The 557,895-nt window shown below is 54.8% G+C and overlaps 19 protein-coding genes and 1 long non-coding RNA gene across 45 annotated transcripts in view; 13 read left to right on the top strand and 7 right to left on the bottom strand.

Moving 5' to 3' along the window:
• Positions 1-301: 301 nt before the first annotated feature.
• Positions 302-4,176, bottom strand: FAM166C (family with sequence similarity 166 member C). The gene is made up of 4 exons (XM_040552278.1): positions 4,123-4,176; positions 2,230-2,394; positions 1,559-1,671; positions 302-527 (listed from the first exon to the last, which is right to left on the bottom strand). The coding sequence occupies exons 2-4, from the start codon at positions 2,386-2,388 to the stop codon at positions 383-385; spliced, it is 417 nt and encodes a 138-aa protein (XP_040408212.1). The 5' UTR covers positions 2,389-2,394; positions 4,123-4,176; the 3' UTR covers positions 302-382.
• A 5,103-nt stretch (positions 4,177-9,279) lies between these two features.
• Positions 9,280-84,759, top strand: OTOF (otoferlin). Its single transcript, XM_040552279.1, is given in 47 exon segments — positions 9,280-9,558; positions 13,962-14,020; positions 18,219-18,307; positions 32,370-32,469; positions 35,222-35,433; positions 50,142-50,215; positions 52,074-52,200; positions 52,468-52,522; positions 54,147-54,278; positions 54,637-54,699; positions 55,334-55,345; positions 55,347-55,419; positions 56,721-56,880; positions 57,967-58,153; positions 58,690-58,876; positions 59,597-59,820; positions 61,054-61,162; positions 61,514-61,697; positions 63,589-63,709; positions 64,487-64,587; positions 65,038-65,128; positions 65,609-65,725; positions 66,962-67,114; positions 67,613-67,802; positions 68,186-68,310; positions 68,620-68,754; positions 69,266-69,427; positions 70,437-70,556; positions 71,160-71,321; positions 71,598-71,760; positions 72,621-72,751; positions 73,872-73,901; positions 74,491-74,658; positions 75,032-75,098; positions 76,593-76,717; positions 76,838-76,972; positions 77,668-77,805; positions 78,060-78,187; positions 78,661-78,831; positions 79,362-79,522; positions 80,324-80,466; positions 80,942-81,030; positions 81,267-81,365; positions 82,007-82,248; positions 83,089-83,267; positions 83,431-83,531; positions 83,996-84,759. Coding segments are annotated over 47 exon segments (6,054 nt in total). The 5' UTR covers positions 9,280-9,479; the 3' UTR covers positions 84,177-84,759.
• Positions 84,760-113,867: 29,108 nt separating this feature from the next.
• Positions 113,868-126,786, top strand: DRC1 (dynein regulatory complex subunit 1). Of its 2 annotated transcripts, XM_040552280.1 has the most exons (17): positions 113,868-114,058; positions 115,574-115,667; positions 115,898-116,010; positions 117,265-117,448; positions 117,647-117,784; positions 118,493-118,579; positions 118,820-118,942; positions 122,436-122,575; positions 122,897-123,031; positions 123,156-123,385; positions 123,775-124,019; positions 124,228-124,317; positions 124,642-124,728; positions 125,341-125,525; positions 125,788-125,931; positions 126,339-126,441; positions 126,625-126,786. In XM_040552280.1, the coding sequence occupies exons 1-17, from the start codon at positions 113,883-113,885 to the stop codon at positions 126,739-126,741; spliced, it is 2,391 nt and encodes a 796-aa protein (XP_040408214.1). In that variant the 5' UTR covers positions 113,868-113,882; the 3' UTR covers positions 126,742-126,786. The 2 variants fall into 2 exon arrangements, with proteins under 2 accessions (XP_040408214.1, XP_040408215.1); XM_040552281.1 differs by lacking the exon at positions 126,625-126,786 and having other exon boundaries at positions 126,244-126,386.
• An 841-nt stretch (positions 126,787-127,627) lies between these two features.
• Positions 127,628-132,444, top strand: TRIM35 (tripartite motif containing 35). Of its 4 annotated transcripts, none has more exons than XM_040552284.1 (7): positions 127,628-127,785; positions 128,470-128,917; positions 129,819-129,950; positions 130,347-130,577; positions 130,732-130,754; positions 131,253-131,374; positions 131,708-132,444. In XM_040552284.1, exons 1-7 carry the CDS (start codon positions 127,703-127,705, stop codon positions 132,271-132,273), a joined length of 1,605 nt encoding a protein of 534 aa, XP_040408218.1. In that variant the 5' UTR covers positions 127,628-127,702; the 3' UTR covers positions 132,274-132,444. The 4 variants fall into 4 exon arrangements, with proteins under 4 accessions (XP_040408218.1, XP_040408219.1, XP_040408216.1 ...); XM_040552285.1 differs by having other exon boundaries at positions 129,855-129,950; XM_040552282.1 differs by having other exon boundaries at positions 127,638-127,785; positions 128,410-128,917.
• Positions 132,445-137,452: 5,008 nt separating this feature from the next.
• Positions 137,453-142,985, top strand: STMN4 (stathmin 4). 5 transcript variants are annotated; one of them, XM_040552286.1, is made up of 6 exons: positions 137,453-137,555; positions 140,154-140,211; positions 140,659-140,754; positions 141,352-141,560; positions 141,845-142,036; positions 142,284-142,737. In XM_040552286.1, exons 2-6 carry the CDS (start codon positions 140,199-140,201, stop codon positions 142,428-142,430), a joined length of 657 nt encoding a protein of 218 aa, XP_040408220.1. In that variant the 5' UTR covers positions 137,453-137,555; positions 140,154-140,198; the 3' UTR covers positions 142,431-142,737. The 5 variants fall into 5 exon arrangements, with proteins under 5 accessions (XP_040408220.1, XP_040408223.1, XP_040408224.1 ...); XM_040552289.1 differs by lacking the exon at positions 142,284-142,737 and adding an exon at positions 142,753-142,985 and having other exon boundaries at positions 137,454-137,555; XM_040552290.1 differs by lacking the exon at positions 142,284-142,737 and adding an exon at positions 142,753-142,969 and having other exon boundaries at positions 137,454-137,555; positions 141,355-141,560.
• Positions 142,986-146,027: 3,042 nt separating this feature from the next.
• Positions 146,028-159,029, bottom strand: LOC121067585 (angiopoietin-related protein 7-like). Its single transcript, XM_040552291.1, has 8 exons — positions 158,952-159,029; positions 158,609-158,798; positions 157,523-158,017; positions 152,956-153,178; positions 149,810-149,947; positions 148,246-148,462; positions 147,271-147,466; positions 146,028-146,859 (listed from the first exon to the last, which is right to left on the bottom strand). The coding sequence occupies exons 3-8, from the start codon at positions 157,907-157,909 to the stop codon at positions 146,713-146,715; spliced, it is 1,308 nt and encodes a 435-aa protein (XP_040408225.1). The 5' UTR covers positions 157,910-158,017; positions 158,609-158,798; positions 158,952-159,029; the 3' UTR covers positions 146,028-146,712.
• An 8,848-nt stretch (positions 159,030-167,877) lies between these two features.
• POMC (proopiomelanocortin) lies at positions 167,878-171,828 on the top strand. Its single transcript, XM_040552292.1, has 3 exons — positions 167,878-168,027; positions 169,859-170,016; positions 170,850-171,828. The coding sequence occupies exons 2-3, from the start codon at positions 169,888-169,890 to the stop codon at positions 171,471-171,473; spliced, it is 753 nt and encodes a 250-aa protein (XP_040408226.1). The 5' UTR covers positions 167,878-168,027; positions 169,859-169,887; the 3' UTR covers positions 171,474-171,828.
• A 1,053-nt stretch (positions 171,829-172,881) lies between these two features.
• On the bottom strand, positions 172,882-212,817 carry EFR3B (EFR3 homolog B). Of its 7 annotated transcripts, none has more exons than XM_040552295.1 (24): positions 212,713-212,817; positions 212,130-212,174; positions 198,008-198,084; positions 197,366-197,493; positions 194,330-194,480; positions 189,950-190,071; positions 187,720-187,869; positions 186,390-186,524; positions 185,971-186,049; positions 184,644-184,779; positions 183,969-184,130; positions 183,259-183,370; positions 181,373-181,424; positions 180,971-181,143; positions 180,188-180,263; positions 179,283-179,444; positions 178,748-178,879; positions 178,591-178,658; positions 177,722-177,849; positions 177,262-177,353; positions 176,691-176,739; positions 176,297-176,403; positions 176,055-176,104; positions 172,882-175,768 (listed from the first exon to the last, which is right to left on the bottom strand). In XM_040552295.1, exons 1-24 carry the CDS (start codon positions 212,735-212,737, stop codon positions 175,663-175,665), a joined length of 2,517 nt encoding a protein of 838 aa, XP_040408229.1. In that variant the 5' UTR covers positions 212,738-212,817; the 3' UTR covers positions 172,882-175,662. The 7 variants fall into 7 exon arrangements, with proteins under 7 accessions (XP_040408229.1, XP_040408230.1, XP_040408232.1 ...); XM_040552296.1 differs by having other exon boundaries at positions 212,486-212,767; XM_040552298.1 differs by lacking the exons at positions 212,130-212,174; positions 212,713-212,817 and adding an exon at positions 209,344-209,482.
• LOC121067588 (transcription initiation factor TFIID subunit 4-like) lies at positions 208,860-212,403 on the top strand. Its single transcript, XM_040552300.1, has 2 exons — positions 208,860-210,037; positions 210,302-212,403. Exons 1-2 carry the CDS (start codon positions 209,290-209,292, stop codon positions 210,613-210,615), a joined length of 1,062 nt encoding a protein of 353 aa, XP_040408234.1. The 5' UTR covers positions 208,860-209,289; the 3' UTR covers positions 210,616-212,403.
• Positions 212,818-212,903: 86 nt separating the features above from the next.
• On the top strand, positions 212,904-218,958 carry DNAJC27 (DnaJ heat shock protein family (Hsp40) member C27). The gene is made up of 8 exons (XM_040552302.1): positions 212,904-213,142; positions 214,450-214,532; positions 215,023-215,092; positions 215,821-215,985; positions 216,276-216,398; positions 216,635-216,795; positions 218,084-218,259; positions 218,327-218,958. The coding sequence occupies exons 1-7, from the start codon at positions 213,056-213,058 to the stop codon at positions 218,214-218,216; spliced, it is 822 nt and encodes a 273-aa protein (XP_040408236.1). The 5' UTR covers positions 212,904-213,055; the 3' UTR covers positions 218,217-218,259; positions 218,327-218,958.
• Positions 218,959-221,512: 2,554 nt separating this feature from the next.
• On the top strand, positions 221,513-235,471 carry ADCY3 (adenylate cyclase 3). Of its 2 annotated transcripts, none has more exons than XM_040552310.1 (20): positions 221,513-222,542; positions 225,693-225,842; positions 228,020-228,150; positions 228,497-228,608; positions 228,899-229,026; positions 229,350-229,508; positions 229,597-229,759; positions 229,838-229,996; positions 230,169-230,311; positions 230,387-230,548; positions 230,642-230,729; positions 230,971-231,087; positions 231,361-231,620; positions 231,698-231,782; positions 232,175-232,333; positions 232,647-232,793; positions 232,890-233,003; positions 233,078-233,204; positions 233,308-233,432; positions 233,757-235,471. In XM_040552310.1, exons 1-20 carry the CDS (start codon positions 221,868-221,870, stop codon positions 233,937-233,939), a joined length of 3,387 nt encoding a protein of 1,128 aa, XP_040408244.1. In that variant the 5' UTR covers positions 221,513-221,867; the 3' UTR covers positions 233,940-235,471. The 2 variants fall into 2 exon arrangements, with proteins under 2 accessions (XP_040408244.1, XP_040408245.1); XM_040552311.1 differs by having other exon boundaries at positions 231,701-231,782.
• CENPO (centromere protein O) lies at positions 234,622-241,910 on the bottom strand. The gene is made up of 7 exons (XM_040552312.1): positions 241,836-241,910; positions 240,279-240,488; positions 239,623-239,792; positions 239,160-239,271; positions 238,114-238,373; positions 237,429-237,600; positions 234,622-236,433 (listed from the first exon to the last, which is right to left on the bottom strand). Exons 2-7 carry the CDS (start codon positions 240,307-240,309, stop codon positions 236,285-236,287), a joined length of 894 nt encoding a protein of 297 aa, XP_040408246.1. The 5' UTR covers positions 240,310-240,488; positions 241,836-241,910; the 3' UTR covers positions 234,622-236,284.
• Positions 241,911-241,966: 56 nt separating this feature from the next.
• Positions 241,967-243,397, top strand: PTRHD1 (peptidyl-tRNA hydrolase domain containing 1). The gene is made up of 2 exons (XM_040552313.1): positions 241,967-242,224; positions 243,035-243,397. The coding sequence occupies exons 1-2, from the start codon at positions 242,021-242,023 to the stop codon at positions 243,203-243,205; spliced, it is 375 nt and encodes a 124-aa protein (XP_040408247.1). The 5' UTR covers positions 241,967-242,020; the 3' UTR covers positions 243,206-243,397.
• Positions 243,398-245,161: 1,764 nt separating this feature from the next.
• Positions 245,162-411,115, bottom strand: NCOA1 (nuclear receptor coactivator 1). 7 transcript variants are annotated; one of them, XM_040552309.1, is made up of 23 exons: positions 410,707-411,114; positions 362,534-362,702; positions 308,978-309,080; positions 304,378-304,544; positions 283,141-283,235; positions 278,031-278,208; positions 275,029-275,208; positions 273,884-273,979; positions 272,579-272,719; positions 271,556-271,703; positions 269,500-270,862; positions 264,497-264,671; positions 262,531-262,716; positions 259,276-259,402; positions 255,017-255,185; positions 252,253-252,567; positions 251,991-252,092; positions 250,487-250,886; positions 249,322-249,496; positions 248,219-248,402; positions 247,224-247,313; positions 246,175-246,231; positions 245,942-246,081 (listed from the first exon to the last, which is right to left on the bottom strand). In XM_040552309.1, exons 3-22 carry the CDS (start codon positions 309,061-309,063, stop codon positions 246,187-246,189), a joined length of 4,422 nt encoding a protein of 1,473 aa, XP_040408243.1. In that variant the 5' UTR covers positions 309,064-309,080; positions 362,534-362,702; positions 410,707-411,114; the 3' UTR covers positions 245,942-246,081; positions 246,175-246,186. The 7 variants fall into 7 exon arrangements, with proteins under 7 accessions (XP_040408241.1, XP_040408237.1, XP_040408239.1 ...); XM_040552308.1 differs by having other exon boundaries at positions 245,943-246,084; XM_040552307.1 differs by lacking the exon at positions 246,175-246,231 and having other exon boundaries at positions 245,162-246,081; positions 410,707-411,115.
• A 171-nt stretch (positions 411,116-411,286) lies between these two features.
• On the top strand, positions 411,287-417,562 carry LOC121067594. The gene is made up of 3 exons (XR_005818343.1): positions 411,287-414,701; positions 415,740-415,845; positions 416,827-417,562. It is a non-coding gene; the product is annotated as an uncharacterized LOC121067594 (long non-coding RNA).
• Positions 417,563-432,672: 15,110 nt separating this feature from the next.
• Positions 432,673-438,885, top strand: LOC121067595 (collagen alpha-1(I) chain-like). The gene is made up of 5 exons (XM_040552314.1): positions 432,673-432,766; positions 434,030-434,125; positions 434,332-434,398; positions 435,354-435,405; positions 436,839-438,885. The coding sequence occupies exons 2-5, from the start codon at positions 434,040-434,042 to the stop codon at positions 437,297-437,299; spliced, it is 666 nt and encodes a 221-aa protein (XP_040408248.1). The 5' UTR covers positions 432,673-432,766; positions 434,030-434,039; the 3' UTR covers positions 437,300-438,885.
• A 12,817-nt stretch (positions 438,886-451,702) lies between these two features.
• ZNF395 (zinc finger protein 395) lies at positions 451,703-463,152 on the top strand. Its single transcript, XM_040552315.1, is given in 11 exon segments — positions 451,703-451,829; positions 456,704-456,944; positions 458,756-458,943; positions 459,274-459,386; positions 459,997-460,106; positions 460,108-460,233; positions 460,323-460,423; positions 461,215-461,479; positions 462,270-462,362; positions 462,452-462,555; positions 462,837-463,152. Coding segments are annotated over 10 exon segments (1,443 nt in total). The 5' UTR covers positions 451,703-451,829; positions 456,704-456,713; the 3' UTR covers positions 462,949-463,152.
• A 4,636-nt stretch (positions 463,153-467,788) lies between these two features.
• On the bottom strand, positions 467,789-477,455 carry PNOC (prepronociceptin). Of its 3 annotated transcripts, none has more exons than XM_040553364.1 (4): positions 477,336-477,455; positions 473,754-473,890; positions 469,876-470,293; positions 467,789-468,841 (listed from the first exon to the last, which is right to left on the bottom strand). In XM_040553364.1, exons 2-4 carry the CDS (start codon positions 473,871-473,873, stop codon positions 468,792-468,794), a joined length of 588 nt encoding a protein of 195 aa, XP_040409298.1. In that variant the 5' UTR covers positions 473,874-473,890; positions 477,336-477,455; the 3' UTR covers positions 467,789-468,791. The 3 variants fall into 3 exon arrangements, with proteins under 3 accessions (XP_040409298.1, XP_040409299.1, XP_040409301.1); XM_040553365.1 differs by lacking the exon at positions 477,336-477,455 and adding an exon at positions 476,985-477,191; XM_040553367.1 differs by having other exon boundaries at positions 467,789-470,293; positions 477,336-477,454.
• Positions 477,456-482,922: 5,467 nt separating this feature from the next.
• Positions 482,923-490,657, top strand: LOC121068045 (serine/threonine-protein kinase PDIK1L-like). Of its 3 annotated transcripts, none has more exons than XM_040553081.1 (5): positions 482,923-483,005; positions 484,595-485,206; positions 486,278-486,494; positions 488,139-488,389; positions 490,448-490,657. In XM_040553081.1, the coding sequence occupies exons 2-4, from the start codon at positions 484,661-484,663 to the stop codon at positions 488,372-488,374; spliced, it is 999 nt and encodes a 332-aa protein (XP_040409015.1). In that variant the 5' UTR covers positions 482,923-483,005; positions 484,595-484,660; the 3' UTR covers positions 488,375-488,389; positions 490,448-490,657. The 3 variants fall into 3 exon arrangements, with proteins under 3 accessions (XP_040409015.1, XP_040409017.1, XP_040409016.1); XM_040553083.1 differs by lacking the exon at positions 482,923-483,005 and adding an exon at positions 483,956-484,172; XM_040553082.1 differs by lacking the exon at positions 482,923-483,005 and adding an exon at positions 484,359-484,511.
• Positions 490,658-500,197: 9,540 nt separating this feature from the next.
• Positions 500,198-557,895, bottom strand: part of ELP3 (elongator acetyltransferase complex subunit 3) — an 84,688-nt gene continuing 26,990 nt past the window's right edge. The window contains exons 8-15 of the mRNA XM_040551487.1: positions 556,081-556,242; positions 552,643-552,769; positions 535,993-536,186; positions 530,792-530,882; positions 527,166-527,231; positions 521,766-521,993; positions 519,337-519,418; positions 500,198-500,715 (exon numbers count right to left, since the gene is read on the bottom strand). Coding sequence (XP_040407421.1) covers positions 500,639-500,715; positions 519,337-519,418; positions 521,766-521,993; positions 527,166-527,231; positions 530,792-530,882; positions 535,993-536,186; positions 552,643-552,769; positions 556,081-556,242 — 1,027 coding nt within the window. The 3' untranslated portion in view covers positions 500,198-500,638. The remainder of the gene's footprint in view (positions 500,716-519,336; positions 519,419-521,765; positions 521,994-527,165; positions 527,232-530,791; positions 530,883-535,992; positions 536,187-552,642; positions 552,770-556,080; positions 556,243-557,895) is intronic.

The raw sequence follows: 557,895 nt of genomic DNA on the forward strand, positions 1-557,895 counted from the left end.
TGTTTTCCCCCATCGTGCCACACCTCTCGACCACCTCTGGTGGCTCTCCAGCAGAGTGGGCTCCTGGGTGTCCCCCCCCCCACCACCAGCAGATCCCCGGGCAGCGGCGCAGCGCAGGGGCTCCTTGCCTGGCAGACGGTGACCCCATCACACCAAGCTAATCCCCTGCTTGTCCCCAATCCCTGCCAGCCTCTGATGGCCTGGAGCAGCAGGAGGAGCTCCCCCATGGGTGGCTGCCCCCTCTCTTTAGGGTCCCTGGGCAGTCCCCGTGCGCACAGACCCCATCCAGCACCATCTCCCTCTGCTTTACATTTATTTTATGGCTCTGCCTCCCCCATCCAGGAGACCACCTCGCCACCGAGGGCAGCCTGGGTGCTGTGGCTCACGCTCGGTACTCGAAGAAGCTGTCGCGGACCTCCCTCTCCTCGGAGGTGACCCTCTTGCCCGAGGGGAAGGTCTGGTAGGTCCGCAGGTTCTCCGGTGACACGCGCAGCAAATGCCACCGCGTCTTCCCGCTGAGCGGGGGGCTGCGGGGGGCAAGGCGCCAGGTTACCAGGTGGGCAATGAATTTCTGGTCTCTGGGGGCCAGTGGTAAAGCTGCCAGCAGGTCCTGAAGGCAGGGAGGCACCGGGCATTGCCCACAGCTTTGTTCTCCACCACCCTTAGCAGCGCAGGAGCTGGCCGTGCGCTCTGCCAGCTGAACCCCCGGGAGAAGGATGCGTGCCCGGCCCTGGCAGCAGCTGCTCCCCTCTTTGTCCTCCTCTTGCCACTCTTTCCTCCTCCTCAAAATGGGACCGGGGAGGTGAAGGACACCCTCCTCACCGCTGTGCACTGCCCTCATTTCAGGTGGCACAGGGCAGGTAACCCGGCGGTGGCCAGTCCAGAGGGGCACAGCATGCAGCGTGGGGGCGAAGTGCTCCATGCCTACCTATTAACCACTGGGTTAAGCAGCTCTTTGGAGCTCCACACACAAAATTTAAGGGATTCATGGGCTTCCAGGCTTGGTCAGTCCATGCTGATGCTCCCAGGGGCTCTAGGGGCCTGGAGGGTGCTGTGCCTTTGCAGGCAGTAGGTTTGTCCTAAATCTTTTTACCTTTACGCACCAACAGGGGCTAGCTTCACCTGGAGGGGCACAACGAGGGCTCCCCAAGGAGAGGCAGTGAGCGGGGTGGGTTTGTCCACAAGGGGTAAGGGGGATGCCACGATCACCTACCCAGCAGAGAGGGGCGAGGAGAGGTGGGGCGGGATGGGCACGGGGGCTGGGGGACCTGTGGTGCCCAGGAGCCCCCCCGACCGGTGCTGGCAGCACGAATCGCTGCTTGAGCAGTAACAGAGGGCGAGTTTTGCCTTTCAGCTTCTCTGGCCTCCTCTCATCTCCAGGGCCCCTATTTTGGAGGTAGCTGCTTGGCAGGGGGCTGGTGCAGCTGAGCAGAGGACCCCCAGCTCTGCCTGGACCAGGTGTGGGGCTGGCTCTCCCCACACCCCTCAGGCTCGGTTCCACAGCCCCGGCTGGGCCACCGGGTGCTGCTGTGTCCTGGGGTGCCCCCTGGGTACTCACAGGTCCAGCGGGTGCGGGTCTCTCTCCTTCTCCTTCACGGGCAGCACAAAGTAGGGGACGGGGTAAAGCGTCCCAGTCTTGTCCTGGTAAAACTCGCGGTGCTGCTGGGCCAGCTGCGCTCAAAGGCAAAATTGTGCAGGGGTCTGGGCAAGCAGCAGGTGCCTCTCTCCAGTGCAGCCCCCCAACCCTTATTTGCACCAAGATTTTATGGGGGGGTTCTTTTCCTTTGCAAGCCCACCGCTGTCACCTCCACCCCCTAACAGAGCAGTGCTGCCTCTTGGGTGCTGATTTATGCCTGGTGTTGTGCACACAAGTCCCTGCCTGTGGGATGATGCACATCAGACAGTCCCTGTTGCATTCAAAACCTCCCAAAAAAAAAAAACAACCCAGAGATGGGAGCAATGCAAGCTCCGGCTGCCCGCCTGCAGCAGCCATGCACAGCCCACGCTGCCATGCAAATACAAGAGCAATGCTTGGGCTGAAACACCCGGGGCTTGTTTCAGCTCTGTGAGCACCCCAGGGTGCTCAGGCGGCCTGTGCTCCCAATTTGGGTGCTGCGGTTCCATCCCTGCCTGCTGCCCCTGCATGGGTCTGGGGGATGGAGCCCGCTGCGTGCAGGCAGCAGAGGAGGGGACATCATCTTTGTCCCCCATCACCGTCCCCGTCCCCACCTGGTAAAACCTGCCCAGCTCCAGGGCTCGGCCACCATCCAGGTCGAAGTGGGTGCGCAGCGGGGTGCGGGGCACCTCCTCTGGGTAGGGAGCAGGGGGCTGGGGGCTCCGCGGCTGCGTCATGGTGGTGGTCCTGGGGTGTGCAGGATGATGGGCCATCCACACCTGCGTGGGAAGCACCTGGTCGGATTTCCCCTGGTGAGCATCCTTCCTTGCCTTCCTCACCCCCCAAGTCATCAGGACATGGTGACAGGGTCTGCAGGCAGGGAAGGGCTGCACGTACCCATTTCTGCCACTTCTTCCACCCACAAAGCCATTATTTGGAAGGTCCCTGAGCCCTTTGCATGCTCACAGCTGCGAATCCAGTTACCACTAACAATAATTGTTCAAAAAGTGTGTTTCCCTTTCGGCTGCCCCAAAGGGTCCATAGGATTCCCCGTGTGTTTGCCCAGAAGATGGAAATGCATCCTCTACATCCTCGCCCTCCCTGCAGCTCACTGCTAAGGCTGTGTGCCAGCAGCGCTCCCAAAAATCCCGGTGTGCCCATTTCACAGGGCCAGGGGAAGCCACTTCTTTACCCAGGCTCTGCACAGGACCTGAAATCAGGCTTTCAGGTGTTGCACAGCACCTCTTGTTGCACACAGAGCAGCTTTCCCAGGAAAACCCTTCCTGATCTGCACACCAAAACCGATCCCTTTGCTCATATTGGAGCAAGATGCAGCACCACAGCTCTGCTCATCGGGGACCCAGGTGAGCTTTCACCAGGTCGTTAATCCAGACCTCGCTGTTAAGTGGATGCTGCTTGCCCGGGGGGGCTTTTCCTTGTTTTTGCCTGCAGCGTGGCTGCAGTTTGGTGTTTGCCAGAGCAGCCGGGAGAAAAGGAACGGGAGAGATCTGGCAGCAAATCTGCCCCAGGGTTAAAGCACCGAGAGTCCTTCAGCCACAAGCCAGCAGGGGGCTGCCAACAGGGTGCTGGGCCACAGAATGATGCTCTCAAACGAGCCGAGGAAAATTATTTATATATATATATGTATCCTACAGCCACAGCTCTGCCTGGAAGGGAGACGTGCTCAGGGAGCAGCAGCAGATCGCTGCCAGCCGGGCACGTAGCCCTGCTAGCCAGAGATCGTGGGCAGGGGGATACCAGGGGTGCTGAGACATCTTGCAGTAATTTGGACAAGCCCTGACTGCAGCGGCATTCTTTGCTTATAGAAAGCAAAGGCAGAGGTGGAAGGGAGCAAGAGAAGGTGGGGAGAAGCCACCTGGGGATGGGAAGGGGCCAGGGGGCAGAGAGAGGACAAGCAGGAGCTCGGTGCTGCTCGCAGGGCTGGGGGATGTTTAGGATCCGTGGGGAAAAGCCCCCGATCTCCCCCCGGGACCGGGCAGTGTTTCAGCAGGGAGCACAGCCTCTGCCAAAGGCAGTTACAAGAGGACTGAGCAGCTCATTCCCCAGCAAGAGCCCTCTCACGGTACCCGATACCTTGGGACGTGCTCAGCGCTTCGGGGCCAAACCCAAGCTGACGGCACAGCCCCGGGGTTGGATTTGCCACGCAGGAGGGCAGAAGAGAAGCCCCAAAAGCTGCCACCGAGAGTGCGGTGTCTGTGGACACAGCCCACGCTGACCAAGCGTAGGATCTGTGCAGGGTGGAGAGGGCAGGGTGCAGGATCCATGCAGTGTCCAGGATCCCTGGGACAGGGTGCAGGATCCATGCAGGGTGCAGGGTCCCTGCAGGGTGCTGGATCCCTGGGGCAGGGTACAGGGTTGTTGCAGGGTGCAGGATCCATGCAGGGTGCAGGATCCATGCAGGGTGCAGGATCCACGCGGGGTGCAGGATCCATGCAGGGTGCAGGATCCATGTGGGGTGCAGGATCCACGCAGGGTGCAGCCTTTACCTGCCGCAGGTGCCCACAGCCCGACCTGGATCCCTCCCGTTCTGCCCTGCCCGCCCCAGCCACGTCACAAACACCAACACCAGGCAACGGGGGGAGCCCAGCGCAATCTCCCCCAGACCTTCCTGCACACCCCTACACCCCCAGCACCCTGACACCCCCTGCACCCCACAGCACCCACCTGTGAGCATCGCCTGCTGCCACTGCCTGCACCCCCCCGGCACCATTGCCTGCACCCCCCCACCAACCCCTGCACCCCTCAACCCACCCTCTGCAAGAAAAGCCCCCATATTTCCATTTTTTATGTGTTTTGTTTTTTTTTTTTTTTGGGGGGGGGGGTGGTGGTGGTTGTTTTGCTTTAGGCAGCTCCTTTGTGAAAGGGGAACCGTGGGATCTTTTCCTGCCTGGGGAAGGTAACTGGGGACCTGCCCCCAAAAGCTTTGGGAAGGGTGAATGGCCTGCGTGGAACCAATGCAGACAACAGTTGCACACACAGACAGAGGCACTTTCGGTTAAAATAATTTAAAAATCCCATTAGGCTTGCAAGGATGAGCGCTTGAGCTTGGGGACATGCGGGAATTGGAGGGGCTGGTCTTTATTTGAATCTTGATCTGAAAGGTCTGAGATATTGCAAATAAAAAATAAATAAATTAAATTAAATTAAAAAAAAAGAGAGAAAGAAAAGAAAAAGGAAAAAGAAAAGAAAACAGAAATCCAGAGACCTTCCAGCACCTGCATCATGCTAGGATTTGCAGCTCTGGCTCTGGAGATGTCCTGGCCACCTCTCGTGGCCAGCTCACGACCCAAATGCTCGAGATCTTGTGGCTGTCTTGTCCGGTTCCCAGTGAAATATGGATTCATCCAGCATGGGACTGGTGGAAAGAGGGGATGGTTCAATCCATCCCATAGGAGTTTTCTACGTAAAACCTCGTGGAAAAGCACCGTGCGTCCTCACAGCCTGCTCCTCTGCAGTGCGCATGGATTAGGAAAGCTGGGTTTGTTAGTTGTGCTGAGTTCAAGAAAATGGGAAAACCTCCATATCAGAATTCGTAAAAAAAAAAAAAAAAAAAAGAAAAGACAAAAGGAAAATTTCCCCACGGAGAGAGCTGCTGCAGTGCTGAGGCTGCCGAGTAACAGGATCAGCTCTGGCATTTAAGGAAGGGCGAGGAGCTTGCCTGGCGTCCAAGCGCGGCTCTCCAGCCGGTCTCGGAGGATACCATGGGAAGGAAAGAAGGTAAATGGAAAATGATGCAAAAGGCCACATGGATTTTTTTTCCATTTCCCCCCCCCCAACCCCCCGCTTTCTTAGCAAGCCCTTGCGTTTGCTCACGCTTCTGCTTTATGTACAGAAACTGCCTCCACAGCATTTTTCCCCTTTCTTCCGAGACCAGTGCGCGCGTGCAGAGCCGCCCACCACAGCGCTCCGAAGTGCAGATGATGCCGTGGTGCGGCGTCACCCCACAAAGCCTCACTCGTGACGGTTGCATCCCAAAAACCCTGCAAAATGCAAGAGACTCCATGCGGGGGGGGGGGGACACAGCTGGTGCAGAGAGACCTGCGGCAGGCGAGTCGGGTTTGGGAAGAGCAGGGATGGGGAAAGACGGAGTCTGGGCAGCGTGGAGCTGGCCCGAGGAAGGTCTGAGCTGCACAAGGGTCGCTTCTGCTCCTCGCTGGCCTGTCCCCAGCAGCAGCAGGCGATGGAGAAGTGGCTTTGGTTGCTGCTCCCATTCCGTGGGGTTTGGGATGTCGGCTGCCAAAGCCAGAGGGCTGTGGCTGGTGGAGATGAGCAGGGCGCCCCAGGTTTTGAAGCCGAAGCCGCTGCTGAGCTCGGCGGACAGGGGAACCTGCAGCGCTTCGGCAATGGAATAAAGACCCTGCAGGAAAAGGGCAGGCGATGGCTCTCTCAGCAAAATCACCCACTGGAAAATGAAATCTTCTCTATCCTCGCACAAAGCTGCTGCTTGTGCCAGCTCAGGAGCTCCCCGATAAGGGTGGTTTCTGTGTCTGAGAGGAGCCCATCGGCCAGAGCTGCATTAATGCTCGTCCCAGCGGCGAGGCGAGCCTGCGGCGGGGTGAAAAGCCATGGGCTGGGCTGTGCGAGCACATCTCCATTCCCCTGTGTCCCCATCCAGCAGGATGAAGCACTCCCAGGACTTCTGGATGTGTTAAATGCCAAATTCCTGCTCCCAGGGGCTCAGGGAGCAGCTCTCCCAAGCTGCTTGCAGGGCAGAGGCAACAAAAGGGAATTGCTCAGGCATCCTTCGGGGCTTTCTAGCAATCAGAAGGAGATTTAGAGAAGCTTATTTAGCAGAGACAGCTCCTTTGGGTGTGCTCTTTGTGCTGTAGGTCTGGGTACAGCCCTGGAAGGAGCTCTTTGCCTCCTCCAGGCTGAGCAGCAGCTTGGAGCTGGGGCTGCTCGGGCTGTGGAGCTGCTGGGACTTCAGGCAGCACCCCACATGCCATAGAAAAAGAAACCTAACACATGAATATCTGCCTCTATGCGTGTTCACACACAGCCCTTGAATAATACACGGGCAGCCCGGTAGCACTGGCTTGGAGCCTGTCCCAGAGGTTCCTGGTTCCCAGCTCAGTCCCCAGCACGATGCCCCTCTCCAGCTCTCCGACGAGCTGGCGCTGCCCACAAAATCAGGGAAAAGAAAAACATACAAAAAAAAAAAAAAAAAAAATAGAAACTTTCTGTAATTAATATAAAGGATCTCAGCGGTTTGACAAATGGGGAGGTTGATATGATTTCTCCGAGCGTAGGAGGAAAAGAGCTGGAAAAAAAAAGAGAAAAAGAGTTAAGAAGAGAAAATTTCATTAATTTTGGACGTGAAGTCTTGTAGCATCATCATAAGGCCATTGTTTTGGGATGGGTGATTGGATTGGGCTTACTTTGATGGGATACTGGTGCCGTGGGAGGTGCACGCAGAGGGTCTAGCTAAGGCCTGATCCTGCCCTGGCAAGCTGTGCTTTCCCCTTGCCTTTGGTGTAAACCCATAGTAAATAGGAACAATCAGCAGTGATTCAGAGGTGGGTGTGGGATTTTATTCACGTGCAGCGATGTGAAAATTGCAGAGACGTTGTGAAAATCGAGATTTATGTTTATGAAGGGCATTTTCTCACCTCGCTCTGCTGATCACATCCAGTTGGGGGAACGCTTCGGGTGCGCCGTGCTTCGGGGACCCGCGTGTTGGCTTGGCTTGAAATTGGGTTCCTGCGTTGTTCCTGCTCACCTTCATTATCCCATTTAATTGTGTAATGGGTAGATAAATCACCAGCAGTGCAGGTGGAGATCTTCTCCCGTCTAAAAAAAGCACCGAGCCTCTTTAGCTACGAGCAGACAAACACCGGCAGAGTTTGTGCAGGGACGTGACCAGGGTGCAGCTCCATCCAGAAGACCCATGGGGGGTATTTGCACACCTGTGGGGCTCCTACAGACCCCAGCCCTCAGGATGGCTGGGGCTGGGGGCACCCCTGGGTGCCCCTGTCCCCCCCTGTCCCAGCAGGGTGCCCAGCCCCACGTCCCTGGGCTCGGGGAGCTCTCCAAGGAGCAGCCCCCGGCCCCTCTCTGCGGGCTGCAACCCACCAAAGCCAAGCACGTGCCCGGGGTCTCGGTCACCACTGACCAGGGTCCCACCAAACCCTGAGCAATGTGGGTTTGCCTCCAGCCAGGTCCTTCTTTAAAGATCACTCAGATATCTGCTTTCTGGTGCTGGGGGGGAGGTTAAACTCAGCTCCGTGGTGCAGGAGGTGCTCTCCGTGTTCTCCGTGGTGCCGGTGCTTTTGGGGCAACGTGGGTTGCTCTGACGGTGACTGCCTGAAGCACTGGTGTAATTTGCTCGCTCTCAAATAGGATTTGAGAAGTGGAGCTGGGGGAGATAAAGGCGAGGACATCTTCTGCTGGATCTCCAGAATGGATGAGTGGTACCAGTGGGAGGTTTCACACTGCTGGGTCTCTCCGGATCTGATTTGGAGGAACCCAGGGGCTGACGTTCACCCAGCTGCTTGTTGGCCACACGGCAGGGCAGAGACAAGCACCTGCAGGGTAAAACTCATGCCAAAACCCATGAGAGCTCCTCTGGATGATCAGGACAAACCCCAGAGAAACCCTCGTTGCCCCCAGCCTCCAGCATTTTAGCAAGAGCGAAGGCAGAGGGGGGAAAGGGGCTGGAAAAGCAGCAGCAGCCTGCGCAGCCCTGCCAAGAAGGACCAAAAAGGAACCAAAAAAATGTTGTTGGATGGAACCAGGTGCCCTATTTCCAGGGCTTTATTACCCATTTATGAAGGCTGCACCCTCCCTTGTCTCTCTCTGGTGACACTAAATCCCTCATGGGTTCGCTCTCCACCACAGAAGTATTTTTCTGGGAAGTGTCCAAGCAGGAAAGCAAGACGTGAGGCTCACAGCCCCCATCTCTGTGCTCTTCCTCTTCACAAGCCCACATTTTAAAGCCGTTATTTATGTCTTGACCCTCCCCCCCCCCCAGTTTTGAGGCTCAGAGCACGACGAGTGCAGGCTGCAGAGTGGTGCAGGAGCTCCCAGCATCTCCACCAACCTCTGGCCCCAACCCGGACCAGCTGGAGGGCCGAGGTCCAGCGCCCCTGTTGCTGCCCCTGGGGGGGCTCTGAGCCTGACCCCCCACCCCCGGGGGCTGGCACAGGCGGGGGGATGGATCTCAGCCCCCCCATCGCTTGCTCCCCACCCCAGGAGATGCTGAGAGCAGCGGGGTCCCCACGCAACCCATGTCCCCATGGTGGTCCTGGGCGGTGGGACATGAGCTCAGGTCCTCCCAGGCACCATGTCCCCCTCCCGTGACATGCCTGGGGCAGGGGAGGGGGAACACGCATTTATTCTACCCCCCCAGCCAGCAGCACACCCGGGGAGGTGCCTCGCAGTGGGGGGGAGCCCTGCCTCAGTTTCCCCACTGGGAGATTGGTGTGGGGGGGTCTGGGGCTGGTTCCTGCATCCCGCCCCCCCAACCACCTCCAGCCCCGGGGAGGGGCGGGCAGGCGGGGCCGCGGCTGAATAAAGGGATTAATTCGGCGCTGGGGAGGGAGAGGGGGCACCGCGCCACACCAAGCACCGCGCACGGCACCGCGCAGAGCCCCGCGCATCTCCCGGTGGAGACCCCCGCGCACCTCCCCGCACAGCCCCGCGCACCTCCCCGCGCATCTCCCGGTGCATCGCTCCGCACCCCGCGCATCTCCCCACGCATCTCCCGGTGGAGACCGCCGCGCATCTCCCCGCACAGCCCCGCGCATCTCCGGGCGCATCGCTCCGCACCCCGCGCATCTCCCCGCGCATCTCCCGGTGGAGAGCCGCCGTGCATCGCCCCGCGCATCTCCCCGCTCCGCACCCCATGGCTCTGCAGCTCCAGCTCCGCACCGTCTCCGGCCTCCGTGGCAGAGCCGACCGCATCGCCAAGGCGGCTTTCCGAGGTAGCGGGGAGGGGGCTGTGGGAGGCGGATTTTGGGGGGAGGTCCCGCCGTGGGCTGTGCCCGGGTGCCCCTGCCTCAGTTTCCCCATCGTGGGTGCACCTAGGGGGTCGCACAGCCCTCCCCGAGGGGGTGTGAGCCCCCTTGTAGAGCTGTCCCCCCATCCCTGCTGCCCTGGGGAGGGGAATGGGGGGGGGGGGGAAGTCCTAGGGTGGTGAACCCCACTTCCCAGGGGATGGTTGGGGGGATCTGGGCCCCTTTTAGGGTCAGGGCTACTGCTCGGGTGGCAAAGCAGTGCCACCAGGGCAGTGTCACCAGAAGGGCTGGGAGAGGAACTTGCCTGGCTCCAGGACCCGCCGTGTGCTGGGATTTCTTCTGAGGCTGCAGCTTTGGTTCTGCTCGGGTCCCCTCCAGCCCCAAAGCCTTCCTAGGGGGCTGAAAAAGGAGCCAAACCTCCCCAGGGGTCTGTGCCCTCAGCACAGCCACTCCTGCATGGTCTCTGCCTCCCAGAATCAGCACAGGGATAACCCTTGGGAACAGGTTGCACCTTGGACCGATGGAGAAGCCCAGGATGGTCCCAGCCTCAAAATGCTCCCACTTGGAGATGCTCCCTTGTCCCCATCCCATGTTCCCATCCCTATTTCCCGGCACAGTGCAGGATTGCCACTGCTGTCACACCGGGCAGCGCTGGCTCCAGGCAGGATGACACCAAACCTCACGGCCCCGCTTCCTTCCCCGTGGTGCTGAGCCACCAGCTGGGCTCCTCGTGGGCGTTTCTTTGCCTCTAAGAAATTCGGTGTCGTGGCTGAGGAGGTTAGGAGATGTTTTCCTGGTAGCCTGCTGCACTCAGCCTCTGTGCGCAGAGGGGACTTGGTCTCGTGCTGCCCATCTCACTGCTGTGTGCAGCTGGGGATGATTTTTCCCCAGCTCCTCCTGGGCAGCGCAGGGTCCATGGCCAGGACACCAGCTGCTGCTGTTCTCTGCAAGCTCAGCCCTGGAGGAGAAGCTCTTGGCAGCCAGACCCAGCAGGGTTGGATCCTGAGGTTGTGGCTGGCAAAACCCCACGGCTAAAAGGGCAGCAGCGGGTTAGGGAGTGATCCCCATCACGGCTGGGGCAGGACCGGCCCCCTTTCCTCGCCCAGCGGGTGGAGGAGCTTTGGTCCCGTTCCCTCCTGTGCCACTCAGTCTGTGCCAAAAGCTGCAGCAAGCCTTGCCCATGAAGGGCCCCGCGGCTTAAAGCGCCCTGTTCGTGGCATGTTAGTGCCATCCAGCACACCCAGCCCCAAATCCTGCCCCAAACTGCTCGTGGTCCCCAAAGGGGACAAGAGGAGACCGCTCGGTGCCTGCCCTGCTTACAGGGGTGTCTGGGGGCAGACGCTGTGGGTGTTTTGTGGATGCAGCACAGCACGGCTCTCTGCTGCAGGAGAGCATGGGGCTGGGGGTGCTGGCTAACGTGGGGCACGAACCTGGGACAGGTCCTTCTTGTGTGGGGCTGCAGAGCCCTGCTCAGGATGGACGGACCGGAGTTATCGCTCTGCCATGATACAGGAGCAGTGCGATCGTTGTAGGAAGGTGATCTCCCCCAGACACCCCCTGTTCAAGAGCTCTGCCAGCTGTAAGGCAGGAAGGAGGATTTGCCCCATCAGCTGGAGCTCCCTGGCATTGGACCAGAGCCGGGTGGCAGCACACGGTGGGAAGGAGCAAGGAGAGAAGCAGTGACCGGTCCTTTGGCAAGCTGAGCTGCTGGTTGCTATTTGGAAGTCAGAGCCTCGAACCAGACGTGTTGGCAGCCCCGGGGGCTTGGACAGGCTCATGTGCTCACCTCGTGGTCATTTCTCAGTGGGCTTTGTGGATGCTTGCCCGGCTCCTTGCCCCGTGGTAATTTAGGATCGATGGGGAGCAGGGTGATGGTGTGGGGACGTTGTGTTATTGGTGTCCTGTTGGCTTCCCAGCCCTGTGCTGGGCTGGGGCCAGCAATGTTGGTGCTGCCCAGAGAGGGGCCAGGGGCTGCTCCTTGGAGAGCTCCCCGAGCCCAGGGACGTGGGGCTGGGCACCCTGCTGGGGCAGGGGGGCACAGGGGCACCCAGGGGTGCCTCCAGCCTCGATCATTCTGGGTTCTGTGACCCTCGCGTCAGCCCCGGGGGAGCATCCCCGGGTGCGCAGCTGGGGTTGGTGCCCACGAGTTGAGGGAGGAGACTCGTGCCACTCTCCGTTGACTCTACAGGCAGCGTTAGACCCCAGTTTTTGCGGGGAAGGAGTTAAGGAAGGAGCCGGACCCAGTGTGACAGCCTGCTGTGTGCATTCCTGCGGGCTGTGCTCTGAAATGCTGCTCGGCTCCAGCTCAAGGGGGAGATTAATAAATCACAGCTCCGATAAAAGGGCTCCGATTAGGGTCCGACGTGGGAGGGGAACAGATCAGGGCTGCTCACCTTCCACCAGGGGCCCCAGGCACCCAGCAGCTGCCCTGGTTGTGCTTAGCAAATAGGAGAAACTGAGGCAAGGACGGGAGCTGGTTGTTGCTCTCGGTTGCAGGAGGAGCTGCCAACTTGTCTCCCCAGGAGGAGAGAAGGGGATAGCCAAAATCCCACCCCGAACATCAGGGGCTCCCCTCCCATCACAATGTGGGACTTGACTCACCAGGCACCCAGGGGCCACCTGTACCTGGGGGACCGGGGTGTGTGAGCCAAAATCCCTCGTCTTTTTGAGACCCTCAGCTTTCTTAGGAGGTGTGGGGCTGGTTCTGAACTCCATCACGCTGTCGGTGCCCTGTGCGTGCTCCAGGCTGGCTCACAGGGGTCTGCACAGCCCCACGTCTGCTGCCTGTGCAGCTTTCCAGCTTCCCACCTCTTTATTCTGCAGGGAGGACTCAGAAGTGAGCTACTTTGGGCTTTTAAGCAAATCTTTGCACTGCAAACTGGCTTAAAGGGAAGAGTGGGAAAATGTCCAGGGGCTGGAGCACAAACAAGCACGATGGGAGTGGGAACACCGGAGGTGTCCACTGGTGAATTTTCCCCATCCTGCTCATTTTGTGGGGGCAGCTCCCGTCTCCCAGCAGGATCTGAGCTTTTCCAGGGCTGCAGTGGGACAGCAGCTTCCCAGTCCCCTGTGCAGGGTGCAGGATGTTTCCCTGCCCTCCTCATGCTGTTGTGCACCCAGGGCTGTGCTGGTCCCCTGCTGGAGACAGGTCTGCCCCTAGCGCAGTGTTTTCCCTTAGACCTGGTGCAATCAGACAGCTTGTCAGCTAATTGATCACAGGAGTTGGAGAAGAGCTTAGCGAGGTCTTTGAATTAGCTGTGTGTAAATGAGAGACCAGCCAGAGACCCCGCAGCACACCAGGCACCGTGGCTGATGGCATCACTTTAATGAAACAATTCCTGGCTGGGCATAGGGCAGGGGCTCCCACCACATTCACTCGCTGTAATACCTGCTCTCAGGTCACATAGGGCGGGTGGCAGATAGTCCACCTTGGGTGGAGTGTCTTCTCCAACCTGCATGTGCCCACCGGTGGCTAATTGCCCCCCCTGACCTGTGCATGTCTCATTACCCTGGTCTGGTATCTTGGTGTGCATGGGGATGCTCAGCACCCACCCTGGGAGCCCACAGCAGTGCTTAGGTGCTGCCTGCACCGACACACGGTGCCTGACCCCATAGCTGGGGACTTTTAGGGTCTGGCTCCTGGTGGCTCCATCCCTGGTCCTGCAGGTGGAGCTGGCTGGTGTGAGAAAATCCCGCATTTGTGGGTGGAAAGATTCATGGCAGGGGACTGGGAGGGTGGTTTGGGATGTGTGGTGCACCTTCTGGCTTTGCTTCCAGCACCTGGCAAAGGGATTTTCTGGCTCTCCTTGGGTAACGATTAAATCCGAAAGGGCCCAGCTATGAGATGGGGCATTCCCTGCAAAGAGCAGTGCCCGCAGGATGTCTCAATTTTGGTAAAATGAAGTTGGTGGCACAGTGGGAGGGGGGTGCCCTGGCCTCCAGGGGCTGCCTGTGCAGGTCTGGCCCAAAGCACCTGCCCTGAGGCAGCTTTAATTACCCAGGAAGGAAAAAAAAAAAAAACTCAATTTGATTCAGTGAGATATTATTAGCATTTTCATAACACCACAAGAGGCAATGTTATAAAGTGGATATGAACTAGAAATATCGGTTTGGGGATGGGGGGGTGAGGTTATCCCACGAGGGCAGCCAAAACCACCATGCTGGGGCTCCCGGGACGTGGTCTTGTGGTAGCCCTGGCAGTGCTGGGTGAATGGCTGGACCTGATGGTCTCAGAGGTCTTTTAAACCTAAGTGATCCTACGATTCCCTGGGGAAGCCGATCTCAGCAGCCACCCCAAAGGCTCAGCACAGAGGCTTCCTTCCCCGTCGCCCTGCTCACAACCAACCCGTGTCTCCTCGTCCCCTCTGCAGGGCTCTCCTTCTACACCCGAGTGCTGGAAAGCTGCGAGGACGAGGCCAGGTTTGACGAGGTAAGAGGAGACGTGCCTGCCTCCTGGTCCATCTCACATGCCTGGTTTGCTTTGCCGTGACTGATTTTCCATAAAAATATCCATTCTCCCTCTGGAGCAGAGGGATTCCCAAGGCAGCAACAGCTCCTTGCAAGGACAGAGGGGAAAAAAATGCAGTTACAGGTGAAAAACTCAAATTTAAGTGTGTTGGCACTATCTTTATGAGCTCCAGCATTTCTCTGGTGGGTGCTGAATGGATCTCATGGACCACAGGACCCCGGTCTGCCGGGGCTGGGGGTGTCGGGGATGTGAGACCTGGGGCACTTCCCATGGTGTGGACGCTCCTGGGAGCATGGCTCTGTCTTCTGCCTGCATTTCCCCTCAAACGCAGCCCTGGTGCATGTGGGACACGGTTAATTAAAAAGCAACCCGTGTTGTTGGCACTGAGGTTTCAGGAAAATATACTGGGGGAACCCCACGGGCTCGTGGCTCGTGGTCCCCTTGCCTAGGAAGGAAGAAACCCTTCTTGTCCCAAATCTTTGCTTGGTGCCAGCCACCATCCCCTGCCCTCGCATCGTGGTGGTGACAAGCTGACTGATCCTTTTTGGGTGCCCACGGGGTGATGGATCAGCCCGGCGTGGGGCTTGGGGAGGGGGCGAGAAGGAGCTGCAGCCCCAGCCCTGCGTGGTGTTAAAATGCAGCTTTGCCTTCAGCGGTTACCGAGAAAATATTCAGAGATGATTGAAATAAGGTCACCCACACAAGCAGGGAGTAGAGCTGCTGCTCTGAAGTCACGTTCAGAATGGAAATAGGCATTCAAAGGAGAACGGGTGCTTCCTTTGATTGTTCTGTGCTTCTCCGAGAAGATAACCCATTCCCAGGGGCAGGAGAATAGGTGAGCCCAGGAGAAATATGAAGATTTTAAAGCTGTTTATCACGTTTAAAGCTTTTTTTACCGTGAGAAAATAAGATTTCCTCCTGGTTCTGGGTGTGGGGTCTGTCTGTGGGGCGACAGCCCTGAGCTGCTCCAAGGTCGAGGCACCCCCAGCTCCTGGATGTGACCCTGGGTGGGTTTTGCCCTCAGTGCAGGTTTTGGGGGCAGAGCCCAGCCTGGGTTCCCCCCAGTGCCAGCAGGATGGGATCAATAATTGCTGGTACGAAAGGCAAGCCCCCGCTCCTGGGCTCACCTCTCCAGCTCTGCAGGTGACTTGTTGGCAGCTCACAGCCCTGCAGGATCGGACCGAGGGTGCTGTGCCTCCTCTGGGTGCTGGAACAGGGCTGCTGCTGCAAAAGGTGTTATAGGTGCAGTCTTGTTTCTTCCCACCCCATTCAATCCCTAATTGCTCGTGCTGCTGAAGCAATGGCCAGGGCAGGAACGTGGACATTGAAGCCAGCGAGGGGGTCCTGGGCTGCCCCCAGCAATTAGCTCATGGGAGAGTCCAGGAGAGAAATATTTCCATCTGGGTATACACAAATAACAAGTAATTGACAAGCCCAGATGACATTTTTTTTTTTTAAATTAATTTTTATTATTGCCTCACTGCAGCACCCCCAAAGTCCCCCCACCAGGAGCCTTCGCAGGGAAGCGAAGAGCCCATCAGCTTCCCCGCCCCTGCTTAGCACTCGCGAGATCCCACCACCAGGCTGGATTTGGGCTGCCCCAGTGGTTTCCTTTTTGTTTGTTTTCCGCCCGTTTCTTTTTTGCAATTATTTTTATTCGTGGCTTAATGAATTATGCAGAACCTGGGCCTTTCCAGAGCCTGGGGAAGAAAAGCTGCTGGCTATTCTGCAGGGTGGCCGCGGTGCTGTGGCTGTTTCACATAACGAGGAACAGTTGCATCACATCCCACGTGCACCCCGAGTGGTTTCTGTTCCAAGTGGAGAAGAAACCTTTTTTTTTTTTTTTTTCTTTTCTTTTCTTTTTTTTTCCCTTTTTTAATAAAACAGATAAAACTGACCCAGCAGACATCACTTGCTTAGCTTCGCATAGGGCTTTTAAGAAGACTTTTAACAATAAACCAGTGAGGAGAATCACCTGCCAGCCAGCTGGGGAAGGAGGGAGCGCAAGGAAAGCAGGGGGGGCTCGGGGAGCAGCCCCAGCTCTGGGAGGTGTCATGGTGATGGATGGTGAGGATAGATGTGCTCTGGGTCCGTGTTAATCGGGTCTGCTCATGGGGCTGGGGGCAGCCCGTCCCCACATCCCACTGCAGCCTTGACACCCACAAGTTCAAGGCAGAAATATGCTGCAAATATTTACTACTGAAGGTAACCAGCTGTAGAAGCCACTTATCTGGAAGGGTAATTAATTGCTGATTGAATTCTGGTGTGTCTTTTTTTTTTTTTTCCTGTTTTTTATTTGTTATGAGTGAGGCACAGGGCATCTCTGATTTAGGAGCCTCTGAGTAAAACACAAAAATCTGTGGTCTGGGTTGTATTAGAGGTCAGTGAGTGACTCTAATAATCCTTTCCAGGCTTAAAATATATATATATATATATGTATATAAAATTCTTCTTAAGGCTTAGAGCACAGCATCCTTGGGGGAGCGATGGCCACGTTTTGCTGCAGGATGCCCCAGGGCATGGGATGGTGCGTCTGTAAGAAGAAGAGGGAGCAGGGCTGAATACCCCAAATCATCTGGATCAGTTTTCCACGCACTGGGATAAAACCAGGAGGAGAAGGAGTGTGGATGGGCAGGGCATGGGTCGTCCCCATGCTGGGGAAGATGGCACAGCTCTCTGTAGTTGGGGATCTGGGTGATGTTCCTTGTCCTTCTGGTGGTTTTTGGGGGGTTGTGGACAACTTTCAGAGCAGGACGCTCTCCTTTACTGAATTGCATTCCCCAGGGTTTGAGGCAGACCGCCAGCAGCTTAGCAGGCTGCGTGCGTGGCTGTGGATGGGGGTCCCTCTGGAAACAGCCTGCAGAGCTGCAGAGCTGGACACACGGCTGCTTCTCCTCCTGGGGCTGGAGACCTCTTCCAGCACAGAGCACAGCGCCGTGGTGTGCATCAGGGCACGAATAATGCTGGGAAGAGGAGTGGAGCTGCAGAGAGCAGCAGATTGGGGCTCGTCCCTGTGCTTTGCTGCTCTCCCGGGTGCAGGGCTTTGGCATTTGCTCGCTGGCAGTGGTGTAAACATCCCCGAACAGGCTGCGTGGCATGGAGAGCTCTCAGCAAGGCTCAGTGGGGATGCTCGGAGGGCTCGCCCATGCTGGGGGCTGCACAAACCCAGAGGGCAAGGGACAGCTGGGTCCCCAACCCCACAGCCCAGGAACATGGGGCAGGGACTCACCCATGTGCGTTCAGGACAGAGGGATGCTCGTTCCAGTTCCTCCCCAAAATTTGGTCTGTGGACAGTGACGTGCCCAAGGAAGACTTTCTGGGGCACTTTATCCAAAAGCCTGACTGCCCCACTCCGGTGGGTGCCAGAGCCCTGGCACAGGTCCTGGGCACGGGGCCTTGCTCCCCATCCCTGTGGGAAGCAAAGTGATGTCGTGAGGCCATTTCTATTTTTTTTCCTATTTCAGGATGTTTTTGTATTTGCTTCCTTGACTCACTGCAGGAAACATAAAAGGGAAAAAATTAGCTTCGGAGATAAGCATTTGAATATTTCTGAAGAGTCACAAACATCTTCCTGTGAAGCTGCTTGGCCAGCACTTTCCCTTCCAGGCTCTGAATGCAGCCCTGCAGCGGTGCGGGGCTCAGTCCCGCTGCCACGTCTCCGTGTGCTGGTGCTGCTGTCCCCAAGGCACCGAGAGCAGCTCGGCTGGGGCTCTGCTCGGACATGGGAGGCTGCAAGGGATCCAAGACTTGGAAAATGAGGGAAGCTCGGGTGGTATGGCCTGGCAGGGTGATTCCTTAGCTTGGGGAGAAAAAAAGAAAAAAAAAAAGAAACCCAAATATATCTATATCTATAACCCAAATATATCCATATCTATATCTAATCCATCTATATATCTATATCTAATCTATCTATATTTATATCTATGTAGGTAGATATAGATATAGGTATAGATATAGGCATAGATATAGGTATAGATATAGATATAGATATATTTGGCACCAGGACACACGGTTAGCGAGCCTCCTGTGAGACAGCCCTGCCTTTTGCTGGGCAGAAGGGGTGCTCAGCATCCCCCCGTGGCCCTCCCAGCCCCATCCTCATCACCTCTGCCGCCTCTCCCTGTCCCCAGCCTGACATCTCCCCGTCCTTCCTCCCCAGACCTTCCGCTGGCCGGTTGCGAGCAACGTCGATGGGAACGAGATCCTGGAGATCCAGGTCTTCAACTACAGTAAGGTCTTCACCAACAGGTGAGAGCAGGGCTGCCCTTCCCTCCCACCACCCTGCTTGAGCTGGGGCCACATCCCCCTTGGGTTTGGGGGCCAGAGGGTGACGAAGAGGTGTTTCCTGGGTTGGGCAAGGAAGCCCAATTGTTTTGTGAAATAACACAGCTTGTGAGTGCAGCTGGTAGCACCCAACAATTTAGTTGTGGTCGCAGCCACGTCTACACCATGGTTTTGTGAAGGTTCTGCCATCTGGTTCAGTATGCTTTGCGTGTGTTTAAGAGAAAATTAAATATTTTTGTAAGTTAACAGGGTGGAAGTTCCTTTAGTAAGTTAACAAGGTGAAAGTTGATACCTGAAAGTGTCTCTCCAGCTTTGCAAATTCTGCACTTGGTTATTTATCTTACTATTTATTGTAATTTGTTTTCACCTGGATATGGTCGTTGTCAGGACTTACGCATTATGTGCAATGTTATGAGGGTTTTTTTTAAGGTTTATTCCAGTTAAAGTTTTGCCCACACATTGATAATGAACACAAGAGAGGAAAAGTTTGTCTTCTCTGTCAGCCTTAGTGTTTTTCATACATTTTTCCATGCTGTCACTGCAAAAATATGGGAGCATTTCACAAAAACATGAATGAGATGTGGATTGTCCTACACAACATTAACACTGATATTATAGAGGGAAGAAAACAACAAAAAAGATCCTTTTTTTTCAAGGTTTGCAGACTGCATTAACAGACAGCTGATGGGCAGCCAAGGAGAGGTTCTGCAGGGCTTGTCCTGCTGCTATGCTCATCCGATAGCCAGGCCCTTTCCTCTCCCATGAGCTTTGGCTTCAGAAATAGAAGCCAGGACTTCATGGTGAGCCTAGGAATGGGAGGAGGAAGAAGGTTTGAGAACTGGTGGACAGAAGGAGGGGACCTGGGTGACGTGCAGGTGCTGTGCTGGTGCCCACGGACAGGGGCAGTCACTGTGAATCCGTTTCTTGTGTGTGCGGTGGGGCCAGACGCTGAGCCCCCCTTACTGCGAGGTGTCACCCAGCCGTGGCGTGTCCTGGGGTTTGCTGTCACTCCCAACCCTTTCTCCCTGGTGCCTTGCCTTTATAAACCCTTCTGCAGCCAAGGAAGGGCTTGGGCTCGTGGCTGGATGTTGGATGTTGCGGTTGGTTTGCCTGTGGTTGGACGTTGCTTGGGTCTGGCTCTCCGGAGGAACACACGTTGCTGAAAGGATTTGTTGTAGCAAAAAACAGTGGCAAACATTTTCGCTCTGAAAGCAAAGTGTCTTCCCCAGCTGGGGCTCAGCAGGGTCGCCAGAACATCTCCCAGATGCACACAGACGTTCGTGAAAAATCTTGCTTCGCGGCCCAAAAACGAGGAGACAGATGGTGTGCAGGGCAGGCGTGCTAAATATGCACAATTAAAAAAAAATGAGAAAAAAAGATTACCTACCTTCATCTTGCTTTTAAGTAGGAGCTTGAGCAGCAGGAGAGTTGAAAAACTTGTGTCATTCAAGGAGCAAGGCAAGGAGCCCCCAGGGGGTGGTGGCTGGGCTGGGGGGGGAAGCATGGCAGATGCAGAGAGAGGAGGGGGCCAGGGAGATCCCAGCTCTGCTTGGTGTGAGCCACCTTGAGCCACGTTCAGACCACTTACTAAAGGCACCTACACTGAGACAGTGGAGCTGGAGAGGTCTCCAAGCTCATGAGCGATGCCCACAGGGCATGTGTGAACACCTTTGTCCCCTGGGTACTGTCACTGCCACGCGGTGCAAAGCACTTGCAGCCAAGGCAGGCTTGCTCCAGCCTGGAGACAGATGATGGGAAGGGACGGGGCATCCCACCAGCCATGGTGGCTCCAGGCCTCCTATCTTCATCACCCATCAAAAATAAACGAAGTCAGGCCAGCTGAATCAGATGGTTTTGCCTTATCAAACTGCGCTTCAGGGCATACCTCATTTACCTCCTGGACAGGAGTGTGGTGTGCACACAAAGAAGCAATCCCCTTTCCTCTCTCTCTCTCTCTCTCTCTGAATCTGAAAAAAATCCCACTTGAAAGATGCACTAAGAAGTAGAAAGTGCAGTATGTGTGTCTGCAAACAAAGGACTGTTGCTGTTCCTCTGTGGGACCTGGGAAGTGGAAAAGCCAGGGCATGGCAGCAGGCTGCACTGATTAGAGGCTGAACCAGCAATCACTTGAGTAATTCCTTCCTCCCCCTGGGTGACCAAATTCTCTTAGAAATCTCCAAATACCCAACACAAAATAAATATCCCAATAATGCAGCCAAATTAATTACTGACTTTTTTCCTTTGACGAACTGCTTATACAGCTGCATCAAGCCAGCTGAGAGCCACTTCCCCTCCCAGGACAACCTTCAGTATTATCATTCCCATCACTTTGGTTATTTTCCTCAGTTTGCCTTTGGCTCCTGAGGGCCTGGGCAGCACACACCTATCAGCCTTACTCTCAAGCAGCAGCTGGTGGTGCAGGAGGGAGCAGGCTGCAGCCTTGGGTCTGCACCTCTGCCTTCCATGGAGACTCAGCCGGTGCTTGCTCCCTACGATCCCATCTTCAGCATGAACCGAGCAGCACCTTCACCTTTATCCCTTGCTGCTCTGCACTGAGTAGGGATCAGACCCCAGCTTCCACCAGCTCATCCCCCTCAGTACAGATAAAGCCCCATGCTGTGCTCCGTGCCCCAGGGACACAGGAGTCACAGCTGAGGCAGCAGGGCTCCTGTCGTGGTGCCTGCAGCCCACAAAACCAGGAGCACCTCTGCCTGCTTCTTGGCAGGCATTTTCATCCCTTGAAAGCTCTCACGCCTTTGTAGCCAGAGCATCCCTCTGCCTTGCTTTTGAGAAGGCTGCTCCTGTTTTTTTTACCATCCCCAATCATCTTTGCGGCTCATTATCCCACCAGTGTTCAGTTTTCAACGCCTCCCCTCCGAAGCGCAGGCTGGACACACCTTACCCACCTCCCTCCTCCCTTCATGCAGCCAGGGAGTAATTGCTTCGTTATGCTCCGTGGTGCAAACTCCTGCAGGGCTGTGGATGCACCAACTTTTTGGAGCTGTTCCCAGGAGTGCAGACCATGATCTGCCAGCCTGAGGTGCTGCTTCTTGGAGGTGTTTTTAGCCCGTGAGTGCCCATTTGGGTTGGTTCAGGCACACTGTGAGGTCCTCACCATCCTGCGGGGCTGCCTCCACTCCCCGGTGATTGAGTGCTCATTATTTAGAAATTGTTTTGTAAGTTATTTTTACATGTCAGTCACCAAAGTAGTAGTCATCGGGGTTTAATAGCAAAATTGCACTATAGCACTGCCATTCAGCGATGACTATCAACTGATATCCTATTTTTAGAGTTTCTCCATTAATCTGCTCTTGTTAGTGTGTAGCATCGATAGCAGGCACTGTAAAACCAAACATTTTGTAGGAACCTATTCCTTTCACGCAGTTACCAAAAAAAAAATGACTCTGAAGAAGCACACCGAGCTTGTTTTGACATGCTCCATCTCCTCATAAACCTACCTCGAATGTCATTGATTACACTCCAGTTTTTAATTGCATTTTTGTTGAATCCTATACAGGATTTTCTATGATTTTCCTAGGATGGCTGCCAAGTGAGCTGGGCTCTCTCCATTCACCCCATGTGAACACTTTGCTGTGCCGGGATTTCTCTGTTATTCCAACTTCATTACAAATGCTATCAGTGGATCAGGGGCTGCCAGTTTGTGTGTGATGATTACCCACAAACTACTTCTGGAACAATGCACAGAAATATTTATCCAGCATGTTTGCCTGCTTTATATCATTATGGGCTGGAACAGCAGCTACTGCCCCTGTTTCTGGGCTGCATTTGCCTTCAAAAGTGGAGCTTATTGTCCCCAGTACTGCTGGGGCCAGAGGCCGGTTGGAGGATGCTATTGTCTTGCTGTGGTCCTGGGGTGGGTGCTGGGAGCATCCTGACACCATAAGGACCAGGCTCAGGCGCCAGCACAGGGCTAATCTCAGAAAGATGTTCTGTGGCGGAGCATCCCCAGCTCCCTGCAGCAGCTTTCCAGAGTTTAATTACCTGTTCCATCTCTCTGCTAAATTAAAAAGCACTTCAGGTTGGAAACAGTTTCCTCGTGCTGGCATTTACAGACAGTGGTAAAGTAATCCCTGAAGCATCCCTGTAGTGGTGTGTGTGTCCCAGCAGCGAAGGGAGCCCCAGCACGGGGTGCTCTGGTTGTGTGGGGCCCCCAAGCCACCCGTCCATACAGCACAGCCCAGGGCAGGGGTGGGGAGCAGGGAACCCCCTCAGCAGGCACCCAAAAGACAACACCTCGAAGGAGCTGGCACCTCTATTAGCGTTGTTATTACAACCGGGCACGATGTTGTCATAGCACATCGGACCTCAGACAGGAACCAAAAGATGTGGTGAGCAGCAAGGTGTTAAATCAGGGAGGTGAGAAACTGGGGAAAGTGCTGAAGGTTTGGGGTCAGGGTGGCAGCTTTGTGTCGCAGCACGCAGCCAGGAGGGCTTTGAAAACTGGTAATGGTAGGCCCATCACGCAGGCACCGCAGGTGGACAGGGACCCTTGTCATAGCCCCCTGGGATGGCTGGGGCTGGGAGCACCCCTGGGCACCCGCCCAGCCCAGCAGTGCTGCCTGAGGGGCAGGGGGAGCCGCCGGGGCTCCAGGCTGGGCCTGGGGCCTCTGGGCCTGGCCCTTGGCACCGCTGAGCAGAGCCCGGCTCCGGCCTCTCCGCACCTCCCTGCGGGTACTGACGGCCATGGGGGAGCTCCCCCGGAGCCTCCTCTGCTCCAGGCCCAGCAGCCCCAGCTCTCGCAGCCTCTCCTCACAGCACGGGGGCTCCAGCAGCAGTGGCAGCAGTAACGGGCATCAGGGCTGCCACCAAGACAACATGAAGGAGAAATGAGGTTTCAGGAAACGACCTGCCATTGACCAAGTAACCCTCCGAGTAGCTGAACCCCCAGTGAGCGGCAAGGGCTCTGGAAGAGCTGGGAGCAGCAAAATGCATCCTGCCCTGGGACCATGTGTTTTGGGACCAGGGGGTGGACAAGTTCCTGAAGTTCCCCGAGGCAGAAGGCCACCAGGAGTCCAAGGGGGCAATGACAGCAGAGCCTCGGTCCAACCCTACAGGCTGCCTAATGGGGGTGGAAGGAACTGGCTTCAGATCTGAGCATCGGCGGCAGGAATCAACCTGCAGAAGAGTGCTCCAAGTCAGAAATATAAAGGGATTAGCCATGGATTTATGTCCTGCCTGCTGAGAAATGCCCACACCAGTACATCAGTGCCAGGTCCCGAGGCAGGGCCACAACCACAGCCTGTCCTTCTGTCCCAGGAGGAGGAGGACAGACAGACACAAATCTTGACCAGGAGGGAGAGGAGAAGGGAGAAGCAGAGCCCTGTCCCCAGGCTTTGGAAAGGCGAGCCGTGGTGAATAATTCACGTGAAGCTGATTAGCACAACTTATCAAAGCCCCAGATAAAGGCACGACACCCGATGCAGGCCTGCTGTGAATAATGGAGGGGGCCGGTGCCGAGCCGCAGCTTCGTGGCTATTGCCTTGCCTTTGTCTGCTGCCCTGTGGCCAGCACCATGCATCTAATTAGCTGGTAAGATAATCCTTCCCTGGCCCTGGTCCCCTGACAGCAGCTGATTGCTTCTGGCTCCACTGAGGGGCTGTGGGCTTGTGCCTGGTGGCCGTCCTTGGGAGCTGTTCCCCAGGGCAATGCATGGCTGGGTGCCCAAAGAAGGGGGCAGTGCATTGAGACAGTTCATGAGGACACCTTAAATGAGGAATACCATCCTCCAGCCATGGTTGGTGGCAGTTTCTTCAGTAAAAATGTGTAAAGAACCTCCTGATTTCCATGGTGGCCAAAGGACATTTCCCCTGGGATGCTTATTCTCCATCTCCAAACCACTCTCTTCTCTTCCTTGGTCAACACTGCCCAATGTCACCTTGTTGGGGACCAAGCGGAAGCAGGGTGCCCCATGCCAAGGTATAAAATTGTGTCAGTGCACGTCCACAGCCAGCACTACAGAACCACAGCTTCCCTGCCCCTACCTCAGCACCACGGCTGGGCTGGGAACTCTCCCTTCCAGCCCAGACCCAACCAAACCACCCTGGGGACACCTTGCCCTGGTCTGGGTGGATGAGGGACAGTGCTGCATCCTGATGGAGGTTAATTTACTAGAGAAGGTGCAGATTTAAAATCCTGCAGCTGAGAGCCCAAGAGAAGGACAAATAGGAACATTTTTATGCACCCATCCTGAAAGCATGAGATTCTTCATTTGATGCCACACATCGCATCATGGAAAGCAGGTGATGAAACCAAACAGCTGTTGCATTGTGAGATGATTTGTAGGAACTCAGTGAGGAACTCCTACAGGAATACAATTCATTTTTGCCCTTTCCCTTCTGGTCCCCTGGGGAAACCTAAAAAATATCTCCAGGGTGAGTGAAAATTCATGGCATATGATGCCACAGTGCCCTGGGAGGGGGCATGTGCAGGAGGAAAGTGTGTGATGTGGGGTCCCAGGTGTGGACCCGAGTGTGTCTGGGCAGGAGAAGACACTGTAAGCCACCTACCAGTGACCTGGTGCGGGGGACCACATGTGTAGGGGAGGCAGAGAGAAGCAAGGAGCAAGCGGAGGCAGCAGCCAGGGCAGCATGCTGTGATGGGGAGACACCAGACGACACCAAGTGGTCCAGCAGCCACAGAGCAGCATCCCCAAGACAGGAGGTCCTGCCCTGACCTGGGGGACCACTTGGACCAGCTTCTTCTGCGCCTCACATTCTCCCTGTGCCTAGAGCCAGGACATCCCATAAGGATGGAGAAAGCTGCACGAAACCTCATGCCTTTTGCTCCGAGGAGGTTTGTTTTCCTCCCCGCTGGCTGCATGTCACCATTTTCCTCTCTGGGGTGAGAAGAAGCAGTAACCAGATCTGGACAAGGGTGATGCCGGGGTGGGCACACAGATAACACCCCCGGCAGAAAGCCGATCCGCGGAGAGCAGGCGGCAGCTGGCTCCCCTTACCTGGCCAAGAGACAGAAGGACTAATACCAAGGGCTTTTAATACAGCTCTCTGGGATAAAAATAGAGCTTCATTTTGTCCTTTGTGCTCCGGCTTCTTTGGTAATTCGGGTCTCTGCAGGATTCCTGCCTTTAGTGAGAAGCTGCCCCCAGCGGGACTTGGGGACACCGAGGTGCTCACCGCTTCTGCTCACCCGCAGACGATGATGTGCTGCAGAGTCACCGCAGGAGCCTGCAGTGCTGGGACCTTTCTGCTGCCAGCCGCGCTGAAATATCACGGGCAGACCCTGCAGCATCATCGGTGTGGCAGCAGGACCAGTGCTCCCCAGTTCCCCCTCAGTGTGCCAGGTCCCAGGGACACCACGAGGTCGCACCCGGGGGTCTGCGTCCCACCCAGTGGAGCCCTGGGTGCACACATAAAAATGTGCTTTTTGTGCAGAGGACTGCTCAAAGGCAGAAAACAACTGCACCTCTGCAAATGAAACTCCGTGCTTTTAACCCAGACAAAATGTTTGCAAAATATTTCATCTAATAGATCGAAATGGATCTAATAGACCAGAAAAGGGGCCAAACGCTCTGGAGCTGCTTTATTTATTTTATTTTATTATTTTATTTTATTTTATTTTATTTTATTTTATTTTACTTTATTTTACTTTTATTTACTTTATTTTACTTTATTTTACTTTATTTTATTTTACTTTATTTTACTTTATTTTACTTTATTTTAATTTATTTTACTTTATTTTACTTTATTTTACTTTATTTTATTTTTAAACAGTAAATTAAATTAGGCGTCTTCAGTTCAGAAGGGGAGATAACTTGCTTTAACTTTTGCTTAGCCCTGAAGTGGTCAGAGAGCTGGGCTTGATCTTTGAAGGTCCCTTCCAAGTGAACTATTCCACACTGCACTATGCTATGCTATGCTATGCTGTGCTATAACAGAGATCCGTCAGGCTAAACCAGGGAGGCAGCAGTTATTCATCCCCTGTTCCAGCAGAAAAATGTGAAGTTTTAAAAGAAGACATCAAGAGGCAGGCTCAGGATGAAGTGAGTCTTCAGACAAAGCCAGCTGGGCTGTGGAGGACCCCATGACATCTTGCGGATGCCAGAAGTTTACAGGCTCAAAACTGAATTTGGCATCTTCATGGAATAAAAATCTACACGAGTTTATTGAACACCAAGATATCGCCTCTGGGCCAGGAGCCCTAACGTGGGCATTTTTGATGGCCCAGAAGACATGTACACTGACCAACAGGGTTTGATGAGCTTCCTGATGTGTCTGGGTTATCAGTATAAACTGATTTTTCCTCAGACTCCCTACCCTTTCCGATCCATGGACTGTAATTTTATTTTATTTATTTTTTCCTGAAATCAGCACTTCCTCTGCATTTTCCATTGCACTTCTTGGGCTGTGGGGTTATTCGCCTCCGAGGCAGGTCCATGTCCAACCTCTTTTCCAGGAGCTACCAAATGAGTTTGGTGGGATCAGTGAGCAGGGTCTCCTCGAACGTTCCCCTGCACTTGGACGCTGCAGAGCTTGCAGTGGCAACCACTGGCCATGACTTTAGGTACAAAACAGGGTTCATGCAATGGTGTTAGATGCAAAACATTCCCTCCTGTGGCTTACATGATGTGTGCCCAGAGCTTGAAGCAGCCTGAAGAGCTTTTTTCACTGCACAGCCAAACCGCTACTCCTTTTGTAATCATCCTGCTGCAGCCAAAGCTTCCCAAATCGCTTACCTCCTCATCACCCTGCTGCACCCTGCCTGCGTGGATGGTAAATTGGCTTACCCTGTGAGTGTGTGCAATCATTCCTGTTTTGTTAATGGCTGGATAACCCAGAGAAATGTAGGACACCCCAGCTGCTCCACCTCAGCAGCCTCCAGATATGAAAAGTTGCTTCAGTGAATTAACTTTATTTTTTCCCAAGCAAACTCTTGCAAAAATTCTCATTAAATATGAATGGATTTTCATTCACCCTGGAAGACAAGTGGAATAACATAATGAGCGCCAGTCAGCCCTGTCTTGTAGAAACAGATCCTGTCAGGAAAGTCATTGGGGATGCGATTACAGACCTGGTTGCCAAAGGTGCTGACGTGGATGCGCTCAGACTTGGCACGGTGTCTGACTCGGTGGCACACAATATTTTGACTAAGAAATGAAAACCCAGCAAATCTTGTCACGGCGGGTGCTGGGGGTGTCGTGCACGTGCTAAGATCCCAGCAGAGATTCGGGACAGGGATGTGTCACCAGGGAGGATGGCAGCCTGGAGAGCCCTGCGGGGATCAGGGCTCCTCGTGCGGCCGTGTGCACCTCCCCACACTGGTGAACTGGTGAACTGGTGAAGGAGAAGGATGGATGGATGGATGGATGGATGAAGGGATGGATGGATGGATGGATGGATGGATGGATGGATGAAGGGATGGATGAAGGGATGGAAGGATGCATGAGTACAGGGAGGGATGAGAGTCTACCTGCATTCCAGAGGCTCTCCCAGGTTCCAGGAGCAGAATTTGCCCAGGGAGCAAATGGCATCCAAGGGCTGAGCTAGCAGGGAAGGAGGGACAAGCCTTCATGGCCTGGAGGATGCTGTTGGCAGAACTGGACCAAGCCGCACAGACTTCAGCTTTTTTTTTTGCCTAATAACATCTCAGGCTTCAGTGCTGCCTTTGCTTTGGGGGAGTGGGCACTTCAGTGCTGGCAACGCCTGGCAGGGTTCTGCATCCCCCCGGGCACTGTCTGTCCTGAAATGCTCTGGGCATGGCATGCAGAGGGATTCGTGGAAAGGTGGCACGTGCCACGAGAGCAAAGAGCAAAGAGCAGCACGTGGTGGGATGTGCAGCAGTCCCAGACCGCCCCATTCCAGGGCTGCAAGCCCAGAACCGGGCTGGGTTGGTAACGGAAGATGCTCGAACAATCTGATAAAATCACGAGTGACCCAGAAAAACTCCCTCTCTCTTTCCATCAGCAGAAATGCCAGGGAAGGGAGCAGGGCACTCGATGAATTATGAAAGGCTCGGAAGTGAAAGGCGGCGCAGACAAGTGCTGAATATTTGATCCCCTCTGGCTCGGCTCTTGCTGGAGACGTGGGCTGGGAGGGGGCCAAGGAAGGAGACCACCACCCCAGGCCTGACGTGGGTGCATCTTTCTGGTCCTTCCCAGACATGAGCTGGGCTGAGGGCTGCGAGCAGAGTCACAGCACACAAGGGGTTGCAAAGACATGCAAAGAAAGTGGTGCAAGGGCCAACGTATGGCTGCCTGCTTGGAGGCAGGAGCACCTGCTCGGTGCCTGCTGCCACGATACGGATATTGCGGCCGGGGAAAAACTGTCAGGGGGCCAGAGCTGGCACTGAGACTCCTGCTTTTCTCCAGCCTCAATTAGGAGCACTCACGGGCAGCTTTCGTGTGCTTTTTGGCTGCAGCTCAGTGGGGGGGGAGCTGAGAAGTGCTGGAGGTGGGCATGATGCTGCTCCCCCTCCGGGCTTCTCTCAGTCCCAGACAGGAGCAGCACAACAGCAGGGGACAGAAGAAGGGGGGGTGGCAGGTTCAGGTGGGTCTGGGGGCTCAGGAGCCCTCTGCTCTGGGTCCTGCTGCCCGGGATGTTCCCACTGCCTGCTTTGGGGCAGAGATGTCTCCCCTGTGACTGAGGTCTCCCCATCCACAACCACGCTCTGAATGACTTCTGACTGCATGTCACCAATCCTTGTGATGCTGGGAGGGGGGCTGGATGGGTGCAGAGCCCGCGTCCTCACCCCCCTGCATGAGGAACCCAACACTTGGACGTGTCAGATGAGGTCTGCGGGGCCGCTTCGCTCGTCTCAACTGTTCCCCCTGGAGCACAGCGGGACGCAGAGGGCTGCTTGTGAAACGCCTCCTGGAGATGTTTGCTCCTTGTTGGCCTCCCAGGCTCTTTTCCCACTCTTCTTGCAATGCACTTTGACAGCGATGGATCCAAACACGCTCTCAGGGAGAGCTGCAGCACAAGCGTGTGGCTGCTGCCATGCCCTAAAGCCCTGAGCCCTCCTGGCCCCAGCAGCGCCGGGGACACCCCCAGGCTGTGCCCTGTCCCAAAGTGATGTTGGTGTTAAGACATGAGATGGGCAGAGCTGGGGCCTCTCGCAGCTGCCTGCTGTAGGGGTTTGCTCCCCACAAAGCACCAGGGAAGCGCACGTGCTTTGCCACTGCTATTTGTCTGAACCACGCTTTTTAAGAGCAGCCTGCCCTGTCCCACCAGCAAGGAAGGTCGTAGAGGAAGCAGAATAAGCATCCATGGAAGGATGGATCAGGGAGGTCAGCATCCATGGAAGGTTTTGAGGTTTGGCAGGACAAAGCCAATGGCCAGCCTCATCCGGAGCTGGTGGTGCTCACCGCAGGAGGTCCCTTCTGCACAGCCAGACGTAGTGACCCTTGAACAAAAAGCTCCATCCTGGTGTGAGATTCCTTTGGAAAAATTAAGGAAAAAAAAAACCACAACTGCTTTGTTGCTGGAGAAGCAGCAGCTGTGAGCCCTGGGCTGCAGGGGATTTCAGACGGGAAGCAGATGTCCAGGTGGTGAGAGCTGGGCACAGGCACGTTCCCACCCCTCTGCAATTAAAACAAGGCAAGGCAGCTTGAAACCACTTCAGAGCGCTCACTGCGGTGTATGTAGGAAGCAGAAATGTCCAGGAATGAGGAGCTGCAGTCACACTTTGTTTCTCCTGCCTCCATCAGCCCGAGGATGCTGGAGAGGACGGTGGAGGCAGCCGGAGCCCAGGGCAGGTTCCCTGGGGATCAGGCTGCCTCCAAGTAGCTCCAGCTCATTTACCTCCACGCTAGTGAGGACTTCCCGGGACTTCCCCATCCCTCTGGGGGTGTTTCCACTTACAGACACCTCTGCCATGTGCACCAGCCCTGCACCTTAGGGCTGTGCAGCATTGCCAAGGGGCTGCATTTTGTGCCAGCAGGTTAAATACCGACAGCTACAAACATGCAGGAACACGAACTGCACAGTGAGCTGCCAGCCGAGCCTAGAAACCTTCACAAACAAACCTCCCTAGTAAGCAACCGTACTAAAATAACCTGATTTAGAGCTCAGGCCACAAGAGAAGCCCTCCAAACTGACTTTGAGCAGCCACCTGCTGACATTGGTCCAGCCAGCCCAGGGGACAGCCCTCCAGAGCCCCCCAGCACAGCCTGTGGCGAGGTTTGAGAGATGAAGACATCTCTAGCAGAAGCCTTTCCAAAGCAACAGAGAGCAGCTTCTCTTGCAAACAGCAAACCTCATTATTTAGCAAACCCTGAAATCCAGGCTGACACGGCATTTTTCCCCTGATAAGTGCATCCCTGAGAAGATGCGGGTCTCGGTGGGAAGCGGTGCTGCATTATTCATGTGTGCAGCAATGGGAAACGCTTGGAGAAAAGGAGTTTGTGATCAATCTGGCGTCTTGGGGGTGCACCAGGGAGCTGGGGTGGGGAGGTGCAGGTCCTGCAGGGTGCTCACGAGTGGGTGGGAGCACGGCACACAGGACAGCCCTGCCCTGTGCTGCCCTCTGCTCCTGGAGCATCACGCACCGCCATGGCACCCTGCAGCGGGGTCCCCCTGCTGCTGCTGCAAGCCAGAGCTGGGTAAGTGGTTGAGCCACAGAAAGGTCATTTTTCTGTTCTCCTCAGGTGGTTTATTAACGTCCCCCCCAGCAGGTCACTTGGTGAGTGGTGTGAAATTGAGTAACTGCATGGCACAGCTTGTTTTCTGGTCAGACAAACACCCCTGGGGCTCTGGGCAGCTCCATCCCAGGTCAGCCTGGACACAGCATCGGTGCTTGGGCTGCACAGGGGCAGAAGCACCCTCCGTGGCCCACACACAGCACGGGCAGTTCCTCTCTGATATCATGTCTTGATAAATCAGCATCACAGGGATGCCTCGAGGTTCACAAGAAAGCAGTTTTATCAGCAGCTGCTTCCTTGCTGGAGCAGAGTACTGCATAAATGTTCCTGGTGCACCATCTCTGTCACCTGGGATCGTGGCGCTGGAGGTGTCATGCGAGGCCAGTGGTGTAAGGCAGCTCCACTTTCACCTTTTCAGGGCTTTTTCCGTGTCGGGAGCCACTTGTTTACTCACAGCTGGCTCTTTCCTCGGGCCGACTCAGCCCAGTCTGCACAGGTCCCTCTGGTGCCGCACCAGCACACGGAGAACATAAAGCCACAGCTCCTTGACAAGCCATGAGCTGGCGAATAAGTAATGGCTTTTATTAGCGAGCGCCAGGCTTCTCTGCTCCCCGTGGCATCCTCTTGGGCTTTTAATTTAGTGAGCAGGGCTGCTTTTAGTGCACGGTGCTGCACTCCTGGCTGCGAGAGCAGCGGGGTGCAAAGAGCCTGTGGGCAGGAGCCACAAAGAGCGACGAGGTGTCTGCAGTCGGGGGGCTCAGGCGCTGGTGTGATGCTCGGGGAGAAGGATCCACGGTGGTCGGAAGGTGTTGTACTTACACCCTACGTCAGCCTTGGTGTTTGTTGTATGCCCTACATCAGCCTCGGCGTTTCTCGCAGCCCGTGGTGGGAGCCAGCAGGTCCGGTGGGACAGATGTGAGCCCTTGAGCACAGGAACAGCTTGGGAAGTGTATTATTGTATTGTATTGTATTATTGTACAGTGTATTATTGCTCCACGCCTGCTGCAAGTGTCTACCTTCAGCCACAAGCCCCTGCGGCTCTGGGATCTGTGCTGCTGGCTCGGGGCAGGCTGTCAGCTGCTGCAGGAGGTGTGACAGCCACGCAGGGACTGGGCTTTGGCATGAAGCTTCCCTGTACCCTACAGATCACAGCAGTAATGGCAATATCATAGGATAAAGGGTGATATCAAAGGATCTCAGGATGGTTCATACTGGAAGGCTTTCCAGGAGTTCTCTAGCCCAGCCTCACGCTCAAATAAAAATAAAATAATAATAATAATAATAATTAAAAAAAAAGCAGGCTCAGCATCACCTACAGCAATTAAAATTTTCCCATTTTTCCCTTTCCCATTAAAAATGAATTCTGGCAGGTGCTCGCTGCAGCTCGCCTGACTTTGCTCTGCTCCGCAGGCTCATCGGCACGTTCCGCATGGTCCTGCAGAAGGTGGTGGAGGAAGGGCACGTGGAGGTGACGGATACGCTCATAGATGACAACAACTCAGCCATTCAGGTAGGTCACAGCTCCCTTCCCGAGGTTATCTACCCGCCTGTCTGCATTTGCTTTTGTGCAATTGCTCGTGCACAGCTCAGAAATAGCCTGAAAGTGTCCTGCTGCTGGTTGCACTGGTTGTCTGCAGTGCTCTGCATTCACAGCATTTCGCCGTGACCTCAACACTGCTTTTGTCTGACCCTGATAGTGCACGAGAAACGTGAAGTCCCACTCTTTGTGCCTCTCTGGGGAAATTTGGGATAAGAAACACCGCCCAGTCTGGGTGTGCACCCCTCATCCAGAGCCCCCGAGGTCTGGCTGATGCACCTCATGGGAGCTGTTTACCATGGAGACTGAGTTTTATAACACACTTGGAAATACAGCTACTTTTGATCTTCCCGTGTATAAAAACACTGGTGTTTTGATTTAAAAAAAAAAAAGTAAAATTTCTGCCTCCCTCCCCGCTAGACACAACACTTCCCTGTCCCTTTATAAGCGGGTTCCTAGGCTCAGCACAAGGGAGCTTCATCAGCAGAGACACGAGGTGACTTCTGGGGAGAGAGGGAATGAAACTGATAAAATAAATGGGAAGAAGTCCTGAGGAGGGGCAGGGGAGCAGAGGCAGCACAGCCCCAGGACACTTTCTGGGGCTTGCTTTGGGCAGAAATGCCACGTCCCTTTATTCCCCCTTCATTTCAGGGATGGTTTAGCCCCAGGTCTCCCCTGCTCAAGCCAGAGCCGGGAGGTGAGGGTGCAAGCTCGCTTTTTGGGCTTTCATCAGGATTTTGGTTCCTTCTCCCATGCAGTCCCCATGGCAACTCCAGGAGAGTCAAAACTCACAAATTTGTCTCCAAACCACTGCTGGACTCCACTCTACGAGGAGGAGGAGTTCCCTCAACCCATGGTCCCAGGGGCGTGTGTCCTCTGCATGGGCTTGGCTCCAGCACCGCAGCAGGAGGGCAGGGACGTGGGGGGCAGGTGCCCAGGGACCCTGTGCTGCTGGACCCCCCTGTGCTGTGGGACCCCAAATTTTGGGACCCCTGCACTTTGGGACCCCTGTGCTGCAGGGCTCCAGGTGGGTCCAGTTCAGTGTCACCATCTGGAATCAAACGCAGGGAAGGGCTGAAAAAGGTTTCTCTTTTTCTTTGCTGCCCGGCCCTAATAGTGTTACTGACCAAAAGACCCAAGAGCTGCAAAGCCAGGAGGGGTTTCGTGGTCGTGTAATATGGCCATCAACAAGGGGCTCTGGGACACCTCAAAAATTATTGGTAGCTGGCAGGGGAGCAAATAAAATAAAAGCAAAGATAAAAATAAAAAAAATAAAAATAAATAAAAATAAAAATAAATAAAATAAAAAATAAAAAAACAATACGAATACAAATACAAATATTTTAAAATGTCCAGTGACAGAGGAACCAGCAGTCCTTCAGTGAACTATTCCACTGCGTAATTTTCTTTACCATTAAAAGTCAGAGTTTCATTTGCAGTGTGAATTTGGTTGCAGTTTATAACTACTATTTTCCCTTCAAACAAGTGACAATTTTATTCAGCCCCAAGACAAAATCATCCATTTTATTGCACCCATCATTTCTAGTTTCTTTTTAAGGATTTTTTTAACTTTTAAAGGTAGTTTTAAAATAAGATTTCAAGAGAAAATGTCTCATAACAGCACTAAAGTGGCTTAAAAATATGAAAAAGTAATGGTTCAGCGTGGATCTCTCCCTCTCCTCTGTATTTGCTTTTTTGAACCATTTGAAACAGCTTGGTGGGGGCAGCACAGTGGGGCAAATCATTCTGATTGACTCAAATTTGCATTTTGCTGTGGAAAGAACAAAATCAGTCAAAACCTTCTGCAAAGCTGTGTCCAGCTGGGCTCGCTGAATGCCCTGAATTCCCCCCAGCCACATCCTGCATCTCCTGGCTCTAATCCCTCCCTCGGACAGGCAGCACCAGGATGTCCCCCATTCTCCTAAAAATACAGGTGGTTCTCTTAAAAATACAGGAAAAGGAAGGTTTTCCATCGCATTTTTTCCTGCTCAGGGTTTGCGTCTCCAGCGGTTGCTGGCAGCTGACTCCCGATGGTTGCTAACTGTGGGAAATTGCGTGTGCCAAAAAACAAACAAACAAACAAACAAAAATCCTAAAATTACAGAATCATAGAATATCCCGAGTTGGAAGGGACCCATAAGGATCATACTGGGATGCAGCAGGTCGGCCACCTGATGCAGGGCAGCGCTGCTCCTCCTGGGGTCCCTCTGCTGGGGACATGTCCTCCCTCTTCAGGGGTCCTGCCACCACCTCTCCCATCCCCGTGCATGGTGCCGAATTCTTCTTTCTGCTAGGAACATCCTGTCCTCGTGTCTAACACCAGTTTTCTGAGTGCTACCCAGTAACTTCTCAGCAGAAGGTGGAGGTGAAGAAAGGTTTGGGGTTCAGGTTTGGTTTAATCTCTGTGGCAGCTGGTTCCATATCCGCCTTTCCCAAATTCTCTGGTTTTAGTAGAGTTACTTTACTGGCTAGTCTGACTAAAGCAGAGTTTTTAGGACTTTGGCCATCAGGACAAGGGTGGCGTTGGTGGCTCTTTGCAGCATGATGAGCTCTAACATCCTCGGCCGGGCCTTAAACCCTGAAGGCCCAGTCCTCAAACGCCTCATGCTCTGGAAGAGAAGAGGCCTGGGGACGTAAGGCAGCCAAGGCACCAGCTCCTCCTGCCTTTTGGATTTTGTGGGACCTGCCTTCCTCGGGGCTGAGCCCGTCTCTTTGTGTGTTGCAGACCAGCATCTCCATAGAGATCCGGTACCAGGCCCAGGACGGGACGGTGGGCACGTGGAGCGACAAGGAGTTCCTGGAGACCCCCGGCCTCCGCCCGGAGGGGGACGGCAGGTGCCCTCTGGAGACTGACAGCCTCCTCCCCGGCCTTCGGCAGAGCTCCGATGTGTCCCCGGGGAAATCCAGCCAGCAGCCTGCCGACAGGAGCTTCAGGAGGTAATGGGGGCAGCATGGCGGTGGCCGGGCTGTCACCAAAAGGCTGCGGTGTCCCCAGCACCCAGCTGAGGGGCTTCCCACCCCATAGCACTCCTCCTCCTCCTCCCCAGCCTCTGTGAGACCTGCACCACAGCTGGAGGTGAGGATGGGCCGTATGGGGCCTTGTGCTGGTGCCAACAGGGCCTGGTGCTCCTCCAGGGCCCTCCAGAATGGAGCCAAGGCCTCCCACAAGCATTGGGATTTGGAAGGCATGGCAGATGTTGGGTTATAAATGTGATTAAATACAGATCTGAGGAGGGTGAAGGGTCTGGCTGCTGGCAAACCTCCTCGTATCGGGTGGGATTGGGGCTGGTTGATGAAATGTGGGGTCCTGCACCTCGACCCCAGAGCAGGAGGTGGAGGTGTGCTGGGGGCAGGAGGCAGGCCGTGATCCCACACCGATGAGGATGCTTCTGGGGTGGTGACAGTGCCTTTGACCTGTGTCCATGTGCCAGGAGCATTACGAGTGTGCACGTCCCGTGGTGAGGCTGGAGGAGAAACCAGAGATGCTGTGGAACAGAGGCGATAAGCCCTGTTTTCTGCTTTGTCCCCCTGAACGTCACCAGGTTTAAATGACATCTCCATCCCCATGCCAGGGAAGGTGAGCCCTGTTTGGGTTAGCTGAGAACCCCTGGATGGCAGGGGGACACCTCCAGGCCTCTAAGGGATGCTGTTACCAGCTTTCTGTTAGTTTACAGCACCTTGCCATCACCTTTGTGTCTTCCTAAGATCATGGGATGTGATGCCAGATGAAAACAAGCCCAGGAATGGTCTCCTTCCATTGCTTGACACAGAGCTGCTGCAACCAGTTGCAAAGGATGTGTGGGGAGGGCTCGGGGCTGGGGACGCTGCAGGTGGCTGTCCTTTGGGGTGAGGTGAGAGCTGAGGCTGCTGCTTACGGGTGCTCGGGACCCCAAGGAACAGCCCCTTTACCACTTTGTATGCCACCCACAAGGCCAAGGCACAGCTGGCCCACAGAGATGCAGGGCTGGATTTCGCCCATTCTGAGCCCCGTGCTCAATCCCTCATCCAGCTTTTAGGCAACAGGAGGGCTTTGCAAGTGTAAAACCACTCAGGTATAACAGCATCAGGTTCACGAGCTGCCAAGCCACGTTTTCAGGCAAATTTATGTCATTTATGTAGTTGTGCTGTCCATGACAGTCACTCTGTCTGCCTGGCTCCACTCCAGTAGCTATTGAACCCAGCTGGAAAAGTGGAGACCTCAAAGCCCTGAACTTGCTTAAAATCTCGTGGAAATTGGTAAACAGTAGGGGAGGGGGAGCTGTGCACGGAGGGTGCAGAGCTGGGTGCTCCGGTCACTCTACACCCCCCAGGACCAGGCAGTCCCTGGATGAAGGTCACAGCCCAACTGCTTGCAAGGTGAATAACCCTAGGAATTGACCACTTTTTAAAAAAATATTTGCATCTCTGGTGCTGCTGCAGCCATGCATCCCCCACCCTGCGTTTCTGCAGTCGTGTGCTCTGGCAGTGTTTGCTTTCTGCCTGCGTTTAGCACTTTATTACGGCCATATAAGGGCAAAATTTCGTTTTCCCCACGGTGAGATTGAGGAAAGATATTCCCAGTCGCTCGCATCACTCCTAGGCACTTAATTAACTGTGTGAACTGGGCCGAAACCTGTGAATTTTCAGGCAAATGGAAAGCGCAGACTCGTTTCCCGGCTCGGCGGACTGTGATGCTGCTGGGAGGGAAGGTGTTGAGGGCTTTGGGGGGGTCTTGGGATGGTGTGCAGGCACAGCCCTGCTTGCACAGCCCCCTCACAGGGTCCCATCCTGCCCGTACTGCTCTCAAACAAGACACAAGGAGACTCTGATGTGTCTCTGCTGTGCCTGGGGGCTCTGCACAAGGTCTCGGGGGCTGCGGATGAGGCCGAGCTGGCCGGCTTAGCCCACCGGGGGCACTTTTCAGGGCAGGTGCCTGGTTTGCTGAGCACCCCTGGTGCTGGAGGCTGCTGAGCTGCCCCCGTGCTGGTGCAGAAGGACATTTTGGGGCCGGTTTGCACCCAGTGGGTGACCCATCCTTCCTATCAGGGAGCTGAAATGAATGCGGCAATTTAGGAACAGGCAGCAGGGACGTGTGCAGCTTGAACACCACCATAGCAAATCTTACTCGGCACTGATCCTCTTGCTGCGTTTCCCCCACAGCTCAGCAGGAGGGAGAGCGGCTCTCAGGGGTCACAGTCTGGCAAAAGCCTCCGAAACTTGGCAGCATTTTTTCCTTGATATCCACAATACTTTTCAAAAAAATCTCATCCGCAGGGCTGACCCAGAGCCAGGCTGCTGCAGCTCCTTCCCTGGGCATCCCAGGAGCAGGCAGTGGCACTGCAGTCGCCCCAAAAATGCAGGGCATGCTCTAATCACTGTCCCAAGCAAGACACCATGCGGATAAGTGCACTAAAGCTTGAGGGTGGCCCAGGGCTTCGCCTGCTGCCTTTGTCCCAAGGAGAAGATGGGACGGAGAAGATTTGTCCCGCAGCAGCAGCACAGGGGGCTTCGGTCCCCCGTGGCCATCAATGTCAGCCCCAATACGAACACCAAGGAGGAAAGGGGCTCACGTTTCCCATCTTACCACCCCCGCAGGATGGAAGAGGACGAGATGTACTACCACAGCGAAGACGAGCTCCTGGGCGAGGGGGACACCCTTAGCCAGGGCTCCCTCAGCACGAGGTAGGGAGCCTGCCAGCACCCACCCGTGCTGGTGGCCGTGGGGTGTGCAGTGCTGCGTTGCTCCTGCCGTGTCCCTGGGGATGTCCCGCAAGCGTTGCTGCTGGATTCCCACTTCTCAGCTGTGGGAGAGCTGTGATGGAGCAGCTGTAGCAGCATCCTTGGAAAGGATGCTCGGGTGCTGCGATGCAGGAGGAAAGGCTGTGGGGTGAGGCTGCAGCTGGGGTGCTGCCTCGCCTGGGAGGCCTCTCCTTCTCCACAGTTGTCCCCAGAACCTGAGACCAGCCCTGTCCAGAGCAGGGAAAAGATCCTTGTGATGTGTGTTTCTGTTTGCAGTGGCTTTTCTTGCTGTGCAGTGCTGTGGATTGTTCCCCACCGTGCCCAGAAAGGGTTCAGGGAGGAGACGCAGCAAGGAGAAGTTCAGGTAAAGCCCAGGCACCAAGCTGACACCAGGGCCAGCCCCACAGGGCAGATTTGGGGTTATTTCCCATCCAAAACCTTTCTTTGGATGGGGGAGATCAGGACGGGTGTGATGATTGCCAGGCAGTGTGTCTTCAAAGGCAGGGAGCGTGCCCTTGCACCTTTAATCTGGCAGTGCAGAGGTACGAGGCTGCTGTACGTGCCCAGTGAGCAGGATGAAATCTCCTTGGCAGCCCCTTTCATGTAATCCCACGTGTCTTCTCAGCCTGCTTCCATCATCTGTGTCCTCCTGGGGATGCTTTGGATCCGGCTGAAGGCAGTGGAAAGATCCCCCTGGATTTCCACGGGCTGTCAGTGTCTCCATCACAGAGCTGCCTGCCTCCTCCCGCGGCTCATTAGGGACATTATTTTGTTATTCAGCCGATTCCCTTTCCTGAGAGGGTCCGGGGGGGGGGTAGAACAAACGGGCCTTGAAAGGGGAAGAGCAGCAGCAGCAACCAGGAGCACACAAATAGTGCCGTGCTTGCCAGGCACTTGCCAGGCATTTATGTGCAGCTGGGACCAAGGGGGCTGCCTGCAGCTCAAGCCCCGTGTCCCAGGAGCAGGCACACACACATCCTGCAGGCAAACACCTCCATCAGGTGCTCCAGGTCACTCCTCCATCACCAGAGAAAAAACATCAGTTCCCAAAAGATGCTCATGCAAAGTGAATGATCTTATATCCTGGACAAAAATAACGTTGGCCCCAAACTCGCCCCCCCTTTGCTGTGGCCTGGGGCTGGCTGAAATCCTGCCTGGACCTTGCAGCTGGGCACAGGAGTTTGGACACGGGTGTAGGTGGATGGGAAGAGGTGGCCAGCTCAATATCAGGGTCACCTCCCTTGGGTGGCTTGGTGGTGGTGAGGTTCTTAGGTGCAGGGGCTGCCCAGGGAGGTAACAGCACTCGGGTGGGGATGATGGGGATTCTCTGGCACTCAGTTATTTTGCAGCAGTGAGCAAGGGATGCCAGCTTTGCCATCTCTCTGCTTTATGTCCCTTCTGCCCCAGCAAGTGCTGCACGAGGCCACCCTGCCTTCAGCCCTAGGCACAAGGGGACGGCCATTTGCTCCCCATAAAGTCCCAGCAGGATTCCTGGCGAGAAAGTGCAGACACAAAGCCATTTTGCTATTTTTTTTTTCCCTCCACGACAGGGAAAAATACCAAAGAGCCTGGAGCACCTCCCGGGCTCCCTGCTAATGGTTCTGGCAGAGACAAACAGCACGGTGAGAAATCAGGCTGCGGTCAATAACCTGCGGAAAGCAGCTCGTTGGAGGCTGCAGCCTCGCTGCAAAGCCTGCTTCGTGTCTAGCACCAGCAGCCCCAGAGCTAAACCTCATCACCCCCAGCAGGAGCATCTCCAAACCCATCAGGGACTGTTTGAGGAAGCTATAAAAGCCCTCGTCCTCTGCGGGCTTCTGTGACCCATCACATTGTTATTTCAGAGGCAGGCTGAACAACAGCAGGAGGCTGCTTTTTGGGCAAATATTCCTAAAACACAGCCCCCAGATGTGCTTCCTCATGGCTTAACCCCTGCCTGACGGATCCCCCTGAGAGCCTGGGCTCATCCTCTGCTTGCACGCACGCTGCAGCCCGGCTGGAGGCAGGCGGAGGGTCCCTGTGCTGCTCCTGGAAATGGGGGTCCCAGCCCACCAGTTGTTGTTGTTTCTATTATACTGGAACGTTAGGTGAGAAAAAAGTCAGGGAGATTGCAGTGATTTATCTCAGAGAGGCATGTTTTTCAGGAATAACAGGGCTGGAAGCTTGCAGCGGGAAGGAAAAGACGCAGGAAATGTCAGTGCAGCCTGACCCATCCCTGGGACAAAACCCTGGGATGGGGGCGCTCAGTCCCCAGCCCACCCCAGTCTGCCCCATCGAGGTTTTGGGGCTTTGCTCCGGGGTTTCACCATCTGCAACCCAAAAGGGGCTGCAAGCTGCATTCGTTCCAGCTCCTGCAGGCCACCTGGATGCTCTGCACCAGGTGCTCACCCCACAGCGGACCTACCTACCTACCTACCTGCCAGCCCCACCAGAGCTGAAATCAAGCAGTAAACCCATCCTGACTGCCGCTCTGGTCCCATGTGGGCTGCCTCTGTGTTTTGCATGCTGTTTTTTTGGGTGGCCGAGCAAGCTGGAGACAAGACAGAGAAGGCAGGTGCTACAAGTGAGGGTGGGGGAAGCCACCGCCACCCCAGCTGAAAAAAAAATCAAGCTCAGCTCAGCTCAGACTGGTTGTGGGTCCCCAGGCATACGTGGAGTGCTTTGCCGTGGTGCTGTGCTCTGAGGTTATTCCTGTACTGGAACAAATCATCCCTTTTTTAAAAATTCTGGCACAATGGAGGAGCCCTCTAACTTCTTATCACAGTGTTATTTTCCCTCTCTCTCTGTAAATGCCCCAGCCTTGGAGACGACGCAGAAGAAGATCAGCACATTAGGTAAATACCCCCAGCAGCCCTGCTCAGACCACGGCTCTGAAATCCTTCCTCTGCCCCACTGAGACACGCTCAGAGTCTTGCTCTCCAGAGACCAATTCCTTAAATCCAGGCCAAAATGTCAAAACCTGGGGGCCCAGATCCGCCACATCCAGGTTTATACATTCCACCAGGGCTCTCCGGTTGGAGCCTGCTCACCCTGCGGTGTCCATAAGACACATAAGTGTCCAACACAAGCTGCATCGTGGCCAGAGAACGAGCCCTGGTCCATCTATTTCCCATCTATTTGTCCCTGGGTTCCCTCTGATGGGCACTTCCAGAGAGGTGCAGGGAGATCAGGGACTGCCGGCCTGCCCAAATTTTGGTGGGATGGGGCTGTGAACATCACAGCTGCACACCACCTTGAAACCGAGCCCCCACGACGCATCACCTGATAGCCGCTGGCCTTGAAATATTGATGGGCAGCACAGAGCCCTCAGCCGAAAGCAATCTGGGCACGGTGAATTATTGATCGTGCCTTTTTTTGTGCGTGCCCAGCAGACCCAAACCGTGTCCGACCGGGTTCAGCCCTCTGCCCTCCACTAATTATCCCCACGGGTCGCTTGATCCAAAGCTGGCATCGTTGCCAAGCTCTGGCGTTGAACTTGGTGATGGAAACCTCCAGGACGTGAGGCTGGGACGTACAGACCCCGTGCCTCTGTCATGCCTGGGCACCCCCTGGCCAGCCTGTGCAGGTCAGGGGTGCAGCCCTGTTTGCTCAGCGCTGGTGGTGCTTTTGGTGGCTTCCAGGGCTGCTGTGGCTAAAGGGAGGTGGGCACTGGGTCTGTGGGGGGCAGACCAGCACCATCCTGCATGGCCCTAGGAAGCTCAGCCAGGCTCCTGCTGTGAGCCCCATCTCCCTAGGGTTGTCCCTACAGTCAAAGGAAATCCCGAGAGGAATATCCCAAGGGACATTTATTCACCTAGGATCGATTCATTCTTTGGCTGTGTGTCTCTGTCCTTGGCTATGGTGGAAGATCCATGTGGACAGGTTCAAAACCTCCACATCCAAGTAGACAAGGAGGTCTGGAATTGATGGTGCAAGCGTGGCATTTGGGCACACATGTCAGGGGTGTTGCACAATGCCTCCGTCAGCACGACTGTGCAACCTGGGTCCTTTTTGTCCTGGGCAAAGGCAATGAAACGATCTCCCAAAGACTACCAGTCCCTGCCACGCTTCCCCCGTCCTTTTTGCAACCCTTCCCACATACAATGAAATTGCTGGAGATCTTCCAGATCCACAGGAGCACTGGATGTTGCCTGCTGCCAGCCCGTGCCCTGTGCCAGAAAGGCAGCCCCTGCCACCTCAGGACCTTCCCTGGGGATGGCATGAGCAGCTATGCTGGAGAAGCCTGGGAGGCACTGGCCGGCTCAGCACGTGCCTTGCTGCTGGTGGGATGCTTCAAGAAGCCTGACGCTGTGGTTGTTTTTCTCTCTTTTCGGTGCCTCGCTCAGGATTAAGTTCAACGACGGATACAAGTCAGTAGCAAGGTACCAAAATGTCATGGCTGGTGGGGGGTTGCCCTCATCCTGGCCCATCCTGGTCATAGAATCAGGGAATCCTGCAGTGGTTTGGGCTGGAGGGGATCTTAAAGACCACTTAGTTCCAACCCCTGCCCTGACACAGGGTCAGTCACCAGAGGAGATGCAGGAGGAGGTCTGTGCTTTGCTCCTGCTGCTCAGTACCTGGGGGAGGTGGAGAGGATGCAGAATTTGGGATAGGATCGCTGTCCTGCTGCCGGGACGGTGCCTCCTCGGTGCCTGGCCATGCAGTGCTGGCTGAGGCTGGAGCAAACCGTGCCCTTTGCTGTGCATTGCAGTGAGTGAACCTTCTCGGCTTCATCTCCAGGAGATCATTCTTGGGGTGGGGAGGGCAGCCGGTGTTCCCTTCTCCTCTTGCGGTGGGCTCCCACGGGCTGTGGGAGGGTACGTCTGTTTTGGGGGGGGGGGTTGGTTCTTCCTCACGTTCATCCTCCTGGCTGTGTCTCTTCCAAACAGCGAAGACCCTGAAGATCCCAGGTACCGGGGATGGTATCTCTTCTTGTCTCAGGCCCTTTGGGCATTCTGTGTGCACGCATGTGACGTGTTGGCATAACAATCCCTGCATGGTGTTTGGCCCCAAGGAAGGATCCTAACTGCTTCCTGCTCTCTTCTTACTGGGGGGCAGAGCTTTCTTGTGCTCACCCCACTCCCTCCTCCCCAAAGGGAAGGTCTTCTTTGGGTTTGGTCTGTTCTCTCCTATGACCAACAAGGATGTACTTCCTTCCACTTGGGGGCCTTTTGAAGGAGCTTGTAGGATGAGATTTATCTGTCTGCCTAGCTATCCATCCATCCACCCACTCATCCACCCACTCATCCATCCATCCATCCATCCATCCATCCATCCATCCATCATGCATTCATCCCAACACAGTTCTTACTAGCCACCACCTCATCCTAATGTTATTTTCTCCACCTGTCCATCTGTGCATTGATCCATCCCAATAAAATCCACCCATCTCATTGAATTTCTTTCCATTCATCTGTCAATGCAATTCTTTCCATCCATCCCTCCCTGCATCCACTTCTATATAGGTCTGTCTCTCTGTCCATCAATCCCAGTGCCGTACCATCCATCCATCCATCCATCCATCCATCCATCCATCCACCCACCCACTCATCCATCCATCCATCCATCCACTCATCCATCCATCCCTTCATCCATCCATCCATCCCTTCATCCATCCATCCATCCATCCACTCATCCATCCATCCCTTCATCCATCCATCCATCCCTTCATCCATCCATCCATCCATCCACTCATCCATCCATCCATCCACCCATCCATCCGTCCATCATCCCTCCCTCCATCCACCCATCCATCCATACGTCCGTCCGTCCATCCGTCCGTCCATCCACCCACCCATCCATGCACACGGCCAGTCAGCCAGCACATTCCCATCTCATTCTCATCTGGCATGCCTGCTTGGTGCCTGATGCATGCTGCTGAGCATGGTTTTGAGGGGAGAAGGCGGGTGCAGGTTTCGTCACTGCAGCAGGACGAATCTCACCTGAACTCATCGATCTTTGTGGTTGCAGAGCTAAGGCTAAGGGCAGAGAGAAAAAACACCTCGTGTTGCCATTCAGGTACCTGACTCCCCCTTCCCTGCTTTGGCCCGGGCTCACTTTCCTATAGCTCTCCCTTGGAACAGCTCCAGGGCAGGGCCACAAGTTCAGCTGTGCTAACGAGAGTGCTTAAGACCAAGTTTCATGAAGACACAAAGTGGGAATTCCCTGGTGATGCCATCCTGGGAAATCCGTGTCCTTCTCTGGCACCAAAATGCCAAACTGTGGCAGTCGGAGAAGCTTCGTTCTGCAACGAGGGTTGGAGCAGGAGAGGCAGGGGGTGAAGGATGGGACAGAGAGAGAAATGCAGCATCAGCTGCTCCACGGGGCACTGGAGGAGGGATCTCTGAGCCCCTCACGGAGCTCAGCACTTCTGCAGCCCTCGCATCCACCCACGTTAATGGGATCAGCCACCCGAGGATGCTGATCCCCATCCAGAGATGGGGGCAGGGGAACCCCAGGGGCACCCCAGGGTGCTTTGGATGGGCTCTGGCTGTGGCAGGGAAAGGTCCTGCAGGGACGAGTCCTTTGGGGAGATGCAGCAGCTCATCCCCATGGCCTGTGTGTGCAGACACAGCCGAACCAGCAGCACTGGAACAAGTTTGGTGCAGGCTGGGCTGCAGGGATTATTGGGGTCCCTCTCATTTATTTATATTTATATTTTTTATTTATATATGCATATATATATATAGCTTATATTTATATGATATATATATTATATTTATATTTATATCTATATTTATATTTATATTTATATTTATATTTTGGGCCATGTGATTCGCTGGTGATTTTGTTTTTATTTAGTTGATTTTCTGCTGAAGTTCAGTGTCCCCCCTCACTGTTTCTATCTGTCTCCGTAACGCAGAAAACACAAGCAGCCCTTTTTTTTTAAGAGGAAGCTGAGGTCCAAGAGCTGAGGCTTTAAGAAAGCCAAAGCCAAGAGCCCAGCCAGGTGGGGCTGGGAGCTTGCACATCCAGGGGACGAGCCCCCAGGCCGGGGTGAGGTGGTGACAAGCCACAGCTTTTCGGGGAGCTTGGACCACATGCATGAACCACAGAGGAAAGCCTGGCGTGATTTAAATCCCTCTCCACCCCAGGCAGATTTACAATGTAGAAGGCGCAGCTGAGTGGCTGCCATCGCTGTTTGCTTTTCTGGGTGGATTTCCTTGGCTGCTCCCCTGCTCCAGGCTGACCCCTGCCTGTGCTGGGCTGAGCAGAAGAGCCCTGCTCCTCCTGCACCTAATGTTTGGGATCAGCCTGGCTGAGAAAAGATGCCCATGGCCACAGCTGGGGATGGGGTACCCGGGAGCACCCCTGAGGAGCAGGAGAGCTGCAGGAGGGCTGCTTTAGTGGGCTGGCTGGAGCTCCTGAAACGCACTGAAACTCATTTGCCTTTTTTTCCCCTGACACCCGGCCACCGGCTCCAGCAAAGGCAGAGAGAAGACAAAGGAGCACAAGTAGGTTTGCTCTCCCCGCTCCTTCTCCTCCTCGTTTCCAGCTGTCCTAGCTCACCTTGGGGCTGGCCTGGTGCCTGCTGTGCTCCCCCCTTCTCTAAATCTGAGCCTCTGGGGTCCGGAGGAGCTCGGGTCTCTTGGATGCTTGGATGTTTGGGGCAGGAGAGGGGTTTGGCGCAGGGCTGAGCACACAGGACTTGGCACCAGCTTTACAGCGCTGGTGCCCATGGGTCAGGCTGCCACATCATCCACGTGGACGTGTTTCTTCACCTCTTGCCTTGCTTTTATCCCAGTCGCTTGTGTTGGTACCAGACCAGGCTGTGCCTGAGCAGCATCCCCCAGCCCCCTGACACAGATCTGCTGGCGCTTAAGCTCGAGTCTCCTGCGAGTACAGGCTAATATCTGCTGCCCAGGGGACAACCCCTGCCCCGTCAGGGCAGTTCCCCACCAGTGTGGTTTTCTTTGGCTCATATTCACTGCACTGCTGCTTAAAGACCAGTTTATGGCAGTATTTTGCTGTGTTGGTCAGGCATGAACAGACAGGCACTCGCGTAAAGACAGGAGACAGGGAGGAGGTGGGGAAAGGAGAGAAGTGTCCTGAAGGCAGACACGAGAAGAGGTAGGAAGAAAAACTCCCTGCCCTGAACAGCCCAGCCCTTGCTGGCCTTCCTCCCACACTGGTTGGAAGGGGGAGAAGAGGGCTGGGGTTGGGGTTGGGACTGGGGTTGGGGTCTTCCCTGCACATTATTAAAGCTGTCTGGAGGACGGTGTGTCCCTGGGGTCTGTCCTTGGCACACGTGGAGGCAGCACCCACCTTACAGACAGAATTCCTGCAGAGAAACGAGCCGTGACAGCCCCGCTCTCCTTCCCTGCTCTCAACTCCCCAGTAAAAAGCAATGATTAGAGTGTCCTTTCTACCCCTGAATAATTAACCAGTAACCCGCAGCCAGATCTTTAACCAGAAGCTGCCCAGGAGAGGGGCTGCTTCCAGCTCCCTGCACGTGCTGCAGGTCTGCCTGCCCCTGCTGCGGAGCCGTGCTCTCCTGGGAGCTGCAGGCAAAACATGAATGTGCCTTCCTCCATCGGCTGAAGACGATTAATCTGCTCAGTCCCATGTTAGGCACCAGAAAATCCAAGGGAAGAGCACCGGGGGAGGCTGGGTGGATGCTCTGGTGTCTAATATGGGGCTAAGCTTGCTTGGAGACACCAAACCAGGTTGCAACGGGCCAGCAGCTGGCACGGTTTTGGAGGGAGCAGGCGGGCAGGCTGGCGGCATCCCGGTGCTGCAGGAGGCTAAAGCCAGGCTGCGGCAGAGGGTGTTGTGGCACAGCTTGTGTCAGCATCTCAGGTTCACAGGTCCTCATGCAATATTCATGCGGGGATGGTGTCAGCTCTCCGCCGGCTCCCACCCGGCTGCTGCCGCCTGCCTCCACGTTTTAGCCCAGCAGGAGCAACGGAGGGGCTGGCACGGCCTTTCCTTAACGCTGCCAAAACCCCTGCTGTGCCCAGAGAGGAGGCTTTTGGCCAGGGTCCCCGTCCCTGCTTGACCCTGACCTGCTCGTGGGGCACGAGGACATGGCCATCCTGCCATAGATGTTGGCGGCTCTCCCGTCTCGGCAGAGCTCTTCCAGTGTCTCCTGGAGGAAGCCAGCTCCTGGCGGCCGGCGGGTGAAGGTAGTACCCCTGTGGGACAGGGAGGGGATGGGGGCAGCGACTGGGACCTGTTGGTGCTCATCTGGCTTGGAGAGGGGGCTTGGGAAGGGGCTGGAGCTGCTGGGGGTGTTACCTGGGTGTCTGCCCCCAAAGCACCTGGGATGGCTTCCTCCTGGTCCTTTGCTTGCTTCTTCCCTTGTCCTTGATATTTGCCACGCACGCTGCCAAAATCCACCCAAATCCACTCCCTTGCGCTTTTTTTGGTTTTCCTCGGTGGCTGTTTCCTAAATACTCGTCCCCCTAGGGCTGCAGTGCCCGGGGGAACACCAGGAGGGGCAGGGCGAGGGAAGAACTGGGGCTGAGCCGAGCATGGGGACACGGCCGGGTGCCCTCTGAACTCTGCTCTGGAGCTGAGGCTCATCTCATGGGTGGGCTAGAAGCTGTCAGGCTACGTATTTCCCATTTCTGGGGCCTCTTCATAGCATCCTAGAATGGTTTGGGTTGGAAGGGACCTTAAAGACCACCCAGTTCCACCCCCCTGCCATGGGCAGGGACACCTCCCACCAGACCAGGTTGCCCAAAGCCCCTTCCCACATGGCCTTAAACACCTCCAGGGCCACCAATCTGACCTAGTCCCATCCCTAAATCATGTCCCCTAGTGCCACATCCACACATCTTGTTCCACATGGCCCCAAGCCAGCCCCATCATTCCCCTGAGGGGGGCAATCAGATGCTGTGCTCACCAGGACCCTATAAACCCTTGGTGGCCCTGGAAGGAGCTCGATATTTCGGTGGGGCATCAGCACTGCCAGTGTCTTCTCTGCAGGTTCCTTCTGGATCCATCACCAGCTGCTTTTCTGCTTTGTTTTACTTCCCAAGGAAAAAGGCAAAGCCTGGCGCAGGTTGCCCCGAGGAGCTGTGGGTGTCCCATCCCTGGCAGTGCCCAAAGCCAGGCTGGATGGGGCTGGGGGCAGCCTCGGCTGAGGGCAGGGGTCGTGCCCATGGCAGGGGGCTGGAACCAGGGGGGCTTTAAGGTCCTTGCCAGCCCAAACCATTCCACAATTCTGGAAGTAAATTCCCAGGACAGATACAGTGATTTTATCACCAACCATCTGCAAGCAAATTGCCTGCATGACAGCTCGGGGGCTGGTGAGATTTTCTTCCCCATTTTTTAATGTATGTCTTGAAAAGAAGGGAACATAACCAACACCAGAGGTGTGCAGCTTGCTGAGGGGCCGTTTGTTTGCTAGAAGGAAACTTGGCAGTGGAGAGAGGTCTCGAAGCAGAGTTTTACAGCCTGAGCTCCTGCATTTGCTCATAAAAGAGGGAGTTTGCAAAGGGTTTAACAGTGCTGCTGCCCCCACAGCTGCTCTGGGAACATAGATCCCATTCCTCGCCCATCCTCTGGCTGCCCAGTGAGGGGCTGCCCCTGTCTGGGGGTCCTGTGGGCAAATCACAGCCACCAGAGTGCCCTGAGACCTTGAGCACTGCTTCATCCCAGCCAAAGTCCAAGCACCTCTCCAGCAATTCACTCTTTAATTTAGAAGGGAGTTACCGCACGGTCTGATTGTGCTTCCGCCGGTTTCAGTTCTGCAGATGCTGTGGCTACTTTGGGGATTTTGAGCTGATTCCTGAGGCTAAAAATCCACATTACATCCAGTCTAGTGCAACTCTGAAGCTCCCAAGTCTTTGCAACAGCAGCACGGCCTTGCATCCAAGTAACAGTGAACGGTCTCGCAAAAATGTCTGCAAATCTGTTGTTGCCTTCAGCAATCTCTGACCTTTGGTTAAATCTGTATTTTAGAGCAGTCTGGCCAGTGTTGTGATAATCCTGTTGCGTACCGAGTGCTGCATTTTAAGGGCATTTTATATCACCCTGCAGTACTGTGCTGTATGCAGGTTAGAGTATTTGGTGCTGTACCAGAGCAAGCCAGGGACTAGAAATTAAGTTCATTTAAATGGTCCCAGTTCGTGAGGCTGTGGTGAGCTGAGAAAACACCCCGGGAGGCATCCATTTAAAAAGCTACTTGAAAGTCTGCTTGTTTCCTTCTGAACTGGGTGAGGTGTAAATGGATGTTAACAATAAGGTGAATTTTGAGCTCTAGAAGCCAAACATTTTATCTCAGACTCCTGAGATGCTTCTGTTGAAATGGGGAAGTAACACAGGGTCCGGATGCCTGAAGCACTTGTGGTTGCATCCCACAGCAGCATTCGGAGCTAGGGGAAGTTTTCCTTCTGACGCTTGGCTTAAAGTGATTAACATTTTCGGAAAGCATCTGGCAAGCAGTTTGCAAACCTTTGCCAATCCAGTCCAAACCCTCCCGAGCGAATTTGACCCCAGCCCAGAGAGCAGGTGGGGAGCTCAGCCCTGACCCCCTGCAGGCGAGGGGCACCTGCACGGCCTTGCTGCATACCTAGCCAAAGACGTTACTGATTTTTGACACCAAGGCGGGTAGAATTGGTTATTTTTAGTGAACAATTTTTTTAGGTAATTGCCCTAGGGAGCAATCGCACAGGGGTTAGGAGAGGAAGGGAGCAGCGGGGGCAAGCAGAGAGCAGGGGCATGGGGCAGGTGGAAGAGTTTGCTGGTGCTGATGCTGTGCTCCAGCCTCGAGTTTTATCTCAGTGTGGGGCATTTCTGAGAAAATGTGACCCAAGACTCAGAGGCAGTGCATTTATGGGGACTCTGGCGTGCTGGCCCTTGTTTGCAGCTGTCCGTGTCTGCTCTATCAGCTGACATTCCTCTCTTGATTTGACCTGTGGAAAGCTCCTAATGTTCTCACAACCAGATCCCAGACAACTGCACTGAAAACACAGGATTCAATGTGTTTTTTTTTTCCCTTTCAGAGCTGGGAAAGGAGTTTTTTCAGCCATGAAGCTCGGCAAGGCGCGTCCCACAAAGGATGACCATCGGAAGCAAGGTAGGTGCCAGGAGGAGGGTGTTCCCTGCTGTGCTGCTTTTCCACCATCTCCCACACCCCAGGAAAGCACCTGAGAGATCCCACGAGGGGCTCACGTTGGGCACAGCCCATCTGTAACTCAGGGATGGGGCAGGGAGTGCTTGGTGCAGAGAGAAGAGCTGGAGGGAAGGTCTCTGTGGGGAAATGGGGAGTGGGACCTGATGGAGAGAGTTCCCCAATGAACCCTTTGCCAGACAGCAATGTGCAACTGTGGTGAAAAGACTGGTGGTCACGCAGGCAGCCTCCAGCTTGTTTTTAGGGATAATTCACAGACGTGACAGTGCCAAGCACAGTTCTGCCCTTGCACCTTGGTGCTTGCACAGCAGAGCAAAGGACGGGCTCAGCCGCCGCGGGGCAGCCTGAAATTGGACGCCTTCCTGGAGACGCACGAGGGACAGCGATCCGAAATTCATTGCTGTTTCCATCCAGATCGAATATTGGGTTTCAATGGCAAAGAGTTGGGGCAGTGCGTTCTTGTGAGGAAGAAGGAAACGTTGCATTAGATGCTGGTTCTGGCAACTTCCCCGCACCTGGTGGCAGCTGGTACACGGCAATAACTTCTTCCCCAGCCATCCACGTGCCCCTGGCTTTTGCACGCTTTGCAGGGGCTCTGCTCACTTCATACCACCTCTGTCAGACCCCTGGTCCTGCCAGCTGGTGTTGGGATGGGGTGGATGTCTTGCCTCCTTTGGTTATACGGCAACATGCGCTGGGTTTCCTGCTGTCAGACCACACTGCAGTGCTCCGCGAGCAACGCGTCGGTTTTCTGATTCATAGAGTCACAGAACCATAGGATCATGGAATCACAGAATTATAGAACCACGGAACTGCTTGGGTTGGAAGGGACCTTAAAGATCACCTAATTCCAGCCCCCTGCCATGGCAGGGACACCTCCCACCGGCCCAGGCTGCCCCCAGCCCCATCCAGCCTGGCCTTGGGCACTGCCAGGGATGGGGCACCCACAGGGCAACCTGTTCCAGTGCCTCACCACTCTCTAACTGATGAATTTCCTCCTAACACCTCATCTAAATCTCCCCTCTCTTATTTTAAAAACATTCCCCTTGCTCCTGGAGCAAGCTGGGGGCCTGCCTAGGCTGGTAGAGACAGGAAACCTGTCCCCCAGGAGCAGCGCCCGTGCTGTGAGAGCAGGTTTGGTGATACCCCTTGGTGCCACCAAGCCAAGCTGTGTTCCATCACCTACACCGGGATGTCTGACTCAAAGGACAGGAACTGTCCCTGCTTTGCTTGTTGCCTCTGAAACTGCTCGTTTCTTGCCCAGAGCAAAGGCAGGAGGGCAGGCACTGCATGCACATGACCCCCACACAAGGAAGCTCAGCATCTCAGCAACTTCTTTCAACAGAAATGCAGACCTCTGGGTCTGCACTTGCCAGTTGGCTTTGGGGGCTTGACCCACCTGGGACGTGACCTCTTTCTCCTGTTTTTCCAGACCCAACCACCCCAGAGCTGGAGAGCTGGTTGCCTTTGCAGCTGCTCTCCTGGTAGCTCGCTCTGCAGCTTGCTCCAGTGTTGTTTTACCCCTTGAAGTCTGGGCTGTTCCTCATTTCTCAGTTTCCAAAGCTTACTGCCATCACAAAGCCGTATACAGCACATTCCCTGGGTGGAATAATATGTCACATGAGGCAAACCTCCTTTTAATCCTTTTTGGACTGGGCTGCCTGTGAGCTGACCTGGCGCCCATTGTTCTTTGTGTTATCAGGTGAGGTCGATAGGACGTATTGGTTACCTTTCTCTGCACCTTTAATTATTCACTGAGTGGAAACAGCAAGAGACATTCTTTTGTCTCCGTGTGCCTATGCAGATGAACCCGCCGTTCTGGAGGCAGAAGACCTGGACCGAAAAGCCATGAGGCTTGGAGGGGGGCTGGACCCGGACACAATCTCCTTGGCCTCCGTCACAGCTGTAACCACCAATGTCTCGAATAAAAGGTGAGGGCCAGACGTGAGCTTGTGCAAGCAGGGGGGGCACGCTGGCACATGGGGTAAGGGAAAAATCATGTCATCCTGTGCAAGCAGTGCTTTTTGGAAAGGTCCAACAAAAGAGCACAAATGTGCCGTGGTAGCTTGCAGCTCTGGGGTTTGCGTTCCTCACATTCAAGGGGATTCCCTGCACATTGCAGGGCTGCCAATGCTCTGTCCCAGCTGGCAGCAAGTCCATCTGTTGTTTGACTGATGGTTCCCTCTGCCCCCCCAAAGGTCCAAGCCCGATATCAAAATGGAGCCGAGTGCTGGGAGGCCGATGGATTACCAGGTAGGCGACAGCGCTGCGTCCACAGCTCTCAGAGGGGAGGATGCTCGGCTGGATGCTTTTAGGAGAGCAAGAGGCAGACTGAGAGCTTTTATTTCGAACCTTCTTGGACCATGAATGTCAGCAGAGTCGCTGCCTGAGGAGCAGGAGCTCCTCATCCCAGCACGTGTGCCCCCCTTCCCGCGGGACAGCTCAGGGGCCAGGAGGAAGGACCAGCATGGCTTCCCATGAGCTGGAGTTTCAATAGCAGAGCAACACGTTCTGCATTAAGCCACTTGCTGGTGTGGCTCCCCACCCTGAATCCGATTGCCCAATCTGAAGCCCAGAAAGCCCAGATTAATCTGTAATAGCAGCAGGCCACCTCCAAAGCATTTCTCTTACTTCCCAAGACCTTTCAGTCTGCCAGTTCATACTGAAGACTGCAGAGCCTGGCAGTTAGCAGCCAGAAAATCACTGTATTTCCTCGGGTAGGTTGGGACATGGCTGCTGCTGTCTTCTTCAGCAGTGCTCCATTCCTGCCACTTTAATCCAGCACTAGAACAACCACACATTTGGTTTCCCAAGGCTCATATGAGCCATATTGCTCCCATTTTTTTTTACCTGTTGGTGTAGGCGTGATTCATAAATTGGTTTCTCTCCTCATTTTCACCAAGGCGTGCTGATTCGGCAGCAATTTCGCTTTATGTCCTCGCCTCTTGGCACAGCAACACCTTCCTGGGGACATCTCGGAATGACAAAAACAATGATTTTTGTTAGAGATTTATTGCAGAGCATTGCCAGATCCACTTGTGTATCCCAGACGAGACCAAACAGGAGAAGCAGTTAGAGCAGTATGTATGTGGAGGAGGTTTAATTAGACACGTAATGAACCTAGACCAAACAGTGAGGCTTGCGAGCAGTGAGTGTGCTCGGTTCAGGAGTGGTGCAACCAGAACATAAAGAGGAGGGGGAAGGAATTGCAGCCAAGAGACAGAAGGGACACAAGTTCTGGTTATTTCACCCCTGCAAGCAAGAGGATCTCAGGAGAGTGTCTGTGGGGGATGGCTCATTTCTGGAATACGACAGGTTTGCGGGATGCGTTTACACCTCAGCTCCATTGTGCTGGGTTGGTCTGTGCACTGTTTTTAAGGAATGCTGGGAGATGTGGAGGTAGGGAGCCGTCTTGGGCAGAGTGACCATGACATGGTAGAGCTCTCTATTCTGTTCTATGACAAACGCCAGGCAGCCTTGCCCTCTTCCTCAGGGGGCTCCATTACCCTTTCTCAGCTGCCTTGCAGGAGCACTGCACCCTTTGCATTTTCTAGCAGAAGCACCTTAAGCCAGCTGGGGTGTCACCAACCAAGCCTCTCCTCCCCAAATCCCCTGGACTTACGCCTTGTGGGAAGCAAACCCATGCTCTGTGCTCTGGGGAGGAAGGATCAGGGATGCCCTGGGTCTCCTGCTCTCACCACCTCACAGCTCTCAGGCTTGTCCAAGCAGCTGGGTGTCCTTGGTGTGACAAGGAAACCCCAAAGCTGCCAACACTGTGATGAAAACGCTTCAAAACCAAAAGCCAGGAGATGGGAGTCAAGGAGCGGCATCTGACGCTGCCCTCGGGAGGGGAAGGCCCACGAATCCCTCTCCGCAGGTCAGCGTCACCATCATCGAGGCCCGGCAGCTGGTTGGGCTCAACATGGACCCCGTGGTCTGCGTGGAGGTCGGAGAGGAAAAGAAATACACGTCCATGAAGGAATCAACCAACTGCCCTTATTACAATGAGGTGGGTCTGTCCCCCAGCGATGCTCACAGACCCCCTGTTTCTACATAGTCAATTAAATGGGATTTCTTTTCACCCGGGGTTTCTTTCTTCTGTCAGTTTTTGTCAGAATAAGATGAAATCTCAAACCACACAGAATAAGAAAGGGAGCCTTTGCCCTCTGGCATTTTACAAATGGTACAAAGCGATCTGTGCCGACCTCTTCTCGGTTTTTCCAAGCAGTCGGTTCTTCCTCCTGGTTGCTCGGACCACAGATGCTGCCAGGGGCTGGAGTTGTCCTGGCGGAGTGGGCACCATAATGCCATCTTTCGTCCCCAAAGGAGCTGCTCTCCTGCCCTCACGCCTGCCCTTTCCCTTTCAGTACTTCGTCTTCGATTTCCACGTGCCCCCAGACGTCATGTTCGACAAGATCATCAAGCTGTCCGTGAGTGAGCGCGGTCGCGTTGTCCTTTTTACCGGGCTTTGAAGAAAAAGACCCCATTGGGAATGGATGTAAAGTCCCTGACAGGAGCTGAGGTGTTCGGCCCTACAAGCTTCACCCTTCTTGCTGAGCCCTGGTCCCTCTATGCCACTGGCCTTCAATTGCTCTGGCCACACAGCTCTGCTGCCGTGTCCGCTGTGCCCTCCGTGACTGACTGTGGGTGTTTTGACTCACCAACTAGGAGCCCCCACATCCATCCCATGCACAGACCGGTTGTACAATTTCTCCCACAAAGGGAATTAGGGCATCGATTTTGATCATCCTAAAGACCTTCATGTAAATGTCCTGGTGCCCTGGTGTCCTGGTGTCTTGTTGCCGTAGTGGCTGGAAAACTGCACCTTGTTGCAAAAATGAATTTCTTTGCATTGCTTCTGTTCAATCCAATTAATACAGGCTTGCAAGACTGCTAAGCAAGAGCTGCCAACCCATCTCTGCCTCTTAGAGTCCTAGTACAGACTAAGGTCCTGCACCGAGCAAGGAAAATGCATCAGCTCCCTTCCTGCCTGACACTGAACACCTCCGGAAAGAGCCGGGGCATAGGCAAACCTCTGACTTGATTTCCCCTCTTGATTTCCAGGTGATCCACTCAAAAAAACCTCCTGCGCAGTGGGACTTTGGTAGGCTCCTTCAAGATGGATGTTGGAACCGTTTATACCCAGCCGGGTACGTAGCCACGGTGTGCGACTGCCGTGCGTGCCTACCTGCACCCCTAAATAAACGCCTTTGCAAGGCAGCCAGGCAGGCACTGCTCCCTTGGGTGATGCCAATCTCACTTAATTAGTGTCCTAGACATAAGCAAGTCAGCTGGGCTCCCTCTGCAGCCGAGAAAGAGCACTTGGCACCTCCAGAGAAGGTGGCATACCCCACCCGGAATAAGGTGGCACCTCTGCATGTGCCAGCTCTCTGCTGACCCACTGCAGAAGCCCAGGGTAGCTTTGCAAGCACGGCATTGACCTTTCAAATAGCCCAAGGTCCTGGGATGAGGTCCTGGGATCTTGCCCTCTGTGTCTCACATTTAAACCAAGAAAGGGAGATGCTCAGTGTGCAATGAAAAAGAGAAAGATGTTGATTAGTGCTGCTGCTGTGTTGCTGTGCTGATGATAAAGCCCGCAGTGACTTAGTGCAGGTGGGCCTAAAGAGCACTCCTGAAATCTGCTGTGCAATTATGGGCCTCGTTTATAGCACATGTGTTTCAGGGAAACCTGTTTTATAGAACTATAAATGAGAAGTGAATGCTTTTGGCATTCTGTCCTTAAGCACGGGCAATGAGAGCAGGCACGGATGGGATTAGTTTAGGGAATTGTGTAAAAGAGGTCCAGAGGGGTCCCTGGAAAGCTCATTCAGCCCATGCCTTGCTCCCTGCCAGTTTCTCCAGGACACTTCTGCCTGAAAAGCCCAGTCCCTGAATCAGGGAATCATGCTGGTCCTGTCTGGGGGACTGACAAAGCAAACACACACCCAGGGGACCTATGAAATGCCTGCTCTCTGCAGAAGAGCATTGCCCCTCTGGGGGCCCGGTGCTTGCAGCATGCCAGAGCCGAACATATCAACTTCCCTTTGGAAAAGATAGCTCCAAGATCACTGCATTTTTTTTCCTTGCTCCCATGTCATGCCTATTGCAGCAGTCTGCCTCTGTAAATAAGCCTGAGAGCTAAGGCGTAAATGGAGCCTCCAGTGCCTGCACTTCAAGAGTGCTCAGCAAATGGTGCTGGGGGGACAGAGGGAGCATCTGGTCAGGTTCCCTGCTCCACATGAGGATGAAATCTGTCTCACACCACCCAGAAGGCACGTTAGGCCTTAAAGACTTCCAGTGGTCGAGGCTACATCCTTCCACAGACAGTTTATCCCATTGTTTCTCTGTCTTTAACATGAGACAGATCTTTTAATGAATTTTTCGGGAGGTTCTGTCCGAATTCCTGCTGTGCTCCGTTCCGACAGTGACTGTCTTGTCCCCTGGCTTCCAGAGCACCAGTTCTACCACAAGTGGGCCATCCTGTCCGACCCCGAGGATCTCACCGCCGGGCTGAAAGGTTACCTGAAATGTGACATCGCCGTCGTAGGGAAGGGTGACAACATCAAGACTCCACACAAAGCCAATGAGACAGATGAGGATGATATCGAAGGGTAAGGATTTGCAGAGCCAGCTTCACACATCCGTTCTCGAGAAACACCTTTCGTGCCTCTTTACCTTGGGTTGTACAATGCAGACGGCAGCCTTCCCAGAATGCCCCTCTTATGCCCGTGCTTACCTTGTGCAATGAAACCAGAGAGACTGAATAAGTTGATTTTTCAGAGAGAAAACAGGGCCCTGTGACCCTGCAGGCCCTCTAAAAGGCTGTGGAAGGAAAACAAAAACAAAAAACAAAACAAAACAAAACAAAAAACAACCAACCAACCAACCAACAACAAACAAACAAACAAACAAACAAAAAACAGGAGAGTTTAAAACATAGTTCTAGCCTCAAATGTCTCAGGCTAATTAAATATCTCCATGTGCATCCACAAGCTTTAAAATCCACTTCCCAGCCTCTCACCACATAGTCAGAAACCCAGACTAGGAGCAAAATGGCCGTGTAGCTTTCTTGACTTGCTGGGATCTGGGGCTGGAGGCACCAACTGAGCTGTTTTAGGTGATAGTTCTGTGCTATATTTATGATATTTTGTCACTTTTTCTTGGACAGCTCCATTTCTTGGACAGGTCCAGCAATTCCTCTAGAAATTATTTTGTTCACATCATCCCCCACGGCTCTCATTTCTTCTCCCAGAAAAGGAAAAAATCTGCCAATAAAAGGCATTTGGTGGAGTTCAGGTCTCACCCCCAAATGATCATCCCTCCTACCACGAAAAAGAAAAGGCTCTTCTAACATCCCTTTAATAGGGCCTGCTTTAACTAAATTAGGCCAAGTTTAATTGTCCCCTAGACTCCACTGACTATAATGATTACACCCCTTAGGTGGGACGCAGATTGTCCCAGGGGCACCTCAAGGGACTTCTTTAAGATTTTGCTTAAAAAACCATCCCTCCCCATCCCAAAACAGGAGGATGCATGGAGGCAGGACAGCAATAAAATGCAGGGCTGCAGAAATGGTCCTCTTTCCACCTCCCTGGGCCAGTGCTCAGAAAGTGGGGCAGCTTCTCGCCCCTCATTAGCCTTTCCTGCCCAACCTGGCAACCCAAAGGCTGTGCCCAGCCCAATTTGTGCCGTTGCAGGAACCTCCTCCTCCCAGACGGGGTCCCTCCGGAGAGGCAGTGGGCTCGTTTCTACATCAAGATCTATCGAGCAGAGGGCCTGCCCCGTATGAACACCAGCATCATGGCCAACGTGAAGAAGGCTCTCATTGGCGAGAACAAGGACTTGGTAGACCCCTACGTGCAGGTGGTCTTTGCGGGGCAGAAGGTGAGGGAGCTGCATGCAGTACTGGGGGGGTGACGTGAGCAGGAGCAGTCTTGGCACAAGGACACCAGGGGAGGTTTAGGCTGGATATTAGGAAAAACTTCTTTATCGGAAGGGTTGTTAGGCCTTGGAATGAGCTGCCCAGGGAAGTGGTTGAGTCACCATCCCTGGAGGTCTTTAAAAGATGTTTAGATGTAGAGCTCAGTGATACGGTTTAGTGGAGGACTTGTTAGTGTTAGGTCAGAGGTTGGACTGGGTGATCTTGGAGGTCTCTTCCAACCTAGGTGATTCTGGGATTCTATGACACGGAGGCATGGAAAAGCCGCCGTGTTTGCTGCATACGACGTTCCCCTCTCTTGTGCAGACTAGGATGGGGTGGCAGCAGCCCCAGTAGAGGAGAAGAGCCTGTTACGTGGGGGAGCCACACGGCAAAATGTGGGTTTTGGTGGTCGCTTAGCAAGGAGGAATTCCGGTTGTGATGGGTTTTGAGCTCAGACCACCCAAGAGATGTCAAACACCTTTCTTGTCCTGCTCGGCAGGGGAAGACGTCAGTGCAAAAAAGCAGCTACGAGCCTCTCTGGAATGAGCAGATAATCTTCACAGAAATGTTTCCCCCTTTGTGCAAGCGGATAAAGGTCCAGATTCGAGACTCAGACAAAGTTAATGACGTGGCCATTGGTACCCATTTCATTGACCTGCGGAAGATCTCTAATGAAGGAGACAAAGGTAAAGCTACAGTGGGGTGCAGATGGAGAGATATTGCTTTGGTAGAGGTGCAGCACAATAGCCCAAGCTCTCTCCCCACCCCTGGAGGTAGCTGCTTTGTGGTGCCCTGCTGGAGGGACCCTAGCTCGCTGCAGTGGCCTTCCGAGGTCACTGGACACACACTTTTTGAGAACCAAGCCCCATCACAAGCCTCCAGTCCAACACTTGAAAGCAAAGACACCCAGGAACAGCTGGCCCTTCCAAAAAATGTGTTCCCAAGAAGGGGTAAATATCTCACAGGCTGCCACTTCCACACACCCAGGAACACACCAGCACACGTGGGCAGGAGCAATGCAAAAACAAAGATGGGTTTTGAAAAAGGACTAAGGGGGGAGTCCTCTTTTTCTTGACTCTCCCACTGGGTGACTTGCTCCATGGGAGACTTGCCTCTGTCTTTGGGCTGGTGCACTGCACAGAGCCCATCACTGCCTTCACTGCAAAACTGTCTCCATGTGCAGTTGCAAGAAGGCATTTCCATGCACACACATCACTAGATGATCTTATAGGTCCTTTCCAACCTTGTGTTTCTATGATTCTATGATTCTATGTGCATACTTAAGTCCGCATCACTGCACACACACCAGGAAAGTGATGCCAACCCATGAGCATGTTTGCACCCTGAGACACAGACGTGCCCTCCTTGCACACCCCCTCCCTACGTGCACATCTGGTCTGCTGCAGGCTACCTGCCCACCTTCGGCCCCGCGTGGGTGAACATGTACGGCTCCACTCGCAACTACACCCTGATGGACGAGCACCAGGAGCTGAACGAGGGCCTGGGCGAGGGCGTCTCCTTCCGGGCCAGGCTTCTGATGAGCCTTGCTGTGGAGATTTTGGACACCAGCAACCCGGAGATCAACAGCTCCACTGAGGTGCAAGTCGAGCAGGCCACATCAGTTGCTGATGTAAGTCTCCCCTAACTGTGCAGAGCTGAAGAGTGAAGAGTTATCTCAGTTAGTTACCTCTGTTATCACAAACTGAGGATCTCATTTAGTGTTGCCCTAAATGTTCTGGATCGCCCAGCATAATGAAAGCAAGTCCTGCAAGGATTTCAGGTTTTATGATCATTCAGATGATGGGAGTTAGAGACAATGAGAGTCATCTCCTAATGCCAGTGTTCTCACTCCCATCTTTGAAGGTGGGGTTAAAACAGAAGCCAAGAGCAACTTTTCAGTTGGGCAGATAATGATAGGAAAAGGGGGAATGGTTTTAAACTACAAGAGGGGAGATTTAGATGAGATGTTAGGAGGAAATTCTTCCCTCAGAGGGCGGTGAGGCACTGGCACAGGTTGCCCAGAGAAGCTGTGGATGCCCCATCCCTGGAGGTGTTCAAGGCCAGGCTGGATGGTGCCTTGGCCAACCTGATCTCATGGGTGGCATCCCTGCCCATGGCAGGGGGTTGGAACTGGATGGTCTTTGAGGTCCCTTCCAATCCAAGCCATTCTATGATATGATTCTATGAAATCTATTTCCCAACGAATTCTGGCAGGGTGAAACTGCTCAGAGAAATTAAACTGCTGCTTCCTGACAAAAGGAAGTCCCACGGCATTAGTCCTGATGTGTAAAGCCTACAAGGCCTTTGCCCATGCCCTGTGTAAATGGGCACATCCAGGCTTGGATGCCCACACATGCCAATCCGTGGAGCCAAGTGTGGGAAGTAGAAGCGGAGCAGTCGGATGGCAGTGCACATTTAGTGTATTTTGGAAATTAAGTGGTCTCAGTTCACCTCCAAGGGAAATTAAGCCACCTGGAAATAAAGCCGTTCCAGTTCTGAAAGACCATCCAGGTTTGATGCAGTTTGATAATTTCACCTGGAGAACAAACTCGGGTTCATATTCCTGAGTGTCATTTAGACAGTCCCTCACAAACGAGGGATGGCTGATCTCAGTTTATCCACCACATTTAAACATTAGGCTGAAATCTTCAACTAAACTCTCTCTGCAGTGAGCCTGAGACCCCTCAAGTAGGTCAGGCTGAGGGGGACACCCCAGGGTCTCCTTGAGAACCCATAGGTGGTGGCACCTCACCTCCAGAGGGCCCCTGGGGTGCTGAGAGGTACCAGGTGATGCACCCCTCAGCCCATCACTGGGTGTCCCTTGGGCTGACCTGAACCCCGATCCATGGGATTTCCCCTGCAGAACTGCACTGGGAAGATGGAGGAGTTCTTCCTCTTCGGAGCCTTTCTGGAAGCGACCATGATCGACAGGAAGATTGGTGACAAACCCATCAACTTCGAGGTCACGATAGGTTGGTTGGGTTTCGGCAAGGGTGGTTTCAGAGCATTTACAGGGGGGAATGCAGGATCGAGAGCCAAGAGCAGCTGTCTCCTTTTCCATGCTACCACGTGCCAGAGCACACGGACCAGGGATGATTGAGGGCCCTGGTAAAGCAGCCAGGGGGCAGGGATGGAGAGCAGGGGATGGAGATATGCCATCAATTTGTGGCTTCTGGGCAGGGTTTTGGAGAACTTAACTCTGCTGTCCCACATGGGTCCTGCAGAGAAAATATCCCCAGCCTGAATGAGAGGCAGGTCACTGAGCTCGTTTAACCCCCAATAAATTACAGCCCCATGACTTCATTTCACATTTTATTCTCGAGGTAATTACGGGAACCAGATCGACGGCACGGCCAAGCCCGTCCTGCGAAGGAAGAAGGAAGGAGGGGACGGCGACGAGGAGGAGTCCGAGCTGCTGCAAAACTCGAGTGAGGATGAAGGTGGCGAGGACGGAGAGATGGTCTCCGTCTCCTCATCCCAGCCCATGAAGCCGCTGGTCACAGACAGGTGACTTGCCCGCCTGACCACAAAAGGGGGCGGAGATGGGCTCCATGGGTGTCCCCACATGTGCTGGGCGTCCATGGGGCCGTCATGGGGCCTAGCAGGCCTAGGGCCACGAGTGCCCTATGGAGGGAACCCCATTCCCTGCTCCGGCACGGGCATTGGACTAGATAATCTTTCAACATCCCTTCCAATCCCTGACATTCTGTGATTCTGTGATTCTCTGATGTCTAATAAGGGTTGAATTCATGTCTCCCCTGCCTGGCCAGCTGTACACCCAACACCCGTGGCTGTCCAGTGCTCTGACCCTGTGGTAAACTGGGATGAGGCTAAGCAGTGGATTCAAAAAGCATTCAGAAAATAGGTCCGTTCCTGTACACGTAAGTTCCATGCGTTCAGGGAACTAGTCTAAATCTGGGTCCTTCCTGAGGAGCACTGCCACCCTTGGTACTGCACACCAGGGGGGAGAGGTCTGGGCTTCACCTCTTTGCTCTCTTTATCTGCACGACAGAAAAATGTCACAGGCACCACGTGGAGGCAGGCAATATCCATCTAGAGATAAGGCATGGATTTCAGTAGCGAGGGTCATTTGTGCTGGGACAAGCTGCTTTTTCTCATCACATGGGATCTTAAAAACTATACAAGGTCACAGCCATCCAGAGAGGGGAGGGTGCCAAAAAAAAAAAAACCACACTGGAAAAAAGTTCTTGAGAATGAGCTAGGCAGGAGACTGGGATGAAAGACAAAACCTTCTCTCTCCCTAGTTTGCAGCATCTCTTTTGGTCAATCTATCTATCTCCATTCCTTGCAGTCGTGGACAGGCCACTGGCTGGTGCTTGACAGAGCCAGACTTGGTCCTGTCTTTGGTCTGTGGATGCACATCTGGTTGTCAGCAGACAGGCTCCTTCTGCTCTACCTGCCTCAGTTTCCCCAGCTGTAAAATTAAGACAACCTTTTGCGCCTCCTTAACAAATTGCCATGTAGTGTGCAGGTAGCAATGACCTTAATGTACGGACAAGATCCAAACAGCTGCAAGTGGGATTCTGGTTGGTGTTTTCTGCCCCAAGCAGCTGGATCAGAAAACCCCAAACTGAGCGGGATCAGCGCACGTGTCTTAGTGTGTCTGGGCTGGCCTTCAGCCCCAGCCTGGGTTTGCACGTAAAGGACTTGTACTCAGGAAAATTAATTGGATGTAACCTAATGAGAAGTACTCACAGCAGATTATTTTAGCTGTGTTTTATCAGTAAGTAGACGTTATTTATCAGAATTGATTGGCTGACTGAACTCAGTTGGGAAACAAAGCAAACCACATTGAACTGGGGCTGTTTGCCCTCCAGTTAAGGTGTCTGCCTGGGGGTCCCTCAGTTGTTCACCAGCTCCTTGTGTGGGTGAACACCAAATGCTGAGGGGACACACTTGGAGAGCCTGGGCTCAGCTGCTCATGCACCCTTCCTCAGAGCATCCAGCCTCTGTGTGCCGGGAGCCTCTCGCTTGAGCACAGGGCTCTGCTGACATCTTCTGGATGGAAATACCCTCGATGGCTTCAGAAGGATGAGCTGAGGCTGGTTTTGGACTAAGGGTGACCCCTGCAAGATCTGCAGTAGCTTAATGCTAGTAGCTTTATGCAATAGCTTTATGTTTGGGTGGGCTCTGGCTGGGGACAGAGTGGGGTTCCCTCCTGGCAATGGCCAGACTGGATGGGGTTTGGGGCAGGGAAGGGTGCTGGGAGAGCTGGAGCCTCTGTCCTCGAGGGCACAGCTCACGTCAGCCCCCTTTCTCCCAGCCTGACCCCCCATGTGCCCCTTCCCCATCACAGCTCTGCCTCCGCGGGAGAGGCAGGGGACAGGGTTTGGTGCTGGCCAGGGGCACTGAGTGCCTCTTCTGCCTCCTCCCGCAGGAACTACTTCCACCTGCCCTACTTTGAGAAGAAGCCCTGCATCTACATCAAGAGCTGGTGGCAGGACCAGCGCCGCAGGCTGTATAACGCCAACATCATGGACAAGATTGCAGACAAGCTGGTCAGTGCGGTCCAGGGAGGGAGGCAGCCAGGGCTTGAGTTGGCCATGAGGCACTTCCAGGCTCCCCGAGCATTTCTTCAGCTTGCCATAAAGCTGGGACAAACTGCAGGACTCAGTAACCCACTTGTGCAGAAAGGGGAAAGTTCCCCCATATGAAATGCTCGATTTGAACATCCAAATCCCAGGGGCTCATTGAATTTTCTGTGAGTTTGACCCAGGGGTCCCCACCAAGGGCAGCAAGAGGGGGTTGGCTTTGCCTTCATGGACTTTAGGCATGAGCAGGCCACTGGGAGGTCTCCCCGGAGCCTTCTCCTCTCCAGGCCCAACACCCCCAGCTCCCTCAGCCTGGCTCCAGAGCAGAGGGGCTCCAGCCTCTGCTCATCCTTGGGGCCTCCTCTGGACTTGTTTTAATATGTCTGTGTCCTTCTGGTGCTAGGGCCCAGAGCTGAATGCAGTGCAGGTGGAGGCTCACAAGAGCAGACAGTGGAGTAGAGGGGTCCAAATAGGACCCACAAAGAGAAAACCTACCAGGTCCAGGCAAGACACTGTGGCTTTTGCTCAGCCACTCTCACTGGGGGTAATGGAGCTATTCCCACCACTCAGAACCATCTCCCCCATACAAAACTGCCCCAAACCCTAGCCCTGTGGACATCAGGTCTGGAAAAGGAGCAGATGCTTCCCTCTGGCAGCACCCCAATGGGGCTGCTGTCTGTGGGGCTGCTGTGGGGCTGGACCCCACCCCACTGACCCCTCATGGCTTCCCCCATTGTGCTGCAGGAGGAAGGGCTCAACGACGTGCAGGAGATGATCAAGACGGAGAAGCCGCACCCGGAGCGCCGGCTGCGAGGGGTCCTGGAGGAGCTGAGCAGTGGGTGCCTGTGAGTAAAAGATGGGCAAAGGCGATGTGCTGCACACCCCTGCTCTCTGCAGGGCTACGGGCAAGGTTGTGGCACTGGGAGTGTGACCTCACCTTGACTGGTCATCCTCTGGAGGATGGGAGAGCATTTCATCCATAGGATTGTAGAATCCCATAATTCCAGAGGGATTATAATCCCGTAATTCCATCCAGCCTGGCCTTGGGCACTGCCAGGGATGGGGCACCCACAGCTCCATGGGGCAGCCTGCTCAGTGCCTCACCACCCTCAAAATAAAGGATTTCTTCCTTTCCTTTTCTTCCATTGCATTGGCACCACTCCATATTGGCTGCCTTGTGGCTTGGGCAAAAAAACTGAGGACATTTCTCCCTAGTCCTGGTGGCACAGGCAGCCACACTGCTTGAGGGAGCCATCAGGATCCTGCAGGGTTCATGCTGCTGACCCTTTCCGTAGGCGCTTCGTGACGTTGGCTGACAAGGACCAGCACCACTCTTCCCGCACGAGGCTGGACCGGGAGAGGCTCAAGTCCTGCATGCGGGAGCTGGTGAGTGTGATGCAGCCAGGCAGGGGAATGAGGAGGTTTCAGGAACAGAGCTAGACCTTGTCAGTGCAATGGGGAGTTTGGTCCTGGGGTGTTCTGGTTTCTCTGTGCATGGAGGGATGGGGGTTGTTTCTGAACAGAGGAGCCCAAGAGCACTTGGGTCTGGTAAGGGTCCCAGGTGTCCCGTGGGTTCACAAACAGCTGAGGGCACTGGAAAGGAGGATTTTTGGGAGCCCTGCAGAGCACAGACGCTTCAGCAGTAGAGAAAACCTAAATATTTGGGGCTGGTAGCCCAGCTCCTTACAAGGGAGTTAAACAAGCAAATAGACATCCAAAAGAGAAATACAAAGAGCAGAGACTTATCCAGCTGGCACAGCACAGGCCATCAGCTTCTGTAGCCAGCTGCATACCACCAAGCTACAGATTTATCCTGTGAAAACCTACACGCCCCTTGTTCTGTCCCGGGCTCTCCTTTAACTGCAGGAGAACATGGGCCAGCAAGCCACGACCCTGCGGTCGCAGGTGAAGAAGAACACCATGAAGGACAAGCTGAAGCTGGTGCAGAACTTCCTGCAGAAGCTCCGCTTCCTGGCGGACGAGGTGAGAGCCCTGCCACGGGGACAGGGACGGAGCCGCGAGGCAGCAGCCAGGCCTCATGGAGGCCTCTGCACGCCCTGAGGGGGGAGAGGGCCTCAGCGCACAGCTCTCGGCCAAGGAGCCTCTCTGCTTTTCTGCACTGCCCCAGGCCTCCCAGGCTTGTCTGGTTGGAACGAGTCAGTGCTAGAAGGAATTTAAGAGCCCTTCTCAGCTGGCCACAGAGCTGGGCCCTCTTGCAGCTGAGCTGAAGGTGGTCTCGCCAGCCTCCAGCCATGGCGAGGCCGTGCAGGTCCCCACACACCAGCCATTGGAAGGTAGCACCATGTCTACACAGCACTGAAATCATCACCAGGGGGATGTTTCTGGCTAGGCAGGGAGTTGATAAAGTACATGGCTCTTCAGAGGGCTGTGGGATAAAGCCCTGCCCTCCTGCAGGACTCAAGCCATCTCATTTTTATCACAGCAGCATGCTCTTGCTTCACTCTGGCTCATGGGTAAGAGATAATACACCATTACATGACAGTTCCTCACAGCACTTCCAAAGAGATGCTGCATCAGCAGGAGCTTTTTTTCCTTCCTTCAGAAAATTACCGTTCCTCTGATATTTTCAGTTTCAGATTGGATCAGTGGGGTGCAGCCAGTGGGGGTTCCTGGCCCTTGTGGAAGCTGTAGTCATTGCACCTCCTGTTCTCACTTCCCATGGCAAGCTCCCAGGCTCAACTACATATTCCTTGCTGCAGTAAGGGCTGCCTTGGCTTGGACTCTCCACTACAGAACATAAAACAGACTGTAGGGCATGGTGGGAAATGTTCAGACAGGGAACCTCTTCCAGAGCAGGGAACGGAGGAATGGCCCCTGCCCTACAGTCCCCATGGCCACTGAGTGAAGAGGAAGGAAGAATCTTCAGTATTCTAACCCAACATTATTGTTATTGTTATTGTTATTGTTATTATATTTTAAAATAATTTAAATAATAATTCAAATTAGAACAAATGTAAATCCCAATTTCTTTCCTGCTAGGCTTCACCCTGCTGAGACTGGCCCTCAGCAGCTTTGCTTAAGCAGATAAGGTTCTGCAGTGGGAGGCTCAAAACCATTTTTATGGCCCCAAGGTGGCACGAGGCACATCCATCTCCTGTGGGACCTGCTGAAGTTGCCTTCCAAAGGTCTACAGCCCTGCCAGTGCCTCAGTGGTCAAAGAGCTGAGACACCGACAGGGCTCTTTGCTGGTGTTCGCAGCCCCAACACACCATTCCCGACATTTTCATCTGGATGATGAGCAACAACAAACGCATTGCCTACGCCCGCGTCCCTTCCAAGGACATCCTCTACTCCATAGTGGATGAGGAGATGGGCAAGGACTGCGCCAAAGTGAAGACCGTCTTCCTCAAGGTGCCTGCCCGTCTTCCCTGGGGAACTGCAGCCAGGACGAGGGAGATGGAGAAGGGGCAAACCGGGAGGATGGGAGATGGAGAACAGGCTAACTGGGAGGATGGGAGCTGGAGATGAGGGAGCTGGGTATCCAATTTTGCTGGTGGTTGAATACTACGCACAACAGATCCACCACTGATAGTGGCAATGTGCTGCTAGGAAGTGTAAACCACTGGTCATATGCAGTCTGGTGGGTGATAAATGGCTGTAAGGAGAGAGATGTTCGATCCGGCTGGCCAGGAAAGGGAAATTTGTCTTGGAAAGAGGAAGCCAACGTGGTAGGAAAAAGATAACGCATGAGACAGAGTAGTGGGCATGATCCAAATTGATGAGGGCTGCGTCCCTGGGTGTAAGTGGGGTACAAGCAATGCACTGGAAGGGGAGTGCAGCAAGAGGTGGTCTGTCCAGCTCTAAGGCCTCCCCTATTGCCACCTAAACTCATCTGTCCTTTGCACCCAGCTACCTGGGAAGAGGGGTTTTGGACCTGCTGGCTGGACGGTTCAAGCCAAGATGGAGATTTACTTGTGGCTGGGCCTCAACAAGCAGCGCAAGGACTTCCTGAGTGGCCTGCCCTGTGGCTTCGAGGAGAAGAAGATCGCCAGAGGCCAAAACCTACCGTCCTTCCCACCCATCAGCCTCCTTTACACCAGTAAGAGCTTGCTGCCCTTGGTGGCTCTGGGGACAGAACACGGAGGGCAGGGGAAGCCTGGTTGGACACCACTTGGGCCAAGGGTCTTCCAGGAGCTAAGGGGAAATACTTCCAGTTGTTCCATGGGGAGTCCTATGGGGAGCTGGGGTGTGGGAATTGTGCCTCCTCCTCCCTGCCCCGTTCATAGCTGCCGTTCTGCATGCTGAGAGCAGGATGCTGAGGAAGTCCTTATCCATTTGGGAATCGTGTTTTGAACCAATTTCCTTCATTAGTGCCAGCCCTGAGCAATAGCATGCCTCAGAGACCTTGCTCTCCAGGCTGAGCCCCACGGCTGGGCTCCAGACTTGTGTATCAACCTGTCTCACTGCCCCTCTCCATTGCAGAGAAGCAGGTTTTCCAGCTGCGAGCCCACATGTACCAGGCCAGGAGTTTGTTCGCTGCCGACAGCAGCGGCCTTTCGGACCCCTTTGCCCGAGTCTTCTTCACCTCCCAGAGCCAATGCACTGAGGTGAGCACCATCTCCTGACCTGGAGAGCTGGTGGGAAGCGGGAGTAACTTGTGTATGCTTTCCCGTTGTTGTGGCTTTTTACTACTGGGAAAAGTCCTTGGGAGATGCCCCATGGCTTGCTGGCCCAAAAAACACGTATGCAGCCAGGCGCTGGAGCTGCTGCCTGAGACGTGGCTGAGACAGGCCGGGGCTGTGCTCATTTTGCAGAACCCATCCCCGTGGCTGCCCCTGGTGCAGGAGAACTGAGACCAACAGCCTGCGTGCTGCCCCTGCCCAGGGTCCCAGTAAGTCCCTCTTCCTTTCTTCCAGGTCCTCAATGAGACCCTTTGCCCAACCTGGGACCAGCTGCTGGTCTTTGACAACGTGGAGCTGTACGGAGAAGCCCACGAGATGCGGGATGACCCCCCTATAATTGTCATTGAGATCTATGACCAGGACACTGTGGTAAGATGAATCTCAGCAGAGGAAAATCTCTCATATAGATGCTGCAATCACTCCTGGCTCACAGGCAAGGCGAATAGTGCAGAGGGTGCAAGAAGCAGCCTTTCTCCTGACCCTTGGGAGAAGGTCTCCCCACATCTCCCAGGGCATGGACTAGGAGCCTCTGCTTCTCATTAAATCTCTTAGACTCAACTGAATGATATCTTATTTATGGAGAGTGAAGCAAGAGTTTTTGTGAGGTGGGAATCAAGGAGACGTTACCACAGCCTTTCCCTTCAGAGAAGCTGCTCAACCCTGGCCTTCTTGCTGTTCCAGCCCTAGGCCATCTCCTTCACCTTACTTGAAGATGCTGATGCTTTAGGAAGCACCTTTGGATGGGAAGCCAGGAGTGAAAGCTGGCGCTGAGCTTTGGTGTCCCAGGCCCAGGGGGCTGGTTCTGTTCTGACCACGGTGGGGAGAGCTGGGAGGTGTCGTGCTGGGCCAGCAAACCTGAGTGCTCTCTTCCCCTCCCCAGGGCAAAGCTGACTTCATGGGCCGCACCTTTGCCAAACCGGTGGTGAAGATGTCAGATGAGCAGTACTGCCCGCCACGGTTCCCCCCGCAGCTGGAGTACTACCAAATCTACAGGGGCAACTCCACCGCGGGCGACCTGCTGGCGGCCTTCGAGCTGCTCCAGGTACCAACAACCCCAGCCTGAGGGAGGGCAAGGACGGGCTGGAGGGTTGCAAGGCAGTGGGGTCAGTCCATTTTTACACAAACAGCAGGTAGTTCGTACATCCTAGAGGAGCTAGAAGGGTTTAACGCATCTACTGAGCCATGAAGAGGGCAGCTCCTGCCCAGTTATGCTGGTCAAGATGATGCGCAGCGAGTCCCAGCTTCCTTCTGGACAGGGCACCCCACTAAAGGGTTGCATTAGCCCAAACTCTCTACAGCATCACTGGGAGATGCCAATGGGAGTCTTGGTGCTCTCTGAGATGCCAGTTTGAAGGTATAAGGAAAAAGGGATGAGAATTCAGATCAGCATCCCAAGAATATGGCAAAATTTTATCCACACAGTGCATGGAAGTACCAGAGTTAAACCCTCCCTCTCTCCTGCCTTCTTTTCCATGCACTGATACTGTCACATTTGTACGGCCATGTCTCAGCGGTCTCCTGGTGTGCAGGGCGGGGGTGAGACCTCCCAGCTGAGAGGAGAGAGGCCCTGGCAAACTCATCACAGTGGTGGCTTTGGATGTGCTGAATGGCTGCAGGCTCCTCTAATGCAGCTGAGTACCAGCTGGGCCAGTGGTCTCAGGGCTGGCCACGCATCTTTGTGCACCAGGAGCAGGCAGTGCCTGGGAGGTGGCCCTTGGGGGGTCCCTCTGCACTGATTTGAGCCATCCAAGGAACCACCCAAGCAGCCATCTCATCCTCCCCAGCACCGGTGATGTGCTCCAAAGACAAGGCACCCCGGAGCTGGGGCTTTGGTCTCTGCCATGCCGTGATTGAGGGCTGTGGTGGCGATCAGACGGGGTCCTGTCCTCAGAGCCCCGGGGCAATAGGGTGGCTCACATGGGCAGCCTGGGCTTCTGGGAGGTGTCCCTGCCTGTGGCAGAGAGGTTGAACTAGGTGGGCTTTAAGGGTCCCCTCCAACCCAACCCATTCTATCATTCTCTGATCCTAATCCAAGCTGCTTCTCTTCCCAGATTGGTCCTGGGGGCAAGTCGGACCTGCCCCCGATCGACGGCCCCACAGACATGGACCGGGGCCCCATCCTGCCGGTGCCACTGGGGATTCGGCCGGTGCTGAGTAAATACAGAGTGGAGGTAATTGCATCGGAGCACCAGATTTTAATGTTCAGCAGCAAGGCGGATACACAGCAAAAGCTGCTGTGTTGTCATGGCCTTGGCTGGGTCACGCTGTGAGTGCTGCTTCTGATGGGTTGTGTAGGGCAGGAGAGCCTGTCCGCGGGTGTTTGGAGGCCAGGGGGGATGACTGGTGGCTAGCTGGGCACCAAGTCTAGATGTCTGCACTGCAGGGATCTGTCTGTAGTGGCTGCACGGGGAGCTAGGCTGCAGCCACCCTAACAGAGCAGACGACTGGGTCACCCCTTGCTTAAATATGGGCACCACAGCGAGCCTAGAGCCTGTGGTAAAGGGCACATGGGCTTGGCCATCAGCGTCCCTCTCCCTTGGCTGCCTTGTTAGACAGTGGAGATGGAGGCAATACAGCCCGAGATGTTCTGTGCACAATTCATCCATGGGTACGAGTGTCTCTGCTGGGCTGAGATGCTGCTGGCCAGGACTCTAAAGGGATCCATCCCATTTCCCAGTCTCAGATACTCCCAGGGGATGTGCAGAACCAATTCCTTTGGCCTCCAAGCTGAGGGCAGCCCTCTCATGTTCATGCCTTGCCTCCTCCTCTCCTAGATCTTGTTCTGGGGGCTCAGGGACCTGAAGAGAGTGAACCTGGCGCAGGTGGACCGGCCCCGGGTGGACATCGAGTGCGCTGGGAAGGGGGTGCAGTCTGCCCTCATCCAGAACTACAAGAAAAACCCCAACTTCAGCACTTTGGTCAAGTCGTTCGAAGTGGTGAGTGTTTCCCCCTGGGTCCTCAGCCGAAACCCAGCCTTTCTGAAACCCAAACCGGAGCTCCCAAACCCTTGCTTCAAGCTCCCCTGCAACAACAGAGGACTTGAGCTCCATCACAGCCAGCAGGGGGCTTTTTCTGCAGGCTCCCAAGCCCTGCTCTGCTGAGCGGCTCTAAACCATCCCTGCTTTAGTCCCTGCTGGTGTTTCCAACCACCAAAGTGAACATCCCACAGCCAACATCCATCCCTTGCTAACCAGCCCCCCTCTGCTCCCCAGGATCTCCCAGAGAACGAGCTGCTCCACCCGCCCCTGAACATCAGGGTGGTGGACTGCCGGGCCTTCGGGCGCTACACCCTGGTGGGCTCCCACGCCGTCAGCTCCCTCCGAAAGTTCATCTACCGCCCGCCAGACAAGAAGGCCCAGCACTGGAACATGACGGGTAACCAGGAGCATGGTTGCGGACAACGGAGGGGCGCGGACTAAGAGGGAGATGAGATGTTTCCTCATCTTGGTGAAGGGAGCTGTGATGCAGGGATGGGGACAACGGGGTGGGAAGCTGCAGGGTGTAAGGCCCCGAGTCCCCTCTGAGTTTTTCATCTGTGGATCTCACTGCAGTAACTGCATGCTCCCCCGACACCTGTAAGACAAGGAAGGCTGGTTCACCTCTAACCTCTCTGCATCTTCATGAGCCCACACTCTCCCTAAGCCTGGGAGGTGGATTTGCCATGCTCTCTGCCTGCTGCCATTATTTGGGTAAAACTGGAAAGCTACAGATGGGGACCACCCTCCGAATCCCAACCTCCATTCTCTATCAGCCCTGGGGAATTCTCCACGGCAAAACCATCACAAGTTACTGTCCCTGCACCCAGCCCAGCAGCCTGGGGCTTGGTGATCCGCTGGAATCGCTCCCCTTCTCAAAGCACTTGCTGGAGGTGGAGGCACTCCTGGCTGGGCAGAGACGGGAGGTCTGGGGGGTTTGCTGGGGTCTGTCCCTGCCTCCAGACACAGATCTGGAGCTGTGTTGCATCCGTGTGCTGCTACTTTCAGGGCAATCTCTTCTCCTTGTCTTTTCTCCTTGGGAGGCTGGGCAGGTGCCTTTCTCACCATCTGCTTTCCTTTGCTATGGGAATTTTTTTTTCATGCTGTAAGGGGCTGTGCTCGTTTTCCCTGCTCTTCTTCTCTGAGCAAGGTGGCCACACATCACTCCAGCATGAATCTTGCGGGATCTCACCTGAGCTCTCAGTTTCTTCTCTACACTGTCCTTCTCCTTTGTTCTCTCTTTCTCTGTCCCCTGTCCAGCTAAACATCTCAAAGGCTACCTGGCAATGGCCAACGGGGCCCCTCGCTCTCGCCCCACAGGGGAGATCGTTGTCAACATGGAGCCTGAGGTTCCCATCAAGAAGATGGAGACAATGGTGAAGCTGGAAGCAGTGAGTATCCGTGTGTCAGCGCCACGTTAGCGTCCCTCTCCTCACTGAGTTGCCAATCCCACCCAACGGAGGGCCACCTTGTCCTGCGGAACATGGGGCCGGGCTGACTCCCGGAATGAAGGGCCTTGGGGTTATCAGCAGTCCTACAAAGCAGCCCCTTTCTGTCCTGGCTGGGCTCAGCTGGACTATCCTGGGCTAAGCAAATCAGGCAGCTCGAAGTTTTCCTTCAAAAACAGCCAGATGGGAACGAGCACCCGTGAGCACAACCCTGTCCCTCTCTGTGACCAGCGGTGGACAGGCAATGTGTCCCCGAGGCACCAGGCTTTGTGCACAGCCTGAATGTACCTGTGCTCATTTTCTTGTCCAGAATGGGAATTTCTGCTCCTTCTTATACCCTTCTGCACCAGAGCTTCATCCACGAAAAGAAAGAAGTTTCGTTTTGCAGGGGGCCTTTTGCAGCAACAAACACACACAGATGAGCAGAACACGCATGTGCCTGCAGGCACGCTGTGGGCTCCAGATGTGCATGGCCCCTCACACGTGCACTTTTACAGAAAGGCTATGGCACACACGTGCCTTACAAGCACACGTACAGGTGCACACGTGCACACACCCCAAAGTCCCTGGTGCATTTACACGTGCACCTGTATGCAGAGTTTCCAGCACCTGCACAAGAAGCTGTATCATGTACATCTCACACAGCTTCATGCAAGAGGAGCAACTGCACATATGAGCACATCTGGAAAGCCCCAGCAGCCTACCACAGTAGCCTGCAAACCTCCCTGGCTGGGCAGAAAAGCTCCAAGAGAGCAGAGAGGAGTTATCCGTGCTGAAAGCCAGGGTACGTCTCCAGAGCCAGGCTCTCATTTTGTGGGACTTTCCCTTGGAATCCCAGAGAGATGTGTCCCCCGGGTTTGGCATCTCACAGCATTCGTTTCCCGTGTACGAGCAGCGTGCCCAGCCAGGGCTCTTCATTCAAGGCTTGTGGTTCCTTCAGCCCTGGCGAGCGGTCTGCGACTCCTCCGGCTCACCGTGCACGCGTGTGCCTGTGTGTGCTTGTACTCGGCTGTGCTGCTAACCTGCTCTCCCTCTCCCTGTTCCCTTCCACCCCGGGCGGCAGAACTCCGACGCGGTGGTGAAGGTGGACGTGGTAAGTGATGGAGCTGCTCTTCATCCCTGCTCCCAACCCTCCGTGCCCCCTCTTGCCCTTCTGCGTGGCTGTCAAAGGGGACCAGCACCCCTTCGTCCCAAGGCAGAGACAGAACAGCGCTGGTCCCTGCAGATTGGGAAGCACTTCTGGACCTGCACTTCCCAGCCCTGCTGTGTCGGGAGCAGCAGGGCAGCGTCCTGGGAGGGGGACACTGGTTGCTGCCAGCACAGCCAGACACCAGCTCCAAAAAGGACTTGTGGTACCTCTAGGTGGATGGAGGGCACTTTCCTGGGCTAAGAGAGGATTGCTGCCTTGTACAGTGCGGGTGCTGTAGCCTAGAAAATGCATTGATGATAGGGATAGACAGGAGGGGATGTCTTAGGACTCTGACACTGTGTCTTGCTGGAGCCCTGGGCACCTTGCTGCTCCATGCCTGTGGCTGTAAAAGGGGGAAAGAGCTAAAGAGGCCACCCAGCCAGGAGGGCTCTGCCTTCTCAGGTGCTTTACCCGCCCCCTTTGCACATCAAGAGACATTTTGTTTTCATCTGATCCCTCTCCTTCTCTGTCTTTGCTTCCCTCGTCCCTGCAGTCTGAGGAAGAGAAGGAGAAAAAGAAAAAGAAGAAGAAAGGAGGAGGAGGAGGAGGAGGAGGAGGAGGAGGAGGAGGAGGAGGAGAGGAAGTAGAAGAGGAGGAGCCGGACGAGAGCATGCTGGACTGGTGGTCCAAGTATTTTGCTTCAATTGAGACTATGAAGGAGGTGGGTGCAGAGCAGAGGGGTGAGACACGTAAGGTAGAATAGGAAAACCTTCTTGTCTCCTGTAGGCAAGGTCTCAGCTCTCTCCAGCTATTTCCAAAGGCTTGGGGCTGTGCTGCTTTCCTTGCTAGCCTGCTGGCAAGGCTTTTACCTGGCAGAACTGAGCAGGCTTCCCCTTCCCTGGGTGCAATTGGGGTGCCTGGCTTGCAGGCAGACACGGTTCTTTCAGAGCTCGAGGCTTCATCTCTCCAGCACTGCCAGACCCCAGCTCCCTGCTTGGACAGCTGGAGAGCTGCGACCCCCAGGCAGCCACTTCTAGCGAGCACAAGGACCTCGACACAGTCACCCACTCCTTGCTCATTTCTTTCCTTCCCAGCAACTCCGGCAGCAGGAAGCGGCCGCAGCAGAAGCAGAGGAGAAGGAAGAAATGGAGATTGCAGAAGGTGAGCAGAGGGGGAGCGGGGCCACCAGGGGAAGGACCGGGGCTCCTCTCGGTGCTCGGGCACCCCTTTTGGTGCATGCAGTTGTTCCTCTGCCGCATCAGGTGCTCCCAGCATGTACAGCCCAAAGCAGGATCGATTTCTGTGACTGCAGACGTGGCATGGGCAGTGCTGGGCTGACACGGCTGGGGTGCAGAGCCTGGGACTGTGGCAGCCTCCAGCCCGTCCCTGCTGGGAGGAAGGCTGCAGGGGAGCAATGCGGGGTGCTGGCTGGGGGCTGTGCTGTTGTCCCAGGGCATTTTTGTGCAATCACCAGTTCCTATGTCATTGGAAGTGTTGCTTTGGCCATGCAGACGTTTTAGCTTCTACTAAGCGTGCCAAGGAGTAGGTGCTTCTAGATCGCCTTCATGGGGTTTTCCATCCTCATTCTGCAGGAAGCTTTAAAGAAAGAAAACTTGTTTTGCCCCAGCTTTTCAAGGGAAGGTTCAGCCAGACAAAAGGTCTGGAGTTCCTCTAACCTGACTGCTTTTACCTGTGTGTAGAGGCATCCTGGTCTGCTCTCCCTGCCTAGCACAGGCAGAAGAAAAACGTGAGCTTCTAGTGCCAGATCTCTGACCCCTTTTCAGTACTGTGTTGCAATAGGATAAATTGTGCCCTAAATGCATCTGTCTCTGAAGGAAATCGGGGGGGGGGTGTAGCTCCTACAGGGGCATTGCAGGTGTCTAAAGTTGACTGAAACAAAATTTATAACACAAGTGATATGGGCCAAGAATACCAATGAGTTGGGCTGTATGGGCCAGGGGTGACCTTGTCCATTTGCAGCCCCTTGCCAGTCCCTCCAGCAGGGCTGGGAAGGGTCTCCCTGACGACTTTCACTCATCTTCTCCATATGTCCCACATTCACATGACGGAAGGTTGTTGTCTTGCCTGGGTAATGCAAAATTTCTTGGCTGAGATGACTCCAAGCATACTTGGAGATGACTCTGAGCAGCTTCTTCCTGGGCTTGCTGTCATGGCAGGGCTGCTGGGGGGTGTCTCGAGTCCCACATAACTCTTGTCCTGTCTTCTGAGCAGAATCCATTTCCCCTTGGCACTCCCATTCCTTCCTCCTTTCCTTTCCACACCAAGTCCTTGTGGTCATCTGTCTGTCCCCATCTGCACTGCCCAGCAGTCATGAAAGCTGGCGGATCGAGGAAGTGAGGGATGGGGACTGTGAGGGCTGGCAGAATGGTCCGGCATTGCCTGGGCTCCTGGAAATGCTTTGAGCTGGGCAGCGATGGCCAGGCTCAGGGAAAGACAGGAGAGGGCTTGAAAGGTTGCTCCAGGGCTGGGCTGGGAGCTGCAGGCAGTCACAGCTGTCAGCTTTCATGTTCCTTCTGTTTTAAGGACTTTGATCAAGTCTCCCCTTCCCTGTCTTCCCCCCTCATTTCCATCTCCTCCATCCCCGCTGCTTCCCCTCGGCCTCAGAAATCAAACTTGATGACTCTTCCATGAAAGGCTTCAAGGGCCAGGCAAAGAACAAGGAGAAGTCCAAGGCACCCAAAGATGACAAGAAGAAGAAGCAGCAGTCAGCCCCTGAGCTTCCTGAGAAGAAGAACAAGCAGAAGATTGATGAGCTGAAGGTGCGTGTGTCAGCAGGCGAGGAGGAGGCTCTGCCTGCTCAACAGAAGCAGGATGGGAGTCAGTCCCAGCTATCTGGAGCCTGTTTTTTTTACCTGATTCCCCTCCTTTCCATCATCTAGGTCTTCAACAAAGAGCTGGAAGCAGAGTTTGATAACTTTGAGGACTGGCTGCACACCTTCAACCTGCTCCGTGGGAAGATCGGGGACAACGACGACAACGCAACAGAAGAGGAGCGGATAGTGGGGAGGTTCAAAGTGAGTTTGGTTGCTGAGTTAAACCAAGACTAGGGCAGCCCTTGCCTACAGGCTTCTCTCCTGAAGGTGCTTTAGCAGGAATAGAAATAGAAAGCGATTTGCCTTGACCCAGCCACAGCACCTTGCAGGGAAGGAAAGCCTCCAAGGGCAGCCCCAGAAATCAGATGGCTCCAGGTAGAGCATCCACAGAGGGGATGATCTGCAGGCAAACATGTTTCACAGTTCTTGAAGAAGGCCAAGGGAAAAGAAGATCCTCCTTGCTGGCCACTGGAGAAATAAGTCTTGCCCCGGGTTTTCTCTGAGAACCCTTTCTCACCAGTAGTGCTCAGCTGGACTCACTGGCACCAGCGCCAGCCCCCAGGCAATGCAGGAGCACCTCTGCCAGCTGTAAGATTCTTGGACAAGTGGAGCTGCTTTTGGAGGTTGTGAGCCTGGCAGATTAAGCCAATTAATGCCAATTTAGCTCTTTGCTTGTGTCTAAGTGATGTAAAGAGCGTGGCTGCCTCCTCCAGCTGCTCTGGCCCAGGACTGCCCCTGCCCAGCACAGGATCCCAGCTCGGTGCCAAGGCTGTTGTCCCAATGTCACTTTTACTCTTGGAAATCCCTGCCCATGCACTCTGCTAGTCTGATTCCTTGGCAAGCCCCTTTCCCAGGGCAGCAGGACTCTGATCAGGCTGTGCACTCCATCCCTCCAGGGCTCCATGTGTGTCTACAAAGTGCCTCTCCCCGATGATATCACCAAGGAGGCAGGATATGACCCCAGCTTCGGCATGTTCCAGGGGATCCCCAGCAACGACCCCATCAATGTGCTGGTCCGAGTCTACATTGTGCGGGTGAGTGTAACTGCATGGTGTGGCAAAGTGTGATCCTGTGCTCCCTTCCACAGCTCAAACCCACAAACTGGTCCAGCATGCAGCAGGACTTCTCATCAGTTTAATCCAAGTGACTCAGCTGAGAGGGACCAAAGAGCTCAGCCAGGCGGCTATGGCTGGGAAGGGACTGCTGGTTTCAGGGACCAAGACCGGGGCCATTCCTGATTTGATCTCTAGCACGGATGGAGCTGATATCTCTCGTTTCTCCCCCCTAGGCCACGGACCTGCACCCAGCTGACATCAACGGGAAAGCTGACCCCTACATTGCCATCAAGCTGGGGAAGACAGACATCAAAGACAAGGAGAACTACATCTCCAAGCAGTTGAACCCTGTCTTTGGAAAGTGAGTTGCCCAAGCTCTGCTACCTGTTTGCACCCGGAAGGGGTGAGCTAAGCCTGAGCCAAGCTTGACAGCCCTTGGACCTGCACCCTGTTCATCCCACAGCTGTTTGGGGTTCAGAAGACGGGACTCATCACAATGAACTTTCCTTACGAGCAGCGTAGGCACCCTCATTTAAGCCATTTCTCCTTTAGCAGGAGTATGGTCAATACAATAAAGGATGTTTAGATGTCCATATCTGATCACAATTAAGTATCTGCTGTAGGAAACATGAGGCCTGAACTCCAGTGAGACGATCGCCTGGCTCCCCAGTGACACAAACTTAGTTTCAGGGCTGTTGAGGCACCCAGGCCAAGCAATGACCATGTGCCACCTCCTGCCTAGGGACAGACCCACCTCACTCACAGGTGGCTTTGAGCAGCAGCCAGGTACTTCAGCTTGTTCTCTTTCTCTTCATCTGCTTTCCCCCGGCCTAGATCCTTTGACATTGAGGCCACCTTCCCCATGGAGTCCATGCTGACGGTGGCAGTGTACGACTGGGACCTGGTGGGGACAGATGACCTCATTGGGGAGACCAAGATCGACCTGGAGAACCGCTACTACAGCAAGCACCGAGCTACTTGTGGGGTGTCACAGACTTACTCCATGTACGAACACAGCTTTCCCTGCCCGGTCTTCTGCCTGGACCCATGTCTGTCTCGTCTTCCACACCAAGCCTAGGTTTCCTGCAGGAATCTCCCTCTTCCATTGGCTGCTGATGGGGAAGTCTGTGCTGTACCTTTACTCTTAATGGGGTTTAGGATCAAAAGAGATGGGCAATGGCAACAGAAGGGGCTGAGGGGCACTGGTGGGGCTCAGTAGATGGGTGAGCAAAGGAACAAAGCTGAGCTTCAAAGTCAAGTAGGGTGCACTGGGGTCTGAGTTAGCACAAAGTCTCAGTCTCAGGTCTGAGTTAGCACAAAATAAAGGGATTGGGGTGGAAAGGTGCTAGCAAAGGGTAGAGATTGGGGTGCAGAGGGACCTCGTCTGCTCTGAGGCTTCACATTTGGAGCCTCAGATCCTTCCCCCGTGAATGCTGGATGCTTCATGGCAGGAGCATTTACCTCACTGGGGAGCAAAATGGCTTTTTCCTTCAGGTCTTGCTACTACCTCACTGACCTTGCGCTCCTATTTGCAGACACGGGTATAATGTGTGGCGTGACCCCATGAAGCCCTCACAAATCCTGTCCAAGCTGTGCAAAGAGGGCAAGGTGGACGGGCCGCACTTCGGGCCAGGAGGAAGAGTGAAAGTGGCCAACAGGGTCTTCACCGGCCCCACAGAGATCGAGGATGAAAACGGTACCTGCCCCATGGGGTGAGGGTTAGGGGGAGCAGGGCTCTGGGCGTCTCTTCATCATCCAGGACTGGAGACAGCTCCAGTGGCCCCATCACCTGAAGCAGCACAGCAATCATTCCCCATCCACCACCTTGCACAGACCCTGCAGTATGTGGCCTGCCAGCGTCTTACAGACCACCCAGGCACGTGGGTTGCTGTCAGAGTCACCCACAGGTGTCCGCAGCATGGCCAAAAGCTGCCTTCAGAAACCTCCTCCTGGTATGCCTGAGGAGCAATGAAAACAGCCCACGCCGGCCCTTCCAGGGCTTAGGAAGCCACGCGCTATGTAGTTGAATCCTCAAAGGTTGTGTCCCAGTGCACCCACGTGCTCAAGAAAGATGAAGGCAGGCCAGGAGGGGTGCGGAGGAGGAGAACACGGTCAATGGACATGGAGCTCGTTTAGCCTGGGAAAAAGCAGACTGGCTGGGGACCACCTTCTGTGAATGGTTAGGGTTAGAGAGAGGAGAAAGAGAAGAGTTAGGAAATGTTGGCTCAAGGACAAGGTGGGCACAAGGCAATGGAGAGGAGTAGCTACTCGGCAGTACTGCTCCTTGGAGCAGGGAGGAGCTGGAAGAGGAATCCAAGGGGAGTGTGTGTGCATGGGCACATCCCTGGGGAAGGTGCTGTGGCTAGAGGTTTGCAAGCCCAGTTGGGATACCAGGAAGAGCCGGGGTCCTTCTTGGGGCAGGGAAAGAGGGTTTTTTGCTGTCCTTGGTGTCCTTCTGCCCAGACCTCCACGCTCAGCCCTCCCTTTGCCCTCGCAGGTCAGAAGAAGCAGACCGACGAACACCTGGCCCTGACGGTGCTGCGCCACTGGGAGGACATCCCACGGGCAGGCTGCAAGCTGGTCCCCGAGCACGTGGAGACGCGCCCGCTGCTGAACCCCGACAAGCCGGGCATCGAGCAGGTCCTGGCGGCCCCGGGGCAGCGGGGACACAGCCTGTAGCGTGCAGGGACCTCAGCTGGGCACATCAGCCTTGTCGTGGTCAGTGGAGGGGATGGAGGCGCCCTCCAACCAGCAGCACTCGGGCACCAACAGCCCTTAGCACCCTCCTGGTGACCCCAACAGACTGAATCTCCAGTGTCTCTCCCTCTCCTGCCTTCATCCACTTCATACCCCCAAGTCTCTGGGTCCCCTGGATCCCTCGTGTCCGTGCACATTGGCACCACACCATGCCAGGAGGGTGGGCAAGGACTCCTGGCACAGGGCAGCCCTGTCCCACCCCACATCTGGCAGGGTTTGGTGTGGTGCTGCAGCCCCTGCCCCACATCTGGCACAGCCAGACTGATGTTGAAGGGCAGGAGGAGCTGGGGGGGAATGCTACGGTGTCTGGGAGCAAGGAGGGACCCGGGGAGCTGACTGCACCTCTCCAACCCTGCAGGGTCGCCTGGAGATGTGGGTGGACATGTTCCCCATGGATATGCCAGCGCCTGGCCCTGCCACCGATATTTCCCCCAGGAAACCAAAGAAGTAAGGAAATCTCCCAAATCTGTTGGGAAAACCCAAGGCTGGGGGGGAGCACCGCTTCTCCCTGCTCTGCTGCTGCTCCACAGCCCAGCCCTCTGCCTGGGCACCCCGACCACGCTGGCGTTTCCAGACATCCCAAGACTGGAAGCACCAGGTGGTGTCTTCCCCTTCCAGAGGGTTCCCCTTTCTCCTGCCCCTTCCCCACCACCTCCCCTCCTTGTTTCCCTCCCTCCTGCCAGATACGAGCTCCGAGTGATAGTGTGGAACACAGACGAGGTCATCCTGGAGGACGACGACTACTTCACGGGCGAGAAATCCAGCGACATTTTTGTCCGGGGGTAGGTACAGCGTGGTCAGCCCGTGCCACCCCCTCTGCTTCAACCTGGGGGGTGCTGGTGCTTGGGGGGACCCCAGGGTGGGTTTTGGGGGAGCTGTGGGTGTGGGGTCAGTGAGCACCAACACTGCTGTTGTCTTCCGTGCTGTCTCTGCCTTTCCACCTCCATCTCTGGCTGTGTGACCTCCGTGCGTGCCTGGCCCGGCCACCCAGCTTGGAGCTGTGGGTTATTATCTGGCCAAGCTGGGCTCCTCAGGTCCCTTTGCTGGAGGCTGGGTCAGCAGAGACAACCCCACCCCAAAGCAGACTGCATCAGACCCTAAATCCTTACAAGGGGCTCAAATAAATGTAAAATAAGGAGTCCATGGACACCTGCGGTCAGTGGAGGTCAGACTAGAGGGTTTCTTGCCCTCAAACCCCACTGGTATCTCTAGGACCTTGTGCCCCATGCCCATGCTGCCCCTTGGAGAGGTTGCTGCAGTGCTTCAAGCAGCCCCAGCCCAAAGCTTATGGCTCTAGGTCCTTCCAGTCCGTCCATGCCTTGCTGGCCTGGAGACGTCCCGGCTGCACGTGCAGGATGTCCCCTTGCCCTCTGCTCCCTGCTGTTAGGGCACGCCACCCCTGTCACCCCTCTGGGCTCTGCAGGTGGCTGAAGGGCCAGCAGGAGGACAAGCAGGACACGGACGTCCATTACCACTCGCTGACTGGTGAAGGCAACTTCAACTGGCGCTACATCTTCCCCTTCGACTACCTGATGGCGGAGGAGAAGATTGTCATCTCCAAGAAGGAGTCCATGTTCTCCTGGGACGAGACCGAGTACAAGATCCCGGCCCGGCTCACCCTGCAGGTGTGGGACGCCGACCACTTCTCAGCCGATGATTTCCTTGGTAAGAAGGGGCTCAACTGGGGCAATGGGGCGGCCGGTGGGGGTCCTTCAGCGGCTGGAGGAGCAGGGGTGATGTGGGGCGAGATGACACCAAGATGGGAACGGAGCCTGGGAGGGCAGCCCTGGTCCTCAAGCCCAAATATCCTGCAAGCCCCTGTGAGAAACAATCTGCAGCCAATAACACCAGATCTCAGTGAAGGAGCGTTTTTATTCGTGATTGCCATGGCGGGTGTCCTGCAAGCAGGAGTGCACAGCAAAAGTATATCATAACCTTACATTCCCTATCACCCGACGCTTGATTCCTCCCATTTCCTTGTTGGCTGAGTACTACAGGTTCACAACCTACTCCACACCTTTCTATATCATATATATACAATTTTGTTTGACCAACCACTAATTTCTCCTTTTCCTCTTTTTTTTTCCTTCTTCTCTCGTGACTAGGGGCCCCGTGATTTTTGTTTTTACTGATTTCACACTGCTCATCTTGTTTTTCTTAGCTATCCTCCTTATTTTGGGGCAGTGGGACCTTCTGCTGTCCTCTTTTGTGCGTAACATACTCCCCACTGTTATGCCATTGCTATGCCTGCACAATCACTTTCAAATATGCAACATTAGTGGAATTTTACACTGCAAAAACACAACTTTAATTCTCACACCCCTTTAGGTATAAGAGCAGGTAGAATGAGAGCCTTTATTTCCACTACTGCTGTTCAAAGGCTGTTCCCATAGCAAAGATGTCAGCTTTTTAGTTCCCAAAAAAAAAGTTTTCCAGGACTGTCTCTAGACAAGGTCTCTCATTTCGGGTCTGCCAACATCTTTGCTTCCCATCATCTCCCGCCAGGGGCCATTGAGCTGGACCTGAACCGCTTCCCCCGGGGAGCCAAGACATCAAAGCAGTGCAGTCTGGAGATGGTGACAAACGAGGCGGAGCTGCCCATGGTCTCAATCTTCAAGCAGAAGAGGGTGAAAGGCTGGTGGCCGTTTGTGGCCAGGGATGAGAATGATGAGCTGGAGGTCACCGTAAGGATGGGGAGAAGGGGGTGATTTTCTGTCGTGGGGATTGTGCTCTTTGCAGAACACCCCTTACAGCCAATTCTGCTCCCTCAGGCCCCCTCTGTTCCTATGTCTTGGGGCGGCAGGTGGGGAGCATTGCCTTGGGCTCAGCAGACCTCTCTCTGTGCAGGGGAAAGTTGAGGCTGAACTACACCTCTTGACTGCAGAGGAGGCAGAGAAATCCCCCGCTGGGCTGGCTCGCAATGAGCCTGACCCGCTGGAAAAACCCAAGTAAGTAGGAAAGCCCTCTCCCCAGCAGATACCTGGGCTTGTAGGAGATGCTGTTGGGTGGTCCCATGGGGAGGCATACATGGGGAGGTGAAGAAGGCTTACACCTCAGGGGATGTAGAAATGAGAACTATGGGCAGAGCCATCTCCTGTGGTTCCCACCATTGCCCACTGTTCACTGCCCTGTTCCGTTCCTCTCTTCATCTTCTCCCTCCCTTCTTGCCTCCATCCCCTTTTCCTGGCCTCCCACCTCCTGCCCTCTGGTCCTGATGCCCAGGACATCAACTTCACCTGACTCCCTCACACTCCTGCATCACTCTCTCTGGCACACATCCTGCTGACTCCCCTTGCAAAATAGCCCAGGGAAGAGGGTCCCAGGGCCTCCCTTTACCCACCGTGGCCCTAGCTGTGCTGCCTGCCCTCCCCATGGCCATGGCATTCGTGACAGGCGTTTCCTTCCCTGGCAGCCGCCCAGACACGTCTTTCATCTGGTTCCTCAACCCGCTCAAGTCCATCAAATACCTCATCTGTACCCGCTACAAGTGGCTCATCATCAAAATTGTGCTGGCCCTCTTGCTCCTCATCATGGTGGCCCTCTTCCTCTACAGCATGCCAGGCTACATGGTCAAGAAGCTCCTGGGGGCATGAAGCATGGGGGCAGCCAGTCCCCAGCCCAGCACCACCACCTGCCCCAACCCCGTGCCCTTCTCCTGCCCGCAGCCTCGCAGCAGCCTCGGGGGACATCTCACTGCTGCTGGCCCTCCTCTGCTGCATTTCTCCACGGATCCCATTTCTGGCTTCATTCCCAAAGAAATGGGTCTGGAGGAAGGCTCTGACCCCGAGGCTGGGCATCTTTCCCCTGGGCTAGTAGCAGTGACCAGCCGGCCAATGAACGGCACTCAGGCTGGGGGTGTTGGACCCCTTTGCCCAGTGGGGAAGGAGCCGGTGCTCTGCTGCAGCGGGAAGGGGAGCAAGAGCTGGGGCTGCATTTCTGGAGCCGTGGGAATGCTCCCCAAATGCTCTTTGAGGGACACTGAGAAATGGAGCCCTGGGGCTGTGCAAGGGGCCTGCCCTGCCCTGCTCTGCCCTCCCCGGGGCACTGGCAGAGGCAGGGAAGCATCCAGCAGCACAAGCGTCTTCCCAGGGCCACCAACCCAGCACGGGTGCTGGCTGGACACCCCTGGGGTTCACAGGGAGCCACAGCCTCTGTCACCACGTGAGCTCCCCGTGCCCGTCTCACTTATGGCTTTGGTTTGTGCTCATCCAGGTGCATTGGGGCTGGGGCATTTCTGGCTGTGTATATTGGGGACGAGGGAGGGAAGGGCTCTCTTCTAAACTCTCTGCCATACTCAGCTGTTGAAGACCCACCATGCTCAGCTTCAAGTGTGCAAGACCCTCATTCACTGCTGGAATGACTCTCGGGGATGTTTTTAGGACGCTGCTGTTGTACTCTGTCAATAAAGTCTGGGTTTCACTGCTGAGTTCTCTGCCGAGCTCTCATGTTCTGGTGACTTCTAGTACTGGTAGTCCCTCCATCATCACAGCGTGGAGAAGAGCTTCAATGGTAGAGCAGGTGGCAGCCACTGGTCCCCTCCTGTGCCGGCATATGCCGAGCTCTCTGGTGTCCCCAGCTGTCCCCGCTTGCTCCCAGTGCTCGTCCGCACTCTGTCCTCCATCCTGCCCCAGGGCTGCCGGAGGCAGTGCACCCTGCTGCCCTTCCTCAGGCCCTGGGCTCCAGCCCAGCTCCCTGCAGCTGGTCCAGGGACATCGGGGACGGCGGCTGTGCCCATGGGGCAGGGGAGACGTGGGACCTCACACGGTGAGGGGTCCCAGACATTGTCCGGCCATGGGCAAGAGCTCTGAGAACAGCACGCCCAGCAGCCATGTTGTGGAAAACAAGGCAGCCATTTTGTGAGGTGTCATGGCCACCTAGGCGGACATCTTGTCCTGGCAGAAGGGGGGGACACGCAGCACAGCTGTGGCTGGGGCTGGAGGGGGCTCTGCTGTCTGTGGGTGCTGCTGGAGCTGCTCCTCCCCTGGGGCTGGGACCTACCAGCCCTTCTCTGCTGCCTGACCAGCCAACACTGCTGTCTTCTGTGCTGTCTCTGCCTCTGCATCTCCATCTCTGGCTGCATGACCTCCGTGTGTGCCTGGCACGGCCACCCAGCTTGGAGCTGTGGGTTATTATCTGGACCACTGATGAGGTGGTTTTGGAAATGATGCTTTGATGGCAGGAGAGAAGATGTCTACCATCTAAGTCAGGGGGTAAAGGCTGAGACCTCATTATTTGGTCCTGCTTGCCCCTGTCCCCCTTCTTGCTATTGTCTTTGTGCCCCCACATGGCATTTCAGCCCCACAACCAGCAGTACCAGCACCTGGAACCAAGCTGTGGTTTATTCCCAGCACCATGTCACTCTGACCCAGAAGGTGGGGAGAGCCCCATCCAAAACTCACCCGTACACAGGCAGGGAAGCATCCAGCAGCACAAGCGTCTTCCCAGGGCCACCAACCCAGCACGGGTGCTGGCTGGACACCCCTGGGGCTCACAGGGAGCCACAGCCTCTGTCACCGCGTGAGCTCCCCGTGCCCGTCTCACTTATGGCTTTGGTTTGTGCTCATCCAGGTGCATTGGGGCTGGGGCATTTCTGGCTGTGTATATTGGGGGCGAGGGAGGGAAGGGCTCTCTTCTAAACTCTCTGCCATACTCAGTTGTTGAAGACCCACCATGCTCAGCTTCAAGTGTGCAAGACCCTCATTCACTGCTGGAATGACTCTCGGGGATGTTTTTAGGACGCTGCTGTTGTACTCTGTCAATAAAGTCTGGGTTTCACTGCTGAGTTCTCTGCCGAGCTCTCACGTTGCTCCCACACCCACAGCAGATGGATTTGGTGGTTTGTGTGCCCAACAGTCCCTTGTGGGGGGCTCTTCGGAGACCTCCGGTGACCTGGGCAGCTGCCGGCAAAGCACCAGTGGCACTGCAGGCAGACGGGGTGTTCCCTCTTCAAGGCTATTGGTTTCCCCGAGGGACATTTGTCAGGGCAGTGGGAACTAGCCCAAGCCACTCCTTCCCTGAAACCTGGACGTTCACACACAAAAGAGTGGTGCAGGAGGCAGTGAAGCCCTTGAGGAAGCTGCCCCAACACCCCTCCATTGAGGGTTTGTGGGTGCAGAACACCCCAGGAGGCAGCCCTGGGTCTGTGGGGGAGAGGGCAGGGAAGGTCCCTATGATAGCAACTGGCACCAGATAACAGCCACTGTGATAGCCACAGTGCTGGTGGCACTGGGGCTGCTGTCACCAGCCTCCCTCTGAGGGCCACCAAGGACGCCCCATGGGCCTCTGGGGACATGCTGGTGGCCATGGCAGGAGCCCATCGCTCCCATCCCCAGCCTGATGGCTTGTCACCACTCCAGGGCACCTCAGGGGTCCCTTCTCCTCTGCACTGTACCAGGGATCCCGGACAGGCCCCTGCACACCCCATCGGGGTGTTTGTGTGGCTGCGAGGAGGAGAATGGAGGAGCGTGAAACGGGAGGGAAAGGAGAGGGAGCAAGTCAGGACAAATCGCATCAAGGGTTTCTCAAATAAAACTCCTGCCCATGTTCAAGAACCACCCTCATTTATTTGCATTATTACTATTTCCCGAAGCGGATTCGTTTCACCCTGTGAGGTGCAGGGGACGATGGAGGTGAGCTGATCAGCACCTCGCCCGGCACTCCTGCAGGCATGGAGACAGCCACCGTTGGCACCGAGGGGGGCTGCTGCTGGTTGCAGAAGATGCAGCCCCTTCTCCTCACTGACCGCAGCCAGTACCGCCGGGGCTGCCCAGCACGCAGCCACTTCTGTCTCAGGCTGGGAGGGAGAAAGGAGGTGGTGAGGGACTGCAGGGCTCCCTTTGGGCCCCCTTGAGCTGGAAACCCCATCAGGGAGGCCCTGCAGAGGCCCAGGCTGGGCGCAGAGAGGGGCCCTGGGTTTGGGGCATTCAACCAAGGGTGAAAGAGCAAAGGGGCTGCGCTGTGTGTGAGCAGCGGGCAGCTCCTGGGCATTGCTAGGATCGACCCTGGCCCTCCGTCAGCCGTTCCGCCTTCCATGACACCCACCTCCCTTTGCATCTTCCACTGCGGACGTGCCTCTTCACGAGCCTCCTCAGGGCTCTTCGCCGGATCCTCCTGCTCCTCCATGTGCTTCTCCTCTAGCAGTCCCCTGGGAGTGCACAGAAAGCACCGCTCAGCCGGGCACATTTCCCCTCCACCATGATCCATCCCCCTGGCCCTGGGGGCAGATGCCCTGAGGAGCCCAGGAGCAGCTCTTAGTGCTGGAGGAGGGCAGCGGACTTGGGCATCGGACGCTTCTTTACCTCTGGCGATACCATCCTCACGGACTTGGCAACCACGATGGCTGCCGAAATGGTTTGGCCCCAGAGAGAGTGGAAGCCAAGCGCCTTCATCAGAGTCTGCAGCTGGACGATGAAGAACCACAAGGCCAGCTGTCCGAGCACCCCCATCAGGCCACAGGGACCGCACCTCGTGGTAGGCAGTGACCTGTGCTCAGTCCCAGTCCTGTGTAACAGAGCCATCCGAAACACAACCAGAGGTTAGCGATTGGGCTCCTCATGCTCTCATCCCAACACTCCCAGAGCACAGTATCTCTCCCTACACAAACACCTCCTCAACAAAAAGGCTTTCACAACTGCATGAGATATCTCCCCATCCTCCCCAGCTGTGTTCACCCTGCCCAGCCCCACGTTTGGCAGCATCAACCTGCGCACCCAGGGCTGGAAGGAGCCCCGGGGAGGCTGACAAACCCAAGGGGAGGGGAGGCTGGGGCCACAGCAATGCCGCCTGCTCCCACCCGCCTCCTTGCTCCTTCTCCCAGCTCCACTAACACACTCCTAAGCCACTAATTCGGCTGCTCGCTCTGCCTCTTGCTCACTGCCACGAAGGCAAAGTGACACTGAGCCACCTGAAGCCCACCGAAGCTGGCCGTGGCTGTGATGCCACAGTTCCATCCCACTGACACACAATGGGTGGAATGGCCCCAGGGCAGAGCCGCACCCAGAGTCCCCATGCAGGGACAGCAGGGACAAATCTGAGCGTACCAGCTTCACGTGTCAAAGGTTTTGGTGGCCGAGGGTCGGCAGGAGTAAGCCCTTCTGAGAAGGGAGGGGAGCTGCCCCATGGTGGGCACAGCCATATCCAGCCAGATGAGAATGGGGGGAGCATGAAACAGGCGGGGAAGGAGCAGCTCAGGAAAACTCGAGTCAAGGCATTCTCAAATAAAGCTCCTGTCCTCACTCACTTGCTGTCGGGGTTGTGAGAAAACTATCAATAATTTTCTTCACGCAGGATCTAGTGTGAAGCTATCTTATTTGCGATTGCAATGGCGGGCATCCTGCAAGCAGGAGCGCACAGTAAAAGTTATCCTAACCTTATATTCCCTACTACCCGACACCTGATTTCTCCCTTTTCCTCACTGGCTGAGTACTGCAGGTTCACAACCTACTCGAGGCGCTTCTATACCACAGATGTACAATTTTGTTTGACCAACTGTTAATTTCGTACTGCTCATCCTGTTTTTCTTAGCTATCCCCCTTATTTTGGGACAGCGAGACCTTACCCTCATCTGCTTAACAACTCCCCACTGCTATGCCACACAATTACTTTTGCATATGCAAGGTTAGTGGAATTTCCCACTGCAAAAAACACCTTCTATTGCAAAAACACAATCGCAGGGTGACTTTTATTGCCGGTTCTCTCTCCACCCAGGTCAGGGACTGACGAGGATAACCAGGGACCTGTACTGGTCTGAGCTCTTGGCATGTTGTCACCCCCTGCACTTCCCCTACCCGTTCATTTTGGTTCTGAGCCCTCATGTTGGCCCTGGGGTGGACGGACATCATCTGGGGGCGTTCAGGGAAAGGTTGTGATTCGTGGAAGATCTCTACAACTCAAAGCAGATGAGTTATAAAGTAGGTATGTGGTTCATTTCGGCGCCGGGCACATGTGGGATAGCTCCCAAAGACATGCGCGCCCTAACGCGGCAACTTGCTTTGGTTATATGCAGTAAAGAGTTACATATGCATGAAGTTTCCCAATACACCTATACATATGCATAACCTATCCCTGCTTTGTATTAAAATCAGCTCCAACAAGTCATTTCCATGAACTCCTCCTGTTTGCGCCTGCGCAGTGCCTTCTGGTGGTGGTCGCCAGGGGGTCGTGGGGATGAAGGCCGATAACTCCTCTTCATCCCAGCACCATGTCACTGACTCAAAAGGTGGGGAGAGCCCCATCCAAAACTCACCCGTACAGAGGCAGGGAAGCATCCAGCAGCACAAGCGTCTTCCCAGGGCCACCAGCCCAGCACAGGTGCTGGCTGGACACCCCTGGGGCTCACAGGGAGCCACAGCCTCTGTCACCGCGTGAGCTCCCCGTGCCCGTCTCACTTATGGCTTTGGTTTGTGCTCATCCAGGTGCATTGGGGCTGGGGCATTTCTGGCTGTGTATATTGGGGACGAGGGAGGGAAGGGCTCTCTTCTAAACTCTCTGCCATACTCAGCTGTTGAAGACCCACCATGCTCAGCTTCAAGTGTGCAAGACCCTCATTCACTGCTGGAATGACTCTCGGGGATGTTTTTAGGACGCTGCTGTTGTACTCTGTCAATAAAGTCTGGGTTTCACTGCTGAGTTCTCTGCCGAGCTCTCATGTTCTGGTGACTTCTAGTACTGGTAGTCCCTCCATCATCACAGCGTGGAGAAGAGCTTCAATGGCAGAGCAGGTGGCAGCCACTGGTCCCCTCCTGTGCCGGCATGTGCCGAGCTCTCTGGTGTCCCCAACTGTCCCCGCTTGCTCCCAGTGCTCGTCCGCACTCTGTCCTCCATCCTGCCCCAGGGCTGCCGGAGGCAGTGCACCCTGCTGCCCTTCCTCAGGCCCTGGGCTCCAGCCCAGCTCCCTGCAGCTGGTCCAGGGCCATTGGGGACGGCGGCTGTGCCCAAGGGGCAGAGGAGACGTGGGACCTCACACGGTGAGGGGTCCCAGACATTGTCCGGCCGTGGGCAAGAGCTCTGAGAACAGCACGCCCAGCAGCCATGTTGTGGAAAACAAGGCAGCCATTTTGTGAGGTGTCATGGCCACCTAGGCGGACATCTTGTCCTGGCACAGGGGGGTGACACGCAGCACGGCTGTGGCTGGGGCTGGAGGGGGCTCTGCTGTCTGTGGGTGCTGCTGGAGCTGCTCCTCCCCTGGGGCTGGGTCCTACCAGCCCTTCTCTGCTGCCTGACCAGCCAACACTGCTGTCTTCTGTGCTGTCTCTGCCTCTGCATCTCCATCTCTGGCTGCATGACCTCCGTGTGTGCCTGGCACGGCCACCCAGCTTGGAGCTGTGGGTTATTATCTGGACCACTGATGAGGTGGTTTTGGAAATGATGCTTTGATGGCAGGAGAGAAGATGTCTACCATCTAAGTCAGGGGGTAAAGGCTGAGACCTCATTATTTGGTCCTGCTTGCCCCTGTCCCCCTTCTTGCTATTGTCTTTGTGCCCCCACATGGCATTTCAGCCCCACAACCAGCAGTACCAGCACCTGGAACCAAGCTGTGGTTTATTCCCAGCACCATGTCACTCTGACCCAGAAGGTGGGGAGAGCCCCATCCAAAACTCACCCGTACAGAGGCAGGGAAGCATCCAGCAGCACAAGCGTCTTCCCAGGGCCACCAACCCAGCACGGGTGCTGGCTGGACACCCCTGGGGCTCACAGGGAGCCACAGCCTCTGTCACCGCGTGAGCTCCCCGTGCCCGTCTCACTTATGGCTTTGGTTTGTGCTCATCCAGGTGCATTGGGGCTGGGGCATTTCTGGCTGTGTATATTGGGGAAGGAGGGAGGGAAGGGCTCTCTTCTAAAGTCTCTGCCATACTCAGCTGTTGAAGACCCACCATGCTCAGCTTCAAGTGTGCAAGACCCTCATTCACTGCTGGAATGACTCTCGGGGATGTTTTTAGGACGGTGCTGTTGTGCTCCGTCAATAAAGTCTGGGTTTCACTGCTGAGTTCTCTGCCGAGCTCTCACGTTGCTCCCACAGCAGATGGATTTGGTGGTTTGTGTGCCCAACAGTCCCTTGTGGGGGGCTCTTCGGAGACCTCCGGTGACCTGGGCAGCTGCCGGCAAAGCACCAGTGGCACTGCAGGCAGACGGGGTGTTCCCTCTTCAAGGCTATTGGTTTCCCCGAGGGACATTTGTCAGGGCAGTGGGAACTAGCCCAAGCCACTCCTTCCCTGAAACCTGGACGTTCACACACAAAAGAGTGGTGCAGGAGGCAGTGAAGCCCTTGAGGAAGCTGCCCCAACACCCCTCCATTGAGGGTTTGTGGGTGCAGAACACCCCAGGAGGCAGCCCCGGGTCTGTGGGGGAGAGGGCAGGGAAGGTCCCTATGATAGCAACTGGCACCAGATAACAGCCACTGTGATAGCCACAGTGCTGGTGGCACTGGGGCTGCTGTCACCAGCCTCCCTCTGAGGGCCACCAAGGACGCCCCATGGGCCTCTGGGGACGTGCTGGTGGCCATGGCAGGAGCCCATCGCTCCCATCCCCAGCCTGATGGCTTGTCACCACTCCAGGGCACCTCAGGGGTCCCTTCTCCTCTGCACTGTACCAGGGATCCCGGACAGGCCCCTGCACACCCCATCGGGGTGTTTGTGTGGCTGCGAGGAGGAGAATGGAGGAGCGTGAAACGGGAGGGAAAGGAGAGGGAGCAAGTCAGGACAAATCGCATCAAGGGTTTCTCAAATAAAACTCCTGGCCATGTTCAAGAAACACCCCCATTTATTTGCATTATTACTATTTCCCGAAGCGGATTCGTTTCACCCTGTGAGGTGCAGGGGACGATGGAGGTGAGCTGATCAGCACCTCGCCCGGCACTCCTGCAGGCATGGAGACAGCCACCGTTGGCACCGAGGGGGGCTGCTGCTGGTTGCAGAAGATGCAGCCCCTTCTCCTCACTGACCGCAGCCAGTACCGCCGGGGCTGCCCAGCACGCAGCCACTTCTGTCTCAGGCTGGGAGGGAGAAAGGAGGTGGTGAGGGACTGCAGGGCTCCCTTTGGGCCCCCTTGAGCTGGAAACCCCATCAGGGAGGCCCTGCAGAGGCCCAGGCTGGGCGCAGAGAGGGGCCCTGGGTTTGGGGCATTCAACCAAGGGTGAAAGAGCAAAGGGGCTGCGCTGTGTGTGAGCAGCGGGCAGCTCCTGGGCATTGCTTGGATCGACCCTGGCCCTCCGTCAGCCGTTCCGCCTTCCATGACACCCACCTCCCTTTGCATCTTCCACTGCGGACGTGCCTCTTCACGAGCCTCCTCAGGGCTCTTCGCCGGATCCTCCTGCTCCTCCATATGCTTCTCCTCTTAGCAGTCCCCTGGGAGTGCACAGAAAGCACCGCTCAGCCGGGCACATTTCCCCTCCACCATGATCCATCCCCCTGGCCCTGGGGGAAGATGCCCTGAGGAGCCCAGGAGCAGCTCTTAGTGCTGAGGAGGGCAGCGGACTTGGGCATCGGACGCTTCTTTACCTCTGGCGATACCATCCTCACGGACTTGGCAACCACGATGGCTGCCGAAATGGTTTGGCCCCAGAGAGAGTGGAAGCCAAGCGCCTTCATCAGAGTCTGCAGCTGGACGATGAAGAACCACAAGGCCAGCTGTCCGAGCACCCCCATCAGGCCACAGGGACCGCACCTCGTGGTAGGCAATGACCTGTGCTCAGTCCCAGTCCTGTGTAACAGAGCCATCCGAAACACAACCAGAGGTTAGCGATTGGGCTCCTCATGCTCTCATCCCAACACTCCCAGAGCACAGTATCTCTCCCTACACAAACACCTCCTCAACAAAAAGGCTTTCACAACTGCATGAGATATCTCCCCGTCCTCCCCAGCTGTGTTCACCCTGCCCAGCCCCACGTTTGGCAGCATCAACCTGCGCACCCAGGGCTGGAAGGAGCCCCGGGGAGGCTGACAAACCCAAGGGGAGGGGAGGCTGGGGCCACAGCAATGCCGCCTGCTCCTACCCGCCTCCTTGCTCCTTCTCCCAGCTCCACTGCCACACTCCTAAGCCACTAATTCGGCTGCTCGCTCTGCCTCTTGCTCACTGCCACGAAGGCAAAGTGACACTGAGCCACCTGAAGCCCACCGAAGCTGGCCGTGGCTGTGATGCCACAGTTCCATCCCACTGACACACAATGGGTGGAATGGCCCCAGGGCAGAGCCGCACCCAGAGTCCCCATGCAGGGACAGCAGGGACAAATCTGAGCGTACCAGCTTCACGTGTCAAAGGTTTTGGTGGCCGAGGGTCGGCAGGAGTAAGCCCTTCTCAGAAGGGAGGGGAGCTGCCCCATGGTGGGCACAGCCATATCCAGCCAGATGAGAATGGGGGAGCATGAAACAGGCGGGGAAGGAGCAGCTCAGGAAAACTCGAGTCAAGGCATTCTCAAATAAAGCTCCTGTCCTCACTCACTTGCTGTCGGGGTTGTGAGAAAACTATCAATAATTTTCTTCACGCAGGATCTAGTGTGAAGCTATCTTATTTGCGATTGCAATGGCGGGCATCCTGCAAGCAGGAGCGCACAGTAAAAGTTTATCCTAACCTTATATTCCCTACTACCCGACACCTGATTTCTCCCTTTTCCTCACTGGCTGAGTACTGCAGGTTCACAACCTACTCGAGGCGCTTCTATACCACAGATGTACAATTTTGTTTGACCAACTGTTAATTTCGTACTGCTCATCCTGTTTTTCTTAGCTATCCCCCTTATTTTGGGACAGCGAGACCTTCCCCTCATCTGCTTAACAACTCCCCACTGCTATGCCACACAATCACTTTTGCATATGCAAGGTTAGTGGAATTTCCCACTGCAAAAACACCTTCTATTGCAAAAACACAATCGCAGGGTGACTTTTATTGCCGGTTCTCTCTCCACCCAGGTCAGGGACTGACAAGGTTAAACCACGGGCCCGTACTGGTCTGAGCTCTTGGCATGTTGTCACCCCCTGCACTTCCCCTACCCGTTCATTTTGGTTCTGAGCCCTCATGTTGGCCATGGGGTGGACGGACATCATCTGGGGGCGTTCAGGGAAAGGTTGTGATTCGTGGAAGAACTCTACAACTCAAAGCAGATGAGTTATAAAGTAGGTATGTGGTTCATTTCGGCGCCGGGCGCATGTGGGATAGCTCCCAAAGACATGCGCGCCCTAACGCGGCAACTTGCTTTGGTTATATGCAGTAAAGAGTTACATATGCATGAAGTTTCCCAATACACCTATACATATGCATAACCTATCCCTGCTTTGTATTAAAATCAGCTCCAAGAAGTCATTTCCATGAACTCCTCCTGTTTGCGCCTGCGCAGTGCCTTCCGGTGGTGGTCGCCAGGGGGTCGTGGGGATGAAGGCCGATAACTCCTCTTCATCCCAGCACCATGTCACTGACTCAGAAGGTGGGGAGAGCCCCATCCAAAACTCACCCGTACAGAGGCATGGAAGCATCCAGCAGCACAAGCATCTTCCCAGGGCCACCAACCCAGCACGGGTGCTGGCTGGACACCCCTGGGGCTCACAGGGAGCCACAGCCTCTGTCACCACGTGAGCTCCCCGTGCCCATCTCACTTATGGCTTTGGTTTGTGCTCATCCAGGTGCATTGGGGCTGGGGCATTTCTGGCTGTGTATATTGGGGACGAGGGAGGGAAGGGCTTTCTTCTAAAGTCTCTGCCATACTCAGCTGTTGAAGACCCACCATGCTCAGCTTCAAGTGTGCAAGACCCTCATTCACTGCTGGAATGACTCTCGGGGATGTTTTTAGGACGCTGCTGTTGTACTCTGTCAATAAAGTCTGGGTTTCACTGCTGAGTTCTCTGCCGAGCTCTCATGTTCTGGTGACTTCTAGTACTGGTAGTCCCTCCATCATCACAGCGTGGAGATCTTCAATGGCAGAGTAGGTGGCAGCCACAGGTACCCTTCCATGGTGCCAGCAAGTGCCGAGCTCTCTGGTGTCCCCAGCTGTCCCCGCTTGCTCCCAGTGCTCGTCCGCACTCTGTCCTCCATCCTGCCCCAGGGCTGCCGGAGGCAGTGCACCCTGCTGCCCTTCCTCAGGCCCTGGGCTCCAGCCCAGCTCCCTGCAGCTGGTCCAGGGACATCGGGGACGGCGGCTGTGCCCATGGGGCAGGGGAGACGTGGGACCTCACACGGTGAGGGGTCCCAGACATTGTCCGGCCGTGGGCAAGAGCTCTGAGAACAGCACGCCCAGCAGCCATGTTGTGGAAAACAAGGCAGCCATTTTGTGAGGTGTCATGGCCACCTAGGCGGACATCTTGTCCTGGCAGAGGGGGGGACACGCAGCACGGCTGTGGCTGGGGCTGGAGGGGGCTCTGCTGTCTGTGGGTGCTGCTGGAGCTGCTCCTCCCCTGGGGCTGGGTCCTACCAGCCCTTCTCTGCTGCCTGACCAGCCAACACTGCTGTCTTCTGTGCTGTCTCTGCCTCTGCATCTCCATCTCTGGCTGCATGACCTCCGTGTGTGCCTGGCACGGCCACCCAGCTTGGAGCTGTGGGTTATTATCTGGACCACTGATGAGGTGGTTTTGGAAATGATGCTTTGATGGCAGGAGAGAAGATGTCTACCATCTAAGTCAGGGGGTAAAGGCTGAGACCTCATTATTTGTCCTGCTTGCCCCTGTCCCCCTTCTTGCTATTGTCTTTGTGCCCCCACATGGCATTTCAGCCCCACAACCAGCAGTACCAGCACCTGGAACCAAGCTGTGGTTTATTCCCAGCACCATGTCACTGACCCAGAAGGTGGGGAGAGCCCCATCCAAAACTCACCCGTACAGAGGCAGGGAAGCATCCAGCAGCACAAGCGTCTTCCCAGGGCCACCAACCCAGCACGGGTGCTGGCTGGACACCCCTGGGGCTCACAGGGAGCCACAGCCTCTGTCAATGCGTGAGCGCCCCGTGCCCGTCTCACTTATGGCTTTGGTTTGTGCTCATGGGTTTCATGAGCTCATTGTGCTTTGGGTTTCACTGCTGAGTTCTCTGCCAAGCTCTCACGTTGCTCTCACACCCACAGCAGATGGATTTGGTGGTTTGTGTGCCCAACAGTCCCTTGTGGGGGGCTCTTCGGAGACCTCCTGTGACCTGGGCAGCTGCTGGCAAAGCACCAGTGGCACTGCAGGCAGACGGGGTGTTCCCTCTTCAAGGCTATTGGTTTCCCCGAGGGACATTTGTCAGGGCAGTGGGAACTAGCCCAAGCCACTCCTTCCCTGAAACCTGGACGTTCACACACAAAAGAGTGGTGCAGGAGGCAGTGAAGCCCTTGAGGAAGCTGCCCCAACACCCCTCCATTGAGGGTTTGTGGGTGCAGAACACCCCAGGAGGCAGCCCCGGGTCTGTGGGGGAGAGGGCAGGGAAGGTCCCTATGATAGCAACTGGCACCAGATAACAGCCACTGTGATAGCCACAGTGCTGGTGGCACTGGGGCTGCTGTCACCAGCCTCCCTCTGAGGGCCACCAAGGACGCCCCATGGGCCTCTGGGGACGTGCTGGTGGCCATGGCAGGAGCCCATCGCTCCCATCCCCAGCCTGATGGCTTGTCACCACTCCAGGGCACCTCAGAGGTCCCTTCTCCTCTGCACTGTACCAGGGATCCCGGACAGGCCCCTGCACACCCCATCGGGGTGTTTGTGTGGCTGCGAGGAGGAGAATGGAGGAGCGTGAAACGGGAGGGAAAGGACAGGGAGCAAGTCAGGACAAATCGCATCAAGGGTTTCTCAAATAAAACTCCTGGCCATGTTCAAGAAACACCCCCATTTATTTGCATTATTACTATTTCCCAAAGCGGATTCGTTTCACCCTGTGAGGTGCAGGGGACGATGGAGGTGAGCTGATCAGCACCTCGCCCGGCACTCCTGCAGGCATGGAGACAGCCACCGTTGGCACCGAGGGGGGCTGCTGCTGGTTGCAGAAGATGCAGCCCCTTCTCCTCACTGACCGCAGCCAGTACCGCCGGGGCTGCCCAGCACGCAGCCACTTCTGTCTCAGGCTGGGAGGGAGAAAGGAGGTGGTGAGGGACTGCAGGGCTCCCTTTGGGCCCCCTTGAGCTGGAAACCCCATCAGGGAGGCCCTGCAGAGGCCCAGGCTGGGCGCAGAGAGGGGCCCTGGGTTTGGGGCATTCAACCAAGGGTGAAAGAGCAAAGGGGCTGCGCTGTGTGTGAGCAGCGGGCAGCTCCTGGGCATTGCTTGGATCGACCCTGGCCCTCCGTCAGCCGTTCCGCCTTCCATGACACCCACCTCCCTTTGCATCTTCCACTGCGGACGTGCCTCTTCACGAGCCTCCTCAGGGCTCTTCGCCGGATCCTCCTGCTCCTCCATGTGCTTCTCCTCTTAGCAGTCCCCTGGGAGTGCACAGAAAGCACCGCTCAGCCGGGCACATTTCCCCTCCACCATGATCCATCCCCCTGGCCCTGGGGGCAGATGCCCTGAGGAGCCCAGGAGCAGCTCTTAGTGCTGGAGGAGGGCAGCGGACTTGGGCATCGGACGCTTCTTTACCTCTGGCGATACCATCCTCACGGACTTGGCAACCACGATGGCTGCCGAAATGGTTTGGCCCCAGAGAGAGTGGAAGCCAAGCGCCTTCATCAGAGTCTGCAGCTGGACGATGAAGAACCACAAGGCCAGCTGTCCGAGCACCCCCATCAGGCCACAGGGACCGCACCTCGTGGTAGGCAGTGACCTGTGCTCAGTCCCAGTCCTGTGTAACAGAGCCATCCGAAACACAACCAGAGGTTAGCGATTGGGCTCCTCATGCTCTCATCCCAACACTCCCAGAGCACAGTATCTCTCCCTACACAAACACCTCCTCAACAAAAAGGCTTTCACAACTGCATGAGATATCTCCCCGTCCTCCCCAGCTGTGTTCACCCTGCCCAGCCCCACGTTTGGCAGCATCAACCTGCGCACCCAGGGCTGGAAGGAGCCCCGGGGAGGCTGACAAACCCAAGGGGAGGGGAGGCTGGGGCCACAGCAATGCCGCCTGCTCCCACCCGCCTCCTTGCTCCTTCTCCCAGCTCCACTGCCACACTCCTAAGCCACTAATTCGGCTGCTCGCTCTGCCTCTTGCTCACTGCCACGAAGGCAAAGTGACACTGAGCCACCTGAAGCCCACCGAAGCTGGCCGTGGCTGTGATGCCACAGTTCCATCCCACTGACACACAATGGGTGGAATGGCCCCAGGGCAGAGCCGCACCCAGAGTCCCCATGCAGGGACAGCAGGGACAAATCTGAGCGTACCAGCTTCACGTGTCAAAGGTTTTGGTGGCCGAGGGTCGGCAGGAGTAAGCCCTTCTGAGAAGGGAAGGGAGCTGCCCCATGGTGGGCACAGCCATATCCAGCCAGATGAGAATGGGGGAGCATGAAACAGGCGGGGAAGGAGCAGCTCAGGAAAACTCGAGTCAAGGCATTCTCAAATAAAGCTCCTGTCCTCACTCACTTGCTGTCGGGGTTGTGAGAAAACTATCAATAATTTTCTTCACGCAGGATCTAGTGTGAAGCTATCTTATTTGCGATTGCAATGGTGGGCATCCTGCAAGCAGAAGCGCACAGTAAAAGTTTATCCTAACCTTATATTCCCTACTACCCGACACCTGATTTCTCCCTTTTCCTCACTGGCTGAGTACTGCAGGTTCACAACCTACTCGAGGCGCTTCTATACCACAGATGTACAATTTTGTTTGACCAACTGTTAATTTCGTACTGCTCATCCTGTTTTTCTTAGCTATCCCCCTTATTTTGGGACAGCGAGACCTTCCCCTCATCTGCTTAACAACTCCCCACTGCTATGCCACACAATTACTTTTGCATATGCAAGGTTAGTGGAATTTCCCACTGCAAAAACACCTTCTATTGCAAAAACACAATCGCAGGGTGACTTTTATTGCCGGTTCTCTCTCCACCCAGGTCAGGGACTGATGAGGATAAACCAGGGACCTGTACTGGTCTGAGCTCTTGGCATGTTGTCACCCCCTGCACTTCCCCTACCCGTTCATTTTGGTTCTGAGCCCTCATGTTGGCCATGGGGTGGACGGACATCATCTGGGGGCGTTCAGGGAAAGGTTGTGATTCGTGGAAGAACTCTACAACTCAAAGCAGATGAGTTATAAAGTAGGTATGTGGTTTATTTCGGCGCCAGGCGCATGTGGGATAGCTCCCAAAGACATGCGCGCCCTAACGCGGCAACTTGCTTTGGTTATATGCAGTAAAGAGTTACATATGCATGAAGTTTCCCAATACACCTATACATATGCATAACCTATCCCTGCTTTGTATTAAAATCAGCTCCAAGAAGTCATTTCCATGAACTCCTCCTGTTTGCGCCTGCGCAGTGCCTTCCGGTGGTGGTCGCCAGGGGGTCGTGGGGATAAAGGCCGATAACTCCTCTTCATCCCAGCACCATGTCACTGACTCAAAAGGTGGGGAGAGCCCCATCCAAAACTCACCCGTACAGAGGCAGGGAAGCATCCAGCAGCACAAGCGTCTTCCCAGGGCCACCAGCCCAGCACGGGTGCTGGCTGGACACCCCTGGGGCTCACAGGGAGCCACAGCCTCTGTCACCGCGTGAGCTCCCCGTGCCCATCTCACTTATGGCTTTGGTTTGTGCTCATCCAGGTGCATTGGGGCTGGGGCATTTCTGGCTGTGTATATTGGGGAAGGAGGGAGGGAAGGGCTCTCTTCTAAACTCTGCCATACTCAGCTGTTGAAGACCCACCATGCTCAGCTTCAAGTGTGCAAGACCCTCATTCACTGCTGGAATGACTCTCGGGGATGTTTTTAGGACGCTGCTGTTGTACTCTGTCAATAAAGTCTGGGTTTCACTGCTGAGTTCTCTGCCGAGCTCTCATGTTCTGGTGACTTCTAGTACTGGTAGTCCCTCCATCATCACAGCGTGGAGAAGAGATTCAATGGCAGAGCAGGTGGCAGCCACTGGTCCCCTCCTGTGCCGGCATGTGCCGAGCTCTCTGGTGTCCCCAGCTGTCCCCGCTTGCTCCCAGTGCTCGTCCGCACTCTGTCCTCCATCCTGCCCCAGGGCTGCCGGAGGCAGTGCACCCTGCTGCCCTTCCTCAGGCCCTGGGCTCCAGCCCAGCTCCCTGCAGCTGGTCCAGGGCCATCGGGGACGGCGGCTGTGCCCATGGGGCAGGGGAGACGTGGGACCTCACACGGTGAGGGGTCCCAGACATTGTCCGGCCGTGGGCAAGAGCTCTGAGAACAGCACGCCCAGCAGCCATGTTGTGGAAAACAAGGCAGCCATTTTGTGAGGTGTCATGGCCACCTAGGCGGACATCTTGTCCTGGCAGAGGGGGGGACACGCAGCACGGCTGTGGCTGGGGCTGGAGGGGGCTCTGCTGTCTGTGGGTGCTGCTGGAGCTGCTCCTCCCCTGGGGCTGGGTCCTACCAGCCCTTCTCTGCTGCCTGACCAGCCAACACTGCTGTCTTCTGTGCTGTCTCTGCCTCTGCATCTCCATCTCTGGCTGCATGACCTCCGTGTGTGCCTGGCACGGCCACCCAGCTTGGAGCTGTGGGTTATTATCTGGACCACTGATGAGGTGGTTTTGGAAATGATGCTTTGATGGCATCAAAGGAGAGAAGATGTCTACCATCTAAGTCAGGGGGTAAAGGCTGAGACCTCATTGCTTGGTCCTGCCTGCCCCTGTCCCCCTTCTTGCTATTGTCTTTGTGCCCCCACATGGCATTTCAGCCCCACAACCAGCAGTACCAGCACCTGGAACCAAGCTGTGGTTTATTCCCAGCACCATGTCACTCTGACCCAGAAGGTGGGGAGAGCCCCATCCAAAACTCACCCGTACAGAGGCAGGGAAGCATCCAGCAGCACAAGCGTCTTCCCAGGGCCACCAACCCAGCACGGGTGCTGGCTGGACACCCCTGGGGCTCACAGGGAGCCACAGCCTCTGTCAATGCGTGAGCGCCCCGTGCCCATCTCACTTATGGCTTTGGTTTGTGCTCATCCAGGTGCATTGGGGCTGGGGCATTTCTGGCTGTGTATATTGGGGACGAGGGAGGGAAGGGCTCTCTTCTAAACTCTGCCATACTCAGCTGTTGAAGACCCACCATGCTCAGCTTCAAGTGTGCAAGACCCTCATTCACTGCTGGAATGACTCTCGGGGATGTTTTTAGGACGCTGCTGTTGTACTCTGTCAATAAAGTCTGGGTTTCACTGCTGAGTTCTCTGCCAAGCTCTCACGTTGCTCTCACACCCACAGCAGATGGATTTGGTGGTTTGTGTGCCCAACAGTCCCTTGTGGGGGGCTCTTCGGAGACCTCCTGTGACCTGGGCAGCTGCCGGCAAAGCACCAGTGGCACTGCAGGCAGACGGGGTGTTCCCTCTTCAAGGCTATTAGTTTCCCCGAGGGACATTTGTCAGGGCAGTGGGAACTAGCCCAAGCCACTCCTTCCCTGAAACCTGGACGTTCACACACAAAAGAGTGGTGCAGGAGGCAGTGAAGCCCTTGAGGAAGCTGCCCCAACACCCCTCCATTGAGGGTTTGTGGGTGCAGAACACCCCAGGAGGCAGCCCCGGGTCTGTGGGGGAGAGGGCAGGGAAGGTCCCTATGATAGCAACTGGCACCAGATAACAGCCACTGTGATAGCCACAGTGCTGGTGGCACTGGGGCTGCTGTCACCAGCCTCCCTCTGAGGGCCACCAAGGACGCCCCATGGGCCTCTGGGGACGTGCTGGTGGCCATGGCAGGAGCCCATCGCTCCCATCCCCAGCCTGATGGCTTGTCACCACTCCAGGGCACCTCAGGGGTCCCTTCTCCTCTGCACTGTACCAGGGATCCCGGACAGGCCCCTGCACACCCCATCGGGGTGTTTGTGTGGCTGCGAGGAGGAGAATGGAGGAGTGTGAAACGGGAGGGAAAGGACAGGGAGCAAGTCAGGACAAATCGCATCAAGGGTTTCTCAAATAAAACTCCTGGCCATGTTCAAGAAACACCCCCATTTATTTGCATTATTACTATTTCCCAAAGCGGATTCGTTTCACCCTGTGAGGTGCAGGTGACGATGGAGGTGAGCTGATCAGCACCTCGCCCGGCACTCCTGCAGGCATGGAGACAGCCACCGTTGGCACCGAGGGGGGCTGCTGCTGGTTGCAGAAGATGCAGCCCCTTCTCCTCACTGACCGCAGCCAGTACTGCCGGGGCTGCCCAGCACACAGCCACTTCTGTCTCAGGCTGGGAGGGAGAAAGGAGGTGGTGAGGGACTGCAGGGCTCCCTTTGGGCCCCCTTGAGCTGGAAACCCCATCAGGGAGGCCCTGCAGAGGCCCAGGCTGGGCGCAGAGAGGGGCCCTGGGTTTGGGGCATTCAACCAAGGGTGAAAGAGCAAAGGGGCTGCGCTGTGTGTGAGCAGCGGGCAGCTCCTGGGCATTGCTTGGATCGACCCTGGCCCTCCGTCAGCCGTTCCGCCTTCCATGACACCCACCTCCCTTTGCATCTTCCACTGCGGACGTGCCTCTTCACGAGCCTCCTCAGGGCTCTTCGCCGGATCCTCCTGCTCCTCCATGTGCTTCTCCTCTTAGCAGTCCCCTGGGAGTGCACAGAAAGCACCGCTCAGCCGGGCACATTTCCCCTCCACCATGATCCATCCCCCTGGCCCTGGGGGCAGATGCCCTGAGGAGCCCAGGAGCAGCTCTTAGTGCTGGAGGAGGGCAGCGGACTTGGGCATCGGACGCTTCTTTACCTCTGGCGATACCATCCTCACGGACTTGGCAACCACGATGGCTGCCGAAATGGTTTGGCCCCAGAGAGAGTGGAAGCCAAGCGCCTTCATCAGAGTCTGCAGCTGGACGATGAAGAACCACAAGGCCAGCTGTCTGAGCACCCCCATCAGGCCACAGGGACCGCACCTCGTGGTAGGCAGTGACCTGTGCTCAGTCCCAGTCCTGTGTAACAGAGCCATCCGAAACACAACCAGAGGTTAGCGATTGGGCTCCTCATGCTCTCATCCCAACACTCCCAGAGCACAGTATCTCTCCCTACACAAACACCTCCTCAACAAAAAGGCTTTCACAACTGCATGAGATATCTCCCCGTCCTCCCCAGCTGTGTTCACCCTGCCCAGCCCCACGTTTGGCAGCATCAACCTGCGCACCCAGGGCTGGAAGGAGCCCCGGGGAGGCTGACAAACCCAAGGGGAGGGGAGGCTGGGGCCACAGCAATGCCGCCTGCTCCCACCCGCCTCCTTGCTCCTTCTCCCAGCTCCACTGCCACACTCCTAAGCCACTAATTCGGCTGCTCGCTCTGCCTCTTGCTCACTGCCACGAAGGCAAAGTGACACTGAGCCACCTGAAGCCCACCGAAGCTGGCCGTGGCTGTGATGCCACAGTTCCATCCCACTGACACACAATGGGTGGAATGGCCCCAGGGCAGAGCCGCACCCAGAGTCCCCATGCAGGGACAGCAGGGACAAATCTGAGCGTACCAGCTTCACATGTCAAAGGTTTTGGTGGCTGAGGGTCGGCAGGAGTAAGCCCTTCTGAGAAGGGAAGAGTGCTGCCCCATGGTGGGCACAGCCATATCCAGCCAGATGAGAATGGGGGAGCATGAAACAGGCGGGGAAGGAGCAGCTCAGGAAAACTCGAGTCAAGGCATTCTCAAATAAAGCTCCTGTCCTCACTCACTTGCTGTCGGGGTTGTGAGAAAACTATCAATAATTTTCTTCACGCAGGATCTAGTGTGAAGCTATCTTATTTGCGATTGCAATGGCGGGCATCCTGCAAGCAGGAGCGCACAGTAAAAGTTTATCCTAACCTTATATTCCCTACTACCCGACACCTGATTTCTCCCTTTTCCTCACTGGCTGAGTACTGCAGGTTCACAACCTACTCGAGGCGCTTCTATACCACAGATGTACAATTTTGTTTGACCAACTGTTAATTTCGTACTGCTCATCCTGTTTTTCTTAGCTATCCCCCTTATTTTGGGACAGCGAGACCTTCCCCTCATCTGCTTAACAACTCCCCACTGCTATGCCACACAATTACTTTTGCATATGCAAGGTTAGTGGAATTTCCCACTGCAAAAACACCTTCTATTGCAAAAACACAATCGCAGGGTGACTTTTATTGCCGGTTCTCTCTCCACCCAGGTCAGGGACTGACGAGGTTAAACCACGGGCCCGTACTGGTCTGAGCTCTTGGCATGTTGTCACCCCCTGCACTTCCCCTACCCGTTCATTTTGGTTCTGAGCCCTCATGTTGGCCATGGGGTGGACGGACATCATCTGGGGGCGTTCAGGGAAAGGTTGTGATTCGTGGAAGAACTCTACAACTCAAAGCAGATGAGTTATAAAGTAGGTATGTGGTTTATTTCGGCGCCGGGCACATGTGGGATAGCTCCCAAAGACATGCGCGCCCTAACGCGGCAACTTGCTTTGGTTATATGCAGTAAAGAGTTACATATGCATGAAGTTTCCCAATACACCTATACATATGCATAACCTATCCCTGCTTTGTATTAAAATCAGCTCCAACAAGTCATTTCCATGAACTCCTCCTGTTTGCGCCTGCGCAGTGCCTTCCGGTGGTGGTCGCCAGGGGGTCGTGGGGATGAAGGCCGATAACTCCTCTTCATCCCAGCACCATGTCACTGACTCAAAAGGTGGGGAGAGCCCCATCCAAAACTCACCCGTACAGAGGCAGGGAAGCATCCAGCAGCACAAGCGTCTTCCCAGGGCCACCAGCCCAGCACGGGTGCTGGCTGGACACCCCTGGGGCTCACAGGGAGCCACAGCCTCTGTCACCGCGTGAGCTCCCCGTGCCCATCTCACTTATGGCTTTGGTTTGTGCTCATCCAGGTGCATTGGGGCTGGGGCATTTCTGGCTGTGTATATTGGGGAAGGAGGGAGGGAAGGGCTCTCTTCTAAACTCTGCCATACTCAGCTGTTGAAGACCCACCATGCTCAGCTTCAAGTGTGCAAGACCCTCATTCACTGCTGGAATGACTCTCGGGGATGTTTTTAGGACGCTGCTGTTGTACTCTGTCAATAAAGTCTGGGTTTCACTGCTGAGTTCTCTGCCGAGCTCTCATGTTCTGGTGACTTCTAGTACTGGTAGTCCCTCCATCATCACAGCGTGGAGAAGATCTTCAATGGCAGAGCAGGTGGCAGCCACTGGTCCCCTCCTGTGCCGGCATGTGCCGAGCTCTCTGGTGTCCCCAGCTGTCCCCGCTTGCTCCCAGTGCTCGTCCGCACTCTGTCCTCCATCCTGCCCCAGGGCTGCCGGAGGCAGTGCACCCTGCTGCCCTTCCTCAGGCCCTGGGCTCCAGCCCAGCTCCCTGCAGCTGGTCCAGGGCCATCGGGGACGGCGGCTGTGCCCATGGGGCAGGGGAGACGTAGGACCTCACACGGTGAGGGGTCCCAGACATTGTCCGGCCGTGGGCAAGAGCTCTGAGAACAGCACGCCCAGCAGCCATGTTGTGGAAAACAAGGCAGCCATTTTGTGAGGTGTCATGGCCACCTAGGCGGACATCTTGTCCTGGCAGAGGGGGGGACACGCAGCACGGCTGTGGCTGGGGCTGGAGGGGGCTCTGCTGTCTGTGGGTGCTGCTGGAGCTGCTCCTCCCCTGGGGCTGGGTCCTACCAGCCCTTCTCTGCTGCCTGACCAGCCAACACTGCTGTCTTCTGTGCTGTCTCTGCCTCTGCATCTCCATCTCTGGCTGCATGACCTCCGTGTGTGCCTGGCACGGCCACCCAGCTTGGAGCTGTGGGTTATTATCTGGACCACTGATGAGGTGGTTTTGGAAATGATGCTTTGATGGCAGGAGAGAAGATGTCTACCATCTAAGTCAGGGGGTAGAGGCTGAGACCTCATTATTTTTTCCTGCTTGCCCCTGTCCCCCTTCTTGCTATTGTCTTTGTGCCCCCACATGGCATTTCAGCCCCACAACCAGCAGTACCAGCACCTGGAACCAAGCTGTGGTTTATTCCCAGCACCATGTCACTGACCCAGAAGGTGGGGAGAGCCCCATCCAAAACTCACCCGTACAGAGGCAGGGAAGCATCCAGCAGCACAAGCGTCTTCCCAGGGCCACCAACCCAGCACGGGTGCTGGCTGGACACCCCTGGGGCTCACAGGGAGCCACAGCCTCTGTCAATGCGTGAGCGCCCCGTGCCCGTCTCACTTATGGCTTTGGTTTGTGCTCATCCAGGTGCATTGGGGCTGGGGCATTTCTGGCTGTGTATATTGGGGACGAGGGAGGGAAGGGCTCTCTTCTAAACTCTGCCATACTCAGCTGTTGAAGACCCACCATGCTCAGCTTCAAGTGTGCAAGACCCTCATTCACTGCTGGAATGACTCTCGGGGATGTTTTTAGGACGCTGCTGTTGTACTCTGTCAATAAAGTCTGGGTTTCACTGCTGAGTTCTCTGCCAAGCTCTCACGTTGCTCTCACACCCACAGCAGATGGATTTGGTGGTTTGTGTGCCCAACAGTCCCTTGTGGGGGGCTCTTCGGAGACCTCCTGTGACCTGGGCAGCTGCCGGCAAAGCACCAGTGGCACTGCAGGCAGACGGGGTGTTCCCTCTTCAAGGCTATTAGTTTCCCCGAGGGACATTTGTCAGGGCAGTGGGAACTAGCCCAAGCCACTCCTTCCCTGAAACCTGGACGTTCACACACAAAAGAGTGGTGCAGGAGGCAGTGAAGCCCTTGAGGAAGCTGCCCCAGCACCCCTCCATTGAGGGTTTGTGGGTGCAGAACACCCCAGGAGGCAGCCCCGGGTCTGTGGGGGAGAGGGCAGGGAAGGTCCCTATGATAGCAACTGGCACCAGATAACAGCCACTGTGATAGCCACAGTGCTGGTGGCACTGGGGCTGCTGTCACCAGCCTCCCTCTGAGGGCCACCAAGGACGCCCCATGGGCCTCTGGGGACATGCTGGTGGCCATGGCAGGAGCCCATCGCTCCCATCCCCAGCCTGATGGCTTGTCACCACTCCAGGGCACCTCAGGGGTCCCTTCTCCTCTGCACTGTACCAGGGATCCCGGACAGGCCCCTGCACACCCCATCGGGGTGTTTGTGTGGCTGCGAGGAGGAGAATGGAGGAGCGTGAAACAGGAGGGAAAGGACAGGGAGCAAGTCAGGACAAATCGCATCAAGGGTTTCTCAAATAAAACTCCTGGCCATGTTCAAGAAACACCCCCATTTATTTGCATTATTACTATTTCCCGAAGCGGATTCGTTTCACCCTGTGAGGTGCAGGGGACGATGGAGGTGAGCTGATCAGCACCTCGCCCGGCACTCCTGCAGGCATGGAGACAGCCACCGTTGGCACCGAGGGGGGCTGCTGCTGGTTGCAGAAGATGCAGCCCCTTCTCCTCACTGACCGCAGCCAGTACCGCCGGGGCTGCCCAGCACGCAGCCACTTCTGTCTCAGGCTGGGAGGGAGAAAGGAGGTGGTGAGGGACTGCAGGGCTCCCTTTGGGCCCCCTTGAGCTGGAAACCCCATCAGGGAGGCCCTGCAGAGGCCCAGGCTGGGCGCAGAGAGGGGCCCTGGGTTTGGGGCATTCAACCAAGGGTGAAAGAGCAAAGGGGCTGCGCTGTGTGTGAGCAGCGGGCAGCTCCTGGGCATTGCTTGGATCGACCCTGGCCCTCCGTCAGCCGTTCCGCCTTCCATGACACCCACCTCCCTTTGCATCTTCCACTGCGGACGTGCCTCTTCACGAGCCTCCTCAGGGCTCTTCGCCGGATCCTCCTGCTCCTCCATGTGCTTCTCCTCTTAGCAGTCCCCTGGGAGTGCACAGAAAGCACCGCTCAGCCGGGCACATTTCCCCTCCACCATGATCCATCCCCCTGGCCCTGGGGGCAGATGCCCTGAGGAGCCCAGGAGCAGCTCTTAGTGCTGGAGGAGGGCAGCGGACTTGGGCATCGGACGCTTCTTTACCTCTGGCGATACCATCCTCACGGACTTGGCAACCACGATGGCTGCCGAAATGGTTTGGCCCCAGAGAGAGTGGAAGCCAAGCGCCTTCATCAGAGTCTGCAGCTGGACGATGAAGAACCACAAGGCCAGCTGTCCGAGCACCCCCATCAGGCCACAGGGACCGCACCTCGTGGTAGGCAATGACCTGTGCTCAGTCCCAGTCCTGTGTAACAGAGCCATCCGAAACACAACCAGAGGTTAGCGATTGGGCTCCTCATGCTCTCATCCCAACACTCCCAGAGCACAGTATCTCTCCCTACACAAACACCTCCTCAACAAAAAGGCTTTCACAACTGCATGAGATATCTCCCCGTCCTCCCCAGCTGTGTTCACCCTGCCCAGCCCCACGTTTGGCAGCATCAACCTGCGCACCCAGGGCTGGAAGGAGCCCCGGGGAGGCTGACAAACCCAAGGGGAGGGGAGGCTGGGGCCACAGCAATGCCGCCTGCTCCCACCCGCCTCCTTGCTCCTTCTCCCAGCTCCACTAACACACTCCTAAGCCACTAATTCGGCTGCTCGCTCTGCCTCTTGCTCACTGCCACGAAGGCAAAGTGACACTGAGCCACCTGAAGCCCACCGAAGCTGGCCGTGGCTGTGATGCCACAGTTCCATCCCACTGACACACAATGGGTGGAATGGCCCCAGGGCAGAGCCGCACCCAGAGTCCCCATGCAGGGACAGCAGAGACAAATCTGAGCGTACCAGCTTCACGTGTCAAAGGTTTTGGTGGCCGAGGGTCGGCAGGAGTAAGCCCTTCTGAGAAGGGAAGGGAGCTGCCCCATGGTGGGCACAGCCATATCCAGCCAGATGAGAATGGGGGAGCATGAAACAGGCGGGGAAGGAGCAGCTCAGGAAAACTCGAGTCAAGGCATTCTCAAATAAAGCTCCTGTCCTCACTCACTTGCTGTCGGGGTTGTGAGAAAACTATCAATAATTTTCTTCACGCAGGATCTAGTGTGAAGCTATCTTATTTGCGATTGCAATGGCGGGCATCCTGCAAGCAGGAGCGCACAGTAAAAGTTTATCCTAACCTTATATTCCCTACTACCCGACACCTGATTTCTCCCTTTTCCTCACTGGCTGAGTACTGCAGGTTCACAACCTACTCGAGGCGCTTCTATACCACAGATGTACAATTTTGTTTGACCAACTGTTAATTTCGTACTGCTCATCCTGTTTTTCTTAGCTATCCCCCTTATTTTGGGACAGCGAGACCTTCCCCTCATCTGCTTAACAACTCCCCACTGCTATGCCACACAATCACTTTTGCATATGCAAGGTTAGTGGAATTTCCCACTGCAAAAACACCTTCTATTGCAAAAACACAATCGCAGGGTGACTTTTATTGCCGGTTCTCTCTCCACCCGGGTCAGGGACTGACGAGGATAAACCAGGGACCCGTACTGGTCTGAGCTCTTGGCATGTTGTCACCCCCTGCACTTCCCCTACCCGTTCATTTTGGTTCTGAGCCCTCATGTTGGCCATGGGGTGGACGGACATCATCTGGGGGCGTTCAGGGAAAGGTTGTGATTCGTGGAAGAACTCTACAACTCAAAGCAGATGAGTTATAAAGTAGGTATGTGGTTTATTTCGGCGCCAGGCGCATGTGGGATAGCTCCCAAAGACATGCGCGCCCTAACGCGGCAACTTGCTTTGGTTATATGCAGTAAAGAGTTACATATGCATGAAGTTTCCCAATACACCTATACATATGCATAACCTATCCCTGCTTTGTATTAAAATCAGCTCCAAGAAGTCATTTCCATGAACTCCTCCTGTTTGCGCCTGCGCAGTGCCTTCCGGTGGTGGTCGCCAGGGGGTCGTGGGGATGAAGGCCGATAACTCCTCTTCATCCCAGCACCATGTCACTGACTCAAAAGGTGGGGAGAGCCCCATCCAAAACTCACCCGTACAGAGGCAGGGAAGCATCCAGCAGCACAAGCGTCTTCCCAGGGCCACCAGCCCAGCACGGGTGCTGGCTGGACACCCCTGGGGCTCACAGGGAGCCACAGCCTCTGTCACCGCGTGAGCTCCCCGTGCCCGTCTCACTTATGGCTTTGGTTTGTGCTCATCCAGGTGCATTGGGGCTGGGGCATTTCTGGCTGTGTATATTGGGGACGAGGGAGGGAAGGGCTCTCTTCTAAACTCTCTGCCATACTCAGCTGTTGAAGACCCACCATGCTCAGCTTCAAGTGTGCAAGACCCTCATTCACTGCTGGAATGACTCTCGGGGATGTTTTTAGGACGCTGCTGTTGTACTCTGTCAATAAAGTCTGGGTTTCACTGCTGAGTTCTCTGCCGAGCTCTCACGTTGCTCCCACACCCACAGCAGATGGATTTGGTGGTTTGTGTGCCCAACAGTCCCTTGTGGGGGGCTCTTCGGAGACCTCCTGTGACCTGGGCAGCTGCCGGCAAAGCACCAGTGGCACTGCAGGCAGACGGGGTGTTCCCTCTTCAAGGCTATTGGTTTCCCCGAGGGACATTTGTCAGGGCAGTGGGAACTAGCCCAAGCCACTCCTTCCCTGAAACCTGGACGTTCACACACAAAAGAGTGGTGCAGGAGGCAGTGAAGCCCTTGAGGAAGCTGCCCCAACACCCCTCCATTGAGGGTTTGTGGGTGCAGAACACCCCAGGAGGCAGCCCCGGGTCTGTGGGGGAGAGGGCAGGGAAGGTCCCTATGATAGCAACTGGCACCAGATAACAGCCACTGTGATAGCCACAGTGCTGGTGGCACTGGGGCTGCTGTCACCAGCCTCCCTCTGAGGGCCACCAAGGACGCCCCATGGGCCTCTGGGGACATGCTGGTGGCCATGGCAGGAGCCCATCGCTCCCATCCCCAGCCTGATGGCTTGTCACCACTCCAGGGCACCTCAGGGGTCCCTTCTCCTCTGCACTGTACCAGGGATCCCGGACAGGCCCCTGCACACCCCATCGGGGTGTTTGTGTGGCTGCGAGGAGGAGAATGGAGGAGCGTGAAACGGGAGGGAAAGGACAGGGAGCAAGTCAGGACAAATCGCATCAAGGGTTTCTCAAATAAAACTCCTGGCCATGTTCAAGAACCACCCCCATTTATTTGCATTATTACTATTTCCCGAAGCGGATTCGTTTCACCCTGTGAGGTGCAGGGGACGATGGAGGTGAGCTGATCAGCACCTCGCCCGGCACTCCTGCAGGCATGGAGACAGCCACCGTTGGCACCGAGGGGGGCTGCTGCTGGTTGCAGAAGATGCAGCCCCTTCTCCTCACTGACCGCAGCCAGTACCGCCGGGGCTGCCCAGCACGCAGCCACTTCTGTCTCAGGCTGGGAGGGAGAAAGGAGGTGGTGAGGGACTGCAGGGCTCCCTTTGGGCCCCCTTGAGCTGGAAACCCCATCAGGGAGGCCCTGCAGAGGCCCAGGCTGGGCGCAGAGAGGGGCCCTGGGTTTGGGGCATTCAACCAAGGGTGAAAGAGCAAAGGGGCTGCGCTGTGTGTGAGCAGCGGGCAGCTCCTGGGCATTGCTTGGATCGACCCTGGCCCTCCGTCAGCCGTTCCGCCTTCCATGACACCCACCTCCCTTTGCATCTTCCACTGCGGACGTGCCTCTTCACGAGCCTCCTCAGGGCTCTTTGCCGGATCCTCCTGCTCCTCCATGTGCTTCTCCTCTTAGCAGTCCCCTGGGAGTGCACAGAAAGCACCGCTCAGCCGGGCACATTTCCCCTCCACCATGATCCATCCCCCTGGCCCTGGGGGCAGATGCCCTGAGGAGCCCAGGAGCAGCTCTTAGTGCTGGAGGAGGGCAGCGGACTTGGGCATCGGACGCTTCTTTACCTCTGGCGATACCATCCTCACGGACTTGGCAACCACGATGGCTGCCGAAATGGTTTGGCCCCAGAGAGAGTGGAAGCCAAGCGCCTTCATCAGAGTCTGCAGCTGGACGATGAAGAACCACAAGGCCAGCTGTCCGAGCACCCCCATCAGGCCACAGGGACCGCACCTCGTGGTAGGCAATGACCTGTGCTCAGTCCCAGTCCTGTGTAACAGAGCCATCCGAAACACAACCAGAGGTTAGCGATTGGGCTCCTCATGCTCTCATCCCAACACTCCCAGAGCACAGTATCTCTCCCTACACAAACACCTCCTCAACAAAAAGGCTTTCACAACTGCATGAGATATCTCCCCGTCCTCCCCAGCTGTGTTCACCCTGCCCAGCCCCACGTTTGGAAGCATCAACCTGCGCACCCAGGGCTGGAAGGAGCCCCGGGGAGGCTGACAAACCCAAGGGGAGGGGAGGCTGGGGCCACAGCAATGCCGCCTGCTCCCACCCGCCTCCTTGCTCCTTCTCCCAGCTCCACTAACACACTCCTAAGCCACTAATTCGGCTGCTCGCTCTGCCTCTTGCTCACTGCCACGAAGGCAAAGTGACACTGAGCCACCTGAAGCCCACCGAAGCTGGCCGTGGCTGTGATGCCACAGTTCCATCCCACTGACACACAATGGGTGGAATGGCCCCAGGGCAGAGCCGCACCCAGAGTCCCCATGCAGGGACAGCAGGGACAAATCTGAGCGTACCAGCTTCACGTGTCAAAGGTTTTGGTGGCCGAGGGTCGGCAGGAGTAAGCCCTTCTGAGAAGGGAAGGGAGCTGCCCCATGGTGGGCACAGCCATATCCAGCCAGATGAGAATGGGGGAGCATGAAACAGGCGGGGAAGGAGCAGCTCAGGAAAACTCGAGTCAAGGCATTCTCAAATAAAGCTCCTGTCCTCACTCACTTGCTGTCGGGGTTGTGAGAAAACTATCAATAATTTTCTTCACGCAGAATCTAGTGTGAAGCTATCTTATTTGCGATTGCAATGGCGGGCATCCTGCAAGCAGGAGCGCACAGTAAAAGTTTATCCTAACCTTATATTCCCTATTACCCGATGTGCGAGTAAGCAAAGACACTCAGCAATATCTACTTTTAATGCCATTAAGCAAGCCCCTATTCTTCCATTTTTGGCTTTAATAACAGCGATTGTTTTATTCAGAAATCATTAGTGTGATTAAGCAAGCCCCCATTCTTCTATCCCTGGCTTCAGTTGGACGTGGTGCTGAGGGACACGGCTTATTGGTGACACTGGTGGCAGGGGGATGTTGGACCAGGTGATCTTGGCAGGCTTTACAAGCCTTGGTGGCTCTGTGTTTCCATGACAGAGCCCCCCGAACCCCACCAACACCCCACGGTTACCCCTTTCCACGGATACCCCCTTGCAGCCCCCACAGCCGCCCCCCCCTCTTCGCCTCACCCCCCACCCCTCCGTCTTCCCCCCCGCTTCCCGCCGCCGCCGCACCGCGCATGCGCAGCGGCCGCGTTGCCTAGCGACGGGCGCGGCATGAGGCGCAGGGCGGGCGCGGAGGAGGCTCCGCGGGGCCAGGCCCCGGCCCCGGCCCCGGCCCCGGCCCCGGTCCCTCACGACGCCGACCCCGATCCCGATCCCGATCCCGGCCCCGAGGAGCGCATCGCCGCTCGCCGCCGCCGCATCGCCGCCCGCCTCGATGCCAAGCGCCGGTGAGGAACGGGGAGCCCCGGGGCCCTCCCGCGGACCTGACTGGGCCGGGCCCGGCTCCCACCCGAGCAGCGGCCCCAAAACAGCGCCAATTCCACTGCCTGCTCCCCAAAATCCAGCGTCTGGTCGTGGATGGCTTCCTTTTCCCTGAGCTGGCACCCCCGAACCAGGACCAGTTCACCCTGAGCTAATAGCCTGTCCCGAAGGGTTGTTAGGCGTTGGAATGGGCTGCCCAGGGAAGGGGTTGAGTCACCATCCCTGGAGGTCTTTAAAAGCCGTTTAGATGTAGAGCTCAGTGATACGGTTTAGTGGAGGACTTGGTGGTGTTAGGTCAGAGGTTGGACTGGGTGATCTTGGAGGTCTCTTCCAACCTAGGTGATTCTGTGGTCCCCCACAAGCTAGATGGTTCTGTGGTCCCCCACAAGCTCAGGGACCATCCTCCTTGAGCAGGCACCAGGTCTCGGAATATTCCCTACGCCACACGGGCAGTGGGCCTGAGCACCCCGACCATGAGCTGGCAGGGGGCAGGGACCCAGCGTGCCTGTGACAGCCTTCATTGGGTCCAGGACCTCTCCCCCAGCTGGTTCTGGGTCAGGGTCTGCCCCAAATCCCCACTCCCTGCCAGTTGGCACAGGGTCCCAGTTGCAAAGCGGCACTGGGTTAGGGTTAGGACAGCTTCAGCCTGGATCTGGAGCGGATCAGTGAACCCTACGGGCCAGGTCAGTCTCTTCTGCATCAGGGGTGTGCCTGTCCCCAGGCCCCTGACCCTGTCCTGTCCCCAGCCCAGCACTGGGGCAGTGATTCCCCCTGCTCCAAGACAAGGCCCTGCCACAGACCATCTGCCCCCTGGACAAAAGCAGCACCACACCAGTGGCTTCCTGGATCAGGCCCCAGTTGTTCCTTAAACTGGGACTCGCCAGCGATGGAGCACACCTTCCCCCAAACCAGGACTGAACCGAGGTCCTCCTGCAAGCCTCAGCTGTCCCTCCGGGCTGGGTGGGATCAGAGCAGCAGGTGGCAGTACCCTGCCACCCTCTCCTGACCTGGGGCTGGGTCAGGGACCCCATCTTCCCCCAGCTGGGACTTGGGGACCTCCCTGGGCTGGAACTGCACCAAGGCATTGCCCCTTCCTCCCTGCCAAGCAGTTTTGGACCAGGCCTCAGCAATGCCATCCTCTTGAGCCAGAGCTACTCTGACCGAGTCCTGGGCAGCACCCAACATCTCCTCCCCAAACCGAGAGGGAACCACAAGGTGCTTGGGGACCCCATCGCCAAACCACGGGGCCAAACCTTAACAGTAACGTCCACTTCCACCCAAACAGGCTCGTCTTCCCCTTCCTGAGCTCAGAGCCTTTCCTTCAGGTGAGATCCCAGGGGACTAGAATGGGGTCAGTGACAACCCCCAAATGGGTCCGGACAGCTCCGTGTGGTGGAGCTGCAAGCTTTGCAAGGTGGTCTCTGAACATTAGGAATTTCGTGTGGTGCAAAATGTTCTGTCTTTTCCTCCCATCCGCCCAGGCAAGCCCTTGGAGAAGATGAGGAGCCAAAGGAGGAGGCTAAGGAGGAAGAAGAAGAGAGAAGGAGCCACAAGGAGGTGGAGGAGAGCCAGCAGGTGTGGCAGTAGGACAGGAAGGTCCTCTCGTGTCCCTGGCCTGTAGGCATTTGCTTTTACCCTTCTAGCTTTGTGCAGTTCCCAGTGTCACAGCAATCTTTACGTGAAAAGATGCAGTGACAGAAACTCCTCGGGAGCGGGTGGGAGGTGATTCCTGGGGCAAATCCTGAGCGTCCCTCCTTCCAGAGCTCAGCTCTCAGGGTGTGATGTGTGCACCTCCTCCTTCACAGAGGCTGGCCAAGCTGCTCTTCGAAGGCACGCAGATGGTGACAAACATCCAGGTGGCTGCTGACTCGAGGGAAACGCAGAGGAGGGCGGAAGAGGCAGAGCTGAAGCAGCAGAGGTAAGAGATTGTGCTGTGGGTCTGCGCCGCTGGGAAGGAGCAGTCCAGATGTTTGTGCAGCTCTCGGAGCACCTCGCAGGATGGTTATGTTGTGCCACATACTTGGGGTCTCCGTGCTTGAGAGGCACAGACACAGCTGCCCTCATTTCTGGCCGTCCAAGCAGCTCTCCTGAGCCTGGAGGTGCCACCCTCTGCTGAGGTGGCTCAGTAAACGGCCTCTTTCCAGCAGCTGCCCGCCATCTGTAGGCATGAGGATGTGCTGGGACAGCCACACAGGGCTCTGGTGTGTGAGGAGTGGGAAAAACGTGAGGCTGTGCTAGTCTGAGAAGTTGGATATCGATGTTTTCACAGCAAGAGTGGTCAGATGTGGGGTCAGGGGCCGGTGATGTTGTAGGGATTTTCCTCCTTGGAGACCCTCAGCCCTTGCCTGGACGAGGCCCTGCACAACCTGCTCTGACGTTCACGTTGATCCCATCGTGACCAGGACCCGATGGTTTCCTGAGACTTTTCCAGCCTCAGTTATTCTCTGATCCCCTCTGTGTGGCTTCCCAGGCAAACCCGTCCTGCTCCACCGGAGGAGCTCGGCGGTCTCCGAGGGACTGGCTCTTTCAGCCCTGCCTGCAGGGCTCCAAGATCAGCTGGGAAACACCACGTCCGAGCTCCTAGCTGCCTTTGGAGGGCACTGTAGGAACAGTTTATGGGAAACTGGCTGTAGCAAGAGCTCTGGCCCTTTTTCAGACGGTTTCCCAACAGGAATTTTGAAGGAACCAGGTGCTGTGCCCAGAAACTGCCCGTAGAGGAGGTTTGGGGGTGGCAAGGGTGGGCTGTGCACGGGAGAAGCTCAGTCCAGCTGCACGACCAAGCAGCGCCTGTGGATGCCTGAAGGACCTTCTCCTCAGACAGGCATTTCTGCATCCAGTGCGCTTTGAATTCCTTCCAGTTGTGGGACCCTTTGATGCTCCAGGGACTCTGGAGCCTAACGGATTACCCAAAGGACGAAGCAGGCTTGGATCTGGCGGCTCTGGCAGCTTTGCTCAGAGGGTGTGGAGCACTGGGTTGGGCTGCGTCGCTGGGGTTGCAGGGAAGCTGCTGCTCCGCTGACATCTGGAGGACACTTGTCAGATTAAGTCATGCAGGGGGGTGCTCCTGTGGCTTCGTATGTGGCGCAGGCCGCTGGACCATGTCTGGAGCAGCTGAATAACCTGCTGCCCTGCCCCAGCGCCCGGTTTGCCTTGTGCTCCCCGCTGCCTGCAGGGTGAAGAAGCTGGAGAACGAAGCCAAGTCCAGCGCCTCCGAGTTTGAGAAGATCACCTCCAAGTGGGCCTTGGCTGAGGATGTGACGGTCCCGCAGGAGCTGTGGCAGCTGCTGAACCAACAGCAGCAGCAGTGCGCGCTGCTTCTGGAGGAGAAGAACAAGCTCATTGGTGAACTGCAGCAGGTACCACGGGGACCGTGGCAGTGGTGATCTGTCCTCCCACCTTCCCTCCTACCCATCCCTGGGCTCTCTAGCCCTTTGCCCTCGTCACCTCTTCCTCTTTGGAAAAGGCAGCATCTGGGTCTTACATTCTCTGTTAGCCCCGGAGGGTTCCTAGAGAAATACTTCTCTCCGATTTCAGCATCTCCTACCCTCCTCCAGGAGCTGAAAAGCAAAGACGAGCACTATGTGCAGGCCATTAAGAAGCAGTCAGATGACATCCACCTGCTTCTGGAGAGAATGGAGGAACAGATCAGGATCATGCTGAAAACTTACCGTCACAAACTGCATCACATTGAGGTACGGTCCGTTTGGTGGAGGGAGAGTCCAGTTAGAAAGCCTGCAGTCGCTCCCTTCTCCACATCTATGGCAAAAAAGGCCTCAGGCTCACTGCACGGGCTGGGCTGACTGCTGCCCAGAGCCGTAGGGCTGATATTTTGGTGAATGAGGCTGAAATACGGCTAAGCAAGAGTGCTGGATGGTGCTGAGTGCTGCGGGGCTGGTTTGTACAATGCTGTGAGTGACCGTGGTTCAGCTGGGAGCATGTAGAAGCTGTTGCTGCCTGCTGGCTCGTTATCCATCTCCCTAAAAGCCCCAAAGGAGCCTTGGGGTCATTTAGCCTTACCTTTCGCAGAGCACAGGAGGTCCCACTTCACAGATCGAGTTTGTATTTGCTAATGAGCAAGGGCGTCTCCCCTCATTTAACGTCTCGTTAGGCGAAACCAAGTGGCTGTCAGACCAAGCTCCACTCCTAATCTGCAGACAGCGATTTTGTACTGGGTCTGGCTGGGATGGACTTAACTTTCCACAGATTTCCAGTGAATTCTCGGGGCTACCCAGCACCACGGGCACCTCTGGGCTCTGGGTGGCTGTTAGCAGCAGTCCCGGTCTCTGCCTGTGAGAGGAGACATCAGGCAGCAGCACCAGATCCTCTCCTGGTGTGAACTAGTACGAGGTGATGGTGAAGGGCTCACCATCTGACGGTGAAGGGCTCTGTCTCCTTTACAGAAAGCTTTTGAGCTTGAGCGGCGAGAGCTCCTGGACAGCAACAGGAAGAAGTGGGAGGAGGCTATCCAGGCCCACAACACGAAAGAGGTAACGTCCCCGCGAGGTACGTAAAGGTTACCAGGACCAGCGCTGCTGTCCGGCAGTGGGCTGCCGTGAAAGACAAGTGTGTGGGGAGGCGTCTGGCTCCCTCGGACAGAGGGGCGGTTTTTCAGACTGCTCTGCTGGGGAATTAGCCGTGCGTGACCTTGCTTTGCGCTGGCTGAGGGAGCTGTGATCGTGGGAGGAAGCTGTCACCGTTAATGGATGGCGTTCTCCCTTTGCCCTCAGCTGGAATACCTGCATGCCCGCATGAGGAAGGTGGAAGAGTTTGAGAAACAGCTGAAGCAGCTGCGGGTGCAGGACGAAGAGGAGTATAACAGCATGAAGGTCCAGCTGGAGAATGACGTGCAGGTACGGAAAGGGCAGACGTGCGCCACGGGAGCAGCTCTCCCTGGGTTTTTCATTGTACTGCTGGCTCTGGGGGGCAGCTAATCGGAGTGAAAGCTGCATCTGGTATCTGGTCATCTCAGCTCTTCAGCCCCGTATCAACAGGGTGATGGAGCTGTTTGTCTCGCATCTCGGTGGGACTCACACTGCAGTGCCCGTCTGCCCTTGGCTCTTAGGCTTCTGTAGCACGTGAACTAGGAGGTATGAAGCAACTGGGAAGGCTGAGTGCTTTGTTACTTCTGGGATCGTGATCACTAGGAGAATCAAATAGTATGAGTGTCCTGACACCAGATCGTTTCAGATCAGACTAATTGCCTCCTTTATTGGGGTCCTTGGCCGAGGAAGTATGAGCTTTTCCCTCTGACATCCAACCACAGACCCACAGTTTCTCTAACGCCCTTGAAGCCCACATCACACAAAAATTATGAGTTTGCCCTTACCGAGGTAGCCAGGCTTGTGGTGGCAGAGCACGGCCCTCACACGCCACTGGCTGAGCAATCACTAGGCATCCACACCTCGGAGCCATGGCTTCCCGGAGATACGGACACCTCTTTATCCACCAAATTGTCTGCGAGGAGCAGTGCGAACAAAGCAGTGCATCTCTGGCTTTCCACAACCCTGCTGGCCTGCAGCTCCAGTGTTTCCCTAGGCTGTGAGGTTTGGCACCCCAGTGTTTGCCCTAGGCTGTGAGATTTGGCTTTCCCCACCATTTTTTAGCCTCCTCAGCTCAGCAGAGGACCCGGCCACAGCTCACACCTTACCTGCTTGCTGTCATTTCTTGTTTCCCAGGCTGCACGGTAGAAATGGGACATGTTCTTACATTTACTTTAGTAAGGCTCGTCGTTTATCCCTCATGGTGTCCTCCTAGGAAGCCCAGGGACACGCAGGCTAGGGATGGTGTCTGGAAGGTTTTGCACAACCACCGGAGAAGCATTACTGTCACAAGCTCCCTGTCAGCCTGAAAGGGCAAGTCCAGGGGTCCAGTCCTGACTCTGTGCCTTCTTCATCTTCATTTGATAACCCGGAGGGCGATACAGTGTGTAACGTCCCAAAACAGCCCTGAAACACTTGGGGAGGGAGGCAGCAGCACGCTGGGGATCAAGGTTCACAAATGACACTGTGGTGCTGTTGTAAAAATGCACCTGCTATCTCTAGCTGCAGTTTCAAGAGGGTTTTATACAAGGCAGGGAAGTAACCATTCCTCTCTACTTTGTACCTGCGTGTCCTTGTCCAGGTTTGGCAACACACGAGGGAGTAGGGGGGAGAGTCTTGAACAGAGCAAGCAAACAAATGACCTGTAATAAAAGGATGAAAGACTGGCTCTGTTTAGACAAGGGGGGAGGTTTGTGTCGGGAGATTTGTCTACAAATATGCACAGTCCTGTGTGATGGAGGAGGAGAATGACTTCCCCGCGTCTGTACTAGATGCAAGTAAAAGTTATGGATTTGAGTTTTGGTGGGGAAGATTTAAATTAACATTCAGGTCAAGGTTTGAGATTTCAAGCTAGGAAAGCCGAGACATGGCAAGGATTTGCTTGGTGGTTATCAGGAGCGTCTGTGCCGTTGGTTTGCTCTTCTTTGATGCAGGGTTTTAGGAATAGCATAAGTCAACTTCTGCTGGGCCTGGCTTGGTAAAGTCGTTCCCTCAGTGGGGCAGAGGGATGAGCAAGATTTGTGTAGCTCTTTACAGCCCAGACTTCACCTTTCCAGTTCAAGGATAAGAAAAGAGAAGTGGGAAACACCTATTTTCCTTATTAACAGGTGATATCACTGTCCTGAGGTGTCTCTGAAACAAGAGCTTAGTCGAGAGCTAAAGATGAAGACCGTGTTTTTGAGGCTAATTAGTATTCCCCGGTTTTATTAGATGGTAATCAGCATTTTAATTATGGGGTTTGGGCCATGGCTTTTCTCCGTCTGCTGCAGGGGGAACGTCCCTTGTCCCTGCAGGGATTTGCCTTCGTCATCTCTTTAGGCAAGCTTTGATCCCAGGCGGGTGGGACTGCTGCCGGGTGCCTTGCAGGTTGTCTGTACGCTCCCTGTTGTACACAGGGCAACCCAGGAGAGCCCTGAACCTCCTAACCCAGGTAGCAACGTCCTCCTTGCCCGCAGCTTGGGACCCTTCACCTGCCCTCAGAGCCCCCCTGGGCAGAGAGCAAGGCTCCCCCCTGCCTAAGCATCTGGTGATGAGTTGGGTCTCTCTGCTGTGCAGTTTGCTGTGACCTTGAAGGAAATTCTTCCCTCAGAGGGCGGTGGGGCACTGGCACAGGTTGCCCGGAGAAGCTGTGGATGCCCCATCCCTGGAGGTGTTCAAGGCCAGGCTGGACGAGGCCCTGGGCAACCTGATCTGGTGGGCGGCATCCCTGCTGTGGCAGGGGGTTGGAACTGGGGGGGCTTTGAGGTCCCTTCCATCCCAAACCGTTCTGTGATTCTGTTCTTCTTTCTCTGCACAGCTGAGCCAGTAATCGATGCTTTTATATGGGGCTACGTAGCAGCTTAATTCAAATCACTTTCTGTTGTGGAAGAAATCTTTCTGGGCCTCCCCAGTAAAGCACTGCGCTATAAAATTTTTCAGTAGCAGATTTTTGCCTCCTCTTCCACATGGAACGTGCTCAAACTAGTGAATTAAATTATGCAAGGCCCAAGCACTGCCTCTCATCCATCCACGCAGCCACGCTGCCCACACCCCACTGAGCCTGGGGTTCCCCTGATCGCATGCTGTCACGTCCCCTTGAGCTTCTTTCCAAATGGCATTTAGGGCTGACAGAGAGCAGCAATCGTAGACAGATAGGGTGTGATGCCTTCCAGCTGAAAGCAGCAGCCCCAGGAGACAGCAGCAATCAGCCCTGGAAGCGGCTCTTCTTTCCGTCAGCTGTTGAGCAAATGGGGTGCTGAGAAGCCAAGAAAGATGTCTCCATCTCAGCTGGGGGGTAACGGGGAGGACTCGCTGTCTGCTTCATGTCCTCCAGGCTACACAGCGAGACACCACGTTCACAAACGCATCAGTGCAGAAGGAGAAGTGTTAGTTGTTTTGTTCTGGTTTCTGCGAGACCTGGAGTTCGTGCAGTCACTCCTTTGCGTGCCTTCCTCCAACTTCTGCGCCTTTTGGCTAATTCAATGAAACTGGCAGGAGGGCAGAGGTCCCAAAGGCACGCAGTTCTTAAAACTGCCGTGAAAATCAGCAGCTAAGGTGAGGAGCGAGGCCCATGTTAGTGCCCCAGTGAGTGTAAGTTGGGTACAACTTCAGTCCCTTCTCCTTTCCCCAGAAATGGTCCTGCAGCATGGACAACCGATATCTCCATCACTCACCAGAGCGTGCCACATGGCCAGCCAGGCAGGAGGGGTTAGCTGGGAGAAATTGTAGGAAGATGGGACTTGGAGATGCAGACTTAGTAAGATCCGGGCTCCAGTGTGACTTTTGCTCACGGCACAGCTCGTTTTCGTGTTTTCTGAAATGCCAGAACCTGGAGAGGCAGCTCCAGCAGACAAAAGCCGCCTATCAGCTGAACCAGGAGAAGCTGGAGTACAACCTTCAGGTGCTTAAGAAGCAGGATGAGGAGAACACCATCACCAGATCCCAGCAGAAGAGGAAGATCAACAGGTAACAAAAACATCCCTGGAAGATGGGCTCTGCCTTACCTGCTGTCACCTCCCAGTATTTTTTATTTTTTTGTGAAAACTGCCCTCTAGCACAGGCCGGTGACCTCTGTCCCAGCCCATCCCAGGGCCATCCCCAAAGCAGTTTGAATAAGCCAGCAGTGGGGAAACTCTGCCAGCTGGGTCAGGGTCAGTCAGGCCTTGGCACCTTGGCACTGAGTAGTCCCTAGCAGATAGGCAGCCCCAAGTCCCAGAGCTTTCATCCACGCCGGAATTGCCCAGAGGTGCCTCTTCGGGAATCCCCAGCTTTGCTGTCCCTCTTCAGGCTCCGCAGCTTACTCAACAACCTGAGAACAAAACTGGACAAACAAGAGAAGCAGTTCAGGGAGGAGAACCGGAGCCTGGCAGCTGACTGCGAGCGCATCACAGGACAGTGCAAGGAGGTGCAGAAGAGGATGAGGTGGGCTGCGTGCGGAGGCCTGGCCGCCCACCCCTGATGAGGCCTCAGAGTGAGGTACAAAGGGAAGCTGACTCGTTTTGGGGCACAGAGCCTGCTGCCATGGTGCTTTCTCTCTTCTGCACAGGCACTTCGCTGCTAGCGACGCTGAGAAGTTCACGGAGGTCTGGCTTATGAACGAGGAGGAAGCCAAACGGCTGATGCGGAAAGCCCTCGATGCAGATCGCATCATTCACACCCAGCAGCTGGGGCTGCCCTGGGAAGAGCCTCGGTACCGGTTCCTCAACAACGTCGGCCCCCTCAGGCGTTACAAGGCAAAGAGGATGGCGACCAAGCTGGCTGCTGAGGTCCTGGCAGGTGGGACGCAGCCTCAGTGCCCCTGTCACCCCTGTGGCACTGGGAGACCCTCACCTTCCTCCATGAGAGCCCCTTCTGTCTCTCCGTTCCGTCTCCCCTGTCTTTGCCATCGCAAGGTGGGATCTTACTGACTCTGTGAGCCCAGCCAGGGTCTGGAATGTGTCCAGCTCTGAGTTGGCTCATGCCGAGGCAGCCTGGGGAGCCAGCGTCTCCCAGTTCCAAGTGAGCTACCCCAGAGCCAGTTCGCATCCTGGGCTCTTTGGGGTGCTTTCCGGGTCTCAGGCAACAGCTGTGATTTCCCTGGTGGACTCCTACAGTGTTCAGTGCTGGTTTGGGGAGCACAGTCAAAGCATATAAAGACTTTTGCAAACCCTTTTTCTGTGTTTCAGAGAGCAGCTGTGGAGGAGAGGAGGAGAAGGAGAAAGAGGAGGAGAAGGAGAAAGAGAAGAAGGAAGAAGTGGGCAGTGGAGAAGGAGGAAAAGAAAACATAGCAAAGGCTGAGGAGAAGGAAGAAGTGAGTGACAGAGAAAGAAGGAAAGAAAGCACAGCAAAGGCTGGGGATAGAGTCACACCTCTGCAAAATATCTCCAAGAAGACTGCCAAGAGGATCCTGGAGCTCATGAGCAACGAATCGGTGAGTGACGATGCGGCACCTGCCCTGATCAGGAAGGGCAGGCTGCCGAGGAGCATCCTCACGCTGCCCAGCTGCTGCCAGCCCTCCCCATTCAGGCTGCGCTTGCAGGGTGGTGCAGCCATACCACGGGCTGGCTGCAGGGGGCTGAGCTCTGGACGTGGACGGAGACACTCCTGTTTCTATGCTTCCTCTTTGTGTGTCTCCTGAGGGTTTCCTCATTGAGAGAAAGCTGCTGAGGCCGCTGCGCGCACTGGGAAAGCACGAACGCACCCTCCTGAGGCTCGACTCCATCTTCTCGGTGAGTTGTCAGTTCACAGAATCCCAGAATCACCTAGGTTGGAAGAGACCTCCAAGATCACCCAGTCCAACCTCTGACCTAACACCAACAAGTCCTCCACTAAACCGTATCACTGAGCTCTACATCTAAACCCGTCAGGGGCTGCAGGGATGCGTTTCCTGTGGGAAGGCTGCCAGTCACATGTGAAAGCTCTGCATGCAGGACACGGTGGCCCAAGAAATGGCCCAAAAAAATGACTCGGTGCATTTCGGGAGGGACAAATAGATGTAGGCTGGAAAACCCACGTTGTCTCAGAGATGCTAGCCGTGTTCCTCTGCCCCCCAGGCCCTCGAGATCGACAGTGAGGATGACCTGCACCAGCTGGTGGATTTCTTCCTGAAGTACAAAGCCCAGGAGGCGGCTGTCAGCCAGGTGGGACTGCAGAGACAGCAGTGGGGAGAGCCAACAGAGAAGGGGGTGTGGAGAAGGGGAAGCAGAACATCGCCTGAACCCCTGGGGCAGGGAACGTTATGGTGACCCTGAAATGTTTCCCTGTGACAGGAGGAAGCAGGTGAACGGTGCCGGGGCCACCCTGCAGCCACACACCCGGGGACATAACCCACCAGGTGTGGGGAAACCAGGCCAGCACGCCCAGCCCCAGCCCTTCCAGGGGCTCATGACAGGGCAGTAGTGGAGGTGGAGCTGGGTTGATCCCAACAAAACATTTAAACCAGGTCCCTCATTTTAGCAATTCTGTCCCCAGGGATGTAGCCAGGCAATGCCAGTCGACCTCCAAGCTGGAGAACACCCTGGCCCATTTTCTGTGGTGCAAAGCAGAGCCTATGCTAAAAACGAGGCTGAGGGGTTGTGAGGATCTTCTGCCGTGGCTGCCCAGGACCTCTTGCACACGCGTTCTTGCCCGAGCTCCCCAAATATGCTAGAGGACAAAGCTGCAGGTGGCTGGAAGCCCAAGGTGGCTTTTGCGGAGGAGGAGGTGGTAGAAGGGCACCGTGCCCAGCCTGCTGACCTTCCTTCCACAACCAGGGAAGCCCAGGTGGAGAAGACGTCACGGATCTGGGGGAGGACAGAGCGGGCAGTGAGTCCGGTGCCCAGAGTGATGAGCTCAAAGCTCCTCAGAGACCGCTGGGCTCCCTTCCGTCTGCGTACATCCGCGCTGATGATGTCCTAAGGATCCTGAAAGCGTTCGTTCAGGGCTTTGACAAGCCGAGGTAGGACTAAGGGCAGAGCAGAGCAGTTCTCACTGGGAGAGAGCCAGACAGCGCTGGGACAAGGGGACAAGGGGCTTTGGGGTTGTGTGGGCAGGGTTAGGGGACACCGCATTGCCCTTGAGGCAGCTGATCCCACAGCAGCTGCGGGGTCGTGCTCATTCGTGTGATGGTGGCGAAGGTGCTCAGTGCAGCTGAAGGCTACGGGGCTGTTTGTCACCCACGAAGGACTGCACCCCTCGGGGCTTTGTTCTCTGTCCCTCAGGGAGGAGGACAGGTCAGCAAAGGAGGTGCGACAGGTTCGGGACAGCTCCGAGGACGGGGAGTACTGGGAAGCCCTGGCACACGTTATCCCAGAGACAACTCTGAAGCTGTGGGACGCGCTGGCGGCGGCACTGGAGGAATATTAGTGAGTGTCTGGCTCCTGGGGACGGGGCAGGCTGGTGGGGAGCCCAGGAGGGGCTGACCCCGTGGCCTTGCTGCGAGAGGGGTTTGCCAACGTGGCTGACACTGCTCCTGCGGGCAGGGGCTCAGCAGGGACCTCTGCGATGTCCCCTGGGTGGCCGAGGGGGTGACTAGGAGCGGTGTGCGGGGCTGCCTTTGTGGGGGCGCCGGCTCTCGGTGGCAGGAGAGCGGTGCTGGTGCTGGGTCTGCGCTGGAGACCAGCCCAAGGGCACCCCGCGGGGAGGTGGAGGTGGCCCACCTCCCCCTGTCCCTGCAGATGGGCTTCGCGAGGCTCTCTCAGACCCCAGAGACCCTGCTGACACCTCCCCGCCTGTCCCTGGGGCCGCCTTAACTCTGCCCTCCCCGCAACAGCAACGTCCTCACGCGGAGGGCCAGCCTGCTCGCCGAGCTGGACGAGCTGCAGCAGCAGAACGTGGAGCTGTGCCTGATGCTGGAGCAGTACAGCACCTCCGGGGTGAGAGCGCGGGGTCCCCCTGCAGCCCGGGGACGTGGTGCTGGGGGGGGGGGGGGGGGCACGCGGTGCGATCCCGCAGGAGAGGGGTTTTTTAGCACGGGGACTTGCCCCCAGCTGTCCCCACGCAGAGGACGTGGAGGCAGGGACCTGGATGCCATCACCGCCGGGTTCCTCTCCCCGCAGGTGACCGGCAGGCTGCTGTCCCCACCCGTGCAGTGCCTGGATCTGGAGCTGCTCTGCCCCGGGGGAGCACGGGGAGTGCCGGGGGCTCTTCTCTGCCCCAAGCTGATGCTGCCGTGAGCCAGGGCTTCCTGGCCGGGGCTAATAAACCTCTCCCACACCTGGGCCAGGCGTGTGTGTGGACCTTCCAAGTGCTCCTCTCACCTCTGAAGGTGCTGGGGGGCAGCGGGGGTGCGGCACTGTCCCAGCCCGTCATTTCCTGCGACGGGAGCCGGGGACTGTCGGGGCAGCACAGCTGCGGGACCCCTCCAGTGGGCCTGAGCCAGGACCCTGCTCCCTGACCCCTTCCAGTCCTTCCACCTTGTGGTCCCTCGGCATCCTCCGTGGCTGGAGTCCTGCTGCCTGCTCCTGCACCTCCCTGGGGAGGTGTTTGTGCTGCTGGAAAATCCCTGCCAGAGCTTGTGAAGGCCTATAGGGTCTGTCCCTCGCAGACTCCTCCCAAACAACCCACCCCCAGTTATTTTTCCCTCGTCAGTCCCAGCTCTGTACCCCAATTCCACGTTTCCGGGCCGATACCAGCCCAAAGCAGTGCCACGGGCGGAATTATCTCGAGGAAGGCTGCGTCGCATCCCTCCCGCTCTCTGCTTCACCCCAGGCACGTCTCACTCCCAGCACGGGTGTCCAGGCCGGCTTTATCTTTACCCTTGACTCCCCTGCACAGCACCAGCGCTTTCTCACTGCACGTGCATACCGGAGCAGCACAACACCCTTCTTTGCTCGCTGGCTATCTGTGCCCTTGAAAATCGTTTTCACCCTCCTCCTGCTCCCTGGCGGGGGGGACCTGCCAGGGCTGACGCCCCTTATGGGGCTGGCGTCCTTACGGGGCTGGGGACACCAACCCCGGGACAAGCCCCGCTCCCCGTGAGGATGCTCCCGGGGGGCAGCAGCAGGGCAGCGGCAAGCCCGGAGGGGGCCGAGCCGGCTGCCGAGAGCCCTCCCCGCAGCCCGGCCTCCTCCCGCCCCGTTCCGCCTCCCGGGGCGCCCTCGCCGCCGCCAGCCCGGTGCGAGCCCCGGCCCCGGGATGCTGCCGGCCCCCGCACGGCCCCCGCACCGCCCCGCACGGCGGAGGGGACGCTGCAAACGCTGCCGCTCGCCCCCCGCAAGGTACGGGGCACCGGGGGGGGGAACCGGGTACCGGGGGGTCCGGGCACCGGGATGGGGGTCCGGGCACCGGGGCGGGGGGGGTCTGGGCACCGGGGGGGGCACCTGGGGGAAGGGAACAGACCCCGGGGTGGCACCCGGGGGAAGGGACGGGGCACCTGGGGCTGGGGGCCGGGCACCGGGGGCGAGGAACCGAGCACCGGGGGCGAGGAACCGAGCACCGGGGCTTGCACCGGGGCTGCACCGGGGCAGGGGAAGCGGCCGCCGGGGCTGCGCCGGGGGCGAGCATCCGGACCGGGGGAAAAGCACCGGGATCCGAGCACGCCACCACGGGTACTGGGGGGGCTTTCCGGGGATAAGGGGGGCTCGCGGTGGTTTTACCGGGGTGGGGCGCTGGGGCTGCACCGGGGCCGGGGCTCGGAGCACGGGCACGGGACCGGGACGAGCCCCGCGCAGGACGCGGCCACCGGCGGCCCCTGCCCCGCAGCATCCCGGAGCCCGCCCGGGGCGGCCGGCAGTGGCCCGGAGCGGTGTCACTCAGGGCCGGTGCCCGGCCGGGGAGGGAGCTGGAGGGGGTGAGTCAGAGGCAGGAAGCCGATTGCATCAGGGACGGGGCTGTTTTTCCAGTCGGGGCTCTCGGAAACCCGGCTCTGGCCTCCCTCCAAGCCTCCTTCCCCCTGTCCCCAGCGCCATGGAGAAAGGAGCCAGCCCCCCGCCCGGCAGCTCGGTGGCCTTGGCCTCGTCCTCCACGGCCACCTTCAAGGAGGAGCTGCTGTGCCCCATCTGCTACGAGCCCTTCCGAGAGGCCGTGACGCTCTGCTGCGGCCACAACTTCTGCAAGGGCTGCGTGAGCCGCTCCTGGGAGCACCGGCACCACGTGTGCCCCGTCTGCAAGGAGGCCTCCTCGCTCGACGACCTCCGCGTCAACCACACGCTCAACAACCTGGTGGAGATGATCCTCAAGGAGGAAGGGCAGCGGCGGGGCCGCCCGGCCGCCCTCTGCACCGTGCACCAGGAGGAAGCCAAGCTCTTCTGCCTGGACGACAAGGAGCTGGCGTGCTTCGTCTGCCAGAGCTCCAAGCAGCACGAAGGGCACAAGATGCGGCCGGTGCAGGAGACGGCTGCGGATTTCAGGGTGAGTGCGAGATGTTCCAGGAAAGAGGGGGATCGGTTGCATGGGGAGCACCCCGACATCTGGAGGGCTGCAGTCCGTGCGCACCCCGGCACCTACGCTTGCGCCCGCCGGGGTGAAGCCACCACGCTGCAAGGGTGGGTCCCCAGCACCGCTCCTGCCCCCGCGGCACCGCTGCCGACGCTCTGCCTGGCTTCATCACCACCCAGTGCCACCCCGTCCCCGAGGGCGCAGCGCTTCGCCCCAAAAGCCTGCGGTGAAGGGGAGCTGCTCCGAGGGCTTGGGAGGGGTTTGGAGAGCTGCCCGCTCCCCGCGTTTTTTGGCTCGCCGGGCTGAGCTGGATCCAGCCGCGCCGGTTGTTGCAGCAGCGCCTCGGGGCTGGGAGCGCTGATTCTGGGGAGGGGGTTGCACAACCCAGCCGGCTGCTCCCGGCCCCGCAGAGCCGGGGGCACGCGGAAGAGGCAGCCCCGAGCCCAGCCCCGTGGAGCCACACGGGCTGCGGAGGAGGAGGAGACGGGGCTGGGGCCAGGCACTGTGCCAGGACCCGCCGCTGCCGTGACTCAGCCCGCGGGGAGCACGCCAGATTTCAAATGTTGCGGGGTGGCCGTTCCGCACGGAGCCGGCTTGGCGGGCTGCCCACGGTGTGACAGGCACAGGGGCAGGCCGGGATTTGACAGTGCGTTTAAAAAAAAAAAAAAAAAAAGGGCTGGAAAACGGGGTGGAGGACTTGCCATGGAGCAAACGTCCTCCGCCTCGCTGGTGCACAGCCCCGAGGTGCGGGTGGGCAGCGCTGGCAGACTTCGGCTGCAGGAGGGGAAGGGATGGACTGAGCAAGGATCCTGCTTAACCGCGTCCTGCTGGGGTTGGGGCTCTTGTCTTTCCGCATTTGAAACCCGGGGCGTAGGCTCGCGAGGGTCCTGAAGGCGTCTCCCCCCCGCAGGCCAAGCTGAAGAACATGGAGACCTCCCTGCGGGACAAGGTGAAGGATTTTGGGGCCGTGCACCGCTCCTACGAGTCCATCTCCAAACACAACCAGGTGCGAGGCTGGCACTGGGGTGGGGGCAGCCACACGGTCCCCCTGGCAGGGTGACAACGAGCCCAGCTCCCCGCACATGCATGCACACGCATGCGCACGTGTGTACACACGCCCTGGGCAGGAATGCAACCAGCTCCGGGGCGGAGGCTGCACCCATCCTGGGCTGCTCCATCCCTCAGTGAGGACGGTGATGCCGGGAGGAAGGACTCGGATGTGGCGTGGGGTGGTGCCCGCCTTGGCAGCGGGGCCATTTATTTTGGGGAGGGCAGCTCCCAGCGAGAAGCTCGGCGAGTGCCAGAGCTGGCCGAGCATTTTGGGGAGGATGGAGGGGAGCCCGGGGGTGCTGAGCACACGGGGGCTCCCGTGGGGAAGCCGTGACGTCCCCACTCCGGGCAGGTGGAGGCCGTGCGGCTGGAGGAGCAGATCAAGAGGGAGTTTGAGAAGCTGCACGAGTTCCTGTGGGACGAGCAGAAGGCGCTGCTGTCCCAGCTGCAGGAGGAGACGCGCCACAAGCACGGCCTCATCGAGGGCAAGATGAAGCGGCTGTCGGACGAGAGCCGGGCTCTGCTCAACGAGGCCCGCCAGCTCCAGGCCGACCTCACGGAGGACGACTACACCTTCCTCATGGTAAAGCCCCGCCGGGGCGCTGCCCTTGCCCTGGGGTCCCCGTGGCTCCACCAAGCAAAGGCACAGCGGCGCTGGGCGATCCTCGGGGCATTTGTAAGCCCCCAGGACCCCATACAAGCAGAGGTTTGATGCTCGGTGTCTCCTTCTCTTTCAGACCCACAAGAACCGCAAGCGCAGGTGAGTCCTGGCCCCGGCTGTGTCCCCTGTATCCCTGCCCACGGCACAAAGCGAGGTCTCTGCCCTGTGCAAGGTCCTGTGCCCGCACGTCCCCTCCTGCTGTGGCCGCTCAGGGCAGCGTGCTCCAGCGGGACAAGGTGCTGGGGGCCCCCACGGGTGCCTCAGGCAGGGAGAAAGCGCCCAGAAATGAAGCAGCATTGCAGGTTTGGGGTTGAAGCATTAAAACCCCAATAGCGGAAGAGGGGCATTGGTGGGATTTCAGTGCTGGGACCTTCCCAGCATGATTTGCAGCCCCATCCCTGGGATGAGAGCAAGGTGGGGGCCCAGGGGCTATGGCAGGACCTTCTCTTGCTCTGCTCATGCACCGAGCCCTGCTGGGGAAGCCCGCCCAGGAGGAGATGCAGGGTGCTGGTAGGAAAGCCCCTGCAGAAACCCAGGGTGCCAGGAGACCCAGCCCAGCCCCTGCCTCCACCCCAACCCGGCTCTGTCCTGCCCTAGGATCGCCTGCACGGCCGAGGAGCCGGAGGCCGTGCCCTCAGGGATGCTCATCGACGCCGCCAAGTACCTGGGCTCGCTGCAGTACAACGTGTGGAAGAAGATGCTGGACATCATCACCGTAGGTGAGGCACCAGGGGACGTGGGGGTGCCTCCCAAAGGGCAAGAGCAGCCTTTGCATGGGGCAGCCTGGGGGCGATGGGTGCTGGGTCAGTTGTGCCTGCCTCTGATGGGGCTGGGGAGATGGGGGTTGGAGGGCAAAAGGGTGATCTTTTTGCACCCCAAAAAGGAAGCCCCAAAAAGTGCATTTCTCCATGCAGGGGCGGGCTTGTGCCTTTGGTTGTCCCCAGAAAGGAAAGGATGGGTAGGTGGGTGCTTGCAGGGCTGCGCTCCCCCCCATAAAGCTCGTCCCCGTGGCAAGCCAGGCTCGGCCCTCCTGACACTTGTCCCCATTGCAGTCCCCTTCAGCTTCGACCCCAACTCCGCTGCGGGCTGGCTCTCGGTGTCCGAGGACCTCACCAGCGTCACCAACGGGGGCTACAAGCTGCTGGTGGAGAACCCCGAGCGCTTCACCTCGGCCCCCTGCATCCTGGGCTCCCGCGGCTTCTCCGCCGGCTTCCACACCTGGGAGGTGGACCTGGGTGGCATCACGAACTGGCGGGTGGGGGTGGCCCGGCCGCGGGGGGGCACCCACTGGACCTTCCACCACGACGCCCGCTCTGGTTTCTGGTACATCTACCGCCTGCCCGGGGCGGACGGCGAGACGTGCCGGGCGTCCAACGCGGCTCGCTCGGAGGCGGCGCTGGGCGACCTGGCGCGGATCCGGGTGGAGCTGGACTGCGACGAAGGGGAGCTCTCCTTCTACGACGCCGACCGCAAGACCCACATCTACACCTTCCACGAGAAATTCGGGGGCACCGTCTTCCCCTACTTCTACGTGGGGGGCACGCCGGTGGGCGCGCTGCCCGAGGCGCTGCGCATCTGCCCCCTCCGGGTGCGCGTCCACGAGGACGTCCCCATGTAGCTGCCACCGTGCCCCCATCCCGTGCCGCCTCTGCCTGCAGCCGGGGCTCGCCGGGTGCTGTTTTAAGGCAAGCTTTCCCTGGGAAAGAAAAAAAAAAAAGGGAAAAAAAAGAATTTATGTATGTACTGCCTGTTTTTTTTAATCTTTAATAAACATCCAGTTCTTCTGGTATTGCTGTGTCAACATTTCTCAACATCTGTCCCCGGACTGCTCTGGCTCCTTTCCTGCTCCTCCAGCAAGCGAGCTCAGCCCTCGCAGCCTGGGGGCTGTAAATAGAAAACGAAAGCAGCCGGGGGCTTTCCAAGCTCGTACAGTGGTGCTGCAGCTCGGGGAGCTCCAGGTCTCCCTGCCGTGGGTAAAACAACCCAGCGGGGGAAGCTGGGAGAGCTGGCAGAGCCCGGCTGGATGTGGGCAGAAGTGCACATTTCCCTCTGCAAGAGTAACCACCAGTGGGGACATCGGTGACAGCAACGTCCCTTCTCTTCCAACCCTCCTGCCCCGGACTTTAAGGGACCTTTCCATAAATCCCCAGCTCCAGATGTGCAGTTTGTGTTTGGAGGCTCAGAGGTGGGACGGAGGGGACAAAAAGCTCCTCCAGAGCAGGGCCGCCAGCCTCGGGAAAGCCTGGAGGAGCGGCGACGACTCAACAGCGGCCACCCCTTGTCCCCACGTCCCCTCCGAGCACCCTGAACGCCCGTGGGTGTGAGCGCCGCGATTGAGCGACTTTTGCTTTGCATCCAAAAAAGCTTTTCCTCCGTAAATCCCTGCCTGGTGCCAAGGCCACCCAGGTGCCCCAGCATTGTAGCCTTGACCGGATCCCCCCGAAAACGGGACAGCTTCTTCGGGCGGGTCCCTGTCCCCTGCACGCTGGGCCTGCCCATGCTGCCCGGTGGTCCAGGAGCTGCGGGCAGGATGATGATATTAACGCCGGTTTCCATGGTTTCTCACCATTTGCATAGGATGCTCCTTAGGAACCGGAGCTGCTGGCAGGAAAACAAAAGGGAGATGTCGGAGGAGCGCTGCGGGGGGTGGGGGGGTGGGGGGCTGCGGCGCGGGGGCGACCCGGGGGTCCTCCGCCTCGCTTACGTTGGCTGACGTGATCCCTTTCCAGCAGCATCCCTGGTACGGGGAACCGGGGAAAATCGGTGTCAGCATCCCGTATCCCTCCCATCCCCATGGGGATGCTGCCCATCACCCCTTGGCACAGCCTCGAGCTGGCAATGTTTGGAAATTCGGGCACCCCTCGTCCCGTCTGGGCACAAGGAGCACGTTTTCGGGGAGCGAGGAGCAGGCAGCGAGGCTGTTGGAGTCGCCCGGGCTCGAGCGGGGTGAGCTGTTTTGCTTTGTCAGGCCCGAAGGGAACGCTTCCCTGCAGCGTCTGGAGTAAAAATGGCACTAAGGGGTGAAACGAGGCATCGCTGGGGATCACAGAAGTGAGACGTTCTGACTTTTTCCGACCCATTTGGTGAAAAAAAATGTTCGGGGGAAACTATATCAATTAATGAACTACTTAGCTCCCTAAGACTCTGTTTTTTAGTGTAATCGGGGTACCTGCTTCTTCCCCAGAACTTAATTTCCTTCCCACAGAGGCAGGGAAACGGCTTTAGGTGGAAATCAAGGCAGCGAGCGCTGCTCCTCGCACCCACCCAGATCCCCCCCAGGGCCAGCAGCGAGGCCGATGTCCCCCCCGGCGCTGAGCACGGGCTCACACGTTTGAGCACCCACTGGGGAAAAGCAGGTGGGGGTGTGGGGGGGTTTTGTGCCCCAAAACCTGAGCGTGGTGAACACCCGAGCCCAAACCCTCCTCCTTGCAGCAATCAGAAGGCCCCCCGTTTCTTTTCAATCACCATTTCTGACTTATTTTTGGCTGTGGGAGCTCCGGGGGTTCCCCAGCCAAATGCACGCAGGACAGGATCGATGCCACCCCCCCCCCCCCCCTCCAGCCTGCGGGGCATCCCCAACCCTATAGACCCCATATGTTCCTACATCCCCGACCCCACGCATCCCTGCATCCCCCCCAGCTGGGCATGGAGCTCCCCAGTGTCGGGGGAGGGGGGGGGGGTCAGGGTTGCAACCCCCCCGGGGGGGGGGGGACTGAGCTGGCTGCCACGGAGCCCCCCAGCTGCCATTCGCCCCCATCCCTGCAGCACCCAGGATTTATAGGGACGGGCGAGATTTCGGAGAAGCAGGCGGCTCTCCCATTGGCTCGCGGCCGGGCGATGATGTCATTTCTGCCCAATCTGGGGGAGGGCGGTGCTTTTCTATATTTTTTTATTTTTTTATTTCCCCCCCCCCCCCTCTTCCCCCTCCCTGCTTTTTGTCCCCTCCCCAGCCCCGGGGCTGGTGCTGGAGCCCTCAGCATCCTTTTTGGAGGCGTGGAGCCTCCGCTCCCAGGGGGGTCCCCAGCCCCGGCAAGGGGGACCCCGGCTTGGGAGGAGCTGGGAAGGGGAAGGGGGAGCTCGGGGGGAGCTGGAAAAAGGGGCTGAACAGCCAAAATTAGGCAGTGGCGTAAATGCCACGCGTGGGGAGAACGAGGAGGGTCCAAAGGTGTGGGTCTGAAAGATCTGGGGCTGAGCCGTGGCTGCACCGAGGCTGCAGGATGTGTGCCCAGGGGGAAACCTTTCTCTGGTCCCTTCCATCCCCTTCGACCCCATAGCCAGGAAGGTTTGGGTATCAGCACCAGGGTGCTGAGCAGGTTGTTAAGCGCACAGGTGCTGCCAGACCGTGGGGCTTCTCCCATGGCCTCGACTCGCTGCCAGGGCTCGTTCCTACCTGCCACCAGCTTCATGCCCAGCTTCTCCTCCAGCCCCGTCCCACCTGGAGCTGGGGACAGCCCCGTGCCATGCTGACCCCCCCACCCCCCCCATCGCACCCGTCCCACCTGGGGACAGCCCCGCGTGGATGGGAAACGGGTGGCACGTGGCAGCCCGCGGTCCCCAGGGCCCTGGATAGACCCAAATCTCCTTGGCCTCCTTTTTCTGGGCCTCGTTTAGCTGAAAGCGGGACGGAGAGAGGCTGCTGCTGGAGGAAGGCAGCTGAGGTGCTGGGGGGTGCAGGGTGATGGCCAGCATGACGGTCACAACCTCACGCAAGGGCTCCAGGAGCTGACACCAAGCCCTCTCCCCCCCCCCAGATGCTGGTCATTTGGGGCTGGGGAGGCAGGGAGATGCCTCTGGACGTGCCCCCCCCCCCCCCCCCCCCAGGGATGGGTTTGTGCCCTGAGCCTGGACCCGTGGGGATCTCAAAGGAGGAATTGTGCAGAGCCCCCCCCGCGGGGTGCCACGCGCCCGGTGCCAGCCGCGGCCGGGCCCGTCCCGCTCCCGCGTGGTCCCCACAATGGCTGTTTGTCCCTCTGCCAGATGCCACAGCTCGATTCTTCCCTCCCCTCGTCCCCGCTGTGTGTTCCCTTCCCCCCACATGTCCTCATCCCCCGGGTGTCCCACGGCCCCCACACCTGCGTGGGTGCCAAGGGGGCTCTGGCGCGGAGCTCGCCTCCCACCGGCGCACGGGAGCATCCTTTCCGAGGAAGCGATGCCCCGTCCAGCTTCAGCAGGAGGTGTTATAAAAGCCCCGCGATGAGACGAATCAGGCCCCAGGTCCCTTTTCCCTGCACTAACACAACGGTGCTGTGCACCCAGGGGTGCAGGTGCGTGCAAAAGTGTGTGCAAGCACATGGGGGGGGGGGGGGGGGTGCCACGGGCACGTCCCCGCTTGTGCTGCCCTGTGCCAGTGCTGCCCCTCGGACCCCCGTCACCATCTCCACCAACGCCCCACAGAGCCACGGACTGGTTTGGGTTGGAAGGGACCTTAAAGACCACCTAATTCCAGGCCCCCATCCTGTGTCCTGCTCCCTGCCAGCACCCCACATCTCTCCCCTCTGCCTGCTCCACTCCCTGCTGCTCCCCCAGTTTGCTCCCGCTGCTCCCCCAGTCTGCTCCCACTTCTCCCCCAGTTTACTCCCTGCTGAGGCAGCCCTGGCCAGCTCAATTTTTTTTTTTTTTTTTGGGGGGGGGGTCTGGCCATCACACCAAACCCCATGGAGTTTGGACATGGAGTGGACATGGAGGGCAGCTCGTGCCAAATGGTCGGCGTCACCTCCCCGAGGTCTGCCGAGCTGTGGTGTCCCCCGCACGGTGCCACCCCGATTTCCACCTGTGACCATCCTGGGGCTGCAGGCTCTGCAAAGCCACCCGCCGGGCATTTTTTTTGGGGGGGGGGAAACACCTCCCCGCAGCCCGATGCCCGCGGTTTGACGGAGGAGTCCGGTGCCTAAATATACCCGCACGGTCCCCTGGAGGTGCCGGGCTCGTGATCGCCGCCGTCGGCGTAAATAGGCCAGGGTGAACCGAACTGGGGGGGAAGGAGATCGGGCTCGTGGGGAGGGCACGGACCTGGGAGGCGCTCCCCGAATCCTCCGCGTGCCCGGGGGGGGGACGTCACACCGAAATAGCTTCGGGACGTGGGACTTGGCCTCGCCGAGCTCCCGTTGCCCAGTTTTATTCAGAACTGGTCCTCACGTGCCTTTGGAAATGGGTCACATCGGGCTTGGGTGGTGTCCCAGCCCTGGGAGGATGGAGGGGACACCCCATAACCGATGTCCCCAGAGGCTTTGTCCCGGCGGGGGGGCGGCGGGGGCGCTTTGTTCCCACCTGGGGACATCAAAGCTGCGGGGTGTCCCCGAGCCCCCCGCGCAGGGAGGTGCCTGCAGCCTCCAGTTCCCGACCATTGTCACTTTGTCACTGCCCAGCTTTGTCCTGCTGGGGCGGGTGGCACCCACTCCTCGCCATGCACGAGCCCCCCACCCCCCAGCCAAAAGTGGGACCCCGTTGGGTGCCAGCCTAATTCTGGGCTCGAACCCTAGAAATAAAAACTAAAATTATTTTTAAAAAAATCCCATTTTCAAGCATTTTCGTGCCTTCCCCCTCCACGCTTCCATTAATTTTCTTTTTTTTTAAAAAAAATCTTTTTTACAATTTTTTTTTTTTAATTTTTTTTTTTTTTTTTTTTTTAATTTTTTACCCTTTTTACCCGAAAATAGCAGCCGGCCGTGACGTCACCGGGCTGCTCCCCGGTTCGCACGGCTCGGGGCCAATGAACGCGGCCGCGGGGCTGCTCCAATCGGCGGCCGGGGAGGTGATGTCATGGGGGGGGGGGGGGGGTGGCACCGGGCCCCCCCCTCTCAACCACCCCCCCCCGGGGGGGGGCAGCTCCGCCGAGCCCCCCGCGCCCGCGTTAAATGAGCCCGGAGAGCGCCGAGCGGCAGCGCTGGTGCCGGCGGTGGGGTGAGCGCAGCGGGCGGGGAGGGGAAAAAAAAAAGGGGTACGGGGGGGTGGGGGGGGGGTGTTGGGGGGAAAAAGGATGCGTTGAGAAATTTGGGGAGGGGGGGGCGTGGGGCGGGGGGGGGGGGGGGGTTCGCCCTCCGGACGCGGCTCCCCGGCTTTGTCACCCTCCAGCATCCTCACCGGGGGGGTACCTGGGGGAGATGTCTGCGCGCCCCCACCCCATCTCTGGGCGCTTTCTGGGGCAGCGACCCTCCCCCCCACCCCAAAGCCCCCCCCCTCCCAGCCTGGCATTCCCCCTCGCCCTGCACAGCAGGACCCCCCGCCCCTTCCCTCCAGCCGGGAACCCCCCCGCGCCCCCTTTTCAGCCCCCTCACCCCTTTTTTTTTTTTCCCTCCCCGCTCCCCAAGCGCAGGGGTTGCCGGATGGGGTCCGCAGCCCCCGCCCAGCCTGGGGGGGATCCCGAGGCCCCCCCCCCCAGTTATGCCCAGCACCCCGAGGGCAGGGCCAGCCTGAATTATTGCTGGTGGCAGGAAGCCCCGCTGAAATATTTATTCCAGGCAGGGGAGAAACGAGAAGGAGGGCGGGAGGAGGTGGGTGAAAAAACCATCCACGGCTTTGAAAGCTTCGAGGAGGGGAGCGGGGAGCCCCCCCCCCCCCGAGACCCCCCCCCCCCCATCCCCGTCTCCGTCGCCCTGCGAGGGAAGGGGGCAGGAGGTGGGGTGTCCCCGCTGTCCCCCAGCGGAGACCGGGGTGTGATGTGGCCCTGCTGGGTGTCACCCCCTTGGGTTCGTCTCGGGCTCCCTCCCCGCCACGTGCGCCTCGCCGGCATCGCCTCCGCGCCGTGGGTTTGAGCGAGGTTTCATCCTGGGGGCGACAGCGGCGCCGGAGCCCCCGCCACACCCAGCTCCACCATCGGGGCTCAGTGGGGTGGAAACCTCCAAACCCCAAAACGGGTGCTCCATCCCGCGATGGGGAGCGGGGCTGGCGCCCCCCCCCCCCCCGCCCCCCCCCCCGCCCGGTGGCCCCCGACCTCCCCCCGCTTTGATAGGGGGGAAAAAAAAATCTGCTGGGTTTTATCCTCCAGGCAGCGCGGGAGGGCTGCAAGAAGGGCTTCTGGAGCCCAAAATGCCTCCGAGCCCCCCCCCCCCCCCCCCCCCATGCAAGCGCAGGGAAAAATGAGGATTTGGGGTTTTAACGCGAGGAGGGGGGAGGCTGCCAGGCAGGATCAAGGCGAACGCTTCCAGGCGCTGCCAGATCCCCGTGCACAGCCTCGTGTGGGCACACGAGCCACCAGAGCATCCCCGCCCTGCCTCGGCTCCACGCTTGGCAGGAGCTGCTTAAAGGCAAAACCCTTTGGGCAAGCGATGGGGAAAGCCCTCAGAGGGGTCTCGCCCCCGGGGGGGGGTCACCAAAAAGAGGGGGGGGGGGGGGCGTCTCCAGGGAGGTGTCCCTGCAGGCTGCCACCACGTTTCGTCCCTTTTTTTCCCCCCCGCCCCCCCGGCAGCGTTGCCACGCGGTGGCAGGTTGCTTGGAAAAAACGCAGAGGCGATGAGCGCATCGTGTGCGATGGGGGTGTCGGGATTTTGGGGGATCCCACAGGATGAGCTGGGTCAGGGCGTGCTGCGGCTGGGGGAGCCAGCAGAGCCTCCCCCCCCAAGAGCTCCCCTGTCCCAGGATGCCTGGGGAGGGTTGCTGGAAGGCACAGGTTTGGGTCCCTTTTTTATAGAAGGACGCGTGGGGCGGCAGCACGGGCAGATTTGCAGCTCGTGCACCAGCAGAGGCTGTGCAAAGGGGGTGCACTTGTTCATGGGGTGGGGTCTGTGAGTGTGTGTGCAGGTGCACGCTGATCCTGGCACGGCCACGCACGTGCATGCGTGTGGGTTGTGCAGGTGTTGGGCAGCATGGAAAGGGAAGGGCTGCACGTGCCCAAAGCACGGTGCTGGCTGCTGCCATCACACCGGTGTGTGCCCATTGCACCAGTGCGTGCCCATCACATCACACCTGTGTGTGCCCATTGCACGAGTGGGTGCCCATCACATCACACTGGTGTGTGCCCATCACATCGCACGAGTGCGTACCCATTAACCTAATGTGTGCCCATCACAGCACACCAGTGTGTGCCTGTTGCACCAGTATGTGCCCATCACATCACACCTGCGTGTGCCTGTTGCACCAATGTGTGCCCATCACATCACACCTGCGTGTGCCTGTTGCACCAGTGTGTGCCCATCACTTCCCACCACGTGCGCTCTCCACCCTGGTGTTTGCACATCCCACCGCACCGGTATTCCCCTATCCCAACACCACAAATCCCAGCCCATCCCAACGGTGTGTGCCCGTCACACAAGTGTGCCATCACATCTCACCACCCTAGTATCCCTTACACCCCCCCAGCGTGTGCCTACCCCATCGGTGTCCCCTCACATCACCACCGTGTCCCCGTCCCCCCACCGTGTGCCCACCACATCACACCGGTGTCCTCCCATCTCAGCAGCCTGCACGCAAGGCCGGGTGTGTGCAGCTGCCCCCCCCGTGGGAGGGCAGGGCCGGGTGAAGCCCCCAGACCCCCCGGACTGATCCTGCCTCTTTCCCCTCCAGGCCCCAGGATCGCTCTTGCTGCAGACTCCCGAGGATCGCCGCGCCATGACTCTGGCTGGTACGGTACCGTTGTGGGGTCCCACAGGGACAGGGGGCAGCGTGGCTCCGTGCACCCAGCCGTGACACCCCCCATCCCCATGCTGGGGCACCCCCCAAGCCCCTTGCCCACCCAAAAGACCCCAGGAATGGCTGATATCCCAAGCTAACCCCTGCCTTGGGATGCGCACAGCACCCCAGCAGTGCCATGCAAGGGATCGTGCGTGTGGTTAATACACCAGGACAGGCATAACCCGCGTTGAGAAAGGCTCCCCATCACCATGTGCCTCAGTTTCCCCATTGCACGGTGCCTTTGCACGCCCTGCCTACCCTTCCTGCATCAGCCTGCTCTAACCTCTGAGCAAACTGTGCCAGCCCCATCCCAGCCCATCCCCAGCATGTGGCAGCCCCTGCCCAACGCCTGGCAGGACCCCCGCCCCCTGACCCCGCTCCCGCCTTCTCTCCCCAGCTTACAAAGAGAAGATGAAGGAGCTGCCTCTCGTCTCCTTGTTCTGCTCCTGCTTCCTCTCGGACCCCCTGAACAAACCCGCGTACACGTATGAAGGTAGGAGCCCCATGGGCGTGCTGGGCCCCCTTGTCAGGGCACCCACAGCTTCTCTGGGACACCTCCAGTGTCTCACCACCATCAGCATGAGAAATTTCTCCCTTAAAGCCAATCTAAATCTGCCCTGTTTCAGCTTCAAACTGTCACGCCTCCTCCTGTTACTACAAGCCCAAAAGTCTTTCCATATTTCTTGAAAGCCCCCTTGGGCAGGGCGCTGGGAGGTCTCCCCGGAGCCTTCTCCTCCCCAGGCCCAACACCCCCAACTCCCTCGGCCTGGCTCCACAGCAGAGGGGCTCCAGCCTCTGCTCATCCTCGGGGCCTCCTCTGGGCCCGCTCCAGCAGCTCCACGTCCTCCTGGGACACAGGGGGAGAACTGGGACCATCCCCTCCTCACCCTGCTGGCTTCACTTCTTCTGATGCAGCCCGGGATATTGTTGGTTTTCTGGGCTGCAAGCACACGGTGCCAGCTCCCTCTATCCCCCAGCACCCCCAGGTGCTTCCCTGCGGGGCTGCCCTTGATCCCTTCATGCCCCATGACGTGGGAGGATGTGGGTGGGACGCGCCCGTGCTGGCAGTCAGCCCTTGCCCCTCTCCCAGCAGACACCGTAGACCTCACCTGGTGCGTCATCTCTGACATGGAAGTCATCGAGCTCAACAAGCGCACCTCGGGGCAGTCCTTCGAGGTGATCCTGAAGCCCCCGTCCTTTGACGGCATCCCCGAGTTCAACGCCTCCCTGCCCCGGCGGCGCGACCCATCCTTGGAAGAGATCCAGAAGAAGCTGGAGGCGGCGGAGGAGAGGAGGAAGGTGGGTCGGGCGGGTCGCCCGCAGCAGTGCAGCCTGGGGAGGTGACATGGGGAGGTGACATGGGGATGTGACACGGGGACACAGCCTCATGCCCATGGCATGGCCACCACTGGGGTCATCACTGAGTTTGGAGGGGATGGTGCCATCAGGGAGGGAAGGAACCCGTGGTCCCTGTTGTCCCCATGGTGTCCATGGTCCTCATGGTCCCTGTGGTCCCTGCGGTGCCCGTGGTCCCCGAGGTCCCCGTGGTGCCCATGGCCACGGTGTCCTCTTTGCCCACGCAGTACCAGGAGGCCGAGCTGCTGAAGCACCTGGCGGAGAAGCGGGAGCATGAGCGGGAGGTCATCCAGAAGGCCATCGAGGAGAACAACAACTTCATCAAAATGGCCAAAGAGAAGCTGGCGCAGAAGATGGAGTCCAACAAGGAGAACCGCGAGGCGCACTTAGCGGCCATGCTGGAGCGCTTGCAGGAGAAGGTGAGAGCCCGGCAAGGAGGGAGGGGGGGAAGCACTGGGACACCCGTCCAGGCACCTCGCATGGCTCGTGGGGTGGCACAACCCCCCTGGGGACACCGCTGAAGGGGGGGGGGTGCCCCTTCCCCTCCCGCCGCATGGTGTTACCCAAAATCAAGGTCCCACCGGGGCGGGGGTGACCCCACCGGGCCTGGCGTGTCCGTGCTGCCGTGCCGCCGCTGTGTGCAGACCTCTTCTCTCTCCCCCGAAGCAGGTCTGCTCCCAGCCTCAGCACGGAAGGTCCCACCCTCACCACCTCCAGCTCCCTCCAAAACATCCCTTCTGCAAGGAGCTCGCCCAGTGCCCTTCTCCAAACGCCTCGGCCAGCCTTGGGGCAGAGGCAGAGAGCACGAGATAATGACGGACAATCCGAGCTCGCCCCATCTCCTTTGGGGTTCCCGCTCCGCCTTGTCTGGCTGACGTCTACCTCCTAGATAGAGGGCGAGGACAATCTGTCTGTCTGTCCCCGAGTGCCTCCACAGTCCTTAAAACGCCCCCCCGGGGAGGAGAGGATGCAGTTGACCCACCGGTGTCCCTCCGGGGACGAACCTGGCCTCGCGAACGCCCTCGTGCCTTCGAACCCCTCCGAAGCCGCTGGCCCGCCCGTGGGGCCCGAAGCCCGGCGAGCTAACGCGTCTCCCCCCTTCCCTCCCCCCCCCCCCCCACCCCCCCCCCCACAGGACAAACACGCAGAAGAAGTGAGGAAAAACAAGGAGCTCAAGGAAGAGGCCTCCAGGTAAAGAGGCGATGCTTGGACTGACAGCTCCGGGGAGGTGGCGGAGGCTGCCGCAGCGCAAGGCCGGCCGGTGGAAGGGGACGTTCCTCTGCTTTCTTTGTTTGTGAATGTACAGAGTTGACCAGTGAAGCCATCCTAGTCGTTTCGGGGAGGGTGGGGAGGGAGGTGAGCGGATGGGTGGGCGGGTGGGCGCCTCCCCGGCTTCAGGGCACGCACCCCACGGGGGTCCAGCGCGCCGCCCGCCAAGGAGGTCGGAAGGAGCCAGCCCAGGGCTGGCGAAGTGGACGAGGTGGCCCCGGGGATGGAGAGGGTGGGGAGGGAAGGGGGGAAATGTGCGTCGTGTGTGACTTTTGTTTGGTGCTAGGCAGGCGGGTGGGTGCGCGCCCCCCTCCAGCTGCGGTTCTCCGGCTCCGTCCTGCCCCGGCGGGCGCTTGGCCATCGATGGGCAGCAGCATCTCTTGGTGACCCCCACTCCCTTCATCCCACCTCAGCTCCAGGCTCCTAGCCAGGGTGGGTGTTACTGACCCCTAAACCTTACAGCACCACTTTGGGGAAGGGGAAGAGGAGACCCCTTGCTGGAGGTGGTCAGAGCAAGACTCGCTTGCTCCAAAGGCTTCACCTGGCTGTAGGAGATGCTGATGATCCTTTTCAGGGTGACACCGAAAAGCCCCGTGACTTCCCAAAGAGCTGCTTGTTTTTGTAAGAAATCTCCCAAGACTCATCTTCTCGGTAGCTCTCGGACAAAAATCCCCTTTTCTGCTCTAGAGTGACTCCAGGGCGAGAGGCCGAGTGGCACCCCGCTGCTGGCTTGTCCCAAGCCATGCCCCTCAGGAGGTGCTTTGGGGAGGGAGATCTGTGCCTCCAGGGAGGGTGAGGAGGGTAGGGGGTCCTGCCTTCCCAGCAGGAGACGTTGGAGACTCTGCTCTCTGCTGGGGGTGTACAGCCCCTCCTCTCCCAGTTGCCAGCAGGCAATGGTCCCAGTACCGCCAGGCCCTGGCACCTCTAACCCTGATGCAAACCAAGGTCTCGGTCTCCTCTACGGCCAGAGAAGGTTTTACAAGCATTGATTCAGGTCCGGAGGGAGCCGTGTCTCTTCTTGTGCCATGAGATGCTCGCCCCAACCCCAGGGCTGGGGGGGACCAGCCCCCGGGCCAGGAGGGGCTGCCAAAAACGGGAGCGCGGGAGAAGGCGGCGGGTGAAGGGGATGGAGGGGGCTGTTCTAGCTGCGGCACGAGCTGTCCTTTTTTTGTATACTACGGTTGTAAATAAACTGCCTTGGCATTTCTTTTGTTTTCTCACGAGCGGTGCAGTGTCTCCTGTGTGTGTTTTTTTTTGGGGGGGCACCCTAGGTTTGCTTGCACTGGGGTGGGGAAGGGGGCAGAGGGGGAGCACGAGCCAAATTGAAGCTGTTTGTGTGGAGGGGAGGAGAGGAGATTTGGCCGACACGGTAAGGATGAGGGGGCTGGACATGTACTGAGGTCTATACTGAGGCCAGATGACCCCCCCTTGGTCCATCCGTGGAACAAAACATTGTGTCCCTGGTGTCAGGAGAGCCAGGGGGAGTTCTGCTTCCCCAGCCCTAAGGAGGAAACAGCACCAATTCTTCTCCTGTCTTCACTCACCTTGAAAGATGATGGCACCAAATTTAGGACCAGCTTCCCAAAGGGGCCAAAAGTCCATTCCTCCTGGGCCAAGGAGATCCTCACCAACCTGGTCCTCCCCGGTCTGATATAAGGACGTCCTCCCTGACCCTAAGGAGTCTTGGAAGGTGGATGTCCAACCGAGAACCTGGTGGTCCCCTGGCTGTGGGAGTCAGTGCCAGCATTAAGACAAATGCCGGGGGGATCCAGTCGTTCGTGGGAAAGCAGAGATCATGCTCAGGGGGTCCCATCACGCTCAAGTGCAACAGCAAAGTGGGGTATCACATAGGGCCTTGCAGAAAAGGAGATGGAGTCAGCAGTGTGGAGCTCACCATGGTCACACAAAATGGTGGGCTGTGCGTTACCAAACCCCCAAAAGCCACGTGGGGGAGGAGCAGGGGGCTGCAGAAGGTTTTGTTAAATGCAAGAAGTGAAGAAAGGCCGCAGGCTCAAAGAGCGGGCAGGAGGCATAAATCTTGAGCAGATGACATCAGCAGGAGTCTCGAGGCCGACCATCGGCAGATTTGTAGGAGCTGGGTAAACCCACAGCAAATAAAATACTGCTCTGTTCAGTCCATTTTATTTTAATGAACAAAGAATAACAAAATATATTGCTCTACCCGAGGGCCCTGTGCCACAGCCTACAACAGCGTGTGCACTGCGGGGCCTGAAGGGCTGGAGGAACCATGGCACAATGGAAAGAGGCACCCATGCTATGCTGGGGAGGAGGGAAACAGGGAGAGACCAAGGGAGCTTCCTCCAAGGAGTCTTGGAAAACACCCAAAAGCTTTGAGGAGGGCGGCAGAGAAACGGGGAGCAGAGCCAGGAGAGCACAGCTTGCCCTGGGGAGAAGCCAGTGGGTGGCAAGGGAGGAGAAAAAGGGGACACCGATGTTAAGAAGGTGGCAGTGTGGGCACAGCTTGTGGCACCGACACCTCCAGGAGGAGGCTGTTTGGAGGAGCCTCCACAGGGAGGTTTGGTGGGAGCAAGGCGCAATGCAGGAGGCATCAGGATGCTCACCCCAAAAACCTGACTGTGTCCGGGCTCCTGGTGCAGCATCCCAGGTTATCCCATCCATAACCACCTGCAGCTCAGATCATCCTTCGCCAGGCCCCAGCTCCCGATGAGCCTGGACAATGACCCAGCAAGGCTCGGGGAGCTCATTTTTCTCCCCTTGCTGTTAACCTGTAACACATCTGCCATTCCCCTTCCCTGAACCCTCTCTGAACTCTTCTGCCCAAATGAAGCAGGAAAAAGGTAATTTAATTAAAAATTCATCACCAGCCACAGCATGGCCGTGGTCTCCATCTCTTGATCCTGTGAGGAGGCAAGCTGGGGAGAAAAAAGAGGGGCTCTAGCTGCAACTACAAATGTAAAAACCCTACAGAAATTAAAGGAAAGCAACAAGTCCTCTTTATCCAGAACAAGGCAGTAAAAGAAGACTTAAAATCACATCTTATCATTCCTGCAGACCGCTTTTAAGGTGGATAGAAAATTCATCAGTTATTTGTCAGAGAAAGGACTGAGAGGTGAAAACGCAATGGAAAATGGAAAATCTTCAGCATTTTGATTTTTAAATCCTTTTATTTGGAGCATAATTATTGCAACTACACAATCCCTGCCAGAGAAGCGAGGACCACTGCAGAGCTTCCTCCTCTTTTGCCCATGATGATGTCTGGGCAGCTCTCCCAGCTCTCCCCAGGGCCATCTCAGCACCTCGCAGCCACCCCAGGACATCCCTGGGTTAAAGTGGTGGACCTCCAGTGCTAAATACACACGGCGATGTGAACACTGAACCCAGAGATATGGAAAATACATGCAGGATTGCTGGTCTGAAATTACTCTTGGGTTCACATCCAGAGCGCTCGACATCTCCCCTCAACACAAGCTCCGGCCTCAGCGTGGTGCTGAGTCCCACCACCCAGTCCAAGCCAGCACCCAGGTTGGGGTTCAGGCCTTGGGGAAGCCCAATCCTGTCAAGAACTGCTACCAAGAACTGCTGTGAAAAACTGCCCCATGCTCATCTTTGCAAGGCCCTTCTCATGGCCCACCTCCGCGGCGTGAGGAGAGCTTTCACCACCCAAACACTGCTGAAGGCCTTCACACTTCTGCTGGTGGTTCAGCTCTCTCCGAGGCCCACAGGCAGCAAGAAGGACGGTGGCTCAGTCTGTCAGAGATCCCCAGACTCAGTTTTTGCTCCCAAGGAGTTATTTCCAGCCTTCTGTTCCCAGCAGTGGGTGAATCGAAGAAGGTCCAAGGCTGCTTCACGGGGAGAGGTGGGGCCTGAAGGTGCGTGGCCGGATCATCATGACCACCTTCCTCAGGGAGTAGTAGTCCGTGTCCTTCCACGAGTACCACACAATGCCATCCGGCCCCAGGATCTTTCGGTTTTTAATGGAGTATCGGCCGCCCTGCGGTGCAGAAAGAAGGATGGGAAACGTATGGAGGTGTCATCAGAAAACTGATCGCTCAAACACCACGGCAAAGAGCTTAACAGCAATGCAGTGGGAAGAGCACGTAAAGCTCGACATATTTCAGATGGTCCCAGTGGAGATGGCATCTCAGGCCGCATGAGTCACCATCAAACGGCCCCAAACTACAGCATGCAGAGGTGGCTTGATACTTGTGTCTGATCCCTGGCACCAAAAGGGCTGGGCTGCCCTGGTGCCAGCGCTCCCTTGAGCCTTGCCCCAAGAGCAGAGGCTGGCCAAGCCAGGAAGGATTGCAGGGACATGAGGACAGCCCCCTTCCAGCCCCGGGCCTTGTATGGTCTCTGTCCCCAGGCCTTGAGTGCCACACCTGTGTCCCTGTCCCCCCCTTACCTTGTAGTACACCCCGTTGAGGTTGGAGAAGAAGCACTGGTGGTACCACCAGCCTCCGTGGGAGATCTCGGCACAGATGTTCCCCGAGTCGGGAGTGCTGAAGCTCCTCTTGTTGTGGTACCAGGCGAAGGAGTCCTCCACCGTCCCGCTGAACCCGTCCACATGCAGGCGGTAGTAGTTGGCCTCGTCCTCGATGCTGCCAGCAAAGGTAAAACTATTTAAAAGGGAGTGTCTGAGCCTCCTCTCCAGTTTGGGGACCGCGTTCCTGGTGTGGGCACCTAGCAATCATCGGACTGCTCTGCCCAGGCTCCCCGCCGTGATTCATCACCTCTAAGAGCCAAAGTCGATGTATTTCTCCCTTCTGTGGGATGCTTTTGTCATGACTCAGGGCACTTGCTATAGGTCCGAGCCTGGCAGACCATGACTCTAAAACCACAACAAAGGGCTGAGATGGCTTTGGCAAGACGAACCCTCTGATTACACAGTTCTGCCTCTCCTCCACAGAGCAAGCATCCTGTCCTTCACCTTGACCGAGATAATTAGTAATTTGCCCTGGGCTAGCAAAGGTGGAAGGTGACTGCTGTTGCACATGGCATCTGATGGGAAAAATCGGGGTGACCATTCAGAGTATGTTTGCTGGCAGAAGATGCTCCAAGACACTTTCAAGAGACATTTTTTTGTGTGTTTTTGTTTGTCTTGTTTTGTTTTGTTTTGTTTTATTTTGTTTTCCGGGTAGTTTCAGCAGTTTTGGGGTCTACCTTAAGCCCCAAAGCTTCAAACATGCAGTGCTGCCTTGCACATCCTCCCATACAGGTTACTCCATGGTCACCCACAAACATTTCCAACAGAGAGAAGGAAGGAGTTTTTCTGGGACAGTCTAGACAGACCTGGCCACCCCTGCTTAAGGAAGGATGTGGCTGATGTGGTACGGATAATAAAACACCAAGAACCAGAAAAGGCCATCCCAGCTCCTACCTGAAGACCTGGTAGAAGGCATGTTTGTGCTTGTTGTTCCAGTCCTCCAGGTCGATACGCAGCGAGTAATCCCCTTGGCTCGTTATCTTGTGGATGTTCTCGTTGCCCAGCCAGAACTCACCGCTGAGGTCCCCAAAGCCCTCCTTGTACTCGTTCCAGGTCCGATTGAAGTCAACCGAGCCGTCCTGACGTCTCTGGATGACCGTCCAGCCCCCACCTGCCAGGAGAGAATGGAAAAGGGGAGTCTGTAGGGAATGTCCATGAGTCCCCACACCATCACATGGTGTGGTGTCACCTAGGAGGGTCCATCTCCAGCTCAGGAAGGTGTCTCCTTGTCCTGCCCTCTCCCACCAAGTGGCAAATCACGGTGTGAGTTGGTTTACAAGGATCAAACGTGGTGCCCAACGCAGCTCAGGGAAAGGGGCTCCCACCTCTCCCATGTTCTCCTGCCAGCTGTCAAGGGTTCATTCCAGACCTTCAGGTGGTTTTAAATGACTACGGTGGTAGTCTGGGGGAGGCAAATGTTTTGGGACTGGAACGAACTGGAGATCCTGGAGTTTGGAGATTGTTATGTACTGTTCCCGCAGCACCACAGAGGCACACGAGCTCTCTTCCAGCATTGTCTCACTGTCTCCATCTGCTCTCCCATCTGTCTGAATCCCTCTCTCTCATTTTATTCCAAAACTGTAAGACTGAGGAGGGGACTGGGGCCATGTTTTTATTTGCTGTTTGTACAGGCTGTCACCCGGCAGTGTCCAAGATTGTGACAACGGTCATGCAAATAATAGTAATGCCATAACACAGACCACATTGTCTGAATAGCCTGTTTCTTAATGAGTGTTCATGTCCACAAGCTGCCATCACCTGTAGATCCTTTGGGCCAACCTTCCCCAGTAGGTGAGAAGCCTGCATGTGGGCAGCCAACCCCTTCCTCCATCTCGGGATGTGTTAATGTGACACATCCAGCCCGGCTGGAGCACACCCATGGGGCAAAGAGCTGACAATCCACCACGGTTCCCTGACAACTGGCATCATTCTTCCAAACTCTGGGTGTCGCAAACTGATTTTGTTAGTAAGTCTGTGCCTGGGGATGATGGATATGTGTATGGATGTTTAGACAACAATGGTCTGGGTGGTCATCTGCTCCCACTTATACACCCCAAAATATCTCTGGGCAGACTCTCCCCTCTCACTTCAGCACAGCTACAGTTAGGGATTGCTCTCGGCTGCCCGGAGATGCTCCAGGCACCACCCGCTACTCCAGAAAGGCTTCTCTTTCCCAAAGCCCTGTGTGGTATCCACTAGATCTTTGCAAACACCTCAGGTATGTGAGATCTCAAAGAGCCCTAAATGTTTAGACAACTGGGTCCCAGCCATAATGCCTGGTTTGGACTCTTTATCCAAATATCCCCTTCTTTAGCCAGCAGAGAGGCTGAGCTCCCCCCGGAGATGCTGCTCTCACTGATCGTGATGTAACCCAGACGTAGCTCTCCTAGGACACAGCTCACAGGGACACATCTCCCACCCAGAGCTCTCCTGGGAGATCGTGTAGGTCCCGCAGTACCTTCGGTGTCCATCTCACACAGCACCTCGATAGGCATCCCTCCGATGGAGGGCATGATGCTGTAGACCCCCGACCGTCGGAGCCCGTTGTAGTAAACAGAAGCACAGTCAATGGGGCAGTTCCTGGCGTGCTTCATCTCTGCAAGAAAGCAGAGAAATGCAACATTTGGTACACAACACAGAAAAAAGGGTAAGGGTTATTTTCATGCCATCGTAACACAGGGCCTGACAAAAATCCTGAATTCAGAGCTTCTACATTGCATTATGTTGCCTTCCTGCCCAAGTGCAGTGGCCCATTAGTGACCAAGTTCATTAGCACGGGTCTGTACTTAGGGTGCTGTGGCTGGGGAAGGGTCATCAGCTGACGTGGCTTTGTGATAGCATAACAATAACACAGAAATGTCACACGTTTTGCCAGGCCTGAGGTCTGTTGGGTTACACTTCACCCCAGAAAGTTCTTCAGCAGCTGTTGGTGCATTTGGAGAGGAAGGATTTTTTTCTTCTCCCAAACTGCTGCTGTGGGCATTGTCTCACAAGGAAAGGAGATAAAAACCATTCTGAAGACTCTAAAGATGCTTCTAACCAAGATGTGCCAGGCAGGATTTATTTTGTCTGGCATGAGCTATCTATACTTCAGAGGCGGTCTCGGCTGGTGTCCTTAGAGACAGGCTTCTGCAGAGGGTAGCTCATCCTGGCTTTACGTGGGAGAGGAGAGAAATCCACTCTCCCTGTCTCCTCCCGTCACCTACTGAAGGGGCTTGGCTGAGTTCTCTGCACAGACGTGCCCAGAGACATCTGAGATGCCCAGGAGCATCCTGGCTGGCTCTCAGGTGTCCCAGGTAGGTCCTGTCCTGTACCTGCCAGGCTTAGGGGGATGCTTTGGATGCTCCCAAGTGTTTCAGGTGGCACTAGGTGACTGCCCAAGGGGAGCTGAATGGAGACCCTACCTAGTCAGGGCAGTGGAAAGACCACGCTTGGCTCAGTCCATGTACTGCTTGCCTCATTATCTTAAATATCTAGCTCATGTGCGTGTGGGCACACAAAATGAAGCATTTGTGAGAAGAGCCTCCCTGCAGATGGCGACAGCCTGGTGTGATGATTGTCATCTTTAGAAAGAGAGACACAAAGGCAGCTCCCATGGGCAGCTCCCCTTCCTTCCACTCATCCAGCGAGGCCAGCCTGAAGCACATGTGGCCTGGACACCAAGCTGGTGTCACTGGGAGATGCAGGGGCCCAGGAGGGGACGAGCAGAAAGCCCAGGAGACTGCCTTTCCACGAGGCAAAGAGAGGCTGCAGGATTGGCAGCTGATGAAAGCTCCTTCTGGATGGGAAAATAAGTCTGGAGGGGGCAATGACGGTTGAATAGTGGCAGCATCCTGGCTCAGCAACTGGGGAGCGTGGTGGCTGCAGGCTGGGGACAGGCTGGGGACGCTGGGGACAGACTGGGGACGCTGGGGACATTCTCTGGGGCTGGCACCAAGCAGCTGCTGCAGGAGAGCGTGCAGGGGTGAACCAGCTGGGTGCAGAGGAACCAGCAGAGGTTGGGGAGATACAATGAAGACCCTGCAAGCCTCCAGGAGAGCAGGCAGAGCCCCGTTCCTTCTGCACGGAACAGCTCTAAGCGCTGTGCCGTCCGGCTGCACCCAGGCTGCGATTCTCCAGGACAGAGGTGTCAGCATCCCGGTCACATCAAATTATGGAGCGGGCTGCCATGGGTGTAGAAGTGAGCTCCAGCACCCCTTCACATCCAAGCTCGTGCTCAGGAAGGAGCACACACGTCCCAAAGGCAGCAGGTAGGGTTAGAGCTGTTGGCATTGCCTCCACTACAGCATGGATGGTCAAAAGAGCTTTGCACTCTTTTTTTTTATGCAGTTTTTTGGAAAATTCTTACATTAGTTGGCCTGGGGAAAAAAATGTGCCTTTCCCCCTGGCATCACCAGCTCAAATCAGATCAAAGCTGGGAGGTGAAAGCCATCAGCAGCTCCTGTGCGCGCCGTCTGATTGAGCCTGCTCCTTTCTGGAGAAGGCAGGTGCTGGATCTGTAAGACCAGGTGCACGGCAGGATGGAGGACCATTCTGGAGAAGCATCTCTTCATCCTTCCCTAATGTTCCTCCTGGACTTTTGCTGCAGGGGATCCTGCCCCTCTGCTCAGCACCAGAGTGCTGGGACCAGTCCTGGACCCCCAGCACTGAGAGACCTGGACCCAGTGCCCAGCCCAAGGCCCCCACGGTGCTGCTGGAGCCCCTCTGCTGCGAGTTCTGGGGGTGCCCTCAGGCATCCCAGGGGCTTTGGGGTTCTGAGATGGGGCTGGGCACGGGGGTCAGTACCCCCTTACCAAGGCCCCGGAGACCCAAAAGGTTGCAAAGCCAACCCCGCTGCAATTCCAGCAGCTCCAGGTGGAGCTGTGCAGATCCCGGCTATGAGAAGCCCTGGTCAAAATGTTTTCATCAATGGGGATTCTTTGGCAGAAAACTGGGGCAGAATGGCAAGAAAAAAAAAAAAAAAACCACATGTTTTTTGATTGGAAGTTCCCATGTTTGCTAAAAAATAATAAAATGAATAAAACATTTCAATGACTAACAAGGAAATCAAGCAAAAAAAAACTGGCAAAAACTTAAATGCATACATTAAATCTAAAGAGTATGAGAAATAATGGAAAATTGTTGGTTTTTCGGAGTTGAAGGGTATTACCAAAGCCCTAATTTCATGTTATGAATTTTTGAGACAAAATTATTTCTTGCTCCTTTGTCTTATCTTTCTTCTTTTTTCTTTTTTTTTCTTTTTTTTTCTTTTTTTTTTCTTTTCCTTTTTTTTTTCTTTTTTGTATTTTTTTTTATGATGGGGAAACAGTCCCTGGAGCTGGGAGGAAGGCTCCTGCAGCTGACTGCAGGTGGAATAATGGTGGGAGCGATGCCAACGGGGCTGTCAAAGCCAAAGCTGAGCCCTGCGAGCGTCTCACACCATCCAGGGTGAGGAAAAGGAGCTACCAAGGGACCGGACCCGCTCCTAGGTTGCACAGAAAACATCCCCAAAGGATTCTACTGCTCCGAGGAGCCTCGGGAAGGCTTGGGTGAAATCGGGCTGCATGCAAAGGGGATTGAAAGCCTTTTTCCCACCCCACGGTGCCCCTGGCATCTCCCCATCACCTGGCCGGTGCATCTCCTCCTGCAGCCTCATGTCGGCGGGACCGAGGCAGGTGGGGTTGCGCCAGACCCAGTCGGTCAGCACGGAGACGTTGTTGATCTGCGCCTGCATGTCGTAGAGCAGCGTGGCCTGGATGTGCTGCAGGGTGCTGGCCTCGCTGTACCGCTGCTCCAGGTCCTGCACGCGCTGCTCCAGGCTGCGGTTCGGGCCGGCCACCTCCTCGTGCTGCGGGCAGGGCAAAATTTGGGATGGGGGGGGGGGGGTATGGGGGAACCCTGCAGCCCCCAGACCCTGGCAGGACCCACAACCTGCGTGGTGTTCCCTGGCACAGGTGGGACGTGCACAGGTGAGCCAAGTGGCAGATGGAATTCGTCCCCAAACCCCTCCAACTTGTCACATCTCAGGGTGAATCCAGCAACCCCACCACCACCGCTGGGTTTTTCCTCCTGGAGCACTCTTCTTTCTCCCCTCGGACCACAGAAGCTTTCAGCACCCTGCTGCAAGGAGCTGCCCGTGCCACCAGGAGCCACCTCCTGCTCTTCGGGTACCAACCTCGGTGATGCAGGGCCCCAGCCCCTTTTACCACCTGTATTTAGGATGTGCAGTCTTTGATCCCATGTAGGATATGTGCCCGAGCTGGGGGGGAGGGGAGGGGGACTCACACTGTGATGGGCACCCCCAGCCCCACCAGCACACACCGAACGTGCTCCAGATGCTGAGATGCTCACCTTGCTCAGAGCTCCCTGCCCGTTAGATGGCAGAGCAGGCTTTGAGCAGCCCCTCCAAAACCCCACTGCAGCCTGGGGAAAATCCTCTCCCTCCCCTGGCCGGTGCAGCCCCCTGCCCCATACCCCAGGGGTCCCACAACCCCTGGCCCTGGCCCTGGCCCTGCACTGGAGGGATGCTGCTTCTCCCCCGCCTCTCCTTTTCCTCCTGATGTCCCCATGTCCCCACGCTGTCACACTGGATGCTGTATGGGTGAAGCCAGACCCCATATCATTGTTATCTCGCCACCTGCATCACCCCTAAAGGCGTGCAAGGTGTCCAGGTACCCTCAAAACCACAACGATGCTGCTTGAGCGTGGGGATTTCCTCCTGCGGGAAGGGGTTTGTGCATCCAGAGGATGTTTTCTGCACCGGTAACTAATGGCAGCTCTACAGCATCCTTCCCAATGCCACTTGAGCATGGCCTGGCCCTGCCAACAAGCCCAGATCACCACGGGATGAGCCTGCCCATATCCCCAAATCCCAAGCAGATAGACAGGCAGGGGGAACGAGGCTGGGAACGAGGATCTGCGACGATGTGGTGCTCTCCTTATTGGCCCCGCAAAGTCTCTGACTCGCCCGTAAATCAGCTCTGCTCCGCGAGCCGTGACCGACACCAGCAGCCTGCACCCACGCGCCAGCTCTGCGCGTAAACCCGTGATGCTCTCTCCCAGACAATCACTCCCTCCTCCACAGTCGGCAGCTTTTTTTCCCCTGCTGCTGATTAAAACCAGCACAGCCAGGCTGGTTTTAATCAGCAGACCCTGCCGCATCCCCCTGCTCTGCCGGGGCTGGTTTGTCAGGGAGCTTCTCCATCGGAGCGCAGCGGGGTCCTGCTCCGTGGGTGACGGGGCCGTGCAAGCCTTATAGGGCTGCTCACCTAAACCACCGTGGAATAAGGGAGGTGGGGAGGGAAACAAGGCAGAGAAGGGGCCACCTCCCCTGACCCCATTTTGGGGTCCCCGTTAGCCCGGGAGGAGCTGGGACCTGGCAGAGCCCGCTGCTCCCAGCCCGCTTGGGAAGGCTCCTGGGGTGCTCGGGGAGACGTCTGTGCCGGGTGGATGAGCTGACAGCGAGCTGCAGGAGAAGCACTGGTGGCAAAGCAGCAGGAGGCTGATTTATGGGGACGGATTACAGGAGCAACAGCGCCTCAGCGGGAGGAAGGGTCGTGGAGAGCCCTAGCCGGGCTGGATGGTGGGCACGGCGGGGAGGCAGCAAGGGGAGGTGGGGAAAAGCAGCCTGCTGGGCTGGGCACAGGCGTTGGGAAGTGGCCAGACCAACAGAGTGGGAAAACTTCTAGTGGAATTGTCCCTGTGACTGTAGGGTGTGCAGGGGACCAGCTCAGCAGCCATTTCTGCTTCTGGCTTCCTTGGTTCAGCCGCAAGGTCTTGTTTCCCACCCCGCATTCGGCTGCGCTTCTTGCCATTACCCCCTCCTGTGCTTGGACAGAGGGCTGCGCTCATTGCAGAGCCCTCCAGGCTTTGTTCTCTTCGCGCTTCTTCCACCCCTTTACATTCCGGAGTCTTTTTACAAAACTGAGAAATTGCTGTAGGTCTCTGCCGCAGCTTCCCGCTGAAAACAAGGCTGGGTTCAAAGCCGAATGCAGTCGCTCAGGGCCCTTTCCAACAGAGGGCTGAAACCCCCTGCAAATGGCCCAAAGGGATCCCAGATGTCCCAGGGGACATCCCCTCTCTGAGTGCGGCTGTAGCCTGGTGGCACAGGCATTGCTGGCACTGTCCCCAAGGTGTGAACTGCTCGGGGACACCTGGGTAGGGTTGGGGACCTGGCTGCCCCCCCGGGACCCCTGGGTGCATCCTTGTAGGGTGCGGAGCCCAGCAGCACCCCCAGCTCCTTCCCTGCTGCTCACCGGGGATCCCATAGAGGAGAAATGAGTTCTCCCAACTCACCCCTTCCTCCAGGAGCAGTGTCTGTGTCACTGCATTCACGGCTCTCTACGAGAGGGATGCTCTCTACGATCCCTACAAGACCAACTGGGTCCCACAGAAACCATTACATGGAAGGCACTGCGGTGTGTAGGGGAAATCCCCCCCCCCCCAGCTGCTGCCCCAGAAGCGTCCCCATCCACCAGCAGCCAGGGTTTGCTGAGTGAGCATCCCCTCTGCCACCCTCTCTGGCTAAGGACTACTCAGTGAAAAAAAAATAATAATAACAATTAACAGAGAAAGGGATAATAAACTAAGCACAAAGACACAGAAATTATCAAGTGGGTGAGAGGGGAGACAAAAAGGGAGAGCAGACAGGACGGGAAGGGACCTGTATAAGTGGGACATGTACCAGCAGTATGACGGTCAGTGCCCTGGTCCAACCGAGCAACATTGCCACCTTCCCCCAGCCCCCAGGGACCCTACACAACAGGCAGGATGTTATGTGGGTTGTTTCAAAGCTTGGAAAAGAAGACAGGATTAAGGGCATGAACACTGCCCGGAAAATATCTAGCGCACTGCTGTCCCTCTCCCTCCTTGGCTTCAAGCTGGAGAGCTCCGTGAAGGAGCTGCAGCTCCAGGTAGCAGGGGTGCATGCTGTGGGGCTGGGAATGGGGAAGCATGGGTTAGACAACCCTAAGGAACCAGGTGTCACCAGGGATGGATGCAAGAAGCCAAGGATGGAAGAGCTGTCCCATCGGCTTTTCCTGGTGAGAGGGGAAAGAGGGCGAGGAAAAGTGGAGACTGGGGGAGGCGGCGGGGTGGGGGAGCCTGAGATGTGCCCGCTCCCTTGCACCAGCAGCAGCTCGCCCACAAGAAGTCACCCACGGCACAGATGTCCACGAGTGGGCACCCAACAGCATTGGGGTCACAGTGCTCAAACAGCTCAAACGTGCCCGATGGGACGCAGCTCCCTTGGGATGGTGGGCACAGGAGGGAGCTTTGGTCTGCATGGGACGTCCCTGCATGATGGAGGTATCGTGGTCCCAAAGAGTGGGCGGCCAGGATGCCCACGTGGATTTGGGGCTCCCCCCTGGACCTGCAATCCATGGGTATCCCTGGGCTATGGCAGAACAGTGACTTCTGCCCTGCGTGGGGTGGACGTGGGGGTTTCGTGGGGGGAGGTATGGAAACAAAGCCCCAAAACCCTTCACGAAGCCTGAGAAGGGGAAGCCTTGCGAAGACGGAGCCCGTGGGAAGAGCATGGGCGAGGGGAAAATGAAGCCAAACAGCGAATGAGTCACACGGGTTCCCAGGGCCAGACCCTATCAGGCCCCATCTCTCCTGTTGAGATTTACACAACAGGCTTCCAGCCTCCACCAAGATATTGCCCCTGGTTCTTCTGCACACCCCCCAGCAGCTCGTGGGGCACCCCCAGCCAGGCAGATGAAGCCCTGCCAAATCTTCAGCGCAGCCCAGAGCCATCCCTCCGTGATCAGCTTGGAGCCACGCTTCTCCCAGAGCGCTCGTCCCCTTCCTTGCGTTATACATGGGGGACTCAGCCTTGGACACCTGAGATGTGGTTCAGCCCTGGCTGCCTAAAGCTTCATCTCTAGTCCCGCTGTGGGTAATGGGTCAGTGACCCCAACCCATCCTAGGCAGGCTCAGAGGTGGTGGGGATGGTCTCCTTCCTACTACAGCAGGATAAAACCAGAGGGTTTGCAGCTCACGATAAGAAAGATCAGCCCTGGAAGGCTCTCGAGCCAGCACAGTAAAAGGGGTTTAATGGATAAACCCCTGTGGTCAGAACAATGCTGAGCATTTCGCCATCATCCTCTGCATCCCCTCCCTGCAAGCGGCTGGAAGCCGGCAGGCGCCGCGTGCGGGGGTGGTGGGGGACCTGCCGAGGGCAGCCCCTTACCTGCAGCTCCAGGACTTTGATACGATGCCGGTGGTTCCTCAGCTCCTCCTGCAGCTCCGAGATCAGCTCCCGCAGCTCCAGGATCTGCTGCTTGCGCTCCTCGTTCTCGTGGAGCCAGTAGGACACCTCGTCGGTGCAGCGGAACATGTCCGGGCACCGCTGCTCGTCCCCCTGCGGCAGCGTGGCCACGATCCTGCAGCGCCCGTTGGGCAGCACCTGGTTGCTGTACTCCCCGCACTGGATCAGGCCCGTGCCCTCCTGGGGCTCTTCGGTGTCACCGTATGATGCAGGCAGGGATTTTGGCAGTGAGGGGACGCTCAGCACCGCCAGCAGGAAGAGGGACATCCACGGTGCCCCGGCAGGGCCGGTGCTGGGGCAGGGCTCCATCGGGCGCACGGGGACGGTCCCCAGGGATGGCTCCGTCACCTCGGGCAGGGCTTTGTGCCCGTGTGGGGCCACGTTGGTTTTCCCCACATCCCACTGCGCTGGAACTCCCTGGAACAGGACCCACAGCAAGGATGCAGCTGGTGGGGACAAAGGGGAGCAAGCAGCCCTCCCACCACGCTGCCCACCAAGGGGTCCCACCACCTCCCCAGTCCCCCCGGGGAGCTCGTGGATTTGGGGCTCTCCCCATGCACCTCTGTATGGTTTGGGGGCAGACATAGCCATAAATAGAGGCATGGAGGGCATGGTGCCCACCTCCGTGGGGAGCCCAGACCATCAAGACACCCCTGGCAGGGTCAGACCTCCATCCCACGCCCTCCATCCCACCGCCATCCTGGGCTTGCCTGGCACAATTTCCCCATGGCTGTGGGTCGGTTGTCCCAGGTGGGCTCAGGTCCAAGGAGGATGGAGGGATGGTGACCTGGCTGATAGCAGGACAAGACAAATACACGACTTTGTCCCTTTTATCCCGAGAAATCAGCCAGAGCTGCCCAATGCTGGGGCTCCCCACAGTGCCATCCTGCTCCAGCTCTGCTCCCCAGGCTTCTTCCAGCCAAAAGCCATCCCAATCCCACCCTGATGGGGATGGGGACGTGGGAGGACACCCGTGGCTGCCCAGGCACCCACGGTGCCAGCACGTACCTTGGCAAGGGTCGGCTGGGCACTCTGGTAGCAGACAGCAAGCGGGGACTGTCTGCGGGAAGCGGGGCGAGCGTCGGGGGCTGCTGGGTGCTGATTCCCCCTGATCCTCTCACCGCACTATAAATAGGGCCCCGAGAGCCACCGGCCCCAGGCGGCGCACGGCAGGCAGGAGCACAGGTCCCGGCGTGACCTTATCAGCACAGCAGGGATTAAACTGGAGTCTTGGCAGGAGGGCACGGCTCCCTGCTCCCAGACACCCCCATCCCACCCCATCCCATCCCATCCCATCCCATCCCCACCATCCTGTCCCTCCTGTCCCCGTCCCGTCCCATCCCCATCCCACCCGATCCCATAAGCCTTTCTCTGGGGACAAGCGGGCAGTTCTCATCTTTCTCCCCATCATGCTGTCTGCTCCTTGTAAGAAGGAAGAGTAATCATCTACCCAGCTAGAAATGTCAACAGGCTTGCTTAATTAAATATGCTAATCATTCTGACATAGGAATGCGAGCTGAAACAAGAAATTTCCAAGCTGGACAAAAGCATTGGCTTTGGGGTTTTCTTCACTTCATGAAGAGTTTCCAGATGACGTTCCCAGATTGAGTCCCATAAAGGAGATGCTTGAACAGGCTCAGATGGGGTTCAAAAGCAGAGGAAAGCCTGGAAAAGGGGAAATTCACTAGTGGACATCTGCGAGGGGGTGTTAAGTGTAGGTGTATGTTAGGTGTAGGGTTTTCATTGGTCTGCTTTGTTTCTGTGGGGTTTCGGGGCAGAGCAGGGAGGTGTCCTTCCAGCTCAGGACATGGCACTGCTCCACGGGGCTGATTTCCCCATCTCCGGTGCCTCCGGGTGTCCGTGCGTCTGTCCGCATCCACCACCCGGGGCAGCTCGGAGAAGAAAGCATCCCTGGGCAAGCAGACCCCCCCCACCCCCCAAGCCCTTTTGCATTGTTAATGAATGGGGAGAAAGAGGGCAGGAAGCACACCAGCCCACCTCCCCTGCTGGGACAGGGACCCCCATTTGCTCCAAAAATCACGTTTTGTTCACGCACTGCCTCCCTGAGCTGCACTCTGCTCTTTTTCAACACAGGATTTGCTTCAAAAGCCTGTTGTGGGAGCAAACCAATAAAGGCGAGCATCATCCCTGGAGCAGGCAGGAGCTGTGTGAGCATGGGAGCAGACAGCCCCGGCCGTGGTGCTGGGCAAAAAGGCGAGAGGCACCCCAGGATCAGGCCACAGGGCTCTGCTGGGAGCCAACGGGGACGGCGAGGGAGGCGCCGTGTGAAGGGACACTGTGGGAAGGGGCTGGGAGAATGGGGCTGGGGGAGAAAAGGCAGAAGATGAGGGCGGGAGAGGGAGGAGAGGTTGAACTCCGAGCCCACCGAGACGCACAGCAAGGGCAGGGAGGGAGGCAGCAGAGAAACACAAGCCCAGGGCATGGGACAGCGCTGCAGGGGTGCACCAAGGGCTTTCCCCACACCCTCGTGCTCACAGCACCTGCAGGGCAGCCTCCCCCATCCTGAGCCTCTGAGGAGGATGTTTCTGCTCCGGACAGGGTGTTTCAAGGCAAACAGAGAAGTTCAGTTGTCGGAGCGAAATTTCCTGCCAGCCCACGTCGGCGCACTGAGGACCACAAGCATCCTCACCAGGATGCTCTGCAGCCCTTGGCCATGCAGGAAGGTAGCAGCAGGGCTCAAGAGACAGCACAAAACCCACTGCCCGTGATGGTGTGATGCCAAAATGGGTTTGCTCTGCCAATATTACCTCCATTATCTCTGTTATTGGGGCCCCAACCCTTCACAGGCAGGGGTGCAAACCTCCCTCCCTGGGGCAGGGAACGGTCCTGGCTTGGGGTAGGGGAAATGGGGCTATTTTGTCCCCCTTAAAACTATAGGTATCAGAGCTGAGAATCATCTGTTCAATGGGAAAATGCTACTTCTACAGGAAAAAATCACCTCTTGGGCCATGAATAACCCCCAGTCCCTGGAGAATCCCACCTGGGAACAGAGCGCTCTGAACCCCACCAGCTCTCGGGGAGTTGAAACGTTGGAAGCTCCGCACCTGGAGCCTCAGTTTCCATCCCCGTTTCTCCCTCCAGATTACCCACACCACATCCAACCCAAGCACAGAGCTCACCGCCACGCGCTAGGGGTTGTGTCGGGAACACCCCTTGGTCCTGCCATGGCCTCGGAGAGCTTTTGGTGTTCCTCTTTGGCTCCTCCACAGCAGCAGCAAACCCCGCTCCAGCGCCATGGGAGCCTCTCCTCTGCCCAGACGTGGTCGTTCGCCCTCCAGGGTCACCCCAGGAGAGACCGAGGCTGCGGGGACAGGGGGGGATGCGATGGCAGGATGTCTCACCCACACCAGGACGGGGCGAATCGCACCCCACAGCCCCTTATGGGGCGCCGTGGGGCAGTCTCGGGGCGGGGGACCAAGGAGAACATCTCGCTCTCGAGCCTCATCCAAGAGCTCCTCCAGCGCGATTAGCTAAAGACCAGCTTCCCTTTATTGCACACGAGTGGATAGACATTTATCGTGCTTGCCTATAATGCAACCCATTATCCTCGTCTTTGACGGGGGCTGCTGGTCCTGCTGGGGGGCGGCGGGGGAGGCGAGCTGGAGGAGGGATGGAGCTGGGCACAGCCGGGCCTTTGTGCGGCCACTCAGGAGCCACTTTCCTGGTAAATGTTTGGGCTCCTAAATGGATGTGACCTCCCCTCCCCCGGCCCCTTTTCCCTTTCATTTCTTTTCCCCATTATGCTCGGAAAAAACCTCGTCCGGATCATTAGCGTCAGAGGCGGAGAGGGGCACTGAGTGCCACATGGAAGAGGCGACCGAACATTTCGTTCAATGCCCCTCGAGTGGCGTCTCGCTCAAGGCTGCTCCTTCAACAAAGGGAGATGTGAAAATGGGCCGCGGCGCGCGGCTCGCGGGGCGGCCGGGCAGGAGCTGCCTCTTCAGGGAGACAAAGCTCGGCCATTTCGGCTCCCTTCCATTGATGTCTGCCTCGTTCGGGGGAGCATTTAGCCAGGAGGGGAGCGGGAAGGGGGCAGCGGGGATTCAATGAGAGCCTGGGCGATGCGACAGTCACCGGAGAGACGGCAGCTCTGAGATGCCCAAGGTTGAGCGCTCGGGTGACCCGTCCTCGGCATCCTTGGGGGGGACACCAGCTGCTACCCTCCCCCAGTGGCCCAGGACTAGCTGAAGCCAGCACCTGGCACCCCTTGGCCAACTCTTTATGAAGCATCAGTGCAGGCTGTGTTGTGCCAGGGGAGGTTCAGGTTGGAAACGAGGAGACATTTCTGCTCAGCAAGAGCAGTCAGGCACTGGGACGGGTTGCCCAGGGAGGTGGTGGGGTCACCGTCCCTGGGGTTGTTCAAGGAGAGGTTGGACGTGGTGCTTGGGGACGTGGTTTGGTGGGTGACGGTGGTGGTAGGGGGGTGGTTGGACCAGGTGATCTTGGAGGGCTTTTCCAACCCTAAAGATTTTAGGATTGTATGGTTCTACGCACACCAAACTGCCCAGGCTCAGCCTTACCCAGTGCATGCACCCTGCAGGTCCCAAATTCTGGTAACATCCGCACAGAGCACAGCTGATGGAGGTCCCCATCCTCTTCAGGCAGCCAGCTGTGCGAGGGATCGCATCCAGACAAGCACCACATCTGCCCCTTTCCCTCTACCCACACTCGTTTCTGCGGAGACGAGGTCCCCACCACCACCACAGCCTCCATCAGCCCATGGCCAGCCTTCAACACGCCCTCGGTGTGCCAACTACCCACCAATGGCCTTTTTTTGAGGGAGAAATGATAAAAAACACAGTACTTTTCCATTTCTTATTCCTGCCCAGAGGAGAAGAGGTCCCCCAGCTGTCCCCAATATTTAGCATCCCCTGACTGTGCCTTGGCCTCCTGGAAAGGACAAACCAGCACAGCTCAAGGAAGGCAATGCATATTTGGGACCACTTTGGTGCAAAGTGCCCCAGGGCTCTCCCGGCTCCCCAAACCCATCCCTGTCCAGCCACAAACCCACTGCCAGGACCGAGGACACGGCTGAGCATCGCTGTCCCTACACATCTGCCACCCAGGAGCCTCGAGGTGCTGAGCAAGTGACCAGGACGTGCTGGTGTGGGTCATCCCTGCTGATTTCAGCTGAGCCCTCCCTGCACCTCCTGCTGCGATAAGCCCTGCCGTGGCCACCGGCTTTGTCACCAGCTTTGTCACCTGCTTTGTAACCGGCTTTGTCACCTGCTTTGCCTTCTGTCCTCCACCAGATCCATGCAGCTGGCATCACTAAGGCCACCACCATGCTTTAGGCAGCCTCCCTGTGCTCCACCCCTGCTGGGACCAGGCATGGAGATGGGGCTGGGTGCTATTCCACCCCCCTAGGACCCAGGAACACGGTGCGAGCACAGGGCTGCAGGAATGAATCCCCTGCTCATGGCCAGCTGCCCCTTAAGAAGCCGTAATCCCTCTTAGGGGCATGGGCAGTAATCGGGGATTTGGCTCCGGGTGAGTAAATGCGCGTGCAGGGCAGCATCTGCAGGCACGTGCGTGTGTCACAGCTCTTCTAGCCCACTTGTGCCTGGTGAGTGTGTGTCTGCGGGGATACCACCGGCTCTACAAGGAAAAGAAAGGCAGAATGAATGAGGAATAAAGCACATAATTGGACAATTTGGGGTACCTGGCTCCACCTCTCCCAGTTCCCCCAGGATGGCCCTGCCTGGGCTAACTCGGCACTGCAGAGTACAGGACAGTTCCAAATCCAGGAGCTGAAGTGAGATGGATTCAGTCTAAAAGCAAGGTGTGATGCTTAATTACTGCTTTTTGTCCTTACCTGCAGCTGGGCTGGAGTGAGACGCACCCAGGGGAGGTTTTCCCATGCAAGGTGCTGCCTCGCTCCCCATCCTTTGTGCATGGACGCCCCTTTCCTGAGCTTCCCAATGCTCTGAGCAGGTTCAAAACAGCCCCCACCTGAGAGGGCTGAGCCTTCGCAGAGCAAACAGCCTGATCCCTCTGCAAGCCATAATTCCCTGCGGGAGGTTACAGCCCCAGAGCCCTGTGGCCATCCCCTGCAGCGCACTCGTCCCAGGACATCCATGTCCCTCCCGTACTGGAGATGCGCTGGGATATTTTTCATCCCTTGCATTCCCAAGAAAATAAAACAACTATCTTTGCCTCAAAAGCTCTTGCTGAGGGGATATAAATTGCAGTGGCTGGGGGACAGGACCATGAGTTTCTCCTTTGCAGATCTGTGCTTGCAGCCAAGCTGGGCAGGGGCCAGGAGGGGGTTGTGAGCCCTGGGGATGCGCTGGGGATGCCCCAATCCCTCGAGGGGCTGCTGGGGAAAGAAGGCAGAATAAGGGAGGAGGAATAAAACTTCAGCCCTTCAGCTTGAGTCAGCTCAAGAAAGAGCAAACTCCTTGGCCCTAGCTCTGCATCCTGAAAAACAAGCTGGTTTTTGAAGGAGACCTCGAGAGACAAAATGCTCTCGTGCCTTGCCTTGCTGCAGCATCCCGTGGGTCATGCACTGCTGTCTTCAGTGTCAGCCTTCCTCCCTCCCTCTGCCTTTGGCTCTGCTCACTGGCTGCTTCTTCAACAAAACCAGAAGGTGCTGGGGATTGCCACATGGCCACCAAGGTCCCCAAGGCTCCGGGTCCCCATCGCGCCGTGCTTGGTGCACGTGCAGTGCCACAAACCCTGCTGCGGTGCAAGCCGTGCAGGTGGTGCCCCAAAAAGCATCCCTGCTAAGAGGCTGGGAGGTCCCCAAGGGCCACCAGGAGCTGCTCAGTGGTGGAGGGCATCCTCTCAAACACGTCCACTGCTGGAAATTTCACTCCTATGTCCAGAAGTGAGGCGCTGCCTTACAGAGCCCTGAGATGGGCTGCGCAGCTCCTGGCCAAAGGGGGCTGTAGGGGATAAAAGTCAATGGGGATCCAGCCACACGCAGCTCCTGCTGGTTCCTGACCCACTGGTTGAGCACTGTCCAGTGGACTTACGTGACTCAAGCTCTTTGTAAAAGTCAGGAAGAAAAGAGAAAGCCAGAAAACAAGCAAAAAATACTAGAAGTCATCCCAGGGCTGACTTGCCGAAGGGCACGGTGGCTCAGAGCCTCAAACGCCTTCAGTCGCTTGTTCCTAGCACAGTGTCCAATTTCTGTTGAAACCAGAGGGGAAGAGGCATCTTTATAGATTTTGGCATGTAAATCGTGCTTAGGAAAAGGCATTGGCACCAGAAATCTCGAGCAGCAATGCGCTCCCCAGGTCACCACGCCACAGCCATTTCTTTCATCCGTTTGAGGTCTGATCCTGCTTTTGTTAAAGCCAGTGGGGGGAATTAATTGATTCGAGCAGAAAGGAAGCAGCCCATGGAAAAGGAGACCCCTCACGTGTCCTGTGTCCCAGCCAAATAAATGATTTTTTTTTCCTCCCAGAGTCTGACCCGTGCTTCTGCTGCTGTGGAGCTCAGGTGCCTTCATGCCCACCTCGACCTGGTCCCCTGGGTGATGGGATGCCCAGTCCCTTTCAGAGCTGCTCTCCAGCATTTTGCTCCAAAAGCAAGGTGCACGGCTTGCATTTCACCAACGTGTGTGCCCAGAGGTGATCACCTCCACTTACACAACCAGAAATGTCCTAACCCTATGGGTGGCCTGCCTGTTGCTGGCTCCAAGGCTCAGTAAGTCTCCTCTGGCTTTAAAATCTCCAAGACATGCCACCAAGGAGGTAGTTTCATGGTGATCAACCCACTTGTGCTGCATCTGGGTGTCCCCTGGGTCCCTGCAAATAGAGGATGGGGCTGAGCAGCTGCCGTTGTTTCAGCATCCTTTTCCTGGCCACAACTGCACATTGGGTTGGTTGCTTTTAGATAGACCAGAGACAGATTTTCGTGTGTTTGTGCACCAAGGGCAGGCGTTCAGCACATTCAGGATCTCCTTACCAACAAACCTGCACTGACTCTCCAAAAATAAAATAGCCTGGAAATTAAGGCAAGCCCAACGGAGCGGACTTCAGACCAAGCTGCAGACAAACAAGAGGCTTTGCTCACTCGGGGAAGGATTTGTTGTCTCCTTTCTGGTGCCAAATAGCCCCCAGGTCAACTCTGCAAAACACTGCAGGAAATCTCCAGCCTGAGATAACAGGGGTGGGGATGTCCCAGCCGCCGGCAGCACGTGGCTGCGGGGCAGAGTCGCAGTGCCGGAGGGATGTGTGGCTCTGGGCAGTGCTACGTGGCTGCCAGGAGGTCCTCACAGCCCCGCCGGATTTGAGCGTGGCTGCGACATTCGCACCGTGGAACAGGGCTCATTCACACCGAGGTGAGATTTGTTCTCCAAATTAAAGTGGAAAGGCCAGAACTCACGTGGCAGACGGGCTGCGCACCCCCTCACCGCCCCTGCTCATCCCTGGGGATGAGGTCGGGATGAAGCCACCAGCTCTGGCACAGGGCATCCCCAAAGGATGCGTGCCCCAGGGATGCTCAGGTAGAAGCATCCTCAGGGGGCTCCCCAGTGGCACCCAGCCCGGAGCCCCGGCAGCTCCCCCTGCCCCTCAGGCAGCACTGCTGGGCTGGGCGGGTGCCGGAGCCCTGGCATGGGCTGCCCCGAGAGGGGCCGGGGGCTGCTCCTTGCGGAGCTCCCCGAGCCCAGGGACGCGGGGCTGGGCACCCTGCTGGGGCAGGGGAGCACAGGGGCACCCAGGGGTGCGCCCAGCCCCAGCCAGCCCAGGATCTGGGGTAGCTGGAGATGAGGTGGGACATAAGGAACCCACCCCAATCCCAGAACGAAGGAGGGGATGACGCTGCACAAGGTGGGAGCTGGGCAGCCCAGGGAGGTCTCTGAAGCCAGGGATCACTGGCAAGAGCCTGGTGAGCATGGAACCATCCATGGCAGAGGAATCCTTCATCCCAGTGCCTCTCTTCAACAAGGTTTCCGCGATTTCCTAAATAGATTTCTTCCTTATAAAAATGAACGGCTCAGATAGGCCTAACGAAGACGAACGAGCATTTAAAGTGGGAATCATAGTTCCATTTTAGCCATAAAGCATCTTAGAATAGCTCTCCGTCATGGAAAAATATTGCAGAGCAGGGGCTCGGCCAGGGAGGACGGAGGCAGGTAATGCAGTTAGGGGCACGGCAGCAAGATATGGATTGCTTGTGCTGCGGAGGTCCCCTGGATTTGGGGAGGTCTTGGGGGGGGGCTGCAGAAGGCACAAGCCCAACTGAAATGTTGGAGAGAGCAAAAAAGGAGCAGGGGATGGCAGAGGAGCCTCCTGCCTGCTTCTCCCCTGCACCAAGCTCAACACGAGCCCAGGCATTCCTTGCACCTGGTGTGCTTTGCCCATTTAGTGACCCGTTTTTTTGGGCTTTTTTGTCTCACCCCAGGGAACTCGGGTAAATCTGCTGCACCCCAACAACCTTCGGCAAGGCGGTGCCGATATCTGCAGCCTGCTTTGGGTCCACCCTGAGCCTCTCCAGGCTTCTCTGCCCCTTGGGAAGAGGGGAGAACCTCGAGACATATCCAGGAGGCTGCGTCTGAGGATGGGGCATCTCCTCCCTGATGCTTGCGAGAGGGGGCTCAGCTGTGCCCCAGCACCTGCCCTCGCCCCGGGGGGGTCACTGGTGCGCCCCAGGAGTGGTGGTTATGGAATATCACCCTCGAGGTGGCTCCTGGCCCTGCAGACGTACTCCTTGAGCAAAATAGGAGCAAATCTTTCACCCACGCAGGAGGAGACCCCGCTCTCTGGTGAGACCGATGAGGATGTGGCAATGAGGAGCAAGGCCAGAGGCACACGGGGTGCAAACCGGCCTCCAGCACCTGGAAATCTGTGCCACCAGCCCAGCTCTGAACACCCACCTGCAGTTCCCAGGTGGCTCCGAGCCCTGCCTCTGCCCGTGCCCCCAGCCCATGTTTGCTGTTTAAAATCCCCTTTTACCCCACTGAAAGACAACCCCAAACCGCAGCACCTTGCCCGAGCACGATGCCCTCCCACGCCAGAGCCCAAGGAGTGCCGACTGATGCTCCAGTCCGACACCTGTAACAGACAGCCCCCATTTCCCCCCCTCCCGGCCCCAAGGCTGCTAACGCAATTAGCAGCATCTCCCGGAAAACTTGACGAGCTTTAGCTCGCAGGGAGATGCTAATCCCCGCGGCCGCTGCGGGGTCCGAGCCGCAAGCGCCCTGCTCCTCGCCGCCCTCGCTCCTCTTTTGTTTGGTACCTGGAAGGGTCCCTCTGTGTGTGTGTGTGTGTCCCCCCCGCCTCCCCGGCTCCGAAAGGGCCATCATCCATCCAGAAGACAGCGGCGATGCGACGCCCCAGGCTCCCCGTGGGGTATAAAAAGCGCCGGGGCTGCGGCCAAGTCGCAGACGCTCTCCGGGAGCGCGCGGGAGACGGGGACAGCGGCGGAGGCGGCCGTGCTCCCAGCCCACGCCACAGGTAAGCATGGTCCTGACCGATCCCTGGGCTCCAAACCAGCCCAGAGGATGCACGGAGATCCTTTTGGGGTGCACGGGGTGGGGGGTGTGGGGGGGAAAACTTTGCAAAATCCTGGGTTGGATGGATTACAGCGGGCTGATGCGGGCTACTCGCATGGGTAGGTGGATGGTCCCCTGTGCAGCAAGGGAGAGGGGATAAAACACCCCCACACACCGAAATGGTTAATTCAGCCCTGCCTCCTCTCTCCTCCTTTTATAGTCGGCTTGGTTTTTTTTTTTGTGTGTGTGTTATTGTGTGCTAATGTGTTACAGGAGTGCTCCCGGGGGTCGCAGCCCGAGCCCCCCGGTGCTGCTGCGCCTGGGGAGCCGGGAGGTCCCGGGCAGCTGCCACCAGGTAGAAAACGGAAAACTCCCCCCCACATACCTGGGGTCGGTCTGTCCCGCTCTCCTCTCCCCCCTGTGAGCCGCTGCTCGCTCTCAGAACTCCCAAATGCTTTTTTTTTTTTTCCCCCCTGCCAAAGAAAGTCTCCCTTCGCCCAGGCGCGACCCAGCAGCTCTTCCCACGCTCTCTGGACCAGGAGGAGATTTTCTGTAGTTGGCTTTTTGGGATCGTGGGATGGGATTTGCCTCCCCTGGAGCTCTCACAGCGTGGGGAAAGGTGAAACACGTGAGTCCCCACAAAGTTCAAAAAAAACTCAGGAAAGTGTTGGTTTTAGCAGAAGAGAAACGTTCGAAACTTACCCACTGCATCACTGATGATACCAAAATTCTTATTTTTTTTTTTTTTTTACCAAAGGGAGCGCGCAGGCTCACAGCTTTTTCCTTTTCCTTTTTTTCCTAATTTGTCAAGTTGGGGGGAAGCACATTTTTAGGCAATTCAGCAGCTCCTGAGACAAGGGAAGGGGACAGCCCCGGAGGGGACAGCATGGCCCAGGTGTCCTCGGGGTGCCTTGAACGGGTCCTGTGGGTATCCCTGACCCCACCACACCGATCCCTGCTGGCAGCACAGCAATGATCCAGGTTTAGGCTGGATCCTGGGCTACTTTTCACAGCTTCCATCCTTCACGAGGCAGCAGATTTGTCCCCGAGCACACCAGTTTTCCAACCACCAGCTGCATTTACAATAGCCCTTCCCGAAATCCAAGCAATTAACTTGGGTACTATTTCATGTAAAATGCTAACATCTCACTTTTCACACAATACTCTTTTAATCCGACTTTAAAATTACTTGCAGCCCTGCCTCCCACCACGCAGGAGTTTTCCCCCACGGGGGGCAGGTTAGGAGGAAAGGAGTGAGAATATATTTTGTATCCAAATCAGCCGGCGAGCAGCGAGGGGTTAGCAGGGGATGGAGCCTGAAGGCAGCTCCACCACGCTTTCCCCTTGCAGCATAACTCATCTTTATGTGCTTCTCCGGAGAGGGCAGCGAGCCTCGCTGACAGCAGCTGTCAGCAGCACGTCGGGTTTCGTGGCGGTGACAAAGACCCGGGATTTCGGAGGGGAAAGCAAAAGGCAGAGGCAGGGGGTGGCGATAGCCGAGCTGCGGCTCCACGGGAAGGGGCAGGGATGCAGGGAGGGCTGGAGGTAGGTGTGCTGCCCCCGAAAACCAGGTGTGTGCAGCCCCAGCGGAGGCAGCCGCCCAAAATTTGGGCATCGCTGGGGCGAAGCGACTCCCCTGGGGCTTGCATCCACGCCACCCTCAAGCAGCTTTGTTCCAAAGAGCCCCGGCTCCTGCAGGCGGGGGCAGCAGAGGAATCTCCTGAACCACTTGGAGGAAAAAAAATGTGGTTTTTTTTTTTTTTTTTTTTTCTCCTTCTTCTGTTTTTCCATAGTTTCGTGCCCGCGTCCCCTGCCAGCCAAGATGTGGGGCTCGCTCTGGAGCAGCCTGCCCGTGGTGCTGGGGCTGCTGCTCGGCCACCCCGCCGCCGCCAGCGGCCCGTGCTGGGAGAGTGGCAAATGCCAGGACCTGGCCACCGAGAGCGGCGTTTTGGTAAGCGGGGGGACAGGGGGGGCCTTTTGCTTGCTTGGGTTTCTAACCCAAGAAATGGAGGTGGGATGGGGAGGGGGTGGCAGGGATGCTGTCCTGTGGGGTCACCACGTCAAGGTGATGCCTTGTGCCCCATGACCCATAGGTTTGGTGGGCTTCTGCCTCTTGGCTGCGTTGAATACTGGAATTGTTTGGGCTGGCAGGGCCCTCAGAGCCCCCCCAGTGCCACCCCCTGCCATGGGCACGACCCCTGCCCCCAGCCCAGGCTGCCCCCAGCCCCATCCAGCCTGGCCTTGGTCACCCCCAGGGACGGGGCACCCACAGCTCCTCGGGGCAGCCTGCGCCAGGGCCTCACTGCCCTCGTCATGACAAATTTCTTCACGCTGGGTGACAACGGCAAAATAAGTATTTGAGCTTGTGGCGCCCCTCCTACATGGAACAACTCCAGAATTTGGGTATTGGCCTTTCCCCGAGCCCGAGGGCGTTTGGCTCACCCTGACTGGCAAAGGGATGGCGGTGACAGGAGGGTTGTCACAGCTCGGCCTCTGCAGGGCCTGAGTTTGCTCCAGGGACCCAACGCGCAGCCTCCTGGGGGGGGATCTGTGCCCCCCAGCACCTTCCACATCCCCAAGGAGCGGGTAGGGTGCCTGGGTGGGGATGTACGCTGGGGACATGCAGGGTGGCACCGTCACAGGGAAACTTTGGTGGGACATGGGAACGAGAAGCTCCAAAGCGCACGTACCGGGGCGGGGGGGGGGGGGGGGGGGACAAACCGCGATGTCCCCGGCGTCCCCACATGGCCCAGCTCAGCCTCCCGTCCCTCTGGCCCCCCGCAGGCGTGCGCCAAGGCGTGCCGAGCGGAGCTGTCGGCCGAGGCGCCCATGTACCCGGGCAACGGGCACCTGCAGCCCCTCTCCGAGAGCGTCCGCAAGTACGTGATGAGCCATTTCCGCTGGAACAAGTTCGGCCGCCGCAACAGCAGCAGCGGGCACAAGCGGGACGAGGCGGCCGGCGTCCCCCTGCCACCCCGCCGGCCCGCCGAGGGGGAGGAGGAGGAGGAGGAGGAAGGAGCGGGGCTGGAGCGGGAGGAAGGCAAGCGCTCCTACTCCATGGAGCATTTCCGCTGGGGGAAGCCGGTGGGCCGCAAGAGGAGACCCATCAAGGTGTACCCCAACGGCGTGGACGAGGAGTCGGCCGAGAGCTACCCGCTGGAGTTCCGCCGCCAGCTGGGGCCCGACGCCCCCCTGGGCTCCCCCGGCTTCTCCAAGGAGGACGAGGAGGAGGAGGAAGGCGAGGAGGAGAAGGACAGCGGCTCCTACCGCATGCGCCACTTCCGCTGGCACGCGCCGCTGAAGGACAAGCGCTACGGCGGCTTCATGACCTCGGAGCACAGCCAGACCCCGCTGGTGACTCTGTTCAAAAACGCCATCATCAAAAACGCCTACAAGAAGGGCCAGTGAGCGGGGCAGAGCCCGAGGGGCATCCCGCCCCCCGCCGCCGCCCCGCGTAGCTTTAGTGTCCCGCCGGCATGTGTGTCACTTAGAACAGCGATCGCTCGTCGTCTTGTCGATTATCGCCCCTCCGCCCGCTGCTCCCGGGCGAGGGATTTGTCCTCCCACCCCGACCGAGGACTTCGTCCTCCCACCCCGACACCGAGCGGGCCCGGGACGAAGGCACCGACGCAGCCGCCGGGCGCCCCCGGGGAGCGGCGGGTGCTCGCGCTGGGTTATTTTCATACTTTCACCGAGCTGTACAATACTGTAAATGATGGATTAAAAGGATTCTAAAATAAATAATAATTTTTTTTGCAAGCTAGCCAGGTGTCCGTGATGTCTCTGGGGCTGTTTTTTTGCAGGGGGGGGTGGAGAAAATAACCGCAAGGCCAAATCCTGCAGCCGGGGGAGCAAAGAGGCATGGCGGGGGACATGGAAGTGTGATTTTGGAAGAGCTGCTGCTGGTTGCAGGCTCAGCCCCAGCTCTGCTGCCCCAGCTCGGGAGTTTCCCTTCACCTGGCCGTGGGCACTGGGTGTGGGGCTGCATTTTGGCAGGGTCAGGCTCCCCAAGCACCCGCACAGCTTCCCCAGGTAAGTCATTAATTGCCCACTGAATGACAATGCTGAGGATTCATAGGCAGGCAGGAAAGCTGCATCATTTACAAAGTCGTGCGTCTAAATCATTTGCGGATGCACGGAGGTGCAATGAAAGCAGGGGGATGGGGATAACAGTTCGGGGCAGAGCCCTGGGGGAGGGTAACAGGTTTGCAAACAGTTTCATTGGAAAGCAAACCTCTGCCAAGCTGCAGCTGGAGGTCAGAGAAAACTTACCGGTGCCAAGGCGTAACCACTTCTACCTCTGTACTGAAGTGGTACCGAGAGCAGGGCGCTGTGCGGGGCGCAGCCCCATCTGTGCTCACAGGGTCGGGGGGAGATTCTCGTTCTTCGCCCCCCTTGGGTGCCCACCAGCCTCTGATCTGCCTTAGGGACACGGTTTAGTGGTGACAGTGGTGGTAGGGGGATGGTTGGACCAGATGATCTTGAAGGTCTTTTCCAACCTTCATGATTTTATGACTTTTGCAGCCCGCAAGGGAGCAAAAGCAGGGGCACAGATGAGCCCAGGACCCACATTTTGCTAGACCTTTCCCCAGAGACTGCAGGGAGCAGTGGGAAAATGGAGGAAATAATAGGTGATAGGAGGCTACAGGATGCGAGAGACGAAGTATCAGGCCATTTAATTGCAGGGATGTGCTGCAAGAGCAAGATCTAGATCAGGAATAATAAATCCTCACCCTTTCCTCCAGCCCCTAAAGAGGTGGCACCCAGGTGCCGTGAACATGCCGACACAGCAGACCCCGTAACAGCAGACCCCATGAGACGGCAACATCAACATTTATTTGAGGGTGTGTTTGAAAACACCGACAGCCTCGTGGCCCTCTCCCCTCCTGCCCTCGGCTACACACGAAAAAGAACCACAGTGCCCCGAAATACAGAGATGGAAACGCACACATGCACCTAACGGCCGAGTTTATAGAAATATACTTTGTCATCTATACATACACCAGTATCTAAACTAAACGTGACGTACAAACAGGTCACTTACACGGGGGGTAGGGACATTTACAAGTGGAGCTGGGGGCCTGAAAGGCGATGCTGAGCGCAGCCAGCACCCGATTTCGGAGGGAGGGAGGGAGGAGGGGGGTGCAGCAAAAGGGATCAGCACTGGGAGCAGGGGGACCTTGTGGAAACCCCCCCACCAAGGGTTTGTCCACGGGGTAACATGCAGGCCAGCCTCTGGGAGCCCCAAACGGCACCGGCCCCCCCAGGATGTGCCCCGTACCATCCCCACGGCTCCTCAGTTTCGGCCAGGCAGGCTCTAAAGAGCAAACCCTGTGCTCTCCTTCCCCCCTTCTTCATGTTTTGGAGGGGTTTTCCCCCCCCAAGCACACAATCTGGGGGTTCATTGCTTTTCCTACTGCACTTTCATCAGGACAGCAATGGAAACAAACCCTCCTCTGCCAAGCAGCTTCTTTGTGTTCCCGCTGACAGCCCCAAAACCTCAACCCAGCCAAAATTCAGGCTCCAGGGGGACTGGGCATAATCCAGGGAGCAAAAAAGGACGGGAGTGGGTGACAGAAACATGGGAGGACCCTGAAGAGGGGCAGCAGCAAGGGACAGCCTCGGGCGCTGGGCAGGGTGGCAGAGGCAGAGCCCTGCTGTGAGCGGGGAAGTGCTGCAATCCAGCCCCGGGACCGAAACACACCCTTGTTTTTCCTGTCCTCTTAAGCTAGGTCATTTCCTAAACCTGGATTACAGGACGACCACACAAACAAGCGCTGACCTCGGGGCAGTCGCAAACTGTATCCGCCACCAAGAAAAAAAAAAAAAAAAAGAGACCAAAAAAAAAATTATGTTAATGTGTAATTACAGCTTAAAATAACTGCCTGAAGATCTGCGGCGAGACGTGGCAGAGAAACGTGGCGTGGCCGAAACGAGGAGCAGGAGGCAGGCAGAGGTGCTGAGGCCACCAGGCACGGGGGGGCTGCGCTTACCTGCTGGCCCTGTGCCACGTGCAGCTCCCACGTCTCCAATTTTAGACCCTCCTGCACCTCTCCACGCAGGGAAGTCGGAGGCGGTGTGCCCGGCTGGAAGGAAAGGGGCTGCCCCAGGATTTTATAGCGGTCCTGGTGCAGGAGGCTCCGTGCTTGGCTCAGCCAAAACCTGCCTGACCGCAGCAGAGGCTGCAGGCTGTGCCCGAGAGCACCTGAGCTCACCCTGAGGACAGCTTCAGTGCACCAAGGCTTGGAAGGCATTTGGGAGCAAGATTTACCCTGTAAATTACTCAATACCTCCCGGGCATCCTTTTCTTCCCCATCCCTACCATCTTCACCTTGCACTTCTGGTTCAGGAGGAGCCAAAAGGATCCCAAATTCTCCCAAGAGGGTATTTTCTATCACACGTCTAAAGAAAAACTCCACAGCCACATTTCTCCCCAGTCCAAATCCAGAGGTGTGATCCACAGCCCGCCAGGTGCAGGGTCTGATGACTGGACCCCATAAAACACCTCTCATTGCAGCCACCTTCCCGCAGCCACTCGTGTTCTTCGTGGTTAGGGCTCTGCTGATTTAAGACAGGATTTAATCGAAGGGACTCTGTTAAAAAAAAAAATAAATCTCTTCCTCAGACAGTAACCCCAAAACTGTGAAATCCCGAACCAAAAATGTGAAAACGGTTGGTTAACGCGTTGATAATCCCAACGTGGTCGCTCCTCATGCCTTGTGCCACGGCTCCAGGTACCCCACTGCACGCACGCTGCCTGCGGGCTGTCAGACTGGGCAACCTGCTGACGACATGGACAAGAAGCACGGCTCTTGTAGATTTCCCCTCCTCAAAAACAAAAAAAAAAAGGCGTTTTCCCAAATAAAACATGTTTTCAGGTGACCTGGAACCAGCCAGGCTGCTGCGTGCAGCATCTACATCCATGATGGGACAACTGCCACCCTCGCGTCGCGCCGGGCACCCCCTCGTCCAGGGCATCAGGGCAGCTTCAAGTGCCCGGGGAATTGCCCCGCACCAGGGCAGCTGCCAGGAAGACGCAGGCTCACAGGCCAGGAGCTGGATTTGGGGACTGTACCCACCCCAGCGACCTGCCTCGAGCACGAGCTCCAGCAGGCTTTGCTTTTACAGCTGCCCCGGGGCACGCTGCGCCCCGCATCCGTCCTGCCTTTTACACTCTCACACCCTCCAGCTTCCTCCTGCACCCTCGCCAGGGGCTCTCGATGTGGCTGACAGATGACGCGGGGAGGGATTCCCCAAGGAACAGGTTTGCTTTTTGCTGGGAAGATGTACGTGCCCAATGCTGCCCACCAGGAGCACCTCTCCTCTCTCCTCCCCGAAACCAAAACCGGAGAGGGAGGTCAGAGCAACGACACCTCCCCGCACCTCCTGCCGCAAAACGTGGCTGCAGAGGGTCACGAAAGAAAGTACGGGAGACAGGTCTGTGGTGCCAACGAATCTTGGGGGTAGCCTCAGTGTCCGTGTCCCTTTCTGTCACATGCACGAGGACGCAGTCCCCACGGGGCCGGCGGTCTCTCCCCAAGAGGTCCTTCGGCACAGGCTGCGCAGGGGCGGCTCCGTCCTAGCAGCACAGCCACCCTCAGTACACGCACAGGTCCGGGAACTTCATCTCATACACCGGGATGGAGTGGTTTTGGGGCTGGCCGTAGGCAGCTGTGATGGTGCCCGATGGGCTTGGTGGTGGCCTGAAAGAGGAGAGAGGGAGGGAGGCGTTTTACAGAGTTGTTTCATAAAGAAGCAAAGCCTGCTGCAAAAAACCATGCATCGTACACCGCTACAAACCTCCCCAGTGCCCCAATAGCTCGGGGGAATTGCAGCAAACAAACCAGAAGCTACTCCCAGCAACCCTGTGCCATCAGAGACACCCCAGTCCCGGGCCAGCACCCACTCCCAGCACCCTGCAAGCACCACGAGTGGGATGCTCAGCTAGCGGTGCTCAGCACGGCGTGCTCGGCCATCTCCCCAACTCACCGTATGGTGATCTCGAAGATCTGGTTGAGCTTGCTCTGCAGCAGCGTCGCCTGCAACAGACACGGTGGCTGTGTTAGTGCAGCTGCACCCCAGGGACTGCAGCCCAAGCACGACAAACACCCCGCCGGCCTTCCCAGAGAAGGAGGAGGGTGGCTTGGCAAAATTCAGAGCTGCACCGCCACCGTCCACCTCTCCCGGGGGAGCCGATTGTGGGGATTTCGAGAGCCACGGCCCCGACTCACCCGGGCGCCGCAGTGAGCAGCGATCTCCTCGAACGGGGCTTTCTGAAATTTCTCCACCACTTGTCGCCTCCGCTCTCGCTCCTGCTCCTCCACGGCGACGCTGTCTACTGAAGCAGAGGGGAGATGGCTCTCAGGTGCTCCCCCCCCGCAGCACGGGCCCCCCACGCCGCACCCCCACGTCCCCAGCAGGCAGGGCGGCATCCCTACAAAGCTGAGGATGGGTCTTTAGGGACACCCCAGGGCCAAGGAGATGGAGCTGCCTGGCCACCCTACAGCCTGGGTGTAATGCTGCTGTGGCAACGCACTGTGGATCCGCGGTGCATGCACACAGAGGGGTGACTGTACCCACACACCACCCACAAAACACGTCGGCCTCCACCTCTCCCTCACTTACCTATTGCCTTCTTCAGTGTCTCATACGTGATCTCTTCTGCTGGTGCTCTCTGAAGGGAGAGGAAAAGCAGAGGAGGCTCAATACACAGCACAGGACACTGTTCGGGGATCAGAACATCCCAGAACCAGTGCCAGGGGCTGCATTCTTGCACCAAAACACAGCCCGTCCTTAAAGGACAGGGATCTCTTTCCTGGCAACCTGTACTTTTAAAGTGCTTTTTCAGGCTAGACTACCCTGGCTTTACATCTCCCACGGCTAAGAAATACGCGTACTTGGAAAATAAAGAGTTGACACCCAAAAAGCAGTGTGAGACCCTTCCTGCTGTGCAGCTCCCCTTGCACGCTGGGATCCATCAGCACCTGGAGGGGAGCATCAGTGGGAGACGGGGATTTTCTGCCCCCCCACTTGCTGCCAGACATACCAGGGCTGAGTTATACACCCCTGTGCTCACGGCCAGCCAAACATGCAGCCAAATGAAGAATTATAACCCAGCTGCACACTGCCAGGCTGCTAAAAGCTCACAGCACCAAAGGAACGACGCAGTTTCTACAAGCCTGGTGTACCACGGTACCTGCTCTCGCTCAGGACTGTTTCTAGACTCCACCTCGACCTGTAGGGAAATGGTCTCACCGATGCTCTTCCTCTTGGACAGGCGATCTTCATCTGGGGAGGAAGTAAATGGACAGAAGAGCTAATTGCAGCCACCCCAGCACCCCCGGATGTACCTTGTGTCCCATCCCTAGGGTAGCAGCCAGTCTGCTCAGGTTTCACCCAAATTCACCCAGCCCAGCAGCACCAAGCCAAGCCCAGCGGGCTTCGTGGCTCCATCAGTCCGGCCTGCCATGCATTTGGCAACCCCAGAAAGCTCCCACCTGACAGCTTTGTCTCTCAGTTTCCCCAAAACGGCACCTCTAAGGGAAGGCAGACCAAACACCAGGCCCACGTGCAGCACGAGAACTTCACATCCCCATTGCCGTGCAGAATGAGGGACTGGTTTCCTGCCCCACGGTCCTCCTGCACCCAGCCCGTACCTGTCAGCTGGGGGATGTAGGGTGTGCTGAGGCGGTCCGAGTTGTAGCCGCTGCCCCCCAGCACCTCACTGATCTTGCTCTGCCAAAAGAAGACCTCCGGGCCCAGGCGGTCGAGGTTCTTGCTCAGCCTACAGGGATGGGGAAAAAAAAAAAAAAAAAAAGCAGGGGAGATGGCAGCACTTCTTCTGCTCAGGGAACAGCACCAGGAAGGAGGGGGCTTCCAGCTCCTTTCAGTCAGAAACAGTGGGCTCACGTGGCTCTGCTTAGTGCCACCACAGCTGGACACGTCACGGTATCTCTGGACTCACCGGTACAAAGCCAGGGAGTACCAGAAGCGCCCTTGACCCATCACAACAGACACAGATGTGCTCAACAGCAGAGCACCACCCCAAAGTAGGGAACGCCTTGAGACAACAGCGGCACCCACTGGGGCGGTTTCTCCGTAAGGGACCTCACCACCAAACGTGAGGGATGCAAAGTGTGCCGAGGCTGTCCCAGCAGGAGTGGGACAGCCCAACCAGCCTCGGCCCCGGGATGATCAGCATGCAGTAGGCGTCTCTGAAATGGTGGCACACCGTCCTGCTGCCTGAGCAGGGAAGGGGATCAGCCAGCGGAGCCAATCCTGGCGTACGGCCAGCTGTGAGCACCAGCTTTGGCAGCTGGACCCTTCCCTGACCGCATGGGGTCCTCGTATCAAAATAAAAGATGAAGAACACGATGTCCTTCCCACCGTGCCATCCCCAGATGGGAAAGGAAGACAAGCAGAGGCACACAAACGGTTGATCAACTCTACCACCCATGCTCCTACAGATGCTGAGTCCTCAGGATCAGCTAGCAGGGAAGAGGGTGTTTCCAGAGGAGGCTCTCACCTGGGTCTCTCCACGAACACATCCTCAGGGAGCAGATAGGGAGCCTCCTTCTGCCGCATCTGGATGACCTGCGGGAGGCAAGCAAGGAACCAAGCTCAAACCTCGCAGGTGCCAGGGGGGCTGCGGCAGACAAGCCACCAGCCCGAGCCCTTCGCACCTCGTGGATGTGCTGGCAGAAGGTGGGCACGGTGATGAGCTGGCTGATGAGGTTCAGGTAAGCTGCTCCGAGGGCAAAGAGCGCGCAGCGGTTGTATGCCATCAGGTTGTCTTCGTTGATCTGGGCCATCTCCTGCAGCAGAGACACAGAGCCGTGAGACGGGGACAGGCAAGGTCCCAGGGGGGTCCCCATCCACCTCCCAGCACCACCGCCCTGCAAACATCCCAGCTTTTGGAGCAGGGGTTGGGGCGTTGCAGAAGCTGGCAAGCTTCCCTTGCAATCCCTGCAAGTGCAGATCTGATCCCACTGCGGCAGAAGAAGCTGAGAGCGGGTGAGGAGCTTACATCCGCCTTGCTCAGAGACCCCAGCTCCAAAATAAACCCTTCTCCCTTCAGTTCCTCCGTTGCCTCTTCCCAAGTATAGCCCACATCTGGAGAGATTACATCGGGAGGGGACAAGGCTGGGTAAGACGCTGGGGAAGGAGCATCCTGGCCCACCCAGCACCAGCAGCGCACCCAGCTTCCCATCTGCCCACCTGCACCGCCAGCACCAGGCGGATGAGGTCCACCACAACCTCCTCGTTAGCCAGCTCGATGCTGATGAGCATCAGCATGCTGTAGAGAGCCTCGTAGTGAGCCTGCACGTTGCTCTCCTCCTTGCATATCAGGTAGATGTGCCGGTAGAGCTGCTGGCCGTGCTGTTGGGACACGGAGGGACACGGTCACCTGCTGAGCATCCCCTGCATGCAACGCTTCCATCGACACAAAGAAAGAAAAGCAGCAGGGCCCGGCGAAGGGGCCACCATCCACGCATGATCCAGAGCTCCTCGGATCACCAAGCAGACGCAGAAAGCCCCAGGAGAGGGAGCTGTGACTACCAGGTGGTGTTTCACCGCCTGCTGCTCGATCCTGACAAGGAGGAGGCACCAGCAGGGCTGAGAGCAGAGGCTGGGGCAGGCAAACGGTGCTCGTAGCACCAAGCCCTGTCTCAAGGGAAACAGCTCTTCTGAGCCCAGGGGCTGCGCTGCTGCTCCCCGGCGTGCAAGCTAATAAACCTTCCCTCTCTCGGCCTGAAGTTAGTTCCAGAGGGGTTTAAAACATTTTCGGGCATGGTACAAAGTTGGGAGAAATAAAAATAATAATAATAAATTAAAAAAAAAACAAAAACAGGCAACTTTGAAAATCACTTGATAAGCAGCATTTGGGACACCAGTACATCCTGAGGTAGCCATTCCTTGGGGCAAATAGCAGATTTAGAGGTCTACAAAGGCCCCTTGGGCGAAGCACTGATAAAAACTGAATCCCACTGGCTTTTCCCGAGGCTATCCCCAGGTTTAGTGGCCTCATGGGACCCCAGGTCTCCAGTGTACCTTGGGGAAACCGAGACACTGTTCCCACACAGGTCTGCGTAAGGACAGCTCGACCCAGACCCTGACACTACCTTCTTCATGAAGACAGTATCCTGGCGCGAGCATTTCTCCACCTTCAGCTTCAGGACCGAGATGTCGCCGATGGTGCTGCAAGGAAAGGGAAGGGAAAACTCAGACAGAAGGAGGACGCATGATTCCCACACGCCTGCAGAGCTCTGGCCAGGAACAAGCCCTCCGGGAGGAACCAAGGGTGGGGAAGCTGAAGGGTGGCTTCAAAACCCGTGTGAGCAATTCGGATGTTGAAGAGAGCCAAACCACTACAGGATTTCAAGGCAGTGGCACTCAGGAACACAAAGGCAAGTTGACGAAGCAGCATGCACGCGGGCTACTTTAGCAGGACCACCGCAAACCCCATGGAGATACTTCCATGTGAGATTAGTCACCTTCTTCTGATTTAGCTTCGTTCCTCTCCAGAGTAAGGCTAGCTAAACGCAGCGCAGCGACACCAGCGCCCAGCAGGGCTATCTGTGGGGATGCAATGCAGTCGATGAACCCCCTCGAGGATATCACTGCTCCTGCAAATCCTCCTGGTACCAGTCTGCCTAACTATGGTTATATCCAGCAGCGTGGTCCCACACCCCTCTGGGCACAGAGAGGCCCCCGCACCCCTCTGGCTCCTGGCAGACCGTTCCTCTGCAGCATCAAACCACCCCAGAACTGGCACCCGATTTAATAACAACTCTTCGGGCAGCTCCCAAGCCTGCCAGCACCCTCAGCCTGGCAGATCTCCCTCCCAAAGCCTGCTCTGTGGGGTCTGCGGGTCCCAGCCCCGCTGGGGAGCCCCGGGCACGCACCTGATGGCGGCGAATTTCTGCCGGTTGCCGTGGCGATCGATGAAGCTGATGAGGATCTCGAGGACAAAGAGGCGTATCTCGGCATCCTCCATGAGGGCTGAGGAGAGCAGCCTGTCCAGGAAGGCGCTGGGAAGCGCCGTGAGCATGTTACTGCACTGGAAGCCCACGGAGACCTGCAGGCATCAATGAAAAAGGAAGGCAACATGAAAGTGCCGCTTAGGGGATAAAACACAGCAATAAAGAGGGGATGCAGGCAGAGAAAATTAAGTAGAGTTTGAGCTCTTCCTAAACTACTCGAGGGGAGAGAGTTGCTGAGCTCAGGACCCCCACAGCAGCAGGTGCCTTTGGTCACAGGCCTTGAAGGGGCTGGACGCTCCTGCAGGGACAGTGACACCTTCATACCTGCAGCAGGGACTTCAGGAGCATGATCTGCGTCAGCCGGTTTCGGTTCTCCCTGCCAGGGAGAAAAGAAATAAACGGTAGAACTCGGGTGAAAACAAAACAACCCTCCCCCCACACCCCCAAAGAACAGAGAAGCCTCAAAGGGCAGGAGCAGTGTCCTGGGAGTCACCGCTGCACACAGCTGGGCTGCGAAAGTCCCCAGAAAAGGAGGGTTTACCAGCCAGTAAAAAGGCTGCCGAAGGAAGGGTGAACACGAAAGAATTCATCCCAGCTCAGGCACCAGAAACAAGCAGGCACAAAGCGAGCTCAGGATGACGAACCACTCCGCGCGTGCCTGTCCCACCAGCAGCTCCCGAGGGATGCCAGGCACCAGATCCGAACAGGTCCCTCGCTTTAAGCTGCTGAAGAGAGGCAAGATGAAGCCCAGCCCTTCCTGTCCATGGAGGTAGGTACCTTTGCTTCTCGCTCCCATCTCTCTTCTCGCAAAGCCACCGTGCACCACGCTTACACTTCGGGGATGTATAACTTTTTTTCTTTTTTAATGCAAAGAGAAGAAATCTTGAATTCTTTACTGTCTGAACTCAATCCTTCCTAGCCTTCTGCTGGAAGAAAGGGACACATGGAGCTCTGGAGGGATTTCCAGACTGTCCCATCACCAAAACCCACAGCCTACCCTGCCTACCGCCGCCCAGGGACTAGGCTACACCCCAAGTGGCAGCATTCCCCGAGGCCGAACCGCAGGCTGCAGCTCCTCTGCAAGCTGCCGGTCGGGTTCAATCAGACATCCATAGCAAGCACCATCCTTCGCATCTCGTGGGACTTAAAAATTCTCCTGGAGGAAGCTCATGAGCTGGTAAAGGAGCAGTGACAAACGGCCTGGCGTGGCCATGCCAGCACTGAGAAGTGGCTGGTGAATGGCAGCAAGGGGCCACGAGCCTGATCCTGCTGCTGCAAAGAGAGCTGCTGAACAGCCCGGGGAGCCCAGCACGTCTCTCACGACGTGAATCAGGATCGAACCGGGAATCACCCCCACGTGAGCGAGGAGCAGAGCACGTCTCCTGTCAGCCCAAGCCTCTCTCCCATCAGAAACAAGTGGGAACAGCCTGACCACACTTCGAGGATAAATATAGCATGAAAATCTGTTCGCTCTTTACCTCCACTTTTCAGCGCTGATACCCTCGCTCCAAATAGCTCTCGGACTCGGTTCCAGCACTCCTCAAGGGATTATGTTGTTTGGGTGTTTTCCTTTCCCCCTCTTCCCCTGCAGCCGGGTTTACACACCGCCTACCGCGCAGTGGCAATAAAAGCCTGGAGGCAGCTCGGAGGGGCCAAACACGGGGTGGGGAGGCAGCAGGGAGCAGCTGGTCCCACGAAGCCATAAGCTTCTCAAAAACATAAGCTTCTCAAAAGCCAGCGGCCGCCTTGCTGCCCTAAGCATCCCATCTGAAGTCACTCCCCTGAATTTTATTCTTTCTCCCCTGCTAATTTTGGACGGCACCCCCAGGACTAAGCTCCTTACCCGAATCTTTCAGGTACCCGAAGAAAAGCAGAGTTCAACTGCAGCATCACTGCCTGTAAATACCTTTCCCCCTTAATGCTCCAGTGTTTCTAAGGACCTCAAAACCTTGTAATCATGGCTGCAGCAGACAGCAAATCATTTTGAACAGGGATCTCATGTTCCTCAGCTTCCCTTGGTGAAAGATCCTGATGCTCAGACCTTCCAATAACGCACCCACATCCCGCCCTGTCCCCAAAGGTGGGAAGTTTCAGGAGCTCCCCAGCACTTCCAGCCCCACGTTCAAAGCCTTTTGCCTCCAGGCACGGGACAGAGCAAGGAGAGCAGGGCAGGGGAAAGGAGGAGGAGGGAGGAAGGCATCCGTTCTCACCCAGCTTTGCCAGCCTCGATGGACTGCTGCGAGGACGGCAGCGGCACCTTGTTCATGATGAAGACCATCACCTCGGACTGCTGGTACGTGGGCAGCGTGCTGGCGAAGGACCCTGCGGGGACAAGGGCACGCTGGCAACTTGTGAGGCACAGCCCACCACCCGCAGGGCCTGCCGCCCTGAAAGTACCAGGGCTGTGGGGTCTGCCATCCCACCCTGCTCCGATCCAGCCCTCAGCCAGGCTGGGATAGGAGAAGGCCTCCCCGGATCTGGTCCCTGCAGGCAGCTTTTCCTCCAGGATGATTCAAAACCCATCCAAACGCCTCCCGTGAGGAACAGCCCCAGGCTCAGGCAGGGCGAGGTTGAGAGAAGCCAAGCCCTGCCTCCAACCCCTCTTTTTTGGGTACATCCCCACCCTCACCAGCTCCCGCAGGCTCTACCTGCCCTCTCCTCCTCCTCTCCTTCCTTCCTCAGGGCCTCCTACCCGGGGAGAAGCTCAGCTTTGCGCACACACGGCAGCTCTGCCGGGGATCGCTGGGGTTGCGATGCCACCTGGCGATAACCCACCGCCACGCAAGGGATAAATCCCACTTCCCATCGCTGCTTGTAGGACGAGGGTGATTTTGTTTCACCCCGAGACGCAGAAGGCAGAAACCTCCCGCGCCGGGGGGCCCCCCGCCAGCACAGGGCCACGCGCTGCAGGACGCCCCACCTATGGTTTTAATGACGGCCTCCTGGAACATCCTCTCCTCGTGCTCCTTGATGATCTTGGTGCTGACGCCCGCGGCGCAGTCGTAGCTCCCCGTCAGCGCGTAGTCGATGCTGAGCCGCAGCTGCCTCAGCAGGGTGTTAAACACCTCCAGCACCGTGGGGCCTGCGAAAGCGACAGGGGAGAGATGGGGGAGCTGTGCCAGAAGAGAGCCGCGCTTCTTCCCAGGGAGCTGGAGCCTGTAGTTTCCCTAAGGATGGTGTGGTTCATGCCTCCTATTACCCCATAAACAGATTGAAAACCCTTTTGGCCAGACGCACAGCAAGTTTTAAACCCACCAGTCAAGACAGGAGAGAAGCAGACTTTTAGGGGCAACATCAGCTCGGTGTATTCAGAGTGAGCCCCGGCAAAAGAGCCCTGAAAATCCCTTTGCCCCCCCGCGTGGAGGCGAGGGCTGGCATCGCACTCAGCCATCTAAAGCCAGCCGTACGTGGGTGTCGTGCTCGGGTGCGCTGAAATGGCACCCAACGGATCCCCAGCTCCCCTCGATGCTCCGGACCGGATCCCCCAGCACCAGCTCACACCTGGGAGCACACCAAACCTCCGGCAGCTCTTCGCATCTCCCGCCGAAATATACGGGCAGCGGGATGGACGGAGAGGACGGATCCATGCACCCACCTACAGATCCGGAGGCTGCAATCACCGCTGCCTCCGAGAGGACCTCCACGATGCCCGCGCGCACGGTGGCCGCGCTCTTGCTGTTGGCATCCAGGTGCCCCAGAAGCTGCTGGATCACAAGGTGGGAGTGCTGCGGCTGGAAGGAGAGCGGGAACGTCAGCGCAGGTGCCACGTGCACGAGGCAATGACCCTCTTCTGGTGCCCATGCAGCCACCAAGGACAAATCCTGCCCAGCTGTGCTGAGTCCCTCGCTCTTTCCAACATAGCTCCAGATGCAGAACAAGAGGGCACCCAGAGGAAGGCTGTTTTACGAGAGCTTGGAGCAATCTGCACGGGAAAAATGATCTGAAGAGCTGTTGAGATCTAAGGAAATTGTGACGATTAATCCTGGGGATTTCAGGGAGAAGGGTCCCGCTGAGTTATTGTGACCCTACACCTCCAGTATGCATTAACAGGATTCTATAAAATCTAGCAGTGCTGTAAAGGATTTTAGGCAATTTGCAGGATTATCAACATGAAACGGAAGCGGGGGATGGCGACGTGCTTGTCAGAGCACTGGTTCTCCAAGCAGAGCTGTGGTTTGGCCGAGTCCAAAAGCAAAGCAAACTGCCAAGGGGGTGAAGTGGGGCAGCGGGTCCGGGTCAGCCCCAGCACCGTGGGGAGTCAGCAGCACTGTACCCATCACCACACAGGGACCTGTGCATGGAAGAAGAAAGGACGGGCCATTTTCCTTCACTTCGGGGGTTACCTACGTGGCATTTCCACGGCCAGGGCTCCCGGTGAAAAGGGGCAGAGTCTGGCAGGGTCTGTCCCTGTCTAAGGACTTTCCACCCCTCCTTTTCTGCAGGGACGGGGAGCTTGGGTTAATTTCCACAGCAGCGATCTGGAAAGGGGCAGCTTCCCACCAAAGCCAGGCCGCTTCCTTCGGAGCGTTTCACAGCCTGCTGCCAACCCGCCTGATTCAGCGGGGCTTTGCTTTCTGCTGAGAGGGAGGCGGGCGCTGCCGGGACTGAGATACGGGCTCCACGCACAGCGCCCTAAAACGCACCCAGGTGGCACAAAGCAAGGCTAAGGAGCATCAGACCTTTATCTGCGGGGCCCCCAGCCCACCCTGCCATGCAGCCCAGTGGCTGCACCGTCTGCAGCCTGTTTTGGGGCACATTCAGGGGCTGAGCCCATCGCAAGCGCTCGGTCTCGGCGCTGTCGGGATGCAGCAATGCGGCAGCTGCTCTGACTCAGCCCAGCCCCGGCTGCTCCCGGGCACGCACGCGCGTCCCCAGCCCGCGCCGCTGGCCACAGCAGCCCCCACCCCCCCCCAGCTCCCCACCTGGATCGAGTACATGATGATCCTGAAGCAGCGGGTGGCAAAGATCTTCGGCTCCCACAGCGAGTGGTTATCCAGGTGGCTGGGGAGAGATGGAAACGGAGGGGACGGTAACTGCAGGTCCCCCGAAGCACGCAGCGCTGCAAAGCAGCCCCAGGAGCCGGGGACAGCCAGGAGCAGCAGGGAGCAAGCGATGCGGGTGAGAGCAGGGACACAAACTGCTCTCCGAAGCGACTTTTCTCAGCAACAGGTATCTCTCCAGTGCCATCTTCCTCAACGCATCCAAAGAGGAGAGCTCAGCCTGCAACCCGGTCACCGTCTCCAGCACCGTGCCGGAGGAGCACGTGCCTTCACCCCAGCTCCAGCCCTCGTCGGCTGCTTCTCCGTGCCCTTGTGCCGAAAAGGAAGGACGCCCAACTTACATGAGGACGGGTTTGATGGCGTTCTTGATGTTGCCGTACGCCGCCCGGCCCAGCAGCTCCCGCAGGCACCTCTCCGCCAGCTCCGTGGGACTCTCCTTCTCCTTCTCAGTGGCTTGCAGCGGCGAGGGGGAGCGGCTGTGAAAGCAGAGGAGGGCGACGAGAGCGGATCTGAGCGTGCAGCAGCAGTGGGGGAGAAGAGGCACGGAGCCCAGATGGGAGGGGATGGAGCAAAACAGTCGTGGCGTCTGCCTCTAGCCCCTGCTGCCACGGGCTACCCCTCGCACAGCGGCAGCCACACGTCGCCCTGCCAGGAAGGTGGCGTAGCTCCACCACGGCACAGCCCAGGCATAAATTGCTGCTGGATTTGAGCCAGATCAGCAGGCAGCGCAGGTGCACGGATCGCAGGGCAGGGGGATGTGCTGGGATGGCCCCGTTCCCTGCAGGAACGGCCCCCGCGTCCCTGGGACTGGAAGGAGACTCACAGCGCTCAGCGCTGGCAGGGGGAAGGATGTTATCAGTGAGGACGCAGGGCACAGCGTCCCCCCAGGGGGGACACAACCTCCCAGAGGAAGAAGAACACAGCAGTCGGCGTGGCGCAGCACAAGTCACGCTGAACACGCACGCCCCGGAGGGGATCCCTCCCCTTTTCCACGCTGGGGCTGTGTGGCATCGCAGGAACACAGCAAACGCCTTTTTTCCACTTCAGTGCTTCAGTTTACAAGAAAAAGGGGGATTGCATCCGGCCAAAAGCCGTCTTCCCAGGACTGACACATCTCTCCTAACCTTCAAAAGGAAAATCCCAGGAGAAATTCGTGCCTGCTTCCCCACTCTGTGCTTCTCAGCTGAACAACTCCCCTCCAGACACCCAGCTGGTGGCAAGCAGGCAGCCAGCAGGGGGTTATGCCGGCAGAATGGAGGGACAGGGAGCAGAGCCCTGTTTCAGCTCCTCACATTCCTCTTGCCTGGCTTTAACCTAATTGCTTAGGTAGCATTTAAGCACAAATCCTCGCAGGGCTCAGCCCACTGAGCAGGCGGCTCAGAGCCTTCGCAAACAGAGCGTGTCCTAACTGCAGGGATGGTGCTGAGAGCTCTCCTCCAGAGGTAGCATGCTGCCCTGCAGTGGCTGAGACAGCGATAACCTTCCCGGCACCAGGTAACAGGCAGGGCTCCTGCCATCTGCATCATCCTTCAGCAAGGACACTCACAGGGTTTCCCCTCTGACCACCAGAGGCCTTTTTCACACGAGGTGCAGGCACAAAGCAGCCCACGACGTCCCCCCCCTGCAAAACCTGGCTGAAAGCAGCCCCGAAGCTGCCGGCAGAGCCCTCACCTCTCAGCCTCCTCCACGTGCTGCAAGTTGAAGAGCAGCGAGGGCACGATTTTGTCCATGTGCTGCGGGTCCCAGATGTTGGCTTGAAGTTCGTCGTTCACCGTCTTCCTCACCACCCCTTGCAGGCCTTTAATGCCAGACATCCGGATCCTGGGGAACAAATCGACATCAGAATATTATCTATCTATATACGTAGATGGAACTTTACATTTCTATACGTACATATATATACGTGGGTGAAATTGTGCAAGAAGTTGGAGAGAAGGCGCTGATTCTGCCCCACAGGAGGGGTTCACACTGACATTTCCCCAATTCTCAGCTGTGGGCCTGCTACACCCCAGGGATATCACTCTGCCCTCCATCCACAGAGACTGAGCTTCCCACAAGCCGACAGACCCAAGCAGGAAAGGCTCTGAAGCAGCCCAAATCGTTCTGGCAGCAGCAGCCGGCTCCCATCCACAGCCTTTCCTGGGAAGCCCCCGGGCGAGCTGCAGCCACGCGCTAACCGAGACGGAGAGGTGGCGCCAGCAGCCCGGCGGCCTCTCACGAGGGATGGTTTTGGCCCCGGTATGCAGGGAGGGTTTTTGTTGCTTCCTCTGTTCCCAGTAGCCACACCACACCCACAGGGATGCTGGATACCAGGAAACCTGGATGTGCTTTGGACACCTGTGTCTTTTCTGGGTCCAGAGCTCCTGACTCTGCTCTAATCAACGAAGTCATCAGTAAAAATCTCCCTACGCAGCTAAGTCTGAAACCAGCCCCTCAACACCCAATGCTAATGCCTAAAGAAGACAGCGTGTGCTGATCTGCGGAAATAAACGCGTTGAATAACCTGCTCTGAGGTCTCCCTATCTCATTTTGCAGACCCAATCAAGGCAACAATCTGCCCACGACACTACTCCTGAAGAAGGACCACCGAGCAGGAGCAGGGTCGCAGGAACGCCGAGCCCTCCTTTTTAATTACAGGAGAAGCAGAATTTCTTCCAGTCTCCGACACAGCGTCAGCAGGGCCCTAAAAGTCAACTGGAAATAATGAGCCTCTGGCATCACTTCCTGATTAAGGAAAAAAAGCTACCTGCAAGTCTGCAGCGGCGACAGGAGGCTGGAAGTCCCCAGAGAGCAGCAGCAGACCTCAAGGGTTCAGGGTTTCAAACCTCAGGGGCTCACCCCTCTGGAAGGCGACCGGTCCCTGGTACCGCAGCTCCAGGAACAGCACCAGCACAGCACCAGGCTGCGCAGAAATGCTGCCTGACACCCAGGCTCCGCTTAAAAATTGCCCCTGGCAGCAGCCACCTCCTCTGCACAGGCTCCCAGCACTAGCCACGGCGCTGTGCCATCAGCGCCTCGCGAGGAGGCACACGGCCATTTCAAGCGCTGGGTCTTTTTAAACCTGCCACCGCGAGCCCTGGCTCTGGCAGCAGTAAACAACATTAATCTGTCTGCTTTCGTCCTAATTAATCCCCTCAGGGTACGTTTCCCATCGCAGCAAAGCCCGTCGGTGCTCAGCGCTGTCTAGGGACACGGCCACCTTTAAAGGTGGAAAATGACAGCCCGCAGCTGCAGGAGGCACTTTCTGAACGTGCGTTCATTCTGCTAATACTGGGCTTCTTCCCAGCATCATCGCCTTTCGGAACCGGGACCAGGATCGTTTCCTTGCCGCCTTCTCTGAGCTCTGGCCCAGCCCCGGAGCAGAGGTGAGAAATGCTTGAGGAGGAAGCGCTGAGGCAGCTCAGGCGGGCAGCCTCCAGGTGCTACCTGCCCACGTTTTGCCCCAAAACGAGAAGTTTCAAGTGTGCTGTGCCCAAGGGCACACGTTTGTCCCTTGTCGTGTCACTGGCTGTGCTCGGAGCTGGCCCTGCTGTCAGGACAGAAAACGCAAACTGTCTTTTCTCACACGCGTAACGCTGCACACAACATCCCACACGGCACCAGAAGCCGGATACGTGCTGCGCTGCATTTTCTACGCTTCTGTTTCATCCTCCCATAGAGCCAGGAGGGCTTAATGTGGGGAAAATAAAGGAGGGGAGAGAAGAGCAGCCGATTTTAAGCCCGAGAGCGCCCAGCTCCGGGGAATCACAGCACCAAGCAATGGGCCCGTGCAGCCTGCATCCAACCTGCTCCCAAAATGAGGCGCTCCTCCAGGAGAGACAAAGGCTGGGGGCACAGGGAAGCCCCCCAGCGTGCCTGCAGAACCAGGGACACCGCTGCTGGCCCCGCTCGTGGCACTCACTTCGTCCGGATCTCCAGGTCGTCGTGGCTGGAGTGGCACATCTCGCTGAAGCGGGAGACAAAGAAGTCGTAGCTGCGGTGGTAGGACGGGGTGTCCTCCTCGATGTTGGCAAACTTCACGAACTGGGAGAGGAGAAACAGAGGCTCAGCACAGAGGACACAACAAAAAGCGCCTGAAAACACCCCTCCGGATCAGAGCAGACACGCACCAGGCTCCAGCAGCGCTACAAAGGACTCCGCTGTGGCAGCTTGCACGTGCTCAGGGCCACAAGCCAGCTGCACCCAGGACGTCCCCAAGCAGGAACGCGTCACTGCACAGCCCCACCGGGCTGCAGCAGCACTCGGGCCTGGCTCTGGGTGCTGTCGACCTCACCGCGAGCCCCAGCAGAGGGCACGTGGAAGTGCAGCAAGGCTCTGAGTTAAAGACTTCCAACGTGCACGCCGGTAACTGAGAGAGAGATTTGCCCCCAGCTTCTTTCCAGCCTCCCGGCCGGCACAAAAACCTTCTGACCGTTTCCCAAACACGGCCTCAGGGTGAAAACGGCCTGGGAAATGACAAGGAGGAAACAAGCTGCAAGTGGAACCACACCCCGGGTCTGCCCGCAGCACCCGGCAAGCCAAGGTCCTGGCCGTGGCTTCTTTCCAGCCCGGCCGCACCAGCGGGCGTGGAGCTTGCCAGGAAAGCCATCTGACCAACAGACCTGGGGTTTCAGCTTTCAAGGAGAAAAATTAGGGGGAAGAAGGGATTAACTGCATTTTCAAGCTTTCTTCTGACTTCATAAACTTCTTCAAAGGGTCAAGCAGAAAGAGGAGACCTCGGCCCATGCAGTCACGCCGACAGGAGTAAATAAAAAAGGGCAAAATAAGTAAAACATCTGTAGCACGAAGAGTGGCCACAAAATCCAAGGCGTCAGCTCCTGGCCTGAGCACGCACAGGACACGGACCCAGGCTGGATCCATCCACCAGCGCCCGGTGCTGGGAACAGATGAGGTTTGCCCTTGGCCTGCGCCACCAGGACCTCGTGCTTTATCCTCCCCCTCGGAGCAAGGGAATAAGCAGCTGGCAGAGAGCTGGGGGGATGAAATCTGCTGCTCCGTTTACACTCCCGTGCTGCGCTCACCTTAGCGGGCTGGGAAAGCTGAGGCCACCTGGATGGACACGCGAGGAAGGGAGAGGATGCTCCCTGTCCGGGCAACACCCCCGAACCACCCCAAATTGTGCCGAGAGAGCAACGCCGCCGCTGCATTCGAGCTCAGGAGCCGCTCACTAAAACCGCCCTCTGCCAGGCGAGGAAAGCAGCCAAGAGACGCAGAGGAGCCCTTGGGCAAGATCCAAGCCCTGACCCGCCCGCAGAGGCGGAGGACGGAGCCGCGCACGCCCACCGGCCCTCCGAGCGAGACGTCTCCTGCTACAGGCACGTGCTGGCGCCGTGGGAAGGCTCCCTCCTGCCAGACGGGGAGGCTGCAGCACGGGGTGCCGATGCTGGCTCAGCACCGCCGCTGACAGCGGCGCAGCTTTGCGGTGGTGCCGGGCGATCCCGCGTCACTCATGCGAGCTGGCCAGGGCGGCACGAAGGCTCGGGCTGAGGTTTCGGGACGGCCGCGATCAGCCTGGGAGGATCAGACTTACCTCCGGGGGGTTATCTGTCCCCCCAGCGCCTCCCAGGTGCCGCGTGGCGCCTCCTTCCTCACCCGACGGGCAGGCTCTCCTCTCTTCTCGCTCTCCGCGTTTGCCGGCATCCAGCCCCGCCACGAGGGCAGCGGGCGAACGGCCCCCGGTGCCCCTCCGCAGCTGGCAAAGCCAGCCTGCCCGTCCCAGCACTTGTCACCCAGGGCCAGGCACCGATCAGCACGCGCCCGCTGCGCCAGGCTCTTAATAACGTCAGCTGCAAAGGCCGGCTCCGTACCACCGAAGGAGCTGGCTCAGCCCTGCCAGGAACTGTTCCCAGAGCACGGGGACCGGCTCCGGCTGATAAACTCCCTCTTACTCACCAGAAAAATGCAGGGCTGTTACATAAGGAACCTCTGTACCAGGCAGAGAGCACAACGCGGTGGGGTTTTTTTTTGTTGTTGTTGTCGTTTTTTTTTTTAAGCTCGTGGCAGCTCCACGTGCAGCCGGAGGCGAGGGCAGGATGCGCAGCGAGGAGCAGGCACCGGGTTCCCCGGGGGAGCCGTCCCGAGCACCCCCGTGGGCAGGAAAAGTTGTGGGAAAAAAAAAGGAAGGAAAGGGCACGTCCTCGGCAGAGGGGGCTCAGGTTGGCCGTGAGCCGAGGACTGTGCACCTTCCAGCTGCGGCCTGCGGGCGCTGAGCACCTCGGGGCACCCAGCCCACGCGCAAGCTGCCCCTACGAGGGCAATTGTGGGGGGATGCCCACCCCGGTCCCACTGCCAACCTGTGCCCCGGGGCAAAAAGCACGGATGGAAAAGTCCCAGCGAGGGCTGGGCTGGCAGGGAGGGCACCAGACCTTCAGGGAAAGGACTTTGCGTGAGATCCGTTGCCGAAAACAAAGCTGGAAAGCTGGCTCTGGGGCTCCGTGACCCACCTCCCACCGCCAAAATTTAAACCGTTGCACCACAACGCTGCTCCTGCTGTGGTTTGAAGGGCTGTGGGGCTGGGCAGGGGTAACGCTGCCGCCTAGAAGTCCATCAGGCACAAACACATCAGAAGAGGCACACCGAGGAGGGGGAAGAGCCGTTTAAACGACAGATCCGTGACGGTTTGAGGAAAAATAAAGCCGGGGACGACGCCGAGCTGGAAATCAGACGGTTCCTACCCAAAGCAGGGACGCTGCCCGGCAGCCTCCGAACGAGGATGAGAAACCGAAGTGGATTTGAGCTGCCGCTCCGTACGTTCACCCCGGGGATTACACAAGGAGGGGTTGTGGCGATCGCAGGCCGCTGGCTATCTGCTGCTGCCGTGCCGGTCCTGGCAGCCCCTCTGCAGCTCGTGGCGAGGAGGGAGGAGGGAGGTGTGTGGAAGGAGAGATTTCACGGAGAGTGACTCACTGGGAGCAGGTTTCTATAAACAACCTCCTCCCGCCTTCGCCATCAGCTCCGTTATGTTATTGTGCAGGCTGCTTGAAGACAGCACCCACTAATTAAGCCCGAGCCTGAGGCGCATTCCTTGTTAGCAGATCCGGGGAGAAGTGGCTCGTTATCATTACTCACTTCTCCATGAGAGCCCGCAAGGTTCCTGTGCTGTTTGCCCTCCAAACGCCGCCACGCTCCGGGAAACCGGAGGAAGAGCCGCTAAATCATCACTCCGGATCTGGACCCCTCGTTACGGCATCCACCACCCACTGCTGCCCACGGTTAAACCACGGAAACACGGTGCCCCCTGCTCCGGGGTGCCTGTGTCGGGGCACCCTTGGGTGCAGAGGGACGAGGGTAATGCCTGGAGATCCTGCTCCCATCCCGAGGAGCTTCCCCCTGCAGCACACCTGGGGCTTGTGGTGGCATTGCCACAATAAAAACACCGCGGTAAGGTGCTGTCGGCAGCAGGCAGCCCGGTCCTGCCGAGCCATCGATGCTCCTGCTCCTCCCCGAGCTGAGGATGAATAAATAGGTTTGCCGACGGGCAGCTCCCAGCGCTCTCAGCTGGGAGCGATCAGCAGCCAGGGAGAAGGGGGTGTGAGAGGTCTCCGCTCCTCCGCCCGTCCCTCTCCCATCACGCAGCAGAGGAAGACAGATCAGGGCTGAGCTGTCCCTGAATTTCCCGGACACTCAAGACATTTGCCTCGTCCACCCTGCTGCCCAAAGGAGGTTCGGCTTCACCTAACCCCTCTTTTTTTTTTTTTTTTTTCTCTCTTTTTTAGGTACGCCCGGTACTCCCAGTAAAACCAGCAAGGAGCAAGCTGTCCCCCAGCAGGAAGGCAGCTCACAAGCATCCCCGCTGGCTGCCAGCCGGGATCAGCAGTTTGGACGTCACCTCGCTCGTTCACGCCGCTCATTTTACGGCTGCGACTGACACATCCCCGGCCTGGCTAAGCCATTTATTTGCTCTGATTAAGCCAGGCCTTTTACGAGCACGAAGAGCTCCCCAAATCCGCGGGGATCATCCTAAGTTGGGCTATTGTCTGAGACTGCTGACAGCCCCCGTGTCCTCAGGCTCCTTTCGGAGAAGCGGAATTCGAGAGCCGGGGGCGCAGCGGCAGAGATCGCAGGCAGCGAGCGGCGGGGACAGCACGCGGGCAGCGCTGCTGGGGGCTCAGAAACCTCACGCATCGCAGGACGCGCCGGGGGGGGGGGACATCCTAAACCCTCACCCACATCCACTCGCCCCTGTCCCAGCGGGGTTTTCTGCCCCAGCCCCGTGCAGGGACTCAGGGGCCGAGGAGAGGGGCAGCAGGGCGCCGCCGCCTCCCCCTGCGCTGCTACTCACCGAGTTGGTCCCCAGGATCTGCAGGTTGGGCTTCTCCGACTCCAGCAGCTTCGCCACCATCTTCAGGAAGCTCTCGACGAAGAGGTTGATGCTCTGGCAGTGACAGGCCATAAGGAGCTGGTCCAGGGCCTCCATGGCAATGCACACATACCTGGGAGCGGGCAGAGGTCGGGGTCAGCACGGGCGCAGCCCCACGGCCCTCCCCCTTCCTCCCTCCTCCCTCCCAAACCGCCCAGGTTGCTCCCCAGTAAAGCCAACCTACCGCCGACCTTCTGCCCCAGCTGACCCAACGGGGCAAAGTTTACATCCTAAATAACCTCCGGAGGTTGTTAGGCTGCTCCCAGCATCCCTCCTCCTAAGGAAGACTCGGCTGTCCCAGGACCAGGGCTGCAAGCAACACCGTGCAGCCCTCCCTGTATCCCCTCTGGGCTCCCCTTGCCTTCAGCCAGTCTTTGTGTCCTGCGGGGGAGTGCTGGGACAAAGCGGGCTCGGCATCGAGGGCAGCGGCCCCCGCAGATCCAGCCCTGGCCAGGGAGGAGGGACAGGATGAGGCCGCGCTGCTGGTGGACTCAGACTGACGTGCTCCGAAAAAAAATTCATATTTCGGCACAGCAAAGTATATTCACAGGACCACCGAAGTTCCTGGGGCGAGAAGCATCTCCTCCAGCAGGAGCTAGATCCGGGCTCTTTATTAAACCGTTCCTGCCACACTCCTGCCTCCAGAGGAAGCCGGAAAGCCCCGTGCCCAGCGCCGAATCTCAATCGCGGGCCCATTCCGGAGGTGGCGACCGATTACGCAGCGACTGCGGGACTTGTCGGGTGTCACTTCACGTCTTCGAGACGAATTGGACCGGCTGCTCGCGGCGGCTCTGGGGAAGCCTGCCGCTCGCAGGCTGGCCCCGCGGCACTCGCTGCATCTGGTTCAGGAACGCTGCAGCGGCCGGAGCTGCTTGTGCCAGAGCTGCTGATTGCCCCCTGTGCACGCGCAAAGCCCAGGGGAGAAGCAAACCGCGGCCTCCGACCGCTGCCAGCAGATATTTATTCCAGCTGAAGATGCCCAAAACGTGCATGCAAAAAATAATAATAATAAAAAAAAAAAAAGCAGTGACTGCACAGCTTCTTGCCTCTAACTCCTGCAGGACCTTTGATGTACCCGAACACCTGACATGGATCCAACACCAAGACACAGAGCGCAGCAAACTTTCCATCTCTTTACCACCTCCCCCTGACCCCTGTTTCTGCGCAGCTCTGGATCAAGCATCACAGCAGCTTGCATCGGGCCAGGATCTCCTGCCGCAGCCGAGGAAGCAAGAGGTGGCAGGCACAGACCTGTGCTCTTTACACCGAGCACGATTCATCCTTTAACCTCGATTTTGTGCTCCGGCTCCTCGCGTGGCCAGATCCGCCCGGGTGACACCCAGAAGCAGCTCGACGCAGCGAGCTCACATGGAGGCTGACAAGATCTACCCGTGCCAGCCCTGAGTGCACATTAAAGGGCAGCTGGGGAGGAAAACTGCCCTCTCACGGGAAGGAATAAGTCCTAAACTTCCAGGTTCCAGCTGATAAAACACAGCAAGACTGATCCTTTCTCCCGAGGCCCCAGGAACTGGTGAAACCTGGCTGCATGCTCGAGTGGAGCTTGTCCTTCAGACACCGCTACAGCTCGTCCAGATACCGTGAAAATCAGCAGCCGAGTATTCCTGGGTCTGCCAGGCCCCGACCCATCTGTCAAACTGGGTTAGAAACGGCCCAGAGGGAAAAAGGGCACGAAGAGGTGACCAACGAGCAGCAGGAAGCACCAAGCCCCTTTCTGGTAGGAAAGGAGGCTGAGAACAACGCCACGTGTCCGATATTACCGCGACAGCGTGACCTCTCTTTCGGGGACGTTTCAAATTAGGCTTCAAAACTTAGCCTGCACGCACAGGAGGACGGGGAGGGAACACATCCCCCCGCCAAGGCCTGCCGCTAGACGTCAAACCTCTCCGACAGCCTTTCTTCTCCCAGCATCACCAGCAGAGCCCCGTTAACAGCCGCCTAGCCGCGGAACAGCGGGCAGAGCTTTGGACGTCCTGTCCCTCCCGGTGACGGGTGAACGCGGACGAGGCTTTGAAGGTTTGCCAGCTTTCACACTTCGGAGGCAGGCTGCTGGCTTCTCTCCCCCCGGGGATGAAAGGCAGGCTGGAGCTCGCGCCACGAAGCTGAGCCGTGGCTTTGTTCAGCAGGCAGCGAGGATCAATCCAGGAGCTGTTTCAAAGGGAAGGAGCCCCCCCGAGCTCCCCCGGTGCTTCTAATCAGGGCACTCAGCTGTTTCCAGGCGGGTGCTGCCTCTCCCTGCAGTAAACATGGCAAAGCCTTGCGGGGTGGAGAGAACGGGGCCCAGGCAGGACCACGCAGGACCAAGCCGGACAGAGCACAGCAATCCCCAGGCAGCCCAACGCATCCCCAGCACGTGCTCTCCTGAGAAGCATCAGCACGCTGCCCCTCACCCTTGGTCCCACTCGTGCCACGTCAGCGTGGCTCAGCGGAGACGTGGACGGGGTGCGGCACACCCAAAACGGTCCTGACTAAGCCCCAGCAAGGGCAGCCCCACCACGGACGTGCTTGTCCACAGCCAGACTTCCAGCTGGCTCTGCAAACATCACCGTGGGCTTTTAGAGGCCAGGAGGGTGCCGCAGGCTCCTCGCGATGTCCCAGAGGGACGATGGCAGCCCTGCGGCTGGGGACACGTGCTGTACACACGCAGAGCCCTCAAGCAGGGGCATCACAACCCCAGGGGAATGCTGCGTGGCTCCCAGCTTGCCTGGCCCCTTGCAACTTCGCGAAGAGTTTGCGCATCCCTGCGGGCTCCCACATCTCACTTCCGGAGGCAGGACATGCTGCAGTCCCTCCGCAGCATGCTAAAAGCTTCGGGACACCCCAGAACGCGGATGAGCTGGGTACCCCACACATCCCCCGTACCCAAGACCCCGCTCCTATCTTCTGGCCCGCCTTTATGTCGATAACAGAGGGGCACCGAAACAGCCTCCCAGCCCTCACCCGTATCGGTGCCGGCTCACGTCGCGGATGAGCCGCTCGGAGAGGTAGGCACCGATGCGATCCAGCTTCTCCGGGGCCGACAGGGCATAAAACGTCAGCTTCTCCATGTTGGTCTTCACCAGCCCATCCTGAAAGAGAGCAAGGCAGGGCGTCAGGGCCTCCCAGCCAGAGCCAGCGAACATCAGGAGTCGCAGCAAACCCCGGCGGCGACGGCAGGTGCCCAGAGCACCCCTGCCACCTCCTAGCACTTTCCCCACTCCTCGGACACTGGGGAACACAAATGAGGGCTGCATTTGGCCCCAGTTTAGTGCCCTCTGACGTGCCACAGCTGAGGGTGACCCTGGTGGAAACGTCCGCCGAGCACCCCACGCCGTGAACACAACACGAACCATTTTGGCAGCACCTCGGTCCCCGTCCACCTGCCCCAGCACCTCTGGGAATAGGAAGCCTGTCCTGCAGTGAGGCTGGAGGAGCTGCTTCCGGATTTCTGCTCACAAACCGGATTTGAAGTAAAAGCACTCCTCCCCACGCGGTTTTATGAAGGCAGAGCACCCCCCGCCTCCCGGGAGCTGTTTTGGGCAGGTCACGTCGCAGCCCCGCAGCCCCGCGGAGCACGGATGCACGAAGCAGCGCCTCGTTTACCTCTGGGTCCTCGGGGAAGATGTTGTCCACCAGTCTTTTGTAGCGGGGACGCAGGGCGCCGCAGCAGCCGCACACGCCTGGAAGAGAGGAGACGGAGCTGGCGAGCAGGGACAAAATCCTCAGCTCCTGGGCAAAGCCCTGCGTGGAGATGCCCTCGGTGGAAAAACATCCCCGGATTCAGCGGCACCGACTTGCAGCGCAGGGCACCAGCCTGCTGACAACCCAGCTTTTTGCAGCCAAAAGAAAAAAAAAACAAAACCGGGAAGAAAACCGCAGCTGAGAGGCAGGGAATTGGCTGTTGACCAGCGCCATTTGACGTGGGACCGCAGGGCTGCTTCTCTCACCCAAGCAAGCAGCGCCCCGAGGTACAAAGCTCCCTTGAATTTGGGTCTCTGCACCTCAGGAGATCTTCTGCGGGTCCTCAGACCAAGAGGGAAAAGGAAGAGAGAACATCTCGTTGCAAACTGTGAAAGGAAAGTGCGTTTTCCTGTTCGCAGCCCCCCAAGCTGAGCTGCTGAGCACCACCAAGCGCCCCTGACTCTCCCCCTACCTCCGGGCTGCGGGACGGCACGGGACAGCAGTCCCTCTACCCCACAAGGACACCAAGCCACCCGTGTGTCTCACGGTGCCACCCCACAACCCACGGCGCCGCGCTCAGCGGTGACAGCGCCGGGTAAAACCACCCAGAACCGGGGGCAGGAGCCGGAGGCTACCGCACGCAGCCCCTCTTTTTGGGGTGCCTCAGCCGTCACAGCAGCTCGACTCCCCATGCGCGAGCCATGCCCTACGCAGCCTCTCCAAGGGCCAAAACGCCCTGCGCGGGGCGTTAATTAACCTCTCCTTGATTGGGAGCAAAGCCCCAGCCACCAAACGTCCCAAACTGGTTGCCCTTCCCTGCTCCGTTTTTGGGGAGCCGCTAGGGGGGAAGGGATTCCCCGTAGCCTGGGTGTTTCTCCCTCCGCCACACCACGTTTCTCAGGGCCATGGCACATCCCCAACAGCAGCCGGAGCGCTCCCATCTTCAGTCCTGTGGGACAGCCGTGCCTCCGTCGCGCTCCCACCCGTGCCGAGCACGGGGCCGGCTGCAGCACAAGCATCCGGCACCCCGAGCACCTCCGCCCCGCCAACATCCCCTGCACAAAGCCACGCCAGCGCTGGCCGCCGAGAAATACCTGCGGAGTTTGTTCATTTAACACAAAACAAAACAAAAAAAACCAAACCAACCCCCGAAGATCGGCGGACGCGCTGCCCTTCGCACCCCCGGGTCCCCCCCGGCTCCAGCCCCGCCGCCGCACGAAGCGTGTTTTCCTGGCCCTGGCATCACCGGGATGCTGCCCGCCGTGGAGCAGGATGCTGCCAGCCACCCCAAAGCCCCGGCGAGGCGTGAGCAACGCGGGGCTGCTTTTTGGCTAAGGGGACAAAGCTGTGCCGGGGGGGGGGGGCGGGAGCCGGCGACTGCCCCCGCTGGAAGGCGGCACCGCGCCGTGCTCGCTCCTGCCCGAGCCCTTCGCTTCCGGGGTCCCGTTTGGGGTGCCCAGGACCAGCACTTCCAGGAAGCGGGGCGGCACGGAGCTCCTTCCTTCTCGTGCTCTCCCTCTCCCTGCAAAGCCCTCCGCTGTCCTGGTTCGCTCCCGGGTCGCCGCACCCGCTGCGCTCCCTCCTCTCAGCTGCCTCGCATCGATTTTTCTTTTCCTCCCCGAAGTACCTTTAGGCTGGCCTCTTAATAAATTCCCGTTTGCCTTTCGCACAAACGAGCACCCGATGACCTGAATCCTCTTAAATGCCTTCCCTTCGCCCGGGACAGCGGAGGCAGCGGCACGACTTACCCCACCCGGCCGGGTCCCAGCGACCCCATAAACCCGGGGCCCGCCAGCTCACCCTACAAAATAGCCGGAGGGCTTCCCCGGAAGCGATCCCATTAAATCCCGCAGCCCCGCGGGCAGTTATCCCCCACTCCAGCAGCGGGACTTCGGAGCATTTCTCAGGATTAACCCCGGGGAGAGCAGCCACGTTCCCAAGCTGCCACCCTCGCCCTGATGAACGAAGCCAGGAGCAGACCCAGCAGGGATCCATCGATAATAATTACTTAATTAAAGCCAGTGCCTTCCCTCTCACCCGGCGTGACCCCTTCTTCTCCAAGAACGAGGTTTTCGAGGCCTCACCTGCGGGCAGAGCAGCAGCAGGACAGAGACGAAGCCCCAGGGCGCCCGCTGGGGGGGGGGGGGGGGGACCAGGCACCGCCACCCCCCCAAGGGAGCACTTGGAGCTCTTTTTGGATGGGGAAGGCCAGCACCCTGCTGCCCGCACCCAAAACCATGCCGGGACACCCGTGGGCAGGATCCCACACGGCCCAGCTCCAGCCAGAGGGAGGACAAAGCCTCGTTCGGGGCAGCAGCTCCGGGCACGACTCTCTGATGCCTCGTACGAGGGCCGAGCTCACTGCAGCTGGGCGCTCTCCCCCTGCCTGTTTGCATCAAACCAGGAGGAACCTTCCCGTCCCGAACCCCTGCCTTCTCTCAGTTTTGGCCCAGCCCGGACGGACAAACGTATGCACAGACAGGGAGACCGCAGATCTTGAGGAAACCGGAACAAAAATAGCACGGAGCTTGAAGGAAACAGAAGGTTTTTCCTCGCTTTATTTCCCCTCCCCTAAGGGCTCTCCAGAGAGAAGAAAATAAATTAAATAAATAAATAAATAAATAAATAAATTCTGGTCCCAATATCAGCCGTTTGGGCCGCACGGAATGTCCCCAAACGCTCCAAATCTTAGTGCCGGGGCTGGCAACAACCCCCGCGGCCAGGCTGGTGCCGCCAGCAGCCCAGAAGAGCGGCTCCCCTCTCCCAAACCCAAGCCAGCACCCCAAAGAAAAGCAATCTGGGGGGGGGGGGGGGGGACACGACACGGACACACTGTACCTGCTCCGGCCACGTGCAGCATCTCCCAGGAGCAGGCAGGGCCGGCGGCGCAGAGCTGCAGCGCGGGGCTCAGCACCCAGCTGCTCAAAGCCATCGCGGCCGGGGCGAAGGCGGGGGGCTCGGGGCGCCGCTCTCGGCCTCGCAGCGCCGCGAGTGGGGCCGGCCCGGCGGCGGCAGCAGCAGCAGCATCGCTGCGGGGCGATGCTCAGCCGAGCGGGAGCAGGCGTTGAAATAAATAAGGGAGCTTTCAGCGCGGCTGCTGAGTCACCGAGGCGGCTCCGATGGCAGCTGGGAACGCGGCGCTGGCTTCGCTCCGCCGGCGGGTGCGCGGGGGTGGTTGGGGAGCCGGGCGTTTCGGGGAGCATCCCTGGGGGAGGGGGGGGGGGGGGTGGAGGGGGACAGGGTGCAGGGGTCGGTCCGGCAAGGCCGCCGAGGGTCCAAAGCTCTCATTCAAGGCTGCCCCTCGTTAGCGTCGCTGGCAGATGAGCAGCGTGAGCAGCGCTAACAAGGCGGAGGCTCGGCGGGTCGCAGCCGGCCCCAAAAGAGCAGCCGGGGATGAGGGAGGCGCGGGGACGGACCCGCGCGGTGCTGCGCGCTCTCCTCCTGCCGGCAGCCTGCAGCCGCGAGAGCCACGGGCGGGGATTTTCTTAAAGAACGGGTAAACTGAGGCACGGAGAAACACGACGTGACCCCCTTCCCCCCCCCCTGCGGAGGGAATAAGGTGGGGAACCCACAAACTCGGGGCTCCCGCAGGCACCCCGACGACGTGCGCGATGTCACGGGTGTCACCTCCGCCTCGCGCCCCCTCCCCCCCCCCCCCCCGGGGGTCACTTTTCGGGCTCCTCCTCGCCGCTCTCAGGTCACATCTGTGCTCTCGCCGGGGGGCGAAGCGAGCCAAAAGGGCCCTTTGCTTTGGGAGCTCCAGGAAAAGTCGATCTGATCGGGGATAATTACGGCGTTTCCGTCGCAGAGATTGCGGCTCTCCAGCACGACCCCCACTTCGCTGCTCCAACGCCCCGGGGCTCTCAGACAAACCCACGGCACGCATTTCCAGGAGGGGGGGGGGCGCTGGTACCAGCTGTAACGGGGGCTTTTGGGATGGCAGAGCAGCCAGAGGAGAGCGGGACACAGCCCACAGCCCGTAACGGCCGCGCACTCTCCCACCACGCGCTGACCTTGACCCTTTCCCCATGAACCCCCTCCCCTCTCCGCATTTTAGCGGCACGCCGGCGATAAACCCCGCCGAAAAGCCTCACGGACGCGTTATTCGAGGCGTGGAATTTCCTTAATAAGGGCACTCCGACTGATCGCAAATAAATCTTAATTAAATCGAGCAAAATCCCTCGTTAAATCCAATCCGCCATGAAGGTCGCTCGCTCAGCTCCAGGCAGCAACAGGGGCCCGAAAGCAGGGAGCGCGCCGCCGGCCCGCTGCCGTCTGCCCCCCCGAGCCACGCACCAAACCAGACACCTTCCCCTAATCCGCTTAGCAAAATCTCATTTACGTGCCCGACGTGAGAGTCTCCTCCGTGCCCAGCCTCCGAATCCCTCGGGACTTGGGCACCCGGCGGGTGAACCCGCCTGGGGCGGAGGACGAGATCTCCGTGTTAGAAATGACGTTGGAAATGGCACCGAGCAATATTGGGGCTGGCCCCGGAGCCCTTTCGGTCCTGGTCCCCGCAGGGCAGGATGGAGCTGGGAGCCCCAGGTCACGTCAAGAGAGGAAAAGATATCGGGGAAGGCGGGAAATAAGCAATGCCAGCAGGGAGAAGGGGCAGATTCGGAGATTCGGCGCCTCGATGGGTGCTGGTGGCTCTGTCGGGCACCGCTTTGCGGGTCCCGCTCCTGCCCAAGAACCACCCCTGGAGCCACGAGCGAGCGCAGCAGGAAGCCCTCCCAAGGGAAAGGCTTCTCTTAAGCGTTCCTCTGAGCTCCTGTCACCAACTGAAGAAGCAGGAAAACACCACCAAAAACCCAGCTTCGGTGCCAGCAGGCCCCGCACTGAGCCAGGGCGGATCCCGATGTGAATCGGGACGGCAGAGCTGTGAAGCACGCCAGCAAGTTCCCCTCTAATCGCATTTAAGAGAGCTGAAAGCACCGGGCACCGACTAAAACCACAGCCCAACGTCCTCGCGGCACCCAGCGCCGGAACGGGGTGAGGCTGCGGCAGCCCCCGAGCCAGGAGGGGAGCTGGACGCCAGCCCGAGCTGTCCACAACGTCCCCGTGCAAAGAAAGAGCAGCCATAAAAAGGTGAGAGGCCCCCCGCTCCGACGCATGTAACGGGGCAGGCAGAGCTGGGGAAGGCGCAGAGCCTTTCAGCCGAGCAATTAAATCTGCAGCTTCCCCCGGCGCTCCTCCGCACCTTGCTCTTGCCTTACCTCCACCGGGGCACACACCACGGCCTGGGGGGGGGGGGGGCCAACACGTCACCCCATGACGGTTCCCCCACACGGTGACCCTACGGGGGAGCTGTTTTGGGGGCCAAATCCAGGCTGGTTTTGGTGCTGGCGTGGCTGAGCCCCACCCGGATTTGCCCAAACGCGCTGCCTCCTTCCAAACTCGCCGCTTCCCCCTTGCTCCCCGCTTCCAAAGGCGCGCGGGCCGGGCTGGGAAGACGCGCGCGGATTCGCGGGGTCTCGCCCTGGAGAGGTGCAGAGCACCCAGCGTCACTGCTGGGCCCACCCTGCCCAACCTCGAGAAGAACCATCGCCTCGTCGAGGTACTGAGGCATCAAACGCGGCTTCAGCGACCCCACGGTACGCGGGGGGACGTAAATCAGCCCCGCTGGCGGCACGCGCCCCTGACGGATTCGGCCACCCATTATTTACGCTTCGCCGCCCGGCTGAGCCCGCCGGGTCGACACCGCAGCACGCGCACCAAGCTTCGCCAGCGGCCAGACTAATTAACATTTCGCTGCGGTGATTAGACCCGGGCATTAAAACCACGGCGACCCCCCTGCAACGGCGTTAAGGTTGGCGTCAGGCACGCGGCAGGCGGGCAGCGCCGAGCCGAGGGGAGGAGAAGGGGAGGTAAGCGCCTTAAGGGGCGGCTGGTTTCGTGATACAGCACACGGCAGCGGGAGAGCTGGGGGAGGAAAGAGCTTAAACAGCAGGAAATTTCACTCAAAACTCCGGCCTCGGCCAGCAGCGCGGCTCCTCCATGCGAGACCTTCGCTGGGCGCGGCGTGGACGCAGGGGTTTTGGCGCAGGTCCCGCACGCAGGGCAGCCGGCAGAGGCAGCCTCCAAAACTCCGCTCAGTTAAGCCAACTTAGTTAAGTCAGCTCTTAGTTAAGAGCTGGGTCGAGGTCCGCAGCCTCCAAAATCTCCTTAGTTAAGAGCCGGGTTCATTCTGTGAGCCCAGGCCCCTGCCCCACGCGGCACAGAGGGCACGGGAAGGCTTGCAAGCCGGAAAGGTTTTCCAAGGAAAGAAAAGGAAAAAAAAAAAAAAAAAAAAAAAGATTTGTGCGCGTCCCACAAAAACGCGGTGAGGTTTAAGGCGAGACGCTGACCGGACGCCTTCTTGTGGTTCCCCGTTTCCTCAAGATTTGCTAAATCAAAGCCCGCAGCTAGTTGTCGTTTTGGCAGGAAACGTAACCAAACGGCCTCATTTAGAGAGAAGTGAGATGAAGGCACCAGGGCCACGCTCCCCTCCATCCTTCCTGAGCTGTTGGCAGCCCCTGCGGAGGGAGGGGGGAACAACTCCAGGCGCCGGGGCAGAGCGCCCTGCCACAGAGCCACGGCGCCGCAGAGAGCTCAGCATCCCCGGGAGCGCGTCTGCTTGTGCAATTACCGCTTGTGCGACCAATTACCAGAGCCCCTTAAGCCGTCGGGCTTGACGAGCTTCGACGCGAGCAACGCCAGCTACCGGCCTGGCACCGTCCCCTCCGGCGCTCGCTCCGGGCAGAGGAGTCCCCCCCGTCTTCACTGCGGATGTCCAACGCTGCCGGACGCGCGGGTGCCGTCTGACGCGTGCCCAAAATAAAGCCCTGGACACGACCACAGCCGTCGAGGTTTAGCCCAAACCCGAAGGAGAGCCGTGGCTCGGGAAAGCCCCCGGCGCCGCGACCAGCCCCTTTTCCTCCACGAGCGCTGAATTAATTTGCGGAGAGCTTAATTGCACTTCGCGTCCCCCTGCTGAGCCATCCAGTCCCACCGAGCGCGATTTATTTAGCGCAAAACCCGTCCGCTGCTGGCTGCGACTCAGCGGCGCGCTGGCAGCCCCAGGCAGCTCGCAGGGGCCTTGCTGGCGCCCACCGCCGGCAACGCCTCCTCCCCGGGTAGCCGAAAAGCCTCCTTTCCCCCGCCGCCGAAAAAAGGGAACCTCTATTTCCAGCTCCTCTGGTGTGGGAGGAGACAGCTCGTGCCGGCAGAAAGCGCAGGGAGGGAGCGTGGCGGAAACAAACCCCGTGGCTGGCCGGGCTGGGGACGGCTCAAAGGCTGGCCCCGCAGCTCCGACGGGGCCCCACGGCTGCCAAACGTAGCAGGGGACGGCCAAACCCCGCTGGGAAGCACCCACGGGACGGCGAACTCCGTCCCGTCCCCGGCGTTGCCGGCTCTCACCCCACGCTCTGCCCGCGAAGCCGGTCCCGCAGCCCCCCGGGCTCGCTCGGCCTTTCGCAGGGATTTCAGGTTTCAGCCCCTGCCTCCCGGAGACCGCGGTGCTCGGCGCACAGAGCGCGGCGCACAAAAGCACGGGCTACCCCTGCGGCCGGGACCATCAGAGAGCCCCCAGGCACGGGGCAACCAGGCTCGATCACCAGCCCATTAGCAGGACCCCAGCTCCCGTGCCGCGAAATACCCCGAGGAGGAGCTGATCCCTGAGCCTGGCTCGGGACAGCGAGCTGCCACGGGAGACGGGAAGAGCGAAACGAAGGCCGGGCTCACGAAGCCACGCGCCTGGCTCGCTCGGCACCGGCTGCCCGGGCTGGGCTCGCAGCTCAGTTCTCCCATTTTCACCGGCGGCTGGGAAAGGAAACCAGAGGCGGGCAGAAACCAGGCAGAGCTTCCCCCGAAGCCCTCGCCTCGTGCACACGAATGCCAGCGCTGCGGGATTAGAGGGACCGATGTGCAGGGCGGGAGGGCACCGTGCCCCTAAAACACCTCCCCGGGAGCCAGGCAGGTCCCCAAAACGGAGCGAGCGTCCTGCCCGCAGAGCGAAACTCCCCCAGCAGGCACCCATCTAATCCCTCCCGCAGGCCGAGGGACGGTTAAAAGAGAGATTAAAGAGATACCGATAATCCCGCGCATCCCTAATGCGCCTCGCATCATCCGAAGCATCCCACGGAGCTTTGCCAGCTCCTGGAAGCTTTCCAGGCCCGCGAGCCGCAGCAGCGCCCGGCCCCCGGCGCTACGGGCGAAGGGACCGGCCTGGCGTTTGTCCTCAGCTTCACATTCAGGTTCCCCGGGGACGCTCTGCCCTTCCTCACGCTACATCCTGGGAGGAAACGCCGCGGATTCGGGGATTTCGGAGCGGGGGCATCCCCGAGACCGCGGATTTCGGAGCAGCGGAGGAGCTGCGGCCAGATGTGGCACGGGGTCACCTCCCCGCGGGCAGCCGAGGGACGAGCGGAGGGCGTCACACCCCAACCACGCCACAAGCCCGACACCGGGGGGGGGCTGCCGGGGCTTTTGGGGTCTCGCAGCTCCAGTTGGGAGCGCTGCTGCCGTCCGTGGCCAGACGGACGGGCTCGGCTATCGGGGGCAGCGAGGGGCCGCGTGTCCCCAGGGCGCGAGGCAGCCGCGTTCACCGCGAGCTGCCCCAGGGCAAGGAGGGGAAGGAAGCGTCCCCCTGGTTCTGCGGGTGGAAAAATACCGGCTCGGAGACCTGAATGACTCAACGGGAGGGCCACGGAGGAGTCAGCACCGTGAGGAGGGGAGGAGAGGAAAAAAAGGAGAGGAAACCAGGCGTCCCGCCTCGGCCTCCCTCCCCGTGGCCCCGCTAGGTGGAAATCCGCTCCCAAACCCGCCGGCTCGGCTCCTCTCCCCCGTGCGGCATCCCAACGCGTCCCCGCTCCGCGTGCGGCCCCGGCGGGCCCCAAAATCGAGCACCCCGTCACGCAGGGGACGGGGGAAAGCACCGTGCCCACGCTGCGCTCACCCCTGGCACCGCAGCTCCTCGCTGAGCGGGGGCTCAGCCGGCAGCGACCCCACAAACCGGGGGCCCCGGGGACGGGGGTTCCCACTTCTGCAGCGCTCTCCCCCGTGCCGACAGCTCGGGAAGGATGCTCGGGCAGCAGGGAGGGAGGATTTAAGAGCCCGCTGCCACCCGGCCACCCCCCCGCCGAGCCCTTCCCAAAAATCTCCCGGCAGCTTAGCGCAGCCCGCTGCCCCGGGGCGGGGGGGCGGCCAGCTGCTCCCCGTTACGCCTGGCATCGCCCCGCTGCGCTTCCAGGGCGGCCTTGGGGTCGAAGAGCTCCGAACACCCCAGGGTGCGTGGGGGTATATAGGGCCGAGCTCTACGTCAGGACCAGCAAGCCCTCAGCGTCGCAGGGGGGTGCTCGTATATAGGGCCAAATCTCTCCTGCTATGGGGTGGGGGGTGTGGGACCCGCCCCCCCCCCCAAGTAACCAGGTGGAGCTGGAGAACCCTATACAGCACTCCAGGCTTCCCCACACAAAGGACTGGGAGATTCCCCCGTAATCTGGGGTCAGCAGTCCCATAAAGGAGCTTTCCCTCCCGGCCCTGGGGAGCACACCACCCCAGGAACCTGGGCGGCTAATGCGGTTAACGGGGAGGGGGGAGGTTAAAAGACCCCCCCCCCCCCAGGAACAGGGCAATGCCCCACTGATAAAGGGGGTGTACAGCCCTTTATGGGACCACCGTGTGTGTCCCAACCCCAAAGAGGGGTCACCCCCCGTAACCGGGGGGACGCACGGCCCTATACAAGACCAAAGTGTCCCCCCGCCCCCAAGCCCTAAAAAGTGGTCACCCCCCAATAACTGGGGGTGTGCCCAGGACGGAGGTGCCCCCATCCCAAAGAGGGGGCACCCCCCAGCCACTATGGGGTCACGCAGCCCTATATAGGACCGAGGTTCCCCCAACCCCTCCGAGGGGGCTCCCCCCAGAAAACGAGGGGGTGCACGGCCCTATACAAGCCCGGGATCCCTCCAACCCCAAAGAGGGGACACCCCCAGCAAGGAGGGGGGGGGGACCCCGACCCGGTACAGGACGAGCCCCCCCCCCCCAAACACCGGAGCGGGGACACCCCGGGGCGCACGGGGTTGGGGGGGGTGGAGGGGGGGGGGGGGGCTCAGAGCCCGGCCGAGGTGCCCTGAACCCAACGCGGGGGTCTCGCACGGCCCCGGCCCGGTTCCGCGGGCACTCACCGTACATCGCTGCTGCTGCCCCGCCTCGGCTCGGCTCGGCCCGGCTCGGTTCGCCTGAAAACGGCGGTGCCCGGGCCCGGCTCTGCCGGCCGGGGGCGGCACCGGGGAAGAAGGTGGGGGGGGGGACGGGGGGGGGGGCGGCACCGCAGCAGCGGCTCCTCCCGCAGGCACGGCCGCAGCGCCCGCCCCTGGCACGGCTCGGCACGGCTCGGTTCAGCGGGGCCGAAGCCCTGCGAAGGAGCGGGGGGAAGCCGCCCGCAGGTCCCTGCCGTGGGACGGTGCCCCCCTGAGTGCCAGAGCCTGGATGTGGGGCGCGGGCGTGAGACCCCCCCCCCCTCCCCCCCCCCATTTGGGGTTGGGGCCGCCGATCGCTCGAGGTGCCCACAAAAGGCTGCAGGAGCCCCCCCCCCCCCCGGCCGCCCACGCGGCGAAGCCCCCGGCTCGCTCATCAGGCAATGGCTGACGCCTCCCCAGTCCCGCTTGCAGGGAAGTTTATGCTTTAATTAAAACATCTCGGGGGGTTAATCCGCCTTGCGGGCTCCCCGGGTGGCGGAGCTGAGCCCCCTTCCCCGGGGCTGGCGCGGGGGACGCGGCGGCCGTCACCTCGAGGTCTGGGGCTGCCGGGCATCGCTGCTGAGCCCGGAGCAAATCGAAAGCCTCGGGGTAAAACGCGGCGGGGAGGGCAGAGCCCGAGCCAGACGTGGCAAATCCTCCTGCCCCAGAAACCCCCGTCCCTTAGCTTGCAAGGATTTGGGACCAGTGGCTCGCTGCGAAGGGACACGGCGGTCACCGGGACAGCGCTATAGGGAGGCCCTTTGGGGACCTGGCGGCAGCCGCGGCCCCAACCCCGGTCACCGCCAGCTCCCCTCAGCTCTGCCCAAAACACACCGGGCTGGCGCAAAGCCCCGCATTTGCCACCGCTGGAAGCGGCTCCGGCCACCGAGAGCCGGGCCGGACACGAGCACCCCTGCCCGGAGCCGGGGTGCGGGTCCAGGCTGCCTCCGGGACCTTCCTCCTCCCGATCTGCGGCGCAAGAAAAGGATGGAGAGGAATCAAACCCTCCCCACCGCCAGCACCGCTCCCGTCGGCCCCTACCTGTCATCGCCACGCTGGGTCGTGCCACCGCGGGGACCCCGACGCACTCCAGCCTTGCCCGGGGGGGGGTCCCGGCACGGCTCTGCACGGGGCACGGTCACCGCCCGGGAGCCGGCCGACCCCCGGCCTCTCCCCCGGGCGGCCGAATTATTTGGGGATGGGGTCGGGACAAGCGGCCCTGTCCCCGCTTCAGGCTCGGAACCGGGGTGCCGAGCTCAGCACGGCGGGCACGTGGGGCACCGAGGGCTGCCCTGCTCCGGGCCCCGGGGACCTGCTGCGGGGCAGCCCGGCGGCGAGGAGGTGGCCCGCAGGCACCGGGGGACGGCGGCGACGCGGAGCAGCGGCAGTCATGCCGGGAGGGAGGCCGGCAGCGGGGAGCCGCTCGCCCCGGGCACCTCCTTTGTCAGGCACGTCCGTGTGTCCCCGGTCCCTCTGCTCCCTCCTTCCTCCCGCAGCTGTTTCCATGGACACGGAGCTGCAGCAGCAGCAGCAGCAGCAGCAGCCGCAGCGGGGTCTCCGGCACCGAGCCCTTCGCCAGCCACGTGCCCGGGGCAGAACCGAACCCCACGCCCACAGGCCGGCTCCCCCGGAGCTGTTCCCGCGGCCCCTCGGGGTGTTCGCGGCGGCCCTCACGCACCCGCCTCTGTTCTGGTGCCGACAGCGGCCACGTCGCTTGCACGGCGCCCGGGGACGGGCTGGTCGCGCGCCTCGACGCTCCTCCGCGCGCAACGCCACGCCCCTCGCACGTCTCCGCGGCGCTCCTGGCACGAGGATCCCTTCGTCGCACGCGCCCGGCGCGGGAAGGACGAGGACGCTGCCACGGCGCCAGGCGGAACACGCCCCGAGCGGCGGCCGGAGGACGATCGCCGCCAGAAAGGCGGCCGGCGCCCGCCCCGCAGCTGCGACGGGTCCCCCGAGGGCACCTCCGCCGGGAGCGCTGGCGTTCGCAGGGCGTCAGGGCGAGACGCCCCAGCTCCGGAGGACAAAACCCACTGTCATTCTGCCATAATAGGTCCCCAGCGCATCCCCCGGGGCCAGACGTACCCGCACCACACCTGGTTTCGAGGTGGGGAAACCGAGTCACGCTCTGCCTCCCGCACCCCAACCCCAACGGCTCAAAACCAGCCAAACCCAGCCGGCAGCGATCTCCCTTTGGGGGGGGGGGTCTCCCACCTCCGTGGGAATATTCAGCACCTCACTTCATTCCCCGGCCGTTATCCTTACCTCGCGGGGTTTCTCACTTGTTTTGCTCCTGGCATTACGTATTTTTAGCTGGCCCCGGTCGCTTGTCAGGAGAAGCCGTGCCCTGCCTCCTGCCGCGGTCGCGGAAGTCGCTGCGTGCCCGGCTAGGAAGTCTAGCCCAGCACTGGTGAATTACTGGGTCTGCTGTCATTAAGACCCGGGCAATTGCACTGCTGATCTGTATTTATTACTGCACCATTACTTAGAGATAAACCGTTTATCCCTAAAGCTGTTGGTACGGTGTCTGGTACCGTATCCCAAGCCCGTAAGGCATCAGGGCTGCCTTAAGCCCTTACGCTGCCCAAACCCACGGAAGACGTTGGCACGGTGCTAAACCATCGCCCTCCACCTCCTGCCCAGGCACGGAGGGGCTCTCTCTCTCCCAGCCCAGAGAAAACCCCACAGAGGGCTTTATATCCGCTAGCAAAACAAGGAGAATAAAGCGAGCTTTCTTTCACCTCTGTTCCAAACAGACCAAAGGACACGCTTGGGCCAGGTTGGAAGGAAATCCCAATTTCCCCCTTTCTCACACCGCTCTGAGCAGAGCGGCACACGCTCCCCACGCGGCAGCAGGCAGCATAAACCCGTCGCCACGCTGCTGCTGAGATGTCCCAGCTGGCATCTCAAGGAGGAAGAGCTGAATTCCCTCAACCAGCTCCCAGACAGGTCTGTAAGAACCGTTAACATGCGTATGACCAGAAATGCCTCTGCATGGATGCATAGGACCCATGGAGAAAGGGTTAAAGGGATCAGCTTACAGTGCCACAGAGGGTCGTGCGCCTGCTTTCATCAAGGGGCCAGACAGCAGGAAGATGAAGAACAAAAGGAAGATAACAAAGAACAAACCTAAAGATAAGGTGACATGAAGATGAAGAGCAGAGCTGGAGCCATAAAACACCCGGAGACGTGTAACAGCGGGGCTCTTTTGGCAAAGATTTATGGGAACAGATAATGAGGCAGAAGGTTCCCAAACTGCCCATAACAGATCTGTCAGAGCAGCTTCTTGCCGCCACTCAGGAGGAAGCCAAAAGAGGCAGCGAGGACTCAACACTGCGGCACACACCAGTGATCCCCACCACAGCCGCGGTGCCTGGGAGGAGGTGGTGGCAGCGTGTGCAGCCAGCGTATTCCCAAGTTTTGTGCAATAAAATCCCTTTCCTCACCTTTCCAGGTGCCCTGCCACCCCCTGTTCCAGACAGGAACTCTCACAAGCCTGACCCTTGCCCCCAGCAGGAGTTTGGGAGAGGAAAACCCTCTCAGGTCCATCTTTACTGTGACAGTGAAGTCCCAAAGAGCTGAGAGATGGTTAAGCTATGTACATGACCATGAAGCCCCCAGAGATACTCAGATCACGTGTCCCCTGCCTGGGGATCTCCTGACCAAGAGGTGATTGTGGAAGGGGGCTCAAAATCCCCAGCGGCTCCTTATTAGCCACCTCTAAGGGGGACACAGCCCTGCTGGTGTCCATAAATCCCCCATCTCACTGGTGTCACCCAGTTTGGTGAAGGTGAAGCCACGGAGCCGCCGTGTCCCCCTCCTGTTACCTTGTCTTCGAGGCATGATGCAGAGCTGCTCCTTCTCATCAGCGCCTAGAACGAGCAATTAAAGATGTTAATTACAACACGGGGCCCTGGGGATGGCTGCCCAACGGCCCCTAACCAAGACCAGACCCTTCTTTTTGAACCCAACCCCACCACCACTGTCACCACCGAACCACGTCCCCCAGCGCCAGGTCCAACCTTTTGCCGAACACCCCCAGGGACGGTGACGCCACCACCTCCCTGGGCAACCCGTCCCAGTGCCTGACCGCTCTTTCTGAGCAGAAATGTCTCCTCATTTCCAACCTGAACCTCCCCCGGCACAACCTGAGGCCGTTCCCTCTGGTCCTACCACTGGTTACCTGTGAGAAGAGGCCGACCCCCAGCTCCCCACACCTTCCTTTTCAGACGAGGCTCAGGACCTCACCCAACCTGGCCTCAAAACACCTCAGGGACGGGACATCCCCAGCCTCTGCGGGCAGCCCGTGTCAGCGCCTCAGCACCCCCTGAGGGAAGGATTCCCTCCCGACCCCCATAACCTAAACTTCCCCCTCGGGTTTAAAACCATTCCCGCTCCTCCTATCAACACCTGACTGAGCAAAGACTCTCCCCATCCCTTTTATAAGCCCCCCGGAGTACTAAAAAGCTGCAGTGAGCTCAAGGAGCGGCTCCCCGTGAGCCCCGGGGCGCTGAGAGGGCGCTGAGGGGACCCTGCTGCCCCCTCCCCCCTCCCGCCCCGCCCCTCCCCGTCAGAGCGGCGCGAACCGCCCCCCCCCCGCGCGAAATCTCGCGAGATCTCCGCCCGCCGCCGTTGCTGTGGGGACGGGAAGAACCCGGAAGTCTCGCGCGAGCGGCGGCGCAGGGCGCTGAGGAGGCCCCGGCCCCGCTCCCCGCCGCGGCCTGCAGCCTGCAGCCGGGCCCGCTCCGCCGCCATGGAGGCGAACGCGCCGAAGCGGAAGGAGCCGCGCAAGGCGCTGCGGATCAAAGTCATCTCCATGGGCAACGCGGAGGTGGGCAAGGTGAGGCGGCGCGATTGGCTGCCGGGCGATGAGGGACGGGCCCGCTGGCCAATCGGGGAGCGGGCTGCCCCGCGAAGGAGGCCGCGGATTGGCCGCCAGCACGGCAGGGGGGAGCCAATCAGAGCGGCTCGCTGCGTACGGAAGGTTGGTGAGGCGCTTTCGTGATTGACAGCGGTGGGGGCGGGGCTACGCGTGGAGGCGCGGCGGTTATTGGCTGCGTGCGGGACGGGGGCGGGCTTGTATGGCTGCGGGCGGGTGTCATGGCGGCGCCCAGCGGGTGTCATGGCGGCGTCCATACCCAAGGCCCGGCGGCCGTCACCCGGCCCCGTGTGAGGGAACCCCGCGGCCCTTAGGGTCCGTCCCTGGCGGGGGGCTCCCGGTTCCCATTCGGGTTCTTCTCCCGAGTGCTGCCCTCCCTCCGTGTTAAATAAATAAAATAAAAGTCCTTTAAACGGCTGACACCTCAAAGTCCCCTCGGGGCAGGCGAGTGCCTCGCAGGGAGCAAAAAAACCTCGAAGGTTTCCCCAAAACAGCGTGAGCAGGCGTTATTCCCTGGGGCATTTCTCTCTCCGAGGCCTACAGCAGCTGAATTCCTCTCACAAACAACGTCTCACCCGCCAGTCAGGGCAGAACTGGGGCTGGAGGGAGCCTGTTGGGTCCCTAAATGCGTTTTTTGACAGCCTGAGCAGGCAGCGTGAGGTGCTCCCCGAGATTTTGGGGGTCTGGCTTCTCCCTGTCAACAAATGGCTTGTCCAGGCTTGGGGTTTTAAATAAGGGAATAAATCCCCGCAGAGTTTTGTGACACTCGTACCTGCAAAGACAGGCAGTCTGCAGTCTGCGTAGCCTTGAAAGCAGTGGACGTGGCCTTGCCTGGCTCTGCAGAACCTTTTGCCAGGTAAGAGGTGCCTGGACAGTGTGGTTTTCCCCTAAATCTCCTTAAATTTCCCTTAGATCTCCCCTTCTGATGCACCCACAGCTCCCTCATTCTCGCTCAGCTGCCAGCTCGTGTCCTGAGGCCAGCCCTGGGGATCTGAGCTTTCTCTTCCAAATGCTTAAAGAATAACAAACACCCAGGGGTGGCATCCTAGATTTTCCTTCCTTTTGCAGAAAGAAAACTGTTCCTGGTAAATATTGGCACTTTGGTTATGAGTTAAGTAATTGGTTTAGGGACTTAGGGCAGAGAATGTCTCTGCAGCCACCCAGCAGGCTGGAGGCTGTCGACTAATTCAGCGTTAATGTGACCGTGTGATCCCAGCCCCACGGTGCCGTGTCCTCCTGGTGAGACTTTCCCTCTTCCTTCCTCCCAGAGCTGCATTATAAAGCGCTACTGCGAGAAGAGGTTCGTTCCCAAATACCTGGCGACCATCGGCATCGACTACGGCGTCACAAAGTGAGTACCTTCATGGTGAGGAGCTGGGAGAGGGGTGAGCCACGTGGTGTGGGGGCTGCCGGCGGGTCAGCGAGGTGTCTGCTGCGGGGGACAAAGGGAAAATGTGTGCTGGGCCTGTCCTGTGTCCCACGGCTCCTGGGTGACCACACGGCCCTGAGCTGGGCATGCTGTGGAGTACAGGGCAGAGACCTGCAGCCACGCTCTGCCGTGTTAGCTTCATACATCAAATAATCTGCATTTCGCCTTCCTCGGGTAGCACAGAGCCCCATTGCCGCGTTACATCCAGAGCTGGTGCTGTCCTCCTTGTCTGAGCAGCTCTTGGGGCAATTTTCTGGCCATTAAACCATGCAATCGGAACTTCGTATTGATTTCTCTGGCCCTGATCACCCAGCTCTTTCTCTGGCACAGAGGAAAAGCATTCCTCTGGGGGCACAGCCTGTGTGAGGGTTGAGGCAGAGCATTCTCAAGCATTTCCTTCCTGTTCTTTCAGAGTGCAGATCAGGGACCGAGAGATCAAAGTGAACATCTTTGACATGGCGGGGCACCCGTTCTTCTACGAGGTAAGGCAGCCCCGGCCGTGGGCAGCGCGCCGCAGAGCTGCCCTCAGCCTGCCCACCCCCGAGGCGTTTGGCACCTGCCAGCTTTCCTCAGCATCCCCAAGGGGCTTGGTCCAGTGCCTGGCACGGGATCCTCGCTCTGCCCTGCTGGGTCGTCCGCAGGGACACACAAGCACACACAAATGAGTCTCTCAGTCAATTCCCAGACCTTACAGTCTCCCCATTTATTGGTCTGATGCTTTGTTTGCCACCGTGCCTCTGCTCTTTTGTGTGTGCAGAGATTCACAGAATCATACCACAGAATGGCTGAGGTTGGCAGGGACCTTAAAACTCATCTAGTTTCAGCACATCTTCCCTGGGCACAGCCCCTGCCCCCAGCCCAGGCTGCCCCCAGCCCCATCCAGCCTGGCCTTGGGCACTGCCAGGGATGGGGCACCCCCAGCTCCTCGGGGCAGCCTGCGCCAGGGCCTCACTGCCCTCCTAGTAAAGAATTTCCTCCTAACATCTAATCTGAATCTCCTTTCTTTTAGTTTAAAACCATTCCCCTTTGTCCTATCATTATCTGCCCAGGTAAAAAGTAAAAGAAAAAAATATATATGAGTAAAAGATTGGTCTTTTATAGGTTGACTGCTCCCCGTGAGTAGCCCAGTAAGGTATTACTTGCCTAGCTTTTGCTGCTACAAAAAAAAAAAAAAAAAAGCTGCTTTTGGCCCTGTTTTTTGGCCCTGCAGGTGAGGAACGAGTTTTACAAGGACACGCAGGGAGTCATCCTGGTCTACGACGTCGGCCAAAAAGAGTCGTTCGACGCGCTGGACGCGTGGCTGGCCGAGATGAAGCAGGAGCTGGGCCCTCACGGGAACATGGACAACGTCGTCTTCGTTGTCTGTGCAAACAAGGTAGGGCACGGTAGGGAGACAAGTTTGTGGCTTTGAGAATGTGGTGACCACGCATCGGTCAGAAAGGGATCAAGCAGAGGCTACGTTATATTTGTACCCTGGAAACTCTTACAGACTTCTTTATTTTTATCTTCTGTGCTTTCTTTCTATGCTGCCTCCATCCCTTCAGGATAAACAATCAGCTTCTCCAACCAGATCATCGTTAGGTGATTTTCTTCAGAGCTGTATTGCTCCAGCTGTCTCTGCAGGCCCCAGCCAGGCTCCGACCTTTGCCTCTTGTCTCGTTCCAGATTGACTGCACCAAGCACCGCAGCGTGGATGAAAGCGAGGGGCGGCTCTGGGCAGAGAGCCGGGGCTTTCTTTACTTCGAGACGTCGGCGCAAACGGGAGAGGGAATCAACGAGATGTTCCAGGTAACGTGGGATGGAGGCGAGGAGGGCACAGACCCTGCATTGACCCAGGATGGCAGAACATCCTCCGAAATTCCTGAATCCCACAACACCTCTTAGCCCCCTGCCCTAGAGGTAGCTTTGCAGTGAAGCGCCACGCCAAGAAAGCTGTAGCTTTCCCTTTAGCATTCCTTTTTTTTTTTTTTTTTCCCCCCCCACTTTTAGCATTCCCTCCTGCTAACTCCTTCCTGCGTCTGCAGGCTTTCTACTCTGCCATCATCGACCTGTGCGACAACGGCGGGAGGCGCCCCCCCTCCAGCATGGGGGTCGGCTTCACCAAAGAGCAGGCAGACGCCATTCGTAGGATCCGCAACAGCAAGGACAGCTGGGACATGCTGGGTGTCAAGCCTGGAGCCACCAGGTGAGGGGGGCTTCATGCCTAACAGTCCGTAATCTTTCTGGTAGCTTCTGTGGTCTCTTAGCGAGCTGCCTGCAGCTCACCTTGGTTTGTATAGCAGGCAGGTACAAGTAGTTTGTGTTTAGCCGCAAAATTAGGGCAATATAAAAGAAACCCTCTGTCCTGAGCACGAGATTTCCCCTTCTGGCAGCCAAGCCAAGCCGAAGGTAAGTGGAGAGTGATGAACATGAGAACTTCCAGCCCTTCCAGCTGCCCAGCCCCACATCCTGCCTCCAGGCTGAGCTGTCTCTGGTCGCCCACTTGCTCGGCATGTTTGGAGCAGCTCCAGCTTTACCTTCCTTGCTCTCTCCAGGTCCGGAGAAGCTTTTAGGCTGCCGCAAGGCTGCTGCCCACGTTGTCAAAGAGAGATGGCGGCTTTTCCACCTAGTAACGGTTCTCTCACGAGATGAGCTTTCTCTTGCCTTCCTCAGAGAACTTTTAGCTAGGAATTGGTCACTGCTGTGGAAGGGGTTGGATATTGAATCTCCCAGTTCTGCTGTGTGACTTGGGCAGCTAAAACAAGTCCCCAGGGCTATGTCTTACTTGCTTTTCTTTGAAACACGAGAATTATGCTTGCGTACACTTTGTAGAGGGCCAGGAGAGTAGATTTTTGGGTAACGTCACTCAGGACTCGTCCGTTCTCCAAGGCTCGGCTCTCCGAAAGGTGCGCGTTGAGGCAGAGCCCTCCTCCAGCCCCCTTGCACCCACGGGGAGAGTTCAGCAGCTCCGAGGGCAGTTTGTGCTCTGATCCCTAGCGCGGACGGACTCACCTCCCTCACGAGGTGCCCCCCATCTCTGCACGGCCCTCGGCCTAGACACCACGGCTTAAAGGGCTGAAGGGCCGTGCAGTGCCTTCGCCCCGGTGCGTAGGCGGTTTGATGCGGAGCTGAGGCAGGGTGCGTGTGCCCCCACGCTGTCTCCCAGCTTTCTGCTCCTGGGGTGCCACCGAGGCACGTGGCTGCTTGATGGGATGATTCGTGCCCGCGCGGTCCCGTGGCGGAGAGGGTGGGTGCCTGCCCCAGGAGAGGGATTCTCCTCCTCTCCCTCTGCTTGTGCCCTGCTGAGAAGTGCCCCGTGAGCTTTTCTTCAGCTCCTTGTCCGCATCGTCGCTTTCAAAGCCTGGAAAACCATGGTGCCAGCGAGGGAGGGCTTCAGAAGCGCCCGCACAGGGAGCTCCTCACCCTACCGTGCTTTGCCAGCCAAGCCAAAGCTTTGCTCCCCTCACTGTCGTCGCTGTTGTGCTGTCTCCTAGGGACGAGGTGAACAAAGCCTACAGGAAGCTGGCCGTGCTGCTCCACCCCGACAAGTGCGTGGCTCCCGGCAGCGAAGACGCCTTCAAAGCCGTGGTGAACGCCCGGACTGCGCTCCTCAAAAACATCAAGTAGGGAGCAGAGCCCCTCGGAGCTGGAAACCTTCCCCTCCTCCTCCCGGCTAGCTCCCAGTCAGCCGCACGGCCGTGGGGCGCTCCCCTCCTCCTCAGATTTACCCGCTGGCACGGACAGAGGCACTCCCAGCACCGACCAGGGGAGCAAGACCCCAGCGTGCTCGCGATGTGTTGCAAAGGGCGCCGATGGCAATGTGAGGAAGAGGGGGGGGGTTTGCTCGAGGAAACCTCTGCTGCTGCGGGAAGGAACTGGCTCCAGGGAGTGTCCAGTTCCTCCCCAAACTGTTGTGGTGCCAAGGAAGGTCCCTTTGGCAGGATGAGGGCTCTCCCCCTGGCACTCACCTCCTCATCACGGCACCTCCCTCCCTCTCCCTGAGCTAAACTTGTCAGGGAGAGCCCCAAAGGCTGCAGTCCCTCACGCCACGCGCTCCCTCTCTCCTTCCCCCGATGGGAACGCGTTAGGCATGGCTGGGTAAGACAGCCCCCCCCCCAAAAAATGCAGCCCCCCCCACTCCCTTTTGGCATTCATTGCTGGTCACCCCAAAAAGTGCTTGTAGGGGCTTGGGATCTGCCTATTGGGATTCTGAGGGAGGTGATGGCCGCGACGGCTGCCGGGCTGAAATGGGAGATCCCTTGGGGTCCCGTGGTTTTGGCAGGACCCCGTTTTATTTCCTTGCTGCTGTGTGAGGTTGGCAGGGAAGGCCAGGACACCGAGCTATGAAACAAAAGCCACCGAGAGTGTGCAGGGGTGTGTGTGTGTGTGTCCCTAACCCACCCCCAGACTTACCCTTTTTGTTTTTTGTTGTGTTTTTTTTTTTTTTTTCCCTGTGGTCAGTGCAATTTTTATTTATTTATTTCTTCACTCAAGGCAGCTTTTCTGTGTTTCCCCTTAAAACATGTCATAAATCAACAGTAGATCCCCTCCTTAGCAGGAAGCGTTAAGGACCTTTAAGGCCAGCATCTTTTTGCATCGCTTCGGTTTCTGCTTTCTTCTGGGCAGAAGAAACCAGCTGTCCCGCTGGGAAGCACTTTCTGCTCCTCTGGTGCAGCTGCAGCCGAGGGGAGGTGCTGCTACAAAGGGTTAATGTGTAAAATAGCTCCACGTATCCCTACCGAACCTATTTCTCTGCGTTTTTTCCACTGAGGAGGGCAAATAATGCTGCTGCTGAATGGTGTGCTTCGCTCTGAGGGCGAGATCTCCGAGTTGTTTTAAGGCTGCCTCGGCTCCCGCTGCTCGGGGGCTCTCCAGCCCTGCACACTCCCCCCCCCAAAGCTCGCTCCTCAGGTGCCGCTGCTCGCTGCTCTGGGGTTTCTCCCGGCTGTTTATGGAGCTGCCCGTACGTTTGGCGACGCTTTACCCACGCCTGTCACGTCGAGCGATGCCGGTGACCTTCGAAGCTGTGTTATTTTTATAAATTAAACCCCCCCAACCACCACCACCACCTCTTTGGAACAAAGGAAGCCCTGTGAGCTGTCCTCCCGCTGCGGCTGCTTGCTGTTAATGTTTAATTGCCCTTTGACTCATTTCTCTCCTCCCCAGCCGGCTCCGGCCGAGGCTGGTGGCGAAGAGCTGCCCTCGAGGGTGATGGAGGTTGTGAATCAACCCTGCAGAGCGGGGAGCTGGGCTAAGGCACCGAGGGAATGAGGCAGCTCGGGAAGCCCCACGGGGACGTGATGTGGGCCTGCAGCCCTCCCTGGCTGCCTTCAGGGGACCTCGAGCACCCAGAGGCTTGGGGGGCGTGGGGGGCTCCGTCCTCGCCCCCTGTGCGCACATCTCCGCGCTGGCTGCGTGCTTCCTCACGCGCTCCCGAATTGCCCTTTGGCATCCAGCAATTCAGCCGGGAGCCGCCGCCGGAGAACAGAAAGCCTCCGTTCGTCGGGGTGCCTGCAGGTACTGCCCCCCTTCTTCCCAGCGCTCGGTGGGGCCGGCGCGTGGGGAAAGCGCGAGGATTTGGGGTCTGGCCCCATACCCCGTCCCCCGCAGCCGCTGCCAGGTCAGCTTTTTGCTGCTCGAGCCTCGTTCCCTGTACGCGCCTGGGCCCAGGGACTGAACCTTCCCCTGGGACGAGACCACAGCCGTCCTGGTCCACACCCCGGCGATAACCCCGAGCACTCCAGCAGCCTCCGGAGAGCTGTGGCTCCGCTGCCCTCATTTCGGTGTTAATTACCGCACAGAAGCAATTACTTCTCCTGGCAGAGCAGCCGGGACGGCCTCTCGTTAGAGGTCCGGGGCTGACCGAGGCCGTCTCCGTCAGCTCTGAACCACCTCCAGGAGGGCCCGAGGGGAGCAGGCAGCAGCTGCGAGGTGGGGGCAGAGGAGAGGGAACTTCCCCAAAGGTTTCCGTGGGGTCTCAGCCTCCTTGGGGCGATTCGGGCAGCCTGGGTGAAGGGGGACACGCGGGGGGGGGGAGAGTCTTGGTTCTCTCTGCTCCCCGTGGGGATGCTGTAGGGTGGCTGGCACCCCCAGGACGGGTCAGCAGGATCTGGGGGCATGCAGGGGGCTGGCCCGGCGCCCTGCACGTCTGGGAAATGGGGTCGGGGGCCTCGGTGCCCAGCGAGGCTGAGGAAGGCGCTTGGTTCAAGAGACGCACGTCCCCCCCCCCCCCCGTGGGGGCCCTGTTCCCCGCTGCAGCCTCAGCTGCTCTGGGGTGGGGAGGAGAGTTTGGGATGCAGGAGGGGGCTATGCAGGGAACCCCCCCCCCCCCCCCCTCCAGTGCAGGGAAACATTTCCAGCTACCCCCCACCCCAAAGCTGCCCCGGGGAGCTCCCCGGGCTCTCCGAGCATCCCCAAAACCACGCGAGGACCACGACGGCGCCAACCCCACGGGATCCGCGTGCCGCCCCGCGCGTGTACCCCCCCCCTCCCCCAAACCTTACCACCCCATTCCCCCCCCCCCCCCGTCCCCCCCCCCCCAACAACCGGCAGCAGGGCGGCCCCCGAGCCTCCGGCAGCGAGAGGGTTACGGAAGGCGGGGACGCACCGGGAGCGGGGGGCGAGCACCGGGAGCGGCACAGCCGGCGGGGGGCTCCCTCCCCCCGGCCCGGGGGAAAAGCCCCCTTCCCCTCCCCATCCCTCCCCCGGCCCGGGGCCCGAGCCTTGCCGGCCCCGAGGGGATGCAGGAGGAGGAGGAAGAGGAGGAGGAGGAGGAGGAGGAGGAGGAGGAGGGCGGCGGGGGCCGCCGGAGGATGCTCCCCCGCACCTGCGCTCCCCGCGCTGCCGCAGCCGGGAGGGAGGGAGCGGGGCGGCGGGGACCGGGGCGGGGGGTGGGGGGGGCCTCCGAGGACCGGGCTGGGGGGGGCTGCGGGGGTCGCCCCCGAAAGCCGGCTGCCCTCGAAGGAGGGGCAGGGAAGGCAGGCAGCGCGACGTTTTTCCGCTGGCAGTGCGCAGGGGCTGGGGAGGGAGCTGGCGCGGAGCTGGGGAGGCCGGCTCGGCACCGCTCCCGGCAGCCGCTATTTATAAATCCCCCCCCCCCCCCCTCCTTCCCCACCACCTCTCGCCTTCCTCCGGCCGTTTTCCAGCTGGGGAGGGGGGTGGGGGGGGGGAGGTGTTGGAGAAGGGGAAGGGCCCCCGGGGCTCAGCCGGGCGGGGATGCTGCGGGCGATGCCCCGCTGAGCGCTTCGGTCCGGGTCCGGAGCCTGGGGATGCGCAGCGATGCCCCGGCACAGGGCGTTCTCCGAGCCCGAGTGCTCGGCCGAATACTCGGCCGACTACTCGGTGAGCCTCCCGTCCGACCCCGAGCACGGCGTGGGTCGGACCCACGAGGTGACGGTGCGAAGCTCGGGGCCCTGCCTCTGCCTGCCCCGCTTCATGCGCCTCGCCTTCGCCCCCGAGTCCCTGGAGAACCTCTACCAGACCTACTTCCGACGGCAGCGCCACGAGACCCTGCTGGTGCTGGTGGTCTTCGCCGCCCTCTTCGACTGCTACGTCCTCGGCACGTGCGCCGCGGTCTACGCCGCCGACAAGCTGGCCCCGGCGTTGGCGGCGGCGGCCGGCTTGGCCGCCCACGTGCTGCTCTTCGCCCTCTGCAAGTACCGGCTGCTGCCCGAGCGGGCAGCGCGCCGCTTCCTCCCCTCCGTCCTCTGGGTCCTCATCTTGGCCCAGATCTTCTGCTACCTGGGCCTCGACTTCTCCCGCTCGCCCGAGGCCAGCGACACGGTGGGCTGGCAGGCCTTCTTCGTCTTCTCCTTCTTCATCACGCTGCCGCTGCGCCTGGCGCCCATCGTGCTCATCACCGCCGTCTCCTGCGGCATCCACACGCTGGTGCTCGGCGTCACCGTCGCCCAGCAGCGCCAGGACGCCCTGGATGAGGGCGCGCTGCTCAGACAGGTACGGGGACGTCGGGGGGTGGCACGGGGCGGGCGGCCTCGCCGGGCGAGTCGTCACCGTTCGGTGTTTGCGTGATTCATCCCGGGGTCTGTTCCCATCCCCGCGCCTTGACCCTAAAGCTGGGTTTGGTCCGGACGCCGAGAGCCGATCGCGGTGGTTGCTGGAAGCAGGGTGCGCCCCCAGCACAGCTGGGGGACGTGGACGTAGACCCGGCCCCAAAAAACACGGATTTGTCCCCAAGAGCCACCTGGGGTGCGTGGATGAGTGGGCTAAAATTTGGCCGCTTGGGAAACCGAGGCACGGTGGGCTGGGGGTGTCCCTGCCCGCCCTGCCTGGCGGCCCCGCTTGTGCCGATTTCCCCTCGAATTGCAAAACCGGCTAAAAATGGCCAATTTTTTTTTTTTTTTTGGCCGAAACGTGGCACGAGCCCAGCGTGGGCCTTCCTCCAGGCTCACAAACAGCCGCCGGAGCGTTCCCAGGAGGCCGGGGCCAGGAGAGCTGGGCAGCCCCACGCGGGCGCCAGCCCTGCCAGGCACCAACCCCACAACCACCCCCGCTGTGGGGCCAGGTCTCCATGTGGGGCGCGGGCTGCGGGGCCGCTCAGCGTGGGGCAGAGCCCGGGGACACCTGCGGATGATTTCCTACAAAACCAGAACCGGAGAAAAGAGCATCCCCGAGCCCAAAAGCAGCCCTAGGGACGGGCCGCCATTTCACGCAGGGCAGCGAAGGATGGGAACGCAGGGAGAGAAAGGGCCCTGGCTCCTTGGGCTCACGAGCAGCCTCGATATTTCCTGGGAAATACCTGCCTGGAGCAGCTCGGGACTGTTCTCACCGCCCCAAATCAGTGGGTTTGCAGCCAGAGGGGTGATGCTGAGCCCCTTCCCCTGCCTGTGTCCCCACTGATGTCCCCGACGGGGACGTGCTGGCCCATCCGTCTCGCACGGCCTTCTTCGGGGGGTGGGAAAAAAAAAAAAAAAAGGCAGCGCCGAGAACTCGCGTGCCGGTGGCTGTTTACGGGGGGGAAAATCCTGCTGGAAGCTCCCGGCTCTGCCCGTTCACCGCGAGCACGCCGTGGGAGGACGCTACGGAAAGCTGGGATGCTCTGGGGCAGGTCCTGGGAGACCTCCTGCTGCTCACAGCTGAATAGGGAGGAGGGGCAGGGGGGAATTTGTCTGCTTTTGGCGAGGTTTGGGGAGTGCTGAGTCCCCGCTCACACCAGGAGCTTGGAAACGGAGCCTGCTCTCCAAAGCCCCCCAGAGATGCTGACTTTTCCCTGCCCCCTGGGCTGGTGGTTCGGGGCCAGAGCCCGCACCCCTGCCACGGGACACGTCCTGGTGTCACACAGTGCGAGGAGAACCACTTTTGGGACAATTTCTGGAGCACGTGGGACGGTGCAGTGATGCCCGGCCGGAGACACCACACCGGGAGCCGAAATCCTCGTGCAGCAGCGGCTTTCCCAGGTTTCTCTCCCGACGTGGGACGCAAACATCGCGCGTGGCTGGTCCAAACCTCTCGCAGCCCCAAGGATGCTTCCAGGAGCAGGCTGCTGGACGCGACGGGGGCTCCGTCTCTTCATTTCGCCCCCCAGCACCACGACAGTGCCCGGTGCCAACGTGCCCGGAGCCGAGGGGCTTCTCGGGCATCCCCGGGGCAGGCATGCGCCGCGGCCGCGTTAATCATTGCTGTGGCACGGCAAGTCCGGGGCCAGCAAAACCTTGGCAACGCCGCATGCCTCAGCCTCTGCCTGCTGCAAAAGAGGAACATTATGTCCAGAAATAAACATCATACGCTTTATTATTATAGACGTTTGTACGGCTCCCTGAGGGCAACTGCTATTAATAGGATGGACCGGCGGGTGCCGCTCAGACCGGAGCAGCTCAGGGGGTTAACGAGAGATGCCGGCAGCTTCTGCCCCTGTCCTGGCTGTCGAGGAGGAACCCCGAGGCTGAATGGCACCGGGGGTCCGGGTTCGGTGGTGTTTGATGCCGACTCAGCCCCGGGTGCAGGGTACAGTCGCGCACAGACCAGCTGCAAAGCATTTTCCCGGCTTGGGCATGGAAGCCGTGGCTTCATCACCACTTGCTGGGCTCAGCTCATGGCCTGTCCTCAATTCGGATGGCCCCACGCACCACACAGGGACTGCAGGACGCCATCGGGGATGGATGGAGACGTGCGTGGCCCGACGGGGCAGCATCGCTCCTCTGTGGTGCACAGCCTCACCCAGCCGGGGGCCACGTCCTCCGCATGGGGACATTCGGGGTGCCGGGACGTGTTTGGCATCTTGGAGCACATCTTGATGTTTTTAGGGTCGAGCATCCTCGAGCAGGATGTGCTCGGCTTGGCGGGATGGGGCCGTGCTGTGCGGGGTCTTTGGGCGAGCGGGTCCCCGGCCAGGCGGGGTTCCCAGCGGCCCTACACGTGCCGAGCCGTGCCGAGCCCGGCAGAGCGGTCCATTGTCATGACAACCCTGCTTAAAAATAGCGACCGGCGGCTTGTTTGGGGGTTTCTTCTCCGTGCCCACCTCCAGACGCTTCTCGCTTGCCAGCTGCTGCGCTGGGGCTTCCTGGGAATCCCGAGCTGCGGCACCGGGGCCGGGCTGGGAACGGGGCAGAGTCCAGCCCGGGGAGGGGTCTGGGGGTCCCTGATGCTCCCCGCGGCTCCTCATGCTCTTTTCTTCCCCCAGAAATGTTTCCCTGCTGCAAAGCGCTTCAGCATCCCCGCATTTCCCACCACGGCTGGCACGTGAGGCTCCGCGCAGCCTTCCCTGGGGCCGCCCCCATCCCCTGCGGACCTGCTGCTGCTTTCCAAAACACCTCTGCAAGGTTTAATGAGGTGGAGTCAGCCCGCAGGGGCTGCGAGCTCTCCTGTGACCCTCGTCCGGACCCCTCCTGCAGAGCCACCCCTTCGTGACGGGCCCCAGCGAGTCACCCCAGCACTTAACCATGGCCGTGCTCCGGTGGCTCGCCCCCAGACTCGAATTCGTGTCCTCCTCCAGAATATAAATGTTTTTTCCACTTTCACCGGTCGGGCTCTGCTGCCCAAACAGAGCCACACGGTGCCACCGAGTGCCACCAAGCCACGCGGGCCCAACCCCCCCCCCCCCCCCCCCCGGCTCCTCTCACCCCCGTCTCCCTCTCCGTGCCCCCGCAGCTCCTGTCCAACGTGGCCATCTACCTGTGCGCCATCACGGTGGGCACCATGTCGTACTACATGGCCGACCGCAAGCACCGCAAGGCCTTCCTCGAAGCGCGGCAGTCCCTCGAGGTCAAGCTCAACCTGGAGGAGCAGAGCCAGCAGCAGGTAGGAGCCACGGCCGGGGACAGCAGGGTGGGACGTGGGTGGGTGGCGGTGGGGAGAGGAGGACCCAGGTGGGAAATATCTTTGTGGTTTTGCACCCTGTCCCCGTATGGGGACTCCCCGCGTGACTGTCCTCCTGCAGAACCTCACGGCTCCTGGCATAGCTGTCCCCGCACTGTCCCCGTCCCTGTGTGGGGCCATACAGCAGGTCCCCAGGCATGGCCACGTGGCAGGTCCCCATCCCCATGTGCAGCCACGTGGCAGGTCCCCAGGTACGGCCCCGCGGCACGGCCCCATCCCCAGAGAGAGCCCCATGGCAGGTCCCTGTCCTCGGGCATGGCCCCATGGCAGGTCCCTGTCCTTGGGCATGTCCCTGCGGCAGGTTTCCATCCCTGGGGATGGCCGCAAGGCACGTCCCCGTCCTCAGGCACGTCCACACGGCCGTTCCCTGTCCCCACGCACGGCCACGTGGCAGATCCCCGCTCCTGTGCACGGCCACGTGGCATTTTTTCAGGCGAGGCCATGCAGCATTTCCCTGTCCCCAGCAATGTCCGCACAACAGCTCCCCAGGTCCCCACGTGTGGCCCCGTGCAGCATGGCCCCATCCCCGTGCATCATGGCCCCATCCCCGTGCATCATGGCCCCATCCCCATGCAGCATGGCCCCATCAGGATCTCGGCCATTTCGCTTCCCACGGGGCTGATCCTGCCACGGGGCTGGGGTAGTGACACTGCCACGGAGAGGCCCTGGCGAGAGGAGCAGTCGGCGCGCTGTTGACAGCAGGCAGCCCTAAAAGCCTCGTTTTCTCCAGCCGCCGTCCGGTTCTGAGCCCGGCTAATTTTAGCGCCTTATCTGGGGCCTCTCTCCCTGTCTCCCATCTCTTATCTGCTTGAGCCGCTGCCAGCAATTTGCTCCCAATGGCAACAGAGATGCGTGTCGGGGCCAGCCCCGTGCCAGCACCTTGCTTTTTTGCCGGGGCACAACCCCCCCCGCCCCCCATCCCAGGCTCTGAGCCCAGGGAGCGTTTCGTGGCCTCTTTCCCACCAGGGATGCCCCATACAGCGGGGCCAGCAGTAGCTTTGAAGCTCGCCGAGCAATTAGGTGAATTTGGGGGTATTCAGCATCAAGCCCCCGCGGTTGGCTCGGGAAAGCCGTGACCCCCAGCCCCTTTTTCTGGCAGTCCCCGGCCCTTTTCCTCACCGCGGGGGCTGGCCGTGCCGGGCAGCCTGTTGCACGCCGTCTGCGTGGTTGCAGCGCTGAAAGGCGCCGGGCAGAGAAGCGGAGCTGTTCCTCCAGCAACGGCTCTGCCGTGAGCCGAAACCCCAGGACCTGGGGGAAAACCCACTTCATTAACAGCGTTACTTCCACGGAGCGCAGAGCCCCGCGGGCAGCTCACTGCGGGGTTTGTCCCTTCTCCAGCTCCGGGGCTGTGGGGACGGCAAGGGGCACGATGTCCCCCATGGGATTGCTCCTCCTGTAGGGACCCAGAGTGACTTTAAATCAAGAAATGCCCCCTGGCATGGTTTGCCCACCCCCAGTGCAGCTTGCAGGGACCTTGTCTGGGACATCGCTGTAGGATCCTTGAGGCTGTGCCTGTGTCAGGCCTCAGGGAGGGTTTTTGGGCTGCTAAAATCTTGGAAAACCCAGTGTGTTTTAATTCTTGAGCTCCGGGTGTTGCAAGGAAGGTGTTGGGCTGCACGTCCGGGTGCTGCAGAAGGGCTCCAGGTTACAAAAGCAAATTTGCAGCACTTCTGCCTGTGCCAAAATATGTGTGCAGGACCATCCCTCCTTCCAACGGCGCCGAGCACGGAACCTGCCCCCTCCTGGTCACCCACACGGCTGGGATGTAGGCGGGCACCGTCGTGCTGCCACTTGCAAACCTTCCAATGCCAACTTGGAAAATGGGGTGGTGGCGATGGCAACAGCATCGCCTCTACCCATGGCTGCGGGGATGCTCGTGCTGCCCAGATTTCGGGCACCAGGCTGGGAGCAACCAAATATTGGCCTGATTTGGAAATAGGCTCGATAATGGCAGGAAAGGGTGGATCTGGATGGCAAGAAGAGAAGATACTTTGCACCTTGCATTCAGGCCGCGCATTTGCAGCATGCATTTGCACCGTGCTTGGCACAGGCTTGGCTTCACCTCGTGGCAAACTCTCTTTGCTGCCCTGTCCCCCCAGGAGCGGCTGATGCTCTCCATCCTGCCCAAGCACGTGGCGGATGAGATGCTGAAGGACATGAAGAAGGACCCGAGCCAGAAGGAGATGCAGCAGTTCAACACCATGTACATGTACCGCCACGAGAATGTCAGGTAGGGCCGTCTTCCCGCCGTGCTAGCTCTGCTGGGGAAAAAAAAACTCCCATTTTATTGTATTTGGCGGTCCTGCAGTGACCAGAAGAGCCCTAGAAGGAGATCGGGGTGGTTTGCTGTGCCTAAAGCAAAGGGTGATGGGGGCTGGCTGCCAGCCAGGCAATGCCCGGGGGCCGCGTTTTGCTCCAGACGTGATTTGCAGAGCATCGTTTTCAGCCATGTCCCAAAATAGCCTTTTGGGACATAGCTGAAATGACCATCTCCGTTACGGGAAAAGGAGTTTTCGCCGCAAATCACCCCAAGCACAGCATATCTGTAACACGCCCGCTGGCCTCGCTCCCCGCAGCATCCTCTTCGCGGACATCGTGGGCTTCACGCAGCTCTCCTCGTCCTGCAGCGCCCAGGAGCTGGTGAAGCTCCTCAACGAGCTCTTCGCCCGCTTCGACAAGCTGGCAGCCGTGAGTGCCCCCGCCCGGCACCGAGGGGACCGGGGACACGCTGGACATGCCCTGCCCTGCGTCGCGCATTGCAAAAATAGAGCTGGGAAGGGGTTGGGGCCCGCCAAGCCTCCAGGGAGGCGGGGAGGGAATGGAAAATCGGATTATTTGCGTCCCTCATGGGCACGGGAGACCTCAGCACGGGTCAAGGATGGAGCAAGCCCTGCCCAGGAGAGGGATGGGGGTGGTGACGTGGCCGGAGGGGCCCAGCTGTGGGGAGGGGGGCTCACGTTGTGGTACCCCCTCCCCAGAAATACCACCAGCTGCGCATCAAGATCCTGGGCGACTGCTACTACTGCATCTGCGGGCTGCCCGACTACCGGGAGGACCACGCTGTCTGCTCCATCATGATGGGGCTCGCCATGGTGGAGGCCATTTCGTAAGGGCTCCTCGTCGTCGTCCCCAGGGTGTCCTCGTCATCGTTCCCAGCATGTCCTTGTCATCGTCCCTGGGGTGTCTGGCAGAAACTGGGGGGGGGGGGGGGGGTCCCTGTGGTGGGTGCTGGTGTGGGCAGGGGCTCCTGGTGCTCCGCCAGGGGGTGACCCCGCTGGGCTTCTCCAAGCCAAGACACAACCCTGGGGCTTTGTGTCTCCCCTCCTGTGCCAAGTGCATTAAATTAAGAAGGGGCTAATAATTAATGAAGGGGAAGCGTGGGAGCATAATGGGCTGTGGCTGACTCCCGTATCACCCCTCTGCCCCCAGCTACGTACGGGAGAAGACCAAGACGGCGGTGGACATGCGCGTGGGGGTGCACAGCGGGACGGTGCTGGGCGGCGTGCTGGGCCAGAAGCGCTGGCAGTACGACGTGTGGTCCACCGACGTCACCGTGGCCAACAAGATGGAGGCAGGAGGCATCCCGGGGTGAGCTTCTTTCGCTGGGGAGAAGACGTGGTGGCCCCGTGCCATAGCCGTGGGGCGGCCCTGCTTTACGGCACCCTGCACCCCGCAGGCGCGTGCACATCTCGCAGAGCACCATGGACTGCTTGAAGGGCGAGTTCGAGGTGGAGCCGGGCGAGGGGGGCTCTCGCTGCGAGTACCTGAAGGAGAAGGGCATCGTCACCTACCTCATCGTGGTGCCCAAGCAGCCCCTGCGCAACGGCATCAACGGGGTGGTGAGTGGCGGCATGGGCACCAGCGCCACCGCCGCAGGCGTCCTTGGCGTGCCTCGAGCCACCACCTTCTCCTTGCAGAAGCTGTCCCTGACCTCGTCCCACGGTGGCTCCCCGCTGCTCGTCAACACCAAGGAGCGCAACGGCAGCGTCAGCGTGGCCTGCGCCAGCCCCGACGAGTCTGAAGAGCCCGACGCCAGGGCGAGGGGCACCTTGGAGAGCGGGGAGGAGGATGGAGAGGTACGGCGTAGGGGAAGCATCCCTGCCGGCAGCTTGCTTGCATTTTGGGGGGACTACCACGCCAGATGGCCACAGCCCCTTCCAGCAGCTCGCTTGCATTTTGGGGGGCTACCACGTTGACCACAGCTCCTGTGCCAGCACATTCTTGTTGACACTTTGCTTCATGGCGCAGGCGGTGAACCCCTCCTTCCCCAACCCACGGCGTCGGCTGCGGCTGCGGGACCTGGCCGAGCGGGTGATCGACGCGTCGCAGAACGAGCAGGAGCTCAACAAGCTGCTCAACGAGGCCCTGCTGGAGCGCGAATCTGTCCAGGCGTGAGTTATCCAGCTGGTGGCGTGTCCCAGCATAGCCCCAGTGCCGTGGGGTGCTGATGGCTGTGTCGCTGGCAGGTTGAAGGGGAAGAGCACCTTCCGGCTCTCCATGCGCTTCATCGACCCCGAGATGGAGACGCGCTACTCGGTGGAGAAGGAGAAGCAGAGCGGGGCTGCCTTCAGCTGCTCCTGTGTCGTCCTCTTCTTCACTGCCTTGGTGGAGGTCTTCATTGACCCCTGGTATGGTGGGGGGACACGGGGGATAGGTGGCCCCAGCCCATCTTTGGTCCCACGGGGCTTCAAACCTGTCCTCTCCTGGGTCTTTTTGGGCAGGTTGGTGGCCAACTACGTGACCTTCGTGGTGGGGGAGATCCTGCTGCTCATCCTTACCCTCTGCTCGCTGGCAGCCATCTTCCCCCGGGTGAGAGGGGGAAGAGGGGGGCCCATGGGGGTGGGATGAGCTGTAACCACCCCCTGTCCCCACAGCAGTGGGGACACACCAGGGATGGGGCTGGATGAGGTTTGGGGTTGCTCTGCCTCTAAAAACCTTCCCCAGCTGGGTTTTGTGCCAGCCTGTTGTCCAGTTAGGGTTCTTCACAGCCACTGTGATGTCCCCCCTGCTGTGTCCCACCCGGGTGAAGCCCCCTTTCTTCTTCCTGCAGGTCTTCCCCAAAAAGCTTGTGGCCTTCTCCACCTGGATTGACAGGACTCGCTGGGCACGCAACACCTGGGCCATGGCTGCTATCATCATCGTCACCATGGCCGACATCGTGGACATGGTGAGCCATGGGGGCAGTGCAGGAACCTGCTCTGACCTTCCCCATCCCCAGAGCCCATAATTGTGCACGGCCCCGTGCACGGCCAATCGTTAAATCAATTCAGGCGGCCCTGCAACGGGGAGGTGGATTTTAGCAGCGGGGCTGGCCGGGCACCCAGCAATTAGGATGTCCTTCTCCCTCCTACAAAGCACCGCATCCCTTTGGTGGCTTTGCAGCCCTGGGGGACATCATCACCCCATGTCCCCCATCCTCACCCTACCCTCGTGCCCCCAGCTCAGCTGCTGGCAGGACTACGGCGGAATGGGCAACGGGACAGCGGTGCCGCCGCGGCCGGGCGGCTGCGGGGAGCAGCCCAAGTACTACAGCTACATCGCCCTGCTGGCCCTGGTGGCCACCATCATGCTGGTGCAGGTCAGCCACATGGTCAAGCTGACCCTCATGGTGCTGATCACCGGGGCGGCCGGCACTGTCAACATCTACGCCTGGGAGCACATCTTCGACCAGTACGACCGCCGCCGTGGCCAGCAAAGCGCGTAAGGGGCAGCGGGGGGCACAGCACGAGGGGCACGGCCAAGCCCCCCACCCACCTACACCTTGCTGTGTCTCCCAGCAGGTCATCGCTGGTCCCCTCCAAGTACTCGATGACGGCCATGATCTTCATCGTGATGCTCAGCTTCTACTACTTCTCTCGCCACGTGAGTGACGCAGCCCCCTGGCAGCCTCCCTGCTTCACTCCCCTCTGTGTTGTCCCCCCCCAAGCCCCTGCCCTGATTTTTGCACGCTCCAAGGAAGCATAAATGGTCCCCAGCTGCGGAACCGTCTCCACCTCTTGTCCAAGGAAGCCCACCATGGAAGCCCAGGACCACATCAACACCTCCATCTCGCCCCTATGATTTAGGGCAAGTGGCATCATGGTGGCCCCAAGGCCAACATCTGCTCTGTGAGGGTCCCAGAGCAAATCCCACGTCTCTCATTAGGGCTTCACCTTGCCCCAGAGCTGCCATCCAAGCCTGGACCAGCCCCACAGCAGCTGGGATGCTCCCAGCACTGGAGGATCCCTACTGCACCCATCTCCCCCCGCCTGCAGGTGGAGAAGCTGGCCAGGACCCTCTTCCTCTGGAAGATCGATGTCCACGACCAGAAGGAGCGGGTCTACGAGATGCGGCGCTGGAACGAGGCCCTGGTCACCAACATGCTGCCCGAGCACGTGGCCCGGCACTTCCTGGGCTCCAAGAAGCGTGACGAGGTGAGGGGCACCCAGAGCCACAGTCCCACTGTCCCACGAGCACATCCTGTGGAGCAGGATTCGTGATTCACCCCAAATTTTTGTGCATGGCCCCTGGATCTAGAGAAATTTGCCAAAGGCTCCAGCTGAGCATCTTTGGCTGGATAAAGGTCATTTCTTGGCCATGCAAAATGGGGACTGCAGAGCACCCTCATTTTTTTTTCGCACATGCCCAGGGAAAAGAGAGGCGGGTTGTGCTTTGCAGGAGGGTTTGGGTTTGCTGGAGGTGCAGGCACATCCCCGGCTCACGACTACCCTCCTTCCCCATCCCCAGGAGCTGTACAGCCAGTCCTACGACGAGATCGGCGTCATGTTTGCCTCCCTCCCCAACTTCGCCGACTTCTACACGGAGGAGAGCATCAACAACGGGGGCATTGAGTGCCTGCGGTTCCTCAACGAGATCATCTCCGACTTTGACGCGGTGAGTCAGACTGGAGCTGACCACGGGGGTGGCACGGGGCTTTGGGGACACCTGTGTTCCCCCCCGGGTGCCTGAAGCTCTGTCTCCACGGCTCAGCTCCTGGACGAGCCCCAGTTCCGCTGCATCACCAAAATCAAAACCATCGGCAGCACCTACATGGCCGCTTCTGGAGTGACCCCCGACGCGAACGCCAACGGCTACGGCACCAAGGTGAGGGGTCCCTGTGCCACGGGGGGCGGTGGACAAGGCGGGGGGGGACACGCCTGACCCTGCTGCCCTTGCAGAAGGAGACGCTCTCGGATAAGGAGCGCTGGCAGCACTTGGCCGATCTGGCTGACTTCGCCTTAGCCATGAAGGTGACGCTGATGAACATCAACTACCAGTCCTTCAACAACTTCATGCTCCGCATAGGCAAGTCCGGGAGCGTGGGGAATCAGGGCTGGGGGGTCCCCCAGAGCTGACCCTGGTGTCCCACCCGTGCCATGGGGGTGACAGCCACCCTGCTCCTGCGCAGGCATGAACAAGGGCGCCGTGCTGGCGGGCGTCATCGGCGCCCGCAAGCCGCACTACGACATCTGGGGCAACACGGTGAACGTGGCCAGCAGGATGGAGTCCACCGGCGTGATGGGGAACATACAGGTGGGGCAGCCCAGCTGGGGTGGTGAGGGGGACAAATTGGGAAGCCAAGGGATGGTCACAGCCCTTGGAATGCCCTGTGCAGTGCATGGGAGGGGAAAGCACCGCTGGCAGGGCTGGGGCTGCTTGAGGGGCTCCTCCAGGCTGGGAAAGGAGCTGGGAACGGAGCATGGGGGTGCTAAAATTGGGACACTGCAGGACAACGGGGCAGGAGCCTGGCTGGCGGGTTGACCTGTTGCCTGAGCATCACACTGGGGTCCCTGCTCCCCATGTTGACTGCTGGGCAGGGCCCCCCCAGCCTCCTGCTGTGTCCGTTTGTCCCCACAGGTGGTGGAGGAGACCCACCTCATCCTGAAGGAGTACGGCTTCCGCTTCGTGCGCCGCGGGGCCATCTACGTCAAGGGCAAAGGGGAGCTGCTCACCTTCTTCCTCAAGGGACGGGAGAAGCAAGGCTCCTTTGTCAACGGGTCGTCTGTCACCCTGCCCCATCAGGTGGTGGACAGCTCCTGAGGGCCTGGCGCCCACCAGCCAGCACAGCCACCGCCTGCCCAGCACCCAGCAGGGCGTCTGGGGGGGGCCGGCGCCCACCACCACGGCTGCCAGGGACATCTCTCCCACCAAGGTCCAGATCTGAAACCAAACTCAAGCAACCAACCCCTTCGCACAACCCTTTCCGAGCCCCCGCCAGAGGTTTCTAGCGGGGCTTTGCTCCGTCGTGCCCGTGGCCGAGCAGGAGGGAGACACGGGGCTGCCCCGGCGGGCTCCTCCGGCCGCTCACGCTCGCGTGCAAGCGCACACAAGCTCACAGCCCCCGGCGGGCACGGGGCTGGGGCCGCCTTTCCCCGGGCATCCCGGGGGACAGCATGGCATTCAAGTAGCATCGTGGGCCCCGGATGCCACCGCACACTCGGCACAAGGAGAATCACACTCAGGGCTGGATGGGAAGACACCACGTCTCTCCTGCGTGCCGCGAGCGGCAGCCACGCACCGCAGCGCCTGGGGTTTGCTGTTAGTCCATACCAAGTCCATCCTCGTCACAAACAACCATAGTTAGGAGACTGGGGGGAGAGAGAGAGAGAGCGCGCGCAGTACTGCCTTTGGCTCAGAGAAGAAAAACAAACACAAACCAATATTGTGTATTTAAGATATATAAATATATTATATATATATATATATATAAGAGTACAGATTGACATTTATATTTTTAACTGTGCCCATTCGCTCCCCGTGGCAGAGCTCCTCTCGCACACGCTGGGGTCAGCTGCTGTCACGCTGCTGTTGCCTGATGGAAGAGAGGACCAGGAACGGCCGAGAAGGGACTGCTGTGCTCAGCCTGACGCTGCCGGGGCTGGGGGAGAGGAGGCACACCCAGAGTGTAATTACGCCACTAGTTTCTTGAATAGAAAGCAGTTGAATTTCAAAGCCCGGTTCTGCGTCTGCTGTGTTCTGGGGTTGCAGGTACAGTGAGAAGGGCTTGGCTGCCTCTCCAAGGGAATACTGGAGGGGTCCCCACAGGGGAGCACAACGCCTTTGGTGGCTTTTGCTCCTTTCCCTTGTTGGGGCTCAGCTGGCTCTGGCAGCAGAGACCCAAAACACTGGGAACCGCAATATGAATGATACAGGAGTTTAACCTCTACCCCATCCCTCAAAAGGAAAGAAAATCCCCATCCTCAGCCCGCGCTGTTCCCCGTTCTGTCCCTGCACTCGCAGGACCTGGCTGCTGGTGCAAGCAGCACCCACGTGGAACAGGAGCGATGCTGATGCAGGGAGAAACCAGCAGCCTCACCCACCCTGCCAAATGCAGGCAGCTGAGGCTGTTTGCACCCCGGGATATAAACCCGGAGGGGTGACGGGCCTTATGCAGGCACCCTGATGACCTGTCAGCTCCTCTAAAGCAGCCTCAGCCTGGTGAGCCTTCCTCCGTGAGGAGCTCTGACCATCACGGGCAGGAATCGCTACCTGGAGTTACGACCCTTGTAAACTGGAGGTTACATTTAAACGGGTTCGGTTTGGACAAAGAGCTTGAACAACTACAGAAACAATTAAAAAACAAATTACAGAGCTATTTCCACATGCCTTATCCCATGTGGGGCTGGCACAAAAACAGGGCAGAAGAAAATCCTGTTGCTCAACCCACACGTCATAAGGCTAGAAGAATCGATAGATTTTTTAAATACCACAAAAGTTCTATGTCACTGAAGTTACTAAGTTTTAAAAATACTCCTATAAGAACATCAAGTTTTTAAGATCTGATCCAAACTCAGAAGCACAAAGACAGGACACCATGAAAGCTGTCCCGTGCCCAAAGAGAAGGAAACAGAATGTCCAAAGCCACTGCTGGTGTCTGGCGTGAAATCTTCAGGAAAGTTTGATGTTAATGCGCTGGGGGGGCTGCCCTAACAACCACAGCTGTCCTCCAGTCCTCCCAGTTCCCAACTTAAGTCCTTTCCTGGCTGTTGCAAGGACGGCAGAGATTCCTCTGCTTGCTCCCTGCTTTCTGAGGCCTGGATACACGCGCAGAGGCGATCCGTAGGGCTGTTGTTCCAAAAGCACCGAGCTGCTGAAGTCTCAGTATTAGTTTCTCACTATAATCACAAAAATTTCCTGCAGCTACAGAGTTCTGGGGCACCGGCCGCAGCGACGCATGACGAGCAGCAATCAAATCACGCAGAATCACAGCGCTGAGGAAAGATTACCTGCATCAGACACCCAGAAGCCTCCAGGAAACACTGCTCTCAAGATTCAAAGCGGGCCAAGTGCTCCTCAGGGGGATCTCAGCAACAGCGCCGGGCCCGTGGGAAGCATTTGCATGTTGAGAGCAGGCCCCGCAGGCAGGGGAGCCGAGGGGAGGCGAGTTACTGGGGAGAGCCAGGGGGACTTATCAGTGCTTTGTCCTGGGTTTCTTCAGCTTTGCTGAACGAGTCGAAGGCTTTGTGCAGAGCCACGCGGCGGAACACGTCCGAGTGAGCTGCTGCCATCTCTGCTAGCACCGCGGGAGCGTTGGCTGGTGGGCAGAAGTAGGTGGGGAGAACAGATTTACCAGCACAGAACTATTTGCTTCTCTTTCTTCCCTTGTCCCTAGGGAGCTTTTACTCTCCCACGCCAGTTTTCCTTCTTGTAACCCTTCTCTCTCCTTCCTAACCCTTCGGGGCCTGCATTTCCCCCTCGGGATTTGAAGAGCTGCAGAGGACCACAGGGAGGGAGCACCTCGGCCGCCCTGCGGCTGGGTTCAGCTCACACAGGGAGGCCTCAGACCACGGCTGGTGGCAGAAGGAGATGACGAGCTCGAGCTGCAACGTTTGGAGCTCCATCTAGCTGCACGCCGGTCCACACACCTTGCAGCCGAGCCAGCCCGACGGGGCAGATGAGTGGGACACCGCACGTCTGGGGCAGGCCCACAGCCTTCCATCACCACGGGGGGCATAGAGGCAAATGACTCAACCAGGTTTGGTGGTTGGGGTCACCAGCCATAAAACAGCACAGGTCAGGGTTAAGCCCTGACACATCGCTGCAGAAGATGCTCAGCACCGCTGTCTGTGACCCCAGGAGGAGGTAGCATTACAGAAGAGGGGGATTGGGTGGTGTCAGGAAAGCTTTTCTGGCAGAGAGTAAGCAGCATTTTGCAGTACTGCTGACACCTTAAAAGGGGTCATAAATCTCACTCCTGCCTCTCTCTGTGCCACTGTATTTCAGGAGGTGCCACCACACCTGATGGTGCAATGGGGGCAGTTACAGCCTGGCCGAACAACGCGAGACATCCCAACAGCAGGCCTCAGTGTCTACATAACCCTCATTAATCATTTCTCTAATTACACCGAGAGAAATTCCTGATGCTAAAGAGATCCCATCTTATTTCCCTACAACTAACCCCCATCCCACAGAAAGCTCTTTCCTCCTGCAGAAATGTAAGAGCTTGCTCCTTTCTGTCCCCAGACTGAACCAGGAGGAATCCCCACCCATCTGCACCATCCCCACCGGACACCTGCACCACTCACTCACGTGTGCACGAAACGATGGCTTCGGTAGGGAGGCTGCGACAGAGATCTGCGTAAAGCAGCTTGGCGGTGAACAGAAAGCTCCTGCTGTCGCTTGACACGTTGTAACGAAAGACCAACAAGTTACACAAGGAGTTCCTCTGCAAGGTCCCTTCTAGGCAGTCTGAAAAGCGTTCCTGAGTGGACAAAGACAACTTCTGAACACGAAGCTAGGACAGGAGCCCGTCAGCGTAGGGCTGGGAGCTCCCCAAGCACAGATCCCCCACCCTCTGCACCATGCCCATACACCCCGGGGTGGCTGCACTGTCAGCAAACCCCACGAGGGAAAGACTTAAACAAACAAGTGCTCGTCTACGCCTTCCAGCCACGTTCTCCAGAGGCCTTTTACAAGAGCTCAGCTCCTCCAGCTTAGGGATCTCGGAGAGGGGAGACAGCTTGCCTCGTGTTTGACAGCAAATTTTAACAGAGCCACAGCAAGACGTCTAAATATCTGAATACCAGCGAAACAGGCAGTAGAGTTTGTAGTCACAAAGCCGTCTGTTCAGCTCTGAAAAATCACAGCTGCGAGCGCTCTGTATAAATAAACCTGCCTAGATTTCCCCCAGCACTTCAGAGGTGCATGCCCTCGTAATACTTGGTATATAAAAGGCAAAAGGACAAGTGAGCATCGCTGCCGCAGCCCCTGGTACCTGTAACTGGTCCGCCTGGTACCTCCGCCCAGCGTAAGCGTTCAGGTGGTCCGACAGGACAGACAGAAAGCGCCTGATGTCCGTCCGCAGGTACTTCTTGGCGATCTGCTCCAAGGGGATGAAGATGGGGACGGAGTGGCGTTGAATCTGCACCTCTGGCTTGGTGAGGACGTCCAGGTAGTAGGACTCCAGGTAGGTGCCCTCGTAAGCAGTGCTGACGCAGAAGCACACTCCCCGCTTGGTCAGCTTCCCGCTGATCCCTTTTGGGTCCAGAGAGAGAATTTTTACTCAGTGCTACCAAAACGCGTCACCACAAGGAACTTTTGATGGGACAGCACAGACTGCAGGAGGGGCTGTATCCCTGGGGAGGTCCCTGGGATGAGCAAGGACTTGCAAGAGGTCAGGGATGTAAAAGCCAGCGATTTTTTTTATAAGGGACATCGAATAAATTCAAGGAGACTAAAGGTAGCTTAAATTCCCAGTAACGGGGTTATGCTGGCACTTCCAAACAGTCCTGGCTTCCACATGACAGGGAGAAGAGGCTGCTCCCAGGGGAGGAAAGCAGCATTGCACTGCCCCAGAAAGAGTGGCAGGAGGGCTCAGGGGCTAAACCCACTTTCACAACACAGGGAACTATCCCCACACCGTCCCTCTAAGGACCAGAGCACAGAGCACAGGTAACTCACGTTAGAAACAACAAAAAAAGAATTAAAAGTTCAGGAACAGATGAAAATAAGGTGCTGGGTTAGCACCTCGGACCAACCGGATGTGTAACTACCTAATTCCCAAAGGCTTCACCAGCACTAAGGTGTTGCACACTTTCCAAAAATCTGATCTCAGTCCAAATGGTGCAGTTCAGTAAATAACAGTTTCTGCAACATCAGTGAGGCCTTCTTTGAGAGGCAGGAAAGTACAACACCACTGCTTTTGCTGGGCTTTCAGAATAAAGGCTTCAAGCACTACAGAAGTTGAACTTCACATCAAATTCACCTTTCAGAACTCACGCCCCAAAAGCAGCAGAACACACGCAAACCTGGAGACATTACCTGTGAGGTAAAAGAGCTGCAGCAGGGCCTTAATGCTTTTTATCTTCCACTCCAGAACAGCCTGAGCGCTGGGCTGCTCTGGATCCGTCTCGACCCCTTCTTTCTCCAGAAGCTACAAAAACCAGAAGAAGAGAGAGGGCAGAAGTCAGCGGCACCGAACTTGTCGCCTGCAGGGAATGCAGCCAGGCTACAGAGAAATAACCCAGTTCTGGGAAAAGTGAGGCAGAGTTTCAAGGGGAAGAGGGGAAAAAGAGTTCAGAAATAGCCCCACGATCTCCAGGTAAGTAGACCCAGCAGTCCTGGACTACACTGTACCGAAAACAAGGGACAGCAGGACTGAACGTTGCTTAAAAATGGAAAATACAAAACGGTAGTTGACTCTAAATTAATAACTTCAGTAATTCCACGCTACGGGAGGATGACAGAGCCCTCTGCCAGATCTCTGCAGCAAGCCCTTTCTCACCCGCTTTTGCTGCAGCTCCAGTTTCGCCCGCAGCTCATCCCTCTGGGCTCTCAGCTCCTGCACCCTGGCTTTCAGTCCAGCCAGCTTCTCCTCTTGCTGCTCCTTTTCTTCTTGCTTCAGGGCCAGCTCGTGAGCCTGTGCCTCCAGCATCTCCAGGTGAGCTAACACCCCTGCAGGACGAGCACGACAGGCTCAAAAATCCAGCTATGATTGTTAGTCGTCTGCAAGCATTACCCAAACCGAAATGGGTCCATGTAGATACTTAAAGAAACCACTCACAACAGCTTTTCAAAGGGGGATGGGACAGGCAAACGACTGCTAAAGGGGCTTTTGGGAATTTAAACAGAAAGCCTGAATGCCAGCAGGCAACGAGTACCAGGGGGTCCCCATACTCGTTAGCTGATGTCCTGAGAAGCAGAGTAAGCTGTCAAACGAACAGTCCTGATCCTAAGGGATCTGCAACCTCCCGTTTTATTCCTAACCCAGAGCAGCAGAGCAGCTTCTCTGATGTCCCCGTACCCTAAATTTGCCCTGAACCACAACGTGGCTGGGCGAGTCAGGGTGTCACTCCTCACCCCAAGCACTTCATGGTGCGCTCCTGTGAGAGAGCGTACTTCGAGGGACAGCATACTCTGCACCCCAAAGCAGCAGCTCACCATCCCGTGAGTACGCTTTCCTTTCCTCCATCTTCCTCCACGACTCTGGTACAAGTCAGACCGCAGGTGTCAGCCCTCCTCCGTCCCAGGAGGCGGCGGTGAGAGCTCTTCCTCACGGGGCCTCTTCTTCCTCGCGCTGCTGCAAGGGGGCTCCGAGAAGCCCGGGGGCTGGTCGGGCTCCAAGACTGGAGCACGAGGATGTCCTGAGGGCTGAAACGGCACGTTACAAACCGCCGAAGCCTCCCATGAGCACAGGCAGGGACAAGATTTGACACCCCGAGCCTAGAGGGACCGCACCCCAGGGGGGTGACAGGGACCCCTCGGGTCGCCCCCACATGGAGGTGGGGAGGCAGGTGGCGGGGACACCTGGGGACACCACGAAGGGGGACCGAGGGAGAGCAGGGAGGGGAAGCAGGGCACTGCAGGTGCCTGGGGACCCCTGTTGAGGGGTCAAGGGGATGAGGGGGAGCCGGGCAGCCTGGGGCCATCAAATTTGGGGGGCGGGGGGGAGGCAAACAACCAAGGGCTGAGGAGGGAACGGGGCCAATTTGGGGGCCAGAGGGACACAGGGCGGCCTGGAGACCCCCAGTGATGGGGATGTGGGGGGTCAGGGGCACATAGGGTGGCCTGGGGAAGCCCCCCGAAGGGGGGTTGGGGAGGGTTCAGGGGGACATGGGGCAGCCCAGGGACCCCCATTGAGGGGGGTAGGGGGGTCAGGGGGACACAGGGTGGCCAGGGGACGCCCCCCAAGAGGTTTGGGGGGGGTCAGGGGGACACAGGGCAGCCCAGGGGTGCCCCCTGAGGGGGATTTGGGGGGCCAGGGGGACAAAGGGCAGTTCAGAGGCACCCCCCGAGGGGTTTGGGGGGCTCAGGGGGACACGGGGCAGCCCAGGGACGTCCCCTGAGGGAGATTTGGGGGGGGCAGGGGGACATGGGGCAGCCCAGGGACCCCTATCGAGGGGAACAGGGGGGTCAGGGGGACACAGGGTGGCCAGGAGACGCCCCCCAAGAGGTTGGGGGGGGGTCAGGGGGACACGGGGCGACCCAGGGGGACACAAGGCAGCCCGGGGACGCCCCAAAGGGGGTTTGGGGGGGGGTCAGGGGGACAAAGGGTGGCCTGGGGACCCCGACTGATGGGGGTGTGGGGGTCAGGGGGACACGGGGAGACTCGGGGACACCCCCAAGGGCTTTGGAGGGGGGTCAGGAGGACACAGATCAGCCCGGAGACCCCCGTCGAAGGGGGATTTGGGGTGGGGGGGGCAGGAGGACAAAGGGGGGCCCGAGGGCTTTTGGGGGGAGGTCAGGGGGACGCGGGGCAGCCCAGGGACGCCCCGTGAGGGGATTTGGGGGGACAGGGGGCGGCCAGGGGATGCCCCCCAAAAGGGTTTGGGGGGGGTCAGGGGGACACGGGGCGGCCCGGGGACCCCCAGTAACGGGGATGTGGGGGTCAGGGGCAGCCCAATGACACTCCCTCAAGGGGTTTGGGGGTATCTGGGGGGGATTTTGGGGGGTTAAAGGGACCCAGGGACCCCCCCCGTGCCCCCTCCCCTCTCTCACCCCGCTCAAACTCCGCGCTCCGACCGACCCCGCCGGAACTACGTCACTCCCCCCCCCCCCGCTCCTTTTCGCCGTACAACAAAATGGCGGCGCCCTCTCCTCTCCGCCCCCAGCACGCACCGCCACGCTCCCCCCTCCCCTCCCGTCCCCCTTCACCGTGAGGCTGCGCGGCGCCGTACGGCAACATGGCGGCGCCCGGAGCGGCGGCGGCGGCGGCGCTGGTGCAGTACGTGGTGCTGCGGGGAGACCTGGCCCGCTCGTGGCCGCTGGGCGCGGTGGTGGCCCAGGCCTGTCACGCCGCCCTGGCGGCCGCTCACGCGCACGGCGGCCACCCGGACACCGGCGCCTACCTGGCGCTGGGCGGCGCCATGCGTACGGTGGTGCTGGAGGTGCGCGGGGCATGCCGGGAAGGGGGCGCCGCGCTGAGGGGAGCCGTGGCCGCCATTTTGAGGCGGTGCCTCGGGGACCCACCGGGACCCCTCAGCCCCGCTCCCTGGGGACCCCCCCCCCCGACCCCCAGGCTCAGCCCTCGGGACCCCCCCCCCTCCCCCCAGGGTCCCCTCAGCAGTGGTGGCTTCGTGCTGGGTCGGTGGGCGTGGGGGACGGCAGAGGGGTTTGTGGTAGCCCGATGAGGATTTGGGGGAAAAAGGGGTGTTTTGAGGGGTTTAATGCTTGTGTGGGCTCAAAACTCCCTGCTGGTGGTGGTCACTGTGGTAACCTAACGAAAAAAATGTGGGTCTGGAGCATGAGGCCTGTGAGGAGCAGCTGAGGGAGCTGGGGGTGTTTGGTCTGGAGCAGAGGAGGCTCAGGGCAGACCTCATTGCTCTCTGCAACTGCCTGAAAGGAAGGTGTGGGGAGCTGGGGGTCGGCCTCTTCTCACAGGTAACCAGTGGTAGGACCAGAGGGAACGGCCTCAAGTTGTGCCGGGGGAGGTTCAGGTTGGAAATGAGGAGACATTTCTGCTCAGAAAGAGCGGTCAGGCACTGGGACGGGTTGCCCAGGGAGGTGGTGGGGTCACCGTCCCTGGGGGTGTTCAAGGAAAGGTTGGACGTGGTGCTTGGGGACATGGCTTAGTGGGTGACGTTGGTGGTAGGGGGGTGGTCGGACCAGGTGATCTTGGAGGGCTTTTCCAACCTTCATGATTCAATATCTCTCTGCGGCTCTTACGTGCACCTTACTGCAAATTTTTTCTTCCCCAGGCTCCAGATGAGGCCGCCCTGACGGTGCTGGCAGAGACCCTGAAGCAGCACAGCATTGACCACGAAGTATGGACTGAGCAGCCCGAGAACATTCCCACCTGCCTGGCGCTCAGGCCCTACCCGAAGGACCAAGTGCACCAGCACCTGAAGAAGTTCAAATTGCTGAAGTGATCTCTGCTCTAACTGCGGGTGGCCATGGGCAGCTCTCCTCCCGAATCAGAGCTTAGCCCGCCCCCAGACAGGCGCCAGGAGGAAAGCTGCTGCGTCTCGGGAGCGCTGCGAAAGCTTATCAGCCTTGTGGGATAGCGGTTAAAAAGTGTAAAACGCCTCTTTAGTGGAGAGGATTAAATATTTGTCTGTGCAGAATGTGACTCCGTTATATGGGCCTGCTGTGTCTGCGTGCAGTCAGTGTGCTTGTAGATCTTCACCCTGCCAGAGCAGGCAACCTTTTAGGGTCTGCCACACCTGGAAATGTCTCTGGTGTGTGTTAGGGGTGACATTCTTCCACGACTAGATCATGTTTTATATGCCATTCAGCTTGAATTTTACCTGATCCCTCCTGTTCTGCTCTGTATACAGCACGTACGGTGCTGCTGTACCTGCCTTTCAGTTCTCTGGTGGCTTTAATTCTCCGTGTTCTCACTCAGCTGCTCAAATGCTTTATGCTTTGAGCTTCCTCCCATTTCTGCAGCTCCCTTGGACACTGGTGTCTCTGTGCAGGATGGGTTGCACGTTCGCTGCCTCGCAGCACAGGTGGTGTCTCGTCACTTTTATTTCCCACTGATGCAGGGACAGGAGGTGACCCAAACCTGCCTGAAAAACCACAACCCCCCCCCCCCAGCCAACCTTCAGGGTCAGGTTAACCTGGGGAGCTCCCGAAGCCAGCCGCCGAGTTTCTTTGCACCAAACTGTTGCAAAACCCTGCTGGGAGCTGTGCGAACAGCAGACGGCAGCATCGGCCAGCGAGCTGGGATCGCTGCGGCTCTCAGCCTGCTGATTTCTGCCTCGATCACACACATTTTTTGAAAGCAGCCCCCTCTTGTTAAAAAAGAAATAAATAAATCGCTGTTGGCTAAAAGTGCCCCGCGGTTCCCTGGCTGGGTCACGCTGTTAACGCCACGTTGGTCGCCGCCCGTGCAGCCCCCCCCAAAATCTCCCCGTTGCCCAAGCCCCTGGTGGGTGTTAGGAGGGCGCCCGGAGCCATTTCTTGTGGGGCTTTCAGAAAAAAAAAAAAATGAGCTGTTTTTGCTGCCCGCTGAGGTTTAGTAGAAACCCTTGCGACGTGCAGGACGGAGAACCCCAGCGGTGCTCCTCTTCCTCACCCACCACCGCCTCCAGCACCCAGGAGGAGCGCGGCGGACACCCACCACCAGCCCTGGGGCACCGGCTGAGCACCCAAACGCCTCCCCTCTCCCCTCCCCAAAACGCTCAGGCGCCCCAAAACCCCGAGCTTTTCTCGGGTGCCAGCGGGTCCTCCGCCAGCCGTGAGCATCGGGGCCCGGTCCCCCCCCCCCCCGAGCCACCGGGGCTGCGGCACCGCACCGGATCGCCCGTCGGCACACAAACAACGAAACGTTAGCTGGCAACTCCGGTTCTTTTTTTTTTTTTTTTTTTTTTCTTTTTTTCATTTTTTGTCATCTTTAACTCTTGCAAATGTCAATCAACAAAGCTACACATTTTTTTTTTTTTTCCACACACCAGCGCGATTTTAGAGAGAGAGAGAGAGAGAGGGAAAAAACCCCATAGCCCCCCGCTCCCATAAAAGTCAGCAGTGAATATTAAAAGCGACCCCCAACTAAAAGAGAAGAAAACAAATTTATACAGAGCTCAGCGCTATTTACAGTGACAGGCTTGAGGGAAAAAAATAAGCTATCTCCCAACAGAGAATTCAATTATTATTATTATTTTATTATTATTATTTTAAATAGTTTAAGCTACCTCAGCTGTTAAACACAATCAAAGCAGAAAGAACCGACTGCTTAATTTTATTTAATATTTAATCAGAAAATTTTATCTACAATAATTGACAGACCCCTCCCCCCCATCCTTCCCCCTAAAAATTATTGCGGTTTTTTTCCCCAAACTGTTCTTTTTTTGTCTTTTTTTTTTTTTTTTTGTCTTTTTTTCCGGTTGTAATATACACGTCGTAGCCTCTGTTCGCTAGGAGGCCTTAAACCAGCATAAAACATGGAAAAAATGGTGGGTCAAAATACTCTGTTTTTCTTTAAAACCGACAAACTCACGATTGCTAGAAAAAGCTGATTGTACGCACAAGCGGGCTGGGGCAGAGGGGAGAGAAGGTTTTTTTTGTTGTTGTTGTTGTTTAAGCATGAATAAAAACGGCCTTTCTCGCAGAAGTCCAGCGTCGACCCCTTCCGTGCCCCACGCTGAGACGTGATCAGTGACAGATCCAGCTGAAACTGAGCTTGCTCTTCCTCCTCCTCCTCTTCCTCCTCCTCCTTTTTTCTCCTTTTTCGCCTCCTCCTCCCGACGCAGTCCTCCAGCTGCCTTCTCCCTCTCCCCTCCCCGCCTCCCCGAGAAACCTTCGTCCAGATTAAGAAGCCAGCAACTGATTACAAAAATAAGAATCATCTGTAATTTTGGCTCAAGAAACCGACTGTCCCGCCTCGTCGCTTCGCCAACATCCAACGCTTTTTTTTTTTAAAAAAAAATGAAAGGAAAAAAAAAAAGGGGAAAAAAGGGGAAAAAAAAAAATAACCCCCCAAACAAAACGAAACAAACCCCCCTTTTTGCTCCAAACACTACGAGCTGAAGAATGGCTGCGGTTTGAGATATCAAAAATCTCAGAAAAATATATAATATATATATTTATATATCTCTGTACGTCTTATTATTTAAATTTCACATTCCTCGAAAAGCGGTTATTCAGTCAGTAGCTGCTGAAGAAGGCTCTTCTGCTGGCCCTGCGGGGTCGGCGGCACCGCGGCGGCTTTCGGGGCGCCCAGGGGAGCCGGCGGGTTCAGGTAGGGGTCTCCTACCAGATTCACTGTACACTGCACGTCGGCAAACACCTGAACCTGCTGTACCTGCTGGGACACAAAAGACAAGAGGGGGTTTTAGCGGGGATGGGGCAGGGGCCGGCGGCGACGGACTGGGTACTACGTGAAGTGGAAACTCACTAGAGACTTCCTCTAGTCTGGAGCCACCACAGAGAAGAACTCTTCTGTCTTCTTGTCCTATAAAAAGAAAACCGCTGCACTCATTCGGATCAGAGCTCTGCGAGGTTCACGTTGCTCGTTCAAAAAAAAAAAAAAAAAGAAAAAAGAACCAAAAAAATTAAAAAAAAAAAAAAAGCCAGCCTGGCATCCCCTGGGCACGGGGAGCTGGCGGTACGGGAAGGCAGCGGCGTGGTCCGGAGCGGCTGCTTTACGAAATTAAAGAGCGGTGGCGCGTGGCGGCGTGTTCCCTAGGGGCTCTGCAAACCAACGCCGCGCTACGGGGAAGGGGGAGACGAGAGGCGAGGCTGAGGGGGTGGTTGGGAAGAAGGCGATTAATCGGCTGGTCCCGGCGTGAAAGGCAAATCCCGGAACCCAAAGGCGTCGGCGCTCGGTTTCGGCGCGCCGCGAGGAGGCTGCGAGGCACGGGCAGCACCCGCCGGCGCTGCCTGGCGGGACGGACGGACGGACGGATGGACAGACACGGTCCCACAGCCTGCATCGGTCCCTCCGTCCCTTTCCCCTTCCGAATCCCCTCGCTCTGCCCCGGATCAGCGCCGGCGGCACCGCGGCCGCCCCGGCGATGGCCGAGAGCGGTGGGCACAGCCCCCGGGCGCGCTGCAGCGGCGCTGGGCAGCGGGGACGGATCCTTCCAACCCAAAATCTGAGCCTAGGATGGAAATCCTCGCCGCCTGCCCTCGCCCTGGGGCTGCTCACGGAGCCGGGCAGGGGTTCAGCTCCTCCTGCCTCCAGCAGCAAGATTTTTAAAGCGCTCTGAGCAGCGCAGCGAGCTTGGGCTCGACAAGGCTGGAGAGCAGAGCAGGATTTCTGAGGTCCCCAAGCGCCAGCGGCGGCAGGGACAGACCCAGCCCCGTGAGCCAGAGCTGGCCCCGACCAAAGTATTATTGCCCGGTGCCGAGCGTGGCGCCACGACACGGCCGGGATCGCTCAGTTTTGGGAGCACAGCCAACTCCTCTCTGTACCTGAGATGTGCTTAGCAGTTTCTTACTGACCTGCGCCCCATCTGCTTCGGTTTTCAAAAGGTCAGTGGAAGAAAGCTGGTTGCAGTAAAGGCCCGCGGGTCTCAGCGCCGGGTCATTTACCTGTCGAAAGCAAAGACCAAGGCTCAGCGAGGGCTCCCGGAGGTCCCTGGGCCACTCGCCACCCTCTCGAGCCGAGCCTGGGTGGGTCTGGGGAGGGGGAGCCCACGCGTGGGGCAGCGCCGGTGTCCTCCTGGCACCGGGAGCGGGTTTGGGACCTTTCTGCCTCTCTCCCAGCCTCCTGCACCTTTGCCTCGAGCTGCTGCCAGCTCTGGGAACGTCTCCAGGGAGCGTGAAATGTCACCGAACGCGTTGACAAGAGGGGGAAAAGCCACGGGCTCGGCCCCTGGGGAGGCTGCAAGGCCTGGCCTGCAGCGCTCCCACGCAAACCCCCATGAGCCAAGAGCAGCTCCAAGGAGCTTCGTGGTGTTGAGACGAAGCCCAGCAGCTAAAACACCCGGAGACGTCTTGGGCTGGCCGGGAAGGACGGAGCATCTATCAGCCACGGTGCTGGCGGCAGCATCCTGGCCTTAAATAGCCAAGGAGCAGCAGGTTTCCACGCCAGCCCCTCAGTTTGGGTACACACACTGGGAAATTTGCTAAAAAACCCCAAAACACCTCGCCAAAGCTGCTCTAGACGGGCTTGGGGTGCTGTGGGTGCTCTGCCCCTGCTAAGGGCACATTGGCCAGGCTCTGGCACGGTGGCAGTGGAGGCAGAGGCGTTTGCTGCTTCTCCCCTCGCCTCTTTTGGGAAGATAAATGCTGGAAAAAGTTGCAAGCCCAGCCCCGGCCCTAAACCCACGGCAGGGGCAGCTCCCCGTGGGGGCAGCAGGAGGTTGGGACGCACGGCGCTTGTGAACGGGGGGGATTTCACAAACCACGTTAACCTAACACGGCTCGGGGGGGACCTGGGGGAAAGGCAACCACCCGGCGAAGGTGGCAGGGGGCAGAGGCGAGGCGGCACTGACCTGCTCCGAGCACATGGAGTTCATCCCGGGCATCTGCAGCGAGCTCATCTGCATCTGGCCCGCCATGGGGTTCATGTTCTGGACGTTGGTGTTTCCTCCCGCCATGGAGACGGTGATGCTCATGTTGTTGTACATCCCCTGCTGCGCCGGGGCCGGCTGGGTCTGCCCGGCTTGGCTGAAGACGCTGGTAGAGAGAGGGGGGAAAAGGGTTAGCCGGGCGTTCACGGCACTTGGGAGGATGTTCTCAGCCTGTTCTGGGTGGGATCAAGCCCCCGGAGCCAGCACTGGCTGTGCGTGCAGCTGGGGGTGGTGTGGGATGGAGGGAGAGGGGGAAAACTTTGCTCCTGCAGCCTCCTCGCTTTCTTCCCTGCACAAAGCAGGGACCCAGGTCCCTGGGACGGAGGGAGGGACAGGGGGGCATCAGAGGGGCCGCAGCAGCCCGGGGATGCCCTGGAGGGTTGGTGAGCAGGGTGGAAACATCTGCCCTCTGCTCCTGCTGCAGCAGGAGGCTGCTCAGCGTGACCTGGTGGGGCCGGAGGGACACCAGGGGCAAGGGGGGACCACGAGGGGCAGCCTGGGAGCGATGCGAAGCCCCGGTCTGTGTGACCCCAAACTCTCGCTGCTGCCTGACCAGGAAAGGTTAGCTGAGCTGTGCAGATACAAAGCAATGCATCCAGGTGAAATTTTGGTTTGGTTTGGTTTGGTTTTTTTTCCTGTTTCTGGCGATCCGAAGCTCAAACCTGACTCGCACACGAAAAAGGGCAGCAAATCTGGTGATTTCCCATTTCACCCCCCCAAGTCAGAGCTGGACGCATTTGTTTAAGAGGCACCAGCACGGGCCTCACTGGGACAGCCGGACACGGCTCCCTTTATTGTCACATTTCCTAAATCCACCTGCTTCCACGGCACATAATTAAGCCACCATCAAAAGCCAAAACCTGATCCGTGCCTCGTCCAACACGTGCTCACTGATTCAAACCGAAGCTCTGCCGGCTTCTGGCCACCCCTGAGCCTGGGTGAACAGCCTGGATCATCGGGGTCGGAACCAGAGGACCTAAAAATCCCCCCCGACCCAAAGCACCCGAGGATCCCCGCGACCTTACTTGCTGTTGCCCATGGCTCCTTGCTGCCAGGTCTTCATGTCGGGCGACTGGTAGCCCGGGGTCGGCGGCGCCGGCTGCAGCATGGGGCTCTGCGACGGGGGGAGCTGCGGCGACATCAGGGGGCTGCTGGGGCTGAGCGAGGGGGCGAAGGCGGGCTCGCTTTGCTGACCCATGCCTGGGGAAGGACAGAGGGCATCAGCTGGGCGGGGGGGGGGGGGGGGGTGGGACGCTGTCGGTACCCCCCTTCCACCTCCTCCCCCTGCAGCTGCTGGTATCAAGGCAGAAGAATCAGCCGCGACTTTCGGTCCCAGGGTCTCTGCGTTTCATTTCAAGCAGCTGCACTGCTCCCGTATTTGCAAATACTTCAGAGCCCAGCGAGCGGGGAACCCCCTTCCCCCAGTGGTTTCCATCAGCAGGCGGCCCTATTTCCTACCACGCCTGGATGGGAAATGGCCGGGGCACTGATAAGGTCGTGGCTAAGGGGGTCCTGCAGGGCTGCCGCACCCTGGGGCGGCCGTCTCCTCCTTGCTGAGACCCCGCACGGGACGTGAAGACCTTCAAGCACCCGACCTAGTGCGCCCTCCTGCCCGAGCTCAGGGATTTAACGAGAGCTCTGTGCCCACAGGACAAGCAGGAGCTGTCTGCAGCTCACCCCAAACGTCCTGGCAAGGATTTGGTCTGATCCCGAGCATAAGTGTTTAGGGAAGCACAATCCAGGGGAGTGCTTTGCCGTTTGATTTTGGTGGGAAGAGTAAAAACAAACAAAAAAATGAATTGTTTGGCCAAATGATGTTGTTTTTTTTTTTTTTAGATTTGACCAGAAAAGGTTCACTGGGGGTGTGCAGAAAGAGCAGTAAGACGCGGTGTGAGATGGCGGCGGCGAAGCCCGCGGTGCCGCAGCATCCTCCGGGGTCACCGCTGTGCCCTCTGCCTCTCTCCCCGCACCGCTTTGCGCGGAGAGCAGACAAAACCAAGGACAACACCGCAAGCAAACCCCAGTCCTTGCGATATCTGGGTAAACCCGGGTTTTCCGGGAGCATCTTTGTGTTTTTCCTGTCCCTCGGGGCACACCTCCAGCGCGCCGCGCCTCCCCACGCCCTCGCCACCCTTCCACCGAGGACGCCGGCGCCGAGAGGGGCTCGCCGTCCCCTCCGGCCTCACCTACCTGACCCCGAATACTGAAAGATGTTCTGCTGCATCTGCGGCGTCATCCCGGCGCCGAACTGCCCGCCGACGCCGCCCATCATCCCCCTGTTGACCATGCCGCCGCGGTTCGCCAGCGCGGCCTCGGGGCTGGACGCCAGCTGCGAGAAGGGGCTGGTGGAGGTGGGGGGGTTCCCGGGGCTCGTACCGTAGTTGGGGGGGTAAGGGAACTGCTGCGGGGGGGCTTGGGGCAGCCGGGCGGCCCCCATCTGCACCGGGAGGCCGGCCGAGGGCGGGAGGTTGTTGCCGAAGCTCTGCTGTCTCATCAGGAGGGCTCGCTGCTGCATGAGCTGCCGCTGCCGGTGCTGCTGGCTGTAGAGCTCGCGCTGGCGCTGGGCCAGCATCTGGGCGTTGAGGGGAGGCTGCGGGGGGGGGGGGGGGGGGAGGGGGGGGGGAGGGAAAGGAAGATGCCCGAATTAGCCCCCCCTGCTCCCCTGCGAACGGCTCGCAACGACCCCCGGCCCTCCCCTTCCCCCTCGGCTTGGGGCGTCCGTCCTCATTTTGCGCGGGGGAGCTGGAAAAAAAAGCGAGGAGCAGCCCCGAGGGGCAGCGGGGGGAGCGCTGTAAATCTGCTGGTTTGCGCAGATCAGAGGCAGGGCAGACGGGGGACGTTAAAGGACCAGACTCCATCCAGGCTGTGTCCCCCAGGCGGCCAGGAAAGCTCCCACGACCACCCCATTATCGGGTCAATCCTTTTATTCGAGGGGTGCAGCAAAACCCCCTTCTTGTGCCTAAAACCCTCTCCTTGGGCTCCCGGCGAGGGCCACTCGCGTGCCCAAGCTCAGGATCTCCGACCTCCATCTCTCGGCTGCGTGCCGCTCCCAAAACCCTTCCCCCGAGACTTCCCTCCGTGCTGGGCTTTTTTCCCACAGGGCCGAGCCAGATGTGCTCGCGTTCAGCACCTTCGAAAGCCGCAGAGCAGCCGGCGAGAGCTTGACAAAGCCATCGGCAGCTGAAAACGGAGCTGTGATGGAAACTGCCGGGTCCCCTCGTGTAATATTCCCCCCGGCGCACCAGGGACGCCACGACGCCTAACGAAATTCAAAGGCGACGTGGAATGAGGTTACCCGAACTCAGCTACACTTTCCAACCCCTCCTTGTAGCGAGCAGATGTTTCATCCGCTTCATTCGAAGTGAAACGAGAACTTTAGGGCCTGGGGATTTGCAGGATCGTTAAGAAGATTCACTGGAGATCCTGGTATTTAAAGGACGCCATCTATTTCCCAGAGACCCTTCTCAATTAACCGCGTTGGCACATCCATCTCTAAGCGATAACGAGGCATTTATACCTCACCCAGGTGGAGGGGATGGAATAAAGAAAAAAATAAACCACAGCGGCTCATCGGCAGCCACCTCTCGGCACGCTGGGCGGTTTTTCCGTGCGCGGCGAGCGAGCAGAGGGGATCGGGGCACCCTGAGCTAACGGGGACCGTGCCACCGCGCCGTGTCCCTCGTGTCCCCCTTACCTGGGGTGTCATCTGCTGCTGCATGCCCGCCCGCATGTTGATGCCCACCGGCGAGCTGGCTGCGAACTGGTTGAGGATTGCCTGCCGGTTCTGGTGGATCAGCTGGAGGGGGAGAAAGAGAGAAAAGGACGGGTCAGGAAGATCTGCCAACTAAAAATGCCACAGCAACGTTTTCCCTCGGGAGCCACCCGCCCTCCGGCTCCCTAAATCCCGCCCCCCCCCCCCCCCGGGTCCCCTCCTAGCCACCAAGGGAGGCTTTTACCTGCTGCTGTCCCTGCAGCCGCTGCTGCAGCTGAAGCCGCAGCTGGTTGGGGGCCGTGGGGGGCCGGCTGAGCGCCTGCCGGGGCTGCATGGCCATGGCGGTGGGGAAGGCGCCGCGCGGCGGCGGCACCTGCACCGGCATGGGGCCGAAGGACGGCTTCTGGCGGACCATGCCGGGGAAGGCGGCGGGGAGGTTGGCGGTGGGCGAGGCGGAGGAGTAAGGCTGGGGGTACATGCCGGGCTTCTGCTCCATCAGGAGCTGCGGGGTGGCTTGCTGGGGTTGGAACCGCTCCGTCAGGGCTTCGAGCCCGCCGCCCTGGGGGAGGAAAAAGGGGGGGGGGGGAAGAAAAAAAAACCTTTACGGTGGAGCCCGGAGGAGTTCGAGCCCGGACCGCTGGCGGGGGGACGGACGGATGCTCGCCGCGCCGCCTGATGCCTGGTGCTGTGCGAGCTGTGCCCCTCGAAGCTCTGCACTCGTGGTTTTGTCTCGGTAAATAGCTTAATTTCGAATAAATTGCCGTAGTGCTGGGCGTTGCAACCCCATCCCTCGGCTGGGTGCACGGCCCCAGGGTTGGGTGTGGGGGACGGCCCCAGCCGAGCGCCCTAAAAGATGCTGCTCTGCCAGGGCAGGCTGCTGCAGGGCTAGCGCTACCCCCGGGGGGGCTAAACGCCCGCTCCCCAGGGCTCTGCAGACCTCAGAGAGATGGGAAGGATTTTATTTGTCTTGCTTTGGAGCAGAGACCCCGGAAAAGACTTTTTGGGAGGGCTCAGGGCCCAAACGGCATCGCGCCCCGCTCGGAGCATCGACCTGAACACGGCGAATAGTTTGGTCTTCTCTCCCTTCCAGAAATTCGGATGGAACTTGCATGGTTCAAGGACTGGGTTTCAGGCCATAAAGCAGCAGCCCAAAGCCAGGCTCGCCAAAACGAGGCTTTTTCACTCTTCTCTCCCCAAAATCCCCAGCTTGCGGCCGCCTCCTGATTAAACGGGGCGCAGACACCTCCGGCGCTTCCTCTCACCACGTCGGCGGCAGCAAGGAGAAGTGGGGGGGACTGGACACAGGAGGGGGCTCAGGAAAGGTGAGAGGACCCACCCGTGTCCCGGGACGTGGCAAAGTGTCCCCAAGGCCGCCGTGTGCCTGCCTGTGGGTGCCAGCACCGCTCTGCGCCGCTCTGCGGGAGCCCAGCCCGTGGCTCGAGGCAGCTGTGCTTGGCCCTCAGAGCCAGTGCTGGCGGGGGCCTGAAACACCTGGGCCTAAAAAGCAAAAAAATTTGAAGTCGGAGTAAATCCCCGAGCTGTCCCCAGGGGGATGCGAACTCCTACCTGCCAACAACATCTCCTGGAGGGGAACTATCAGCACGCTTTCTTCCTGCGTGCTGACAGCGCCGTTTCTCTAAACACGTACCGCAAGCAAATATTTCGTGGAGCTACTTAAAATATTTCTGAGGTTCATCTGAAGCCGTGGAAAAAGCCCGAGGTTCGCATTAATGAAACGATCCCTGGATGGGAGCAAAGCCGGGGCCGGATCCAAACATGAGACAATCCTCCCAGCCAGGTGCTCCTCGGCCGGGTCGGTGCGGGGACGGCGGGGAGATGTTCGGGCACATCTCAAATCCAGCAAAGTCCTTGTGCAAACACCCAGCTTTGGCAAGAGCATCTCTGGAAGGACCAGAGGGGCCGAACTCCCTACCCCTAAGCGCACTTGTAGGGGAAAAAAAAAAAAAGGCAGTTGTTGATTTTGGATGCACGGTGTGAGAAGAGACCTGGTTTTGGAAGGCAAATGCTTGGCTCGGGAATCACTGGCGGGTCCCCCAGGTCCCTCACGAAAAGGGGACGTGCCACCCCCTGAGATGTCCCTGGCCTTCAGCAGTGGAGGATGGGGCCCAGAGCACCAGGAGGGATCTGCTCGCAGAGGTTTCTTTTTTAGGGCACTGCCATTATTAACAGGTTGGGTTCGTTGTTTTGGAAAAAGCTGAGTGTGAGCACTACGGGGCGTGGAAAAAGAACCCACTCTACGAAAAATCCCGAGCCATCCGTCTCATCTTCCGCCTCCCTTGCTGTTCTTCCTACAGGCAGGCCTCCCCCCGCGCCGTGCCCCGTTATTCACGAAAACCCAGCTCCTTCAGACGCCTCCGCACACGCCAACGCCTGCTGCCGGGGCCACGGCACCATCCAAAAACGACGACGGCGGCGACACCGAAGCAAAACTGGCATTTGTTTCTGCAGTTAAATTCGGGGCAGAGGGGCAGCTGCAGTGTAAGCCAATCTCGGCAGCGAGGGCCGCAGGGTTTCATACCAGCCAGGCCATTAGATATATTATTAGGCAGCACAATTAAGGCTGAAGGAATCTCTGCCCGTGGGACTCCAGCCGGGAGGCTCCTCCGCGCCCTGAATCCCCCGAAGCGCGGCGGGGAAGCGGGACGGCCCGCCAGCTCTCCCCACGCCCCGACACATGAGCCGTGCGGGGCCGGCAGCGTTCGGGCTGGCTTTTCTCACGGGGGGGGGAGTGGGGGGGGGTGCTGCGTTAAAAAAAAAAAAAAAAGCCGAGAGCGGGCTATTGGATTTCACGGGGCTGCTTTCCAACGTTTCCAGCGGAATGGCACCGTATCGGGTATCCTCTCCGAAAATGCTGTTCCCGCTCACATCTGGCCTCCTGTTGGCAGATGCTGGGAATCCTCCTTCACCCTCGTGTCAGCCCTCGGCGTCTGGCCCCGTCCGCCCCCTCCGCCCAGCCCCAGCAGCCCCAAGCCCTTCTCCCTCTCTACCTGCACCAGTTTGTCGATGCCGAGGGCTCGGTCCAGCTCGGCCAGCTCCGTCTCGTCTTTGCCGCTCAGGAAGGACACGAGCTGCTCGAGCAGGGCTTTCTCGTCGTTGCGGCCCTCGGGCGTGGTGGGAGGACACAGGAGCTCGTCCAGCTGCGAGGTGATGCAGGGGCTGCGGGGACAAGAAGCCGAGGGGGACACGTGAACGTTTGCCAAGAGGCGACGGGGGCCGAGCCCTGCCAAACCCGAGCGGCGCTGAGCCCCCAAGGCGCGGGGTTCGCTCCGCCGGGCGCTGCCGGCTTCCCGCCCCGCACAGCACCACGAGCTGCTTGCCAGGGCCAAATCCACCAAGGAACGAAGCCAGGACCGGGCTTCGGGTGGGTTCTGGAGTGCAACTTTGCGCTTTTGCTCCGCGGGAGCTTTGGGCAGGGCAAAACTTGTGCAGGCACGAAAGCGGGGAGGCTGGGGAGGCGCTGGGACAGCTGGAAGCGAAGCAGCTGAAGGCAAAGGGAACCTTTCAGCTGCAAAAAAAAAAAAAATAAAACAACATTTCTGACAAGCTCGCTCGATATTCTTTGGGAATAAGATTAATATGTAATGAGAGACATTCCAATGACGTGACTAATTGGAGTCAATCGGATTTGCCGGGTCTGACACAATGAAGGGAGCCATGGCACACCACGCTCGCAGGGAGGCACAAAGGAGAGAGCTCGAACATGCCAGCGGTTCCCAAGCAGCAGACATGTTTATCCTTTTAGCTCCAGATGAGGACCAGATGTACAGTAAGTAACTGGAGCCAATCTGACCAAGAGCGCTGCAGCCAACACACGCAGTTTAATCCGGGGAAAGAAAATACTCGGTGCTGGGATTTCTTAAATCGCAGAGCAGGGGCAGAGAGGGAAGCAGGGGGGCAGAGGTGAAAAGCGGGGCTGCTTGCCCTACAGCCGGCGTCCCTGCTGGTTGCTGCTCCGTGTCAAACCAAGACCCGAAGCCCCAAGGCCAACGAACGGAGCTCGATGCCCAAACGCATCGCTCTTGCAGTGAAAGGGGAGGGCAAACTTTTTTCCTCCAGGTTAACAGGCAGCGAGGGGATAAATTCAGGTTGGCAACATCTCTTCAGCCCGTGCCGGAGCTGCGCACGGATGGCAGATGGTTCATAAAGAGATCACGGGACGACACAACCTGCAGGGAGCGAATAAACCTCCGACGAGTCCTGCTGTGCAGCCCAAACCACGGCAGCGCCCTCTCCACCCCTCTCCTCCTCCAGCACCAGGCTCGGCGGGCTTCAGGCGACCCCCAGGCAGGTGACCCCGGTCGTATTTGTTTCGTGTTTCAACATTTTCTACCCACCACAACCATTCTGGCTTTTTTTCACGGTGAAAACTCTGATTCTGCACACGTCGGGTGCGCAACGTGGGCTGCCCAACTCGTCCGCGCGGCTCAGACCCGTGCTGCCGGGTGGGAGGAATTCGGCTGCTCAGCAAATGCTGCCCGAGGTCCCAGAAAACACCTCCCCGGCACGAACGCTGCTCCAAAAGGTCTCCCGCCTGCCGCACATGCCCCGGCCACCTCGGGCATCTCAGCTGGCACGGGATGGCAGCGGCGAGGCCACCGCCTCGCGCCCCGGGCGGCATCCTTGACCTCGGGGGGGATTAGAGGAGTGCGTGAGGGCAGGCTGCAGCGACCTGGACGTGGTTCAAGGCGCCTTGGACCCGCTCCATGGTGCAACCGCCCCGCTTCCACCGGCGACATGAGCGCAGAAGAGGGGATGTCGTTGTCCTGCCTGATCAAGAAGCGAAGACCCGGAGGATTTGGGGAACGGGAGAGCTTGAAGAGGAGGCTCCCCGTGGCCAGGCAGGAGATTTGGGCACCACCAGCTTGCTGAACAAGGCCAGGCCCCAGCTGAGACGGACCTCGCAGCTGGAAAACCTCCACAACCCCCCGGGCGAAAGCTCTGCCGGTAGCACCCTTAAGGGAGGCAATTTTCACCACTTGAGCCCTAACAGGGCCACTTGAAGAGAAAACGAGGAGGCCAGCAGAGAGCTGGCAGCCTGGGGGACACACACACACGTGTGGCAGCTTTGCCATAGCTTAAACTCATTTCCCAGCCCTGCAAGATTTGCTTGCTCTGGCTGGGGTCTCCTCCAGGGGCCCAGCAGCTGCTTGGACCGCGGGCACCTCCCGGCTGGAGCCCAACTGAAGTTCGTTAGCGAATATTTATTAGCGCAACTCTGTTTGTGCACGTTGTTAGTGCAAAACTCAGCCGGGAGGCTTTTCCTTGGCAGCGCCTCTGCTCTCAGCTCGAGCCCAAGCTGGGTTTTTGCAGCTTACGCCGCTAGATGGAAGTGTGCAGATCGCAGCCAAGTCCCCTGGAGACGTAAGTCGGGGAGGGACGGAGGCTCACCACCACAACCAGCCCTCTCTACCTCTCGTCCTGCTGTCAGCTCGGGGTCCCAGTCCGTGTCCTGGCTTTACCGGTGGCTCCCACCACGCGGGGAGCCTGGCTTTGCTGCTGGGGGCTTTTCAGCACAGACCTGATGGACCCGTGAAAAACCACACCAGGCAGCAGCCAGCCCTGCAAGCAACTCTTCGCCTGCTTTCGACCCCTTCAAGGCTGAGAAAAGCAAACAGCGACTTGCAAAACTCTAGCCAGGCTTTTGGTGCCATTCAAACCACTCTGCATACCCGGGGACTGTGCAAGGTTCGCCGCCCCTGCACCTTGCCAGAGGTGTGACCTTACCGTGCACGTCCCAAGCCTTTCGCACCAGCCTGGGCCCTGCTCTTTGACTCAGTTCGTAATTCTGCTGCTGCTGCGCGAGCCAGGAGAAAATCCAGCTCCCTTCCTCGCAGCTGTGCTGGCTGGGGAGAAAAAAGTGACTCCAGCACGGCTGCCTGAGTCAGTGCTTGGAGAGCAAGGCTGCTGAGTAAGGGAAGGTCATTTTTACCCGATAAAGCAAGTTAGAGCAGCATTTTAGGGAGCGTTCGTAGCTTAGAACCAAGATTGATTTTCCCAACTGCTCTGCCCTTCGTCAGATCTGCCCCACGGATCTCGCGCCAGCGACGAAGTCATGGCAGCGCCAGGGTTTAAAAGGGGAGTTACTTCCTCGCAGCAAGGGCTCGGGCTGATGGAAACGCTGCTCCTCAATTAAACGGGGATTTGTTTTATCTCCCATCTCATTCCAGCAACGAGGAGCTGAGTTGTTCGAGCAGAACTCCCAAGTGCAGCAGCAGAGCCCACTTAGGTGACCCTCTCCTTGGGCTGAATGACGAGGTTTTAGAAATTAATCCAGATTTAGCCCCGAGAAGAAGATCTTTGGCTCCTGCCTTGCTCAAATGCAGCTCTTACACACATCCTCTTCACGGCTGGAACACAGTGCTCATCTGTTTAAGTAGCAGAGCGAGTTCTGCCTCTCCACAAACCACGGATGGATTTGGGCAGCGGGAGCTGCAAGAGGATCCTCGCCGAGCTCCTCACCCAGCAGGTTCAGGACCCCTGGGCCAGGGGAAGGACTCGCCTTCTGTCCAGACACCACCACCTGCAGTGCTGCTGCCAGTGCTGATGGCTTGGAGAGCACCTCGAGGTGCCCCCTGCGTGGCAGGGCAGCAAGCACGGAGCTCCATCAGCGGGGCTCCCCAACCTCCTGGCCTCTTGTCCCCAAATAACTGACCTACAGCACCCTCCTGACCTCCCGTCCCCAAATAACTGACCTACAGCACCCTCCTGGCCTCCCATCCCAAAATAACTGACCTGCAGTCTCCTGCATCCATTTCTACCAAGGAGTGAGGTTGCACGTCGGGCAGGTGATGACCCCAAGAGGTGGTCAGAGGTCCGCAGGGGGTTGCTCGACCCCTGTAATTATTTCAGCTGAAGCCAAGCGCGTGGGAATGCAAAGAGCTGTGGTCACGTGAAACCACAAAACCGTCCCGTGGCTCTCCAGGTGCCACCGCTGACCCCAGCAAGGAAGGATGCTGGAGAACGTTAACCCAAATATTGGCCAGCGGGGACTTGCAGCATGGATATATGGGATTATATGGGTCCAGACAGCGTGCATGTCTCACCGTCTGTGTCTGCTGACACGGGTGTCCCTAGAGAAACGGCAGACCCTGCACCTCCCCAGCCCCAGCACCTCCCAGCCTGTGCTTGCTGGGTTTCCAGACCCTTAGTGACACTAGGGCACGTCCCATTTATTTATCCCAGCTATCGCCAGAGCATCCCGGTGTCCTGCCAGAGCTCAGGAAGCCGCCTGAGGCGCGGTACTTACTCATCGGGTTTATTCAGCGCGCCTCGATTCATGGGTGCCATGCTGCTATCCGTCCACGGGATCTGCTCCCCCATGCCCGGCTGTCCAAACTGGTGATCCGGCACCCCCATCTCCAGCTCAGACATTCCTGGGGGGAGAAGCAGGGGAAGAGGGGGATTAGGGTGCTGGGGAGGGCTCGGGCACGGCTGGAGGATGCGCAGAGAGATGCCATCCGTGCTCGGACCTGCTGGGGATGGGGCGAAACCGCTGGCGAGGTGCCATCCCCGGGCCCATCACGCTGTGATGTCTGCAGCTAAACCCTCTGGGAGCCGTAATTTTTCAAAAAACAGAGCTCAGGCTCGTACCCAGAGGTACCTGGGCACCTTCACAGGCAGAGGGGTGAAAACCAAGAGGAAATCTTTCGCCTTGCCTGTTTCAGTCCCGATCCCAGGGCACGAGTGCAGAGCAGCAAGCAGCCCCAGCAGGAACGGTGCTGGACCCGTGCAGGAGCACGCGGTCCTGCAGAGACTGAGCACCATGCTGCTGAGCACCCCGTCCCACCCCAGCACCCTCGAACTCAGCTTTGGGACCACAAAACCGCCCCCGTTAATGATGCAGCTCACATCTGCTGATTGCACTGCGACGGGTCAGGGACGACACGGGGGCTTTATCGTTTCACTGGCACGGAAAAAAACGATAAAGAGGGGAAAAGAGGGCTTAGGGATTTAAAAGGAGTGACAGGAGCTATCAGGAAGCAGAGACACGAAGTCACACGGCTTGTGCAATGCATGACAAGTCCCCAAAGCATCGTGCCTTGGGCCAGGAGTCACCTGCTGGAGCTCCTACAGCTGCCAGCCGTGGATTTGTGACGGTCACTGCTGAGAGCTTCGGGGTGAGCACCCACGCAGCTGCTGGGCACGCACCAGACCCGTAAGGCCCTACCCAGCACCTACCAACGCTCTGGAAATGTTCACCCCATCCAAGTTTCTCTTTTCAGAACACTTTTAGCAAGGTTTTCAAAATCTAGTCAAGCCAGAGGGTTCATTCCTGAAGGCTGGTGGTTACTATCGGGGATTTTAGGTGAAGCAGCAGCCTACACCCACCAGCATCTTCTGACTCCGTTTTGGGGAAAAGTTAATTTGTGCAGGGCAAGGAGCCAACGCAATTAGATTAAGTTCAGCAGAACTCGGAGCCCGAGCCCAGGGAGATTTATGCAGCTGGAGACCTGACATCATCCCATTCGAAATAGGAATTGGGACTGAAGATCAAACGGCGTCTTGGCTCAGCTGGCCGTGGAGCTCCACGCAGATGGAAACGGGGGAATGAGTCTGGTTCTGGAATATGCCACAGGTGGCCAACCCTATGCCAAAGGCCCCGAGTTTGTAGGGAAAACGCTTAAAAGGTGGTTACCAAAGTTGAAAACCTTTCTTCTTTTGACACAGCTGAGCTGAGCTGACTCTTTTCCCAATAAATACACCATTTCCTCATGGACAGCTGCGATCACAGGGCTGCCAGGAGCCACGGTGGCACCGGCAGAGCTTCCCCAAACTAATAGGAGAGAAACCCCAAGCCCAGCCTGGTCCGGGCAGGGGACGTGGGGCGATGACAGCGACCAGGCTGAGCCTGGGCTGGGGGCTTTATTTGCAAAACCAAGAGCCCTGAGCCCGCTCTCTGGGATGGAAACGCGGAGAGCTCCATCCGGCACGGCGGCGCTCCTTTACTTCTCGAAATGTCTTCAAAAAAGCCTTAAGGTTGCTTGGCAACAGGCGGATAAAAGCAGTGGCAGCAGCAGCTCCAGCCCGGGGCCGGCTCGGCGCAGCCGCGGTGCGGTTGCTCCAACCCTTCCCTGCTCGCCTGACAACAGTTCCCTGTTTTGGATTTTTTTGCTGAAAACTGCAGTTTTTCCCAAGCAGAACATCAGGTCCCCGCTGCTCGCACGTGGTCTCGAAGTTTGGGTGTCATCCCGCAGCTGCGCATCGGCCTCGAGCAGGGGGAAGGCAGCGCCAGGTCGCGGATGGGACCCTGCAGCGCGTGCGGGGCTGGTGCTGGGCGCTGCGCTGAACGGGGAGGAAAATTGTAGGGCTGAGCAGCTCAGCGGGCTGGGAGCATCGAGGAAAGAAAGGGACAGTGTCCAAGAAATGGGAAGGAATATGGTTTGACAGGGGAAAAAAGAAAAAGGGAAGGGCAAGCTTCCTCTGATGTGAACTAATATTATATAGCTGCAAGCTGCAGCCTCTGCAGACTCTGAGCACAGCTCTGGCTCCTGCCTCTTCTGGAGGGGATCCGCTGGGGGAGGAAAACTTGGATGTAAAAAAAAAAGGGGCACGGGCACAGAGCAAAGCTAAGATTTGGGGCTGGCGCGCTCTTGCACGCGCTATGGCTTGCACAATTGCGGAAGGAGCAGAGCTGGGCCGTTGGGTTTCTGCGAGGTCCCTCTTCCAGGTCCCATTTAGCACCGCTTGATGCATCGAGCAGCACCCAAAACCCCGCAGGGGCACAGGGAGGCGGGTGGCATTTTGCCGTGGGTGCCGACACGGCAATTTCAGCACGGCGAGGTGAGGCTGCTGCTCCTGCAGCCCTCGTACCTGCTCGGCTGAGCTGCTGGGCAGGAGCAGGACCCAGTCACCACACCCCGTCACCTTCCTCCGTGTCCCCAGAAGCAGTGCAGGAGCTCCAGGCTTCGAGGAAATCAACCCCAACCCTGGCCAAGAGGCTCTGGCAAGAAAAGCCATTCCCTCTGCCTGCCTCTGCGGGCCCGGTACGGAAAGAAAGGTCATTCCTTCGTCTGAGATAACGATGCAAAAAGGGAGGAAAGAATAAGCAGAGCTTGAAAGCTCTCTGCTCGTGAAAGCCATCAGCAAACAGGGACACTCAAGCCACCGACTTGCTTGAAGCAGCTGTATCGAGGTGGACGGTTTGGGTCTGCAACCTTGGGACACCAGGGATGGAGGGGCTGGCACGCAGGGCCACGCGCCGGGAAAGCCCGTGCTCCATCCCATGGCATTTTTTGACATTTTAAGAAGAAAAAGCAGACAGAATTACACCACCTCACCACGTCAGAGGCATTTTTAAGCCCACATTGCAACTCTCCAGCACCCACAAGCCTGAGCAGCACCGCTGCTCCTCGCCCTTCCCGTTTGCGATGGGGTGACCTTGCCCAAAAAAGCTCCCCAAGCAAGTGCTTTAACGCTGCATTTTGCCTTGCCTTTTCTGCCAGAAAGCCTCAGCGCGACCTGAGGATGGCGGAGATGAGCGGATACCTGTGGCAGCACGTACCTGTGTCGGGCGGGAAGGGGTTTGGTCCCGTCACTGTGCCCCTGCCCTGCTCGACCGGCGCGCGGGGCCGCGGGCTGCTGCCGTTGGTTGCAGGAAAAGCCACGGGTCTGAGCTGAGCCGGCTCCAGAGGGTCGCAGAACTCAAAGGGGGCCCGAGCAGGCTGCACGCCCTGCCCGCTGCTCAGAGCTGGAGAAGCAGTAAAAATAAACAAACAAACAAATGAATAAGTAAAATAACAAGGCAACTGAACCCAAGGGCTCGTCGCAGCATCAGCCAGCACTCGAGGGATTTGCAGCCCCACCAGGAAGGGGGAGCTGGGCTGGGACCTGAAAACCAGCTAAAAAAAAGCAGCAGTCGCAGCAGCTCCAGTGAGAAATAAGCAACTGGGCATAAAAAATGACAATAATCAGCTGGGCATTAAAAAAAGCAATAAACCAGATGTGTGCAAGGTGGGGGGGACAGGGCTGGCATCTGTAATATATATAAAAATAGGTTCTGAACACCTCTAAAAGGAGGGGATTAGGACCAATTCGTTCTCAGTGAATCATCTGTGATCTGCTGGGCACTGCTGGCCTTAAATCAATTAAAATCAAACGGGAAAACGATGGTGTCAAGCCTCGCATCATTATCATTTTTATTCACACGGCTTTGTACAAGTTCGGCTGCAGCTTGCAGTCGGGGAGCACGGCGCAAACGCTCGTGTTCAGCCGCAAAACGAAGGAGGCTCGCTTTCTAACAGCCTCGCACATGGTCACGGCCACCAGCTGAATTTATAACCGTGGCCGGTGGCATCACCTCTGCCCCGCGCGGTCGGGTCCCTGCCAGCAGCCCCGTGCCACCTCGTCGTCCTCGTTCTGTGGGCGATTCCCTGTCCTCCAAGGACAATAAGCTCGGCTCTCATTAGACCCACCGTGTCACCACGTTATGCTCACGGTGCTGAGCCTTTCAGCCTCTGGGACAAGCGGGTCCTTGGCAGGGAAATAAAACGCCGGAGCGATGAGCTTTGACCTGCTCCCCACGGCGCGGTGCCCCGACGCTGCCGGGATCTGTGCCACTTGTGCCCGTCACCCCCACCCCTTTTAGCACCCATCCTGCCCTGCCTCACCCCGTGTGTCTTTGGGCAGCCGATGCTGGAACTTGGGAGCCCCCAGAGCCTGGTTTTCAGCAGAAGCTGCACTTCAGGGCTCAGCGCAGCTTGCAGCGGCACGAAGGGCAGCGATGCCGAGGATGCGACAAACAATTTTAGCCGTGCACCAGGAAAAATCAGAGGTGGGATGGGAAAAGCCCCAGGGGACTGGTCCAGGCTGGCACGCTGTGCTGGGACTGGCACGGGACAGAAGGGGACCGGTGAGGACGGCTGGCAGCGAGCGCCGGCACGGGGCTGCCCATCGAGGCAAGTGCACAGCGTGGGCTCCTGGGCTCCAAGCGACAGCACCGTGATGGCTGTGAGTCTGCTGGGTGCAGTTTTACAGGTAAATTTGTGCTCTCCTTGGTAAAATCTTGCTTTTCCCATTTGCTGGAGGAGGCTGTGCCTGTTACAGTCCCAGCACGGGCATGGGGACAGCAAGGAGCCACAGCCACGGGCTCCACACGTTTCTCCTACAGGACACCCCGATTTTCTGATTAGCTTGTGGGCTCCTTCGGGAGACAAATCCTCATTTCTGAGGGTCAAACTGCTGGCTTTGGGGAAAAATCAGGGATTTTTGTTTTCTTTTAACCTCTTTGTGCTGGCCCTGGTGCTACACCTGGGCGTATTCAGCCCGTGCGACCAGGCACACCTCTGCTGTACCCCTGGCCTCTTACTCAAATCAAGGCTCTCTGGGGGGCAAACCCAGATCCCCCGCGCGCCCCTGACACCAGGAATGGGACGGCAGCACCCCTGGGTGCCTGCAGCTCACGTGTGCTCCCACCCACCCCAGGGACCCGGTTTGGGGACGAGCTGTGGGTTTGCCCCGTGGACACCTACGGTTGAGTCCGGTGGGGGCTCTGGCGGCGGCGCTGGGCTGCAGGGGGGCCGCCAGCATTTCGGGTTTGACGGCCACGCCGCTCTCGCTCCTCTCCGGCCCGCACAAGCCCGGCAGCTGGGCTGCCTTCTCCAGCGACGGCAGGAGCTGGTCCAGCTGCTCCAGTTCGGCAGCAAACTAAGGAAGGAAAGAAGAGCACAGGTCGGTGAGCGAGCCCACCACGATGCACCGGCGAGACTGAGCTCTGCTTTTGCACGCACACAGCTCCGAAATGCTGCTCCCCCAGCCCTGAGCAAAATCCCTTTGCTTAAAGAAGCGAGGAGCATCGAGAGCTTCGGATGTCCCATCATTGCTCGGTGAGCTCTCCAGGGCACGCTTGTGGCCCCCCTGGTGCGGTACAAAGCTCACGGCTGGGATTATTTCTGCGTCCCAGGGCCTGTTGGATTTGCTGCCCCGCTGTCACCCGGGTTTAGCTTGCGACCTCCGGGAAAGAATACAAAAACTCGACCCCTGGGGAAGGAATCGCCCCCAGATCACACGGCCGGGGCATCAGCAAGCTTTCAAATCAAAACCACACCCAAGGGGACGGCGGCACCGGGCTGGAACGAAGCAAAGCAGGGACTGGTGTCGGGTTGTCCTGATAATCCTGGGTGAATCCACATCCTCCCAGAGACAAACGACAGGACACGGACCCTAGGGACAAGGACTGTCCCCCTCGCGCCCCGCCACCAAGCCTCATCCATGGCTGCAGCTTCCAGAGGAGCGCACGCTGCAATTAGCACAATTATTAATGGCTCCAGCAGCACGGTATTGAGAGGGCCGTACATAACCAGCAGCAACTTAAAACGGGAGCTCATTTGCTTTGTTAATACACGTATGCTTATGCTGAAATGATAACAATAAAAAATGGCCCAAGAAGCAGAAGTGACTTTCCGGAACCACTGCCCGAAGCTGCACTTCTGCGCCCACCTCGGGCAGGCAAGTACCATCAGTGGGTTGGTGAAATATTGAAATATCGCACGGCTTTTCCTGCCTCCTTCATCCCTGAGAGTGGCCGAGTGGATGTTTAGCCCGGGGACTCGAATAAATGGGAAAGGGTAAGGGATTTGCACCGGAGGATGTAACGGCGGTGCCGTTGAGCAGCAGGTTGGGATTAAAGGGGCCAGGATAAATGAGCTTCGGCTAAAAGGAAAGATGTCTCAAGGGGAGTCAAATATTTGAAAATCTAAGGGCACGGACCGTTTCCTGATGAGCCACCCTTCAGAAAGGCTGGCCATTAACATGTTGTAATGAACAGGCACCTCGAAAGCACTGGAAAAACCTTTGCATTTGATACAAGACCTGAGGCTCCCGTGGGGAGAAGACAGAGAAATTCGGCAGGAGCCAGGCTATGGCCCCGTGTCCGCTGAGACGGGGGGGCTGAGGCTGACAGCCCGTGCCCAGGACAAACAGCAGACGATTTCCTAAAGGCCGAGGGGTGCAAAACACCTCCGTGCTTCCCAGCACAGCCTGCGGCAAGGCCAGGATCTGGCCCTGGGATCCCTTCGCCCTTCCCAAGCTCACGGAGCCGTTTTGCAAGGTCCTCCTGCAAAACATCACCGACGGGAGCTTTCTTCCCAAATCCTACTTGGTCGTGTTTTATAACCCAGCCATAAAACAGCCCACAGGGGTTGCAACTGCCACGGCAGCTGCAAAAAAGGATGGAAAACAAAAGCCAGGTGGGTCCTCCGCGGGCAGGGACTGGCGGTGACGAAGCTCTGCCGCGTCTCCCCGGCGCGGGTTCAAGGTTATCGCTCTCCACGGGCCCAGCTCCGAAGGCTCGCCTCCAGATTTATTCAAGTGCAGCGAGAAAAACTGCGGAAGACAGCTCTGTCTGCCTGCATTAGCCCTTGCTTCCCCTCCCCTTTCTGAGGAAGGACACACACACGCACACAAAAAAAATCAATGGTTTATCAAGCACCTAACCAAGGGGTAACACCGAAGTGTTGTCAGGTAGAAACCCGCTAGAGAAAGGCATTAAAACATGCCTGCATGTTTTCCACGAAGGAAAATCAACTGAATAACCTGCTTTTGCCTCGTTTTGCCAAGAGGCCGTGCCAGAGCAGCTGCAGGTGATGCTGCGCCCTGTGGCACCCAGCTCCATCCCTCCCGAACCCAGGATGCTCCCCAAAACCACGATCCCAGGGGGGCTGGGACCCCACAGACCCCCCTGACACCCCCAGCAATGTCACAGATTTCCTCTTTGACCTTGAGCAGGTTTTTTCCCTGTCTCTACAGCCTCGTGGCTGTACCTGCACAGACGAATTGGTCTTTTTAATACCCGTGGCAGGGCACATGATTTTCTTCTCTCCAGTGGCATTTGGAGAATTAAATGATGTTTAGGCAACACCGGTGATGGAAAGCCTAACACGAGCGGCAGGCATCGATACCACGATTTACAATGCAGTATCCAGGGTTGGTGCAGTGCAGGGACCATATTTGTGCAAGTTTTAACGTGAGGCCATCCCATTTGCAGCTCACACGTCTGTAAATCTGGCAGCTGCGAAGGGAAAGCCACTTAACACGTAGAAACAGGGTGGAATAGGAGAGTCAAAAAAAAATTTGTCTCCTACCCCAACCATCAGTGCAGTTAGAAGACTGGGAAGGCGTGTTTGCAGAGCTCTGCTTGGGTTTGCAAAAGGGTTTTCACGACAAACCCCATTTTCAGGCGGAGTTCCTCACGTTTGCAACTCGACGAGGCATCAGGCTGGGCACGAGGTTATTCTTCCAGCAAGCAGGGTGAGCAAAAGGCTGGGGAAGCAGGCACACGGAGGGGAAAAAGGCATAAAGCAGTGCTCTGGCTGGCTGGGAGACCTGGTATGGAGCGAGCTGCAAGCAAAACAGAGCATCCCTGAGCATCCTCATCCCTGCGAGCCCGGGAAGTGATCCTGGAGGAGCACGGGGTGCCTCACAGCAAAAGGAGCGAGGTCGTCTTCTCAGAAATGATTACGAGGCAGGATCCGATCAGAAATTCGTCAAGGTCAGGATCCTCATTTCCAATCCCACGATTTTATCGCAAGCTCCAGCTAATTGGAATTTTCTGCAAAGCCCTGGTTCCAGGAGGCACCAATTTCCGTGAGGACCTCTGACTGTTATCGTGCCTCTTTTTTTTTTTTTTTTTTTCCTTTTGGAGAAATGTAAAGATTCAGAAACCAAAAAGCAAATGGAGAAGATAAAGCTTTGGTCTGGGATTCTCTCTGAGGCCGGCCCCAGCTCGGTGCACACAGGGTGGAGGAGCTGAGTGCTCCCAGGCAAGGTGCAGAGGGCAGGTGGAAGGCAAGCTGACCTGCAGGAAAATTCCCTCTAAACCTACCTGGAGCTCGGCTCATGCCCTCGAGCAAAAGGACTAAGAGACTTTCTAAAACCTTGTCTTCTCTTCTGTATTTTTTTTAACTCTTGAAATCCCTCCTAGCAATGGCTACGTCTTTTCCTGAGCCCTGCTCAACCGTTTCTTGCTCTCGCTCCAAGAACAGGTGGCTCCCAGCTAACCCGTGGCGTTTCTATAGGATAAATCCGGAAAAGAAATAATTGCCGGGAGGCCGGCGGCAAGCTGCGGAGTGTGCCCCACCGCTGTGTCGTTCCTAATTGCTATTTCAACGCAAACATGAAAACAAAAAATCCCAGGCAAGTGCTAGATTTTATCTGAAATGGCAGCTCCCCCTCCCCACGCCTCGCTGAAGCCATCTAACTAACAGAAACCATGTGGAGGCTGAACTCTGCGCTCAGATGCTGAGCAGTTAAGGGTTGTTCACTCCTTCGAACACGCGTTTTAAGACTCCACAAACCCTCTCCAGCCTCTTTCATTAACTCTTTGGAAGCACTCGTCACGGTCCGACGTAGAAGCCTGACATTCTCCAGCTGTCTGGGGAGAGATACTTGGAAAGGAAAAGCCACGAACGAGTCCAAAAACGCGAGCTCGCTTCCAAAAGCGGAGAAGAGGGGCTTATAAACACGGCCAGGCTCCAAGTCCTCCGAGCCCAAGCCCTTTTCTGCTTTCTGGAGCCCCGCAGCGGGCACGGTGCAGCCCTGTGCTGTCAGCAAGCCGTACCAGCAGCGTCCCAGAAGTGGATGGCACAGGCTGGATAACTCATCTGGATTTGGGAGAGCACGTTAGAGGAAGAGATAACGGGGGAGATTCCCATTTTCCTGCAGCATCGCTGACCGCAGCTCCCCGGCGAAGCGAGCCCGTAACCTTATTAAGAGCCTCGTTGTGTGGGTGTTGTTCGAGGCTCGCGGCGTGCTCCGTTCTTCGCGCCGTATCTCTCGGGCTCAGCAGCCTTATTTGACACAGTCGGTGAGCAGGCTATCAGCCTCGCTCTGAATGTCAGCCTCTCTGTTCTCGTCGCTTAAAAAGGATTAAGCAGCCTTATCCATGTTACCATCTCCCCTGGCTTTCAAAAATAAGAAATCTCTTCTATTCAGAGCCGCATGTAATGAATATTTATACGCTCAAATCTCTATTGCAGAGATCTGTCACTGGATTATTCAATTTAATAATACTTTTAGGATAACTAAAAGGCCCGTATAATTGCTAATCTCAGCCAACAAGAGGGCAACAGATTGAAAATTCCCAGGGACGCGAGCCCTGAATGTGCCCAGAGATGCAGAATTAAGAAGCCTTTCACTTGGCAAGGCGCACGTGGCCTCCTCTCCATTCAGGCCCACCACCTGCAGCAAGGAGCACCATTTCTTTCTCCTTTTTATACACCTCGCTGAAGCCTCTTCCCTTCTCTCTCGGCATTGCCTTGAGGGTCCGAGTTGCCAAAATGTGGAGCACCCAGACCCCAGGGCACGGCACCGGTGCTGGAGAAGGTGGCACCGCTGGAGAAGGTGACATCTCACCCACGCCTTCCTGCTGGGGGCGCAATGGGGCAAAACACCCAAAAACCTGCCTTTTTGGCAGTGCTGACCCCGAAAGGTGTGAGGATGCTCACGGCGAGCATCTATCTCACCAGCACGGACTCACCTGGCCCTGGGACTCCAGCTTGACCTCCTCCGTGGCCGGAGGCTTGGCCAGCGGCACCGGGGCGGTGTTGCAGGGCTCCATCTGCTCCGTCTTCTCCACCTTCACCTTCACGTCGTCCAGGCTGAGGGCCGGGGCGGCAGCGAGCTCCTTCTCGTCCTTGTCGAGCAGATAGCGCAGGAGCTGGTGATCCTTGACGTCTTTCTTCTTCAGCGCCTCCGGCTCCAGCTTGATTTCTGGGTTGCCCGGGAGCTGGCTCTGAGCCGTGGGGGTGGTGGCGGGGTTGGGGACGTTGTCCTTTTTCTCGTGCTCCATGGCCAGGGTGGTAATGTCCGAAGGGCTGCCCTCCTGAAGGAGTCTATGCAAAATCTTGTGCCGCTCGGTCAGCGAGCTATGGGAGGAGGGACAGGTGCTGCTCGGAGGGTTGCCGGCAGCCAAGGTGCCGGGGGCGCCGGCGCAGGCTAGCGAATCTTTGCAGCTCGTGTCCGCGTCCGCGTGCCGAAGCTGCTGCTCCGCCGTGGTGGCCAGCAGCTGGACCAGCTTATGGCTGGTGGCTTGCGAGCACTTGCTCTCCCCCTCGGCGAGCCTCTCGCCGCCGTGCAGCATGCCCGAGTCCAGCGGCTTGCTGTCGCCCGCGCCGCCGTCGGACTGGATCATCTCGCTCAGGATGGAGGCGATCTCCTTGCTGTCCTTCGACTCCGTTTTCATGGGCTGCATGCCGAGCCGGCCGGGCGAGCTCTGGGAGCCGAGCTGTCGCAGCACGGGGGGCGGCGTGGAGTAGCCCACCGGCGTGCTGGCGCCCTCGTTCAGCCCCTGCATAGAGTTTATGGGGGCGCTGGGAAAGGACCTGGAGCCGCCGCCGCCGCCGCCGCCGCCGCCCCCGCCGCCGCCGCAGCCGCTGTTTGCCATGCCCACGGGGGAGTGCATGGTGGGCATGGGGGGGGAGAAGGGATTGCTGGGCCCCCTGGGCCGGGGTACCAGTCCCGGGCTGACCCGGTGCCTAGGAGACATGAACTGCGGCGGGGTAATCCCTGGGCTGTTCATGGGGGAGCTATTGAGGTTTAAAGTGTGGTTACTGTTCTGGGGACCAGCTTGTCCCTGGCTTAAGGCAACGTTGGCTCCTATCTGGTTCCCAGGCGAACACCCAAAGCTCGTTTGGCTGGTGCTGGAGTTGCTGCTGTGGAGGCCGGCGCCGGGCTGCTGCTGGTTGCCGGTGGTGGCCAGCATGCTGCCGTTGGAGGGAGGGATGGAGGGCGGCAGGGCCATGCCTTGCCCCGGGGAGATGCTGGGGTTCAGCGAGGGGCTGACCCGGGGAAGCGCCATCGCCGAGTTAGTGTTCTCCTGGGGAGACAGCATGCCGTGATCCCTGCCGGAGACAAAAGGGGAAAGGAAAGGAAGAGTCACAGGAGGCTTTGCCCAAGCCTTTGGTATCGCTCAGACAGTTCCCGCCACCCTCTTTGATTTTGTTCTGCAGAGATCTGACGCCTGGAGAGCAGCAGCTTGCAAGCCCTGGATCCATGTCAACAGCGTGGGAGGAGGGCAGCAGCTTTACCACCTCCCAGAAAGGTGACACAACGCTGGAGCACGGCCGCTCCCGGCTCAGTCCTGCAGGCATCGCCTCCTCCGGGTCCTATGCTCCGTGCTCCACTACCGTTCCCCTCCACCCCGACCTCCTCCCATTCCTCCTGCACAGCCCAGGTCCGCAGCCTCACCTCACCCTGTTCAGCCAGTTCTTCCGAGCCTCTCCCTCCCGAAATATTTTGTCTAAGTTCTCCAGGGCAAGGCAGAAATCTCAGGCATGTCTGTAAACCTCTACCTGAACGCCCGGCGCTGCCTCTTTGCGAAATGGCCATCATCGACAAAACCCAACGGAGCTGCTGCTGTGCTGGTGTTTGGGCTTGGATCCCCCACAGGGTTCACACCTCCAAACCAACACCACGAACACCATGAGTGGATCCTCCTGCTGCTGCAGGGAACGGATGCTTTCATTTCTGGATCACCCCCAGGCGTCGGTATGGAGCCCGAGCGCGGCTCGGCGGCGGCGGTGCCGGGAACGTACCTGTCGATGACGTGGATGCCCATGATGAAGGGCTGCATTTCAGGACTGGAGGGGTAGCAGAGCTTGCACTTGGTGTGGGCGCTGAGCACCGTGCCGTCGCTCAGGGTGAAGCGGTACGACGGGCTGAAGGCCGTGCCACGGGTCATCACTGAGGGAGACAGCCCAAAAGACAGAAAGGCCCTTAGGAACCCGAGCAGAACCACTCGAAGCACCAGGAAGAGGATGGGGGAAGAAGACAAAGCCTGGGGCAACACGGGGCCAAGACCACCTTCACGGCAACCCAAAACCATACTGCATTTTTGCTAACCCCTTAGACCCAGCTGCTTCCAAGTGAGTAAGAGAGGCCAGAATAACCCCGAGGCCAGGCCACGGTGCTACACTTATTCTCCCAGCTCTCTTTTCACCATTTCACACCCACCTAAACCCATCGAGCACCATCCCCGAGTGTTCAGAGCTTAAGAGGGGCCATCACTCCATGTCCAGCGGGCAGTACGGACACGTGGATGAACGCCAGCCAGGCACCAGGAGCTGCAGCAGGATGCTTCCACCGCAGCCCTGCCTGAATGAAACCTCTCCAGAAGCTCAGGCAACCTGCCTGTGCTACCTCCTGCCGTCCTGACATCCTTTTTGCGAGCATCCTTGCCGACAGAGCATGAAGAAGCGTAAACTTCTTCCACTGAGCCACTGGGGATGGCATTTGCATATGGCACAGGAAAAAAAAAATCACATTTAGCTCAACATAACGCCCAAATCTGGCCTGTGGAAATGTGTCTCCATTCTGTTATTTCCTGAAGGGTGCGAGGGAACCTCCTGCTGGGCCAGCTCTGCTCCTCTGCGGCTGGAGGAGCTCCTCCAGCGCTGCTCAGCCATCTCACCTCTCCCTCTGGCACCCGGCGCTTATTATTGCGGAGTTTGTTTTTCCAGAAAGCACTTATCCAGCAACGAGGGCCATGCATCAGCCTTGCGCTGCAGCTACCGCCGCTCAGCACGAGAGGGAGAGAGCCGGGGAGAGGAGCCTGTTACCTTCCTGAAATAGCTGCTTGGCGTAAGATGGCTCTCTGCCCTGGGGCTGGAAGAAAGCGTAGATGCACTTCCGCACTAAATCCTCCCAGCCTGTCCTGCCGGCGGCTCTCAGGGAGCTGGTGTCGATGGAGATGATTTTACCTGGGTGGAGAGAGAAAAGGCACGTTACTCGAGCACAGCAGTGCTGCAGAATATATCCCTCAGCTCCTGCACAAAGGGGTCTGCAAACGGGTGCCTGCACAGAAGCTCGACTGTGAAAGAGGATGGAGAATCGTGCTGTAGGAGCTGATCTCGAGGCACGCATGCGGCTGAGCCCCCAGTGCTGAGCAGGAGGTACGCTGGGGACCAGAGCCAGGAACGTGGCCCTGGGAAGCAGAATCCCAGTACGGACACCTCACCCTCATCCACAAGACCTCTGGGGGAAGTCACCCTCACCCCTGGGGTCCCCAAATGCGGCATGGGGGCAGCTGGCCTCACCCCCAGCACCCTGCCAGCCTCCCTCCCCAGCCGTGCCCGCTCTGTTCTCTCCCTTGTCGAGACAAAAAACAGGCAGCCTTGCAAAGCTGGCTGGTATTCCAGCAAGGGACAGGCAGCAGAGAGCTGGGAAGCAGTCATTAAGGATTCGCAGGCTGCAGGGAAGTCCACGGCGGTGATTAACTATCAGAAAGGAGGTCACCAGAATGGCTACGGTAAAGCAGAAAGCAATGTTTGGCTGAGAGCAAACGGAAACCTGAAAGGTGATAACTATTTCGCTCCTATCAATCCGCAACCTCAAGGCACCCCCGCATCAAAGAGCGGAGAGCGGCTGCGTGTGCGGAATGGGTACGACACATCCCATCAGCTGAGGTGCCAAAAAAACCCAGGAGGTGCTACAAAAGCCCGGGCGAGGAGGGGAGAAGGATGTCTCCAGGTCCCAGCGCCAACCACAGCGCTCCCAGCAGCCAGCTGGTTGGAGCTGTACGTAGCTCGCTCTTGCTCCAAGCCCCGCGGCGATGCAAGCTGCAGGCCAGCACCACTCCGGGACTACATCCTGCACCCAGGGACACCCCTCCAAGGGACACAAGTCCAGGTTTCCTCTGGCAGGCTGAGGAAAGCACCAAGTCCAGCACTTCCCAGCATCTCCCAGACTTCAGCACCCTCCCCGAAGCCTTGGGAGAGCGCTGGGACGCGTTGCGGTGAAGGAGGTGGGATGCAGCAGAGCATCCTTCGGGACACAACGTGGGGACAGCAGCAGGGACAGCTCGGGAAGGACGCTGCCAGCCGGGAGGAGCTCCGACAGCCCCCGCAGCACCGCCTGGGCATTACCTGTGGTGTCTTGCTTGGTCACGAAGGATTCGGAAGGGGCGACGGCTGCCGGTCGAGGTAATCTTCTCGCGATGCAGATCAGGCATGACTGGAAATCTGCCAAAGCAGAAGGAGAAGGGACGAGGAACGTGAAAGTCAGACCTTACAGCCACCGCTTGCAACTCCAAATTTTAATTAAAATAGCGCTGCAGTGCTCAACTGCCACGTCCTGCCCTGGAAGTGTTTACCCCGAGCAGTCCTCCAGCCCTTCAAAGCACGGAGGCTGTCTCTAAACTCTATAAAGTTTGCTGGAAGAGAGAGGTTCCCAGTGTTTGGAGAAATTAATTGTAAAGGCTTTTTGCATCTGGCAGTATCACACAATAAAAGTCAGCGCTAAAAGCCAGCAACTGTCGGCTTCAGGCAAAGTATTTGGTCATAAAATACCATAATTTATTCCTTCCAGTCATGATCTCCTGTGTAAACCGCAGTGGATTAATTCAGCTAATGTGCTGGAAAATAATAGCTGGTACACAGAAATGAGAGTTATGGCATTTGCAGGGAAGCTCCTCTGCTCTCCTGCTCCGAGCCCCAGCAGTGGGAAGGAAGCAGCCCTGTTGCTGCTGCTGGGGCGACCCTGCCTGTCCCAAGTGCCTGCAGGGATCTGAAACCTGAAATTTGGCTGAAACCAGGCCGGCAGCACGGCGCTCGGCAGCTCCCGGGGCTGGGAAAGCTCTGGATGGTGTCTTTGGGCACCTACTCCACTTGCTATGAATCAGGGTGCGACGACACCTCGGGCTCACCCAACAGCATCCCCCTTTCCATCCTGCTGAGAAAAAGCTCGGCAGGTAAGGGTTGTGCAGCCAGAGAGATTTCCTTGGTAATGAAATGGCATTTCTCCTTCCTTAAGCAAGACCAGAGGCTGCTTCTGGAGACCAGGGAAGCCTTGATGGCTGGACAGCATCCGCTCAGAGGGAAAGGGAGCTGTAAGCAGCCCACAAAGCATCTTTAGTACCCAGAGTGTGCACACGCAGACCCCGCATCCCTCAGCAAAGCCCCTTCAAAATCAGCCTGCCCATTTTTTGGTGAGCGAGTAAAATTCTGGAGGGGCAGCTCGTCCCTGTCCCCTTCCCAGAGCATGGCTGGAAGTCCAGGATGCTCTGCCCTACCTTCTCCTTCCTCCTTGAACGACTTGGGCTGGGACACGGTGAAGCACTGCATCACCTCGTAGCGCTGGCGAGCCTCCTGGTTCTCCGCGCCCGGCTCGTCGGGCGGCCGGATCAGCATCCTGCAGCTGAAGGTGTGGCTGTTGCGCCGGGTCGCTTCTTGAGGCCAAGGAACTCCGTTTACTGGGGCGGAGAGGGAGAAAGGAGGAGAAGAGGGGGTGTTACAAGCCACATCTGTGCACACATATCACAAAGACGAGGCGCCACGGATCAGAGCTCTGATCCTTACTGCGGATCTGAGGCCGGCAGCGTTTGCACCAGCCCAGGCTGTGCCCACATTGCCCCGGAGTCCTGGTGGATATTAAACCACCACGATCCTGAGGCACGGCTGCACGGTGTCTCCCTGCTCAACAAACCTTGGCACGGCAGCAGTGGTCCCCATCTCCTCCAAAAGCACCAGGAACCAGAATACGCAGAGAGCGATGTCAGCGGGTGCCGCCTAACCACGGCCGGGTTTCCTGCCAACCCCTGCTTTCTGCAGATGAACTCTCCAGATGAGAAGGAAAAAGCTCTGCTGAATTCAGCCTGGAGGAGAAGCAGTGCCACAGCCTGGGATACCCAGTTATGGGATGGCTGGTGAGCCTGCCAAAGACCCAAGGAACAGGTCCATGATCCCGGACAGGCAGTAAGAGCACCTAGAACCCGCGCTGAGGTCAGAACGTCATCGTGAGAGTCATCACACCGATGTTAATGAATTGCTCTGTACACAGCCATTGCTGATTGGCATTATCGTCTCTATCTTATACACAGGGAAACTGAGGCACTGGGTGGCTGAGACACTTCCAGAGCCTGGGAGGACTCCTGACTTCTGCCGTTTTCCTTGAAATCCTCCTGAATGAAGCTTCTGGGACGTCTGCAGCAAGCCAGCTTCCAGCTGGGCATCCCCACAGAGATGGATTTCCTCTTTACTTCCTTCTCATTGCTGGGGCTGATGGAAAAGCAAGTCACCCGCTGCTCTCACCACAACGAGACCTTCTGGTGCTGGTCCAAGCAGCTGCTGCTGTCTCCAGCCCACGAGGAGCTTCACCGCGATTTCACGGCGGCGCAGCACACAGCAATTAAAACTTCCCCTGGCTTTCCTCGGAAGTGCTTTAACCACCGTGGCACATCCCAGGTTTCCTGACCATGCAGTTACAGCCAGGTCAATGCTTCTGTTACCAAGCAGCGCTTTTGGAGGATAATTCGGCTGTAAAAAGTCACTTTTGGAGCTGGGATGGGCTCTCGTGCCTCGGTAGCAGTGGGAAGAACAGCACCAAAACATCCTGCTAACTTTACCCGGCTGTTTCAGAATCACAAAAATCTGGAATTTAAACCACTGGTTTTTGGTAAAGCTGCTGAATTGGCTTTGATATTTTCCCATAACCTGTTTTTTTTCCCATAAACTTACAGACACCTGTTGGAAGGCTCGCGTTGCTAAACCCCTCCAACATCTCCGCAAATATCCATATTCAATCTAAGCGATTCTGCCACCAGTAGATTGTGAAGCTCTCGTACAACCTGATCTGCAAGAAGAGCCAAGGGGCTTGTAACATCCGAGCAAAAGAAAACACACAGCTGTTCACAGCCTTCAGCCGGGTAACCGCAGGGAAGAGACAAAGCTCCTGAAGCTCCACGGGCTCAAACTGACGCACGGCTGTATATACAGGTGATTAAAATCATCATTGCATTTACCCTGAAGGAAGACAACTGTGAATTTCAAGAAAAAAGCCCTATTTTTAAGTCGAGCTATTTGGAAAAGGCTCATCTTCATTTTGATAATCATGGTTATTTCTTCAAAGGTGTCGCTGGATGAGGTATCGCGGCTCAGCGTGCCTCCCCTGCCTTACCCATCTGCCGCTGCGTGCAGAGTGCATTCTGCTGCGGGGAGGAGGAGGATGGCAGGGAAAAGCCCCTCTCCGTAGGCAAAACAGCCCCTGTATTTTGTTGGTCAGCACCAGCCCGGAATCCCTGCTCAGGCTGCTTTGAGCTCAGGCTGTTTCTTGAAGCTTTCAGCTCAGCATTGCTTGCAGAACTGCATTCCTGTCTGAGCGCACGCCGACTCTGCAGCTCCTTCCTCTGCTGCACGACAGCATCCTCTGAGAGTCCGATGAAGGATGCCTGCATCAAGTCAAGGAATAAAAGCTTCTCCTTCGATTGCCTCTAACACTGTGTGTGTGCCTTCATGGGGTGACACTTCCAGCTGTCGGTGTCCCGGTGTGGAGGACAGAAGGCAGAGAAACACCGAGGCTATGCACCACGTAGATCCAGCAAAGCCTTCCCAAAGGGCAGCCCGTGCCAAGCACTTACGGGCTCTGAAAGCAGCCGGGAACACAGCCTCTCCATCTGGGTGAAAACCCTAAATGAACTGGGAGAAGCGAGCCCCTCGTTTGGGTTTTGGCCCTATCAGCCTTAGCAGTGCCCCGTCAAAGGCAAAGCTTTTGCAGCCGGGTGTTTCATGAAGGCCGCCGAGGGCTCTGGTGGGGGAGAGGCTCGTGCTGGGAGCCGAATTTCGGTGCCGTTGAGTAAGCACATTATTTTTAAAACGAGCTTAAACGCCGATTAAGCGATGTGCGTTTTGGCAAGCGACCTACCGGTCGATGGGATCAGGCTGGGCTCTTTCCACTAACTCATAAACAAAGCCCAGTCCTTCCCCAGCTCCAACCCGAGTGGCTTTGTGGAGCCTCACCGCTGAGCTGCAGCACCGAACGCACGGGTTTTGTTAGCAGCGAAAGGCAAAGAGAAGGTTACTTTCAGACTGCCATCCACTAGGACTGCTAGTTGTTCATAAATAGGATATTTCACTGGGAGGATGTATGTCGGCAGAGATAATAATTTGAGAAACAGCCCGAGCTCAGCACCTTCCAGGTCAAAACATGACCAGTCACTGTAGGAGAACTGAAAGCCAAAAATGGAACAAACCTCCTGTGGAAGAAGGGAGGAAAAACCCAACTCAAAGGCTTTCTTACCTAAGGATTTGGGCAACAAGTTCTTGACGAACTCGGCGTGATCCCCCACGTGCAGGATGCTGTAGACGCTGGTGTTCATGAGCTCCTCCTGGTTGTAGCCCAGGTAGCTCGTGACGTTCTCGGAGACGAAGACGATCCTTCCCTCGCGGTTCACGACGAAGAAGAAGCCGTCCAACGCCTGCAATGGGAGCAAAGGTGGTCAGCGGGTCCCTGCAGTGAGCCAGGGACTGGACATCAACGTCCTGTGACTTGGAGTCACTCTGTGACCGTGGGCAACCTCCCTCTGCCTCCCAGCACCACTCCATCCCCACCCTGTATCCTCACAGAAGCTGGCTTCACGGCATCTGGCACAACGAACACTTTTGTTTACTGCTTTCTCCCTCTTCTGTCCCAATTAGCGATTGCTTTACACCCATTTTTAGATGTTTTACACCCATTTTTAGATGCTCCTCGACAGGGGCAAGCGGCACCCGAATCAATCGGGAGAGCTGACCTCAAAGCCCAATTACCTCGCGCGGTCAGCTGGCGGGACAGAGGAGCGAACACGAGGAGCTGCGCTGCGGTTAGCCGAGGGGCACTAATGGGAACGAGCTAGTTCATAACCGCTGCGGGTCCTTTGCCGGAGATCAAATAACAGCGCGTTTGCTTAAACATGTACCGAGGTCTGCAGGCTGCGCCGAGGACGTCTCCGCTTCCACGTCGTGTGCCAGCAGCCCATAAACAAACCTTTTCCGAGGGCCAGAGCTGTCCGGAAGACTCTGATCTGGCACGACGCTGAAGTTAAGCATATGCCCGATTTACTTAATTGCAGCCCGAGAAGAGCAGAGCCCTAGCGTCTTGCAGAGTGACTTTTTTTTTTTTTTCGTGCATTTCGGATGCAAGTGGCAAACTCCTGCAATCGAGCTGATGAGGACAAGCGTGAGCCAGCCCCAACCACGCGGCACGGGAGCTCTTCTGCTGACTGTAACGAGGACACGATGAAGGTTTTTAGCTCCCTGCTTTCTGGTGCTCTGCAATAAGCTCGGAGTTTCTGCGAGGAGCCCTTGAGAAGGCTGAGCGCTGATTTACTCTTTTTAAGGCTCGTTAAATCAGCTGAAATGATGAATTCACATGAGCAGGATTTGATTTTCACCCTCCTGGAGTTTAATTTCTACCTCCCCTACCATCGCCGGCGAGCTCTGACCCCATACCATCCTGCAGCCGGACCTGGCCACATCCCAGAGCAGGAGGTGCCCTCCAGGCTGTCACAGATTGCCCAGGGACATGGGAAACTTGTCGCTCGTGATGTCCCCAAGTCTGTCCTCACCATCCCCAGCGAGCCCCCTCCCGGCATCCTGCCTGGCCAGGAGGGAGCTGCTCTGCTGGAGAGCGGCCGGGCTGCGCTCCGAAACGCAGGTTTTGCTGTGCAGAGACAGCAAGTGCAAGAAAGGGGAAGTATTTAAGGGGAAAAAAAAAGACATAAAGAAGAAAGAAATCTTTTGTCAAAACGGTTCTGGCAGATCGGCTGCAATTTTCCTTATTCCCAGCTGTTGCCTGTTGCCAAGACAACCAGTCTTTGCACTTTGGGCGCCCAAAAAAAGACCCAGGCTGGATGGCAAAGCCCCACGGACCCCTCTCCCCAGCAGCCACTGGTTTGGGGGGGGGTGCCCTGGTGGCAGGGGCTCCGAGGTGACATCCCGTGGGGTCCCAGAGGGTTTGGAGGTGGCAGCGTGCAGCTCTGCGCCCTGATATCACCACCACGCTCCACATCCCCTGGTTCCAAGCGTGCTGCTGGATGTGTCCCCAGCATCACACCCGGGGTGGCCACTCGGGCGTGCTGGCCCCATCCAGCAGCTCTGAGCCCCAGCCCCGAATCTGGCGGCGTTTTCACCCCTGGGGATTTGAAACCCTGCCTCAGCCAAGGGCATCCCGGAGCTGGAAGTCATTTCGGGAATGTTTTTCGGCAGCAGAGGCTGAGTTGCTGCTCGGGGACCAGCGAAACCACAAACTGCTGCTTGTGGTCAATCCGGACAGAAAGCAAATTCCTGGTGCGAGCAGGCTCCCAAAGCTGCAAGATCACCTGCGGGGATGGCAGGCACGGCCACCATCAGTAACACTGATGTCTCTGACATGGGGCAAGGGCTTCCCAGCTCAAAATGCTTCATGGGCACATGCTGCCTGTGTCCCCAAGGCTGGGAAACCGGCTGCTCCCAAAGCCAGAGCCATGGTGCCTCCGCCCCAGCACCCATCCCAGCCCCTCTTGAGCCAAGGTTGCAGCCAAATGCTGGACACGCTGGCTCTGAAAAAGAAAAATCCAAGGGATTTGATGTAGGATAGCAGCACATTTCCCCCAGGCTTGGAGGCAGAGGGTGGCTTTGCTGGGGAACGCAGCTTCCACGTCCAGCACCGCTTCTCGTGCTCCCACGGGAGGCCAACAAGGAAATCACTCCTCGCCCGTGCAGGTAATAACTGCAGTCCCACTGGGCATTTATGACCAAGAAGTACACGCCAGGTTATTTACAAAGCAGTGCTCACCAAACAGTAACACGCCTCTGCGTTCCTTCCTGCAGAAAGGGTAGACTGACACCCCGCACAAGCACGGCGTGTAATTCTTGGTGATGAACGAGCTGATTTAATTAATTTCCCCGTGTTTGCAGTGACCTCAGGGTTTTCGGCACCGTTTGTGGCACTGATGTGAGACACTCCCAGGTGCCCACCAACTCCTCCAGCGGGGAGCTGGGGATGCTCCGAGGAGCTTTTGCTCCACTTGCTGGCACCGTCCAGCGGTCCCTGCATTCCTCATTTCAGGACGTGGTAGGTAAAGGCACGTTCCCAGGGCTGCACTACGAAATCCGGGGATTTACTGCAGGTTTACGGGTGCTGCCTTCTCCAGAGTTTGTGTTTGCTCTGGCACTGTCCCCGCTGGATGCAGTCTCTCGATACAACCTGTCCTGCCCTCCTGCCTGTCCCGCATCGCGCTCCAAGCCTCTGCCTCGAGGCTGTCCCGCTGGGAATGCAGCACAAACGGGCACGATTTGGCTCTGCCGGCACTTTGCATCAGCAAATGAAGCTTTCCATCAACGACCACAAGCCACAAACCGTCCAGGCAATTACACCAAGACTGAAGCATCTGGAAAAGTGAAGTTTTCTCACCTCCAGGGTAACACCAAGGCGATCTCTGCAATGGCTTGGGTGCATTTGGCTTGCAAGACTGCCGAAGCAGACACCTTACCCACATCAGAACCCCAACAGAAATTTGGGGAGGCTGGAAAAGACACCGCAGGATTCAAGGGGTGGATGAAGGATGAGAGGTGTGCCAGCCGAACAGCAAGCTGCTAGCTCCTCCGCTGCAGTGTCACCTCCTGTTTTATTCATTTGGACAGCTTCACTCCAGGGTTCAAGGAAGAGCAGCACAGTATGGGCAGAGATTAAGCAGGTTTTGGAATGCTCTTCCAAATCTCCCCTTGCACTGCAGGCAAATCCCAACCTTCATCACCTCTCAGACAGCCTCGCTCCCTCTGCCAGAACATCCCAAACGTGTCACCTTGACTGCCACGCCGTTCCAGAGCACCCCTGGGGCAGGGATGCTACACACAGCACCGATTTTCTGCTCCTGGAGGCAGGGACGTGCTCCTCCATGTGTGCTTCTGCAGCTACCGCTCACATTGCTCTTGTGCTGGCTCCGTGCAGGGCAATGCAAAGATCATCCCAAGGCCCCCGAGGCCAAAAACGTGGGGGATGCCTCCCTCCCTGGTGCCTCATTCGGGATCCAGATTGGTTTGATAATGTGCTCACCACCAGTGGATGCAGGTATCCTGACTCCCAGCCTGGCTTGCTTTCTCCAAAAACATGCCATGTTTCACCCACCAGTTATTCACTTGGCTTCCAACAGAACTCACAGAATATGGGCTGTGCCACGTCAGGAATTACGCTACTGCAGTCGCTAAATGAATCAGATTATGATGTTGTTTCCTTTTGGTCTTAGGATCTGCGATTTTAGAAGCCATTTGCAGCGAAGCAAGGTGGCTGCAGGAAGGTCCTGCCATGCCTGGCCATTCCCAGGGAGCCCCACCCCAGGTACCCCCTGGGAAATGACCAACGGAACGCTTTAGGATTCAAAGTTTGTCTCCGGGATCTATGATTAACATCATATCCAAGTCATACACTCAGCTAGAGCATGCCCACCCGTCACGGGGGTAATACAGCCTCCTTCTCTGCACGTCCGCGTAACAACCACCCCAGCTCCCGCTGGGGGCTTCCTGCCACACAAGGTTGTTCCCCATCTTCTGAAACCAGCAGAAACTTGGAGCACATTCTCCCTGCTTTTCAGATGACGGCAGGATGCAAACCTGTCGGAAGCCATCCATCTATACGACCCATATGCCCCACCTATATGAACTTCTAGATGAGGCTGCGAGCTCAATTTCATCCACACTTAAAGAAAACTCAGGATTTTATCATTGATATTAAGAAGCTATGCAGAACTGCTTCAACTTCACACCAAGAGCTTCATATACACACCTCAGCTCTTTGAATGTGCTCTGCCAAGCTTGGTTACGACTCCATTTCTGAACGACTTGTTGAAGCTGAAGACTGAAATGAGTTGCCTGGAGCATCTTCCCTATGAGGAAAGGCTGAGAGACCTGGGGCTGTTCAGCCTTTAGAAGGACTGAGAGGGGATCTCAGCAATGTTTACAAATATCTTAAATGTGGGAGACAGAGGGATTTGGCCAACTTCTTTTCACTGGTCTGTGGGGACAGGACAAAGGGCAACGGCCACAAAATGGAGCCCAGGCAGTTCCGCACCACCATGCGAAAGAACTTCTTCCCGGTGAGGGTGACGGAGCACTGGGACAGGCTGCCCAGGGAGGTTGTGGGGTCTCCTTCTCTGGAGACATTCAAGGCCCGTCTGGACGCCTGCCTGGGCAGCCTGCTCTAGGGAACTGCTTTGGCAGGGGGGTTGGACCCGATGGTCTCTGGAGGTCCCTTCCAACCCCTAAAACCCTGTGATTCTGTCATCCCCGCTGCACCCCCTCTGCCTCCCCCCTCTGAATTTTACCTTCTGGGTGCACTGCTTTGCTTGGCAGCAGCGGGAGGCTGGCAGCGGGGGCAGCACGGTTTCAGCACCTACCTCCAGCAGGAGAGGTCCCAGCGACTCCTTCTCAATCACTCCCTGGCTGCTGGAGGAGATGTCAGACTTCTGGACTTCATCATCGGCTGCTTTCTCTGTAGCAAAGGAAAAGGGACGTTTCAGCCAAAAGAACCGTAACTTTACTACTGAAATATTCCCAATAATAAACAAAACATCGATGGCTGGACTTCACGTTTCCTGCCACCCAGACAATTCGTGATGCATCAAAAGACTTCGGCATTTCCACGTCATCCCTCAGCCCTGCGAAGGGGAAAAACTTGAAGGAACATATAATGTCATTTCTAATCCTAGTAAAATAAAGGCACTAATTAGATCACAATCCTCCACTGGCAGGAAGAAAAAAATCATCTTAAGCACAGGACTGGAGAAAGAGAAATCCAACATCAACATTTTGAAAAGGAAATGGGATATCCAGTTTACCACGGGCTACAGTGTTTGAGCTGGAACTTTTTGGACAGTGCATTAACAAATCACCGGCAGGGGGGATTCCCAAGGGGCAGGCTGTGCCAAAAGAAACCCGGCATGGCCCGAGGTGCAGAGCTGCTGACCAAGCAGGTAAGAACCAACCCAGAAAGTCTAGTAAGAACCTAAAAATTTGGGTAAGAACCGGCCCAAAATGTTGGGTAAGAACATGAAACATTGGGTAAGAACCAACCCAAAAAGTCAGGTAAGAACTGACCCAAAACGTCAGGTAAGAACCCGAAAATGTGGGTAAGAACCGACCTGAAACGTTGGGTAAGAACCCGAAACATTGGGTAAGAACCAACTCAAAAAGTCGGGTAAGAACCGACCCGAAACGTCGGGTAAGAACCTGAAAAGTTGGGTAAGAACCGACCTGAAACGTTGGGTAAGAACCTGAAAATTTGGGTAAGAACTGACCCGAAATGTTGGGTAAGAACCCGAAATGTCAGGTAAGAACCAACCCAAAGAGTCGGGTAAGAACTGACCCGAAATGTCGGGGAAGAACCCAAAAAGTTGGGTAAGAACCAACCTGAAACGTGGGGTAAGAACCCAAAAATTTGGATGAGAACCGACCCGAAACATCGGAGAGCAACGCCGGTGTTTATCTCACACTCCCCCGAAGGTGCTAGCTGCCGCGTGCAGCCACTCTGAGGAAGGTGGGCTACATCCCGCAGCGAGAGGCGGGTGCCAAGTGGGATGTGATAACGCCCGTGAGCACAAGCCACGGCGCTGCTGGAGCTTTGGGGCTGCTTCGTTTGCTCCGCCATGCACTTGTGCCTCTGTCTCCAGCCTCGGCAAACCCGGCCCCAGGGGGTATCCACGGGTGAAAACGCAAGATCCAGGGTATGACACACTGCGCTTCGGTGCTGGTTGGAACCGGCAAACGAAACGATCGGCCACGCAGGATGCAAAAGCAAGCCCAGCGGTCCTAAAGCATCCTTGGTCCAAGCCCACGTGCAAGGCTTCAATGCAGCTGATGGTTAAAAATTAGATGACTAAAAATTAGAGAGACTCTGTGGCTAGCTGAGAAAGCTTGGGATGTCTCCCCGGTAACTCCTCTCTTATATTTGCATCGTTCCCAAGCTTTTCCTGGGTTTTGACTTGTGCCAATTCAACCTCGCAAGCTGGAAACAAAGCCGTGCCCTTTCTGTACAGCTATGACCTGTTGGCAAAAAGAAAAGTCTTGCCTCGTGTAGGACCTGGAAATACATGTGTGTGTGTGTCAACAGACGCATTTCTCCATCAACCAAACACCGTGTATCAATACACCAGGCAGAGGAAAAGCCTATCTCCATAGGGTAGGACGTGTTTCTTGGGAATAAAGCCCGGAGAGCAGCAGCGGGCACACCGAAGATGCAAACCATGGGGTTTCTGTGGCTGGGGCAGGTGCCACCGCGTGTCCCCCGGCTGCTGCCGCGGCCACTCAGTGCTCCGCTCCCCGTGCCTCTTGCTGCCCTCTGTCCCCACCATCGTTTCTGTGTCCCTCAGTGAGAGCCAAATTGCATTTAGTGTTTTGCAGCACGTCGGAGTCACCAGCGAAGTGTCTAATTCGCCGTAATATTTACTGCAAGCAGCAGATTCGTGCTGTGATTCATTTGCGCAGAGATCTAATCCTATTAACGAGTGGCAAGTTTTATTACTCAGCATCAAATCACGTTCGCAAGCCTTCCAGATGTGTCACTTGACACACTTCATCCCCCGCATCCTCCCAGGACTTTCCCCCTCTCCAGGCTCACTCCGTGCACGCTCCTCCCCGGCTTTGCTCTCCAGCCTGTGCACGGCACATAAAAGGGCTCTAAGGGGAGCAGGCTTCAAAAAGCGTTTGCTTTTCAGGCAGGACCGAGCCGTGCCACGAGCCTCCCCTGATGGTTTATCAGGTGATCTCTGCCTCTGCTTTCGCTCTCCCCCGGAGGCTGTTAGCAAATAAATCAACTGAGAAGTGCCGCGTCTTCCCTGCTTGCACGGTCCCAACGACAGCAGGCTCCAGCACGGGAGGGAGTGACGCGACAAGCACCTAGAGCCACCTGAAAGCAAAGAAATCCTAAAATACACTGTTTAGGATGGCATGGGATCGCTGAGGAGGAGCCAGCCCCACGCCTGGTCTCTGTCCTGGCTGGGGGCTGTGATGCCACGGCTCCTGCCCGCTCCTGTAAGCTCACAGATGCACGCAGAGACTTTGTACATTCCAGCGATGGTCAGACTTCAACCCTAAAAACACCTGAACCCTGAATTTTCCTACAGGGACCCTGGGTCCCTCGCCTGATCCCCTGGGGTCTCCATTTCTCCCGTTTCAAGCAGAAGCTGGGGCATGTCCCCATCCAAACCGCCCCAAACGCGATCCCTGCCCGCGTGCCCATCGGCTGCCTGGGGTTTCAACTCCCAGGGGAGCAGCAGGCTCACGGGGAAGGCGCCCAAGAACCTTGCAGGCATTTCAAGGTTCCCCATGAAACCAAAGTCACAGGCGGCATCTTGCTCCGCGTGGCACCGGGGCAGGAATTCACCCCTGGCATCAGGGAGGCAGCGCCCCGAGCAGAACCCGTCCCTTAACACCAAACGGCGTGAGAAAGGGCTTTTTTTTTCCTGCTCTTTTACAAATTCGTGTGCTTAGAGGCAATGTACTGGCTTTCAGATCTAATCCTTTAATTGGGCTGCGGGATCCTCCTCCTCCTTTAGCAAACCGGTTTCATATGCCATCTCCAAGCCTATTACCGGGGAGGATTAGCTGGCAGAGCGCGGAGCCGTCGCCGTCTCTCGCGTGCGAGTCTTTTCCCTCGCCTGCAGCCCGACCACTGGCCAAGTTCTTGGAGCAGAAGCATCAGCACAAGCCCCGCTCACCTCCGTCGGGGCGATGCACAGCTCCTTCAGCTCAAGTGTTAGCGCGTCCCGGCGAAGCACTTAACGTAATGCGCTTAAACGCAGCTCTTTAGCATCGTCTGGAGCAGCTGCTGCGAGGAATGCATCACCACGAAGCGCCGTGATGCTCCCTAACCCGTTACTCTCATTTTTCCTTTTTTTTTTTTTTTTTCCCTTTTTTAATACAACTCGCTTGATGCTCCGGTCGACGGCTTGAGCTGCGGCAGCACCTGGGAGCATCCGCGGCGGGCCAGGCGTCCCGGCGTGACGATACGGCCAAAGTCACGGTCCCGGCGGCCTCGGAGCTTGTAATTTAATTACAAATCTGAGGCTGGACGGACAGATCGACAGGAAAACAAACCAGCACGAGCAACAAAAGCCGCTGTTGCTCCTACCCCTGGAGACAGTCAGGATTCAGCCCCGGGGGCTTTGGCATCCGCTCGCACCGTAAATCCCCCGCACACAATAAAAGTCAGGCACACCAACGGCCCTGATTAGAATGTAATTGCCTCAAACGTGATTAAAGCAGCGTCTTCTCTCAGCACAAAGGGAGACGAGCAATTTGAAATGCATTCCTAAAATGATGCCCTGATTTTCTGACAGCCACAGAGACTTACGGGTGCCTGCGAAGCCCGTAGGAGCTGTGGATCCCCTGGAAGCCAAAAACTCAAGTCGTTGGACTTTAACCATGCTCGGAGCAGGGCACCCTTTCTCACGCCAGGCGTCAGCAGTAGGGTCACTGCTATTTTCACCTTTCTCCACAAGGCTCTGCCTCTTTTCCCTCTCTGCTCTGTTGTTTACCCATCCTCCTTAGTTGGCTTTGCTGCTTCCATCCCTTTGGCAGGTCTGTTTCTTCCTCTACCATGATTTTTGGGGACACAGGATGCCCAGGATCCTGCAATCCATCTGCTTCATAGCCCCTCTACCCACAGCCACGTGCCTTGGCACAAGCAGGCATCCAAAACGGGGAGAAGATGCATTATATAGAAGCAGGGTGGGAGCCACCACCATGGCACTTGAGGGCACGACAGCAAGTCTCCAAAAAGCATTAACCCATCCCATTTTACCTAAAAACGTGACAAAACTGGTGGCGAGAAGAGCAATTGTGCTCCAAGGGGCTGGAGGAGTGAGGACATGCCACCGGAGTGACAGCAGGACCACAGGTGGCTTTGGGGACACCTCCCAGAGCTGCCCTTTGAGAATAAAATACAGGAACACAACTGCCTGATTCTGCTCTTCCCTTACAATTTTTCATCCGACACTCTTTTTTTTCCTTTTCTCCCCGGGACAGTATGTAGTTTCAGGGAAAGGAGTATGAAAAAATAATATATTGAATGTGGGTCTTCTGATCCTCGTGGGTCCCTTCCAGCTCAGGATATTCTCTGATCCTACGAAACAGGGTTTTTGTTCAGAAGCGTCGCGCTCTTAAAAAACAAAACGCACCCAGAAAATCAGAACAATAGTTTCCCCGTTCCCAGCACGGAGGCTTTTCATATGTGTCATCCCGCAGTGACGCGGGAGGAGCTCGCCGCACTCCCGAGGGAGCCCCCACCGAGCGCCGCGGGCATCGCCGGCACCCAGCGCAGCCCAGTGCCGCCCTGCCCCATCCAAGGGCTCTTTTTTAACCCCAAATTTCCACAGGAACATCCTCTTTCCACTTCTTAGGATGGATGACCGAAAAGTCTTGGGGTTTTTGAGTTTGTTCCGGAAAACTGAATAGCTTGGAGACCAAACGTCCAAGGCGAGAGGACTTGGAGCCTGTCGGGGTGGTCGGGCACCCGGTGGGCACCGAGGACAACGGGGCAGGGTCCCCGCAGCCGAGCCTGAGAGCTTGGGACAAGGACAGGAGGATGCAGGGGAGCTGATGTGACGCCTGAAATACCCCAACGAGCCCCAGGCATGAGGACTTGCCTGGCTGTGCCCGCCGACCCCGCGCAGCTCCCAGCCCTAGACCTGCTCCGGCTGCTTGGTGAAAAGAGGAGCGAGGCGAGCGAACCCACATCTGCAATTTCCCCGACGAGGAGCTTTGATTTTTAGTTAATTAAAGTCAGATGGAGCAGGCTCGGTGCACCCACGGATCGAGAGCGTGACGGAAAGCTATGCCATTAATTAGTGCCTACTACGGGACTCATCAGGCCAGCAAACCCGACAGGAAAAAAACTGCCATAAAAATAAAGCACTTGGCAGGTTTTCTGAGCGCGCTGCGTGCACCTTCCAGAAAATAAATGGTGTAAAAGAGCCACAAGAGGAGAAAAGACAATGGCATTCATAAAGGAAAGCAGCATGTGAGGGGATTCAGACTGTAAAAAAAGCAGAGTTTTAGGTGGTTTTGAACAGCGCCCAGAGAAGAAAGCGTGTTTAGGGCTCTCTGTAGGGTTAGGGATGGATGCTGGGGAAAGCCTCCGAGCATCGCTGGCCGCTGGTGGCGGCGGTGGCTCGGCCACCCGGGGAGACCCGAGGTCAGGAGCTTGTGGTATGGGCCCACGGCCACGTGGAGTCCAGGTTTGGGGACCAACGTGGTGGGGAACATTGTGGTAAAGAATCTGGGCCACGTGCAACAGCCCCAGTGACCCTACTGACTCACGAGGGCTTACCCACTGGAAGGAGCTGCTATTTCCATGCACGGATGGCGCCAATTTGTGCTGCCCTGGGCAAGGCAGGGACACAAAACCCATTTGTCCCCCCTTTGAAGGCTTTTCCAGCGGCATCCCCCCTGCTCTACGAGGTGATTTGGGATTTCTTTCATTTGTAGCTCGATCACAGGGCCCCGCCACGCTCCCAAAGGCAGCCACTGCGCGACAGCTCCCACCGACCTCAAGAGGGAGATGGAGCTCCCTGCCCAGGACGGCTGTCCTGCCTCGTCTGCAGGGCCAACACGCTCAGAGAAAAGAAAGGATGGTTTCTTTGGAGGTATCACAAACCAGAATCGAAGCTGGGAATTGCCCAACACCCACCTGAGTCACGTCAGCACATTCACACCGAGGCAGATGCCGAAAACCCAGCCCCGAGTCCTCCCTTCTTCACTTCCCCCAAGACCAGGTTCCTACAAAACCCTGCACGGAAATCGGCAGCTTTTAGGTTGTGTAACTTCTTATTCTAGCAGGAGGAAAGGAATTACCCGATCTACGAATTTCAAAAACGGTGGGAAAATACGACCTGCGAGCCTCAGAGCTTGGAAATCCCAACGCGAGAAACAGAAGAGCGGATCTTGGCTTTGAGGAATGAGCCCGGCTCCTTCAGAGCCCCGTGGCGATGGCCTGGTGGTGACAGGCAGCGTGCCGCCAGCCCCCCGACGCCCGGCTGAGACGTGGGACAGCTGCCATGGGGATGTCTCCACCTGAGCTCCTCGCCTCGTGCTTCCCACACGGGGAAAGCAGGCAAAAAGGCATTTTTAGAGGAGATTTACCCAATCCAGATTAATTGTCTATTCTGAGCCTGATTTTGGAGTTTCGGTTTGGTCGTGTTTGTTTCTTTTTTAAGGTATTGTTACCCCCTAGTTCTCCTCCACATCCAGGAGAGACAAACAGGTTTTGCTCTCTCTCTTTTCCTTTTATTTGCACCGAGAACTGAAATTCTGGTTTCATCACCTAACCCCAATCCTGGCCCCGAAAAACCAAGCCGTGCACCTCCAGAGCTGGCCACGCAGCGCTCACCTCCGTTCTGAGCATTTCTACACATTCCTGGAGAGCATCCTCACCTGCATGGCCACAAGTGGTGCCTCAAACACATCACGAACCCTTACTGCCCCGTAACACACGCCAGGAGGATGTGCCTCACCAACCAAGCAGCCGAGCAGGGAAACTAAACCCTCTGGGCAGAGAAAAGCCGGCTCTAGAGCCACGGTGGGTGGTGAGGATTGAGGCATGGAGCTGGTGGCTGCTCTACCAAGGGCAGGTTGCCACCAGAAGATCCGATGGTGGAGACAGGTCGGTGTTGGGCAGGATACCAGGGATGTCTCGCAGCACTCCCACGTCTCACCTGAGCTCCTTCCTTCCTGGCCTGGCTGGGCGGACACGCTCCAGTGCTGCTGTACTGGGAACAATGAGGAATAAACGGTCTGGGAGGACCATACAACGCACACGAAGCATCAGTCTTGTTTTAACCCATTTGGCTCTTGCTCCAGACCTCAATGAACACCTCTCGGTGTTGCAGGCATCCTGATCGACCTGCATAGACTCAACTGAATGGCAAGCCGTGACATCCCTCCACGTGAGGACCTCAGGGAGGCTGGACAACGTTCACGTTTGCTTTTAACGAGCCTACAAGGCTAATCCCCATTAACACTGCCGTCGTGCAGCCCGAGAAGCCCGATGCAGAACCAGACACGCTTTTGCAGCTCCTGCTGGAGCAGATTAAAAAGCTCATTGACATCCTCTGAGCCGAGATGCCCCAACACGCCGCACGAACGCTCGTAGCCCTTTCCAGCACGAAGTCACCCCTGGTTTAGGGTTAGGGGGTTCCCTCTTGTAGGACTCCGGGTGGACCCACAAGAGCACGTCTGACCGTGCACCAAGGCATCACACACCATTCATTCACCAGGAATTCAGCTTAAGAATCACGACACTGGTTCCTGCTCCGACCAACAAACGTCGCTTCCTTTGGCCAAGTTTACGTGGAAAAGTCAATTTTTCTGCTTTTGGTAAAATCCTTGATTAACAGCGAAAAGAGCAGAGCAAAGCACGCTGCCACTGAAGCAGAAGGAGAAGGAGATTTCTTTCTGTCTTCACACCTTTTAGAGTTAAACATTAATGGTGTAGAGATGTCTTAAGTAAAAAAAAGGCTGGTTGTCTGAACAATGCCAGGAAAAATTATACGGTGCTGAGTGAATGCAAAATTAATGAGCGCTGAATGCTGACAGGAGCTAACAGGCACGAGGAGCTGAGACTTTTTACAGTCAACTCTGAGATCAAGCAGGTAGAACTTCTCCATCTTACCGGGGGGAGGAAGAAAGGGCAAAAAAAAAAAACCCTTCTATCTCAATCTGAAGAACTTAATTCATTCAAAAACTGTGTCAACTCTGCATGGCCAAATCTGCGAAGATGAGAAAGGAATACGCGTAGCTCCCTCCCAGCTTTAATTCAGCCCTGGTGTAGCCTTTATTCCCCTCCTGCAGGCATAAAATACATTGCGACGTGCTTTTAATGACCCGATTTAATTAATTTTGCAAAGAATTAGACTGACTGCCTCTCCTCCGCTATCGTCCCCATATGCAGTATCTTGACGCCCTGGCATCGCGTGCGCTTGAGTCCAGGCGAAGTTAATATGAAAAATTCGCTCGTGTCAACTGCTAAACCCGCTCCACGCTCAAGTTGCACAGGCACGTCAAATATGTTAACTGCACAGGCAAGGAGACGTCTGCCAAAGCGTGCAGACAATGTAAAAGCCGAGCTGGGCGAGCTGACACTTCCCATGCTGCTCACAAAGCAGCGCTCCCCACCCCGGCTCCGCTCCTCCTCCGGCTCCGCTCTCGCGACTCCCATCTGTCTCTCCCGCGGCGCCGAGGGAGAGCTGTCAATCCGCAGCCATCGGGGGATCCACTTGCTCTGCCGAGGGGATCTGGCGGAGGAAAAGGCTTGGTGGCGCGGTGCAAGCGCGCCCAGGGGCGGCTGTAGGGTGTGCGTGTAGTCAGTAGGTTCAAGAGTTGCTCCAGCTGTCGGGGGAAGGAGGACACGAGCACGGCGGGGAGCAGCGTGGCGTGGGAAGCCACCCAGAGGTGAAGCGAGGTGCGCAGGCAAGGGTTGCTTTCTTGCCCACCTGCTCATGAAATTAACTTCAACTCCACCACACGCAGAGCTGCGGGCGCGGCGCTGGATGCTGGATATTCACTGGGGTGTTCTGAGGCACTGTGCTCGGGTACTGCCTGTCCCAAAGCAGGAGAGTGTCCAGGAGACTGGGGAACAAGGCTGCCTGCCTGCACGCCCCATACCCACCCTTCACTTTGCTGCATGCCCTCCAGAAAACGCCGCAGAGACCGATGAGATGGGGTTCTGCACCCGGGGCAAACCTGCAGCCACCTCCAACCACGTTTTTAAGGACCCCGTGTCCATCATTTCAAAGATTTGGGATGGCCCAAACCGTTCCCTGCTCCTGCAGCCACCTGCAACCACGTTTTTAAGGACCCCGTGTCCATCATTTCAGAGATTTGGGATGGCTCAAACCATTCCCTGCTCCTGCAGCCACCTCCAACCATGTTTTTAAGGACCCCGTGTCCATCATTTCAAAGATTTGGGATGGCTCAAACCATTCCCTGCTCCTGCAGCCACCTGCAACCACGTTTTTAAGGACCCTGTGTCCATCATTTCAAAGATTTGGGATGGCCCAAACCGTTCCCTGCTCCCATATGGAACAGTCCATGCACAAAACCCAGGCTCGGTGCAGCAGCTGCCCCAAAGCTGGTGCAAATATCAGCCTGGGGAACCCGATCTGCTGCTCCAGCCCTCATCAGCCCCACTCCCTGTAATACTGACTTCATGATTCAAAGCTAGTTAGCTGAGACTGGCAGCTTAATTAATTAATGAAAACACTTCTTGGAACGAGGGAGGGAAGCCGCCTTCTTAAATAGCAAGGGCAGAATTAAAGGTGTCAAATATTATTTAAAACCTTCCCAATGGCATCCTTCTCTTGGCCAGGCTCTGGGCCACCGGCTCCTCCCCCAGGCTCTGGTTAGTCTCCAAATGCCACAAAACACCCCAAAATGAAATTGTGTGGCTCAGAGAAAGCCCAAAAGCTGGACAAGGAGCTCGGAAGCTTCTCGCTGGGCACTGGGGAATAATTTCTCCCCATTCTGCTGAGACGTGAGACCTTTCTTACGCATGGCTCTTACGTGAAGGCACAGTCATATTCCCATGAGTTTGCTTGCTTTGCCCAACCATCTCTCTTGGCCTAATAAAAGCTATTACCTCCTTTTTACAAACCTTGCTTTATTTCCTTTGCTCACAGGAGCGCTGAGAGGATTAAAGCCTACAAAAGTTTGGTCGGGGGAAGAAATGAAATGAAAGTGGAAGGAATTCCACGGCCACCTCCCCACACTCAACCCAGTGACTTTTTTTCCCCATGAGGAGGAGGCTGACACTGCCAAGTCCTGCTTGCTAAGCAGGGCGATGCTCACACCGCCGAGGGCATGTGGGATCTCCGAAGGGGCAGGAATTGGGACAGGCAGTGCCGGGAACGCACCGGGGCGAGCTGTGCCCTCCATGCACAGGATGCTCGAGGAGCCGTTCCGATGGGATGCCTCCATCGCCTTCCCTCCCGTGAGCCAAAGGGACGCCAGCTCACGGGGCGGCCAAACCTCCTTCTGATCGCCAACCCAATGAAATGGGGCCCAAAGCAGGGGGACACCGATCTCATAGGAAGCAAAATCCAGGCTGGGCACCATGCCGTGGCCAGCACGGCATTGCTGTTGCCTTAGAGGGCAGAAGGATCTTCTGAGGGGTTTTGTCTGGCTCTAGGAAGGATCCCGTGGTCCGGGATAAAGGACTTCAATGGAAGGGATTTTTTTTTTCCTCTTCATTTTCTGCCTCTCTTAAAAATGAGACAGAATTGAAGAGGAAAAGAAAAAAGGGGGGGGGGAAAGAAAAAGCTAATCCAGCACAGCAGAAGGCAAGAGGAGGAGTGATTTCTACAGGTGGTTTATGACTCTCTGCATGATCCACGCGCCTGTTACATCCTATCACAGCCTCTTCTTACAGCTAGGTGCTAAAGGATTTATTAGTTCTTGACAGTGTGAGATGTTTAAAAGCTTGAGGATGTAATAACCAAATGTTCACTTGTTAAAAAAAAGGCAATGTTTGGAGAGGTCTGCGCAATTCTTAGCAGCCTCCCCTTCCCCTTGTTCTATATTTAAGCTGCCAGCTAGATTAAAACTGTCAGAAGAGGGATGAGAATTTTATTGACATGCTTTGTAGGTGGTATGGCTCCATAAAATAAACATATACAGAGGATGCTCCCTGGCGTTACTGCACAGGCAGCGATTTTTATAGTACTGACCTGGGGGAGTTTGTATCTGAAATCAATTCCTGATATAAAACAGATTCCAGAGGATATGGAGAGACAGACTTCACAAGCGTCTGTGGAGAGCGTAGGCAGAGATGCAACCCATTTAACATTTCACATCGAAACAAACCGTGGAGAAGGGGAGGGTGTGAAATTCCCCGAACCAGCTCCGAGGAACCCTTCGCGTGTCATGCGCGAGGTGCAATTAGCTGCTCTCGTAAAAATACCCTGTTTTATTCACCCCCGAGTCATTTTGCATCAAAAAGAGCAGGCCTGTCCTGCACTGCCGAGGGGAGCAACGAAAGCACATCCATTTCCCTGGGGAAAAAAAAAAAAAAAACAGCATCGAGAGCCATGCAACAATTTCTGCATTACATCACTTCTGCTTGTCACTTCTGCCTGTAAAAGCAAACTCGCAGCCTGAGTTGTGAATTACACGGTGCATGTTTACAGCTCAGAGGACACAGGAAACGAGACCTCAAAATTTGGAGATTTATGGAGTTTAAGGCCAGGAGAGATCACTAGATTGGCCAACCTGACTTCCTGAACGCTGCGGAGCCATCGGAGTTCACCCACTTCTACCACAAGGAGCCCTCAACTTCTGTTTGGCTTAGACCTGCCTGAAGAGCTGCCCAATCCACCGCTTCCCTTGGCAGCTCCTTCCCAAAGCAATCACCCTCCGAGCTATAAATCTGGGCCCTATTCCTAATTTGTTTTTGTCTGGCTTCGGCTTTGAGTCATTCTTTGTTATGCTGGATTTAAAAACCTCTTGGGTAGCCAGCATTTTCCGTTCTTGACAGTGCTCATGCCGTGTCATCAGCCTGCCCCCACTCCTCTGGATACACTCAGCAGAGCTCTTCAACCTTCCAAGCTGCAAGACATTTTCTCCAGCCCCGAGTCGTTCTCATGGCTCTCCTCTCTGCCTTCTCCAGACTTCGCAATCCCCTTTTCCCAGCGTGGACACGGGGCCTGAGTTCCAGTGGGGTCCCACCACCGTAATGTCACCCACGTAATGTCACCCCCGAGATGCCCACTTCACTTTTCATCTCATCAGGGGTTCACATCGACCGTCCTCGCTCCCAGGATCTCCAGGTCTCCTCAAACAGCACCATTCCCCAGGCACCATCCATCCGGCACTCCCGTAGTTACACCCCTGGACGTGCAATGACGTTGTGCCTCCTTCCACGTCCACGAAGACATTGGGTAGCATCCAGGTGTGGCGCAGGCTCCCCAGAAACTCCACAAGCCTCAATTTTGAGAACAAAGGGGTTCATCAGGACAAGGAGAGGTGGCCAGCAGCTTTCCCCTGGCACCCAAGGTTTATCAGTCGTGCAGGGAGAAAACACGCAGCCACCAACTCAACGGCGGGTTGACCCATCACCATGAAAGTGGGCCAAATGGTAGGAAGACTACCAGACTGCTCTGCCAAATTGTGTTTATTTCATCCACATTCTGCTACTTGAAGGTCACGCACTCAGCAACCGAGAGCAGGAGCTTGGGCCAAAGGTTGGGGATGGCTCAGTGGAGGTGACAGGAGATGACAACGGTCATCCCCAGCAGCCTGGGGTGGTACCAGCAGCAACCTCACGCTATTGGTAAGATCTAGTAATAGAAACTGTGACATCTGGTCTAATTAAATCAAGATAAATGAAGCTGAATTGGAAGAAGTACAGAAAAGACTTCCTAGGCTGATTAAAGGCAAGGCATAACTATGTGACACAAAGCCCAGGAGAGCTTGGTTTGTTTGGACTAGTTGAGCGAAGGTAGAGAACAAGTGCGACAACTTCTTACAAATATATTAGGGAAGAGTGGTAATTACCAAACAGAAGAAAGAACAAGCTAAATTAAAGGGCAACGCGGGCAGAGAAATGATCAGAAACTCATTTCCACTGAAAACGAGCAGGTGGTTTCCAATCACACATGGAGGGAAGCTCGGTGGTGACGCTCAAATTGGACAGAGAGCACCAGGAACACAACACCCCCCCCCTCCGCCACTCCCACCAATTAGCAGTGGGATCCCCTTCATTAGCACAAAAGAATTCCCCCAAGGATGAAATTTAATGGTTAAAAGGACTGGATGTGTTTGCACTCTGTTTGCTTTGGATCAGCCTCACCCGTTGGGCTTTCAGTGGGCACCTACCGAAGCCAAGGAGGAATTCCTCCTCCCCGCCAGGGTCTAATCTGGCCTCCAGGGTTTGCTTGGTTTTCCTTCTCTAATATATGGTGAGAACTTGGCCTCTGAGATGGGATGGAAGTGGTGAGAGATGCTCCTAGTAGCACGAGTCTCCTGAAGTGGTTTGAGAAGAAGCAGCTCCTGCGGGGCTAATGCAACCACGACATTTGGGAACAAGGAAGGTTTTCTCCCCAGCACCTGCAAGCACCCAGAGTCACTACCACCAGCCGAGGAGCTTCTCTCTGACCCTGGGGACGAAGCCAGGGTCTGCAAAACACCACTCGAAGACAAAGGCAAAGCTCCCGCTTTCTGACCTCCTTTAACGCAAACAGAATCAGGGTAACGCCGATAAAGTCGATGCGTTTAAAGCGGAGCCTACAGAACCAGGCTGACAGTTGTAGCCTGAAGAGACAGCAATCTAATTTTAGATTTGACACAAACCTTAATGTGGTTTTAATTAATTAATTAATTAAAAATCCTTTAATTAACGTAAACCCCTTAGAGCGGTTTTCATTTACCCCATTTCCAGAAGACGTTTCCTCCTCAGATGCCAGTCTGCTGCTAACTTTTGTTCTTCAACAAAACCTCAAAGGTTAGAGCTAAACTTTTGTGCACGACAGATCACCGGCCTTAGAGCTGCAATGCTTTCAGCTCGGGCTATTTCCCCACCCTTCAGTTTTATGGTTTTCTACGTAACAGGGTTTCCATCTCCTATCTATGCAAATATTGTTCTTCCACTGCATGGAAGTGCCCTCTTTTGGGTCTACTGAAGGACCTGTATCGAGTCAGCACCTGAAAACCTCCGATTTGGCTAACTGCTGTCTTCTTGCATTGGCTTCTGCCACACTACACCTCCTGCCAGCCTCACACCTTTAGTCTTTTCTGCAGACAGGACCACCTTGCCCTTGAACTTCATATCGTAACTTCTCCTCTTGGCCTTTGGTACATGCAGAGTCCCTCCTGATGGCAACCTGCACTCGGTAGAGCAGCTCCAGGTCCTGTCTTCGCCCCTCTCCTTCCACGTGGCCACCCTGGGCACCACGACCAGCTTTTACATCACGTCTTCATCAGGTGGGTGGAGATGTGTGTCCTCCTGACACAATTTTTTCTTGAAAGGAATGCAAGACCACTTTTCCCAACCAAAAATCCAGTCTCCTTTCTTCTGGGCTAGCGGAGCAGCAGGCCTTTGGCAGGGTAAGACAAAGCGGAGTGCGTTCATTCGGAGTCCAACGAGAGGGTCAGGGCTGGAGCATTTATCCTGGGATGGGAGGCCAAGGGAAGGGCTTTGCTCAGCCCTACAAAATGTGGGGGAGCTGGCAGCAGCCTGCCTGTGCCTGCAAGGGCATGGAGAGGACGGAGCCAGGCTCTTCAGTGGTGTGTGGTGAGAAGAGGAGAAGCCATGGGTACGAGTGAAGCGTTCAGATGGGACAGGAAGAAAACTTTCCCAGCTGAGTGTTGGAGAAGGTTGCCCAGAGCAATTGCACGCTCTCCATCCTTGGGGGCTTCCAGAACCCAAGTCAGTAAAGCCCTGAGCAGCCTGTACTGACCCTGCTGCGAGCAGGAGGTTGGACCAGAGACCTTCCGGGGTCCCTTCCAGCCCAAATCCTGCTGCGGCTCTGGCCTCAGCGCCCAGAAACGCACGCTGCCAGCAACGGGCTGACAGATTTCAGCCCCAGCCACCGAGTTAATAACCCAGCAGGAATTCTTTAATCTTCCTAAACCAAATGGAAACCATGAAAAGCTTGAGTGAGAAGCACCAGATCCTGCCCTCCCACGGATTTCATCAGTGTTCTGCCCATTTGTCAAATAACAACATTATCGGCGTTGTGATCTTATAAGACACCAAATGAGATGGAAATAAGCTTTGTGGAGAAGGAGATGCTTCCAGGCTGACAGAGAGACTGCCAGAGCCCAGACAAAATGTTAGACTGCTCCAAGAGGACACTGGGTTACAGCACTGGGAAAGGGAAGGACCAAAATGAGAGAGAATTCAAAAACGTAACATGCTGGAATACACATTTAGAGAGAAATAATAAAACTCTGCTGAAAACCGGGACCTCAACAGTAGGAATTAGCAAGAACAAAGACCAGGGAGCAAAACTGGAGGAAATTAGACACACCCCTGCCCCAGGACGAGTGTGTCCTACTCCTGGGTTAAAAGCACGTAAAAAAGGCACAGAGCACGCTATGCACCAGGTACTTTTTCTCGGCGGCACGGAGGCAGCAGTGCCTGAGCTCCAAGGACCTGAGAAGCTCAATCAGAAACTGGAAGTGCTGCCTCCCATTCAAATCATGGGGAGAAAGATGAATTCAAATTGGAGTCGGTGAAAGAAGGGTATGCAGACAATTTAGGAGGATCCTAAACAGAATAAATGCATCAAGACTTTTAATTCCTTATCCCAGCAAAAAAAAAGCAGGGAAAAAAAAAGCCTGGGGAGAGGAGGGAGCGAGGGAGGGGGAAGGTCCCCAAGGCACCTTCTGCTCCTGCGCTGGAGACGTCCAGCCCCGCTTGCAGACTCAGTAACACGGACCTGGGCTAGATATGTCCTCAGAGCAATCAAAAGTGAGTCCAGGTAGAGCACAACCCCAGGACCACGGACACAGAAGTCGGGGGGAGGCCGGACATGGGCAGAAAACCCAGCAGAAAGCTTACAAGTGCTCCGCGCCGGGTCCCTCTGCTCTGGGGCAAAGCTCACCAAGGGCCTCGGCTCTGCGACTTGCTTCCACACGCAATTACTTGCTTTGTGGTTTTATGGGAGCAATTTTATGATCTTTAATACCCTACCACATCACCCGGGCTGCCAGCAGCGCCGCAGGGAGAAGAAGGGGCTCTCGACTCAGAGCCCGAGGATGGGGTCTCCTCCTCTTCGCCCCACAAAACGCCCCGCTGCCATCACGGGCTGGGGGAGAAGCCTCTTTGCAGGCCGCCAGTCCATCCTTTTCTGACCACTAAACACAAAACCAAAGCCTTTTTGTTTTCTTTTCAGAGCTCTCCATATGGTGGCATTTCCAAACCCCGAAAGAAACTCGGTATTCATACTGCAGAGGCTTCTATATGTTCGCCTGAGGACACAGGACCTCTCTGTGCCAGAAGCTGTAGACGTATATAATAAAATAAATCCAGGGCCAAAGACTCAGAATCTCAGCATATGACAAGACAGCAGGGAAACTTAATTAAAGGCAAGCCACTGACAGCCCAATGATCGTATGCAACGGAGCAGCCAAAGTCAATAATTATTCCATATACTTCGCTTAATTAACCCAGTGTATTTACCCAAAAGGAAAATTACTTCCCCGAGTCGGTTGCCTTACGAATGGGGGGGTATCCATAAATTAAATATCATCTTCTTTTGGGGTTTGGTTTTTCCTAGTGTCTTTGGATACGGCCACACTTTGGGGAAAAGCTACTCAGAAGCCGCCAGGAGGACTCACCTCCACCACGGCCTGGAAGGGGACGCTTCCATGGAGCGGAAGAACAAATCCTGGTGGGTTTGAGTAGTCTGAGAAGAGAGAGAAACGCTGTTGCCCTGAACCCCTGAAAATCATTAAACCAAAGGCTCAAGAAATAGCCTTCTGCCCCTCCTTGCCCAAAGTAATTCGACTTACAAATTGAGGGTCATCTTTGCAGGCTAACGCAGCGACGTGCAGAAAAGGAAGCTCGTTCTTAACCCTCTGCCCTTTCAAAACGTCCTGAAATCAGGTCAATATTCTGTAACGTTGTTAGGGAATGAGACCGCAGCAATTAGAGACATGATTTTTTTCCCCCCTGTGCCCCGACAGACACAAATTTAGCATCTCGGTGGGTCAGGGGTCACTCCTGCGGCTCCCTCGCTGCCACAAGCAGCTCTACACCGCGCAGAAATGCCGGGTGCCTCCGTCAGACTAAGCCGTACGAATCCCGGGAACAAATCCATTCTTCTGGCAAGAGCAGAACAAACCTGCTGGGGTTTTTGGACCTCGCAGGACCAGCAAGTCATGCGCAGCCCCCCCCTGGCGTCCTGGCGGGGACGGGAGCTGCTCCTCGGCCAGGTCGCCGGCGGCTCCGCGCGGCGCTTTGGGCAGCGAGCGAACATCCTGCAGCCCGGCGGGAGCAGCCGAGCGCAGGAAGGACGCGGGAAGGAGGCCCTGGGACGTCCGCGGGGGCCGAGCTGGGAGCACGCCGAGGTGTTTCAAGGGCAGCCCTCGGCAGCTGGTCGGGTTCCGGAGGCGGCGTAATGAAAAGCTCGATGCCGGGTTGATTTATCCTGTTAAGGCGCTGCACTTACGCCGCCCGCTTCGGAAGGAAATTAAGGACCTTACCGATGCAGAGGGCTTTGGGGAAAAGACGTGGTGGCTTAGTGTTTGAAAGGACGCTGCCAAGGTTGGTGGGGCTACGAGGGAGGAGACATCAACCCCTCTGACGGTGCACGGGGCTCGCATGCCCCGTCTCCACCACACCCCCGCGTGCCAGTCACCCCTTCCGTAGCCCGAAGGTTGTATGCTGCCAAAACTGGGCATTTCATCAGAAATTCTTCCGCGGAATAAGGAGAAACCTTCCCTGAGCTGGCGTACTGCAGAGCCTGCCATTGCAGAGGCGCTGGATGCCAAAGCTCTGCCTCTCCTTGGGGCAGGGGCAGCCCCGCTCTGTCCCCAGGGCTCGGGCTCAGGACCCCTCGCTGGTATGGGGCCAGCGGAGGGAATTTGGGAAGGGAAAGCTTCAGGCCGGGTGCCAGGCCAGGAACACGGCATCAGCTCCCTCTGTGTGCAGCACCAGGGCAAAGGGAGGGCAGGAGGGCACTCGGCGAGTGCTTGAAGGTGGTAAGCTCCAAGGAAACGGGGGGTGGAGAGAGGAAAAGAGCTCCGGGAAGCACGGCAGCAGCCTCCTCGGCAGCACCACAAAGCCCATCGCTCACCCATGTCCAACAGAGCCACAGCACCAAAATTTCATGTGGCTGCTCACATCCAAACCTCTGCCTAGACCTCAAACTCTACGGTGTTCTAGATGTAACACAACAACATATTTCACCATTTTACAGAAAAGAAACAAAACGAGTGGCAGTCCGCACGCCGAAGCAGCATTTCCAGTACCCCTGCTCATTTCTGTAGCCAACAAGATGCCCTATTTTTTTGCCCATAAATACATGAAGGGTTTTTCTTTGTTAAGAAAAGTGGAAATTGAGGGATTTGGTCTCTGCCCAGCAGGGTTTGAACCAGCGCCTTGCTCTGGAGGAAAATAACCTTGGCACCCACGTGCTCGGCACCCTGCAAATCTGGACGCAAAGCAGTGACACGGTGCTGTGCCCCACTAAGGCTCTGCCACCCCACAGGACCCCTGAATCCCAGAATCCCAAAGAGGTTTGGGCTGGCAGGGAGCTCAGAGCCCCCCAGTGCCACCCCCTGCCATGGGCACGGCCCCTGCCCCCAGCCCAGGCTGCCCCCAGCCCCATCCAGCCTGGCCTTGAAAGCTCGCTGCCACGTTCTCTTTGCTAAGCCCCACGCTACCTGGGTGACTTCTCCTCGTCCAAAAAAAAAGAAAAAAAAACTCAACCCTGAAAAACTTTTGCAGGACAGATGAACGCTGAAAAATTAACTGCCTGGGCCCTTCCTCCGCTGCGTTTATTGCCGTCTTGGCAGAAGAATTTCAGGTTGCTGCCACAGCCGCAAACTGCTTGTTCTGCCAACTGTACATTACTAACATTGGAAGGGGGCCAAACCTAGGAATCTTTTCTAAAAGCATTTGCTTCATACTTTAAATAGCAGCCCGGCAGGCAGGGGGATGGGAGCACGGGCTCGGCGCACGCGTGCGAGCTGCTGCTGGCCGAGCCGCCGTCCCCGTCCCCGCTCCCCCAGCACTGCCACCTCCCTGCTCACGGGGCGCCCGGCCGGCTCCACGTCTCACACAGACCTTTTCCAAATGAAATTAATAACGGGACATTGCCTGTTCTTTTAATTGAAAGCCCCTCTGCCGCTCTGCTACAAGGTTGGGTGCAATTCGCCCCGGCGCCGGTGGGTCTTTGCTGGTTGCTGGCTGATTCTCGTCACGTGCTGGGATGTCCGCAGAGCGCCGTGTCACGTCATCGCGACCCCAAACCCCCAGGCTCCTTTCCTGGGTGCGAAATAACGCCCACAGGTGGGTTTCCTAACACAGCATGGCAACGATCGCTGCCACACGCTGCAGGACGCTGCGTCGTTGACAATGCTTTAGCAAGAAAAACTCAACCTGGATAGCTGGCAACTACTGATTAGTTGTGTGCCTGGGAAACAGAGGGGAGGAAGAGGAAGGGCATGGGCAGGAAGCACCACGTCCAACAGCCGGTACAGCTATGAGGACACAAAATTGCCTTTGACCATGGGACAAATATCCTGACATTTAGCCAGATTTCTCCTACCTCCTCACGAAAAGCATTCCTGCAATAAACTGCAAAGAACAAATACAGGTGAAGTTTCTCTTCTTCGGTGATTTGGTGCAGCGCTAGATAAGCCTGCAATACAGAGCAAAGCTCAAGGAACAATATTTTTAAGTAGTGCTTGTCCTAGTTAATGTTCAGCCCTGCCGTGCAATGTCAAGAAAACTAATGAACGGGTAGAAGTGGCAGCGAGCAAGGAGCTCCGCGTACTCACCCACTACCAAACTCCTCTCGGAGCTCAGCCACGACGTGACTGAAATCTAAAAGCAGGCGCCCCGTTTTTGCGGGAAGCCCGAGCAATGTGATCCGAACGCTTCGCAAAGCGTCTCTGCCTCCTCGTAGGAGTGCAGCTCGGTGCCTAAATTAAGAGCGAACCGGGAGGACCTTACACCGACGCGTAAATTGTGTGTGAGTGCCTCGACGTGCACACCCAGGTCCCGGCTGCAGGGTTTAGGAAAACTTTAGCATCTGGTATCACGCTCGGGGCGTGCAGCAGGAGCTTTGGCAAAGGCCCCGTTTGACTGATGATGCTCTCTGAGCGCGAAGACGAGACGAGCGGTGTTCACCTTGTGCAAAAAGGACATCGCCTCCGCGTGCCCGCTCCCACGGGGCTGGAGATGGGCTCGGGGAGGGATGCTGAGGCTGCGAGGACCGGGATGAATCCAATCCTGCTCCTTGACACGCACACACCTTAACGCACCTCACCTCTTTTCCTGGGCGTCGCTTGAGCCCTTTGGACCTGCGTATTTCAACCTGCGAGTTGACGCTCGGGGTGAATTTTAACCTTTATATGGCTTTTCAAGCATCTCTTCTCTGTTTACCGTTCGCAGTGCCCGCGTTCACCGGCGCTAGGTGGATTCATGCCCCTCTAATCTGTTTTGTTGGCAGGAAAACACATCTGACAAGGGGAAATGGGTCTTCACGAAATCTTACGCAGCGTGTGGCAGACCTTGCTGTCCTTCATCTTACCCAGCTAGAAAACGGGTTTTCTGTCCGCCCTAATAGCAGCATTGCTGATAAGTACTTCATGGGCCCAATCCTAAAAGCCTAACAAGTACTTCTGTTCATCGTCATCTATGGAATAAGACCAGGACAAACCACAAACCCTGAGCCAGGTGCCACCTTGCAGTCAGCAGCACCATTGGACACAAAGGTGGCTCCTCCAACAAGCTCAGCGGTGGCGGCGAAAAGCACTTTTCATATTAACGCGTTCATAAAAGCAGGAAAAGGAAAACTAGCAAATGGAACTGCCTCTAAGCCATGATTATTTGCTCAATTTAGGGTCCACAACGCACCGGGAGAAGGCTCCCCAGCTTTCAGACAAGCCAGGGCAGGAGGCTGCCGCCTTACCTTGCTCCAACCTCTTCATCTGCTGGATCTGATCAACTGTCTTCTTCAGGATCTTGCATTTGTCTGGTTTGACGCTCAGGGTGTCGATGTCCCCGATGTTTGCAGACAGCAGCTCCGCCAGCTCCTCTAAATATTTGTTCTCCTGTTCCCGACGCCGCTTTTCATTGCTGTTACAGAAAATAAACAAATTAAACGCCATGGTAATGAGTTCCCTCCACTGCTCAGCCCAGCCACACCTATGCTAGACAAGGACCTACAAATACAAGTGCTGGCCACAGCCATGGCCTTGCTATAGTCCAAACATCTCCAAAAAAACAGTGGGGAGTTCATTCAGGACTTTGTCTGGTTTCATATGCAGAAAAATGTTCAAAATTAACGCCAAGGAAGACACACATGTTCCAGCTAAACAGACCTGTAACATCCAGGACTCTGCCTTTCTCTCAAAGTTAGTTTTAAGCCTACACTGCCTCTTGCTTTTCTAAAGCCACTGCTCCAGCTGTCGCAAAGTTAAATCCTAAATTCACACCTAAAGGCTAACAACATCCACTGGAGATCACCAAAGTGAAAATCACAGCGACAATGTCACAGTGACAAGGGCGAGATGAAAAATAATTCATGAGATCAACTTTTTGCCCACTGAAAACCGCTTTGTATTTTTTTTAGCCCAAAGCCAGTGCAGAAGCCCCAGCACTTTCCCATCAACTATTTCTACATTCTGAAAACTGAGGACAAATTATTCACGTGCTAGAAGGTGGCCAGCATTAAAGCCACCCTGGACACTCTAACATATCCCTTTGCCACAGAGTTTCAAAGTAGCATGGTCACCAAAACAAACTGTGCACATGGGAAAGACAAACTGAGATATTTCCCCTAGTGCACCTTCCTCCGTATCAACTATGGGATGAAATGAGGACAGCTCCAAATGCCAGCCCCAGCTCCATACCACTTACCAATGCCTTTTATCTGATTTTTTTTTCAATAAGCCACCTAATCTTTCTTGTAATCTCCGCAGGACACACTATCTGAAAGATGCTATCTTATAAATTACTGCCTGAAAATTATGCCGACAAGACGTACCATGTGAGGTACACGTGGCACGATGGGATGGTTCTGGCCTCAAAGAGGGCAATATTTTGCAGGCAAGCTAGAGCAGAGTTTCCAGAAGACAAGGCAGGTCCTCCAAAGCCCCTCTGCCCCATGAGGGGGACATGGAGCATTGCCAGAAAACACTACTTACCCAAGCCGAATCAAAAGCCCATTTCCAGAGGGAATTTGGATCCCATCACGGATGGACTCTGACTTGTGCTATGGGATGAAACGAGCTCTGCTAGCAGCTGGAGTCTTCGTGAAGAGGCCTGCTTTGTTTTATCTGCCAACAGGGGTGCGTAGCAAGTGCAAGGCATCAGGACCTTGAACATCCCCTGGTAACTCTGGGTGATTACATCTGTCCAAAATCGTGAGACAACACCAGCCCTCCCCTCCAAGGAGCCACTTGGGTAGCCTACGTGGCAGTTTCCTTATTCTTCCTTAATTCCAGCCATTTTATTAGCTCAATATCCAGGCGTAACAGGTAGGCTCTGCCACTCGGGTATTTTGCTGTTGCTTGAAGTTGTTCTCAGGTGAAAATATCTGAAGACCACAGGCCACGGCGAGCCTCCCATCACCTCCTACACCACCTCAGTCTCCTCCTCTCCTTGGCATGACTGCCGAGGGGGGCAAGAGAACTGGTTTGCACTCAAGGCACTCAGCGGAGCAGCAGAACCATAAAAGAAAAGAAATATCATCCACAAGGCAAAGCCAGCTGCAGGGTGAGGAGGACACACAAGCTGTGTTTCTGCTCGGGTCACCGGCCTTGTGGAGCCCACAGTGAAGACTTTCCATGGGGGGACACCTGGGAGCTCCCCTGGAGTGACTTCAGGAGCTCTTGCTTCCCAGTCCTGCGGGGTCCAAGGGCTCGCAGGCTGCCCAGGCAGCTCCAGGGCCGCGGGGCAGGCTGCATTCCCAACCGGTGCACAAGCAATGGGTCCCCGCCACGACCTCAGCCTCTTGTACGTGGGCGTCAGTGCAGGCAGCACTGCAGAGCAAGGCGTGCTTTCCAAAGCGACCCATTTACACCGCGGAAAGCACCGAGCCGTACCCAGTCACACGTCCTCAAGGGACCTAACGCGCTTGGCAGGGACTGGGATGTATGTGGAAGGGATGGGTCTACCCGAAAAGCGTCACCTTGCCCCCTCCTCGCTCGTACCGAACGTGCTGCTCCCATTGCCACCCAGCTCCCAAGAACGCGCTGTAAAGAGGCCAGCAGCGCTTTTGCTTTTTTTTTTTTTTTTTTTTTTTTGGATATTACCAAAAAGAGAAGCGAGGCAAGGTGCCAACAGAAGAAGAATCCCTAAGCGGAGCGGCAGAAGCAAAGGAAAAGTGAGCGAACCCATTGCAAAGCCCGAGCGAAGCGGCGCGCCGAGCCGGAGGCACGGACGCGGGACGGATGCGAGCGTGCCGGCAGTGAGCCACGCCGCCAAGCGCTCAGGATCTACCCAGCCACGGGCAGGCAAGTGCTCCTCGCAGGAGCTGAATGAGTATTTTAGTTAAGGTCAAATTAATTCCTAGCTCGCCTTGCGAACCGAAAAGAAATAGCAGGGAAAAAAATAAATTAAAAAAAAAAATCCCTCTGTTGTGGGTGAGCTCATTTCATGAAAACCCTTAATGTCGCTGTTGCTGTGGCAACTTTCGAATTGTAGGAGGGAGAATTGGCCAATTTTCCTTACATAAAGGCATCATGAGAATATTACAGCAGTGGGCTGTTCTTTATGACTCTGAATTATCATCAAAAGCAACAGTTAAACCTTCCCGGTTTTAACAAAGGAGGTTTGAGGTTCGCTTTGCTCCAGATCATGTTACGAAGGGACTCTGGGCAGTCTGCGGGACTTCAGGAGGACAAGGTCCCTGCCCTGTGCCACTCTCACAATCTCACAAAGGAGATTTCCTTTCCTAATGAAAGCAAAAGACAGCACAGGAGAGGACTTCTTGGTCTTGCTCATGTGCTTCAGCTCTACTGCTTGCTGCTTGATGGCTTCGAGCTTCTAAAAATGCTTTTAGGTGCTTCGTGCACGTAAAGAATTGTTGTGCTTGGACAAGGAAGGAGAATCCTTCATCCCAAAGTCCCTGCTTCTCTACGACCAGTTTGTTCCTCACCCTGCACATCTGGAAAACTTTCTGATGTCTGTTCTCGGGGTGCTGAGTGGTGTAAAAACGGAACACAAGAGACTCATTTCCCAGAGGCAGACCAGACAAAGCAAGGCCGGGTGTGCGTGCCCATGTATCTAGAGCAGGTCCTCCAAGAAGGGGGTGCAAGCCCACCTTGCTCCCCAGGGCTGAGCTGTGGGGACTCGAGGCACGGGGGCTTTGTCCCCGGGTGGGGACCAGCCCCGAGAGCAGCCTGGAGCCAGCAGCGAGGGTTGCAGAGCTCTGACTCAAACAAGCACCGACTCAAGTGACTCAGCCAGAAACGGGGAATAGCTCACGTGATCTCTACAGCATTTGTTAGGAATAAGGCAGATACCTCAAGGGCTATCAAAATGTGTTCCGCAATTACTTCTTATTTTAATGGCACAGCTAAGCCATGAGCTACAGAGGCTTTGTGAGGAGGTCTGCGAACCCTACAGAGGAGAGACGTGACGACCAAAAACTGCAACAGAAATCCTCAGACAACCACTTAATATTTCTCCCCCTTATTCTACTGGAACCCTGTAGCCTTTGCACTTATTGTCTACCATACCATGTAGAGCTATAACTGACAGAAAATACACCCAGAGTTTGCTCAGTACATCAGTATTCTGTGACGATGAGCAAACAGGCTGTAGAGGCACAATCAGCAGCAGCGCTGTAAATTCACCCTTACTAATAGATGATATTGCAATGGAAAAAAGATGCACAGGATTCACAGAGCCAGCAAAAGCCTGGCTCTCACTCGTGTGGATCTAGGACTTGTTAATGTTAACTCAGCTGGCAACGTAGCTGGGACATGAAGGCTCAGTCATTAGCAAAGGGTGCGTTTCCGCAGTGAGCTGAGTTTTGAAGCAGTCTGCATCAGCAGGCAAATGAAAATATTTCGCACGGAAGCTGTTTCCTAATTGCACCGTGGAGCACAAGGGTCTCCACCGAAGTTTCTGAATATTACACAATAGAAATTTCTTGGGAATCTGGCATGAAGAGGCAGAAGGCTTGGGATGATCTGCAGCCCTCACTACTGCCCTTTACAGAAGTATCTGCCCGAAATTTACCCTGAGAAAGCTTTCTTGATGCTCCTCCACTTGATTGAGTGCTCTCAATTTATAAAATCAATACATTAACTTTGATAACAAGCCTCTAATCATCATTTGCCACCTAACAACAAGCAGAGCAGATGGGGAGCTGCATTTCCATCATGCTCCATCTTCCACCGCAGCCACTGATAAAAGCAAAGCAAAGTTCTGGTGGGAAGTGTGAACGTTTACGAGTGGCTGAAACCCGGCTCCATCTGCTCGAGCAGACGGGACCAAACGACGCCGTCAGAATGACAAAGTAGCCGGGGCAGGGGACGGATCCGAAGCGGCACACGTACCTCTGGGCCGTATCACAGGGCGAGCCTTTCCTCTTCCGCGAGTCGGGGTTGGCAGGGTCCGTTGAACTGTCCCCAAGGCCGCTCATGTTGACCTACTTTGCACCTGGAAATGAAGAGAGAAGGGGTCAGGACAAGGGTTCTGCAACCGCAGGGTTGGTCCCGATGTGGCAGCACCAGAAAACATCAACCAAGCCAGCTCTGAAGAGGTAATCAACCCAATGCAAGTTGTCCCGATTGAATTTATGCCTCGGTTCGGCAGTTTGTGAAGGAAAAGGTGTGAAGAGAAGACAACTGGTCACGTTACCATCCTTTTGGTGTCCCTCGGTCACCATTTGGCCATGCGAGCCCTCACCATCAGCACCAGTACCGCCGCACCACAGCCTGAGCTCTTGCCTGCATCCCTGCAGATTTGGGCTTCCTGGCCCTTCCAAGGGCTTTGTTTACACACACGCATTTCATCCCTTTTGTGTTGTTTCCTTCTCCTGCAAGCGTTGCCTTTTAGCTTTTAACACATCCTCAGCCCCGGCGCCATCTCCTCCTGGTCCCTCTGCCTCAGGGCTTCCCGAGGCCTTGCCACCCGCCTTGTATCCACATCCCGGCTCCCCCCACACCTCCTTCTCCCCCAGCACAGGGCCTGGACTTTAATTAGAGCTGCCAAATGACCCATCTACAGCGGGACATGGCACCCTCCCACCCTCTGGAGGGGCCGAGAGCCTCCCTCGGCCTCTCCCTCCATGAGGCACCTCCTGGCCTGCTCTCCTCAGCACCTGGACGGCCTACGGTTATTTCCAGGGCGTAGCTTCAAGAGATGTCGGGTAAAGAACCTGAAGGGGGCCTACAGGAAAGCTGGGCAAGGAATGTGTAAGGCCAGTAAGGGCAAGGAGGCCAGTTTAGGCTTTTCTCTGGACCCTTCACCTCTGAGCTGCATTGAAGGGGTTTGGCCAAAGACCCAAGCCCAGCCCAGCCCAGTCAGCCTGCTCGGGCTGCCCAGATGGGACCAAACCTGTCTCCTACAGGGCTGAAACCCCTCCAAGACATCAAACCAAGGGACATCGCTGCTCCAGAAAGCAATCAGCCATGCACAGTGCCTCTCTTGCTTTCCTGAAGCTGTTCGGTGATTTTTTTTCCAGTAACAGCAATAATTCAATTCTGGATATTGCCACCCTTCAAATTCTTCATTTATTTTCTAATTTTTACAAGTGTTTAGCATTGTGAGAAGATACAGTGCCTGAGGAATAAAGTAATGGGACCCCACACAAGAATTTCATTGTGTGGGTAGGGAGCAAAAGGGACCAAGTTATTAAACTTGGTTCCCTTCGTTTCTTACATTGCTTTCCAAAAGCTGGAATTTTAACGAGCACTAAAGCGTTGACGAAGAGCTGTAAAACAAACCCTACAAGACTCTTTCATAGCTTCCACTGCCCAGATTACCAAAGCACTTTATTCAGCCAGCCCGAAAGTGCGGCTGGATGCCTCCTCTGACAGGGATGCTCTGGACCGACCCAACGACCCATCTCTGCGCTCAGCGTTTAAACCAGCTTCTCCGAAATGAGGGGACTATTCGTGCTTCCAGAGCAGCAATAAAGGAAAGCAAACTCCTTCTGCAGCACGCAGCCATTTCTGCTAACGCCTGTGTCACCATTACCAAGGTGAGAGCGGCTCCTGAAGTCATTTCGGCGATACCAGCGCCGCTGCTCGACGCCGTCTCCCGTGCAGAGCAGGGTGAGCTCCACGGTTCGTCCACAGCCAGGAACCCTGAGCAGATGCCAGCAAGGCGGCCGTGACCACGGGGCTGAGTTCATTCCCCGCTATTCGGCGTGTTTGAAATGAGGAGCGATGCCAAAGCAAATAGATAGGAGGGGGGGGAAGGTAAACTCTTCAAAAAATTGGTGATCAGAAAACTAGAAGTGATGCATCACCTGCTTGGGGTGAGAAGGGGTTGCTGGGCTTTCAGACACATTTTCTGGGTTTTCAAACCCTTTCCTTCCACAGCAAACACAGCAATCGGCAGCCTGGTGCCTTCCATGGCTTGCAGTCAACATCTGCCTCGTGCACAGGTCAAAAAACCTATCAATATTGACATTAAAAGTTTAACTTGCCCCCACCAAAACACAGAGTCCTGATAACTCGTGTTGCTCCTCCAGGCCCTGATCCTGCCTTATCAGCAGCCAAATCAAAACAAAAAAAATGTTCTTTAGGACCAGGGACGTGGCAGGTAGAGGCAGCCGTCCCACTGGGATGTGTGACCTTGGCAAGAGCCACCAGATGCCCCAGAGAGGTGAATTAAGGACAAAATTGCAGCCTTAGCTGAAATCCTTGGCTTGCGTTAAGCCCTTGATGTAATACATCCAATGTTTCTTTTTATTGTAAAAGTAGTTTATTTTACACCAAATCTTGCCAGGACGGACAGGCCAAAAATGTAATCTGGTCTAAAAATAGGCAGCTGAGCCCCACGAGCCCTGGTGGATAAGGGCAAGGGTTGCGCTCCTGGTGAGACCACGCTGGGGCATTTTCGCAGGAAACCTGATTTCTAAATGCCAACTTCTTGTAAAAATGTTAATATTCTGCTCAGTTAGGAAAGCAAACAGAAACAGATGAAGTGCAGCATGACGGCAATGAAAACAAGCTAATTAGTTCGGCTGGGGGGGAGCAGGGGCAGCGGTTTCCAGGCTTAGTATGAGTGGTCCCTGATGCAAACCTGGCCGGTAAAACAACTGCTCCTTTGCTGTCACTAAGGTTTGCCACCAGAGCTGCAATGAGGGGCTGCACCAAACGCTGCTGATTCACCCAGGGGATGCTCAGGGGCTATTCATGAACTCACGACCAGCGCCGCATCGACGCACGGTTTTTGGCTCTCCAAAAAGGAGCCTCATCCCAGAGACATTGCAGCTGTCCCCAGCCCACCGCTGGGACACAAATCTGCTTCGTGTTGCAAACCCAAAACGTTGAGTGTATGTTTTCTGTAAGTATGGACGTTCTCAAAAAGTCACTGCACTTTGCAGCTTCACGCGTGGTCCTATCATGCACAAATCAGTGATCTTGCAGCAGTGGTGTAAAGGAGCAACGCTGCAACTTACCCCACATGTAGCAGCAAAGAAAGCTCCTCTGACACAAACTGCAGCTCCCTGTTGCCAGCTAGAGCAGGGCTAAACTCAAGCAGCAGGCAAGGTCTGGAGCAAAAACTTCTCAACGGTAGTTCTTACCCCATGGAGCCGGATGCAGCACCAGGCACTGGTTCCTCCTGCTGGCAGCACCCCACTGCACCACTGCATCTGCTCGCAGGGGACAATTTGTCTCAAAGAGACTAATTGGAAGAAAAAAAAAAAGCTGAAGAGGGAAATGGATAAGAAGCACGAGAGCTGACGTCACCTCCCACAGCCATGCAGATGAATCCACCTCTGATTTCTAACCCTACGCTCTCCCCTCCTTCATCGATCCTGCACGTCCACCTGAAGAAGCTGCTGCTTTTTGGATGCTAATGAACATCCGTGCAGTGACAAGAGCCTTGCTCACCCGGGACACAGAGGCTCCAGCCCCAGCCCACATCAATATTTCAACACGACCTTAGGGATCTTGACAAGAACGCAATTTCCATATTAACAAAAAATAACAAAAAAAGAAAAAGCATGTGAATTGCTGAGGCTTAGTGATTACGCTGTCATACTAACACCAACTGTGATTTTTGATTTGCCCACGACCACTGAAAGCAAAAAAAGACAGAGCTGACCACCGAACACTTAATTCTCACAGAACTTCCTTTTCCTAAAATGTGTTTCCCATATTTTGGATGAATTTGACCCCAAAAAACTGCTTATAAAATACTGCTGACATCTACGGGAGAGAGGCACAATCAGTAGGCTGCTCTACAGAGAACTCCAGTGTTGGAAAAATCCCTCATATTACACCCATTTATCAGTAAAATACAACCCATCTGTGCGTACACAGCCTCAATTAGAGGTAATTAAGAGCATACTCAGAATGTCATAAGGATACATCTATATCGTTGCCCTCACAAGTTCATCACCAGCTGCTAATCCGAGCACTGGGGTCAGAACAAGACTTAATTTAAAAGAAAAAAAAAGTGCACAAAAAAACCTTCTGCAGATTACGGGAGAAACAACGAAGCCGTAATGCGGCTAGCGGGGAAGCGATGGGTGAGACAGAGTGAGTCACTCGCTAGCACGCCGCATGTGTTGTTAGTTTGGGTTTTTTCTTTCAAACTTCTTTTCCTGACCTCACCCCCAACAAAAAAAAAAAAAAAATAAAAAAAAAAAGGAGAGACTTCCAGCACCGCTCTTTCAGCTGCTGAAGTTGTCAAAAACAAATGTCACATCTGTTTTGTGCAACACTCCTTGGTGGGGGGGGAAATCCCTGGATCCATATGCCACCACGCCAGCACTGGCCAGCAGACACGTCTGCCTTCAAACGAAATCCTCTTTTCTTGGTACCTTACCCCAATTTCCCTGCCTGTCTCCTCCTGTCTCTCCCGCAGCCTGCGAGCCCTCTGTCAGCCTCTGTCTTCTGCCCGAGCCCCACCGAGATGCCGACGGATGGACCCTTTGGCCCTGGGACATCGAACCCCACCTGGAAAGAACAGTTTGAATAAGAAAGACCCCGGGTTTTTGGCAGAAGATGAGCAAAGTGGTGCAGAAAAGAAAGGTGGAAACAAAAACCAGCAGCAAAAGACACAAGTTGTTTTCTTCCTCTAGGAATCCCGTCCGTTTGTGTTGGTGGTGAGTTCACCTTTACGGTGCCCTGCCACCCCAGAGCACATTACACAGCCCAGGAAATGCGAACGACAGGGTTTCTCTTCATTCCCATTACCCATCCTGGCCTGAACATCCCCTCTTGACATCAAGTGATCAGCCTCTCCAGTCCTTGTATCATTACTGCACTAATTATTATTATTACAGCGATGATGTCGGTGCAGCACTCAGAGCCTCCAGGGATGCCAGTTCGGCTTTCCTGCGTGGGACCACAGAGGGGACCCAGCGGCACCTGTTTCCATGCAGGGATCCAGGCAAGGAGAGATAAAAATCATCACCTGAGACCGACTGACACGAGCAGAATTCAAAGGCTCCAGTATCTCGAGATACAACTAACCGAGAGGAGCTCAAGGTCGCCAGGAGGGCTCAAGGAAGGCTGCGTTGGCCCCGTGTCTCTGTGGTCATTAGGGCCACAAGAGGAGGGAGCTGATGGATGAAGATTTATTTTCACCGGCCTCCAACGACAGAGTGCTGGGCACCTTTTGGAGTGGGGGCAGAGCAGCCTGCTCTGACGTCCCTGCATACAGACACTGTGTCCCCCTCGCTGGCTGCGCCCCGCGCCCCCCGGTGCCTGCAGGGCTGGTGTTTGCTTCCCTTCCTACGAGATAAGTGGGACATGCAGACATCTTAATTATCGCCGGCTCTGCCGAGGCAGCGGGCTAATAAAAGCTGTCAGCTCGGGGATGCGGTGGAGCGAAAGCCCACGGTCTCAATTCCCCAGCAAGCATGCGAGTGCATCCGCACCCACCTGCTACCTCGCCCCGTGGGCAGGCGGACACAGAGGACAGGCGCACACTGCCAAAGCCCTCCCAGAAAGGTTTTCCAGGGCTGTTTGCATTAAGGAGAAAGGACCAGTGCTGGTGGGATGGCCAGAGGTCCTTTCTGCATCTCCTGCTCCCACTGAGCACCTTCATGGATGGCTGGGGCTGGGCGCACCCCTGGGTGCCCCTGTCCCCCCCTGCCCCAGCAGGGTGCCCAGCCCCACAGCCCTGGGCTCGGGGAGCTCTCCAGGGAGCAGCCCCCGGCCCCTCTCGGGGCAGCCCGTGCCAGGGCTCCGGCACCCGCTCAGCCCAGCAGTGCTGCCTGAGGGGCAGGGGGAGCCGCCGGGGCTCCAGGCTGGGCCCGGGGCCTCTGGGCCTGGCCCTGGGCACCGCTGAGCAGAGCCCGGCTCCGGCCTCTCCGCACCTCCCTGCGGGTACTGACGGCCATGGGGGAGCTCCCCCCGAGCCTCCTCTGCTCCAGGCCGAGCAGCCCCAGCTCTCGCAGCCTCTCCTCACAACACGGGGGCTCCGGGCCCGGCAGCACCCTGGGGACCCCGGCCTGGGCTCTCCCCGCTGGGCCCAGGTCTCTTTGTGCTGGGGGCCCAGGACTGGTCCCAGTGTTTTGAACACCCAGGAGCTGGGCAGGCGACGGGGCAGTGCCGAAGCTGGTGGTTATGTTAACCACACTTGCTGTAAGGGGATCACGTGGAGAATTCCAGTCAGGGAACAAGATCAGAGCCCACCGGCTGGGTCAGCCCCTGCTGGAGCCTCACTGAGGCAGCGAGGCTGAAGTCCTTCACTGACAGAGCGGGTAGACCTGTGTCCTCTGCAGAGCAGGAGGTGATGAAGGGCATACTAATGTGAGACACAGGAGACTGACCCCACCTTCCCTTCGTGGTCCTTCTCCTAATTTTAATTCCGAGCACTAGAAACTCCTCTGTGACCACCCTATGGAGAAAATGAGCTTTGCTCTCCAAATTCAGGCTCCTCCATCGCTTGTTCTTTTACCCACAAGAAATGTTTTGCTTTGGAAACGTAGCACGGGCCATACAATCGATAAAATCGAACGTATGTGGCGGAAGGTAATTCTGTATATGGAAACAAACAGAAATATAAACATCAAAGTGAATTCCTCGAGGAGGAAGCACAAGCCAGCCGAACGTCAGCTCCAACTGCAGTTCAACAAGTGCTCGCTCGCTACATGTCTGACACCCAAAAAGCACAAAAAAGGGAAAGAGATGTATACAAATCAAAGGCCTTGCGGACTAAGCATCATCCTTACAGAGACTACGGTCCAAAGGGCTTAGAGAAATGGTGAATTTTAATACACCAATCATCTAGATTGTATTTGCAACTCGCAGACCCACAGCAGTCATTCCCCCTTAGCCTAGGGATAATTCCAGCAGCCAATTTGCTTTGCAAATGAATGGGAAAATGTGGGAAAGGGCTCTGCCTTAGCACTACAAAAATGAATAATCCAGCTGTGGGAAATCAATATTTGATGCCTGAGGAGACCTCTGGAAATCCACAATGCCACTCTGTTATTTTCCCAAGCTCTCTTTCAAACCCGCCTCAGCTAGAACACAACAGACACAAGATAACTGATGTGCCGCTTATTACACTAATTGCAATCATCTCCTTGTTACCTGGTGCTCACCCACATCTGTTTGTCGTAGCCATCTGTTGTCTGTCTTAATTAGATCACGCACTCGCGGGGCAGGGGCTGTCACAGCACGTGGGTTCCTAACACCGCCGCATCCCTCTTCTGCCCCAGCATCTCCGCGCCGCCTCGGCGCTAGCTCCTGCCATCAGTCCCCTGGCAGGCCGAGCGACACCACTGCAAATAAAGGGCTGGAGAATAGGAATTCAAAAACAAACACCCCAAAAGCTGAAAATTAGCTGGGTAAGAACCCCGCTGCCCTTTCAGGGCCGGGGAGCAGTGCTGTGTCCCAGGAGACTTGCAGGAAGTCCCAGAGATGAGTAAACGATGACCCAGCAGCTTCTGCCTCTCACCCTGACTTTCTAGGATTTACCTTTCAGGCTGCTCTCAGATCGCTCACCGCAATGACCAGGCCCCAAAATCTTATCCCCAGTCACGGGGATAAGATGCAAAACTGCACTTTTCCTTCCACTCCATTCCAAAAACGACAGGAAACCACAGAAGGACTCGCCGCCCCACGCCGCTCCTGTCATCGCTGCTGCCCCCGGGCAGGAGCCCACCAGCTCCAGCAACGCCTTCACGAGGTGCTGCCTTCCACCTGATCTCTCCACGTTAGTTTCTGGCGCAGTGAGATCCTTCTGATTAATCATTAGCGACTCGATGTGTCAGCCCAAGTGCTTCCTGCTAAACCTCCCTGTCTTCGAGGCTTTCTGGAGAAGGTGGCTGCTCAGAAGACGATTTCCATTGCTGACTCAAGAGATCAGGAGTGATGGTAGCTACATACGAGGACATTAGAGTACCTACACTTAAAAGAACAACAACAAGAACGACATGGTGTTCCCCACCCCACTAGATGGATATCCCACTAGGAGCTGGGGTAGGATCCCACTGCTGCCGTGGGATTACCCAAAGCCCCGGATAGGACAGCCCTGCTCATCCCAGCACCAGGAGCCAGGGAAGGAGAGCACTATTTAAGAGAGATGCCCAGGTACGACGGTACCCTGAAACAATTTGCAATTGAGATCTTTATGGCTCATAATTTTGGACCAGCTCAGTTATTCCCCCCCGCCATGAGCACACAGGTAAAAAAGCCTTTTTGGAAGGACGACGGCACGCTTCCCTTGCAAACAACTCAGAGCAGGTACGTTAAAAGAACACCTGAAGATCTCCAAGTCTTAAAGGCGCTTTGTTTTTTACACTCATTAAAAGCCCAATAGAAATTCAAATTTCTCCTTACACCAGCTGTTTTCCCACAACGCACCAACTGGCATACTAAAGGGCTGCTCACGAGCGTCAGCACGTCCTCCTCGAGCGTTTGCATCTATGCATTTCTCCGTTTACGAAACGCAGAGAAGAGGCCTCCGCACATTTGGTTGCTGTTAGCGGCTGCGCAGCGGCCCCGGGAGGGGAGAACCGTGCCAGCGGGGCTGCGGGGCTGCTCATCCCCAACCCCAAAGCGTGTCCGTGTGCGTGTGCCTGCCCTCTCTGCCTGCAAGTCGAAGACCAGAAGTGGAAACTCCGCTTCGAATTTGCCCGAGTCACGGAAGAAAACCAACAAAAGTTTGTTTACGCACGTTTTTATTGGCATTCAAGCCTCCACACCACCCCAAAGCAAAATCGGGCCTAAACGTCACACAAATACCAAAGACCCTCCTCTGCAGATTTATAGTGAAAAGGAGAGGCAAAGGGGACCGCGGTCATGCGGGATGCTGCGAGGTTTACGCCTCTCCCTAAAATCTGGACTTCAGTGCCGTCCAACTCAGAATGTAATTATTTTTCCATCTTGGGACGAGCGCTGACAGCACCAGCAGATGCTTTTCGTGCAGCAGCCTCATTTTTTCCAGCAGTTTCTGCACCGCTTTGTATTTGGGAGCCTGGGGAAGATCCCCAGGCTCTCCCCTTTGTAACTGCGTGCTCTCGGAGCTGCCCCAAACACTGGAGGGGACAGGCGAGGGGGAGCAGGGGGCAGCAGTCACATCTGCTCTACCCTTACGGTCCCCCCCAAGGCTGCATCATGCGTGGTGACAAGTTTGGGAGGCAGCGAGGCTGCTAGCAAGGTTAGGTAGGTGGATGCATGGTGTCAGAGAGCACGTGATGGAAGAAATCCTCTGAGAAGGTGAGTCAAGGTTAGGCGTGCACAGTTTAATAATGCATCACTCCAACCATTTTTGTTTTTTGCCCCCTTCCTCCAAACCCACCCTCTTAGGGCCACGAAGTTCCCCGTGATCAGCCCAGGATGACAAAAAAACCCTGGATCCCAGGATGATAAAAACAAGCAGCTGCCCCCCAAAAATATGATAGGGATTCAGAGCTGAGCCAGAACTTAAAAACCAACAGCAAATCCAGGCAGAACTGAGTCCAGAGCCTGACGCTGCAGGTCCTGCAGGACTTTGACCCGAGCGGAGTTTGGGGGGAGCAGAGCATCGTCACGCTGCTGCTGGGCACCACAGGGCTCGGGGCTCTGCTTCGGCCACCTCTCGCTAAAGGATGCTGAGCAAAACACACAGCTCTGCCCCCGTCACGATGGGAAGGGAGCCGCTTCTCCGGTGTAGAAAGGAACCCTGCTCTTTCAATATACAGAACTAAAGGTTTTTGCAACTGCTTTGCCCTAATAATGGAAATATGCTGCAAACACAAACTGGTGAAAAGCCCCAGACTCGCCTGAGCGGAGGTGGAGAGACAATTTCGTTGCCATCCTTGAGCAGCCTTCCTCGTGGAGCTGCCTGTGTCTCAAAGGCAGCGAGGATCACTTGGCAACGTTTACAGCAGAGATAAGATAGAAAACACAACGGCAAGAAGCGTAACCTTTTCTCCCAGTAACTGATAGGAAAAGTGGGTTAATTTATACAGCTTCTGAAAGGAAAAAATAACACTAATTCCCCTGTAGTCACAGAACATTACACACTTAGTTTCATATTACGTTTGTGAATTACACTTTGCAATTACACAATTTTCTCTATGGGGAGAATAAATTATTTGGCAGAACGTACAAATACATCAGGTTCTCATGTAACTCAAATTAAACTGCGGTGGAAGCACATGCGGCTTTGTAAGAAGCACCGTGAGCCCGCCTGGGTTACGCGATCACTTGCAAGCAGCAACGCAGGGACAAATCCTGAGCTGGGACACGTTACGGGAGCCTCATCCAGCAGAAAAGGCACTTGGCCAGTGGTGCGGCTGAGCTGCAAGTCCTCAGCTTGCCCTGGTCTCAGCACCTTTGACACCAGGAGCAGGATGGAGCTGGAAAAAATTAGATTTTTGAGGAGCAAACTGGGGATTCGGACTCCATGGCTCTGCGAACCTACCGGGACCATGTCATGTTGGTTGTGGTCCTTTTCTAGTGGGGATTTGGTCCCTTCCATCCAAAATATGCAGGATTCATTCACATATATATACCCACATACATACACACACCCCTAATTTTCTCATTAAATGTTTCTGTACTTCCATACCTTAGCTACCTCAGATGCATCCATTAAAGAATGATGGCCAAGGGCTCGGCAGCAAAAATGAGTGAATGCAATCAGCTTGCACAGAAGCTTCAGCTTCCATTTGGGGCCTCCCTTGTGCTACAGCAACGGCGATAACGTCCCACAATCACAAATTGGAGACTTTCAGCAGAAATACACGGGAGGCAGTTCCTTGCTATATGCTTAAAGTTGCTAAAAGTGGAACTCCGGCCTGCAGCTGCCGACAAACACTCCTGATAAGAGCCAAGTAGTGCCAGTGATGGTTGTCCAGCACCCCCGTGCATCAGAAGCACATATTTTGGGGAAGGAACGGTGCCAAACAGCAGCCCCGACAGCTGCCAAGCCACTCAGCCCTCTGGAGCACAAAGCGTATTTAATTAGCATTCACGCTGCAGCGATACAAACCGAAACTCCTCCTTGAAACCCAGCAATTGATGCCTACCACGCCTGCCTTCATCAGGGCCAGCTTCGGCTGTAAGCCCAGCGAAACCCTCCAAGAGTTCCTGCTGCGTCCTTTGGCATCGTGCGCGGAGCATCCCCGGTGGGGGATGCTCCTGGAGTGCCTGCAGGGCGTTAAGCCGTGCCTCCGTGTCTGCGAGAGGAGCTTTGGCCATCGCAAGGGGCCTGGTGGCTCAGACACCATCTGCTGACTCAACAACACAGCCGCTAACGAGACCAGAGATGCTAAGAAGTGGAGTTTTTGGGGGGCTGGACCTCAAATCTAACGACTAACCTCGGAGCTGCCCTCTGAAGAAAGCCGAAAGGAGGCTGCCACACCTGCAGGAACGTCATCTTCTCCCCTTCTGCTTTTGCTCCGTTTGATCGCATGTGCTTCGTTTGATCGCATGTGCCCTGCTTTCAGACACTTCGGACTTCCCCTCTGTTCTCCTGCCGTCCCCCACCAGCAGCACGCTCGCAGGTGCCACCGGCACCAGATGACAGAAATCCCTGCCGACAGCCTGCTGCCAATAGCCACGACCTCTGCTTTCCACTGTCCTTCTCTGCCTGCTCCTGCTAAGCCCTCTGCGGGACTCCTCTTGGGTTTATTTTTTCCTCTAGGACTCTCCAGGTTCAGTTCCTCTGGGAGAGGGAGGCCGAAGTGTGGAGGATCACAAACCGGAGCTGTGAAAATGCGAGAGGACTTGGGGAAAAGGAGCGGCGCAAGAGGAAAGCTTCGATGGGGAAGTCTTTTCGGGGAAGTCTTTTCTGGGAGAGAGCAGAGCAAGGCAGCCAGGCCAAAGGAACCAGAGCAAGGCATAACCCCGAGAGGAGCTGACACCCGTTTGTCTCAATGGGGTGTGAATTTTCCCACCAACGCCACATCCCCGGGGAGAACGACGGAACAGAGAAGCTCTCACCGCTGCCATCTCGGCACAGCCCTGCCGAGCTCAGCGGCCAGGCTCCTGCTAGAGCCGGGAAGAACCACACCGAGATGTCCAACGCCAAGAGGATCATCAACAGATGTCCAACGCCAAGAGGATCATAAGGATCTTCAACGATCAACGATGATCCTTATGGGATCCTTACGGGATCAACGATGATCCTTATGGGTCCCTTCCAACTCGGGATATTCTAAGAGCCAGAGGGACGGCGAGAAGCAGCGGGGACGTTCTGGGGGAGCAGCCACAACGCGCTCCCCAACTGGATGGGCCTCAAGACGGTGCCACCTGCTGCCACCTCGCTCGCGGAGGTGGCCAAGCCAACATACGTCCTCCAAAGGCTGAGGAGGCTGAGGACAGCCTCCGTGTCCCACGCCTCAGGAGTCTGTGTGCTCAGGGAAAGCAGGAGTCGGAGGAAAATTCTTCCCGCGTCGTCTCCAAAACGATGACATTTTATCCGCCGGAGAGAATTTTGTGCTCACCAAAACAAAAGCGTGCGTTACAGAGCTCGTTTGAAAAGCCTGCTGTGGCTTCCCTGTGAATAAATTAATCAGTTTTATTAGATGTGATGCTAAATTCCTGACCGACAGCTCCGCTCCTAAAGAGGCGAGCTGCAGGCTGCCTGCCATGGAAGAAGTCTGGAAGGCGCCAGCTCGAAGAGCTTGTGTAACACGAAGCTAACCGAGCCGCAGCGAGCACACCAAAAATAAGAATATAAAAGAATATATTCTTAACCCATTGATCACTAGCCTTCTACAAAATCCGAGTTAGCATTACTAGTTAAATTCTGCCTGATCTCTCATTATCTCGGGATTAGCAGAGGAGGCGGGGAGATCATCCTGGTTTAACCGCCCGCGATAAGCAGCACAGTGTTGGTCATCTCTAAGATTTTGCTAGAAGATAACAGAATGCACAAATGCACATTTTTTTTAAACCACAGAAGAAGAAGAAAAAAATCTGATTCTGATTGCTGAAGCCAAACTTTAGAAAATCTTCAAGCCAAATGTCCCCCTGGGACAGCACCTTGCCTGCCTCTACCTGGAGCTGCGGTAACCATCTGCGCCCTCAAGTCCTTCCCCACGCTTCAGGAGTACCCCTGTGGGTTCTGGACCCAATTCTCCATCCCAAAGCCACCCATTGATATCCTTCTGGTACCACACCAACACTCAGAACCCTGATGATGGTGTGGAGATGCACAGAGGTCCCTGTGCCTCCCAGCCCGGAGGGTCCCTCGGGAGCACGGGGACACGACTCCCACAGGGACGTCGCGACGGGACCGGGTGAATTCGTGCGTGCCTCTGCCTCCCTCCTCCAGTTACAGACTGGAAGCTGCGACGTGATCTCCTGCCAACCTCCTCCTCCCCCAGCAAACACCAGCTCCCACCAGCGCCACGAGACCGAGCCAGGATACGGCCACCGCCACCGATGGGCAGCGCCCAACCTGCTGCCGTTCACCCCCTGCATCGACGGCCAGCGGGGACAACCCTAACCCCATCCACACATCCGTGTTTCGCCCACTCCATCAGGCAATTAATGCAGGATTTAAAGGCGTTACTAACATTCGGAGATCTCCCAAAGCCGCCTGGACATGGGGCTGGGCACACAGCTCTGGGTGGCCCTGTTGGGGCAGGAGGGGACCAGAGGGACCCGGAGGTGGTCCCTTGCTTTTACAGCTACCACCACGACGCGGCACGGGCACACATTTGGAGCAAAGCGTTCGCCTCCCTGTACCTGGGCACCCCTTGGGCACCCCTTGGGTAGCCCTTGGGTAGCCCCTTGGGTTGTTGGCGAGTCCAGAACTTGGGATTTCAGCTCAGCTGCGCGACGTGAGCTACATCCTGCCTGATCAGTGCATCCCGAGTATTTAAACAAATTCCTGTTGGAAAAGACATTTTTTTGCCCATTGCGTTTAGAAGCCGGAAACCTCTATTTGCTTTCTCCAAAGGACCTGGCAATGCTCACGGCGAGGAGCATCCCTCTCCAGTGGTGCCCCAGCGCAGAATTTCACTCACCAGTACCTTACACCCGAACATTAATTTGCCCGCGACCAAAGCAAACAATCCATCAAAGCAACCAAGCGCTTCACCCTCGCTATTAACGTCCTACCCTCATGTAACCAACCATATCAGCAAGACAAGCTAAGTGCTGTGCCGAAGCTTTTTAAATAGAGAGAAGCCATTAGTGAGACAGAATAATAATAAAAAAAAAATAAAGCCAGTGAATTTGGTTTCTTTTCTGCGCAAAGTAAATCTTTCGAAAGTCTGTAGAGGGAGATACTGAAAAAAATAAAAGCGCGCACAAAGAAGAATGCAGCTTAAGAAATGAAGCATTAGCAGCCTCTTCAAAATAAAGCCGAACCCTTGTGGAAGGCGCTGAAGATCCAGGCGCAGGAACGCCTGGCTAATTGGATTACTGGTGTTAGAGCGACGTCCCCGAGCCGCAGCAGCGCGACTAGGCGATGCGCGGTGCCTCGTGCTCCGTCTCCGCCTCGAGCAGAGCGCAATGCAGGTGCAGACAGCCTCCATATCACATCAGAGCTGCACTTTGGGCTTTGGGCAGGGATGAGCTGAGCCCTTCACATGGCTCGAGGTGGTTTGGGCACCAGACCCTCTCCCATCGGCCAGCAAAGCTCTCGGCCCCTCGCCGAGGAGCCGGCGAATCGCCCAGCGGCGTTAGCAGGGAGCTGCCGGCGTGCTCGCAGGATATCTGCTAAGCCTTCTTGTATTTAATAACTTAATTAGGGATCAGAGAGCTATCGAAATTTGCATACAATACGAGATTCGGAAGAGCTGTAACCATCCCCGAGAACAAAAAACTGATTATGAAGCAACCCGGGGACTTGAGGGATACGGGCAGGAAACAAAACAAAACCCAGCCAAACGCAACCCCGATCGATAGCCCCGGGGGGAGATAACCCCAGCTGCTGCCCAAGGGGCTCATCCTGCACCTCTCTGGATTTGGGGGTGCTGCGGTTGGGTTTTTAAACACTTCACGTTAATCAGAGATGGTGATAATCCGTGGCAAGATATCACATGTGAACTTACGCCAAATGCAGCAGTGGCAGGGCAGCACTCGTGGATTATTTGGACACGGTCAGCAGAGCATGGAGAATGAAGGGTTCAGGTTTGGAGGCAGCATCAGTAGCTATCTATGCATAATTAGCTAACCAAACAGAGAATTATGCACAGCTGAGATCACCTTCTCAGCAGAACGATATCAACAATTGCTCATAAAAGAGCAGGGCGGATGACAAAGCGATTAAAGGGATTTAAAAGGGAAAGATTAAAACAACGAAGTGTGTATAGCCTGACCGAACCCCGGGGAAAAGGAGAAGCGGCTCGATTTGAGCAGGTCTGAACCGCACATCGCATCCTCTGCGGGTCTGCAAAGGGTGAGATTTTCAGACCAAGAGGAGCCAGGTTGATGAATCTTGACCAGGGAAAAGCAAGATTGCCCAGGAATTTCCCAGGGAGTGTGGTGGAAGAGGTAAAGGACCGGTTAGACTAATCGGAGAGGGATCCTGCTTTGGGAAGAAGACAACCGAAGGTTTATTTCCACTTCTGTGAAAGCAACCACGGAACGATCTGCTCCAGAAATCGACCGCCCCAACCCCACCTTGTGCCGCAGCAGAAACCCCCCCGGCTGCAGGGCCAGCACCGAGAGGCCTCCACCTCCACGGGGGGCAGGATGAGGCCCCGGCCACCTCCACCCCGCGACCCGCACGAGGCTGAGCCCTGCCCGCGGAGCCAGGATCTCGTTACCTTGAGCCCGGCGCGGCGCTCCCGAGCGAGCATGGCGCGGTCCCCCCGCCGCAGCCCTGCTGCTCCCCAGGCAGGCGAGCCGGGAGCTGCGGCGGAGCAGGAAAATGCCCGAGCAAGTCTCGGGAGCGTAGCTGCTTGCTCTCGCTTATTACAAATATTCAGGCATCTCTAAGTAGGTGGAGTACAAAAAGAAAGGGGTTTCTAGAAACTCGCGGAAGAGCGAGCAACAACAGTTCACAAATTAGGAGGCGGCTCGGCTTCTGTTTGCTTTAGAGCAATACCTGGAGGGCCCGGGCACGGCCGGGGATCCATCGCACGAGGCTCGGCGGGGAGCAAGCGGCAGCAGCCGCCCGGAGGAGTTTGCGAAGCGCTCGGAGAATGCGCCGGGGGCCGCGCAGCGGTGTGTCGGAGGGCACGGGCAGGCCAGGACCTGCCTCGGGAGGAGGAGAACGCTCGAGTCGGGCTCAGCGATTCAGCTCTGCGGGCAGAGCACGACTGCTGCCTTCCTGCCGCTACCACCGAAACGGCGACGGGGCTCTGGATTTCTGCCCAATTCACTTCTGCGTTTGCAGGACGTGGGTAGGTCTCCACGAAGCCTCCGTTTACCAGCCCCGGGTGATGTCCTCGGGCCAGGCTGGAGGCAGAGGTCCCCCCGCTCCCCTGCAAGCCCCCCGAGGTGCTTCCTCCGCCTGTGAGCTTTGCAGGTCAGCAGCTATCACGACACAGGGGAAGCCAAAGCAGACTGAGGAGGGATGAAACGCAAGGCTGGGGAGAGAAGAAGTGGACACACCAGCGGGGATACCGCTCCAAAAGCGCGGATTTATTTTTTTTCCCCACCCTCAGCTATCTTCCTTTGTGTAAGGCTTGGATCTCCGAACACCTCCCTCTCCTCTCAGCTGATATTTTCAACTAACCATATGGAGGAAAAGGGGAAAAAAAAAAAAACAGCAGCAGTGCTGCACGAGGGAGACAAAGCCAGAGCTTGTTACATCATTATTAATCCTCTATTACTAGCGCTCCCAGCTGCAGCAGACACCTCCAAAACAGGAGGATCCCTGCCCTGAGGTCCTTACAAACCCAGCGAGCTGCAATATAATTAAGAGGCAAACAAGGCAGCAGGGAACCCGGTGTGGGGAGGGAGGGGGAAGAAAGGCACCACGAACTTCAGCAGCTTTGCAGAGGTTACCCCTATTTTACATTGAAGTGCCCACGAACTGTTGGACTCGCTATTTTTGGAAGCCATCTGGTGCTTGAGCGCATCTCGGCAGCAGGCGGGCAGCATCCCATCCCCGCGCCCGTCTCCGTTTGCTGCCGCTTCCTCCTCTGAAGCCGCTGCCCAGCGGGATGCTCCCCCTGCTCCTCCCGGTTTCAGCCAAGACCGGCTCATTTTCCACCCCTACTGACCAGGTAGATGGCAGCGGCAGATCTGGGAGCCGCGAGGATCTTGCCTGGGTGCTTGCTGGACGTGGCCCCGCTCGCCCAGGGCACCCTACGGGTTCTGTGAGCGACACCAGCGCTTCCCTCCAGCTTCCAGCCCTGCTTCCAGCTCCTTCCTTCCATCCATCCGTCCGCCCCGTGAATGATTTAATAGGGCAGGGAGTAGGCAGCGTGGCGCAGAATGACTTGGAGAGCATCAGAGCAGCGGCGCTACGCCCTACACCTGCTCCGTTTCCCTAATCCTCCCCGGACACCTCTTCTGCCCGTGCTTCGAAGTCGCTCCGTGACTTTGGGCACAGCCCCGCAGCCTGTTTGCCTCCAGGACTTGCAGCTTCCCCAAACGCTCCCTCTGCAGCGCCAGGCAGTGCTTTTCAAAGACGCTTTCCAGCCCTTAAAAAGCAGAGGGGCAACACCAGGGGGAAGCCCGACCACAAGCCCGGTTGCCCTTCGGTAAATGTCCCTCCAGGTGGGTAACAGCAGCCCCGACAAAACTCAGCCCGCGCCACCGCGGGGATCAGCTCCAGGAGCCGCCCGAGCAGACGGACGGGTGCTTGTTCTGCCACCCTGCACCGATGCAGGCAAAAATCAATTAACTGAAGCATTACTGCCATGGGTAGGGACGCCAGTGGTGAAAAACACCAGTGCAGATCACAGCATCCGAAGGCAAAACTCCGCCAGCTAGGTGCCAGCAGAGACACGGCTACGGCCAGCGGGTGCCCCGGCACCGCTGCACGCAGACCGGGCGGCTCACACGCACAGCATCCCATAGCAGTTAATTCACATTAAATTACAAAATACACGCACGCAACACGTTCCTCCCCCTTCTGTACGGATGTGCTAATCCCAGCCAGGATCCACGGAGCAGCAGAGATAAAATCGACACGGGGATGGATCACAAAGGCAGCTGACAGCTACCTGGCTAGCTCAGGAGCCGAAGGCAAGGCACAGGAAGGCGCTGTACCTCTCGTCTCGCCCAGCGTGTCCGAAAAGAGGAAATTCCCCATCGAGACGCAGCCCGCCCTTGGTCTGGAGCTCGATCCTTCCCTGTTTGGGAAGCTGGGAGCTGAGAAGGAAGGCGGCCAGCACCGTCGCTCTGCATCCCCCGCTTTTACGGTGTCTTGCTGAAATCGTGCAAGAGAGGACAAACTTTTCGAGCCTACCTTGTGCAGCCGAAACGCAGCGAGAAGGCCGGGCTGCTTCGCGCAGCTCGGAGACGGGGTGCAGCCCCTGACGGCGTGCTGAGCACCACGACGGAGCCCAGCAGCAGCTCATGTGCCAGGGATCCGGCCCGGCGCCGCGCTCACCGCTCCCAGCCACCCTCTCCGGGAGGCACGCCGTCCGCAGCGCCTCGCATCCCCAAGATTTTACTTTCACGGTCGAAGCTCCGCATTTAATTAAAAGCAGTCTTGATAATTACGGTTTCCAGCCAATCCCCTCGTCTGCAGCCCTGCTGGCTGTAGAGATCTTCATTTTCAGCAGGCGTAAAGAGGGAGAAGCGCGGCTGCGGCGGCGCCTGGAGGGCTGGGGCTGCGCGGGGACCAGGAGGGACCCAGCGGCGCCGAGCACCGCTCGCTAACGAAGCCCCAGGGTGGCAAAGCAGCGCCCGGGGAAGGGAGCGAGCCTCGTACCCAGCCACAATTTGCCACAAGGAGCGGCACCGCTGGAAATTGCATTTATTTTCACCTCCGCGGCTGCGCTCCTAACCACGCTCCAGGTGCGCGGCCGTGACAATTACGGTGCTTACACGACCGCCGCGCTCGGCAGCGCAACAAACGCCTCCGCCAGCAGCAGGAGGACAACAACCATTAGCGAAAGGAAGGTAGCAGGGGACGTTTTAGCACCGCGTTCCCCGGAGGACGGTGTCAGAGAGACCAGCCTGTTAGGAGAGGTAAAAAGGAGCAGGAGTAATTGCATCACTTCGTGCCCTTCGAACAACCTTTGGATCCCGACGCTTTTTGCCAGGGAGGATAATGAAAGTCAGGCTAATTAAGCAACGAACATGCCCACGGTACGGGGTGTGAAAATTTTAAAAGTCTGACAAGTTGTTAGGAAGCGCGCAGCTCCCAGCTTCGCCTCCCTGCTGTCGCTCTGGGAGCAGCCGCGATGGTGCAAAAGCTCCTTGCGCTTCTTCCTCTTCCTTGGTATTGACTTGGAGCAAAGAGCCCGTTTTTAAAACATTTCTGATCCTGCAAGCAGGCACCCGCCTGCTTTTCATGTAAGGAATTCAGTGCTGCTTGTCATATCTACAGAATTACAGAATCTCTGAGAGGTTTGGGCTGGCAGGGAGCTCAGAGCCCCCCGGTGCCATGGGCACGGCCCCAAAAAGGTCTCTGAGGACACCCAGCAGAGCCTGAGCCGACACCGCGGGCACCCTCCGTGTGCCAGGAGCTACCGCTGCCTGATTACCGACCCCCCCCGCACGAAGGCTGCCCTACAATGTCCCGTCACCACCAGAAAACCCAGAGCACGGGGAGCTGGCACGTTTTAAAGCCCCGTATTTCTGTCTGGAGCTACCACGCTCAGTGCCGGCGTGGTTGGCAACCTCACTGCGAGCACGGGTCTCACCACGATGAACGTGCCTGGCTCTTCCCGTAGGTTACCCAGCCGGCACCGGTGCGAATCCCACATCCTCTCTAACCCCATGCAGAGCCTATTACGATGCCACAGCCCCTGCCCACCTCGCAGGCAGGACCACCCAAGGCCGGGGTGCCCTCCCCGAGCAGCAGAGCTGAAGGTCACACGCTCGGGGACACAAAGCCGTGTCGTCAGTTCCATACCCAGGGCCAGGGAACTCTCCGAACTGCAGAGAACCACTAACATTCGGACTGGTCTGACTGTGGGAGTGGGAACGCCGGGTGTGGAAGTGCCAGGAGGAAGAGGCAGCAGAGGCAGGGCTGGAAATAGGGCAGAGGCTGATGGCACCCGGATTATCGGGTCACTGAGGCACCAGCACGGACCCACCTGCAGCGTGCCGGGGTGCCCAGGCTGGGAGACACAAAGCAGAGGGTAAACCCTGGTGAGCCCCAGGATGGGACTGGGTGGATCCTAAGTTTTTCATGAAAAAGAGGTTCTTTTAGTGCGAGGGTGCCCTATTTAAGACCTATACAGATAACACGGGGAAGGAAAAAGGCAAACAAAAGCGCTATGAAAGCCCAGGGGTGATGCGAGGCTGAGGAGCAGCATCGCGCTGCCAACGCCTGGACGTTATTTTCGGGCTGCTTAGTGGGGCACCGATGGCAACAGAGACAAAACAACTGGGGGAAAAAAAGACAGAGCCAGGTCTGGAAACAGTAAATTTGCCGCTGCCACGCAGGAGGGGTGCAGCAGTGCCTCCGGCGACAATTTAGCCTTCGGCACCGCCACAGCCGGTTGTTTCGGCAGGGGATGGGGACCCCAGGCTTGTCCCCTGCTCTTTTTGCACAGTCCCCGTAGCACCGGCAGGGCTTGGAGCCGCGGCACGGCACCGATGCGAGGCGAGGAGCTGCCGAGCGCAGCGCGTGAGCTCCTGACCCAGCCCCGAGTTCAGGTTGCCCAACCTTGCCGTGCACACACGTGGTAAAAATCAGAGCGCTCCCCCAAAGCAGGTGTGCATCTCTGCCATTAAATGCCTCCTCAAATCTGTCTCCACAGAGCTGTTTGTTTAAGAAAAAATAAATAAAAATATTTCAAAGCCTTTAAGGCCAGGAGAAATTCAAGCACAAAAACGCGTTCCAAGCCCCCACACAGCCCCCAGGAACTTCCAGCAAGGGGAAGAGCTCCTGCAAATTGTGCAACGCTTTGCTAAGGAGAACCCAAACCTCCCCCCGTACACATGTGAAATCATTAACTTCATCTGCTGCTTTTACTTCTCCCATCAATGATTAACAAATGTTAAGCAATCAGCATTTTTCCTTTTAACGAGGAACACTCTCTTTTTTTTTTAAAAAATAAAAAAAAAAAACAAGTAATGTCCTTACTTCTGCAAGTCGCTGCGAGGATTCTTGCCAGATCTCTCCAGCTTAAACATTTGCACGTTGATTTTCAAGGTCACCGCTGAACCACGTAATTCTCTCCTTCGCACATTATTCTCAAGGTGCACGGCTTTATTCAGCGCCGCGAACGGCGCGCGCCGGCGGGGAGCCGCGGCACCCGAAACGGTCTCGGCGAAGTTCGATCGATAAAAAGAAAATGCCCGAGGGAAGGCAGCTTCGGAAAATGCAAATATCATCGGGCAGCAGCCGGACCCCGTCCTTTCTTCGTGCCGTTACATAAAAGCCTGAAAGAAGTGAGGTGGCGGGGAGCTCGCGCGGCGGGGAGCGCGCTGCAGCCGCCCCTACGCAGCCACCGCCCCGCTCACGGCCCCCCAAAAATTTAGGGTGGCGGCGATGCCGGGTGGTGATAACCCCCTGCCCCTTACCTGCCTGCTCCGAGTGTGCCGGGCGTGCAAGGCTGCGCGGTGCCCGGCTCGTGCCCGCGCTCGCCCCATGCGGTGCCGCTCGCCCGCGCGCGGGGCTGCCGGAGCCTGGTGGGGGGCTCCTCTGCGCCGCCCCGGGGGGGGGACACCGGGGGCACCCGGCGGGTGGCTGTGACCGCACGGATGGCTCCCGGGGGGATGAGGAGGAGGGAGGGGAAGGAAGCAGCGATGATGCTCGTGGTTTGGATTAAAAGCGGACCTGGTACGGTCCTACAGGCTCTCGTTTGAAAAAAATAAAATGCCCGATTTCTGTTTGATTTTCAAAAATAAAAATCAAAAGCAATACACTCACTGCCTGCAATTTATTTTTTTTTTACTTTTTTTTTTTAATTACTTTTTTATTTTTAATTTTTAATTCAGACAGGTTTTTAATGTGCATCCCTGTAACTCACGGCTGCGTGTGCCCCGCCGAGCTCAGCCTCCCGCGGCACACGGAATTACCGTTCCACGGGAGGAAAAGCTACGATGCGACCAAAATGACCAAAAACCCTCAGCAGACCCACATTTTGCTCCTCTACACCACGGGGCATTTTTGCTCTGAGCAGAAGCAGCTTTTTTTATTCCACTGCTGGGGGCTCTGGGCAGCCTGCTCCGGTGGGAGGCGTCCCCTGCCCAGGGCAGGGGCTTGGAAGAAAATGATCTTTAAGGTCCCCACCAGCCCAAACCATCCCATGATTGATTCCGTGGTTCTCTGATTCTATAAAAAGGGCTCCCCAGATTTCACCTTGGGCTTGCAAGCAGGTGAGCGTGGGACAAGACCAGGGTGACAAGTACCAGTTTGGCTAAAATTTGGGCCGCATGCGCTCCGGGTGCCTGGACAGAAGCGGTCCTCAGCGCATCCTCCTCGCAATCGAGGCAGCACGAGGATGAAAACCAAGCCTTTCATTTCCTAATTGCCCACTCTGGGAAACAGCAGACTCCTGTCACCCTGCTGCCTTCCCCCAAGGGGACGCGTGCCCTGGTGGTCCGCGGCGCGGGAGGGACAGGGTCTCGCCGCGTCTGCGCACCGCGAGTCACGTCGCCCACACGGCCGAGGTCTGGAAGTTATTTGACCGAACTGTAAACAAAAGTAAACAGAGGAACCTTAAGATGTTTGGGCCGCAAAATGGCTGTTTTGATGCGGAGCCAAAAAGCTGCAGTTTTGCCATCGCTGTGCCAGCTGAAAGGGTGATTTGTGGCGCCCCGAGCTGGGAGCATCACCCCTGCCCCTGCCCTGTGCTGCTCGAGGAGGAAGCCCGGATTTCAAATTCCCTTCATCAAACCCACGGATGAATCGGTGCCACGATGGGACTTCTTGCCCTGACGTGCGACAGACGCTGAAGAACAGAGGGAGAAAGCCTCAGAAAGCCGTGGAGGAAGGAAACCTCAGGGAGAAACTTGAAAGGCGCGTGATGGAGAGCTCCAGAAAACAGCAGCCAGGGAGAAAATACCTGAACCCACCGCAGCTGTGTTTACCAGGGAACTGAAAAGCCCAAATACTTTTTAAAAAATAGAGGAAAAAGGATGGAAAACACGAGATAGACATGAGAGGAAGCCCTGGAGGACTCAGAGCCTGTACAGCTACCGCTGCGGAATAACTTATTTAAGGCATCACGTCCGGGGGCATCCTTTGCAGGTAGGATGTTGTTACGGACACGTCAGGACCCTGGGCTTGGGGTGGCCCAGGAGAAGAGATGACAAAATGCACAGAGGAATGGCAGAGGATGCGGGGGGAAAGCACTGAGGGGTATTAAAAATATTTGGTGCTACAGCCACGAAGACCGGTGCCATAAATAAAGCCCCGAGCGCTGACCGCAGGGACCTTCTGGGCTCCAGCTGCACAAAGACAGCACGAGGGGAAAGGAGAAAAATGCGAGAGAGATGAAATTCCCCCAAAAATCCAACACCCAGGTGAAAACCCTGCCTCCTCCACACCCTTGAACAAACTACGCTGAAGACTAAACCTGGACCAGCTGCTCAAAAATCGAGTTTCTGATTGAATTATTTCAAAGCAAAGCTTTTTATTTTTTTTTAGAGGGGATATTTCCAGTTTTTCTACTCTTTGCAGTCTTGGAATCTCTCCTGCTGTTGCTTAACCCTTTGGCTGCCTTTGCTGGAAAACACCCATTTCCTTGGAGGAACGGGTAAGCGTCTAATAGAAATCCCAAAAAAATGAGAATATGGTAAGTTTCGAGAGTTTACCAACAAATTCCACCCCTTCAGCTGTTCATTTTTTTATGACTTCAGCAGCAAAAATACCCTTTCTGGCATGGCCCGGCTCCAGCAATGAATTTGATTACAGCTGCTGTGTTAAATGAATGATTAATAGACGGCTTTGTCAGAGCTGCATCTGCCTCTCCAGCAGCGGAGCAGTGCCTGAGAACATCGCTGTTAACCTGGGCGGAACAACAAATTTTGTCTTCATTATATCGCGTCCTGGCTACCCCGCGTATTCCCGAGGCTGCAGAAAGGAAGGAGGTTTTTCAGTCCATCTCCTCGTCCGTAAAATACAGAATAGAGCAGCCCAAGCCTTGCCCGGGCAGTTGGATGCACCCCGATAAAACGTCTCCGTAAAAACACTCGACCGATGCAACGTCTCCGTAAAAAAAGGGAGGTGAGCTCCGGAAAAGCGCTGCTCCCAGCACAGAGTTAAATAAGACAAAAGCTCTGGGACACAAAGAAGAATTTGCAGGAGCTACGGAGCGGTCGCGGGGAGCCCAACTTTCATTTTCCTGCCCGTCCTCCTGAGCGCGGAGATTGATTACGAGGACTGCAGGAAGCGAGGGAGCGGAGGAAGCGAATCCCCCGCCGCAGCCCCCGGCCCAGCTGGGACTCACCTGCAGCCACCCCCGCTAAGGACAGGCTCCAAATACAGGTTAACTGCTGAAACGTCTTTCTTTTTTTTCCCCAAAAATAGTCGCCAGTCTACACTGGACACTGAGAATGGTTCTCTATAAAATAATTTAGAAAAAGGCAAGGCCCCGCAGCAATTCACCCATCGCTCCGTTGAGCTCTCAGGGCACGGCCCGGCTTGTTCTTTTTACGATTTCTCCTGAATCAAGCACAGGTTTTGAGCGAAAAGGTTCCAAACCTTTCACCTAGGGTAAGTCCCACTCTAACTTCAGTGACCTTTCCGCCCCAGCCCTTCCACCCTCCAAACCCACCGGCACCACCTGAATCCCCAGGCACCGCTCCATGAGAGCTTACCAAGCCTCCAACTCAAGAAAATGAATTAAAAAAGAGGTGAAAGCTGTTCTTCTGTCAAATACCCCTCCACGGTGGTTCGCCAGGGTACTCAGAGCCAGGATTTAGCTTTCTTTTATGCCATCTTTTATATAAAGGCAAATCTGAAGTGTCGTGATAACCAGCAACACGTCCTCGGGTCCCTTCTCAATGCCCTGAAATTGTCCCCGTGTGGCTGAGAGCCCTCCCGAGCATCAGCAACCCTGAGCTCTCTGCTCCCAGCGATCATAAATCTGCTTTAAATGGGTGCTAAAAGGAGGAGAAAGAGCACACTGGGACCTGGAGCGTGCCGTGTCCAGGTTAGGGAGGGAAAACGACATCCCTCGACATCCACCTCCACGGAGGTTCCCTGCCCGCTCCAGGTACGAGGCACCCAAGGAGCATCCGAGGTAAGGGTCTGAATGGAAGAGCAGGGACAAAATAGCTTTGTTTTCTTTTAAAAGCCACGGAAATAAGACGTGGGCTCACGCCTGCGTGCGTGCTGAAGGCAGCAAATTCAGGATCTTCCAGCCCAGTGTCCCTCCATCACTTAAAGAAGCTGCAAGGAGCTGAAGACCTCACGGGGTTACTGGTTCTGTTTCTGCAGCTAGGAAATGAAGCTCATGGTAAACGTCTGGTTTCAGCAACTGTCAGCACTTAATGTTTCTATTTACTCCAATCCAAAAGAGCAAACTCTAAATAAAAACTGAACTTAATTAAGCGTGTCGCGTTCTTTCAGGCATGCCAGCCACAGTCGTGAGCAAGATGCTTTTCCCAGCCCCCGTGCTACCAGCCCCGAGACACAAACGCACTGCCTGAAGTCCCCAAATCCATCCCAGCCCACAGGCTGGCTTTATTAAGGAAGAAATCGGTGGCAGAACAAAATTCAGCCCAAACTTTCTCATCCTTTCTCATCAACTTCCCGCATCCTTTGCACCCAGCTGGGGTCCCTGCGGCAGCACGAGGTGCTCGGGGTGGGCAGACACGAAGACGCCAACACCCGGGTGCAAGGGGCTGTGGGGTTCGGGGCCACGAGCAAAGCGTGGAATAAGCAGCTCAGGACAGGTTTGGGGTTCAAAGTCCCAGCCAAAAAGTCCTGAGCCCTCTCCTGAAAGGGAAGGGACCTCGGCGTCCCCATGGGGTGCACGTACCTGGGACCGGCGTTACAGGGCGCTGCGACAAATGAAGTGAAATCCAAGTTACTAGGGAACAGGCTGCCGCTTATTTTCAGCACCAGCTGGGCCAGCAAACAAATGGCTCTTTGCTGACTGTTAAACATGCTTACCAGGGCTAAAATTACCATCTTCCTTCTATCCACCCAAAATCTGCAGCTGCGAATCCCTCTGCGCGCGTCCACCTGGAGGCTTTGGGGTCCCGCTCTGGAAGGCTCCTTGGGGACAAAGGACAAACCCGAGGACGCACCGCGGGGACAGCCACCGCCAACACCCCGAGCGATGCCACCTCCTCCGGATTTCAGCCAGGACCTCCAAGAGTTTCCATTTCTCTCCAGGAGCTCCCCCCGGGCCAGGTGTGGCACACCTGGGCACCGTTTCATCCACGCCCCGGGAGAGCCGAGCGCGCGCGCGCACACGTTACGTACACGGAGGCAGCTCGCGGTACCTTCTCGGCCAGGAAACACGGCTGCTGCTGCAAAAAAGCTCCCCGAGCTCTGGGTAAGGGAAGGGTGAATTTCGCTGCCGAAATGGAAGCTCAGCCTGGAATTGCTAAGCGACAAAAACAAAAGATGTTCTTCCGAACGGATGGCGTGTGTTATAAACTCCGCAGTGGTGCAGTCTTGATATTCAGCAGCACGAAGAAAGAAGTGCAAACTTCGGGGGGGGGGGGGGGGGGGGGGGGAAATACCACAGCAGGCTTCTACCCCCTAAATCCCTAAAACACCCGTGCCAAATGTTTTCCGCCCACAGCAGACCCCCACCAGTTCGGAGCAGCCACCGAAGAATCCAAAGGCGAAGCCGGAATTTTACAAATCGGGGCACGGCTGCAAAACCACAGGCAGCAGCAAACTTCCTCCTCTCACCGTGCCCAGTACAGGCTCGCCGTGCGGGAGGATGCAGGAGGAAGCTCAGACCCAGACCGACAAAAAGCCTTCGCTTTTGTTCAGTCCCTGCGAGGGGACTGAACCCTCAGTCCCTGTGAGGACAAACCCGATGTGTGGCACGGGGCGGGGGTGGGCACAAAGACTGGGGCTCAGTTTTGGTTCCTCTTCGTGCAAAGACATGGAGGCGTTCCCCGAGCTGGTAGCAAGAGCCACTGCACTACATAATGCGTGTATGTCTTATTATGCACATGTATTCATATTATATATATTTGTGTTATATACCTTTATATAGAATAGACTCAGAATCATTTAATGGTTATAAACTACAAGAGGGGAGATAGAGATGAGATATTAGGAGGAAATTCTTCCCTCAGAGGGCGGTGGGGCACTGGCACAGGTTGCCCGGAGAAGCTGTGGATGCCCCATCCCTGGAGGTGTTCAAGGCCAGGCTGGACGAGGCCCTGGGCAACCTGATCTGGTGGGCGGCATCCCTGCTGTGGCAGGGGGTTGGAACTGGGGGGGCTTTGAGGTCCCTTCCAACCCAAACCATTCCAGGATTCTACGATTTAGGTTGGCAAAGACCTCCAAGATCATCAAGTCCAACAGTTAACCCGGCACTGCCAAGTCTGCCACTGAACCACGTCCCTAAGCACCACATCTACATGTCTTCTGAATACCTCCAGGGATGGTATATATATATATTATATGGTATATATATTATATGAGACATATTTTTATACATATATATATATATGTTATAATAGTCTAGTTATATTACATTATATTATTATATCGTTATATTGTTATATATTATTATATTGTTATATATTATTATATATTATTGTATTATATCATAATATATAATAAGAAGGAAAAAGGTAATTTTAACACTGGTAAGCGTGTTTAACCTTCAGAAATGAGTGATTTGTTTGCTGGCCCAGCTGGTACTGAAAATAATTATATATTACATATTATATATTACATGTTATATATTATATATTACATGTTATATGTTATATATTACATGTTTTATATATATTATACATGTTATATGTAATATATACTATATACTTAACAATATATATGCTATGAAGTATAACATATAGCATCACATCACATAATATAAGTAGTACAGAACGTATACGTGTCTGTACACCCCGGATGCCTGCAGACAGACGGTGCAGGGCCCCCCCCAGGTGAAGCAGGGCAGCCCCCTGAGGCGGGCTCCCCGCGGGGCTCCTCCAGCACCAGGACCACGCCGTGACACACATTTTGGGGCACTTTCTGGCCCCAAAAGCAGTCGGAAGCAGCATGCTACGAGCAGACCCTCCCTTCTCAGGGAAGGGACCGATGCCTCGCCGCTCGCCATGTTTTCGTTTTAATGCCTCATAAGAGGTTCCACGACAGGCATAATTACAAACGAGTTATGAAAATAACTCCCCCCCGCCACGGAGCAGCGAGGTCCTGAGGGTTCAATTACGTGACAAGAGAAAACAATCAGGAGACACCCTGGGTTCAGCCTCGCTTCGGAAAAATGTTTTGCCTTTGTTATCCTTATCTAATTGTACCGGCTTAGGTAACCAGGCTTAATTGGGAGCCAGCTGTGCCCGCGGGACGCGGCCCTCAGAACCCAACAGGATTTGTACCAGGAAAATGCAAAAAAAAAAATAAATAATAACAATAGTTAAAAAAAAGGCAGGTTTGGGATTAAGGCTTGGTGGTAGGGGCCGTGTCGGAGATGGACCTGTACGGTGACCTCCTTCCCCCTTCCCCCTCCAGGAAAACTGCTTCCCCAAGTAGGCACGGAGGGAAGGCGAGGGACTTGTTGATGCCGGTGCTGCTCTCAAGATCCCCAGCTGGAAGCTCACAGATCTTTTATCGTGTCTCCAGACCACTGGGACCCCACATGGGTCTGCGCCGGGGAATATGATGACCCCAGTCCCCACGGCAAGGGGTTGGGGCTGGGTGGGCTTTAAGGTCCCCGAAAACCCAAATTATTCCAGATTCTGTGATTTTATACCCATCCGTCACCCCAAAGAAGCCAGCCTGGCCTTTTATGAATTATTTTAAAAAGGAAAATATGTGCGCCAGTGCTCATCCCTGCGCTGCCATCAGCAGCAGTTAGAGCAAAATTATACGCTGCCGGCACAGCAATTTGATAAAATAGCTGCGCTACGGAAGAGGCTGCTGAAGAAGGCAAGCAGGCACGTGCAAGGAGGGACAAAACTCGCAGGAAATCTTGAAAACCTTAACCCTTGGGGATCGCAACCTAATTACCTTCCGAAAGGTTCGAACACACGCAAGCTTCATCCTTTCCTCCGCGCACCGAAATAAAAAAAAACCCTGCCCATTTTCTGCATCCCCCCCACCCCGGGCAGCACGGAACGAGGGCACGCAGGAGCACGGGGCCAAGCGGCTGTGGCGGGTCGATGGCCCCAGCAGGAGCTGGGAGGAACCGTGCTGCTCGGCACAGCCCCGAACCAGGGGTGGCTGCTGGTTTTTCCAAGCCCCCTGCCCTCGAAGGGCACGGAGCTGCTCGGGAGATGGGGCAGGGGAACCACCTCCAGCACCCAGCTCGCTGCGTCCCTGTTTGTAACGATTGTCCCAAAGCAAACGAGGAAATAATTTGGTCTCAACTCTGAAAAGCAGTGCGTTGAGCGCAGAAAGTCCTGGCGGTCTCCTGCAAGAAGATAAAAGAAGCCTTTTTCCCTACAAGCTGTGGTGCAGCAGCAAGCAATGGGTGCGAGGAGGTATCCAAAATCGAGCAGATCGTAAAGCTAATGAGAATATCAACGCTGCAATTTGCGTACAAACGCTTCTGAGACGGAAGCTTTTTCTCCTTCCTCCCCTTCCAAGCACCAACGAGGCCACGAGGAGGTCTGAAGGAGAACCTCACCTCCCACCAAAGCCACCCCTGGCACAGGGGGCTGCTCCTTGCAGAGCTCCCCGAGCCCGGGGACGTGGGGCTGGGCACCCTGCTGGGGCAGGGGGGGACAGGGGCACCCAGGGGTGCGCCCAGCCCCAGCCAGCCCAGGATCTAGGATCTCCAGACCTCCATCAGGTGGCATTTCAGCAGCACCTGCACATCGTATTTATGCAGCGAAATTAAAAACCTGAAGCCTGATCCATGAAGCCGGCGATGATTTTACAATCCACGGTGCTGTGCTGCTGTGAGCTTCTGCTGGTGCTGAAGAGCAGCACGGTGCAGGCCCTGCTCCCAGGAAGAAAACGGGCCAGATTTGGGGTTTTGGCTGTCCCCTGGGTCCGCCGTGCCACCGAATGCGCGACAGGTCTCGGTCTGAGGAAACGAGCGGGCGTAAATGGTTCGCCGATCCCCAGACGACACAAAGCAGCGCTTTCAGCTGATGTAACACGAACTAAAGGCAGGTGACGTGACCGCACACGACTTATGGGGAAACCACATCTCGTCCCAGACAAGGGACTCACCAAAAAAGCATGCGAGCGTGTGTGGGAAGGAGCGAGCATCTCTCGTGAATGAAACGAGGCAGGGGAGCAGCTCAGCACCCTCGGCTCGGGGTGAGACGAGGGGTCCTGCACCCGCAGCGCCGAGACTCGGTGCTCCCAGGGACACCTCCCGGCACGCAGCGAAGTCCTGGGGGATTTAGGGAGGGGAAGCATCTTTCGGCCGCAGGAGGCTGGTTTTGCTACGGACGGATTAAGCCCCAGGTGCAGAGGAGCTGATGAGCGGCGGCTGCGAAGGCGCAGGAAGGAAACCCCAGGTTGAGGAGCTCTGTCCCCGCTCTTGGCGCGCAGCAGCCTTGCACCACGGTGCCCGTGAGCACGGGGAATCACGTCCAGGCCACACGAGCTGAAACATTGCAACCAGGGCAGCGGCGGGGAGAAACCTGTGGCCGACATCTCCCGCAGCCCGCGGCGTGCAGGGCTCTCCACGGCTGCAAGAACCGGTGGGGAAGCGTCTCCTGGGGAGGTCAACGCCATGCTCCGGGCTCCTCCGTGCTCCCCCCCAATGACAGCGACCCGCGTATTTATTATATATATTTATTGCCTGCAAGTTAAACTCTCCAGAACCCGATATTCCCCCTGCTCGCCGCACGCACTCGCAGAGCAAGTCCTGTCACATTTTCCCCGGGCTGAGCAAGATCCCTCCGGGCCCGAGCGTGCCGAGAAGACGGGGTGTAGGCGAGGTGCCCCCGTGGCCATCCACAGCTCTGGGGCTTCTCCAGAGCTCGGGACGAGAGGCTGGGGCCGTGATTTCAGCCCTAAAAGGACTGGTCATGGGTGGGGGTACGGGGGAGCAGCGCCGGGGAGGGAGGTGCTGTGCTCAGCACCGTGACCTTGGCGGCATTCCTCAGCGTCCGTGTGCTTCCCGGATTGTGAACACCCGTCCCTAAAAATGCCCTTTGCAATCACACAGTCAAAACAACAGAGACTTGAAAGCCTCCGGGTTTCACGTTGCAGAGATTATTACAACTGCATCTGCAGGGGCGGGAGCGAGCAACACACTCGGGATCGCACGAGGTGGTGCTGGAAATTGGCGACCGCGAGTGCAAACTGCTTCGGGTGATAAGGACCAGGAAGATCTCAGTGCAGTGACAGCCACGCTGCTCGGCGTGGTTTTGTTTGCCCAAAGAAGCCCAACATTACCTACGGCCAAGCATTCCCTGGGAACCCACCGCCGGCTTTATCCCGATGCCTCCTGCTTCAGGGAGGGGCAGACACCGTCCCCGCAGAGAAGCCAGTCTGTAATTTTTACCACCGAAACCCGGCACGGGCATGAAGGCAGCACGGCCAAAACCTACACAAAATCTCCCCGCAAGCCCATCTCCCCCGAGCTACACATCTGGGTAAAGCCCAGCGCTTCCAAGGCGAGAACAAATTCCCATTGCTCATCTGCCTGAGGCTCCCCGAACACAAGTCCTCCCGGGCACACGGAGATTTCTAGAATTTGCTTTTTGCTTTTTCACAAAAGGTTCCCCAAATAGCTCGATTTTGAAGGCTGCGAGTTAAAAGCCACGCATTTCAAAGTCTGCACAGAAATCGTTGCTTTTGGTAGCAACTGGAGCACGGCACGGCGAGAAACGCTCCTCTTGTTCGCCGGCTTCTGCGCAGACTGCCGAAATCGTTTTCTAGCTATTGCTTTAATGTTAAAGTCCAAAAATATCGTGTTTCCTGGGAGCCTCAGAAACTGAAACCAAAAGCGAGCTGGTACGTAAAGCCACACTCAAATCTAACCACATTTTTAAGAGCTTTTCTATTTCCAGGTGCTTACTGTTCCATTAAAAAAAATAAGTCCTTCCTCCAAAATTTGTTAATGGCTCCCGAGGAGCCGCTGTACCGCAAAGACTTCACATCCTAACCAAATATTATGCGTGTACATCAATTTCTGTGGCACTCCCAAACAGCACGTCTTCGGTTTCCGCATCAACACCACGCCTCTCGTGCCCAAAACAGAGGGAGAAATCATACCGGAGAAATTAGGCTAAGCTCATAAATGCTTCCAATTAGCTCAGCCGGGGTTTGCTTCCAGCCACTTTACAGTACTTCCTTTTTTTGACACGTTTATGCTACATGTTAGTAAGTTTGTTTTGTTTTATTTTTAGCCTGGCCTTGATCCTGCGGACAGGTCCGCGTCGATGCTCCGAGCCGTGGGGCTGTCCCCAGCACGAGCCAGCTTACAGGGATGTGCACGAAGACCTGGGGGACTCGAGGATTCAGTCTCAGGGGACTCGAGGATTCACACGTGAGCTGGCACAAGATGCATTTCCATCAAACATCCAGAAAAGCAGGTGTTGTGCCTGAACACCAAAGCAGGGCACCCTCCACCCTGCTTCCTAGACATGAGAGGAGCAGCTTCCATTCGCCTTCCTCCTCCAACTTAATTCCCGTACCCACAAACATTAACACCCGAAGCGGCTCCTCGCAGCTCAGCAGGGCCAGGGGAAGAAGAATTTCTCTGCAAACACCGCCACTCGCTGAGCAACACCTACAAACCCAGGCGACAATTGCCCCCTGCATCATTATTTCAACGCTGCCGTCCATGCCAGCAAGGGCACCGGTGAGGAATGTCACTGCTTTTCCCACGTTTTGAGGAATATGGGGAATATGGGGAAACCTTTGGAGTGAAAACGTGTCACGGAGCGGGCTCGGGATCACCCAGGCTCACGGCCCTGGATGGCATCGCAGCGGTCACCGAGCCGGCATCGCCCTCCCGCTGCTCCTCCCCGCGGGCTTTAAAACTCTCCTGAAACAGGCTGAAACCAAAAGCAGGGCACGGCAATGAGAGCAGCCCGGTCACAAGGCGGTCACTCCAAGAAAAAGGGAAAATAAGCAGTTTTACCATGCCCCACACTGCACCCGGCACTGCGCAGAGGTGCGGCACCACGCAGCCAGCCCTGCATGAGTCTGTGCATGGAAAACGGTCACAAGGCAAAAGCCACTACTCCAAACACATTGTTTTTCCCTAAACAGTGCCCCCTTTTTGAAAAAATATACATATCAGGGGCTGTAAAAGCCCCATACGGAGCTTTTGTTTTTAAGCAGCCGCAGGTAAGGCAGCCGTGCTGCTTTGGGGTGCTGCACGCCAGTGCTGAGCCTGTTTTGCTCCATGCTGGCACCAGGACCGGGACCAGCACCGGGACCCGTGCCTGCCAGCCCCACGCCAGCCCCACGCTGTCCCTGCAGCGGGGTGGCTCGCCGGTTGTCACTTCGGCACCAGCAGGGCTCGGGGAGGGACGGATCCACGAGGGGAATTAGTTAAAGGATGCTTTTCCGCAGCTGGAGGTGGAGACCTGAATAAGCAGCCAGGCTGGCTTTTAGCATGTAATTAGCAGGCTGTTAAATTTGTGTGTCAGGTGTCACCGCGCTGGGGAAGATGAAACACCCCCGGCCTGCATCTGCGGAGGGCAGGAGGATGCGTGAGCTGGATGGATGAGCGGGGCAGAGAGGCACCGCGAACCCCACACCTATTTATCAGGAGGCTGTCTTATCTGCTACTTATCTGCTCAGTGGAAAAGACTGAGCTCTATCCCCCTGTGAAAGGAGGGGAGACTTAAAAGCTGATGAAGAATATCAAGAAACGGAGATTTCTTGGTATTCTTGGTTTCCTGGTATGCCCCAGCAAAGCCCACGTGACTCCAGGGTACGGAGATCCCTGGCCGTCAGACCTGAGCTCACAACTTAAAACTTAATTAAACTTCACCTTACCTCCTGCAAAGCACTTCCAAATAAATACTTGAGTTTACAAGCAAGGGAACTTTTTTCTCTGCCTCGTTCAGCCCGAGAACCGAAACGCCCTCCTTTCTAACTCATAGCAGCCTAGCTACACATCAGATGGATGAGACGGTTTCCATACTTGGGAATCAAAGCGCAATTACACCGGTAGTAGGAATTTGCTATTTCTTCTGCCAAAAAAAAAGAGAAATCAGAGTCAATCACGTACTTCGAAACTCCACGGCAAAGTCTACCTAGCAGTTAGAGGTAGCCCTGATTGCCAGGTACTCTAATCACCGTTTCCCTCTGAGCACATCTCGTGCTCCTGGTCGCTGAGGTTCGGAGGTACGGGGCTGCAGCGCGGTGGCGACCCCCAGGAGAAGCCAGCGGTGCTCCCTGCAAGCCCCCCATGGGCTCAGCGCGGGTGCCTCCACCACAGCCCCTCGCCTAGGCTCTCTAAAGCATCCCTGGAGAGTCACGCCCCAAAAGGACAGCCGAGGCAGAGCTACTCGGCGGGGCAGAGACTGATTTGGTGGAAGAAGGTGGGAAAAAGGGTAAGGGGTGGTGGGAAGGGGCAGGCAGAGAGCAGCCATTTGGTGATCAGTCTTAGAAATGCAAACCACACAACAGTTGCATTTCCTCGGTTAATGCATTCGCTTTGATGGAAAGCCCCGAAATGTGAGGACAGAGGGAAAGTATTCCGGCAAGGAGGAGGGACAGGGAATAAAGAGATGAGCGTGGCGCAGGGAAAGAGGAGCAGAAGGAGCCTGCCGTGCCTGCAGGAACTCCCGTGAGGCGCAGAGGTGGTGCTGCATGCCGAGGGAACACGTGGGTGCGGGAGGACAACGAGAGGCTTCATCCCTCAGCACCAGCCTTCAACACCGGGGAATTAAACCCGCAGCGACGCTTCCTCTAAGAAGGAAGGTACAAGTTCAAGCAAACATACCTGCACATACTTATTTCCTTTGCTTATGTAAGAGCCTGTAAGCCTGTATGCAAATTTTGTGGCCTTTGGATCATTTCCGAGTTACCTCTGCAGCTCCGGAGCTGTTTCGAGTGAGCAGCCCCAGCCACCAGCCCGCTGCTCACAAGCACGCTGAAGCCGGGCTGGAGCTCACTTGCTGGTGAATCCGTCCCGGCGGTGACCGCGGCAGCGATGCTTTTTCTGTGCAGCACATCCTGCCGTGACTTTAAAACGATACTGCTCATTAATCATGCAACCAAGGGGTTTTTGCAGCTCCGGCTCAACAGCCACAGACCGTGCAGCCCCTCACGACGGTGGCTGTTCTCCCCGTGGACAGCAGGACTGGGGTTCCCAGTGCTGCGACCCCACTGCTGCACCCACACGGGTCCCTTTTAGACTCCAAAAACACAACCCACGGGTAGCATCACCTCCAGAAGACCCAAGGACTGGTGCTGGCCAACCTCTGCACCCCAGCCCAGGCTCCTGCCTCGCTGCTGTTGGAGGAGGACATCGCAGGAGGCGTTTCTCTCCACCTAGGAATGGAGGAATTTTAACACAAAATGCCCTCCAGCTTACTTATTTCTGCAGCAATTAGTCCAGAGACAGCACAAACGAGCATCGGCCAATTCGGAGCAAAGGTTTGGTTTTATCCCCTTCCACCTCCGAGGTGAGGAATTCCCTTCTGGGTCACGGCACTCGGGTGGAAAGGGAGCGGGCGGCGCGTGCGTGACAGCCCCGGCTCTCCCAGCTGCAAGCCTGAATTTTCTCCAGCACGAGGAAGTTGTCAGAAAACGCGCTTGGTAAGCAAAAAAACGAAATAATCAAATAAAACAGAAAAATGTAAACTCAGCTTTCCGGGAACTCGAAGGCGTGGAAGAAGAGCGTGGTGGCTCCATGTGAGCAGAGGACGGCTCGCTGAGCACACAGGTTGGGCGCTCCACGACTTTGTTACGCCGCTAACGAACCTCTAACTGCTCAGAGATCCTCACCCATCCCCACCACCATCCCAAACCAGATGACGGTGGCCCCAAAAACAGTCCGGAGAACTTGCAGGATCCAAACCCAGCAAAACAATTGCATCACCCAGAGGGCTGCGCTGCTTACGCGAGCCTCTGCTGCAAAACAAAACCGATGGCCGCATGCTGCTGAGGCTGGTGGCAGAAGCCCACCCTGACGTGGGGATATTGACTTTGGGGTTGGGAACTGGTTGAAGTGGTCAGGCTGTGCCAAACCCAGCACCCAGATGCTGGACTGAGCGCAGTTTGGGGTCCTGTAATAGCTCAGCGCCGCCGCACCGAGAGGCGAGCCTGAGAATCGATCACGTTCCTGTTCGGTACATCCTGAAATACCAGCAGCTCGTGTCCTAATGAAATAGATTTTTCAGGCAAAACCTAAAATTACAGTGGACAGTTATGTAACAAACTACACGTTTTACACCGTAATCAATCTCTCCAAACGAGAGGTAACTTGCGACGTCACAGCAGGGTCAACGCCGACCGCGCTACCACCCCTCAGAGTCTGGGAGAAAAATGGGAAACTGTGGGGGAGCACCGAGGGGAAGGGAGAAGCATGGGGAAAAACGGGGGAAAACATGGGGAAAAAGGGCGAAAAACAGGGGAAAACATGGGGAAGAAGAAGGGGGAAATAGGGGAGAACTGGGGGAAATCCAGCTGACAAAACCCAATGGGCGAGTGCTCGCAGCGAGTGGTTGCAGGTTTTTTTTCTTACCTGACCCATTTCCATGCTAAAGTTAGACTGTGCGAGCTCTGCTTGATTTCAGCGCATTTCCTTTATTTTACTTTCAATTTTACTTTGTTCCCCCCTTTCTCATGTTTTTCACTGGGGTTTCCATCACCTTTTTAAAGCCTTCTCAGGCCAAATTACTTTATTTTTGTGAGTGCAGAGAGGTCTCACATGACTCAAACCACGTTCATTGAATAAATTCTACAAAATTGTGTTTTGTTTTGTTTTGTTTTTTCCCTTTTTTAATTCCTCTCAATTTGCAAATCTGGCTGATGGCTTCCCTGTCTCTGCTCTTACATTTCAACACTCCCCTCCCACCTAGGACCATTTGTGGACCTCCAGTCCTGACATTAGCAAGAAATCCTTCCATCCTAATAGGTAGTTCTGCGTTTAATTTATTATTATTATCACTAGTATTGTTATAATTTAACAGTGTATCTGCCTCCACACCTTTCCAAGTGCATCAGTTTGATGCAGGGAGACGAGCCCAGAGGGGCTGATGCTGCAAAGTGAAAAGTCTCCTTATGAGCTGTGAAGTACAATTGCTGATTTTATTTATTTACTTATTTAAAAGTTCACCAGCTAACCTGACACCAAGTTGCAAGGTGTCCTTTTGGAGCACACCTAAACTCAGATTCAGAATCCACATGCAAACCAATGGCTGACAGCAATTACTCTTCTTGCTGGCTAAAGGTTTAGGCTTGGGCCAGTACCTTAACTGAGGCCACATCCCTCCCTTTCTGAAAGTTTGACATCTCACCAAAAGTCCTACAGAAAGCAGATGCTAAATTCCAGTTTGCTCATGCACCTTTTGTGGGAAGAGCAATAAGTGGTAGAGACTACAGCTAATTTTAACTTAAACTGGCTCTCGTCCCAATTAGAAAATGCTATTTCCAAGCTTTAGGAAGCATCTAAGTACTCTGAAAGTGAGTTACAAGATCGTGTGGAGGCTTTCAGAGACAACAGAATAAGGGTTTTCCATCCATTTGTACACAGTGGTTAAAAAACCCACAAAACTATAATTGTGTTTTACTGAGATTCAATTTAAGACCAAGAGGAACAGAAAAGCTTCTTATCATGGAGCTACCAGGGGTCCTGCTACATAAAGAATTAAAAATTATAGACATAAGATAATTATTAACTTTCATGCTGATTACCTTCGTATCTGTCAAAATACTTTAAAATACATTTTGAGCATTTGTTCCTGCTTATATGGAAATTCACCACTTCACATTATTAGACCGTTCTTAGAGGTGCTCGATGTTTCAAACACTAAAAAGCCCTTTACTAAAATCCTTTTTTTGCTCCAAACGTGGCCTTTGCAAGATCCCCATTCTTATCTGGGTATTTTTTTTAGTTGCATAGCATACCTTAAGACCCCAACAATACAACTTGGGCTTTGTTTATTTTTCCAAAGCCAACTTCTCCAAAGCAATACTCCTAACTATTAATTGAGATTGCCTGATAAAGTCTACCCGTTCATATTCATGCAGCAATTTTTGCACTGCCTACCAACATATCCACAAACTTAACTCCTGGTAGCACAGCAAAAGCGAAACCCCTTGAGTGATGCTACAAGGGAGCACACTGCACAAAACGAGCCCCGTGGAGCCAAGCGTGCTCAGCTCTGTGCAAAGAGCAGGCGGGGAGGTGAACTTCCTTCTTCCATCGCTGCCGAGCAGAGCAGCTGCACAAAACACCTCATCTCCCTCCTCCCCCTCTCCTTAATCTAAGCATGTTGTCAACACGGCTAAAGCAAGAGAAATCTGCAAGCATAATTACACCTTGGGACTGCTAACATGACATTCTCTAATAAGTACTCCCCCGAGCATCTGCTGATCTAATAATTGGCACTAGAAAATAATGCGGGCTTATCTGCGCGGCGATGAACTCATTGACTAAACGCGGTGGCAAGGCACTGAGCTGTGGCAGGTACAGGGGAAGTATGAGGAGCTGATCGAACTTCTCAGACATCCATCACCGTGCAATGCTCAGTACCTCGGCAATTTAGACAGTGGCAGAAGAGTGTTAAAGCATTTAAAATCGGGAGCGCGCCCGATTGGAGCGGCTGCTGTTGTAATGCAGTCTGTAAAAAGAATTTAAAAAAATAAAAAAAATCCCTACCTGTCGGGAGTTTCAGGAGTACCCATTTTTCCATCACTCAGTCAAAATGGCATTTCCATTTAATTTGACAGCGAACACCATCCTCCCACACGATGGCCCGGGCAACGCCTCCAGCGAGCAGCCTGAGTTGGTCTTGCCTGCCTGTTTAACGTTAGGGTCGTCGCTGTTATTAATCATTAAAAACCATTATTTCTGGAGCTCATTGTGGTATTTCTTCAACAGCCACCTGGCCATGGTGCTGGGCACCCTGCTCAGGGTGGCGACCCAAGGTGCCTCCAGCCCCAACCATCCGGGGTTCAGGGCCTGGCACTACACCACTTAATCACCCTTTTTTGAGCCCTCTCCGGTGTGATTCTGCCTTTAAGCACTCAGCTACAGCCTTTTTTGAGCACTCTCTGTCATGACTCCATCTTTAAGCACTCAGCTACAGCTCTCCTGGGCACAACAAGGCCGAGACGATTGCGCTGCCAGGGCTGGATTTGGCCTTGTTGGAGCTCCGTGCCGTGAGGCACTCCTGGCCACGAGCTAAGCCACCACGACGCCTTTAATGCCTCGGTAATTAGCTCGTGGGTGTTAATGCTAAGAGGCTCCCGTCCTTCAGTTCAAGAGGGATGGGCTAAAGGAAGAAATTTCCAAGGTTTGGCAGGGAGCACGGCCTTGCGAAACGCCGGTGTGAGTTCACAGTTCCTCAAATGACGGCGCCGGCTTGCTTGTGGAGGGCCAGGTGCTTCAGGAACACACATGGGGCCATCTTCCCAACACATGAGGCTGTCCATGCTACCTCATGAAAAAGCCAGCAAGGCGATCAAAAACAGTCGGCATGCTCTGGTGTGATAAAAATACGTGAGTCCTCGCCGCCTGCCCAGGCCGCACTTCCCTGCAAGCCCACGTGCCGCACACTGTGACAAGAGATGACGGCCAGGAGAGAGCTGTGAAACACCCTATTTCCAGCTAACGATACAAAACAAACCGTATTTTGCAGAAGCAGACATTAAAAAACGAATAAATAAAAAAAAATCTGCTTCAGCTGAATGAATACAAGAAAACTTCTTCACGGTTAGCCTAAAGGTGGCCCCTAGCACGGAGGAAAGGCCTGCTGTGAGGACCAGGGCCTCTCTTCATGCCCCAGGTGCCCTACACCACCTGGTGACACCATGCTGACCACCCCAGGAGCGAGCCCACAGCCCACAGCCCCCAACCCACACCCCCAGACCTTTCGGTGGCCAGGAGCCACTGCTCAGCTCTTGGAGACCCCCCCCCGTCCTCCCTGGAGGGGCACCGGCTGCCGCTCAGCCATGGTGAGGAACTGATAGGGTCCAGTCTATAAGGAAAGGTCATTAATTCAGGAAAAAGGGGAAAAAATGCAAAGAACATTTGTGAACAGCAGTTGCCGAAGATCTTTGGGTAGAAACACAGTCGGGTCCAAGTGACGTGGCAGGATTTGGGAACTTTCACTCTAGGGCCATAAACCAAGCTCTTCAGGGCAACACAAGGCTTCTCCTACACTCCAAAAGAGCACATTTCTCCCCAGAAGATTCCCCCACCATGGCAAAGTTTAGCAATACCTCGTCCAATCTCCGAGCCAACTGCTCACGCTCAGCAATACGGTGAATTTGACAAGTTCCTTCACTAGGCGACAAAAATCCCCTGGCAATCCTGCGGCCACGGGAAATACCCTGGACATGCTACAAGCAACAAGAAGGGCTCGGGGTGCAGGGGTGCCAGCCCTGCCTCTTGTGCTGCAGGGACAGAGCTCGCTGGTGAGCCACAGGAGCTGCAGGAGGATTTCACGCCAGTGGAGCACAGCCTGGAAGGGACTTGAGGTTTGTCTGGCTTTTAGCTTTTTGTTATTAAAAAGGGAGCGTGGTAAGCTGTTTCTTTCCAAATCGAGCGCACGTGCTCTCCTGTTCCCCAAACAGGACGGGGAAGGGGCTGTGCATGGGGCCACATCTATCCGGTAGGTATTGCTTGCAGAAAGAGTACCCAGAATAATTTCAAACAGAGCCTAGCTTGCTGGAAGCTGCCCAGAAACACAGGGAAGAACCTAAATGACACCTTCTTAATTAACAACCTGTGCTTTAAAAGCAGAATGTATTCTTCTGGTTAATAGCAGATTACCTGGGAGTGCTGGTGACACCCTTGAGCAGAAAAATCCTCATACCAGCCCAGCCTGGGCCAACTGCAGTTCTTCCTCGGAAGGGAACCAGGAGACAAACCCTTCTCCCTCCTCCAGACCATTTTATTTTAGGAGCTGTTTGCCTCAAAGCAGGACGCGAGGACGTTATCTGCTCCCTACCACCGACGGTGCCACTTTGAGCTAAAGACAGAGGGGTTAAGGAAATGATATGGAGACCGTTAATTAAAAAAAGAGCTAAGTAGTTAATGTTCACAGGCAGCTTCTGATGGACAGATGCCACCTCTGCTCATCTCCCGCCTTACAGCAACAGCCTGGTGACAACCTGGGAGGCTGCTGAGCCCGGACAGGGCAGCACAGAGGGCTTGGCTTCCCCTAGGCTGAAACAGGTGATAAAAAAAAGGTGATAAAAATATGTCCACTTCCTGAAGTGAGTCGACGGGCTGTTCCAGAGCGATGCTGGGAAGCTCCAAGCCAGCTGCCACGCGCCACGAAACGAGAGGCCGGCTTCAGATGCTCCCTGGGGTTGAAACCCGTGAGCAACTGGAGCTGGGACATGGGAGAGGAAATGGAAATCAACACCGAGCACAGAGGAGAGTAGGGCATGTTGCATACAGACACTTTGGCCTGGCAGAGTACAATACAACTGAAATCTCATACTCAGATTCAAATAAAGCTCTGCCATTCTGACAAGGGAAATGAATACGGACTTTGAGAGAAGAAAACCAGGAAGAGAATTTAGGCTCCTTGCCCGAGATCAAGTATTATCTGTGGTAAAGCAAATTTCTGACCCTAAATTACTGCAATCTAATCTCTAGATAGCATCTGACTGCCCGTACGATAGCACACAGCAATATTCTGCTGTGAAACGCCAGTCTGTTAGGAACAGGAATAACCACCACGCTCTCAGTCATCACATAAATACTCAACGAACGAAAATGAATCGCAGCAGGAAGGAAAAACTTATCAGTTCCATGTAGTATTAATTACTGCTTCTCGTTACCAAGAAGTAACCTTGGCGAGAAGCGAAGTGCTGTGCTTGGAGCTGGAAGCTTCGTGGTCAAAGCACAGCCGTGGGGAGCAGCAGGCTGGTTACGTGCCCCGCTGTGTCGCTGCCCGTGCAGCTCCTGCACCTCTTGCCTGATGCTCAGCAATGCCAAGCGAGCTGCAGATGGCTGCAGGGGAAGCTGCTGGTGCTCCGTACCTTTGGAACAAATTCAGAGCCCCCCTGAGAGCTCCAGGCTCAAGCCTACCCCGCGCACAAAAAGCATTTGCCACTACTTGCAACTATTTGTGGTCCTATTTTGCAGTGCCCTGGTGAAGTGCGAGCACGAGGCACGCACAGCTCGGGTTATTTTGTTTATATTAAGGCCAGCCACTACTGACAGCATTTTACCATGCCACAGGAACACTGAAGTGCGTGCACGCAGAGCAAATATTACATCAGCGAGCCCGGCACGTGCGCAGAAGCGGCTCCTCCTTTCGGCTGCCGTCCCTGCAGCAGCCCCAGCTGGAGGTTACTTGGGGCAAGCACACGCTGCCCTCGCCCCCTTTCACTCCAGTTTTGCGCCCCACAGCCTCTGATGGTGCAGGGCATCCAGTTTTGTGCCCCATAGAGCTGGCTTAACGTGACTTCCTCAGATACATGCTTTGCAAATGGGAAAAAAAAGAAAAAAAAAAGGTGATTGCTCAATGCTACGATCGCTTTAATTTTTCGAGGCATGTCCAAGCTTATTGAGCTACAGAACTTTCAAGTGCAGCTACAGGCAACGTGTTTTATAAGGTTATAGGTGAACATGCAGCACGGATCCGGGTGCTGCTGGGAGAACTGGACTGCTCCTCGGCCCCGCAGGACGCCCCTTGGCCCTCGTGCAGTTTGGAAACACATCACTGCCTAGTGCTATTCTAGCCATAACAAGTAAAAAGCCACTTTTTCCCCCTTTTTTTTAAGCTCTATCTACATATGAGGGTTTTCTCTTGACGGTTTATCCCCTCCCCGATTCCCCCAGCACACCGCATCCCCACTCAGATTTGCTAAGCGGTGCATTTGAGGAACAAAAGCATTTTAAAGGTCTTTGGGTTTTTGTTTGTTTTTCGTACAGACCTGCCCCCAGAGCCAGCTCCAAGCCCTGAAACCACCTTCCATTTCCGAGCAGAAGCTCCCTCCAGAAGCTCCCACGGCCCGGCACCAGCATCCTTCTCCCTGCGGAGGGCAAGCAGCACCGTGGGGGTGGCGTCCAACACGCCATTTCCCTCTTTGTTTTTGTGCTTTACCGTAGCAAGACCGATCCATTTCTTCGTTATATAATCTCTACTCACATTCTCCTTTAGGCTTTTCTCCTTGAAGCAGGCTGCAGAGAGCTCCCGTGGCGTTAGCTCTGCAACAAAGGCATCTGCAACGGGAAGCCTGCAAAACTCGAGGTTCAGGAGGACCCACTGGGAGATGCTCCAAAAAAAATGTTAATTTGCTCGCAGAGAAAATAAGACAGGGCTTCGTTTCGTCCCACCTTTCCTACGCGTCGCCTCCAAATTAAACAGAAGCGCCACGAGCCGGTTTGTTTCGCGTGCGCGCAAGAGGCAAAAACGCCACGGGCTTCTCTGCGCGGCGTCCTCTCCCCGTGGAGCTGCTCTCCTCCGAAAGGAGCCAGGTGAGAGATGCAGCTAAGCTAAAACGACAGCGTGTTGCACCCACTTCACCCCGGCAGGCCCCTGCTGTGTGTGTGTAACGAAGACCGGGCTAACGAGAGGGGGATCAGCTCCTGCTCTCCAGCATCCCCGCGAGCGCACGCTTTGCGGGCACGCACCCAAGCTTCCTCGCTGCCTGCTAAATCATAGGCTTGGCTAAAACAATAGGTACTAATGGAACAAACAGCAGAATGAGACGCATTAAAAAAAAAAAAAAAGGACAGAGAACTGTAATTATGAGTGCTAAGAATGAAGAAAAGGGATGGGGCAGCACCACAAACCATACCTTTGCTTCAAGGAAGCGCAGAAAAATGCTGCGCCAGGCACCTAATGTCTCGTGCCCTAGATACTGGGGGGGTGTTAAAAAAAGAGTAGTGATTGAGTGTATTTAAATGGGGGAAAAGGGGTAATCTCATACCGCAGAAATGGGTGTAAGTGTGTCCGGGTAAAGGAAAAATGAATGTTTCTTGCATGGCACAGGGGAGCGAGGACGTGGCTGCACGGAGGAACGGGGGAAACCAGGAGGGGCTGGGGGAGTTCGGCTCCCCCATGGAGGGAACGTGAGGCGAAACTCATTAAAGCCCACAGGCCACGGGGAGTTCCAGGAGGCAAGTGCTGCAGAAACAAGCCCAAAACGATGCTATTAAATCACAGATATTAATAGTGGAAGAGAGCCACGATTATCCGCTGTGTTAAAACGGAGGGCAGCTTCCAGCTGGTGGGACCCGGCGTGCGAAGCCAAGGCGTTTGCCATCTGCTCTCAGGTGAGGGCTGGAAAACACAACCCCAGCTCCTCGTGGTGAGCCAGGCACCCCAAAACCCAGCTCCATCTGGGAGAGCTGCACCCTAAAAGCCCTTCCTTTCGGTCACCTGGGGCAGCAGTGGTGTCACTGAGTGACGCTGCGGTGCGCGGTGGCCTTGAAGCACCGATGCAAAGCAACAAACCCCGTTTCATACAGGAAAATTACATCAAATCCCTCCACCGACGCTACTCAGCAGCCCTTAAAACCAAGCGGTTCCACGGCACAAAAATAGGCAAGTGCCGGGGAAAACGCAGCGGAAAGGCTGAGCTGCTCCACATAACGTTTCCGAAAAGTAGGACATCTTTTGAAAGGCACAGGATTGCACAAAGGTGACAAAGGGCTGCGAGCTATAAGTAACCCAGTGTCATTCCCGCTGAATTCTCCCCCAAAATTCGTCACTCAAACAGAGCTCCAGAGATGTGGCTTCCTGCTTTGTCCATGAATCTTTACTAATGAATTAAACGGTTCGCAAAAGTGCAAAAATGCAAGCAGAAGACCCAGTCTTTCAAAGAAAACTTCAACTGGGATAAAAAGCTAGGGGGAAAAGCCTACCTGGCTGCAGCCCCTGGAATTCAGTAGAGAAAGCATCTTCCATGCAAACTGGAAAAATTGAAGGCCAGCTTATGTAACGTTGCGCACGCAACAAACATATTCTTTGTGTAACTGCACAACATTTCTGCAATGATGTCCTCAAGCTGCCGGCGCAATTTTTTGCAAAGGGAAAATGAAGCTCACTGTAAAAAAAAAAAAAAAAAAGAAAGTACCCAGTATTTGGTAAATCGTTAAGAAAAAATGTTTGGATGTTTGGCTCACGAGGATGAGTGACCGCGCAGGGGCTGCGTTTCACCACCACGAGCCGCCCAGGCACGCGGTGCCTTCAGCAGCACAACCAACACCGGCAAATCCGACGGCTCAAGCACTTTGGCGTGAAGTTTGCCCTGGTGCAAGGATGCGGCTTGCTTTCTCCTGATGCCATCACACGATTATAGAAGTAAGACTTTTATTTTGCCCCCAGTTAAAGCACCGGGAAGCCTCAGCTGCAGCGCAGCGCTTGCTAAGGGCTGGGGACAGGCGCTCGCCCCCGGGAGGCTGCAGTGCCGGGTGCTCGCGGTGGAATCACGCTAATTATATCAATGTTCACGTGAAAGAAGTGAAGAAAGAAGAAGAAAGGCAATGGATCGCCACCCTATTTCATAACATCACGCCACCCCGAGGGAAATATCCAACTTCGTTGTGAGCACCGCTGCCCCGCCAAGACGAACGAGGAGCAAAGCGAGAATTTAACGGGCGAGTCTCACTCCCCAGCCTTGTGCCACAGCAGTCGTCTCCCTCACTGAGTTACCCTTAGAAACAGCAAAGAATCAGGCCAGTGTGCACATTTTTAATTTCTATTCTTTTCTTTAGAGCCCAGCTTTCGCATGCCTTGCAATGCAGGAAGGAAAACTCGCTGCAAGCACCCACAAAGAAGGGCTTTTTTTCGGCCAAGGTGGGCGCTGCTCTCACGAGCTACAGCCCTCAGCTAGCTGTCGTGAAGTATGTATCAGCCTGCTGATGAGTTAATTAAAAATCTTAATACGATTCCCGTACTTACTGAAATAATTTACCCCATGTATAGTCACGGTGTTGACAATGGATGGTAAGTGGCACACGGAGCGATTTCTATTTTTTTCGTGACTTATCTACTTGTCTGCAAATGCTCCCAACGCTGCTAACAGCTGTAAAATTTATCTGCCCTTCATCTTCAACATGCAGAATAGTTGCTGGATTGCTCCTACCCTGTCATTCATCCATTATTACTCCATCATTTGCACAGATCGCTGCAGCATCCAAAACCCAGCCCCGGCGCGCAGCAGCGCGAGAGGGCTGGCGAAATAGTTCTCCATCAACACTCGCGTTAATAACGGCAGGGTGGAAGAGGGCTGGAGTTTAACTGCATACCCGAAGAACAAGCAAACAGCATCTAATTGTACCGAAGTTATTTCATCGGCTGGAGAAACAGGGATACGATGGGATTAGCATTGTGCTTTGCGGCGGAGCCGTTCTTCGTGGTACATTCAGAAATAATACGCTTGCACCAACTGGAGAAGCTTCTTCCCTGTTTCTCCGTCGGTCAGGAGGCTGCTGCGCGGCTGTATTTTCCATCCAAAGATAGAGTCTGGAGAAATATCGAGCGAAGGGAGCTCAATTGTGACATTACACCATTATATTTAAGCAAAAATGCTGCAGCTGTATCTGTACATCATCACTCTGACATGTGCTTGGGTCTCTGATTACTGGCTTTTATGAACCAAAGACGCAGGAGAGAGGGATTAAAGAGGAGACAAATGCAAGAAGTTTGGAGGAGCCTCAGGTTCGGGCGAGACTGAAGCCAATGACAATCGGCAGCTTCACCTCACTCCTCGCTGGGGCGATCGAAGCAGGGGGAAGCACCGGTGCCCTGCGGTTAAATAAAGGTGCACGGAAACCCTGGTGGGGATTTGGCACTGCAGGCGGGCGAGGAGAGCGCCACGGGGTCAGCACTTTGGTCCCGGTGCTGCGGCACTGCTGCTCACCCTGCTGCACCTGCCCAGGTTCTGGTCTATCTGCGAGGGAAAAGGGTTTTTGCTAGTATTAATTTCATGAAACTCAACTGCTGACCACCTGTGTGAGCACTAGAAGTGTTTTGCCTTGCTAGACAAGTTTTTTCTATGCTGTACCAATGGTAATGCATGGATCCATATGGCATTTCCTACGAATTTTAGCAAATTCCTATTTTAATTGTCTATCAACAGTCATGAGCCTCGTGCCAGCCTTGCAAAAATCGTGCAAACCTCCGCCCAGCACAGCGGCCGGTCCACAACCCCCTACCAGAAATAACCCTCCCCACCAGCACCGTTCTGCTTTGTTTTGGCAAATATTTTCTACTCCATCCAGAGTAGAAACCTCCGCCAGGGGAGGTTTAGGTTGGATATTAGGAAGAACTTCTTTACCGAAAGGGTTGTTAGGCATTGGGATGGGCTGCCCGGGGAAGGGGTTGAGTCACCATCCCTGGAGGTCTTCAAAAGCCGTTTAGATGTAGAGCTCAGTGATACGGTTTAGTGGAGGACTTGGTGGTGTTAGGTCAGAGGTTGGACTGGGTGATCTTGGAGGTCTCTTCCAACCTAGGTGATTCTGTGAAGATCTCGAATGATCCGTTCCCGCACATCGATTTCTTTGCTGTTCTTTCATTTGTGCGGTTACGGGTTTGGATTGCCCATTCAGATCTGTGTTTGTTGAAGGGCTTTTTTTGTTAATCCATCCACTTTTACTCATTTTCTGTCTCCGGACCGCTTCCTGTTACAGTTGCCATACGTTTAACGCTGCCTTTAACACATCCCATTCCTCTCCCAATTTTATTCCGGCGTCTCAATAAAAGATTTTCCCTCCATTTGTTATACATTCAGAGAAACACGGAAACTGCTCAACCGTATAAATCTAACGCTGAAAGACATACAATCCATCTGATATAGCGTTACTTTGTTATTAAAATTCGCTAATTAGTTTGCCTTTCCACTCTTCACACTTGGGCTTAAGACAGCAGAGCATTTCCCCGCAGATGAAGCGCTCCCTGCTTAGCAAACCGTTCACGCTCCTACCAGGAGCGCGCTTTCTCCCAGGTGACGTTCTGCTATCAACTGTAACAAGCAACGGGGCAATTTGCCTTTGATTTTGAATTTCATTTTAACTTCTCAAAATATATTTTAATATACATTCCGCTGTTCATCTGTAGCAGGGATTTGTGACAGCTCCATTAAACAAATGTGTGCCTTTCACGGGATAAAGGAAGGCTGGGATAACAAGGGGAAGGGAGCAGGGCTGGGGAGGGAAAGCACGTTAAAGCCAGGGCTTTATTAACCTCACAAGGCTCCGGAAATCTGCAAGGGGAGGCTGAGGTCTTTACAGAAATAAAAGGGGAAAGCATCGATGGGGTTGTGATTTGTTCCTGCCACCTCGGCCTCTTCGCAGCCGCCGCCACTCTCCTAGCCCCTAACTCGCCTCCCCAAAAGGGAAGTAAAGATAAGGAAGCAAGGGCTGGGAATAACTGGGGAGGGGACAAGGAGATTTTAGGAAGAACATCGCTCACCTTTCCACCTGCCAGAGCGACGGGGGAGTTCCCACGTAGGAGCTACCCCAGGTGAGCCCCAGGTGAGAGCCATCCCAGGGGAGCGGGCATCGGGCTCTGCACCGTGCTCTGCGGGTGCTGGATTTCTCTCGGTGGTCTCACTCTTGCCTGCAACGTCCTCAGAAGTGCTCGGCACCACCCGAGGTGCTCCGAGGTGTTGGCACGGCCGGCAGGGCAAGGACCGGAGGAACGCGTAGCGAGGAGGAGCAAAATTCAGATTTGCATCCCTAATCACCAGGATTTCGTGGGTGCTGTGCTCCTGAAGCTCGCTCGTAATGAAAATTATGTACCAGCATTTCTGGTTCTTGGAAAGTACAGCTGTAGACGACGCCACTGTCTTCAGCTCACGAGCTTGACTCACCCGTAAATAACAATCACAGAAACCAGTATTCAGGCAAAATGGCCAGGAAGTGCTTCAAATTTTGGTCCACGCGAGCAGAGCAGCTCCCTGCAATCTGGAAGACGGGCACGTGCGTGTTTTAAGGTGCAAACCTGCACGCAGCAGGATCAGCGCGTCGAGAGCTTGCTTCCTGAGAAGCAAACGGAGCCCCGCACCAAGCAAAACCTCGCTGGCACGTACGCGAACCATCCAAAAACAGCTCCTGGAGGAAGCAGAACCGGCACAGAAACTCTTCTCACTTTTTGCCAGCCAAGAGGTGGCTTTGGGGGTTTGTGTTTGTTTTCTGAAAGTTTCCCAGAAACAGATCTTCCCAGCCCCGCGTTATTGACAAGCGGTTACTCGCATCAGCACTGCAAAATGATTTGGGTGATAAATGGAAAAAAAAACCCTCCCGTAACTAAAGGCACAAGCACTCTCACTAAGGGTTTAACTCTCTCCAAATCTTCCGCTCTCAAAGATAGACCAAAAGCACCGAAGCGAACACAAAGGCAGCTCCGAGCAGGTTTATTTGGTATTTTCAGAAGATAAGAGGGCGTCTTTTCGGGTACCCCGCTGTGCCACGTCTCCCATCAAAGCCATGGAGGGGCAGCGTGTCCTGCGGGACCTGCGCTCGCCTTCCTCTCTTCCTCCACCACCACGACCCTGTCACGGGCAGGATGGAGCCCTCCACGAGCGCTCCTGGAGTCCTGCACCCATGGGGATGCATCGCTGCCCTGCAGGACAAGCGCTCCCCCACGTCTTTATTACTTGGTGCTGTTTTTTCCCTAAATATTTCCGTGCAGAGCAGGTGGAGGGGTGCTCGGTGTGGTCCCGCCGAGGAGCACAGGCAGCTTTTTGCACACTTCTAGTGCTCTCCGAGTCAGCGCCCAGCTCAGCTCCGGGAGAAGCGGAGCCACACCGAAGTGGCGTCCTTGAGAGGCTCGGGGACGTAGCCAACGACACCAACAAAGAGCCACCAAAATAGCTGGAACAACGGAAGAAACAAACAGGCGGGGATTTATAACCACCTATCCACAGCAAATCCCCCAGCCAGGCAAAGGACGGCGAGTCGTCAGGTCCCGCGAACGCACGGCCTCACTCGAGCGTGCTCTGCAATTAATCGATTCATCATCTTTGTGGCCCGGGAAGCAGGAATTCCTGCGGGGCAGCAGAGAAGCCAGCAGACTACAAAGCCCCTAAGATGCTCAGCATCACTGCCGCTGAGCGTGGCCCAGGGACTAGGCTGGATTCGAGCAGAAATGGGAAAATCTAAGAAAAAAATGCATTTGCGTAAAATTTCTAGGAACTGCAGGTCAAATTGACAAAGTGGGTTGTTCCAAAAGGTAAGCAAAATAAGTCTGGAAGTTGGATATAAGCAACCAAAATGGATATAAGCAACGCTCCTGGGCAACCAACACTTAACGCCAGATGAGCAAATCCTCACTTGGGCATTTTAATGTTTTGAAGGGGCTAAGCACGAAAAATTTCTCCCTAATGGAGGAGGCATGTGTCCCAAATACTTCCTGCACGAGCCAAGCACCCAAGCTGACCGAACTATAGGATTTACAAGAGCATCCAATGGTATTTTAGGATTTTAAGAAAGGAACAGAGAAAGATCTCAGACGTGAAACTACAGCCAGCTCCCCCATCAGCACCGCCCTTCCTTCGCTTACAGAGGAGCCCAAGTCACCAGCAGACATCTCAAACCCCATAAATTGTTTTCTTCTCCACGTAAGCCCAAAGCTTTTGCCCATGGCACTGCACAGAGATCTCCGCAGCACGTAACAAACACCCAGCAGAATGGACAACTTCAACATCAAGCAAACACGGACAGCAGCAGAATCAAATGATCGAATAAAAACAAAGAGGGGGGATTCAGCTCAGACCCGAACGCCTTCAGCAGTGCGGATGCTTTTAATATAAATGAGAACTGCTTTGCTAGGGACAGCTGGCTGCAATGCCTGCCCTACGAGCACGAAAAGAAACATGCTGGGAGACTGCATGCCCATGCGCCCGTGCTAACTTTTTAAAAAGGACAACAAAGAAAAGTCTTGAGTATTTTTGTTTAGCAATCTAGAGAGATTCTAGATTATCTATCTGCTGCTAGCGTGGCCGCAGGTGGGCGTGCAGGGCCCACAAAGCCCAGCTCCGAGAAGCAGCGCTGCTGGCACGTGTCCTCTGCAAAGCCACCGAGCTTCGGCCAGCAGCCAGGGGAGCTTTGGCTGCAGGGGGCTTGCCTTGTTTGTGCTCTTTGCTTAATAAAAGCAGGCTTCAGGAGAGCCAAACCTGGGGGTCTTTCTTCCCAAAAGGCTGCGAGCTTCTCTGGGTAAGTGGGGCTGAAACAACCAAAAGCAACCGAAGGTGAAAGCGCCGCCGCTGCTGCCGGTGTCCGTCCCGCAGCGAGGGGCTGCGACTCCAGAGCTCACCTCCGGCAAATACCTCGCACGAGATAGGCTTTATAAAGTGTTGCCACACTTGAAAACCTCGTTAACAGCAGGAAATCTATTTAAGGTGGAAGGAATATGATCATTAAGGAATAAAGAGGGAGTTTCAACACGGCAATGACCTAGGGCTAGGGCGGGGAGGCGGCAGCGGCGCAGCCAGCGTATTTACAGCTTTTCATCTCAAAGCTCCATCACGGGGTAAAGGGGAAGGGAGCTCCACCAGAGCAAAGCGATTCAGTGCAACGCCAAAATGTCCATTTGCTAGGGGAAAGAATGAAATTTAATAAGATGGGGGGGTGGAGGGGGAAAGAAGAGCAAACAGATGGGAGGTGCCAGGTGGGACAAAGGCAGGGCCCCCCCGGCTCCCCACACACACACACACAACTGCAGGGGCTACTTTGCCAGCCCCGATATCAGGGCCCGATATCAGGGGAAATCCAGAGCACCTCACTTAAAACTCATCTAGAGCCCTTCCTGCCCGCAGCTATCCGATTTCAGGAGGAGGAATTTAACCCTTCCCCTGGCGGGGCTGCATCTGCCAGCCCGATGCTCTCGGAGCTGTCTCAGCCCATGCACGGCCACGGCCGGGCACCTTATTTGTGCTCGGTGCTTTGGGGAGATTGCAGGGGGGAGAAAAAGAAAAATGTGGAGCCAAGCACGCTGCAAGGTCACCCCGCCAAAGGCTGGATCTGGTCGAGGCGCCGGAGAGAAAGCTAAAGAAATCTCAAGAGTAGCAGGAGCTGGGGGTTTTTGTTTGCTTGTGATATGCCTTCCCCGCTTCCAATCAAAAAGTGGCTGTTATGTACAGAGGGAAAGGTGATCTTTTTTGCGGTGAAAAAGCCTGAATTCACCTGTTTGTTTATCGGAGGAGTCCGCCAGCGCAGTTTAATCATTAATCGCGCGCACCGCGTCCGGCGCTGCGCCGGGGCTCTGCTGGTGCCTCGTGGCTTGAGGGAGATGCCCAGCAAGAAATCCCCCCGGGGAACTGGGGCTGCAGAGTCCTGTGGATGACCCGTGGTGATGGCCAGGAACGAGGCACAGCGCCACCGAAGCAATAATGAGTTTTACAGCCAAGCCATCACGCGCAGGCAGAGCTTACCCGAAGCGCAGGACCACGACAGGGTTACAGCTCCAAAGGCAGACGGAGCAGTGCGACGGCTCGCAGCCATTTGGCCTTTTTTTGCCTTACGGCATGCGAGTCGAAGCCAATTTTCCCATGGAATTAGGGATACAGGTCCTCCCTGCTCCCAGCAGGCGCTCCCAGTCGTGCTGGAAATCCCACAGCCATGCAGCTGCTGCAGCCAACCAGTCTTCTTGCTACTTGTTTTCACCGTTCCGTTCATTTCTAAATATATTCTACTGTCTTTCCAAGTTACCGCTCCATTACAACTATTTTCCTTGAAGATATTGCCGGCTGTGGGCAAACCACAGAAGTGTTCAAGTCGTTACATGCATCAGCTAGTAAGTGCTACAAGGATGCTGAGTACACGCTTCTTGCTCTCGAAGTTGTATTAGTCCTTGCCATAAAACATTTTGACTTCCCAAGTTGGCGACTTTTAAAATTCTCCAGTTATGGACTCGATTCACCTGATCAGAAGCCCTTGAACGCTGCGAGCCAGCCTACAATGTAATGACTTACCAAAACCACGCATTATTCTTTAGCACAAGCCCTCTGCATACCATTCTGCCACCACAGCAATTAGCTATTCAATTTTGCAAAACATATTGAGAAAGAACGGTTGATTCAGGCAATAATTGCATCTTTACGAGCTTTTAAAGCAACTCTTGTAGCTCCGAAGGCGAGGCAGACTGACTGCACATCTCACGTATGGAAAATAACCCAAAGGAAGCCAAGGACAGAGAGAAACGGCGACTTTTGCTTTCAGCTTTCTCAATAATTAATTCCACATGGAGAGGTGCTCCAGCGAAAGCCACCTCCACGACAGGTTTAAACATATTTTTGCCAGAGGAAAGAAAAAAAACAGAGACTTGAAACCTTACCTCTACCTTCCCGAGGTGAAAGATGGTTCATGGGAAAAACAGGACTCTTCAGGTGATTAACCAGCAACGCCGGCGAATCCTAGGGCTTCAGCAAACACGGGCATCGGCCGTCCATGGGCAGCCGTCACATGAGTTCTTCAGACAGGGGACCAGCATCAATTACTGAATCCTGCGGAGGAAAAGAGAATTTGTCTGCATTATCTTCCAAATAATTCACACGATGCAATTCTCGGCGCTTTGAGTGGGAAAACAGCAGTTAAGGTCAACTGCTAATTCACAGCAGCATCGTTAATAGCTTGTTGACCTTCTCAATGCTATCAATTGTGAGGTGTTTTTTTTCATTATTATTTTTTGTAGAAGAATTCATCAAGGTTCCTCACGCTGTAAGTTTCTTGGGGGAATAAAGTAAACGAACGCTTTAAGAGTCCAACCAATGTGCATTTTTAATTCTCCCCTCCCTCCTTGCCAGCGCCACTCCTAAGACGTAAAGATTACCCTCCAGAAAAAGGCAGCACAGCCCTGGGAGCAAATCCGCCGTCGTGAGGCGGCATCCACAGAAGCCGGGAGATAAAAACCAGCACCAGAAAATTGCAGCGGGTGTTTACAGGCAACAGGCCGCAGACCACCACCGAACTCGTAAAACACCGGGATAATTAGACGGTTCGGTGCCGCACAAAGGCGCTGCTAGTAAATTGCCGTTGTTACTAAGCATGGAGCTAGATCTGGATCAAGGGGATTTCTCAAGTCCCTCCTCTTCCGCAGACTTGCTGCATCGCCCTCAATAAGCCGGGGAGCCTCTGAACCCGAGACGAGCATAAATAATGATTTCCCTCCCGAGGCACATATGCTGTAAGAAGACATCGAGCCCGCGATGTGTCCGTGCGCTCCAGCCGTCCGCTCTGCTCTAAGTCACGGCACGGATCGAGAGGAACCTTGCTCCTCTTGATCCCAGTGCAGCTTATTTTAACAAACCCAGGGCCTGCAAAGTCCTCGCTTGGCTGAAAAATAAAATTGTGCTCTTCCTATTACGAAGTATTTGAACAAAAAAGTCGTTTCAGACAAGAACTACAGAGACAAGCTCCGGAAGATCTCCTCCAAGCCACTCCATGCACTGCAGGCTCCATCTAATCTACCCGGCCACCACCAAGACAAGTCAAAACATTGTTTTTAAGTTTTATTTGTAGCAGCTAGAGGATGCAATTAATCTTAATCAGCCTGAGCCACCTAAGAGCTGATAGGAAACCCAGGCGTGTAGTTGTGGGGTCCCTCTGCAGCCACCCCACGGAGGTGCCCGTGGAGGTGCCCAGACATCGCAGCTCAGCATGCGGGGCTGGCAGCAAACCCTTCTCGTTTTAATTGCCTTACTTTGATTTCTTTTCTTCCTTGCTGGCTCAGCCCAGGGTCAGAAACACAGTTAGGCTGTGGGGCCAGGAATGGGACGGGAGGAGGCAGCAGGGGGATCAGGTTTGTTCCCCGAGGAACCGCCAAGTCCAGAGCCCACATTAGGGCGAGGAATTACTTCCAGGACGTGCCTGTTTCCTTTCTCTCTCTTACACAGGGTTACAGCATTTCTAGGTTACGTTCAGGGCTCCAAACCCAGCACCTGCGGTGAGATGAGGGCAGCACCATCGTTAGCTCAGCACCATCGCTGCTCCCGCTATTACAAAAGAAGTTGGATGGAGTTGATCTCTAACTCCAGCTTGGATGGAGTTAGATCTTAATAACGCAGCCGTCGTTAGCAGTACAACCACTGTAAGTCACTCGTTATGATTTATTCACGCAAAATCAGGGAAGGCAAAAGGAGGGAGGCCAAAACCAGCAGCAGCATCTCCGAGGCACTGACAAGGAACAGCTCGGGAAGCGCAGGGATCTGCACCCCAAAAGGCACGGCGCAAGGAGAGGGGATGCCCCTGATGCCCCCCGCTCCATACACACAGGCACAGGAATGGGCACGAAGGTCCAGAAGAGGAAGAAAGAGCATCTTAATGCCATCCATGACAGCTCTTGAGCCGACACGGGGATTGCGATGAAAGCTAGAAGTCAGCAGCGGCCGTGGTTGTTGAAATCGCTTCCACCAAATTGCTCATTAGAACAAAACCTAAAGCAACATCCCCCATCCTCAGCGTGCTGGGAGGGCTGCGCTCACCTCCCTTAGGACAAATAGATGGGATGACTCGAAGGAGGGAGGGTTAAAAACAGAAAAACAAATACTGATGGCAACGGTGAGTACGTGTTTGCAGAGTCCCTGGGCGAGGTGTGTGGCGGGGGGGGATTTGGCTCCTGGTGGTAAAAAGGGAAGTCGGTTGTGTTTTAAACATATAAACTGCCTGTCTCAAGCTGGCCCCAATGGAAAGGAAAGCAACTATCAGAATGTATATTTATTATATATACATGTATACATATTTATATATATATATATATATATATATATATATATATAATATCTGTATATTAGAATTATATATTATATATTATTGTTATAGTATATAATATTATAATTATATTATATAGAATATTTATATATATATATAAAATGAAGAGAAGAACACGTAAACTGTTGGCATATTAAAATACATGAGAAATGAAGGGATACAAAAGAGCAAGAGAAGCCAAAAGGCACAAGAAGAACACGGTACTCGTAGGTTTGAGCACACCGAGGTATCCACATTACCTAGGAACAAGGAATTCAGGCAGGGGCTGAGGACAGTCGCTGCACGGGACCAGAGCAGCTACCAGCAATATCACAGGAACGGCAGAAGAATGCAACAAATATTCCTGTTTTTTTTAATTAAGAAAGGAACCCAATGGTATAGGCGAGCTGCAGGATGATACGGAAACGTTTCCTACTCCAAACAGCATTTCAGGCAGCTGGGAAACAACAGCTCTCGGCGCTGGTCATTTTAAAGCAATTGATCTTCACCTGGATCTTCAAGAGATCTTCACCCCGAGCACCATTTATCTTACTTTTCAGCAAGTTTTAACTTTGGAGGATTGAGAACACCGAAGGAAACACTGCTGGGCCAATATTTTAACCACCAGGAGGGCGACCAAGCGAGCAGCAAGAGATCAGCCCAGCCCACATCCCAGGCAGGCGAGCGATACGCTGCTGCTATAACCCCCGATCAGGAATCAGAGGAAGCAAATAACTGATGTCTATCAACACAGACCACTTGTGGCTGTTTTCGCCAGGATTACAAGGTCGGCTGCAAACCCTACCAGCTCTGATGCAACGTACTTGGAGTTCTGTAAATCATTGAACTTTGCAGAGTATGATTTCTCAAGTCACTGGAATTGCATTACATAACACGGGATATATTAAATAGATTAATAATTGGCCAAGCGACAAGTCATAAAATCTAACTAGATCATCATTAATCACGTGCTCGCGCTGAAATCCCAGCAGGATCGGTTCTCGTGCCCTACATTACTCATTTCCCTGCAGGTCACAAGCAAAAGCTGCTGCAACTCAAGCTCACGCCGACTCCAAAGGCTTGCAAGCAATAAAGGACACCAGATCTGCATCTTTTACCACACCAACTACAAGCAAAGACGTTGCACATCTTTATCAACAAATGCAAACTCACGTCTAGGGACAGAAACCCTTCCCAGGCCAGAGGAGGGACGCACCAACAGCAGATAAAGTTAGCGGCAGCCTGCTTGGTGCAACAACAAGGCAGCAACAAATGAAAGTAGCAGGTGGCGAGTCCAAAACCAAACCAGAGACGGAGGTTTCTTCGCACACGACCCAGCGCGGTGCTCGAGCTCCTCGCCACAGGATGTTGTGCACGCTGAGAGGCTGTGTGAGCTCGAGGGGGGGCACTGGACACGCCACAGAGCAAAAATCCCCCGGTGGTTGCCAAATAAGACGGAAATCATCTCTGGCTGAGAGAGTCCTGGCCGTGTTAAACGAGCAGAGGCCGGAGAGCTGGACGAGTGTCCTGCAGTGCTTGCATCCTCTTGGAGGCTGCACCTATAGAAACTGGCTGTCTATCAATGCAGATCCCTTAATGCCATCCTTAGAAGAGCAAATATCACTGTAAAGCAGTAATTTTGGAACAAAGACCGTGGGGGCTGCGTCGCCCTGCCCCTGGCACAGCAGCACAGCGAAACCGGGGAGATTCACAAATTACAACGCAAGCGGCTGCAAGGACGCTGAAAGACCCAAAAGAGTTCATGGTGAAAGGTCACAGCAGCACGGTCTAGCCAGTTTTTAAGGAGAAGATTAGAGGTGACTGCATCGCCACCTGTAAACACCCACCTTCAGAGAAAAACGTAGGTACCAGGTAATTCAGACCAAGAGGTAAAAGAAACCAGGGAGCCAACAGCCACACACCATGCTGACAAGGTCGCACGAGACACTCGGTGCAGGAATTCAGGAGTGAGAACAATTAGATGACCTTACACCAATTAATTCTGGCACCAGATATTTAAGAACAACAACCCCCAGCCCACTATTTCAAACAGATCAGAACGCAGGAGGTCCCGCAGCCCCTCGTACAGGGCATCGCGTCAGGCAACAACAACAACCTCTCCTTCTCCAGAGGTGGGGAAACCCTGGCACGTTTTCTCGCCCTGAATTATGCGAGTCTGCTAAGCTTGCTCAGGTCGGGGAGGCTGCAGGGCTGCCCTCCACGAGTCGACGGCAGCCCACGAGCAGGAGAAGCGGCCGTCCCACTGCCAGCAGCCCGGGAACAGCAGAAAGGAGTTAAAAGAGTTCAATCTTGGCTTTCCTTCCCAGAGCACGACACCTCAAGGCAACAATAAAAGTCACTTTACAAGTGGTATTATGCACAAGCTTTCAGCTGAAGATATAAAGATACCTGGAGGACAGGTAGAGGAAATAAGTATCCATAGGTTACATGCACCAACAGCACTGGATATTTTCCCCCTCATCAGAAAGCCTTTTAATTAGTAGGAATATGCATTTAGAGACTTCCAACGTTAAAAAAAAAAAAAAGTCCTTTCAATAAAGCTCGCATTGACTGGTGATCTTTGCTCTTGTGTTTTCTTCCAAAATCCTGCGCTCAGCATTTCTTGCTCACACTGCTGACACCTTCCACTGAAAGGCATGAAGTGAGGTTTTAAAAGCGGCCACATTCGTCCCCAATTCTGCAACCCAACAAAGAGAAATTGAAATACCCGATGTAAGTCAACGGATTGCACCGTGCATTTGAAAACGTGGTCAAAGACACACGGGAGTGCCTGGCATCTTGCTGGGCCCATCGGGCTTTCCATTCATGTGCCTACTTTGAAGCTGTGCTGATCAGTTAAAAAATCAGAGGGGAGTATAAAGGGGCTAAGGTCTAGCATGGCAGTTAAGCCCAGGAACAACCGATAATACGCATTTGAGTAAAATACATCCACTAAACCATCTCAGATGTTCCAGCAGCCAGAAGAACAACTTCCATCACCCTCAGCCCAGGCTAGATCTCGCCCCAAACCTTTCAGCTTCAGCTCACGCCAGCACTTACAGCCCCTCGAAGCCACGGGATTTTTCAGCCAGAGCCCCCACGAGGCTCCGCCAGCAAGCAGTCAGCACTGACCACGCAAAGCAGGCATCTTGCAGTCGCGTTTTAAATATTTCACTAATATTTCCTAGCTAATAAATGACACCCTGCCATAAAAAGCAAGCAGGGAGGAGTTAAGAAGGATTTACTGTTGGTCGTATGTTGACAAAATCCCTCGCGTACTTCCTTGTTGCTCACTGCTGTGCTATGCGTAGCGAGGACACCAGGAGAGCAGCCTGCCTGCAAGAAAGATGCTGCACCAAAGCTTTTTTGCAGCTCCTCCACACTCCAAGGCTGTCGGGCCTGTGTAAAAGCCTCCTTTTTAGCTGTATTTAATCTCCCTGGAGTGAAGACACTCAGGCAGCAGTTTCAAGGCAATGCTAACACTCACTACCTTCCCCCCCCCAAAAAACACACTCACTTTCAGGTGCCCTTTAAATTTGATTTTGCTTAAAAACTTACAAACGTTTTTGAGCATCTGGAAAGCCTCTTCTTCTCCTTATCTCCTTTTTCATGTGCTGCTGCCTGATTTATATCCGATACCAAGTGGAGACAGGGAGAGCAGAGCCATTTTGCAAGAGGGCTCAATCTGCTTTGCCAGTCCGCTGTCGCAAATTAAAAGGTCAGAAAAACAATCGCTGTATTTGGAAAGAATAATTTTACACAACTAAGAAGGCAACAACAACAACAACAAAAAACATTAACTTTGTTCCAGTAAAGTGAGCTGTCTTATCTGCTCATGAGGAAGTTTAATAAACAGCTCTCTGTGCTTCTTAGGTTTCTGAACGCCTGCCAGGTTTTGCAGGGATCTTGCTTGTCCTAGCAGCGACTGCAGGGCTTTAAATGAAAAGCAGAAAGTGTAAAATGTTTTTTTAGAAGAAATCTGAAAAAGAAATTGATTGGTTTTGTTAGTTTAGCCAATTGATAACAACAGGCAACGCTGTGACTCGAGTTACAGCTGCGGATTGCTCCTGCTGACAGCGATCAGGCCCTATGAACTATCTGCTGGCTCCTGCTCCTGGGGATGCTGGCGGGGCTGAAGGGGCTGCCACGCTGCGAAACGTGGGGCTCAACCTCCTGAGAGACGAGCGAGGAGCAAAAAAAGAAGGAAAAACATCAAGGGAAAGGAAAAGCCACATTCGTGCAAGTACGGAACATCTTCCAGCGGGTCTCCGCGCCTCCTGTGCCCACGAATGCTCACCCCGCCGTAAATCTGAGTCTTCCACCCGCCTCATCGAAATGCAGAGCTCAGAGTTGCCAATTTTGGTGCTTACACAAACTGCTGTTGTTCCAAACCAGCCCAAAACTCCCCAGGTGCTGCAAACCCCCAGCAGCGCTTTGCTGGCCCCAGTCACCCAGCTGGGACGCTTCAAGAGCTCCCATCCCAAAAAGGCAGGAGGCACGGCAGTCCAAACCTCGCCCTTGGCACAACTTGGCCATTATCCACCCCTCTGAGCCCCGGGGAGCACCAAAATTGCTGCAGGACCCTGCAAAGAGAGAAAGCAGAAAGCTCTTCAGAGGGCAACGCTTCCCAAGGGAGTTTCAGCCATCGCTGCCACTGCACCCGCCAGCGGGACTCCGGTTCTGCACGTCCTTTAAAATGCAGGAATCCGGGGTAAGAAACATCTTCGGCACTCCAAATCCTGACCGTTAAACTATCAGACATCAGAGAGCCGAGATGAATCCTCCCACCTGCCAGCTAAGGCAGGAACTTCATTAATTACCGAAGGAAGCTGAGACGGAGGCAGACCGAAAGCAGAAGCGTGCCTTAAAGGGGCAGGAAAAGCCCCAAACCAACCAAACCTAAAGCGTTTTCCTTTCCCCACACCACCCAGCACCCCGTCCGCTACGTTTTGCTCGGTGACTGCCAACTTAATCCACGGCTTGCTCCTCGCCCGAGGATCACCAGATTCGTGTCCCAATACTCTCAAGTCATTAACCGCCCTAACGGCACGCTTCGTATTAGTTTGTAATAACTTCCTGATAGAGATTAGATCAGCCTTTGCTCCTCCTTCACCGGCTGAGGCTGAGCTCTGTGGAGTTCAGATATCGCCCTAATTTTTGGGACGACGTCCGCGTTCCCAGAATCTTCGTTTTCTCTCATTAGGACCCGTCTGGTTCCCAGCCAAACGACACACAAATAATCAGTTACACGGCTACGTGTTCCCGCGTTGCTCGGGTCCCTTTTCTTCCCGAGCCTAACCGTTATCTTAGAAGTGTCTGCTGTCATCTGCAAACTGCTTTGTCAGACCGATGCCAAGGGGCGATAACCGCTCGCTTTCCTGATGTCAACTCGTTGGGAACGCTGCGATTGCATTGCGTTTCCACAGGGCTCTACTTGGAGCTATCTCTAAGTCATCTAGCAGAGATGATCTCGTACAGAAGAGAATAAGTGCTCTGAAGAGCCGTGCAAATGCTAATTCCATGTGCTGCAAAGACGGCGCATGTTTGGAAGTGGAATTTAAGCTGCCACAAGTTCCCTGTTCCAGCAAACCCAGCTGCTTCAAAAAATGAAATAAAAATCATTGATCTGAGTCCTCCCCCAAAGAACCATCCTGCTCCGAGGACCGTGCGGCTGCCTTTTCAATCTTTTCCACCTTTTTTCTCTCTCTCTCCTCAAAGCCCACGACAAAGGCAAGCGAAGCCGAAGCGATGCCCGAGCACGCGGATATACCACGGTGGATATACCACGGCGCTGGGCTCGGCCCCTCGCCATCGCTCCAACAGCTGTGCGCTGGATTACAAGGATGTGGTGCGGTACTTTAAACTGTTTACTTTCTTCCTATCCCTCATTAAAACGTGCTTAATAACAAACACCAGCAGCCTAGGACAGATGTTCTTGCCTCGTTTTCTTCCGCCACAAAATGCAGTTTTAAAAAAGCTAATGGAAAAGGGCACTGTGTCTTAAACAGACCAAGGATATTGTATATAAAATTAGAGAGGTTTCAACAATTTTAGTTCTCTTGTTAATGCAGTGAGGGTGCTCTGGAGTCCAACAGATACAACTTTGATATTAATTTGCACATCTGGACTTCTAGCTCTTAATTATCACCATCTTATGCTCTTCAACCCTAAAGATGCTTTATCGTCCTGGTATCGAACCCAATCCTCCCTGGCACGGGAGGGAGGCCCTTAGACATCGGGAAATCCCAATTCTCTTGATTTCAAGGAATTCGGAATTTCACCTAAATCAGACCTCAAACGTCATTTCCTGAGGGCTTGGGCCATGCTGTTTGACGGGAAAAATGTCAGGGGAGTAGTTTCCAAACGGGTGTTCCACGGTAGATGCCTTCTCATACCCATCCCCAAAGGGAACAACCAAGGGGACATATCTTCTCGGCCAGCACCGACAACGTAAACATGTAGTTCACACCTTCAGGAGCTTCTCATACATTTGCAAAGATGTAATTCAGCCAGAATAACAACTACGTCCAGTGGGGGGAATAAAAGCCCTCAAGGAAGGAGGCTCAGGCGAGGAGCTGTGCGGGGAGCCGCGGCCGGGCTCGGCAGCAGGGCGGTCACTCGAGCCCTCGAGAGCTCTCGGCTCCAAAGCAAGCTTAAGTGGAAGATGCAAAGCACTCTGCAGCACCGAGCAGACATGTTTCTAACACAAACAGCCCTGTCCTCGGCCCCACGACTTCAGATCTGTATCTCATCCTCTTTATTGAAGCCAAACTGTGGCAGAGCTCCTTATACCCGAAGCAGTTTGGAAGTTTCAGAGAAGCTAATAGGTTTCTTTTAAAAAGCGAAGCTGGCGGAATCATTTTAGGATGTTCAACGCGTCTCAAGTGCCACGTCTTAATGATTAAATATATTGGGATGGTGAAGGGGAAAAAAAGAAATGAAGGAGACTTTCAGAAACAACTGGCACTTGGAGATGTGGAAAGCTGCGCTGCTCCCTCTGCCCCCATGACTCACGTCACTGCAGCTGAAATTTTGATACAACGCAGATAACTCAGATAACAGACTGGATATGAATCCAGGGGTACTGCATTTACCCTAATGCCTGGCTGCCCATTAAATAACCCAAAGCATATTAATGCTAAGAAAACAATTATGCTGGAATTCCAACTCCGTATACTATGGAATACAATAATTCCATATATGCACGATATAAGAATATGTAGTTATGGCTACAGAAAGAAAACTCAGTAGTAAAAAGGTAATTTGGGGGATTCTGAGTGAAAAAAAGGTCAAGCAAAACCTTCATCATTGCTACGTTACTGCACACTAAAATACGATGCTGTTTCAACAGCTGAAAATGTGTCTTTATCCGTTTTGATTATTTCAGTATGATGCTTGGAAAAATAAAAAAAGAGACTTTATGAAAAGCCAAATTACTTAAAGCAGTAAGAACACTTGCGGAAGGTTTCAAAGTCAGGACCCAGCAGCCTGCCTTCCTGCTGCTCTGGAAATAGAGGATCACCAGGAACGGGTGCCTGCCTTCATGGAGAGATGAAGTTAACCCGAAAGCTTTGCATCTTCATCTCCATGTATTCGTGCTTTCTAATAAATAAAAATAAAAAATTAAAAAATATATATATATAAAAAAAAAACACAGCAATTTCAAAAAGTTTTAAGTTCACCTGCAGTCACCATTTCAGCTTTTTGAGTGATTTGCCCGCATCCAGCCCCATTGCAAATTGGGAACGTGGGGCAGTATTGCAGCCCGCCGTCCCACTGACTGCGCTGCGTGCCCCCTGCACGCCCTGCCCTGCTGGGGAAGGCATCGTGGTCCCTGCTGCTCTCACCGGCCATTACCCCATAACTTCCACACGTAATGCCTGAGCCCCATCAGGGCTGGGGGGAAAAGCAGATCTGTGGCAGTTAATGGGGCTGAGCCTGCAGAGCAGAGAGAGCTGCAGCAGAAAAGCCAGGGGCCAACCACCGCTTTCCCTTTCTCCTCAAATAGCTCATGAAAACCCCTGCTGCCCAGCCTGCTTTCCCGTGATTTCAGCAAATGGCAGCTAAAGATGATTCCGATCCCAAAGGCAGACCCGAGAGTGCAGGTCCCCAGCCCTCTGCACCCCATCGCAGCTCAGCACCCCTGCATCAGCGCAGCATCTCGCTGCTTTTCCAGGCAGCCTGCGATCCCAGCCAGGCACAGGCAGGGCTGGAAAAGGCCCTTTCCAAGACAGGTGCTTATAAAAAAAAGCATTTCCTAAAGGAAGCCACGCAACGTGAATGCGACGGTCTAAAAGAGGGGGAAAAAGCTGCTTACAGACTGCTCTAAGGCAATGTGTTGAGAACTGTTTTCTGCAAAAGCTGTCAGAAATCCAGACGCTCCGGGCGAACCAGCCCACTCTGCTCGAGCTTCTTCCACCCCTGACTCCGAGCCCGAGCTCCCTGCTGCTAGCAGCCCTTCAGCGAGCTCGGCTCCGGCATCAGAGGACGTGGCCGAGGGCTTCCACCTGTGGCTCGCGGCACCCCGAGCAACCCCGCTGCTGCGAAGCCCCTCGATCTAGCCCCATAGCACTGCGACTCCTTTTCAGAATGAAAAGCAGATGGTAAAGGAATCAAAGCACGTGCAAGCAGAGCAGTTATCTAAGTTACTGAGAGCCAATGTCCTATGTCGCTCTCCAGCCGAAGCGCACGGCTTTCAGATTTACAGCCCCGACTCTGATCCGATCCCTGGTTTGCAATAGCGGGGAATTTCCTTCTCCTTTTCCAACAGCAGCTCCACAACCACACGCATTCAGCAGTTTCTGAGCCAATCCTGCTCCGAAGCCTTAGCAGGAAGGAAATAAGGAGCAGCTACCCGGGAGGTGGCACAGAGATGCGCTCTGCTGAAGAAACTTGCACATCTCCTGCATAAAAATACCGCACCTCCCGCAGGAAAGGCTGCATCTCCTGGAAAAAAAAAAAAAAAAAAACATTTGAGGGCAGAATCTGATGTGCCCATTTCTGGCAAGCGAACAGCTCAGACAGGAATTCGGAAGTGTCACCTCCACGTCCCTTTGATCTACCAGCAGCGGCCGAAGGGCAGCGTGTTTCTTGGTGAAGCCACCTGCAAGAAGGCGAGGGCTTCGGACCCTTTGGGTGCTCCCAGCCATGGGAGAGAAAACCACAGGCAGGATGAGGTTGAGCATCCCAGCCAGCACCCCTTCGGGCACATTCAGGGAATGCCAAACCCCGCTTGCCAGGGCTGTCTTTAATTGCAGACCCATCTCCTAAGAAGCGCTGAAGAGAAGAAGCAGCGTGGCGAGAAGTGGAGATATTTGGGCAGAAGACACCAGGGTGGGGAAGAAGCTCCCTTAGGTCTCCAGCAGCCCCAAACGTGGCCTGGTTATTCCTCCATCAAGCCCATGAATTCTGACCGTCTCTAATTCCACTTCATTCAGATACCTAGAAAGGGATCTTAGAAAAACATATCTTGGCTGAAGCACCCATATAATGTGGATTAATCCTCCGGCCATGTTTACACGAGAGCACCCGGGCTGCAGTCCACTGCACAGAAACATTATGGGGAGGGAGAGAAAACTGCAAATCCAGCAAAAAATGGCCAGCCCCGCGTTACAGGTGGCAACCAAAGTGACCTCCCTGCGGCATCTCCGTCCTGCTCGCTGCGTGTGCTGCGTGGAAGGAAAGGCGCCCGAGCAAGGTGGTGTTTGTCACTCCTCGCGGCAGCAAAACGAACCAGGAGCACGTGCATAAAAGAGAAGGGAGAAGGAGAGGCTGGGAAGCTGCACGAGCTTCCCCCTGCTTCATTTTCTGCAGGTGCGCAATGGGAATTACTGGCACCGGCACCTTCTTAAGCGCTATGTGATTTGCTCGCTTCGCCTTGCAGAGCAGCAACGTCTCCGACACGAGTGACTCTGAAAAACTGTCACCGATCTGGGAAAGGAAATTGCACGAATCCAAGCAGATGGCTAATCAAAAGGTTAGCTGCTGGATCGCCAGCCAGAGGAAGTAAGATTTTTCTTCGGCGAAAATAAATCACATGAATAACATAAACACCGGTGGCTTAAGTCAAAATAAAAGTTTAGTGTAATTTGGACTTAATACCTTCATCTTCAACCCGTTATTGAGGCACTCCTGACTTTCAGTAGCCGAGTGCTAAAATAACCGTGGTCCTGCCCCGGTCCCGGCAGGCAGCAGTTCGCAGCACGGACTGCTGGTCACGTTCCCAAAATGCAAACGGGTACAAAGAAAGGCATCTGCGGTTCATTTCGGGGGCAAGATTTTCATTTATCGGCAGCCAAAATCGTCGGACTGTCACATAACCCGAGCTGCAGCTTGGTTGGAGGAGCTCTTGGCGTTTGTTTTCTTTTTGTGTTAAACACATAAAATACAAATGGACGACGCTGACGTCCCACCACATGCTGGTAAGAGCTGGTAAGCAAGCACTGGTCTGCGGCAAGAGACATTTTTAAAATCGGCTGTTTGGAGATGAGCTTTATATATAAAATTTCCATGGTTACCTCCATGCAAGTTACCATGGATTAGACGGGACTAAGCACTTATTTTTCCGAAGCCATTTATGAGCATTTAAGAGATTTTTCCGTTCTTGCCTCAAAGTATTTCATACCATTAGCCACTGTTTTTCTGATCACATCCATTATGTATTAAGTCCTAACCAAAACTTAATTTTATACTTTTACAGTTTACACGAGCTGCATTAGGGATGCATGCGATCGGGAGATACGGCATACATTTGTGTAAAACGTCGAGCTAATTTTGACAGCTAGCAAAGTCATAGCGTGAATTCAAGGCTACGAGGAAAGATTTTATCCTTCTACCGGAGGAGACAGCGATTGGATCAAACAGATTTCTCCAGATGTTCGAAGAGAAGTCAGGGGCTGTACCCGCATCCATAACCGTGGCCAACAGCTACGCAGCAGCATTTAAATGGTATTAATGATTCCTGCCAGCTCTGAAGGAAACCAAGGTAAAGCAGCGGTGTTTTCAGTCCAAAGAATAAAACCCTGAAGAGTATACAAATTAGACTTGTTGGTGCTCAGCACCACTTATGGAAAAACTCTCACCTGGGAAGGATTTCTGTATTAGTAGTTCAAGGAATACCAACTTTTTTTTACCACCATCTCCAAGATTTATTTTAAGTGCTCTACGAAAAAGAATACTGTTTCACAAGGGATGCCAATGTGTGATGAAGAGCTGAGCTTGAACATCAGCTGCTCCATCGGGAGGACACATTCTGCTCAGCGAAATGGGTCACATCCAGCCCGAGCTGAGCTGCTCAGGTACAATGAACAACGGCCCCATTTCTGCACTGGAATTTATTTCTGCTCAGCAGCCAGCCTTGCCTTGTTTCACACACCAATAGCCACCAAACCCTACCAGCCTCAATCCTCCCACCCCACAAATACCCACGCCGTGCCCCTTCTTTCTCTCCCCTATACACTGCGTAAATAAAATCCCCCCAAAGGTAAGGCAGAGCAGGCAAACAGTTCATCTGTAAGGTCTCGGTCCCACCTGACGGGGACTACGGGTGTGCTAAAATGGAATTAAGACACAGAAAATGAGTTACACGCCCCTGTTATTTGCAGCCCTACTTATCTTCCTCAAACTGCCAGGGGCATCCTAATCCCTGCTTTCAAGAGAATCGGTTCTTCAAATGAAAGGCAAGTCATTTTCAAAGCCAGCCAGCCCAGAGGGGCATGGGTTTGCCCGGCTGCCACCCCCGAGGGGTCCCTTAACCCCAGCAGAAGACATTTGAGAGATTCCCCAGCCCGGGATCCAGCGGGATCCTCCTCAGGATCCACTGCTGCAGCCCTGCCCTCGCTGGGCACGGGGCCAAGAAGCATTAAAGACGATTTAATCCCCCAAGAGGCAGTAGGAAAATCGCGAATTTATCCGGCTGTCGCGATAAAGACATCACTTCGGTGCCGCACACCTCGGCACCTGTGGGAGTCGCATGGAGCGGTTTCTCTTCGAGGCATTATCGCGCGCACAGCGTGCAACAGATGGCTGGGACGTGGCTGAGCTGGAGGTTTCGACCACATCAATATTCCCCTAAGTTAAAACAGCTTCCCATGGAGTTTTGGAAGCAAAAGTTCGTTTGGATACCGTGCAAATTTAGTCTCCCTACTTCGGGACATTTTTTGAGGAGATGCAGATAAGCGCTGATTTTAAGAAAACACACTACAGAACAGCAATATATGCAGATGAAAGGGAACTATATTTTTTTAACCGAATAAAAGACATTGCAAAACACTAACGTATGCAAAATATGCTTCAAAAACGATTTTTTTTTTCCAGATCAATCCTAAACAAGAGCTCCTTGTGATCAAAACCACACAGGGATCTAAAAATAGCTGGCCAGGGAAAACACTAAGCAAACATTTTAAGGATGCTTCCCCTTTTGAAGGGATTTATTCACTGTTTTTTTGGTTTTCTTTCTTTCTTTTGAGGTTCCCAGCACTGGTTGGGTGTGAGGGCAGACTCAGTGCCACGGGACCGGCCTCCTTCTGGCCTCGCTTGGCCAGAGGAGCCCGGCACCACACAAGGACACCATGTCAGCACACCTGCACCTTTTTAAAGAAATCTGAAAGCGTGGAGCAGTTGCTGAAGCCATTCACGCCGGGAGCAGCCCATCCACAACCAGTTTGTGTTTCCAGCCGTGCCGCAGCGAGTCGCCTCCCTGCCGTTTGAAGTCTGGGGCGAGCTCGCTCCATCGCAATTCTCGCCTGCAAGTAGCTGCTTGCGGCAGCCGGCGGCGGGGCCAAGGCTCCTCTCTGCTTCGGATAGCTCTCTCCAGAAGAACTTGTTTAGTAAAAAGACCGTGGAAGCTTCTGAAAATTGGAGAAACGTGGGCAAACGGCATTAAAAAAGTCCTTCCTGGAGCAGGCTGTCTGAGAGGCTCTCCGCTGCGCGCCTCCCGCTAGGCCGCACAGGCCAAAGCCGAGAGCTGCCTGTGGATTGAGCACACTGCTTTTGGGAATGATGCTTTTCCTAGGTTAGAACAACATGAGGCTTTTTGAGGAGGCACTTGATATCCAGCCTCGCTGGGCTCTGCAGAAGGTCCCCGTGTAGAGAGCAAAGCTTTGCCCCCACAGGACGAGGACACGCCAGCGCGCTCCACACAAGCAGGCCAGCCTCAGACATACCACAAGAAACGAGCCACGTGCTGCTTCCCTTCCATCCTGCGGTTATCTGCCTCTCTCCTTCCAAACACCCCCCCTCGTTTCCTCAAATTTTCACTAAATCTGTATAAAATTTGCACCACCTTGGCCACAAAATGCCCTCCACCTCTCCACACAGAGATTTCACTTCAGTTGTGCCACTCACTTTGCGCCGTACTCACCATCAGCAGCTTCTGGTTCTTCTCCCCTAACTTTTCCCCAACAGACCCCCAAGTGCTCAGAAACCAGCCCCAAAGTCCTCCACAAACCGAGGCGAGGCTCCGGACACCCAGAGAGAGGCCCTAACCTCTCCGAGGTTTTATTTCACAGACCTTAAAGGATGCAAAACTAAAGGGTACAAATGTGGAGCACCAAACCAGAGACCAACACCGCCCTGGCAGATAGAAATTAAATTTTAACACGCCTCGAGAGTCCTCTTGTAGAAATAAGTATTTGAAGCTGAGTAAGTGTAAGCCTTAACATGGTTTTAAATATCTGCTTGCAGGAAGAAACAAGATCAGCTAGGAGGATTTGGCTACATACAAAGTGTACTCATTTCCCAACATGAGCAAATTAAAGGACAATATTTTTTTATTTATTTCCACGTAGAAATGTGACTTTCAAGCTGATCGTGCCACCTCTGGAAAGCTATCCACGAGGCTAGTGAAAACCGATGGAAGTACAGAAAAGTCATCTCAGAGAAATTCTGGACTAATGTGTAGGGCTACATGGAGACTGTCAACAAGAATCCACATTGGAAAGCAACTGGAGGGGGGTGGGAGGGCAGGCAAACTGTTACAAAATCCAGAAGCTAAGTTCAGCAAATACTATTTACTAAAATACTAAAAACAAGGACTGGGACCCAAACGCGAGCTCTGCAGACGTCCATCTGGCAAATGTCGGAGCCGTCCTCCTAAAGCTGCCTTGGCTGTGCGAGAGCAGGACTTCATCTGCTGAGGAAAAGAGATGGGAAACAGCTCACAAACCTCCTCCATGCATGCTTCAGACCCTCTGGGAACGGTATTTTTTTCCTTTTTATTCTCTCCATAGGAAATAACATGCTAGGAGATACTGTTATCTTTTGCAGTTTGCTTAATAATGTGCCTAAAGCTCTTTTAACATCTACAAACGTAGCCTGGCTTCACTTCCACGTGCTCAGAATTTGGAAAGGGATACACACAGATTTGTCTCCCAAGAAAACATGAAACTATCCCGGCCAAGCTGGGATATGGGACATACAGGATATAGGGCGTACGGGATATGGGACACACGGCTTCATAGCTGTGGAAAACCTGCAAATGGTGGCTCCGATATGAGCGCCTGCGTCTTGTTAACTCTATTTGATGTGCTTGCAGCCAACTACACTGCGCTAGCCAACTGATGAAACAAAGAACATTTGCCCCAGGCTCGAATGGATATTTCATTAATTATATGAGAATTAAGCTAAGATTAAGCGAAGATAGAGACCTCTCTTACAAGAGCAGAGGTCAAGAGCTGAGAATTTGTTTAATTTCATGGACAACAACAAACTGACATCAGCAAGAGGCAACGTTTCGCAAATGTATTCTTAAACACAGGCCTGAGATTTTTGTAACACTAATATTTGGGTAGAGACTCGGTCCACTGGAGCAACCCAATGAATGCTTCCCAGTTACGGACCTTCTCCACATGGGGAGAAAGACTCAACCTGGGTAATGGCACGTATAACCAGTGGCATTAGAGACCCTGTGGGCAAGGTGAGGTGGAGAGGTTTAATTTGGGGTAAAAGACCTGGCCGTTCTGCGGGATCAGCAGATCTGAAGCTGAGCCATTTGGGAAGTTGCCACACCATAGCTAAGGCATCGGTACGTGTGGGGGCATCTGTCACCCGCCCAGGAACAGGTAGAAGCCATCATCTTAGAATCACAAATACAATCCCAGAGTGGTTTGGGCTGGCAGAGCCCTCAGAGCCCCCCAGCGCCACCCCTGCCATGGGTACGACCCCTGCCCCCAGCCCCGGCTGCCCCCAGCCCCATCCAGCCTGGCCTTGGGCACTGCCAGGGATGGGGCACCCACAGCTCCTCGGGCAGCCTGCGCCAGGGCCTCACCGCCCTCAGAGGAAGGATTTCTTCCTAATTTCTAATCAGAATAATGTACTCGAGATGAAACTCGTGTCTCACCTCACTCTTCTGTTCCTCTTGGCGTACTGCTTTCTCCTTAGCTGTGGGGCGTTCAGGGGTCAGATGATTGCAGCAAATTAATTTTCCATTTAATATGCAATTTTCTATGACCATTCATTGAGCTTCTTGCCCTTAATCATTTTGCTTAATTCGTCTATCAAGGTTGGTTTTTCTCTGTGCTAAGTGCAAGGCCAGAGGGCCCTGAGCAAGCCTCGTGCCAGGAGCTCCGCAGCCCCGGCTCGCTCCCTGCACAGGCTGCAAGCCCCCAGAGCCCCCTGCCAGGCACAAGAAACACTGCCAGAGCTGCTGCCGTGCCATGACTTTACCCCAAAAAGATCCTGCTCTTCTGCAAAGCCGGTGGAGCAGGCACATAAAAGATTACAGATACGTCATCTCAGCTCTGTGCGAGGAATGAGGCAAAACCCAGCAAAAACTTACAATTTGTTCCGCATTCTAGGGCTTTTTATGTAATTTTCTTTCAAGGGGATTTTGCTGACCCCTGAGCTATTCCCATGTATTCCCCACTGCATGACAGCCACGTGCATCAGTGGAAGGCTTCACGTCATGGTCCTGCAAAGAGGAGCTTCCAGCTTCCCAACCAAAAACCCCAAGTGGGGGAAGCAGCCTGCGAGCGCAGCTGAGCTGAGCCCCGAAAATGTAGTGCCAAATTGTTAGCAACACGTTATTTTTTCCAAGGGAGAACTTCCAACTTTTCTCTCCCTTCATACAAGTGTAGATATGAATCCCTGTCATTTTAGGCTCTGAACACAAGAGACAGTTCACAAATCTGACCATAAAACAAGGGCCCTAGTGGCCGAGCTCAGCCCTAACCCGAACCTCCCCTGCCTGGCAGGCGCTTTCGTTTCAATAACCCATCCCTGAGGCAAACCCCATCCAAGAGCTGGGGAAAGGGAGAAAGGAAAGATTGGATGCAAATGCCTAGATTAATATATAGAAACGACATTTTTCAAAAATATTACGCTTCCAAAAGTTCTGGCACGAAGCAAGGGCTGACATCACTCATCAGAACCTGGGAATGCCTGGGACTTCCCATCCCAGCAGCTCCTCTCCCAAAAGACCCACAGCAGATGCTAGACATTATGCCTCTCTTCCCAATTTCTCACTGGGAGCTTACCGAAGCGCCTTCTCCCTCTTTGAAAACGTGAGTGAGGAAATCCAACAAAGCTTGGGTGTTGCATTTTCTTGCGTGAACAGGGATGAAACCTATTCTGCCTCTCCTCCGACCAGAGCCGCAAGCAGCGCAGCTCGAGCGAGCACCCATTTCCACCACGAGCCTGGTGCTTGCCCTGGGGCCTTTCAAGTCGGAAGGACAGCATGCCAATGGCACGCTGCGCCGAAGCCTAGCCGAGATGATGGAACCAATTCTCCAGGACAAACACGCTGTGTAAACACCAACACCATAATCTGCTTAAAAGCACTATTACCGACGGCACAGAACCACCGCGAATTTTCTAACACGAAGATAAATGCGAGCACAAATATTTGTTTAGTGCTAAACAGAAAGACCTGAAAGGGAAAGGATCCTGCCCCAGATCAGCTCCAAAGGAACCAGAGCTGCCAGAGCACCCCGATTTCTCCCCGAGGCGTGGAGCCCCTCGAGATCAAGCCTTGCCACCGAGGATTCGCGCGAGTGGGTTTACCTGACGGCCAGTCACTCCACATCCTTGTTCCAGCCTGCTTCGCGTTTTCTCAATAAATTCCTCTTTTTGTTCGCCGTTAAAATTACAGAGTTTTTCCTTTTTCTTTTTATAAAGCGGTATTAATATTTTATGATTGCATTCTTCTGCATCACAAACATATAAATAACTCCAGACTGCCGAGTGCTCTGACCGCCAAGAATATGTTCTCTTCACCCTTTTCTGGCTTTTTGTGTTGCAGGGGGGAAAAAAAAGGTGCATGAGGTACAATGCAGCCTGACATCATCCGTAATTCTAGGCTTGTTCAAAGACTTCACATCTCCTTAAGAACACGAAACCATCCTAGCAGGTCTGGTTAGCAGGGACGCGGAGTAATGCGGATATAATGAAACTGTAGGAACCGAACAGGCAACACAACAGGCTCGGCAGCAGGAACGCTGCACTGAGATTATTCACTCATTTCGCCTTCGTTTTAATAATTCTGTGTCGATGTATTCTTTGGCCAGCTCCACGCAGCCGAAGCAGAGACGCATTTGGAGGCTGCTATTGCAAATTACAGCAAATGCTGCTGGCAGAAGCCCGTACGCCGAGACCTCATGCTGTCACACGCAGCAAGGGAGTTGGGGGTAAAATCAGAAATGATACGATTCCCAACTATGAGAATACGCCCTGAGATTTTCCACGCACATGCTACATTTTTGAGGTTATTCTTCCCTCAAGGCTTCCTCCAGTCATTCGTATCCACTAAACTCTCCCCACGATACGCTGAAATAATCGTTTTTTTGATGGGAGCCAGCAGCAATCCTGAAGTCTCATCTCAGCCCCAGTTTGGCGTTTCCATCCTTCCTCCTTCGAGCCTGCAAGAACTGCTGAAAAATACCACCACCAAGTGCATTTCACTCAAAATTGGGTAAAGACACACCAAAAAGCCATATAACCTCCCAGGCTAATGAGGCCGAGCCAGCTCTCCCAGCCGCACCCCTTCCAGCTGCCCACCAGCCTGCTCTTTGTAGGGTTGCCGTTGTTTTGTGGGGTTTTTCTTTTGCAGGACCAAACCTTCACGTCCATAACCGTCCACCAAATAATTTGCCACAATTTCAGACACGCGGAGGCCACCACGGCCTCGTGCCACCGAAAATCAGCAGCTCCTTCCAGAGGCAGCTGCGGTCCCAGCCCCAAACCGCGCATCGGGGAGTTTTGCTGGAGTCCCGGGGACGGTGACGAGGTTCAAACCACTTGGTTTCCGCATTCTGCTTCTGCCAGCCACGGGCATGAACGTGGCAGGATGGGACCACGGCATGCACCAGGCCTTCAAAGTCGAGCTGATGAGCAGAGAGAAGGAAAAAAGGGAAACTATAGGGAAGTAATTTCACAAAATAAACGAACAAAACCTCTCAGGCTACCCAAGAACAAAAATGCTGTGCCCATCGACTTCTCAGACACCACATTATTACAGCAAAAGCACAGAAGTGCAAATCGTGGTCCCGTTTAACTACAGCAGAAGTTACGCTGCCAGTTTATCAGCGGATGGAAGAGGAATGACACCAAGGAGGAAAGAGCTTGTGCAGCAGCAGACTGCTCCTACAGAGCAATGCTGTGTGTTTTTCTAATACATAATAGATCAAACAGCTTAATAAAAAATAAGCTTGTTTCTGACGGAACAAATATTCAAGGGCATGAAATACTGGTTTAAATTATTTCACTTACAGAATCGAAGTGGGGAAAAAAAAAGAAGCCTTGGCTGAGCAAGCTGCATGCAAAATTGAAGCGCTGTGCGGGAGGCTGGGGGCTTCGGCGTCCCCCCCCGGATCCCCTGCTCCCTTCAATCAGCAACCAGGCCAGAGCTTGCCTCTTGCTCCGTTGTAGGTTTAGGAGCAGGTCTTGTCCTTTCCATGCCAGGAGCATTGTACGTGGTCAACAGCGACAAAAGGTAATGGCGCCGGGTCCTCAGCGCAACCACAGGAGAAATGATCCCCAAGGCTCCAGCAAATCCATAAGCGCTTTCCTCCAGCATATAAAGAAAACCAAATTTAATATGCAGCCGTATGTTCAAAATTACTTGCCTCTGCCTTACTTCTGTCAAATCTGCTCAGCTTGCAAGTCATTTTTATATTTTTTTTCTTAGCTGCCTGCCTGGTGAAGTCACCTGGGAGTTCAATGTCAATATACGTCGCGCTTTGGAGCAAAGGCTCTGCCATTAGAATCCTTCATTACAGCACCGGGCATATTAAACGCATTTATGCATTATTCTTTTTTGTTGTTTTACTTACTTTAGCTGGTAACTTTGGCTTTTGGTTCTTCTTACGGAACGCCACGATGGTTTGTGTTAGTAGTTAATAAAATATTTAAAGTCGTGTTCTCCTACAAAGAGATCTCACACGTTAACATAAACCAGAAGTCACTGACAACTTATAAGCCCTTCAGAAGGGGGAAAAAAAAAAAAAAAGGATCTTTATAGGGAAAGACACCAAGCAAAACTGCAGTAGGCTCCGGGACACCACAATACGTATTTCTATCTCCAAAATCATTGAACAAATCCACTTAAAAAATACCGAGCACAGCCCCAAGGCCGCAAACAGAGGAAAGTGGTTTAGCAGGTCAAACGAGACAACCCGTGCTTCAGGAGCCCTGCTGAACCCACGACAGCGGGTCTCGCATGGAAATACTGCGCAACGACCCCCTGCATCTGCCCAGCAAGGACTTTTTCGCTCACCATCACCCCGCAAAACAAACTGGCTCTTTCTCAGAAACACCAGGACCTCCAGCAATTACCCCCAGACGTCCTAATTGAGTCAGCAACTGGAGATTTTCATTTCTGCAGCCCGCTCGCTGCAGTTAGCCCTGATTTAATTTCCCCTAATCTTCCACAATAAATTACTTTCACCCAGGCTTTGCCTCTCCGTGAGATTGCTCAGGCGGAGGCACGGCACCAGGAGCGGCCGAAAAATAACTTCGGGGAAAGTTAGCAGCCATCTCTGAAAGGCTGTCATTTACAATAAATTAGGCTGAAAAAAAGAAAAGGCCTCACATGCTGGGTCAGAAGATAAAGGTGAAAACCTACCATGAGATCTGGGGCGGTATTAACCATAGGAGAGGCTGCCAGAAGGCCCCATACACCCGGCTCGCTCGCCACCGGGCGTTATAGGTCTCCGTAAGGACACGCTATAAAGTTTGCGGCCTTTTTATCATTTCGCCCGTTCTCATTTGGTGCTTTGCAAAGTAAATAAAAAGCATGGGGGGGGGAAAAAAATGAGAAAGCAAAGTCTTAGAAGTCGGCGTGCTGCGGCTCCCAAAGCCCCCAGACTCTATCGGTGCCCTCGGCTCGCGAGACGTTCGGCATCATGCCCGCTGAGCCGACCCCGGCACACGGAGAGCTCTCCCGATTAATACAGCAAAAGCCCTTTTCCCCAGATTTAGCAAGCCTAATAGGTTAAAGTACACGTCACACCCTTTCTCTACACCCACTACATAACTCTCGTCTTTGTTATGCAGACAAGCAGGCGAGCAGCTTAGTAAGCATCTCCGCGTGTTTACAGAAGGCCTCGGCACGAGCGCGCCGATCTTCCCCGCGCCAAGGCCCCGCAAGAGGCGGCTCCGCTCCCGAGCAGGGAAAACAGTTCCCAAAGGGAACCCTGGGTTCAAACAATACTTGAAAGGCTCGGCCGCATGCTGCAGGCCCATGTGGGCGATTGGAAACACAAGCTCCCCAAACAAACATTTCTCCCTGGCATTCAGAAAGCTTGGATAAATTCTACAAGCTTCACGGGGCGATGCAGAGGAAAGGGGCGTTCGCAGCTTGGGTGCTCCCAGCGCCATCTATTTGGGGTGTGAGCTGGTAGAGGAACGAGGCTAGCAAGAGAAAGGCACGAGGAACGGAGCAGAATTCCCCGTGGTGCCACGATCCGAGCCTTCGGGAAGCCGTGGTCCCCCGCAGCATCTCCAAAATCCCCGCAGCCCCTTGGCGCGCCAGCCTCCGCATCTCCTGGTCTCCAGCAGGACGAAACGAAGGGGCTGAGATAAGGCCAGGCAGGCAGCGAGCCCAAAAGACAACGTGCCTGTTCCTATTCTTACCTCACCCCTCGCCTTTACTTCATTGATGTGACGAGCCTGTGAATTCGCAGGGCAGCACGCACCGGTGCCGGGTTGTTACCCGCAAGGTCGCGCTCTTCCTCGAGCATTCTCAGCCCAGCCCCGAAGCAGGAGCAGAGCACGAAGGCAGCCCTGAGGAGCAGCGGCGAGGCCCTACGCTTCGCAAAGTAGGTCACTGGTTTTAAACGGAGGTGTGGACGGCAGCAACAGCCCCACAGCAGGCGCTGCTGCGGCTCCACGTGCCTGCAGAAGCATTCCTGCCGCGGTGTAATTACGGGCCGGGACCACAAACGCGTGCACAGCTTTCCTCCTCGGCTGGCATCGCGCGGCCGGGCTACAAAGCGATCTGAAAGGCTGGCATCCCTCAAGACCCAGCTCCACAAGGCAGAGCCGCACGCGCTTTTAATTGATTCCTGCTTTCCAGCGCGGCAGCCAGACCCCTATGAATAGAAGCAGCAAAAGCTCAGGAAATGGTCTTTTTCCCCCCCCGTTTTGAACAAGGGGATTTTCTGGCTCCATTATTGTCATCCTTCTGACTCAACGCACGCACTTGCGTGCGTGCATGCACATCAGAGGGAGATGGGGCTGCTATTAACGGAGAGCCGGTCTCCTGGCAATGACAAAAGGTTCATTTCTACTCATTAAGGGGTCTTGTAAAACGCCAGTCAGCGCTCGCGCTCGTCCCTCGAGCACAAGAGCAGGTTTGCGGAGCGAAATTTTCAGGAGATCAGGAAACCGAGGGCTGTTCGAGCCCCACGCAAATGCCAACTCCCTAGCAACACGGGCTTCCTACGCTGGAACAAAGGCTCTCCAGGAAAGGCTCCTCATCCCTCCGGGTCGGAGAACGCCCGGCATCACCCAAGGGTGCTCCCAACCTGGGTATGGGAGCAAGCCCGCGCAGCGTGCGCGGCGATGTACCGAAACGCGGCTTTGTGCTCCGGCAGCAGCACGAGGCGAGGCGCTGAGTGCAGCCGAGGGTTTCTGCGGGTCCCAAGAGACCCTTGGTTTCTTTTTTCAAGAAAACGGATCTGAACGTAGGTCAGCACGCGGAGCAATAGCTGCCGGTCACGGGTACCCAGAGCAGCCCCCGGTGCCGCGCTCAGGGTTGGAAACGCAAAGTGGGATCCATCCAAAGAGCCAGGCAAGACTTCAGAAGCAGTGGATCAAAAAATTCTGCAACCTTCCGGAGAGCAGGCAGAAAAAATACTGATGCTGAACAGCCACAGATCACCGGAGACAGACACTTACCCTTCTCCCCTTTTATCATCCTCGCCCTCGTGCCGGACCAGCAGACGGGAGCCCCCCGCTCACCGCCGGTGTTTCTCGACGCCGATTTACCCAGCCCTTGCTGCCGTGTTGGTTTGCCTTCTGTTTGTCAAGGGAGGTTTTGTGGCCACACTCTTCTGGTTACAACCTCGCATTTCAGGCTCTTGAAACATCTCTCCTCTTAATTCCTCCTTTTGTAGTGAGTGCGGTGCTGGTCATGGTTTCCACACTAGCTGCTTGTTATCAGTCATCCAGATCCCTCCGAAAAGGGTTTTTTTAAAGCAGTCGAGCATAACACACCAGTGTAAGAACGACTTAGGTTACAATCTAAGGCCTCCTGAAGATTAAAGCCAATTATTTCTAGGCTCTTACCCTGGTTTTCTTCTTTTCTCACCGAGGCTAAACAAGTTTGTTGAGGTTACATGACCTTCTACAAACCTAGCCTGCCTCTTTTCAACTTCTTCCTTGTTCCGAGCGCTCATTTCTGTCCAAGAATGGTGTTGAGTATTTGCTTGACAAAATGATCTCGCTACCTATTTACGGGGTACCCTCCTTTTGAAATATTAATCCCCTTGACTAAGAATACCGCACACATCTTTATTTCAGCCTGTTTTGAAAGGGACTTGCAACAAGACAGCTTGGGGTCTAAGCGGTGCGATACTAGAGCTCCATTATTTTATTAGGAACGAGCACAGCATTCAAACCCCTTTAGCACCTTCAAATTGCTGGGGGTATACCAACAATGTTGGTGATGAACTTTGAAGCACTAGTTAAAAAAAAAAAGTCAAAGAAGCAACCCTGAACGTTGCACCCCATCCACCGTGCTGCATTCGAAGGAAGGGTTTGGGATTTCTTCACTCGGTGGTGAGGCACTGGCACAGGTTGCCCCGAGATCTTACGGGTGCCCCATCCCTGGAGGTGTTGGATGGGCAGGTAGGAAGGCCAGGTTGGATGGGGCTTTGGACAACCTGATTTAGCGAGAGGTGGCCCTGCCCATGGCAGGGGGTTGGAACTGGGTGACCTTGAAGGTCCCTTCCAACCCAAATGGTTCCGTGATTCTATGATTAGAGTAGGAAACCTTAGAGATACAAGTGCCTTCATACAACCACTCGATAACGTTGATAGTGGGGTGTTCCTGCCACCAAAGCCACAACCATTTCCAAGATTAGTGCCCAGCACCAACCAGGGCAACCCTGAGGACGAGCCGTGGGTCCCCACCGACCCAGCTCGCCCACCCAGGGCGGGATGTGCTGGGCTTGGGGGAAGAGCCCCCTGGCTTGCTGGGGGGGGCTGCAGACCCCCTCGCTGCCACTTGCTTCCCAGAGCTTGTGCCGAGGCCGAGCCACCCACCTCTGCGCACTCAGCGCCTGCGGGGCTCAGCTCCGAGGCAGTGCTGAATCGGTCGAAGGAAATGTCGCAGGGAGATTTCAACGAGGGAACAACTAAAAGAGCCCGTACCATCCGAATTTCTTCCCCTCGCCGCCTTCTGATCCCTCGTTTCTCAAGATCTTGGCCGGCTGCTGATTTTTCCGTGCGTCTCATCTCTATTCCGCAAGCGAGGAGGCGACCGAGCTGCCTTTTGTCCGGTCAGCACAACCGCGCTGAAAAGAACTGGGTTAGGCAGCAGGCAGGAGCTGCACGGGTTTGGACACATCGCAGGAAGTTGACTGTGCAGAATTAAATCCCAGTTTCCTCTTTGGGCCGTATATATTGGCCGGCGGTAAGATTATTATATTTTTTCTGCAGCAAGGACCGGGGGGGTTCACACACCACAAGCTGGAGGTGCCAAGACGGCTGAAGAAAAGGATCGACAGGGTTTTCATCAGGATGGGCAGTTTTGGGCAGGAGAACAGAGGCATTTCTGAGCAGTTCATTTCATTTGACATTTCCCCTTCGTTACAGCTTCTTTTTTTTTTTTCCTATATATACACACGCACGCAGTTTATACAACAGAAAATGGAACTCGGAGGAAGCAGATGTGAGAGGGGAAATTTCTGTGAATTTATCTTGCCCGCCGCAGAAGCAGGGCTGCTCCCGGAGCCCATTCTCGAGCGCTTTGTTAAATGAGGCAGCGAAGCCTCTGCCACCATACTGCTGAAATTGCCTATTAGGAAACCTTTACTTTACACGTATTCTAAATTTAGACAAGAGGATTTGTGTGTTTAAAGGCTATTCGTGCAAGCTGGTTTGTTTTCTTCCAAATCCACAAAATCTTGCGGACAAATTGTCAGAATTGCCCAAAGTTCACTTTAAATTCCTCGCTACTAAAAACCTGGTAATTGCTCTCAACCATCCTAGCTTTCCCGTCTTATTTTCCCCTTGTATCAGTTTCTGCACAGTTCACACCTTCTGTGGCTTAGTGTCAGACTTACCACCTTAAAAATACGACTTGAGACAACAGAATTTATTTAGTTTGAAAACAAAAGCCTGGACAAATGCGTTTCATGGCACTTCCTACTAAAACAGCCAGATTTTGGCTAAGACCCGAAGCAACCCCCAGCTTCGATGCCACATCTCCTGCTTCAGGACTGTGAATCCCGAATGTCCGAAACGCACGGGCTAAGGGGCAGGCTGCCTTTTCTCCAAGTGAATCTCACCCTGATGATGCGGGTTTACATCAGCCTCATTTCCTTACGGACCCGCTCTCCAAATACTTGGGAGATCTTCCGTGAGCATTTCCCGGCACCTTTTGGTTATCGGCTCTGCCCTACATCTTCCAGCACTCCCAAGTCCCCTCCACGCACATCTCCACCCGGAGCAGTCCCTCGGGTACATCACCAGTCGGGATAAAGCATCCCAGTTCTGCAGATCCAGCAAGTATCTCGATCAAAAGATGCCACCAGTACCAGGGGCACGTTTCGGAGCCCAAGCTGTCCTCACACCCAACACAGCTCCCTCCATACAAACCAAAGTTTATCTAACGGCATCTTTACACTTTAGTACACTGATTGAAAAAGAAATAAACCAAATAAAACCTATCGACTGCTGGCACCGCATCTGTTTTCCTTTTTTGCAACCTCCCCTTTAGAGCTTTTTCTAAATAAATAATTTTACGGCCTTATTGTAGTTACGATGGTCCAGATCGTGTTATTATGCAACCTGTTGAGACAACATTTTGAAAGCGTGACAACTAGAAGCGGTGATGATGCCCTAATTATTACAGCATGACTAAGTAGTTTCACCCTTCTGATGTCCAGGGACGGGACTTTACATAACTTCCCAAGGCAACAGGAAGATTTCATCCTCAGATCGCTCTTCAAGAGGCTTCTCCTGAAGTTCTCGAGCTTTGGCTCCGGCTCTGCAGAATTCCACCAACGACTTACTCCAATCTCCCAGGCAATTTATGGTTCTGGCACGACTTAGTGCAATCTATCACTCGGGTGACAGACAGAACATAAACTGTATCCTGGCTGACATCACTGCTGGAGTCCCTGGTGAAGTCAGAAGAAACTATTACCAAATGAAAAACAATGCTGTCAGAACTGCACGCGCTCTGCCATTCCTCTCCTGCCATATTCCTTCCTCCATGGAGGTTATTTTGTTCAAAAGCAGGCTTGCTTTGTCCAAGAGGACTTTGTAACGTCGGTATTAGCCAGAGCGCTGAAACACTCGAATAAAAGACTAAATAGGACAGCAAAGAGCCAGGCTCCGAAGGCGAGGCAAGGGAGGTTGGCAATGCTCAAAGCAGCACCGTGCTGCAACTACACAAAAATTGTGTTTAATAACTAGTTAGGCCTTAAAAAACAAAAAAAAAAGTGTATGAATAGAGGTTGAAGCTTCTAGAAAATGAGCAAGTGATTTGAGGCTACCAAGGAAAATACAAACTGGAGAGGAACACAATTTGCTGAAGGCGTTGTAAAATAAATCCCAACCCTGCTATAATGAAGTAAAGGTTTTACTTAGATCTGATTCACTAAAACCTGCCATGCAATAATTTAGTGGTGTTGCATGGCCCTACCAAAACCTCACAGAAAGGTAATTAAAACAGGCCAACTCCTCTCTCTTTCCTTCCTCCTCTCTAACACCTTTATCCAGCCTCCTTCCTCCCCTCTTCCCTCTTCCTTCTCCCTCATTTCCTCCCCACAACGGAGTAAGGTGTGAAGAGCGCAGGCAGCCTCCTCTCCTCCAGGGAAGCTGCTCCATCTGCTCCTGCGGTGGCTTCTTCTGTGGCTTTTTCCTCCTCTCTCAAGGGCTCTGCCACCAGTAGCACGAGGAGTTGCAGAAGGCGAGATGCTTCGCTGAGAATGCCAAAAGCAAGCAGCCAGAATCACACAATAACCGAGGACCAGCATTAAAATATTGGTGTGATTCTTTGCTTCTCCTGTTAACCGTCTTAATAATTTACCTTGCAGGGCACATAAAATATTTTTCACGGCAATGCCTGTGAAACTTAAGAGAACAAATAGATGCGTCCCAGGAAGCAGAGCACGGCAAGGCAGCGCGGGAGGAGCTCCTGAACGCCTTCGCCACGACTCTGAGTTTCCAGGAGTGGAAAGCACAAAGCCCAGACCCCACACAACATTTTGATCTAGAGGGAAGAGAGGCTGCAGGCAATCCTGAGCCCCGAGCACCACGGCTGGTGGCTCCTCCGTCAGCAGCTCCCTGCTGCGGCCGAGGTGTGCCCGAGCTCGGCAAAGCACCCAGGGGCTGCTGGCTCACGGTACCCGCACCGCTTCCATACTTCTGTGCACTACAAATTGAGTTTAACCTAAATGTACGTCAACTTTAAGTGACATCTATCCTTTTAAAACACTTCTTAACTTTGTAAAAGTTTCCTTCAGCAGTTTTGCCTTGCTTGCACAAGTTCCCGAGCGGGCTGGTGTCGGTACATCGTGCTCCCGTGCAGATTACGGTCAAGACCAAATCGAGCTCTTGCTACACATCTAACTGGAACAGCGAGCCCGTAGACGTACTGCTACGGGCTTTTTTTTTTTTTATCTAAATCAGTTTAAATAAATAGAATTTGCATCTGGCTGGAGACGGCGTATAGATAACCAGCATTCCTGACACACCAGTTGCACAACCTGCATGCTGATGAGACTCGCTGATGCCTGGTGGTCAAGCTGCCCCAACGCTGCTCTCCTCTACAGCAGCACAACCACCCCACAGCTCTCCTTACCCTTTTTTGTTTTTGTTTTTTTACAGCTAGACAGCCTGCGACAAGAGCAGCAGGCACTGCTGGCACGGCTAGCTAATCTGTTCATGCTGGGCATACTGGTTCCCGGCCAACGTTTTAACAAACTCCCAAAGTGGCTTAAGCCAAGAGAGGACCTCTCAGGTTGTGATGAAGATACCGAGGAACAGCAGTGGCAGGGAAAGCCAAAACAATCCGCTCATATGATTCTCCGAGGCCACGTTTTATCCTGTTCCCATGATGTAACCAGCAACAGGGCAGCTCGTGCGAAAACACAGGGTCAGGAGCATCCTCAGCTCTTGCTGCGGACAGGAAACAAAAGCAGTGCTGATCCCGAGCCTTCTGCAGACACAGAAGCATTAATAACCCTAGAAGCAAAGAGTCAAAAAGGAAAATGAGCAGAAAGCAGCGAAGAAGCAGAGTGAAGAAGCTGCCCAGAGGGGTGCGGGTGGCCTAGGAGCTTGGACACACTCTGACCCCCAGCACTGGGGATGAACACGGGTTTTTTTCCGGCATAATCCTACAGGGTGGCTGCAGACCACACAGCCAGCATCACCTTGCACGAAGCAGCGTCTGCTCCCTTCTTCCTTCTCCTGCCAAGGGCTGCTCTGCAAGGACACACGCCTTAGAGCCACCAAACCGGCTGTGAGCTATTCACCACGGCGCCTCCAACTTCTCTCCGACAGACCGAAACAGCTTAGAAAACCATCCTGCTGGGTCTGCCTCCCTGCTGAGGAGCATCCCCTCGCCCTTGTCCAGGGGAGCAGGAGCAGAGCACGGCCCCTCCGCAGGGATGGAGCCTGGGATGCTCTGGAGGGCGAGCAGCACACAGCCCCTCACCTGGAAGAAGCGCTGCGAGCAGAAGCATCCTTCCTTTCTCCCCGGCTAGCACTCGTGACGCAAGCTTCTCAAGATGATGGCCGTTCTGATCGTCTGATTTCTACTGATTTCTCGAAATAACGGGTCGAGCCACCCGGGCTCTGGCAGCTTCGGGCTCCTCACGCTACGCGCTGTGGTTTCCTGTTTGTTATGTTTTCCACCCTACTTCCGACACCGACGCGAAAAAAGGTTCCTCTGCGCCCCCCCGCCCCAGGCTGAGATTGAACCACGTAAACATCAGGCTGGGCTAACAACTCGGTCTCGCTTTCAGAAGAGGAAAAATTGCCTAAATTCAGAGACTTCACTGCATCCCTTTGTCAATATATGCCTGCTATATATATATTTTTAAATAAACGTTCATCGAGGAGTGGTTTAAGTGCTCAGAAATAAGCCAAGAGAAAACTTGAAACTCCTTTCAATTACACTTTGATAAAAAAAGTCAACCCCTTTCTTCATCCACTGAAAAGCAGTCATTTAGGCTGTCATCTCAGCGAGTGAATTAATTTTCTTAAGAGCAAGCGAGAAAATTAGAACGATTTAAGTCAGCACGGAGCACCCAGCAAGCGCCTGCAGCGTTTCCCCAGGTCGTGCATTGCACCCACCACCCTTCCTTTAGGGGAAAAAGGTCGATCTCGTGGTGGAAGCGTCGAGGCAGGACACCTGCACACCCCAGGGGACGCAGGCACCGTCGGCAGAGTTGGGGTGAGACAAGGAGAAGGGTGTTGGAGCATCGCAGGCAGAAAACCACTGGCTGCGTGCTGCCGAGCTCCGTTTAGATGTCATCTGGGACACCCCAAAGCCAGATTGCACGAGGCTTTATTCCCCTGGGACTGACCGTGTTGCTGGTAGGCTGAGAAACGTCGTTTTCAGGTAAGGTTCCAATGCATTAGTCTTATTTTTAAACATCTGTATCAGCTACCGGAGCCCTGCTTTATGTCATTTTAGGAAAACCTTACGAAGAAAGGGTGTAAAAATTATATATTATGCCCTTCTCCTTTCCCAGCTAGTCACCCATTACCTTCTCAGTCCCTAACAAAGTCGGCACAACGTAGACTTTGACCATCTGCAAACAAAACCCGTTCTGGGCGACTACGCACACGCTCTCATGCCTCCAGCCAACGCTGGCAATTAATTCTCTCTCGAAAAGTTGGCGCAGCGGTCAGCCCCCGGCTGCCACTGGCATGAAGGGACGTCCGAAATCTGCCAGCGGATGCAGGCGATCCCGTAGGGAAGATGAGGTGAGGAGCACGGGCCTGTCACGGAGCACGTTTTGGGGTGTTGTGCCTCAGCACCACCAGCTGTGTGTCCAGATCCTGAGGTGCTCCATAGCCCTAACCCTACCTCGTCCACGTTTTGGCTTTGGGAACTCTCACCAGTAGGGTTTTTCTGCTGGTAAGGCTGTCACAGCCATAGGGCTTTGTCTTTCAAAAGTCCTTGAAATACAAAGAGTCGGAATTTTTTTTTTCTTTACTGAAAAAAAATTAGTGAAAGAATATTCTCCTGGAAACGCGTGAACCAGGTCATGGGAAAACGAACAGAAACTCAACGTCATTCACGCCATCTGAGAACACGATCTACGATCTCAGTTATAAAAAAAAAATTGTACCAGGCTTCCTGAGAAGTACAGATCTGTTCACTGTTTGATACGTGGCTATTCTGATTTTTAAACAGGTTCTTGGTCATTTCAAACAAGGCTGCAAGTGGCAGCGCTGCCGGCTTGTGCCAAATAAAGGGCTTCCAAGAGGCTTTCACCCAGAGATCAGGCTAAATGGGAAACAAGAAACCTCCATCTACAGTAGACACAACAACAGCTGAAACTTTCACTGCACTAAGCCCTAAAAATTCAAGTTACGGCTTTAGCCTCGCAATGGAAACAGGTAGGGACTGGCCCTGGCATCTCTGTGATTCCCCTGGGAGGGCTTTTCCAGCACCCATCGGCTCGGCCCCGCGCTGGGAGTATGGAGATGCTTCCCACTCTCAAACCATCATGGTCACCTTCCCAGCACGGTATCAGATACAAGAAATAAAATAAAATAAATAAAAAATCATTTACATCATTCTTTTAGACGTAATTTGCAAAAAATAAGTTGTCAGCGCTTTTGCGTAACACATGCACGTCCATTACGTTTGGAGCAGAAATGGCATTTAAACCACTTCAAGTAGGAATTAGTCAATTCCAGAGATCCCGATAGGGCATAATACCCTACACGAACATTGCCAAAACATTTCAAGAAAAAACAAAAAACAGATGGACACCACATGCATCTGTTGGAGGCAAATACAACCTTGCCCGGGATAAAATCGTCATAAACAAAAAAATAAAGCCCTGCATATTTTTAGCTTGACTAAGAGGATTAGGCGAGGGCTTTATGAAGACATTTACACCAGCGTTGACAAACGACACGGGAGCAGCAGACCTGCCCACGTAACTACAGCACGCAGCAGCCGTTCCTCCAGGACCTGCAGAAATTCAGGCTTCGTGGGTCAGATAGTGCTCATGTCCATCCCAAGATGAGGGTGCTGTAAAGCCCAATGCCATGATTTTTGGTATTCCCAGCCCTGGACGTGTGGCTTCTTTGCTTCTTCCACGCCGAGCAGCATGCGGCCGATGGAGCAGAATCGCCCTGCAATTCTCTTGGGTCTCTGCTCCCTGCACCTCCGAGGCCGCTCGGCCACCAGCTGGTGAGCTTAAGCAGCAAAAAGCGAGGCTGTAGGAGCTAACGGAAAGCAATACCCTATAAATTCCGGAGATTTAAAAACAAGCTTGCAGTTTGAAGCAAGGCAAAGCGCCGCAGCGCCGCTCGCTCCGCCAACCACGGCTCACACGTTACGTCAGCCACCATCAATATTTCTAAGTCATTAAAGTGTCTTAATGGAAACGTGAACGCCTGCCCAGAGCCCACTGCCACGGCGAGCTGTCCAGCACCCTTGCTCAGGATGCAGGTGGAAGCCCTTCCTCCCCAGCCCTCGTCTTCTTGATAAATTCATGCCCAAGCGCAAAACCAGATTTTCAAAAGATGGTAATTACTGGCAGCATCTTAATAGCATCATTAGAAACGAGAGCTCCCCATCCATGCCAGGGATCGTGCCAGCATGCCAAGGAAAATTAACAGTGCTTTCCTCTATCCAAACAGGCATTCCTTCTTTAGGTAATGACAGCACGATTCAAGGATTACAGCATTTCTTTTTTCAAAGGATCACTATTAAACATACAGACCTCAATGAGCAGCAGAGATTTTTCTATCTACATATATTCACGTATCCACTTTTGGGGGAACCATTACAAAAAAAGCAAGGCAATTCTACTGCTCAGCCATGACCTGCTCCACGGGGCCAACTTTGGATTTGAAGCTCCAGGATCTGACTAGGAAGGTCCATTTGTGGTTCAAGCACGCATCCGAAAATCTCGCATCTATTTTCAGCTCTGCCATAAACATCCTCTAAGATCTTGAGCAAGTCCGGTTCAACCAAACCAGGAAAAACTCTCTTCCTTTAGAATCCGAGAGTCGTTCTGCGATAAGAGTGAACCACAGTGCTTACAGCCTGGAAATAGATAACTACTCCCAAATAAACCGATGTATGACACGGTTAGCTCACAGCGTTCGCTTGGGTAGACAGCCTTACTTCTCTTAATTCTTGGGAAACAATCCCAATGGTTGAAGCCATTTCCAATCTAACATCTTCTCATCACTCTTAAATAATTCAGCTTTTAAGGAAAAAAAAATATTTTCAGATTTGATGGCTAAAACTTATTCTGGAGTTGGTTTGGACTTTTTTCTTTTTGGTTGAAGGAGTGTTCTGGGTGGCAAAAAAACAAAAAAAAATGAAAACACAACAAATATCTCTTTAACAGCTCCTAAAAGTCTACAAACTAAAACCCAAAAAACGTCAACAGCTGGATTTCCAGAGCTGGCCTTGAACTAGTAGGGCCTTTATTCTACCCAACAGAAATTGCGGTGCTTCCGCATCTCACAAGAGATACTAAAGGTAAATTCAACGGAACTTAGTGACTGCGAAGCTCAAGACACCAGAGCTGCAAGGACTGTAGAAAAAAACAATGGAGCAATTCAGAGAATTTCAAATTCAGTGCAACAGCTTGAGCGTGAGCCCATGCAGCGAGCGAGGGCAGGAAACAAAAGTGAGCCATTGACCAAGGCTCGTGCCATCCTTCAAGTTCCTTCTTCATCCTTCTACGTCCTTCCTTCTACATTCTTCTCCTTCTGCATACCTTCCTACTGCTCCGAGTAGGGTAAGTGTCCTGATGCAATAAAACCAATCCACAACTGCACACCAGAGTTTACAAGTATCAAAGACCTGCCTGTGGAGGCAACAGCTCGGGCATTTCAGCACTGGGAAGGCAGGAAGATTATTTAGGCAACAGTTTTTATGGACAGCCTTAAATATTTAGAACTCTGTGCCACGGACATAAATTACTCATCTGGGACAGGCTGTAAGTGCGCGGATGTTTAATAGATAGCACAAGCTTCCATAAATTAGGCTTGCATGAAAAATAGTTAATAATGCTCAAGTTGACTATTAAAATACTTCCCAGTACTTATGTAGCACGTATTAAAGAAGTGGCTAGGTAGTAACTGAACGAACCCCCATGAAAACACAATGATAATGCCAGATTTTACAATTATGTGGACACCGTGATGGCTGTATTTGCCCAGCTCGTGGCTGGCGTGACTAAGGGTCTGCTGTGGAACACAGCTCGCCCAAAGCAATTGTCACAACAAAGGTCTAAATATTGAAATATTATTTCCTCAAAACTTCTGCTAAACCATTGTGGCTGCATAAGACCCACGGTCCAAAGACTTACCCATGCTAACGGCAAAGTGTAACTAGGACTGAAAAAGGAAAAAAATTTGCTAGAGAAAAAAAGGAAGGCATTCAACCATTTTTCCCGATTTTTTTTTACTGCAAATATTCACTAGATTGTTACTCAAATATTTAGCTCAACACTTCATGCCTATGAAAACTGCTGATTTAATTGCAATCTGAAAGTCCTTAATGACAAGCTTGCTAGCAGCAAGCAAGGCTGCAGTCCCTAAATCCTTACGTGACATCTTACAAGCACGCCACACCTTGCAACAAGGAGTATTTGAACTTAAAGGCAGTTGAAGACCGAAATTAAGCACAGTTTGGGTATGACAACCCAAGAGGGATCAAGGTAAGTAAAAAGCAGACGGCATATATTAATAAAGATTACGCTTACGTGACTAAAAAAAAGGTGTACTGACTATCACATTACAATATATTTTAGACTTATTACAAGAAATGACAAATACACTTGAATCACGGCAGTCCCTCCCTAAGTAGCTTATTTGTTTGTTTAGTTCCAGGCACAATGGGAGCTTGGGCTAATTCAGGTTGCCTGTTACTACCTCATTATAAATACTAATTACTGCTATTACTTACTAAACGTTTATTTGGGTTAACCTATAATGCAAGCCAAGATGCCTTTTCAAGTCTATCTCAGAAGCTCAGCAGGAGCAATTGTGATTCCAAAGCGAGCGCGAAGACAGTGTTTTATAGACTTTCTCCTCCTCTCTAACGAGGGCTTGATTTTTAGGGAGAATCCACTCCTTCGGTAGAAGGAAAAAAAGAAGAAACCCATTCGAGCCCTGGCCCAGAGCAGTACAAGGGCAGCTGATGGTGGTGCGAAGCCCAGCGGTGTTGATGATGGGAGAAAGGGGAGGCGAGTTCCACTCCTCCCCCTTTGAAAAGCAAGGACTTTGCTTTAGGTTCCACTAGTCCTGTTTTGCAGTTATGTTCCAAGTGCTTTGCAATCAGCTTATTAATCCTCGATACAGGGAGGTGAGATACTTGTTAGTTTTTGTTAGAAGAAAAATCACGAAGGACGAGAAAATTACTTAATAAGCTGAAAAATCAGGTTTCGAGCCATCTCAGAGCAACGAAACATAAAATGTTCTTTATCAAATTGCAGCATATCCTCCGTCTGAACACCAGCAGTCACCACAGCTAGTTCAAACCCTCCCCTATAGACTTAGCAGATAATGTTTTAATAATCCTTTTATCATTTCATAGCATAAACGACTGAAATAGGTATTAAAATTAGGTCCAACAGCTCTACCCAGCAGTGAGAAGGAGAAAAAAAAAAAAAAAAACAGATAAATTGTTCTATAGACAGCAATATCTAGTGATTTCGATCCGGCTAGCTGTGTTTCTTCAGCAAATATGTGCCCGTGCATTAGGCAGGCACATCTCCGAGTGACTCCGAGTCCACGCATACTAATTTTCTCCCACAGGAGAATTCTAATAGGTCACTTCAGAAAAGAAAGATAAGGGCTTTTATTTCTTTCTTTAATGAGGAGGAGGTTCAAAACGGCCAGGTATACAGAACTTGTGATGTATTCAAGGAGCCTGCAGAGATAAGACGAATTCATAACATTTTCAGGGACCTTGAACTGAAGACGTGGTAGCCTTACACAGCAAAGTAGGAAATGAGCCTGGAATAAACAAAGCTGGGTTTCAATACTCGGGGAAAAATAAAAGAAAAAAAGAAAAAAAGCCATTTCTGAAAACACAACAGATTGCAGAAGAGGACAAAGACCATCATCAGTTTTGACAATCTACTGCGAAACAGGAGGGACAAGAAGAGCTGAAGGCTCAGACGAGGAGCCTTTACGAAACAAATGTACAGCCTCTGATGCCTTTTTACCTATGTGATCAAACCCTTGCACAGCATCGCAGAGCCTTCCCCTGGCTGTTTTATACTGTTTTATTCCATCTCTGCCACATGGTGCTCTCCAGACCCCATCGCACAGAGTTCAAGAACCCAACTGCTGCATCAGGAGACCGCTCCGGCCATCCCAGGAACTAAGGAACCTCTGCTAACACATGACAAAAAATTAAAATCCTTGACTTTGGATATGGCTAAGAGTCAAAACAGCAGACACTTCCATTGCAGCCTGCCAGAACACGAGCACCCTGCCACTGGTGCAGCAAATTGCAGGGCTCCTCTCAGCCCTCATGTAAAGTCCATCCCCTTTTCACTGCTCAACATGAAAGAAGCAGCTCTTATTCTGCTCTTCATGCTTGTATTCTCCAGCATGACCCTTCCTCAGTCGTGCTCTTTCATTATCTCCTCCTGATGGAGAAACAGAACAGCCTTTTAGAAATTTCCAGCACTTGGAAGACACAGCTCCCACTCATCACACCAGAGAACACTTAATCCTACAGCCTGTTCACGTGTCTGAAGTTCCAGATAGCTCTTTTTCCCTGCTAGGAACACAAGGGCTACTTCCCTTATGCAGAAATCTTTGTGGACATTGAGAAATGCCTGCTATCTACTTAAGTCATCTGCCGAAGGTGGAACTACTTGCTGATTAAACCCGGTTTGCAGCGTATCACAATTCCCTAAATTATTTCACCAGCAAAGGCTGCTGAGAACAATGGCTCTGTGATGAGCCACACGCATCATTTTGTGGGTTAGCTGAGAACTCATTTAGTGCTCTAAATCTCATTATAACTTGCTGATCAGGATGTAAAATACGCGCTTATCTGTGAACTGAAGGCTTTCAAACAGCTCGAACCAAACTCAGCTCCTCTGTCTTCAAGCAGTTGTTGCTTACTCCTCACGCTCTGGGAGCCCTATCTGAAGAAATCTCGTAGCAAACCAATTAAGATTATGTTGCCGTACTAGATTAGAAGACTTAAACCAAAACCTACACGCAGGTACAAAGGTCAAACACCAGAGCTCCGTACTTCCCCACGGCAAGCTAGACAGGCCTGTGCCAATCTGCGAAATGGGAATACCTTCCTACCCCATGGAGATGGTGCTGACACTTTGCAAAAGCCCCCAGCAGACTCCGGACGGCAAGAGGCTTGTTCTCCACAAGCAGGAGCTCTCAAAGCTCCTAAATTTGCAGGAAGACAAGTCCAGGTGCAGCAATGCACTCGTCCTGCCAGCGCTACGCCACCAGGCACCAGACTGCAGCAACCCCTGGCAGTTTCAGTATCGAGGTTTCCCTGGGCAGCAGGCTAATGGGCGGCACAGGGGGAGGAAAATATTTCTAGGCTGGTATTCTTTGGTTTTGGGCTGGGTTTTTCGGGTTGGTTTTAATTTTTAATTGCTGTTCTGTGTATTTCCCCCTCGCACTTTAAACCTCCGCAATGAAACTTCAATCTCGTTTAAGGAGATTCATTTAAAGTGTTTCTACAAACCCCAGAAAGTTTATTTCCAGCCTGCCAGTTGCACGCGAAACACGTGAATTACCAAACACAGGTATTTTCCAGCATCCGAAGGAAATCCAAAAGGAAAAGCAGGCTTCTTGCTTTTAATAAGCCTCCTTAAAAAGCTTTCAGGGTTATTTAATACTGTTTTTAAGAAGTCCGTGGCATCTCTGCAATCATATATTCTGTGGCGAGCGCCCAAATGCAGGCACCCAGCCCTCCTCACACGGAGTCCCGCACACACACCTACGGGTCCGCCAGCCACACGGCGACGAGCGGGCCTGCTCCACCTTGGGGAACTAAAGCTGTCGGGATTCTTTGGAGGCCATTATCAGCAGCGACGGGTTTCTGCTTTTGCCTTCTCCCCAGGCAGATCCTCCCTCCTGCTGGATGACATTTCTCGGCGGCAGGACTTGGCTGAATACCTTCCCACCCACTCCCCACCTGCAGCCCCGAGCTCAGCTCCGGGCCCAGCACCAGGAGGATGTGGAGCTGCTGGAGCGGGCCCAGAGGAGGCCTCAAGGATGAGCAGAGGCTGGAGCCCCTCTGCTCTGGAGCCAGGCTGAGGGAGCTGGGGGTGGTGGGCCTGGGGAGGAGAAGGCTCTGGGGAGACCTCCCAGCGGCCTGCCCGGGCCTGAGGGGCTGCAGGAGGACTGGGGAGGGACTCTGTGTCAGGGGTAGGGACAGGACAAGGGGGGGGAGGCTTTAAACTCAAAGAGGGGAGCTTTAGATTAGACATGAGGAAGAAATTGTTCAGTATGAGGGTGGTGAGGCCCTGGCGCAGGCTGCCCCGAGGAGCTGTGGGTGCCCCCTCCCTGGCAGTGCCCAAGGCCAGGCTGGATGGGGCTGGGGGCAGCCTGGGCTGTGGGAGGTGTCCCTGCCCATGGCAAGGAGCTGGAATTTGATGATCTTTAAGGTCCCTTCCAACCCAAACCACTCCGGGATTCTGTGATTCCACATCCCAAAATGAGAACCCTGGTGCTGTCCCCACCGCACCTGAGCAGCACACGCCATTCTCCACAAACGAGGACACGAAGCCTGGCTCCCACCATCTCTGCTTCGGCATCCCCCAGCCCCACGTCCCCACCACCCATCCCCATCCTCACTCCCCCCAGACAAAGACATCAGGACAGGCTCCCCACAGGTGCCACGATGGGGACAAACCTGCACCAAGGGTCCTGCAAAATCAGGAGTTACCCCCTCCATATCCCAAAAACGCCCCATTTTGAAGCGCTCTGTGTACCAGGAGCGTCTGCATGCCGCAGTTTGGGAACCTCTGCTCTCGAGAACGAAAGCCATCGGATGCCTGTCAGCAGGGCCACTTGTCAGCAATGCAGAGACTGCTGAAGCCAAGCCTCTTGAGGGCTGCTGGCAAACCCAAGGAAAGTTGCACCCAATTTAATAAATCCACGTACACAACTGGAGTGGTCGAGCATTCCAGGTGCTTGAGAATAACCTGTCAAGTGCCTTTTACCTTTCAGGAACACCCCCTGCTACTTGGGTAAATTATTAAATTTTCATGATTCTGTTTTATTCACCTGGAAAATGGGAGCAAAGACCAGGATTTATTTATTTTTTGTCTTGCAGGGGCATTACAAAATGTAGCCAGTGCACGTGCGATGCTCAGTTCATATCAAAAATTAACAGCATGAAGCAGCTTATCATCTAAAAACATTAGAAGAAAATTAAGTAGGTTGCAAAAAACTGAGCACTAAAAATTATAGAGTAACAGATTTATGATCATCTGTGCAACCTTAATCCGTTCCACTTTGTTGGTCCAACCCATACAGTGAATAAGTCAGAGAATCTATGGAAAAATATCACGTGGCTACAAAATTATAATTACAGTTGCATCTGTTTTTCCTAACTTTAGAAATGTTCAGCTTTACTAACTAAGACAGGTTTTTTATTTAAACTTCCCAGGTTTTGGTTCTAGTCTGCAATAACAAATTTGTTTTGTTTTTTATATGCCATATTTAAACATACTTCATCCACAGAAGTACCAGGAAACTCTATTAAATTATCACATTGTCACATAGAAAGAGACTTAATTAATACAATTTAGGTAGTTTATTTTTTTCATTTTCACTGAATATGAAAAATAAACCAGATTAAGTTACACTTACCATGTAGTTATTCTCCATACAACAAGCTTTGTATATACAATATTGTTTCCGTTTCCAGCTACAATAAAAGTGTAAAATCAGGCCAAATGCTATTTTCAATGACATTTTTGAATTCGTTAAAGCATTTTCTTTTATTTATTTTGGGCCTTCAAAGGGATTATCGCCACTGCATCTTCAAAAAAACAGAACTTCATGCCAACATCGTCGAGTCTGGGCAAACTGCTCTAAAGGTTAAGGACGTGACTATTAATCTAGCTGTCAGAGGTGCTGGGTTAGCACAGCTTCCACTGCTTTTGGTGTGCAACATGCACCGAACATAATCTGATTACACCAAAATATGAATCTACGAATGCAATTTCACACACCCAGAGAAAATTCACATACAAGTATTTTTACTAAGAAGAGTTAAGAGTAACCTCTATTGAAAAATAATCGTGTGGACGCTAGGATATAGACGGGAGAGCACCAAGAAAGCCTGCAGACAGTACAAACACAAAGCATATTCTAGAATGCTGGGTTTTTACAGCCTTAATTTAAAAGAAAGCAAGAGTTGCATGCTGCCGAGGCAGAGCTAGTTCAGGTCCTTGTTCCTACCCCAGGAGTCACAGAGGCGTACCTACCGAGGTGCTTCACCCGACCCTTCACCAGCAGCTCTCCCTTATTCCATGAACCAGCATCCTTAAAATGACATTCGGAGACACGAACGGAGATATTTTATACATTGAATCCACTCCAGGAAATTCTGACTACCGACAATTAGGCTTCACACTGATTACATCTCAATAAACATCGGGACTTTGCGCTCAGCTTCACCTAAGTTGAGATATAAGCACCTTGTAAACGCTCAAGTTTCACGCTTAACAGTATCGTGCACACAGCATTTCACTATTAAATTTGAACTCAGGAGTCGTACAAGAATGCAGCATGGCTCCTCCTATAAATGTTTCTACTGCAAATGTTTCCAGAGCGCCCAGTTATCACGCCTGAAATCCTAACGCAGCATCTCCCATCATTAAAAACTACTTGCCTGGTATCTGCCTCTCCGCTGAGCGCAACAGGAGCATGGAAGAAAGTCTGGGGAACTCATCCTGCTCCAAGTCTGCTCGGAAATCTCCGCTCATAAAAGAGAAACAAGCAGCCAGCTGTTTACAGAATTAGCCACAAGACCCAGGGCTCTCCTTGTCAGCAACCACGTTCAAGAAACACAAGAAAGACAAAGGGGTGAAGCTCACACGCCCAGCCTACAACAGGTTTAACTCTGGCTTGTTTATTTCCAGGCACAATTTTTCCAGTATGATTTAAAATAACTGGTCACAAGCATGTGTCAAAATCCTTTGCAGGTTAGTCAGACTTTTTTAAACAAGAACTTCAAAGACGGAGGCTTGAATAGCACTTCCAGTAAAAAGCTCATCTCTCAACTTCTTCAAGACCTTTGAAGTGTGTTGATAAAACTGGATGTAAAGTCTCAGATTAAGAGCAAAACACAGGCTCTGGGGGAGAGAAGAGGGCGGATCGGTTAGAAGTATGCTGTTTACAAGAAATAAGAAGAAAGAAGTTAAGCAGTCCAAGCTGTGAGATTTCTTGTGCACTTTACACATGAATTTAATTGATTTAATGGTCTGAAAAGTTCAGGGCTTTCCTCTCCTTTTTTTTTTTTTTTTTTTTTTTCAATCCAGGAGTTATACAACGTTAACAGAAAAGGGGAGAAACGAGAGAAAAATATTTTCAGTTTTCATTTTTAAGCCCTCAGTGCACAGTTTCACTGAAAAATTATAATACCAACTTTATTTTTTATTTATTATTGAAACATCAAACACTATTCTGAGATCCCTGGACAGGGAACGGATCGCTGTGCTGGGGGTTGGATGCTCTCCCCCCTCCTGGGGCCCTTATTTCCCAAAGCCAGCACACGCCATGCACAGGAGAAAACCCTAATATTAGGTGTGTAACGTTGTCAGCACCTAACCATTTGGAGGCTGTGTGATACCTTTCAAAATCAGGGCAGTGTTGTGATTCTAAACATATCCCTCTGTTCATAATCAAGACCCGAGCTTCACGTATGTAGGAAAGCTGCTGATCTGTTTGATTTTGAAACAGTTCCTCGTCCCTATTTTCATCCTAGGAATACAAGAACCAAGCCTTCTTGCCTTGCCTGCCATATTGCTTTATTTTTCGAGTCGTCGCATTCTGCAAACCCCAGAGAAAGAGACCCTTGGAGTTTCAGATGTCAAATTAAAAAAGGAAAACAAAAACCGAATCCAAAGAAACCCAGTGCTCAGCTCGTTTCATGGCATATTCCATGACATATCATTCAAAATAAACACAGAATACACATAAATAGCTCAAAAATAGACATTTTAATGATTTGTGTTTCAAAATAGCTAGCTGCAGGATCAGCCTCGACTGGGACATTTCTGACACTTGCTTAAAGCAGGACCTGGTGCTTCAGGATCCTTTTTTCCTCTGCAGAAGAGTGCCGACACATCCCAGAACCGCTCCACTCATCTGTAGAAGCTGTAAGCTGACAATTTATGGATTCTTTAGAGCAAAATATGGGTACTGGACAGTCCACTAACCAAGGCAAGCCAGCAAACTGTTGACTTCGATGTTGCCTGCGCTGTTTTCAATTCCTAGATCACCTTCCTGCCACTCCAACTTGCATCTAAGAAAAGGCAAACCTCTGTATGGACACGCTGGTTTAAAATTGACCACCAGGATAGCCTGCCTTAGCTTACAGAACAAACTAAACCAGGCTTAAAGAGGTTTAGGAACATCTACCCGCAGATTTACCCACACTGGTTTACAAACCTACCTAGTTTAGGCAAGGCGACCTTGTCGGAGCAGCACATCCATTCCAAGCACATCCAAGGTCCGTTCCCAAAACCACATCCTGACTTTTTCCACACTCCCCCAAGGGCACCTAAGGGAAACGTCCCACTGCTCCTGGTGCCGAGATATTGCTTCCCAGGCAACTGGGTCAACTGCACGAGAGCCTACCTGTCTTTTGGGGGAAAGAGGAGGAAAAGCACAGCAGGATGATCAGCGCAGAAGCTATGGAGCCTGCGTTCTCCCTGCAGAGCACGTTGGCTCTAGCCCAAAGCCAAGCGAAGCCTAGTTTCTAACCTACATTCCCAGTCAGGTAAATTAGTTCAGGCTTACAGAACCTCCAAACCAGTTCAGCAGATTTTTCCTTTTGTAAATGACAGGGGCGCAGGCAAACCGCGCGGCGCTGACACATCCTTGATGCTCGGGCCGGGGCTCTGAAGCCTCCGAGCGCTTTAGGCTCCGTCCCACACCAAAGCCGCAGCATTTCGAATGGTCACCGTCACACGGGGACGCTGCTGTCGTGGTACAAACCCCTTCTGAGCCAGCCCGACCCTCACGCGCCAGGCTCCGGGTGCAGAATTTGACGGCGCTTACGAGTGAGCCTGAACTTTTAATATTGCAGCTACAGGAAAACGAACTACTCCGGGCCCTGCTGCATCAGGGGGAGAGGTTAAAGGCTCCCCGACACTCGCTGCTACACCTCTGACCTGTCAGCAGAGCCGCTCGTGCGAATCCTCCCCCGCCCAAGGAGCTGGATGAGCTCAAACGGTGCCAGGGGCTCGCGCATCAGCCTCCTGCCCCTTTTTCTGCACCGTCCCTGGTGGATCTACGACGAGAACCGGTGTTTGCTTCCCAACGGGCCACAAAGAGCTCTTCTGCTGCAACATGACTTAAAATGAAACCAAAACACTCGATATTTAGGCTGCTGTGACTACCGTCCTGCTGCCCAGCACCATCCAGTTGCTTCCCCATCACGGCTCTGCTCCTCCACCTCTTGCCTTTGGTTCAGACTTAAAGTTTTTTGGAAGTAGCGTCCACTTTTTCTTTATTTTTTACATCGATCCTACCCCACTGCAAACCCGGACCAGGATTCCCAGGTGCTGCAGCAATACAAATAACATATAACCATATAACCACCAATAAAAATCACTTGTTTGCATCTGCCAACAATTAAAGCCTGTATATACAGAAGGGGTGGCCACATGCTACTGGGTATTACACGCTGCCTCGGCCCTTCAGGAATACCTCGTTAAAATATTTACCTGCAACTCCAAGACATTCCTGACCCAAACCCTGTCTTTAAAGGAAGAATCTAACTTTAAAAACCATTTTTTTAATTCCTCCTCTTTGATCAACGAGATAAGAACCATGCTTCAAAGAAACACAGTCAACCAAGCGAAACAAGAATAACTTGTAGTATAAATAGTTTCCTTATACAAAATATACTGTTTTTCGACTGGCAAACTATTTATGCAGGAGCCGGGATATTTTTAGCAGTAGCGCTCACACCTTCATTTCTGACAACCCCTGCAAAGTCTCATGCAAATTACCCCCCTCAGATTAGCAAGCAACGAGGTGCTGATCTCCAGCAGATCTGTTTGCTGAAAATATGCTCATATAACGCAGCCGAGTAGTCCTGAAGGCTCCACGTATTTGTCAGCAGCCCACCCAATAACCGTGGCGAGAGACCACAGGGAAGTCAACAGAGGGCACATGTTCCCCGACGCAGACTTTTACAACGTGAGAATGACACTGACACTACTCCAATAAATCTAGAGTGGAACTGGATGACTAATTATGTGAATTAGTCATGCAATTGTGAGCATGTGTCTTAGCATTATCGGAGGGCACGGCTCAGGGAAAACATGAGCACTAAAATCAAAGTCAACCACTAGTGAGTAAGAAGCAAAGGCCTCCCGCCTCCCCAGCTCTCAGCCCCCCTGCTCCCTTCCCAGGGAGCCTGTTTGTTTTTGGAAGCGGGGATTTGTGCTGCCATATTGTTTGGCAACACGTTCCAAACAACAGATACCCATCTTGAGCAAATAAGTTGAGATTTAACATTTCATCATGCCCATCGGCTGCGAGCCAGGTACAGTGCTGCCAGAGCTACTACTGTTTATTATCTACCGTCGAGAGCTGTTTGTCCCCTTAAGTGGCAACTTGAACTTTAATCATTTTCACCAAACAGTGCTCCAGAGTGGGAATGCTTCACCACTTACCCGGCTCCCCAGCAAATTTGTAGCTTTACACCCAGCTTTTCCTGGCTTACAACGTTTCTCACCCTGCTGCTGGGCCAGAGGCCTGGGTTCATCGCTCTACGTGCATCACCTACCGCAGACAGTTCTGTATCCAACGTTTTTAAAACTTTCTCTTATCTGAAAGCAAGCTGACGTTTAGAACACAGGGATGTTCGCTGAAATTACATACAGGCAGAAGAACACAGCCTCCGAACTGCAATGGGACGGCGCGTCCCTAGAAGAGGCGATAAAGCACCTTTTTTCTTCATATACCTCTAGCATCTTGCAACCAGAACTCGCCAGGTATACCACTCTTCCATTCATATATATAAATATACACACACACGCATGCAAATGTTGCACGCACACGCATATATATGTATATCCTGCCAGCCCACACAAACCAGGTCTTTTTTTTTTTTCAGAATAAACCAGGAACACGAAGAATACAAGCCCTGAGACAGGCTAAGGAACGTGCAAGCACCACCCACACGAGTCCGAATTTCCAGTTACAATATACTTTGCTGTGTCACTCTTTTTTTGGCTATGCCCTATTTGGGTAGTGAAAATTTGGTATCTACTGTACGCTGATTGAGCTCCCGGGGGACCGAAAGAGCAGTCCGCAGGGAGCTCCCCCCCAACCTTTCCGCCCCCCAAAAACGGGATCTTTGGGGTGCAAACCCGGGAGAGCATCGCGGAGCGAACGCGGCCGTGACCCACTTCGCAGCCGCCGAAAGGTCAAAGCGCACCTAGGAAACTGGAGGATTTCAGCGCCTCCGCCAGCCTCCATCGGAAGGAAACGGCTTTTCCGCAACAGATTTTCTACCGCGAAATGTCATATTCCCCCGGCGAGACCCCAACCCCAGCCGGAGCAACCCCGGCTGCCTCCCGCAGATATTCGGGACCGCTCGCAACCTGCTGCCGGCCTCTGCGGGAGGCACGGAGGCGACCGAGGGAGGTTTGGGGCACGGCGGGTGCTGGCAGCGGGCGATGGGCACCCGAAGTCGCTGCGCCCCTTCGCATCCTCCCTGGGGCGAGCCGGCTGTTTCCCCCAAAACCGAGCGCGCGGCACTTGACCCGTTTCCGACTGAAATCACACCAAAAGCCCCCCGCTACCTCCTTGACACCTCCTCGCCACCTCCAGCCTCCCCCGACCCCCCAAACCACACCGGCGCCCAACTCGCTCGCCCGAAAAACCGCCGGGAGGGGAGAGAGGGAGGCCGGGGGGGGGCAGCCTCGGCCTTGGGGGGGGGGGGGGGCAGGAGGCGATTGGGGCTGGGGGGGGGGGGGGGGGGGGGGTTGAGGAAGATGCGCCGGGCGAACAAAGAGCTGTCACCGCCAGCAGCGCCGCCGAGCCCCGCGGCCTCCCCGAGGGGGGTCCGAGGCCCCCCCCCGGAGGCCGGCGCCCTCCTTTTCCCTTCAGCCATCTTTCCCCGGGACGTGGAGGATCGGGGAGGAGGTTGGTGGAGGGGAGGAGGTTGGGGGGGCGGGGGGGGGGGGGGGGGGGGGGGGGGGGGGCACGAGCGACGTAAACTGCTTTTCCACTTTATTTTAATCAACTTTCAAAAATTAAAAATTATTAAAAAAAAAAAAAAAAAGAAAGAAAGGGAGGCGGGTGTGTTTGGAGTGGGGGGGGGGGGGGAAGGCTCGCGGCCTCACAGCCCTGTGGATATCGGGGGGCCCCCCAGCCGCCATAGCAGCCCCGGGGGGGGGGGGGGGCAGGGGGAGGCCGTGCCTCCACCGTCGCCGTCCTCCCCCCTTCTTTCACACACACACACCCCCCCCCGGCCATGACAGCTGCACCTCCCCGGAGGCCGGGGGGCTGCGGAGGGGCCGTCCCACCACCACCACCACCACCACCACCGTACCCCCCCCCCCCCGGCCTCCGGCGGACACACCCCCGCCTGCGCGGCGGGGCAGCGGCGTGCCCCGGCCTCCGTCCCTCCCTCCCGGCCTCCCTCCTCCGGCCTCCCTCCCCGCCTTCCCCTCCGCCGCCGCCGCCGCCGCTCACCTGCCGCCGCTGCCCGGGTGACAGCAGCCTCCGGCCTCTCTCTTCTCTTCCCCACCACCACCACCACCACCCCCGCCGGTCGCTCAAGGCGACAGCGACTCCCCCGGCCGAGAGACGGCGGGGGCGGCCCCCGGGGGGGGGGGGGGGGGGGGAAGGCTGTGGCTCGGCTGGCGGAGGCTGGGAGCTGTGAGGACGAGGAGGAGGAAGGAGGAGGAATGGAGGGAGGGAGGCTGAGGCTGAGGCTGAGGCTGCGGCTGCTGCTGCTGCTGCTGCTGCTGGGGGCCCCGGTTCCCCCGCTGCGGGGCTCCCGGGCACCCGGGGCCCCTTGCCTCGGCGGCGCGGTGGAGGCTGCGGGGCTCCGCTCGCTCGCCCTCCCGGCGGGACGGGGCGGAGCCGGGCACGGAGGACGAGGGGGGCGGTGTCGGAGGGAGCCACCGCCTCCTCCTCTCCTCCTCCTCCTCTCCTCCTCCTCCTCCTCCTCCCTCCCCTCCCTCAGCCGCCATCTTCCCTCCCCCTGCCCGCCGCCCCCCGCCCCATGGCGGCGCGGCGAGGCCCGGAGGCCGGGCTGCGAGGCGGCGGGGCCGGGGGGAGGCCGCCTCCAGGAGGCTCCTCTCCGCTGTGGGAAGGGGGAAAGGGGGGAGGCAGGCGCCATCTTAGCAGCCTAGGGGGCGGCCGGGGCCTGCCCGCAGCGGGTGGGGGGCTCTGAGGGAGGTGCAGAGGCCGGCAGCCCTCTGGCTGTGTCACCCATGTCGCTGTGGGGCTGGCTGCAGCTCTGTGTGTGCCTCAGGTGCCTCGCTGCCTCCGTCTGCCCCACCACCGTAAACCATCCTCTGGTACATAATCACTGGCGTGAGGCTCAACCGACTCAGCCTCCGCATGCCCACCCAGCACAGCCTCGTCCTCCATTAGCACCACGGCCTCACGAAGGCTCGCGGTTCCCTCCTGCTCGCCTGCGCCGTGGCTGAGCGGAGGCATTTTGTGCCACAAGTCACCTGTCAGGTTTGGTTTCCCAATCGCCTCCCCTGCGGAGGCTTCAAGGAAGAGCTAAAGGAAGGCCGCCCTACGTCTTGCGTTAGCGTTGCTCTCCTCCGAGGCAGCCAAAGCTCCAAAATACATCTATTTTCAGTTGGCACTGAAACAAAAAATTCATTGAGGGGTACGGAGTGACAGGCAGCCCCGCGCAGACCTCCCCGCGCTGGGTCTCGTCGGCAGCATTTTCTGCTATTTCCACGTAAAAGTGCTGCAAGCGGAACAGCCGCAATTGCTCTATCAACTGTTTTATCGCATCCAGGCTGTGTGGTGTTACATTATTCATCGTCTCTGTGGAGCTGTGAAATCCCCGAACACCTTACGTGTCACGAGGCAAAACAACTCAATGGGTTGAATGGTTAAAATAAACCAGAGCTTCAGGTGGCTCATTTTCCTCCGTGGGGGCTCTTTATTCCCCAGGGGCTTGAGAGTGCATTTGTTACAACAAAACAAATTGGCCTTGAAAGGCCCAGTCAAACACACAAGATCGCAAATCCACCCGGCGTAGTCACCCCCATCGACGTCTGATCCAGATTTCGGCTTCTTTTTGAGGGGACCCGCATGGTTACCTCGGAGGTTTTCTGCTTCCCAAGGGGAAAACCCCTGTGCAGGCGTGCATTTCATAACTGCCTCATTATCTCTTGAACAGGATGGGCAGGCTGAGCCTGAATTAACTCTTTGGAAGGTAAAGGGCCAGGGGACATTGATCGAGTTTGTTGTTTTCCCTCATTTGGGCATCAAGAGGACTTTTTATGGGCTAATTCATACCAGCATGGTTATCTGCAGGTATATTTGTATCTAACATGCTGTGTATTTCGTCCACCTTAAGCTAGGCAAGTAATTAATGATTTTTTTTTAAAGGATTTCAGGCCTGTATGTGTAAATGAAAGCATTGAAATAAGTGGGAAAACAGTGAAGAAAAATGCTAAGAAAAGTAGCGACCCGTGATCGTGCACCCAGAACAAATTCCCTGCTGCAGAACCCACGCTGCCTGCGAGGTTACGAAGGAATACTCCTGATTCCCCTTTAATTGCATACTTCACAGGGGCTGAGGCAACCCTAGCTGCCGCTGCATGCTGCTGCATGACCCTTTGTTGCAACACATCTAGGTGGAAGTGCTACCAGATTCCTCCTGGTCCTGCTCCCTTCGTGACAGCAGCAGGGGAAGGAAGCTGTGTAAAAGTCCCTGGCTTTTCCTGAATTGCCAGCTCTCCACTGCCTCTGCAGGCTGTGCCCACTTTGCTTTTACTCAGGCAGAAAACGCTCAGCCTTCCCGACTAATACCAAGTCGTAGAGCTTGATGTTAGAATATTCCCCTCCATTAATTCCTCAGGAAGAAGGAATATATGAGCTGATCTCAGGCAGTCGGGGCATTTTTAAGTTTTCAGTGATATTAACACTGAGAAGTATAAAGCCATTTTTATTACTTTAATCTGCAAGTTAATTTTTAAATGGAATGCGGGTATAAACAATGCCATTTTTAAGTACATTACAGCGCTGTCAGGCTGTGACAATTTAAATGAATGAGACTTCAAAACGTATTATGGAAAGGATTAAATGTCTCATTGAAATACACATGGCAAAAATGAAATCCATCAGTAGAATGAAATTATATTAAAACTTCCTAGAATTAAATCCGAAACAAAGGCCTCCCCTACCAGGTAAGTGAGACCGCGTTGGGTGAGGCTTTATCTGAGAGCAGTTTTAATTTCCAACTGACTGCAAATGACAAATAATTCACTCTTGTTAGATCTTTCCAGCCCAAGCACTTTGTAAAACAAGATGATATGATTATCTTCATGTTACATTTACACAGCAGTGTTTAAGAGGTTGAAGTGGAGGTCAAGCAACAAGTGAGCAGTGGAATCACCAACCAAACCAGCGCCCAGGCTTTCTGCTTGTCGTGTTCCCTCTGTGTTATGCTGTCACCAGCAGCCTCTTTTTCCATACAATTCACTTGGACTAAAGTCCGTTTTCAGGCTTTATTTCGGTTTACAAAGCAGGCTATTTTAAGAGTTTCTTGTAAGTCACAAGCAGCCACCATACAGTCGTTAACCCAAGAAGGTAACTTTAAGCGTAGGGAGTTTAAAAGCTTCTTGGCCAAATTCAGCGTTGTAATAAGTAATAAATATTTTCTTTGATGATGGTGTTGCAAGCATTTAGGGCGAGCACGGTTCTTTAGAGCTCTGCATACTTTCTGAATATGGGCTTGATTCTGTTTCATGCTGAGCCCCTGATGCGTGCAGAGCTCCCCCCTTACTACCAACTTGCTTATTCACTAAAAAGGTAGCAGAAATGGTAAAATTGGTCCAAGTGGGGGTTGAACAAGAATGCTGGGTGTGGCAGCAGCAGGAACAAATGGCAGAAGGGTACAAGAGTGGTATTTGATGATGGCATCTGGGCCAGCAGGTCGCAGCGATTGCAGCGTGGGTGTAGCTGCAGGGAGCCTGGCGACCTGGGGGTAGGTGTCCCCACGGGGTGAAACATCGCTACCAGCTACTAAAACATGGTAAAATCTCACATGTGGAAGGAGAACCGAGACCTGAGGATGAATATCCAGCTCATTGCAAGATGAGGCAGAGCCCCAGGCACAAGCACCTTGGTGCCTGAAGGCTGCAGGGACTGCCTGGGCACCACTTGGCGCCTCTGCGCACGTGGGTACAAGAATACGACCGAAACCAGCTTTGGTTTAAGTTTTCTCCCCCCTTCCACGGTCTCAGGTGCAGGTGCTCTATGTATTTACTGCAACGTTGGGCCATCATTTCCTGTGTGACAGCCTTTTTGCTGGTGTTTCAGACCTCCACAGGGTACGAAGGCTTGGCTTTCTACTCAGCAGAGCATGCACTGTGCTGAGAACCGAGAGCAGGACGCTTTCAACACCCTGCTTTAACACCTTTTCCATACCTCTTAACTTAAACAACCTTACAGACGGGCTCTAGCCAAGATTAATGCCCAGCCTCGTGGAGGTGAGTGAACGGTTTCGCATCCAGCCCGTGCCAGCCGATGCGAGCACCGTGGCCTGGCTGCAGAGCTCCGGGGAGGAAATCCTTGCCCAGGATGGTTGGTGGAGGCAGCCCCGCTCGCTGGGGAAGCCTTAATGAAAAGCAGCTCATCAGCACTTACGTAACCTAATGATAATCCGGCTCAGGCCGGGCAATGCTTAAAGCCACAGCCTCTCTCTGCCGTGACCTATTTTACGCTCGATGCAAGGGCAGGAGCGTGCGGTTTGTAGCTTTGCTGGGGCTTTTATTGCCTGCCAGGAGCGAAGCCCCCCGCGCACATTTCCCCTGCCTTCCTGGCTGCAGAGGAACCGCTTTGGGTTTGTTGGTGGCTTTTTATGGTATCGGCTTCGAGCGCAGGCACAGCAGAGAGCAAATTGTAAACAATTCGGAGGAAAACACTTCGTGTCCTGCAGGAAACTCAGCGTACTTCAATCCCAGCTTCAGAAGCTGCCCAGGGTCCGGGGGTATGTTGCAAAGCACTTCTTCTGCCATGCTGAACCACACAGAAAGCTTTTGTGTTTTTATTAGCCCTCACGGAACAAAAATGTATGCTTCCACATTCCAGGCTCATAATTACATTTGACTTAAGAAATTCATTAAGATTGTGCTGGCATAACTCAAACTTGTACAAGTGGCCAGCTCCCTGTAATCATTTTTTTTTTTTACCTCTCCATCTACAGAAATATCAACAGGAGATTAAATGCAGAGATGTTGATTCAGATCTCAGCATTTAATCTGACCACAGATGGTGTCAAAGAGGGACAGCCATGCAAAATAGCGACAGATTTTCTCCTAAACAATCACTTTTTTTGTTTAATAAAGATAGAGAACAAAGCACCAAATTTAAAATATAGAGGAAATCTGTTGCCTACAGTTCCTCTCCCAGAGAGCTCTGAAGCATTATGAATGGGCCGATTTCTGTTAATGATTAATAACGTGTTTATATTTATGTACTTAACTGAAGTTATTATTGTAACTATTATTAATTGCTATCTTTAACAGGGTAAATATGCCATTCTTCATGACACTGGACAAGTTAATGACACAGCTGGTCACAAAAAGGAGGCTGTAACGTTGTGCTAAGCAGAAGAAATACTGCCTGTTACGTGTAGGTATACTCATTTTGGAAGACACGCTTACACAGAACCTCGTTGATTTGAAATCAGCGATGCCAAGACTATATATTTGCTACCACAAGGAATAGCAGGCTTTGCAAAAATTTACTACCAAAGCGTAGCGCTTCATGCTGACGGATTCCTGGAGCAGATTTTGTGGATCGCCCCTTACGGCTTGAAAGTTTGCTCGAGCTAGTTAGGAGTGGTTTTTAAAAGCCGGTTTTTAATGCCCAACGTTAGACAGCTTAAGGTCAGAAATTAAATTACTTTGAAAAATGTTTACAAAACTTCGCGTTGGTAGGCATATTACATGACATTTAGGAAAATAATAATAATGAAAAAAAAAATTGTGGTGATCGTGTTTGTTGACATTTGAAACATCTCCCCATGGAGCCTGCAACCAAAACACGGCCGCATTGTGCTAGCATTTAAGAAACAGAAAGTGGAACTAAATGAAATTTATTAAAATAGTGTGGCTGATTATAAACTCTAAAGGGAAATCAAGTAACCTCATTTCCTTATCTCATCTGAGCAAAAGGCTAAAAAAAGGGGGTGGGGAAATGCACTTTTTCGGTTTTAGTCATCTCAAGTATTACTAATCACAGAAGTACAACGTAATTTAAAATGCATTTCAATATGCTTCCGAGTCCTTTAAAGTGGACTTCTTAAATCAGAGGCTACGGTGGTGTTTCGTATTGATTAAGGGTTAAGGGGCAAGGGCTAAAGAGCTCCTTTCAGCCCGGTGCAGGTACCAGGTCCCGCAGAGCTGTGCAGGATCAGGCCAGGTAGGTGTCAGCGCCACAATTCTGCCGTTCTCAGCAGGCAATATTTGAGATTCAGGTCTGCTTGTAATGCACTTGGCTAATTGGATAATACTGGAAATAGAAGAGAGTATTTTCATGTTCCTTCCTGAAAGGATTTTTGTTTGTTTCTGACTTTTTTTTGTGTGTTAAAAAATATATTGATTGTTGCAGCCTGTGTGTAAGTGGCGTGATAACTCCCATCAGAGTTGGTGTAACTTGTCCTTTTTTGGCAATCACGCCGGCGAGACCAGGCACTGAATAGGGAATAAACCAGAGCTATTCTGTAACCCTACCGAGCTGATCCCACTGAGAACTCCCTCTATTTACTCATCTGCACTTAAAGACTGTCAGTTTTATTCAGATGTCTACTCAGTCTGCGAAATACTTTCCTTAACCTACTTTTGATGCCTTTGAAGTATCGTCTGCTTCACTAGTTTGAAGAGCACTAAAGCCCTCGTGCAGCCAATAGGCACTTAAGTGCTTACTTTTAAACCCATGAGCAGCTCCGTGAGGCACACAGGAATTGCCGCAGCTCGACAGATCTGTCAGTCCGTCTCCTTCACTCGTTTGTCTCCGACAGCACTCAACACCAGATTCCTGCTCCTACGCCTCCCTCTCCCTTCCCCGCCGTGCATTAGGGAAAGGAGAAGAGGGCCGATGCCACGACAGCAACTTCCCCACTGATTTGGGCTCTTACAACACGATGGGTGCCACCACGGGGCTGATACCACCACGGCAAGCACCAGCTTTCCGTTGTGTCCATCCCCATCCAGGGAGGCGTAACACCAAATCCATCCCATTGCCTAACCCGTAGGAGCAGTGCTGCACCTCAAAGCATGAGGTGGAAGGAAAAATAAATTTTATTTTTTTTTTCCGAAAAAACATTGTTGACCTCTGTTATGAATTATCCTGGGTACTCTTGTTATCCCCCAAAGATGCCTCAGCGTGCTAAGCTCCGGGCCTCAGCGAAATCCTGTGCGGTTAATTAGGTCCTTACTTGTACCGCAGACTCCCGCAGAGGCAGATGCTTTAACCTGGATAACAGGCGCACCAGAAGTGATTAGAAATGCAAGAAAAAACAGGGGAAGCAATCAAGGAGAGAAGAAAGAGGTAAAGGTGGTGCTTTAGGAGCACAATTTGCAGGATAAATGGGAAGCAGCGCTTGTAGTTAAATGGGATGACTTCTTTGTCATATCAAATCAGCGAAGTACAAAGGGGAAATGGGCGCCCTTGTCACAACCTGAAATTTACAGATCACGAAAAAAATATTCTCCATTTTGTCCTCCACAGGTAGCACAGAGGAATGAGGAGTCAGAGCGTATTCATGTTGTTTTCCTCTGCTTTGGTTGCTTTTCTTTCCCCCTTTGTGCAAATTTAATAACTTTCCTTGTTGGTCAGCTGCTGCGGCTGAAGTCAGAAGCAAGAAAGGAACCGGAGCAGAGCGAGGTCAGGGAAAGTAGATGCAATTTGAAGGCGATTCCAGCTTCAAACGTGACAAGTGTCCCTGCTGCTGTGTGTGCCTCCTGCTAGTGATCACCATAACCCCTTCTGCAGCAAGCTGTTGTGATGGATCCCTGACACTGTTAAATTTGGGGTGCTGGCACCCACTTTTTGACTTCATGAGGGTCCTATGTGGGGGTTACAAATGATAATAACCTGGCTTGGAGAGGCTGTCCGTGTTCTGGATGGTCGAATTCATGTAAATGAGACGAATTGTAAGGGGGCCTGGATTTCTGAGTGACCTGAGCGATGCGAAGGGAGAACACTACACCCTGAGGTTAAACCAAACGTAAAATCCCAGAGCGGAGTGGAAACAGAAACCAGGAATGAGACGTGCTCAGATCACAGCCCTTTTCTTGTGGAACCAGGGATCCTTCCTGAGAAGGGAGAAACCTTTCGTTTCAGCAATGCAAGGCTTCCCCTCAGTGGCAACAAGGCAGCAGGGTGTCCCGCTGTTCCACCACACACACACACAAAAAAATAATTTCCTTTTTCTCAGAGGCAAAGTCCAGCAGAAACGTGGCCCTGAAGTAAAGGAAATATTTAGAGCATAGGCTACAGGCTGGGCTGGGTGTAACGGTGTACAGCATTGCGAGAGGCCGAAGCAATCCTGCTTTATGAGCCCCAAGTTTTTAACTCCTTCGGCAGGGAAACTCCAACCGGTAGCTGCCAAAACTAGGAGGTGCCACACGGCAGTGACAGGCAGGTTTAGGAATCAAAGGAAACTTTAACAGCGTCATATTGGGATCATAGAATAAGGAAAAAGCATGAGAAATGTGTATTTTCTTTTACAAGAAAAAGGATTAACTGGAGAACAATGTTAGCATCACTGATGCTGGTACCCAACTGCAGCTGTTTGCTGTTGAGGCTGCTAAGGGCACAGGAGGCTCTCCCAGTAATGATCTCATACCACAAAAATACCTCTCGCCATAAACATATACTGTCTAAAAACTGGTGTCCAGGTTGATTTAAGTTCCAATCCTGGAAATGAAATGGGACCATGATATTAGGAGCCATGTGAGCTAAGATTATGAATACAGAAAGGGTGGCTGCCAAATCACGCCTGTATGGGCAGACTGCATTCACATTACCCCAAAAGATTCCCCAGTCGCTATGGTTACTCAATATTACAGCTCAATAGATTGGTAACATGAACTGATAGCTCTAGCAATGCACTGTGAAAAAATGGGATTAAATAGGTCCCACTGAAATGCAAGCCTGAAAAATCTGGTGCTCCTAATGAGGCGATAATAACGGGGCACCCCCGGGCAGTTCGGGATTGTTGGGTATGGGACACGTGGGATGGGAGCTCGGTGCATCCACTGTGGTGGGGGTCACCTCAACCAGCTGCCCCCCCATGCATAATGCCTCTTGTGCACGTGTTGAAGGGGTAAAATACACACCAAACTGTCTCATGTGGGACCCCTGGAGTAGAGTCACGGCTGAGTCCCAGCAAGAAATCTTTTTTATGAAGCTAGAAATTCAGCAGGCTTTTCAAAAGCTGGCCACCCAAAGCCACAGCGGCGCCGCAGGTGGCTCAGCACCCTGGCGTTGCCCTCTTCAGGCCTCAACGTCAGCCTCTGTTCTAACAAAATGACATGGGATTGTCTTCACATGTTGTCTAATATTCTGAATAGTTTTATGTGGTCGCCTCCTGTCTGCCTGTTCCCCAACGTAGATAACAGCACCTCGCCTGAGCATCCTATCCTTACTGCCCTTTCCCAATCTGGTTTTTAATCAATGCGTTAAAAACTAGACCCACTGCAGAATTACACGTTGCTGTGATGTTGGATGAAAGGTGAAAACCTGAGGTTTATTTGTACTTTTTGTCTCCTAGCCACATTTTGGGGCAGGACTGCAGCTACTCCGCTGCTGCCAGCTCCAGCTGTGCCCTGACCCAAGCTCCGACGGACCAGCCACTGTTGGGACATCAAGAGAAAGGGGAAAACCACGACACGACGATGCAGAAAGAGGGAAGGAGAGACCTTAGCGGTGCAGAAAGCAAGCATGCGATGTCCGGGGCCTCGCACCTCTGTCTGCAAAGAGGGAAAACAGAATTTCTCTTCCACAGGGGTACTGTACGGGTGGATTTGGAAATGACCAGGAGGTGTTTGGGTGCTGTGCTGGTGGAGACGTGGTGGATACAGGGAGAAATACGAAGTATTAAAGGTCAGGCAGAGAAGATGTGCGTCTCACTGAGAGCATTTTAAAGAAGCAGAGGGAAGGAAACTGTTCCGAAGAAAACACATTAAATGAGAAAAATTGCAACAACAACAGAAGTGGAGAATAGGAAGAGAAAAAGAAGGAAAGCCCAGAGGGGCCATAAAGCAATTCTTTGTTTTTATGGAGAGTTTCCACTTCTTCATTCAATTTTTTGAATGCAAGTTTTATTAGCGGTTTTGGCCGTGCCCTTACAAACAAATCAGGCAGCACTTACCACCACCAGCCTGGGAGGAGGTGAGATGCTTTTGGAAGTCACGCATCATCCTCTTTCTCCTCAGGAAAATCTGGCTGGGGTAACCTCACTGATGGAAAAATCGATTGGCTGTCGATTGGCTTCTTAGAAAGCACACTCTTGTCCTGGATGGGCCTCATTTGCAGGGCTTGCCCTGCTGAAAAGACAAAGAAAATGCTGTAAAAAAAGCCTGAGGCACTCCCACTACTGACATAGCACCTCCACACAGGAACGTGCACATCGACATTGCCTAAAAAGTAAAAATTAAGTAGACCACAACACAGCAGATAAAATTTGGATTATAAACCCAACACCATACATTTGGAAATGTCCCTACATTGGTTACTTATTTGCCCCAAAGTCTTGTGCAACCATTAAACTATCTTAATGAAGACACTTTGGGATAATCCGGGACATTCTGGTGCTGGAGAATTATGCCAGAGGAAGTCACCAAAATTGCAATTAGAGGGCTTGGGTCATCAGGGCTTTGCCATGCCCACCCGTGTGCATGTCCTTGTGCCCTGCTGGGAGGCTCTTTGAGTTGTGCTCAGCAAGGGAAGAGATCTTCCTCGTGGTGTTGTCCTGTTGTAAAGGGCTGGGGGCTGCACTCACGGAATTTGGGCAAGTTTTGTGTTGGAAGGATGGGGCTGGGGTCCAGTGATGTGGACAATGGATGCTGTGGACAGGACTCGACAGCCTGAGGATGTTGCTGAACTGAAGTCTGCTGTGTCTGCGAACAACACTTCCCAAAATACCAGACTGCAAACTGTAGTTTGTTTTTGCACGGCGCTTTAAGATCCTGGCAGAAAAGTGAAAGGTGATGAGAAAACACATGGTTCTGCAGTGTTGCTTCTTAGCTCTGGGAAAAAACTTTCCTGTGTGTCAGGGCTTCTCCCTGACACCTCTCAACTTCTTTCTTGTTGGTTTCCTTTTTTTTTTTAAAATAAAACTCAACCTCCCTGTTCCCGCAGAGGCTTCATTTCTCATCGTTGTACTTGATCTTCTACATCAGAGAAGTGCTGCTGCTGCAGCTGTGCAGCCCTTGCTCTGCCCATGCAGATGACAAATTAATCTAACATTTCACGTCTCAGAAATACTTATTATTTCTTCCCTCTCTTTTGTTCTTGCCATTGCTGTGCTTCTCGAATTGTGAGGCTGGCCTCCCCGGGGAAGCTCTGCTTTCTTCCCAGAGAGACCGCAGCAAGTCCAAGGGCAGTGAAAAATGGAATATTATATTCTTGCTGGCTTAGTGATTTTCATTTAGGATTCAGCAAATGCAGAGCCATCTGCTATGTATGAAATATCCAATAATAGTTCTCCAGTTGCTGAATTCGAAGTGGAAACAAGCCAGTGAGGGAGGCAGAGTGCCTGGCTTGCCTCAAAGCTCCTCTCTAAGCACATGCAGCCAAGCTGCACCCATGTCTTTGCCACCTGATTGTAGCAGCGTTGCCAAAAGTACGGCAACTTGGAGATGGGACTGGAGGTCAGAGGAACAGGACTTTCAGTTTTCCCCCTCTGAGTGATCCTGTTTACTGCTCTTCTTTGTTTAGCAGGTGTATGGTGACATGATGCCTTACAAACCCTAAAATCCCAGTGTTTACTCACAGAAGTGCTGGTTCCCTCTCCCTGAAGCCAACCAGATGATCTTTAAGGTCCCCTCGAACCCAAACCATTCCAGGACTCTATGATTATCTGCATTATCAAACATACTGGCACTGGGAACAGGTTCAGGTGTTAAAACCTCATCCCTAAGATCCAAGTCAATGCATGACAAGAGATACGGAAATCCCGCAGCAGGAAGCTCAGTGTACAAAAGCTACTTTCAGCTTTTCATGCCCAAATCCTCTTCGTTTCCCTGCAGCTAACAGCAAAGCAACACACATGGCATTTCCAGGTCCAACGCGTGGATCTGCTCTTTGCCTAGCGCCAGTTTCACTGAGTTTTGCTGCTTTTCTTCAAGTTCCTTGATTTCCCCCCCTTCCATGAAGTGAACACTGCATTACCTGCAGAATTACCTGGTAGTGCTGATATTTAAGTTGTTGGTTTAGTGCTGCCAGGCTGCACGAATGGGAATGAATCAAAGCTTTGCCCAAGCTGCTCTTTGGGACCATCCACATTTAGCACCGTCAGTCTGGGACCATCTATGCTGCTTGGCAGACCTCACCCAGACAGAGGATTTTAGCATTTGTTAGTGCAAAGCTCAAGAGTAGGGGTGCTGTGCGAATATAAAAGGCTCTGTACTGATGTGATTTCAGCTCATAAGCCAACCTGTGTTGGCTCCAGGGAGTTCATAGTTCACAGGTCAGTGCTCTGTCTGCTCTCAGCATCACGCAGGTCACACACCTTGCCGTTTATGCTAAGACAAGGGGCTGGGTGTCTTTGGGTTTTACAGCTCAGGCATGTTAGCTGCTGGTGGGCATTTGCAAAATGCCAAAACAGGCCCAAATCCCTCAGGCCAGGGCTGCTTCCACAGGGCCGGTCTGGGGGGATGCTCCGCTGGCAAGCGGACAGCACAACCTCACAGCAACCCTAACAGGGCATTTCCACTGGTTACTGGGGGGGTTGTCCCTTTTTTGGGGTAAAAAACAGGCTGGGGGCTGCATGCTAGCAGGCGGGAGCCAAGGAGAGAGTGCCAGCCCTTTCACATCACCTAATGGATATCATGGTTGAAGGAGGCCAGTGGGGTCAGCATAACTCCATCCTCTTTATCCCAGGCTTTCAGGATGATCCTTGGGGCCCTAAGGAGAAAGACAGCTGAGAAATGTCCTGATTTATGTTGGGACATGGTTTGTGTCACCCTCAGCAATCCGACATGAACCACAGCATCGCCGAGTCCACAGGTGATGGGGCTGGGTCATCAGCAGCTGATGGGCCAGCAGGCTTGGGTATTTAAAATCATTAGTGCCATGGAAAAGGAACATCCTGCAGATTAGAAACAACAGAGTGTCTGAGTCCTGGTTTTAGATTTTCCCTTTGGATTTTTCTTTTGGCATCCTTAGACACCGTCGTGCTGCATACAGTCAGGAGACAAGCAGATGCCACTAAACAACACATGCAAAGGGCAGCCTCCATCACCGCTGAAGGCATCAGGCCTGCGGCGTCTGGGCTGCGTGACCCACAGGAGAACGACAAGGAAATCCTGAAATTTTAGGCCGAAAGAGAAAGCGCCTTGCTATGAAGGAATCTTTGGGCTGCTCATTGATGCTGCTGCCAGAGCTCGGCTGGTATTTAGGGCTCCGGCACCCGCCCAGCCCAGCAGTGCTGCCTGAGGGGCAGGGGGAGCCGCCGGGGCTCCAGGCTGGGCCCGGGGCCTCTGGGCCTGGCCCTGGGCACCGCTGAGCAGAGCCCGGCTCCGGCCTCTCCGCACCTCCCTGCGGGTACTGACGGCCATGGGGGAGCTCCCCCGGAGCCTCCTCTGCTCCAGGCCCAGCAGCCCCAGCTCTCGCAGCCTCTCCTCACAGCACGGGGGCTCCGGGCCCGGCAGCACCCTGGGGGCCCCGGCCTGGGCTCTCCCCGCTGGGTCCAGGTCCACAAAGGGGTGACAGCAATGGGGAAAGCAAACCTGCCACCTCCCCACCCAGGCCCCTCTGAAGCACTGGGACCAGTTCACAGAGGATGCTGGACTGGGCTCTGCGGGAGCAGGGTGGTGACGGGTACACAGGATCCCCATTTCCACTGAAATCAGTGGGAGTTTTGCCCACAGCACGAAGCAGGAGTTCGGATTTCCTTAGCTCCTCTCCTGGCTCCTCCTCATGCCTGTCGATGAGCCCTGGGGACAGCAGTTCAGCCATCAGAGGGTGCAAACTGCTGTGAATCCCCGCACACCCCGACCTCCTTGGCCCACCAAGCCAACCCAGGCTTTGCCCTCACAACCTGGTGTTGAAAGGGGGATAATTTTATTTACCTTTTCCATAAGGATGTGGCAAGGGCGAGCGGTTTCGATCCTCTCGTCGCAGAAAAAAGTGTGAAGTGTCACTATCAATGAATTCCCCTCAAAATACAGCCGCTTCTAACAGCAAATTTTAAATGAGAATTAAATGTGAAAGGGCTCCACTCCCACTATTAATTTATTCTCTGCGCTGTTCCCTTTCCTCTTTTATTCTGCCTCATTTTCAGTCCCTTGCCAACGGATCCTTGGCAGCTCTCATAAAAGCAATTATCATTTTTAGCGAAGTTTTTGCAGGACTTTTTCTTGATTCTGGAGCCTCTTTCACCCCATGCTGCCCTCTCGCCTGCCCCAGCTCTGCCGGCCGCATCGCGTGCACCATGGTGCTGCTGGGGCTTGGAAAAACCTGGAAACTTGGAAAATCTGGGAAGCCCGGGGATGTTTGTGATTGTTGGGGGCTTGGAAGCAACCTGAGGCATCGCTTGGAGTGAAATTAAAACCATCACCCTGCCCGTATGCACCTGAAGGGCAGGCACTGCCCCACCAGGAGATGCTGCTGGTGACATTTTGCCTCTCCTTGCATTTTGGGGAAGGTCTGTGGTTAATGCTGTACCTGGAAAAGGCAGATACGGGTAATCTCTCTTTAGAAATTTCTCCTGACGAATCCCAGAACCACAGCACGGATGGGGCTGGGGGTACACCTGTCCCCTCTGCTCCCCCCCCACCCCAGAAGAGCCACCTCAAGCAGGGTGGCTTTGGGAGATCAGAGCTGCAGACGTGAATTTCTGCAGCCGGGGAAAACTCAGCACCGGGGCCAAACGGGCACTTTCCATCTACATCCTCTCTTTTTGCTTTAATTACATTTCCTGTTGGCCCGCTGCAGGCGGTGCGCAGGGTGACTCCGGGATAAGCCGGCTCTGGCACGGCCCTGGCTTGCTGCCCGGGAGGACGCTGCGTGCCCCGGCTGCATGGACAGCAGCATCCAGCCCAGATGTTGGCTCCTGATGGATGGAAAAAATGGAATCATGGAATGACCTAGGTTGGAGAAGACCTTCAAGGTCACCAAGTCCAACCATCAAGCTGACCTACCGAGTCCCATCACTAAACCATGTCCCTTAGTGCCATGTCCACACACCTCTTAAACATCCCCAGGGATGGGGATGCCACCAGTGCTCTGGGCAGCCCTTTCCAGTCCCTCACCGCCCTCTCCATGAAGGTATTCTGCCCAATATCCAATGTGAACCTCGCCTGGGGCAACTTGAGACTGTCACCTCCCATTGAACACACTCATTTCCATCACACGCTGTGTTCAAGGGTCCCAGCGGGCAAAGGGTCCTTTGTAGCCCAGCTGCTAAGCAAAAATCTCCTTCTGTTCCCATTTTTTGGTTGCAAAAATGCCTGGAAATAGGGATGTAAGAGTGAAAAGTCAAGACCCTTTGGGATTCCCTTCTCCAGGAGGCTCCAGAGCCGGGTGGGATGCTGGGCTCCGGCGCCACCGAAGGGGATGCACTCGCTGCGTGTCTCGACGATGCAGCAGATGTTCCTAATTGGGCCACATGTGCCTCATCCCTCCCCAAAACCGGCCTGCTGTGTGGCTCTGCCTCCCTCCTCCTCTTCCTCCTCCTCCTCCTGTGATCTCGGAGCAGACGGAGCGGAGCCGAGCTCGCGTGTGACATCGAGGAGCGGGAGCAGCCACTGCGACCCGCTGCTGCGCTCGCTGTTCCTTTTGTGAGAACGGTTCCCTTCATCCCGCCGGCAGGCCAGGCGCTGCTGGTGCTATACATCACTGCATATTTTCCACTTGAGATCAATACCGCAGCCCCCGGTCGCTTTTAATGGCCTTGCTGGCATGGGGGCTTCCCCAGGCAGCGTTTGGAGAATGACACGAAGCGGTTTGGTGGCCCCAGCGCCGTGTCCCCAGCCCTGGCGCTCCTTGCCCCCTTCCCCATGCCATCATCTCATCCTCCGTGCCATCATCTCGTCCTCCGTGCCATCCTCTTCGGGCAGAAGTTCTGCCAACAGTTTATTTTATTACATTCCGCCGCGTGAAAAAAAAAGCTCTTGGCAAGAAATCTGACCACTCGGAACTTATTTGTTGCCTTTTTTTTTTTTTTTTTGCTTTAACAATTCTGCATTGTTTGGGGCTGTTGCACTCCCTAGGAGTCTCAGGTTTCGTGCATTCATTTGCTCTTGTCTTGTCAGATCTGTCTGCCTGGCTCCTCGCACGCACGCTCTCCAGTCTCCAAGCCATTCTTTTTCACTTTACGCCCCTCTCCTGCCAGCTCCAGCTCGCTTTAACCATGCTGCGTATTCGGTTTCTGCACTTTGGCTTCCCAAAAAGGGAGGAAAATGCCTAAATATGCCATGTGGAGGGCAAGACTCCCGGCCAGTTTTGCGATGGCTCCCGAACGCTGAACGAACCTTAAGGAGCCGTGGTTGTGGCTGACTTTGCATCTATCGCTGCAGCACCGTGAGTCACAAACCCGTCCGGCAGCAGAGCTGGGCTCTGCTCTCGGCTACGCACGCGAGAGTCCGGATTGCATCCCCAGCAGCACGAAGAAGCACCGATTCCTGCTGATTCCTGCTGATTTCTGACGATTTCTGCTGCTCAGAATGAGAGCAGAGCTCGGATCTTTCGCCCTTTGGTTTCTCACGGCAGTGAATTACATGCTCGAACATCTTCCTGTCCAAAGAAACACTCAGCATCTTCATTCCCACAAATGCATGAAACGATCGCAGCTTCTCCGTGTTCTGTGGGATGAGGACTGCTGGTCTTTTCCCTAAGCCCTTTGATACGACAGGCCTGGGGTTTTGCATCAGGCTCAGGTGGAATCGGACTGCCCAACATAAACCAAGGCTTTGGTTTTGCCCTCTCCGCACCTCCCAGTGACTCCAGCAAAGGCTGAGGGCTCCCACGACCAGCCGATGATGCCCAAAACCAAGGGAGAGTTTCCCTTGCTGGCAGCGATGTGGCCATCAGGTTTTGCTCCAGTTCCCCCAATGCAGTGAGACTGGACATAAAACACGTTGGAAATTTCTCTGTCATGGTCCAATCGATCCTGCTACTAGGTGATGGGCAACCCCGTTCTCTGCTCTTCTTGGCTAGAAAACACCTCATATAAAATCATCAGGCTGTTGCACAGGATCTTTACTGCTTGGTCTCAGTCTTTTTGGAATACTTTTTTTTTTCTTACTAAAAATCATCAGTCCATCCATTATTGATCAGCATCCATCCCCTCTTTCAGAGCAGAGCGCTGCTGCGTAAGGGGCTCAGCAGCTTGCTTCTCCTCCTGGTTCTGCCATGAACGGCTCTGCCGTGGGCTTCCTGCAGACCATGGGTTAAAAAAAAAACAAATTTTCAGCATCTTTGTGCCCCTTTGCATTTGAACTGCGTCTTGGAGATGCAGTTAAGGACGTTATGGTGAAGACCAGCAGCTGGTGGTGGAGCCAGGCTCCCCGCTCTTCCCAGCCCTTCATCGGGGCACAAATACACCTCCTGTCCGTAACTGGGAGTATTCGGTGGCCCAAAACGTTTATCCCCAAGTCCTCTGATGCTTGGGGCATCTGCAGAGGGAAAAGGAACATCCTGTAGGAAAAGATGTGATCTGATGGCCTGGCGTTCACCTGTCTGCCTTTTCTGCATTTCTGAAGTTTTCTGAGAGCAGCCTTGCTTCGTTTTAAATTCTTAACTTAACCCTGCTTGATTCGAACATTCATTTGCTGTGTTGTTCATTCAACTTTAAATTATTCATACATTTAATCACTGCATTTTAGTGCCCAGCGTGGTGAGGACCTGAAAGTCGGAAAGTAACAGGCTGTGTTAGAATTATTTAAATTTTGGCATTTAAAAGCAGAAGCAAACCCACCGGTTCCTTCTGAATTTGCAACATGAAAAGGGGGGACTTGCACGCAGCTCATGTCAACCCAAAGCAAAGAAAGGAGCTTTAAAATGGCTCATTCACCCGTATATACCAGGACCCATGTACGTGTGTGTTTAAAGAACTTGTGTTTAAAGAAAAAGGAAACATAGAAATATCTATGTTATATGTATATATTGTTGGTCAGAAATGGGCAAAGAAAAGGTGCAGAAATCAAAATATCCTTGTTGATATATGGTGTCTAGTAAAATTCTATTAAAGTCTATTAAATAAATAAAGTTCTGTTAAACAAATTAATGTTCTATTAAACAAATGCTTAAGGAAGAAACCCCTAAAAACACAATCAAAAACTGGCCCGTGGAATTAATGAGCGAAGGACTGCAAGGATGCAGCGCACTGTTGTCCCCGTGCTGCAGGGGCTGGGCTCCAGGGTGCTCACAGCAAAACCTCCCTTGGGGGGGGAAAAGAGAGAACAAATGGGAGCTTTTCACCCCAATCTGGGCTTGCCCATCGCTGATGCCACACGCCGGAGAGGCTGCAGGCTGCAAGGTGCTAAAAACTTTGGTTTTGCTCCAGCAGATCGCTGAAGGGTGTTGGGAAGGGCTCGCAGGCTTGAAGCTGAGCGTGCGCTTGAGTGCTTTGCTGGCCGCTGGCCAGGCTGCTCCGAGTCACGCTGGCCGGGTGGGATTTTTTGGAGGGCTCACCCCTTGGCCAGCTCCATGGGACGCCTGCTCGGTGTCCCTCTCGTGTATCCTGAAGGTACCGAGCCGAGGGGGCCATGCTCTCAAAGCAAAGCTGAGCACGGAGCTGGCCGAGGGCACCACGGTGCCAGGGCGCGATGCAGCACGCTCGGGTGGAGGAGGTGCTCAGAAACTGCCTAAAGGGCCAAAAATTGAAAATTTGAGTTCCGTCTGCTTTTTGTGGCAGCCCAGAGAGCTGGTAGGGTTGGATCTCCCTATCCATCAAGCAGGAGGGGAGGGTGGGGAAGGACTTTTCATTCCTTTGGCTTTCAGGTGGGTTTTGCTCCCAGCGTTGTGTCTGGCAGCAGCTGTCAAGAGACTCCCAGAGCAGCCCAGTGGGAAGGGGCCTTGAGAGATTTTGGGTGGAAAAGAAAGCCCAGGCGAGATCACCCAGTGCCCTGTCCAGTTCACAGAGTTCTGGAACGGTTGGGTTTGGGGCAACCCCTGGGTGCCCCGTCCCCCCCTGCCCCAGCAGGGTGCCCAGCCCCATGTCCCTGGGCTCGGGGAGCTCTGCAAGGAGCAGCCCCCGGCCCCTCTTGGGGCAGCCTGTGCCAGGGCTCCGGCACCCGCAGTGATGGAAAACCTCCAGTGATGGGGACTCCACCACATTTCTGGGGAGGTTGTGCCAGCGACCGATCGTTCTCCCTGAAAAAAATAACATTCTTCCTTATACCAAGATGATGTTTCCATATGAAGATGGTGTTTCCTTATCAAACGATGCACCGGTACCGGTTGGAAGTGTCAGCACCCCAGAGAGCATCCACCACCGTCCCCCATCTGAGCTGCTCCTTTCAGGCTGACCAATTAAGCACAGAAAGGTACAAACCCAACCTTGCACATGGCATTGCACCGAGGATGGCTACGCCGACGGCACCACCGCCGTGCCGAAAGCTCCCCTCTGGGCTGCCCGCGTGCTTTCTCCAATCACCCTGAAGATGCCATTTTCTGCATTTTTGATGGTTTTAAATACAGGTGACCAGCTCTTGGTCACGCTGCTTTTAAGGTAATTCCGTACAAAAGCTGTAGGAGTGGAAAGGGGGAGGAGGAGACCCAGCCACGCGCCCCGGCAGCACCGCAGGGCTGCGATACAGAACGCCGCGTCCATTTCTCGGCCTCATGGAAAATTTTAAAAGTCATTAAATTTTTAAGTGAGAACGTCAGAATGGCACATCAGCTCCCGCGGGCTTAAAATAGGGCGACAAATGACTGCTGGAGACACATGGCTTAATTACCAACGGCAGCAGGCCGGGATCGTCAAGTGTCACCGCCGCTCCCAGGTCTGGAGGGCGCGGGACGGGGCCCGGCGTGCTGAAATCTCCAGGCTGCTTTTCCACCCCGGGTGCTCGGGGTTGGTGGGACCTGGTGAGGAGGCAGCACCGGTGCCTGCAGGCGGGATGGCTCCGTGTCTTGTCCGGGTGCTCTTCCTGCATGGAGCACTTCGTCTTTCCCTGCTATCCCGTCTTCTGCAGCCTGGTTTCCGTAAGCGCAATATTTCGGTGGGGGTTTTTGCACCCGTGAGCTCTCTCAGCCCATTTCTTGTGCAATTATTGGCTTCGTGTCGTGGCACTTGGGCTGGAGAAGGAGCCGGGTCGTGTTGGCACCCCCAGCGAGCGAGGCACCCTACAGCCACCCACATCCACCCCAGGGTGCCCCGACCCTGGCAGCACCCAAAGGATGGGTGCTGGATGGGTCTGGGGACAGCCTGGGCTGTGGGCAGGGGTCGTGCCCATGGCAGGGGCTGGAACCAGGCGGGCTTTGAGGTCCCCAACCCAAACCAGGAAGAAAAATTCAAGTAGTTTTAAGTTCTACCCATTTCCATAACCAGGCAGAGAAGCTGTGGTTTCATAAAGAGCTTTTGTAAAGCAATTTGGCAGCGAGGAGGCTTCATCCACATGGGAATTGCCCGTCAAGAGCTTGGCTGAAAATCGCGGATTTGCAACCAGAAAAGGCACCAGGAACAAGTCAGGACTGAACTCCTGGGTCGTGCTGCCCTCTGCAGAACACGCGGGCGCCGTCCAGGCGGGCTCGCAAGGAGCAAAATGTTCCTGGTGCTGCTGGGTGCGATGCAAAAGGGCTTTGGGGGCTGCCCCAGCCCAACGGGGCAGGTGGCTGGATCCGAGCCCTTGGCCAAAAAGTTATTTGTCTTTTTGGAGTCGGTCTGCGGTGATGTGTCCAGCAATTTGGGTTGCGTTTTGGGGCTCTCCCATGGGAGGATGCTGGTGAGAGAGAACCACAGAGGGTGAAAACGTCCGTTTTTCTCCCAAATTCGGTTAAATGGTATGGGGTTGAATAGGTTGAGGCTTGGGGGAAGGGAAGGGAAGGGAAGGGAAGGGAAGGGAAGGGAAGGGAAGGGAAGGGAAGGGAAGGGAAGGGAAGGGAAGGGAAGGGAAGGGAAGGGAAGGGAAGGGAAGGGAAGGGAAGGGAAGGGAAGGGAAGGGAAGGGAAGGGAAGGGAAGGGAAGGGAAGGGAAGGGAAGGGAAGGGAAGGGAAGGGAAGGGAAGGGAAGGGAAGGGAAGGGAAGGTCGATTTCTGCCTTGGCCCATGTTGCATTTCAGCAAATCATGCCAAGTTCAGCAAATCATCCCAAGTTTCCAAACCTCTCCAACATGCCCTGGTCAGGGGACGTGTGGCCATGCGAGGCCAGGAGGAGTTCGCAGGCTTTCCGCCTCGCTTTTTGATTAAATGACTTGCTGTAATTTGCTGCTTGAAGCAACAGCTTCACGTTACTGAGCTCGGCCTTTTTTCCCTTCCCTGTTTGGCTTCTAACAGCATTTTACAGCTTTTTATGTGCCTCGGTGTCTGGATGCTGGTGGGGTGACAGTGGAGAGGTCGGCTCCTTTCGGGGAGGCGTCGTGCCTGAACCATGTGGAGCCGTAACACTGCTGTGATGCTCCCAAAAAAGAGAGGGGATTTGGGATGGAGGGGATCTGGGATGGAGGGGGATTGAGGATGGAGGGGATCTGGGATGGAGGGGATCCGGGATGGAGGGGATCCATGACAGATGGGATCTGAGATGGAGGAATATCAGGGATGGAGGGGGTCGGGATGGAAGGCATCCAGGATGGAGGGGATCTAGGATGGAGAGGGATTGGGAATGGAGGGGGATCCGGGATGGAGGGGGATGGAGAACTGGGGGGATATGGGATGGAGGAGATCGGGGATGGAGGGGATCCAGGATGGAGGGGATCTGGGATGGAGGGGGGTCCACAGTGACCAGATCCAGGACATTTTGGGATCCAGGAAGGACAGGGCCCCAGGATAGCCGGGAATCCAGGACAGAAGGGGATCCAGCCCGGCTGGACATCGATGACAGCCAGGTCCCCAGGACGTGGTTGGCACTGGGGCCAGAGGAGCCGGCTAAGAGCCGGGTGCCCGCGCACAGCACAGGGGGGAGCAGGCAGGGGTCCTCACAGCAGCACCGAGGGGGGTCTCACGGCACTTGGGGGGGGCTCAGGACCCTCCCGGGGGTGCCGGTTTAGGGGCTGGGGGCTCCCGGTGCACACCCACAGCAGCTGGCAGCGTGCGGCGGGGCCGGGCGAGGTGCAGGAGGCCGCCGGGGCGCGGCGGGTGCCACCCACGGCTCCCGGCCAAAGTTGAGCCGAGCGAGCAGCCGGCGGCACCCGCAGCGCCCCGGGGGTCCCACGGCACCCAGGTGAGCGGCTTTGCACCCTTCGGGGGGGGGGGGGGAGGGGGCACAAGGGGGATCCAAAGCCTTGGGGTGCCCCAGGTTGGGTTGGGGGGGGGTGCAGGCACTTTGGGGTCGGTCTCAGCACGCAGCTGGGGAAACTGAGGCAGGGTGGGAGGTGGCGGACACCCCGCCGTGTGCCCCAGGGTTAGGCTGGAGTGACAATTAGGGTGCCCCCCCCACCCCAATTCACCTTGTGCTGGAGGCAAAAACACCTCTGGGCTGTGACCCATTGTGGTGCCAAGCCCTGGGGGTGGTGGCACTGCTGTAGGACGCTCACAGCAGCGAAGCAGGGGACAATTCCCCCCCCTCCCCCCCCCAGTAAGAGCCTGGCACCGTGGACAGGGTACTCCGGGCATCCGGGCACGGGGGGGGGGGGCCCAGCGTGGCGCTGCCAGCACCCAGGAAGGGCTGGGTCTGGGCTGGCAGAGCGGGCTCAGCCTGTTCGGCAGCTCCCGGCCCCATTTGCTGGGCTCCCATCCCAAAAACCTCCCCGCTGGGGGGGGGGGGGGGCCGTTGGCCCCGCGTCAGTGCGAGGCAGAGCTTCGGTGGGACATGGGGCTGGGCTTTAGGGGAGGATGGAAATGGGTTTGATGGGGGGGGGGGGGGGGGGGGGCAGCCTTGTGGGATGCCTGTGGGGGGGGTCGGAGGAGTCTGGCAGGGATGCAGTGGGGTGCAGGGGGGATGCGGGGAAATGCAATGGGGATCCAGCAGGGGTGCAGCAGGAATGCAGGAGGGATGCAGGAGGGTGAAGTGGGATGCAGAGGGGGATGGCAGCAGGGATGCAGCCCCTTGCCCCAACCAGTTTTGTCCCCCCGTATACCAGTTTTGTCCCCCCCCCATATATTTATCACCACAGAGGGGAGAGCAGCCCCCAAACGCGGCGTTTTTCACCAAGACCGAAAGCCGTGGGGCGAGCCGGGGTGTGCCGCCGCCGTGTCACGGCGCAGCTATGCCAGCAATCCGGGACGGGGCACGGCTTCCTGGAGCCCGCGGGCAGCCGGCACCATGGGTGCCAGCGCTGGGTGTCCCCAGCCCACCCCAAATCCTCCGCGGGCCGAGCTGGGGAGGGACAGAGCATCCCGGTGGGGATAAAGGATGGGAATCCTGCAAAAAAAAAAACGTGTGGGAAATGCTTGGTGGGGTGAACACCCCCACCCCGTGAGCACCCCCAGACCCCAAAGCCCAGCCTGACCCGTGCTTGTTGTCGTCCCGTCCCCCCCCCCCCAGCTCCTCCTCGATGGCCCCGGTGCCACCGTGGGGCTTGGCCATCGCCGTCCCCGGTGGGCTCCTGCTGCTGCTGCTCCTCTGCGCCTTCTTCCCCAGGTACGTGCCCTGGGGGCTGGGGGGGGCATGTTTTGGCCAGGCTGTTATTAACACATCCATTTAACCCCCCCCCCCACACACACGCTTCCCATGCCTAAATGCTTCCTGAAGCAGGAGGTGGGGATTCATTTGACGCCCGGCTTTTTGCCCGGCGTCTCGCCGGCGGTGGCCGCGGGGACGCTGACGGTGGCCGCATCCTTCCGCAGGGCGAGCGGGCGCTGGTCCAGCCGGGCTGCCGGGAGAGAGGAGCCGAGCCCCGGGGTGCTGAGCGTGGTGAGGCCCCGGGGGGGGGGGGGGGGGCTTCGCCGTGGCCCCCTCGTCCCCTCCGTGTCCCCTCGTCCCCTCCGTGTCCCCTCGTCCCCAGCGCCACGCTCCGGTGACAACCCCTCCTGTCCACCCCTGGAGGAGGGCAGGCTGGCCGAGGGGACAGCGCCTTGTCCCCAGCCTCCTCCCGGCCCGATGGACCAAATCTTCTCTTTTTTCCCCCAAAAAAACGAAGGGCTGTTTGCGGGCGTCGCGGCCCGCTGTCGCTGTCCCCAAGGCTGTCACACGGGCTTGGACAGCCCCCCAGCGACAGCTCGGGGAACGGCCCCGAGATCCGTCCCACCTCCCCCCCCCCCCCAAAAAAAAAAAAAAAAAACGAAAAAGCATCAGGGTGACCCGGGTGGGGACAGCGGCAGCCCCCGGGGGGGCGGGTCCCGGCTTCGCGGGGGGGGGGTCGGGGAGGAAAGGAGAGGGGGGGGGGACCCCTGGGGGCTGGGGGCGCACCGAGCCCAGGGCGCCCCAAAAATGGGGAGCAGGGGTGTGCGGGGGGGGGGGGGGGGGGGCTGCGGGATGGGGGCACAAGAAGGGGGGGGGGGGGCGGATGGACCCGGTGGGTGCCGGCAGAGAGCAGCTGTCCCCCCCCCCGTGTTCCCACGGTGACCCCTCCACGGTCCCGAGACCCGCAGAGACCCCAAAAAGAGCCGGCACGAGTGGCGTGGGCATGCACGAGTGTTTTTTTTTTTTGGGGGGGGGAGCACAAATGTTGGGGGGGATGTAGGAGTGTGCAGGGGGATGCACAAGTGCTGGGGGGGCACAAGTGCGGGGGGGGGGGGTGTATGAGTGTCTGGGGAGGTGCACAAGAGTCCGGGGGAGTGCACCAGTGTCTGGGGGGTGCACGAGTGTCCGGGGGGGGTGCACGAGTGTCCGGGGGGGGTGCACCAGTGCCCGTTTGTTTCTGCTGCAGGTGAAGCTCTCAGAGCCAGGCCCCAGCGAGGGGGGAGCAGCAGTGCCGGCAGGTAGGGCACGGCGTGGGGACAATGGCAGGGCAGGGGACAGGCGGCCGTGGCTTTCTGCCACCCCCGCGTGCCCCTTGCACACCCAGCGCTGCAGGTGCTGGGTGCCGGCTGCCACCTCCCTGCTCCTTGGGGGGGGGGGGCTCCTGGGGGTGCAGCAGAGACCTTTGGCAGCCCCTCACGTTTGGGGCAGGATTTGGGACCGAGCCGGCGCGGGTGCACAGCCGAGCGTGCAACGTGCAGGCGTGTGCATGCGGGGGGGGGGGGGGGGGGGGGGGCACGCCGCCATGCGTGTGCCCCAACATGGGGCTTGCACGTACGCGTGCAAGCGCACAGAGGTGCTTGTGCCCTCCCGTGCACGCTGCGCCCCGCAGCCCCGCCGCGGTCCGAAGGTCCCCGGGCGCAGCCGCGGCGAGGCGGGCGCTGGGCCGGGAGCGTTAATGATTTGCTCGGTTGATGAACTTGGAGGAGCCCCGGGGCTCCGCGGGACTTTGAGCCGGCCACTGCCCCGTGCAGCTCTGGCCCCAAAATTCCCCATGGCAGCAAAACCGCCCGGGGGGTGCCAGTTCCTCCCCGCGGGTTGTTTTCCAGCGTCCTCCTGCACGGGAGAAAAGGAGAAAGCATTAAAAAAAAACAAACAAAAACAAAACAAAACAAAAAACCTGTGCGGAGCTCCGGGGAGAGAAACCAGACCACCAGGGCGCTTATTTTGGGATGCTGTTGGGAGTGCTCACACTGGGATTGCTGACGCTGGGGGTGCTCGCCTTGAGGGTGCCCCATCGGGATGCTCCCACGGGGGTGCCCCCACTGCGATGCTCCCGTTGGGGTGCTCATGGGGCGCCAGGACACCGCTGGGCGCAGCAAGGAGGCCAAGGCACTGGCCTGGACCGAGCAACACGACCCAGCCCCGTGCACGGCCGGATCCTGCCCGCTGCCCTGCACCTCCCCACCCACACACCCACCGCCGGCCGGGGTCCCGCTCCCCGAACCCCACGTCCCTACAGCTTTAAAGCGGGAAGAGGAACGCCGGCTCACGCGCACCAAAACATCTTCCAGAGCCTCCTTCGCCTTTCGAGCGAACCAACCGGCTCGGCGCCGCGCTCTGCCAGCTCCGGCTGTTGCCAGGCCGTGAGCACGGAGCGGAGCCTCCTGCTTAAATAAATATTTGAGCGGCGCGGGAAGGCGGCTCTGGCCCCGTGCCGGGGACCCTGCGGCCCCCGTCGGCAGCCCCGGGATGCTCGCCTGGGTTTGCCTTTGCTTTTTATTTTAGCTCTTGCAAAAAGCAAAGAGCCGGGGGGGGGGGGGAGCAGAAATATCGACGCTGGCAGGCGGGGGGGAACCGCCCCAGAGCTCTCATTTCATCGCGTTTAATTATTGGTATTTTATCCCGAAGTTAGCGGGGTGCCCCCCTTTGCTCAGCCTCTCCCTCCCTGCAGGCACCTCCTCTTGCAGCAGGACAGATGGCACCGGTTCGGGGGACCCGGGTGTCCTCGGGCCACCTCCCCTCCACGCACCCCCCGGACCGACCCCGAGGACCCCCGACTTTCTGCGGCATCGGCAGCTCCCGCTCGTGCCCGGGGATGCCCAAACGCCCGCAGCGGAGGCACGGCAGGACGCCGAGGGGCCGATCTACGAAAGCATCCGCTACAAATCCAGGAAGCTCAGCGCCGGGCTGAGGAAGCCCTGCGGTGCCACGGGGGACATTGGGGACGGCGGGGACCCCGGGCAGGGCTTGGTGGTCCAGGAGGAGCCGTGCGGCGACGGCAGCCCCTGCCCCGTGTACGCCCGCGTGCGCAAAGCGCCCCGCGCCCCGCAGCACTCGGCGCCCAGCCACGGCCCCGAGCCCGAGGAAGAGGCACCTCCAGCGCTGCCGGAGAAACACTTCGATGACCTGTAGGATGGGACGGAGGCATTTCGGAAGGAGTTTGGAGCCTGGGTGGCTCGTGCAAGGTTTGTGGTGGGGTTTGCTTGCTCCGGGCAGGTGCGGAGCATCCCCCGGGACTGGCGGGGCGCTGGATGCCCCACGGGATGGAACTGGCGGCCTCGGTTTGGGTGCAAGAGGGACGATGAGTGCCACGGGGAAGGGCATCGCCCAAAGAAACCGGTGGCATGGGCTCAATGCTGCCTGCAACGCCGGGGGATGCAGGAGGGAAACGCGTGGCTGCTTTCTGGAGAAGCTCGGGACACGGCGATGCCGGCTGGCGGGTGAGGGGGATGCATTAATTCATCTTCTGCTCTCCGTGCACCTTTTCCTCTCTATAAACATCGAGGAAAACACCCGGAGTGTGGTTTTCTTTTTTTTCCCCAGCAGCAAGGGGTTGTGGACGGGGAGCTGCGTGAACGCTCCCTCATTGCCGTTTTAATCCCTTTGCCCAATGCATGTCCTGCACCCTGCTCCCTCCCCGGGCCCTTTAGCGGGGCTCTGAAGGGGAAGCAGCACCGGGTTTTGCTCGACCCCAGGCCTGAGCTGCCCCGATAGAGACAGGACCCGGCTTATCTCCCCCTGAAGGACTGGCAGCAGCCCCGGGAGGCCGGGAGCAGCGCGCACAGAGAGCAGCGGTTACGTGGAGCGGCCGAGATAACTCCTGCGTGCATTGCCGGGACATCCCCGCACGGCTGCAACCCCCTGCTCAGGGTCCTCCAAAGCCCGAGGCATCCCCGTGCCTTGCTCCAGAGATTTTTCCCCCCCAAAAAAATGCCAAACTGCATCCCACGGGGACGCAGCATCGCTTCCCCCTGCCCCTAGTCTGGGTTTTACTTTGCTTCTGCACAGCGGTTGTGCTGGGGCTGAGTCAGACGGGACAGAAAGGGATTTCACTTTAAAGGGGAAAAAAATAGAAAAGAAAAAACCTTCAACGTTATTCCTGGCGCGGGAGCCAGGGACGTTTCTATTTTCACGTGTTGATAGTTGGCGGCGTGCTGCGGCGAGCGGCGGCGTGAGTCATTCCGGCACGGCCCCAGCAGCGAGACGAGGTCTGGGGAGCTCAGAGCCGGGGGAAATTGGGCATTTTTGCTCACCTCTTTGTTTGGGTGTCATTGGAGCTGCCCCACGGAGCGCTGTGGTGCCCCCTGGTCACCACGGGGCCGTGCCAGGCTCGGCGTCTGCTCGCTGGGGGCAAATCCCAGCACTGCCGGGCCTGGAGGCGTCCGTGTGCTGAGTGCTCCCCAATAATGCACAGGCACAGCACGATTTGCAGCCCTGAGACAACCACCCCTGGCACGTGCTGGTGTCGCTCACCTGCCTTCCGATGTGCTCGTCTGCCTCCATACGCTCACCCGCCTTCCTATACGTCCATCTGCCTTGCTATATGCTCACCAGCCTTCCTACACTCTTCTGCCTTCCTATATCCACCTGCCTTTTGCTATGCTGATCGGCCTCCCTATATACTCATCCACCTTCCTATACAGTCATCTGCCACCTCATATGCTCACCCGCCCTCCTACATGCGTCTCCAGCCTCCTATATGTCCAGCTGACTCCCTACATACTCATCTGCCTTCCTATGTGCTCACCTGCCTTACTATATGTTCGTCTGGCTCCCTACAGATGCACCCACCTCTCTATACACTCATCCGTCTCCCTACACACTCACCCGCCTCCCTATATAATTATCTGCCTTCCTATATGTTCACCTACCTTCCTATATGCTCACTTACCTTCCTATAGGCTCCCCCACCTCCCTATAGGCTCCCCTGCCCATGGGTGCTGCCGGCAGCACCCCAGCACCCAGCTCCCCTCGGTGCCACCCTGCTGCCGGGCAGGTGGGGGCTGTGGGGGCCGCATCCTGCCCATCCCAGCTGTCTGGGACGGGGTGAGCCAGCCGGGCTGTCTGTGCGGAGGAAAACCACGGGTGATTTTGCATTTGCAAGCAAATGAAGTTTTAAATTCCCCTTCCCAGAGGTGGCCAACTTCTGCCCTGCATCTGAGCATCCGAGAGCTGAGATCCGAGCATCTGAGATCCAAGATCTGAGCTTCCCAGCGTCCGAGCATCTGAGATCTGAGCATCTGAGCTTCCAAGAACCCGAATATCTCAGATCCGAGCATCTGAGATCCAAGATCTGAGCCTCCCAGCATCGGAGATCCAAGCATCTGAGCTTCCCAGCGTCCGAGCATCTGAGATCTGAGCATCTGAGCTTTCAAGAATCCGAATATCCAAGATCTGAGCATCCGAGATCCAAGCATCTGAGCTTCCCAGCGTCCGAGCATCTGAGATCTGAGCATCTGAGATCCGAGATCTGAGCTTCCCAGCATCCAAGATCTGAGCATCTGAGCTTCCAAGAATCCAAACAGCCGAGATCTGAGCATCCGAAATCCAAGCATCCAAGCTTCCCAGCACCCGAGAGCTGAGCATCCAAGATCCAAGTATCTGAGCTTCCCAGCATTCGAGATCCGAGCACCCAAACACCCGAGCACCCAAGATCGCACCACGCAGCCTGGGCACTGACCCTTATCCCACGTCTCTCTCCGTCGCTGGCCGCAGCGCTGAGCTCTGCCCCGTCCCCAGCAGCGCTGCTGCAGCCAAACCCACGCTCGTGAGGCCACCAAAACCCAAGGCGTGAGGCTGAGCCCCCATTTTTGGGCTGCGCCATCAAAAATCTCCAGCACCCGGTGCTGGCGCCTTGCTTTCTGAGCACCGATGGCTCTGCTAAAGCAGAAGCTTTCCCTTCTCAGCCCATGAGCCTAAAAGGGAACGGTAAAAATGGAGAAGAAAGGCAAAAATAGTGCCCTAGTCCTCTTCTCTCGGGGTTGCTTTGGTGATGACGCCTGCAGCGTCCGAGTCCCGCTGCCCACCCAGCACGTGAAGGGGTGGTGAAGCCGCTTACAGCTGCGTGAAGAGGGCATGTGAGCCAAAATTGGGTGAAATACCCTTAAAAAGAGATGAGGAAAGAGGAAACGCCGCTCGAACGAGCAGCTAAAGCGCGGCGGGGTCAGCGCTGTGCAGAAAGGCGCCTGAGAGCCGCTCCAGCGCCGGGACCGGGGCAGGCGGCGAGCGCCGAGGGATTGCTCAATTTTAGCAGAGTCTGGCAAAGAAAAAATCTCCCGAAGGCTCAGAGCAAGCTGCTGGGGCTGGCTCGGGTCCGTCCCAACCTGGGCCAGGTCCCCCGTGATCACTGGGTGATAACGGGAAGAAATGAGGGGGCAGAAGGATCTGTGGTGCCCCCACAATCATTGGGGCCGCGTGTGTTGGCACGCTCCCTGGCCCCTAATAAATATTAACCCATGGGTTCGTTAGTGCTGGGGTGGAGAGGTGAAGCCAGCGGCATCTCCCCGAGAGTCATGGAGAGGCAGGACCAGTCAGAGCACTTCACCCACCAACAGAAAGGGCAAACCTTCAGGGAAGACGGTTTTTTCCGTCGGGTTCTGCTGGAACTATTCGGTTTTGGCTTCTCCAGACTTGGTTGGTGTTCTTAAAGCAGCAAAAATGGGGATTTTCCTGGTCTGTAGCTGAATTGGGAAGGGAAAACACTGGGGGTTCCCCTTCTCTGCTGTCCCTCTGGTCAACGAAAGCATCTGTCGTAAAAAGAGAAAAGAAGTTTCACAGAACTTCAATTGTTTCTTTGAAAAATGAGCAGAAGGAGAAAACCCAACCAAGCCACACATCTTCTGCAGCATCTCACCCCGTTTCCGTGGCACACAACCCGAGGAAGAGAGCCCCAGCAGCGGGCGGGGATGCTGCAGGGGGCTGGTGGCCCACTGGCACGCCTGGGGAGACCCCACCAAAGCCAAAGACAGGCGGTTTGGGGGAATATTCTCCGTATTTCGCTTCCCAAGAGATGCGACCCAGGCAGGAGGAGGGCAGCATGAGCTTCTGAAGTTCCCCAGGGAAGGAGCGAGGCCATTTGGGGTGGAGGGAGGCGTGCGGAAGGGGAAGGCCAGGACGAGAGGACCTTGCAAACACCGGTGCCACCGAGGGGACGGGGGCAGAGGAAGAGATCCCACCCCAAAAACACTGTGGGTGGGAAAAGCAAACAGGCGCCAGGCTACATCTGGGCCGGCGTCACCAGCGGGCAGCAGGTGTTATGTCAAAGGACAAGGCGGTTAATTATTAATTTTCCCTTTTCAATGGAGCGGAGGGGAAGAGCCAGGGCTGGCTGGGGAACGAGCCCTGGGCTGCAGGGACGGGCAGGTCGGGGTTTACACAAACAGGCCTGAGAATAAATACCTGAGATCCCAAAAAGCTGCTCGGGGAGCAGCACCAAGTCCTCATCTGCTTTACCGAGCCCCAGCAGATCTTCATCACGCTCCCCAAAGAAGAAGATTTCCCCCGAAACGGCCACGCTGGGCTGCCCACCCTGGCCGTGGAGGAGCTTCAGCTCGTTTCCATCAGTCTGATCTATGACACAGCCCCCGGTGCCTTGGCTTTTTCCTACGAGCGACACATTTCAGCAGCTTGGATCCGCTCAGCTTCCAAAACTAGCCAAGATGAGATGCAAGAAAAAAGAAAAAAAAAAAAACAAAAACAAGGTACCCTTGGCAGAGGACCTGGGTATTAAAGGGTACTCGAGAATTTGCCGAAGCTGGGTTGGTGCTGCGAAGGGAAGAGCAGTGCTGGGAGTGAAAGCAAAGAGTTAAAGGCAAAGGAGGGGAAAAAAAAAAAAAAAAAAGGAAACAAAGCAAACAGGACAGAGTTTAAAAAAAAAAAAAAGCATAAGGAGGCAAAGAGCAGAAAAGGAAACCTCGTGAGTGTCTCTTCCCCTCTTGGCTTCTCCCGGCCGCAGGGAGGGGAGGCTCTGCTGTGCCAGCGCACCCAAAACAGCCGGGAATTTCCAGCGGCAGCACCGCTGAGCCGAGCAGAGGAGCCCGCCACGAGCCGGAAATCTGTGGTGCCAAAAAAAAAGAAAAAAAAAGGGGTGGCAACGGGGCACCGAGCAGCAGCTCGGGTCCACCACGCACCCAGCTTTCATTTTAGGAGCCAGAATGGTGGGAAAAGGGGGGTGGAGGGATAACCATCTGCTGCTGTGTCAGCCCCGAGCGTGCAACACCCCGGCGTCGGGCAAGCCAGAACCGGGAACCGTGCGAGCTCTGTGTGCGAGGCTGTTTGTGCAACCACAGACACGTTCGGTGGCTTCTGCTTGACCCCGGTGGGTTTTTTTTTTTTTAATCAGGCTCTCAAGGCACGCTCGCATCACGTTTCCAAACATTTTCCTGCTTCCAGCAGGATAAGACACCGAATTTTTTCAATTCGCGAGCTGCATCCGCCGGGAGAGATGTGCCCGGCTGCGCCGTGTAGGACAAAACCTGGACAAAAACTGTCCCTTTTGGTGAAAACCCAGCTCTAAAAAAAACTGGTGACAGCCCCAGCACTGCGAAGGGAGAGCAGCCGGGAAGCCCATTGCTGCGCTCCGCGTGGGCAACAAGCCGGGCTCCCTTCTTCGTTTTGAAACAACCTCCGCATCCCAAAAAAAAAGGATTTGTTTTAAGCTGTGCTTGCAGCAGCAATCGCTTCGTTCTGAGGTTTGTCTCCTCAAGCACCTCCAAACGTCCCGCTCAGCACCCAGCGCGCTCCCACGTGGAGGAGCTGTCAAAAGTGCTTTAAACCGCACGAGGCTCGGAGCGCCAGCTCTCGCGTCAGTACTGTGACGGGCACGGTGAAGTAACTGCCTTGCTCGAGCTGAAAAAAATAATAATAAAAAAGAAAACTCCGCAAGGCAGAGCAAAAAGAACAGCAGCCATAAAAGAAACCCTCATCAAAGCAGCGGCATGCAACAACTTCGTCGTCTGATGGCCCAATTAAAGCTTTTCTACACGTCAGAAGAAATTAATACTCTGCAAAACCGAGACAAGAGAGGCAGGTGCCCCAGATCTGTGCGCTTACGGGAGACAGGGCTCGGGCACGGCTTCCCCTCGCCGCTCTCGGCTCGCCAGAAGCCACGGCAGGGAGGTAAACCCCTCCGCGTGGTCGTGACGAAAGCCGTCCCAGCCGGCACGAAGGGGTTTTGGAAGCCTCGCTTCGAGGAGGCGATTAACTGCTCTCATCACGTGGAGCAAGCAGAAGGTCCCGTTGAGACGCGATGGATTTAATCGTGGGATCGCTCTCGTTTTTAAAGGCAGGAACGCGCCCGGGTTCCTCCTCAGCGGGAGGCACACGTGGAAAATATTCAGGGCAGTCGCAGCCATCACCCCTTGCCCCTAGCAGGCTTTGGGGATTTTAAAGAGCTGGTTACAGAAATGTACAACCCTGTTCCAGAGCAAGAGAACGGAGCAGGGGATAAAGAAACTCTTTTTGAGAGGCTAAAAATCCACGTTCAGTAGCGTGGATGTGGCCAGACCGGGTCTGGTTCTCAAGACCTTAGCGCTGTTAAACTCACTCACATCGTTCCTGCCATTGAGGGCAATACACAAAAAAAATAAGAGAAACCCTCCCAGATCCCGCTGGCTTTCATAAGGCGAGGATTTTAGGCAAATAATCTCTAAATATGAGCCAATACAGGAGGCATTTGGGTACCGTATGATATCATTAGACCCAACTCCCCGTCCAGATCGCCCTGGCGAGATGTGTCTTCAGGGGAACATGCACCTCGAGTCTGGGAGGCCACACAGAGGCGTCGAGCTCTTCTGCAGACCCCTGAGTTGGGAACGAGGGTGAGAGCAAGGACAGGCAGCAAACCTGCACGAGGCAGCACAACGTCCTCCTTCAGAAAGACGAGTTTCTGCCTCAGGAAACCCAGCTGGGAGCATCCGAAGCCATGGAGGGTGCCTCTCAGGAAAACATCACGGTTTTCTCCAAGTGTGGCGGCTAGAAATTTACTTAATTTTCTCCTCCTCACGCTTCTTCCCCCAATTACTTGATCCCACAAGCTGAGGAGGTTAAAAAAAATAAATCACTTTAAGACTGAGACCCTGATTTTCCCACTGCGGAGTTGCCCAGGTCACAGCACACGTTGGTTCCTTTACAACATCAATGACATAGCAAGATCTGGTTAAAAATAAAAAATAAAAAAAAAAACAAAACAACTCCTGTTTGTTTGGTTCATTTGGTTCTGGTGGCTCGGCCCCGCTTCATCTCGTACCAAAACAAAATGAATGATATTAATAGACTCAAAATGTCAGTTAAGCAGTTTATCCCGAGCTTGCGTACTCAGAAATGAATAATCTCTTGAGGTTGAGGGACAGAGGCCAAAGCGAAACGCCAGGCAGAGCAGTGGGTAGGTAAAACCCAGCCAAGCTTATTCAACTGCTCGGCACTGTTAGACTCAAACTAAACGTTTAATATTAACTGAAATTAAAGATGTGACTAATGGTCATCCTGTGGACACGGTTTTATGTACAGGATTTTTCTTTCCATTGTGTTTTTTCTTATTTTAAAGTGTCGCGCAGTAATTTAAAAAAAATTGGGTAAGTTGCTCACACTGCATACATAGTGACATGGGAACTCCGTGTTAGGGGGACACTATGAAGTCAGGAAAACAGGAATCAGCTTATTTTAGTTCTACCTACATAAAACAGACTCAACTATCACGTAATACTTTCAGCTGGAACTTGTCACTTAGGTGTTCATGGAGATTCACCAAGATTCCCTGACTGATTCTAAGAGACCAAGATTTTGGGGACAGGAAAGGAAGCCTCTCCTGTAGGTAACTGGTTAATTTTTTTAAAAATCGTAGCGCAGGAATAAACAGTTTCACGTGCACTCCCTAAGGAAAGGGGTTAACAGATGGGATCCCTCACACATCTGGACCAGGCTATCTGTTGGTCAGCACAGTTACAAACAGGGCACAGGGAGCGGCGAGGTGACAACATTCACAGGACAAAATTATCCCAAATACTTGTGCCCAGAACCAGGGAAAAGATCACACAGCCGGCGTGATGAGGGGATACAACAGCAGACGGGATTTAATGTCAATAAGTAACACATCTTGGAAAAATTAATCATACATACAGGGTTACAGACTAACTAACTCAGCTATTACCTCTCAGGGTTATTGTTGATAGCTTCAGCTATTACCTCTCAGGAAAAGAGATCTGGGGGTTATTGTCGATAGCTCCAAGAAGAGAGCACTGGTTAAAACTCAGGAGTAGCCAAATCCAGCGTTGGCAGCTATTCTGAAAGGAACAGAAACCAAAATAGCAAACATTATTACGTTGCTGCTTAAATCTGTGCTGTGCCACGTTCTGATGACACAGGGAAGGGTTACCCGGAGCACCAGGAGGAGAAGTCAGCTCCTGCACGAGGAGACCAAAAAGCCGAGGACGCTCGCAAACTACGTGACAGGTGGGGCAGGCATGGAGAATCTGATAAAGAGCTCCTGAGTCAGGGATACTGCAAGGAAGACTAAAGAATAGTTACGCAGCATACGGTTAAGACAAAAGCTGGGGACACCGAAGAAATCCCAAGGCAAACAAGATGAAGCAAGTTTTTCACGTAGCGCTTCGGCCACAGGTGAACCTGCTGGGGCAGGATGTCGTGGAAAGCAAGCGAATTAAAAGAGTTCAAAAGGGACTAAACAAATTAATGGATTCGGGGTGCATTAGTGCTATTAAACACCATAGGCTGATGTTCTTCATATTAAAAGTGGGCCATTAACTGCAGGGAAGCTCTCTGCCCTGCATGAGATGATCTCGACGCGCAATTTCAAAGGCTGCTCTCGTGCCACGCTCTCACCACCGGTGCTCCTACACTTGCTCACGGCTTCAGCTGCGGTCAGGCAGGAGCAGCAGCTCCAAAGGCAGAGGTGAACCTTGTCTGGGGGCCAGGCACAGCGACACGCTGACAAGCTTTATGTGCCTGCACTGATCACGTTTCATTTTATTGGTATAAAAAGGAATTAACTGCCCAGGACTACACATTTGGGCTGTTTAACTGCTAGATCGCACACATGTACTGCCTCCATCTTATTATTAAACAGTATATAATACCACATCTATACCAAACCCTTAGACCAGGGTTTTAAACGAGTACTATTAATTCTCATTTTCTTCAGACCAAACTCCAGCTCAGCTTCTTCAGTTTAATTTCGGCTAAGATTTCATCTGACCTCAACCCCAAGCTCTTTCAATAAAGGTAGAATCAGTAAAATGAGAATTACTAAACCTGGAGAGATCATTACGCGTATTTTATATAAATGTATTTTAAAAGTTGAGAGTTTTCCAAGGTCTTTGAAGAACCGTGCTCAATTTAGGACAGATATTTCATCAGCTCAACTAATTATTCACTCAAATTTATGCATTTTTTAATGGGTTGTAAGCCGGCCTTTAGAAGGGCGCTGTCTGACGCTGCCAGGACACAGCTCCTGCCACAGCCACTGAGCCTCCTGAAAAGAACCAAGTGGAGAAATTTAAAGTAAACAAATAAATGAACAGTAATCTTTCCCTCAACCCGGATTTTTCCCTTTTTTTTTAAGGAAACAAACCCAAACGCCGCCCCCACGGGGCACTGAGGGCGAGCCGCCGGCCTCCCGCTCCCTCAGCAGGGCCCTGACAGGGGCTCGCCTCAGGAGCCCCTTCCCCGGCCCGGGAGCCGCTGTCCCCGGTCCATCCCCCACAGGACACCGCCAACCCAGGCCAGGAGCCCCCAGGGGCCGCCCCGGGAGCCCTCAGCCCCACCGCTCCCCTTAAGGGAGGTCACCGAGCCGAGGCCCGCGGGCGGCTGAGCAGACGTGCAACCCCCAACCTCCTCCGCCCGCCCGCCACGCACTGGCGCCTCGCTCGGCCGCAGCCCCGCTTGAGGCGCCGGAAGGCGGGGCTTCCCCCGCGGGACGAGCTGCCATTGGCCGCCTCTCCGCGCCGTCCCCTCCCATTGGTCCCTCCCTGCTCGCAACCCGCCCTTCGGCCGCCCGCCGATTGGCCGCGCTCCCCCGGAGCTCCCCCCTCCCCTCGCCTCCTGGCTGGCGGGGGCGCGAACGTGCGGCGCGGGCTGTTCCCTGGCCGGGGGGCGCGCGCGGCCTCCACGTGGGGAACAGCACGTAGTCAGCGCGTGCGGGGGGGGGCGCGCGGCGTGCCCGCGGGGGCGGGGCGGGGGGCACGCGCCAGCAACCGCCGGGGGGGGGGGGGGGCGGAGGAGTAAGGGGAGGGGAGGGGACAGCCATGGGGTCTGAGGAGGGCTCATGGAGGATGTAGGGCGGTTATGGGGTGTGAGGGGCGGTCGTGAGGTGTGAGGGCGGTTAGGGGGAGAGGGGGGCGGTTATGGGGTCTGAGGAGGGGTCACGAAGGATATGGGGCAGTTAAGGGGTCTGAGGAGGGGTCATGAAGGATATGGGGCAGTTATGGGGTGTGAGGGGTGGTCGTGAGGAGAGGAAGGTGGCTGTGGGGTCTGAGGGGTGGCCATGAAGGATTAGGGGTGGCAATAGGGTGTGAGGGGTGGTCATGAGGAAATAAGGACAGCTGGGGGCTGCTGTGAGGGGCATCCATGAAGGATTAAGGGTGGCTATGGGGTGTGAGGGGCAGCTGTGAGGTAAAGAGGGCAGCTGTGGGGTGAGGTGGTTGTGAGGAAATAAGGGCGGCTGTAGGGTCTAAGGGGTGGACATTGGTGTGAGTGGTTGTCGCGAGGAGAGGGGGCAGCTGTAGGGTGTGAGGGACGGACATGAAGGATATGGGGCAGCCATGGGGTGTGAGGGGTAGTCATGGGGAGAGGGGGGCAGCTGTGAGGTCTGAGGGGTGGCCATGAAGGACATGGGGCAATTACGGGGTGTGAGGGGTGGTCATGAGGAGAGGAAGGTGACTGTGGGGTCTGAGGGGTGACCATGAAGGATATGGGGTGGCAGCAGGGTATGAGGGGTGGTTATGAGGAGAGGAGGGCAGCTGTGGGGTGTGAGGGGCGGCCATGAAGGATATGGGGCAGCCATGGGGTGTGAGGGGTGGTCGTGAGGAAATAAGGGTGGCTGTGGGGTCTGAGGGGCAGCCATGAAGGATTAGGGGTGGCCATGGGGTGTAAGGGGTAGTCATGATGAAATAAGGGTGGCTGTAGGGTCTAAGGGGTGGACATTGGTGTGAGGAGAGGGGGCAGCTGTAGGGTGTGAGGGACAGCCGTGAAGGATTTGGGGCAGCCATGGGGTGTAAGGGGTGGTCATGAGGAAAGGAAGGTGGCTGTGGGGTGTGAGGGGTGGCCATGAAGGATTTGGGGTGGCTGTAGGGTGTGAGGGGCAGCTGTGAGGAGAGGAAAACAGTCATGGGGTGTGAGGGGTGGTCATGAGGAGATAAGGGCAGCTGGGGGCTGTGAGGGGAGTCCATGAAGGATTAGGGGCGTCCATGGGGTGTGAGGGGTGGTCGTGAGGAAATAAGGGCGGCTGTAGGGTCTAAGGGGTGCACATAGGTGTGAGGAGTGGTCTTGAGGAGAGGGGGGCAGCTTGGGTCTGTGAGGGGTGTCCACGAAGGATTAGGGGCAGCCATGGGCTGTGAGGGGCAGCTGTGAGGAAAAGAGGTCAGCTGTGGGGTCTGAGGGGCAGCCATGAAGGATTAGGGGCTGCCATGGGGTGTGAGAAGTGGTCATGAGGAGAGGAGGATAGCTGTGGGGTGTGAGGGGCATCCATGAAGGATTAGGGGCAGCTGTGGGTATGAGAGATGGTCATGAGGAAATAAGGGCAGTAGTGGGGCCTGAGGGGCAGTCACAAAGGACTAGGGGTGGTCGTGAGGAGAGGGGGGCAGCTGTGTTGTGTCAGGGGCAGTCATTGGTGTGAGGCGTGGTCATGAGGAGATAAAGATGGCTGTGGGGTCTGAGGGGCAGCCATGGAGGATGTGGGGTGTGAGGGGTGGTCATGAGGACATAAGGACTGCCGTGGGGTGTGAGGGGCAGCCATGGGGCATGAGGGATGGTCGTGAGGAGAGGAGGGTGGCTGTGGGGTCTGAGGGGTGGCCATGAAAATAAGGGGCTGCCATGAGGTGTGAGGGGTGGTCATGAGGAGATCTGAGGTGGCCAGGGGTCGGAGGGGCAGCCATGGGGTGTATGGGGCAGTCATGAGGAGACAAGGGGCAGCCATGGGTGTGAGGGGCCATCAGGAGGAGGTAAGGGCTGGCTGTGGGGTGTGAGGGGTGGTCTGAAGGATGCAGGCTGGCCGTGACAGGTAGCTGTGAGGGGTGAAGGGCAACCATGGCAGCTTCTGAGACAGAGAAGGTGCCTGGAATCTCCTCCAAGGACAGCACTGAGGTTGGCCCTGATGCTCTCCTTCCCCCCAGAGCAGGAGGCTCGTGCCCAGCCCCACTCACCCAGGACGGCGTCCCCAGCCCCCTCCTGCCACCCAGGGGACGCCAGCACGCGTCCCCATGTCACGGCAGAGCGGGGATGTCCCCGCCGTGCAGCACGTCTGTCCTGAGCGAGCCGCCTCCAGACGTGCCTCCTGAGCCGGGCACGGGCTCTCTCAGGCACCTGTCCTCATCCCCCCCGTGCGTTAACGTCCGTAATGACTTCCAGCAAGTGCCCAGGCGACTCGGAAACCTAAGCCTGCGGAGCTCGGGAGTAAATTGCGGAGTGTAATTGTCACTGGGAGCTTTTGGCTCCTGCTCGGGCGCTGTGGAGAAGGTACTTCACTGCATAAATGCATACACGTGTCGATAAGAACTACTGGAGTCCTAAAGTAGGCAATTTTAAATTTTTATACAACTAGTGGGCGATGACCCCTTCCTGTCCCAAGAATTTCGTATTAAAATTCTGTATTAAAATCCCAGCTGACTTCTCTCCGGTAGTTCTTTCCTGGCTTGCAGAAATACACATTTCTGGGTTAAAGTGAATCGTCCCGCCTGCACCGAGGCTGTAACGGTACGAGTGGCCCTGGGAGCAGAGGGCAGGAAGATGGTGCTTTCTGAAAATTATTTTTCCTCCCTCAAATTGGAAATTAAAATGCTTGGTGTGGCCCAGCTCGGAGGGCACCCCGTGATATCCAAAGACGTTTCCCTCATGTGTCTGGGACACATCCCCGAGATAAACACCTTGCACCGACAGTTGTACGTTTGCCACCAGCCCCTGCCCAAGCAGCAGCCGCTGCCGTGTGAGTTATTCTTTATTTTTAGCATGAAAAGAGCAGCCAGGGGCTTGGCTTGCGCCCAGAGATGCCTTTTTTTTTTTTTTCCCCCCTCACTGATTGATTTAGGTCCATTTTATCTTTGATACTAAATAATCCTCATTGGCCAAATTACCTCACTCGACAAATTAGGCTGGGGGTCCCGAGTGGAGTCCGATTGTGTCGTGTCGGTCTGTGATCCCTGCCCTAAAGCACTTGCACTATAAGGGGACAAAGCGGGGCCGCATTCACCGTATAGCGAAATAAACCCAAGCGGAGCATCACTGGTGTTCATTTAATTCTCGTTACTGCTGACCTGATGCGGTGAAGTTGCCCTGGCAGACGAAAAACCTTTCATTTTTGAAAAAAGCTTGCGAAAAGTCATCCAAAAGCGCGCAGGAGAGCTGGAAAAGGGACTGGAAGTGTTGAGTTTGGGTACGGAGGTGAAAGTGGGGATGTCACCGGGAGGGCAACGCTAACGCCGGGGACCCTGCGAGGGTCTGCATGGGCTGGAGGTTGAGTTGTGGTGTCCTGGTGGGATCCTACACGGGTCTGCATGGGCTGGGGGCTGGTGGATGAGTTGTGGTGCCCCGGTGGGATCCTACAAGGGTCTGCATGGGTTGGGGGCTGGAGGATGAGTTGTGGTGCCCTGGTGGGATCCTACAAGGGTCTGCATGGGCTGGGGGCTGGTGGATGAGTTGTGGTGCCCTGGTGGGATCCTACAAGGGTCTGCATGGGCTGGGGGCTGGTGGATGAGTTGTGGTGCCCCGGTGGGATCCTACAAGGGTCTGCATGGGCTGGGGGCTGGTGGATGAGTTGTGGTGCCCTGGTGGGATCCTACACGGGTCTGCATGGGCTGGGGGCTGCTGGTGGGGAGCGCAGGCCGGAGGAGCCCAGGCACGGAGGCCGGGCACGCCGCGCTCGGCCCTCACCACGCTCTCCCTTAACATTACAATTTCTTTTTATTATTTTTTTTATTTTTTTTTTTTTCTTCCAGAAAGCGGGCTCTTACGGGCCAACACAGCTCGGAGAGAGCGAGTGCGAGAGCGAGCGAGCCCCAGCGAGAGCCCCGCCAGCCGCCACGCCTCGCCGTCCCCCCCCCCCCCCCTTTCCACGCCCGGCTAAACAGCTCCGGTGCCCCCGGAGGAGGAGCGGGGACCTCCCTGCCTCCCCCCCCCCCCCGCCTCCCCCCGGGGGCTGCCGGCCGGCTCCGAGGGAAAAGCCGGCCCGGGGAGGACCTGGGAGGGTTGGGTGGGTGGGTGGGTGAGTGGGGGGGGGGGGGGGTGCCCCTATCCCATCCCCTCCCCTCCCCTCCCCTCCTTTCCCTTCCCTTCCCTCCCAGCCGGGGCCGGCCGGCGGGGGCGTGCATGGAGAAGGCGGCGGCGGAGCCAATGCGCAGGAAGGGGCCGAGCATGTGGGGAGGTTGTTTACACCAGCCCGGCCCCGGGAGCTTTAACCCGGCCGGCGGCGAGGAGGGCGGCACGGCCCCGGGACGCTGTGAGTAGCCCGGGGGGGCAGCCGGGAGGAGGCCGTACGGGGACAACCCCCCCCCCCCCCCCCTCCCGTCCCCGCCTTGCTCCTGGGGGTCCCCCGTTGGAGACCCAGCTTTGCTCCTAGGGGTCCCCCCCCCCCCTTGCTCCTAGGGTTCCCCCCTGGCTCTTGGGGGTCCCCCCCGTTTGCTCCTGGGGGTCCCCCGTTTGCTGCTGGGTCCCCCCCCCGGAGATCTCCCGTTGCTCCTGGGGGTCCCCCCCCTTGCTCTTAGGGTCCCCCCTTGCTCTTAGGGTCCTCCCTTGCTCTTGGGGGGTCCACCCCGTTGCTTCTGGGGTTCCCCCCTTGCTCCTAGGGTCCGCCGTTGCTTCTGGGGGTCCCCCCCCTTTGCTCCTGAGGGTCCACCCCCTTTCTCTTAGGACCCCCCCCCCTTGCTCTTAGGGTCCCCCCTTGCTCTTGGGGATCCACTCCCTTGCCTCTAGGGTGCCCCCCTTTGCTCTTGGGGTTCCACCCCTTGCTCCTAGGGTTCCCCCCTTCGCTCCTGGGGGTCCCCCCTTGCTCCTAGGGTTCCCCCCTTGCTTCTGGGGGACCCCCTTCGCTCTTGGGGGTTCCCCCCTTGCTCCTAGGGTTCCCCCCTTCGCTCCTGGGGGTCCCCCCCTTGCTCCTAGGATCCCCCCCTTGCTTCTGGGGGTCCCCCCCCTTGCTCCTAGGACCCCCCCTTGCTCTTGGGGGTCTCCCCCCTTGGTCCTGGGGGTCACCCCTCCTGCTGCCGTTGTCCCCCCCTTTGCTCCTGGGACCCCCCCCCCCCCTTGCTCTCGGGGTCCCCTCTTGGTGTTCCCCCCCCCACTTTCTGCTCCCGGGGATCCCCGCTCCCCCTGAGCGGCCTCCAGGAGAGGGGAACCGGGAAGGGCGGGAGGGGGGTAAGAAAAAAATAATAATAAAAAAAAAAATAACTAAAAAAAAAGAAAAGAAAATTAAATAAATAATAATTAAAAAAAAAAAAAAAGGCAAAAAGCAGGAGGGGGGCGGGAGCGGCGGTTCCCGCCCGGCCGGGCCGCGCCTCCCTCCAGGCCGGCGGCCGCGTACGTGCGGCGGCCTCCGCCGGGGACACCGGGGGAGGGGGGCGGCCCCGCCGAGGTAAAGGGGTCGGGGGGGGGGGGGGGCCCGGGGGGGGCTGGAGGGACCGGGGGGACCCGGGGGGGGGAAGGGGGGAGCCGGCAGCCGCCTCCCGCCCGCGTTGCGCCACGGGGGAACCCCCCCCCCCCCCCCCCCCCCGTATTCCCTCCCCCCTGTTCCAAAGTCCTTCGGGTCTGTGCTGTCCCCGGTGCACGCCCCCCCCCCCTTTGCCTTGCACCCCCCCCTTTGCCTTGCACGCCCCCCCCCTTTGCCTTGCACGCCCCCCCCTTTGCCTTGCACCCCCCCCTTTGCCTTGCACGCCCCCCCCCTTTGCCTTGCACCCCCCCCCCTTTGCCTTGCACACCCCCACCCTTTGCCTTGCACACACCCCCTTTGCATTGCACGCCCCCCCTTGCATGCCCCCCCTGCATGCCCCGCCCCCCGGGAATGCCCGTTGCACGCCCCCCCCTCCCCGTTACACGCCCCCCCCCCTGTTGCACGCCCCCCCCCCCGTTGCACGCTCCGCCCTCCCCGGGCTGCCCGGTGCGTGCCCCCCCCCCCTCTGTCCCCCCCCCCCTTTTCCCCCGGTCCCCGTGCGTGTCCCCCCGCCCCACGCACACGTGTCCCGCCCGGGGCCGCCCTCCGGCCCTGCCATCTTCCCCACGTGCCCTGCACGGCCCTTGCACACCCTTGCACACACACACAGACGTCCGTGCACGCTTGCACGCGCAGCCACACGTGCGCGCGCTTGCACAACCACGCGTGTACATACTCGCAGAGCCCTCCGGCCCTGCCATCTTCCCCACGTGCCCTGCCCGGCCTTTGCACGCCCTTGCACGCGCACGCAGGCGTCCGTGCACGCTTGCACGCGCAGCCACACGTGCGCGCGCTTGCACAGCCACGCGTGTGCGTACTTGCAGATCCGTGTGCGTGCTCGCACAGCCGCGCACACGCTTTCTAGAGCCGTGCGCAGCCTCCCAGAGCCTCGCAGCACGCTCGCGCAGCCTCGCGCGCTTGCACACCCACGCGTGCACACCCCACGCCTGCCGCACGACGCCTCCCAGTCGCGCTCGGGCGGCGCGGGACCCGGCGAGCTGCCGCCCTTTCCTTCCTGGCCGCCTTCCCGCGGGGCCGGGCTCCCCCGCAGCGCCAGCCCGGGGGCCCTTTCCCCGGGGAGGGGGTGGGGGGGCTGGAAAAGCCTCGCCGCCAGCGCCCGCGCTGGGAAGTGCATTTTTTTTTTTTTTTTTTAAATTTATTTTTTTTTTAGGCCTTCTTCCGAAAGCGTTTTCCTCGGGAATCACCCAGCAACGGCTCCCCGCCGCCGCTCGCTTTTGCTTTTCGAGCAAATGGCAGCTTGGTGCGGAGAGGGAGGAGGAATTCGTACGGGGTTTGTGCTCCCTGCTCCGGATCCTGGCGCCGCACCAAGCTGTTGCGTTCCTGCTCCCGGCCGCTTGCCACCTCTCTCAGTAGCTTTTTTTTTCTTTTTTTTTTTTTTTTTTTTTTCAATAAAAGCCCAAACTTTGCAATTCGCTCCGTGCGGATATCTGTTTCCCCGGTCGTCCGCGCGCGGCCGTGCTGTGGTTTGGCAGGAGCTCTGGGGGTGTTTTGGGGGTGAGAAGGGGCTTTTTGAAACTGGAAAGCGAGGGTTTTATTGTCAGTTATTGCAGCACTTAGAGGCTCTTAAAAGACGGATTTTATGGTCTGCTTTGCTCATCTGCGGTGCTTTGTGGCAGGAGTTCGGCTCCGTTTGAAGGAACCTACTGGCATCTGTGGTTTTTTTTCCTTTTTTTTTTTTTTTTTTTTCAAGAAAAGGGGGAAAACCGGGCTTTGCTGGACTTGCCGCGCATGCACGCACACGCACGCCGCACACGCCTGTAGCAGCAGCGTTTCCCGCTGCGGACCCGAAGCTCGGCACCCGGCTACTGAGCTCCGGGCCCCTCTCCTGGCTTTGCCATCCCCGACCTTCCCCGCCGGCCAAACGAAGCTCTCCTCATTTGCCGAGCGGCCGCTTGCCCCCGGGCTCTGCTCCGGTGCCGGCTGCTGACGTGCCGCGCGCGGCCGGAGCTGGAAACGCGCAGTCCCAAAAATGCACGCCCGGCGTTGAAGCAAGAAAATAATTTGGGAGCGGTGCCGGCGCTGACCCCTGCGGCGCGTGATTGCAAACAGCTGGGAGGGCTCGAGGCGGCTCCGGCGGCAGCGGCAAGCCCAGCGCCCGCTCGCTCCTCGCCTCGCTTTTGTGTTTCTGGGCTCCGGGCAGAGCGCCGAAACGGGATCCGGCCTTCAAAGGACTGGGTCTACTGGAAGCAGATGTGGCTCCAAGGCCGAAAAGGGATTTTGGGGGGGGGAGGGTTTTGCTTCTCCTGGTCGCAACCGCGCCTCTTTCCCCCCCCCTTCCCGTACCGGGAAGGGCATCGCGTGTAAATCAACGTGTGCCACAAGCCAAAATTCAGGGCTAAAACATCTGGGAGCAGCAGCGATGCTGCATCAACTCCCATCCTCCAGCCTTCCGAGGAGCAGTCAGCCGAACCGCCGTGTTATCTCCCCAAATCCCTGCCACACGGTGGTGACGCCGGGGATGCTGGAAGGAAGCGAGGTCGAGGGCTTTTGCCGCGGCCCGGCGCTGGCATTTTGGGGCCGGCACCGCGGTGGTGCTCGCGTCCTCTTCCATCGCGCGACGGCGGCGACGTCCCCGCTGCGCGCCGCCTCCTTCTCTTCCTGCTGCCTGCTTTATGGCTCCGAAGGCGCTGTTAATTTTCTGCTCGGGGACAGGCAGATTTCGGGGGAGGACGGAGCGAGCTGAGCGCGCGGGGTTGTTCATAAAGCAGCTCGGAAATCCCGGGCGTCCTTTGAAGCGGGACGGGGTTTGGAGTAACCCTGCCCGGGACGACTCGGGAAGCTTTTCCGGGACGGCGCGCGGGATAGCGCTGCCTGGCCCAGATGTAACAAAATCCTTGCATCTTGCAGTAAAACGCCGCCGCTCTGTGACCCCAAACCAAGCATCTCGTGCCTCAACCCTGTGCCGGGCACCAGCAAACCCCCACGGCCGGGTCTGGCACCCTGAGGGATGGTTGTTTTTGGGGTGCATCCCGAGGCATGGGGGAGATGGTGGCAAGAGGAAGGGATGAGTTTTTGCAGTCCCAGTGGGTGCTGCAGCCCTCGGCTGCACCAGGGTGCGTTGCCTGTCCCTGTGCCTGGACTTCTCTTGGTTTTAAGGAACCCTAAACCCACTTTTTTTTTCTTTTAAAACAGCAGTAAAACTGTAAGCCCAAAGAAACAAGCCAGGGAAGGCAGCTGTCGGCATGTGCTTGCTAGAGTCACACCAACCTGAGCAAAAATAGGCTAGGAATAGTTACACAAGGATTATTTAGACCAAAATGCTCCAGAAGCTTCGTTTTTAAACAAAACTGGGCAGGAGGACGCGGCCGTTTCTTGACCCTGGGAGTGCAGGGCACGAGGTGCGAGCTTGCAGGAAGCTTCCCCAAAAGCCCCGAGAAGGGGAGCGTGGAGGAAAGGAGAGCGTCGGGGGGGGGGGGGGGGCTTTTGGTGTGGAATCGGCAAAAACGGGGCTTATGTGGGCACCGTCCCCACGTGCCTGAGCCCCCGGGTGTGTGGAGATGTCAGAGCATCGCAGAGCCGTGGCTTTGGCTCCCGGGGTGATGACGGTGGGGGGAGGCACCCCCTCGGGTTTTTGGGGTGGGGATGCTGGTTGCGCATTGCGGTCCTGTGCCGGAGATAACCTCCCTGTGTCTTTTCCCCCCCCCCCGCAGCGTGGCCGAGATGGCGAGCGTGCTGTCCAGGCGCCTGGGGAAGCGCTCCCTGCTCGGCACCCGCGTCTCGGCGCCCGACGGGGTGCTGGTGGCCCCCCAGATCCACGCCTTGCCCGCCGACCTCAGCCGGCCGCCATCCCACGTGGCAGAGGACGGATCCTGCCCGCAGCCGGTGGAGGAGAGCAGCCGGGCACCCAGGTTCCCCAGCCCCGGGCATCATCAGCTCTGCGCCGGGCAGCAAGTACGTAAGGAGGCTTTTGGCTCGGGGCAGGGGGAGAAAACCCGGGGGGGTTTCCCCTAATTAAAGGTCCGAGGGGGGGATCTGTAATTGGGGGAGCTGTTAATGGGTGTTGGCGTTCGTGCACCTGGCCCTGGCTGTGCCTGATGGATTTGGGTCACGTTGCCTCGCGCAGAGCCCCGTCTGCTGCCTCCAATCCTAAAAGTGGGTGTCTGGAGAAGACCGGACGCTTCCCTCCGGTATTCTCCAAACATTTGAGGCTAAAGGAGACGGGTTTCATACCTCCTTTCCCCCCAGTGGACTGCTCCTCCGTGAGCTTGTCCCATCTCCCCATAATCCATCCTAACACCCGAAGGCACCCCATGTGGTGGAGGGGAGCCCCCCCCAGCTCCTGCTCGGGCTTCGAGCTGCATCCGCGGCAGCTTTTTGCCGCAGGATTTAGGGTCTGCAGGTAAGGACCTACCTGGGGAAGCAGCCCCTGGGGAAGAAAGTGTGTGTGTGGGGGGGTGACAGCTCCTCCAAAACGTCACCCAGACCTGGTGACACCCCCGTGTTTTGTCCCCTGGGCTCCCGAGGGCCGTGCCTTGGCCTGCGGCAGGGAGCAGCGCGTGTTCTTGGCTCCTACCTGCAGAGCTGTAAAAGCTTCTCCGGGCAGAGCTTGTGAAACGCTGTGTAAATAAAGCCTCTGGTGGATTTTCTGGCTCCTCCTGCGCCCGGCACCGCGCTGCGGGGAGGGCAGGTTCCTCCTGCCCCGTGTTTCTGAGCCGCAGGACGCTGGGAGCTGTTTTCTCCTACGTGCTCCAGCGCGGGGGGGGGGGGTTGCCCGCTTGCTTTGCTGCTGGAAATGACTTTAAAACGGCAACTGGGGGGGGGGGGATTTCAGCAGCACGGCTGGATTCTGTCTTGGTGGCTTTGCAAACCAAAGGAGACGCCACCTCCCTGCGTGGTGCCCAGCTCAGGGGACAGATGGTGTTCGTGGGGAAGCCTTGCTCCTTATTTTGGGGGGCATCAGAAAGGGGTATGGGCTGCGAGGGAGGTCAGGCTGCTCCTGGTGCTCATCCTTCTAGCCCTGCTGCAGCTGTGGCTTTTTCCACCCCGTTGTTTCTGCTGGGTGTCCCACCCGAGATGGTCTCAGGCGCTTTCCCCGGTTGGTGTCTGGGTGCGTGTGTCCGTCCCGTAGCGGTTCCTTGGTGTGACTCCGGCAGCGTTTCTCTAAAGAGGGCTCCTGGGCCTATAAATAGCTGCAGGCACACGTAGTGTCTCCGGACACAGATACATTTCCATTAACAGAAATAGGCTCGGGGCTGGTAGTGGCGCGGAACAGCCCGTCAGAAGAAAGTGAGCCACTATGAAAGAGGAGGAGGTGAGGTCTGAACATCTCCTCCCGCCCGAGAGCAGTGACGGGAGGAATCGAGGTGCAACGGTAAGATCGCTGCACCCAGGAGACCTCTGTTCCCTGGCTTTTCATCCTCTCATCTGCGTGTTTTTCCAGGGGTTGTGATAATTGGGGGTGTCTGTGCCGCAGGATGGCATGCAAGCAAAGCCAAACCAGACAAATTAACTGGGGAAAAGTCCATCCAAAGCGGTGATACTCTGTGAAGCAGCTGATGTTGAGATTGCCAGAGCCGGGGAGCACACACCGGGGAGGGGCAGAGCTTTCAGCAGTGGGGTTGGGGTGAAGCTCAGCACCCCCCCGCTTTGCTGGGACAGCTCTGAGACAGCCTTCATCCCAAATCCCCCTGCTCTGGGGACATCACACGCACGGGTCAGGACCTTTGACGGCACCAACAAACCTCCCCTTGTCCCTTTTTCAGGTTCTCGTCACCTACAGCGGGCAGGAGTACGCGGGGCTGGCGGAGCAGCACAACCCCCCCAGCGACAAGGTGAAGGTGCTGCAGCCCGAGCAGGGCTTGCACGCGTGCTGGAGGGTGCAGGACGTGCGGCCGGCCGCGGCCGAGGCGCTGCAGAGATCGGTGTCCAGCAGTATCGACGTCCCCAAGAGGTACGTGCCTCGGGCTGGCGGCATCAGCCCGGTGGGAAGGGGTAACGCTCGGTTCTCTGCCAGCAGAGAGGGGTGACGGGGATATCCCTGCCTTATCGGAGGGTGGGTTATCCTCAGAATGGTGCAGTTTAGGATTAAGGGGATTTATTTCCTGCAAATGCTGCTTTAAGGGAGAAAACGTCCTTCCTGCTGGCTTAAAAATGACCCCAAGTCTGCGAGGCGCTGGTGGGAGCCGCGATGCCGCTGCAGGTTGTGGCTCCCCTGCTCGTGGCGGGATGTTCCTCTGCTTTTTCTTCCATGCATTTTACATCTCTTCCCCCCGCGGTGCAGGAAAGACGATGCCGCCGTGGAGATGGACGAGATGGTGGCGGCCATGGTGCTGACCAGCCTCTCCTGCAGCCCCGTGGTGCAGAGCCCTCCTGCCAGCGACAGCGGCATCCCCCGTGAGTGTGCATTAAAAAAAAAAAAAACACACTTATATAAGAATAACAACATCTCCCCTCAAAAATGGAGAAATACGGGTCGTGGTGCTTTTGCCAGCCGCAGCGGAGCCTCGTGCCCAGCACCAAACAGCTGCTGGGCTGGGCTGGACGTGCCCCAGAGGAGCCCGTGGTGCTGGTGCCGCTCGGGACCGTGCAGACGGGGTGACCCTGCCCTCCGTGACCGTCCTGGGGGGCCGGGGAGCCCCGGGCCGGGGAGCACCGCCCGGCTGCTCCTTTTTTTAGAGGCGGTTTCATTCCCAAGGAGTCAAATGGAGCCGAGGGAATAAAAATAGCAGCTGGGAGCCGTGGGAAATGTGCGTGCCCCAGCGCTGGCCGCCTGCTGGCTGTGCCCCCCGCCGGGTTGCGCCTCGGACGAGGATGGGGAAGTGGGATAAAAGTGGGAGCTGGCACCGAGCAAAGGTGCGAAGGCTTCGTTTAAAAACGTGAAAAAAAAATAGAAGGGAAATGTTGTCGCGGTTATATCCAGCCTCGGGGCTGCTCTCAGCCCCCCGGGGGGGGGGGGCTTTTGTCCTCCCCACGGTGACGGTGGCTGCGTGTCCCTTCCATGCAGCCTCGCGGGCAGCGTGCGATCCCTGGAAGGAGAGCGGCGACGTGTCGGACAGCGGCAGCAGCACCACCAGCGGGCACTGGAGCGGGGGCAGCGACATCTCCACCCCCTCGCCCCCCCCACCCCGAGGGCAGCCCCAAGCACTCCAGCGAGGCCCTGAGCTCCCCGCCGGCTGACGACGGCTTCGAGACCGACTCCGACCCCTTTCTCCTCGACGAGCCAGCTCCGCGGAAGAGAAAGGTACCGGAAACCCCGGCACCCCGGGGACAGCCCCCCCAGGGGCCGTTGTCACCGGGCTGGGGGTGACACGGGCGCTCTCTGTCCCCCAGAACTCGGTGAAGGTGATGTACAAGTGCCTGTGGCCGAGCTGCGGCAAGGTCTTGCGCTCCATCGTCGGCATCAAGCGGCACGTCAGGACCCAGCACCTGGGGTAAGGCCGAAGTTTCGCCTCCTCAGCCCCTGCCCAGCCTCCAAACCCCCGTGCCCTGGTGCCGGGCGTGCCGGGAGCCACCAATTCCTGCACTAAATAACCCCAGAACCAGAGATGCCCCATGTCTCTGTGCACAGAGCTTGGCACTTCTCAGGCAGCAACCAGCGCTGCTGTCGCTTGTCCCCTCCTTGCAGCAGGAACCGGGCTTCAGGACTGGAAATTTTCAGGGGCGAAAGCGCTCAGGGTTAGTTTGTGCAGCTCGGTTCTGCCTTAGGCACCGGATTAGGGTGTGGGGAGCACCTTTGCTGTTGCGATTCGCGCCACAACCTCCGATATTTGTCCTTCTACGCGTTTTTCTCCTCCTCTCTTGCAAATGTGAATGCTCCGGGAAGAGTGCTGGCAGTAGGGCTGTGGCAGCGCTGGACTGCCATCCAGTGCCGGAGAAACGCAGCGGGAAAATAACCAAAAAGGCTCTGGGCTTTTTTTTTTTTTCTTTTTTCCTCTTGGGTGAACCTCAGGGCTTCACCTGCAGCCACGCTAAATGAGATTGATGAGAAAGCAGGGTTTTTTCAGCAGTGCCTGGTCACCGTGCCGGTGTTTCTGCAGGTGCTGGAAGATGCGCTGACCTTCCTTCAGCGTGCCAGGTGCTGTTACAGGGGCAGCAGCCGTGCCGATCGCAGCCAACGGGGGATGCTTTGGTGCCTGCAGGCAGAGCCGTCCTGTCTTGCAGCACCCCTTTCCCCGCCCCGGGAGCTGCCTTTTCACCCCTTTCCCCCTTTTCTCCCTGGCAGAGACAGCGCCGACTCCGACCAGCGGAAGCGGGAGGAGGATTTCTACTACACCGAAGTGCAGGTGAAGGAAGAGCCCGCGCCGGAGGCGGCCGCCAGCCCCACGTCCGTATCCGCGTCCGCTCCCATCATCATCCAGCAAGCCCTGGCCAAGCCGGAGGCTCTGCTGCTGGAACCGCCGGCGCTGGAGCCGGCCCTGGCCAGCAGCGCGCTCAGCCAGTCTGCGCCCAGCTCCTTCTGGCACATCCAGGCCGATCACGCCTACCAGGTGAGCTGCTGCCACCTCCTGCCCTGTCAACAGCTGGGCAGGGGGGGGCTCGGGGGCTGCTGCTGAGGCTGGGGGGCTCGGGGGCTGCTGCTGAGGCTGTTCCCGGGCCAGCGGAGCTGTCGGCCTCCGCTGCTCCCCTGCAATTACCCGGCGGTGGTATGCAACACGCCCTGCTCCCGGCAGATAGCGCCCGGCTGGAATGCGGCCGCGCCGGATCCTGCACGTCCCCGCTGCTCGGGGAACCTGGAGACACCACCACGGGGCGGTGGCCTCGTCGCCGATCCCTGTCCCATGTCCCCTGCCACAGCGGCTCTCGGAGCTGCAGGGGCTGCCGGAGAGCTGAGCGTGGGGGTACAGATCCGTAAGCTGCGTGCGTGTCCGTTCCCACCCCGGGGAGTGGATGCGTAACTAAAGGCAGAAAGCGCCTTGCCAGCCTAACTAAAGGCAGAGAGCTCCTTGGAGCCTACGTAAACGAGTGCAAAAAAAAAAAAAAGCACGCCCGTGTAAGCTGCTGCCCGGGGTTGGGCATGAGCCCTGCAAGCACACGCAGTCACAGGAGTGAAGCAGCTGTGCCCTAGCAAAGGGTTCTGTTGCATGTGCCCTGTCCTGTGTTAGCAGGAGCCAAAGCAGGGCTTGCACCAGGGGTTTCCTTCCCACCCCCAGTGCTCCCAGTCTGGGGGTGCCCCATGCTGGTCTGTGCAGGGAGGTGAACGCCCGTGGGGCAGCACGTGGGAACGGGACCCCCCCAGGGCTAATGCTGACCTCCTTTTTTCCCCCTTTCTCCCCGCAGGCCTTGCCCTCCATCCAAATCCCAGTGTCCCCCCACATCTTCACCAGCATCAGCTGGGCCACTGCCACCTCGACTCTCCCGTCCCTGTCACCGGTGAGTCCTCGTCCTTTCCCCTTGGTCCTTGGGGAGCTCCTAGGGCTCGCTCCTGGGTTTAAATGTCCCTTCGCTGGCTGTCCCCGCAGGTGCGGAGCCGGTCGCTCAGCTTCAGCGAACCCCAGCCGCCCACGCCGATGCTCAAGTCCCACCTGATCGTCGCCTCGCCGCCCCGCGTGCCCCTCAGCACCAGGTGAGGGTCCTGCTGGAGCAGGAGGGATGTGTTCCTAGGTCACCGTCCCTGGGGGTGTTCAAGGAAAGGTTGGACGTGGTGCCTGGGGACATGGTTTAGTGGTGACATCGGTGGTGGGATGGTTGGACCAGATGATCTCGGAGGTCTCTTCAACCTTCATGATTCTAGGATTGTATGAAAATGCTGCTCCGCGGCAGTTATGGGGCTTGCCCTTAGGTATAACAGAGACGTTACCTGAAATTTTTGCAGTTCGGGGTAAATTTTGGTTCTTCCCTTCGCAGGAAAGTCCGCGGTGAAGCCAAGAAGTGCCGTAAGGTGTACGGCATCGAGCACCGGGACCAGTGGTGCACGGCTTGCCGGTGGAAAAAAGCCTGCCAGCGCTTCCTGGACTGAGCCTTCCCTCCCTGCTCCCACCCGGGGAGCACCGGAGTCCCTCACTGCTGCAACCAGGGACCTTGGAGGCACCTCCTGGGACTCCAGAAGAGACCTCCAGAGCTGCGTGTAAATTCCTCCTTCTGTATATTGTACATCAGCTGGGTTTGCTCTTTTTTTTTTTTAAAAAAAAGAAAACGTTTTCCAACTTTTTTTTTTTTTTAACATGAAGAATATCTCCCTTTGTACAGTAAAAGCTGGGGCTGGGAGGAGGAAGCCGGCGGCTCGGCTGTCGGGGGGAGCTTCTATAGGTGATCTGGGGACCAAAGAGCTTCCTGCATTTCCCAGGTCAGCACTAAAGCCTCCTGAACCGCCGCACCGTGGCCGGGGTGAGGCGTTGAGGCAGCTTTTCCCTGTCCCTTCGCTACCTAGAAAGTGCAAATCCCTCGTGTCCTTTAAGGGATGGTGTCAATAACAACGAGAGCTTTAAAAAATGCTGTTGGGCTGTTGCTAGCAGGGCAGGGATGATTCTCGGGGCAGGAGTCACGGGTTTCCCTCCCCAGTGCCCATGCGGATGTGGGCTTTATTCGCGTTGCATCGCACGGTAGCTCGAGTCTGTGCGTGTCTGGTTCCAGTTTGTTGGTTTGGAGGGAAGAAAACCTTGTAATCAGGAAAACTATCGGGGTTTTTAAAGCAAAAGCAGCTATTCCTTCTCATTTTAGGCTTTGTACCTCTGCTTCGTTCCGTGAAAATCTACATCGTGGCCCTCACCGCGTCTTTCGAAGCCAGGCTGAACAAACTTTTTTGTTTTTTAAAAGAACTTCTGGCTTCACCAGTAAAGGCAGCTGGGAGGACTGGGAAGGGCTTTCCCTTAGCATCACAGCACGGCTCCAGTTCTGGCAAGCCACGTCAAAATTTGCTTCGCACCCCATCCGCAGCGGGGCAGGAATCTGGACTTTTTTTTTTCTTGCTGCGTTTTTGATATTATTTGGTATTTGCGGGTTACTCACAGCCCGTAACCCGCAGCCGCCAAGCCGAGAGCGATCCCAGCGCGAGGCTTGAGCCTGGGGTGATTTTAAGGGCCACTCAGTACAACTAAAATCCCCTGTAAAACCAAATCGTGTGGCTCTGACAAATTATTTTGCTCCTGGATGGACACGAGCCCTGTCGTTGAAGGGGACAGGGGAGGCGAAACGTGTTTATATATACACATATTACTGGTGCTTGCCAACCTTTTTTTTTTTTTTTTTCTGTTTTATAATTTTGTATATATAAACAGAATATCATTCCAGAACCTCTCTTCTCTCCTCCTGGAGCCTGCATTATGCTGGGGTGTTGGAAAAGCCCTTTCCTCTCCTGCTGGCATCGGCCGTCCCCAGAGCAGGGGCTAGCGCTTCACTGCAACAGCGGGTTTTCAGGTTCGTGCCCTGCGTCCTGGTAGCAATTAACTGCGCGGTGGGCTTCTTGCACTACTCAAAAACTTGTTTTTAGTTTGTTTTCTTTGTAAAAACGCCCCCAGGCCTTTGCTGCCAGCTGACCTTTGGGTTGCAGAGCCAGCAGGCCCCCAGTTTGCCGCTGGCCGTCCCGCTTTGCCCCGCGCAGCCCAGCGCGGTTGTCCCTTGGGAAGGGCCCTGCCGCGGGCACAGGTGGGTTTTTGGTGATGCTGAAGGTGCAGGTCGCTCTCCGTGGGGTGTCCAGAAGTGACAAAGTGCTGCTTTGGGAAGTCCCCCTGCTGCACCTCGCTGCGTTTTCCCTTCCCAAATTTTAAGAGCCTTGAAGCAGCACCCGGAGCATGGACATAAAATCACAAAAAGGGTGGATTTGCGGTTCCCTCAGCCCCTGTGCCTTTGCTCCCGCGACTCAGAGAGACCCAGAGATTCTCCCTTCTTGCTTTCCATGCCCTTCCTGCCCCAAAACGGAGGTGGGGCCCTGTTTGGGTCCCCATCACTCAGGAAACGTCACACAAGCCATGCGGGGCCATCGCCGCCCCGGGGCTTCGCCCCCCAAAGCAGGGTGCAGCGTCCGACAATCCGCACCAACCCCTCACCCTTCTCCTGCTTCAGGTCAGGGTTTTTCTCGCTGCCGGGAGCCTGGGTTCGTGAAAAAGGAAATAACTTTCTGTTAAAGGTGATTTTTGTAGGATAAAAGGTGTCAATGACTCTGGAATAAGCAGGCACGCGTGGTGTGCTGGGTCCCCGGGTGAGACGGGGGCGCGGTGGGACCCCCCAAAATTTGGGGGATTTTGCCCCCGCCACCCCCAGCCCGTGCAGTGCCTCCTCCCCCAGGGAATAGCACTTACTGCCAGGATTTTCCTGCACAGGAATGTTTTGTATCAGTGTTTTATCCAGGGGCGGGAGGCGCCCACAGCTGATTTTCTGAGGGCTTTTGCGGTACAGACTTAACTGGACAAAATTGTCCTTTTGCTCGTGGCTCTTTCCTTTTTTGTTCTTGTTTTTAATGGAGAAACTGGTGCAGGGTTGCTTTTTTTTCTTTCAGTTCGGGACTATTTCGTTTGTTTTTTGTTTTTTTTTTACACTTCAAAACAGAAAAGCCTTCTCGTCTTTCCGCAGCGATGACAGCAGGCTTCCACAACGCCTGTCGGGGTGGCTGGCGTCTCATTATTTCGCTTTTCTCCCCTTTCCCATCCCTTTCCTTCATTATTTTTTAACTCGCTTCCAGCCAGCTCCCGACCATCTTTTCTGCTCTCAACCAACTCCTCTTCAGCCCCAGCCTGTAAACTCAGCTTGGAGAGTTTTCCCTGGTCCGGCTGCCTCCCACGTGTATGTATGTATATAGGAACCTCTTAATTGGGCACTAATTGGAGGCTGCTCTCCCTCTCCAGCCCGGCCACGGTGACGCCCTGCTGCTGCTGAGGGTGCTTGCACCCCGAGAGGAAAACCGAGCACACGTAGCACAGGGTGGCCCCGCGCTGGCACCCAGCGCCCCGTCACCATCAGTGGGTGACATCGGGGTGGGTGACAGGCGGTGGTGGCACGGGGAAAAGGGGTTGGGGACGCTTGTCCCCATGCTCCTGCGGGCCCCCGCTGCCCGGCCGGGCTGGGATGATGCCGTATCGGTGGATTTTCTGTCTTCTTCGGAGCTTTTCTCGGCTGTCTTCCAAGTATTATTTTTATTGGGAAAAAAAAAAAAGAAATAAAAAAAAAAATAAAAATGTGAAATGTAATTTTTACAGCAGCAATATGAAATATATTTTATAAGAAATAAAAAGAAAAGTTGCCTGATGCCTTGCTGGCTCTGCCTCGTCCTTGCGGGCCGTGTCTCCGTGTCGTGTCCCTCTCCCCTTGCACTTTCTGCCCAGTTCGCGCTCAGCCCCGAATATTTCTTCCCCGTTGGCACAACCACTTCTGGCACCACTAGATAGCAGTGTCTGCCCGCCGATGGCACTGCCTCTCCCTCCTGCAGCACATGCTCCGCTTCCTTTTCCCTCGGTGGTGGTTTTCCTCCCCCAAACCCCAAATCCATCGAGTTTCAGCCTGGAAGCTGCAAGGAGAGGTCGGCGCGTGCCAACCCCAGCGGGTTTTTAGGCGGTGTCCTGCTGCGGGGGGCTCTGCAAGGTCTCGCAACCCCTTGCAAGTCGCTCTGTTGACCTCAGAAGCTGCCTTGTGATGCAAAAAGCCTGGATAACGGTTTTTATTTTCATTTTTTTTACGCATGGAGGCGAAAGAGGACGTGGAAAAGGGTGAGAGGAGAGGTTGAAATTTGGAGAGAAGGGCTGAATGGGGATGCAACAGGTGGCGATGCCTGCCCTGCGTGGGAAAGGAGAGGAAAAAAATCCGAATGATAAAAACTGCATCTGGGAGCACCGAGTGGATGCAATTCCGAGCAGTTCTGCAGGGTTTCGTGGCCCTGTAGTGGAGGGACGCGGGGACCACCGCTCCTAGCTGGACATGGACAAAGCAATGGATGCCCACCGGCCAAAAACGCGGCACCAGTCCCCTCTCTTCACCACCCCCGTGGCTTTGCAAACTGGGGCCGAACTGGGGGCACTGGGGGCACCCCGTAGATTAACCCCGAGCCTCCCAGTGAGACCCGGCCACGGCGTTTCGGTGACGATACTAAAACCCACCCAGCACCAGCCGCGATGCCACCACCTCCCCAAATCTGATGGGGATTGGCACCGTGCCACCCACCAAGCGGTGGCCGGGCTGGCGGTGCCCTGCGAGGCAGGGAGCCCAGACCCCAGATTTTCCCCTGGGGATGCAGCGCGGCAGAGGCTGGAGCATCCCAGTGTGGGATCCCTCGTCGCCCTGACCGAAAAGGGAGGCTGGCACGTGGCGTTGGGGACAGGAGCTGCTCGGCACCCCGGGGACGAAGTTTGGCATCGAGCACTGGGGTCACCGCTGTGGGGGACATCGCCGAAGTGAGCTGGCACGGTCTCAGCCTAACCCGCATCTCCTGGTGTCTCCCTCTTGTTTTTTTTTTTTCCATCTGCTTTGTGCATATTCCCCCTCCCTCTCTTAAGCTACAAAATCCCCTTTTTTTCCCCCAAATAACCCCCCCGATCCACCCCTTTTTGTCCCATAGGACACGTGTACAATGGCATGATGCCCCCTAAAGCACTGTCGCAGCCCATACCGGGGGGGATCTCTGCTGGGAATCATGCACATTTACAAAAATCTCATTTTTTCCTCTAAAACCACGCCATTTCCCAGCTGAGCGGGGTGGATCGAGCCCCCGGGGTGGGGGGCGGCAGGGACCTTGCGCTGCAAGCGTTGACCCAAGTGACGGTCGCCAGTCGCACTGAGATCGTAGAAACAGTAAACTAATTTATTAATCCTTTTGCTATGTACAAGTTTAATGGAGAAATCTTTGTATGAAACAATTAAAAAGAACAGGGGGGAGAGGGGGGGCGAGATTTTTTTTTTTGCTGTTTTTTTTTGTTTGTTTGTTTGTTTCCACGGGGTGTGTCGGGTTTTTTATTATCATTTTTTTTGTACAAAGGGCGAAGGGGCGGCGCTGCGGGTGAGACCCGGGCGCGGGGCACGCGGGACATGCTTCGGGCAGCAAATTAGGCAGAAGGGTTGGGGGGGACACACACGGCTCCGGGGTCACGCTGGGAGCCCCGGGAAGGCACCCCGGCGGGGACGGCAGCTGGGATGCGATACATGCCGGGGGGACGCGACAAGAGACGCACGCGCGGCTGTGTTGCTGAGCAAAGAAGTCAACCCCGGAGTCCTTATCAAACCTCAAGGAAAGCGCAAAAAACAACAATAATAATAAATTATATTGGAAAAAAAAATAAAACCACAATTCCAGGTGTTTTCTACCCAGCTCTGGGTGCTGCACCGTGCTCCGGTCCCCTCCTGCAGGCGCACGGGGACTGAGCCACGGCGGGATGCGACCTCTCGGTGTCTCAGCATCCCCCAGCCAAAAGGTGGGGATAAATCCAGGGGGTGTGGATAAATCCCCCGGCCAGGGTCCTGGCGGGGGGCTGGGGCTGGGAGGGGATGCCCAAAAGCATGAAATAATAATCGGGGGGGGGGGGGGGAGGGAGGAACAAAACCAAAAAAAAAAAAAAAATCACTATTTTCCACTGCGTCCAATGTGTGGGGTGTTTCCAATGGCCGAGCGAGGTGCGAATTTTGCAAAAAATCCCGTTTTCCTCTTTTTTTTTTTTTTTTTTGGTGGTCCCCCTCCCCGCCGTCCTCGCTCCCGTGTCCGGCGGTGGCCGAATCCTTCCCGTCCTGGCTTAAATTGCTACCGAGTGAAGAGCGGTCACGGGCGGGCACCCAGGTGGCTGCTCCCCAGAAGGGAGAAAAGTGATTTCTGAACGCGTGCGAGTCTGAAGCGCTTTGGGGTCCGTCAGAGAGAGGTGGAGGCTGCTTGGGTGGACAGGAGCAGGGCTAATTTTGCCTGTGCCTGGTGGCGGGTGCCGGGACGCGGTGCCGGAACGCTACAAAAAAAAACAGAAAGAAAACAGAAAAAAAAAAAAAAGAAAGAAAAAGAAATGCAGCTGAGAGCAGAGCGGGCGAGGGGCCGGGATGCTCGGTCCCGGGGGCTGCGGGGCCGGGGAGAACTCCCCTAAGTTAGGGAGATGCCTCGCAGCACAAAAAGAAAAAAAAAAAAAGATAAAAAAGGGGAGGGGAATTAAAAATTCCCCCAATACTCAGTTTTGGGTGTTTTGGGAGGTGGGTGGCCTCGCTGGGTGCAGGGCAGGCACTGGGGGCTCTGAGCATCCCGACCATCCCGGCTTCTCCTCCCGCCGGCACCGCTTTTCGGGGGCTGCCCCCCCACTCACTGCTAGATTTTGCCAACACAAAGCTTTTGGGAGGCTTCATCTCATTTCTAAAAGCAACAAGTTTGGCTTTTTTTGAGTTTTTTTCCTGCTTTTTGGGGGCTGAAACATTCTGTGTACCTATTTGGTGTTGGGGACAAAACCCTTTCGCCCATCATCCCGGTGTGACCGATGGCAAAGGGACTTTCCTGGGGCTGTCACCGAGCCAGGGACATGCAGCCTTGCCTCGTGGCTTGGTCTTTTCAAGCCATTTTTATTTTTTTCCCCCCATTTTTAATTTGCACCCGTGGGAATGGGGAATGCAGCGCTGGAGCATCCCCACCCAGATCCAGCATCGCCATTCAGCGGGGCGAAAACGGCATTTATTGGGCAAAACCCAACTACTAGGAAAAAAAAACACAAAAAACAACAAAGAAATAAAAGGGGCCAGGGATGGGTGGGGTCTTATGGGGCAAAACTATGGCACTTTGGGGGGGGTGCAATGAAAAATAAAATTAAAAATAAAGCAGCCATCGCTTCCTGGAGAAAACCGGGCACGCATGGGACCGGCTCGCGATTCCTAACGGAGGTTTCGGGGCAGGGGAGCAATGGGTTGACTTTTTTGGCCATGGCAGATCCACCTCCAAATGGGTGCCGCGGGGCCGGCTAGATCTCGTTGTGCTCGCTGAGGTCGCCGGCAATGTCGTACTCACTGGAGCGGGGCGACATGCCCAGGTACTGCTTCAGGAACTCGCTAAACCTCTTCTGGTTGTTCCACTTCCTCGCCGACTTGCGCACCCCGATGAAGCCCCCGTACCGCTTCTGCACCCCTCGGGCCGCCGGCCACGAGCCGCGCGTCCCCCGCGGGAAGCCACCGCCGAGCCGCCGGGAAATGTCCTCGTCCCGCGACGGGAAAGCGCCCGGCGCCGTCCCCGCGCCTCCGTCTTCGGCGTCCCGCCGCCGCAGCAGCTCGCTTACCTGCAGCGGGCTCGCCGCCGCCTCCGCCGGCCCCGCGGCACCGAAGACGCCAGCACCGGTGGCCCCCCGCCGCGGGGCGGCTCGGTTGGAGGCGGCACACATCTCCCAGGTGGCCCGCGGCACAGCTTCGCCTTCGCACTCCAGGATGCAGACCTGCGCGGGGAGACACGGGGACGGGTTTCGGATCAGAAATCCCAGAATGTTTTGGGTTGGAAGGGCCCTTAAAGATCATCAAATTCCAGCCCCCGGCCATGGGCACTGCCAGGGATGGGGCACCCACAGCTCCTCGGGGCAGCCTGTCCAGGGCCTCGCTGCCCTCATCATAAAGGATTTCCTCCTAACATCTAACCTAAACCCGCCCTCTTTCAGTTTAAAATCATTACCCTTTGGGTCCTTGGGCATCCCCCCACTTGTAGCCCATCCAACCTCCTGGAAGACACCCCAGAAAGTCACCAGCAGCTCATCAACACTTGCCAGCCATCATTTGGTCCCAAATCCAGGGTTTTAGCCATGCTCAGGCTCCCAGAGGTGACGGAGATGCTGCCACGGCAGCTCTGCATCCCAAACCTCATCACCCACCACCTTTCCCCACTTCCCCACTAGACCCCAAGCTCCCGTCCTGTCCCAGGTTTCAGCCAAACTCACTGCCGAGTATCTACACCACGCTTTGTCCATGGCCATGTCAAGGGAGGCAGTCCCGAAAGCCTTATAAAAGCCAAGAGAAGCCAGACGTCTCCCTGCAGAGAGCTCTTGGGGTGGCTAAGCATGACTTCCCCTCTATAAATCCACACTGGCTGCTCCTGATGACCTTCTTGTCCTTCACGTGTCAGGAAATGCTTTCCAGGATGACGTTCAGGACCAAGGTGAGGCGGACCAGCCTCCTTCATGCCTTCTTTCCCGAGAAGAGACAAGTGCCTTCCCCATGTCCCCAGGAGCCTGCCCTGCTCACCACATCCCTCCAAAGACCATCAAGATGTGGCCTTTGAGCCATCAAGAGCGACTTCACCAAGCCATCAGGCTTCCTCAGCACCCAAGGGCGGGTCCCACCGTGGCCATGTCCTATCCCTTTCCAAGGGTCCACCAAGACAGGGCACAGAGCCAGCTGGGGAAAGCATCCAGGAGAAACCACCCAGGAGAAGATCCCAGGAGAGCCAAATTAATCAATATCCGGAGCTGGGGCTGGAGGGCACGGAAGGCAGGGCTCGTCTTTCCTTGCCTCGTCTTTCCAGCCCAAGTTGGCTTCATGGTGGGCTCTTCCAAATGCTTAACACCAACCCGAGGAGCCCTCTGGCTGAAACATGTCGGTGTACGTCTCATAGCTTTCAGAAAAGGTCATCTGCAAGGCCAAAACTCTTGCAGAACCTCTCTTTGCCATGGGTTTGTTGACTTTGCTGGGTGAGAGGTGCCACAGGTCCCCACATGGTGTCCCACGTGGAGCTCAAGCACATGACGCAGCAGCAACTCACAATTTCCATGTTTGAGACCAACCAGGCTCTTCAGACGAAGAGAAAAAAAGAAAAATAGTTGTCCCAAAGTGACTTTGGGTCTCGTTCACCCGCAGCAGTCCTTGTGCGGGTGTCCTGGGCCAAGCCGAGGTCTTGCCCCCAGGATCTCCAGACCTTTGTCATTGCCTCCTGCAGATGCTCGGTGTCCTGACAATGTCCCAAATGGGGATGAAGGATGAAGGACATTGCATGCAGATAGCATCTCTAGCAGATAGGCTTGGAGAGAAATCATCCAGGGCGTCCAGCTGGAGGCCATCGGTGTCCTGCCATCCACCCACAACACAGCCCCACGGTCACCTTGGGGTCCTCAGCCCTTGTGCTGTTGCCTTAGTTCACATGGAAATGGCTTCTGCCTCCTCGTGGTGCTTTGGGAGTCCTCCAAGCAAGCACAGACCAACGCTCCTCCATGTCCAGAGGCAAAAGTAGCTGGGAAGGCTACCTCCCACCTTGGGCTGGCATTAACGGTGCCACCATGGGTTTGCATGTCCCTAGGTGGCATCTTGAAGACCAGCTCACCAGCTGTCCTGCCCCAAAGTGGCCCCGATGTCCCCAAAGTGGCCCCAAGACATCTTCAAGGAATCTCTGAGGTGGCCTTGAGGTGTATCCGAGGTGGCCATGGTGGCCCTGAGATGGCCCTCGTGTCCCCAAGGTGTCCCCTTATGTCCCCAGGGTGGTCTCCAGGTGTCCCCCGTGGCTCCCAGGTGGCCCTCATGGCCCCAAAGCAGCCTTGGTGGCCCCAAAGTGGCCCTGGTGGCCCCAAGGTGGCCCCGAGACATCTTCAAAGAGTCCCTGTTGGCCTCAAGATGTCTCCGAGGTGGCCTTGAGGTGTCTCTGAGGTGACCCTTAGATAGTCCTTGTGTCCCCTTATTGTCCCGTGTCCCCTCAATGTTCCCAAGGTGTCCCTGTCCTGCCCTGGCAGCTCCGATGGTGCAGGCACGGCAGTAACTTCAGGGCGTCTCTGGTACCTGCCGCTGAAGTCTCGGCTCTGCAGCCCTTGGAAAGCTACTTGGACATTTCCAGAGTCCTGGGTGAGGACAGATCAGCCCCTCGCTGATGGGATTTCCTTGGCCATTGCTTTGGAAATGGGGGGCTTTGTACCAAATCCCAACAAGCCACTTCCCCCGGCTGAACCCGAGCCTCCAAGGCCCCCGGGCTCCTCTTCCTCAGAGGCACGACCCCATGAGCCACCAACCACCCCATTTCCTCCCCATCTCACTGGCCACCAGTGCCAGGGGAAGACAGAGCAGGAGGGGAGAGCCCCTTTCCAACTGCAAAACAACATTCTGGACCCAAATCAGCGCGATCATGCCCCAGATCTTGCATCCACTGGGACTTAGCAATGAGGTGGCTGCAGCATCTCCACTGAGCCGGTGGTCCCCGCTGTTTTGGGGCCCATTTCCCACCCCCGGGGGCTTTCCCCATCACAGCCGGCCGTGATTTATTGCTGATGGAGAGGAGAGCGGCAGCGAGGAGGCGGCCGATGCTTCCCCGTGGGCGGAGGGGGAACAGGGAGGAAAGCAAAGCTCCTGGCCAGAGCCCGGCCACGGCTCAGCGGAGGGGAAAGGAAAGCATCATGGGCAGGGACGGGCTGATTCATCCCTTTGCAGCGTGACATTTTCGCCGTCACCGCATCTCCCCTGGGCTCGGCAGCCCTTCGGCTGGCTGCCCCCCCCTGGAATATCACATCCCAGCTTGTATCTGCAGCCCCGCTGGGGCACAGTGCTGGTCCTGCTGGGGCTCAGAGGCAGTTTTGGTGGCTTTTTGGGTGCTGGTGCCTCTGGCAGGGTGCGTGGTGGTGATGCCGTGAGCCACGAGGGCAGGAAATCTGGGGATGGGGGGGGGGGGGTCTTGGACCCTCCCCTGCACAGTGTGCTCCATCCCGTGGCCATCAGAGCCTTGCGGCCAGCACTGTCGGAGCTGCCCCTTTCCTTGGGACCATCTCGTAGGCTTTGATAATGTCCCTGGGCATAGCCACGGCACTTTTGGGTGCCCACGGAGAAGGGACAATGACACCAGCACCCTCAGTGCTCATAATTCCCAACCACCCCACAAACCCGGTGCCCTTCCCAAGAACCCCAAACCCCCAACCCGGCGCGGGGGGCACTTACGAGGACGTCGAAGCTGTCCCTGTAGAGTTGGCGGTCGCAGCGCAGGCAGTCCCCCCGGCAGTCGCCCCGTGCCCGGGCGAAGAGGCAGAGCAGCAGCAGGTCCCAGAGCACGGCCCTCATGGTGCCAACGGCAGCGGCTGCGGCCGGAGACAAAACCCGTCAGCCCCGGCACGCGCTCGCTGCCACCTCCTAAACGGGCAGGAGCAGCGCTCAGCCCTCCCCAAAATGATTTTATTTTGGGGGAAACGATCCCCTCCTTCCCCCCGCCCAGCTTCGTTTTCCCAGGCTATCCCATGACACGAGTGCCGGCAGGGCTTATTTTAGCGCCGGGACGTGGCGGGGAGGCACGTCGGGGCTGTCCCCGAGCAGGACACCGCCGGGGCTGAGTGAGGAGGAGCTCCCCACCTGCCTTTCCCTGTTCCATTTCCCCTTCCCCATCCGTTTTCAAGGGGCATTTTGGGTGCTGCCACTGCTGTCCCTATCTCGGGAGGTCCCAATGTGCACCGATGTGGGCATCAGTGGCACGTGGTGGTGAAGTGACGTGGCCGTAGCAGAGCGGCGAGCGCTTTCCTCCCGTATCAGGATTATTTAGCCCGATGCGTCCCCACGGACCTCTGGTCCTCCTCAAACCCCGCCCTGTGGCTCTCAGCCCCCTGGGAAGAGGGACACGAAGTCTCCGTGGTGCCTGGCAGTGGGTCTGGGGGCACTGTGCCCTCTGGGGGGGTGCCGAGGAGACGGGAGCAGAGCCAAATGGTGACGCGGAGATCGGGGCTGCCCTTGGTGGCACCTTCGTGTGAGCCGCGTCCTGGGCAAGGAGGTGGCTGAGATCTCCAAAATCCTTCTTCAAGCTCAGCCACGAGCAGGTGAGGAATCGTTCTCCTCCAAAAAAAACGATTTCCCGGCTTTTCACAAATTTCTGATGGGGTCCAAAACCCACGTGCCCGGCAGCTTCGCCCCGGCGTGGGATGCTCGCAGGCGAGGAAGACCTCGGTGGCAGCAGCGGTGGCTTCGCAACCCGTGCTCCATTGTCATTTTGGGACACTTTGGGGGATTTTGAGGGTGGGCTTGCTTTGCCTTTGCAGGCTGGGCAGGGCTCAGGGCTCACTCCCGTTTGTTTTCCACCGAGATGGGAACATCTTGCAACAGGAGCAGGGCACGCGCTGCCCGGTGTCACGGTCACCTTCCAGCTCGGTGACACAGAGCCTCGCCGAGCCGCTTGTCATTTGCTGGAGGGAAAGCTGATAAGGAGCAGGAATTAAGGCTTAATCTTCGCTGAGTCTCATTAAAACTGGCTGCCGGCGTGAGTCAGAGGATTGGCAGGATGCTCCCGGGAGAGGGCAAGCCCCCCCCCCCCCCCCCCGAAAATCTCTCGGCCCCGCAGCGGGGCTGCAAACCCTATCACATGTCCCCAAAGGGGGTGTCCGAGTGTCCCCAGGAGGGCTCATCTGGCTGTGGCACCACGGCCGGGGCAGGCTCAGGGATTACGGCCCGGCTGCTTAATGGAAAGATGTTATCGAGCGGGAAGGGTGCGAGCCCCAAAAATAAAGAAATTAAATAAAGAAAATAAACCTCCTGTACCATGCATCAGTGCTCAGCCAAACCCCAAAACGCAATCAGCCCATCAGAAGAGCTCCTGGGCACACACAAATCGTGCCTGGATGTTTTTCGGGGCTGGAGGGATGTGGCATCCTCCGAGACGTTGCGGTGAGCCCCGCCGCTACGGCAGCCCCGGGGGCTCCTCGTCCGTAGTTGACTTACCCTCATTAATATTGGTATTAGGGCAAAGAAAAAAAAGAGAGATTTGCTGGAAATGCAGCCTGCAGTCCTGATAACAGCAGGGTCTGGCTATCCATCAAGGCGGCCGGCTCTTATTTATGGCTCCGGGTGGGAGGACGCGGGAGGTGCAGATGTTTAGAGGGATTAATTTCGGGGGGCAGCGGACGGGACGGAGCCGGTGGGACATCAATAACCCGCGAGGAGAGGAGGAAGGGGAAGCAGGTGCCGGCCGCGCCGCGCTCGCCTTCATTCGATTTGCTTTGATTGGGTTTCGGCCGAGCGGGAACATGGGCGGCGCGGAGCTTTTGGGCTGAAAATCAGCCGAAATGGGGCTGCTCGGGGTGATGTTGCGTCCTCTTCCCCGGGGAAATCCTAACGCCGGGGATGGTCCCGGCACACTGCTGCCAGCATCGCCGACGCATCCGCAGGTGTAAATGCGGCGGTGCTTTGGGATCAGGATCAGTCCTGCTGTATGGGGACAAGCTCCATGCCTGGAGCTGAGCTGGCCCTAAGGTTTTTTTTTTATTATTTTATTTTCTCCTAATCCCCGCTCTTCCAACCCAAAGCAAGGCCTGACCCGGCGGGCAGGGAGAGGCGGCCGGGCGGGAGCCGCATGGAAGGGGTCCGGCCGCCTCCAGCCGAGCAGCGCAATATTGTCCAACAGTGTCCCCCACCGGCACCAGCTAAAACGCTTCCCCTCCCGCTCCTCCAGCATTAAAAAAAATGCAAAGTTGCCATCGGAAAATAAAGAAAAAAAAAAAAAAAAAGGAGAAGCCAAGGGGAGCACGATGCTACGGCTCCTGCGAGGGCGCCCGAAACCTTTGTGCCGGCGGCCGGGCGAGCGGCGAAGGGGTTGGGGGCTCGGGGAGATGCTGGGGGAAGCCGGGGGGGGGGGGGTCGGGGCTGCAGCCCCCCCCCCCGCTTCCTCGGAGCTCGGCAGAAAAATGAGCTCTTCCTTTTGTTGAGCCCCTCGATCAGGTAATTGGCCATAATTGGCCCAAATTGCACACGCTGCGGCGAGGCGATAAACACAGATGGGGCAGCGACAGACCGCGAGAGGCTGCCGAGAGGTAAAAAGCCCAGGGAGAGAATTTCTCCCCCTGTCCATCCCCGCTCCTCAGCCATTCATTGGGGACTGCGAGGGGAAAAAAAAAATAAATAAAAGGAACATCAAAAAAACCCATTTTCTTCCCTTTTGTGCTCTGTTGGAGGGGGAAAGGTGCCTGCCAAGCCAGGCGTCCTCCGGCGCATCCCGCGGTGCCCAAGTTGCGAAGTTCCCTTCCCCTTTTGTCCTGGATATTAAAAAAAAAAGGGGGGCAGAAACACCACGAGGGGAAATTTGCGGTGTGGAGGCTCCGCTGCTTCTCCCCGCAGGCCGTCGGGGACGGAGGCACAAAGACGGGGGGATTTTGGTTAAATCCAGCGGGCGAGCCCCAAAACCCCTTCGCCTCTCACCTGCCGCGCCCGCGGCTTCGCGCCGGCTCCTGTTGCATCCCTTGGCGGCTTGGGTCCAAAAAGGGGCAATTTTGGGGAAGGTGAAACTTTTTTTTGGCAGGTGCTCGCCCGGCCGAGCGCGGCACAGAGGGGCTGCTCGTGCAAGCCGAGATATTTCCCTTTACAGGCAGATATTTCTCTTTAACCCTTGGCGGGGAGAGGAACATCTCCCAAACGCATCGAAGCCTGAAAAAACGGACTTAAAAAAAACAAAAACAAACAAACAAAAAAAAAAAACCACGAAAACGAAGAAAAATTCCACCCCCCACCCCCCACCCCCAAGTAGGATGCAAACCGAAGGAGATCTCCTACCTGCGGGTGTGCTGTCAGCCGCTGGCTCCTCTGCTCCGTGACTCCTCCGGCGCCGGTGCCACGGTGGTATATATAGACGGTGTGCACACCCGGCCCCACACCTCCCTCCCCGTCCTCCGAACACGTGCGCTGCTGAGCCCACCCCCGGGGGCTGCCGGCTGAGACGGCACCCGGCAGCTGGGGGCCAGGGATTTGTGTCCCCCCCCCCCCGCCCCACACACACACACACTTTGCTGTCCCCATCCCTCCGTGGCCGACAAACCCCGTCCCCATCGTCCCAGCGAGGTGTCCTCCGGCGTCGCGGTGGGATTTTGGGGGTGCTGGAGGGGATAAGGGGTGTGCGTGGCGGTGTCGGCCTCCCAAATCCCCGTCTGGGAGGGGATGGGGGGCATAGGGGGGGCACCCCCCTGTAAAGGACCCGCAGAGAGGTGCTGGATTTGTGCCTCGCAGCCTGAACCAGGGCATGGTGTCCCCAAGCACCCTGGGGACCAGGAGGATGCGGGGGTTATGGGGCTGGGGGGTGGGACTCAGTTTTGGGATGCCCAAGGGGGCTGTAGGGGCATCCAGCTCCCCAAATCCAACACCCGGAGCGTGCCCTGGGCATTGGGGGGCACCCACCTCCATCCCCCCCCCCCCCAACCTCATTTAGGGCAGAACGGGTTAAAAACACCACATTTCCACCAGGGACCCTCCGAACCTCCACCGGTGCAGCCTCAGGCTGGGGACGGGGCTCCCCCCGACCCCAAAACAGCCCCGGGGGGGGTCGGAGGGTTCCCGGAGCTCGTTGCTCCGGCACGGCTTAATGAGCGCGACGGGCATCGACCGCGGGCGGGCGGCCGTGAATAATCGATTCCTGGCTTGGCAGCCGAAGGGGGAAAATTAAAAAAACTTTTCATCGGGAGGCGCTGGAAAGGGAGGGGACCCCCGGCCCTGCCCGAAAATAGGGCTGAGCCACGGGGGCGCACGCTCCGTCGGGTCCTTCCCAAATAATGTGAGTCCCCGCGCTGCCACCTCGGGGACACGGCCACCTCTGGACCTTTCCTACACAAAGCAGCATCGCCCCAATTTGCCCAGCCAGGTGACATCCCAAATCACCCCGCTCGGATCTCCGAGCTTCCTTCACCACCCCAAAAATCCTTCACCACCCCCAAAAATCCTTCACCACCCCAAAAATCCTTCACCACCCCGAGCATCCTTCACGGCCCCGAGCATCCTTCACGGCCCCGAGCATCCTTCACGGCCCTGAGAATCCCTCGCTGCCCCGAGCATCCCTCGCTGCCCCCAACGTCCCAATCCCAAAATCTGCAGCACCGCTGAGATCGTGGCTCGGAAATTCCCCGAAACAACTCCCCGGGAAGTCGGCTGGCTGTCGGAGCGACACGGCTCCTTTTGTTTTCGCTTCGCCTGCTGAGCGAGCACGTTTCGCGTCCTGCCCGACACCTCGGCTCCGCGCGCGCCCGGGCGGGCGTCAAAACCCCCCAAAAATCCATAAAAATCCCCCAAAAAAGTGGTGGCGCCGCCCCTGGGGAGCCGTGGGGCGAAGCGATTCCTGGGCTGGAGGTGGGGAAAAAGGAAAAAAAAAAAAAAAAAGCTGATTTATTTTTTTTAATATTTCCACCGCTCAGGCTTTCCTCCAGCACTCGGGTTGCCTCGGTTTGCCATTAGGGGCACGTTGGTTTTCCGCGAATCGTGTGACGTTGTCTGAGGTCCCGGTAATTAACCAGGGGGGGATAATTGAGGTCCCGGTAATTAACCCGGGGTGATTGGCAGCTGGGGGCAGCGCGCCAGGCAGGAGCGATGCCCGGTTTGCGGCATTTCCAAGTCCAGCACCCTAAACCCCGTGAGAAAGGGAACTGGGTTGGGATTTGGGGAGGATTCACCCCCCTTTGCGGAATAAGGAGAGGATTTTTGCGGTTTCCATCTTTTGGGGTCGCTGGGGGAAAAGAGCAGCCCCAGCAGGACGGGGTGGGAGGACCCCAAAAGGCGGCGATCCTTTTTGTAAAGAGGACACGAAGCAAATGGGGTCTGGCGCGAGGGGGGGGCACGGGGAGGGTTTGAGAGACTGGGATTTGAGATTGGGATTTGGGGTCAGGATCGGGTTTTGGGGTCAGGATCGGGGTTTCAGGGCAGGATCGGGATTTGGGGGTAAGATCAGGGTTGAATGGTATTTGGGGTCAGGATCGTGATTAGGGGGCGGGGTCAGGATCTCAAAGGGCAGGATTGGGGTTTGGGGTCAGGACTGGGATCTGGGGGCTTCATTGCCCCCGAGCTGGCGCTGATCAGTGCCAGCGGTGACCACGCTCCCCTGCTGCTGACTTACCCCCGACAGGGACATTTTGGGGACGAGGGGGGTTCCAAAATACACCCACCAGGGTGAGGATGAGCATGACGAAGGCTCTCCAGACCCCGTGGGGACCAGCACCATTCCCCCTCGGGACTCGCACGGCCCCGAGGGCCGGATCCTGACCCCGTGCATCCCCCCCGTAGCCCCCCTGCTGTCAAAAACCCTTAACCACAGCGGGGGCCATGTGCGGGAGCGATTGCTCCAAAATCCTGATCCTGCCCCCAAATCCCATCCTGCCCCCAAATCCTGATCCTGCCCCCAAATCCTGATCCTACCCCAAAAATCCCAACCCTGCCCCAAAAATCTCAATCCTGCTCCAAAAGGGGGGCTGTGATGGGGACCGGGGGACAGCCCCGTTCCAGGCAGATGCTTTGGGGTCGCCCCGGTTGGGGACCCCCCCAGGAGGTCCCATCCCACCTCCCCAAACCTTCCTGACCAAGGCAGGGGTCAGAAACCCCACCACCACCCCCCAACACCCCAAAACCCGCTCTGCTTGCGCATCGACGTGCAGCCCCCATCCCTCTCCCAGTGCTGCTTTTGGGGTCTCAACCCCCTGCAAAGAACAAAAAGGAGCGGTGCCTTTCCCCTAAACACCCTTCCATTTACCATCCGAGGGGATTTTACCCCAAAACCTCGCTGTGTCACCACCACGACCCTTCCCACTGCACCCACCCCAATCCCCCCGGGCTCTACCCTAATCCCACAAGGCACGGGGGTCAGGATTTGTGCCACCTCGTCCCAAATTCCTGCTTTATTCAAAATAAAATTGCCCCCGTTTACCCATCCCCCAAACCGCCCCGCAGCGCTGACTTTTTGGGGGAAAAGCTCCTAGATTTAGGCAAATCCCTACCAGCGCTTCACTGCAGGGGGAGTTTTGTAGGGGAAATTTTGGGGGGGTGCTGCAGTGGGCGTGGGGGCCACATCCATAAATACACACGGACATGCTCTTGGGGTCCAAAACCCACCCAAACAGCCCCAAATTGCCGGGTTTCTGCTCCACCACTGGGGCCAGCACCCAAATACTGGGGTCGGGGGTGTCAAAGGCATCTCCCTGTTTGTCCCCCGACCCCAAGCTCTGTCCCACAAAATAAATCATCCCCAAGGAACGTCTGGGCACCCCACAGTCCCCAACGGACACGGGACGCTCATTTCCCACCCATTTTCCATCCACCAAACAGCCCCAAATCCCCCATACCCGGTCCATACTGCTCTGTGCTGTTATGGGGTGAAAAAAAAAGGGTTTTAGGCTCTATATGGGGATATTTTTCTTGCCTTGCACCCCCTATATTGTCCCCACGTGGGGACACTCGCTGGGCTGGCTGTGACCGAGCAGCCTTGCCTGGGGGGGAGGGAATTAATCCCTCCCTCTGTAGGGTTTCAGGGCAAGATTGGGATTTGGGAGCATGATTGGGTTTTGGGGTCAGGATCTGGGTTTCAGGGCAGGGTCAGGATTTGGGAGCAGGATGGCATTTTGGGGAAGGATCAGGATTTTAGAGCAGGACTGGGATTTGGGGACAGGACTGGGATTTCAGGGCAGGATCAGGATTTTGAGGCAGGATTGGGATTTTGGGTTAGGATTGGGATTTGGGGGCAGGATTGGGTTTTGGGGGCAGGACTGGGGTTTGAGGCAGGATTGGGATTTTGGGGCAGGATCAGGATTTGGGGACAGGATCGCAGTTTCAGGGCAGGATCAGGATTTGGGGGCAAGATCAGGATTTTGGGGCAGCGTCAGGATTTTGGAGCACGATCAGGATTTGGGGTCAGGACCAGGATTTGGGGTCAGGATCAGGATTTCGAGGCGCAGACAACACCACGTGAGAGCAGAGGGCAGCTCTGACCACAAAACACCAGCACGGATCCGGACAACTGGCACAACCCCAAATTCCTCCACCCGGACTCACTCCGGGGAGGAAAACCCTAAAGTTTAATGAAACGGGTTTTCCAGTCAAGAAAGAAAACCAACCATAAGGGATTTCTCCGCTCGGCATCCACGAAATCTCTGGTTCCACCCAGCACCCACCGCTCCCCCCGCACCTCCCAGCACCCTCCGGAGGGGCCTGGCCCCAAAATACCAAAAAAAAAACCCCAAATCCTGTCACATCACCGTGCTTTCCAAGAGAAAAACTGCCGCATCACCGTCGCCTTCGCACGTAAAGGCTCTGAGTCACCGGGATGTGCAGCGCCTTTTAATAGGGTCCGAACTGCCCTGGTTGGGCCCGGCCCTCGGCGATCCCGCTGCTGGGCTCCCGTTTTGATAAATCTTCATTAATTTATTTATTTAGAGGGAGGTTTTGTGGGATTTGGGGGGGGGAGGCGCTCGCTCCCGTGACCACCCCGTCCTGTGGGGTTTGAAGCCAAAACCCCACAGCCCCACGGCCTGCTGAACCTCTCATGGGTTCGGGTGTTTCCCTGTGCTTGTTGTGACACCGGGGAGGATGAGAAATGTGTAAATGCACCCAAAAAGTGATTTTTTTTTTTTACCACCAAAAGGTGCTGTAGATGGGGATAGGGGATGGGGTTCAGCACAACCAGCCCTCATGCTGAATGGCTGAGGGAAAGGTCGGCCGGTGGGGTGCTGGGGGGGTCCCCAAAAAGTGGCTCCGTCAGGGGGTCCCCAAAATGTGGTGTCGTCAGTGGGGTGCCCTAAATGTGGTGCCATCAGTGGGGTCCCTAAAATTGGCTCCGTCAGTGGGGTCCCTCCAAAATTGGTCCCATCGGTGGGGGCCCCCAAAAATTGGTGCCATCAGTGGGGTCCCCCAAAAAGCGACTCCATCAGTGGGGGTCCCCAAAATGTGGTGCCATCAGTGGGGGTTCCCCAAAATTGACTCCATCATGGTGTCCCCCAAAAGCAGTGTGCCCCCCAAAGGATGCTCAGCGGTGGGCACTCCGCCCTTTTCCCCTCTTTTTTGATGTTTTATTTCTCAGCTTTCTGACTTTTGGGGTGCTGAGGGGGTCGGGTCCCTGTGGGCACCCCCAAAACTCAGCCCCAGGGCCCCCTCCTCGCCCTCCCCACGCGTTTTGTAGAAGTTTGTCCCTAGCGGCTGCCCGTCCATTGCCGCAGAGCCTGCTGGGATTTGTAGTTCTTCCCGCCTCCCTTCCACCACGCATGCGCGCATCTCCCCGCCCGGCCAGTTTGAGCCGTGGAAAGCGAGCCGCTCGCCGATTGGTCGCGGCGGGCGGCCGGGCAGGCGGTCTCAGACTCTTGATTGGCGGGGGCGCGCCTTCTCCTTTCTGATTGGTCGGGGGCGGCAGGTGGGCGGGGCCAGGGGACGGCGGCGGGAATTGTGACGGCGGCGGGGCCGGGGGCGAGCGGCTGGAGCGGAGCGGTGAGGGGGGGAGGGGCGGGGGGGGCCCTGAGGTGGGGAAGGGCCCTGAGAGGGGTTGAGGAGGGGAAGGGGTCTGAGGGGACTTGAGGGGGGGAAGGGGGCTGAGGGGGGCCTGAGGGGAGAAGGGGGCTGAGGGGAGAAGCAGGGGCTGAGGTGGGGAAGGGTCTGGGGAGGGGAAGGGCCTGAGGGGGGGAAGGACCCTGAGGGGAGAAACAGGGGCTGTGAGGGGGCCTGAGGGGAGAAACGGGCTGAGGGGGCCTGAGGGGAGTGGCAGGGGCTGGGGCTGGGGAGGGGAAGGCTTGAGGGGGCCTGAGGTGGGCAAAGGGCTGAGGGGGGAAGGGCCTGGGGGAGCCCTGAGGTGGGGAAGGGCTCTGAGGGGAGAGGCAGGGGCTGTGCGGGGGCCTGCGGGGAGAAGCAGGGGCTGGGGAGGGGAAGGGGACTGGGGGGTGAGGGCTTGAAGAGGTCTGAGGAGGGCAAAGGGCTGAAGGGGGAAGGGCCTGGGGGAGTCCTGAGGTAGGGGAGGGCCTGAGGGGGGCTGAGGGGAGAAGCAGAGGCTGAGGTGGGGAAGGGCCTAAGGAGGGGAAGGGGCCTGGGGTGGGGAAAGGCCTGAAGGGGCCTGAGGGGAGAAGCAGGGGCCGGGGAGGGGAAGGGGTCTGGGGGGGGGAGGGCTTGAGGGGGCCTGAGGAGGGGGAAGGGCCTGGGGGAGACCTGAGGGGGGGAAGGGGCCTGGAGTGGGGAAAGGCCTGAGAGGGCCTGAGGGGAGAAGTAGGGGCTGGGGAGGGGAAGGGCCCGGGGTAGGGAAGCGCCCTGAGGGGAGAGGCAGGGGGTGAGGGGCCCGGGGTGGGGAAGGAGCAGGGCTGGTGCCCATGGAGCTGGGGGGGCTGTGGCTGGGCTGGGGGGGGGGGGGGGGGTCTGGGGGAAGCTCAGGGGTTGGGCTGGGGGGAGTGGGGGGAATTGGATGAGAAAATGGAAGTTTTGGGAAAGGAGTAGGGGTACGGAGGGAGCTGGGGTGGGTTTGACCTGCGCAGGTGCACGGGGAGGCAGCTCTGGGACAGAGGGGAGCTAAAAGGGTGGGAACGTGAAGGGTTTGGGATCTGGGACCAGAGCACAGGTGGTAGGAAACCGGTTGGCAAAGCGCAGGGAGATGTTCCATCCCTCAGTGGATCGGTACGGTTGCACGGGGGGAAAACAGGGCTGCGAGAACTCGTGCCAAACCGGCGTTTCTGTCTCGCTTTGCTTCTTTAAAAGTCAATTCTGCTCAAGCGAGCTCGGCTGCTCCCCAGCAGGTCTCCTCCTCCCTTTCCTGCCCCGCTCGGCGAACGTGTCCGCCTGGCCCTTTTCCTTTTTTCACAGAGCTCGGGCTGCCGCGGACAAATCGATGCCGCTCCCCGTGCTGCTGCACCCCGCTGTGCGGTCAGGATTGTACCCGATAACACCTCCCAGTTACCATGGATATGGGCTTCCTCTCAGAGCCCTGCTCTAGCCCTCCTCGCGCAACTACATCCCGTAATGATGTCCCTGGAAGCATTCGCACTTGGCAGTTGGTGAGCTGCGAGGTTTTGAGCTTTTCATCCTCTTTTTTTTTCCAGGGTTTTGCTGCGGATTGTCATGACTCCGGGTGTTTTCCCCTGATTCGCCGGTTGCCGAAGCGGGAGATGGCGACGGAAGCCAAGTACAGCATTGTTCGAGAAGTGGGCCGAGGGAGCTACGGGGTGGTTTACGAGGCCGTCCTTAATAAGACCAGAAGCAAAGTGGCCGTGAAAAGGATGCACTGCAACGTGCCCGAGAACGTGGAGCTGGCTTTGCAGGAGTTCTGGGCCCTGCAAAGCATCCAGCGGCAGCACGAAAACGTGATCCAGCTGGAGGAGTGCGTCCTGCAGAACGGGCAGGCCTTCCAGCCCATCAGCCATCGCCTCAGGAAGTCCGACAGCCACCTGCTGCTGATCGAGACCTGCCTGAAGGGCCGGAGGTGCATGGATCCCAAGGCCGCCTGCTTCCTCTGGTTCGTCATGGAGTTCTGCGACGGCGGCAACATGAACGAGTACCTGCTGTCCCGCAGCCCCGACGCCCAGCTCAACAACAGCTTCATGCGGCAGCTCAGCAGCGCCGTGGCCTTCCTCCACAGGAACCAGATCGTGCACAGGGACCTGAAGGCCGACAACATTTTGATCTCCCACAAGCGTGGCAGCCCCATAGTGAAGGTAAGGGGATAAAAACTCTGCCCAGACCAGCTTGGCGTCCACACGCTCGCACGTTCCGTCTTTGGGAGTGGTCTCTTGGTAAGTTTTGTGACAAGCTCTGCTCGTAGCTCGTGATAAGGGCGTCGAGAACGTCTGCTGTCCGCTGTGGGCTGGGTTTTAGGAGCCTTGGAAGGAAGTGGAGCTCACGATGGCTTGTATCTCTCAAGGCCTTCGTCCCCCGCTCATCCTGCGGAGAGCTGCAGCTCAGGGTTGTCGAGCTTCTGCGTGCTAGATAATCGGAGAGGTCAGCCAAAGACGAGGCGATATTTCCTCTTCCCTCGGACCTTAAGAACACACAGTCCTGTTACAACAGCTAACGCTTCCGGTATCACCGCCTCAAGCACACAGTTCTCAGCTTAAGGGGAGGTGGGGAATGCTTGGGCTTCGTGTGAGGTGGTGCCCGACTGAGGTAAAGGTGAGCCAGCTGCGTTTCTGGAAGCACCGGAATGAAATTCGGCCATGTTGCCCTGAGAAGCAGCTGCAAAGCTGGGAGCCAGCTTCCTCCTGAACCCGCAGTCCCAAGAGTTTCCGTGGCTGGCCGTAATTTCGTAGCTCGGTGCCTCGCAGATAATTCACGTCTTGGCCACTCAGATCAATAGGGATATTCGTGCTTGGACCCGGAGAGCCATCGAGGGACGCTTAAATCAATGCCCTCTTCATCACTGGACGATAACAGCAAGGCCAGAGCTTCGGTGCACCCCCCGTGGGGCAGTAAGAGCCACTCCTACCTCAGCTGTCGCTCCAGGTACCTTTGTGCCCGGTCAGATTTGGTCAGAATGAACTTCACACACAGAGCAACCAGATATTTGGTTCCCCCTCCCTAGGGAGGGGAGCAAACGTCGGGGAAGGGGCGAGGAACGGGCACCTAAATGACAGGACACGGTAGCTCTGTTCCACGAGGGGCGCCACCCGACAGCTGTTGGTTCCCTGGGGGATTTCCGACTGGAGCTTGTCGGGCTGCTGCTTGTAAATGTCCTTGGGAATTTGGTGTCCGCGAAGAGCTCGTTTTCCTTCTCATCTTCATCTTTGCAGGTGGCAGATTTTGGCCTCAGCAAGGTGTGTCAGGGGAAGGGGAACGTGAACCAGCACCGCTTCTCCTCCGCCTGCGGCTCCAACTTCTACATGGCTCCGGAAGTGTGGGAAGGGCACTACACGGCCAAGGCTGACATCTTTGCCCTCGGGATCATTTTCTGGGCTATGGTCGAGCGGATCACCTTCCGGGACGGGGACACCGAGAAGGAGCTGCTCGGTGAGGACTGGTGCTTTTTGCCCCAAAAGCGCAGGGCGAAATCCCTTCTCTCTAGCACGAATTTCTCCTAAAGTGGCCGCTGTTCGCGTAGGGTTTCCAGGACCTGAAAACATATCAGTAAGGCAGAAGGAACGCTTCTTACGTCCGCAAATTGTGATGTTCAGAAGATCGTTCTTCTGCCAGTGAATGTGTGTGGCTGTTGTTGGTTTTTTTAGTCCCCAGAATACTTTGCGGGGTTTAAAGGTCACGGGAAAGATCGCTTTTGGCTTCTTTGCTGCCAGGCTTTCCTTACCCCCAAGGAACTCTGCTCAGAGTGGGGTTGGCCCTGGTGGACACCAAGGAGTTTTAAGACAGAAAGCTCTTGGTGAGGCGTCCGTCTTCACGGAGCATTCCCTATCTGTGGGCTGCCGTTCGCTCAGGAGCGCTTCTAATGCTCCCAAAACCCAAACCTGCCCTGCCCGGAACTGGTTTTAGGAATTTGCTTCTACCCTTGACTTGGCACGTCCAGGGGACGGCAGCGCTGGAAGGATGCTCCAAGGAGCCAAGCTACAAACTTGGCAAGGATGTTCAGGTCAGCTTCGCTGCGCCCTGGCTGAGTTTCCTCGTTTCGAGATGCAAACTCTCCGAGGGATGACTCGCCCGATGGCCTGCTCTGTCCGCCCCCTTCCTCCAAACCCCCCCCCGCGTACACGCGCGCTTGGAATAAGTGGTGCTAAACGATTTCGGAAAAGTATATTGCGGTGGGAGAATCCATCTCGAGAGCAGAGAATGCCGGTCATGCAGATTAGCATAATAATTGCAGGCATCCACCCCGGCTCTGAGATCATAGAGCACCTGTCCGTCTCCTAAACGTTTAAATTTTAAACTTAAAAGGGATTTCCACACAGGGGCTTTGATAAACTTTTGCGCTACCCCTTTAATTATTTTTTTTTTAAAGTAGGCTGGGTTCTAATTGTATTATTTATTTCTCTTTAAAATGCCAAACGTTGATAAACGTGTTAGTTCCTGCCTACAAAAGCAAGCAAACGGTTGCAGCTGAGACCAAAGCATGAACAGATCTCATTAAAATAGCCGCCCGCCAACTCGAGATAAGGAGTTTGCGTGGCCAACCTTTTCCCCACGCAGACAGGTCACTGCCTTTGAAACATTTATTCTTCGCCTGGCGCAGGGGCAGAGCAGCCCGAGCGAGCAAAGCTGTTTTTACTGTCTGTTTGGGAAGCCGGTTAATCATTTTTCAACAAGCGGTGAAATTATTTAGATGACCGGGAGTAAATTTACATTTCCCTTCCTTAATCTCGCCGAGGAGAAGTTGGCGAGCGGCAAATGGCGTGTGCTGTCATTTTAATTGAAAATTGTTTGACTTGCTGAGCAAATAGGGTTTGTGTTTAACTCTTTCAAGTCGCCCGAGCCAAGCTCAGTCCCTTCCTTCCCCCTTGGAGAGCTCCCAGGCCTGCTGTCGGGGTGAGCCAGGATCAGATGGAGGAGGTTCATTTCGGTATGTGACCTGGCCTCCTAAGCAGTGATCTTCCTGGTGATCTTTCAGATGTCTTGTCCTCCAGATTGCCTCTCCCTGCTTCACGTGGCAGTCTTTTGCGTAGATTTTTTTCCCCTTGTTTAAGCCGACTCCTTCTACCCTGTGTTCAGGAACTTACATCTGCCAAGGCAAGGAGCTTATTCCTCTGGGCGAGGCGCTGCTGGAGAACCCCAACATGAAGCTGCAAATCCCTCTGAAGAACAAGAAGTCCATGCCGGCCGATCTCTGCGAGCTCCTGCACGACATGCTGGCTTTTAACCCCAAGGAACGGCTGGATGCCTTCCAGCTGGAAGCCCGCATCAGGCAAATCTCCTACGGCAAGAAGCGCCAGCGCTCGCTCTCGTAGACCAAGGGCGCTCAGGTCAGTGTCTGTGCCGGGCCCCTCTCGGTCCCCGTGTGGGCTCACGGGGTTTTTAGTTGCTGACCTGCTGGCCAAAGCCCTCTAAAATCGAACGTGACCCGGGGCAGTTCTGAACGCTTAGCACCAGAAGGATGCAGTCAGATGGGAAGGAACCACCTCGTTAAATTAAATGCGTGGGAAATCTGGGTGAATTACCTCTGACAAAGAAACCTCTGTCTCTTTAACGGTGCGCGATAAGGGAGTTGGCCGTGTTGCTCCTCCATCTGCCTGTCCTTTGTCCGAAATCTCAACTGCTTCCAGACTTCTGGCATCCACTCCAGCGCTTACCTGTGCTGTGTTTGTCCCTTTTGTAATGTATTTGCTAACGAAATAAAACCCAAGGTGGGTGAAGTTGCTGTATGTCTGTAGGCGTGCACCTTGGGTATGTTTAGGTGTTTTTTATGTTTTCCTGCCCTGGGCTCGTTAACACAAAGGCCTCGATCCAGCCTCGCAACAACACTGACTCGCTTTCATGCCCACTTTTTGAAAAAACAAACAAAATTCCCAATCCTTCTGAGTTTTTGGTGACCTCTAGTCTCTACACGGACAGAGGTTTGATTGCCCAGTATAAAATCCAAGACGTTCCGTTGGATTTCGTGTCTTTGAGCAGTTAACAGCAAAGACATGGACTCGCAGAAGGGAGTTTCCAGGATTTTCAGCTCCTGTTTTCTGCTGTCATGGGCATCGTGGGGTTGAATTTGTTGCATGCATCGTAGCAATGAAGTCTCTTAGGTCCTTGTAAAGCGCTAGTATTTATGAACTAGCCTGGAAGTCTTCCTCCTGATGTATCCCAGAATCACCTCTCCTCTTTCACACCTGTATCGCTTATTCCTCTTCTAATTACTTTGTATCCTAAGGCCCTTCTTGACCTGAGTCCTTTCAAACAATAACATCTGGGTTACAGTAAAAACTTTTGTTTGCAGACGCCTAACCTTCTGTTTTCTGTTACCCAGTCTCGTCTCCTGTCAGTTCGAAGGTGAACGACCCTAACTATCTTCATCCTTTCTTGTAATCATAACACCTCAGCTTTGGTGCGCTCCTAATTGCTCATCGGATGTTAGTGAAAACATTTAATTAAGCAAGCCTGTTCCCAGTGCCCATCTTGATAAAGCTCTGCTCTGGTGTCTTCGTTTCCAAATTACCCACTTCAGTTTTCCCTTGGGCCAGGTTAGCTGCCGTACGTCTTCCTCTTTACTAATTGCAGTCTTCTCCTGTTTGTCTAATACTTTCTCGAGCGGTGCTGCATCAAACGTTTCCTGCAATCTCAGTGGACGAGCCAACGCTCCTTAGCCAGGAACGTCGGTTTTGTCACCGACAGCTACTCGAGCAGCAGCCCGCTACGCTCTGCAGTTCTGGGGGCCCCGTCCCGAGGCTGGCACGCTGTGATAGCAGCAGTGCCACTAGTTGGCAGGCCAGCCCCGAAGTGGTTTGTTCTACAGGAGCTTGAAAGACCAAAGTAAAAAGGTTGTAACAGCGCGGCGTCAGGTTTAGTACTCTTCATTTTCCTCTGATTTTCCGTTTTTATTATGATCCCTTAATGGGAAACAGGCTCGCAGAAAAAGGGCGGCACAGCCGGGGAGTACGGACTGCCCTGAAAAGCCCCATCGGTCTGCCTCAAAACTTTTAATTTATCGTATTTTCCTGTTAGGTAGGGTGTGATGTGAATACCTGCCGTGCCTTCTTGGGGCATGCATTCTGAGCCGGTGCAGTGGCACGGCGCTCCATGCCGCACGGCGCCGTTCGCAAGCCGTTGGAAACGTTGAGGCACCGATTTGTGGGTGCCCCAGCCCAGAAAACAGACCCGTTTCATATCATTTCCACATCGTTTCCTAATCTAAAATCAGGAGTAGCCCGGAACCGGGGTAGGGTTTCTCACAGTGCAAGACCTTCAGAAAAAAAAACCTCTTGAACCAAACAAGGCACACCTTTTCCCATAAACAGTGGATATGGGGACCTGTGGTATGGTCAGTGCCCTTGCCAAGCGTATTATTTTGTAACTTCATCATGTTTCTTTCGTAGGTGCTGTGTCCCACCACGGTCTGGGGGCCTCGCAGACGGTGAACGACTGATTTCTTTCGCAAGGAGTGGCTGGATCAGGAAAGAACGAGACACGAACCTTGCAGGCTTCCAGTTTTCCCAAACGGTTGTATTTAAACGGACGATAACTTTATTTATTTGTACAGTAATTTTAAGAGAACGACAAATATTTTATTTTTGTGCAACCCCCCCCGTGCTTTTTGTACTTGTGTTCTTTTATGCAGCCACTAGGTAGGTCAGAGCTTGGCTGGAACGCCTTGAACTGTTTGGCACGGCCGCACAGGAGTTTCTGAACCTGCTTTCCGTCGCGTGTCCTTGGCGCGGAAGGCAGGAGTTGTCTTTACCGGGTTTACTTGGAGCTTTTTGTGTTAATTCTTCGCTCCGTGTTGCTGGGCCACGTAACTAAGTGATGGCTGCGGAGTGAGCTGGCAGAGCGTTCGGTGTCTGTTCTGCAAAGTTTTAACAGAAACAAAAAATGTATTTTCCTCCCAGTAGCTTTTGAATATTCTTGCTTAGATTAACTAAAATGCTTTCTTAAAATAAATACAAAGAATGTTAAAGATGCCAACTCTTGATTAGAACGTATGCGTCACTAACACTTAAAGTAGCTTAAGGGATCGTGCTTCCTGCTGTGCTAGCTGCTTGTGCCAGCTGTTCTCACAAGGGAAACGAGAAGGACTGAACTGGAATCTTGGCAGGTAAACGGGGAGTCTAATTTGTGCCCTGTTTGAGAAATATTTTTATGTATCTGCAAACTACTGCTGATCCCTGCTTTTCTTAAGAAGCCTGGAGCTCCTGAAAGCTTCCTCCGACGCCCTTCTGATGTGCAGGGGTGAAATAGTGCCCTACAGGGAGAGCTTCCTTCTATAGGAGAGGAATAAACTGCCAAAAAAAGATAGATAACTTAGGGAGCTCCTTTGCCACACGGAAGACCTTGGCTGACTATGTTTTTCCCACCCTGTCCTACTCCAAGAAGGCTGGTTCTTAAGCAGCGCGATACGAGCTAGATTCAGGGACAGCATCTTTCTTCCTGCGCTGTCTTCATCCAGGGGCTCCCCTGGCCTTCCAGGGGGAGGTGCGACGCTTCCTCACCTGCTCCCCAGGCTGTAAAATTCAGTCTTTGGTCATCCTGCTCAAACAAGCAGCTATTGAGCTCTGCCTTTGTTGTTCTGCTTCGCAGAGCTGCCCCTCTGAAGTACGGTTTCTTCATCTCTTCCTAATCCCGTAGCTGCTCCAACTCCCTTGTCTGCCCTGCCATCTGCTCTCAGAGCAGGCGAATGCTGCCAGCCCTACAGGAGTGTTTTTACTCGAGACCAGCTCCGTTTTTCTGGAATACCGATGGGTCTGCACGCCCTCACAGCACATGGACTAACGTGGGGCACACAAACGGGTGTCTACTCTTCTTTTTTCGTATTTTGCTGTCTAGCAGTGTATCCTCACAGCTGCTGCTGTTTTCAGCTCTCTGCACACCCCTCGAATCTCCGTGCTTTATAAATTAATAAAATGTTTGGTTTTTTCTTACTAATGCATCAGAGTGCAGTAATACTTAGCATCTGCTTTTTTTTTTTTAAGTGCCACATGTGATTCTAGGTACGATAATTCAGTAAGTCTTATTCTAGTACCGGCTGAATTGGTAAATGAATTTCTGCAATGACAACCTCTAATTTAACTGACTGCTTCGGGAAGGTGGGGGAGAATCCCGGAGCTGCTGGCTGTAGCTCTCGGAAAACGAGCTCAGGATTCAAAAGTGATCTAAAGGGTGCACGTAATGTCTGCACCAGGGAAGGAGCAGGATAAAATGGAAGAGGGAAGGAATCCGTGGGATCCTCCGGGATCAAAAGCTGGGTACAGCTCTCATTGTAACAATATTTTGGTAGAGAAGAAGGGAAGGCTGCAGAAGAGTTGGACAAAGATCTACAACTGGAAATGGGGGCTGGGGAGAAGAGGCTGGGAGCTTGTTTGTTATGGAGATGATGAATTCCTGTTCGTTGGATTCCTGGTCCTCCCTCCTGGTGCTACGGGAGCTGGGGGATGTGTGGGTTGTGGAGATGTGGCACGGTGCCCGACTGGGCTGCTGAACGCCCTGCTGGCGGCAGGTGTGTAAGAGGGCTCCAGTCACTGAAGTTTTTAGAAGATAAATCTGTGAGTGGCTACTGGCCTGTGATTTAGAGCAAGTTTTCATTCAGGGACTTCCTAAACTCAGCTGCTGCTGGGGCTGAGGTGCCCTGCTCCTACAGCTTTTCATCCTCCTGGCTCTTTAGGCCCAAGGCATCGGGCGGAGCAGCAGGGCTGCTTTCCTAAAGCATCAGCCCCTAGGAATTCCTGCGCTGGGGTAAAGAAGCTGGCTCTTGGTTAAAGCTGCTGCTCTGGTGGCAAGAAAGGCCCGTGACGGCGGCAGTGAGTGACTGTGGTGTGCTCAGGCCGAGAGCAGCGCTGTTGAGCGCGTCGCTGGGCGGCAGGGCTGAAATCGGGTGCCTCAGCACCCTGCTCCCTGGGCTTTGGTGCTCCTCCGGGTCAGAGCACGAACCTCAGTGACTAAGGATGCGCCACGCCATTAATTACCTGTGGTCCCAATCTCCTGAAACGATGGAAGAAGGGAGAGCAACGCGGCTCTGTGATTCAGCCTCCTATTTCACCAGCTAGCGAGCGTGGAGCTTCGCCCTTCTGCTGCGACTGGGAAAAATGTGCAAGTTGTTCCTCATTGTTCTCCTCTCCCCGCGCCGAGCCGTGCGTGCATCCGAGCAGCTCGTTAGAATCGCCTCCAAACGCCGTTTGTCCATCGGAGGCAGGCACTGAAATTGATTGCTTTGGGTTAAGGATGCTTCAGACTAGTTAACTTTTTTTTTTTTTTCAATGGGACAGAAATAACATCACTCACAGAGACGCGAGATAGCCGGGGGCAGAATTTATCAAGGGTAGAATTAAATACTTGCTACGGCCCCGGTCAGGATGACGTCAGTTAATGCTGGTCTATCTGTCTCCAAAATTAAGCACCGTCTGCAACTCATTCATCAGCAGAACCCTCCGTTAATCACAGGGCCCAGCACGTCTCGCCAGGCAGCAGAAGCAGAAGATCTCTTCCCCGTGTCAGGTTCCTGTGCAGGCAACGTGTGAAGACACCCACGTGCCCCGGCTGACAGCGTGCGGGAGCATCATAAAGAGTTCGGCTCTGAGAAGGTAACGAGCTTGTACGGCTCGAGCTGTCAGTCCCTGTTGTTCTTTCAAGATTCTTCATACGCCCTTAATTGATTTTTTTGCCGAGGCTTTTTGAAGTCGGAAGCAGAGGTTCGCGCCCGGTAAGGCTTGCTTGGCTCGCCTTTATTCTCGCGGAGCCGCAGGATCAGAGAATTTAGATTAAATTGTTTTTAAATGGAAACAACGTGCGCTCTGCCGGCGTTATTCACCCTGCCGAGCAGTGCCTGGAAGGAAAAGAGGGAAAAGCCCCCGGCCTGCCCTGCGAGGGGGGCCGTGGTCCCACCACGTGCTCCACAGTGGCAGCAGGACACAGGTGCAGTACCCAAAAACCCATCGCTGTTGTCCCTCTTGCAGCCCCTCCAAACATTTGGCTGTTAAGTTTTGGAGAAAGCCGCTTCGATCCTGGCTTTTTCATCTCGTCCAAGCTGAGCTGAGAGTCCCAGCCCCATATAACTGAGGGCACAGCTCCCCCTGCGCTCTCCTGGGATCAAGCCCCTGGTCTCGTGGCCTTGCCACCTTGTTTTTACAGGCTCCCCTAATCCTAGAGACCCAGGGAACTTGCCAAGCCAAACAGCATCAGGCTTTACTTAAAATATACTAACGGGAAACAAATTCCCAGCACTTCTATCTGCAATGAGGCAGGAGTTTGAAATCCCGGTGCTAGGGGAGGGGAGATCTGCTAAGGGTGAAACTTGATTTGCACAAGTTCTGGGGGAAAGCGTCGCGGATGGAGCCCTACCAAAGGCAGGCTGATGACTGCAGACTGGTTTGGAGATGCTCCCTAAGGCAAATAGGCACCCACAGAGGAATTCGTACACACTGACTTCAGGTTAAAAAAGAAAAAAAAAAAAAAATCTTTTCCGTTTACTTCTCACCAATGTCTGCTGCAGACAAGCCCCAGATGAATTCAGCTGTCAGCCTGGCATTGAGGAGCCTCAGCTTTTTGTTTACATGAAAGATCGAGGCCAAAACCACTGCATTCGACTTTTCCCCCACAATTTTTAAGAGACTGAAATAGGGGGAAAAAAATTATAAAGGCAGCTGTGGTGCCGCAAGAGTTTAAACCCACCGAAGCAGCTCCGAGGGGGGGGGTCAGTGCAGAGGCTGGTGGTCTTTGGAAGGGGGCTTGGGGAATGAAACCCCACAGAGCCACAAAGGGCCTGAACAAACTCGTGCCCCTGGCTGAGACGGGGCAGGGGAGGTGACAGCACCCATAAATCGATGTCAGACCTCTCCTTTCACAGGGCAAAGGCCCAGCAAGGAGCCCAAAGGTTTGAGTGCTGCTGTTTCACCTTGCCTTCGTTTTTTTTTTTTTTCAAACCACTCTCTCCTTATTCTCATTAACCAAGGCCGATAAGCACAGCCTGATCACGACTGCTGTATTTTTTTTTAAACTCGGTCTCCTTTCTGGCTCCTGCTTCTCTTGATTTAATTTTCTCCTTTTCTTCCAGACTCCCCGAGCCCCCGGCGTGCCGGCTTATTGCCCTGCAGGCAGGAGGCCGCCCCCGCTGCTGCTGCACCACGGACACAAGCGAAGAAGGCAAACAAAAAACCCGAGCTGGCAGGAGGGGCCCGGTCCTTGGGCACCTGCACAGCCCGGCCACCCAGCAAGCTTCTGGGGCACGAGGCTTTGCAGGCACCAGAGAGGCTACCTGGTGTCTTCAGGTATTTCTGGTTAGTGTATTTTTTTTTTTTTCCTTATTTCTCTCTTTTTTCCAGTTCACTTTTTGATATTGGTTAGAGCTGCCGGGGTTTCGGAAAGCTAACCGCGGCGTTGAGTTACCAGCTGGACACAGGAGGTGCCAACCAGAGTCTGAAAATGGAGATTCTTTATTCCCCCCCAGCTGAACAACATTTGTTCTGCTAAATTCATCCCCTCCAAACATCGCTGTACAAATCGCCCCCAACAGCAATGTCAGCAGAGCAGCTCGGCCACTCCTGCCCGTACCACGTTCATCGCAGACTCAGCGGCCTCTTGTTTTATGACTCAGCTCCTGCAAGCGACGCTTCATCAGGCTTTAACACCTCGATTTTGGGGTGGCATCCCCCAGCTGCCCTTAAATCCCCAGCTCCCTGCTGTGGTTGCTCGGGCTGCAGCCAGACGCCCTTCCCCTGGAGCTGGCCCTTCACGGCGGAGTTCCCGTCCCGAGCTGCTCAACGCTCTGCCAAAAGCCATCAGCGCGTCAGACCCCGTGGCTCCTGGGAACAGCTTTTTCTCTATGAAAAGGTTGAATCGTGGCCAGCTCGTTCATTTTGTTTGATCTGGGCGCTCACCCACGTAGCTGGGAGCAGGACCCACTTCAGCCGGCGAAGCCGCAGGCAGACAGCGCAGGTACTGCACCAGGGCAGCCAGCGAGCAGCGAGCAAGCCTGCTGCACGTGGCCACTCGTGGGTTTCTGTAGGGCAGGGGGCTGTGCAGGTGCTGGAGCATCTCTTTTCTTTTTTTTTTGCCGCAGAGCCGTGCAAGCAGAGCGATGCCCGCCGGGTCCTGCAGGCTTGGGCTGGGCACCGGAGCAGCGTCAGGCCGGATGGACGCAGGACCCCTCGGTGCGGCGGTGACGCAGGGAAGAAAACCGAGGGCTCAGACCTGCCCGAGGAGCGCAGGCACGTCCCTGCCTGCCTCCACGCTGCTCGCTCGCAGCAGGGGCAAGCGCCGGGTGCAGCGGCGTCCTTCAGCAACGGGCTCACGGCACGCTTTACCCGGGCACAGAACGTGCTTTCTTCTTGGGGTGAGCACCTGTGGACACCTGCGTGACGTGGGCAGCAGCCCCGAGCCCCCTAGTAGCAGCTCTGAGCCCGCTGGCAGCAGCCCCAAGCCCTCCCCCAGCAGCCAAGCACCGCTGGGATGCATGGCAGCGGTGGCAAGAAACAAGGGCAAAAGCCCCCGTGGTCCCCTGGGGAAGGAGGAAGCCTTGTAAGCAGCAGCCAGAGGCACCCCCCAGCCCCAGCAGGGCTCCCCCTGCCTCTGGCGGCAGCAGTCCCGGGCGAAGAGCGGCTCCCCGCAGCCGGGGAGAGCAGGAGCTGCTCTGCAGCCCCGAGCACACAGTGGGAGCAGTGGGTGCACTTAGCAGGCTCTCGCTAATCGCTGCCGAGGCAGGGGCAGAAGAGGATTTGAAAGCAACAAGGAAGAGGTGTATAAATAGAAGCAAGAGAAGTATTGAACCTGGCAGGGCTGCTTTTCACATCAGCAAACGTAAAAGCACGGCAATGGAAGCGGGGCGCACGCCCTGGTGCTCCTGCCCCGAGCTGGTTATTGCTGCTCCTGCTGCACCTGAGCCTGTTCCCCCGTTGCAGCCAGCGCTGAGGAACATCAGCATCGCAAAAAGATAGCCCAGGAGAAACGCAACACGCTGAAATGCCGTGCTGCCCGAGCCAGGCGAGCGAAGCACGAGCTGCTCCTGGCATTCAGAGCAGCGCTGCCTTTGGCAATTAGTTGCCAAACGCAATTAGCCGACTTCCTACAGCACAGCTCGGTAAGGAGGAGGTGCCTGCTCTGACACGGGTGTTGTTTTAACGAAGGAAAACCAAACTTGTGTAATATCCCCGACTGTCGGAGTGTTGCAAATAATAAATAGGTGGACAACTAGAAAAAAACTTCCTTGTGGCTGAGCCGCCTCCTGGCCCCGAGGACCAGCAGCCCGGCCGGGAACAAGCCAGCCCAACTTGCCCAGCCTCAGCCCCGGCTCCTGGAGCTCAGATGTCTGCGCGTCACCTGCCCGTGTGAAATCTGTTACAAGGCAGCAGCGGTGACACGGCGAAACAGCGAGCAGGGCCTGGCCTGGCAATGAGCAAGACCATGGCTGTGCCGTACAAGCCCCGGTGCAAAGAGCAGCTCTGGGTACAGCTGAGCTGTGCCTGCTGTACGGGGTCGATGCTGTGTGCCCACAGCCCCTCCGGGAGCCTGTTGAACCCCCCCCCCCCCAGTTTGTTATTTGGGTACCAGATCCCGTACGCTGCCCCTCTGCCCACCCAGTATTAATTAAGTGCAGCTCAAGAGGCGGTCACAGCGCTTCAAGCATCAGCACAGCAAGGCTCTGAGCGGCCCCTTTCCTCCCACAGGTTCTCACTCTGCCTCTGCTCCTTCCGTTTTTGCAGCTAGAGCTGTGTGAAGCCCTCCCGGCCATCACGGATTTATTACTGGTTGTTCCCGGTGTGCTTCAAGCCCGGGAACGCTGTCAGCCCATCGCAGCGGCAGCGGGAAGCGTGGTTTTGCTTCGCCTCCCCCCCCGCCAGCCTGCGGCGTGCAGGGCAGGCAGCGGCCGTGCCCGGGCTCGTGTCCAGGCACCGCAGAGCCCATGAGCTCTGCTCGAACCCGCTGAGACCTCGCACATCCGAAGGCACCTGCTAACAGGGCCGGCTCCCTGCAGGCAGTGGACACGTCCCAGCGTATTTTCGAGCCCAGGCAGACGCACGAAGCAGCAACAGAGGGCATCAGCCCCCCCAAAGCCCAGGGTGGATGCAAGCAGGGCGCGCACCAGGAGCGGGATTTGGAGGAACTCCCCCTGCCCAGCAGAAGAAAAAGCTCAGGCTGAAGCACAAAGGCACTGCTCGTTTGGCTGCGTTCATCTCACCCGGTCGCATCGATTCATCGCATGGAGAAACCAACCCCAGCCTCTGCAGACCAGCCCAGCGTGCCGGCTGCATGCAAAGCTGAGCCAGTGCAGCACGAAAGCGCCACAGAAAGAACAGGAAAGCTAAAAATTAGAGCCAGAAAAAAAATTTTATTTCTTGATAAATCAGCTAGTAAGCTCAAAAAGCCTCGGCCTTAAATAAATGTATCCGGTATTTCCTGGTTTTGCCAGAGGGCCAAGCTTTCAGACATGTGGAAGCGTTGAGTTTTTCTGGCCAGTACCTGAGAGCAGGGCTGGCAGGGCTGAAAGCATCATCGTGAGTCATAATTTGGTACCAGAACACCCAAATTCTGCGGAGCACCTCAACGATGCTGCACAGCGATCGGGTCCCTTTGCAGCATATCCATTTTCATCTCTGCTTTTAGAGGCAGAAGCTTAACATGCCCCATTTACCAGTGGCTCGGAGGAAGAAAAAGCAGTTCAACACCTCCAGAAGCAACAGCCTCCGCCTCCCCTCTTTAAACCAAGCCATCCGTAGAGGGCGCGAGGCTCAGCCACGCGCAGGATTTGGGTCCCAACAAGGTTTTCACCCTCCAGCCCTTCAAAGGCAGGGCACAGGAGCCTCCCCTCGATAATTAAACCTTTATTGCCAGGTGTCTCAGCTCCCCCCCGAAGGGACGCGCTGCCCAGCCGCCCGCTGCCTTCGCAGCCCGTGCGTCAGCAGACGTCAGCGTGGTGCTCGCCGCTGACCCCGGCAGCCGCCGTGCGGGAGCAGCAATAGATCACGGTGGCAGAAGCACATTTACTGCCCGGCGCCGCGCCGCGCCCGCCCGAGCTTTCCTCGCAGAGCTGCTCCGAGTTAATCACGTGTGGCCGAAGGCTCGTTATTTGCGAAGTTTCCAGAAGGCTCCTGGCAGAGTCATTTATTATATTTACTCCCCAAATGTCAAGTCCTCTACAAGCCGCTGCTCCGCGTTTCTACCCCATTTTTGATTGAAGTGCTACGAGGAAGCAGCGGAGGAGTTCAGAGCTCGGCCGCTGCTTTCTGAGCGTGCCGGCTGCTGCGGCGGCGCCTTTCTGCTTCGTGGCTCCCACAGATTTGGTATAACCAAGCAGGCAGCACCGCCGTGCTTTTTGAAACCTGGACTTGCTCATGACACTGGACACCCACCCGCCCTGCACGCTCCTCGCCCACCAAAGGGCTGGGAGGAGGTGAGGAAGGTGTTGAGCTCTTCCCCCATGGCACAGCTCGCTCACACCTCGCTCCGTTTGTGCAAGGAAGCTTTAACATCCCTGTATTTTCCAGCTGAATGAATCCCGTCCTGGGGAAAGTTAGGGCCCAAATGCTCCCCAAAGCCCTTTCCAGAAAGGAGGGGAACAGCCGGGAGCAGCCCTTGGGAATTCCTCACGGGCAAATCGTGCCTGAGCAGCCTGACTGCTTTCAGCAGCGAGGTGACAGCAGTGGGGACAAGGACAGCTGATGTTGTACACCTTGACCTTGGCAAGGCCTCTGGCACCACTGGCAGATGGCACCTTGTGGCCAAATCTGTGAGCTACGGGACAGAGAAATAGAAGACTGGGTGCAGAAAATGAAGATTAAACTGGATTGAGCCTAGTGGAGGGCACCGGGGTGGTTGGTATTAGGATAAAGCTTTTTCACACTAGAGGTGGTCAAATATTGAAACAGGGACTTGGATGGTGTGGGCTCTCCACCATGGAGATATCCAAGCGTTGGCCGGACAGAGCCCTGAGCAACCTCAGCTAATCGAGCCTGCTTTGAGGGAGGTTGGCCTGGAGACCTCGGAGGTGCGACTGTGTGTCTCCGTAGAGGTTTGGGTTACATTTTAGTCCCAAATCCTACCACTAGCAAGGACTGTACTGGCTTCCAATTCTCAGTGGCCTCCCACCATACAAGGAGCAAAGCGCACATCTCGGGATGGACAGAAAGCAGCCAAGGCAGCAGAAATGATATGCAAAGAGAAGGAATTCATTCATTTTGAACGCAATTTCAACGCACGTTAAAAGCCCAAAAGATAGCATCAGAGAAATAATGGACGTTTTTCACACTAGGCTGCCTGACAGGGCCCCCAAATTCAGAGCTTTCAGGTCACCTGTGCTTCAGTCCTGTATTGCAGTGCGTCAGAGCCAGCCCCAGCTGGTTATGTGGGTAAGGAGACACGTGTCGTGCCCATCACCTCTCCTGGGGCAGGGGCAGCTCTCAGGAGAACTGTGTGCCCCAGGGGAGACGCCCCATTTGCTGCCGTGGGCTCTGGCATAAGCAAGTCCTTTGCAGCTGGCAGGCTTTGGTTTTTCAGCTTCAATCCAGCACCGTGAGCTTTCCTCCCAGGATGAGTCTGGTGTTGTCCTCTCTCCTCCCGGCAGCGGGAGGGTGAGGGCCTCCCGGGGCTCAGTCCAGCCTTTTCACCATGTACGGCCCTTCCAGCTCGTAGCCGATCTTCCTGTAGTAGTTCCTTGTGCCAACACCTGCAAGAAGGACAAAAAGTTTTGATTCAGGGTGGTAACAAAGCAGTTTGAGAAGCCAGGGCCAGACAGGGAAGTCACTTCTGTGGAGGGATGGTGCCAAAAGGAGCTGCCTGCTTCAACCTCCCTGGCTGCTGTGCCAGGGTAGGGCTCATTAGCACCTGGACTGAAAATGCTGTTTTTGAGGGAGAAAATGATGTAACGTAGCTGTTCTTTCTACCCTGAATCACGCACCCTGTCCTCTGTCCTGAGAAAGTCTGCGAGCTGCAAGGGAAAGAGGAAGAAAACAACAGTGAGACATGTTTGAGAGCCAGGAATTCGGAGCACCCCAGGTACAGCAGAAACCAAAGACGGGCTCTCGAGAGGAAGCAGCCCAGCTGCAGGCACCATTACCAGGAACTGAAGGGCTCTAAAGCCCGGCGAACTCTGTCCAATCGCTCTCAGAAATGAGCTCAGCTCCACTTCAGATAGACGAGTGGGCCCCGCCGCCACAATCCAATTTCCTCGTTGAAAAGGCAGCCTCCGAATGCCTGCCTTCTCAGACGGCCTCTTCCCTCGCCTTCCTCTCTTAATGAGGCCCCGCAGCGGCGCAGCTCGGGGTGAGCCCGGCCCCACAAACAGCTGCCTTCCCCGCAGCGCCCTGCAGCAGGACAGGTCCGTTAGAGCAGCCTTCCCCCTCACCTTATCTAATTACTCACAGATGCAGACATTAGTCATCGGGAGGAGGAGGAGGAGGGAGGAAGGATTTGGCATTGCGGCACCGTTGTGAGCGCAGCTGGTGGGCAGGGACAGGAGGACAGCCAGGACGCAGCTCTACGAGAAAAGCAGCCCCTCGTTCCTCTGATCTCACCCCTCCGGCCGGTTCCTGGAAGCTGTGGCACTTGGAAGCAGCTCTCCAGGAATCGGCTGCCATCTCCGCCAGGTGGTGACCTGGTGCAGCTGGTGACCCTCTCGGACCCTACGCTGCTCCCTCTCCAGCAGCTTCAGCCTCTGCCTTTTTGGCAGACTCGGGGAAAGGAGCCCCAAGGTGCTTCCTGAGTGCACGCTGCAGTAGCTACCGAGCTGCTTAAGTGCCCCAGCTCCAGGTAAATGCCCAGCCAACATCCTAGAGAAGCGTTACGTTAACTTCGGCATGGGAAGAGACACGTGAAACATCCTCGTCTCCATTCTGGCTGAAGCTGAAGGGATCCGAATTCACTTGGCTTCAGAACGAGCCTGAAGGCAAGGAGAAACACCAGCCCGCTGCAACCCTTCCACTCCCTCCTCCTGATCCCTACCCAGGGGAGTCGGGATCTCTGACCCGCAGCAAACCATCCCCTTTATCAGTATTTTGCCTAAAAATCCTCTGGGTTAGCAGAGATGCTGGGAGATGACACGCAGATTTTGGCAGTAAAACAGCAGAGCCACCCCACCAATGGCACGACTCAGATAAAAGGATTAGCAAAATCTAAGCCGAAGAAGAGTCCTCTTGAAGCTAAAGAACAATTGGAGGTGACGGTCTTAAACCCACCTTGATTAGAGTTATTTAAAATTCCCCTTTTTTTCCCCAAGATCTTGGGAGATGTGTGGATTTTAAAAGAAGGCAGCCGAGGAGGTTGCATCGGAGCACTGTGTGCTGCCTCCATTAATCTCGCAGCTACTAAGAGGCGCTAGTTAAGTCCCAGCTTCTTCTCATTTGAGGGCGATGAGTTCAAGCCATTAACAAGACGGATGATGCAGTCGGCCGGCCCCGTGCCTCCGGGGTCCCACGCGGTGCTGCCCCGCAAGGCACCTCCGTCGTCATCCCAGCCGTGCTCGCGGCGCAACTTCTCGCACAATTACCGTCCTTCAGCAGCAAAGTCTTCTGCGGAGAGGAGGAAGGAGGTGCCCACGCCGAGGTCTGAGGCGAAGGCACAGCACGGCCGCCTTGCTGCACATCTCCAGCTTGGAGCTTAGCTTCCTCTGAAAGGAACCGCGCTGAAACGCAGCAAGGTGTCCGTGAAACAAACCCATGCGCAGCACGGGAGGACGAGCAAAGGATTCGCTTCAGCTCTGAACCCAAAGGCTAACCAACCCAGCCTGCAAGATCCACCAGGATGCCATTCACACGAAGGCATTTCTTTGTAGTCAAAGTGTATCAGGAAATCACAGGCACTACGGAGAAAGGACATTTTGCGATCAGCGTGACACAACTGGAAGAGAAACAGGGTGTTGAAACGTGGAATTAAAAGCAGGCTGGCAGCCAGAAACCACTCTGCCTTCTTCATCCACCAGAGAAGTAAAACCCAGTAGGCACCGCTACATGGAGTAAAAGATCCGTGGGGCACTAATAACCGCCGATAAATCATCTCTGTTGTGAAATTATCTCGACTTCGTATGAATGCAAAGCCCAAACGACAGACAAAGGAGCAGGACTATGCTGCTGGCTTCTGCTCGGGAGAATATCAACGTAAGGAAAGTTAAGAAAATCACAGGTGTTAAAACTACGTGCCATTTCGGCTGCTCACAAGTCACACTAAAGCTAAGGGCTGGAGAAGCAGTCCGCAATGCCTAACACACACACGGTACTTATCCATGAAGCATGGTGGAAAGGAAGGCACCCGTCTCTTCCCAAATCCTCGCTGCTCTGATTTAGGGCTCGCCTACGCAGGGTGGGCCAGCGGGATCCAGGGCAGCACGCATCCCACTCAAAGTTGCACCTGCACTCACAGGACAGAAGAGGCATCATCCCAGATGTATCACAAAAGAAATATCACACGAGAATGGAAGAGAAAGGCCAGAAGCTGTCCCAAGAAGCTGTCTGACCTTCTAAGCCAGGATTAGTTGCATCTCTCATTCTAGGTTTTTTAAATGGGGTTTTAAATATTCCACATCAAACTACGTGGTCGAGTAGAGCCTGAGGCCAGCAGAGGTTTCAAACAACCACTTCCAAGCACCGTCGGTGGCTGGGAGAGGGGCTGGGGCTCTCGGCACACCGACCTGGACAGAAACCCACGGCTCGGGGCCAGCTGAGGCGTTTTGGAAGCGTCCCTCGCTGCAATCTTCCAGTGACACATCCCCTGGCAAGGGCTGCCGCTTCGTTTCATAGCCTTTTGTTCTCTTCTTTTGGTAGCGTCTGAATAACGGCGCAGCCTACTGATAAAACCCCCGAGCCTGGCTTGTTACCATAACATTTACACCGCAAAATTAAATAAATAAAAAAAAAAGCTCGCCTGTGTTAGGGGATGGAGAAAGGTGACCGCTGTGCCAGGGTTAAACACTCCTCTGGCCCAGGAGGAGGACTGTGGAAATCAGCTTTCATGGCCCACGTGCAGCCCCGCTGCCCGTGCCCTTTTCTGTGCAGAGCCCATAAATACACTCTTCTGACTCAACTCTGCCACACAGAAATGTTGCAGTGCAGCAGCAGAGGCCGAGCATCCTCAAAGCTTCCTTCCCCATGGCTCACTGGTCACAGAACTAAGTGAAAATGAGACTGTTTTCAGGATCATTAAAGAGCTCCTAATAGTTCATAAAATTTCCATAGCAGAGACTTACTGAGGCACACGAGAGGATTGTCTCCACGCAGGCCTCCACATCTTTTGGCAGCAACCGAAATCCTTCCCGAAGCAGCGCAGTCGGTGCGAAAACAGCTCACGGCTTCCTTCCCCCTCTGAACATTTCTTAGAAGCAGTCACTGGGCAGCACAAGGCAGCGAACCTGAATCGGCCGAACTTCCCAAATTGCCACCAACCATTAGCGTGCCGACCGCAATTCTGCCGAGAGCGAAACCTCTTCCAAATTTTGTGGGACTAAACTACCTGGCTCGGTGCTTTGCCTTGGGAAGAGGGAGCTCTGGGCTCGCTGTGCGGGCACCCGCATCACCTGTAGGATCTGTCGAGTAGGATCGTCCTCCAAGGGTGCTGAGAGAGGGATTCGTGGTTAGCACAGGAGAGGGAGACCCTACACTCGAAGCACCATGAACTTTGCCAGAACCAGCAGCGAATCTGAAGCCAGGCAGTGATTCTGCCACAGCCGGGATGTCATTTTTGTGGTTCCCAAACGGCACAGAGGAGGAAGAGACCAATGCTTCCATGCACGCACAGTACTCACAGGGACATCAGCAAAAAACACAGCGGCTGCACGGAGCTGGGCTGGGGGCTTGGAAGCCACAGGACAGCCCAGAAGGATCTGAGTTTTCAACACAGCTAAAAGAGCAGAGGGAAATAAAGTGCTGGGAGGGTCTCCTTGGTCTCCAAGCACATCTCCCGTGATCGGACTGCTGCTGCCAAAGCGCTAGGAGCATTCAAAGGCCATCTTTCATGGATCACAAAGCTCACATTTTGGAGCTCTCAAGACTTGGGGTCGGCTGACTTGGAGCGTGATGTCAGCGGCGAGCGAGCAAACACAACCGTCTTTTTCCCCATGAGTGTTGGTGGAGACTCTGGGCTGCTAGTAAAAGAGAAGTTTTAGGTTTTTCTTTATGCTTCTTGCCTTGACCTCCACCAAGTCCAAGAAGAAACTTGGCTGGCCGAAAGAAAAATGCCTTGTTGTGAAATCCACTGCTGTTCAAAGTCTTGTCTCCATGCAGGACTTCAAAGCAAAGCTGACATTCAATGGCACTTGGCAGCCACTCAGAGCATCCAGAGCTTGGGCAAAGAGACTTCTTCAAGTTGGTAGGACCTGCTTAAATGAGGAAGGGTCAAAAACATGGGTTGAAATATTTAAGAATGGCAGGGAAAGATGAGAAGAAAGAACTTTTTCTTGTCTATTGTGTACTGTACGCTAACTAAAAAAAACCCACATCGCGTTTCCAAAATGATACATGAGTTAAGAATGCGCAGAATATCCATCCCCGACCTCTGATTAGTTTGCTTTGGCATTTACAGTTTTCACAATGCTGGATTTTATCTTCAGGGAAAACACAAGGCTGCTTCATGTGAATCGCTAGCAACCAACCGCCGAGAATGGTAACAACGGGGAAAAGGCGAAGGATTTCAGATAACCAGAATGCCTTATCAGCACCCAGGAAATGGGAAAAAAAAACCACCATTATTAACATCGCTGAGGAAACCCGAGCGTTTCAGAGCAATCAGAAAGAACATTATTAATTTAAGAAACCAACGAACAATCCTTACATCAATCCCTGCAGCAAAGATTTCTTTTTTAGATTGGATAATCGTCACCTTATTTCCCCAAAGTTCCTAAGGATACCGGGAGATTAAAAAATAAAAGTAAGGGCTTCTGGAAACATTACCCAGTGTCTCACAAATGTGATACTCTCAATTTTCCAAATAGCATGGAGAGGAAGCACAGACATGCTCACTTTTCTTTTAAAACAACGGATTCTGTTGAGAATTGTTGAGGGCTATGCATACTCTGGCAGTCGTCAGAAAATATAATCCAGGAAATGCAAATGGAAAAGAGGAATATAATATTATTTTTTTAAAAAAGAAGATCATTGAAAGTATACATCAGCTTTAAAAATTGAGCACTTGAAACCATTTTTAATATTTTAAAGCATTTTGCATCTCTAAGCATGTTAGAGCTCTAACAGAGCCACTCTTCCCATGTTTCAGCCGTCTCTGGAGGGACTGAAGGCAGGCATGGGAGAGTTCAGTATTTCGTGACCTCCTCCTGCTGCAGCAACCACAAAGAGCTAATTAGCGTCGCAGTTAGAGCTGTGATTTAGATATATCTTTATGTACTTACACGACTCTTAATACCACCGTGTGTGAAGGGCTTCACAAGCCTTGCTCTTGTAAGGGCTGGCTGATTAACAGCACCAAAGGCACCGGCAGCAATTGTACCTAACCTGTGTTTAGTTTGTGCGTTGCCGTTTTTTGAACCTGGAAGCGAGATCCGCACCTGAAAGCCTCTATTTTCTTCTGTCAAATGAAAGTTGTGCTTTCTTCCTGCACAGATTGCTTGCCAGCAATTTTAAATTACTATTTTCACAACACCTCTGTCTAGCAGGGAGGTACTGTCATCACCACGTCCCAGAAGAAGAGCCAAGATCCCAGGCAGCTGGGTAATTTGTCTGAAATCACAAATCAAGGCTGTGATAAAAAGCATTTTGAAGCCTGCATCTCTCTTCATCAGCTCACCAACTCACCTCTCTGCTACAAAACACCGATAGCTTTCATATTTGAGATTGGATTATTTCTGAAGCCGTGACCCACCAGCGGAAAGCCCCGCATATCCCCGAGCGTCCCCGCAGCCAAATCCAGTCCCTGCTCTGAAAATCCACGTTAGAACCAACACTGGGGGCTTGATGCGAATGCAAAGAGATGCCGTCCCTTTCTGATAATGTTGATCCCTCCTCCAACTTGTGCTCGGCTTCTGCTTGATAAATAAAATTGATGGAAAACTCACCTCTAAGTAACACCAAGGGAAACCTTTATTCCCTCCTTTGCAACCTGCTCTTTGTACACCTTTAATTTAATTTAATCCGATTTAAATCTATGATGGCTTGGCCTAGTCTATGACCTGGCTAATTTGAAAAACTCTTTTCTTCTTTTACATCTCCCGCACAAAAGGCAGCATCCCCTCATCCAGCTCCTGCAGTGACGAGGTGGGAGGCTGGAGGTGCCAGCAGGAGTCTCGTGGGCGCCAGCAAAGTCTGACCACAGCCTCGTAGGCCCGAGTGCTTTGTGAGACACAGATGCACCAGCCCTGCTCTGGAAAGGTATCTCAATACCTTGACAGAATGATTTAGTGAACTGCTTATGAAGTTTTACTAAAGCAAAGAAGATACACCCCATTGCTCTCATCCTGTCGCACTGAAGAACTATCTGTGGGTAAATGTACAAGGAAAACCACAGCAAAAGCCTTAGATTATTAACAAATTGATCATTTGGGCTGATTTGTTCTTAAAGCCAAGTCTCAAACCCAAGACTGTCACCAATAATACAATAAGTAATAAATCCAATGGTAGCATTAAAGAACTGGTTTTGCAGCATTCAACTTTCGGGGTGCCGTTCAGCACACAGGAGGTGCCCTGGTTCTACTTGCAGACTTGCCGTTTAGAAATCAGTTAACAACCATCCCAGAGCTTCCAGATGGTGAGATTCCATCTCATTGATCTCCTTATTACAGAAGCAATATTTCATTAATGACTACACCGGCCTGCCCCAACCCAGCTGCACTGAAAGCAGCCCCGGTCAGGAGAGGGAAAGCCTTTAACTGGGACAGACGAAGCCAGAGCTCACAGATCTTCCGACTCTACCCCAAACAAAATGAAATATTTAAGACCTAATACAATAACTTCTTTTTCACTTTAACGAAGTGCTGCCACTGGTGTGGCCACCGGGCATTGAGAGAGACAGGGAGAGCAAAACGTTTCTGCTACTAACCCCCAAATTTGTCAAGTTAAAGGTTTGTGAGATTTTAGATGCACAGGCTATGTAATGTCTTGAGGCTTCTTCCAGAGATAGTTGCTGAAATATTCAACCCATCTGGTAAAGTATTACTGAGAGACTGGGGATTTAGGATGACTCACCAGGCATCAGAGGAATTCATGATCAATTTTCTCTCCTATGGCCTATGAGATTTTAAGCACCAAGGAAGAAACACTCAGCAATCTCGAGAGCTAGCCTACCAGTTATTAAACTGGCGTACCTGAGCACCCACCTCATCCCATAGCAGCTCTCCAAGGAAGCTCTCCCCACGCAGTACACAGCTTCGGAAACAAGTTTCAGCAGCCGCCCAGTGCAGGAAGGTGGGGTCTGAAATCAGCCTTCGCTTCTCAGCTCTCTCTCTTGCTCATCAGAACCGGGGGGAGACCATTAACGGTACAAACATAATGTCTGTATCGAGGAGCAACTGAAAAGGTTTCCACAGATCTAGAGCTGAAGAGCTCAATCAGACGTTAATGACCTCTGGTGAGCAAAAGGAGGGAGAGAAAAGAGCAGAAAGAAGAGAGCAGAAAGGCTCCCCACACCTCTCAGGAATCCCTGCAATGTGTTCCCATAAGTGACAGGCACATTCAGCAGTTCAGGTGGCTCTGCCTGAAGGTTATTGCCCCGCACACCTTTAATAAATGCATTGAGACACTCCAAAATATACTGCTACTGATTAACAAGAAGTGAGAATGACCAGGCAGGGAAAAATCCATCAGGATTTAACCTCATTGCTGCCTGTGTTTGCTTTATTGCCCCTCTTGCAAATTCCTGAGACGATTCCTAAAAGTTTGTGTGTTGTGGAGCCCAGGAGCACCGCAAGTGGACAGAGTCACTCAATACATTTGTACCTCTGCAGTGCGAGGAGGTGCTTAAAAGGCTCCAGCGTGGCAGCTAATGAATGAACACAGGCTACCTAGCCTCTCGCTTAGAACTGTGCAGACATCACCCCTTACCTGCTCTGCAGAAACACTGCTCATTTGGCTTTGTTCTGAACAAAGCACACGGGGATGGGCGGCTCGTGAGGGCTGCGAGCGTTTTTCTCCAGCTCTTCCCCAGCTCCTCGGCTCCTCTGCTGATGCAGCTAACGAAGCAGGCCGGCGACGCTTGACATCACCTGATCCTCCACACCCGCCATTCAGAAATCCAGCCTGCCTTCCCGTCGCCACCTTCACCCTCCGCGCACTCAGGCGTGAAGCATTCCTGGCCTGCGTCCACGTTAATTTTCTACTTGACAGAACACAAATAGAAACCTGGTCTGGGGGAAAACTGATCATCTTGCCGCATAGTAATTAGCTTACAGCGGCGGGGGGGGGGGGGGGAAACGGCGGCGGTGCCAGACCTCCACACCGCCGCGATAAGGCTGCTACGTCACGGGGCTGGAGCAAGGCTACAGCGAAATCTCGCTGCAGGGAGACATTAAACTACTGCTTCAGAAGATGAGGCGTGCCGGTGCGGATTTGGCTGCTGTTCCAGCCACCTCTCCAGTCTCGGAGTAAATTATCAATGAGGTGCGTTTCAAGGCAACCGGAGATGGTGTAGGCACAGGTGACAAAATGCCTGCACTTCAAAGGAAAAAAGGAAAGGGTGCTTATTAAAGGACCTCTGTGCGTTTGGTTTTAACAGGGCGAGCACCTGCGATAGGGGAATTCAATCTCATCCCCCACCCCTCCCGAACAAGCATCTTCTGCACAGAGATAAGGAGACAATCCTGTTGGTACAAGCCAAGCTAGCCTGCTTTTCCGATGCCAGCATAAACAGATAATGCTGACAGACGTCACAGCAGATACTGCAGTTGAAAAAGCTCTTCCGTGCAAGAGCACTGTATTTATAGAGCTGGCTTTTACTGTTTGAAAAGTAATTTACAGTCTTTACAACACGTAAATACTTTGTCCGCTCATTCCCGGCCCTTGCCCTTGGAGTCACCAGCAGTCTCACCTAGGGCACCTCTGCTTTCAGATTCACTAAAGCAGGGAGCCAGCTCACCTGCTGCGAGCAGCGTGCTCTTCAAGGACAGTGAGTGAAACACCAACCCGTTAAGGATGACATGGCAGCATAAAGTTGTTGTCTGTCTCCTTTTGGCAGCCGATTTAAGACGGGTAGATAGAGGTAGAGACAGCTACTCGGCGGCTGGATACCTTCAGTTCCTCTGCTGTGAATAAAAGGAGTCCTCAGTCACAGCCCCACCTTGACTTGGTACGTGAAACTTGGATTACAGAGGTAAAACAAAAAAGCCAAGTACTGTCACTGTTAGATGCCACTGGTACTAAACCTGCTGATCTCTGCTGTCTCCACAGTAAGTACAGGTGGAGGGAGCTGCTTGTGCTGAAATATACCCGGTGCCGATAGGGCTCTGCACATGCCAGTGCTGTAAAGCTTAGAGGAAAGTGGCTGTCACACAGAGAAGTTGTGTGTAAATATGTGAAGGGCACAGAGAGGCAGTGCCGGACAGTACAACCAGTGTTTTGAGATGATACCATTGGAAATGTACGTGTACAATCAGTGGCTATCCTTGAGGCAGGAGGGGACACATCCTTTAAAACAAAACAAAAAAACCCCACACATCAATATTACACCCAGAGTCAAAGCAAGGCATTTCGGTGCCAGGACAGGATGTTGGTTTGGCACAGCCCCAACCCTTCTCACAAAGAGGAGCATGCGATTAAGGACTTGGCAAGGAGCTAGCAAAGCATAACAGCCCAGATCGTGCTCGGAGCCAGGGGAGCGTAGCGTAAAGCCAGGCTGCCTGGGCACGGGCAAGCTGTGACGCATGGATGTCTCGTGCTCATTTATTGCTAAACTGTGTGTCGGCACCGGCTGGCCAGAGCTGCTCAGGTATCTGCCAGGGCGCTGGGCCATTCCAGGGGCACTAAGTCCTTGGGAGGGAGCTTGAGTGTGTGTGTGTGCGTGCTGCTGCCATCGCTGCGCTGCCACGTTCACCCATGTTCACCCTTCTGTCTCTGTAGACCTGCTGCTGATAGTGTCTGTCCAGATTTCCTAGATGGCTGAAGTGAACGACACATGCGTTAGAAGAACAGAAACATTTGGGATGGGAACTTCCTCAGAGCTGCACCTGCATCCACATTATTTAAGTTCACAACTGTTATTTGAAAAGGAAGTAGGGAAACATTCCTGCTACATGTTTTTCGGTATCACGTGTAACTATCGCACACTGAAGAGGAACGTCTCAGTCTTGAAATTTTATTTTTCAGATGCTTCAAGTAATTGGAAAGCACTGGCTTCAATCTCTCTGGCCATCATTACTGCAAAAGCCAGCCACCAAAATGAGAGGATGACAACAGAACAATCAAGTCGATGCTTAGAGGAAAAACAAAGGCTCCATAATGGAGGAATTTGTGTAAGTACATCAAGGCAGGAGCTTTATGCTTCTGTCATCTAGGGGGGAGGACTCTGGACTTCCAATATTTAAAAACGTTATATACTACGTTCCCATGCTCATCACTGGTGCTGTTTTAAAGAAAGTGTAATTCTTTAAACACATGACTTTCCTGAAACCAAAGCACTACAGTGAAAAACACAGGCCCAGCTATCTTACCTTGGGTCACTAGTGTGTGCATCCCCGTACGACTGCCTGAAGTACTTGCTACATGACGAGGGTCAGATGGGGCTAGTTATGGGATGCCGAGCAGCAAAGTCAAAATAATGGTAACAGGAATACTCAGGGAGACAACGGGAAAGGTTTTAAAGAGGGCTGCCCTTCACCCACCGTTACTTAGGCTGAAGGATGACTTCTCCCAAGCTCAAGGTAAGCCAGCGAGGCATTACAACCAACACTAGAAAGCTCGCGGAAAGGGATGGGGAGAGAAGTTTATCAGTTGTTGCAGGCAGACAGACTGGCAAGGCAGCAAGTCCCTCGAGGCTATCGGATACAAAGGCACTCTCTCTGACTTTAGAAGTCCTTGAGCAACACGCGGCTGGAGAGCAAGACGACGTCTGTACGCTCACCCGATCTTTACTCCCCTCCCCAGACACCCAGCATCGGCAGTGTCAGAAATGACATATTGATCTGCCCCGCTGCAGCACACTCATGTCCTGACGGAGGCAGAGTCTGGAGCAAAGACGTTGCAAGTTGGATCAAAGAACAACAGGTACGAGGGCTGCGCCGCGCTTATGCCGCAGGCTGGGAGGAACACGGGTAACAAGCACAGAGCTCATTTGTTTGCTCTAAATCATCCTCTGAACGCTGTGCAGCTTCTGACAAAAAAAAAAAAAAACGTACTGGTTGAGTCACTGCATGCAACTGCTCCTCACTGACTCCCAAAAGCAAGTGCCAAGACCTATGGGCTGCAAAATGGGAGATGCACATCGAGCTCTCCGAAATCCCACCCTAAATAAACAGATACCTGTCCGCCGCTTGAATGGTCCCCAGAAGTCCCCAGAAGGGACTGGAGCAGCATCATCCTTCCAAAAGGAGAGAAAATGCTGAATGCAGAACTCGAACACCTAGTTATTGCCAAAAAGGAAGAAGCAGTTACAAATTCAACAAGCTTACTGGCCCATCCACCGGTCTCAAACACCAAGGTTGTTTTTTTTTTTTTCCTCCACATTTTCAGCGCCTAAAGACATGTGGATATCAGAGGAGGAACGTGTTTAAAATTGTTTTAGTGTAATTTAGGTTTTGGGGGGGCTTTATTAAAGGGGAAAAAGATGCAAATTCCAAGCAGGTACAAGTAGAAGCAAAACCAAAAACAAAACAAAAAAAACCACACAAAAAGCAAAAAACACACAAAAAAACACACACCACCACCACCAACAAAAAAAAAACAACAAGAGGCAAAGAAAACACACATGCAATTACAAATGCTGGAAAATGGAAAAACAGACATTTCAGATCAGACCTCCCCAGAGCTCTGAATAATAGAGTGATGCCTCCAGGGTCTACCATTCAGCTACCCAAGCCTGCATACTAATATACTACTCACATCAGAAGAGTAGAAAGGCACCACTCATGCAGAAAATTACCTTAAATGAGCAACGACTTCATGATAAACAAGCCGCTTGCTTTTTTACTTTGCTCTTTGATTTAGGTGGTGGGGGGCACCTCCTCCCTACCACTAAGGAGCAGAGAGCACGCTGCCGGCTCTGCACAGAAACCCTGCCAAGCAGGCCCCCAAACCGCCCCGTTGTTGCAAATGTTTAATTCTAGTTTGTTTGGTCAAACACCCAGGGCTGAGACTGCAGTCACCAGCATCCAGGAGGCAAGCTTTGAAAAGAGCATTCGGAGAATCTGCACGTTGGCAGTACCAGAGGTATCACCACAGCATCATGTAAAACACGAAGGGAGAATATCCAGGGCTTTTCTCGTTTCCCATGCCATCGGTACCCGAATTTCCCCATGTAGTGCCAGAATCCAAACTGCCCGTCCTAACCTGTCGCAAATGCTCGTCTTGCCTTGCAAATGCACTCCTAGTGCATTTGTCATTGATTCTATAGTCAATTAAATGCAGTTCTCCCACCGGCCCTCTTCAAATGAAGTGATATTTAACTAGATACTCCACGAGGCAGCTGCTGTACAGCCGAGCTTGCTTTGTGCATCATTCCCCGGTTCATTGCCTGCGATGACTCCTGGGTGCCTGATGCAGGGGACCTCAGATTTTCCTTTGTTTGAGAGTAACCTTGCATGGTTTTACATACTGTTGTAAAGGCGATCCTGTTAAATCCTGCTGCATCTTTTGCCTTGTCTGCTTGTAGATTAAACATCTCCAAGAGCAAAGAGACAGATTTTGAGGAGGCAGGTTCAGCTGAACCTGTTTACCCCAAGAACAGCAAGAACAAAATACTGTGGAAAGAGTCTGCTGGGAAACACTGACATTTTTTTGCTAGGAGTACAAACTAATGTACTCTGAAGGAGCGCAGGAACTGATGGCGTTCATTTGCACAGTCCTGGTTTGTATGTGCTTGAAAAGGAAAATCTGCTAACTGCTTCACGAGCACCTCAGCTCCTGGCACAGGGAGAGGTCCTCACCCTGCTCTGCTTAGGGCGAGCGCAGCTGATGAGATGCAGGATGCTCCCCAGCCCACAGGGTGAAACCAGTAAACCAGGGAGCAGAGTTACTGCTTCTGTACCAGCCTCCAGAAGTGGGCAAAGCGCACTGGAGATAAGTCTGCCTTAAGCCAGAAGTAATTCTTGGCTGAAGCAGCGGTTGAAAAGGTGGACTGCGAACCTGCATCAAAATTTGGGTTGTAAACACGACAAAAGATGAAACCCACGACTTGACGAATTCCAAACCCAAAGCCTTGGCTAAAAACAAGCTTTAAGCCCTTAACCCCTGTGCAGGCTTGAAAAGGAGGATTACCACTTGTGGGCAGTGTGAGAACACTGGCGGTCAGAGAGGAAGATTCCTAAGAAAGAAAACTATATTTATTTTTAAATCCCTAAAAACTGCAATTGCTCACAGTTCTGATTCAAGTCTATTTATACCGCTGCGTATTACAAGTCGCTTGCATGGAAGTCACCTCCATTTCCTCATGACTCTGATCTCTAAATACTTCCTGCCTAAGCCAGCCTCACAATTTGTGGGTATTTCTTCCCCAGTTGTTTGGGTTTTATAAACTAGGGGATTGTTTGGGTTGAGGTTGGAGAAAGAGTTGCTGAGGATGGAGGGAGCACAAAAGGTATCCCCATACATTCAACCCCTGTGTCATGTTTGTCTTACTGGTTCTTCCTCGGCCCACTCTAAGGAAAGCTCCTGCAGATGAAGTCAGGAAAAAACACGATGGAGCACACACTAGCAAGGAAAGCATGCACGGAACGGTCAGACGGATACACTCCTCCGAATTGACCGGATTTTCAAAACTTAAACAGAAAAACAACAAGGTATCTCAGTGCAGCATTGCCTGGAGACTGTGGAATGTCCATATACACAAAGCCTTAACGAATGAAGATAGCTGAACGTGTTTTAGGAAGTGGGAACCTGGGACAGATGCAAGCCAGACAAAAGTCCCTGGTGTGTATTATACAGAAGTAAGGCCACACGACTATATCTTATGAAACTATATACTCGTATATAAATTTATAAAAATATAAAAGCTTCCTTCCAAAACATGCTTTCAGAATGCTGTTTTTTGCAGCAGTGTCTTTGCTTAAGAACAGCAGTATTCCTGTTCATGCCCGTACCAAAATCCCAGTTAAGACAGTATCAAGCCTATTTTCAAAGCTGTTACATTCTTAAACCTGCAAAAGTGAAGTTCGTTAAGAACTAGGGGATTGTACACAGTAGCTATTCCATAGCACCAACCCACTAGCACGGGTTTATCCTTGGCTTCTCCCAAAGCCACCTAATTAATTTTTTTTTCAAAGGCCATCAATCTAAAGCAGACAAACATCACAGAGGCAATTCATTAACATCCCCGTATTTCCACTTATCTTGGGCCACTTCTTCTCTTATTAATAGCTAATAAGATTGGCGTTTCTAAAAATATCCAACCAGCAATGGAAGTAAAACTCCGAGGAGCCCTAGCAATCCCCATCAATCCTCGCAGCACTTCAGAGCCTCGTCCTATGGCATCCTGAGTACACCTTGCCAGTTGGCAATCTCCGAGGCAGCCCATGAATCAACATCCAATATGAACTCTGAGGCACTGATTACTCGAGTAATTTATTACTTCGAAGGTGACCAAAAGGCTATTTACATGAGCAAATCAAGATACTTCAGAGTACCATCGAATGTGCCCTGAAACTTTACCTCTGATTTCTGTGCCAGCTCAGTTTCTCTCCCCTTAACGCTTTCCCTTGCAGGTGAATTTGACACCGGTATGATGCATCAGATTTACTTTTAGAAAGTTCTGAACCTCCGTAACTGCAAAAGGCAAAGGCACAGTTTCCTTAAACACATGAGACAGTGTGCTCGAGCAGCACCAACAGACTGGGAGATGAGTCACCGACTATAATGAACGATTTTATCTCTCGTGGAGACTACAGAAAACAGGTGGTATTAGTTTAATTTCTATTCACAGCCTTGTGATTGTGGATTCCTGACTGCTGCAGCATGCATAGGAGAAAGATGTTGGGATCAGTCACCCCAAGCTGATTATTATGGTCCTAGCGATCTTAATCAGGAGGCAATCATGACTTACTCACTTGTCTCCCATTTACATGTTTGTATCAAGTGATTTTACAGTACCGCCTGATACAGAATATAAAAATGTGAACACGGTGAAATACGCCACTGACTCACTGCTGAGGGGGAAGGAATTTTTGCCCTCCTGGAAGCAAGAAATGGGAAAGTGCAAGACACGACGCCTGACCCAGCGAAGGGGACATGCGAGCTTGCAGGGAAGCGAAATACTGTTTAATTAAGAGCATTGACTGGGTTACACTTGGGAAGGAAGCGGAGTCAGAGGGGAAAAGATTGTGACTGAAGTCCTCTGGGGTGCCTGGACAAAAGAAAATTGGCCCTGGCGGCTAACACGCTCCTCCACGGAGAGAGGTTTCCTAGCAAGTGGTTTCCTAGCTCTAATGGCCACAGCCCGAGATGTCAGGAAGTGTTGGCTGCCGCCTTCATCAGGAAGGGCAGCAAACCACCTGGACAGGAGAGAGATGTTGCTGCTGTAACCTCGCTAAAAACAGATTAGCCATGATTTTTTTTTTATTTCTTTCCTGTTTTTCGTAACAATTGTGACAGCACTGCTTGTTTTGGATGCTGTACATCAATACTTTCATTTGAACTGACCTTAACCTGCCTTGAACTAAATGCATTTCCGAGGTAACTTCAAGCCACGCTTCAGTCCAAGGCTGTGGCAAAGAACCTGCCAGAGACTCCTGGAGCCCTCTGGACATACCTGGCTCCCCGATTCCTTCTCTACAGGGTGAGCAGACCCCAGAGCAGCTGCATGACTCCTGGCGTGGAGAGAGGAAAACATCTTCAGTGATGGGCAGAGCAGAGCAAGGCTCCCTGGCAGCAGCAGGGCACCAGGGGACACCCTGCCGCTCGGGGGCCCAAGGAAACGTGCTGTCCTGAATTAACCAGTAGGAGAAGCCAGGGTAGGGAACAGTCGCAGATGATGACTGCTGCTGATTTCTAACCAGAGCTGAACCTGAATCTTAGAGATGAGCCCTAACCTGTAGCCAATAATCACAATCCTTTGTAAAGCCTTACCTGAAAACCTCACGCATTTCTTTTGGAAGAAATGAAAGAGAGAAGAAAAGTATTTCTAATTTGCAAAATAATAATTGTCAGAGTACAGAAACTCAGCCATTCGCTCTGTTACTTTACCAGCAGAGCCTCGGGAAGGTTTTGGTCCAGAAGGACTAGCACTGACCCACACAGTTCTCTGGCAGAGAGCATGCATCAGCATGCATCGGGGACCATTCCCTGAAGAGGCAGTTTGGATGTTCTGGCACTATTTAATTAACTAGTACTGATGTAGCCCTTGAATGCCAGACTGGAAAATACTGTTGAAGAAAGGACACTTAAAGAAAACACTGCAACAAAGCATTAATAAAAACATGTAGTACTAATGAGATAGGGAGCCCTGCGAGAGACATCTTGAAAGCAGATTTCCCTTCCAGGCTTCTCTCTAGACAGTAGTGAAAATTTTGCAGTATGTTGGAGACCTAACCTCTCAATGGCTTCTCAGATTTAAAATCTATTCCGAAACCAAAAGCAGCAAAATCAAGTTCATCCTCCGATGCAGAAAGAACTTCTGTCTGCATTTGTATTTCAGATAAAAGTTACAGGAGAACTGAAATTCAAGTGAAATCATCTCCAAGGAAACAGCTGGAAAACTTCTGTTCTTTGCAGATGCTGTAGTATTCTGTTATAGAGACAAATTGTACCGTATCGTACTTTGCAGTCCAGGAAAAAAAAATATTAAAAATCACAGACAAGGCCTTAGTAAGATGACACAAACTGTGCACACAGCAAGACAGACTTCTTGCACTGCATTTCAATGCAAAGAATACATTCTTCATATCAGATTGCTAAAATACAGCTAAAATTAGTAACGTGAATGCTTCAACAGATCATTTTTTAGCAATTGCTATGTGTTTTCTGTTCTTGATGAACTAAATGTTCTTCATCACAGAGAGATTGTGGCTGCCTCTCTCCATGAATCCCAAACCAAGACGTTACTGGCAAAAAAAAAAACACCAAAAAAACAACATTTCCACTTGAGGAGCTACCTGGTACGGACATTTCTTAACCAAATGAAATTCCCATTTCAAATTTTCAAACTGACTCCTATGCAGCAGCCACAGGGAAACATGACTGGCCTGTGTCTTAAGAAAAGAAGGAACAGGGAATCTAGAGAACACAGAATTATCTTGAAGCATCTGGCTACTGCCTGCGCATTGTCCTCACTCAGGCTCTGGCCCTCGTCACAAGTACTTGTTGAGACAGCTCACTTCAGCTATCCTACACCCCGTGACATGACACAGCTGGAAACACACACACAGGCTGTTCGCTTCAGCACTCGGCAGCTTGGATCAGATCTGTGGTTTGCTGCTTTTCAGTGGTTTTTGGTGGGGAGGGAGAGGATTATTGTTTTTTTAAAAGGCCTAAGTTACAGCTCTTCTTGTCAAGTCCCACAGCACAAATGAATCTTAGGCCAATAAGAGTTTCTCTCCCCATACAATTTACCAGCTTCCTCTGTTATAGAACATATATGCCTGTAAAAAAGCTTTCTGTAACTACCGTAACTGCTAATATAGGAATAAATTAATGCACAAAGGTAGTTCTGACCTTGACTTCACACGCACACGCGCGCGCACACTATGAGCTGATGCCACTCTTTTTAGTCACAATGCCTTGAAAATGAAACAGGAGAAAGGGCTGCAGCTCTTTCTTATACAGCTCGCTTCTTCATGATAATGCTTAATGTATCCTAAAAGCACATCTGTCCACCCTAATGACGGTACTTGCAGAAAGGCTCGAAAATGGAGCCTGGCAATTTTCTATCCTCACAAACTCTGGAAAGCAGCCCTCAGCAATAACAACCTGTGACGGGGCCAAATCAGCGAGTTCAGAAATAGCAGCCTTCGGAGGAGGAAGCCACCCATGGTCACGCAGTCTGTCTCCTTCGGCACTAAGAGCAGGATGGATCCCTGCAGCGCGTCCTCTGGTATGCTGCTTACGATAATAGTATTGTACTGGACAAAGCTATGATGGAATTTGACTCCATTACTAAGAAGCATCTGCTGATGCTCATTTTCAAGCTAATACGATGAATGTTCACAGCAGTGGTGCTAGCTGTAGTGGGTTTATTTTCAGATTAAGATGAAAAAAAAAAAAGGATAAAGCAAAGGTACCTGAAATTACAGCAATTTTCCATGACCCATGCTCCTCCTTGGCTATTCTTTCCGCCTCCTCCATGAGCAACATACCAAATCCCTGTAACAGGAGAAATAACAGGAAGAAAATATAAGTTCTGTAACAATAGAAAAGTATAAGCAAGGTCAGAATGTAAGCATTAGTACATTTCCAACAGACGTATGTTCAGGCACAGAAATTATCAGAATCTTATTGCAGGAGAGGGCAAAGTACAGCGGCTTGGGAAGAGTCCTGCACAGAGGTGTACTAACACTGAACTTTACCGTGCAGCTTTCCCAGTTTTTGGTTCTTTCTTCTTCAGAACATGAAATTATCCATATGCAGCTCTAGTGCCTGACAGCTTCTCAGTGGCAGAAACAGAATGAAGTTAAACGCGGTGAAGGTAAGTCAACTTGGTACGCATCCCATGACTCCTCGTGCTGCAAAGTCTATCCTGCTGAAATCACCAAGCCCAAACACAGCCATCCGTCTGGATGGCTGCCTTGCTGGACCTGGCTTAATGCTACGGATTAAATATGGAGCACAGGCACTGGATGCAGGTGCCTATACTGTCAAATTGCAATTCTGGCCAGGGACATTGGTTGTAGTGGATGTGCCTAGAGCTGTTGTTGGCTTTTCTGATATAACTGTTGCCTTAGCGCCTCACAATCTTCATTTCCACTGCCCCTCTGGGAGCCAGGAGCTGTTACTGTGCCCATTTCAGGCTGAAGAACTGAAGCACGCAGTGGCCACCAGGCTTGTCTGAGCGTCAAGGCCTGCATCAAGTCACCTGCGTGCCTCCTGCAGACCCACACCGCTCTCCAGAGCTCGTGGGACACCTACCAGGCTCAGCTTGTGAAATAAAAGATGTCAAAGCAAAAAGAATTGCAGAAGATCACGTTAATATTCTGGACCAGATCCACACCTCTATTTATGTTTGGAAATCTTGCACAGCAGGGGTGCTACTGGAATCAAAATAATGCTTCAAAACAAGGGAAGAGCCTTTCCACTCTATTTAACAACTTAGTTGTCCTATATATCTGGCAATAATTGATTGGATTAATTCACTTCTAACATTAGGATGCAGGAACTATCCTTGGCTCTTTGTTCATCTCTTTTCCTGACACGATGTACAGACTCAGGCTGTGTTGAAACCGAAGTGGATGTGATTTAATTCTAAAAACACTTAACACTTACAGGCATTTTTAAATAACACACAGAAATCTTCATTCTAAAATGTTCTTCTAATCAGAAATTGTCCCCGCAACAGCAAAAAACGTTTTCTGCTTAACCTCTTGAACACTGACAATTCTGAATGAACATCAGTGCGTCATATGCCATGAAATTTCAATTTCCAGCCTATTTTAAGGTTTGCAGTTGGCCACTTCCAATTGATTTTTTTACTTTTTATTTTTTTAATACTTTTTGACGACCACTTTTTCCTTCCAAAATTTTGAAATGTTAGCTGTTTTGCAGTGGATAAATTCACTGCTCCTTTATTATTATTTTTAAAACAGCCACTGCATTATGGCTATACGTCATCAGCGTCCAACAAAACCGCATCTTAACACATATACTCAGGGAAAGATTAATAAATACAAGGAAGTTAATTTAAAACATCAGCCCTGAGCAGTTCTGGCACCGAGGACAAACTGATTGCTTTTTTAAAAGCTCAGTTGAAAGGTTCAAAATCTACCAGGGCAAAATTTAATTCATATTTTTGCTCACCGCAAGCCACAGCATGTTACATGCAGCAGAAGGATAATGTGCAATTTTCATACAACTCACTGCAAGGAATTAGAAACACAGCTTTCCACTCCATTCTTTGCATTTTAAGATAAATATTCTCTCGTTCAGTAAATGTTCCCTTGAAGGAAAACTGGGAAGGACCAAAAAAATCTCGCCTTCCCATCTGTAATTACTTTAGATTTCAGAAGTGAAATTCATCTATTGAACAAGATCCATTTTAGGAGGAAATAAAAAGACACAATGGATGTATCCCTTTGTTTTGCTCTTACTCAGTTTGCAGTGAAGTCTGATGTACATACAGTACAGGATATCACAGGAAAGATACCTCAGAACCAGAGCTGCTTAGCACTTGAAAGCCAAATTAGCAGCAGGTAATGAGCTCTCGTATTGTATGGGCATGAGTAATGCAGATAGCATTCAGCCATGCTTTTTTTCTTGTCTCAGAGCAGTAGTGACTGCCTAAACACTATCACACTAGCAAAAACTCAGAAACAGCAGGATTTCAGCACAAGAAATGCAAGAAGGAGCTTAGATTCAATTCTGTTTTTTTACTGCAGTTGACTGTATTCCAAACAAAGAATGAATCTCAGAGATGAAATTAAATTCTTCTCTAATTATACTGGGAGGGGTGGGGTGCAAAAAAGAAGCACAGATGAAAAATAAAGATGGCCTGAGGTACCTGGTGCTGAAATTTTGAAGGATCCCGGCTGCTCACTGGGACCACGCTCCCATACACGTGCAGCTCCCGGACGATGGAAACACCTCCTTTCAGCTCGGGTCTGAAGGACTCCTCTGAACACTTCCGCAGTCGTAGAAGGCCAACGAGAATATCTTGCTCTGGGTCTTCATAGGACAGGAAGGTCTCCCAGCCACCATTAGCCACATAATCTCTTCTAACCAACTCAATCTGGTCGAAGAGAAGAAGCAGTGAAGAATACAAAGAGGAAAAGAGAAAAAAAATTAAATATATTTAAGCAACATGTTGAACAGACCGAAACCAATTTCATGGATCCATAAACTATTATGATTCAGAGAAAACATGAAGTGCTTTCTTAAAGGCCAATTTAATTCTAGATGGATTTTAGCAGTACTGGATAAGAACTGATACTCCTGCAATCATTAAAGATAAGAACACGGACCACTTTAACAGAAACATTTTTGACAATGGGACAGAACTAGTCTTCTATGTCTATTTGCATGCTTCCAGAAGGGCTGGTAACCCACGTGGCTGCCAGTTTGTAAGTCAGCAACCTAAAACTGTGATTCTTAAGTTACTTTTCATAATTACTGCAAGATCAATGGGGGCAGCAACTCTTTCGACTAACCAAGGGACTTGCTGTAATTGAAATTCAGTTCCAATAGCAACTTAGCTAATGTAGAATGAGTGGTTTTGCATCTGCCTTCACTAAACCTGCATTTAGGGCCATGTCTTTACTGATTTGCACAAGAAAAAGCTTGAGTCGTCTACAGAGCATGGGTTTTCTAAGCAGCAGTCAACTTTACTAATTATCAGCTGTTTTTTTTCGCAGCAAACACCCTGGATATACCTACACGAGCAAACTGCAACAAGAGTCGATCTGAAACAGTTGGTTGAGTGTCTGTTGAGTTCCAGAAATCTTTGCAACACATCATAAATTATGTGTGCTTTACAGAATCAGCAGGATGTGCCTGTTTACTCATTTAGATTGTACCGGAGACACCGAACCCATCCCGACAGGTACCCTGAGAACTGACCAGTAACAACACACCACTTGCCTCAAATCCAGTTTTTGCTACCGATCTACATAAAGGCGGTTCTGAAGATCACAACAACTGGAAGGGAAAAGCAAAGTGAGAGCTGACTGTGGGGAATACAATCAAGATCATGCTTGGGTAGAAGAAATTGGTTCTGCAGAGCACCTAGAAGCTATAAAAAGTAACTGACGGAGAAGAAAGCAGAAAGAAGGAAAAATGTCTTTTTCATGTTATCATGACCTACCATCACCAAGGAGCTGCCCCAGGACCCAGAAAACTACACAAAATCAAGCTTCCTCATGGCAACACGAGACCTGATCAAACGGTAGTTGCGTTTATTTGTAGCAGAGTTAGCACTGAGTTAATTTGACGTATCCTGTTGCTGATGATAAGAAAGTCACATCTCTGGCGACGTGAGTCACTCTATTTGTGCCCTGAATTGATCTGGTGTGGCTGGAACAGCGACCCATCCTTGCTGCAGGGACTTCCTTGCCCACGTGCAACAACCAGCTGCTAAGCAGACCAAACTTATTTCCCACATTGCCTGGCTCAACAGATGAGCGGCAGCAGCCCCTGCTTAGCTTGTGGTATTGAGGACCTGATGCCCACACACAACATGTTTGGGGGTTTTCAGTTCTAGGCTCACCCCAGGAACTAGGCACCCATTAATGTCTCATGTACATTAGGTGTGCTCCTGGAAGGCACCTTCTAAATTAATCTGAAAGCAATCAAGTTTTTGTGTTTCCTGATGGTTTTGAAGTTAGGGACTGATGATCAGAGTATTTATTTCAAAAGCCTACCCCTGAGCTAAACTAAAACCATGGTGTAGACGTAACTCCACAACTTTGAAAGACTCCTTTAACTTTAGGAATTCAAATGTGAATGGCCAACAAGAGTGGATGCTCTGTGCACAAACGTGGCACTGGTGTATCCAACCTTTCCTGTGGCACAATACAAGATTGATCCCTGTGTATACCTTGCCATGCTCTTCCCAGTACTACTATAGAGACTCAAGCAAATGACATCTGTATTTTTTTTTCTGCAAATCCTCTAATACCCAGAAAACCATGAATTAAAGATTTGTTTACAGAAAAGCCATAAGGGATTCTGTCGCCTGCCTGCTCTACTCCATGACGAAGCCTGGGTGAACACAGCTCACAATTAAATCCCTTACTGACTACAGAAGCAGGGCTCATTTCAGCACTGACGTACAGCTCACGGGGTAAGTGCCCAAACAGATGTCTGCCAATGTGCCAAATTCTCTGGGAGCACAGCTTCACTCCAGCTTGCTAAGGACGGCTGGCGCAGGCTGATCCAGATCTACTCCTGTGTACATAACACCACGAGTAAAATGGAAATGTACAGGAAAATAAGAGAGCATGAGATTTTCTGAAATACCCAGATTGGGCTGTTAGTGTCATATGGGGAACCCACTGCAGACAAGCAGTTAGGTTAAAGCTTAATGCTAATTTAAAAAACACAATGTTATTACACACTGCTATACTGAGAGTTCAAAGCGGCGAGATTTGAGGACTTCTGAGTTCTCCTGAGGACAAAAACAAAACAAAAACTAGTAAACGTGGCTCCATTGCTTGTTCTCCAGTAGGTCTAGAAGTTATGCCATTATCCAATCCAAAAGGCACTGGTAGACAGATGAAGTAAGACTGCAGGAACCTTCACCAGGCAGCTTTATACTATTTGTATTTTAATAGCATCATAAGCATGTAGCGGACAACCTCATCTGCTCAGAAAAGTCTTGGACCAAGTCTTTTGTATTCCCCACTGGGCATAACAGAGGGGCCTAGGATAAAAAAATCCCCTTAAAGGGTTTGCAGCGACTCATGAGATGCGCAAAGCCTTCTCCTTCTGGGATATTGGTAGAAATTTGGCAAAAGCCAGCCCTGCGCACCTCCTGGTCGGGCGGTGCACAGCCACATGCTGCATGCTGCAATTCCCTATGTCAGCCCCTCATCTAAACCACCCCGTGTGCTGGGGAAGAATAATTCTCATTAGGGTGGGTGACCATGTCGATATGCAGACCTATTAAATGGCTGGTACAGTCTGTCTTAAACTTACTTTGACAAATAAAGGGAAAACCCAGGTGCAGATTACACTTGACCTAAAGCAGCTACTCCCTGCTTTAAAGTCTGCCTTACCCTCGCTAAGGCTCTACACTGAGATCATTAACTTGATACAAAAAATCCTGTTTTGCAGAAACAGCAGCTTCTTACAGATATGAACCTATATTAGTGTTAAAGCAGAAATTGTAACAGAGCTGTCATTGCCCCTTGCCTTTCAAAAACTGTCAGTCCAACCTCTCTTTACAGCAACAATCCACCAGAGCATTTTTAAGGCTATTACGTAGCACTATACATCTTTAACCATCCTGAGAGCAAGCGAATACCTTCCGCTGCAATGGAGAAATGCTACTAATTGAAAAGGGAGCTTAGAGACAGCTCTGTAAATAACCAGCTACAGGCAAGTAATCTACTTCAAATTGATTTTTTTTAAAGACTTTTAAAAGCAGACACACCATCACCATTATAGAAATACATACAGCCTACTGATCCTGAACAGAAAGAAGTTGCATAAAGTGTAATTAATTATAGGAAACGATTAATTTATTTTACATCTGACATGATAGTCTCTCTTATCAAGAGAATGTGTTGTTTATTTACAAAGCCGAGAAAAACATCATACCTTGTCATTAGTCTAAAGTTCATGAAAAATTATACCATTTTCTGAATTTTTCTCTTGGTTGCTGTCATGATAAATTTTGCTAAGACTACATAATGACATCCTCCTGCCACTCAGACAGATGAGTTTAACAAAGGGAATATTCAACATAATGTTGCTTTGAAAACCCTGTGATAAGCTATTTGCTAACTACTCTAGAAATTTACAATTTAAATTAGATTAGCACTGCTGACAACAGACATCTTTGGAAGATATTTTGTGAAATGACCACAGATTAGGAAACGGGGAAAGAGCAGAAAGGCTGCATGGCCTATGTACAAATGAGTCTGTACAGCCTCAGCACAAACCTACTAAGAACAAGATAATTTATTTGGGATCATTATAGATTTCCATGCTGGATTTCTGTTATGCAGTCAGCAAGATGGGAAATATTCCACTCCAGCTGACTCTACATAATGGCAGGAGAAAAATAGAATATGGCTCCCAGTAATCTCTGATTTGCAAAGTGAGAACACCTTTCAGATTCTAAGCTCGGAGAATATTCATGCTACTTCTGGCACCTAACTTGGAGCCTCTTTGACGCCTAAATACTCAGCAGAGCTTCCAAAATGCAAGTGAGAGGACCTCTGCTAGGAATCTCGGTGTTGACACATAGATTAGTCCCAATTTAGTCAGTCACATTTAGAAAGTGGGTATGTGCCCACTGCACAGTGTGTCATTCTGACAGCTTTCTACTTGAGAGAGGCAGTACTTGCTGTCTGGCACAAAGAATTCATGTTTGAAAGAAGAGACAAATATGTGATGGACAAACTCTATAATCACTGCAGTCTCTCCTTGCTGTCAGCAAAGGAACAGGAAGAGAATACTTCCAGGGTGTCATTTATATGGCACAGCATACGTGCATACTAAGATGGATCCTACACGATGTGATGTTAGAAAGCTCATCTCCTTGGTCCCAACATGGCCATGGACATCCTGGCCACTCTCTGGAAGAATCGATCCCTTCTTGTAACTGGAGTGAGATGGAGGATTAGTTTCCTGACCTGAATGTTTGAAGTTCAGCAGTGTATCTTTTCCTTTCTATAAAATAAGCACAGCAATCTTTTTGTGAACTATTTCAGGAAGGAAGAATACACCGTGTGTTATATGCTCAATGGACCTGCTGACGTTAATATATACAGATAGATGTGCAGAAGTGGATTTATACATGCTCTGTTTGCCTATACAAACATACACATTCACACAAAAGGCTGTAAATTCACCTTGCTAAATATTCATTCCTGTTCAGCATGCACATACTGTGGTTTTGCTATTTTCCAAATCCATTTTTTTTAATGAGGGCGGGGAGAAAAGGGAAGGTTGAGAAGTGGTAAAAAGAATTGCTTATTTTTTTACAGCAGTGCAAATACTCAAATAACTGGTGACTGTAGTCAGTTCGTTGAACATGGTGGCCCATAAATTCCAACATGTGACTGCAGTCAAACAGAAGACATCCAAAGCTGCTGCGAAAATAAATGGAAAACTGGATCCAGCTTCAAAGGCAAACTGCAGGGCTGGATGTTCAACAAATGGATCCCCAAACCTCCATATTAAATGCATGTAACAAATTGTGTCTGAAGCAAGCTCTTCTAAAGCAGACAAATCCTACCTGATACGGTCTCACTTTATGGTGAATTTCTTGAATTCCAACCTCTCTTGTCCTTACATCACGACACTTGGAAAAGAAAGGGAGAGAAAAAATACACGGGAGAAAAATATTAGGATCTGAAACACATGGATTTCCAGCCAACCGTTGGGTTCAAAACTAAGCTGACATAGCATGAAGTTGCGAGGTTGAATTTCAAACGGGTAGGCTTCAATATATAAATGCTTACCAGTCCATCCCTGATATATGTTGGAAAGAGGTCTTTGTACTAAATGGGAAGACATGCTGGTAAAAATCAATTCCCTAAGCAACCATTATGGTTCGTGAGAAAAAGTACCCTTTGATTCACAAACAGCAGGGTCTGGAGGGAAAGTCAGCATCCATAAAAGAAAAGCAGAGAAAGACTTTGGCATAATCCATTTTCACCCTACACTTGAAAGATCTAACATTGGCAAAATCTATGCCAAGGCACCAGAGTCCTTAACTAGTCAGTTTATGATTTTCAGCAACCCTTTTCTTGCTTCTAAACAATCGCACAAGAACTGTTGCAGAAGACCTACTCAAATATAAGAAAGTAAAGCTAACGCTGATCTGGCCTCCACAGAGGCTTGGGTCCAGGAGAAAGTAGAAAACAGACAGCCAAGAAAGATCTTCCCTCCCTTTTAGAAGTCACACAGGGGAGGAGACAAAGCTCCACGCTCAGTGCTGAAGAGATGGGTTATAGCTCACATAACCTTTTGCGCTTATCAGCAAAACCAATGGAAGTTGAGCAATTTGGCAGTGATTCGTGTTAGTGAACAGTTGTGATACTCCTAGCACTCCTAGTGCAGAGACTGTGTGAATTCACGTCTTAGCAGGCCTACTGTCAAGTCCAATGCAAAGGTTAATCCAACTTTTGTCAGCCAAGCACAGCCACAATGCTTTTACCCCAAGCAGCTGAGTTTCAGTTGCTCACTGCTGTACTTGGAGGGAAGGAAGACAGCCTTCACCAACGGGCTGTAATTGCTCCATCAGCAACAACACCTACCTGTCTGTATGTTTCCAAAAGCCAGACTTTTAGACAGGAAAAGAAGGTGTCAAAATCCAATTCACACAGTAACTCGGAACGTCCACAACAAGCACAGCTCTATCTTATGCCCTGTGCTCTTCTCCATCCTTTTAAATACCATTATCAATATAGAACAACAATCTCACAAATACCAGGAAAAAGTGGTTTTTGTTTGTTTGTTACAGTGGGCTATGCCAAAACTGGGATTCACTGTAGTGCCATGACTCTAGAGCAAACTCTTCTTTGTTTTACAATTGTTTGACTACCCAAACAGCGCAGTAAAAAGCAGGGCACTTCCCTCTCTTCATTAAGAGCCGCAGACCTGAGAAAGGACGATGTATTCTTGGATGACGGCTTTAAATTCTGTGTCCCAATCTATCGTTTGCATGTCTCCAGTTGCAGCCAGTGGCTGGCAAGCACAAAGGCCAGCATCCTGTGCCTCCAACAAGGCTGCTCAGGAATAATTTCTTTCCAGCAATCGCAAACACCAGTGGCTGTGTTGGCGCGCCTGATCCCCAGCCCTCAAAAACTCTGCACCGAGACCTTCTGCAAAGACAGGATAAGCCAGAACTGCCACAGCTGGCTGATCTTTACTGAGCATATATATATGATTCCTGCAAGTCCCTTCCTCATCTTGGCATTCTCTCCTTTTCCAAGCTAAGAGAAAAAAGGACAAAGCACATTTCTAGTTTTCTCCTCTGACACAAGGAAATCACACCAGTACCTTGTATTTCAAGCTATATTGCAGCAGACTGCCTGGTTCCTCATTCCACCAGCTGCAGTGTTTCTGCCTCACTACATTAAAATCTATAATCATCTGCACAGCAGCAATTTTTTACAGATTTGGGTCTTCCAACAGCGATGACTGCCAGCTTGACAAGCCCTTTAATGGTTCAGCTCAGTTACTGGGCTCAGCCCTGACCGCCATGGATCAGGTATCCCCGTTTCTCCAGCTGGTCTTGATCAGGTTCAGATCAAGTGAAGTGGTTTTAGCATCAAAACCAGAGTTCACTATTAGCCCTAAAGAGCTCAATTGAAAAGGCTTAGCTGCAGCGCAGAGGTTGTCCCCCCTGCCTGGTTTTGAAGTGAAAAGCCAGCAGGAGGGATGGAAGCTTTTGCGGCCAGAAAAGCTGTCTGCCAAATCCTGGCTTGCTACCAGAGAGAGTCTGGAAGGAATGATTTAAGGAGAAAGTGCAGGGCATCAGCTTAGGAAAGATTAAGCTGGTAGAGAATGCCCAGCTGGAAGGAAGACAGTCTGGAGTTTATTTGCTGATCTTTTGCACCGCAACTGCCAGATCCAAGTGAGATGGCAAAGGCAGTAGGGAGCTACACGCAGCCTAGAGAACAATCCATGTTAAACACCAACAACATAGTTCAGCAGCGTGAGTTTATGTGGGGCTACAGGTACACAATACACAGCACAGCAGATGAAACCTTTATTATTGCTTCTTCGGTATCCTTGGTATTTAAGCAAAGAGATTAAAGGTTAGCTTGTGTACATCTGCAAAAGCTGTAATTACTGTACTGCCTCAAACCATTCCTTTACTTCTGTTTTCTTTCTTTTTTTCCAAAGCCTTCCCCTCTCATCCCCTGTGCCCCAATTAGAATAAAACAAAATCTAACTCATCCAGAAGCACACGCAGCCACACATCTGGATTTGGCTTTCGCATTCCTCCTAGTACACCAAGGCTCTCACTATAGTCTGGGTTGCTTCACGCCGGCCTCTTTCCCATCCTGCTGGATGCAGTAACACCTTAAAACCTCTTTAAGGAAAGGTGAGCTAGAGGGAGGGAGCACTAAATCACAATACACATGTATGGAACAATCGTGGTGAGGATCTGCCTCTGCACCAGGACACCAAAGCAATTAAAGCCCTAAAGGAACTGTGTGAAGGAGAGTGGGGTTTGTGTGATGTTTTGTCTATGGAGCTGGGTGTCCCAGTCCCAAGAAAGGCAGAACCCAGGCATAACTTCACCAGAGGCTGCAGGATCTTCAAACTGTGGCTGAGCAGACTGCATGGGGCACAGCCAACATTGACTGCCACAGCGACCTCCTGAGGAGCATCACGGCTGGGTACGCATACCTGCCTCTGACTTCAAGTACAATTGCACTTCCTCCCTTCTCTCCTCTCCACTCCTGCTCATATTTTTTATTTGACCTTAGAAATATCAAGAATATCAAGTCTCATTTGTCTGTGCTGAAATCTCTCTTTGAAGACTTGTCTGGCCTCAGCCTAAGAGCTTTTCTTCCAATTGTTAGTCAAGTAAGTGCATGCGTGGGAAAGAGAAAGGAAGAAGAATTTCTAATAGCATAAATTAAAAATAAACACTCCTGCCTTCTCTCTGGTTTAAAAGGTTTCGTTCCATTAAAAACCTGAATATCAGAAAATATTTATCAAGTACCTTCAGGAACGGGGGCAAATTCTAGACTAAAAACCAACAAAATGTGTCAAACAAAAAGAGTTTTTCCAAGATATCATCATATCATATTCTGGTCACTACTTTCTTCTCAAAAAGGATCTGCTACTTTGTGTGAAATTATCAAGCAGCTCTCCCTCAACACCAAGTGACAAATATTTTACCTGTGTCCCAAGATCTTTCATCCTGGCCAAGGCAAGCTCTCTCAGGTTCCCGTGCTCCACTCCGGAGCTCACTAGTGGCATCGGAATATCTCTGCGTATTAAAGGAAAAAGAAAAACCTCAAACAACTGCATTAGCAGGCAATAAACCAAAAAGTACCATTATGGTCACCTAGGCCATGATCCCAAATAGCTGACCACAGAACGTACCTGAATTACCTTTGTTTCAAGTATTTGGTTGAACAAGAAATAACACAGGCAAAAATCAACTAAAAGCAGGAGGAAAATGAAGGGAAAAAGCAATAGAGTTCATTTTAGTAAAAAAAAGACCGAAGACGAAAGTAGGCTTTTACAACCCTGAGAAATAAGCTACAATTTTGCTCTCAGTTCTTCACTTGGAAAACTGAAAAAAGGATCACCCAGCCCAGGCTGTGCCTAGCCTAGGACTCCGTGTCAGATGTTCTTCATGGTCCCTGCTGCTGGAGACCAGGGGTTGGGAACCAGAGCACACCTTTCTGCTGGGTCTGAGCTGAATGCACGTCGGGGAAAATTTGTCAGAATGACAATGTTTTTACGTTGGGAAGCTTGCTGTTTAAAAGTGAGAAAGTTTTGTTTAGCCGATGGTTTGCAGCAAAGCCCAGCCAGAAAATCGAGGGTCTTCCTGTGGGAATATGAATCAGCGAGTCTGCGAACGGCAAGACGCCCTCATTCAGCTCTCCAAGGCAGGTACTAAAATTGAATTTGAAAGGAAGACCAAATTTGCCCTCTCCACTGCCTTCCACAGTAGTTTGTCCCACTTGACGTCAGGAAAGCAGGAGACCATCCCTAGAGAAGGAAGGATTTATGCACCCAGACCAAGCTGAAAAAGAAGCATGACGATTAGAAGGACATCCCAACCACACACACCTTCTCTTTAATGCAGCATTCTACAGCGGTTCCAAATGCTTCTCCTCCCTCCTCCTGCTCAAACTCCACCCTGGCCCTTCTGATAACACACCAACCCAAGTGCTCTACTGGAAAATTCAAAATCCTTCAGATCCTCTACAAAGAAACAAGGGCTATACCAGTGTGAAAGACACTCAGCATGTTGTAAAATAGGTTGGTCTTAATACGTAGACATTCCTTGGTGAGTACTTCTCCTTTGTCTACACAAACATCCAAAAGAGTAAAGCACAGAGTATCACAAAAACATACAGAGAATGAGATGGTTCAGGGAATTGGTAATGTAATTAGCTTAATCCATCTTGGTTCAGTAGTGACTGAAAGTCATCACCATCTAGCAGCTGTCTGATGACCTCTTAAAATGTATTAATTGATCTATTCGGTTCCTTGAGGACTTGCATTTGCATCACGGCCACCATGAACAACTGCTGGGTTTGGCAGCAGCTGTATAAAAGAGAAAGGTCTTCAAGGGTCCTAAAGACTTGATCCTTGTGCTGCTGTTGCCTTACAGAAATCTGAGACACTGGCAAGGGGGCAAGAAAAGGAGTTTTCTTTTACTGTAAAGAATGAAACAAGTGCTTCAGACTCCACCATTCTCTTCCCATTTCAGCATCACACACCACCAATTCCAGTAAAACTTTCTCCAGCATAAGGCTTGTGTTTTACTTCCCCACCCTGTTTTCCCTGCTCTTCTTTCTCCAGAAGCCAAAAGATCCAAGCAAAATTCCGTGCCTCTTACCCTTGCATGCCAAAATGTTGAGGCGAAATACAATTAGCCAACCAGTTCATTTATTCTGTGGATTTCTTTGAGTAAACACGACGCTGTAGAACCAACACAACATACTTCAAAGAGCTTCAATTAGAGGAAATGAGCACTTCACATTGTGACTAAAGGACACACTAGAGGAGAACAGCGTTTTCACCAGGGCATGCTAGATCTACAGTGATAATCTAACTAAAACGCCTTTTTTCTAATTATGGAACAACTCCAAAAAAGTCAGACTGTATGTATTTCTCCTAGAGCGACGTAGATAAAACAGCCTAACATCTTCCAGTACCAAGTCTTTAGCTAAATCCAGAGTCAGCTACGAAAGAGCAGATAATCTACTGTAAATAAATGAAAGATTACAAGATACAGTAACTTGAGCCTCTCTCATCTCCCTGCTAGGCAACAAATTAAATTGAAATATAAATGTGAAAAATAAGCTTTTTAATAAAAAGCAAGCAAGAAATAGCTTCTCTAGCTGCACTTCAAATGAGGGCAGAGTATTTAAACAAATACCCTGTGTGCATCACTAGTGTACACATTAATGGCCTGTTTTGAACACCCACCAGACAGCAATGTACTGATTTCAGGAGTTGTTAAAATGCTAACTAAGTTGAGGGATACGGGGATTAAATCCTGACCTTACTATAGTTCATGTGCAATTTGCCAGAAGCTTCAACGGGACCTATTTCATCTTCTGTTTGTCGAATGCTCAGGTTCACAAACATTCAGGACAAATACAGCAATAAGCATCTCCAGAGTTACGAAGTAACCACAAAGAATTATTCCCCTCCAACCAGCCATTAGCATCTCAATCCTTCCACGGTGTTTTGCCAGGGACGCCTCTCCTGTGCTCCCCCAGGTCGTTAAATTGAGTATTTTGAACATGCGGCAGACCACGAGAGTATCAAGTCCCTTGTGTTTCCTGAAAACCTGCTACTAGGGACCAGAGATCTCACACGGTGGTCTTAATAAGGAAGGGGATGGATGGCTCAGCCTTTTTCTGGTGGTGCTTGGTACAAAATCCAATGCACGTACCAAACAGCCAGGCAGTGTGCAGGGAGCTCAGCACAAGCTGCCTTCTAGGAAGGCAAGCTGAAACTGGAAGGATGGCAGAAATAGAGCCTGAAATGCAAGAGGTGAAGGAAGGAGGAGCTGGGGAAGCAGACAGGAGGGAGGTGGAAAGGGAACGTTGCAGGGGGCTGCAATGGGGAGCTGGAAACGGTCGCTATCCTCAGCGAAGCAATGCTGGGAAGAGGCCATGAATCCTTCAGAAATCTGGCTTTGTTCATTATTCTGCTGCACAGTCACACAATGACCCCGAAAGCAATTTAGATCAAAGTAATAGCTTTTGGACTTTGCACTGGAGGTGTAAAAATCTGTAATCACCAAGAACAAGTTTCAGATAACATTGAGGCAGTCAGCAAGAAAACAGCTATTCCACTGGAACATAATAACTGACAGCTGGATGACAGCTGGACGGGGGCTGCTGCCGCCGACAGAAGAAACCCGTCATCAGGCTCTGGGAAACCAGCACACCAAGCAAACCCTTTGCCAGGCCCATGTTCTTCAGGAGATGACCTGCAGACTTCTGCTTTCCTCTGAGAATAATGCCATTTGTTTCAGATACAACCTATGGTAAGAGCATCACCAACAAATGGGCCACTACGTCTGTACTGGAATCCATCAGGAAGAAAGAGAAGAGCATACAGAGGGAAAAGACAGGAGTTTTGCTTTTAATAACGCTTCGACAAATGATGTGAAAAGCCTGGGGGAATATCAAGTAGATATTTCCTCTAAGACGTGTTTTGCTTCCTTAATCAGCATCACAACCTTCTTCTCAGAGCTACAGCCACAAGTCTCTTGCAGTAGCAGAGATCTGCAGGAAGGATCTCCTGGTCACTGAATCCATGTTACCACAGAGTGCTGGAACGTGCTCACATTCATCAGCCTAATCAAGTTTTACTATCTTCTTACTTTCTTCTCCTCCTCTTTGGTAACTCTGCAAAGCTCCAGAATCTCATTCCTTTGGCTGACAGAAAATTTCCAGCTTCCTGTGTCGCTTTATCCGAGGCTATTTCCCATTTCGTTCTGTGCCCAAATCAATCTTCCCATTTCTTAGAAGGTTATTTTCCCTCTCCCATAAACTTGCAGAGATTTTCTGTCCACCTCTATCCTTCAAAAAGAAGACTGATGCGCCTGTGCACATACTTCCACAGTTCATTTTCTTGAAGATGGGGATTATTCCAGATAAGAGCTTACCAAAGTCTCCATTAATACCTCTGTCTCTAAAAAGTTATCTTGGAAAAAAATGCTTTTCACAGCTGCTTTCACCAGTGGCTTATTTATATTATGGACCAAGGCAGTGGAAACATTTCCTCCTCTGCTATTTTCACATGGCAGTCTCCCAGTTTGCAGCACAACCTCCTCAGAGCTTGATCTCAAACTTGCCTGAACTGCATCTCATCTTGTTATTACTCCAGCTTCAACTCCACCAGATCCTGCTTGTGCATCCTCTCCTTCAGCGATGCTTTGCACCATCCACAAGGCTTCCTCAGTGCCCTATTACTTTTTGTATTAGTGTAAACAAACACAATTTTGAGCAAGACTGTTTTTTTAAATGGATGTTCGAGAAATTCCACTGATAAGGCTGCATCCATACTTTGTCAAGGCTACCCGGTGTTTCTTGCCTTCAGCAACTTTCTTCTCTGCCTCGTTTTTCCACTTATCCCTGCTCCATAATACATTTCCAAACGGGCACAAAAATCAAGTGCCCTACAGAAGTCCATCCAGGTGAGGTGTAAAGCACAAGGCTTTCTCATTCTGCACTCCAGAGCTAGGCACTGGCACTGTTTCTGGCTCGTGTAGCTGGAAGCCAACTGAGTAGTGTCTGCACATGCAAAAATAGGTAAGTGTGCTACAGCCTCCCTTCCTACTATCAGACACGTAGAAGATAACAGCAGAAAAAATAATCCAAGAAGGACCCCACACTGAAAACACAATGCTAGGGCAAGTATTACTTATCGCCCCAGGAAGGGAGGTTTCTGAATGGAAATAGCAGCACTACCATAATACACTTATGAAAACCCTGCAATGCCCATGGGGAAAGACAGGAAGTCTTTAGAGCAACAGGAAAAAAAAAAGCCTCGTAGCTCCTGTAATAAATATAGGAAACTTCGCCCACAGCCAAGAGGCAATTATCCATCACTATCATTAGAGTACTGCGTGTGCCACATCCTATGCTGGCAGTGAAAATGGGGCCTCCAGAAATCCTGAAGTTTCTGGGTGTATTAGAGAGGCAGTTCAATTTAAATGGTTTCTTGTTCTACTTGGCCTTTCCCATTCTGAATAGATAGGAGGCAGTTTAAAAATCTTTAGTGCATTAATGATTGTGACTGAAAAATAGTAACAGGCTGAGTCAGATCTTGCTGTAATTAAAGCAAGAATCCCTCCAAGTGCAATAAACCAATACCCAAAGCCCACCACAGAAAATTACCTCTGAACACGGTACACACGTGTCCACGGTGGGACGAGAGCCAAGATTCTGGCCACCAGATCCACAAGAGTGCTAGGGGGGTAGCTCTTGTATCTTCCAGTCTTCCACAGCTCGTACAGACCAGTGCCACGGATCACTAGCGTTGGATAGAGCTTCATGCCGTCCGGGCGAAAAGCAGGATTCTCAAAAAACTCCTGCAAAAGTGGAACAAAAATGTGAGTCAGAGAGAAACAAACTAGATCTCCTGAGGTTTCAATGCCCTAACAAAACTAATTTCAAGACAGGTTCTGTAAAACACAATTGTAAGTGTGGCTTAGGAATGACTGGCTTACACCGAATTTTCAGTATTTATCAGTTCATGGCGTTTTTAGAAATAAAAGTATATTATAGACTTAAAGAGAAAGCCGATAAAGAAAAAAAATCCACATGACAGTGCTACCAATCAAATCCGTGCGTAGCCGCTACCTTTCAGCATGAATTCAATAGATACTGCTCCATTTATTGTAACAGACTCTGCTCAGAATTAGAACAATAGAAATGAGCGTACTTATCTTCAATCTCAGCAGACCACATTTAGAGATTAATCAATGTGTCTGGGACACATCATTTGAATAGCAATGAAGAAAAACAGATTTATTCCACAATGAGGTTCTGAACAATCCTGGAGAGCGGGAGGACATGCTGGATCTCCTGCTAACTTCTGCGAATAAATCCCAGTGGAGAGCTGCAAACTGAACAACGCTAGCTCGCACTACACATCCATCATGGTGGTTTTTTTTCAGATTAAATTTCGGTAATGACAATTAAAATAATTTACTAATAACAATAATAATATATTAAAAAAACAACATGTAAGGCACCCTGAACCGAACAGCCATTAAAGTGACTTAAGTGATGGTATAGTCCTTCTAACTGCATCTCCAGGCTAAATCTAATATCGGATTAGACCACTGAACACTTGAAATCTACAGCTTGATCCCTCTCCAGCATAGTGTTCTTGTAATAAAAAAACCTCAAGTTTATTAAACTGAGTTAACGGCCGGCTATTGCGGTCCCACCAGTTGCTGCGCCAGCTTTGGTGCTCCCCAGCACTTTGCTTTAGTGCTTCGATGCATTCACGTGGCCCGGCCCCACTCTGCGGCTTCGCTAGGTTTCCTGCCGCTGCTGTGTGTTAAACCAGCTCCTGGAGCGCTCCTGCAAGCCCTGACGCCGGAATAAAGTGCCATTAGCAGCCTGCTGGGAGCAGGACCTCCCCGCGCCGGCAGCGCCGAGCGGCTTTGTTGCTGCACAAACCCATCCTTTAACTGCTTAAAGAAACGGCAAATGGTTTGCTGCTGGCTTGAGCGCACCAAAATGGATCTGCATGGGCTCGAATGCGTGCGAGATCCAGCACAAGGATGGGAGGAAGGGAGCGTGGTGAGAGGAGCAGCAGGACCACATCAGCCTGGGCCATCTCAAGCAGGCGCCCTGCCGAAGCCCCGGCCAGCTCCAGCAGCCTCTGTCCTGCACGCCCACACCGCTGCTCCTGCTGGGCGGCTCCGGAGCAAAACACATCAGAGTGAATACATCTGTAAAAAAGAAAGTGGTCAAAAAACCTTTTTCAGGCAGAGCGGCCTCCTGAGCCATTGTATGCATCTGAACAGAGAGAGCGGAGAGGAAGCAGCCTGAGACACAAAACAAGATACAGACCGTGGATCAGGTCCGCACTGCTGCTGCAAAACTAAAAATCTGTCAAATCCTGCATTTCTCCTCAAAGAGTGCCCAAGACACAAAGCCACAAAGCACCCCAGAGGGAACAAGGTACCTTGTGTGTGTCTCACTAAGCTGTGCTACTTGTGAAGTGAGTGGTTCGTAGAGAAACAAGCCAAACACAGACAGAAAGCGATGACTGGACCCTAGCATCACGGCGCTCACGCTGGAGTGCGTGTGGGTACAAAAGAGGCAAAAAAGGTTGGTCTTCTCCTTTTCCCAGCTGTTTGTGCACTCTGTACAACCCCCCTGTTCATCATGAGCCTCGTATCACCACCGGGAGAGGAAAAACACTCATTTTGCCAGCTCCGTGAAATCATCACCATCACCATCATCTCCGAGGCGAGGACGTAAATGAATACTTGGAGGCACTCGGGGCTGGCTCGCGCTCCCCAGGCAGCGGACGTGACGGCTCCCTGCCCTGCCCACGCCTCCTGCCAGCTCCAGTTCCCACAGACCCCTGGCCAGGATGACTCACCGATGTGGGAGAACGCATTTTGGGGAGAATACTTTTGTTTCGGCGTTGGGACTGGGTTACGGAGCAGCCTACCAAGCAGCAGAGGTGAAGTGGTGGAAGCAGGATCTGCCCCCAGGTGTTGTGTCTGCTCAGAGCACCCCTCAGAAGGGTTCGTCCTCCCCCTTGCCCCAAGGGTTCAGTTTGACTTTGCAGGTAAATCATAAATATCATAAACCATAAACACCATAAATCATAAATATCCTAAATCATAAGTATCATAAATACCATCCTGGTGGCTGAGAGGGAAGGCAGACGTGTGTGCCCTTGGCCAACCACTCTCCTCACTTCTTTTGTGCCAGCCCCAGTGTGCATCCGACCCTCAAGACACAAAGAGGGAAAAAAAATAAAATTCACCAGGCTCATTTTCAAAGCAGCCAGCTGAAGCAGGTGTTATCCAAAATCATACGGCATGTTAGGGGTCAGAAAAATAAGTTGGAAAAGCATTGTCCTGGACCAACCCAAAAGGACAGCCTCCCCCCTTCTGTGGGTGGTTAGAGGAGCTCTAATGTAAAAGAAAGCAACTGTGAAAAAAGGAATGAGACAATCTTGTAAGAAGTGACTGCTCTAACGAGAGGAGTTATATGGCCAAGCAGAGCTGAAGAAGAGAAAGACATTATGGTAAGAAAGCAATGACGCTTCCACAATGAGATACAGAAAGGTAAATAAGCCACTCCAGCAAGGAAAAAAGCTTCCAGATAGGCAATGTATTAATATTCGCAACAATACTGAGCTGAATGCAAAAGCATCTATGATTCATCAGGCAGAATATTTAAAACACTCCCTGATTTACATTGCAGATTAAAGGCAAACGCATCAACACAGTGCTAAGGTTAAAAACATCCAGCAGTCAAAGGCAAGGTCAAAAGTTAAGGTTTCTAATCACATCATGAATTTTGCCACTTCCTCCATACTGCGTATTTTCTGTCAATATATAAAGCCAGCTGATAGTGCTACGTCATATTTCAGTAGCACTGGCATTAAAAAAGCAAAGTTTCACATTTATTTCTTAAATAATTTCTTAAAATATTCCTCAAGTTTAATTAATAATAATTATTTTTTGAAATAATTTCAAAAACACAACAAAGCAGCATCTCCTTTCTTCCAGAACCCCTTTTTTCAGTGGTAAACTTTAAAGAGTTTCCGTAAATCCCAATGTTTAAAGGCTTAACCTTTTCCCATTTGTAAACAGTTTTGATTGAGTCTCTCATGAAACAAAAGGAGCTATAAAATGCCAGCACATTCGAAGCTTTAGTAGTAACTGTAGCCTTTCCTTTTTTTAATTAGACACCTTAAAAGGTGTCTTCAACTGATAAAAATGCTCAGAACAGCTTACTGCCAAAACAAATTTAATCCCTTGTGCAGCATCTGTTCAGAGACCACCATCCAAAGCACCTCTGGAGTCAATAGGAGGCTTTCTATCAGGTCTAGGCAGGCACTCGATCAAGACTTAAATCCACTTCTGCTAATGCCCTGTGATGCAAGAGGCTAACGACGACCTGGAGAGAAAGGATCCCTACACATTTCCAGTCTTTTTGAATCACTTGAGGACGCGGCGTAGTACTCTCACACACATGAATATTCTAAATGGAAACACATACAACTTCAAAGCTACTAAACCAATTTTCTTTGAACTTCCAGTTCTCTCCCCTCTAGCTAAAGACTGTAATCCAAGTAGCACTTAACACTTCTTGTATAATAAAGATGGATGCTGGAGTAAAATTTTAAATTTGTGTATGTAGATGATGGACAGGATGTAAAGGATTGTCATGGTGGCTTAATAATAATAAATACATATATATAAATTCAGATCAGTCAAAGCTTTTAATGATCTGGAGGTTCATAAACATGAGCATTTTTATACCCTAAAATAATGTGTGTCATAACCTTGGCCAATTTATGTGGTAGGAGAGAAAAGTTGAGTACTCTTTCACAGCAAATACTATATTGAGTAACCAGAAAAACCTGGAATTCACAATTTTTTTTGCTTCACCTGAGCTCCATTAAACATACTTTACTTGTAGGAACAGCTGCTCTACGAACTACAAACAATGAATCTTAATAAGATCCCATCAGCACACATTCAGGCTACAAGGTTATACAAGTTAGCTGCTAAAATGTTTTATGAGAATAGTAATTGATTTTACTAGCATATGCCTTTGTTGTAGCAGTTCCCTGTTATTAAAGCTAATGGCGTCTGCAGGATCCATTCATCCACCACCTCACAAACTCACTGCCACTATGAATAATCAGGGTCCGACGGGTGTAAAGTTAGTCATTTAGATGCCAAGAAGCCGATGATTTTTCCATCAAGGCAGATGTATCAAAGTGCATGATGGAATCCTTTTGTTCAACTCCCATCAATTGCTTTGAGTCTTATAAATTGCATGACACTGTAATTGTTGTCCAACAAAACAGACATTAGTTAAAAATTAAAAGTCAACATAACACTAATGTGAACCAAAAAAAAGCTCAGAATATGAGATGGAATCTGGAGGTGAAGTCCTGAGCTCAAATATTTCACTTTCTTATGTGTTTGCAACAACCTTTTTGAATTATAAATCTGTCAGTCAACCATCTATCTGTTCAGTCGCAACAGAAAGGTCACAATCATTTGGAATCATAATGAGACTACACAGTGGTTTGGTCCCATTTTCAAGTTTGGCCATAGACACACATCAGCCAATATTAAAAATTTCATCTTTCCATTTTCATCTGATTTTACTGACCACTCTAAGCACAAAAAAAAAAACAGAAATGTTTTGAAGAGACCCAAAAGCTGTAGTTCTTCCCCTCGCTCCAAAAAGAGACTGTTTTTATTGGATTCCATTTCATCTTCTTACCAAACAGAGATTCAGTTGCCATCTTTAATCTTCCTGCTCTCAAGATGTTCGACTGTTGTAGGAGATATCAGTTATAGGATAAGCGAAGCAATTTGTGTTATGCATTTTACAAAAATGTCAGGTTTTGTTAAAAATAAAGGTCACCAAAACCTAGCTTTTAATGACTGTCCACTAGAAATGAGGTGCCTCTCAACCTGATTCCATAAACTTGAATTGGTTCCTTTATTGTAGTCCCTGCATTAGACAGATGATTAAATTCATGTCCGACTGCATTAAAATGAATGGTATCTTAACTCTCCATATCACAGCATTCCTTATCTCCATCAGCTGTATTATTTATAACTATTAACAGTGGTAACACTTGAAAGCTACTGCGTTGAGTGACACTTCCAACTCTACAGGGAGTGAACAATCACTTAGTAGTTTAATTATATGCATTAATAGAAGCTTGTGGCTCAAAAATGTGGCTCCATTTTAACTTGAAATTTGCATTTTCCCCCTCTTTCTTGTAAATGCTGGTCTAATTAAAATGTAATGATAGGATCTGCATTCACTGATACTTACAATGGCCTACTGACCGAGAAGTAGAGACTGTAATGCCTTTTTACTGCACTTTGGTACAGCCTGCGATTACATACATTGTCAGCTACCAGATGTCACCTGGGAAGCAGGGAAATGCAGTGCCAACAGCGAACCAAGACATAGTCATTTTAAAGTCACTTAACATCAATATCTGTCAATTGTGTGACCTTTGTCGTCCTGTTAAGAAGTTACCAGGAAATAATAAGATGCTACTTTGCAGCTACTCTGGACACCACCTTTCTGTAGACAGAATTCTGATAAATTAGACATTTTTGGATACAGTTTACCACACAGTGACAGAATGGTGAAAAAAATCATGATTACTGTAATGCATTTTACGAATGCATGTGTGTTATACGCTGTGATCATAGGATCACAGAATATCCTGAGTTGAAAAGGACCCAAAAGGATCATATCATAGAATGGTTTGGGTTTCAAATGACCTTAGAGATCATCTAGTTCCATCCTCCTGCCAAGGGCAGGGACACCTTCCACTAGAGGATCACTTGGCTCCACACAACACCCCCCAAAAACCAGACCCTATGTCTGAGAGCATTGTCCAGACACTTCTTGAACTCCAGCTGCTCAGTGCTGTGACCACTGCCCTGGGCAGCCTGTCCCAGTGCCCGACCACCTCTGGGTGCAGAACCTTTCCCTCACACCCAGCCTGACCCTCCCCTGTCCCAGCTCCATGCCGTTCCCTTGGGTCCTGTCACTGTCCCCAGAGCAGAGCTCAGCGCCTGCCCCTCCGCTCCCCTCGTGAGGGAGCTGCAGGCCGCCATGAGGCCTCCCCTCGGCCTGCTCTGCTCTGGGCTGAACAAACCAAGGCACCCCAGCCGCTCCACACACACACCCTCACCTCCAGACCCTTCACCATCTTTGTAGCCCTCCTTTGGAAACTCTCTAGTAGTTTTAAGTCCTTCTGATATTGTACCACCCAAAACCGCTCCCAGTGCTCGAGGTGAGGCGGCAGCAGGCAGAGCAGAGTGGGACAATCCCTTCCCTCGACCGGCTGCAGTGCCAGGCCTGATGCCCCCCAGGGTTTGTTTGGACACCAAGGTGAACATGAGCCAGCAATGTGCCCTTGTGGCCAAGAAAACCAACAGTATCCCGGGGTGCATTTGGAAGAGCGTTGCCAGCAGGTCAAGGGAGGTGATCCTGCCCCTCTACTCAGCCCTGGCAAGGCTACACCTCGAGTATTGTGTCCAGCTGTGGGCTCCCCAGTACCAGAGGGACATGGAGCTACTGGAGTGAGTCCAAAGGAGGGCTACGAAGATGATGAGGGGCCTGGAGCAGCTGTAGCACGAGGACAGGCTGAGAGAGCTGGGCCTGGTTAGCCTGGAGAAGAGAAGACCAAAGGGAGACCTCATCAATGGGTCTAAATATCTGAGGGGAGGCTGTCAAGAGGATGGAACCAGACTCTTCTCATTGTGCCCAGCTACAGGACAAGAGGCAACAGGCAAAAAAAAAAAAGAAGCCTGGGAGGTTCCATCTGCATATGAGGGGGCACTTGTGTGCTGTGAGGTGACAGAGCACTGGGACACGCTGCCCAGAGAGGTTGTGGAGTCTCCTTCTCTGGAGATATCAAAAAATCTGCCTGGATGCCATCCTGTGCAAAGTGCTCGGGGTGACCCTGCTAAGCAGAGGGGTTGGACCAGACGATCTCCAGAGCTCCCTTCCAACCTGGGCCATTCTGGGATCCTGTGATCTCCCAAAGCCACCTGGACGTGGTGCTGGTCACCCTGCTCTGGGTGGCCCTGTTGGAGCAGGGGTGGGATGAGAGGACCCACACGTGCCTCCAGCCTCAACCATTCCCTAATTCTGTACGTGCCTTCCATGCAAAATGAGCACAAACACAATGCAAAACATTCAGTGGGAATAGGGCAGATGAGCCCGCTATGAAAGGGAAAAGCAAGCTCTCTAGTATTTCACCTTTGGCAAGCTGGAGCTTGTTCTGCTGACTGTGCACACCCACTCTTCAAGGTATCTTTAACTGGCATTTATTTTAAATACCTATAATTAAAATGCAATTGAAATATTTCTGTAATAGACCCTTGGGAATTTCCAAAGGTGCCTTGCATTTATATGAAGATGGTATGCTGAAATCACTCATGCCAAATATAACATTATTTCTGAGGCCTGTGAGGAAGAGGAGTGTTATCTACCCTCAAAGAGCACAAAGAATTTTTTGGGGGAAGCGACTCTACGCTGCAATTAGTAAATCCTGTTGTTGCGTCAGTGATGTCTGACGCAAACACACTACAAGGTGGCAACATTTTTAATTAGGCTCCTCTGAAATGTGTATGTTACAATATATATGGTATCATGAATCTCTATAAAATTCATTCAAAGGCAGGCTTAAAGCAAAGAGAGAGCAACTCATTTCTGCTTTACGTCTACACTCATGACAAAATCATGACAGATCTCCTACAGATGTGACCATGGGACAAAAAGTTTCTACAGCAGGTGATCCCAACTTCCAGCCCTCCAGAAAGTAGCTGTAAAGCATTCTGCAATCAAGGGAGCAAAGGCCATTTTCCAGGTGAACGTTGTAATTTTCCTGGCTATTGACAGCTATGTAATAAAAATCTTTTCAGTTCCTGACATATTGAAGCTGTCAAATTTCACCAGAGTACATAAAATATGATTTTGGAAACTACTAAGCCAAGAAAACAGTGCCATAAAACCCAACATTTCAGCCACAAAAGGGTCAGTTCTGTGACTATTATTAACACCATTTTTTAGCCCATCTGCCTGCAAATTTCTTCAACAGTAGTATATATTAATGTGAAGAAAAACAGCACATCAGGGCACGTTGTAGCACAGTAGCATATAGTAGGTGGAACAGAAAAGTTTGTTTCATGTTCATTTCTCTAGTCTTTAAATTCCTGAAGGTACAGGCTCACAATACTAAAGAAGTTTATCAGGAGCACATCACAAAGGACCCTGATGTCTCATACTGAACTATTACAACAGCTCAAGTTAACGAGAACGTATTTATTGGTTGCCACTTAACAGAATAATCTATATGCCCATATCAGGTTCTTCCAGAATGCCTCATACATAGCCTTTGAATGCCAAATAAGAAAAGTGGATTGGCCTGTTAATGTCCAGAGAAAACACCATGAAAGACCTTGTAATTCACCCTTCAAGGTGCAAAAGCTGTTATTCCTCCACCCCTCCCTGACAGCATCCAAACCATGAAGTCCATGTGCCAAAGGGAACTTTTCCACAGGTGTCTAACACAAGCTAATCCTCGCACTATTCAGCTTCAGAAAGAAAGCATTAAACATAACCAGACCACTCTTGGGGTGCAACACAACAATCGTAGTGGAGGTGACCTAATTTACAGGAGCATTTAGTCCACAGATGAGATGTTGTCTTCAGTGAGTTATTTACCAATGCTACGCACTTCAGTTTCATAAATACCCTAATTCTAGGAAATTGCTGCTGCTGGCCGAAGAGGGAACGTGCCTGCCTGCCATCCCATACCTTCCCTGGTCTTTTTGTATCCCTGGACTGTTCGGATCTACATGTTGCCTCCTGTCTAACACTGTCGGATAGTCACTTTCTGCAAGGAGATCCTAGCGTATGACAGTCCCGGGCACCACTACAATACAACTCAATAAGGAAAGAGACATTTCACGTTTGGGAGATGCCTTGGGCATCAGCAGCATGACCTTGGAGCATGGTTTTGACTCCTGAACACAGTATCTACGCGAACACCAGACAAGTCTCTCCAGACTGTGCTCACTGCACCGAGCAGCCCCATCTGCTCTGTCTTGCAGGTGCTCCAAGTGACTCTCCATTTATTACGCAGTTCTGGAGAAACCCATGAGAATACCTCAATAAATTTGCTGTGATGTTTCACCTTCACTTTTACCGAGCACAGGACTCTGGCCTTTACGTTGCTGGGAGGGTCAGCTTTCCCCTACGGCTAAGTATGGGAAATACAGCATTTTTCATTGTTTTAAGTTAAAACACAAGTTTTGCAACACAGATCACTTTAAAGAATGTCTTCTACCCTAAAAATCATTGAGACCAGCAACTCTATAATCTTTTTTGATAATCTAACCCTCTTTCATCAGACCTCTCCTCTCCATAACAAGCATCAACACAACCACACGCTCCCTCCCACCCGACCCAGCCCTGCAAAAGCTTCTCTCAGTTATTATGTTCACAGCAAAACCATTACGCTTTTCCATTATGCTTTAAAGAAAAGAAAAAATCAAGTCCGTGAGGATTTAATTTGGACATCACGGTTTACCACCCTCATAGTAAGCATACAGTTGCTGCTGCTGAGCTGTGCTAAAATACATATTTTACTAAATGATGCTTTGTTTGCCTAAATGCCTAGCAAATTTGCACTCTATCCAAGACGCATCCTTTTATTCCTGTACTGCTTTTCCATTTGGCTTTATGTTCCCAGACATATGCTCATTATTGACTTCAGCAGCAAGGGGCCTTAGTGAAAGAAGCCCAGAAAACAACTTCAGAATGCTGGCTTGAAAACCACCACCTGAATAGATAGAGCAACTGTATGAGCCTACGCAACCCACAGTTGTCTGGGGATTGTTAAGTTCCAAAACAATCTTTTAGTTTGGGTAGAAAAAGGGTCTCAACTGTACCTTTACACTTATCAGAAGCTTTTTCTGAATGGGAAGCTATTTTAAAGATAGCGATGGTTATTAGCATAACTTTTATGGCTGCCATGCCGGAGGAAATTTTATGTGCGGACAAAATACTAATTCACAAAGACAAAGGAAGCAATCCAAGCAATCCAAAACGCAGTTTTTCCACGCAGCCTTGCAATTCATCATGTTAATACTAAAAGGTACAGCAACGCGTACCGTGTCTGGGCAGCACGATGCAAGGTAGCTGCGATCACACCACCACTGAAATCCTCACCCCCTGCACTTTCCGGTTTAAGTTGTGACACCTTACCCATGTCACGCATGGATTCCCAGTGATGCAGAGGAGAAGGGACCAGTTTTACCTGTACTGTCCAACTGATTCAGCTCTTCTCTTCCCACACATCATCACACGGAGGGTTGCAGCACTAACTTTTACTTTGTTCTCACATTGCACATATCCAAAGAGAGAAATCTGATGTGCTTTATAGGAAACCTACCCAGAGCTGCTGCAAACACACCCAGTGAGCAAATAAAAGTTGGTTCCATACAGACACTGGAAAGGGAGAGAAGCTTTGTGCACGCAATTTGACCATCTGCAGCAGTGGGCACAAGCCGGGCCTTTATCTACACATTTTATCCCCAGAAATATGAGTGCAATTATCTGTGAAAATAGTTTCTAAAAATAGCCTGTTCCTTACTACCACGATTCCCATTAACATAAAAAATTACCATGGCGTTGGCCACAGTTCATGAAACTATAATTGTTTGCGAACTGAAGAGCTTTTTAGCTCTAACGTTTAGGAAGTCTCCAAGAGAAGCTCGAGTAACTGTTTCAGAAGGACTGATCATTAAACACTGCCTAATCTGTTTCTATAAATGTGCCCGTGAAGGAAAAAAAAAAAACAGAAGAAATTTTCAGAGGTAATGCTGGCTACCTGCCAAAAACAGTGTTTCAATGAGACGTTTAGTAGGAACTGAAAGGAAAATCATTTACCCCACTAAACATTTCAGAGATATATTTAAAAACAGAGATAATTGTCTTCCCAAAAGAGTACAAAAATCAGTGGAGATCAGCAGTTTAAGCATCTTTTATTACATTTATTAAAAGCTCCTGATAGCGCTGTAATAAATTACCTTCATTATGATTTTCAACTCCTTAATAAAAATGAGAGCCCTCCGGAAAACTATCTCCTTATTTACAGCTAAAGGTGATACAACAGTATTTAAAGTTTTACAACACCAAATACATTACAGAGAGAAACAGTCATATTACCCGTTGCCTTACTTGACCACTATATTTCTCTCTGATGTTCACACACCAAAAAAAAGCTGTAGCCCTCTGCTTAACTTAAGCTTGGATGCATCAGGCATTTCACTAAAACTAGCCTATTTCTGAGAAACGCTTATTTAGCCATTCCTTCAGGAGAAAAAAAAAATACAGCCTGACACATGAGTGTAAGAAAAGGAATTTTCTACCAGACTAAAATAATTCAGCGATGGCATTTTATTTAAAAACCGTAAGAATGGCTCTAATGAATCGAACCAAATCTCTTTAGTCTGATACTTGTCTCCAATACAGATTAGTAAATGGTCCTGCCTATGCTTTTCCCATCAGCTTTTTATTTATATGAGACTTCAGTTGGAAATGATGAGGCCAGAAAACCTCCCTACTGATCATCTCAAGGAAAAGGAAGGTTCTGCCAATGACTTGCTATGACACTTCCTCTGACCCTTCCCACACTTGAAACTTCTCATCTTCTGGCCCTCCTTCTTGTTCCTTTTCCTTTTTTCTGTTCCCCCTATTTATTTCATCTACATAGGGTCTTCGAAGTCATTTGAGATGGGCTTACAGACATCCCTTCTGAAGGACCAAAATGAACCACAACAGTAAACCATACATAGGAAAAGACCGCTAAAAAATAGAGCAAACAGCCATGCCTTCTCCGTTAATAAATGTTACTAGCTTAGCAGTATTTATACCAGAAGAGATCCAGCTTGTTGATGATACTATTGCTACTCAGTGACTCTGCAGAAACAGAATGAGGAATTAGCAACAGCATCCTGGGAATTCTTCAGCCTCCTAAAGTTTTTGCTTAAATCCAAAGTTCTGCTTGGTAGCCCCGTTGGCAAGTGTGATTCATGAATCCTCCCAACCATTTACCCCTAGAGTCACCTCATCCCTCTCGTGCTACAACAGCAAAGCTGAGTGTTTATCGCGTTCCACAGAATGAGGTGTCTGCTCTGGTAACAATTCCATTATTCCCGCTGAGCCCTTGATTTATTCTAGCTATTATTCTAATTATTTTCTCCGACCACCTGCTACGTGAGGCACTGCAAAGCGGTCTTATCGGCTCTGCTTGCGTTTGCTAGCTAGAAGCAGCAGAGTGCATGTGTGTGCATGCGTGCACACTACCTGACACGAGGACACGGGCGGTGGGAGGGAGCCGAGGATGCTCCCTCCTGCAGCGTGTTCCCGTACTTGGAATGGGGTGAAAAGACCTGAAGGAGAAAGGAAATCCTCCGAGGCTATAAAAAGCATCTGTAGTAATGGGAAAAAAAGGGCATGCTGGGGGAAGGAAGGGTGGAGAAGCACAACATAACTGGTACATAGAACCAGTACATCCACTCTGGTTAAAAAAAGGAGCTGCAGTAATCTTTATACTGAAGACAGACAGAAAGGCAGCCACCTGCCCCTCACTGTAAAAGAGACAATATGTACATATAATAAAAGATGTATCTAATATACTTACTCCTATCAATAAATTACAGTTTCGAATAATCATTAAAACACTTTCCAGGAGTACATTTGCTATACTCACATCAAACTTTGAAAACACAGATATGCTTGCAAAAGAGGAACCGATGGGCATCGTGGCTGCTGGATGGAAGAAGCAGGTAACACTTCAAAATCAATAGGTCATGAGGGACAGAAGCAATGTTACTCTTGAAACCATAATTACCTGTTCAATTTGAAGAAGCACCCAGTATTTTTAGTATGCAGTCAGCACAATCAGCAAGTTATTATCTTCCCAGGAGAAACCTCCACATTTAATCTATCAACTGGTAATGGAGGCAGTGTTTAGACCTCCTTCTAAAGTCATCTGGGTTCCATTTTGTCCTACCCTTCCCTGGTCTGAAAAGTGCACGACTAGAAAGGAAGTTAGAATCGCAGCAATTTTTTTTTCTCTAAGCTTATTTAGAACTACCAGAGAAGCAAAAATCTATAAGGCTCCCTGATAAGGCGCAGGTGTCTGTCCCCAAAAAGTCAGAGGTAGCTCATAGCAAGATACATATTTGTGTGATTTAGGAGAATAAAGAACCACAAACTGTGTAAAAGAGCACCCCTCCTCGCGAACAGCTTGGTGCTGTTGCGAGAACACAACAGATGCTCTCCTCTTGGTTCCTCTCTTTGTTCTCACATTAGTTTTATGCAATAGAAGTGTCTAAATATTTACCAGCATGGACTAACATTTACACAGCACAACATGTAAGTTGTTTCCAACAACTCAAAGCCATGATAGAAAATTTTGGGTAGGAAACAGAGAGTGTACTCTCTAGGTGAATCCCCAGGAAAGGAGGAGTTGCTATCTGCTGTACACTTCAATCACGTTTGCCAGTGCAGGGCTGTGGAAAAACAAAACAAAACAAACGGCTGTTTTTACCCTCTCCTCTCTCTTATTTAAGACAAAGCATCTTTTAAAAATAAATTACAAAGCATTTAAGATAGGATGAGAAGGGCTGAGGAGGAAGGGAAATGGAAAGGATGCCTCTTGTTTACCATTCCATCTTGAAACGTGTCACAGTGATCCACAACCTCTCCACTCTCATTCCCTGCAGCTCCGTCTCCTGAAAGGCACAGCGATCACTTAGCTGCCCATCAGCCTCGCAGCTGCCTCTTTCACGCAGGTTTCTTCGTGCACTGGCTGGTCTCAGAGTGCAGACCCTGTGCACCTCTCTAACACGTGCATTTTGGTTCCTTCTCCTCTCCCTTCTCAGACTTTCCTCTCTTTAAACCAATACCGGTATAATTCCTCTCCACGTTGCTGTGCCCGAGCACCTCTTCCCCAGCAGCCTGCCTCTCCGTGTCCTATTTCTCCTCCTCACTCTGCAGCATTCACACTGCTTCTTGAGGGCTTCATCCTCCACGCTGATTACTCATCCTCCAGCTCCTAATCTCTACACTCGCTGGCATCCAATCTTAATTTGATCTGCGAGTCCCGCTTCAAATTTCTGAACTCATTAACGAGGTGTCGCTTGAGCTGGCCACCCCATCGCCCTCTCTGCATTCTTAAATCCCCCTCCTAAGCTATCACCTGGTTTTCTTTTTCCACGGCTTTGCATTTCTCTTGCCCTCCAGCCAGCTTTTTGGCTGATTCCAACCCCTCACACCAAAATTCTGATCTGGTCTTACCCCTTCTTTTTCTAAGACCAATGATTTCTTAATCAACAACGTGCAAATTCCTTCCTGCCATGTTCCAGAGCTGGCATACCATCAACTCTGATGTCCTCCCAGCTCCTAAAGCTGAGACTTGTCCTGCAAAGATATTCTAGACAAGCTGACCTTCTCTACTCTGCTTTCTCCTCTTGCTTTTCTATGCTAACCTCTATTTTCCCAGCTTTTTTTTAATTCCCCCTTGCAATTCCAGCCTTTTCACCACATTCTTGCGCCCTCTTTCTGAGGACTTTGCCTTTTACATCTTCTATTTCTGCAACAATTGTCAGTAATAAATGGAGAAAATCCAGCAGGGCACTCCCCTTCCCCTGACAAGCAGGGGAGCCCTGCAGCCTGCACATATCGCAGGCAGTTGAGCATCACTTGAAGTTAAGCAGTGCTGGAAGAGTACTTCCAGAGTGCTTGTGCACTAAAAGAGGAGCAACTCCAGATCCTACTGTGGGAAAGCCTTAGCCATTTGTCATGGATAAGCAGCACAGAATAATAATAAGTAAATAAAATAATCCTTTCTATAGAAGCTTGAAATTCTGCCTTAAATAATTCCTCTCTCTTCAGTTTTACATCTTGCAAATACTTGAGATTACTGTGTCCCCTTTGCTGGGTCTCATCCAAGGATAGCTCTTTAAATCTTTTAGTCGGTATTGCTGTCCTTCCGTCATAAATCCTCCCCAGCCCAATACTACTCCAAGTAATGACAGGCCCATAAAGAACCCAGAACTACAGCTGCTACTTCACTAGGCATTGAGTCGGGTTTTGCCATACCCCGCAGCACAAGTAATTACAGGAAAACACAGCTAATTTGATGTCCACTCCTACCCTCTATCTCCTCTAGCATTATAAGAAAATAATCCAGGAGCAACAGAGTCTGGGGCATGAATTTTGAGTTGAATTCACTTTCAGCTGTCACTGACTTCATCCTTCCTTTTCTGTGCATCGCCTAATTGCTTTGCCCCAGACTTCTCACGTTGTCACATGAACACAGTATTCACTAAGTGCCATCTATGTTTATGATGTGCTCGAGGAATCTGCACAAAATCGCTTACAAAAAGCACCTACCACAGGTTTCAGAACCTCCTCCATGTGCGGTACAGCCGCATTCTGGATTGCTTCTTCCTGAAAGTGTCTGTCTGCAGCACACCAGGAAAAAACATTGTTTCCTGCCTGAACTTCTAATCAATACATTCTGTTGCACTGATAGTTTTTTAGTGCCAGAAAGCACCCAGTCTAACCTTGCAGAGAAATATACCTGTGATTCCTACATCGTGACTGCAATTTCTGAACTATTTTAAAAAGACAACCCACTTGGACTTTAAAATAATGAGACCATGAAAAAAAATCTACCACATTATCAGGTAAAGTGGTTAATTCCCTATGATGTTTACCATTTGCTCTTTATTTCTCATTTCAATTTCTCTAGAAATAATTTTATATTTTCTTCCACATCATTGATAACGCTATTGAGCAGCGCTGAGCCAAGAACAGAGATGCTATATAATTCACCTATGCACTCTACTTTGCAATTAATTACCTTCGAGATAGTATGCTTTTAACTTTGAAACATGCACTATTGTAAAGCCAAGGAAAGAAAACCATCTTGGAAAAAAGTAAGAGCCCTAGTTAGCATTGGAAGAGCTATATTCCACTGAGACCTGAGTGACTCAGTCTTTCACGAGGCAAGGATATAATTTTCTGGATGAAGTAGTTCAACAAATCTTTCTTACCCTCCACCTTCAAAAATGAATTTTAAATTGTTTGTCCTTAAGAAATAATTCCGGCCCAGTTCCTAACTAATAGCTGAGCTAAGACAGAGAGGCAGAATGAGATGGAACAGCTGGAACGAACCAGAAACTCCTGGTGATCCTAAGCCATACTCACAACAAACTGGTCCGTGTCCCTTTCAAGCCCCATGTTTGGTAAGTCGGGCATCATGTGTGCCACCACTTTGAAGCCAGCATCCTTGGCTAAGTGAAACGACTCGCACACAGCCTTCACGGTGTGACCTCTGGGAAGAGAAAAGGAGAGATTTAGAGCCCCAGACACCCAAGAGAGGCAACCCAGGTCATACAGAAAAAGACATGTTTTGATATATTTAATTCAGATTATTTTCCAGGAAATGAGCAGGGATGAGTTTTATTATCAGTTTATCACCATCCAAGTCTTGGAACGTAGCTGCTATTAAGGTAAACTAAGCTAGTGGCTAAAAGCAGTCGGGTTTGCTGTTTCTGCAGCAGGTGAACCACCCCAAGAGTATAGCTTTCCAAACCCCAGCCTGAGAAACTTCCAAAGCTGCTGAAATACCGTGTAAAGTGATGACACAAGGAGATGTCACAGCACAAGCTAGGACACACTGCACTGAAGACTCTGTATAATCAGAATAAGCTATAATCAGAAACAAAAGCAACAGAAAAGGAGAAGGATGGGGGCTACGTAGAACCAGCTAGTTAGAAAATCGTCCTCGCAAGAGGCTTGCCAAACCCTCAGGTACTCCCTTTAGAGCAAAAGGAACTCTTCACAGGTTCTGAGAGGTGTCACACCTCCAAGACATAGACCAAACTGGGACTCGGGAAGGATTTCATGTTCTTCCCTGCCATTAAACCACACCAACTCAGGCTTGCACTGCAGGAGCTCGGAGAGAGTGGGAGCCTGCAGGGCTGCAGGGGCAAAGGCTGAATCACACCTCACTCATCAGCCTCTAGCAAACCGCTCCATCCTCCACGCTTCAGGAGCCTTCTTCGGCCTCCGCAACAGAGACCTCTCTGACTGTGAGCAGCTCCGGGGAGGTGCCCATCACACGGGATCAGTCTTCCCACGACGTCCTTGCTGTTGCTGTCGCCCAGCTGCGAGGGCTCTCCCGGCGCTGGCTGACACTTGCAGCCATTTCTGCCCCATCAGCATCCGCCGCCGTCGTCTTCCCATGGCGCTCGCCCACCAGCTCACCCTGCCTCTTGGAATTCCTTGCCAACAGATCAGCTCAGCAGGCGGCTCTTCCTCTCCTCGAGAGTCTTCTGGATGAAAAATTGATGCCATCTGGGCATCTCCACAAACGCCTGCCTTCTGCCGAGACCTGATGTTAAGCAAAGCAAACAGCCACTTCCCTTGTTTTAAGGACCTTTTCCTTTCTCTCCACTGGTAGATCCTTCCTCTGTTAAACCCCTACCTGTATTTTTACAACTCCAGTTTTATTAATGATTTTTTTCAGAAGTATTATGGTGTTTTTCCAAGACTGTTCAAGGACAGTATTACTCAAGACCTTGAGTAGCCTGAGGGGAGTAAATGGAAGACTTGCTTCATAAATAAAAATTATTTTCTTATTAGAAGTGGAATCTGAGCTGCATCAATAACTTGATTATTTGATGCCTAGATCTGTTCTTGAATATTTTTCTGCCTCACAGCCACCCAAAGCACTCAGAAACCTCACTAATGACTTATGGAACATAATAGAAAGTAATTTCCAAACAGTTAGCCTAATTGGTTGTAATCTGACATTTTGCTACAAGCAAAATATTAAAAGTTTAAAGCAAAACACATCCCCCACAAAGTAGGAGAACAGAAGCAAAATGAGGTCATTTCAGAAGAAAAAGAAAACTTGAATCACTCTTCTCTAAAACTGTATTCCAATTCATTGTTCAGAAATGTTGGAGTGGGGCATATGAACCAACAGCCTGTGTTGGCTCTGCTGTGAGAGCCTGCAGCAAAGCCTTTTAGGAATTCTGCAAGCAGCTTTGAGAATGTCAAAAACATTTAAAAATATAATTCCATACAGGATTAGTTCTGAGTGAAATAGTCAGTAATATACTACTTCATTCTTCTTCTGATTCATCAGCAGGAAATCAAGGGTTCATTAGCAAATTCACAAGCCAGAAGTGACATGCGGCTCTGAATGATTTATGGCACCAGCTCTGATCTAACACACAAACCGCAGGAAACCCAAAGATGACTGCAGCGATCGCTAAGTGGAGCTTTACAGTTCCACTTCAGGATAGGGCACCTTTTCAAAGGAACTTGTGAAAAAAAAAAAAAGATCTTAAAAGCTGAAAAGAAATGATTTGTTAAATTTACAATGTGTCAGAAGTAACCAGTAGTGAATACAACTAGTCGAAAAGTAAGATCTAGCTCAGGATGGATCTTTTCCTTTGGAAAGCTCTGACATCTAGAGGAGGAAAATACCACCTATAAATGCGAGCTGTCTGCTCTTGGACTACTCAATAAATGGCTTTTCCAGTGCAGTAGCCTGACTGTTTCATAGTAGTGACGTCCTGAACTTCCATGCACAAGCAAAACTACGGCTCAACCCGCAGGAAGAAACTCATTTGGGATTCTTACTTTAAGCCTCTAAAAGAAAATGTCCAACATTTTCAGTTTTGCACTACTGCCTTTAAGGTAGGTATTAACAAAAATGTGCTTTGCTTATTGAGCCATACTGCTTCTGTCGTTATCTATGATTATGGTTATTAAATGTCTTTGGTCGGTGACTGGAATATACAACGAAGGCAAGTTGTACAAATGTCAGATGTGAAAAAATGATCAAGAGAAGAATCACTTCTTTCAAAATATCATCAGAATTATCAGAAAAAAAAAAGGGAAGTACAATGAAAGAAAAAGATTAGCTTTCTTGCCTGTAAGGGATGGGATGAACAATGTATTGCACACTCTCCTACGTAGGACAGCTGTGCTTTTGGCCACAGGTCCAAGATGACAAGGAATAAATCACAGGCTTCTTCTGAACCTATTTTGCCATCCCTAGACGTGTTGTAACCACAGAATGACTGGGGTTAATCCATCAACAGGTGCCGTTTCTCACTGTGTCTCACCCCCTGTACTTGCCATCGTCATTTCTCCTCTCCCATGCTCAGCAGAATAAGGTGTCTGGTGCAGAGAGCAGGCTGTTTGCTGGCAAAGAGCCTCCCATAGATTACACACTGCATTGTATCTGCTCGAGACTAAAGATTGTGAATTATGTAGGATGAGAATTACAAGTTCTCTCCGGGCACATTTTCTCCTTCACAATACTGCATTTATTTATGAAGCAACAACAACAACAAAAAGAGAAATGTACAATGCAGGAAAAGATCTTGTGTTTAAAATAAAATATCACAAATAACTCCATTTTGTTATAACATCGTCTACACAACGCCACAACAAATTCCACGAAGCCACTGCAGTTTATTACTTTTTCTTAACAGACATATGGCCACACAAGCAAGGAAACGAGCCAAATGTTTCAATATTTGATCTTAAATGGGTGTTCAAATAGGGCTGCTGTTCCGGAGCATTTCAAAAAGCATACCACGAGCATTGCAAGTTTCTTCTCACCTGTTGGTGTCCCTGGCCACATCCTCATACACGCTCTGCACTCCGATCTCCAGCCTCGTGCAGCCGTAGGACAACATGTCACTTAGATGCCGCTTCAGGCAGTAATCGGGCCGGGTCTCTATTGTTATCCCGATGCATTTTGTCAGGCTTCGTTCCGAGTACCTGCAACAAAAACCATCCTCTATTAAAACTGTGAAGCTGTCGCAGGTGACCAGAGAAGTTTCCAATGTCTTCCAGGTGAGTTCTTTGCAGTTTCCATCAGAATTAAAGTCCAGGTTAAAAAAACGATGATCCCAGCTGCCAGGGGGCTGCCGACCTTACTCCAACACACGCCTGAAACAACACATGAATACACATGGTAGTAAAAGGCTGGGGTTTGCTGTGCACAAAAGAGCTGACCTTGGTACAGCCTTGCAGGGTGTTTTTAAACAACACCAGCTCGGTATATGCTTGCAGAACAGAGTGAGCCTTCGGTACTCAGCATCGCCTGAGCAAAAGGGGAAGTCCGAGTAGGAGATGAGAATTGGGTTTGGTTTTGGGGATGGAGCAAGGATGGTCTGAGCACTTGTTCCCACTTACAACCACAGAGGATCTCACGTTAGGGAGATTTTGGTATAGTCGGGACATTTTTGTTCAATTCCTACAGCACACAGATAGACCGCAGGGATTAGGACAAGAGCCAGCCATGATCTGAAAACATACAAGCCATGAAAAACTACACAAATCATCGCCTTTCTGAGCCAGTCGCAGGCTCTCAGCTTCATTGAGTCTAACACTGAAACAGAACTCACTGGTAGCCTTTTTCCCTCCTCTCCCCCATTTATCACTGGATGTCTACCAGAGACTAATTGTTCCAGCCAGTGTAAAAATCCTCTACTGACGACAAATGGTAAGTTATTGACCTACGAGGGAGTAAAACAAAAGAAAAAGGAATCCAAAGCTGCCTTGAACCAAAGTTCGCAACAGGAAACCATAAATCAAGACGAACTCCTACACCACCAGCTGAGATGATATTCATTTCCATTTAAGAACCATTTCACATACCCCCCCACCCAGTAGTCACCTTTCCTGCAGAATATGGTGGTTGTGTAAGAGGACTGCAGCACAGGGCAGAAGATTTACAGCAAGAAGAATGAAACTTCCTCTTCTGAAGCCATTTGAAACTGCGGAGGTAATCTGGATAGTTCCCAAAGTGTGATGTGGGCAGGATTAACGGCTGCCCTCCGAGAAGAGCATCGGTCTCTTTAATGCTCCCCAATGATGAAGATCTCGATATTCATATTAAATGTTGCTGAAAAGAGGACACCTTGAGTAAGGGAGAGACGTTACGCTGATACCTGAAAGCACTGCACACCAAAAGCCACCAGGATGACTAACTTCAGTTCTTTATTAGGTAGTTTATAAGGATTCATCACCTGATTTCTGGCCCTGGATGGCTGGAGACTTCTGAGTCAAAATAAAGCTCCAGAGAGTCTAACTTTTAGCATGGCGGAGGCCCAATTTAACCAAAAAGAGGAAAAAAAAAAGGCAAAAAAACAGGTAGATTCAGACTCACGGGCAAAACTTCCATTCAAACTGATACGGCCTAAGATATTGGGGGGGGGGTAGACAATAATGGCTGTCAAAATAAGCATCTTTTTTTAAAAAAAAGCATAAAACATTTCAGAGTTTGTGGCTCACTGATCTGACAGACTAACAGAACAATTGTTTATCGTGCCAAGAAAAACACTGCCAATGTGCGATTCATTAACATCAGCCTAAAAATATGCTCACTTTTAAAGACGCCGTGTTTTGCAAGAATTAAAGAGAGAAATT

This window comes from Cygnus olor, chromosome 3 (genome assembly GCF_009769625.2).
Source record: "Cygnus olor isolate bCygOlo1 chromosome 3, bCygOlo1.pri.v2, whole genome shotgun sequence".
NCBI classification, from domain to species: Eukaryota; Metazoa; Chordata; class Aves; order Anseriformes; family Anatidae; genus Cygnus; species Cygnus olor.

Bases quoted from the DNA above. Each gene is read 5' to 3' on its own strand.
- STMN4 (XM_040552286.1), top strand. The intron at 140,755-141,351 runs GTAGGAGCCCCA...CCCCTCTCCCAG, and splicing joins ACCCGCGTACACGTATGAAG to CAGACACCGTAGACCTCACC. The intron at 141,561-141,844 runs GTGGGTCGGGCG...TTGCCCACGCAG, and splicing joins CGGCGGAGGAGAGGAGGAAG to TACCAGGAGGCCGAGCTGCT.
- FAM166C (XM_040552278.1), bottom strand. From the start codon at position 2,388: ATGGCCCATCATCCTGCACACCCCAGGACCACCACCATGACGCAGCCG. The intron at 1,672-2,229 runs GTGGGGACGGGG...CTTTGAGCGCAG, and splicing joins AGCTGGGCAGGTTTTACCAG to CTGGCCCAGCAGCACCGCGA. The intron at 528-1,558 runs GTGAGTACCCAG...TGCCCCCCGCAG, and splicing joins GACCCGCACCCGCTGGACCT to CCCCCCGCTCAGCGGGAAGA.
- TRIM35 (XM_040552282.1), top strand. From the start codon at position 127,703: ATGCTGCCGGCCCCCGCACGGCCCCCGCACCGCCCCGCACGGCGGAGG. The intron at 130,755-131,252 runs GTGAGTCCTGGC...GTCCTGCCCTAG, and splicing joins CACAAGAACCGCAAGCGCAG to GATCGCCTGCACGGCCGAGG. The intron at 131,375-131,707 runs GTGAGGCACCAG...TCCCCATTGCAG, and splicing joins GCTGGACATCATCACCGTAG to TCCCCTTCAGCTTCGACCCC.
- LOC121067588 (XM_040552300.1), top strand. From the start codon at position 209,290: ATGGAGAGGAATCAAACCCTCCCCACCGCCAGCACCGCTCCCGTCGGC. The intron at 210,038-210,301 runs GCTGGTCGCGCG...GCAGGGCGTCAG, and splicing joins TGCACGGCGCCCGGGGACGG to GGCGAGACGCCCCAGCTCCG.
- CENPO (XM_040552312.1), bottom strand. From the start codon at position 240,309: ATGGAGGAAAGGAAAGCGTACTCACGGGATG. The intron at 238,374-239,159 runs GTAATGTCTCCA...TGGACCCAAAAG, and splicing joins GCAGCTCTTTTACCTCACAG to GGATCAGCGGGAAGCTGACC. The intron at 236,434-237,428 runs GTGAGTGAGTGG...TCTGCCCACCAG, and splicing joins AGCCATCGTTTCGTGCACAC to CCAACGCTCCCGCGGTGCTA.
- PTRHD1 (XM_040552313.1), top strand. From the start codon at position 242,021: ATGGCGGCGCCCGGAGCGGCGGCGGCGGCGGCGCTGGTGCAGTACGTG. The intron at 242,225-243,034 runs GTGCGCGGGGCA...TTTCTTCCCCAG, and splicing joins TGCGTACGGTGGTGCTGGAG to GCTCCAGATGAGGCCGCCCT.
- LOC121067595 (XM_040552314.1), top strand. From the start codon at position 434,040: ATGGCCCCGGTGCCACCGTGGGGCTTGGCCATCGCCGTCCCCGGTGGG. The intron at 434,399-435,353 runs GTGAGGCCCCGG...TTTCTGCTGCAG, and splicing joins GCCCCGGGGTGCTGAGCGTG to GTGAAGCTCTCAGAGCCAGG. The intron at 435,406-436,838 runs GTAGGGCACGGC...CCCTCCCTGCAG, and splicing joins GGGAGCAGCAGTGCCGGCAG to GCACCTCCTCTTGCAGCAGG.
- ADCY3 (XM_040552310.1), top strand. From the start codon at position 221,868: ATGCCCCGGCACAGGGCGTTCTCCGAGCCCGAGTGCTCGGCCGAATAC. The intron at 230,312-230,386 runs GTGAGTTATCCA...TGTCGCTGGCAG, and splicing joins GAGCGCGAATCTGTCCAGGC to GTTGAAGGGGAAGAGCACCT. The intron at 231,621-231,697 runs GTAAGGGGCAGC...TGTGTCTCCCAG, and splicing joins CGCCGTGGCCAGCAAAGCGC to CAGGTCATCGCTGGTCCCCT.
- DRC1 (XM_040552280.1), top strand. From the start codon at position 113,883: ATGAGGCGCAGGGCGGGCGCGGAGGAGGCTCCGCGGGGCCAGGCCCCG. The intron at 114,059-115,573 runs GTGAGGAACGGG...CCATCCGCCCAG, and splicing joins CGCCTCGATGCCAAGCGCCG to GCAAGCCCTTGGAGAAGATG. The intron at 118,580-118,819 runs GTAACGTCCCCG...CTTTGCCCTCAG, and splicing joins AGGCCCACAACACGAAAGAG to CTGGAATACCTGCATGCCCG.
- NCOA1 (XM_040552303.1), bottom strand. From the start codon at position 309,063: ATGAGCGGCCTTGGGGACAGTTCAACGGACCCTGCCAACCCCGACTCG. The intron at 275,209-278,030 runs GTAAGAAAGCCT...TCTCCGCCCCAG, and splicing joins CTTGTTGCCCAAATCCTTAG to TAAACGGAGTTCCTTGGCCT. The intron at 259,403-262,530 runs GTACGTGCTGCC...TTCTCCCCCCAG, and splicing joins CCCCTTCCCGCCCGACACAG to GAATGTCTGAGCTGGAGATG.
- LOC121067585 (XM_040552291.1), bottom strand. From the start codon at position 157,909: ATGGAGCCCTGCCCCAGCACCGGCCCTGCCGGGGCACCGTGGATGTCC. The intron at 153,179-157,522 runs GTAAGGGGCTGC...CCCTGCCCGCAG, and splicing joins TCAAAGTCCTGGAGCTGCAG to CACGAGGAGGTGGCCGGCCC. The intron at 148,463-149,809 runs GTACTGCGGGAC...CTCTCCTGGCAG, and splicing joins GTGTGAGATGGACACCGAAG to GTGGGGGCTGGACGGTCATC.
- PNOC (XM_040553364.1), bottom strand. From the start codon at position 473,873: ATGAGGGCCGTGCTCTGGGACCTGCTGCTGCTCTGCCTCTTCGCCCGG. The intron at 470,294-473,753 runs GTAAGTGCCCCC...CTCCCCGCGCAG, and splicing joins GGGACAGCTTCGACGTCCTC to GTCTGCATCCTGGAGTGCGA. The intron at 468,842-469,875 runs GTGAGTACGACA...TTTTTTTTGTAG, and splicing joins GGGCATGTCGCCCCGCTCCA to CGTTCCGGCACCGCGTCCCG.
- DNAJC27 (XM_040552302.1), top strand. From the start codon at position 213,056: ATGGAGGCGAACGCGCCGAAGCGGAAGGAGCCGCGCAAGGCGCTGCGG. The intron at 214,533-215,022 runs GTGAGTACCTTC...CTGTTCTTTCAG, and splicing joins ATCGACTACGGCGTCACAAA to AGTGCAGATCAGGGACCGAG. The intron at 215,093-215,820 runs GTAAGGCAGCCC...TTGGCCCTGCAG, and splicing joins GGCACCCGTTCTTCTACGAG to GTGAGGAACGAGTTTTACAA.
- LOC121068045 (XM_040553081.1), top strand. From the start codon at position 484,661: ATGGCGACGGAAGCCAAGTACAGCATTGTTCGAGAAGTGGGCCGAGGG. The intron at 485,207-486,277 runs GTAAGGGGATAA...TCATCTTTGCAG, and splicing joins GTGGCAGCCCCATAGTGAAG to GTGGCAGATTTTGGCCTCAG. The intron at 486,495-488,138 runs GTGAGGACTGGT...CCCTGTGTTCAG, and splicing joins CACCGAGAAGGAGCTGCTCG to GAACTTACATCTGCCAAGGC.
- EFR3B (XM_040552293.1), bottom strand. From the start codon at position 201,017: ATGGCTTTGAGCAGCTGGGTGCTGAGCCCCGCGCTGCAGCTCTGCGCC. The intron at 184,780-185,970 runs GTGGGGAGCTGG...CTCTCCTTCCAG, and splicing joins TCATCATGTACTCGATCCAG to CCGCAGCACTCCCACCTTGT. The intron at 181,144-181,372 runs GTATGAAGGTGT...TGATGCCTGCAG, and splicing joins TCCTGAAGTCCCTGCTGCAG to GTCTCCGTGGGCTTCCAGTG.
- POMC (XM_040552292.1), top strand. From the start codon at position 169,888: ATGTGGGGCTCGCTCTGGAGCAGCCTGCCCGTGGTGCTGGGGCTGCTG. The intron at 170,017-170,849 runs GTAAGCGGGGGG...GGCCCCCCGCAG, and splicing joins CCACCGAGAGCGGCGTTTTG to GCGTGCGCCAAGGCGTGCCG.